General features: G+C 39.7%; 6 protein-coding genes across 6 annotated transcripts; 4 read left to right on the top strand and 2 right to left on the bottom strand.

Annotated features, from left to right (window-relative positions):
• Positions 1-40,024: 40,024 nt before the first annotated feature.
• Positions 40,025-314,503, bottom strand: CLSTN2 (calsyntenin 2). The gene is made up of 17 exons (XM_088530160.1): positions 314,413-314,503; positions 209,039-209,161; positions 114,740-114,935; positions 112,766-112,974; positions 106,441-106,590; positions 92,502-92,687; positions 88,055-88,303; positions 87,540-87,661; positions 61,877-62,039; positions 52,028-52,194; positions 48,404-48,552; positions 46,862-47,085; positions 44,725-44,895; positions 43,975-44,120; positions 43,026-43,149; positions 41,202-41,386; positions 40,025-40,566 (listed from the first exon to the last, which is right to left on the bottom strand). Exons 1-17 carry the CDS (start codon positions 314,501-314,503, stop codon positions 40,351-40,353), a joined length of 2,871 nt encoding a protein of 956 aa, XP_088386286.1. The 3' UTR covers positions 40,025-40,350.
• Positions 314,504-409,909: 95,406 nt separating this feature from the next.
• Positions 409,910-420,673, top strand: NMNAT3 (nicotinamide nucleotide adenylyltransferase 3). Its single transcript, XM_010226510.2, has 4 exons — positions 409,910-410,060; positions 415,659-415,842; positions 418,450-418,550; positions 420,261-420,673. Exons 1-4 carry the CDS (start codon positions 409,952-409,954, stop codon positions 420,671-420,673), a joined length of 807 nt encoding a protein of 268 aa, XP_010224812.2. The 5' UTR covers positions 409,910-409,951.
• Positions 420,674-423,705: 3,032 nt separating this feature from the next.
• Positions 423,706-433,260, top strand: RBP1 (retinol binding protein 1). Its single transcript, XM_010226508.2, has 4 exons — positions 423,706-423,927; positions 424,526-424,704; positions 429,802-429,903; positions 432,978-433,260. The coding sequence occupies exons 1-4, from the start codon at positions 423,855-423,857 to the stop codon at positions 433,029-433,031; spliced, it is 408 nt and encodes a 135-aa protein (XP_010224810.1). The 5' UTR covers positions 423,706-423,854; the 3' UTR covers positions 433,032-433,260.
• A 14,307-nt stretch (positions 433,261-447,567) lies between these two features.
• Positions 447,568-456,084, top strand: RBP2 (retinol binding protein 2). Its single transcript, XM_010226509.2, has 4 exons — positions 447,568-447,640; positions 451,343-451,521; positions 454,234-454,335; positions 455,969-456,084. The coding sequence occupies exons 1-4, from the start codon at positions 447,568-447,570 to the stop codon at positions 456,020-456,022; spliced, it is 408 nt and encodes a 135-aa protein (XP_010224811.1). The 3' UTR covers positions 456,023-456,084.
• A 14,931-nt stretch (positions 456,085-471,015) lies between these two features.
• On the top strand, positions 471,016-481,959 carry COPB2 (coat protein complex I subunit beta 2). Its single transcript, XM_088530212.1, has 21 exons — positions 471,016-471,165; positions 471,263-471,349; positions 471,852-471,978; positions 472,478-472,626; positions 473,304-473,450; positions 474,168-474,267; positions 474,391-474,533; positions 474,728-474,927; positions 475,467-475,577; positions 475,850-475,938; positions 476,053-476,159; positions 476,420-476,563; positions 477,047-477,177; positions 477,484-477,691; positions 477,854-477,964; positions 478,779-478,993; positions 479,267-479,359; positions 479,441-479,621; positions 479,763-479,831; positions 481,265-481,354; positions 481,818-481,959. The coding sequence occupies exons 1-21, from the start codon at positions 471,112-471,114 to the stop codon at positions 481,911-481,913; spliced, it is 2,652 nt and encodes an 883-aa protein (XP_088386338.1). The 5' UTR covers positions 471,016-471,111; the 3' UTR covers positions 481,914-481,959.
• Positions 481,960-482,667: 708 nt separating this feature from the next.
• MRPS22 (mitochondrial ribosomal protein S22) lies at positions 482,668-487,440 on the bottom strand. The gene is made up of 8 exons (XM_088530211.1): positions 487,337-487,440; positions 487,046-487,200; positions 486,474-486,638; positions 485,205-485,348; positions 484,654-484,737; positions 483,871-484,016; positions 483,054-483,162; positions 482,668-482,794 (listed from the first exon to the last, which is right to left on the bottom strand). Exons 1-8 carry the CDS (start codon positions 487,425-487,427, stop codon positions 482,702-482,704), a joined length of 987 nt encoding a protein of 328 aa, XP_088386337.1. The 5' UTR covers positions 487,428-487,440; the 3' UTR covers positions 482,668-482,701.
• Between the last annotated feature and the right edge of the window lie 89,276 nt (positions 487,441-576,716).

A 576,716-nucleotide genomic window follows, 5' to 3' on the forward strand; every position in this document is an offset into this window, starting at 1 on the left:
TCTTTTCCATAAATGCCTTTGAGGCTTTTCAAAATAATGCAAAACTGGGAAAAAAGTTACATGCTGCTTAGGCTGCTCTGTCTCTATGCTTTGTAGTTTAAAGAGAAGCTTTGCAAAGGAATAGGATTTGCATAAAGAAAATTATAAGGCATGTGAAGCTGCTTATGTACTAGTTAGTGAAACAAAGATAAAGCTTTCCATGTCAGAGATTTCTATTAAGGTTTTAAATATAATTACTGTGATCACACGAACGTGTTTATACAGTGAATTGTTTTGTGGGTAAGAGGAAAGATGGGTTAGAAACACAAGGTGTCATGATCACTAGAACAAAAATGGAAATAAAGTGTACATTTTCCCCCCTTTTCTCTGTATTCCTGTGGTATCCATGTTAAGGTACAATTAAAGGAATAGAGGGTGTTTTGGTTGGTCATTTTAAGAGAAGCAACTAATTGCTCTTTAAAGAGGCTATGTGTAATTGTTTTGTATGACTATGGTGTCATGGATGACCCAGATGGCTGCAATATAAATTGGAACCCAACATATATGTCCATTTAACTTTAAAGTTTTTTTGCTGTCCTTTACCTAGTTGCTGCCTACAGTTTAACAGGTGAATTCCTACTCATTAGAGACCAGCATGTGAGCCCTGGCCAGGGAGATGATGGAGTTCCCAGTTTAGCGCTGGATTTGACATCTGGGAGTTTTTTTAACTGAAAAAGTGGAATTTGTCTGATAATATTCCTGTAGATTACTGTCACCTCTTTGATCTTTAATTTGTTCTTGTATTAAATCAAATACTAAAGTATGTGTATCTCATACTTCAAGGTAAGGCCCTAAACCCACAATTCTGTATTTCAAACATACAAAGCAAAACATTTTGAAAGGCCTATGTCCACTTTTGCCCCAAATCCTTTAGAAATATTACTGCAGTCGCTGTCCTTATCCTTCACAAAGATCAATTTGTATCTTCATTCATTTGATGAAACATCTTGAGATGAAAGTAATCAGGTATTTTATTTTTAGCAGTAATATGATGCTGCTGAAAACAAAGCAGAATAAACTTGAAGTCTGTGGTATATGTGTATAGTTATATTCATGTATGAAAATCCTAGAATACTCCAGGCCTCTCTCAAATGTGTATATTATGTGTGTGTATAATATATGTATGTTCATTCATATTTTCGTTTTTAAGGTTCTTGTAAATGTATTTCCCCCTCTTCCTGTATGGGAAACCAAAACTGTAATTGAAAAGACTTGTGGCCCTAGCAGCTACAAAAGTAGCTTTTTGAAGTTCTCCTTTCTGGTGTATGCTTTTTCAATTCCCTTACGCAGCTGTAACAATAGTTAATACAAAAGATAAATTATTTCTTCCAATGCAAATGAACAGGTATTAAGGTATCATGGCTCCTCATAAGAAGTTACAATATTATTGAAATTAGATTCCACCTAAGTCTTATTCCAATTTGTTGAATATTGGTATATTAAAGCTCCACCTCTTAATTCTCGAGCCACAATTTGTGCTTTTTGCAGCTACTGTATCACAAGGGAGCCAAAAGAATTTGATTCATAAATTCTCATTTAAATGAAGTTAGAACTGCCCTGCTTTACATGGCTGCTTTTGTCGGACTTGGGAGGCCGAGATGCCTGTTCTACCAAGCATTGTACAAACAAACTGCCCATGACAGTCTTGAAAATTTTATAATCTAAGCAAGAAGTGAAAAATTACTATTTTATTTCTCACTTTGTAAATGGAGGGAGCGAACCTGGATTTTAAGACCTTTTCAGGAAATTCAGGCATAACTTTTCAGCTAAAATGAAAGGGAAAGATGTATTTAAGAACTGCATAGCTTTGAGATGTTGAGGGGATGTGTTTATTCCCTCCTGTTTCAGTTTACCAGCATCCTGAAAGAAGCCAGTATCTGAGAGTTTTATTCCTTATGTCAGGAACTTCTGGGTGCAACTGTGATGTTTTAACCATGCTGTAAACCTTTCTTTCAAAATGATAGGCTTGGCTAAAACAGAGCTTGCTTACCCTTTGTAATTTTTGCTTAGAAATAAAAATAAAGCATGTAACTCATCTACCTTCCTGTGTGCTCTTATCCAGCACTGCCCTGCTCACACTCTTTGAGTAAGACAAAAATATGCTTCGAGAATGATGCAGCATTGTCATGCATACAGGAAGCTGAGCTTATGGCATGCTATGGGGGAATGATTGTGCAGAGCAAGACGCAAGATAGTAAATTGTGCGCTGCTGATGCAGCTGGAGGCATGAAAAGCATCTCAGTAACAGCAGTAAAAATGTCGCAGCAGCAGTACCAAGTGGGCTCACTTGCAGGCAGCTTCAGTGAAACTCTGAGCCTAAAGTGGGACCAGAGAATGGAGAAGGCCTGTGCATTTTCTTTGTGAGTCACAGAAAACTGCTGGTTTTCACACGTGTCAGCTGTAGCATATTGAGAATTGATGGGTATGATGTTGATATTGCATAGGTTTTTACTTTTTTTAATTCCATCTTGTATTTTCATTCCTTTTCTCACATAGAAATACCTGATAATTTAGAGGCATACCGCTCAATCTCAAATCATCTAATACAATTGGAGCTTCATAATATAGAAAGAATTATTACTGTCTTTAGAAATGAGTCGCCTTTCCATACAGGTTGAGGGTGCAAGGTTTTTTTTTTTTGTAGTGAGTAGCTGGCGGTAGGATTAAAATGAATTCTCTATTTGAGCAAAATCCTATTTGTGAGCACAAGCGCTCCTGCTCTTTTCTTGACTGCATCGCTTGGGAATGTTGGAACTGCCATATCGTATCAAACCAGTCATCTGTCTACTGCAGCACCCTCATGCTAGTAGTGGCCGATACCAAATGCTTCAGAGAAAGAAAAGGGGAACTTGTAAGAAGGCGCTAGAGAGAAACACTGATCTTGAGGAAAGTGTTAATAGTGTTGTAGTATGTATTGGACATTGATGATGACAAAGCAAGAAATGAATGTGTTTCTTTTAGGGATTTTTTTTTTCTTCCCTTCAAAGGCTTCTGTATTTTTACGATACTAAGCATACAATTGATAGGAAATGATTAAAATCTCTGTATAGGACCTCAAAGACAGAAAAAAGGGAACAAACAGCTTATTTTTTCAATGAAAAGTCTTATAAGACTGATTTGTAGTTGTAAAAGAGAGGAACAAAAAGTGGTTAATAACCTTCTCCAGAAAGAAATAGGATCATTGTAAGTTTGATGACCACCATGGATGTCATTTCAAATTGAATATAGTAGTACCTAATATATGGGTTTCGATGCTTACACGTCACCATTGTTGGATTAAGATCCAGAACTAGTTTTAGGTGTTATGGTGAGTACTAACTAAGTCTTAATTTAAGATGAGTATCCTTAGAAGCTGGGTTGAGAAATGCTCCTAGTTTCTCTCTGAAATTCTCTTGAATTTTGTAGTGGCTACTTTTTGTACAGGATATAGAATTGGAGACTAGATAGGCAACTGAATGGAGGTAGACAGTCAAGTAGTTTCTAATCAGCCCTCAAGAAACTGTTGTCAGCTACCTGGAAAATTTTAAATTAAAGCTATTTTTCAAAAGTTGCTTCTTTTTCTGAGTGACAGTTCCATTTATCAGTGGCATCCTGGTTCAGCACATATTATAACATTTAAATATTTTACTGTTCTTTTCTGTAACTCATATCTGCAGTTCACATCTTGGTAGACACCAAAGAATCTTCCTTTTGTAGATGATAGTTTGGCACCTGTTCTTGTTATCATCCACTTAAATCACCATGGAATACAGTGGAGTTTTCAGTATGGAATCGTTCATATAAATATATATGTGTGTGTATATGTATGAGAGAGCAAGCTTTTATGTAGAAGTATAGCATGTGCTATCACGATCTATCAGTAGGTACATTACAAGGAACACTGTGGAGAGGCCGATTAATTCAATAGATTGCCAGTAGAAAGAAAGATATGGCCGAAAGGGGATTACATGCACAAACAGCAACAAAGAAAAATGCAGAGAATGTAATAGAGCAAAAACTCTGTAATACAAAGAAAAACAGTTCCTGGTAATGACTTGCATCAGCTATAATTGTAATGTCTGCATTATCCGTCATCCAGAGTTGTACTGAGACACTACACAGTTCTCATCATTCATCCATCCAAAGCAGCCACTTTTCAGGTGAAGGTGAGGAAAACAGATTAGAAGCATATGGAGAAGAAAGATCATTAAAATACAGAGAAAGAAGGGCAGAATAGACAAACCTGATTTTTCAAGGACTTCTGTAAAGCATCCTACTCAAAATCAAGTTATGACCCTGCACTAAAGGCATGGATATTTTATGATGACATACATTATGCTTGAGAGCTGATCTTGGGACAGACACTTGGTAGTCTCACCTACATTTAAACTGAATATCTAGCCATCTCTTAACTGTATTTTTGGGCTTGTCCAATCATATGCAGGCATTGTGAACTGATCATGCCCTGGTTTCCTCTGTGATACAGCTGTGGTCTTTGTCCTGTTCCTGTGTTGTATTGGGGACATAATGCACCGGAAAACAAATACACAAGTCAGTTCATGCAAAAAAGAAGAAGTATTTTTTGTCATTTTAGTTATTGTTGAGGACTTAAAACATTGTGTTACTCTTTTTTAACAATGTAAAAATATTAAGGCAGCACCAATTTATGCCAGTTGCACCTTGAGAAAACACCTGACAAACATCATTTGGGAGGTTTAAAGTTTATTCTTCAGGCTGCAGGTTTTTCATCTCCAGTCCATGCAAGGGCTGAAATCACTACAGATGTATTGGATGCTCAGTAAGACAATTTGAAATATAGGCAGTCCTTTTTCAAAAATAAGTGTTTTGTAACAGTGTGTAGATATATGCGCCCATGGTTCCTAAATGGGTAGCAGGGCTTTTTTCTCTCTGATCTTTGTATGTCTCTCCATCCTAAAGCACATACATTTATTTTGCAACCATGACTTAGACTACATGGAAGAAGGACTATAATATTTCAGTCTGTGTCACTGAACTCAGTAATTCAATTACTAGCACCAGTAATTTAGTACACATTTGATAGGATATTATTATATGCAACTGTACTGTGCCACATGATGCACATTTGATCTTCTGTGGGAAAACAGTGAGAGGAACAGGCACAACAACCGAGATGCCCCACCACCTCTTCTCCATCCAGGGTTTTCTTTCCCTTCTCCTTTTCCTAGCAATCTTTGCAGGTGATCCTTGTTAACCTCTAATGGTTGGCCTCAGAAAATCCTTTTATCCATCAAGCAATCAGCATTATTATTTTCATCCCTGGCCAATCTTTCCTCCTATTCCTTATTCCTACAATCTTCAACTACTGATATTTGTATTCATCAAGTGCAATGTATTGGGTGTGCGTGGGCTGCTGGAGAAAATTCTATCCGAGTTGCTGCATAGCTGTGTCTGGATGCTGACTGATTACACCTGCCACGTTTCGTTCTTTAGACAGGTTCATATTAACCTTGAGTCCTACAAACTGTTATCCTCTTTCATGGTGCCTCAGACTAGGTCCCTGAGAAGATACCTCATGTTCCCCCTCAGTAAAAAGACAAAAGGATATACAGTTCATAGCAAAGTGATGTCAGAGGATTTGAATCTTCTCTGTATGTCTCCTTACCCTATCCCCTACCAGCAGTTTTCCATCATCAAGATGCAAAAGTAATTCAACTGTAATTAGAAGAAGCTACATAGTTCTCATATATCCCTGTCTACTGTTGCATGAAATAAAGTATATGCAGCAACATATAGTTGCATGCACAGTCAGTTTTGTACCTGATAAAGCAAATAGGTGATACCAGTAGAATGATTTAAAAATTGCTTCTTTTCCCCCCAAATTGCATTTCACTCAATGCATTTTGATTAAAATACTCCTTAACTCCCTGGCACTCCTGTTTGTGTAACTTCATATTTTGCTTGAAAGTGTGTCTGCTGGGGTTTGGTGGAAAGGAGAGGAAAACTGCTTTTATTCTGCCTGACTCTGAAATTTATTCCTATTATCTCTGTATTTTAGTTTTGATGTTGGTACTTTACATCTAAGCTGACATTCTGTTGGGGTTTGTGTGTGTGTATATATATATATTCTCCATATATTAGCATATAGCATCGCATTTTGCTGATCTTACTCTCTCGCTGACATGTCCAAGTGCATACCTAAGCATTTCTATGGGAAGATTATTCAATTTTTTTTTCTTTGCTATTTAAAAAGCCAAATGTGAAATATAAAATGGCAGGTTTAAGGTATTTGTAACCAAAGTTTGATAATATACGGTGAAGAATTAGCTCCAGGTCTTACTTTGAAAATTAATTCTGACTCTTCAAAATACTCATGCAGTGTTTCTATTGTGTTAATGACAAGGCGTAGAGGATTGCTAAGAGCATGCATGTATCCAGCAGAATATAATAGAGGCACCTGTCTTCCAGCACTTCCATTTGTTGTTGCTAAACTCTGTATAGCCCTTTCTTTCTCTCTTCACTGCCGATGGCCTCAGTCATCAGCGCTGGACAAAGTAGTTCTGCTGCATCCATGTGTGATATACCCGATAAAGGACACAGTTTTCTAGATTAGAGTTAGAGTAAAGGCAATTTGTAAGAAAAAAATGAAACAGTTGCCTCTTCCTTGGGCTGTTCCCATAATGCTTCTATAAAACAGCACTATTCATCTTGTTTTCATGGTTTGAGGCAGATCTCTCATTTCAGCAACTTAGATTTACTTGTTTGTGTCAATGGGACAATACTGATTTATTCCAACTGAATACAGCACACCTTTTTACCTTTTACCCAGGTGTACATTTCCTCTACTGTGGCAGTTCCTGTAGCCGTTACTTGAAACCTAATAGCACTGTATGGTACAAGGAGGACAAGTTTTTAAATGTTTAGTTAGCAGTTCTGTATGGAATAGTGACCGCTTGTTTGTTCATCTAGCAGAGCAACCTTTACCAGGGTATTACAGATCCGGTGCTATCCTTGGTGAGTTCTCCAGTCATTATAGCTAATTCTTTCACTCTTTCTCTCTGATATCTATATGTTTAGCCCTCTAAAATATGTAAACATTTGTTCCTTAGAAGAGTAAGACTTCATCTTTTGGGGAGGTTATTTCTTTTTTCTTTTTCTTTTTTTTTCTTACACACAATGGAGTTCTCTCAAATGCTCAGGGGAGACAGATACAGCAAGGTCAAGAACATGACTGGAGAAAGGTCTCCAGATGTCAGCCAAATGAAAATACTGCTATTGTCAAAAGAGAGAGGATCTCTGTCTCTGAAACTAATACTGCTAAAACCTTTGAACTAACACAAAAATATATTTATAAGAAGTAAGTTTATTGTTATTGTTTGAAAGCTGGTAAAAAAAAATCTGTTTCTAGAAAATGCCTACTATCTGTAAGCAAATCTGTCAGCTTCTACACAGACTGAAGCTATGTTAAATCTGTAGAGGATGTAGTATATAACAAACTTAGGATATGGTTTCTAACTGCGGTATAAATCTCCTCTAACTCAGAACTGTCTTAGTTTGGAAACAGATAATGTTTTTTTAGTTATCAAGTAAATTAAAGACAGAGTCTAGTTAGTCTTTCCTCAGCCGTTGGCTGATGAATGCATAGCACTGGAAAGTTTCAGAGGGCTAGTTAAAAAAACAAAGTTAATTATTAAAGGAAATAATCAACCTTTATCAGGGAATATGGCAAGAGCAAGTGAATATAGTGAATACACTAGTAATAACAGAAAGTCAAAAGGAGCGATTGCTTCTAGTATACCACACAGAATATGATTGGCAAAATGTTGTCTTATAGTGGTACAAAAAATGGGGTTAAACCAATTAAATGAAAGCGAAAAGGTGTTTTTTTTTTTTAACTGACTTTATGGTCCTCAGTCCAGTGCTCACTGAATGTGATTCAAGAAGAATCTGGTACTTTCAGTTTACAGAAAGTACCTTCTAAACAGCATACAAATCTGTACAGTACTCAAGAATTGACCAATTGCCCTAGGTCAGTAAATCGTCTCACATGTGAAGAACACTCTTTCACTTCCTGAAAATCAAGCTGTTTTGTTACAGTATTTCTAGAAAGACTTGGAGTCAGCTTCAACAAAGACTGCCTTTTGGGCCCATCATTTTGTCTGCAGCAATGCTGTAGTGATCTTGATGATCTTTGCTGTGTCAGTCATGTCCTAGCAAAGAGCAATCAGCTGCTCAAGCAGCATTGCTTTACAAGAAGCAGGGCTGGAGAGCTAGTATTTTTTACCAGTGCTGGTCTGCAGAAGTGCTGTTTTAAGAAGCTATTAGATTTGAAACCATGTTGTTTTTCACCAGAGCTGATATGAGTCACAGGGTTAAATAAATAAATAAATAAATAAATTTACATAGTTTAAATCAAATCAGGATCAAAGTAGTTTATTGATTTATTAATGGCATATAATTAACCATCAGTCAGTGAACTGGTTCAGGATCAGTATTAGTAATACAGTGTAATAACCATCATATTAGATGTTTACGGAGTGTTAATAAAGACAAATTTCTCAACACTTTTCTGTAATTTTCCAAGAAATTTTAATCAACATATTCACATGGTTATGTGAACACTCCCCTTTCCTGGAAGCCCCTGTCCATTCTTTAACAGTCCTTTCCCTTCCTTAGGATCTGTTGGAGGTGTAGGTGTTTTGGCTTGATGGGTATGTGTGTGGCGCGCCCTCTACAATCTGCTAATTCACATCCTGAGCACCCAGATTTGCCAGATACCCTGCTGTACATAGGCCCCATGGCAGCTTAGCCTGTGCGGCTGGCCTGCTTGCTGCAATGCAGGCAGCTGGCAGCACCTGGCAAGCTGGCAGGGAAATACTGCTCTGCCAGACCATGTTGTCAGTGCTGCTCTGTTTCCCCCTCTCTGTGCCTGTTTGAAGATTTTCTTGCCTTTTTTACATTTATTTTCAGACTAACTCATTTTAGTGTCATTGTTTCAAAAGTGGTTCCTGTTTAATATGATTGGTGCTTGTTTTACTTGTTTCTCAGTTTTACTTGTTTCAGGGCAAGTAGCCTGCCAGTTTGGGGTACTGTCTGCACAAGCTGTTTATGCTCACACTTCTCTCTTACCAGCTGTTATTATCCAGACCATTTTACCAAAGAGGAGGCTGTGTGAATTCCCCTACAATATGCTGTCAGGCTGGATAATATCAGCCCAATATCAGGGTTCAGTTCTAGCTTTTGGTTCCAGGAGAAAAAATAGAAGTACCTAGAGTAGGACTTAGGGGCAAGATCAGGGCTTTTATTTGTACTCATCTTAATCCTTGTTTATTCACAGAATACATTCACTTTTTAAAATACATTTTCCCTGGCAAGTTTGAAATTATTCTGTGTCAGAAAGCACAGTATTGGGTTGTTTTTTCATCTTTCTGATGTGAGTCTTAAAATTTATACATAATTCTGTTTCTTGGACAGATATTATGGAGGAAAAACAAAGCTAAGACTCATCAGTCTCCTGTAAGTGTTCTTGGGGATAGGGACATGAACGATGACTCTTTGTTGATGACCCATAAACGTCCCGAAAACTAGGGACTAGAGATTTATATTCTCTAATTCGCTGTTGCCAGTAATTTTCTCTTATTAGACATATGTTGAAATAGCTGTATATCTAAAGGCTCTTCCTTACAGAACAGACTTTTAGTTCCTTGCTTGTTATTAAGTAAGGAACAAGGAGAGGTGGGCTACTGGACTTCATACTAACAAATAGAGAGGGACTTGTTGGAGATGTGAAGGTGGGGAGTAGCCTTGGCTGCAGGGACCATGAGTCGGTGGAGTTCAGGATCCAATGAGGAGGTGGCAGGGCTGTAAGTAGCCTTGCAATCATGGACTTCAGGAGAAACAACTTTAGCCTCTTCAGAGACCTCCTCGGAAGAACCCAATGGGCTAGAGCTCTTGAAGGAAGTGGGGCCCAAGAGAGCTGGTTGGTTTTCAAGCGGCACTTCCTCCACACCCAGCAACAGTGCATCCCTGTGTGTAAGAAGTCAAGCAGAGAGGGCAGGAGACCTGCATGGATGAGCAAGGAGCTTGTGGCAATGCTCAAGTAGAAGAAGGCGGTATACAGAATGTGGAAAAAAGGGCAGGCCCCCTGGGCGAAATACAGGAACATAGGGAATGCAGAGATGCGACAAGGAAAGCTAAGGTTTGGAATGCAATCTGGCAAGGGATGTTAAAAATAACAAGAAAAACTTATTCAAATATATTAACAGCAAAAGGAAGATCAGGGAAAACATGTGTCCGCTGGTGAATGGGGTGGGCACCCTGGTTACGAATAACACAGAAAAAAGCAGAGTTGCTGAATGCCTTCTTTGCTTTGGTATTTACCAAGGGCAGCCTGTTAGAGTCCCAGGCCCTAGGGACAAGAGAAGAAGCCTGGAGAGAGGAAGATTGCCCTGGGTAGAGGAAGATTGGGTCAGAGAGCACCTAAGGAAACTTGATACCCACAAATCCATGGGCCCTGATGAGATGCACCCCAGAGTGCTGCGGGAGCTGGCAGATGTCATAACTAAGTCGCTCTCCATCATCTTTGAAATATCCTGGAGAACGGGGGAGGTACTGAAGGACTAGAAGAAAGCCAATGTCACACCACTCTTCAAAAAAGGCAAGAAGGAGAACCCAGGCAACTACAGGCCAGTGAGCCTCACCTCCATCCCCGGAAAAGTGATGGAAGGTCTCATACTGACTGTTGTCTCCAGGCACATGGAGGACAAGAAGGTGCTCAAGAGTAGTCAGCATGGATTCGCCAAGGGGAAATCTTGCTTGACCAACCTGATAGCCTTCTGTGATGGAATGACCAGCTGGATAGATGAGGGGAGAGTGGTGGATGTCGTCTATCTTGATTTCACCAAGGCTTTTGACACTGTCCCTCACAACATCCTCCTGGGCAAGCTCTGGAAATGTGGGATAGATGAGTGGACAGTGAGGTGGATTAGGAATTGGCTGGATGGCAGAGCTCAGAGGATGGCGATCAGCAGTGCAGAGTCCAGTTGGAGGCCTGTAGCTAGCGGGGTCCCCCAGGGGTCAGTCCTTGGTCCAGTCTTGTTCAATTTATTCATCAGTGACCTGGATGAAGGCACGGAGTGCTCCCTCAGCAAGTTTGCTGATGACACAAAACTGGGAGGAGTAGCCAATACCCCAGAGGGCTGCACTGCCATCCAGAGGGACCTGGACAGACTGGACAACTGGGCGGTGAAAAACCTCATGAAATTCAGCAAGGCCAAGTGCAAGGTTCTGCACCTGGGGAGGAATAACCCCAGACACCAGTACAGGCTGGGGACTGACCTTGTGGAGAGCAGCTCTGCAGAGAGGGACCTGGGTGTCATGGTGGACGACAAGTTGACCATGAGGCAGCAGTGTGCTCTTGTGGCCAAGAAGGCCAATGGGATCCTGGGGTGCATTAAGAAGAGCATCTCTAGCAGGTCGAGGGAGGGGATCCTGCCCCTCTACTCAGCCCTGGTGAGGCCGCATCTGGAGTACTGTGTCCAGTTCTGGGCTCCACAGTACAAGAGGGGTGTGGAGCTGCTGGAGAGAGTCCAGCGCAGGGCTACGAGGATGATCAGGGGCCTGGAACATCTGCCCTGTGAGGAGAGGCTGAGGGAGCTGGGCCTGTTCAGCCTGGAGAAGAGAAGGCTGAGAGGAGACCTGATCAGTGTCTATAAGTACCTCAAGGGAGGCAGTGAGGAGCATGGCGCTGGCCTCTTCTCAGTGGTGGCCACCGACAGAACTAGAGGAAACGGCCAGAAACTGAAGCATCAAAAGTTCCACAAGAACTTAAGGAAAAATTTCTTAACAGTGAGGGTGCCAGAGCCCTGGAACAGGCTGCCCAGAGAGGTTGTGGAGTCTCCTTCTCTGGAGATCTTCAAACCCGCTTGGACGCAGTCCTGTGCCACATGCTCTAGGTGACCCTGCGTGTGCAGGGGGGTTGGACTAGATGACCTCTAGAGGTCCCATCCAACCTTAAGCATTCTATTCTATGACTAAGGGCAATTTAATTTAAAGCAACTTCCCTGGTAATATACATTCTCCAAATGTAATTGCTGTCACAATATAGAAAAAGTAGTATGCATTCAGGGTTTAATTTATTATTATTTACAATTAGGTGTAGTCTTTATCTATTATGTGTTGCCTGTTATTTAGTCCTGTTGTGTAATATCTAGATGCAGAGCAGCAGTCTGAATCACAAGATAAGAAAGGAGAACTGCCGAAAATGAAGAATAAATAATACTCTTATTTTCATGTGAATATTTGGAAACTTTAGGAAGGGAAAATAATGTTCAGAATTAGTGTGAGTCAAAGCTTGCTCATGTGAGTGATTATGGGGAGTTCATGAAGGCACAAGCCTGATTAAGACAAAATCTGTCTGAAGTTTACCTGTGTGTGTAACATTTAGACATTCCAAGCCTTGGTCTGTTGTTCTGTATTTTATAGCAGAGGAGATTTGGGGCTTTTAATTTTCTGCATCATGTAGCGTATATTTCTTCACATAGGAGGAAAACATTTTTTTTTTGGAATAAACAAGTTCAAGTTTTCAAATTTGATTGTTGATTTCAGATATCCCAGTGATGCATCCTATAAAGGCATTGTATTTTTCCCTTATTGCTTGTTTGTTTTCTGCTCAACAAAATCAAACTCTGACTACTGTCATTTTTAAAATTTTTGAAATATTCAAAGTGAAACAGAAATTAAAAATTAAGAATTGTGTCAGCCAAAATTTTTCAAAAATGACATGTTCTGATTTATTAATGTTTTCAATATTGAAGCAGCAGCTTTATCTTCTGAAATGTTAGCAGGATGAACTAAAAATTCTCTTTTACAAAACGACATTGTCCATTAGCCTTAAAAAGAATTGGCATTTATAGGTATAGCTTTTCAATATTGTGCAGGAACAATTAAAAATTCAAATATCCATCTGCAGTTGTAGACAAATTGTAGCTGCGTTTGACATAACTCTGCCTCAGATATAAAAGTCACCATCTGTACCCCAAATTATCCAGAATCTCTGTACTTTTCCTTCATGTTTTATAGCCAAACAGATCCATCATGCATTAGTCTCCACTTTCAGAAAGCCATCGGTGTGGTAGATTATCTAGAACACTCTAGCAGCATACCTGCTTTTGTAGCTTTGAAAGCAGGTGTCGATTAAAGGAAATATCCACGTATACCTCTATTGTAATGATCTCTTTTTACTTTCAAGGGTGAAGAGGACTCATGTTTCATCTGGATTCCTGGCAAATCTGTGATGATATGCAAGGTATGTACAAAGTAAAATCTTAGCATGAATAAGTCAGGAACATTCATGATATAATTCTCCCTAACATTTGCGGGATAAGAAGCTTTTAATACAGTGAGTTTTTTAATGGGAACATCTAAAGAAAAAGAGTTAATGTTTTATGGGTGAATAACGATCAATCTTACTGTAATACGCATGGAAGACAAAAATATTGGTGGTTGTAACTGCTGGCAACAAACTAAGAAAGGAATGCTGTTACAACAAGAGTATATTCCTAGTGTATGTTCCTCATAGCTAAGTTGAAATGAGCTGTGCAACATGGTGCATTTTTCTGCTGACTATGACTGTACACTGAGTGTGAGAGATCTCATTGGGAAAAAACTGTCAATCTCCTGCTTTTATGAAAAGGCTAAAGCCTTTGCATAGAAGAACATGAGGAGAACATGAACACTAAACTAAGAACAGAGAAAGAAGAGAGGAGTTTAATAAATGATCACATCCACTGAAGTAAGTAGTAAGTAGCTCAAACGCTATTAATAACAGGTAGTCAGTGACAGACAGAATTCCCAAACTGGGCATTTGAATGAGTTAGTGCTGAAATGTGACCACAATTTTGTGTGTATAAGTCTAGACAAGTCCTCCTCTCCCCCTGATTTAACATATTGTTACCAATTGTGAATTGTAGAAGAATCAAAAAAAGGAAGTGCTTTACCAATTTGCAAGAGATGTGTTTGGCATTTTGTACACACAGGAAGAGATACCATCTGTTACTGCTGGAAATAAAAATGCAGGCATGAGTACAACTCCTAAATACAATAACTACTAAAGTAAAACCTTAAAAGAGAAGGCTCAAAACTGTTGATCATCACTCTTCTTGAGTCTAAAAGTTTATGTTAAGTGACTGATTTTGCTTTTTCTTTAAATGTTTGTTTATCACTGTCTGACAGCACTGTTTTCATTATCAAATTCCAGTAGACTGTAGTTTTGGCTCATCAGGATGTCTCCCGGGGATTTCTTGGCTATATGATGAAACAAAGCATGTTTTCTAGCATAGCTCCTTTGCCATCTCATGGGGTGTCATTCTTCTGAGCCATTTTCTAGGTTGCAAGTTCAGGAGAGAAAGGTTTCAATAGATGGAAAGCAAGAATAGCTATCTTGACTTTGACTTCAAGTGTATTGACTTGGAACCAGCCAAAAACAAAGCAATGCCCTCTCACTCTGTCTTGTGTGCAGCTTTGAACAGGATGTCAACTAAGGGGAAAGTCTGGAATGGAAAGTTTGGAAAAACTGTGAAACGTAGTTCAGTGTCTGCACAGATCCTAAGGCAAATAAACTTCATGGATATTTTACTCATAATATAGTCTCCTTCACTTACATTTGCTTTCCAAGAATTTATACAGACTTCAGTGTTGTCCCGGGCCAGTAAAGCACATGCATAAAGCACATAAAACACCCAGGTAGTTCCATTCTCGAAGAATGTGCTGATTGTGGTTGTGATAACAGAATCTTTCTTATCCATGTTCTTGGGAAAATTTTGTAGTTTAAACCATGCTAAACTGTACAAGTGTGGGCTGAAGTAATTGGACCTTTAGTTTCTGTGTCATGGCTTACTCTTACTAGCCAGAACACTTCCACAGGGAGCTTTGATCCTGCATATAGCACAGGTAGTGTAGGACTCTGAGTTTCACATTTTAAAGAGAAGAAAAGAAAGAGAAGGGGGAAAAGGATCTATTTCTTTATACTGAGAATGGACAAAATCTGTCTTAAAATTTTTTTCCGTCAATCATATCTTGTTCAGGTTTTGCAGCAACGATGGTTTGCAGTAATGCTGGTTATCTAAGAATCAATTAATTCAAGGCAGTTTCTTACTGGGAATGATTTTTATGTTACTAAAAGAAAAAAAATATATCAAGATTGCTATTTGGCTTTAATTAAAAAATAAAATAGCACCTGGAATATTATATGTCTCTCACTTCATAAGGTAAGTGCCACACAGCAAAAAATGTTGCGAAATTGTCTTGCATTTTGTGCAAACAATTACTCTCTGAACATGTTCTTTTGTGAGCTTTTCTGGAAAAAAAAAGCAAGCAAAGAGTGCTTTACTTCATAGTAAACTGAGTGTGTTATCCTACTATTCGCTAATTGAATGAAGGCTGTTCTCTTAAGTTAGACTAATAAATTTTGGCAGAATTTTATTCAGACAAAAATGCAATTGAAGGAACTCATTTATTGATATATCTACACAGTGGCTCCTAAAATCTGCCAAACCCAGGCTGCAGCGTTCAATGGTGCTTTTTCATTTACATCACTGAATTAGCTAGATCTGAACCAAGAGGTAGCTGAGGAGTTTCCAGTGGCCGCTTTGTGCAGTGTTATGTATTTTGTTTACCTGAATGAACATAGGAAAGGTGCTCTTTACATAAAAAAGAAGTAATGATACACTATTTCGGAAGTATCTCTGTGAATGACTTACAAGGAAAAAAACAGTTGTTATGTTCAGAGGACTCTCAGGGATTCTCAAGTGAAGATGCAGAACAGCAAAGATTGTAAATCTGAATCAAAGGATAAATATATGATGGGATGAATTTGCATCAGAACTTTCTTTTCTTTCCATCTATGCCCTTGTGTTTTGGTATTTTTGTGTGGCTTATAAACACATAATTATTTATTCCTGTGGCAACATGTATGTGAAGTAATGATCAAGACATGCTTGGTATCGTCTATGCTGATGAAGTTGTTTAAGAGGGGGAATTCTGTATTCTTATCCAAACTCTGATAATGTATTTTTCTATAATGTGGAAGCAGTAAACTTCCACCCTGCAGTTTCTCAGTCAGTAATACGGGTCTGATTTCATGGATACTCAATCTTGCCACATAGTCCAATCATTTCGTGCAAAATCTCTGAAAGTTTGACTTCATTGCCATCTATTTCACTCCCCAGTCTGAAATTTAGTCCGTTGTAGGAGGTAACTCTCGGAGATGTGAAGGAGTTTTTTTTAAGTTCTCCTGCAAATATCAGGGATGCTGGGCTGTTACTGCTCAAACAAAACCAATATATGCTGATTTCACTGAGTGTGAAAAGTACTATAAGATATAAATTGCAAAGGACACCTGGAGATTCCTCGATTATAATCCTGTGCCATCTTTACAGTGTACTATATCCTGAATTGTGAATCAAAACCATAGAAAATATTTGCTCAAGCACTAGGGAATCAAAACTGCTAAGTTTTATGCAGCTCCAGTTAAAATACTATCACATAACAGATGCTTGGTAGAAAAATCCAAAGTGAGTTTCAGTAATGGTGTAATACAGTATTCATCCTTTGATACTTATCCATGAATTTTCTTTTTATTTGTTATTTTGATTAAAAAAATGGTGTCTGCACTGTAAAGTGCTATTGCTTTAGATTTGAGGTTCCACTCATGCTAGCCTAAGTTAAATAGCAATCCAAATTATTAAGGCCTTTTGGTAGCTGCAAGAATGAATTGGAAAACTAAGCAGTGTGTTTTCCAGTCTTTGGGATTTGCGGCAACTTTGGTTTGACACAAGCATATTCATGACTTCCTCATCTAGATAGTCACTAATAAAATACTTTTTCAGCAGTAATGTTTCCTACCGTTTTCTCTTTGGCAATGAACCAAGTGGGGTCAGCTGTCTTCAAAATATTGGACTAAGCTTAACCTGTATATTCTGCCTGTATGCCTTAGAGCCAGAGTGAAGTGTTAAAATGGATCTTAGAAATAAGCTTTGTCTGCTTTTTGAACTGACCCTTTCACAGAAGTGTTCCTGAAGTTGTGTGCGCTGTTATCAAATCATTTTTGTGTTGGTCTAGCTGGTAAATTTGGGATGATAAAGTGAGATGACTCCCTCAGAAATATTTTTGGACTGTACTGAGTCATTTTATATATAATTCTGAATCTCCCACTGCAAAAACAGAGGTGAACTATTTTTTCCTCTGGACGTTAGCAGTTTCTTTGCATCAAAGTATTTTTAGTCTGCTTTTGCAAGGGAGAAAGGAAGGTACATGCAAAGCTTCTACAAACTTTTGAAAACCTGGAAATTGCAAAGGATATCGCTGCACAGCAAAATGAAGGCGTGATTAGAGTAGGAGACCAAGCCTTGATGGGTTGCAATGCCAGTGTCGGTGTAAGGACCTGAATGCGGATGTGGGTTAGCAATTGCGTTGAAGGCCTTCTAGTATGCAGACTGCAGCTGCCAATACGCACTAACCTGCTGTCGCTACATCTTCATTGTTGCTGTCAGGCGTGCAGACAAGTACAGTATAAGCAGTATCTGCTGCGGTATCTACTATAATCCATCTTCAGTTTGCTGTCTAGACATGTACCTGACTGAAAATTTAGGTCTCCTGAAAAACTGAACTGCTTTGTGAGTGCATGCTGTGGAGGTTTGCCCTTGCAGTCCTTATAATAATTACTAATAACATAGACAACACATACATGTCTTGAAAATTGCTTTTCTAATGGTCTTTTTACTTCAGCAAGAGGAATGCATTCACTTCCCTGTTTCATTATCTTCTATTTTTTTGCCATTTTTATGGCTTGTTGGCAAGGGAAATGCTATTTGTCTGGATGGATAAGGTTTTTCATTCCTGTAAATAAGGGATGTGATAGCTTTACCAAAACCTTTTTCTGCTACTCTTTTGTTGACATTATTACTCTAGAATATTTCAAGCATCCTTTTATATTTTTTCTTTCAGAGAAAAATCAAACCTATATGTAGTAAAGTAGAACAAATTATTTGGAAAATACCAGTTTCAGCTGCAGTTAAAAGTAATTATATGTTGTTACAACAATAAAAGGTCAAAAAGATGCATAGTAATGGAAAAGCATTCCCCATAAAGGCCTACATGAAGTTTTTCTTTCTTCAAATGTATGCCTGATTTTCAAAAATCTTTTTTTATTAAAGTGATTATGAGTAAGTAGTGCCATAATATACACTCATTAAGAAGTGACATGAGAGCTTGAAATTGATTTTATAGGACATGTTATTATTGGTTTTGGTCTGATGCAAACAGAGCTTTTTAAAATTTATGCTACTGTTATATGAAGCAAAATCTAACTCTGTAACAACCAGACATCTTGTGTTATAATAGAATTGAACAAATATATACAAGGAACATTCATCTTTTTATTATTGCTTTTTTCAGCAATAGTTGTCACATGCACACATAAATTTTATTTGCTTTTCTATTTGAAAATTTCAGCTCCCCTGTCTCTGGGGAAATAAGAGATATAGCAGAACAGTGCCTTCACTTTCTAGAAGCTCGGGTCTTGGAGAAGTGGGGAAATGAAAGTTGATTCTGCTGAGTTAGCCAGCAAATTTATTTCTTCCATCCTTTTCCTCTGATTCACTGAAGACCTCTGACTGGCTTTTCCCTTTGCCTTCCTGCATGGACCCTAAACAAACCATGGTGTTGCAGCATAGAAATGCTTTCCTTGTCTGTTTCCTTGTTGTGAAAAAGAGTAGGAAGAAGTGTTCAAAGAGGAGGCAGCAAGCAGCTTTTTACAGAAGCCAGTTCCCTTTGTGAGAGAATTGGATTTCTCACTGTGGAGAGAAAAGAGCAGTCACACTAGCCAGGAGATGGCTGTGAGTTGCCCTGTTTATATTATGTCAGCTGTATTTAAATACAGCTATGCAGAGCTAATTGTACGAGGCGGGTCTCATTCTTGAGGAGAAAACGGGTTTCTCTTCATGCACGACAGCTGACAGCATGATGCAAAATGTCAGGAGTAATTAATTAATCAGGGGTGGCAGCCCTTGCTAAAATCTTACTGAGAGATCATTGGCCATCCAAAGCAGACACAAAAACCACAAGAAACATATTGTGAATAAGCGTTAGGGAATAATGTGCTGAAACTAATCTGCAAGGTATACACAGCCTCTTCTAGTGTGCATAAGGAGTAGCCTTGAATAACTTCAATTCTAGTCTTCTGCACTGCCCCCTTTACTATGGACTTGTTATAATCGATTACTAAGCTGGAGCTTTGTTTTCTCTTATCTTTTAGAGAAGTTGTAGGGTAACTTTTCTCTTGGTTTCTCTTGATTGTCTGGGTGCATGGATATACATTTCTAGGGCAGATCTGTCTGTATGGAAATTTAAACTTCGGGTTCTGTGAGTATGGGTGCTAGTGACACTTCTCTCTGTTCTACTTCAGAGAAATCCTAATTTGAATAAAAAAGCAGGTGAGCAAAGAACAGAAGAGAATTCAATTAAAGGCTGAGATGAATATTCATAGCAAAATCTTTTACCCATTTACAGTTGTACAGCACCAGCTTTAGTTAGTAGGATTTTATACTTTTTCCATTGATTAAAGGGGTAACTGGTGAGTTTATTTCTAATAAACACTTTTTTATTACTGAGTTCCACTTGCTAGTTATTTACTGTTATATGAGTTCAGTTCTAGCTAATTTTTCCAGGCAGCAGAGAAAATTGGAATAGAAAGATTCCAGGAAACAAAACATGGGCTTGGTACTTGAGCTTGGGCCTTTTCCAGTACTGCAGTATCTGAAGGGAAGAGGGAAGTTAGCTGTATGCCCTTTTGTATTCTCCATCTTCTCCTTTCATAGTCTGGGTTTGGCAACTTGCAAAGTAGTTTGAAACCATAAATACTACTACGGTCTTTGCTGAGATATTCTCCTTGCTGTGGTTCTTTGGAAGGGTTCAGTAATGCCCGTGGATCCTGTTGGGCTGAGAGAAACTCCGATGTGCTTCCTGAAACTGTCTACCGGAAAATCTGTTGAAGAACGCTGAAATGATGTGAAAGAGATGCTATTAAGTCAGTTTAACTCCATTCACTTTAGAGACTACACTGATAAAATACAAAGGGTAGTTCGTTATAGCTAAGTACTGTAGAATATTCCAGATAATACCCGCATAGTGACCAGAGGGATGAAATGGAAAATATTTTCAAAACAGAATCCTTTTAATTATTGCATTATGCAACTAGACCTCAAGGCTCCTCATTTTCAGACAGTTAAATAGTCAAGGATATATAAATTACTAAGGAGTTTTCCTCCAAACTGGATGAAATTAAGCGGATTATTTTGTGAGCTGGTTGCAAACATAGGTTTAATTAATTAACAGTTCTGGGCACTAGATTTGTGATGAAGTGAACTCTTTATGGAAAAGAAAAAAATTAATTATTATTTTCAGAAGAAAATTAATCAAGAACTGGTTGCTTTTAATGGGTTTTGCCCCTGCTGCCTTCCCACTCCTTACCCGATTTGCTAATTAGACTACATGTCATCGAGAGATCATCAACTCTGCTTTTAAAAGGTGTCCCTGTGGAGATAGCCTGAGTGCCGTGGGCTGGAAGTGTTCAAAAACAGCCAGGGAGAGTGAAGCCAAATAAAAAGAATGGAGTTAAGGCAAAATAAATGGCCAGAGAAGGAACATGGGTTTTTAAGCAGTTCAGTTAGTGAAAGGTAACTGTAAACCTTGTTTATTAACTTTCTTATTATGTAGTGAATTTCCATTCTTCTCTAAATGTGTTCATTAGTGTCAGTGGATTACTTTTTATGGGCCTAATTTGTAAAGAAGGCTTGGTAAAAGCTAATGCATGTAGATCCATATGGCAGGTACATTCCTAAATGCTTTTGGAAATCTCATCTGAGAGATACCTGAGTAGTTTTAAAGAATAGCACATAGTCATTTTAATTAGGCCTGTAATCAGGTCTTGAGCATCTAGGTTTTGGAAAGGGAAGAAAAGTTTGAATAGAACACAGAACCTATGTAATTTAAACAATAAGAACATACAGTGATGGCAGAATAGAAAAAGAAAATTCCATGACAGAAATGCAGAAATCCCTGAGCTGCCAAATCCCTAGGCTGTCCTGAATCATGAGCTCAACTATGCTTAGTTGGATAAGCTAAAAGATTCTCTGGAACATCAAAATAATTTCACTTCTAAAACTGTTATGTTTGTCTACTTTCACTAGTTAAAAACCCATTTACCCCAATCTATAGAAATCCACCACCCACTGTGATGAGTTAGCCAAATAATCTTCAGTCCAGAGCAGAGTCTAGTCAGGTGGGAGCAGACGCAGGCTGAATTTTCTGTGTTCATGGCTGGAGACGATGATTCCAGGTCACTTCCTTCCTTTCTGAGGTAAATTTTTAGAGAAGTTTTTAAATGTGTGAGAACTGAGTATTCAAATAACTACTTGCATAAGATCATAAAGAATGGTCATACATGGTCTTCCCATGCTCTGGCTATGATGTGTTCTGTATTGGACAGTAGCCAACAGTGTTAGCATAGAAACAGTGCTAATGGATGGTTTCCCCACAATAATCATCCTGCAGAAATTTGCAGTCCAAGGACTTCCTGAGCCAGAGATGGTATCTTGCTTAATGACTTAATGGCTCTTGGTGTTTTTCATCCATGCTTTGTTCCATTTCTTTTTGAATGCAGATCTTTTCTTTGCCTTAGGAGATCTTGCCCATGGAATCAACATTGGCTCTAACTTTTCTTCTGGTGGTAAGAAAAAGAAACATGATGTTAGATGCATTGTAGTAGTGAGCAGGGAAAATTGGAAGCAGCTACAACATCTGCTTCTCACAGGGCATCCCTGTTCTATGACCTCAGAGCAGCACTGGGCTTGGTGCCTGTGGCTTTTTATTAATTGGCCGCGTTCTGCACATCCCTTTATCCCGCAGTGTAGCCATAATGGTACTTCATAACAGGTACTGAAGAAATGCTAGGCTTGACCAGCTCCTAAAAAAATGACATTAAAAGTTATTTCAGTCTCTCTGGACAATTTAACTTTTTTTTTTTCCATTAAACTAAACTCCTTAGTCAAAGAAGTGGAAGTCTCTAAGCAGACACCGTGTAAATGGTTGGAGAAGATAATTACCTTTGCAGTAGTGGGAGAAAAATCATAGCAACTGAAAATTCTTTGAAAGAGTACACAGCTTCTATTAAAAATCTAATAATAAGAGGTTAAGAACGTAAAGTCTGAATACAAGGTAAAGAGTCACCTGTCTTTCTGTACTGTTGTATTGCAACAGTATTGCAATTTTGTATTGCATACAAATTGCATACATTGCATTGTATTGCAATTCCTATTGTGCAGTAAACAAATGACTAAAGGGTCATACATATTTTTTCTCTGTATCCTTGTTTCTTCCTCACAGATTGTGAAATGGTGCATAGTGATGAACAGATTTTTCCTAATTTTCTCTCCCTTTTTTGGGGGCGGGATGACTTTTGTTGGTAGGGGCAGAATAAACATAAACATGTAGTTTTAGTGTTTTGTATTCATGGAAGAATGTCTGCCTCCATTTCATGTAAATCTGGTGTTGTGGTGTTACTATTACAGACTTAATACATATAACACAGTGGTGCTTACTGGCCTGGAACATGTATGTGAGGAGGCGTAGGAGGAATACAGCTGTTTTTGTCTGTCTAACAATGTCTGTTACCATTTTAGGGGCAGGCCGTCTTTCCAGTTCGAGGTGAGGACATTCAGATATAGTTTGGATGTGCTGGTCCTGACTCTTTGATTTTCGTGTGTCAGTTTTGATTTGGCAGCTAGTGAAGGGGGCTGTCAGATTGTTGGTCCTTTCAGCTTCTCATGATAGAACCAATGTTTATCTTCTATTAGGGAAAAGGAACTTCTGTTTTGGTTCACATTTGGTTCACATTATTATGATCTGCTGATGACATCATCGTGCCAGATAATCATTTTTTTAAAGACAATGGGGTTTTCTTAACTGCATTTTAAGTAATGCTATCTGAATTGAAAGATGATTCCTGGCCAAGAGAGTTTCAGTTGATTCTGGTGCTTCCCCATGGCATTTCTATGGTTGGTCAGGCTTTGGATGGAATTAATGTAACCTATCCATGAGAACTGAGCAATACACTGGATAGGGGTGTGGTTTTGCTTTTTGTTTGATTGTTTTTATTCCCCCCGCTTTCCCTCCCACTCTGTAGCAAGTGTACATCTCAGCATTAGAGCCTGGACAGAGAATTTAATTACTGTGGCTTTAAAGGTTGTCACCAGTTAGCTAAAGCAAAATCACTGCAATGTTTTAGGCTGCAAGCGTTCTCATTATTTTACCATATGGCCGAGAAAGATTACCAGCATTTTCAGGTACAATGGCTCAACTGAGAAGTGGCAACTTGCTAGTTGTTGTGTCACTTCAGATCATGTAGCTTAGCCCAAAGAAAGTACTTTTAACAACTGAGTATCAAGCACCAAATTTGTAAAGCCTTTGGGACCCACAGAAAAATAGGGATTAGGCACTGTGGAAACTAGTAGTTGCACACCTGCTTAGATCTTCCGTGAAAAGTTGCATTATTGTGCTATGAAATACAGCCGCTTACCTCCTATTTCATTTCTGGCCTGCTTCTTTGGCAGGACTTGAAAGGAAATATATAGCTGACTTATGTGCTTCTTGGATATTGTGTTTGCATCCAGAATTTCAGAGTCATTTTAGGCAAGCCCAGCCCTTTTATAGACCCTGACCTGACAAACAAAAGTGTAGTTCAGGAACCTGCTAACCGTATGTCTGCTGTTCACATGAATTACCGTTCACATGTATCGTTCACATGAATTACCTGTAGTATTTTCACTTGCGATTGATTTACCTATAGTATTTTCAGGTAGTTACTGAGCAAGCTTAATGTTTGGTTGTCATAGAAAAAAATGGAAAGATAGAATAAATATTTTATTTTCAGACCAGTCAGAGGTAAGTAGCAAGGGAAAATAGTTATCTCAGTAGTTTTTAATAAAGTGGAGGTGTCTGCAAGGTGCAGTTTTCCCTTTCAAAATAAGTAGTTACAAATAAATAAATGCAAATGCTGGAGCTGTGAAAGTGATGAGAACCCTGTTGAATTAATAAAGAGCCTCTTTGCATGTAAATTTGTTTCTCTTGTGATTTCATTCTTTCACTTGTAAATCTCAGGATGTTTGCTGCATCTCCCCTTACTTCAAGCACACGTAGCTTGTCAGATACCATACATAGTGTGCCCATGAGCTGCTTGTGGGCTTTTCTGCATCTGAGGCTTAACGTACAAAAATATTAAAAAGGGTTGCATGTTAGGCTTGGGACTAGAAATATAACAGGCTTTCAGTCATGATGATCAGACTTACACAAACATTTTATGTCGAGAAGTGGAATTTTGCTCAAAAATGTTTCCTTTATGAGAACATCTCATGGAACCACTTATGAATGAAACCAAGAGGGTTCTACTTTTATTATGACAATTACAGTATGTAATAGTCATTGCTCTTTTTTCTAGATCTTTTAAAATCCGTTCTTCAGAAGTGTATGAAGAATAATATCTCTTCTACCAAATCTCAGAGACTGGTTTTAACAATCTGTACCAAAAATGAATTTCTGTAGGTTTATATTAAAACCATATTCTTTAGGCTATTTACCCCTTTTTTTGGTGGTGCATTTAGGAATTGAGCATTTTAACATAGGCTAGCCAAACCTTTTTATGAAAGAGCCGCATGCTTTCCAAATTTGGTTTCCTTCTTGTCTGTAATTGAAAATTCCTCCCTTCAGTATTGTACACAAAGTAACAGATAACAGCTGAAATTTTGATGGGCTGAAATGTTTATTAATTGGCTAAGAATTCATAGTGTATCCTAAAACTTGTCTGTATTCATCCCACACAGTTGTCTTGTTTTACCTCTTGTTCATGCTGTCCTCTTACAATAGTTATGCATAGTGCATTTCAAATCGGTGCACAAGTAACAGAGGTCTATGTGCCTTCAGTTATTCGACTTCCTAAATAGAGGAAAAAATAGTGTAGTGTTTGACTGTTTGAAGTATCTAAAAGGATAGGATCTAAAAATGGACTAAACCAAAAGATTTCCCAAAGCCATGAGTGAAGCACACCTGTCACTAGCGACCTGCAAACACTTGAATGTTAAAATGATGCATAGAAATTTTCTATTATATCACACAGTATGATTTTTTTTTTTTGGCAGAGAGATTTAGGGAAATCATGGAAGAATGCACTAGCTCATATTTCTGACGGTTATTCAGAAGCTATTCAAGAAATTTTTCAATGAAATATGTGACAGCGTCATATTTCATTTATTAGCATGCAATGTTATCTAATTCATATTTCTGTCTAGTCATGTAGGTGGAAATTTTTGGAGTCTTTTTCTGGAGCACCCTCACTCCTTGTTTTCTTTCCTTTTCCTTCTCTCTCCCCCTCTTTTTTTTTTCTTTTCTTTGCTAGCAGTAAGAAACATGTTCAAAATCTGCAGTGATTTGTATGCCTTTTCAGGTCGCTGCGTGGTCACTGTATTATGTATTAATTGAGAATGCCAAGAGTTTGTGGTTACTGTGGTTGGTATTAATTTGTGATACAATTTCTTCTTCTTTCCTCTTCTTTTAGACTAGTAATAGCAACAAAAATCTAAAAACAGATTGCTTTCAAGGATGAGAGGAGGGGAAAGGCAGAAGGCAGATGGGAATTGCTCTCTAAGGAAGAGAGGATAATTAGTTTTTTTAAAAGGTTTTTTTTTTTTTTTTTTTCCCCTCTTATTAAGAAAACAGGCCTTGGAGCTATACAAACTGATGATGGCCTTGCTTGAGTGCTGTGTTCAGCACAGCTACTCCCAAGTAATATCTCAAATCCTCAGGAAGCTTTTTATTAAAAAGAGAAAATGGCCATATTTATACACGATATGCTAAAGGGAATAACCTTGCAAGAGGACAGGAAGGATTTAAACCAAGGCCAAGCATTGATTTTTTAAGAGTTTATATGAATTAGAGTATGAGGGATTTGTGAAGCCCTGGTTACTGTAATAATCACTCCTCTTATGGGCTGTTAATAGAGAAGATTAAATCGTGGACTACAGGTCACAAAAAATGGGGTAATACTACTACTTAGAGAAAAAAGAATAAAGTCATTAGGTGCTCTTGTTAAATATTGCCGGGACAAAATCAGCAAATTAGGTTCGGAGGCACCTCTGGATATTGTCTGGTACAACCTTCACCACCCTCCCACCTCAAAGCAGATTCATCTGCGAAGTTACATCCAGCTTCAAATTTAGATCAGGTTGCTCAGGGCTTCATCGTGTTGAACATTGAATATATCCATGGATGGAGATTCTGAACCCTCTCTGTGCCCCTCTTGCAGTGTTTCACAAACCTCATGGCGAAGAATTCTTTCTTTAGATCCATTTGGAATTTCCCTAATTGCAATATGCATCTATTACCTCCTAGTCTTTTGGTTAAATGTCCAAGAAAAATCGGGCTCCTCTTTAACCAGCTGTTAGGAAACGGAGAACAGCCAAGAACAGATCCTTCCTCTGCCTTCCTTAGTTCCTTAGTCTGAACAAATTCAGCTGTCTCAGCCTCTCTTTATACATTGTGTAGTACAGAGTCTTTTACATTCTGGGTGGCTGTCCATTGGACAGGCCAGTTTGTCAGTGTCTTCTTCTATTGGAGAATCCAAAAGTGCTTACAGAATGGCAGATACACTCTCACTAATGCTAAATAAAGGGGTTTTTATTACTAGTGTGGATCTGTTGTTATACCCTTTTGGTGCAGCTGACTCATATTCAACTTACCCACCTGCTCCCCTTGACTCTCTCTCCCTGGAGCGTCTTGTTCTGAACAGCGGCTTTCTACTCAGCCAGCCCGCACGGTGTTATTTTGTCCCACGTGTAGGATGTACATTTGCCATTATTGAGATTTTATCAGCCAATTTCTCCCACCTGTTGAAATCTCTCTGAATGGTAGCCCAGCCCACCAGTGTATCAGCTACTCCTCATCCCACCGCCCATGCATTTGGGCTTACAATGTAATGCTTGCTGACTATGTACACTCCTTCTTAGTGAGGCTCCTAATATGCTAATGGTGATTAAATATAAATATGGTTACAGGCTAGTTTTTGATTTTTCTAAGCCAGAAAAATATTAATGAAAAATGTCTAGCTATAAATGGAAACCCCTTCAAGCTAATGCTGCTGATGACAGCATTTAGATTAAATTATGTAAACAAACAATTATGCTCTTTTTGCAAGCTAAATAACTGTACACAAGCACAAGAAGACAAAGTCTGCCTATTTTACAGAGTCTTTAAGGCCAGTTTTCAGAAGTGGAAGCGCTCAGATTTATTTCTCCCCTTCTTTTGTGTAAGATGAATTTTATTATGCAGAGTAAATAACAGGTCAATAAATGCTAAATTGAGTATCTGTGAAGTGTTTGTACAAATTTAATTTTTTATGAATAAATCATTACATGGTTTGACTTAGAAAAGGCCATGTTTAATTAGAGGCAATGTAGGCTATTGCTACATTTGTAAATATAAAATGTTCCATGACATCTTACAAATACATCTTCACCTTCCTGTATACAGGTCAGGTATTGTGTAATGACAGTCTTTTAGAAGACAACATATTTTTGTTAACAAAAATCAGCTCCAAGCTGGAGCTTCTAGAATAAGTAAGCAACACACTTGCCAGCAGTGTGATGGATGCAGTTAATCCTGTACTGAGCAGGAGGAAATGGAGCAGCTTTGTAAGGTTCCTTCCAATCCTGCGTATCTAAAGTGTGTGCCCAGTGTTCTCAGTATTGCTGCTGAAGTACACCAGACCTGGCTGATGAATTTAAGTGAATTTCTAAGTTCAAGAAATTGGTTTTGCTGTCTGAAAGCAAAATGCAGCAACAAAATAAACATCTTCTGTTTGAAATCTCTAGAACCATAATGCAACTCTGTAACTGTGATAAAACAGGATTCCCTGGTTTGCAGGATATAGGCAACATTTTGCCTGAGAGATCTCCCAGAATTCCAGCCAGTGATGTGATACTTTGCACTCCTGGCTCTAGTGGGATAGCATGATTTTTGCCTCCAACACGCTGCTTGTTTCATTCTGTTGGGAGCGCAGCGAAGGTTTGGGAGCAGTGGTTCGGTTGCTTAGGGGAGTCTTCTACCTTTCACTGAGGCTGCTGAGGTAGTACTTGAACCTTTTGAAAAGTTCAGCAGAGCTGAACTGTATCCTAAACTGTCGGTGTTTGGTACTTGGCTGAGATTGCCTATCTAAATATATATGCTGAATTCCTTTTGTGTTTTGATATGTGTAAACTATACCTTTTACAGTACGTGTAGCATCTCATTAAAGAACTAGTATATGTCTGAGGAGCAAAGAGGGAGGAAAGATCTAGAAGTAGCAGGCAAAAAGGAATCAGATGCATTCCTACATGTGATCCACATCATGTGTATTGCTTAGGGGTGTGTGTAATTCTCAGGTAGATGAATCAAAAGGATTGTTTTTCTCTGTTTATTATTTCACAGGCTATCACAGAATCAAAGAATGGTTGCTATATGCATAAAATATGGTAAGTCAGCTTTCTCTGTAATATTTTTTGTCTGTAATCCAAAAATTATTAGACCAAATGTGAAAACAAATGACTCTAAAATATAAATATCAGCAGTTCTTCAAGAGGTTTCCTCTCTCTTGCTTGCACATTCTCACCTAAAGGATCTAACAAATCTTTTGACACAGGGCTTGTTAACTTTTTTAGCAATCAGCAAAAGAATTGACAGACACAGACCTTTTCTTCACCTTTGCTATCAGAGGTGTTAGTGTTTAAGCGTTATTGTTCAGGAAATGAGAAAACGCCAATAACTGGTGAAATAAAGATTACAGATCATTACCTTTTATGTGAAACTCTAAAATCATATTTATTGGCTGATTCACAGAAAGTGCCGTAGTGACAAAAAAAAATGAATCTGTCTTTATACACATACAGATGTACAGGCCAAATTTTAAAATAACCGATCTAGTTCCATGATGCATATAATAAATCATGTGAAAAACATCAGAGTTTGACAATCTGGACTTCACAGCTGACCGTGCAAGGTGATGTGTGCTTTTTATGAGATGCACTACAGATGCACCACTATGTCATGGAGTTGGGGGAACAATCTAAGGTCCACCATAGGTAAGGTAGGTTTCATGAACTTTACGGTATATATTTACCATATATATTCTTAAAGATTTTTTTTTCAGAAAAAGAAAAAAGAAAGCAAATTTGTATCCATGCTCAGAGATAATTTTTGGTTCACATTCTCCTTTTTAATTCCATATAGTCATATAAATTATCATCCTGCATAAATTGTATAGATTCAGACTTTCAGAAATGCATTTAACCTCTGCAACAAGACATTTCTAGATGTCAGTCTGATTGTTTCACGTATACATTAAAGTATGTTTATAACCATCTCTCCTGGACTGGAGAGGAGATTGTTGTTTTGAGACATGCTAGAGGGGTTTCAACAACCATACAGTCTTCTTTCAATCTGCCTCCCATCTGGCATACTTTTGTCATCCATAGAAGTGGGCAGTTACACAGAGATGAACTAGAAAAAAGTGCTACTAACTACAATTATTGCTTCTCAACAGAACTAATGCACCCAACAGAACTAATATGTAAGCAAATCTGGAAAATGATAAATTGCATGTGGAAAGTTCCACATTTTTTGCTCTGAAAAGTTCTATTATTTTTGTTTCATTTTCAGATGAAGCATCACTTTTATTGTCAAGGTATGATGAAATATCATGAAATTGAATTGTCACAGCCAATTAGCGTCTAGAGCCTTTATACTAAAAATGATGAGATCATTTCTCAGCTGCTCAAAATCCTGCACTCTGATTAGCATGTAAGATTTTTTCATAAGTATATGGTTAATTCTAAAGAGAAAAAAACCCTCCTTGCCTAGACCCTAACAACATTTGGAATTAATTTCATGTTCTCACTCTATTGCTTACCGTAACTAAAATCATATTTTAAAGTTTCTTGCTTCAGGATTCCTGTTCTTTTTTTAAAATCTCCCTCTGTTTTTCAATCTCAGCTTACAAAATCTATTCTCTCCCTCACCTGATCTATTAGACTTAAATCACTCTAAAAATTATTTTTCACATGATGACTGATTATGGAAAGATAGGAGGAAGAGATGGGAAGCTATGGTGACTCAGAATTGATTAGCAAGTGGGAACATATTTCCACTAACTCTTCTAATTCACTATTTTGCCATACTCTAAGGTAGTCATCTTTGAGTATGTGACCTAGAAACACTCGTATCAATAGTTCATTTCCTGCAAATGTTATCTGCACAGTGCTAAATGACACCAGTTAGATACAAAGATGAGCTGAGCAAGTTGTAAAGTACTTAGTCAAGATCGGAAGGCGTAGTGTTCCTGCTCCCCCTTTTAATATTTATTTCCCCCGTTTAATAGAGCAACCAAGTGCCACACCATTTTATTTATTTCACTCAGGGATATGAAGGATGCAGGAGTCTCCTTCTCTCTGGGCACAAGGATTGCAATTTTGTTTTGACTTCAAGGTAGAGAAGGTTGCATAGTAGAAGACAGAACTAAATCAAATAAAAGACCCGAAGTGACTTTGTACATCCTTACTGGCTGTCTGTGTACTAAAGCTTCTGAGCCAGAAAACAGAGATTTGCTTAGGGTAAGGTTTAGAACTAACCATATATAGTCATCATGGTAGTCAGAGATAGTATATGCAGTGGGCAAATCCGAAATGCAACATTAGGCACTGCGCTACTTCAGAAAGGTTGGCACAGTTCTTTTTCATTGCAGCAATTAACATTTGGTTAGAAATCTTGAGTACTCAGTTTGGTAAGCAGGTACATCCCACCAATGGAATTACTAATCTTTCTTAGAGAAATGGTTACTCTTCAGCATATAGACACTTACAGACATGAACATACACATGAAAGACAATGTCTTGTTTTTGCATTAGTGATGAGAATATAAATTACAGCTTAGTATTGTTGTTTGACTTGTTCCAGCTTTGTTAATCATGCTGACATATTGACACCATGAAATTCATATTTGGTTAATAAGAGATTGTCTATAGATCATTGTAAAGATTTTTTAAAATCAACTTTCAGTATAAATTTACTGTTTAACCTTTGAGAGCCTACACAGTGACACACACACACATAGAGCATTTGACAGGATGAACTGAACATAACTAATTTAGGGAAATTCTTTAATAAAATGGCTTTTTGTAAAAAGAAAACAGAAGATGAACCCAAAGGAATGAATTATAGGGGAGGATGAGATTGCAAGAACTATGCATGGCCTCCCTAATAAATGACCAAAGGCAACAAACTTGATAAACTATCTAAAATATTCAGAGGGTATAAATAATGGTTAGAGGAATTATTTTAGGGTAGTGTAAAAGGGTATAGCTGGGACAAATGAGATTAAAAATTACAAAAAGGATTATTTAAATTCATTATCGGGAAACAGTTTCTAATGGCAAAGTCTAAATAGACTCTAGAGTAATCTCCCATTGGAAGCAGAAGAAGCCCCAAGCTTAGAAATATTTGAGTACGCTGATACATCCCCACCTTCCCCTGATGCTAGAAAATATATTTCAGGGAACAATTCTGCACTGCTAGAGTTGTATACTATCTGTACTGCTGATTTTTATTACTAGGACTTGACTCATGTAGCAGCAAATTCTAAACGGACTGAAAAATTAGATGAAACAAATGTTGTCAGGATTCCTAACCCTAGCATCTATTAATCTCCAAAGGCATGACCCACTCTGGCAAATCTCTCTAGCCCCATTGTGACTCTCTGAACAGAACTATACCCACAGCCAGGTAAATACAGGATTCTGGTGGTGCAGTATTTACAGCATCTTATAAAAACATGATCTCAGACAGCCCTCTCAGTTTTTGGGGAGTTTGTAGGGGAGTTGTAGGGTACTTGGAAAAAATGGGATCATGCTAAGAAGTTTTGAGATGATAGTGTTTAGGAGCTCTGTGACATGGAGTGTAATCTTTGCAGCATGTTCCCAGTTACTCAGCCAACCCATGGAGCATACTGGCAGCAGCAGCTCCCTGAAAATTATCAGTACAGTTGTTATGCTTTGTTTCTTACTTGACGTCTGGCTTCTGTGCTATGAAATTAGAATCACTGCAGACAAAATAGGTCACCTCCAAATGATTGTGGGGCCTGTCTTGCCCATGAAGTGTGTTTTTTTGTTGTTGTTGTTGTTTTTGGTGGTTTTTTTTTTTTTTTTTTTTTTTGGTAGATGCGGGCCCAGCGCTGACACATATGTCCAGGTCTTGCTGCCTTCCCGACTCTGCTGGAGGGAACTAATGACCCAGTACAGGCAGTAGCAGCCACACTATAGAACCTAATAGCGCTAGACCATGCTGAAAATGTACAAGTATTATTAGGCAGTTAGTTAGTTATATGTGTAGGCATATATATTTGTTATATTATATATAGAGAGACACATATATGTATGTGTAAAATATTTTGTATGTGTATTTGTGCATATATATATATATATATATATATATATATGCAGTTCCTTCAACAGCCTTTATTTAGTTTGTTTTTTAATTGCTGTCAGGTCTGGACATGAAAAATGACATGTTTCCATTTGCTCACTGTTTTATGTTCACACTTTTAAATTTATTTTAATCTTTTCAAAAAGACAGTTGATGCTACCTCTTTTTTTTTTTTTTTTTTTTTTTTTTTTTTTCCACATCAACAAGAAATGTATCCCTTAGTCCTGGAGTATGCTTTTCTACCTCTCTGTTCCCTCTTCCCTAAACAGTAATTTCATTTTCAATAAAAATGACTGACTGGAATTAACCCATGCCACATTTCCAAGAACTTAACCAGTTAAAACAGCTATTTGCATACTCTTTTATATGGGTGTCTACTAACAGACTGTCATTTGTTGGCAGTTTTAGTTTCAGTTTGAAGGTATGGTACTAAAAACATGGTCAAGGATGTTTGACCCAGTGTTTTGTCTATTCATACAGTTAAGTAAAAGTGAGGAAGGAGTAGAAAGAATAACTTTTTTTTTTTTTTTTTTTTTTTTTCCCTTTGGTTAGCTTGACAAGCTCAGCCAAAAATTATTTTATGGATTCATGTGGGTGGCTAAAGACACTTTAGCGACCACCATATCCAATTGGAAAGTGAAATTCTGAAAGCTCAGCATCTTACCCAGATGTTCAAACTCAGCAGCACAAAGGCCCTTGTGCTGTGTGCATGCATGCGTGTGCATGTGTGAGAGAGTTGTTACTGTAAGGTTGGCACAGTGTTATGAAACTTTTGTTCTTTCCTTGGAGACAGTTTCTCTTTGCCCTTGATGTACCGTGCCTAGTGAAACCTGCTTTACTTTTTTTAATCAGTGCATTTAATTGTGAAGTAGCTCATCTGGTCCTTTACTCACAGCACACGTTAAGAAAGGCCGTACACGAACATACAGCTTCTTCAGCTGTTAAACACAGAAGTTCCCAACAAGCCAGAGAATTTAAAGTACACCTAAGGGCTTTTTTCCTGAAATGTTTTACATGTTAATGCTAGTTCAAGATGTTGTGACTATTTCCTCATACCAGTCTCACCATCTTGACTGCAACCATTTGTCATTCCTTGTGTGCATACACTGTTCCTCTGTTCCTTAAGGGAGGGCTGCACCAGGGTGCTGCCTGGGAGTAATACCAAGCGCTTGGACAGTGCTTGTCGTCTGTAGGGCTCAGTGTACTGCACAAAGACTGGCTGCATCATTTGGCCTGTCTGCCAACAGAGACATGGAGAGAGGTGGTGTTGATGCACACTCAATACCCAGTCAGGATGCCAAAATGCTCTTGTGAAACAGGGGACCTGGTCTGTGGACTTCATCACCAGAAATGAAGTTGAAAAAAACTTCAAAAAAAAAAAAAAAAAAAAAAAAAGAAAGAAAAACACCCCAAACCTCCTGCCTTGTCTTTCCAATGTTAATCTTTGAATAAGGTGAATGAATTATATTTTTTTTTTAAAAAAACTATTTGCTAGCTGCAGGCATGGGAAATAAAAGCCTCCTTCCACCGTTGCTCTGCTAAAGCTTTGCCTATTTCTGTTCTATGATCATGGCTTAATGATAAACAAACTTGTACCTTCCTACTCATACAAAAGCAATGAAGTCTAACTGCCTTCCATGGTATGGCTGGAGAAGTTTTTTTTTTTTTTTTTTTTTTTTTGGTCCCTCCCCCCTGCCCGGACAGAATAACTTTAACAGGAATATTTCTTCAGTTTAAATATCTTTACAGAGGATATTTGTTCTTCCGTAAATGCAGTCATTAGCCTTCAGCCTTGTCTTTTTTATTCTCCCATTACTCAAAAAGGAAACTTGCTTACAGTAGATACTAACCAAAAAACAAAAAAAAAAAACAAAAAAAACCAAAGGGTGGAAAAGCAACCAGTCTGATTACAAGATACTTTTTTTTTTTTTGATTCATTTGATTCCATCTCCCTTACTAATAAGCTGAAATATTCACCACTTTGAAGCTTCATACAGTTCAGCTTACAATAGTTCATATAGTGTTTATGTATGCACTGTTGTTTTTCTTTTGCAGGTGACCTAACACTCACAGATTTTGTGGGCTCACTGGTTTTGAGTGTTGTGTATCTTGTGGACACTACTTCGCAAAGCCTTGCTCGGTTTGGACAACAAGCATTCAGTGCCTGCGTTGACAACATCCAGATCTTTGTGGGACAAGGGCAGCTTGCATTCTTAAGACTGTTAACGTGGAGCTTGGACTGCATATGAGTATGTGGATCATGAGAATGTGCTGTAAATATGGTTTGTCATTTCTTAGCTTAGCCTAAAGAGGCAGGAATGTAATGCAATCATCTGCTTGCTGATAGATGTTGAAACATGAGGACCATATTATAGTTATAGAGCACTGTAACAATATTACTAATAATTTCAGAGGTGCTTTCACTGTCACTGTCTTTTTGACAGGCCTTTTATATTTATTTCTCTTCCTTAGAATTGCCCAGCTGGCATTTGTCTCAGAGAAAAAGCAGCCTTTACCAGATCTTAAGGAAAGGTCAGCAGGGACTGAGGTGAGTTAATTCCAACTCGTAGTGTCAGAAAAGAAACAGCAAATAAGGCTACTTCTCACCTGGGCTTCCCATGTGCCCCTTCCCCAGCCCCTCCCCTCCAAATTGGGCAGAAACAGAGCTCTCTGGCCTGTCGTCTCTGACCTCACGCTAGTCAGCAGATGGACCAGTGTCTGACTGGGATGTGAAAAAGCAGTTAATTAACCCACTCAAAAGGCACAGACTGCCTTCATATGCTTTGATTCTACCATCTCCAAGTCTTCTGAGACCAGCTGCAGGTGTGTGCATGAATCCATGCAGCTTCATAAAAAAACCTGATAAAACAAGCTCTGTATTTTTTGATCTAGCCAGCATGTGTTTTACACACATCTGTATAATAGTATGTAAAATTTATAGACGTACAAAGATAGCCGTGCAATAGGATGTATATGTTTGTGTATATTTGTGCAACTTCTGCTTGTTTTACTGTATTTTTAGTCTGACAAGTATCAGAATTTGTCAAAAAATTTATTTCATGAAATTGATTTTTTTTTTCACCCCAGGATTTCATCAGGAAACAGAAGGCAAATATCTAACTCTAGTTAAAGCACCATCATACAAACCAGGCTACTCCCATTTTTCTGCCAGATGATTAAGGTTGTCTTGTTCTTGTTGTTAAGCTAGTGGCACCTTTTAAAACCAGTGCGGAAACAGTATGTATCTAGTATTAAAAAAAAAAAAAAAAACTATTCTCTGCAAAGAAAATTTGCCCCCCCAGAAAAAAAAGAAGTCAGAGCTGAGGATTTCTTTTTTCTTTTTTAGTGCTTAGTTCCCTTGCCTTCAGTTAGATTCCTGGATTTTTTTTTTTTTGAAATGAAACAGCTAAGAGGTTTTATTGTCACTTTCAGTAAGCGTACACAAATTGGTATAGATATACTTCAACTAAGTCAAGCCAGCATCTGTGAATTAGGGGAAGAAGGGCTTTTTCTGCCTTTAGCTCAATGCCTTTTCTCACATTCCAAATAACCTTAAGTATAAAAATGTCTATTCCAGAATATTAGGAGCAGTTCTACCCTTTGAAGTGAGTGCATCTCACCAGACCTTACACCCAGCAACCTCTGTAAAAGGCTTTCTGTTTTTCCTGTTCTAGAGAACATGGATGGTGACATGCACCAAACCATACAGAAGAGGACATGTCCTGGCCCAGCCTTCTGGGATTCTCTGCCAGGTAAAAACCCCACAGCTATCACTGGGGTTGCAATTCAGGGAAAGAGACAACTGAGATAAATTAGGTAAAAGGTTCAGAAGGGGCTGCCAGACTCAAGTGAAGGTGGCTACTGCAATTAGCCTCAGAGTAGTCCTTAATCTAAGGCTACTAATGTCCTAGTAGATTTTTTAAAATTTTGCCTCAGTTCAGGGTTCAGAGGAACGCTTGCAGCAAGCCCATCACCGCAGCACACTGCAAAGGGCAATACATTGCCCTCGCTCAGAGCAGGGAGATCCCCCACCAGTTAAAAAAGCAGTCGAGCCACCACTGCAGCACACTGTTGCCTGTTTGAATGAAGAAATTTTTCAGAACAAGCAAAAACATTTTATTTTAGTTAATATTAAAGATGTCACGAACCCTACATGTCTATTTCTAATTTGAACTGGTGTTAGCCAATGTAGCACATATTGAGATTGATCTCAACAACTGTGCATCTTTAGATTTGCTTGCAGAGAGAAAATACCTGTGGAAGAGGTGGAAGTGAAAAGGAAGTGTGAGCTATTGATCAGAAGCAGCAACTTAGTTACATTAATAGTGTATTGGATAGCGTATTGTTTCACTGGCTTGAATTTGCACTTGTAGGTTTTGCAGCTTTTTCCAGCTCAGGGTTATAATTTCAAAACTTGAAAGGCACTCACTGATCTGATGGCAATTTAAAACTGACAGCCAGACTTCAGGTGCCATGTGCTAGGGGGTGCCGCTTTGGAGATTTTTTTGCTTTTTGGCTGAACTTATGGAGTACTACTGTAACGAGACAACTTTATTTCGTGTCTTGCTAGTGCAATCTTTCAGCCAGTGTATCAGTAATTATATCTCAAAGTTGCCCTTTCAGAATTTGCATCATAAACAGTTTTTTAGAGAAAGAAGGAAAGATTTTTGGTTTCTGATTGCTGGAAGAGAAGAATGTGTGTGTGTATGTGTGTTCCAGTTTGTTTACATCAAAAAATAATACATAAAGGGGCAAGGGGAATATTGTTAAAAAATATTTCTAAAATATTTCTTATTTTTAAGTCTTTCTTATGAAGCCATTGCTGTCAGATTCTATAGCAATATTTTAAGGTATTCTTTTTTGTGAAGAAATATCGTATTCGTTCTAAAATGTTGTGACCATTTCTGATTTGTTCAATGAAAAATGCTGCATAACCACCCCAATGAGTACTCTAAAATAAGTACAAAGATGCATTATAGCTTGCTGAATATTGTTGCAAAACATTTTTAGAGATAACACAGGTTTCTGAAAAAGTAGGTATATTTACAGTAGAGAAAATACTTCATGTTTGCTTCTTGTATAATGTACCAGTATGATCTGAACAGATTTGCTTCCAGTAAAATAAAAAATATAAACATCTATTAGATGGAGAAATACACCTATGATGCCATAAACATATAAAATAACTGAAGTATGCCAATAAGGTTGCAAGTTGCTGTTTCAAGGGCCATGACAATGTAATAATATTAACAACAATAAGGACAATAGAGATGTTCAAAATAATTCCAGTTGAGTTTTAAATCCTAAATTGACCTTTAAATGTATAACTGTAATTAAAACTCTTTTTCTGAGATAGATATGTACTGAAAATAATCATAATGAAGGGCCTGCCTCATGTCACCAACAACAAAAAAATGAAATAATCTCCCTTCCCCTTAATATATTATCATTCTCAGTAGACCATTAAAAATGGTCTTATGTAAATCTTGTTCAAAATACCATGCCTATAAACAGACATTACAGCAAATTCTACAATTTTTATTCCTGTAGATATCTTTTATTTATCTGGGCTTGATTCTGCAATTATGCCTGTATACTCACCTGAGAGACAAGGATAAATATAAAATGGGAGTGCACACACAAGAAAATCTCTAACTGGCCAGTTCTCAGTCTTAACAGTCATTTCCGAAGCCCCTTAGCATAACGAGCTCTAATTTTTAAAGAGATTTAGGTGAGTCTTTTCATTCCCTTTCCTGTTATTAAAGTTTAAGTTCCACTTGCTGTCCACCTTCCTGACAGCTGTCAGATTCAGCAACTGAAATAACCCAGAAGACCAACACCCCCACTCTCCCCAAGGCATTCTCTATATTGCGGCTTTGCAAGAGCTACGGGGCTGAAAAAGAAAGTATTAAGAGAGGTGACTCCCCTCCAAACTTCCACTTTCTCTAAGAGAAAGTGTTACTCTTTGCAGGATCGCATGCCAGTCACAGGTGTCCAATAAAGCCCTGTTGGGGCAAGACTGTCTACTATTTTTATTTGGGAGAAAGGGGAAGAGGTAGTGGCTCATTTTAAACAGCAAATTACAAAAAAAGGAAAACACACACACAAAAACTCACAAAAAAAACCCAATAAACTAAAACAGAAGCAAAAGTCAATGATGAAACTGTGAAGAAAAGGAAATGTTTAGGAAAAAGCAGAAAAGCCACAAGGCAACATTCATTTTCATACCATTTTGTTTTTATGCATTAGAATAGTTATCCCAGAAAGTGCTTTATCTATGGGTATGCAGATCATTTGAAAATACAAAATTATTAAGGAATGGGGACAAAAAACGCACCACACAGACTTACCAACACATTATACATAGTTTTCTTTTTTTTTTCCTTTTTTTTTTTTTTTTTTTTAACTCTTTGAATAGTGCTTAAGAAAAATATGCTGTGTTACCATAACAAACTAAAATACTCTCACAAGCTTTTAAGAGGTCTCTTTCTTTTTAACTTCTTTTGGTTCCAGGTAGGTTTTACTTGTTCCTGTTTTACTTTATAAAACCTTTTGTCAATGACAATGGCTTCAGGAACATGAAAAAAGAGCTGTGAGTATGAAAGAGAGCTGACAGTTGTCTATGATGTTTGTCACTTTCTGTTGCGCCCCTATTTGGTGGGTAAGGATTCAGAAGAAACAGTTTCTAGAATAAAGTTAGACAGGCATTCAAGCTGGCATTATTCAGTAAAGCAAAAAGGAACATTTTCCTCATGTAAAATCATTAGTTAAATCCCCACCACACATAGCTATTGAATAATGGGCATCACTTATTCTCTGCTTCTTCGGTAAGATACTGTAGCAAGATAATGATTTTACAGGACAGATCGTAAAACATTGATTTGCTGCAAATTGCTGAATCCATAAATAATGAGCAGCTCTACAGTTTTTTTTAGTAAATCAATCATTCCCATGAAAATTTGTGTTTTGCCTAAGATAGTATTACTCACAGGTTCTTGTCTGTGGACATAAAATGATTTGTACTTTTTGGTAACCTTCAGCTGTTTGGTAACCTGTTGCTTTTTTAAAACTTCCTGGTAAGTTTTCCTGGATGGGTTGTCTAAAAGCCTTCTTCAGGGTTCTGACAGCAGGTCAGAAAAATAAGCTGTCCATTTCTGCACAGGTACACCTGCGCCCCATGGCAAGTCCTAAATAACACCTTGTAGAATATAGTTAATATCCAAGAAGGTAAGCAGAGAATATAAATGGAACTCCATCTCTGTCATCTGTAGTACTAGAACTCTGCCCTAATTTGAAGGTGGATTATATTTTACATGTGTAAGATTATGAAGCCATATGGCAACTGTCTTATCTGGACCCACAAATGTGTTCTTTGTAACAGGCTGAAATCTCTCCTTTATGAAAATATAGCAAAGGCAAAAAACCTCTATCGATTGAGTGACAGGACTTCTGTCACATATCTGTGGTATAGAAACAGGAAATAGAGGACTAACTAATAGATCAAGTTCCGATTACTTTATTATTGGTAATGTCAATATGTTTGTACTGTGTTTTCTTCAGGCTTTGTAACTCACACTTAGGAAGAGGATCAGTTCTATCATTACCAATTACTACAACAAAATCATTTTAGGCAAAAACAGTTATAGGCAAGCAGAAGTTCAAATTCTGTCAATGAATTCAAAGACTGAAAAAAAATACTGTATTGGTGTTTACAAAAGGATCAGTGTGGCAGGAGGGCTTTTAGTATGGGAGTGTTGAATCATCCCACTCCAACTGCTCTTGCCTGGTGACACTCTGTTTAGCTCCCTTTCGGACAATCACTTCCTCCTCCTCCTCCTCTTCCTCCTCCTCCTCTTCACTTTCATCTGATTCAGCACTGGTTGTGTCTTCCTCATCATATTCCACCTCTTCCTCCTCCTCACTCTCCTCTTCTGCCTGGTGAGACTTTTCATATTTCTATAGTACATTTGAAGAAATGAGAGACACTACTTGTTAGCCAGTGGCTGTGCAAATGTGAACAGTTGTTCCATGTACAGAAGAACTAACATGCTAGGAAAATAGCTTTCCTACATTATGTGAACATTAGGAATTTAATAGAATTAAACAGCAAATACTCAAAAACTTTTAACAAGAGATATCTGTTGCTTATTCAAACCATTGACTCAAATCCTTCAGTGTCAATTTCCATAAACTGATGATCATTTTCCCTGATGCTTTTTGAATTCCTTCTTTTAGTATATTATTGTTTACATTTTTAGATTAAAAACAAGCGAACTATATCATCTTGGGAGCCTACGGTGCAAATGCATGCAATGAATAGAGAGGAAATGTATCCAAGAATTCTATACTCTTCAATTTAGTTACTATACATGACAACAAATACTAAAAGTGCAAAATTAAATATTATCATTCAGTGAAGAGTTCAAAAGTGAGAGGGGCCCTGAATGTATGTATGGCAAACCTGCTCTGCCAAATCCACACCTAGATGAATGTACTCTAAAAGACCTTAAAACTCACTACTGAGTAAGCTATCAACACAGACAGTAACTCATGGTAGTACCATGTTGTAATGTCATGTCTCAGTTTTGTACCTCCATGGGATTGACAGTAATAGTCAAAGCAGAATCATCCCAGTCCATTTCATTTTCTTTACTTCCTTCACTGTCTGAGGAGCTGTGCTGATGAGCTGTCCGAATTCTGTAGACCCCCAAGGCTATGATGAAAACGAGAATGCTCACACAGACTATGATAACGACAGTAGCCACACTTGGAATGACTGAAAGAAAAGGCAAAAAAGGCAGTGGGATCATATCTGTGGGACAAATTGTCTAAAAAAACCACTTCATTGTCTATGTTATGCCTGTAGAACCTCCTTCTTTGGATTGAATTTCTCAACTTTCTGCTGTCTGCCTGGAGCTACAGGGGATGGTGACAAGTGACCATCTACTAGAGGAGAATATATATGAATGGCATTTAGAGATAGCTAATAATGAGCAATCTTACCTAAATAATAATGAGCAATAAATCTTACCTAAAAAGTGAGTTTGCCTACCTCTTTTAAACCAATTTACTACAGAAGACAAGTAGTCAAAAAGTGCAGAAACAATTAGTTTCAGAACAACCCATAATGTTATTTAATCTGCATATTATTCCTGATTACGGCTAAGTAAAGTAAAGTGTAAACATCACATGTGAGGAAAACGAATATCTCAAACTTATTTTTAGAAGATTTCAAACACTTGTACTATGCTTTCAATCTCAACTTCTAAGACCTTGCAGTGGTATTTGCATGTATTACAACCTTGCTGGCAGACTCTTAAGGATTCAGACATAACTCTTCACTGACTCTTGCTCTTGCAGAAGCCTCTTTCCAGCTAGTCACAGGAAGGCACAGGAAGGTCTTTAAACCAATTACGTTATTAGCTATATAGCTAATATATAACTGTACAAGTTCGTAGAGCAGCAGTGCCATTTTCTGTGTACCTTTGCCACCTAGGTACCGAAGGGCCATATGTTACAGTAATTCTGGACCCCATTATATTGCCCTGCCTTGCCTGTAAGAGTGCAGTACTTCTTCATTGTTTCTCACAAACATTAAGGTTTAAAAAACAAAACAAAACAGAAAACACTAGTTGGTAACAGTTCTGATATTAGCAAAATATCTGTACAAACCTCCAGAAGAATACAGTGATTTTGTCTTAATAACTACCTGTTAACTTCATACACTTTGCATCAACTTATCTCTTTACATAGGTATCCTGCAGCTAAAAACATCTCAGGATTAAGTATTTAGGACAGTATCTTTGGCCTGGATTTAGTTTCATTGAAAAGGCTTCTGATCTGGGTAGATATGTTAAAATACATAGCTAAAACATTCTATTCAAATTCTGGATTTAATATATGCTAATACCTCTTGCCCACACTTGGCTAGGTGGAGCTGTCTTCTCTCCAGATAGTACTAGACTGAGGTTTGTAGAGCTGCTAACAGAAGGACTGCAGCAATTAGTTACTGAAACAAAAACAAAACAAACCACTCCATTTGCTCAGCAAGATGTGGGCAGAAATCAATATGCCATAGAAATTCAGATGTACAAAGACAATGTGAGCATAAATATTACCCTTCATATCACTTATTACTAGAAATGTCTGTCTTTGTTAACTAGATGGGTTGGAGGAGACAGCCTTTAATGAAGACTTTAACAAGGATACTAGCTTTTAATTGTAAATTACCTCCTCTTCCGAAAGAAGAGGATTAAATGTTGCCTTCCTTTATACCTATGCACTGATATATCTGTGAGGTTGTACAAAGCATAACTGTGGACTCCAGGGCTTCATTTGTTGACTAGGCTGAATCAAAAGGGAAATACTGACACAGCAGAATCATTAAGAGCAGTTTCTGTTAGATTCTCACATACCTGGGCTGTGAGAAGCGCTTATGCTTCCCTCTGGGTGGTAGACAGGTTGGAGAAATTGTGGCTGTACCATCATATGATTTACATGGTCCATAAAGTTGGAGCTGGAGCTGTGTAGAATATTAACCTGGCACAAGACAAGAATAAGAGATCAGATATTAAAAACTGCTCTGTATTCCAAGTGTGCTGGCACCACACATTGCACTGTATAATGAAGGTCAACAGCAGATAGGAACATTATTATATAGAGCTTATGGACCAAATTCATATTTTAGCCTAGAGAAAAATATGAAGATTAACATATTTCTTGGTAGTAGTAATACTGTGGTGACAGGGGAAAGGAGGCTCTTTTTTAGTTTTACCTTTATAGTAAATTGTGCCTTTTTCTCTATGTTTATCAGTTTGCAAATGTTCCCTGAAAGTTAATGGGAGGTTAGTGGGCTGGACGTTGTCAGTATAACAAGCTGGTTGAGACCAAAACAAAAACTGACTTTCCTCCTCAAACATACCTGAAATTATGTAAATTACCAGGAATGATCTTCATCTGATGAAGAACATTTTATTAAGGTCATTGCAAGGGAATAGGGAACTTGCCAATACTGAAAAGGTAATTTCAGTAAAGAAAAGTATGACCGGTAAAGTTAATAAAAAGATTGTAAGGAAAAAATCATGATACTGTGATGAATTAACTTCTGCATTTTCAGAAAACATATATAATATATTTTATGTTTTGGTTGCACCAGTGATGCTAACCTGGTCCTTCACAGATGGATCCACACCCAGGAGCATCCACAGAAGTAACACTTTGTATCTGCATGAAACTTAGAACTTCTCCCTTGTGTAATTACAATTACAACATGCCAGTCTTTCTACGAACTTTAAAACTCAGTGTGGCTCTGAAGAAGAGGCTAGTGCTTGCTCATCTTCGAAGTTTGACTGAATCATTGCTTACCTCCAGGTTAAATTCATTGCTGGTGTAACGCCCATTTAGCTCTGAGCACTTCACCCTGAACTTTCTGTCAAAGGTGGCAGAAGTGTACCAATTCCGATACCTAATCTGCCGAAGAACCTGTTCATAGTTGTGCATGGTGTCCACGCCTGAAATGGTAGCAAAAGCAGTTAATAATCAGAAAGAGATGCTATTTTAAAAGGCCTCTGTGCAGTCCAGGAGAAGTCAAATGTTCAGAGAAAATACAAAATTTGTCAGAAAAATCTGAAAATGATATAAAATAGTCTCTGATAGTGACACCAGTCCATACTAACTTATGTGAGAATAACTTTTGCAAATGACTGTCTGTCCATAGTGAAGAGGTAAAATTACAACAGCAAAGGTTTAGAATAAATTACTTAGTAACTGAAAAAAAAAAGTCAATGAGTTATCAGCACTGTGTACTTGCAGGTGCCACTGCGATGGTCCACAAGAACCCCAAAATTTGTCTTAATGAAAGCAGAGTTGCTATTTTCCCTGTTTGGTGAGTGGCAGGAGTTGTGCAGAACTCAGGCAAGGCTGTGCTGCATTCTACAGGATCAACATGGCACACTCAAAGAGCAAGATATAGTTATACTTCTAGGGACATAATCTCTTCTATACATCCTGGTACACTATCTATACATCTTATGTCCAGTTGCTTTAAAACTTGTTATTTCATAACGAGAATGTAATTGTGGATGGGACTAAATTAGGGGAAGTTCGTGAACATACCGTAGATTGAATATCCTGCTGTAGAATTTGTGGCATCGAGATGTTTTCCTTGAAGCTCCTCATGATCTAGTTCTAAACACTCTTTTTGGGGATCTAGTTCCATGCCAATGACCAAAATGTCACAGAAATCCAGGTTGTGAAGCATTTCCTCTAATACAACTGGCTTGTTTGCTGTGAACACATAACATACACCATAAAAAATAAGCATCTCAGAGAAAGGATCGCAAAATAGCTCCTCAGTTGTTTATGTGCCTTGAACAAGGGCTTTCAGTTTTCACAAAGATGGCTGAATTACTCTTCACTCATATTAAAAACACAGGCCACTTGAAGCAGATCAAAAGTAAAGTGTTCTTACTCACATGATGAAATGACAAAGGCCTACAGAGATAGAAGATAAATTGCACCACAATAAAAGGCATTCAAGAACAGTGCTGGAAGTATAAATTGAAATTTGATCCTGGAAGGAAATTCACATTAACAATTCCGCTTTTCACTACTGTATTGATACCAGGTTGGTTGTGCACATTCATTCTTGTCTCAAGGAAACCTGAAGTGGAAAAATAATACATCAAATGTATCTATGCTTGCATGATTTTCTCAGCTACTCTGTGGCCCATGAAGCATTCTGCATTACAGAAACTACTTTGCTGTCTATCCAAGAACATGGTCTTGTCATAAGTGGCATGATCCTACTTTATGGGACTTGGAGAAATAGAGTTGGAAATTGAGTAACCTTTGATGAGTAAGTAAGGTTAAAGAATGTCAATGGAAGAACAGTGTATAGATTTGCTATTTTACTTCTCTGGCTAACTTAGCACAAACTAGATGGCAAGACTGCTTAACCAGCTCGTTGAGATTGTCATCACAGATACAAAGATGGGAATCTTGGGATTGTGATCCATTTTATGAGTCTCAGTTTACAGCATATATGTGGAAGGAACTGCATTAACCCAGATCCCGAACTCCTGATACAGAGAATTTAGATATATGATCTCTAGATATCACTAGAAAGTGTTCTACCTTGTGCGAAAACTTCAGAGCCCACTCAAACTTACAGGATAGCTAAATCCGAATCACTCAGAGGCTGATGGGCTGGAATTGCCCCTAGGAAGTTGGAAGACAGACAGACAAGAGCTGGGTTGCAGGGGGCAAGGAGGGGGCACTGATTTCCTACAGGACCAGGACCAATGGCTACAGGTTGGCACTCAGGATCCCACACAGGCAGAGTCGGCTTCAGAGCCATGGCCATTCTGCTGCCTGGGGCAAGTGCCTGCTCTGCCTCTGATTAGACACACACTTAGCTGGTCCTGGGATGAGGGCAGACAAAGTGACTAAATGCTTCATTACAGCATGTATGTCTGCTGCAGTCATGATTCTCAGGTTATATAATTTTCCAGTAAGTGGAAAGAGAGCTATGGCTAGATATAGCCATAGGTGTCATAGCCAGAGGGTGTCATAATGTTTTAGGAATGTGCAGTATCATATATGCAGTGTCTTTTAAGAGTGTGAAGGATATTGCTCACCCTTATATGCAAGCTTTTTTTTTAATACCTTAAATAAATGCAATGAATACTGCAATATACTTTCCATTCTTTGAAACAATCATCATTAAAAAAAATCTTTGAAAATGAGGTCCACAGGATTGTTGTTTCCTGGGAAACTGAGGCATAAGGTAACTACATTACTTATGAAGTTTACTGATTTCTGGTCAGTAGCACAAATGGTAACAGAACAGTAGCTGGAAACAGAAGAACAGACTGAAACGTCAAGCACAGTCAATCACTGCTTTCCACTCTATTAATATAAGTAAAAATAGTATATTAAACAATTCTAAAGAAACTATTCAACAGAATACATGGAGAAGGATTTTAGTAGTGCAAAGGAATTATTCTGAAACAGGACAGCCACTGAATGGGAAGGTGGCTTTTTATGAAGCACATACAGATGCGCTTCAATGAGCAAGGAAAGGGAATAAAGTTTGTTAACTTTTCAGTATATTTATTTGTACCGAGTATGACATGACTGTTGCTTAACATGGTCTAATTTCATTTGCATGAATTCCTTTGTGTTGTTTGTGCTATACTTAAAATAATAAGAGGTCATATTATAGAATAATATTTAAAATAAATATACAAACCTTTATCATTTTCTTTTAGGTCCACTGGATACTCCATTTTAGTGACTGTGCTGACAATCCTGATATCAGGTAACAGAGTAACACCTCTTTCAGTTTCAAACTGTGCAGCTGGTCTAGCAAAGTGGTCCATCCCACTTACTGTAATCTTGGGCTCATTGGCCTGAAACACCATTACATATGCATCTATATCTGGGATACTAATGCAGACATCTTCACCAAAACATCTGAAAAATACATTATTCATTAACTGCATGTAACACTTTGCACATCAGAGACACATGGCACTTCCACTGTCCCAAATCTATCTGATGTTTCTTACTGTTTTCTCAGATTGGTCTGTTTCATACTTGGACACCGCTACATATAAGGACATATATCTGCATCATCACATAGGTTAGCACTGCCAGTAACAGCTCCACTCATCTACTTCTACATTCACAGCTACTGCAATTACATTCATGACAAGCTCAATCTATAGTAAGGTCACTACGAGAAAGGTTTTGGTGCTTAACTGATGTTCAACAAAGAGCATTAAATATAATTATATGGTGGCCACAAATTGCAGTAAACATGTTCTGAAGGCGATATCTAGTGCCTGTAATATATATATATATTTTGTTATATGTGAATAAAGGGCCTAGTTATCAATTTAAATCGGATATTTCATGATTTCATGAACTCATTCTTGTAGCCCCTGAATTTTGCCGAGGGTGGGGTGGAGGTAGGGCCACATTAGCATTTTTGTTGAAGCAGCACTGTATTTTTGGAGAAAATTGTCTACTATCTCTGCCTTTCTGCACCATGGCACACTAAATCAGAAGATGCTCTCCACACCCTTTGGCTGCCCCACAGCGTTAGGCTAACCTAATGCTAAGTAAAACCTGCTAAATGCTAAGTAAAACCTAAAGTAGCCCACAGAAGGTGGATGTGGTATTCTCTGCACCAGTTTGTTTCACTCAGCAAATCTGCTGTACCACAGACCCAGCCCAGGGGAGCTGAGGCAGGCAGCTCCTTCGCTGTGTAGAACTCTCAACACTGTACACGGATACTCACACAGTTGTTGCATGAGAACAGACGGGCACATGGATTTCTGCTTAACACAGGACACTTATGGTTGAATAATGACAGCCATATAAGGATATAGACAAACACTGTTTCTAGCATAGCCATAATGTTCTTATGAGTGTATAGTCTGTTAGTTATAATAGGCCAGCTTAAAAAGTCAGGACTGCAGCTGTGGCCGAATAACCTGTGGCTTTTTTAAAATGTACATTTACTAAGAATATAAATGCATGTGCAGTTCAGACTGTAAACAGAACACAACTAAATAACATTCACAAGAAAAGATTCTTAAGAGGAAAATACTGAAAGAAAACCAAAAAGTAATTCAGCATAAAAGTAAATTAATGTAATGCCTTATGCCTAGTAACATAAAACTTAGAATTATCAATATAATTTCAACAAAAGTCTCCTTTTTACATTTCCAGAAGAAAAAAAGTAATTAAAAATGCTTCTAATCAGTTTAGTTCAAGTGTAACTTACTGGACTTTAGACAAGACTTTGAGACGCCGTACACCTGCGGTAGGAAACTGCCTGGAGTTGATATATGAGACCTTTTGGAGAGCTTGATTTATATTTTCAGTGTCATCTCCTTCCATGACAAGGACTGACTGGGAAGGGTTGAAGTGATACTGGGAGAAATGCATATGGTGATTAGTATTTACAGTACCAAGTTCAGAGTACAGAACAGCACATCTTACGGAGTGTTTCTTGGAGACAACTTTAAAATCTAATAATTCAAAGGAAAATTTCCTAATAGCTATTGTTGTCTGAATGCATATGCTGTTCCCCAAAGCATGCACTTATCAGTCATCTATGTCATCTCTTACAATTATTAGTACAATTAATTTTAAAGTAAATAAGTCTATATTAGCTCTACCATTTCCTTGGAGCCTTACTAACTTTGCTGATAGAATTTCTACAACTGTATAGTTCAAAAACATAACTTGCTATAATTATTATTCTCACATAATTTTTTGAGTCAAGTATATTCCCATTCTGGAAATACTGCCCTCAATGAAAGTAGGTGGCAGAAGCACTTGTCCTGCTTTCTGGTTAGTTTTATCCTGGGCTCCCTTTTTGAGATATATTTCAGCATGAATGAATAAAACGATTATAATGTTTTCCTGCTACATCTTCATTAATGTCAATCACAATCAAGGGGATTCTGCTGTCTCTGTCTCATGATCAATAAGGGGTGTCATGATTTAAAATGGAACTGCTGCTTGCATAAAGCCAGCTGCTCATTTGAGCTGACACACTCTGCCAATTCGGTAGCTATTCCTAACAGTGCATTAACCACTAAACAGCCTTGCTGACTAAGAAACTTTGCTCCTGTATCTGCATAGCAAATTATTATTATCTTTATTGTAATTCATTATGATTTTTTTTGTCTGTTTTATTTTTCCAAAAACCATCTCTGCAGCAGAGAAAAACAGATTAGCTCTGCTTAAATTCACACCCCACTGCTAAAAATACAGAACACAAAGAATTGCGCCCTCCTACCATATGCAGTTCCTTCCTAAATCTGGGTAGGAACATGTTCTATTATATACTGAGTGTCTACACTACCTTACAAAGAGTTAAAAAGCAAAAGAGCAAATAGCCTGTGAGGAAGCGAATGAAGCACAGGGCTCTCTGTCAAAAACACAAGAGGCTACTGGGTTCAAGGCTTGGGCAGGAAGGTCACAGTGTCCTGAGGGATATTTTCTAACAGAGGAGGGGACTAATGCTAGGCACAATTTGCAAGCAATTTTTTGTTTTGTTCACTAGCAACAGAACAGAATAGAATAATCAAAAGGAGACTCTAGCAAGCTAGTTAACTTGATAGCTCAGCTGCCAAAACACTGGAATGCTGCCAAAAGGACGGGAGAAAGCCCTAGTCTTGAGCCATTTTGGTGTTTCTCATTAAAAAAAGTTAAAAATAGCAACAGTTTAGACAGTGTCTCTGAGAGCTCTAAGGGATACCTGAAAATTGGGCTGCAGACATATAAAGAAAACCCAACACTGCTATGTAAGAAATTGCATTACAACTGCATTCGGCTTTTCTAGGTGGTTACAAAGGTGATGCTCCAGGAGTCCAGAGTGACTGGTTAAAACTCCTAGTATCAATTGGGTACCACGCAGCCTACTAAATACCACACAAATACTCACAAAAAACCTATCAAACATGCTTGTCTCAGATCAGGTATGTTTATTTTTGACACCAGACATTCTTTCTTAATTTTCTGTTGAAGGTCATGGGCGAACTGTTCCCCTTTGAGCGGCTTTCCGTCAGCCCTGTTAAGAAACTGAGCCACAAAGTACCTCTGCCTGTACCTTTCATTTTTCCCTCCTGCTGTTACATTGACTGTTGAGCTAGCTGAGGAGGTAAAAATTAAAGCAGTAAATTTAAAGAACCACTCTGCCTCTTCTGTAGCTTGGAAAACATTTCGAAGAAAACGAGGAAGACAATCCCTCAGCTTCATTTTTGGCACAGCACTAATAGTACAGGAAGAAAGGCAATCACCCATGCTGGAGTAACAGTGGGAGGTTTAACAGATTCTTCCAATCCCCTGAAACAGCAAATTCTTTGAATACTATTGAATTTTGGAATATGACAATAGGGGAGGAATTAGTGTTTTTTTTTAAAAAAAAAAACACTCTCCAGCAAGTGTATGCTGCTTTAATTCATGTCAAAATCCTATGCATATCTTACTGGCATGGAACTTGAGTTCCTAAAATAAAAAATCATCGTGCTCATTGTGTGCACTAACATTTTAAAAGAGTTTTTACCTGTAAGTACGTCATTTCCACAGAGAGGCAGTGAAGTGAAATTCTTTAATGATGCCCTTGATATGATTAAGTAAAAGAATTACTTTGAGGAGTCTTTGTTTGTAAGTAAAAGCTGAAGTTAGCAAAATGGCACCTCAATTTTAAATTGCACTTGCAATTTGAGTTTTTACCGTGGTCTTCAGAAACATACTGGCTATACTATACCACTGTATCTTATTACTTAGAATTTCAGAGTCTCCTGTTTTGTACAACAGAAATAGTTTAGCTACTACAAATGTATTACATAGCACTTTCACAGCATAGGCTAGCTCAAGTTTTACATTACCAACCTCCTGTTCCCTGAAAAACGGAACACCAAAGGAAATGTGTTGTTTTAAAGGTCTGCATGATCTGCAGCCAAATTATCTTTCCAGGAATTTTCATTTAATTTACTTTAATTTGAAGCATAGCTGTGGAAGATTGTATTGTGACTAGTGGACTACAAATATTTTAATTCTAGCTATCCTTTGAAATACATCAAGAAGTTTTCCAGCTTACTGAAATATAGATGGGAAGGTATATGTATTAGGCAAAAGAATACTTACCATCTAATAGCTACTTCAGTAAAGAAAAATACTGTTCATGTAAACATTAGAGAAGTTATTCAAGAACCTCCATGCATATTCAAAAGAAATTATTTCTATGAATGCAAAGCAATCTTGCTACTGTGTCAACAGAAACGTCATTTTCCTTTCTTATAACAGTGTGACTGCATCAGTAAAGATTTATAAGCACAATATATGCCATATGCATAATAAGGATGAGTAATGACTTGCATGCAAATGTCAACTCTGAATTTCTCGACTTTGATATATTTTATTGTTCAGCTTTAATATCTCATAATATAGTTTTCCTCTTGGAATTCCTTTTTCAAGTATTGGACTTATTTCAAGACATTTGAACTTATTTCTGAGTTTCTTCTATATGAGAGAGATATGCTGTATATGTGGTCTGTTGCTTTAGAGCTATTTGAAATCAAAATTTAGTAATTCTTTGCAACCATTTTTCTGTAGAAGTACCAAAATAAGAATGAGTACACAACCTGGAAATTCTTACAGACTCTGAAATAGCAGAAGCACATTACTTTCTGAGCATCTAACTTTGAAATAATGGAAACATTTTTCTTTGCTATGTCACAGCTCTTCTACTGTTCTGCTTTTTCTTTGCATGACTTTATGGGAAATTACATTCCTTCTGGGAGTACATTTGTACTGTGTGTACTCTACCTTGGGCTCTCCACTTCATAAATCAGCTCTAAATTTTTATCAAAGATGATGTCAGTTCATCCCTCACCTTTATTCCTTGTCCAAGACTCTCAAGAGAATTAATATCCAGACCTTCCTTGCAGGCTTGCAAACAGGAAATCACTTTCTGACTCTCAATTTTGCCAGGCCGGATAGTAAGACTTGCCAAGCTGCCATGGAAATATTGAGCAAATCTGGGCTTGGTGACTTCACCTCCTGCAAGAAAGAGAATACAAAGTAATTGCCGATGCAAATACACACACACACACACAAAAGTATGGAGTAATTTACGGTGTTTTAATATATGTTTAAAGAGTTGATACCAATTTTAGTCACGTGCTTTTGCAACTCTTTAACTGCCTTAGAATGAACATAATCCTAGGTACGCCTTGTGCACTGTTCGGTGGTACTCAGTACCAGCCTCCTATCTTTAAGACTGCCAGGTGTTCATTCAAATGCTGGGAAGCATATTCTGAAATGAAGAATGGCTTCCCAAACCTGTGCCCCAGAAAAACATAACATTTTCACAAGTGTAGAAAAGATAGCTATTGGGCTACTTCAACATTTGACCAGGCTGCAAATAAGAAAAATTAAATGACCTTCCTCAAAAGCTTATCTCAGTGATGACAGCATTGTGAGTGATGAACATGAACTTGCAGGAGTGTTTAAGGCCCTACCTTCACTTATACAGACTATCTAATAGAAGATCATTTATGTAGGCTTTCTTTCCCTCCTCCCCAAACATAGCACCTGAGAAGCAAAGGTCACAGGCGTGCTCAGAGTGGTGGCATAGCTGGAGGAAGCAAACTGCCGCACTCTGTACCAACTACTGTTTCTAAGGAGATGCTGTAAATCCTCAGCAGAGAATACAGGCCAACGCACAGCACTATGGTAGAGAGATTGTAGGTTTTCCTTTACCCAAACCAGTGCATTTAATACCAGATCAGGTCTCTCCACTGTACATTAGGTGCTGTAGCTAACACTCTATTCTGCCTAAATCTGTGCAGGAACACCGAGCTTTAGGAGTTGTCAATAAAATGTGATTACTGCCTGCAACAGTGATCACAGCATCTAAATTACCCTTGGGATATTTAGTAATTTACTCATCCTCTTCTAGGAAAATTTTTAGAGCTTGTCTTCCCTGCAAGTGTTAGCCTGCGTCAGGATATGTGAATTACTTCATACCTTGGGCCTGAGAGGAGTAAGAGAGCCATACAACAGTGAAGACAGACAGACAGACTAATTAGATTGGCAGCTGATCAGATTTGCAATTGCTATCTCAGAGGTATCTCAGTTCTACAGTGTTGGTAGCCTACGTGTAATAAAGGAGAATAAGCTAATTCTCCTAGGCCAGCTAGCTTGAACTTTAACTTGGAGATTCGTATGTGCAGTGGGGTTAAGACTGGAACAGAGTGACGAGTTTACCTTAAGATGCTCTTGTAACCTAAGGGTCTGAAAACCACCTCTTCTATTTTGTGCAATAGCACAAGCTTTATGAAGAAGACTCCAGTTATTCTATGTGTACTGCAAGAAATCAGAGTATCAAGGTGGGCTATGTCTTCATGGAAGGAGTTAGTTTTTGTTCTTTTATATTAACAATGCAGAACAAACTGTTTCTCCAATCCAAAGGAAGATCTTCAGAGATTATTTTTTTTCCCCATCTTTCATTTCTCTGTGAATTCTACAGAAGACTTTTGGGCACTTTTTTTGAGGTTTCATAGAAATTTCTGAATTAGCTCATACAGTAATTAGGACTTTCTGATACTTACCAAGATAATTATTTGGTAAATAGGTAGTACACCAAAGGGATTTTTCAGTAAAAAAAAAGAAAAAAGTTCTATTTATATATAAATATATATATACACACATTGTCTTTAAAAGTACATATTGCTACTATTACAGCAGCAATGTATCCAAACAGAAAAAGACAAATTAAAAAAGCAAAAAAACCCTTTCTTTCCCCCCACTGAAAGGAGACAGAGAAAACCAGATGAGAACTTATGCACATGGGAAATCAGTGTGTGCTTTGAAGCTTCATATTCTCAATGCTTCACACACACGTGAAGAAACCAAGTTCCAAGGCTAAAATATCAACACTAATCCTGGAGCTTTGAAATGTTTTCTACATTTACATTACATTTTACATTAAATCTTCCAGTAGATCTTAATAGGAGATGCAAAATGAGAAGCTAGGTATTTAAATATGAAACTAGCTCATTAAAATGCACAAAGGAATACACAAGAAAATGGCACAAAGAATTCTCAGCTGAGCCTGACAGTTGCAAATATTATGAACCAGCTGAAGTGAATCTATAGAGCAACATGATCGATACTGACATTCATGTATAGGCACGTCAAGTTTGTGTAATTTGGGGTGGTATTTTTTTTTAGCTTTGGACTAGCTCTAGCCTGGTGCCATGGACAAAACATACATTTGGAGTTTGAATATATTAGGTACATTCCTGGAGTGCATTTCCAGTTTAGTTGCATCCAGGATGAATCTAATTCATATGCTCTTAACACTGCTCCAGTGTGTGACTGACAACAGAGTAAGTGAGCGCAAGAAGGAGGTACTTGCTAGATGTGTGGTCCTGATCCAAACTGATACTTATGTGGATGTACCCTCAGCAGCTCCATAAGTGCTTATCTTTATTCTGTACTAGACAAAACATGCCAATAAACTTCAAAGAAATCCATACTAGGCTATAGTCTTGCCAGAAGGTAAGAACAGAAAGTGTCTCCATTTGAGGTCATCACCTACATATAGCAATTTTTAAGTTCATATATATCATAGAATCATAGAATGCTTAGGGTTGGAAGGGACCTCTAGAGATCATCTAGTCCAACCCCCCTGCACACGCAGGGTCACCTAGAGCACGTGGCACAGGACTGCATCCAAGCGGATATATAAACTTTATTTGCAAGTTTTTTTTCGTGATGTGATATCCCAGATCCTTTCCCCACATGCAATGGGGAGAATCATTGTCAGTTTGGTTCACCTCACTGTTGGTCATTTAGTGGTTTGGTAAGAACCCCCAAATACCCTCTAATTCCAGTTGCTTAGCTAGGATGAAAAGCTGAACACAGAAAAATAACCTAGAGTGTAATTTGGATACAGAAGATAAAATGCAACCACAATTTTTCTCCTCAGCAGTTAGGAACTGGATTGTTAGGTCTTTCCTTTATGCTGCGTTACTCTGCCCACAACTGAAAGTACAAGTTCTTGCTTGATCGTAACATTTCACTTGAGGAAAAATTCCATTGGGTCATTTACAGTGATACAGTAATTGCCCATAAATTATAATACATATAAGGAGTATTCACCAAGCCCAAACTGTGCTTTTAAAAATGCACTTAGAGATGATATACAAGGAACTGCCAGCTGACCATCTGGAGCCATTAATGTCTCTGACCTATATAGTTCTTGTTTAAACTCATCTGTCCTGTAAGGAACTGATGTGATTTTTTGAGTTTAAATGGTGTTTATTGCTACTAAAATAACTGTATAACTTCAGTTTTATATTTAGAAAGTATAGAATTCGTTCAATAGAAAACATTCTCATTACAGACTCTCCCTTTCAACTCTCATCTGTTTTTCCTTTCCTTCCTTAAAGGTAAGTGTTGTAGTCTCTTACATTTGTGAGGCAACAGAGGTCACAATGTTATTCAGACTCTGATGATAAAATTGAGTGTTGCTTTTTCACCTGACACAGCACTTAGTTCCACTCCCCAAATCTGGCAGATACAGACGGGTGGACATTGGCTTTTTGGCATTAGCTCAATCCTCATAATGGGGAGATGGTGTCAACAGACTGTGGGAGGCAGCCAGAGGAACTGTCAATGTACATAATTTTTCACTATAATGCTGCTCACTGCTTAGTCATTGTCAAAGCGGCTTTTATCACATTCCTGAGCTGCTGAAATAAGCTTTTCTGCTCTGGGACTCTTCATGTTCTGTGCTGCATCAAGTTTTTTCTGCCACCTCATCCAGTAGAGACAGTGGGCTCCATCCCACCAGAGCTTTACCTGGGGTTAGCTTGGTAAAGTCTTTCTGAGTGAAAGACTTTTCATGAACACTGGTGGAGAGAATGAGGATAGCAAACACTAGCACCATACATACATAAGAGGAAGAACACAACAGAAAAGAACATGTGCACAATGCCCTTAGTGGGGAGTGATCAAGCTGAGAGTAATAGGAAGACTTTAAAATATCACTGTACTTGGCGTATTCTTAGAGAGTCATAAGCAATTATGGTTGGTGCATGAAATTTCAACTACAACAGACCAAGAACAAAATTAATTTTAAGCTAGTAGGTTGCAGGCACCTGTCCGATGTATGGGCAAGTAAATCGCAATGACTGCCTCACACATGCGGATAAAAACAAACGCTTCTAGCATACACTTACCTTGTCCCTAGCATCTGAAGTACATCAGTCACAATGTGGGGAGGCAAAGGACTGTCCTGTAGCTAATTCCGACCCCAAGCAGCAGGAGGTTCTGCTGTACACGATAACAGGGAGTGCTGGGGGAACTGAAGATTCTCAGGGTCTTTGTCATCACTGGAGCAAGTGGCTATTTTCTTTTTTTTTTTTTTTTTAATTTCGAGTTGAAGTATGGTGGAAGTTGATTATCACTGTATTTTATAATTATTGTGTTTTGATGACACAGAGATGTAAAGGGCCATTTGCGTTAATTTGCCGATTTTTATACAGCACAAAACAAATCCCTTCATTGATCTCAGATCTTGCAGGCCTTTCTACCCTTGTCTAATAATAAAAATCAGGGCAGCCTAAGCACTATGAGGTTTTCAGCAGGAATAATGAATCAAGAGGATTTCCAACTGAGATGTGGTTCTTAGACGTTATAGACTCTGGTTACACTTAGGTAGATAATTAAGAACTGACCAATTTGTGATGTGAACAAAAATACTCAGGTGAATTTGAGACTTGCTGCAAGACTTTTTGGCTGTGAAACTCAGAATTTATCCCTTCCTTTTATATGCCTTTTTGGGGATTTGATCCTCAGTGATATGATTACTCTCCAACTACATAGCTCTTAATATAATCCTTTTGCCTTCAATTGTAAGTGGGTTCAGTGATGCAGTGATTGATATAACTTTAGAAGATAAGGTTATTCTGCAGAAAGACAGTTAACAATTTGGTGCCCCATCTAGATTAGGGAGAGAGCAAAATGACAGAAGAACACAAGAGAAAAATAGAATAGGAAAGAGATTACTTAGAAATCAGAAATTCTTAGAAATTACTTAGAACTACTTCTTATTTAGAAAATCAGAAATTACTTAGAAATCAGAAATTCCAGTTTTTTACTGTATTCATCATAACACAATTTGCTTGTTGACAAGCTTTTCCTAAAGAACTTCTCCTGCACAATGTGGCCTGCATAAGTTAATTGCATAGTGAAGTTCCAGGACACTATTGGAAATAATGACTTACAGTCACGGTAGGCCACAGTATAACCTTGTGACAGTAATTAACTTGTTTCACTACTATCCTGACAGCATTTTGGGAATGATGCATAAAGAAATAGTCCATTCTTCAGGCAGAGTGGAGGTGGAACTCAAGACCTTTTCAGAGAAACCTGGAGGAAGTCTGTTCGTAGCCTGTGCTATATAAGATAATTAGACTACCAAATCAGATAACTTGTTCCTATTTCTGCCTGTCTTTGCCACAGAAAGAATGATTAGGAGTAAGGATAGGAGTAAGAACCTATAAGCTTTGTCTTAATGGAAGAAATTTCTCATTCTGTAAGAAGTTCTCACATAAACTGAATGAAAAATAATGATCTCCCTCAGAGGAGAACCTAGTAGTGTAAGCTGCTGGAAAGTGCAGCTCCAGGATAGGCTAACCTTATTCGTTTGTATTGCTTAGGAGAATGAAACAGGATTGCAAAAGCTAAAAGGGGGACTGAGAATGATTTGCTGGTTAAAAGGTGAAGAGCAGGAATCAGGAAGTCTAGTTTTATTCTTGTTCTGATGCAGATTTTCCAGATGACCTGAGGAAAATCACCTACCCTCTCAATGCTGAACTTTATCCTCATAACATGAGGATAATTCCATTTTCCTGCTGGTGAACTGCATTACCTTTTTATTGTTTGGAAGGCTCTTGAGGATCTTTAGCTGGAAGACCTTATCAAAGGGCAAAGAAAAAGTCTATATGGACAGTGCTGCTCAGCTATGTAAAGTAAATTCTGATGGCCAGATTTATAATCAATGAAATACAAGCAGTGCCTCTAACAACTCAATTTAATACCTGTGCCACAGTGTAGTCATGATTTTAGCTGCTCTGAAGGATCATCAGTCACGAAGCCTGGTGCAGTAACACAGTACAAGTAATGGAACTAAATTTCTGATTTAAAATGACAACCAAGTTCCCCAAATCCACCTCCCAACTCAAATTACTTTTAAAAAAGGGGAAAAATGTATTTTTTTATACCTTTAACACAGTAGTAAATAATTAAGCTGTATTATTGTTACTAATTTTTTTTTCAATCATCTTCCTCCAAACACCACATATTATAGTGTATGTCTGGAAACGCCAGCAATTTCACATGCATCATATTGTTGTATAATTTGGCTGTATGATTTTTATGGTCTTACAATTGGATAAAAAATATCTGCAGACATGCATGCACGCAGAGGCTCCAATGGCCTGAAAGTCCGAAGGTGTTATAAATTCATTTTTGTTTAGATATGGTTAAGTGAAGAAACAACTACATTCAGATGTTTTGACAATTCTGGAGTGCGTTTCCAGAAGTGCTGTAATCTGCCCTTCTGAGCCCCCTGAAATGGGACTGGCAGCTGAGCCCTAAAGGGCTCTGGGCTCTCTGGAAGGGCTGTGTCTGCCTCGCGTGTCCCTTTGGGAGTCAGCAGGAGCAGCAGAGCCCCGCTCAGAGGCAGCGCCCACATCTCACCTACCTTGGATTCTCTTTGCCATCTCTTCTGTCTTTTGAAGCACACACGAGCCTGTCATTTTTGTCCATGAAAGATCTTCAGAAGACAGTAATTTTGCCTCAATATTTCTTTTATCATTAAGGACAGAACAGCATTGTGGACCTGAATAATCCCAAGGACATCAAAACTAAACCTTTGACAATCATCTGGGAGATCACTGATCTGAGCAAAGAAAGCCTTTTAACAAAGCTGCAATTGAATCAAGTCCTCAAGCAAAGTATCTGCACAGAAATCCACTGAACTTCACCAGGATTCACAAAGGCCTAACTTAGAGAAATGTAGAACAAGCCATCCATTCATCCACAGTTCATCAGGAGTCCAGTCTGCCTAATTTAGTAGTCAAGATTACCCTTTTCCTGGCATCATGTCATTGAGGACAGCTAAGAAGTAAGATAATACTTGCCATCTGTGAAGACTGGCACACCTGGCCATTTAGCTTCATCAGGTTAAGAATTTTCTGCTTTCGGATCACATGTAATTTGTATTCAATGAGAACACAAAAGTCTAGCCTAAAAATAATGCTTTAGTTCCCATGCCTGCATAAGCTACCATCTGCCTCACAGGATAGCAGTAGAACTAGAAGAGGAACTGCACAAAACACGAGCAGCGAGATCTGTGCTAGAGGTTGTACTAGGACACTAAGTCAGCCAAAGCCTGGTAGAGCACACGCTATCCCCAGCAAACGTGCATGCTTGTACCTGGGCAAGGCAGGAGAAAATACTGAGGTAACGGTGAGACCTGCCCCTTACGCCTGGACGGCTAATGTCAGGGAAAAGAGCAAGTGTGGGGTTACATGGGTAGGACATTTCTTACTGTTGCCCCCTAATTCAGGGCAACCTAAATCAGGGATAAGATACTGGTCCTGCAGGTCCATGTACATGACATTGTACATGTCATACACTGAAGTTTAAATTATCAGGGAAGTCCAAGGGATTGCATATTTAGTTTGTTTTTGTGTTAAGTTCAAGAACCACCAAACTTGAGCTGTTCTTGTATTTCACTTGAATGGCTGCAGGGAGAGCTCTGCCTTGACAAGGACTCCCTTGCTCCTTGCACTACAAGCACCAAAATCACAGCACGTTGTTACCTCAAGAAATCACAGACTGTTGTGAAACAATTTGCTAATACTTTGCAAATGCAAAGCTTTGGAATTATTCTTGCTGACAGAACTGGATTATCCTTAATAGAGACAGCTCACTGAAACCATGACAGTCAAAAAAGCTATTGAGTCTACTTATTCCTTTCTTGACTATATGGCATTTGAAAGGGAATAAAGGAGTAAATAAGAGAATAAAGTTTCTTCATCAGGACTGTTGGGAAATGCTGATGACTTTTCAGAAGACAATACTCAGTAGTCTCCAAAGCATTTTCACATGTCTGGAAAGAACTGGAATTGCTCTGTTCACCAATGGTCCCTGCCTTTGTTGCCTCCAAAGGCAGTACACTAAAACTACATTAGGAAAAAAAAATCAAACTAAAAGAAACACTGTAAATCATTGGTTAAGTTGAAGTTCTGGTTTCTGACGAGTTTAATATGTGTTTTGCTATTTATTTTTAGCTAGAAAAGGAAGTAAGATTTCTTTAGAATCTTAGCACCTTAGAATAAAATTATTCTAGTAGTCAGCTAACATTAGTGAAAAGCTCCAATATATAAAAAAAATATATAAAGATGGAAAGCCTGCACATACAAATACCGATTAGACAAGGATCAGTGTCTGCCTGCACAAATGTGTAGGATTTGTGTCATGCTGAGTAGTTAGCTGTATTCACCTGATTGATCAGCACTGAAACATCAAATCTTGTTTTTAGGACTAACGTGGCCTTATTCTGCATTTTTACATTAAAGATTGCATCTTTACCCCAAAGAGTTTATAAACTAACAGTTGAAATTGACAATAATAGTATTGACATAGTGTGACATATGCAAGATGCCCAAATTTTGGGGGAAAAATACTGTAAATGACAACCAATCAAAGTGGTAAATAAGGTAACAAGACAAGAGGTATTGGAGTGTGGGGAAGAAATATTTTTTCCTAATTGTACAGTTTAACTTCACATTTTGTTACTGTCTTAAATAAAAGCAGAACGCAGTGCACAAATAACAGATGACCATGGAAAGATAACCAGGAAAACTTACAGAGGCAACGGAGCAGAAAAGGATGACAGCTTCAGTGCAAGGCAGAGAACAAAAAATTGAATCAGACTGTCAGTAGTGTAAGGCCCATGCACAGGAATGAGAAGGAGAGGGGTGAATTATAAAGGGCAAGGAATAGGAAAAGCTGTTATTTAAATATGGTCCCATACAAGTACTGTGTTGAGAATATGAATTCTGGTTTTATTTTACACTCACTTTTAGATCTGTTCTATACTAGAATATATGAATTAAATTAGCGGTATTACTGGTGATGTACATCCAGTGTGGAGAGAGCAGGATCAAGCCATGGGTTATGAAAGCAGTGACAGAAATTTCACACAGAGAATGAGAGACACAGCTGGAGTTGCAGGGGTTTTCTGGAGCAGTATTAGGTAGCTTGTTTCAAGTTGGAGACCAAGGGATGTGGTTGAAACAGTGAAAGACAAAACATATAGAACATTATCTTTCTTATTGAATATGCAAACTGGATTCAACACTTCTCTAGATGACACAGGACTTTTAAATACTGCAGTTATGCAAACGTTATGTATTCTTACAGTTTATTACAGTAATTTCCTGGATGAATCGATCTTGCATGATCCCATCAGTTTTATCCTCAGATTTGATTCCTTTCAGGCTCACAGCCTAGATTTACTTCCAGTTTTATACCATTGATTTTTTCACTAATTAATCAATATCAGTAATTAATACTACTCATATGCAAATAATGAAACAAAATTCTATGCAGACTGAATTTCAGCACATCTATAGCATACCTACTGTCAGAATATTACCTTGCCAGCAAGCACCGACAGTTAGCTGCATGGCTATGTGTGAAGGGTGAATAGGCCAGTCATTGGTCACCAAGTAGGGTTCGTACGTTGTTCCATCCATGTATAAGGTAACAACGGGAAACTCAACATTGACAACATAGTAATGCCACTCTTTGTCACAAATCTGAAAGACAGAATGCAAGAAAGAAAAAAAATAATGTTTCTTGTCTGGTGACTAATTTTTATATCCCCTCTGCCTTTTTTTTTTTTTTTTTTATGTGTTATTTCCAAATTCCAATTCAGTAATGGAAAAACTATTCTATTGTGTTCCCTGCATACATCTAGGAACACACATGTATCTATCATGGTCAGAATCATTATGTCTGTTAACATAGGAGATCAAAGCTATGTTTTTGCAGTAATTGGTTAAAGAAACATCTTCTTACTAAAATTAGTAAAAATTGTGAAACGGTGATTATAAATACCTGTGGTACATAAGCAGAAGGCATTTGGTAAACAAAAGCATCTTAAGTACACTCTTTGAAAACAAGGCATTTATGAAACAAAAATTGGAAGATTCTGTATTACTGATTTTACATTTGTTAATACATCTAATTAGTTTGTTTATAAGGACTTTTGGGAATATAAACCATTATGCAAGGCCTGCAGACTTGGAATACTTACTGGAGATCTCCATTAGCTTCAAATTAAGAAAATATCGATTGCTTATATGAGCACACATGAGTACACATACATATATACATACATATACATACATATATACATGAGGCACCAAAATGTATGTCTTTGCCACATTAGGGCACTCTAAGTGGGAGAAGGATTGCTCACTTGTGTTAACTAGTACTTGGGGCTTTCTGAGTGGTACAATTTACAGTTGCAAAAAGAAATGCTCCAGGAGAGTTTTCGGAAACATGTAAAATATTAACCTCTGGAGTTCTTAATATGCAGTGTCTCTCAAATTCAGGCACATCATTAATTTTGTTTTATATAAAATGACTGACATGCATGGGGGTATGATGCATCACAATCTCATGATTAGTTCGGGAAACTTGGCATGCTGCTTTTCCTTGAAAAGGAATGCCGCATTATGTTATTTGTGATTGCTGTTTGTTCAGTAGTGTTTTCAGTTGTCCAATTTATTTACTTTCAATTTTGGTTTTGGTTCATTTAACCTTCAGAAAACATTTGTGCTGCCTGCTGCTTGCAAAAGGCAGGTTCTAGCAGCCCATTGCTGCATTTATCTCTTGCTCTTGAGCTATGATGTCTGCAGTAATAAATGTATCCTTTTGCAACAGAAGTGATTAAGTTCTTGTTGAAATGTCTTCTGGAACAAAACATTAGCTTTTGCTTTCAAAGGGCAGATATTGCTGCAGACAGCGCTTAACCTGGCCAAGGACAAAGTGTTATGTTTAACCATCATTACTTTTCTGCTTGCCTCTATGAAACAGCAAGGATATCTGCAGTCAAGCACTTCAGTTTCTTAATACACAAAAACAGGTATCTACACAGAATTGAAAGCAGCCTGATTTTGGAAAACTCCTCCCCATCCTATCTTTTTTTTTTGTGTGTGTGTGTGTGTGATTTTGAACTTATTTAAATTTGAAAGGTGCAATAATGGGGAAAAGAATTAGGCAGGCATTGGTATCTATGTACTAGACCTTTTTTTTTTCAGAGGAATTGACCAAGCAGACTATACATTTTAGAACTAAAACACGATTTGACAATGTTGCAGTAATTCCAGTTTGTCCAGCTCAGAAATTCTAGGAGATTTCACACAGATACTCTGTTCTTGAAAGTATGTTGTATTTGAGAGCATTGATTTTCAATGCTGATGTATATCACTAAAACTGTATGGATCCTCATTTTTCAAAACACCTGGAGAAAAAAAGCTCTAGAGCAAAGGATGGAGCATGGAGAATATTTTGGTTTCCTGCCACATTCAAGCAAAGACAACTTGGACTCAGTCCATCTTTTGTGGTGTGTATGCACAATGCACAACAGAGCTCCTCCCAGCACAGCGGAGGTTCCCATGCGGAGTGGAACCTTCTAAATGCCAATGCAACAAATTAATAAGAACTGCTCAATTCAGTGATAGTAATCAATTATATGTATATATAAAATGTGGTGACATGCAGCTCTTCTGATTATTCTTCTGAAAAACAGAGCAGTTATATTTTTCCAAAGAAAATATCTTCTGGAAATGCAAGGTTACATGATTGACACAATTCAACAGTCCAGTAAATACTCCCAGGTACTTCCAAAAAAGCACTGAGATTTTGAAAGCACTTAAACTGGTCAGGTTCTTAATTCTCATGTGATTTCAATGCAGCTTATGCCCTTAGATACATGATTATCCTATCGAACACTAACTTTACATAGCACCACTATTATTATTACTATATTATTCTATAAGAATATGAACTCTAGAATTCATCCTAGTTACTCAGCAGCAGGTAGTAATTTCTGCCTGGCCACCTCTCAAGCAACATAATAATGAAACAAATAATTTTAGAGCGCAATTTGTCAACTGAACACAACAGCTCTAAGAAATCGCTTGTAAGGAGGCAGATATATCCACTTTTAAAGAAGCAATTCAGATGAATCATTCATGCCTGCTGTCTGTAAAAAGCACACTGGGCTAAAATCTTTAAAATGGCTTGTTGAGAAGACCAGAATAGTCATTGCAAGTTATTGGGTTGGCAAGGCCAATCTGAGATCTAGGTTCATTTCTGCTAGTGATGGGAGATGTTTTAAACTAGGAAACACAGATCTCAACTTCTTAAACATGGATAAAAGATACACACAAAAATGACAGAGGTATTCAGCTCTGTTTCTTGAGCTTTCTTATAGAAAAATTCTAAGTGATTTCCATGAAACATTAATACTTAAATGAATTAACTTATTTTTACAAGTGAATTTTATTTAACAGAGATGACTGAAAATAGAACACCTACCATTTTATCTTCCTCCTAACCTCACAAAATATAAATCATCCGTCCTGATCCAATGCACAACGTCCACTGGAAAGTCCATCCAAGATGCACTGGCCTACACAACACAATGGCTCTTTATAAGGTCACGGAGCACTTCACTTTTTTCCATCATAGGCAAATTTTGTGCCTTTTCACTAGGTCTGTTTTCTGCTGTTTGGTAATATTTCAAAGAGTAAAACATTTTAATTATGCCACTCTATAATCAAGACTATAGCGGAGAAAGTTATTACCTTCATTTAGAGCAAAACGGGATCATTAATGGAAGAACAACATGCACACAGGGATTACAGTGCCCAAGCAGCTGGAATACCGATGCTTACTCCTGCTTTCAGGTTGGTCAGGAATACACCTGGTTTCACTAAAAGAGGTTAAGTGCATCAGGTCTTCATTAAGAAGGGGATTACTAGATACAGACATATTTCCTCTGCACATATGCGTTTACTATATTTATAAAGCTGCAAGTACTACAGCAAACAATACATTTACCTCATATCCTCTGCAAGCTCTTGTCCAGAATATGTACAGTGCCTATACGCAAATCCGATGGTGAAAGAGATTCCCTATTTGCCAGCAGGTCTCTACAGAGCTGACAGAGGTCACAATCATGAAAACTTTGTAAGCATGCAAACACAATTCAGGCTCTGCATTTTTATCTCACTGCACTGCAGAATGTAACAAATGCAGAGAATCTTCCTTGATCTTATACTTAAAGGCTTTAGCATTATGCACTCGGCTACATCACCAAGATCAAACATTCAGGCCTGTCCCGAAAACCGCCACCTGCCTCAGAGCCAACCTTCTCCAGAACACAGGTGATAACTGCATGGGGATAGGGAGATTTTGCACTTAGGAGGAAAAAAAAAACAGTAGTTGTCTTTCAATTTCCAAAATAATGCTTTTTGAAAGAGCTTTGTAAAAAAAATATAGTAATTTTGACATTATGCCTTTATATAGGTACCATCGAATAAGCGTCCAAATGGTTCCAATATGTTTTGATAGAAGCAGTATCACATTGTTAGAGAGACTCAGTAGAAAGCCCAGAGCATCACCACAGCCCTGCAAATGGTCAGTGATCCCAAAGATAACAGACTTGAAGGCTCTGAAGACATTCTCATTTTACTTTTAATATAGGCTTATGTGACCAGTGCCATTCTAAGAAAAAAAATCTTGAAAAAAAAGCTATTAATTTGGAAATGTCTCAGCAGTGAATTTAAAATAATACCTAAAAAGTTTTTATTTTAACTGTGTTTTATTTTTGTGTAAGGTTTTTTTTTATTTTCTTGAATCTTGTTATGTATTTAACTATGCCCAATAAATTGAATGTGTATAAGCTTTAGGCAGTCTATTCATGATGCACAAGGCTGATAAATCTTGCAGGACTGGAATACAAAGGTGAGCACAAAAAGACTTTTTCCATCCCATTCTGGATTACAGCTATTGTCTCTGATGAACAGGGAACTCTGAAGAAGTTTTTGAATAAGCTTTTATCTATTATCTTAGAAATTCATTTAACATTTTAATTGCTTTATTATTGTCAGTTCTCACCTACACACTTCTATTAAGGCCTATTGGTGCAAAATACAGAAATGTGTATCTTAGGGTATTGCTATAATTCTTCTCCTCTCTTGATTTCTTCTTACAAATCTTAACCTTAAATTTTAGTTACAGACTTACCTGAGAAAGCTGATTAATAGAAACAAGGAAACAAGTTATGGAGTTGACTTTTATCTCTTCTTCTCATTTTCTATAAGCATTTGCATTTTTCTATAGATTTTTTTAAACTCGTCTACCACCACCACAACCAAAAGACACATTGCTGAAAATGACCTAGTGTAGACTGCAGTTACGTAATTCAGGATTTGGTTATTCAGGATGTGCTTACTTCACTGGATACCTGGCTTTCGTAGTGCATTTCTGTTTTCTAAGACAATAAACAGATTCTGTTTCTGCTGTGAATACACAGCTTTACAGCCAGAACATGCTGTTGTGAGGATAACAAACACGCACGTAAAGTTAGCTTTGTCCTACAGCAAGCATTGCCTCCAGCATACTCATTTTGGGGACGAGCTACTGAAAATAAACTAAAGCAAAGTGCAAATACAGACTAATCACATTCATCTAACACTCTAAATTGTTGCGCCTTTTAGCAGTATTTATTAGTAGTAATAGACTCTGTGCATTAGGATTCATCTGCCTGTTCTCCATTTCCATTTCAACATCCAGGTATTTGTCGCATCTACTGGCTTTATTTAATCTAAGCATTACTGACCTGAAAAGAATATAAAAATTGGAGGCCGAGGGTCGGTGTACTCTTGACCACTAAGTGGAGCTGTTCAGATTGCAGAAACGTCCCCAACTCACAGTTTCTTCAGAGAAATTTTAGGTAATGCTCTAAAATATTTACATCATGCATTTTTTTTTCAAGAAACATCTCTTTGGGTTCCCCTTTCTACATTTATTCTTTAGCAGCTGCTTAATGTTGACGCTTTTTTTTTTCTGTCTGTAAAATCAATATGCCCTGCCTCCAATGTAGCAATAGATATATGTACTTCGGTGGGAAGAATATAGAAAAAGAAAGGATTTATAGCCTCCAAAAAGTTACATGGACGAGTGATGAACTGAAAAGCGGCATCACAATCTGCAACTTCAATGTTTTTCTCCTTAAGAAAACTGTCACACACTTATCCTCCACATAAACCTTAGCGTTTGAATCTTAGCTTTTTTTATAGCCCTGCTTGGATTTGATCACAGAGTCTCTCTGAGCAAGTTTCTGAATTCTGACAGCTGGTGGCAGCCAGTGAAGGGAAAAAAAAGAAAAAAAAAACCCAAAACACAAATTGTTTTGCTCTGGACGGCTGCTTTTATGCTTTGAGATACAGTGTCACCACGGATCCAGTTGTTAGCAGCAGAGGTTACATGGTGCAATTTGTACCTCTCTGTAAGGAAGCTCTACAATAACTAATGTCTGTTATCTGAATTTGGCTCTCCCTAATACATAAGCTGACATTATTACAGCTTACATGGGGACTGAATTTGGAAAATGAGATAAACATTCTGCATTTGTATCTTAAAGGTAGCTCTAAAATTCGATCCCTCCAAACCTTAAACCAGTGCCTCTCCACTGCCGTTTGTGCAGCCGTGCACGTGAACAGCCCGAGGACAAAGGCCATCAAACACTCCGCAGATGAATCCCTTCCCAGGGAACCTGCACCGAGCAGCCGAGCAATTCAGACTAGAATAAGAAGCAAATGAGAGACTTCCCTGCTCCTCATCCCATTCCTTCATGTTGTTTCTTCATAGGAATTCTCCAGAAAAAAAAACAGAAATGCCGCTTGTATATTCCCCACCTTGCCCTGCCTGCAGGAAAGGAAAACAAACCTGTGAGGTTGCATTAAAAATGTGGCTCTTGCCCATCCTAAGTCTCACATTTTAAGAGCCAGCAGAGCAAGTCCAAGCTTCTGCACAGGGCACCAGCGTCACGCTGCCCGAGACAGACAGTGATGATAACTGCCCTGAAACTCTCCTCACATGCTTTTGTACTGAGACCTTTTTTTTAATGGCATTTTGGTGTTTTCAGTGACCTCATTTTTTGAAAGGGAGAAATTAAAGGGAGGAGAGAGCACATCTTTGTTGTCAAAATCTAGCTAATTGAAAAAATACTTTTTTGATTTTATAAACTGGTATTTTGGATAGCTTATAAAAAGTATTTCACTACAGGCTACTCTATATAAAATACTGAGTATAAAGCAAACAGATTTTCTCATATATTGTATGTAGGTACATAATTAATACATTTTAAATTGTTTATGCATAGTTTAGAACGTGTTTTTTCCTATTCTTCATGTTTATATAATTTAGATATTTACTTTCACTAAAAAAGGCAGATATTTAGGAAACAACCTTAGAATCTGTTCGGTATCCTAGAGAAAATATTAGTAGGGTATGTTGCTAGAATACCAGTTCTTATATTTATTATGCAGTACAGTTTGTTCAGTATGTTAAACTCCATTAACGAATGGATGTCCATTATTCAGATAATCTTTTACAAAGTTTTGGCTCTTGAGGAAATTAAGGCTATATGAAACAGGGATACAAGAAAAAAAAATCCCTAAGAAAACTAATTGGTCCAGAACATCCTCAAAAATACATTTACACAGCATGCTCATCAAGCATTCTTCTTTATAGCTACTGAGGTTTTTATACGGGACACTTGCTACGGTATTTATCTTGCAGTCCTTTCTTGCTCTCCTCAGCCCTTTCCTCTCTAATGAATACAGAAGAAAAAGGTGGCTCGATATTTAATACCGTTTCCTCATGTAAAATATGCTTTGCTCTTAGATTTCCTGTAATAAAAACTTGGATCCCACAGAACTTTCTAGGGTATTTCATTTTGAGGTTGACTGACAGAGCAAAAGTATTTCATCTCAAAGAGAATAAAAATAATGAATACAAATACTGCATTTATCCTCTGGCGACTCAGGTAAATGTTTTACTACTGTGATTAAGTCCTAATCTGATTTTTGGATCATTCTCAATTTACAAGACCCAAGTTTAGGATCTTGCTCAGAGTTTTCTCAGATTTATTATCTGGTTTTGTCTGAGTCACCCTAGATAGGGGGATACAAACTGAAGCACCAACCTCTTTGCCAGGGTGTTTCTCTTCACCTCGCTTGTGCTGCTGGCATCGTGCCAGGAAGGGCAGCTCTCACTGACCATTCCCAGCCGAGGCCTCTCTGGTACCCCAGCATCCACTCTCTGACTTCACTACAACCACAGGTGATACCTGGAGTCATCTGGACACCAGCCTTTGGAATTATGAATAATTTATATTAGGAATAATTTTACTTACCTAATTTAGGTCTTAAGTGTTTCATAAAGTAGCTCATAAACATTACTTTCTATAAAATAGATGTAAACTCCCTTTAGAGTCAGTGCAGAAATGTGTATTGCTTTGAAGTCTTCCAAGGAGACCTCCAGCATGCCCAAGGTTCATCAGGAGCTATTCTTCAAAGGCTCATGTGCTGACAACAGAGTGGTTTCATTCAGGCCAATGACAGCATCAGAAAATTAAAATGCAGGTTTAAATTTAGCGTCCTAGTTAGGCTGAGGTGACCATAACTCAAATCACCTCTTGAAAAGCAAGTACACTGAATAATGAAAAATATATTTACCTTCTGTTTACACCCATTATACAGTAACAAAAGATCAAATTCGGAGTTAATTTAGCTGTATAAATCATTTTACCATAATAAGATTTTGCTATTGCATTTCCAACAAAACAGAAAAAATAAAGCACTGCATTATCTAAGCATAGCACATGCAGTTCCAACAGCAAGCTTTCTCCGCTTCTCATGGTAATATAATGCTTATCTCAATTTTTCAAATTAGATAAGGCTTAGTTGAATGCTAAAAGATGGCATTAAGTGCAGCATTCCTCTGCTTGTACCATCACTCTAAGGCTGTGAGGTTGTTCAACATTAGATAGGAACTCTATACACACTACACAAACACATGCTAGAATCTATGCTAATTATATAAGAGCACATAACATTTCCTCTGTTCAAGAATACACCAAAAAAAATTCAGATAAGCAGTTCTGGCAAATACGCTGCAGAAACAAATTTCAGGAGTATATTTCAGGAGAAAAGAGATCAACTGACACCGTTATGACCTTTAAAATACTACAAGGCATAAAGGTTATTATTAAGGCTCATAAATCTGAACGTTTTAGAAATGAATATGTATCACATTTTAAATTTCATTTAGATAATTGTGGAAAAATCGATATGGAAAAAATGTGGAAAAAATATATATGAATAAAGAACAACCAGATTCAACTCTATATATCCCTGCTCTGCATCTACGGTCTTCTTCCTGGCAGCAGGTGAAATACTGAAATACAAGGTCCAGTTTAAACTTCATGTTAACAAGTGCTTAAACAAGGTGACAAGAATAGTAGACTCTAACCTCATCTGCTTCTCAAATAACCCATTAATTTCCTTTTTGCCCTTTTTTATTGCGTGGAAATATTTTAAGTAGATCTGGAAAATCGGTATTGGTACAGGAAGAATCCTTTGTTAAATGGTATTTGGCCAGTGGAAGCATCTCTTATTACCAAAGTCAGAGGATGATCTAGAAGAACGACCTATATTTCTTTATTTTCTAAGCAAAAAATGTAATTTTGGTTCATGTTATATTTACAGATGAAAATAATTACAGACATCCCAGTTCTATTACTGTGAGAATTTGCACTGTGTTCTTTGTCAGTTGTGATCGGAAGCTCAACCCTCTCATTCACACCTTTGTAGTGGTTAAGTTAAAAACACTCACTGCTTCCAAAATGTTGCCTATTTGCCAGGGAAACAGTTATGCTGACCGCCAAACAGCAAATTTCCTTCTGAGATGCATCGTGGCCACTGTTGGCGTGGCTTTGCCCTTTGAAACATCCTGCTGTGGAAAGCAGGAGACGAATGGGAAGAAAGACGCGTGACCTCCCACCATGACATGCTGATGTTTGACAGGCTCCATAAAACATTTCCTCAGTCCTATCAGGGTAAGAGACTCTCTAAATGGTTTCATCTCTAAATGCGAAGATTGATCACTATCTGAGATGAATGCTTTTCCTATCTAATAACGAATCATGATGGTTTTAAGTTGAACCAAATCATATCTACATGAAATTTTTTTTTTTGGGGGGGGGGCTCAGAACAAATACCATATTACATATGCCCTTTCTGAATTTGATAATTAAGCAAAATGTAACAGAAACATCTGAGTATCATCTCAGATGAAACGTGCGTCATCTGAATCAACTTTCTTTGAAGACGGTTGCAAGGAGTCTTTTGTCTATGAGATTATTCCCAGCCAAAAACAGATGTGGAGAATTCTACTTTATTTCCCCCCCACCCCGCCCGAGGCTTTATCACTCATCTCTGAAGCCTTTTCCATGGACCTGGGGTTCTCCCTTCCACTCTGCAGAGACCTGCAGGGCCTCTGCCTGCAGATATTTCTATTAACAGATTTACAATGAACTTTTTGTAGACGCCGGGGTTGCAGGTTGTGCTCAGTAATATGTACGGGCTGCAAATGGGGTTCTGGTCATGTGATAAGTGAAATACACATTTAAGAAACCTCCTGAAACATGCTCTATTTGCTAGAAGGCCCAGGAAGTACTTTTAAGTATGCTAATAATACTCAATTAAAGAGCAGCATAAGTGTTAAGAGAGTAAATTACCGTAATTCAAAGCAAGCCCTCATATCCTTTCCAATCTCTTTCAAATATTAATGTATTGCTCTTTTAAATTTGCTTTCTAAAAACTTGGCTGAAATAGTGACAGTCAAATATAAGGTTGACTTCAAGTCAGGCATCTTGATTACCTGCTGCTCCCAGGACTGAGATTTCTGGCAGCTGAGAAGCCTGGCCCTAATCCCGCAGGGCCCTCAATAACTGGATATTTTCTTTCTCTCAGAATACATGGAGGTCACTCCAAGAGAAAGGCGGCTGTCACAGTTCTGAAGAGGATGAGATATCCCTCCCTTGCTGTTGGCGTATGAGTTTACAATATGAAGCTTGCTTCAGTTTACTTAGAAACGTTATGAAGGTGCAGAGAGTGCAATTAAAGCAAACCAGACTCTAGAAACCAGGCAAACAAGCTAGTCATGCCTTGTTTGCTTTTGAGGGAAAACACCTGCTTTCAGCGCAGAAAGTGGATTCTAGAGAGTGGCTTCTCACTCCTCTTCCTCCCTCTTGCACATTCTCACCTACACACATCACTCTATTTGCTAGACAAAAGCATTAGTTTGCCTTTATCTATTCAAATCCCAAGTTACTATTATGTGCTATTTTTCATTCATTTAGTAAACACCCAGGCTTGGTAACTCAGTTCTCAGCAACTAGAAAATATTCTGATTCTCAGGCTGGTTATTCGGCACACGGAAGAGGACACAGCAGTGTATCCCTCTGGATCATAACCTCCCTCTTCGCGCAAACGGCACTAGGGACTTTTCCAAGGCTTTACATCACCTGGCAAGTCCCTCTTCAAAGGTGCTAACAGTGCTTGCAAGACTTTAACTGCACTCACCAAAGGAAGACGGAGCTGATGCAGGCAATTAATGCCCTTTCACAGTTCCACATTTTGGGAAAGGTGATCTACTTAAAAGATATTTGCTCTACTGCAAGTTCACAGCGCAAATCAGAGATAACAGAACTCCTGCTCTTAAGCCATTCTCATATTCCACCCAAAGTATTTCTGCAGAGAAGCATTTAGTGTTGTTTGTATGGGAGCCCACTACTACAGCAATTCTGAATTGCACAGTGCTCTAGTCTGAGATGGAGGCAGCTCTAAGGCAGAACGATGCACGCCTTCTCCAAACAGATTCGGGTTTATTTTCTTCAATTCGAGCAGGCAATTAGGAACTAATGCCAGGAAAAGCAAATGCTATTTTGTTTTTATTGCACATGAAAGGTGAAAAAAGACATATTTTGTTACCTTCATAATTTCCCTAACATGAGGGATGGTCGTATATCCCTGCTTCTGTAGTTATGCAAGAATATAACACAGGAAATTATACAACCCAAATATTATGCATAGTGTCTTTACTTGAATGGTAACTGCTGGGCCTCTAATTACATAGCTGGCATTTTGTAGGCAGACTGATTATATGTTATATACCACTCAGAAGTAATTACATATCAACTATATTTGTGACTTTGCCAGAGAATGTTGTTGTTTAGGTAGCAGATAGTTTTCTTGCAGTACTAATTACAATCATGTTCTTAGTGCTTTTATGGGAAGAAGTAAGTCAGCATTACAGACCTGTAATCCAGCGGAGTTCTGGATTGGCAGTAGGGACATGAAAGAAATAGACCATAGGAATGAATTTTCAACATCAATGTTGTAACAAGCCTTAAAAGTTTTATGAATATCATTAAAGTAATTATGTAGAAGCATAAGCATTTATTCACAGCTGAGCTCATTGAAATTTTCCCTCTGAAGCACTGTTTCACTGATGGAAAAATGGCTGTTGGATTAAAGACATTGTTATAACATAATTACTATTGTTAAAAGTGAGAGGACTGGTTCTTCAGAAAAGCAGTGAGCGCTGAAATACATACCTTTATATATTTGTAGGGTGAAATGGTTTGGGTATTTTCAAAATTTTATAGCACATTCTAAAAGAAAAATAAAAAGGGAACCAATATCTGAATACTAAGAATGAAAAATCCCAGTGTTCTCCCCTACAGTATCGTATAGTAGACCCAAATAAATTGATGTATGTGGAGCTGTTACGATAACAGACTCCTCTAGAACCTTGGGGCCAGAAGTTAGTTTGGGGTTAAAATTCTTTCCCCAATACTATAAGTATGAAAATGAGAGATCCCTCAAAGCAACACCTCCTACTGGATATTTTTTCTTGATTTCTCCAACATCCCAAATGAAATAATTTCTTGTTCATTTGCCAGTTTTTTTTCTTCTTATTTTGTTGTGATAATGGTAATCAAAACTGCAGGATTAAGAGAAGCAATAGTGGACACCAACTGGTTCAATTTTTCCTCTGGTATCTCATTTACCTTCCTTGAATTACATCATGTGGTTCTTGAGTAAAAATATATTCTTTTGAGATCCTATTACTCTGTATGTTTAGGAGCTGAAATTAGGTTACCGTATGTTCCTTAATGTTTACAAGAAGTACTCTGCATTTTCCCAAATATTGTTTATGTTAGAATACTTTTTTGTTTGAAATCTGCCACTTCTAAATCTGACTGGACTATACAGTCATCATAGTGTAAATCCTTACTTTGATATATGAAATTTAAGGTATGCCCACTAGGAACAAATCTGTATTCTTGTCACTTCCCTACTCTCCACATTTGACTTTTTTATGGCGGCATCAACCCATGAGCAATGCGCATTGTCTCCTTCCTATCTACTGCCATCCTTTTTCTTTCTTTGCCCTTTCACCTCATCCCCCAACATCTTCCAGCAATTTTTTCATTATTTTTATGTTTTTCACAGCAACAGCTAAAGCTCTGTCTGCACTTTAACATTCCAGCTGGGGACCATCAGATCGAACTCGTCTACTTCTCCCTGCCCTGAGTGCTCCCGTTGGTCCTGCAGAGGCCCATCAGGCAGCCGTGCGCTTTCCGAAAGACGCTACTCCTCAGGGAAAGCACTGGGTTCAATCTGCAGCACCACCTCTTGTCGAGGGCTTATCAACTCAGGATTGGTAACTCCATGTTAAGCGTTTGCTACTGCATTCCATTCATGCACCAGCAATCACTCAGGACCTGTTAAAATACAGGGGCATGAACCTGAAAATTAATTGATAAACAAACTAAGTACACGTACAGCCAAGGAACAGAAAAACTTCTGAAGTGCTCATGAGTCTCCTACCGAGATTTCTTCTTTCTCCAATATTTACTCTTAAAGCATAACACATAACCTTAAATTACTATTATTTCATTTAACACTTTTTATATTTTAGCTTTACTGAAAAAGACTCTGAAGTCCCTGAAAGTGTTTGTGTATCCAGTATTACCTGAGGATGACTAAATGTGTCTGAAGGGTGTGAAGACGGGATGGGCTGTGTGAGAAATCACATTTACACTACATCTGTCAGACCCCAATCTCAGCTGAAAGCATGGCTAATTTATTATCAGAGAAAAAGGCAATTCTCTGGGGCAGTCAACTATCGAAATGAATCCACAAGAGCATCAAACAGCGTGGGGCTGTGTATCCCTCTCGAGTGCACAGCAGTCATACACCCATGCTCTGGTGCACTGAACTGTTCATTTTTACAGAGCATCCCCATTGGCATTTAGGTTAAGAGAAGCATCACTAGGAGTGTAAATTAATAATGTATTTAAATTTAGAGCAGAGCATATCAAAAATAATAGAAAAAATCATTAGCCTTTTGTCTTGCTACTAAAAAAAAAAAAAAAAAAAATCGTGTTTCCGGATTTTCAAATTACTGGTGTGAGGTTAATGTATTAAGGCTATGTTTAATGCCTTATGCTACTCTAAAGATAATCTTCAATCCCAATGTATACCAATTCATATGTAGTAGCAATAAACTGTGTGGATAATCCAATGTAATAAAGCTTTCATTAAGTTTTTTGATCTTGTAATTAAAATAACCAGGTATGCTTATACTTAGAAATGAAATTTAGTAATAAAATTAAAATTATTTGTATTTTCACTGACCTAGTCTACTTCAGCGTGAAATACACCTTGTGTGTCTTGTGTAGCCACACAGATATTCTAAATCTGGCTATGCAGCACAAATATCTGATTTATTAAACCCCTGTTTCGGTTTACAATAAATAATTATTCTAAACTTCACCTGAAATATAAGTAGCTGCATCTTCTTGGGGTTAGTCAAAGTAACTTTTAATTTGAAAACAGGAGACAGGTTTTTTTTTATACAAGTGGCATAAGAGCAATCAGAGAATTGAGTCAGCGCATTTCTGCAGCCATGAGGAAAGAGGCACCTACCCCAACTACTTGAAAAACTTTTCAACATTTCCAAAGAAAAAACTTAAGAGCATGTAAGAAAGCAGAAGTTTACTTGATTTTATCGTATTGAAATGTTTAATGGTCAAATTGCCTAGTAATTTATGTAGGTGTAGACTTATTTCTGGGCAGACTCCTGATGCTTATTTAAGAGTAAAAGAGTATCCTGAACCAAACAAGCCTGATAATATGGACAAAACTATAGTACTGGGCTTGTAAATGAAACCTCCAAGTATAATGGTTCTTAGATTTAAGTGAATAGCTTAACGAAAGACACTGGTACTGCTTAAAGATTACTGTTATGACAGGTAAGTCATAGAAATGGTAACCAGCTCACGGCCAAGCATTTTGGAAATTAAAAACCAGCTAGGGCGTGTGCTAGAAGGGGAGAGCTGAGGATGCGACAGACAATACTGCAAGGAGCTACGGAGTTCGGAAAGACCCTTGGAAAAGCCATCTGAAGCAAACTGCATATTTCCTGCTACCGCCACGTACGAAGTAGTATGGTCTACTATTGCATATATATTAGGGTTAGAGGAATAAAAAGATTTTCTGTTTGAACTGTAATACACTCCTCCAAACTGTGATTCTTACTCTTCTGTTTACTTTAGCTGAACCCTGGGAGATAAGTTATTGCAAGAATATTGAATTAGCCACATTCAGTTATATTCAGCATTCTCCGAAATGAAGCTGGAAGTGGAAGCGGCGGCGCTGGCCGCGGGACGGCGCGGCACGGCCCTCGACCTCAGGGAGACACTGCAGCCAGGAGCTGGAGCCCCCTAAGCACAGACTAACCAACGCCACGCAGCCCCTGCAGCGCTTACAGCAACAGCAGCAAAAGGCTGTGGGACACATTTGGGGCTGCAGGTTAATTGGAGTAAACAAACTGAAAGGAAAAAAGGCTATATTTATAATAAAACAACCAGTGTAAGATCAGAAAATAACTTGGCAAAACTCTGAACTCTGGGTAACTGCTTGAAGAAAAGGAATACTGGGGTTTTTTTTGGTTTCTTGAAGGATACCATTAAGTATCCAGTGGCAAGGATACTAGCTGAGGTCTTGGAATATTGAGACACTGTCAACCTGCAGATTTTTAGCATTTTTAAGCAGACATGAGAAAATTAGGGCTGGTAGAACCTTAAGTGTCTCTGAGGGTACTTTAAAACTACTAAGGTAGGCTATAATATGGAAACTCTATGGTACAACAATAGATGTGCTTTAGTGATGTCTCTTTTTGGAAATGTATTTGCAATATAGGATTTTTATGACTTTAATATGTAAATATCAAGGGAAATGATAAACACAATAAATGATAAACACAAATAAAAACTCTATAGCTATGAGTAATGTCAGTAATTCTCTTGAAATTATGTTTCAAAAGAGTTACAGTTTTTGAACATCAAAGTTGCCCTTAGAATTTTGAAGTTTCACTGGAAAACAACTTCTCCCAATAGAAGATGGAGTGAGGATCCTGTTTTTGTCTGCCTAGAAAACTTCTGTGGGCTTCACATCCTGCTTGCAAAGAATATAAGATTCTAAGCTAGAAAGTACTTTTAAGATATGAAAATATTTAAAAGAAAGGATTTTCATTTTCTAGCCAGAAATTCTATACAGCTACTAAACTATAAATGGATTCACAACTATTTGTAACATAATCAGAACTGTGATGCCAGTTAATGCTAAATTTTACGGTAATCCTCGCTCTGTCATGCTCTGGCACAGCTGACAGATCCAAGCACATTTGCAGACTCCATTTCTAATTGGAATTCACAAATTGCACCGTTATCTTGACCTCCTTTAAAAGCTGCTGGCATTCCCTTCACTCTCGCAGAGCCTGTATAAGTTCTTTAATAAAGCAAACGTTTAGATTCCCAGTTAGCAGAGTGGTAGTTCTGCTGAGAACTGGGCAGCAAAGCCAAGACTTTGCAGATGCTTAACACAGCCCTCAGGATTTTTTACATTTCCTTAGCAAGTAAAACCACTGTTCGCTGGATAGTTTGACATAACTGATAGATACCAACTCTCCAGAAAGTGTGGTGAATACAAAAAACATGTTAAATTGAGGGCTTGATTCAAATACAGCCCTTCATGAAAACTGAAATCAATCTTTCTTCAAAATCATCTAAGTCATAAATATTTGTTTTCAGCCACTGCAATTATTCCTAATACAACCCAAGAGTTCTGTAAATAAGAAAATTCATTATGGTCATATAGGGAGGCAGTATAGTGAGGAGGAATAAATCCATAGAAAAGTGAAAAGTAACCTGCAGACTTAAGTGTGAAATTGTTAAAATGACTGATTCCGTGTGACAAATTCCTGATGCAAGCTTCATGAAACCATTAACTATAATATTTTTTAAACTGCTAATTAAAGAGTCACATATAATAGAACTGGAAGGGAAGTGACAGGAAGTCCAACTCTCTACGCCAATATTGGACCAGGCATATCTAATACAATCTGAATAATAAATATAATAAGAAATCACAATTTATTGGCTGAAATCTTAAAAGAAGACATTATTAAATGGAGTTCTACATCATTTTTTACAGCATATTTCAGTAGTAAAGTATTTATATTTCTGTAAACCTCCATTTCCCAATCAAAAACAACATGCTGGACAACAATATAACAGGAAGATTTCTATTCATTTTGCTAAGTGTTTTGAACTGAGTTCACTGGAAGTTGTATTTGACCGCAATGTATTCTATGGTTTTATTTCATTTGCTAGAATTCCACATTATTAATATTATGTCCTTCTCAAAACCAGCCTGAACTGTCTGACTCCATCTTGCCATTAATCCTGCTTTGAATATTGGCCAGAAAAGGTTTCACTGTAAGACAATCCTATTTCTTACTGCCTGCCCACCTGTGTTCTGTAGGAAGAAACCCCATTAGCCTCAGAGAAACGCATGTCCTGATGCCTCTCCTGAACTTCAGTCACCCATGCGGCAGCACAACCAGCCACGTGCCCTGAGGCTGAATGGGTTTCAATCATCAGCAATAAACTTTATGAAACTCTTAGCTGTGTGTCTCATCTAGTATTTCCAGGGCACAGAGAGAAAAAAAAGATAACTTTTTCTTTAATAAATCTCACTGGGTACAATAAAATACCTGCAAATGCTAGAAAATAAGGTATTTCAGTTCCAAATAAGAATCCTTCTGTATAATGTGCATACGCTATTGCATTGTGACAATACTGCAGTGAAGTATAATGTTTGCAAGGAAGCTTTGAGCTGCTTTTGCAGCCTTCAAAGTTGTAATGTGCAATATTTACTCTCGTAATAGATTTCAAAAATATGGATGGATTAATTACAGCTTTGAATAATGAATTTGCTTTATCATATTGGCAGATAAAGTACCTGAAAGCCCCAATTATGTACTGTAACTGCAGCATGTCTCTGTGCTGTCATGCTGGTACTTCAAGTGTCTTAGTAAATTAGATCCATAGTGCATACACAATGAAATAATTCTATTATAATCCACTTTTTCCATTGCTATATTGCATCAAGCAAGCATGCCAGTTTAATAACACTTGATGACTACAGTTAGGCAGGGTCTCATGTTTATTTTGTGACTGTGTAACTAGAAAGCTGCTCGGTTATGCATTTTTAATGTAATTGTTCAGCAAAAGCCTAAAACAAATTGAATTTTCGAGGCTTTATCAGTGTCAACAGCCTACCTGATGTGGTAAGAACATCAAAAGAAAACCAATGCCATATTTTCTTCCTGAGCCATGGACATCCAGAAACCATTGCTCCAATGCTGGAATAAACTGCTCATGCATATAGATAAATTACCCCCAATTTATTGATAACAAACATTATTTATCTCCTATCCTACATTTGGGCAATAAAGATGTCTGCCCCACCTGTTGTAAAATGCTTCAAGCACCTCCCAACTGCTTAAAAGCCTCCTAATTCTGTCAAGATAAATCACACAAAGCCATAGAAAAATGGACCAAGGAACAAATCTTGCTCCCCAACAAGACAGAGATGTTCATATATTGTATGAAGTCAAGTGGCATTACTGAAAAATCGCAGATAGTATAAAATATACATATGAAAAACAGCCTTTAAATAGGAAAACAATGTGACTACTCATTCCCATTTTTAATTCAATATATGCCTTGACTGGGCTTTTTTTTTCTTTTTTTTTTTTAATGCCTAGAATCCTATAGAATATAAGGCAATTTCATAGAGATTTTAATTCAGCTTGTTTAAACATATGCAGGACTTTGTATCCACGTATTATCTTCCTAATACAAGAGCAACACTTCTCATTATTTTCAGTACTATGACTGCTCTTAAGTTCTTTTTCACTTGCAAACAGAATCCCTATCCTTTTTTTTCTTCTTTGATCTGGTCAAAAATGGGTGTGTCTCGGTCTAAAGAGCTCACTGCAACAGTCCTTCGCTATGCAACACGTGTAAGCACATATTGTGAGTTACATTTCCTCCTGTAAGGGACAGCTGGAAGACAACACATAACAGATCATAGACATTTTCAAAATTGTTAGGCAATTGGTAAGGTAAAAGGTATGGACAGGTACTGAAAATCATGCTCCACAGTTATAAAACTATATTGGCCTTGTATCATGGTCAGAGAAAAAGAGAAAAACAGCAAAACGTGGAAGAGACAGAAACATGTCTCAATAATTTCAAGCAAATATAAACAGATAATAAAACACTTTCTGTAGCCTGTTCAACCTAGCCTTGTTGGTTTTTTTTTTTCCGGTTTATAGAGGAAAAGTTCAGTCATTGCATTTTACACTATGCTGGGCTACAGAAATCAGAAATGCGCAAGGCTTGGCCAATTTATAGGCAATACACAAAGGAATTTTTATATGCAGTTAAGCAAGTTCTTGCCAGTCACTGTAATCTGTTTGTCAAGGTTTTGCTATTAGTAGAGATATTACTGTTGCATTAGAATATATGTATTTGAAAATCTTTTTAAAATTGTAATCTCAAAGAATATTTTCAGCACTTATCAGCACTGCTGATGCATCCTCGTGCTAGAAAAGGCTCTTTTGAAGCAAGTTGCTGAATAAAATGTAGCAAAATAGCATTTAAGGAGGGAAAGTGGTAAATAAATGGTGTCAGATAAGACAGGTCTAGAATGTAAAAGGCTTGTGGTGCTTTGGATGCTGTGGAGACTTTTTGAGGCCTGGAATGATATCATCTCATTACAATATTACAATGATTCACTTAGCATTTATCTCTTACTGGCTGTGTAGGACGTAAGTTTGGTGTTTTCTAATGTTTGTTCAGTATTCTTATTGAGAATGTACGGACGAGTCAATGCAGGTGTGCATAGCAACTTAAAAATAAGTGATTTAGGAACATACAAAACACTTCTATGTTTCAAATAAAATCTGCGACTAAACTCCACACTACAAAACTTAACTCTAAACAGGGCACCATGTTAGCAGAAAGAGGGAACTCCCTGAAGTCCCTATTCTCAGGCAAAGTTCAGTGAACAGCAAATGTGGAAGCTTGTGCCTTCCTTTTGCCCTCTAGTACTGACAAGACCATGCTTCCCACAAGCATTCACTCACTGGCTTTTTCCCTGAGCCTCTCAAGAGGGAGGGAGGGTACTTACAGCTTTTGTAGTGTGAAAGGAACTTGTTAGAACCAGATATAAACAATTCAAAAACATAGCACATAAGAACCTAGGAAGGGTAAGTTAGTTACCTTTATCAAATTATCCAGCTATCAAACCCTTTCCATTTTGCCCTTTTACCATGTAACATGCATGTTTTCAAAGACAGCACTTGCTCCACCGTGTCCAGGCATGGGAGCTTTCTGAAGAAAGCAAATGGGAATGACTGAACAAGACTGCTCACTACAGGTGTGAGACCCCATTACGGGAGGTCGATGAGTTGGTTAAAAGTAATGGGGGCCTTCACCTCCCTTCTTCAGCATCTGTGTGCATACACCGAGACAGACTGCATAATATTCAGATTTATCTAAATAACCTTCTTATTCCATTTCTTATCAGTGAAGATAATTGTTTTGTGTCTGAAAAGCACTGCAGGCTTATTCTGGATTATTCATAGCATTTTATCTCATCTTGGAAAAGAAACAATAACTTTCTGCATCTTTATCTATTTTTGCTGATTGAGAATGACTACAGATCATGCAGTGAAGTCATTGTTTTTTATGGTATCAATATCAATTTTGCCTGTGGGTTGGAGGACTAGGTTCACGATGATAACATGGATATAAAACAGAAAAAAAATCCCATTATGAATAAAAATAAATACATGAAACAAACGTACATCCCTGGCTAAGACTCTTCCCTTCCCTCTCTGCCGCAAAGAAGTGTTCCCATTCTGTTGATTTATGAGGAAGAGAAAACCTCTTGGCTGAACCATCCTCAGTATTAGTAGGAGAAATGTAATATCGGTGGTGAACAGAGTGGAATACGCTGTGCCTTGGCCTATTTAATGTTATGCTTTCTACTGTCATCAAAGGCTTGAACACCTTGGTCCATTATTCAAATTATTATTTGGATTTGATCCTATGTAGGCTACAGGAATAAATAAATAAATAAATAAGACAACATGGATGGAGACTAAGGAACGAAGCTTTTAACTATAGCAACCACAAATGGGGAACATACACAAACTGTCACTTTTTACAGCAGGAAGCTGAGGATCGAAAGAGTTTTTCCTGAGGATAACACTGAGCAGGAGGAGAACTAGTTCAAACCTTTACAACAAAGTTGTAAACAGATTTCCCTGAAGTGTTTTTAGAAACATTTTTTTTTGCACTGACAATCAATTTCCAGTGATTTCAAAAGAAAGGGAATCCACCCTTATATATATCATTATAAATTGATCTCTTGTGCAGTCCTGGCATACTTGTATACAGGGAAAGGGCCGGCCACAGCACCCGTGAGGGGCTGAGGGAGGTGCAGTCACACGAGCAGGTGAGGAAGCCCCCAGGCAGCACCTCTCCAAGGGCACTTGTGACTGGAAGCCCCCGCGAGGCCACTGCCACCTTATGGCTTCGCCTCCTCTGTGCACGAGCTGGACAAGCCACTCGTTTTCTCAAGACCTTGGTTACACACACAGAGGACGAGGACGTACGCACATGAGCATCCCAAGGGAAGAGAACCCCCAAATCAATCATCACAGCATTTCAAGAAGAATAAAAAACTGTACAAAAACACTTTTTAAATATATATTTCATATTTTCTTCTTAGCCCGATTTTCTGTTTAGCTGCCTAAAAAATTAAAAGTACACCTATCCTTTTGAGGCAATTAGGTGCCTATTTAGGTGGCCTTTAGTGGCTGTGGTGACATAATTAAGTATTAGAAAAGATATAAAAATATCAGCAAACCTTTCATGATACTCAGTTTAAACTTTTGCCATGAGAAACTCAGAGAAACAGTTATGATTCTGATCACTGAAACAAGGAAAAACACCTGCATGTCAAGTAAATGAGAATTAGCAAAGAGAAAGAACCACCTATAATTTGGGACCTGTAGCAGATGTTTGGGAAAGCCACAGAGTTTTAATGATCCAGTGAGCCAAAGAGACCAATTTTCTTGAAAAACATCCACACCTTTTATTTCAGATTGTGACTAAGGGAATCTTCCATAACTAAGATGACAGGCACAGTTAGTTTCAAAAAGGATGACAGTGAAAAGAAAAAAGAAATCCGTATTTTTTTTCCCTGTTTCCTACAGGGAAAAGTTTAAGTTTAAAGTCTGCTAGTTCTATTAGAGCCATTTTCAGACATACTCATTTCAAACCTATATTCTACCTAGTTCTATATGAAAGGGACGTATGCTCAGGGTTATGACATTTTCACATCATGCATGCTCAACACGATAAGCAAAATACTAGCTCAGCCAATAACAGTCAAATTGACCTGAAATCTTTTGGTCTGTGAACTGACTTAAAGACACGGCCTCCCCTGGGCTCACCTGGCAGCTGCTGCTACACTGGGGTTTCGGGCTGCGCCGTATCAGGCACCTTCAAAGGCGCTGCTGAGGTGTAGCTCTACAGTGTGCTGTGGGACTGCTCTTACTCGGGTCTGCAGCTCTGCTGCGTACCACAGCAAGGAGGTCTAGGGAATTGGATTTGGAATGGCAATAAGCTCACGTCTTGGTCAGCACCTTGAGAGACCGAGTAGACACGTGGGCTACGTACAGCCCAAAGCAGCTGCTATAACAAATTTCACCGCTCTGCAGTAAGAGTGATAAATGATTTCACTAGTTTATGCCTCACCCTATCCCAAGGTCACCAGATCCCTCTCAGTGAAAATAAGCTAAACACTGTTGTTACAACCGTAAAGTGAGCTCAGCAATAAGTACTCTGCCACTTTTTACTGTGCTATGGCTCTGCTCGGTACCAATACTCATCCTGAATCGTACACCTGCAGTGCAGCCTGCGACAGCCCATATGACAGCCCAGTTCAAGGGGTGAAGATGCAGAACTCAGCTTGATCCCCACATCTGCAGCATGAACAGTTCTGAAGAGATTTCCAGCGCTATTTCAAAATCTAAATATGAAAATAATCAACTCATAGGATTTTTGAAAGTGCCCAGAGCACTTAAGATACTTCTGAAACTGCTACGCTCATTTCATCAAGAGGTGTTTGCAGGTGATGCCAGCTGGTTATCTGAGGTACAATGCAAAATATCCAGTGATTACCAGAGGGAGGGGACAAATCTAGGGATAGTTAGAAGTTTGCATAAATAATTTTAATGACTTTGAAATAAAGATCTCTGACTAGCTTTCTTTCAAGACTATGCAAGTTTCTTACTAGCTTACCTCACTTATGCTTTACTTCGAATCATTTCTAATTTACCCTATCATACAGGTCAGACTGAGCAGTAACAGGAGGTAAAAGCAGCAATCTTCACCAAATCCCTTTACCAATGACAAAGCTAGCAGTATTACCACACAGTATCACCAGTGTGGTCACTTTATTTATACTTTAATCTCACATTCCTGCTCAGCTGGAATGAACTGTTGAAAATGTACTGTGGAAATCAACTGGCAGTAGCTGAATGCAAAGAAATGAATTATATGCTCTAATAAGTCTTTTCTATCTCTATCTTATATCATTCAGTTCTGTTTAATATTAACTAAGAAAACTGTCCCTTGGCTGCTGAACTCCCATCCTACTGTTCTCTATTGCTACAAATTGGGAACATATTTTAGAGTACGCAAATGGTTATTATTTTCAGACAGAGTGATAAAGTTTAGCACCAAACAGGACAAATGAATGAGGTATCCTATCGAGAACTATTTTGGGCTCCCTTCAGTATGTATTCTTGCTGAAACTCCTCCAAAATAGTCATTTCTCTGCAGAAACTTAACTCAGAACATGATCAGTTTAATCTCAAAGTCCCTATACTGAGTCATCTGCCATTTAAATCGTCAGGTTCCATCAGTATTTACATCACAAAGGCAGAATGTCTGGCACCAGATATGCAGGAGTCTATTGAAACTTCAACCCATGCTACAAGATGTTTTTCTTCCTTGGGGAAACCCCAGGTTTGCTAAATTCAGACAAAATTTGTAGAATAGCCTTCTTTATCCCTTACTGGAGGTGGAATCGCACCTGTCCTAAACTAGATACACTTTTATTTAGCGTATTGCTTTGAAGTACCCCCTCATATTTCATAGAGAAGATTTCTGAAACTGACTGGCTATCCAGAACAGGATGCCTGAGGCGAAAAGCACTATCTGGAAAGAAGTAACACTGTCGAAATAAAAATATGAAGAATACAAGCTGCTCATCAATAACTAGTGCTATTGAAACTCAATTTCAAGGCTAATCACACATAAAAACTTAGCTAGATATGAAAAAAATATTCAGGACTCACTGTCTTTTTTTTCCCGATAAAATAAAGAAAAAATAATCAGATTTTTTTTATCCCACTTTTGTTTTAGTTTTAATGAGTATGGAAATTATATGGAGAAAGTAGAGTGTGAAAAAAGTAACCATAGATTGTAATAGAGATGACAAAGTTGTGTCAGAGAAGCAGATGTTTTTCTGAATCCAGTGTTTTGTCATGGCTAAGTTACAAGAATCACATACAAATTCCATTTATTCAGAGGACACTGTTCATCTCCCATTTTAAGGATAAGGAAGAGAAGTTGACTGCATACAGCTTGCATAATCATAAAATTTGCATCAACCATTGATGAGTTTAAACGTTTTGTATACAGTGCACTGAAGTATATCTGCAATACACAGAACAGCCCTATCTGATATGACATCAGTTGCTCAAGATTTGTAATCTTACCTTGATTTAATGTAAACTTGCCTCTTTTTAGACATTGTAAGATTTCAAGTATAGGAGATATTGACTGCAAACTGGTTGATGGAAATGAAAAGCATGTGCTATGACTATCACATAGTTTATCATCACATGAATTTTGATAATCAGGACAGAGATTATCTTTTTGTATAAATTTTTAAAGTTAATTAGGGTAACAACCATTCCCATAATATCTATGTCTTCAAACATAGTTCAGGCTCAAAGACGTGAAAAAAACCTTATTTGAGAAAATACTACTTGGCTGAAATCTGTCTTCTTTCATCCAAGTGATCCTTATCCTGCTTAGAACTAATAAATCTATGAAAGGCAACCCTTATCTCTTTAATAATAATTTCCCTGCAATATATTCTTCATTATAAGGAGAAATCACATACAGCACAGCAGATGAAAGTGAACGTCTACAGATTAGACTTAAAATATATTAAAAATGCCTTTCTCTATGTCAGCATACTCTTTATTGAAAAGGCTTTTATCACTTCCACTGTGCTGATAAAGTAGTTTTTTTTAAAGATATATGGAAAACTTTAAGGGAACTATATGCAATGTCATTTCTCTAGGTTCTCCCATGCCAATGAGTGCAAACCTCTACTCATGGTATAAAATGACTGCACTAAAAATCTGTATTAATTGACTCAACTCATTTAACTCTTTTTCTGTGGTTCCCTATTAGTCACAAGTGTTACGAGCTGCACCATAATTGTAACAGACTTTTGGTTTTACAAAACCACAACACTAGTATTTTGAATTTCTTCAAAATTGTTCATCTACAGTAGTGCTATTCCCTGCAATTTCTAATCGGGTAAAGAGACAGTTTAGGTACAGACGGATTACAGGCAACAGCAAAGCTCAAGTACCTGGTCCAGTTTCCAGTGGAACTCTGCAGGACGGAAGGTGTCCGCCTGGTCAAAATCCTTCCTCAGCAGAAACACCAACCGGCAGTTGTGCACATACAGCGCGTAGTGGTGTCGGTTCATCTCTAAAGACAGTGGAACAGTAAGATCAGTGCATGAAACTACCACCACACTTGTGTTTAGTGTTTCAAAGCAATATATACCTAAAAGAGACAGACAGACACACAGACAGAATTAGATTTCCCCAACCTAAATCATAAAAAAAATGAATTTGTCAACCAATTCCTTCAAAAGCCATAGATGGGATTTCAGAAATTATCCAAGATGAGATATAGTGCTTGAAACTTAGGTAGACAAAAGTCTCCTCAAGAAGCTGTGAGTCAGCAACATGCAGACAGGCAGCATCCCTGCTTTGCAACCTTCTTTCAAAGTACATTAACTGAAGAAAAAAACGCTAACACTCTATCAAATTTCTTACGCCCTTTGCCAAACAGTTCTAAAATAAAGCACACACTCACCTGTCTTATCAGAATTGCAGAGAATAGTCTCTTTCTCAGCTCTTAATCCTGGGCTAGGTCCATGTTTCATCCACATGGTGATGGTGAACTGATCAGTTAAATTCTTTGGAACTATTCCGTCTGGAATTTTGGCTCCTTGCTTTCCATCAAATTTAAAAATCATGTCATTGTTGTCCATGAGAAGCCCAGCTGTCCAGTTAGTCGTTGCACTAGGAGACGGCAACAGGTCAATGGCACCTGAAGAGGCTCCTATAAATGACAGATAATGAATAAAATGAGAGACTAAACAAAGTGCAAATAAATAGGCCAAGGACCTGATTCACACCTTCCTGTTAATTAATTTTTACTATGCAAATGATCCTACTAGATTCACTACCAAATTATATATACCTTTATATAGCACTGACCATAATAAACCAGTAAGGGCTCTGTAGATTAAATGTTTTCAGTTCCAGTCAGGTATTTAAAGAACTCCTAAGACTAAAACCAAGTCTGTTCCTCCATCTGGGAATATGCCTTCCTCATCAGCCTGGAGATACACTGCACGTGCAGATGGTGTCTTGCAGAATACTGTAGAGCAGACGTAAATGTAGGACAAGAGTCCAACAGTCAGTCTCAGATCTTTGCAATAATATTCATATGAATGTCTCTACATTTGTAAATAGTATTCATCCTAAAAATAGGTAATATCACTTTAATGCTGGCTTGTGACAGGTGCATGATGGTTGTAACGCCAGGTGTCTTTGTCTAAAGATAGATATAAGACTTTTAAGTGACATTCACAACTCAGATTAGCCCTTCTCTAAAACGGGAATCATTAACAAAGCTGTTCCTAGCCACAGCACACACATTTGTTAGAATTAATTTGAAGAAAAAAAAAAAAAAAAACAGAAATGAAAAACAGCATGATGTCTAGATTCGATAAAAGAGTACAGTTCTTTAGAACTCCATGATTAAGGAAGATCTGTATTTTCTGGCAGCTTAACAATTGTCAGGCATTTTTAAAAACAGCTACACAGTTAGACTCTTTACATAGCCACTGAGAGGTAGCATTTAGCAGAAAGCAGGCTTGACAGAGTAAAAAAGGCAAAAACAGATTTTGTTTATTCTTGATGATACTTTGAAAGGTAAGAACATGGTGGACAAACTCAAACTGAATGAAAAAAATCCCAAGCTAGTAACATGTCCCAGCCTCCTGCAGTATCCAACCCGAGAAAAAGGATCCCAGCCCTCTGCAGGAGTGTTTAATTTTATGCTAATGATCTGTGGGACTATGCATCTTTTATAGTGTTATACTCCAGCAATAATATTAAAACATTCATATCATTCAGTAACAGAACTTCTTAAACAGTTTTTAAAAAAATTTTAATGAGGTTGTTTTGAAGTGACAGTAATATATCAAACAACTCTGTGTTTGGAACTTAAGCACAAAGACAAATTGTAGTTAGTTTTGAGACAATGCAGCCTAGTGTATTGTCTGGAATTAGAGTTTAAAAATTAAGGTTGCTTCAGCAAATGCCCATACCTTCTCTGCTTATGACCAGGCTTGGGTAAGAGCATTTGGGTACCAGTACCAAATTCAACAGGTTCTCTTTTACACACCCATGCTTTTATGGACATTTATGGGTCACTATGGAATCATCCTGTTAGCGGATGTTAATCCTGCTCTGAAAACAACCACCGGATTATGTGCTCAAGGACATTTTGCTGGAAGAAATCACAGCGTTTCCACTTTAATAAATCCAACCAACATCCCAAGCTGCTCAGCCATGTTAGTCTCGTATGCACACAGAGCTGCAGAACAGGCCATGTCTGGAGGCGTTCCCAGACAGCCAAATCTCTCTCCTGGCTTAGTGCCCTTCCCGGACTGAACGGTTCACACCATTTTCTCCTAAGATGCTTTCAGATTAATGAGGTATTTTTGGGAGCCACAGCATACACATGCAGTGTTGGACATGGCACAGTGAGGTGCACTTTATGTATCTAAGCGTCTGGTTTCACAGGCAGCTGAAAGCAATGGTCCCACCTCTGCTCCCCAAGCCACGGATCTGCAAACCTTGTGCCAGCTGAAGCACGTACTGAGGCACTTGCTGAAACGGATCAGACCGCTGACCTGCCCAGAGGGTAACCAGTCCTGTAAGAACTGTAAAACCAAGGCAAAATGTTGCATTTCCATCAGACCAGCAGGTTGCAAGAATTTCTTGGAGCCTGCTTCAAAGCTGCACAACCTAGGAGAAAGGGCAGGGTCTCCCCTTTCTGTTAGCGCATGGCCTTGGAGCTGGCCCTCTGCCTGCACAGATTTAAGGAAACTGTTTGCAAGTATGAATATTAGCTATTCCATTATTTTAACTGTTATCAATATTTAGAGTGAAAGACGACAGCACTACAATTACCTTTCCACCATGTTCAGGTGGAGATTTGTTTTTCAGAGTCCAAACTGTTTCTTCTTTATGTTCTTGTACTTTTTATTATTGTTGGATGATAAAGTGAAAAAATGCCTACTAAAGAAACAAGACTAATAAATCATTCATTTTAAAATGATGTAAGAAACATACCTGGATCATTTAAGCTGAAGACCTGTTTTCTGCCTGCCTAAGTTATACTGCCTACCTCCACTGTCAAAGTGGGTACAAGTCCCCGGGTTATTGAAAGGTAGAGTTAAACCATCAGTCAAATAAAAGATGAGCCTTAATGCATATGAATTATGTGGATTTCCAACTGATAAATTAAGAAGTGACCTTATAATTTATGAACTGGGTCCTTAATGCAAGAGAGAATCCTGTAGTTCAGATAGCACAAGTGATCACTGTGAGTCTGTGATTGCTCAGTTCTGCACTCTACAATCACGCAGTGCCTCAACTCGTAAGAAAAAAACAGGGTTTTCTTCCTTTGAAAGAATTTATTCATTCAACCATTACAACACAATAAGGCCACTACTGGGAGAAAAATGCTTTCCAGAAATAACTTAACCTGCTTTCCTAAGGGCTCTCTCTAAAGGATAGCAGCAAATACTAAATACCACAGTGTAAACCTGCCCAGATGAAACTCTAGTGTACAGCTCATTATCATTTATGACCTTTGTTCCTATCCTGATTTACATACACACTCTTCACTCTGTTTTCTCAAGTGTTTTATATTCCATTCTTCATGGATGTGCTGAGCAAAAACTGACAGTTCAGCAATATTGTCAGACACTACCATCTGCCCAAGCACTGCCTGCAACTAGCACAACAGCACCATTGGACCTGTCTTCTCGGATGCATGTCAGATGGATGGAGATACAGGAGTAAAATTATGGGGTTTTTTTGGTCTGGTTTTCTTTACTATGCAATTTTGGGGTTGAGAATATTGAGATTTTATGAGAACTCTACTATACTCCCTTACCTTTACCTTACTTTCCTCTCCTCAGTCTCTGCAGGTAATTGGCATATATTTACAGAATCTTAATTGTAAGCTATTTTTCCTTGGGAATTGGCCTTCTGTTTTTCCTTATTTGGTCAAATATTAATGTACAACATCTTTTTCTTAAAGGGCATTGTGTATTAACATCTCTGCAGCTCTGTAGTGTGGTTATCAAAACAAACGTAAGCCAAATAGCAAAGCACAAAAAGCCAAAAGCCATGAATTTAAATGGAAAGAAAGCATTGCCTTTTGATAGCACGGGGTACATTTGCCATTTCAGCTTAAACAGGAGCCTGGAATAGAGACACTTTGGAGAAGATGGGAAATCATACTGTTAGTGCTTCAAATGAGAACTTTAGTAAGACAGGATTTTGGAGGAGGAAGAGAGAAAGCAGATCTCAAAAGGCAAGAGACACATGGCTTAGCCTGTGGTCATACTTTTACAACAAGCATGCATAAAGTCACGAAAATACAGCAGTATCCTAAGGTATTTAATTTCTCTGTCAAAACAAATTTGTTATCTTTGAAACCAAGTTATCAGTAGGTGAGAAAAGGGAAGAAAATAATTTGGAAACATTTCTCCTCTGGAATATCGCTTTTTTGAAATTCAAATGTTTCTTTAATGTCTTTGCTCAAATGATTGTCACAAATGTTCCTTTATTTTGCTGTTTCAGCTCTGGCACAGTGTTTATCAGGTGAACAGAAAGCAGAGTCTCCCTAATATGTTGGTGTTATTTTGTACAGCATCCAGAGCAAGATGCCAATCTATATCTCAATATGCTGCCAGAACAATTAGTAGTAACAGAGGAAAGAAAGAGTAAGAAAGCAGTGAGATGAAGAAAAAGACGAAAAATGGAAAAATGAAGACAATAAAAAATGAAAGTAAGTAGAAAGGACTGACAAGAGTGAAAACAAAAGGAAAACAAGCATAGAGCACTAGTCAAATACCACCCCATTTATTTTTATAGCTACAATTCCCTATGATCTGGGTGTCCAAAATCCATATATTGAAAAATATAATTATTATAGCAACTGAAAGTCATACCACATAGCTTCTGCAGAGATTTTTCAGAGTACGTCTCACGGTCACAGCCCTTCCCAATGGAGTTGGTCTGCAGTTCGATGGTGGTGTGCATGGAGGAAACGGGTCCGTCGCAGGTTTCCAGATGAATGCTGGGAAACAAAGGGATGCTGCCAGAACCAGGCCTGTACTCAATGCGTTTGCTCCAGTCTGGGGAAAAATAAAAACAAGATCCAAGAGTGATTACAAAGAGAAAGGGAGTTACGTGATCTCAAATGGCATAGTTGTTCTCCAATTGCTTGCCAAGACAAAAATCAAAGTTATAGGCTTCACATTAGAGAGTTGCTGCCCGAAAAATAAACTCTTTGTAAAGAGATCCAGATTCAATTGTATTAACACCACTATTAGAGTTGTACAAGACCTGTGTTTGGTTCCTAACAAGAACTGCTGAGCAGTGTCAGCCAGAGCCCCCAGTGCCCCTGTGGCAGTCTCCCAGCTTGCTCTACAAACATGAGGCTGTCAATTGCACTGATTTCAGTGTCATTTCAAAATTCTGTGATACAGAACAAAACAGCTCTATGGACTAGGCTATATGCATCAGTCTCACTGAATTATGATTTAAAGCTTTTAACACTAGGATATGAAAAGTCTGTAATTCCACCTGTTGTCATCAAATATCTTCTGTATTTTTGAAACGAACTGAAAAATGGCAGTGAGAGATCCCACACAGACCTAGCTATGTGGGATCTGCTCATGCAGATGTCTCACAGCCCAGAATATTTAAGCAATCACCTGCCTCAGGCAGCCACCTGTCCATGGCACACACAGCACTAAGCTTCTCAACTGACGTCTCTAAATCCAATTAAATATGGTGCTTACAACCTGCTTCAGAAAAAAAACAGACAATCAGCATTAATCACAAACTACTACTAATTTCAGCTACCTTTTCTTTTCATACTTTAGCCACCCTAGCAAAATTGAGAGACAACTTACTGCAAAACACCAGTAAGAATGTCACATCAACAGAAATTCAAATATTTAATTATTCTGAAGGCACAAACCTATTCTACTTTGCTTGTTTACTGTATATATCACTGTAGCTGTAAAATATCTCAGAAATGTGCTCTTGCAACATGGCTGGAATTTCTCTGACTACTCATAGTCCTAGCTAAAGAACTCTGTAAGTAGAAAAGTTCTGATAATCAATCAACTCCTTTAAAGCAAATGTACAGACAATTTCCTAAATATCAAAGGACATTAACTTAAACAAAAACATTTAGTAGATGAAAGGGTTTCATGTTTTTCAATGCACCTCACTTTCAAACGTATGAAAAAATATACTCTCTGAAAATCACAGTCTTAAACTGGATTAGAAACTCATGAGAAAATCTGAAAGTCCATGCAAAGAGTCTGAAATGTTAGAGAAGTCCAGAAAAAGGAGACAGGATGCCACCGTCGCCGTTGGGAATTTTAAAATTCGTGCTTTTAAGTTTCCTTGAGACCTTTGAATCCGAATGGCAATCATGTAGCATCCTGTTGTCACGATGAAGCTGGCACACAGATTGTTCCATGAAGTACTACATTGTTTTTTAAAAAATAACATCTTTAGCTCGTCACTGTCAAAATGACTAAAAGACAGCTATGTCTACTTAAAAGCCTGCTCATACAACAGTTGAGTTGCTGTTTTAGTAGTAATTTTCATATAATGATATTCGCCCCATTCATTTCATAGAAAGTTAAATGTAATCTGCAGTACTGCACATATTTTTCTGTAATTGTCAACTTCGACAACTCCCTTAGAATTTCAAGTGTCATTCGAGGTACATCTGATGTACATCTTACAGAAACAGATTTTTGTTTGCTAGCCATTTCAGAAACTTGAGTTTAAAATTTTTCCAAGCAAACAAGAGCAGCAAATTGCTTTCAAACATTCATAAAAATATGATTACTTGCTGCTTATTTATAAACTAATAACATGAATTATTCCTTCTTCAAGTTTCTCACTGACTAGTTAAAAAAGGATGCTGCTGTACCCAAAAAGAAAATTAGAGAGTCCCACATATATCTGAAATATTTCTGATCATTTCAGCAGCAGCTTTTAGGTTAGATAGTCTTTCTGGTTTCTCAGTAGTTTCAAATTAACTGGCAGTCATGCAAAAATATTCATTAGTGGATGTGAGATGCGACTGAACCATTAACTATAGCACACCTGCCTGCAACCACACACTCATCTCAAGTTATATGAAGAACAGCTTATGAAAATATGCTCCATAAAATGCCACTACTCAAATGGAAGAATAATGGAAGCTTTTAGTTACTGCCACATCAATGTCCACTGCACCTGAAGAGATGGTCTTTCATTTCACAGGACTTTCCAGCTTGGCAACAAAAGAAAATTTGTACCTAGTTTCTAAACTCTGTACATTAATCAGCTATATTTATCTCAGCTCTCCATTGCAAAACATCAGTTTGAACTAGTGTTTTTCAGCATGTGGCCCCCTGCAGCATCACAGACCAATCACCATCCTAAATCCCACTGGCATTTCTTCCTTAAGTCCAAAGGGACTTAACGCAGATTTCGGAGGTCAGCTAAGGATCCTCCCTCCAGGCAAGAAGTGATCTAAGGCAGGGGATACTGCAATATTGAGTAAAATATAATCCTGACGTAGCAGAATAATCCTTAAAGGTACTAATAACTCTACTACAAATGCACTGGCTTATTTATAGTATCCTTCCCCCACCATTTCAGTATCCCAGAGGTGCTGGAGCTGAGGCCAGCACCCACACAACCAGTAAGGTCAGTACAGCTGAAAAGCATATAGAATTAAAGCGAGTAACAGGAAGCGGTGGCAGTGGGAAGAGATTATTTTAGGAGACGAGGCTTTAATTTGGAGCATGGCAAAGCTAATAATTTTTCTTCTCAAATACCATCCTGTACAGGACACATGGAAGGATCAGCACCTTGCCTGCAGGAATGTGGTAGCAATTTTTCAATTCCTCTAAAACTCACTCAGAGGAAGAGTCTTATATAACTGGAGTCTACAAAAGCCTATGAATTTCAAAATAGATTTTTTTTTAAATCGTTTTTTTAAGCGTGACTCATATCCAGGGTTATGTAAACAGTTAAAAGACATATAATCCCATCTGAAATAGTAGCTTGCACTTGATCAACTATACTCAAACATCAAGGTTTCTCCTTAGGCACAAACTGATGTGCAACAACTGCACATTATAGTGCAAATTTAGAAAAGTAAACACTATCTCCACAGTAGATGGGGAAGAACAAACACAAGGGAAAAGCCTCAATAAAATTAGCACTGTTCAACCTGCAGAGGACAGTGGTGATTTGGATTTTCTTATTCCTTTACATACAGCTTGTACTGAAAAGCATTTTCAGAAAATGTGAGATCAGTTCTGAATGGACTATACGTACAACATAACAGCATTAGAATGTAAATATCAACATGTCATGATTTGGTTCAGGTTTTATAAATTATTAAAAAACTATGTGAACTTGGATCTCTATCTCTAAGATACTCAAACTGTTCCAAAACTATTCCTCAAAACTACTGCATCAACCTTCAGTAACATTTTGAGTCTTTATAAAAATTATTCCCAATACATTAAATAATAAAAATTCTCCTTTTAATTGATGGATAACATAAAGGAACAGTAACAGTTCTGCATGTAATTTTTTTCCTTTATTTTGATATTTACATTTCATTTATAATTTCATTCTGCTGTGCTTACTAGATGGCAGGAGCTACACCCACCTCTAGAGCATACAGATTACATCTTGCTCCCAGAAGGACTGACTCTGATTTTCCGTTGAGGAGTATGGCACCCACACGAGGCAGGTGTATGACCTGAGTCATAGACTGGCTGGATCACTGCACTTGGGTCACTCAAGCTGGATGGAAGATATGCACCATGGCTGCTCAATGTAAGATAAAATTTATACAATGCCATAGAAGGGTCTATACAACCTCTTTGCAGAAAGGCTGGGACATAAGGTTTTCAGAGCAATGGAAATGGTTAAATCCTGTCTCTTAAAATACACAAATACACTCTTGTAACTTCTCTGATACAGAGCTGCTAAAGTTTTCTTTTCTTTTTTGTTTTTTTTTTTAAACACCTTACATATTTGCTTAGGTTTATTTATTTATTTATTATTATTAAACATGCCCTGTATTAATTTGAAAATATGAAACAATCTGGAACAAATTGAACACAAAACATGTCCAACAAGGTCAGACGTATCTCTATAGGCTTGCCTAAGTGCATTTATTTTTATTATTTATGGCGCTCTATGCCTTAGAAGCAGTAGTGAAGCAGCTGTAGATATGACCGATGACATTTGTAAGAGAAGTGCACTGTCCTTAAAAAACTGCAGTTGCCCTACACCATGAATTTACTGGAAAGTGCACATACTGCCAGAATACCACATGCTGCAGCTGCCCTGATAAAGACCTGTTGTACCTGTGTCATATAATCTCTATACACTAAAGATCAATGGGCGTATGACATTTCTGAAAGGCACGTACTTTGATACTTGTATTGAACTTAATCCTGGGGCCCACGATGTGTTATTTTAAGGGTACACCAACCACATCATGGCACCACATGCCTTACAACCATGAAACTTTCCTTCCCCTTTTGATCATTCATTGAAATGTTTGCAATGAGATATGCCAAAGTTAAAAGAGAAAAATGGTGCACATTTGAGAAGCCAGAGAGTTCTTTCTTTGTATAACTCTGACGAGAGTTATATCTATCCTGAACTCTTAAAAACAGACTCTTTGTAATAAAGAAACCTAAATTCATATCTTTATTAGCACTGCATTTCCATTAATCAACCATATGCGTCCACAAAACATTCTCCCTTTAGGCAATGCATGTCATTCTACAGATTTACACATACCTGTATAAACTTAATCCTTTCTCCCCACCTTCTCCCTTTTTTTTGGATGGGGTGGGAGGGGATGATCTGGCAGCCTAATTTGTCTAATCTTTAGAATGCTGAAGTTAATTTTCAGATACAGTTTTCATTTCAACAAAAGTAACGAACCGAATGAATAAAACAAGATCTTCCTCAAACAATTAAACACCTTGTTCACGTGTAATGACAAAGCCCAGAAAATTGATCCTGCCACCTTCTGCAAGATTTCATTATGCAACTATAGCTACAGAACTGGGCCTGTATTTTTGCACTTCAACAGTTGTTTAGACAGTGACAAAAATACTCAGTTTTATCACTGTAAGAAGTAGACCTATTTCGTAGGGAAGCTAAATATATTTTTCCTTATGAGAAAATATGGTATTTTATTTTAGGTTTTAGTCTCTTGTGACAACTTCAGTATTAATAAACGACTTCCTCTTGCGTGACATAAGCTGACAGGGGAGTCTTTGGAGCTGGGGGAAGGATGATGTGAGGAGCTGTGATTGAGCCTATGGCAAAGGGAAACACATAGAAACTGGATCGCATCTTTCCCAAGACAGTAACCCAAATCTGACATGTCTTGAAGGACTTGCTGTTCAGGGAATACTGACAGTGAGCTTAGTATTTTTATCTGCAAACACTTGTTGCATGACATTAAAACTACCTGATCTACAGCTATGCCACTCTCATATATTCATGCAGATTTTAAAAAACTGCTAATACTTCAGGATGAATCTTTTCCACTATACAGTGCCAGCATTTCACACTTCCACAGAAGCAAAATGCATGTGCAGATTATATTTTCCTTCAGGTAATCCACAGAATCTAGCAGCAAGCTACTATTTGAGCTATTAAACCCTTATTAAGACCACATAAGCATCTTAAGAAAACATAACTGTTGCAATATGTAAATGTGCTGACTTGGACTTTATTTGCAATAAACTCAGTGGATTGTTAAAACCAGGCACAGCCAGGCACCTAGTGTGAAGAACAGAAAGAACTCACTGCAATGTAAATTAAAACTCGTTTTTAACATCAATAACGTTATATGTAAGATTTGGGGACGTAATCGACCGACCTAGAACACAGCACAGTTGCTCATAATAAATTCAGCTCTTTTTTCACCCTGAAATTTAACCTAAGATGCCTAAACTGTCCCTGGAGGCTGGGAGCAGCCCCCACTGCGCACGCTCAGACCACGTCACGCACGCTGCCGACTTGCCTCTGCTCTGTGAAGCAAAATACACCTATTCCAGCACCCTTATACTCCTGATAAAGCTGCTGTGTGTCCCTTATTTTCTGACAGATTAAGGGTGCCTTCCTAAGGTCCACAGTACACTATAAAACACAGCCCGATAAGGGCACAGACTTACATAAATCCTGTTACAAACATGACAATCCTATTGCTCACTGCAGGCTGAGCGCTCACGTTGGCTGCTCCACCGCAGGCAGGCTGGGCACGGGCAGAGGCTCCTGCACACACAGTGGAGGAAAGAGCAGCCAAAATCCCTGCCTGCAATAGTGCCAGTCACCACTCAGAGAGGGCAGGATGCTGCAACGTGTCACATACCACACCTAAGCCACCTTCATGACCCTCATGTCGCTTTTCATATCAAATGTTTTTTTTTTTAAAAAAAGCAATTATCTGCATTAAGTACACAGCGCACACGAGCTAATTGAGAGACGCTCCTCTCCCCCGTGTGGTACCCGAGCTGCTACTGCCCTGCAATGCACATGTCCGCTGGGGACTGCAGAGTTGCACTTGTCATCATGTGTATGCACAGCTTGTGTGTGATCAGGAGTGAGATGCACAACATCGAGTTCTGCTTTTTTCAATTGCAAATCACTAGGCAATGCATGGTACTCAAATTTCCACTTCAAAACATCAGAAGTAAAGATAAAGGATTTTCTTTTAGTGACACAAATGCAGTATAACAGATTTGAGATTTTTAAGGTTTTTAGAAGATGATCAGATGACGATGTTATTACAGAAAAGAAAACTAACTTCTAGGCTACACGGGGTGCAAGTCTTCAGTGTAATAGGCAAGAGTTTTCATTACTGGACAGGATATAAGGAGGTTCACAAATCCCAACAAACTGACTCTGAAACATTTAGAGGAGCAACTATTGAAAACAATTGAACTGATAATGTCAAAGCTTGGGTGGAAAGTCTACAAGATCAAATCCATGATGTAAAGACTATCTGGAGGTTGTGTTCCACACAGAGCAAAGGGAAAAGTTTCAAACATAGCTACATATCCTGAAGCACTTTATATCTTGAGCAGAGGAAACCATAATGAAAGGATGGCTGTCAGCTACATCTTAGAGGGAAGAAACTTAAGAACAAAGTAAGAATTGCCACAGTCATGCTCACTGCGACCTCGCAATGAAAATAAAAACAGAAAAAGATTCTGTAGTCAGAACTCAGAAGAGCGAACAAAAGAAGAATGAACTTATAGAGTTATATGGAAATAAGAACAACCTTATTCTTGGATGTAAAATAAACTATTTTTTTGCATCAGTTAAGTCAGGAAAGACAGATTACCATATTTAAATTTTCATATGGATACAGAACAGACAAGATAGAAGGCAACAAGAAGTTACTTTGTAAAAGGAAACCCCCTGGCATGAAGGGGAGCAACTAGTGAGGATGCTTTGTGAATTGTCCTGAGAGCGCTATTTGATATTTCCATTAACGGTCTTGGCACAAAAAAAAGGACTGCTCTAATTACTTTTGCTGATGAGAAAACTGGAAGGTAATTTTATATTGGATGTCCATACAGAAATGGGACATATGAAGAGCAGAATAACCTTGGGAACTAGTGTCATAAAGATAAATAATGATACAAAGCGCCAGTTCATGTTCAAGAACTCTTCAATCAACTGGTGACTCATGATTTAAAACAGATGGAAAAAGAGGTGATTCCATTAAATCAATAACAGTATGTCTATAAGCTATCTAACTGATATGGCCAAGAAAAAAAAAAAAAGTAAACTTGGAATATATCAAGGAACAGATTTCCAATAGAAAGCTGTTGCAAAAGGAAGTTATGAAAATGTTCACCTGTGGTACTCAAAAAAGATACGTTTAACTGTAATATATGTACCTTATTAGCAAGGAGAGGAGGAAAAGAGAGCCTCCTATAAAAGGAGATCCATTTGGAATACACCTAGGCATTTAATTCATATCAGACATATACACTTGCTTTCTCTAAACACATCTGGCAGGCAGACAGAAAGAAAAGCTGGAGGACAGTGCTGGCTGATAGCAGTACCACAAATGGCTATGCACTTGTGTATATTTTGGGATAAAAAAAATCAAAGTCCTCAGCAGTTCAATTAATTTGCAAAAATCTGAAATACATACATTCCAAAAAGCAAGCATTCTATTAAAACAGTGCTATTAAAAATAAAAGTTGAATGAAAGCATTTTCAATATGGATAGGCTATTGTAAGGACATACAGCTAATGCATACGCTGAAACTCAAAGACTAGATAGACACAAAGTTTTGATGCTTGGAATACATTTTATTTTAAAAAGGAGGGGGGGACTTTTTTTTTTAATAGAGTAAAAAGCATTACATTTTAAACTGTCTGGCATATGCACAAGAAGAAGGATGCAAATTGATTTATATTTATTGCAGAAAATATGCAGGCCTTTAAGCTGTGTTCTTGAGGACTAAGCACATTATTCTTGTAAGCACGGTTCCTGCACTTGATCACCCTCTCTCCCTATTTTCCCCTAAATAACCAATTGCTTTAGCAATCGCATTGCTCCTTGTTAAGGGCCTTGACAGCTCAACGGCAGTTTGTTTTTTGTTTTTTTCTGTAATTGGATTTTACTAGAAAGCCCACGTGAACACCATTTTAAAATCACTTAGTACCTCCTGCAAATAGCATCTATAAAGCATATTGACTCAGATGTGATCTATGGTCACTCTGCTGTTGCATGAGGAGGTCCTGCTTTCTCTGGCAAAGGGAATGATGGCACTTCAGGAGCAAGCCCACTGGAGCCTCGGGTGGCCTCAGAAAACAAGGCCATAGAAAAGGGGTTGCAAGTCTCTGCCTTCTGGTGGTCACAGACCCTATGTCAACTTAAAGAAGCACATGTGTTTTTAAAAGGAAGTACTACATTTCAGTGATGTACTAATTACTCTTACATGTACTTTATAATGCTTTTATTCAATTTTTTTTTAAAAAAGAAGTATTTATATGGATTTGTAGTGGAAGATTGATACAGTGAATCTTTCCCAAATCAGTAGGACACTTCAGACTGGGCACTATGAAATCCTGTTTCCTCATCAAGTGAAGTCCTAACTTCTCTTAGTTGGAGGATACTAAATATTGGCTATGGGGGCTATATTAAACTTGGAAAAAAAAAAAATCAAGTGATCTTTGACCCAACTGGGGATAAAGCCTCAACCACCTGCAGACAAGTTGGCTATTCATTTTTGGGCTGTCTCGCCTTTGCGTCGTGGTACAGAACTTTTTGGAAAATACAACTCTTACTTCTTTGGTACATATTCATCTCCCTGAGATACATGCTCAGCCTTCATTGTTTCTTAAATATGTGTTTTCAGAAAAGCCAAAATCCTCAGATAGGTTTTTGGGATATTAGGCTGCCTGGTCTGGAGGAAACTTTCCTGGGCTTTCAGCCCTAGTAACTACTTCCTATTTGAAATCAATTGGATGTTAGAGCACAGTCTGACTTTTGGCTTAATTGGTCAGCTAATGAGCTAGCAGTCTCAAAAATATGTTCTAGACACTCTGGTAACTTGATTCTGTCCTTCATTTTCAAGCGGAAACTCCTTTCTTCTCCCTTTGTAGTACTTCAGTACCACTAGGGAGCTCAGCATGTCAATAAGGAAATGCTTTCAACTGCTTGTGCATCAAGCAACTTTCACCACACGGGTGTATTACATTTTATTTCCATTTCTTATTATACCAACGCAGTAGCAGCACAGGCAAGGAAAATTAAGTCTTTCATCAGTTTTGCTAAGATCTTTCTGAAAGTAGTAAAAGTTAGGAAAAGCCACTGTCATGACATCATGATAAAAAGTTAGTTAAAGAAACCATGATCTAAATTACCTTTTTTTTTAAAAAAAAAAAAAAAAAACACACCCTTTTTCTTATTTAGAGATCACCTGATATTAAGAATTTTATTTTCTTGCCCCAGTTCCTAACTGGAACATTCTCAATATGCTGGCAATGTTTTTGATGCTTATTTTTTCTCCTTTCCAATGATGCAATGTTTTTACACATACTTTAAATGACACTGACATTCCTGTATTACTCCTGATTATGTTTTTGAAAATCTTTCAGAAAGTTTACAGTCTACCTCACATACAAATGGAAAAAATTCTGAAATCTTGAGAAGACAACAGTCCATCCATAACTACTCAGTATCACTTCTGGGGAAATTTTGCTGCTGTTATTAAATTTTGTGCAAAGAAAACATGCAAATGTATGCTATTTTACCAACAAAGCGCTGTGAAGTTTAAAGAGAAAAAGAGATTTTATTGAAGCAATAGATAGTCATGAATATGTCAAACAGAAGAAAAGTTTTCAGCTGATAAAAGAAGACACTTTTATGGGATTTGGAGTTTCAGTATATACTTTCCCATAATGGAAAGATCTCTGCTTTCATGATGTGTAATATGGCTTCTAATTTGCAGAGCAGGTCAGAAAAGAAAGAAAATAACTTTCACACAGTTCTAATTTCCTCCCTATCATTCACTTCTACTTCAGTGCAACTGTGCTGATAAGCTATGATTACATGCATTATTCTCCACCCTTATCTGATTTTGTTATAATATTCCCTTTTTTTTGGTAACGTTTGAATCCTCCCTGTTTTGAATAAAGCAGAAGTATTTCACAGAAATCAATATTTATGTGACAATAAAACTAGTGTAATAAGAATCATCATGTTGGATGTGAATCTACAGAAAAAAATGCAGTCTTTTTTCTCTTCAAAAGCAAAGCCCCAAGGGAAGAGAGAAAACCATCAAGAATGTGCTGAAAAAGACAGTATTTACAGTATCGTGTAACACAAACTTGGAGTCGGATTATTTCTATTATTTTCCATTTATATTCCTTCTTATAATTAGTGCATTTTCACAGTAAAAGAGAAACTATTTTCTAACTTACATTTATAAGGTATTTATAATTTATAATGTATTCACAATCTGGCAAGAAGTGACGATTCAGTTGTCTGAAATGAGTAGAAACGAACCCGGATGCAGCAGCACGGACAGAAAACTTGTACCATAGCTCTTGTGAAGTCAGTGGACAAACTAAACTAAAACTAAAATAACTGATTAGAAATGAATTGGGTTAATTGATTTCTAGTTTAATGCTTAGACCTTTTTAGAGTGGATACTCGGAACTGCTGGATGACTGTTCGGTTCAAGTTTCTGTTTCGACAAAGCTCTTGGGCAAACCGAGGCTTGTCGGAGGTTCAAAACATCTGTGTGCTGTGTGGAAAGGTTTAGCAGCAGTATATCAATGCCCCCCAAAACAAGAGAAATAGCTCCTAGATTTAATGAAGCCTTGAATAGTATTAGGATTATTCTCTGTCCAAGGGAAAATTGTTTAAAAAACAGCACCTAGGCCTGCTGAATTTTATTTTCCCTGCTATACATGTTAGTCATGTGGAGTCAGCCTCCAGAAACAGGAATCAATTTGTACATGACATTTTAGGTATGCCAATTCTTCACTGTCTCAGCCCAGTGCAATGTAGGATATTTGAAGGGCATCTGATACTGCATTGAAATTTTTAACACTGAAATCACATTAGAACAGCTATCGTGTTAGTTTATGATAATCACTGTAAGATCTGTACAACAATCAGATTACTAAGCCTAGTAGCTTTTAAGAATCAACTGCCAGTGTAATAAATTGAAATTCCCTGTGTTTATCTGTTCAAGGTAACAGTGAAGAACAAGACAAAAATCATGTATCACGTTTTGGCAGCCTCTGTCTTATAACCAAAGACTCAGAATATTCATTTATTCTTTCAAGGTAAATATTATTGAGTATTTTTAGTCACCCAAAGCTTTCATATACATTATTATTTCAAAACATAAGGAGCATACCTGTTGGCTGCTGTTTTATAAGAAATTAATAAGAATCATAGGCAGCTGTATTTGGTATTTTCCACTGCCTATGACGAAGACCCATTGTAAAACTTAGTGCAGATCAGTAAGAAGGTAGAACAAATCTGTGTTAGATTGCCACGGAAATAAAAGCCCATAATCCAAATAAAGAAAAAGGATATTGTTTCATAAAATTTACTGTGGTTGAATTTGGCCTTTCTCTATATTTCTGATATGCTTTAGATAAGCTGTTCTTTTTATGTACTGTTTTATTGTTTTACTTATGTTGTTTTCTCTCTTTTTTTTCTTTCTTTTCCTTTTTTTCTTTTTAATAATACTAACAGACAAGTAGTCTAGTCTGTCAACATCATACATTGAAAATTGCAAGCTGGTAGCCTTTTCTATTAGCTACCTAGTGTTAAACAAACCACAGTTCACAAGCAGCTCTCCAATTTCCAGGACAGATGAAAAAAATAGAGCAGCATAAGCATAAAAACCAGAGCTGATGTCCAGCTCTTGCTAAAACCATAAACAGGTTGCACACACTCCACAAAACCTAAGAAACAAGCCACACTTCAAAATACAAAAATAATACAAATCTTATTTGAGGTTGTTTTCATTACTCTTCTGGAACACTTGAACATATCCCAATGAGTATTTTTATTATATCAATTTTACTATTGAATTATAACATAAGTATGATAATATTGGAAAATAAAACAACATCTTTTGTGGGGTTTCTGTGCAAAAATTATCCATTCAATGAAATAAAAATGGAAAAAAGACAAAAATCGGAGTCAATTAATTTCAATATGATTCACACACTAAGACCTGGTATTGTTTCATCCGTTAGGAATGATTCCATAAAATGAAAACTGAATAGATCAACTGAAAGGATTTTTTGTTTTATAGCATAAACAGTAAGGTTTGGAATATTCAAACTCAGTTATGAAACGTGAAAATATTTTATCTTTACCAGTCAAAATACTTGGAGAGAGAGAATACAACATGTACCTGAAAAATTTAAATATCATCTGCTCTAAAGTTTGGGCAAAATGGAGTCATGATACTGCAAATTCACTGCATCGCAAGATCCTCCAGATCAAGGCTGACATTTTGCAAATAAACCCCTTTTTCTTCTGTCAATTCTACAGATTTACCCAAGGACAACAGTAAAACGGATTTTTCCCTTTGCAAGCATTTTCTTTTATACTCAGGTTCGTCCTAAATGACATCTGCACAATGTGGCTATATTCAGTCAATTTGCCACTACAGCAGCTCTCATTTGCACCTTAATTCTATATTTGTGGCAAATGTATCTTCCCAATCCAATGCCATCTAGATTTGCCCTCATTTTAAAAGAGAAGTCTCCAAAAACTTGCAACTTTATTTTTTCACAAAAGTAGTTCCAGCTGTAATGTCTCAATATGAGGACACTAATGAGAATAAACCAGTTGTTTTACTCTGGCTGCCAGCTGAGCACATCTTGACTTACATGTATGTGCATATACAGGAAAAACAAATATATACAAACAATTCCAACACAGGACAGGAAAGTACTCTCTCATGGTAGTTCTAAATCAATTTATCTAAAGGAGTACCAGAAGAAAAGTAGGCAGCAGTATCATTTTTTAGCTTCGCAGTATATTCAGACTGAATTAAAAGATCACTTGTTAGAGTAGAACTTTTGCTTTTTTCTTTCCTAATGTGCTCTTTTTTTGCCATGAAGGCAAACATGGCAACTGTAAACAACTGAACCAGTATTATCCTCATTTTCAACATGTCCTGAATAAAGTAAGCATAAGAGATAGTAGCAGTTTTCTATACCACTGCAAAAGGCACCAGAATTTGCTCATGTGAGGGAAAAAAAAACACCAAAGAAAAGAGAGCACAAAAAAAAATTTAAACTACATAAACTTTTAAACTTTACCTTGCCAGCCTGGTTTGCACACTGGTTTGACATTAACTTGCACCAAGACATTTTCATTTGCATGTTTTTGCCCACAGTCCGAAGCTGTTACCATTATCTCATACTGATGCTGTTTATCGTAGATCAGCTTCTCAGTGTTTCTGATGTTACCTGTAGATTCAACACAAGACAGCATTCAACAATCACTTCCTGGGTAAACCCATGCAGATTAAAACATCCGGGGCTGGTTGATCCAGTCCTTTGTAACCAGAACACTCTTTGGAGCTCACAGGACAACTACGAGGACTAGACAGTATTATTCTTCTTAATCCATCTTAAATAAAATAAAAATAATAAATAAATAATTATTTGGTTAAAGTTATGTTTTTCTGCTAATGTCATGGATCAAGCAGAAGACAACTCAAAACCTTGAGACAGAGACAGCAAGGAACACAAAGTATCTTCCTTTTCCGCCTGCTGTTATTGCCCTTTATATCACTTCCCCTGTATTCTGAACCCTTTATATCACTTCCCCTGTGTTTTAAAAGTAGAGAAAGGATATTGAGGCCCCAAAACTTCACCTATACAAGCAAGATGACCAGCATTTGCTATGACCACACTGAGCTAACATCTGCTAAACCTGAAGTATAAATAAGGGAGACAAATTATCTGCACCAGGAATAAAGAAACGACTACTTTCACAAGGAAATAGAAAGATCTTTCCAGAGAATACTTCCTGCAGAACTGGAAGATCACTGTTCAAATGCGATTTAGAATATTTAGTTCAGCACTGTCATTCCATCTATTTCCACTGAAATTCATTTCTAGTTTATACTGAAACTGCTTAATATGTTTCACATTTTCTAGACTGCTCTCTTTGAATGAGCTTGCTTGTTCAAAATCCAAGAAACTAACTTTTTATAAGTGGGAAAGCTCTGGATCAATCTTCCACGTTATAACTGCCTACAACATAGATCTGTAAAGCAAGTTGTTTAGCCTAAATTTGGAAATGGGAGCAGCAAAATCCTGAAGGAGAGTTAATAAAGCGGTCCTAGTTCAACAAGTGCTGATCTAAGTACCTAATGTTGGATCATGCCAACACTTTGTCATTCATCCAAAACTTGAGAAAAGGAAAAGGCAGAAAAATGAAGTTTTTAATAAAGCCTTTCACCAATCCCCTTATCACTGTTTCAGCATCACAAAAAAAGAGGCGTAAGGAGAAGGACCTGGAAAGCCTAATATGGAAACAACGCTGTGTTCTCCAGCTTTCTCCTCTTCCACTTGCAGGGCCTCTGCTCTGGCCAGGTACACAGAACCCTGCCACGAGAGTCCTCTGCCCCACACACACAGAACCACAGTAACCAAATAAACCTTTTTCTTTTTTTAGAGTAATTAGTAAAACAAAAATCTCATCTACCCATTTTACTATCTCATTTTTTTTTGATTTACACACACCTAAAAAGATTTAATGAAAAACTGATATTGTGTGCTTGATTTTCTTTTAATATCTTCTCAGTATTTCTTTCTGCATTATTTCTTATATGCATTTTTATACTTCCTTATGTTCTCTTTGCTACTGTTTTACCCTATGATAACTAAAGAATTCTCTAGAAACTGAAACTGACAAAAATGCACTAGCAAACTGATAGATTTTGCTTGACATGTGAAATGCCTTCTAAGATTTGTAAGTAACTACAACATTTGAATTTCACTAAACTATCTTCTAAGATTTGTATTTCATTATGGTCTCTCAAGATGTAGACTCCAAAGATTTGAACTATTTAGGTTTTATATTGGAAGGTCACCTGAATGTCTTGTAGCTGTTACTGAATAGTTTATTGATTTCCTAATTGTTCTGTTTCTTCTGTTACCTCTAATGCTTTATGCTACTTTGTTATTTTACAATTTTATCAAGACAATCACATAGGGGATGCACTATAAACACAGGACAATTAATGTAAATAGACTAAGAATTTATATTTACATTTTACCATGAACAAAAGGGTACTCAATAACATTAAAAAGGGGGGTTTTAAATTACAGAAGTACATACTTTCCAACATAGCTCACGGTTACTCATACAATTCATTTTCCACAGTTCTTCTTTGCATTTTTCTGGAAATCTCCATAGCTATAATAGATTTTAAAAAATACCCAAACAAATGACAACAGGAATATAAATATTCCTATCTCAGGGCACATGCCAGCACATCTCTATTTCTCAAAGGTCAGCTTGGGGGCATAATTCAATACAGCCCTCCATATTTCACAGGCTTCTTTCATCATGCTTTGAGCAGCTGATTGAAATCACAAGAGCAAGGGAAAACTCTGACTAATGATCTAATCTACTACGGCAATTCCCTCTTAAATCTCAGAGTTATTGCCTGGGTGAGTAAAAAGAATAAAACTGAATCTTGTAACCTGCAAATGTCGCAGGGCTGGTCTGGTCTGGTCTCATGAGCAGTCCTGGCTGCTGAGCACCACTGGGAGCCGGGCAGCCTGAGTCAAGTGGGAGGAAGAGAGTAGGTTTCTGTGACAAAAGTGCTCTTTTTAATGGTAACAGAAAGAAATCGTCAGTTAGGAAAAGAGAAAAGGGAGGAAGGAGGAGCTTAACTGTAAAGTTTCACTTCTTTTCTGACACAATACCATGTTTGTGTAGCTCCTGACACATACCTCAGTGGTGCAAAAGCTTCTCCATGACCTTGTGAGGCCCTGCCGAGGTCTATTTGCTAAGACATATAGCTTGATAAAATCTATACTGACAGGACAGATGAGTGGGCTTTTTAACTCGTTTTCACATTGAACAATTTGAACATGTAGTCACAAAGTGCTTCCCAGTGGTGGTCAAATACTATGGCCATTTTAGAAATGACAAAGCTAAGAACAGACATAAATTTCCCCATCCCCACCCCAAGGTGAAGTCATAGGTCAGAATCATAACCGAATTTGTATCTATACCTATATTCTTCACCTCTCTGATCGTGTGGCCTCACAAACAAAGGTAGATAATACATTGAAAGTGTTGTTCTGCTGATACTGCGATCGAGTCTCACGCTGTGGTTTAGTTATTAAAAAAAACAATCTAGGCAGTACTGAATGATGACAGCTGAACTGGTGATTAGGACTCTCTGCTAGGATGACAACTAAACTAGATGGCATGCAAACATCTGTTAAAATGCATCTTATCCATTTAGTCCTAGTTCTTTTTGCAGCAAAGCCTGAATTTGTCCCTTAGCTATAAAATACCATCACTTAATGGTAAGAGTTCATTACTTTCCAAATTATGCTCATGATATACACGAGAGTCTATTTTCTTAGTATTACAGTTTCATAACACAACATAATTTAATTCAGCAAGAAATTTTACACACATGGTCAAAGTTGCCAAACAGAAATGGGAAGCTTTATTCTACATAGAATTTAGGTGCATAATTTAGTGACATAATGTGGCCCTGTCCTGTGCCAGCCCTGGGTGTCTAGATTGCCTCATGGTCTGGTGAGTGAAGTGGGCTCTGCACTGCTACAGGCTGATGGTTTCTTTCCTTCTTTCTGCAAACATTCCCCATATGCATTATAATATTTCAAGAAAGCAAAACATTCCCTGGATTGATTTAGATATAAAATACAACTTTTGCCTAAAAAGAGAATGATAAAAGGTTAAAGCTGACAGAACAGCATGTCTCAAAGGCCTCCACTAGTGGCTATTTTCATAGTTTGGCAGTGAAAAACTCGCATCATCTAAAACCACATGCTTTCCTCACACAGCCCAGAGTTTTGGGGCCACCCACTACTTTTTAGATTTGTTTCTAAACATCTGATCCAATACTCAGTGTAGGCAATGCAAATCTGTGAATTGATTTCAATGGGGTCTGGATTAAAGGAAAACAAACAAGCAAACATATTTAAATTACTCAAAACAGAAAAAGTCATCACTTGCATGAGACAGTGCCAAGTCTTCCACTAGAAATAGTCAAATTCATTGACTAGATGTGCTTTTCACAATAAGCAAAACTATAAGCAAAATCTTAATTAGCACAGCACATAACAAACAGAGACCTAGACATGCTGTACATCTATTTTAAGACACCCCACAGCTAATAAAAATGGGCACAAGGCCAAAGAATTTGCAGCAGATAAAGCGTAACTCAGCTGGCACAGAGAGATATTCTGAGCTGTGAAATGTGTTAGAACTAAGCAGCATATTTCTGTCACAAAATAAAAGTGCAACCATCTATTCTATCTCAAATCCCAGTGGGATAAACAATTACCATTATCTAAAGAAAACTGAAAATTAGACTGCAATTACTGCTGATCGTGGCAGCACTGCTCTTTTAGAGAACAAAGACATCAACAAGTTATTAATGGAATTCACGACCAAAAAACTGCAAGTATTACAATCTCCCACCAATTACTCATCTTTATTCACTATTTGAAGTCATATTTAAGTATAGGATTTTCTCTTTGCCTTTGCCAGAAAAGCTGGTGACAAGCACATCAGGGCAAGTATGTAACCAAGGGCATTCCACATTTCTACATCCTTTAGATGCAACCTGAGCTTGCGGGAAAGCCCTGGCCACTCCAGAGCCAGCTGTACCATGCAGCATCCGTGATAGCTGCCCCAAGCCTTCTACAAAACCACCTGCAATTCTGCTAAGAAACAAACCACAAACTGCAAGTCACCTCTGGAAGGACAGTAGTTTCAAACAGAAACATGAAAACTACCTTTTATCAGAAGATGGGAGTTCTCACAACCAGAGATAATCCAGGAACAGGAGCAGCTCAGAAGGAACTGCATGCATATATCTAATTCCAATTGCTTCACTCCATTTATAAAAATCCTTTGTGCTATTGCTCTAATGAAAGGTTATTGTGCCAGCTGACCCCATTTACTTAAACACAATCATAAGCATTACTATTACACTTCCTAAAGAGCACACCAAATGCTTGCCTCCCAATGACAGTATTATTATAAGAGGGCTTGTTTCCCCAATATCATTTGCATTTCATTGATGCTAACCAGTTATTATCTTTTGATACTCAGCTATCCATCATGCAAAAGCTGCACAAACAAACATGAATCATTTGAGAATAGGAGAAGGAGTTTTTTGAAAAAACACCCCAATATGAAAATAGCTGCTGGGAGAAACCAGCAGCTCCATGTATGCTTTCAATTTCTAATTTGGTCAAAAATTAGATTCAACTTCCAAAAAGTATTCTCCTCCTACATAGAGCATGGATTAAATGATTCTGTTAGGAAAGATAAATCAGCACACCCCTAGGCATATACACCAAGTGCTTGTTCTGGAGAAACAACTTCTAGGGGCACAGGAATTTTGATTTTGAATATCTATAGCAGCACGGCTGTGTGAATAACAGTTACAAGGTGTACTGGATTTTTTCTTAGATGTCTCAGCACACTGCTTGCATAGCACCACCTGCCAGCTCTCCATTACATGTCTCTTCCCCCAGTTTCACAAAAATCAGGACCTTGATCTGGAAACAGATGGCATTATAGGACTGCTGAAGTCCTTGAAAGACAGAGGGACTATACTTTACATTGTCAGAAGTGAAAAGAACGGAAGATCTTCAATCGAATTATATGGCAGCCAAACCGCCACTCCCAAACTCAGTGACAAGTTTGGGGCTGTGACAAGTTGACTAGAAGATAACAAGCAGGGCAGCCCAAGTCAGAAACCACTGCAAATAAAAATTATATATTTTTATTTTTTTCCCCGATATAACTATACCGGAAAACTAAAAGCCAGAAAAAAGAGTTACTACTTATCCAGTGTGTATTTTCTTCCACAAACCATATTTTATTCCATACTTCAGAATAAGGGCATTGCTTCAGGAAGCACCACAAATGGGTAGACCTGGGGAATCACTCCCTGAATGTTTGTGCAACCAAGAAATATTTCCAGAAGATAGTCCCTTCTGCAGTCTAATGCAGAAAGTTCAAGAGAATGGGACTAACAGTGAACAAACTCCATACAACACAACCACGCACCGGCATTAGGAAATGTCATCCCCTTGACAGGAAACCAGATCTGAGATAATTACAGGAATTAATCAACTGACAGCTAAAAATATTGCTCTTCTGAAACTAGATTATTCGGTTCCATGATAAATAACTACACCAGATTCTGACCAAACCTTATGTAAAAGGGATGCACTTTTCCAACATAACACTCTTCATCCTTCAAAGCGAGAACAAGATTCCTCTCTTTAGTAAAAACAAAAAGGGGCATATTATCAGTATCCACTGACATCAGCTGGTAGTGTTACTATGTACAAACATTACTCTATGCCGCCTGGCACTTAGAACTGCATCCATCTCCACACTCACCGTTTCTGTCAATAGCAAAAGGAACATCTGTTGTGACAATTTCATAATTGCATATCTGGCTGTACTGTGGAGAACAGTCCTCATCCAAGGCTTCTACTTGCAGGATACTTTCATAGATCTTTCCCTCTGTCACTGTGGCCTTATACGCACTCTCCTTGAAAGCTGGTGCAAACTCATTGACATCCTTGACCTGGATGTGGACCACTGCCCTAAAAGAAGCAAATGAATTAACTGATTATGATTTTAAGTAAGATCATAGTAACAGATTGTTCCCTGAACATTTAGAGGACTATTGCAGAAAATAACTAGAAAACAAGGTAAACCTCTGCTAAAATGAGAAAGCAATTAGAAAACCGATCGTGATGTTAAGTGAAAACATATCGCCACAGCCATCAAGGAGAAGGTTTCATGGTGCTCCCTCTTAAAACAGACCACCAGCAAAAAGTGAAATTATTTCAATGCAAAATGAGGTAATAAATTAAAGAGAAAGAGTATTACAGTATTGTTCCATGTTTATTACTAAAAATAGTCAGTTTAAGAACATTCTTCAGTATAAAATAAGCCACTTGTATTCTGCTGATTTAAATTACCTAATGTCCTAACGACCTGCAATATTACACATCTAGCTTGTGAAAGTCCCTCAAACTGGTGCATAACACAATATTTAAGGACAGAAATGATCCACACATCTACTGTCAGTGTGGGCCTAAGCTTGCCTAGTGATTCACAGCGACATACTCACTTAAGAACAAATCAAAGGGTAGGGTCCTTCTTGCTGGCAGTTCTCATTAGGATAATGACTGTGTCATGTTATCAATAAGAGCATTTTGTAAAGTCTTGAGGGTCAAAAATGAAAGTCCTTTTGTATTCTAAGAACAAACCCTAAAGACAATCCTTTAAAATAACTTGCTATATGAACAGACAGACTGGTTAAGAAAAGGACACAGTAGTAAACAAAATTTCTAGACCAAGAGCAGAGCCAAGAATAAACCATGGGACCCTCAGACAACCTAATTTACCATGTGATACACCACCACTATCACCAGTCTACCAACTTCTGGTCCTAAACACACCAAATTTAATTTTGGTTGTGATTGGACAAAAATAGTCCTCAAGCTCAACACTTACTATGTTGTTATGGCATATGTTGGAAAAATCATCATAAGCTTTAATAATATGAAGCAAAATTTGCTTCTGTAACTTCACCATTATTTGATACTTGAGGCTTCCTTAAAAACATGCATTTTAATTTTTAATATCCTTAAAAAGTCCTGATGGATTACAGAGTTAATTACACTTTTGGTTGTCATGTGTCCTCAATGAGCAAAAGAAAGAAAAATTGCTATGATTTATTTTAATGGCTCTCATAGTGAAACAAGCAGTGTGTATAGCAGTTGCATACAGCTGTAGTTGCATATCTGTATGTGCAACTGTGTATGTATTGTACATCTACACGAGTAAATTGAATCTTTAATCAGTGGTCAGGAGCTCGGTTTCATTAGCTAGGTGAAGAGACTGTGCCATTTAAGGTTATGAAGGGAACTGGCACCACAGTGTGAAGTAGCACCTATTAACTTGGATTATCCCCCCTTCGGAGGAGCTGAACTCCTCTGGGACTTCCTGTCCAAACGCCAAGGCCAGAAGAGTACTGTGCAAGAGCAGCACTGCTGCAGATTGCACTTATGCACACAGTCAAAACCTATTCAATTTCCCTAATTTTTTACTGTTTGAAGTGGGATGAAGAGAAAGAAAACTACTGCTTCTAAATCTCCTCCAAATGCCAAATGTAAATTAGCTTCCATGTCCTGGTTGATATGTTTAGTCTACTTGTTTAATGTGAAAGCAGTAACACAAAAATAAACCAAAACTAGTACACCACCTAATTGTAGTATAAAAGGGATCCTTCAACCTGATCTCTAATATAATGTAAATGTATACCAAAGCAACATTTTTGTTTTCCTCATTTTCACTCACTTGTGAGATTTCTTCCAGTTTGTTCCACTTGGTCCTGACCCACAGTCATAGGCCTGAATGATGAATGTGTACTCCTTCTGCAGCTCACAGTCGATCGGCCTTTTTGCTCGAAGACGACCTTCTCCAGATGTCTTGTTTAGCACAACGGCTTCAAAAGGCATTTCTTGCCCGTGGATTTTAAAAGCACAGATCTCACCTGTAAAGAATAATATGAAACAACCATAACTGGGAGAACTAAGTCACCATGCAACACAGTGACCTTGCAGATGTTACTCTTGTATATTTTCCATGCTGCTACAGGCGGGGTAGCAGAGACTCAGGCAGGGGTTTATAACACACTTATTAGGGCCACAAGCCACCATATAACATACTGTGGCAACTGTTACTCTGGTCATAAACCTCCCTCTTCCCCTGTCATTGCAGAACAGGACCAGAGACAAGCACCCTGTTTGGGCACCTCAGCTGTCACCACGCTCCCACACCCTAACATGAACCGCTGACTTGCCAGCAAGTCGCTCTCCCCACACTGCTTCCCAAGCCAATACAGCCCCTGGCTTTTTCACAGAGAAATACTTTGTAACAGAATAGATGAAGGACTACAAAACTGAGGAGGAAATAAGCAGCAACATAATAATATGAGTCTGAAAGAGAAAAAAAATAAAAAAGAGTTTCTAGTGATTGCTTCTTTATCCTTTGCACCGATGTCAAGGATATACATGCTGAATTCCTTTCTAGCCATTCCAGAATCTAACTTTCAAAATAAAATATTTATACAAATACCACTGTGGCTTAAATATTCCTGTGACACATTAAACACATGCTCTTTTATGAACAAGTCATTCTCAGGATGTGCATTACAGATTCAAAGCTGCCTCCTACTCACATAATCCTTTTCCATTTATTTCCAATTTACAGTTGCAGTCTCTTGGAAATCTCCTTGCCGATCATGTCTGAGTCAACTGCCAAACTCTAAATTACCTCTGAATCTGTGACCCCTACCTCATGCCTAGCTCTTTTCTCCATTGTAATGTATTATATATAATACATATATATATATATATATATATATATATATATATAAAAGGTAGCCAGGGACTTTATATAAGTTCTTTAACAAAAAATTATCCTAATTTCCCTGCAACTTCAAACCATTATCTGAAAGAATATTGTGGATTTCACTTTTGATTAACAGAAAATAGGTATGGAAAGTCTAATAGAAAAATACTATTTGTTCTGTTCTGAACCAGGGCTCTTCCTAGTTTCTTAATAATAAAGTTTTCCTCAGATGCACAATCCAGCAATAGAGATCATATCTTGAGTGTTTTGTGCTTATTGTTTTATTGATCCGCTGCTTGATTATAAACAATATAGCATTTTAGACATCTAAGCCTACTGTTCTAAAATATAAAAATAGCTCAGGAGAAAAAGGAAGAGTCTTCTCAGACTTAGCCTAAATGTTTATCATTTTCTCCTCTCCGAATTACGAGGTCTGATACAAAACAACCACAGAAACCGACCATGTTCTAATTGCTCCTCAGCAAAATATTTCAGAAATCTCTGTATCTCGCTATTCCACCTCCAATTTTGTCTTTTATATCCCTACTTGCCAAAGATAAAATATTTCCAGTTGCACAGGTGCTGGGAGATATTTGTAAACATTACGTTACCCTCGACATTACACTTCTAGATTTCGCTAAAGCAACCCACCTAGAAATAAGTATACATATTTTTAAAAACTAGGTAAGGCACTGTTCAGAAGAAGAAATCTACCATTGTTTCCAAAGAAATGAGTGATCTTTGATGAAAAGTATATATAAAAATGTATAGTAAACCTAACAGGTGTAAAAAAATGTATATATCTGAAACGGAATGGATTAGTAGAGTTATATTAACTGTAACAAAGCAGAAAATTAAGTCTATCTTTATACTGAGACAGCAAAAACACAAACATTTAAAGATTAAAGGTACAGGAAACTACCACTTCTAATAAACACCACTTTTAATGGAGCTGCAGGGCTTTTTTCTTTAAGCCCAGCTCTGCTAACCCAAGACCAACTTTAAGTCAATGGAAATTATGCTAAGCTTTTTCCCTGGGTTCGTAAACATATCTTGAATATATCATTCAAAGAGAAGGTATCCCCTCTTGCTCAAACCCATTAGGTAAATTATGGCACGACCACCTTCTAAACAGGGACACCATCCACCTTGCTTTTCCTCGTTAGGACTGGACTTCAATATTACAGTGCAAGTTGGCATGTTACGGCCCCCCAAAAGACAGTGTGGCAAAACAATTATCATAGGTATCATACGAATGGATTTGCAAACGGGTACTACGAAGATTGAGTGTGGCTGAAAGAAAAAAAAAAAGTGGTGGTGAACTGGTAAAACAGCAGTAAATTAGTGATATCACATAAAGCTGGAAGCATTTCATGAGCTTCTACAGCAATTGCATTCTATGCCAGCATATTTACCCTGAGGGTTTCCAGTCTCTTCCTATACAATCCTTTGGTTAAATGGTTTATTAAGATTTGTTTCATAAATAATAATAATAATAAAACTCTTGGCATTATGCTTTCTCTTCATATCATTCCGGGTAATTAGCCATAAGCATCAATTACTTTTGAAACCTATATTACATTTAAGTCAAAACCTCTGATGGAGATCCATAATTACCACCATGAAGATATTAGTCACATAATTACCTTTGTAGGAACCATAACAATTCAGGATATCCAGAAGATGTTTCATGTTCAGCAACGTACAAGATTTAGAGTGCTGATTTTAAGACTTAGTCAACAGAACTCTTCTATGAATTACTGCCTTTTATTAAAAAAAAAAAAAAAGAAAAGAAAAAAAAAAGAAAAAAAAAACAAACACTGTTTTCACTGGAAAGAAAAAGCTCTATTGCTACTCCTTTAATGTCTATACAGAATTATTCACTTGAACTCAATTTCAAGAGTTATTAAAAAAAGGCCTAATGCATACTTGCATTGCCTTTCACAGTTATCTTGGCTTTGTTCAGCTTTCATTAATGACAATACAGAGGCTCCAAGTGCAAAGCTGGGATCTTTGACATTTGATCATTTCCAGCAATACTTAATATAAGACAACAGTTATATCTGACTCTGCCATCAAAAAAAAAATTTAAGTTTCATTAACTGCAACCACCTTTCCTAGCATGTACTATCATCTCCCTGGGCTTACACTTGCTCCTTGAGCTTATGCAGCTGCATTCAGGATATGGGTATGCACACGTATTTGTTCCTGCCATTAACTTTTGAACCATTTGCTAATTCCAAATAAATTTTCAGAAGCTGAGTTGTTCCCTACATACGCTACAAAATTATGCAGCTGCACACCAGAGATTACAGAAATTTTGTAAAGGGCTACAAAAAGGCCCCATCTCCTCAGATACCCAACATCCCCACATATACCCTATACACACCCAGTAACAAGAAAAACTTCAGTTCTGTCTTGTACCTTCTTGCTACCAGTCAATCAAACAAAAGGCACAAATCTGCAGGAAACCAGGCTTCAGCAGCTCATGCTGACTGAAGGACTCTACTGGACTCATGTTATGCTGACTCTATCACTTCCTCAAGGTTTATTATATGTCTATACTTATTTTTCTCAAATAGACAAATAACAGCATAGCTCTATTCACAGTCACCATCATTAAAGGATGAAATTTTATACTGTCTGAGGTAAGATCCAAAAGACCTAAAAAGCAAAGCCCTGGCCCCATGTGCAGCCCTGCTAGCGCCCACGCAGAGCCCCGTGCTCTGCCTGTGGCAGATGCCACTCAGGTTGCAGCTGAAGGAGCAGACACAGACATGGGCACTTTGAGGTCCATGACCAAGCAGGTGCTGCAACCTCTGAGCACTTGCATGTGAATGACAAGGACAACACCTTCTGTTCCTTATGTGTATCCTCCAGCAACATGATTTAACTACGTGGATCAATCGCACTGTAACACAGAGATTTGAACACCATCAGTAAGTCGAGCAATTCAACTCCTCTACATACGACCCGATACTATCAGGTCCCCACAGATTTTATAAAACAGGTATGAATTTGCTCATAGATGTGACTCTTAGTATAACTAGAGGTTTAGAGCAATTCCTATGAATGAAATTAAAGCACTATTAATCTGAGTCAAATATCCATGTTTAACCCTTTACATGGGCTCTCTACATATACTCACGCACTGCCAAAGAGCAGCACAGGCTCTTCGAACATAGAGCCTCAAAGCTCTCTCTCTCGGCCGCTGGATGGAAAGCAGTGCAGGCAGCTGGGGCTACAGCTCAGCTCAAGGGCTCTTTCCTCAGGCATGCAGCACAGATTCTCTACATACAGTCACTGCTGCTTTTTCTAATAAGTTTGGCTATAGGGTTGCTCTCTCCCTTTGTTTTTCAATCCAACCTTCGAGGATAACAATTGCACAGAAGTTTCTCTCCGTGAATTCTGCAAATCTCTCCTGCAGTCTTTTGGGGGTCTCAGTGGCACTGTGAAGGTTTTTTGCAATGCTTTTCTGCTATATAATCCATGTTTATATAGTTATGGAACACAGAAGGTTTGGTTTGAGGGGAAGGATGGGTAGTTGTTTACAAAAATAAAGCCATCTAATCATTAGACATGTAAAATATCTTTAAGGTTAGGAACAAAAACATACTTTGTACAGCAATAACTATAGTACACGCTTTTCCAAACAATGGAAATCAATATTATTAGAAAGCATACTAAAATACTAACATCCCAGAAATGATACTGAAATCATCAAGAGAGGGAGATACTGATATCTTAATAAAACACAATTATTTTCCTCAAATCTGATTTTACAAGCAGCAAGATCAGTCAGCCAAGAAGATAAACTACTACTACCTTTAATATTCTATTCTCATGGGTTCGAGATTGGAAACAGAGATATTACACTTGCACTTTAAGTGATACACTGCTGCCATAAGCCCACACCTAATGAATCAAACTTCATTCTTCTGTTGATACATGGAGCAATTGCTCAGGATGAAAAGACTGAGGGTAGAATATAAAAGGGCTTTATCTGGGTGTCATCTTCATCCATGGTAAGCTTCCCAGGGATGTCACATAGATTATGAAGGCACTCAGCACCAAAGCACTTGGAAAACCTGCTCTAGAAGTTAAGGAACTCAGTGTAGATAGCAGCACTCAGTAAGAAGCTTGTTTAAAAAAAAGTGACCTTTAGGGACAAGCTCCAATTATAGTGAGAACTATGACCATGTTGTTCACATCACATCATCACGTGATTAGAGGTGTAACACATCACACTGCTCTCAGATCTGCACAAAACAACCTTGCAGTCCAACATAAACCAGGCAGAATTCACACGTGCCTGTCTGAAGCCTGCAATAAACAACAAGCTGGGACATAAAAAGATATATAATAATGAAATAAAGTGCCAGACAAATAAAGATGTAATTTACTGATGATTATACAGTTCCCAGTCAGGGTTTACTCCAAAGCACAGAAACATATAATATTGCCATTCATTCCACCCATCAACCAACACAGATCAAATTAACGTCAAAATAACCTCAAACATTCCCTAATCTTTTCTTCATTCCGTGTAGTTAAACTTGCAGCTAAAACATTAGAAAACAGAACCTTAACCTCCAGAAGCTAAGTGGAGCATATTAACTCTCTTCCATGATGCATCATTTTCTGATCTGTTTTTTCATAAGTGTCAAGAACAATAATAAAAATACATCATATTAGTGTCTTTTTTTTTTTTTTTTTTTCCTTTTTCACATAGGTGATCTATGTTTTTTGATTAGGATTAGCTTGGCTGCCACATTCACAATCAACCATTACAGATTTTCTGTTTGCATATCACAAATCTGCTTCAGCATATGAAACATTAATTTGCATCAGTCATTTTTCAGCAAAATCAGAAGCCCAGATGTTTCCACTGCCCTAATTTCACATCTTTGTTTGAAAGACGGTTCATGAAACTGTTTCTCCTCTCGATTAGTGAGGTCTACACTGATGAAAATAGGAGACAACTTGTCCTGTGAGGCACTGACCCATTTTGGCGTGTACATGCTTTGAAAAAGGTCAACCTACTTTTCTAATAGAGACCTAGAGGACTTTGCACATAAGATTAAAAAGGATATTACAGTGTCTGCAATAATTTGTAGCCACTAAGTACTGCTGAGTTCTCAAAAAACAAATGCTAATAGAATATATACAAGTAGCTTATCAGATCAAAAAGCTAATGAGGTATAAGGTGCCTGGAATTTCAAATTAAGTAAGAAGCAAGGATTAGGATTGCTGGTTAGCAAATGCTTACTGCTCACAGTCTGGTAAGTAAACCTAACCAAAATATTTTCTGCAGAAGTATAGATGTATCAACATGATCTGCTGGAGTTGGCTCCCTCATGAGATGCATAGAAACAAATAAGAAAACCAGGAGCACTATGTCACACAGATTAGAAAGTTAGCAGCTGTTAGTCTACTGAGGACTCAGCAGACTGACAGAAAAACTTATTTTTTAATTAAACCACTTGCCCTGAGGCCCTGTATCAAGGCAGACAATTTCAGAGATAAAGAAGCGCACACAAAGTTGTATTTATTAAAATTATTCTATTGAATAATAGTTATAATTTTAGACTATGGTGTCTTATGCATAAAGATACAATGTTCAGTGGCTAATCAGTTCGTTTTTCTGCTTAATTCTATTCAAAAATAGTTATTTGGCTTTAATATGGACTTTTTTTTTTTAAACCAAGAATTTTAGTTTGGCTAGTATATAATAAGTCAGTTCACTTTGCAAGTCAAAGAAGAGTCAGGTGTTAGGGCAATTCTGCCAAAATTTCAAAAGGACAAAATAATACCCAATCTGTAGACTAAAACAAGAAACCAGTAGGCTCCAAAGAACAGTGACGCAAAACAAGGGACTGCCTGTTGCTGGCAGCCTACATATTATTATCAATAACCCTGGGTGCTTCCAGCATGTCAATATTTTGAAAAAGCCTGCTTTTTTAAGTGCTTTTTCCCCTCTCCGATTTGTATTTTGAAAAATCAGACTGATAACAAGAGGATGCCAAAAAAAAAGGATAATGGAATCACCTGAGAGCAACATGTGCTCGTATGAGCTATGTGTAAATGGGCATCCGCATTAGATGAATGCAAGGAGCTCTACAAGCTAGAAATCAAACGGTCATGTCAGGATGGTGCTGGCTGGACCTAACAGGCAGATTCCCACCCATCTTTAGGTGAAAGGCCTGGACTGAGAGCAGGATAGGTAAGAAAGGACCACCAGAACCTCTGTAATCTTTATTTATTTATTTTCCTCCTAACCCCTGCTCTCTGAATGACAAAGTGAGGACAAACAAAGCAAGACTAGAATATTCTTCAGAAGGAGCATCCAGACATGTCAGAGAGAGGTGGAAGGCAAAATATCTCAGGATATTTGGGGAATTCTCAGCATCATCAGCCTATGAAGCAAAACATATGAGATTTGGATCTTCACTCTGGCTCCGTGCACAGTAAAGTATGTCAAGAGAGTCATTATACATCTCAGGGTGTTTCACTTTATGTGCACAAAAAGACAGGTGAGGCAAAACAACGGGTTAGGAAAGGGATGAAGTGGTGATCCCTCTCCAAGTTTTTTCACTCAATCGTTGTCTTTGCTTTAGCTTCTTCTTAACAGAAGCAGCTTAAATAAAATGCTTAGGCTCATTAACTCGAACTTGGCACATGGGCTTAGTCTCTGCATCCTGCAGACAGGCAGCAAAGTAGAACACTGCATTTCAATGCTACAAGAGCTCCATATGGCTCCTCCTGATCATGACTTCTTTTTCATTAGTTTTTAATTCTAGTTGTCTCTCTTTGGCTTGAGGAGTAAAATCATGTTTTTGACTAGATCTCTAGATATGATGAGTTACTTTGGACATAAATGCCTCTAGTACAAAGCACCATTACAAATGAAAAATACTAACCTGTCAAAACAGAGTGAAAATAATAAAATTCAAAGGAAAAGGTAAGTGCCAATTTCCCACTGCAACATCATTTGCCCTCTAATTTGTGTGCTTACTTAGAATTGAAAAGTATATATTCATATATATTATCAAAAATATCAAATACTTACCAAACTTCCCTGAGCTTTACAATCTCCTTGTTGTATCTCCTTGGCATATGGCTGCCATCACCAGTAAGACATGAAATGTCTTATTGACCGTAACCCAGTCAATATAAGCCAGCATTTTCATCCTCATTCACAGGTGGTTCACTAGAAAGAGTTTTTAATGGCACAAAAGTGCAGCTTTGCATAGGATTTCTTACAGTCTACTTATGGCTTGATATTTATTATCTCAGAGGTGTGAGAACCTCAGCTGAGTGAGCTGGCTACCTCGGTATTTCCAAAGCTGATCTCGAGCAACCACTACAAGATGCTTCTTACATGTTCCCAACTTCTGGTTCAGCTAATAACAGCACAGACAAATCTTTAAGCAATTGATCGTGCTGCAGCCACACGTTTCAATTTCATTTTTAGGTTGAAATACTTTTTGATTTATTATCCATTTCTTTAAATTACTCTCAGTCTTTGTTTTCTTCGGCATATTTTGTCTTTCCAAAAGACTTCTGTGGGAATTTTGACAGGTATGAATTTAATTACAGACATAACTCTTTCTACAGTCAACCTTTTAAATGTTTTAATGTGAACTCCCAAGAATGTTTCTGTATCTCCATTGATTTCAATGGCAAAAAGCAACCCGTTCTTAAGGGCTGTTACAATTCCTAATTGCTAAAAGCTAAGTTATTCTTAGTTAAATGACAAAAGATAAAATTACATCTGATAGCCCAGGAAAGGAACAACGGTTTCACTCTTATCAGATGCTGTTATGTACAAGATCTTACAGAGAAAACGGATTCATTTCCTTACTTAGTCTGTATTCTATCCTCACTTTCATTTTAGGATGCAAATATTTTTTATGCTTTACAAGCTATGATTGAACTTTCTCTGCAATTTTATGTTTAATTTGAAATTAATGGAATGAAGGATGCAACCATTAAATATTAAGCAATAAAAATGTAATGCCATAAAATATTGCACAGTAATAAATCATTTCAGCAATTTCAAGAGAAAATAAAAATCTATATAGTTTTTATTTATCCACTCCTCACCAATGTAAAGAAACAAATTATATTTGCAGATGCTGATGTAAATTAAAGATGTAATTTGAATATTCCTGGTAGGAAACACAAACAAACTATTCTATTAAGGTGCATGGATAATTCAAAGCCATTTCTGTAGCTACCAAAAGTACTACTCAGTGGTATGTGAACATATATCATGGCTGGACAAGCAGGGTTTGCATGGCTGTGGCAGCACCACTGTGCGACTGCTTAGCTGCCTTCTGTCCCCAGCCTGGGGAAGCGTCCCCAGCATTGACACGGCTTGTGGCACAGGTACTGACAGACTTGAACTCCTGCATGCTCTTAGTCGAAAAGCAGATGAACATGCATGGCAGGCCAGTGACTCTGATGAATAATTAGAATCCAAATGTGCATTTAAATCTGTGACCAGCTTAGTAGGTCTTTTGAAATGATTTCTTATCATTTAGCTTCTAACAGCAGCTTGCCCACTGCCCTGGCCCAGAAATCTCAGTCATAACTACTTATTCATAGCAGCATTCGGCCAACCTCAGAAAGGTGTTTTTCACTTTTACAGAGGTAAATGAATACATAAATAACATCAATAATCTATAGTAACAACTGCAAGTGCTGTCTTTTGAGTACAAATTTCAGTAAGGATCAATACCTTTTAAAACGTGAGCAACATACCCACACTTGTTGTTTTAACAGTACATATACATTATAAATTAAAAAAAAAAAGCCAGCCTGCTGTTTATAATCATTGGAGACCTCAAAAAGATGACATACACGTTATTCTTACCCCTGCAGAGTCATTAGAATTTAAACCTAGAAGAGAGAGAGAGAGAAAAAAAAAAAAAAGACAAAACAAAACGACAACAACAAAAAAAGGTACCTGAATACAAACCACACCTAATAAGTGATTCTCCTGGACAAGATCCAGAAATATTCAGGTATTTTCATGCGGTATCCATCATATAGATTTTATTCTCTCAGTTTGAAAATAGACAAAAAGTATAAAAGATTGTATTAAAATAGAACCAAAGCAGTGCTTCATAGTGGGTCTGGAACAACCTTTTACAGGTTGCACCACTGTCTACGAGAGGTCACACTTGCCTGCATCATCTTTGCTCATAATACCATTACATTAAAAAAATAAATAAGAAACACAGCAATCCTTTGGATTTGAAACAGGGAGAATACACACTGTAAATGACAAGGACAAAGCTAAACTTTCACTGAAACAGAAAGAGCCACATAGACAGAATATTCATCTAGTAGGTGAAGCGAGGGAAATATCTATTCCTTAGAATAAGTTAAGTCTCCTGCTACAGAAGAGCTGTGCTGCTACAGGGACAAACACAGCTTAATCACAGACATTAGTGCTGGTGACAATTACTCTGGAAATATTCCACGTATTTTCAGCTCTGCCCTTTTTTAAAAACAGCTTTAAAAACCCAATAAATTCAGCAAGTCAGGATAGCTTTTCAGATTCTGTGCTTTTTTAAAAACACTAATAACCCTGAAAGACAAAGATGCTGCTTTCCAGTGAATAATACGTGTTCCTCAGTCTGCTGCTTTTAAAGCATTTTGTCTACCTGGACTTGTGTCAGAAGGAATAATGGAGCTGGAAGCAAAACCAAAGCAAGAAAGGAAGGAAGGAAGGAAGAAAAAGAAGGAAAACTTCCACAGAAACATGCCCAAAGGGCCTTAAACAGCCAATGAGCAGGTTATCAAGCAGATCCCTGTTCCAGGTCAGGGGGACCTGGACAAATTGCTACCAACAGGCCAAGCTAAAACAAGTGGCAATGACCTGCCCTCCACAGAGGGGAAGGAAGAACCAGCAGCAGGTGCTGCCTGCAGAGAGGCTGGAAAGAGCTGGAGAAAGCAGGAAGTGCCACCCCATGGCCCATGACAAGGACACAGCACAGCCATGACTGCAGCCACTGCACCCCAAACCCAGGAATTCCAGAAAAACCTCACTACACTCTCAGGCCGAATAACTTGCGTTTTCACCCAGAGATTTTCTTAAGCAGAAGCAGCTAGATTTTCAAGCCTCAGAGCCAGTGCCCTGGTTCTACCAATTATCAGACACACACCAAAACTGCATTGTACAATTTATTCTGTGCAGGCCACGATCTCCTGAATTCACAGGTACCCATTTTCTGATCTAAAAGTTCTATAATATCATAACTTAATATCTATATTTTTTCTTTTGTGACATTACGAACCCCTAGGCATGCAGTGGAATTTTATACGCTCTCTTCTCACTGAACACAATTGGGATGTGAGCCGCAGGTGAGCCGGGCAGCCCATTCAGGCACATCACGATCCCTGCGTCTCCACCCTAATCCCCCCTGGAACTCCCAAAGAACCTCTTGGTGGAAAATCCTTAGAATACAGTGCAGAAATATTAAAAGCAAGTCGTGCAGTATCCTGCAAGTGTTACAGATGTCACCACCTGGCCCGCAAAATTTAGAAAGCAACTCTGGGCAGAAAGAAGAGAAAGATGGTTTACTTGTCTTTACTGGAAAAAAAAAACTCTTTGGTTATATGCCAATATTACACATATTTTAAAGGAAAACTGCTGAGCCACAATAAACACTGGAGCTGCATCTCCAGTTTTATAACACCATTATTCATTCTATGACTTTCCTTTAAAACATTTCTTTAGGAAGTAGCTAGGTTGCTCATAAAAATCTATGTATTATAGCCAGTGTATTTCTTAAAGAGTAATTTTGTTTCATGTTTAAACTTGAAGTCTCAACAGGGTGATTAAGGGTGAAGCTGATTCTATTGCTCACGGTTAAAGTCAGACAAAATTTCCTATTATAAGACCTATTTTCCTTTCTTAGCAGCTTTTTTGTCTAGTCTCAGAATTGCCCTGCTGTGACTTCCTGCACATTCTCCTTCAGTAATGTCATCAGAATCGGCACAAAGCCACCCAAGACACACGCAGACTCTGCTACCAGCAATTCTGACACTCTATCCTCACTTTTTTCTTTCAGTGTTCTTTTGATTTTCAATAAAGGCTTTAAAATGGGGTGGTGGACTATATATGCCAATTTGGTTTTCAGCTTCTAAGGAACACAGTATTTGGATGCATTCTACAGACTTGGCAGATATATCTAGTTCCAGCTGTGGAGAGCACTGGCAGAGCAGGACTTGCTGTGAAATTGCTTATCACCATTTGAGGAATCTACTAGGGTTAGGTTAGATCTGAAAAACAGTAAACAAGTCCTCAGTGCTTCCTAGGATGACATTTTCTAACTCCAAAATGTTTTAAATTCTTCTAGGAATTTTCCATAGGAAAGTAAAACAACATAAGTAGAATAAATGTATCAGCTAAAGTATTCACTGAACATGTTCACTCTCACATTTCTTGCAGACCACAGGGCATCACATTATTTTTGTATCACGGCTGCAGTCGAATAATTCTCTAAGATCTGAGAGAGAAGAACTAATCCCCAAGTCTTTATGTAGTGCTGCCTTCTTCAGACCTCTCAAGAAAGGAGGGAAACTCAGTCTGGTAGCACATAAAAGACCACCCTTCCTAAGCCTTGCAGGGGAGAAGAGAGTGGTACTAATCACATAGTCACATTATTCTCTCCTTTGGGTGAGAGGACAAGCACAGTGAGCTGCTAGCCTCCTTCACTGCTACTAAGTGAAATGTTAGGAATAAACTTCATTTTTTTCTCCCCCTCTCCTTTTTTCATAGAAAAACTAGGAAAAAAACTCTTAAAATGGAGAAAAGATCTGAAAAACAATTTACAAATATGAGGAGAGAGAAATGGCTGTTTAGCTTCAGATTCTTAGCATGACACTTTAGGTAGTCACACTCCTATTTTTTTTTTTTTTTTTTAGTAGTTCTTCTGATCTGGTGCTTGATTTGTTGGCTCCTTCCTCTGTGCTCCGACTCCCCTGTTTCCCATATCTGCCACTCTGTTGTCTGACGCCAGGCAAAGGATCAAAAGACTGACTGCAAGGCAGAGCACCCGCTCACAAGCGGGGCATTTCATCCAATTACTGCATGCAGCCTGCTCGAGTTATTCAAGTCCCTCTTCTGCTGTTCAAAACCTTATGAAGCTTTACTCCCAAAATAGCTTTGTGATAGCAAATTTGAAAACAATAAATATAAATAATGGGTCTAAGTAGTTTAATCAAGAATTCAGTTGCTTGTTCTGGGAGCCTCACTCCTCACAATGTTTCCTATTCAAACCACAATGTTCTGCTTAAACAGAAAAAAAATGCATCTCCTACCAAGAGTGCAGAATCAGATTACAGAGAAATTTACTTCTCTGCCCTGAAATTATTCTGTTCGCTGTCAGCATTAACTTAGCAGCTGGGCCTCACCATTACTTTTCAATCTGCACTGGCTGATGAAGTGAAAGGTGCTAATAAAGAAACAAAAATAAGTGAAAAAACACATGGGATATAAGGCAATCAGAGCTGAAAGATTCGAAATACTCATTTTCTCCTTCAGCAAGTCTGTCCTGCTCAGAATAAGAACTCAAGTGCATTAGGGCTCTCAAAATGAAAGCGATGGGTGTTTTCTTTTTCCCTTGCTAAAAACAGCAGGAAAAGAAATGTGAATGTAGAAGGATAAAGAATTTAAGAAATGCATAACATTCAACAGCCAAAAGGTAGTATGGGGATATGAAGCTGCCAATCATAATAAATGCTAAGGCACTCTCTCTTAGACTGTAGACTGGTAGTTCAGCCCCCCCCTCCTTTTTTTTTTTAAATTTGCTTTGGATTTGACTGGAAATTGTCCAGGTTCGCTGTTTGCATCCAGCAGCTCACTTCTGAATTTCACAGGATGGATGGGCCTGAATACAACTGCTTTGAGCTCCTTTCAAGTCTCTCAGCATTATGCCGAGTAGATCTATTGACCAAAATAATATTTCTTCCTCTTAGATTTTCAAACTATTATTTCTATGGTACATTGTTAGGACAAGTAAATTGCTTTATAAAAAAACCCATTAGGCAAATTTTGTATCTCAAAACAACCACTACATAGGTTGTAGACAAGGAAAACTACTAAAAGGGCAGCTTTCTGAGTGTAATAAATAGAATTACTCAATCTTGTCTATATATACAAATAGGCCTTCCAAAAGAAAAAGGGTTGGAGGAGAGGGCAAGAAGGGAAAAAAGAAACAAGAAGAAAAAAAATAGAATAGAAAAAAACTCTAAATCAGTAACAAAAAAGCAAAACCAACAAAAAAAATACACATTAAAAAGTAAACAATCTGAAAAAACCCAAACCATAAAAGTATAATACTAACTCTGGCCCCAGTTGTCCAAGTCATTAATTTGGGGGGAAAAAAGTATTAATACTTAACATAAAAATCCTGTAATGTGGTTGTGGCACCTTTTTGTGTGTATTTACTATACATTACATACTTCAGGAGTCTGTTTGAAAGAGAAGATCAAATTAAAGCAGTTGTGGAAATGAAAGATATCAACAGAAAACAGGAAAAGCGAAAGTAGTAAACCAGTGTATTTCAAAGTGACCAGGGTTTGATTTTAATTTAGCGTTTAATTAGCTCCTCCAAAAAGAATTTAAATGAGATGAAATATTCAGTGCATTAAGGGAAAAGAGGATCCAGAGTTTCAAAATTACAGTTTTGAAAAATCAGATTTTTTCCATCTCTGTGCAGTTCAATCTGCACAGTAATACATATTTTAATATGCCTCACTTTTCAGCTTCAGAGCACAGTCCTTAACAGCAGGGTTTAAGTTTTTTTCTGGAAAGACAGATCAGAGGTAGATGGAATGGAAACATAACAGAAATTCTGCTATGCCAAAAAATATATAATTCAATTAGCACACACGGCTGAAACCTCAAATGAAATTAATGAATTGCATTGTCCAATTCCAACATGCCTTTAAAATAAGATTTTAACTACATAGTTATTAATGGAATAATTAATGTACCCAGTAATTGACAGGCCTCTCTTTAGTTGTTATTAATTTTCTCATTTACATGACAGACTGTTCTTTAGCACAAAGAAAATGATTTTGATATGCTTTTTTCCCATTAGGTAGGCAAAGGTTAAGCAGCAGAGGTATATGGACATATAAAATCAAATTATGTTGCAGAAAGTCAGTCAATATTTGCCAACTACTCATTTTGTTAATAACTCTGCTATGCATTTCTACCACTATTTTGCCTTGGTGGCTTCCACACAGGAAGGATAGGTTTAATTTTGAAGTGTCCGAAAATCTGATACACAGAACTTACCTTATTTTAAGCAAAATAATGCAAGGAATATTGAAGATACGAAATCATAGTTAAATACTCCATTCTAGCCCATCCTCCTGCCAAACATCCTTCAGACGACAAAAAACTTAAGCTTTTCGAAGGTCCAATGATCCTCTATGCGTGAAGTTACATACCAGCTCTTTGCAGCTTTCCCAACCACTACTTCTATGCTTTTGCTTCCATGGAGGAAGGAGGTACAATATGGCCATGCCTTACAAACAAACAACATAGCAGCTTCTTTTCAGTGTGAGATAATGAAATTTATATGCTAGAAACAAAGACGTTTCATTTGTGAATAAGTATTCATAAATGAAACACTTATAGATACAATTAATTTATGTCAGTTGTACTACAGGAAAAGTAGTATGGAAATGGACCGTGAATTTTCAATTACATTGTAAAAGGGCCTGTTTTTCACTCTTTCACTTTTTAAATATCTGTCCACTTTGACCTAAATTACTGCCATCACCAGAAATGTTTCCAAAAGCTCTAGAAATGCTTTGGAAAGCATCTGACAGGCTCATATAGACCAAAAGAAGAGTAGGCTAGCACCCCTACTGCCTTGGTTCAGGGGCTTTTCTGTGGCAGTGATTTTAATGTGGGTGTGTGCAAGTGCCAAAAAGATGAGCAGGACCTTCAAAGCAGGACCTAAGTAGGAAGCTCATGGGATCATCAAGCAAAGTGACGTGCATCTGCAGGGACAGCCTGCACTTCTAGAGGGCAGTTCCGTACAACACGGAGAGCAGAAATCAAAGTGAGGGGGGAGTGAGAACTTACCAGCATGGCAGTGTAATAAGCATCATTCATTAATGCTTCAATTCCAAGAAATAAAACTATACTTAACTGGAATACAATCTCAGTAAATCTGTGCTACGAATGAAGCCATAGTTTACTGCTATAGCCAAATTACTTTGAATTACCTAGCATCTTCATTGCTCCTTTTATGAACAAGGCCCTGTATTTTTCACTCAAACTAGAATTGCATTTCTTTTTGGAAACATGGCTAATTCCCTACACAACCACAGAAAACATCTACTCCCTAGTAATAAGAATACTCCTTCCTTCTACTACTGATGTAGTAGAAGATGAGGTCTACATCCTGAATCACACTGAAATACATTTTTTTTTATAACATGATGAAGCTGATAGATTCACTCCATGTTGAAATACACCATCAAGAGGTCATTTGTCTTGAACAAAAATGTGTGAAACAAAGATTATTTTAATTCTGCTGGGATCTCTCAACAACAATAGTCAAAAAAGTGTATTCAATACCCAGAAAAAGCAAGATCATTAAAAAAGAAATGTCAACGTCAGGCCCACATAAGGAAGAAATATTTTTCATTTGAAATTCATTAGTTACTGATACATACTACTAGCATAATAATTTACATCTCTTCACTCATTTACAGGAAACCACAGAAAGCAACCAAGAAAATTTCCATTGCTTTTGTGCTGTCAGCTGAAACTGAACATGAAAAGTAAATTGGAAAAATTATTTACACCAGTACATTGATCATCTTGGCACAGCAATGTGTGCCTTCAAATGTCTTTTACAAAGCAGAAGTAGATCCTGAAACCACTCTGAAATTTGTGATTTACGGATTTCACAATAGTCCCCTGGAATATTTATTTACTGCACACAAATGCATAGCACAAAGTCTGCAAATGACTAACATAATGATATTTTGCTTTTGTGTAGCCACCAGAAAATCATAGATCTCATTCTGAGATGGAGTTTGTATTTTCTGATTGAGAAAGAGAGACAGAAAAATTACCATTTTTATAAGGAATAAATACTCTTCACTTGCTATATAGTCAGTTAAGTCTGTAAGCAGCAGCAATCTTCACTTGTTCCTAAAATTCTCCATGATTTTATTATAGCGGTGATACCAAATAATCTGTGTTTTACTTAAGTAAAACAGGAGAGGACAGAAATCCTTTGAAACGAGAGAAGAAATCTGTAAATCGACCACACAAAGCAGTATTCTACTACATGAAAAAAATGGATAAATGTAAAATATATCAGTAAAAAGATTTATTTATCAGCGAGTCTTAGGTCTACTGGATTACAGAATTACTTATGCTTTGCTTTTCCCTCTGTACAGATTTCCTTTCCCTCTCTTGCATTTAAATCAATATGCAAATATATTAGCATTTCTTTATCATCATCAAAATTGCAGTTACAGCATGTGGGACTATGTGTGACATCAGGATGAAGTTGATGGAATCAGTCCTTTCATTTCACCATCAAATATGTTTCTGTGTTTCTAAACACACACACGCAACTCCACAAGACCTGGTGAGACAGGAGCCTTCTCAGACAACACGCATTGACTTAGCTGGCCCAGTAACACCGACACTCAACCACAGCCCCTGCCCTCCCTCCATGCCAGGGCAGTCCTCTCACATAAGCACTCAGGACGTGCTATGAAACACACTGGGAACTAAGGCAGGCTTAACCCTTAAAAAAAAAAAAAAACGAAAAGCAAAAAAAAACCAAAAAAAAAACCCAAAAAACTTAAAAAAAACCCAAAAAACAAAAAACCCTAAAAGCCTCCACATTTTGACACAACTGTCGGGGGGTTTAGAAATCCCTTATTTACTGTGGTTTCCACATCCATAATGAAGCGCACATGCAGTGGGGCTTTATCTTCTTCAATTCTTACTCACGGGCATGCTCCACGTGCACGCGCTCAAGCACTGAGCCTGCGGCTGCAGAGCAATTGCTTGCGATGCCACCCAAGACATGGAGTTGCATCTGAGTACAACTAACGGCAGAATATCATGGACATTAGGGAAAAGCTTGGGCATGAACCTTGCTTGACATTTTGTTCTCAGACTTTTATTTATTTATTTCCAGGTTTTTCATGACTTGGGGGGAGGGGGGGAAGGGGGACATGGTTTCTTTTATTTATTTATTTATTTATTTTAGGAGATTTGCTGTTGATGTCAATGGAAGCTGTCTCTTTTTTCTTTTGTTTCCCCCACCAAAGAGAAGCATATTTATGTGGTGTTTACCAGTAGAGAAAACCTGTCCATCTCAGCTGAAGGGCCATATCATTTTGTGAGCCAGAACAATAATGCTGATTAATCTCTTCCTTTCTCTCTCACCTTGAAGGGGTGATGAGATTTTTCCCCATTTCTTCTAAGACTGTGGTGACTTACAGAGATATAGTGTATTTAAGAGAGCTCAAAAATACATATGTGTGCATGCGTCTCAGAGGAAAGAGCTACACTTAATCACAGTGATTTTACAGTCAAGAGTAAGGCTTTTTTAAGGCCACATATTGATTTGATTTAAAATGAAACCAAGGACAGTTTCTTGGAAGTGAGGTATTAGAAAGCTTAATTGGGCTGTGATGATGGCATTAAACGTCCTTTCATCCATTCCTGTAACAGGAGCTCCTAGCAACCAGAGTTGTTCCAGTCTCACCCTCCTACCTGTCAAGGCCCAGATATGGGACACAGTCTGTGAGAAAACTCGTAATACTCATGCAGGAAATTGCAAAATCATGGGCAATTCACTTGCTCTGTGTAAATAGCCCTATTTCCAGCATCTGTAATTTTACGCTACAGAATGATGGATGCCAAGTTTGTGTCAGTCATGAGTAACTCAGGGACTAAACAAGCAACCGAGGCCTTAATGGCAAGCATATTTAGTCTAAAAGCTTAGAATAGTTTCAATTTTAAATGTTAAATCAGCAGATATTTTATCTGTGAAAACCACTGACAATATTTTGAAATACAGTAATTATATTATTTATAAAAGATATTTCTTCCTAACATATCTTCCCAATGAAAGTTATATTACGATTACTCAATTCGGTACTGTGTCTTTCTAATCTTCCATTTTTATAAGCTAACGTTTCATATTGTCATTGTCTAATATGTGATAGAGGGATCAACAGTAATCTTTTCAAATGAATAAGCAAAGTTGGCTTGTACTGCTCTATTTAAGCAAGTATATTGCATCATTCTGATTGTTCTCACCCACTTAATTCCATGACAACTGCCTCAATTCTATTCATCACATTTGATATCTTCAAAAATCTCACAACATTTCACTTGAGCTCTCACATATTACCAGGGTGTCTCACACACTTTTCCCTATTTTCTGTCCTTGCCCTCCTTTATCCCAGGTCACAAAGCAAAGACTCTCAATTCCTCCTCATTAATCAGTCTCAATAACGCATCCATCTCAATAACGCATCCATCTCAATAACGTCCATCTCTTGATGCAAATGTCTTTGTCAGTCTTTTAATTCTCCATCCTTCCCCTTACAATCCATGGACACCTCCCTCATCTCATATTAAAAATAATAATAATAATAAAGTAAAACAACCGCACATCCTTTCTACTATGGTTACCCTGAACGTGTAGTTTCCTAAAAGCTTAAAAAGGTCTTTAGAAAATTCCACCCGAGCCATTTGCAGGCCCTCCAAGCATAATGCATTACTGCCTATTCACCTGGATTTGGCCTGCAAGCACTGGAGCTTTCCACGATAACTATTATCACACAGCCTATTTCCTAAGAAGAGACAAGGAGAGGGTAGTAGATGACATTTATCTTGACTCTAGCAAAGCTTTCAATACTGTCTCCCTAACATCCTCACTAACAAACTGACAAAGTACAGGCTAGGTAGAGGACAGCGAAGAGGACCAAAAACTGTTTGAAGTACTGACCTCATGAGCAGCATGAAATCCACCTAGATACCAGTCACTAATGGTGCCTTCCTCCAGAGGCTCATGCTTTGCTCCAATATTGTTAAACATCCTCACTAATGATGTGGACAATAGAGCAGAGGACATCCTCAGCCAGTGTGCTTGCTAAAGAAACAAAACTGAGTGGCTGAAACACTGGGGAGCTGTGCTGCCATTCAGAGGGACCTCTGGGAGAGATGCTCTGAAAGCTAGAGAAAGCTGAAAGACCTTGATGAATTTGCTAACTTTTTCCTAGTTTTCTACATTGCAAACCAACTCTGCCCAGGCCCTTTAGTAAGGTTTATTTCTTTTCAACACACTATAAAAAGGCTCCCCTTAAGATGCATACACTTTCAAAAAACTTCCACAGTCAAGAAGAAACACATGCCAGATCATCTTTCAATTAGTTAACTGAGCTATCGATGCAGAAAGAACTGAATCTATTATCTTGGTGGGAGATCTAACTCAAAATAACTTGCCATAAGTCAATACTTGAAGTAAACATTGCCTCTTCAGAAGCTTCTACTAATATAAGTTATTTGAAAACCATCTAACTTGCTCTCCTGTAGGGCAAAACAGCAGGATCTACTTAAATCCTCAACCTATCTATTTTAGACATTCCAAGAAAGTGTTGGGATACAGACCACTTCGAACTTAGTTACTCACAGTGGACTTAGAAACTAACAGTTAACTTCAAAACCACATGGATTTACAATATTTTAATCAAAATCTCTGTTGCCACATGATATTCAACACTTTATTTGCTAATAGACTGAAAACAAACAGGTACACCCTGATATCTGGCAAAGTGTTATTAAATGGTTAATGGAGAAGAATATTCCTGAACATCAGGTAAGGGATAACATCAATACCAAAAAGTTTAAAATTTCTAAAAGTTTAAAATGTCCTCATTACAAGGTAAACTCATGGTATGAATTACCGATACTATACAGCTCTCACTTATACAGTCAAAGTCTATTCCCACTTTTCAGCCTCTTCTCCCCCTCCAACCACTTACAACTTTAAATTTAAGGTTTGAACTCTTAAGTTTGTTCAACATTATAACCAAGGTAGTCGGCTTAATTGATCAACCCCATCCCTCAGGCTTAAATGTATTTGCTTTCTGTTCAATATACAAATTTGATCCTGGTATGTGATGAATGAATCATAGAATCATAGAATCATAAAATGCTTAGGATTGGATGGGACCTCTAGAGATCATCTAGTCCAACCCCCCTGCATCCGCAGGGACACCTAGAGCATGTGGCACAGGACTGCATCCAAGCGGGTTTTGAAGATCTCCAGAGAAGGAGACTCCACAACCTCTCTGGGTAGCCTGTTCCAGGGCTCTGGCACCCTCACTGTCAAGAAATTTTTCCTTAAGTTCCTATGGAATTTTTGGTGTTTCAGTTTCCGGCCATTTCCTCTAGTCCTATCAGTGGCCACCACTGAAAAGAGACCATCACCGTCCTCTGCACTGCCTCCCTTGAGGTATTTATATACACTGATTAGATCCCCTCTCAGCCTTCTCTTCTCCAGGCTGAACAGGCCCAGCTCCCTCAGCCTCTCCTCACAGGGCAGATGTTCCAGGCCCCTGATCATCCTTGTAGCCCTGCGCTGGACTCTCTCCAGCAGCTCCACATCCCTCTTGTACTGTGGAGCCCAGAACTGGACACAATACTCCAGATGCGGCCTCACCAGGGCTGAGTAGAGGGGCAGGATCACCTCCCTCGACCTGCTAGAGATGCTCTTCTTAATGCACCCCAGGATTCCATTGGCCTTCTTGGTCAGGAGGGCACACTGCTGCCTCATGGTCAACTTGTCATCCACCATGACACCCAGGTCCCTCTCTGCAGAGCTGCTCTCCACAAGGTCGGTCCCCAGCCTGTACTGGTGTCTGGGGTTATTCCTCCCCAGGTGCAGGACCTTGCACTTGGCCTTGTTGAATTGCATGAGGTTTTTCACCACCCAGTTGTCCAGTCTGTCCAGGTCCCTCTGGATGGCAGCACAGCCCTCTGGGGTATCGGCTACTCCTCCCAGTTTGGTATCATCAGCAAACTTGCTGAGGGAGCACTCTGTGCCTTCATCCAGGTCATTGATGAATAAATTGAACAGGACTGGACCGAGGACTGACCCCTGGGGGACCCCGCTAGCTACAGGAAATACAGGAATGAAATAACTGAGGTTATTCTTCTAGACTTGGGATCACCCTGCATACTCTTTTTGCTAAATTTTACATTACTGGGGACACTTTTAAGCTTTAAAAAGGAATATTAAGACAAGTTACAGGGAACACATTATGAGAACTTGCAGAAGGGAAATATTTTTTCAAGTATATTGACAAGACTCATCACTATTAGCACAAAATAGTTAGAACTAAGCAGTCTAAATACTGAAGAGCTCCTCAGCAACATGTAACATGTCTATCTTCATTACTTAATAGCATGATTTCTTGGAAAGGCAGGAGGAAATAATCCATATGCCTTACTGGATTTGAAATAAGACCAGACTGTATTACAGTTTAGTGTACTATATATGTCTAACTAGATATATCATTAATTCCAAAAGCAAGCAAAAAGTGTGACCATGTAGTAAGTCATCACGTATTGAAATGTCACAACACTTCCCTGAAAAGACAGAACATATTTGCCATTTTAAAGTACGTGCAAAGAAGAGAAAGGGATTGCATGTTATTAAGATATTATTTTTCTTAATTTAAATTGGTGACTTAGCAGTAGAAAAGTCCTTTTCCAGTAAAATGAGACCACCACCTGGTGATTCCATGCCAAAATAAAGAGCTTGGGTTTACCATTTTATTACTATTATTATTTCTGATGTAAAAAAAATAAGTAGGCAATTTTGTCACATCTCATGGAAAAGTGGATCTGAGAAGAAGCAAAATTGCATGAAATAGCAAACAGCTTGGTGGAAAAAAAAAAAAAAAAAAAAAAAACTTCAAAGAAACATTTTGAACGGTTTCACACAGCTCTGATGAATACCATAATGAAAGAAAATGAAACCAGGCACTACAGAATTGAGTTATCAAAAACCCAGATGAAAGCATATATTGTCTTTTTGTTACTACTCTCTGAGGAAATAGTGCATTTACTAGAAGCATGGGTATTAGAGAGCCTGCTATTGGGAGGCAGGAGTCATTTGGAACGACACCAAAAAAGTACGTGTAAAACAGCCAAGATATCAGACTAAGAAACAATAGAAGGACCAGCGTAATGGTGTATTTCAAAGCACATGGCTTGGTACTAGTGAGCAACCATTTATATGTTAACAAGATATTGTCTATATCAATTTTGAAATTGCCTCTCCTGGGTCTCCACAGAAAGGCTGTGTTGGTTTTTGGTCTTTTTCAAATATACTTTCTGAAAGAGAAAACACTGGGTCTGCCTTACTTTTTCTTTTATCAAAAGTGAGCTTAGCATCTTCCAACAATACATTTTGAAGAGATTACTGGATAACATTTAAATACTATGGCCTAAACTGTTAAGGCTGCAGTATTGTTAAAAAACTCTTACCATTAACTTTGAAATAGGTTGAAAGGTAGTATTACTTCAGCTATACCGCTGCGTCACTATATGTAATGTTACTTTAGGACAAACTTTTACTTTTTCTGTTTTGAAAATATCTGTTTTTTTCATATTTTCTTTGTTTTTGGCGTCTCCTTATTCAACTATTTCCATTAGACACAGAAATCATTCTGCTAAATAATTAACATGCACTGTGCAAACTACTACAAAATACACTGTATGGTTTCCTACCCCATGGTAAGGAGGGCAGGGAAATGAGGTTTCCTACCCCATTTCAATAAATTTCCCACCTGTCTCGTGACATCACATGATATATTATTTTATAGTATCCGAACACTGTAAGATGCAGGGAAGCTAACTCGCCCCTGGAAGTTTCTCATTATTCCATTTCCTTTTATTGCTCACTAGCTGTGGTTACACAAAGGTACTGGTACATTTTTACGGCAGTCAGGGGACCTTCTCCTTTATACACTAGGAGTGGGCACACACACCTGTTTTCCAGTCTTGGTCATGCAGTCCTGATCTCTGTATTTGCAGAAACTCAGTTCATTTAGCAACCATCAAGTCTCTCTAACCGATTTTCTGTTCTTTTATGATTCTAAGCACCTATTCATTAACTCACCTGCACGTTTATTTTCAATATTCCATACGAAAAATGCAGAGCAAGAAAAGCACAGCGAAACTCAGAAAGTTTCAGAATTCAGATTACATTGTTATTACATTGTTATAGTCTCATTTAAAAGGCTCTTAGCATAAGTATTTTTCTGCTTCATGTTTGAATTACAGATGAACGGTAATATTTGTTTCCATAGATATTTCATGAAAGGTCTTTATTTCTATCTATTCTTACACATGAACATGTTTATAAGGCTGAATACTTTGCTACTGTTTGCCAATGGATAATCAGTATATACAGGATATTAAACACTTCTGCAATGTAATACAATAATATTGTATTTGAAGTGATCTGTGTATCTCAAGGAGATGCAGCTTCTCCCTTCTTTGAAATCTCAGTAAATTTCTCAGCTTAATAATAATTCTATGATAGTCAAGTCTTTTATTGCAATAATGTCATATCATTTCTTATCTTCAGGAGAAGAAATGACAAGCCTACTGATGCTGCCTAGTAGGGGTAGAGAAAAAAACAGACCTGCAGCTGTTACCATTCGGACTGAAGGCTCTAAGGAGCATTTGTCTGAAGAGGTGCTTGTGCATGCACTCTCCAGCAAACACACAAAACCTCTCTGATTACCCTATGGCAATTGTCAACTACCCTTCTGTACAACAGTTCCAGCCTTTACTTAGTTGCCTGGTTCAGTTTCTCTCTCAGTATCTTTCCTGATAGCACTATGTGCTGAAGATGACCACTGCAATCAGTGGCTGAGGACACAGCACAGCCAAGCCAACTTTATTCACTGCAGCTGAAGATCACTGTCAGCAAACACCTTCCAGTGCTGGATTCAGGCTGAATGCTCCTGATGAATGAAGTTACTAAGGCGATTGTCTTATTGACGATGCCTTAAGATGCTGAAAAATTTCAGTCTACCTTAGTTTGCTTAAACTAATAGAAAATTATGGAGAAAGGTCCCTCATTCCCTCAGGCTGGTAGTGAGAGAAACTATTTCTCTCAGTACACACTGTATTGCTGCGAGACAGGCCAACAGCTTCAAGAGGCAGGATGTGGCTTAATAAAACATTTACACACCTTAATCTACCTATCGATATATACATATATATAAAATTAATAATCTATATGCACCTCAGCCCTTGCAGATGCACTGGCAATCATATAGTAGAAAAAATGTTCTCCAGTCAGCAGAATTAAGCAAAATTATATATTACAGACTACAAGCCAGTACCCTCCTCTGCTTATCTGCTCTAACAGTTTCTTACATAAGAACATGGCATTTGGATCCTGCTCTAGCACATAAATATCTTACAACGCAACTCTGCTCCTACCACCTGCAATCAGTTGTGTACTATATTTTGCCTGTGCACTTATTTGAGTTTCCATTTTATCAGCCTCTCTATGCAAAAAAAGGAAATTACAGCATAACCAGCAATAACAGAAACAGAAAAAAAAAAAAAAAAAACAAATCGGACTTTGTGAAGACTTCTTTTGCTTTAACTCCATTTATCACTGGAAAATCATTCACAATAAATGATAGCAATAAAAAGCTGAAAAGGGAGTAAAATAGCTTACCACTGAGTAAATAAGACACGCTTCCTGATTTAATTTACTAAAAAACACAAGGAACAATAAATTCTAGCCATGAAGCACTGAGCTGAGATAGACTGTAGACTCTTCCTCCTGGGATTTCTATCAGCAATACAGTTAAGTCCCTTGTCCATTTAATGTGGTCACATTCCAGCTCCTCGTTCAAATCATAAGGTGTGCAGGAAGAGTGCTGGTAGCTTTACAAACCCTAGGCTGCCTTGCAAAGGGAGGAATAACTTTCTCCCGTCAATGCCCAAGAGCTACACCCAATTTTCCACATCTAAAAACTGATCTGATCTTTCACTAAACAACACCTAGATTTTTCGCTGTCATCTTTGTATAAATACCCACTTTCCATTAAACAAACCATATTCCTTCTATTAACTCTATAGTAAAGTGTGACTGCTTTGTCTTAACAGGTTTAAAACATTTTTTTAAATCTTAATAAGGATTTAAAAGCACATTCAAAACATTTTAAAAAGCTACTTCTGTCGTAGATGCTTTGCCGATTGGCTCTTGAAAACTGCACAGCCCATAAGTGCAGCAACTGGCTCAGAGACAAGAGACCTCCTGCCTTGATAGTCACGCAGAGCCCACGCAAAAGCAGGGAGAAAAGATAACGCGCTCACACAGTGGGACAAGATGTTACAGGAAAGCACATTATCAGGATGAGCGAAGGAAGGAGAGAAAAGGGCAGGTATTGACAGCTGAGCTTGCATACCGTGATCTCCCTGGGATGCTGACTAAAATCTCTGTTAGCAAAACAGTGGTGCCTCTGCAAAGAAAATCCAGCTGTGGTACCACCAACATGCTGCAATTATTTGCTGAACAAACCAAACATCAATGAAGGGCTTTTCATGATCTCAGAAGCAGAAAAAAAAAAAGTGGTCCTTTCTCTGACAGTGATGACAGGTAAGGTCAAAAACATACTGCTTGCAAACACCATTCATTTCATATCTACCTTGACTTTGGATAATATGTCACAGCTTTCGACCTGTTTTCTCCTTTGCATGGTACTTTGCTACATACACAGCACACCATTTTCAGTGACTTAGGAGACGGCAGGTTCTGCTAGCACGACAAACTCCTCCTGCCAGCAAAGGAAATGGGAGCAACATTCATCCCACAAGGAACGGAGACAAAGTGAGGACGACAAAAGAGATGGAAAGCTTTGCATAAATGGGATATGGAGTCTTATTATCCCACCACTGTGCAAACTGCCAGACTCTTGGGGACGAATGTAACAGGTGGGCAGACAAGCCCACATTTCCAAAAAACAACACAATCGATATTATGGGGGAGGCAGCGTTTTCATCTCTTGGTTGAAAACAAAGTGGAAAGCTTTTAAATTGGTACTTTGAAGGGTACAACTCAGAAGACAAACATCATACATTATATACTATCTGAACAAGACAAATTATAAAGATAAAAGTACATCAAAAGCTATTACAATAAGAAAGGAATTATTCTTTTTATCTTCCAAGAATTTCAAAGACATTGAAAGCTCCAATAAAGCAAAAATCCAGAGTCCTGTACCCAACTGCAGCAATAGCATTTATTTTCTAAATCTGAAGTGAGCTGTACTTAGTATTACTCTGCTAGCGATAAATTCAGGTTAGAAAGATAATAAAAGTAAATTCTCATGTTGGAGTAGCAGTGGCAGTAAGGTCAGAGAGATATTACTTCAAGAACAGTTTTGTTGTGAATGCCAACTACTGAGGAGACAAACTCAGAGCCCTTGGTACCTATTACGTTGTACTATTTACCCTGCAGGGGTACAGATTCCGGTGTAGGACCTAATTTTAGCCCCTGATCCAGCAAAGGGTTTTGTACAATTTTCACAGCATTCCCACAGATACCTGTTACTTGCAAACAGGATGCAAATACTGCCAGGCTTCCTTTATTTGAAAATAAATTCTTTTGAACTTCTGGATGAAACAAGATGACAGTCTCTCTCTCTACACAAAGTAACCTGACACAATTTCCAATTATATGTACATATGATTTCCTGTTATTCAGTTACTGGTATTAATGTGAAACCATTAAGTCTCCTTGGTCCTATCAAAAAGAAAAACCACACTATTAAAACCTATTAAGTCTATTTAAAAAAACATGCATCTAATGCATCATACAATACAAATCATAGGCCTAAAAACAATGAAAATTTCCAAGCATACAAAAAAAAATCAAATTCACTTAAAAGAGAAGCAGATACATAAATCCTAAGTTTTTTTTCTTGAAATCATCAGAAGAATGAAAGAAAAAGAAACGAGTAGGCTTATTATGGTGCCTAGTTAATGAGTGAAGCTATATTTCCTCATTTACATTCTTTGCTTAGTAATAAAATATTAATCATTATTCTTTAAATTTCTAATAGTATAATTAATTTAATAACTCTTTGCAAATAATAACACAAAAACACTTTATTCATAATAAATAAAGAAAACACTTTATTCCTATAAATAAAAAATTCCTTAAGCATTTAAACTATAATCAATTCTGAATCACTTTTCCCCTAAATATCTAAGAAAAATGCCCCTAAAAAAAAAAAGACTTACTTAGCAAAGTTCTATATTATAGTCAAAGGTTTCCAGCAGACAACAATGTAACTGAACATTGTTACATATATGCATATATTATATATATGTATATATATAGTATATATTTATACATATATATGTAACAACATCTAATGTAATTAACATAGGCAACAACATTCAGTTACATTTTTCATACATAATTATATATCTATATATACATACACACAAGCACTTTAGTTTATCAGTAATTCAGCTTCTCAAATCTTCTCATCAATGTCTAGGACAAAACCAAACAAGTGTAATCAGTTTACTGGATCTCTGTCATACACCTTGATGAAGCAACCTTGATGAGTCAGCCTTGCCACTATATAGATTCCCCATTTAATTTATAAAGGACAGTAGTCATCACTTAAGACCATTTCCTGACTTTTCTAAATTAACTGAATGTTGTAAAAAGAAAATTTTTACAACTCAAGGTGATGAAAAATGACTTCCCCAACTGATGGCTGTTTCTCAGAATACAAAACCATTCTGTATATGCACAACAGAGTAAACAGCACTTCGAACACCTATGAACCTAAAACCATGGGAGTTCTGCTTTTTTTTTTTTCATCTAGGCATCCTATTGCTACTATGTGTTTTCATATAACAACAAATAAAGGTGCTTAATTACTTCTCTTTGGAAGACACACAAACGCGCACAAATTACACACTGCCTACACTTATTTGAAAATATATGTGATATGGGATGGCAGATGAATGATAGCATAGATTGCAAACATAGCACGCATATCAAGAAAATAAAAGATCATCAACAAAAATACAGACATAGGCAAGTTTGAAGTTTTGAGTATAATCCTAGCATGCAAAAGCAGTAAGTCATTCACTGCATGGTAGTATCACTTCTTAAAGCCGTTCTGAAAGTCCTCATCTTCTAACTACATATTTACAGGTGCAGAGCCCAACATCACTTTTTTTCTTTCCTATCTTTCTGACTTCATATTGTCGCATACATCCTCACTTCAGCTACTATTACAAGACAGTGGGTTTTTAGAGACCAACTCATAGACACTCTGAAACTGTAAGATCTAACCTAGAAGGTCCAAAATCTTAAGCTGTATTTTCACTGTGAAATATTTTATAAGGTTTCACAATGATGGAAGTGAGTATATGCATATCATGGGGCCATGATAACCAAAAAATGAAAGCATAAAAAGAATCTTACACTTCATATAGAAATCTTTGCAAAAAGGTTGACACTGTTACTTCAGTATGAAAACACAAAAACCCTCTCAGCTGTTTTTTAGTGAGATTCCATTTCCCATGGTGGAGACAAGAGGAACATATCAGATTCTTTTTGTTTCCCGGTGCTTCAGTTCAGAGTTGGACTTGGAATACCTTTCCAAGGTAGCAACATAGACCCAAGTGCTAATTGCAATCAAAAGCTACCATTATACAGAGTTCTTGAGCAGTCAGGAATTAATACATTTTTTTCGGTTTGAGTGATCTCTTTATTGTTCTAATAAATCATTTATAGGAGTAGAGGTTTTCATAAAATCCTATAAAAATTCCATAAAAGGATTCAATACAATGTGCTGTACTGTCAGCAATGCTCTTCAAGCTTATTGTACATATAGAGTTTGCAAACCCTGCAATAGTGCATTCCTTGCTGTGAGTGGTATCAAAAATGAAAAAGTTTACTGAGTAGTTAAGACTGAATTAACTTTATGACTTTTTTTCCCCACTATAGCTATTTCACTTAAGATTCTTCCATGAAGGGAACCCCTGAGACACCTTAGACACTGCTGAGGTTCTTGTGGCACTTAATAGAGTCAGTGTGCAGAGAGCTGGGCATCATCAGGGCTCTAATTCAAAGACTCTGGTATCACTCTCCTAGGCATCTTTGAAAACATCTTGCAAGAGAACTTCATGGCACTGCCATAGGCAAATTAAATACATTCCATTGGGCAGACTATCCCAAACCACTAACCTTTCTACTACAGCTCTTGCTCTATCCGCAAAAATTAATTTCGAAAGACTAATATTTACGCTACCATTAATGTGTGCACAAAGCCTAAACAGTATCAACGTAGACATACTTGTTTTTCAGTAGGCTTTCAATTCTTGCATATGAGCAGAAAACACACTAGCTGTTTTTTTTAAGCAGTCTACCAAAAATGGAGCATAAAATGACATATAATAGGAAGGTCTACAATATATTTGTTCTGTCTCCTGTCCTGATAGGAATTCATACAGTTTATTTATTCTGCTTACTACAATGAACTGGCCAGGGCAGGACTGTGCAGCAGAGTAATCAAGATGGGCTTTTAGCAGTAGTAGCTCGAGTCCAGAAAAACCTGGGCTGGAGGTTTGGCTCAGGCTAAATGAAGACACTACCTTCCTTGTCTTGCTGAAAGTGAGGGACAAAATTACTGGCAAAAACATAAAAATAAAGAAAGGGGGAGAGAAGAAAAAAAAAAAAAGCCTTTTGAGAAACTCTCACAACAAAGCAAGCTGGAGATGCACAGGGAACCCTATACCAAAGAAGGAAGGATGGGTAGAGGGATGCCCTGGTTTTGTCCCTGAGGCAGTGGGAGATCACAATTCACTGCCTCTTTGCCTGCCCAAGAGGGATTAAATTTACAAACTTCCAACAGAACATGAATTAGAAGAGTCCTAAGTCTACAAGTCTGTTTTGAAAATTTTCTTCTCCTGCTCCTTATGTTTAAAATAACTAGTGTACAAGTTAAGCCATTCATACAATATCATGTATGCGGATGCATATACACCTACTTACATAATCCATGCAAGTCCTAAGAATTAAAAACACACAAACACAAGGTACACACTTGTGAAGAGATATGTAGAAGACATACTCAGATTTAACTTACCATAGCAGAGAGGGAAAAAGGTAAGGGAATAAAAAGAATACAAGTATTAAGGGTATTTTTTCATTTATGTTGTATTTGTGAAGAGTTGATATTGAACTGTTCAATGATGGCTGTCACTTCTTCTGAACTCTGCATCTCATAACTTACAAGTAGGGAGGAGGGCGAATTTTACAAAAATGCTGAAGAAAGGCAAGATGTAAAAATAAATAAATAAATAAAAATGCTGCTTGTAGGCAACTTCAATTTGCCCTCAAAGCTTACACTGCTTTAGGAAATTTATGAAATTAAACATATTCCTTTAGTAGATATTATCTTCTCAGGCACCTTGAATTACAGGCTACTTAACCAAACTTACGTGTAGTTATTTCACTGATGTATACCTCAGGCTGGAAGAATGACATTTATTTAAGATTTTTCTCATGTAGCATTATCCTGCATTTATTTACTGCATCCTGCGTATCTCTGCTGCATGCAGCAGTAAAAAACATGTAGATAATGAAGTCATGCATTTTGGCCAAATTAAAAGGTGAAATCAATAGGTTAGTTATGTAGGGTCTAGTAAATCTCTGGCAGTTTGATGCATGCTTAACACTGTTCCTTACTTGTTTTAACACAGCACGAACACTGGAAGCTCTACAGTGGGCATACTGTCTGTTTACCACTTCCTATATTTGATCCTGCTCCCACAGAAGTCAGGAAGCATTTTCCAGGCATTGTCAGTGTAGAAAAGGCAGCTTTTCAATCACTTATCTTAAGGAACCTATATTTATACACGTATATTATACATCTTAGATGGCACACCTCACATGCATTTCAAACTTGAGTAGTTACATGGGCACTAACAATAGGCTGCACTATAAATCAATTATGTGGAAATTAACTCAGCAAGTAAGGTTACTAATCAGCTGCAGACAGAAAAGAAGAATTGCTGGCAGCCTTTCTTGTTTATAGAAATACTCAGATAGATTCCTTAAATTGAGAGCAGAGAACAAGACTAGTTTAATAAAATTTTTGCTTTTTTTTTAATTAAATTTTAATTTTAAATTTTTTTATTTGCAAGCTGTTGGAAATTTCAAGGATAATATCCTGAATGCAGGAAATTAGAAGCTGTGTCCATTCTGTGATGCAGGAGTCATCACAGCAAGAGGTCGAGAAGCTGTCACTGAGATCACAATTAGACATACAAATGTGAAGAGACAACTGTCGCAACACAAAGAGGAACCACACATTCAAATCTATTGTAAATGCCTCAGAATCACAATGTCATGTTAATTCATGTGTAAGAAAAAGACTTTGATGCCCAGAAATCGACTTCTTCACCAAGGGAAACTGCAAATGGGGCTCTGATGACATTTGTTTCTGTAAAAAGAAGAATCAGAAGGGACTGAGGCACATTGTCTCTACTGGGACAAGCTCAGAAGGGAAGGATAAAAAAGCAATTACATAAGCAGACGTGTTTTCATAGATTAGTACCATTTCTTCATATCCTGAAGCATATTTTCAAAGCAAAAACTTCAAACAATTTTTGCCATATCTACTGGCTAGTAGCCAATAGGAGGCAATGGGAAGCATTAATGACTGACCTTCAGCTTGGTGCTCAGGCTGACGCAACACTAGGAGTAGCTGGACAGGGTGCAGACTAGATAGCTGTTGACTAGCCCAAATCCCAACAGGTCAATAGAAAATAAATACATATGTTCCTCTTTATGCTTTAATGTGAGCTTGCTCAAGAGAAAAAAAAAAAAAAAAGATGTAGGATCAGAGACGTCTACTGAGATCAGTATTTTATTTCGCTTTGTAGATTAGTTTACTGCATAAAAAAATGAACATTTTTCCAGTGCACTTCCAATATGATCCAATTGATCTGTACTCCAAATGAGGTCATCTGGAATCTAAACTACCAGTGTAAAGGTCACCTCAAAATTGCTTCATTATTATTGAAATAGCATTATGCATTTCATTGGACTAGCAGTCCCCAACCAGCACTTGTTTTTTGAATAGGCTTAATGAGCCATCACTTCATATAATCAATTCAGGCATTGTATTGTAACTCAAATTCTAGTACTATTACAGCTTTTACAGTAAGCATAATTGTACTCTGTTGATTTAGAGCCCAAATCTGAATATAAGCAGTTGAACTGAAAAAAATATATATTTCTCCTTTAAAAAATAATTAATAAACCACCTGATTTAGAGTTTCATTGTTTCAAAATCTTTTTTGCCAAAGATTAGACAGGAAATCATAAACAATAAATACTGAAATTTATAAACCAACATAAGCATTACCACATCACTAAAAATTAAGGTAGAATGTAAGAAGGATAGGACTTGAAAATTCCTTTTGTATTATGATGGCAGCACATACAAAAACAGACACAGAGCAAGAGTGCGAGCACAGACGGTTCACAGCATGAGCAATGTTACTTAGCAGAGACTGCTAATCGCAGTTCATACATTCTACACATGGAGGTGAGCTTACTTCAGAATCCACCGAAAACTTGGACTCAGACATATGTAGGTAGCACATGACTGACAGGGCTGCTGCCAATTCACCTTAGCCTAGGATGGAATGGAAACAGTGAGAAAAAGGTGCCTAGGAAAAAGTCTTGTTTTGATTGGGGTAAAACCCCCTATATTCGCTTTAACTAAGCTGTATTTCAGGTCTTCTCATAAAATATTGCATTTTTATAGAAGGTATATTATTTGCCATCCAGCTCTAGAAATCTAAGGTGCATGTCTTCACGTCCATTTTCTCTTGTAAAATTTGAAATTCAAGAGTTAGTATTAAATTATAGGAGTATGCAAAAATATTTGCTATGTAAGCAAATTTTAAATCATATATCCCCATTTGGGCAAAGTTTAATTCTTATGAAGCTGTACAATGCACACCATCTACAAGAAAGAAATACTGCCCAAAATCACGTGATCCTGTGAATTAGTTCTTTCAGGAAGTACTGAGTACATTTTTTTCAGCTGTACTTATTTCCCTTGCATTCCTTACTCTATCAAGAGATGGGGGTAACAAGTCAGCTCTGAGTAAACACGAATAAACACGCTCTTCTCCGATTGTCGTTATATGTTCTCAAATACGCTGTTAAACATGCAAATTTGAAGATTCAAAACCGATACACTGAGTTTTGAATTCCTGAAAATAGGAGTTTCTTAATAAACTTTTACAGATCTTGACCAGCAACAGTTCCCAATAACATCATAATCCAAGCTGACTGCTATTGATTTAAAGCTGCTGCGTATTCTATCTAGCTCTGTCTCTTCATCTGAGTTTCCTGTATTATCCTCATAAATTAAGCTGTTTTGGAGTTAGGTCAATGACAGCTGAGGAATGCCTTTTGAATAACCAATGCCCTCCCTCCTCGTTTTATTTCCTGACTGCTAATGATCAAGCTTGGCACCAGCGGCTACTTCTGCATGAGTGCAGCATGCTCTGCATTGCTGCTCACAGTGCTCCCACAGAGAGCTCTCCTCCGATTGCCATGAGCGCTACACTAAGGTGCTCATGTGAATTTGATCCTCAACTGACTGTGGTTTACAAAAGTACTTTTGTTATTTTGACATTTAAAATCCTCCTAATGAGTTTGATTTACCAGCCTTATAACAGCAAGATTGTTTCCAATTACAAGGCACAGTCATAGGAGGCAGTGATTACCATCTACAGTTTTCACTGGCAGGATAGAATATAATCTTTCCATTGCAGAGCATAAACTGTAAAACAAGTAAATGACTGGCATTTATCCAATTGCTACTTACTCCCCCCTATTTTACCGATTCTGTTTTGTTTTTCTGATTTGCAGCAAAATTGACTGAACGCTTCTCATCTTGTGCAGTGTGAGGCATTGCCCCTTACAATAAAAACTCTAACTGACCTTAACAACAATGCAAGTGCTTAGACATAGTTTATGCAATACCTAATAAAGACTTATTCCTGGTTCAATTTTCCCTACAAAGCTTAGTGCACATTAAGATCCAAGTATGAGTGTGCCCCTCACACACACATTCTGCTCATGAAGACACATTTCTCCACCAACCTCCATGTACAGTCACAAGCAAACTCAAGATGGTCCATTCTTTCAAGGTACAGAAGATGACAATGAAATAACCTTTCATCAGCTTCAAAATTTCAAGCTGAGTGTGAACTTAAACTCAATCCCCAGCTTTTGCCATTAAATTTCTAAACTAAAATTCAGTTGCTATTAAGAAATTAAATTAAGCTTATTTTAAAGCTTAAGTCATTTAAAATATTAAAATGCAGAAGAATGAGCTGTGGCTGTCCCCAGTTTCTCAATATTTATGAGATGTTGGTGGCCATACTTGAATTGCTATCTTTTGCCTTCTGATCACAGCATTAGGAAATGCCAAAAGGCACATCTGATTTTGAATTTCTGAATAAGCTGTGAGATAATTTAATATTTATCCATTGTAATTTCTGAAGGTTATTCAACCCAATTCTTTTCATATCTATTTGCAATTGAACACCAAATTTTAAACACGTATTAAAACAAGAGCGTGACCATGATCTTATACATGCCTCCTATTGATAGGGAAGATTCAAAAAATGATCTAAAATCTACAAGTCCAGCTTGCAATATTTTCATTTCTCTTTCTTCACTAGCAAAAGTCATCAATCCTGCAAAAACAGATCACATATTTTGGATAAGGATGAACAGTTATGGCAAGGAAGAAAAGCAGATAACTCAGCACTCCCATTGCGCACACAAAAAGGCAGAAAATCTTTGCACTGTGCCCTGGGAGACAGAATCAGAGGAAGATGCTGGGAGCACAAGGTTACTTTGTACTTAGTACTCTGCTTCTAGTTCATTTTGGATTGAGGTGCCGAGGAACAACAAAAATCTGTGCTACATGATGTTCAGCGTGGTGTCATAAACTCTTGAGGTAATTCTACGTCTCAGCTTCCAAGAGGTAATTGAAAATTATTTGGCTTCCAGCAACGTCTTCTAAATAATGAAATATCCCAAATACCATTCCTATATGCTTAAATTACTCACCCAAACCTCTCTATTGCATTAAGACTGTACCAAGTACGACTCAATGAAAACTGCATAACCTCAGTATAACTTTGCTGCAGAACACTCTGTATTTTTACGTATGGTACATTGCACCATACTGCATTTAATAATGGGCCCATAGAGACTGCCAGTATTGCATAGCTTAAGGTCACAGTGTCACAATCTCATAAAACAATTTATACCCACCTTACTTTAGCAAGTATTATTTTCCAGAGTGCAAAAGTTATATTTTCTCCACACAGGGAACTAGGGACTTGCAGAAGTTACAAGGTGGAGTTAACAGCATCTTCACTTATTGTTATCATTTCAACTGACCTTTAGAGACATTTCCCTGTCAAATTTTGCCACACTTGTAAATATATATAATTTTGTGTCTTGCTGATTAGTATGAAAAATGGCTTAAATACCACTTTATTAGTAGGAACGGGATTACTTTCATTACTGTCAGACTGTCAGTGCTGCAATGCGATGATAACATTTTCAGTTCTGTGGGTTTTCTTTCCCTCAGCAATATGGGAGAATAATGGAGGGAACAAGAGGGGCACCAAAAGAGTACTTAAGTAATAAACATTCTTCAGACACTGATTCAACAAGATCATTGCTTGTAGTAGCAGCAAGTAACAGCTGCTAAAGGACGTGACTGGCACTATATTTTATCACATTTCTTCAATGAAATGAACACTCCACTCCTACCGTTTTACTTAATTCTCAGTTCATGCAATTTTGCTGGTTTCAAAATGGATTTTTTTTGTAAAACTTTTGAGTGATCTTAATTTGATTTGTCAAAAAAAAAAATCTAACCACTGAATACTAAGAACCTTCAGGACAGTTGTTTTCATTATATGTAATTTGTCTGGAACACTAGAGAAAAAATTGAGTTGATCTTATTTAGCTAATGACCTGCTTTTTTAATCTCCCATGACATCAGCATAAAATGACAATGGCTTTTGGTTTTCTACAATGCCAATTAGTCTATTCTTCTGAGAAGTTAACTAGGTGCAAAGATTCCCTAAAAAGACCAAAATGTAAAAGGACAAAATTTCTTAAAAATTCTCCTGGCCACATTTCAAAAATTGGAATTTTTAATATTTTGTTGTTTTAATTTACTATTTTCACTTCATATTAACATTTCAGTTCAGATCAGAAGCCTGATTTTGAAGCAGATTTCCCAATGGTTGTAGTGTACTAGGCTTTGGTTAACCCCACAGAGCGGTTGCAGAGCCTATGAACTGGATTTATCCCAGAGGAGGCAAAACCAGAGAAGCACAGCAAAATGTGCATAGCACATTTCAACTTGTAACATGCCCCCATCCACAAGAGTAAAGCAAGCTACTCGCTCATGTAGACAATCATTCTTTACCTCTGATTTAGAAGAGCACAGTTTGTTCTATCCAGACAAGTTTAAATTCCTGCCTAATGCTGACAGTCTTCTCAAACCCAAAAGATATTGCTGCTTTATATTATGTGGCTTCTACTCAACAAAGCACAATCAAGAAAGAGGTTTCAGCCTTGAAATATACAGCATAGATGTACCCCATCAGCATAGATCAGTACCCCATCCTATGTTCCTTCACTTCAGGATTATGCAATGAAAGGCACTTTGTAAAGTTGCCCTAAAGGAGGCACACTACAATATCTACTACTGTTATAAATTAGGATTGCTTCAACACAAAAGCAAGTTCTGTTCCGTCCTATCCTCTTCTTAAAGCTCTTCAAAATCACTCTGTTGTTTCCTCAGTGTCTTGCCTCACTCTAATTCTTTTATAACTTCTGTCCTTTACAGGTAGCAAAATATCTGCAGTGATTGAGACTCAGCACTGCCCTACAAACATTCATGGAAGCGGTTATAGAATTTCCCAAGTTTCCAGGAAGTTACATAAAAGAAATAGTACAGGTGCCCATTTTGCACCAGTGCCATCTCAAAGGTTATGAAACAAAACTATTTTTTCAAAACGAATGAACTTGAATTTAAAGCCATTAGTGTGTGCGTTTTTTTTTCTAATTACAGTTTACTTCTTGTAACTTACTAATTTATTTTTAATGAACGTAGATAATGGGGAATGACAATATGGAAAAATCATTGCAAATCTTTCAATCAAGTAAAAATTAAAATGGTATCAATCAGGTCCTGATTCAGCAAAGCATTCAAAATTTTTTTTTTCCAGTGCTTCTATGTTTTCCCAAATCAGGGGCTCCATCTCTGCAATGAAGCACATATTCCTCAATCACTGAGTAAATGAGTTCTCCCTCTTTCCCTGCATTGTCTCAGGCCAAGAACAAAAACAAATACTAGCAACGGAGAAAAAAGAAGAATGAGTAGTCATCAGCATACGCCCACCCCAACTGTTCAAAAAATAAATTCCCCTGTCTTAAAGAAAAACAAAATTTAGTGGGTAAGAGAGAAAGTGAAATGCATCTCATATCAGAGCAAGAACACCACAGCCTCAGTCCATGAGCAAGTCATCATACATACTAGGCTGCTTTCATTTCGGCCTTTTTAAACCTTAAATGCCTAAACAAAACAAAAAATTAATTAATTCTGAAGATGACTCTTCTCCTAGCATGTTCTATCAAATAAAATAGCATCAGAATCAATATGCTTTCCCAACAGAAGGATGAGATAACGGTAATTACCCTGTGGCACCTGCTGACAGGTACCCACTTCAGTAAATGCTTTCCAGATCACTCTACCCAGGTCACTGCAACCTATGGCACTCCTCTTTCTCCTTTTCCTGCACTGTATATGGCCACCATGCAATACAAGAGCAAACAGAACATGCCAGGATGAAAGCAGTATTATGAGAGGAGAGGAGACATCTAACACTCTTTGGAGAAAACCACTGCTTAGAGGAGCAGAGCAGCCCTCAAACGGGATTCGCCAGCATCTTTGTGCTTATGGGCAAACGTGCCCCAGACCACCATGGCTGGGCAGCAAAGCCACGAGGAGAGGGCAGCTGGCCAAGTCCAGAGCAGAAAGGGAGAGTTTAACATGGGGCTGCTTTGCTGCACACAGCATGGTGCTGCTGCAGGATTCCTCCCTGTCTTTGCCGAAAAAGTTTCTTGGCCCTTCTCCATCATCTGGGCTCTATGTAGCAGAAAACATTCCCCAAACACATCAGCATTCATATATATTACCCTGACAGTTCAAAAAAATCAGAACACCTCTAAAATGGGATTATGGGCCACTAAATTGCATGATTTTTAATCAGTTTTATGGCCTGCTGTAGTAGATCTCACAGGTAAGGAGGAAGAGGAGGCTCTTGGTGGGAAGCTGGCATGCTCAGCTGCTTCCTGGCCCTCTCACTGTGAATCACAGATTGTGGCACAGGTATTACTTATATCACGGAGAATGTGTGCGCCCTGGCCTGGATTAAATAGTCAGAGAACAGATTGCTGACTATACCACATGTGCTGCTTCCTTAAATCACTCTTACATTAAGCAGAACAAGTGGGAAGAAAAATCTGCACTGGAATCCACAAAAAAACTTCCTGCTATTTGGTCCTTAATGCCAAAGGGAGAGCAGGGCTCCAGATTTTTGTGTTAGATATTTTTATTTTATTAAGCTGAACTTTAATTAGTGCAATTGATTTGCCACGGTGAAGGATGCTGGAATGACGACTAAGTGCCCCTGTCCAAAATGCATTCACATCAAAGAAAGGACAGATGGCTTAATAAGAGAAACTATAATGCAGCACAAGGACTTTGCACAGCATTATTACAATTCTCTTTACTATTGGAATTACTAATTTCCTGGGATAACAGTGATCGAGTCTAATTTAAAAGTTGGCTAGGCTAAGCATCCATTTCCAACAAAAGCATTTTAGTTTTTCATTTGACCAATTCAAAGATTACTGCAAAACTGGCCACATTGTTCTAGAATACTCTCCTCATTTCATATCATAGCTCTAATATCACATCAGAGAGAGCAAGCTGGATATGCTCACAAGTAACAAGGTGAGAAAACCAGTCCTGCAGTACACGGCTCTCTTCTCTAGTGTATCTCTTCTCTAGTATTTTTTAAGAGGCTGTGCAGTTTTTTTTAGAGTTTGACATAAGCCTCATTCCTGAAAAAGCAGAGTATTTAGTTCACAAACTAAGATCTAGTTCAAATGTTTAACAGTTCCAGGTCTTGACTTCTACTTTTATCAAGCTAACACTTCTTGGAACTTTGCAACTCAAAATGAAAATTTCCTTTTTTCCAAAGTAACCAGGCAAAACCAGGAACATGGCAAAATGGCTGTCCCAAAGTAGCGTTCTGTAGTGTCCCGTGAAACAGCTTACTAACGTTCATACAGAGACAAAAAGAGTTCATTATGAAATAACTTCAACGCTTTCATCATCATCATTCACTTCATTCTTGAAATCCAAATAAAAAAAACTGAATAAAGATCCTAGGAAATCACTGGTATGCAATTTAAAAACAGGACAAGTATATTCTCATAATATTATGAGAAACAAGAAATGCCATAATGCACACAGGGACACCTGACTGTTTAGAAGCCCAGGAAGCCCTTGAGGTGGCTGTCATGTTGATCAGCTGGGAGCACCTTCAGAGCTCCATGCTCCACGAACCTGGACGGACCATTTCTTCAGTGCCTACACTGAAACTTTGAGTCAATATTGTATTTATAGTGCATCTCCAGCACAGGACTGATCACTATTTTCTACATGTCAGATTCATTTTTCAATAAACTCATCTAAGTGGTTTGAAATGAGGAATAAAAAAAAAAGGCAGGGAGTATCTTCATTCTCGAACACCTCAGAATTCCATGTTAAGTGGTTGTAACCATACTCCAGTTTCCACCATGTTGGCTACAGAGGTTGTCAGAAATGAAAGAATCCCTTGAAGACACAAATAATCACATTATATTGCTATGAGTCAAGTTCAAAATGACCATATTTTGTCATGGGCACCTGCATACTAGGTGCAATTACATAAATTCCAGTAGATTGACACTGCAATTTGCTGGATAACTTAAACTCTTCATCCGTAAAATCTATATACATTTGCTAGTATCCCTTGACAAATAAGGATGAATACTTTATTTTTGCAGCCTACAACTGTATGCTCTGTGCTACCTTTAACAGTACCAATGTAGCGTGCTGTAGGCAGAAATGCTTTTTGATATTTCAACGTTTTTCCTGCTTCATAAAGGGGTGAAACTGAAAAGGATACTGGGTGGGGCAGAACAGATGCGGGAGGAAGAAAAAATATTATATTAATCAGAGACATAAATAAGTTATACATCTCCTTAATTTAGATAAGAAAGTTAACTCAGCTTCCTGCATTCAAAATTGATGCTCTCTGCACTGTACTCATAGAATGCTTAGGGTTGGAAGGGACCTCTAGAGATCATCCAGTCCAACGAAGTTACGCTCAGTATAACTTTCTTTTTCCTGTAATCTTCTTCTGAAGATGTTTTTATCAGATTAGTTCTGAGGAGAAAGGGAATGCAATACACATTCTCTAGAGTTCACTTGTCAGTAGACTTACTTGGCATACTGGACAGCAATGCTGAATTTGCCATTCAGGTAATTTAATAATTTGAAAATAAATATTAAGATATTTAACTGCTTCTACAGAATATAATGAGGGGAGAAAGGGAAAAAAAATCTTATCCTATCGAGTAAATAGTCTGCTCACTTTGGGTAGGAGAGCCTGAGACTGCAAGGCCACATGTTCATATCGCACAAGGGGGCAACAAATTCATATCTGAATCCAGGTCTCCTTCCCCCAAGCATCATATGTTAATCTTTGGGCTAGCATTCCTACTAAGACTCTCTTTTTACCAGAAAGGACATCTCAGCATCAAAGAAACTTCTCCTATCTGATGTTCTCTCAAAAGTAAAGAATTTCCATTAAAAATGCATTGAACAAATCTGCTTTTCAATGGAAAAACTAATCTGGAGCTACTGAATAATTAGATACACATGAATTAGACTTTGAACTCACCTCATACTTTGAAGAACTCTGAAGACTTCAATAAACTATAGTGATTTATACCAAGGGAGTTACTGCTTACTTATTCAGCATTCAGCATACAGAATGCTCCTGCTCGATTTCTAACTGCCGTTTCTACTGCGTTTACCTATGTTTCAATACATAAAAAATCCAGACACAGTACATACATCCTCATCTACTCTCAACTGGTTATTTTACATAAATGCTGAATTACAATGCAAAGTCTCACACCTGGATTGCCTTCTCTAAGATATTTTTAGAGGAAGTCAGGGCAGGATAACAAAACAAAACAGAAGGTAACACTCTATTTCACTAACATATAGTATTTGGTAAAGAAATGGTAAAATGCCTTCAGAACCTAAGTTACATAAACCAAATCAAATTAAAAAAAAAGTATAATAAATATTAAAATCAGACTTTCGGAAAGGTCTAATGATTAAGATCAATGTGGCAGAACTAGCACTGTGCACTACTGAAAAGTTCCTTGTGGAGGTCTGATGAGTGGCTGCAATACAAAATGAGAAGATAAAGATTCAATTCCTGTGTTTTGATTTTCTTGTACTTATTTTGCCACTTTTTGAATTGTCACCGTCTTACTTCACAAAACACATCTGTGCTGCACTTCCTTTGCAAATGTAACAGATGACTAAAAAAAAAAAATTATATAAAATACAGCATCACTATAAACATAAACATTAAAAAAAAATTCAGGTCTATGAAATCAAGAGGAAAAGGGAAACAAGGTTAGTGGCTATTCATTTTTGTTTTCATATTATGGATTTTTTTGTTTGTTTGTTTGAGAGAAAGAGGAAGAAATTCCATATCAAATAAAAGAATTTCTCTACTACCACTAGCCTTTGCCTACTACCTCTGTTGCACAAAACTACATAAGGAAGACGACAGTGGATCGAGTAACTCAATATTCCAAAGGGAATTATTTCCCTATATCATACCAACAGAGTTCTATAAACTTGGGAGGAAAAGATGTTGTTTTCCAAGCGAGTTAAGAGTGTAAATGCTAGCAGCCAAAAAGGAAAATGAATTCTGAGACTGCAGAGAAGCTTCTAGGAAGAGTTTCCTTTCCTCCGCCCCTTCCCTCTCCTCTAATCCGTTTTAGAAGTAAGCAGAATTCTTATTACAAAATGCGAAACCTCAGATTTACAAACTTGATTGGATACTGCAAATACTGCCATCTCATTTGTATTTAACACACAAGCAAAGGAAAAAGAAAGATTACAAAGAAAGATGGGCTATTAATACCATTCTCTTGGAAGGAACCACACAAAAATACAAAGAATTAGAAAAGGCTTCTGAGGTCCAAATACAATTTGCAGTTCAATGGAAACAATTTTACAAATCCAGCAGAAGGAAGCTCGATAGTTACACCATAAAGCAGAAAGGATATGGGGATTTTACAGCTGATGCCGTTGCACAGGAGGGCAGCTAGATCACATCCCAGCAAAAACAAAAGCCACAAAAAGTCATTTACAAAACTGTATTTGCAGGGGACTCACCTGAACTACCAAATAATCATTATCAATTATTACAGAATGTAATAAAACTGTACAAGTTCCTAAGCTTTAGAGGCGCCCCTACAAAATACTAATCTATATGAATTCACATTGTTTTCTAGGCAATAAGATAAGAAGTTGCTTCTACAGTAACTGAAGAAAACTTGAAATTTGGGAGACAGGTTCCTTTACTTCAAGCTTATTTTGCTCCTGGCATTGCATCATCATACTGCTTATTTTACTACAAGTATTTCAGTCTGTGATAACTGAATAATAAAATTCAGCACTACCCCTTTTTATTTAAGTGAAGGACCGCAACTGCATTAATCCCAAAACACATTGCTATGTGAATCAAGGGGAGTTATGTGAACTTAAGTAAATGTTATCATTAGTAGAAGCAGATGTCTGTCTAAACACTGACTGATGTTCATATCATTTCAATAAAATTGCTTTTGTCACATTGTCATGAACTCTTCAGTAACTATATCTAATAACATTCTGTTTACTCACTCTTGCAAAACAGAAAACCATGAAACTAGAAACCACTAGAAACCAACACAGTTCTGTTACGGTCGGTCTACCCTACCCAGTTCTGGTCACATTGCTGTGATTCAGCGTTGATTCATGTCAATTTAAACCTTCATATCTCAGTTTGGTTTCTGTTTTTCTTTTCTTCAATTCCTGAAGAGCTAGCACAAAAGGTATCTTCCCACCCACTTGCAGTGTTTCCCTTTGACAATTATGCAGCATTCTCTTTTTACTCCTCTTCCTTTTGTGTTTGAGCCCATGAACACCAGAAAGTGGTATATACTGCCAGAGAGAAAACCCTAGCTCCTCTGGAGTCCCTAGCACAACCTATAAGGAAACATCAGTGACCATCTTTTCAGTACCCTGATACTACCCTTTCTTTCTCCAATCAAGGGGAATAAAATCCGCACCCTCATAGTCTGGCCATTGCTAAAAAAGACACTTTTTGAAGACCAGCATGGTCAGAACCACCACTGGCCAATTACACTAGCAAGGACCCTTCCAAACCTCTGTCACCGGGGCTCTGGTGGACCAAAGGTGCAAGAAAGCCAAACGCCAGGTTACCACCAGTGCATCAGCCAAAGATCCTTACACTAAATGAAGCCTGTACTCCTAGGAATGTCCTCCATTGGAAACATAAAACAAGTTGAGCCAAAAGATGAAACCCTAAAGCTCTCATTACCAAAAGCACAGTAACAGAAATTAAAGTGGCAGATAAACAGATGCACTCCATGCTAGCAGTCTATTATACCACCTGTAACAAGAAACCACAACCAAGAGAATTGTCTTCAGAATTGCGCTTAAGGCTTCATTGTTTAAATGAAGGTAAGACAGAGAATCTGAATTTCCTTCTGATTTAATCCACTATAAGACTGTTTGATTAAAAAAATGTTAATTAACTGTAACAGAATTTATAAAGCAGATTATAATCTGAAGAAGAAAAAAAAAAAAAGAGAGTGCGAACGAGGATAAAGCTTATCTACCCAGATTAATGAGATTTAAAAAAAAAATAAATGAGGTGTTAGTACTGTGGAACAAGACCCTATTATGCACTATAATTAGATGTCAGTATATATTTTGTCAGTTTACACGCTAATTTTAATTTGTAGGGCAAACTGTATTATACACTGGGACGTTTAGATTGATGTTATGCAGTTTAACCGTACACTGTCACATAAGTACCAGATATGCAATTTAACCTCTTTTGACAGGCTATTATTTAGGAGTTTGATGCTGTAACCACAGGCAAACCCAGTCTGGCTGCAGAGTGGCTGCCACACACACACCAAGGCAAGCGCAGCTCAGCAGAGTAACCCAGCTGCCCAGCACAGGGCGGGCATTGCCGCCTTCTCCTTGACTTCAGGGACTGGAAATAAATCCCAGATTTAACCAACATGAGTGACCAAGGGACCTTTGGCTGAACTGCTCTACAAGAAAGTCTGCATCTCCGTTTGCACAGCCACCTTGTCTTTCCAAGATTCAGCCACCCATGTCTTCAGTAAAGACATAAAAAAAAATCTTAAAACACCAGATTTGTGCTTTCTTGGCTTTCTCCTTATCATTGAAAGTTTTTGTTTGTTTGTTTTAATTCAGTCTTTTCTTAAAGATATCTTCATAAGTTGACTGAAAAACAACAGGGCAATTGGTGGAAAGACACTTTGCTACCTGCACTGAAAACAGAAACTATGCAATAACTGAATTAATAAATAAATAAATATTATGACCAAAGCAGGCAGTCAACCCAGGGACTTTTCCTCAGGCTGCATTCCATGCTCTCATACACTGGAATAACCACCCTGGCTCCTGGGGCTTTCAACCACATGTTCTCAGCAGTTTCTGAAAAAAAATAAAATAAAAACAAGACACACACATACAAAATGCTCCTGGCCCCTATGCTCCGCAGCACAGCAGCCCATAGCTGCTACTCTCAGGACAGCACTGAGCCCTGCAAAGGTGTCTTGACCAGGGCAAGGGCGACGCAGCCCCTATGGTGTCTGGCTCGCAAAGTTCTGTGTTCTCAAGCTACCTTTGCACGAGAGCAAAGCTGCACCTTTACTATTTACTGCAACTGCTCCAATGCTGGGATTCCATCATGGACACCATCCCCAAGACTCAACAGACAGTTGGCTAAGTTTCAGCTCCAAAAACACTTGGTACAAGTGGCCACAAGGCATGCACCAGAATGAACACAGCTTGATTTACACCTCAAGCTGAGTTCGCAGCACTGACAAAATAACAGTAATAAGAAATTCTAAAATGCTTTACTTGTAAATTAAATGAACATCCCAGAAGCACTTGTCTGCATCCAACTTAGCATACTATAACATTCCACATTTGATTTCAGGTTACTTTATCTTTCATCATAAAAAAAAATATATTTCTTACCCCCAAGATATATGCTATACTTAGGAGATATGTTGGAATCAAAAGCAGAGGATTGATCTAAACTGATGTTTTTTTATATGCTATTTCTACCCATGCAAGAAAACAGTTCAAGTCAAATGAAGAGAGTTAATCATCCTTTCAAATATAAAAAGAATGTCCATGAAATTATTGGATACTAAATCACAGAATGAAGCTATTTACTGTGTATGGTAAGAATTGATGGCAGATGCCCTGCTTAGGAATCTAGCTGCAAGTTAAAATGGTAGAACAAAACAGAAGAATATGCTGCTGACACACAGCCAAGGAACATAGCCAAGGAATTTAAGAAAAAAAACAAAAGTGATGAAAACAAAGCAGATGAATTTTTGGTTCATATGGAAGAGTTGAGATCATTTTCTGGCTTACCATGCAACATAAACTTTTTGCAAGCTTCAATTTGTCTGAACTAATGTATGTGCAGATACATGTCCTCACTGTTTCAAGCAATCACAGCATCCTTCCAGCTCCTCATTACTGAAGTATACAAATGAACAGGCTCCTTTGTAGGCAGCAACTCTTTAAGAAAAACAGCTTCTAAACCAAGAAGGAGGCCCACTGGCCTGTGCAGGACTTGAACAGTACCCAAACAAACTCTTCCATCACTTGAGCTACAAAAGCAGTAGAGGGAGTAACCTCAGGCCAAAGAGCAATAAAGAACATCTAAACAGCAATGGTATTTTACAGTCATTGTCTGTGTAGTCTGATCCTGAAACAGGGAGTGTATTTCATCCAAATTCTCTACCTTCTGGGGTTTTAGGATGAGCAAGCTTCTCTTCCTCATTCCCTTCCAGTCAACCAGAATGAAAGGTCTTTCATTTGTCCCTACAGATTATGGCAATATTTCTTTTATCTCACAAAGTTTTCCAGGGCTCAGCTATCTTTCTCTGGTATTGCAATCTGAGTCATTGAGGAGAGCGCCAAGATAGAGAGAGATTTCTCATCTCTTTCACATCTTCTGGCTAAAGTGTTCATATTCTTAACAGATTCATGTAATGCTATAGCTGCTCTTTTTAAATTAACTATAATTCTCCAGTATGGGTAGGAGAATATAGGTTTTTAAAAAGCTATAACACAAATTATCTCTGCGCACAACAACGTTAAGGGAAAACTACTTTCATCACTTTGGGACACACTTTTATATCATTATGAGATTTATTTTATTATGTTAACATTCTGCACTGAAGCTCTAATCCATCAAATATCTCTAGAGTGAGATACTGAAAGATATAAACAATTAAGCACCCGACAGAAACATTAAGATACAAGACAAAAATAAGAAGTTCTGGGAAAACATTCTCAAAGCAAAGAACCCTTCATTTTGCCTCAAAAAGCAGAAATGAGAGATTTTTCTCTAGTCTCTCATATAATAGAATTTCCTCCCACTTAAAAATATACTGGAAAGAACAACAAAAAATGCTCCAAGAATTAAATAGTAGTGTTTCTGTTGTTCTGTATTTTATGAAATTTCTCACTATTTCAGCACTGAGCATGAAGACACTACAGAATATAAAGCTCCAAGTGGCAAGTCAGCACAGTTAGATGGTAGATGATGAGATTTTTACTCCCCATCAAACTCTTTCAACAACAACAAAAAGGAGGAAATCATCAACTTGTTTGTGATTTACTCTTTCCCTAAACTCCTTTTGGGGACTAATATTTTAGACTATTTCCTAACATCCTAAACTGGAATTGAGTTTAACAATAAATTAGAAGAAAACACACTTTTGTGTTTTAAAGTTTATACCACATCATCTCATAAACCTACACAGACGTAAAATGTTGCAGAAACACAAGCAGTTTGTTGGTTTCTTTAGGCTGCAGAAGCATAGAAAAACACTTGACATAATTAGAGTATCAGACAGTTTGGAGCCACTGTATACTGTGTGTATGACAACTATTTTAATTTTGACACTAGCTGCTGATAGCTCCACTGTAGCAGTGGGTACACGCTTATGAGAGGTTTAATTGAATAAAGACTGGTTTATAGGAGCAAAAGAAATGGTGAATAATTATGTTCATTTAATTCACTTGAGATTCAGCTTGTTTTCTGCTTCCTTGATATTAATGAAAAGAAATCCAATTTGTTCTACATGGCAAGATATGTAATTTAGATGCTTATTAATGCACAGTACTGGTAGCAGCTCTCAGAGCTGCTGTCTTTAAAAAGTTTAAGGAAGCCATAACTGCAACAAAACAATGTTTTGCATTGAAGTAGAACAGATTTGGAGAATCTCACTGCAAGCGGACAGCTTGGAAGACTATCTTAACTTGGAAAAAGATCTTTGCAAACGACACTTTTTACAACATGCTTCTCAAGACAATGTGTGATTTACTGTGAATTGTGCTTAAGTAAAGTCACATAACATCTGACAAAAAATCCCCCTTGCAGTGTAACCTTTTATGACTGTTTACATACACCACATGCACAAACACAGCCTGCTTTGAAAACAATTCACAGCTTCATTTTTCTTGCCAACATTTACAGGAAAGGGAAGATGCATTGAGAGGAGAATAAAAGAGAGTACATTCTGCTGGATAAACCTGAGTACTATGCTGCCTGACATTACCAAATACACAGGTGTGTGGAAATATGAATCAGTGTGAACTCAAAAATAGTTCGCCCTATTTGCCAGAAAACAGTAGGTATGACAAGCAGCAGATTCTCCCACTGGTGTCTGTTCTGCATAATCACTTTCATCAGTTCAAAGTAAATGTAAAACCCTATTGCTGTTTAGTGCAGAATTCCAGCTGGGGAGAGATTTGCCTACACTGGAAGACGAGGTGCAAAGCAGTGGAGAAGTCATTTTACTGCAACTTAGCAAGCTTCCTTTTTAGCTAAGACTAGCAAATCAATCTGGAAACAGTAAAAACTACAGGAAACCTCACAATGCCATTTGCTTTGGCTCTGTGACATCCCCAGAACCGGGCCCTTTCTTAACCATAACTGACTTAACCATACCAATTGGTTAATGCTGGAACACCTTGAGATAAAGCTATTCAAAATGATTACTATTTCTTTAACTGTTGCTCTTTACAATGAAAAGAGATGACTAAGAAACTGGCATTTCCTCCAGGGTAAAGAACATATTTTTCCATGAGCTATTTTCCTGCCAAAGTTGGTTATTTTTCTTGTTTAGCTTCTACATGCATAGGTGACATGAGTTTCAGTGAGGACAGATTCCTGGAGGCCCACTTGATGGCACTGAGAAGGGAATTCACAGTATCACTAGAGCCATATATTTGGCATCTATTCCAATAATCTTTCCTCTCTCTACCGCTGAGCAAGCAGACAGCTAGCTCAGACCACAACCATTTGTGCTGATCTCTGTGCAGGATGATCAATAGTCTCCTTCTAGTCTCACATTTAATGTACTTATAAATTATCTGTACCAAAATTACCTGATGCCAGTAGAGTATCTTTTTTAGTTTTGCAAAAGAACAGACCTACTGCAGAGAAGTTATTTTTGATGAATGTGCATCACAAGATGAGACTGCTTTTTTTATTCCCCCAAATTTTTGCTTTCAAAATATTACCTGCAATATATTTTACAGGTTAAAAAAGAAAAAAGTTAAAGGTTATTAAATGTCTTTTTCCTTCATGCTCTTTGCCTTTGTGCTCACTTCCTCCTTCACTGCCCCAGAACTTCCTATTTTTTATATGTGGCAGAAGTTGTACAATAAGCTTCAGCTCCTTGCACACTACATTGTCAGCTGGGGTCTCCACTAAGACTTCGAGAAACTACTTGTACATGTTAAGCATTATAGTAACCTCCTTAAGAATATTAATAAAATCTTATTATATACAAACTTCTAAATAAAATTATTATTATACACTCTTACCTGATATCCCTAATTCTTTTATAATAGTGAAAAAACACTTTTTACTATGGACTTCAGTCTGATATTCAATATCCACAAATGTAATTTCTTGATTTTGGTTGAACTATTAAGAGTGTTCAGTTAGAATGTCTTTTGGGTTGTGGTTTCTTTCTAATTTTCTCACCAACACTGGAAGTACAGGAAAAGTTCTCAGTCTCATAAAGTTATTTTTATTTCTTATTATTTTTGGCTGTTCTCACAGATATTTTAACACACTTTCTTTGATGGAAAGGAGTTTACATTCATTTGCAGTTTTTGTCTACTTGTTTTTCTGGTGCCATATGGGCATAGATGCCACTATTGTTAACTGCATTCACTTTGAAACAGGATTTTGTTTAACCTCCATGTTCTTTTTATTGGTTTTAATGGATTTTGATTCACATTCAGTTCATTATCTTTTAAAGGTTGTATTTTCTGATCAATTGTGCACCAAGTTCACAAATGCAAGGTGAGTTGCATGCTTCTCTCAGTAAACTGGGACCGTGTTACCTCTGTCTCCAATTAAGTTGATTCTGCTATGACCCAGAATGCAGTCAGCATCTATTAAATGGCCATAGAGGCCCCTTACTCAGTTTGGAAGTCACACTAGAACTTAGATAGTAATCTCACTGTTTTTTGCTAGGAAAGCAGTGTTTTCCCTACAGATGTCTTGAGAAACACTGTGGCTTTCTTACCCTGTGCTGAATTAGACCTTGTTGATCCAATCTACCTAGTCTGGGTCATCTCCTGTATGACTTATTACCCACTGGGAGTTTGAATCATGATATACTCAGGTCAGGAGGCTGCAAAATTAGCGGCCAGGATGCTGCAGGAGTAAAATCAAGCCAGTAGTTTATACTGGTAACAGTGAAGCAAAGCACAGAAGAATTGACAGTCCCAACACCATAATAGGACAAAAGTGTATCTTATAAAACACTTCATGCAGGAGTTTGCCACAGTATTATAAAGCTGCAGAAGAAAACTATGTAATTTGGTTTTCCCTCCCTTAAGCATTGTGACACATTTTAAAAGTGAAGGACTTGAAAAAAATGTGAGCAAAGCACTAGACTGCACTGCTGAGACAGAGAAAGGAAGGTTCAATAATCCAAAGTTACCTGGGAACTCTGTGTTTCAGCTTTCCAGCAATAAACTGCAATTAGTGTGCATCCAGCACTACACAGTTAATGACAAAGGCGTAAAAAGACTATGAGGCTGCTAGGTATTTCAGATACCATAGTGAATATTTCTGAGTATATTACAGCTTTTTCATCTGTATTCGCACAGCTGCGGTGTCATTAGAATCACAATATAAGAAGGAAGAATATTAAGAATGGGATCTTTTTTAAACATGCGTGTGTCCATATGCACATTCTTAAGATAAAACAGTGTCAAGAGGGAACAGTAGATGATGCTGTAAAATAAACTAGTAAGAGAAACCCTCCATTCCATCTTACCCTAGCCAAAAAATGCACAAATTACTGAGTCTTGTAGAAAAGGTATTCCAGCAATCAAAAATGATTATGACTTACATCTTATCCAACAAATAACTCTCTGGTAGTAGGAAACTTCCTAATACCACTATGGATTACCATTTATGCATCTGCACTCTGCTTAGAGATCTGTCTTTCAAGCACAAGGAACAAAGCTGCTCCTGTAGAAGACAGGAACCAGAAAGCAGAAGGTGCAAACAAACCTGCAATTTTCCCCACGCAATCTTTCTCTTACTTCCTGCCTTCAAATAGAATACATGAAAAATGAGGGTATGACTGAACAGTGAAGCAATTTGGGGGTAGCAGGAAGAGAGGAGGGTAAGGAGAGGGAATTGTGTAATTGGACAAATTCATTATCTGTGTTGGATAATACCCTAAAATTCCCAAATGTTGACATAGAATAATAAAACCATTTCTACCCCACTACTTTTATACTTGAACTAATTCTTTCCACAAATTATACCAGCAATCTATATGGAATGATATCTCATTTTCCCCAAAGCTTTTTCATTCCTTTCTAGACACAGAACCAAAATATTCAGAGAACTAAGCTCACATGCTAGTCTCATCAATGAGCTTTGAAAGAAAGCAATATCTTGGATAAATACACTGCAGACAGGCCAAGTTGTTTCTAAAAAGTCAGTCGGTCAAGTTTTACAACTGCAATTGAAACAAAGCACTGTGAACGCAGTATTTTGCACCTATTGACACACACTCCTGTACACAATCAGCCTCCACAACAACAGATGAATTTCCCAAGCTTCTGAAGTTATCCAAAGTGAGATTTGTGGAAATGGACAAAAAGTTCAGCAGAGGCCAATACAAAGCCTTATATTTCTCTTCATACACACTCTTCATCCATATCCAAACAAATCAAGTTTAGCTTTAGTGTTGTTACGCTCAAACTCTTCTACCACTGAGCCTCATCCTGTTATAACAACCCCCTTTCCAGTTATATCCAATTGAGAGTCTCCAGTTAGCATCCAGCAGGTCGAGGGAGGTGATCCTGCCCCTCTACTCAGCCCTGGTGAGGCCGCATCTGGAGTATTGTGTCCAGTTCTGGGCTCCACAGTACAAGAGGGATGTGGAGCTGCTGGAGAGAGTCCAGCGCAGGGCTACAAGGATGATCAGGGGCCTGGAACATCTGCCCTGTGAGGAGAGGCTGAGGGAGCTGTTCAGCCTGGAAAAGAGAAGGCTGAGAGGAGACCTGACCAGCGTGTATAAATACCTCAAAGGAAGGAGTGGAGAGACGGGGTCGACCTCTTTTCACTGGTGGCCACCGACAGAACTAGAGGTAACGGCCACAAACTGAAACACCAAAAGTTTCACAGGAACTTAAGAAAAAATTTTCTTAACAGTGAGGATGACAGAGCACTGGAACAGGTTGCCAAGAGAGGTTGTGGAGTCTCCTTCTCTGGAGATCTTCAAAACCCGCTTGGACGCAGTCCTGTGCCACATGCTCTAGGTGACCCTGCGTGTGCAGGGGCGGGGTTGGACTAGATGATCTCTAGAGGTCCCTTCCAAACTTAACGCTTCTATGATTCTATGATCCACAAAATGTGGTGGATTGCCCTTTACAAAATGAAAAAAAGTTTGAGGCGGTTGAAGTGAAGGAAATAAAGGAACGTTTGTTTCATATTAACAAGTTTCTTCATTTCAAAGGCCTGTCTTGTGGTCCTATCGAACCCCAAGCATTCTATGAAAAATGTCCCCACACTGGAAACACCTTGAGATTTTCATCACTTAAAATATTGAGATCCACCTTGTTGAGAAAACCTTAAAAATGTAAGTTATGCTACAGCCAATATTACTTAATCTAAGTAATGGTCTTTTTTTCTTTAAGACACACAGCTCAGTAAAGTTTAGTTTATCTCAGTCATCTTTTAGGTTAAATCATGATTTTGTAAAATGTGCCTTCTCATCAGTGCCTGATCTGGAAACAAGATCCTTGGCAATCAAGTTATGGCTTGTTTAGGAAATTGATATTGGCATTTTCTGCATCATTTGCTTTTTCCCTAGTGAATTACATTCCTGTCTTTGATCCTCCTAAAGAAATTTCAACCTTATGGAGGAATAAAACTAATTAAAAACACTAGCAAATTTTACTTCAGGCAGAGAGTCTGGGCTTCTTAGAATTAATGTACTTATTGATCTGTTAAAATAATAAACTGAAAGTTGCAGTCTATCACAGAAAATTGTAAGGTGTTGAGGTCAAACACCAATTCATCCCTCAAAGGTAAGCATAATGTTTTCTACAACCATAGGCTAACCTGACAGTTTCCAACACAGGATGGATAAAAATAAACAAGAACGAAACACACTCCTATGAAACACATATAGAAACAACAGTAATGCAAAGACTTTCCCTCAGCCTCCTTCCTACAGATAGAACTCCTGTAGTAATTTGGAGATGTTTCACTTTTTAAGAAATACATTTTAAATAATCTGTGACTTTTTTTTTGATGATATTAGTTAACAAGAGTTTATTTTAAAGCAGTCCTAATTTTGCACTGAACCAGAGGATTTCTGTCTACTCTGATATTTCCCCAGACTTACACAAGTCAGAAAGAAAAGACATACTTCCAATTTTTACTATCAAATACAAAATTAATAAATTTTTCTCTTGCAAGAATCGAAAGTGCTTGCTGCAGAAAGCCATTAAATATTGTCTGCTATTCAGTAGCACTGGAGTACAGAATAAAGGATAAATCCTTGCAAAGTGGAAATCATTGAAATTGAGAAAATGTAAAGTGAAGAACAGCTAGTCTTCTCTCACCAACATACTGGGGCTTTTGAAGAAGGTTGGGAAAGGGGCACTAGATATTAGCTCAACGACCACCTTTTTTTAATTACTCTAATATTACCCACTGAAAAGTCAGAGTGCTACCCCAAGGAGGCCAGTATATGAGGAATGTAGGTGTACCTCAAAGGAAAACCCCAAAGTGGAATTAACCTTTAGTATCAGCTCTCCTTCATTATCATCATTCTATATTACATCAGTAGTTTAATTTAAATAAAACAGTAAAATAAAAATTTGCATTTTAAATGCTGAAACTGGAAGTGGGATACTGTCTTTTCCTCTATAATCCACAGCAATTTCATATAAATGCTTAGAGAGCTGACTCATAATGCATACTCACTTCCACACAATGCCTGGAAATTGGTGTAAATGCTTTGAAAATGAATGAATTGATCCTCAAATGGGGAACTAATAATAAAAAGAGTATTACCTATGCTGCAGTTGTTAATGCTGCTGTAATTAGCATTTCATCAGTTAAAGTTACTACCTAACACTCCATTAGTAGTCTTTTCACAGCAGCCTTAATCAGGAGAATATTACAAGGTAAGCAGCACCATATGCTTTCAGTGAATAATTAGTTTCTAAAGTTGTCTTGCCTTCAGTATGCCACTTTGAATGTTAGAAAGTAGCCTTCCTTAACAGTTTTTCTCTTATCATGTAGTGTATTATGCAATTTTTCAGGTAAGCCTTTCAAAATGCATAGCAGAATTCTCATGTGTCCAATATTTAATCTTATTATTTTCCTGTAAAGTCATCCTGCAGGATTTTTTAGTTTCCCTGAATGAGTAGTATAGCAGAATGGCATGCCTGGCTTTCCATCTGACACATATTCTTTAAAGAAAAAAAATTAATACTGTCCAAGTGCTGTAGGTCACCTTCTACATACAACAACCCTATTTTAATGCAGAATTAGATGTGTCATTTTAAAAGTTATTCATAGCATAAAATTTCAGCCTCAAGTTCAGTCTCAGCAGCAGTCCTACCCTTCAGTATACTGACAGGTTTCTCCAATTTGGTGACATCTGCAAACTCCCAGATGACAGTGTAACCCCATGTGGCCATAACCAACTATTTGTCCATCCACTTAGACCACAACATTCAGACATCTGAATACAAGGATACTGAGAGAGACCATGTGAAAAACTTTGCTAAAGCCAAGGTAAATGACATCTTTTGCTTTCTCCTTGTTCACACTCCCAGTTATTTTACCACAGAAGCTCCTCAGAATGACAAGGCATGATTTACCCTTGATAAATCCATGCTAACTGTTCCCAGTCTCCTCCTCTCCGCCACACGCCCAGAGATGTGTACCAAGAGGATTCACTCTGTGACTTATCTTGGGGCCCAAGTTAGGCTGAACTACCATCTTAGACTTCAGACATCAGTGACACTGAGGACATCAGTCCTCAGACTACACTTTGTCTGGGAGGCCATGAAATGTCATTTATTTGCTTGTATCCCAGATGGCTTTGACAACATTGAGCGGTGAAATTGCTTCAGAATTCACAAGGACTGAAATGCAGCCCTAACTGCTACAACTCTTCAGCTGCAAGTCAGTGGTGAAGCTATCTGTGAATTACTGAAAGCAGCTATTGCATTAAAAGTGACAGAACTTCTCAATTACTGCCCTTTCAAGGATAAACTCTACAATTTAATCAAATATTTTCATTCACCTTTCTAAATGACAAAACTTAGATTTTTTAGAAGTCAGTGCAACAAAAATACACAATCTTAAATGTACTGTATTATGATGGATAAAGTAATTTTATCGACTGAAAGTACAAAGCAAATTTGTCATCCAAGGCAATTAGGAAGCAACATTTCTACTGTTCTAAGTACATATGCATATTTTGTGCAAAAGTCACATGAAGATCAACTGTCATTCTACTACATCAATATCTATCAAATCAAATGACAGCATCTTCCATCATAAACTGTTTGGTATAATGGAAATAGAGTCATTGGAATACAATGCTCTAGCAGGATAAATGACTCCCATTTTGGAAACAAATGTCTTTGCTTCACCTCAACGTTTATTTCCTATGAAAGCCAAGAGGATGCTAAGACATTTATCCAGCAGTGGGAGGACATTATCCTGTTGCAACGTGCTGTTCTGACATTCTCTCCTAAATCATCCAAAGCCTATTATCATCTCCTGATCCAATTTCCAAAATTCTTACACATACCACTCAAAGACAGATGTTCATGGATATAATACTGTGACTTCTAAATACTACAAGAGAAGACTCCAAGTTCAGAATTAAAATGTGTTACTCTTTCTGCATTGCTTTAGAAAAGGAGACACTGTGAAATGCAGAGCTTCACGTTATAAGATAGGAACTCACAACACAGAGACTTGTAGACAATTACATAACCTTAAAGAAGAATGTTTTCCTATTTTAGGGCTTCTATCCTTATCTAGCGTCACATATACTAAGGAAAAAGATGCTTAAGTAGATATTGGTCTCACTTTCAGTTTTTAATATTCGTTTCAAGTAAGTGTCAACATAAAGTTTTTGATCTGTTTGGTAAAGCTTTTTGAAAGCTGACAATTGTTCATAAACAAGATATTTTAGTGCAGCAGACATTAGGCAAAGCCATTCCCTAAACAAGTTAACAGCTTTCACCTTTGCAAGAACAGGAGCCCCAGATTTTTGGAGCAACAAGCATTTCACTGAATGCTTTTCTCAGATACAAAATAACACTAAGTAGCAGACCATTGAACATACTCTCCATGTGTACAATCCCATTACCTATTTCGTCTGAATGAAGGTCACTAACTTCCTTACCATACATGTCACTTTCCAATTCTAAGAATGTGGCCTAAACATTCTACTAACAGCCACCCATTCACAGTTTCTTCAATTTCACTCAAAGTGACAAGGGAAAAAAAATCTCTCCTTTATCAGTTACTGCAAGAAAAATACATTTCAGTCCCTTTCCATCTTTTAATTATATCTCTTTTAAAGAATATTAATTCTGATATAAGTTTTATTATCAAATAACATCAGAAATAATAAAAAGTGAATGATTCTTGTCAGCAATGAAGTACAAGAAATGATATAGGAACAGGTATCTAAGGGGAGAAAAACAAACAAACAAACAAAAAAAACCCACTATGCCCACATATCACTTATTTTTTTTCTTAACATTTAAGACATACAGATTGACTTGTCTTGTTCATAACAAAAGATTCAAAAATGGTAAAAATAAATTACGGTCATATTTAAGGTATTCATAAGATCAAGACATTTATGCATATTTGGGTAAATAAAAATCAAATAACATCAGATAAAATTAATAACATCTTTCCTGTTTTTTCGGATTTTTTTCCCCCTCCACATAACAAAAAACACTTTTCCATGGCTCTCTCTCTCTCTCTCCTCTGTTTAGTCTTAGCTGAGAAAACAAAGAGTGCAAAGACCTCTCAAACCTATTTTTCCTATTTTAAAAGGTCACTCTGAAATTCACTTTGAATTTAAAATAATGTGAATTTCATATTCATGTACAACACAGATAAAAATCACAAAAAAGGTAGCAAAATACCCACCCTATCCTAAAATATTTCAAAAGTACGCATTCCACTTGGAGGAAATAAAAAATCTTCAGTTGTAGAGAAATTGGTATTAAGTCAGTAAAAAAAACTTGGAACAGTTCCCATTGGTGCCAATTCTTTGATGATGTTGTCAAATGTTTGTGTGCAGGAAAATATTTCTATCCCTCTCCTTGCATGTTTTTGGTTCCACTTCCTCTCCTTCCCCCAACCATGCCTTGTCAAAAATGAGACCCCTCTCCCCAAGCTTCCTAAGTTTTGATGTTTCAAAAGGAAAAAAAAAAAAAAAAAAAAAAAAAAGAAGATTACCATTCTACAAAGAATGAGATTTGCTGGAAAATAAAGTGCCAAGACTCAAATGATTTTCAAAGTGTTAATTAACAAGCAAGCGGCTGGAAGGGGTCACATGTTTTGCTCCAAGCATTTAAATATTGAGCATCTACGCCATTAAAAATAAATAGACACTAAAGATACTGATGCTTTTAAAACTGTTCTCGCACGTAGACCTTTTGTTATAACATTTTTACAACGTCACCATATAGTAATCAATTTTTTTCCTTAGATTTCTATTGGGTTTATACATAAACTCAACACAGTTGCAATATTCATTTCAATTTTGTTTACCAGTGCTTGACACTCAACTAAGACTTTATGAAGAGTTCTACAAGAAGTATCATAAACAATTTTTAAAACATTCCTACTGATATGGACAGAGAGCCACCTGTAAGTCTAACATAAGGATGGATAAAACACAGTTGTCCTGTACTGGAAAAGGCAAACATATCATTAGGTGCCACGTGCTCTAGATGACCCTGCATGTGTGGGGGGGTTGGACTAGATGACTCTACAGGCTCTCTCCTACCTTAACGGTTTTATGATTCTATAGCCTCAGTGTACTTTATCCCAGATATTAACACCATATACAGATATTAACACCATATACAAAAAGCTACTTTGGCACAGTTACTCTGCATGCATGTTTTACACCACAAAGCCATAACTTTCACAGGTTTATAGCAAAAGGCACTTGCAGTAATGCATGATTCAAGAAAAAGACAACACTTTTTATGAGGAACACAAATTCAGGCTTACATACTGATATGCTAAGACCTTTTACCCTCAAAGTATTTCTAACAGATCACTAAGGAACATGTCAGTTCCTTGTTATATCTCACTGAAATGCAGCCACATTTCAAATAAACACAAATCTCTATCAACAGTACCCTCCAAATGACATAAAAGTTTCCAAAATCTTCGTTAACATGGGAGGCAGAATAAGCTTACTACCCCTACTCTTACAAAATTAAAGACTGTTTATGTGAGGTAGAAGTCTAAAATTTATTCCTTCTTATGAGAGATTTCTATGTTCAAAAAAAAAAAAAAAAAAAAGGAAAAAAGACAGGAGTAATGAGGTTTCATTCTAGTTACATCATTAAGGCAGCCATCACACAGATTTCGGAAACAGTATCTATTGACACTGCCACTGTGATAAAATTCAGTCAGACGCAAAAAGGGGTGATTATATTTATTACCAGTGACTGTACAGTGAATGTATACTGTTCCAAAGTGTTTGTAAATATTTATCCCTGATTTTGAAATATCGTATTGCAGTACTATGAATTACGCTAGTAATTTTGTGCTATAGCTCAAGGGGAATAGACAATATGTTTGTAGAATTCTGTTCAAATCAATAAAGCTTGAATAATAAGTAAAATCATAAAGTCATAAACAGTCCTCAGGGAACCAGTTTTTACTATTAGGGCTTCTGGACCCAATTTAAACATAAAAAAACATTACATTGCTCGGAGTCTTGTTAAACACATTTTTTTCTCTTTTACATTTGCAATGGCTCTGAACTACAAAATTAAGCACAGGTTATCCATTCTTTGCAGAATAACTTGAAAATATTTGACTAAGATATATAATTTGTCCCTATAAATTTATTTCCTTTCTAATGAAATATTTTCTGAAGCACGGTAGAAGCAGCTTAATTTTCATGTCTAATATTTACAGTGCCTGTGAGATGAATAATAAGGCACTAAAATCAATAGCAAAAAAAAACTAGATAAAAATACCTCTTACATTGTCTCCTGATATTACCATTGTACTTTAAGCAGAGAAGTACATTAAAAAGAGTACACTGCAAAACAAAATACTTAAAATTAATCATCTAAAACATTCAGTTATGTATTCCATTAGGAGTCTCTAAAACTAAGCCTGATACATTCTTTTGCATTAACCATCCTGTTTTTCAAGGTGAGTTTTCACTAATGAAGTGCCAAGATTAAGTTACAGAAAAAAAATCAGAAAAAAAATCAGCACCTCAATCAATCCAAAAAAAAAAAAAAAAACAAAACTTGCTGTTATTGTCCCACACCTGTTATGCTCAAATATGCTGCAAAATTAGAAATTTGGGTAGATAAAGAGAGTGGTAGAGGTGTTTTTTTTGTTTGCTTTAATTTATAGCAGTAAGCAACATGCCAGCTCTCTTTAGTTCTCTTCCTGATGTCTGTCTCTATTTTCTTACCCATCAGAAAGACTGTAAAGTTCAATTTTCCCAAAGTTTCTGAAGAATCTTGTACTGGCTCTGATGATGCTGCATCTCGAAAAGCAATGAGCCACTGCACCACTGCCCATCTGCAGAGCCTAAAAGGTAACACTGGGCTGGATACACACAATTTTCTACACATCTTTTTTTTTTTTTTCTCCCCTAATGAACACTGGCCTACAAAGTTTCTCACTTAAAAAAAAGCTACAGGCAATGCCAGAATCTGCTGAGAATGTGGTATATGAAAGGCTACAAAACTAGTGGTATACATCTACCACTTGCTTCACCACAGAAATCATGCCACCACAGTTCCGTAAAAACAAGGTTGAAACATATACTTAAAAGCAGCACCAGAGCACAGAGTAATAAGAGCTCGTTCTCCTTATTTTTCTTTAAGGAAGTACAATATTGAGAAATGCATGGAAAAAATCAGCTACAGTCACGCAAAACAAAACAGAATTACAGAACTTCAGATTACAGGACTGGGAACATGAGGCTGTCAGCACTGGTGACACATCCTGAGAGCACAGGCATAGGAGAAGAAAGTCTTAGATTGCAAACTTCAATATTAAATGTCAGGCTACTTCATCAGTTCTAATAGACACTAAAGCCTGGTACTTATTCATGCTTACCACCAGCAGGATATAGCTATTGAAAGAAAACAAACAAGTATTTAAGCATTCAGACTGTGAAACATATTAGTTCGAACTTTGGTTACATGTTCAAAGAACGTTAAAACTTACTGTTTTACTCATATGCATTTGGCCACTTTGAATCTGGTTGAGAGAGGAAAGAGAACACAAACCAGGTCACAGTCTAATAACGTAGTGAATCAAGCTCTTTACAGAGAAACCCTGGCAGCCTCCCATGACTCCAGTAAACACGCTCGCTGTGAAGGGAGTTAGCAGAACGCACTCCAGGGTACCCTCTCATCTCGTGCAAGATAATTAATTCAACATCCGTGTTGTTATGTATTATTTGTATTACAAGAGCACCAAGGCGGTCCGATCAAAATTAAAAGCCGCAGGGAACTACCAGGAGAATTTTTCTAGGGAGATATAAGGATCTAGTACTCTGGCACTTGCAACCAACCTCAGTTTAAAAAACCTCACTTTGCACCCTACAGAGTCAAAACTTCTGCTATTACCTAAATCAACCTACTAAATGAGCTGCAAGTCTCATTACAAGTTTTAGGACAATTTTAAATAGCTCTTCCTCCTCCAATTCAACATGAAAGCACTGAAACACCAATACACAGCTCTTCTACCTGGAGTCACCCATGACCTGGTCCTGGCAGGAAGCAGAAAAGCTTACAGAAAGTGCAGTTAAGACACATTTTCTTATGAGCAATTCCACAGGTCAGACTCAGCACTCCATTCATTTTAATGACAACTTCAATAAATTGAAGAAAAAAAAAAAAGTTTTAACTAAAAACTTTTGAGTCACCCATATAAAACTACTACTGCACAGCTGGGTTAATCTTCTAAAAAAGCAGCCTAAATAAAGGATGGAAGTTATTTTTGAGGGCATTTAACTGCCAGTTATTTTGAAGCCTGATTCACACATGAATTAACCAAGTAAATTAAATATGCAGAATATAAATAATGAAATATAAAACACTTGGCAAAAACAATGCAAAACCCACCCCACTCTTGCCCGCTGAGCCCTGTGCGTTCATTACCCCTCAGCACCTTCTCACCTCCCACAGAAGAGTCTCCCCTCGCCCTCCACACGGCCGCGCAGTGACGAGGCCGAACGGGAGGGAGCGCGCAACGACCACGCGGCCTCGCTCGCACCTCAGTGCGCGCGCCCCCGCACCCGCTCCGCGGTGGAAGCTTCTAGAAGGGAGAGGCTGCACGAGGCAGCGCCGGGCCGCGCTGCGCTGCACGCGGCGGTGCTCACGGCGCGCGGGAAGCGCGCGAGCGCCGCCGCCCCGCACGCGCGCTGAGACACGCACCTGTGGCGCAGCTGTAATTACCCTCCGCCGCGGCGCGGAGCGCGCTGCCGCAGCTGCGTGCAGTTAAACCCCGTTAATGAGCCCCGCACCGTAGCGTGCTCGGCAAAGATACACACGCGTGCACAGAGGGGGATTCTTTGCAGGACTGCGGGATCGGTACAGAAGCAGCTGCACACGGTAATGGCTGCTTAGATTGCTTGGCCTTTGAGCAGCGGTCGGAGCTGTAAGCGCTCACGCGGCTGAGCAGCGCAGGGGCAGCGCCAGGCGCTCTCCAAGGTATCTCCCTCACCGGTGCGAACGGCCACAGTACCACTGCTGCCACCTAACGTGAGCCAAGAGGGCTCCCTCACCTCCTTTTCTTCTTCATTTCTGGGGATGCTTTCCCGTTTTTTGCCCAGAGAATTTTTTACTTTTACATCCATTCTGTAGTGTGGCTAAGTGAACCTGAGGACAAAATGAAGACATCTCAAAAACATACATGGGTGTCCTTCAGGGAAGGAGCTGGCCTGTCCAAAGACAGAATCTCAGCCGCTGCTGGAGCTTAGTTTACTTTTTTTCCTGTTAGCCTTGTTTGCCAAAAACATTTTATCCCTCACACGGAGTTAAAGGTCAGTCAGCAATACTTTTTTTTTTTAATTATTATTATTTTTAAAAACAGCAAAACAAAACAAAATCCTCCAGGCACACAAATAACTAACTCCCCGGCACACGCTTTCAAATTCAAGAACACTCAGAAAGAACTTGAACAGAACACGTGAACTGGTGGAGCTTAACCTCACCATCACTTATGAGTTACACAACTCTTTGTCAGCGATCATCATTTCCATGTGTGCTAGAAGACACCGAGGGTGACATGCTCCCGTTCTTACTGGAAATAAATAATTGTTCCCACGCTTTCTGTGTTTTTCTGACGCCCTGGCAGCATTGCAAGAGCAGCATGAGCCCTCATGGAGAAAGCCTTGCACATAACCACAGTTCTGACACTCTCCAGCTTATTTGCATTCAGGGGCATAAACTAGAGCATGGATGAGGTGGGTGCATGATCTGACAGGCACCTCCCAGTCTAGGAAACTGCAGACAGGATTTAACAGAAATTAATCAATCTGGGGCTGTTAACACAGTAGTTTGGTGATTAGATGGCTTGCTTTCAGTCCAACACTGCATCAGGTTTGCAGACCTTGGTCTAACATATACAGACTAATATGCACTCCCAATCAGTGAAAAGGCTAACAGGAGAAACTATTGATTTTATTTTAACCCCTGCCCTAACTCATTTAGAGAGGAATAACATCATGCTGAGCACATGCCCCAGACTCTCCCTTTCCACATTATGCCTGTCTATGCATCAGTGCACTGAGGACTGCAGCAGCTCCACAGTATGGATTAGACTGCACAACTCCAGTTCTTTAGGATTTTTCACAACCTTTGCTTAAGAGCTTTCTCCCTTCTGCTACATTTTGTAGATGCAAGAAAACACAGATGTTGTAGAGAATTGTGTAAAATTGTTTTTTTCAGAACCTAAAGAGTTCTGCCTTTCTCTACACTTATAATTAAAAATAGATAGAATCGTTAGCTTGATTTGGTACGACAAACTTTTTTTTTTTTGTAGTTAAAAAGTGTAAAAATCATGCTTCAAAATCAGTTTCCCAAACCAACAGCAGAGCTCATACAAGGTTGCTTTAAAAGATCCAAGTAACTCTGGGTAGCATTAGCTGAATTTGGATTCACTCTTATGACTTGATAATAGGAATTTTCCCATTTGATGCCTCTTCATCACCCTGTTGGTAGAACCTTGCCAATACAGCAATGATTTTCCAAGCTATGCAGAAACCTGGGTGAAATTCTTTAAAAGCTCCTGCCTCCAGGAGCAAAAGTCCTTCTGGAAGTCAACAAAACTTGTAATTTATTTAAACATCTTGGGATATCTTGCTACACATTCAGATTAATGAGTGAAATTTCATTTAAACTCATAACATTTGGTAACTTTTAGACTAAAATATGATTAAGATCCCTTTATTTTCTCTGACGTATGCTAGGATAGGTCGGTTTTCTTGCCAAGACAGCACAAACACTTAAACCCCTCAAGAACGCCTACTAATATTGAGTAGGTTGCCTGACTTCATTATTATTCATTAGCTGCAATACATATTTCATAACATTATTTCTATTAAAACGTTTCAGGAAATAAGAAGAGATACCTGTATTATTTATGACACTACTATACATCTCAGTTCTGCCTGTCGCCCACAATTAATTCAAACAGGTCCATTAGAAATACAAGTAAGAATCAAGACAGTAGCCAAGATAGAGGAACACTTTAGGTATAGGGAGGAGATGAGCTAGAATTTGACTGTCTCTTTGGTCTCTTCCCAGGCCTTTCTCTAGTGGAAAACTTTCAAAAGTTCATTTATATATATTTAAACTCTCAAAATCTACTGTTGTTAAAATACACTGCCATTTGTCAATGGGACATTGGACTATACGGACAATATTTTAAGTATCTTTATCGCATTATGCTGTGTTAGAAGAGTGTTTCCATCTGGAAAGGGGGAGCGGGGAGAGTCAGTATCATTTATCAGGTTTTATGAAACTCTAGGTCATTTTTCCTGTTATTCAATTTAGCATGAATCAGGTACTTAAAATCTTCATCACACTTCTTACAGAACATGCCAAACACATTAAGTGGGATGTGACACCTGTCAGAAAACAGTGGATAATTCATCCTAAAAATCCCCTCCAAGTAGGAAACTAAGCTAATATTAGTGCCAAAACTGCTTCTTCACAAGACAAACTCAGCTTTTCAGATGATAGTAAAAGCTATAATAATGCAAAAAATAAAATGCAATTTAGATTCAAGGTAAATCCTAATGATGTATGACGTATTTCAAGCCATTCTAAGTGGTCTAAAAAGCATGCTAGAGTATTTACACTTACTAAATGACCTAAGTGTTAGGGTTTCTAAAATATTTTCTGTTCTTCTTTTTTCCTTTGAACTAACATCCTACAGGAAATGTGTCAGCCTGAACAATAAGAGCACAGTATTGCAATACTTAATGAGATCTAGCTCAGTCAAAATAAGAAAAAAAAATCCATCATTTTATATCATAAAAGAAATGGAACACAATGGTTTTCACCACTCTACTTAGAACAGTATCAATGTTTCATCTTTTCACTCTGTAATTTTCACTTCACCATTGTATTGTGTCTTTCTATTTTCTGCTTCATTTTCCTCCTATTTAAGTTTATTTTCTGTTTCATCCTTCTCTAACATCTATAATTTACAATCTTTCATTCCAGAAGCCCAATTTCTTTGTCTTTCTCTATTCTCTTGTTGACAAGTCTAGAATTAGAAATCACAAGCAAATGGGCAAGGGCATGATGACAACATGAGACAGATGATTTAGCATGAAGATTATAGGCTGATAAACTAAGTCAAAATCTGTAAGAGAAGGTATGACAAACTGTGTTACTGTTATACAGAGCTACAAATGTTGCATTAGAATAATTATGACAGGTGATAAGTGACAGTATTAGTGCCATGTTTAAGCTAACTGGAAATAGGATGACAAAACTCTTAAAGGTTATAACATAAAAATGAGATTCACAGAGGAAACAAAGCAGGGCTATTGACACCTCTGAGCCAGGAGGACAGAATCCACGGCTGCAGTCTCATGAAGACACAGGGGCCCTACATCAGGCACTACTGCAATGGGCAGCTGAGGCATCAATCGGCCGGCCCACCAGTTTCACCTCTTGGGAAAAGAAGGCCGGGATAGGAACAGGCCCAGTTATTTCTCTCCGGAATCCTAAAAATTCAAGTGTTATTCAGCAGTGGAGGTAGCCTGGACTGTCCTTGAAGGACACGTGCTCTCCATCCTCCTACCCAAATTTCTACAAGCAATGACCTTTCAGATAGTCACTGCCTAAGAGCAGGCAGTTGATTCCTGCCAGGATCACCCTAGGTCAGGGAACTAGCAGTCAAGAATAGATAAGCTTGCTCAGTTAGAAAGATTATGCAACCTGAGTCTCTTTAAAATATGGCTGCACCCTTTTGGTCCTTTAGGCGCCAGTTTACTTCATTATTAAATGTTTAGCTCTAACCTCTTTATTGAATGTGAAATAAGGGAAAAAAACATGTAAGTTAGATTTAAGAGTCTTAAGCCTCTTATTCTCACTAATCATCTAAAGAACTGCTAACATCAATCTCTCTGGAAAACCCTCCGGAGGGAAGCACTCCTTTTACGCTTTAAATTGAGTGGAACCAGTCAATACCTCCAAGTCTTGTACAATGATTTAAGTGGCAAACAGAAAACTTTTCTCTCTGAATATCATATTAGAGGTGCTTGGCCTTCATCAACTTATTTTCTGATAACTCCTAACAGAGGATTAGCTGATTTCTAAACCTAGCCCAGTGAACACTGAACAGCTGATCAGCTTTAGAGAGATTTCAGTGAGATGCTTAGTAAGATATTCACTAAGATTTGTGAAGACACTCTGTCTCCACAAAGAATGAGCAGAGCATCCAGGCAGTTGCTGTGATCTGCACCAAAGATGCCATATTCAGCTTCCTTCACACCTGTGAAGCACAAACATCAGTCCCACTGAAAAAGTTGGACTGTGTTTAAAACACAGCAGGCTAATGTATCTAGCTCACATCTCTAATATCACCCTTATACCACTGTGAGATTTATCAGAGCCTGGGGAGAACCCAGCCCGGGTTTGCCTCCTTGCTCAGCAGCAAAGGACAGTACTTACTAATGTATGTCTAACTCATAAATCTCTCACCAAAGCAATAACCCACCAATGCAGAACCTCGAAAGGTTGTTACTGCACAAGCTTCCAGAGGACTAATCAATTTAATATAATCACTCTCAAGTGCAACATAGACAATCTAGTAGAATCTCTGACCTTAAATTTTATCAAACTGAAAACAAGACCAGTCCTGGGCCACAGATTTGAGCAGTGAGGCTGAAAAATCAAGCAGCTGCAGGGAGTAGAGGCCACTGGAAGCTGTGCCCAGCATTGAGGTCGAGAGCCAAATAGCTTAAGCTGCCTGTGGCCTAACTGCCTCTGGGGCAAAAATTCAGTTCCCCCATATATTTACTGGACAATTGGTTCATTCTAGTCTGGACCAAAAAATGCCCCAAGCCATGGACAGGACACTCAGCAAGAGAGCTGGGCTTCTGCTCCAATCTCCACACTCTATACTGCAGGATAAATAACCTCCCAAGCATTTGAAAAGAAATGGTACACATATGACCCTTCATGACTTTTTTGAAGAGCAAGAAAAAAGAGAACCAAAATGGTAGTTAATCACTGTTGTCTGAAAATAGAACAGAAAATGGTAGTCCTGTGATAACAAATTTAACTATAGCTTATACAAAATTGAACATAGCATAATCCACAAACATAAGGGATGCAACTTATTTCTGGGACTCGAAAATGCCTCCACTCAATAAAGAGAAACTGATATACCACATTTCTCTGTAGCACAGTAGTTCATCCTTTTTGCTGCTCTAATTTCCAAAATTGTTATTCCCACAATTCAGTGATCAGTACTGAGCATAATGTGAAGTCATGAAGCCAGAAAATGTGATGGAACCCATCAATCTTCTCACTTTCATTTTTCTTAATTTGTGAATTTAAAAAGAATTAAATATTGATTAATAATCCCATACAATCACATGTATCTGTTTTTTTTTATTTTTCAAGTTAAACTCCACTAAACTCATCTGCTGCCATTTCAGCAAGGCTTCAAAGGTCCATAAAAGAAGCTGACATGGAGGCCTTGTAAACAATAACTTTTCATAAAAGCACATTAGCTCTCTATGCCACTGAAGTAAAAAGCATGACATAACTTTAATAACAAAACTTTAAGTTTAAACAAAAACTATAATGCAAGCATTTTCTCTACCAGCAATCTCTCTCATCTAGCTTGCCTCTCTTCCCACAATCCCGAAGTACATTAAGGAGGAGGCTGATGTTTAAATAAGAGACAGAATATTAAGATGTGTGGCTTAGCAGAAATGAAGAAAAAAAAAATGATAAAATCAGTTAAGGAATCCTGTTAAGGAATTTATCTTAAGAGTAATTACAATATGGCATTTTAATGACAAAGTGAATTATAAACAGAATATATAAAAAAAATACAGTCGTTGCATTTATTCTTCTAAAAATTTGCTTTAACTGTGTATTTATTGATTACTACCCTTTGGTGAAAAAGGAAGAGCTAAGTCAAGCACTGGGGCTGTTTGCAGAATATCAAATATTTAATTACTACATTGCAAAAATATGTCTACATGGAAATGTAGATTTATCAATTGTCTGTAGAAAAGTCATTAAGAGAAACAAATCTGAGAGCACATGTGCAACTCTGGCACTTGAGTGATGTGTGGGTTGCTAGTGCATCTGCTGTGATGTCTTGCCAGGGCTAACACCATTCTGCCCTGATCCCCCCTGCTTTAACACAGAGAGCCTATTATTTATTTGTTAATCAGTGATGAGAACACCACAAATAAATAGACAATCCTTATCCTTAGGGGTTTACAATCTGAAAGCCAAAATGAGCCTCATTTATTAGAATGCAAATCTATATATAAAAAAAAAAAAAAAAATTACTCCAGTTCTTAAATACTAAAGGGCTCTACACTGTTCACATGTTATGAATCTCGGAGCACTTAATGCTTTTGAAGCACTTATCATCAGGGGGGTAGCAGTCATCAGAACCTCATTACTCAACCAGTCAGCATTCTGATTGCTATCATCCCACAATTTACTAAATCAGATATGAACATTTAGTGAACCACTATCATGTAAGTGGGAGCCCTCAGGGAAACTACCCATGCTATTTGCAATCTAGAGAAGAAAGGTTCTTTCTTTCTGTATAAAATACACAAAGGTTTGTGTGCCAGGAGTTCCTAATGCAGTACAATATATGAGCAATTGGATTGGCTGGCAGCTGTCAGGAAGATTAGATAGCTGCAAAATCATAAGGCAAATCTAATCAGCTCCTTAACTAGTATCAATTAATTTCAGGAAAACCTAAAATACGTAAAGGATAAGATACCATAAGAGTAAGTAAAATACAAAGAGCAGTATTAAGTTTATTTATATGAGATTAATTTAGATAACTACCATTGTGGGGTAATTATATGTCTGAATAGAGCGTACCTATAAAAGCCATGCTAACAAATGCCTAGATCACAGTATCTAGGTACAACCAATAAGAATGGGCCAGAAAAGAGCCAGGGTATCCAACAAGGATTCTAAATTTGTATCTGATTCTTAGCTGGATCTGAAAGATTCTGCCCCCAGAAGGGTTTGCAGAGCTTCCCAGCTGCGCCAAGTATTTGTTGCTGTCTTTTAACAGGCTAGAGCTGACACTCAGCTCTGGTTTTAAATCATTCATTTTTATTACCATACTGTATTAGAGCTTCAATTGCTCAGTTTCAACTGCGCAATTCTAAAAATTGCTTAATGCTAAGACCAGCCAGTCCTCACTGTGCCATTTCGCAGCGCAATTCCAAACTTCTCTAGCCATCAGTACTCACACAGGCTCCTGGACTCTCCTGGGAAAATAAACGCCCAAAGTCCATGTACAATATAATTGAGGAAGTCATTCTAACCAAATGTAGCTATGCAAAAGCAATAAACAAGCAAAATACATTTCAGTAAGAGCTCATTCCTCATCTTAAGGACAATGTCCACGTCACAGAGCCTTTAATTTACAGTCTCATCACCGTCTATCTTGGAACGGGACAATGGAGCGACATGCCAGTCTGGGAGGATCCTGTGAATCTTTCTCTGTAAATCACCAAATCCCAGCATGGATGTAGAAGAGACAACCTTTTCCGCTCACATTGGAAACGGTTTTTCTGAAATGTATTTGAGTTTGTGCCTTAAACCAAATTACAGCCTGAGACAATTACTGGTTTTCCAAAGGAGCTAATTTGAGGAGCAAACAGACACAGCTCTCAAGATTACCATGTCCTGGAAATGAGACTGAGCATTTCTGGCATACTTCCGCTGACTGGCTCATTTGCTGAAAAAAAATGGTTTCTCCAATCAGAAATTATAAATGTAACCCATTTGGTCACAAAATGATGAATGTTTTGAGGGCAAGTGAGGGCTGGGGAGGGGGGAAGAAAAAAAAAAAAAAAAAAAAAAAACAGGATACATTTGATTGCAGGTACGCAGACTGTAAGTACATGTCCTAAAGGTTAGACTAAATACTTTGAGTTTGGTACTGGCAGAAAATCTCATATTTAGATGGACAATCCCTTTTCATTGCACGAAAAGCAAAAAGTGTTCACCGTGCTTTTTCTGCAATCCCACTTTGCAGAATTATTTCCATCCATGGATTGCCTTGTCAAGATGAAGTGCTATAACCCAGCACCTTCTTTAGTAAGCAGCTATTATTCTACTCCTCTGAGGAAAAACACTCACATCCTCAAGAAAAACCTAGAGACCCAGCAGACAAGCAGCAAATACAACACCTTTCAAACAAGAAACCAAGCTGAAAGGCCTAAAAATAAAGATGTTTAAAAAATTCTGACACTTCAAAAATCAGCACAGTGAAGCTGATGTGCTCAGTTACAGAGAGCACTAAAAGCATGTCACGCCAACGCTTTGTTCTGCCAGAAGTTTTCCTCTGAATACAGATAAATCCAAGCACTTCCTTACCTTTAAAGTCTTCATAGATTTAACTAAGTGTACTTGGGAATTGACCCAAAGCTCCCAGGTACGATAGGCTTCACTCTAAAGAAAGGATGTTAGCAAGACGCATAGACTGTCCCCTTGAAGACATATGGATACTCATAAATGCCACGGAAGGCAGAGAAGCTGTAAAACGTGATTCTTCAAGGTAGCCAGCATAACAAGCACAACAAAAACGTTGCAATATGTGGAAGAAAAATATTGCTTATTCCGATTACTAGTCATATTGAAGATACACAGATTCTATGCAATAGCCACAGTGAAAAAGTGTTACAAGTTTTTCCTTCAAAAAAGCAATAATCTAAGTCTGGTATCAGGAAGTTAAATGTAAGCACAGTTCTCCTGCACATGGCTACAGTCCTATCCAAAGAAATGTGGGATTTAAAATAACATATTTTCATGATAGAAGATGTAGAAGCATATTTTAAAATAGTAATTTTTCATAAAATTTTCTGCATGTGATGGCTTTGGGGGTTTAGTTTTGCTCTTTGCACTAGTCAGCATGATTCTTTATCCCAACTAAGCATCATTGAAGCCATTGAAAGACCGAACTATTCTACAAATGTCCCAATGACTTGTTAATTAAAAAGACTTGAGCAACTCTATAAAGATATAACAAATACGTAACTCAGAATGCATTTATGATGAAGGTCATTACAAGCATCCAACATACAGGCCATCCAACTGATAATGACGCCAACACTGGGCCAGCTCTTAGCTAGTGATAACAGTGACTTGCACGATTTTAGTAAAACCTGAGCTCACGCTATCTTAGCGCCATCCACATGCATACACTGTGAAATCAGCCTACATAGTTTAATAGCTTATTACATTGGCACATTTTGGGAGAAGAATGAGGCAAGGAAGGGAGAGGTTAAATCAACTGCTTTGTTTGAACAAAATTATACAAAAAGATTCTTTAACTATTTGGATAGCAATTATCAGCCTGCCTGCTGATTTTGAGAGTCTCCATTCAGTCTTGTGTGTATACATTTCTTGGTAGTTGGTGATTAGATATAGCTACTGATAAGACATAATCTGGGGATCTCAAGTGCAAGAAGTATCATCTAATCATAAAATTATCATTTAAGCCTCTAAATACTAATAAAAAAAATATGTCAGGTTGGGATTTTGCTGGTTTCTATGATATCTGAGTCCCGGAAAAGACAAAAAAGATAGAGACCATAACCACAGTGTAAAATACTATGACTTTGCCAGTACCATTAAAATCTATCATTAGGAAAGGAAAACCAAATCCAAATCAAGTTCATCTCAGTTGTTTCATATGCCTGGTACACTTTTTTGCTTGTTTGTTTGTTATATACCATGACATACTATCTTTACTTTAGATGCCTTAAAGTACTAATGCACTCAAGTATTAAAACAACCACCACAACCATCACACTCTGTGACCTTCCCTTTGTGGGTCATTAAAAATCCATGTGTCTATTCCTCTAGCAGAGGACACTCAAAGACCATGTCCTTTATTACAAGTTACTTACTCTTCTCCCCACTATAGACTAAGTCACAGGAAAGCAACCTTATTAAGAAATAAAAGAAAGGAAGCAAAAACAAGCACACACACACACACAGCCAGTTTGTTCAAAACAGGCTCTGTATAGTAATTGGGATGAGTCTTCCAGTAATGAAATGAAGATATAATCAAGAATATATGATTGACTAAATTTGCTTTTATTAAGATGAAAAGCTTCCCCTGATTACAGGAAGAGGCTGTAAGACCAGCTTGGCTTTCTTCGGTCACCTTGGCACTTTGAGCAAGCGCTCAGAGTGCGATGCAAGACAATGTGGACCTGTACCCATTCCAGGGAGCATTTATCCTGTGAGAAATTCATTATACTTTAAGACTACTTGTGCATGGCAGCACCCACCCTGCAACGTTGCTGCTCCCACTGCCAGCGGCAGCGCTCCCACAGCTTCCCAATTCTTCCGGCCCCACTCCTGTGGCTTCGTTTCAAAGAAAAACTCTGAGGAGGAATTTTATGCAATGCTCTTTGCACACATCTCCATCAGCTGAGCAATTCTTAATTTCTATAGTTGTTGAAAAAACAATTACCCTAAAAGATTTATATGCTTCGATTTTATTTTCCAATTACAAGAAAGCACCATTTTTATAGATTAAAGTAACTGATTATCTTCTTAATGCATCCATTTGTGACTGGCTAAAACTGTGTTTTCTGATTGAATTGCAATCCTTTCCTGAAACCTACTTTAAATGTTCTATATATTAAAAAAAAAAAAAGGCAAATAAAAGCATTTAATTAAATTTGAAGGGAAAAAGTGTTTTGGTATGGGCAGGGAAAGTTCTTTGGCTAAAATTATTTATGATGAGTGATACAAATTCACCAGTAGTTCTGGTAGCTCCAAGTTGTCAGATTTGCAAATAAAAGAGGTAAAAATTAATTTAATGCTACTAAAACATATCTAGAGTGTGTTAATATCAATGTTACAGGTATTATTGCTCAAAACAGGCACAGTTAAATAGCTTTATTTCAAACCAAGAGGCACTTGATACTCCAAGTATCGACAGAATGAATTTATAATGCTTATTATTTTTTCACATATCTCATTCATGTGTTATGTACAAACACACTATGATACTGACTATTTAATGAAAGCATTTATGGAGTGTTCAGAAAAATCCTCGAGAGTTAAGGCTCTCAAAAGTACTTCATTTCATGAGGATGAATGTGTCTATTTGTAAATCTTTCTGCATTGCTTTGCATACTGAATAAGCAAAGGCAAAATTATGAACCAATAAAGCCACTGGAATTACTATGTCAGTATTATAACAAGAATGAATATACACATTTAAACACTAACACTTTTTGCAAACATTTTATTAAGCAAATCTGAATAGAGAGAGGCAATGCTGAGCACACTTACTGAATAAAGTTCATAAGTGGAATTCATTTAAATGCTGTATGCCCAAGAAATTTAAAATAAAACTATATTTATACAGTCAACAAATTGATAACTGTGTATGTTTCTTTTCTTTTAAAAAAATTATGAACTGCAAAAATCCAGATAAATAGCACTGCCTGTAGCTAATGATCATTTTTTCCTCCCAGTACATTCCCAGTAGTAGCTAATTCCATGTTACAACCCCCAACAAAGGTCTCCAAGCAAGCAATTGCAAAAATCTAAATGCACTCAGACTACAAGATTAGAAAATGGGCATCTTGTTCTGAAGATTCTTTAACTAGCAAACAGACCTCAAACTACTCTGAATATTCATTTACACAAATGCATACAGAGAGAGAGCAGTCTACAACATGCTTGATGTATGAAATAACTGTAGTTTCAATTCAAATACTAAAAGAAAAAATGTTAGAGCAGAACTGAAAAGCTTCACCTCTGCTTTAAGGGTCTCATTATTTTTTCACATAATTCATTTATTTCTAGCAGCACTGAATACTTTAAAGATATTCATATCCTACTCCTTATTTAAAATAAGGATGCTTAATCATCCTGAACTTTGATTAATGCTTTTCAAGCTGTACTCTCCTGATTATTATTTTCATATTTTGGCAGTTTGATAAATATTACTGTGTATATTTAGGGAAAATAATTAACTAAATGAATTTTTCTCCCTTCTGGTGGTAATTTTTCCCCCTAAGCCTTAGCCAAAACTGGAAACATACCATCTATCAAAAAAAAAGGACAATAGGAATTGGAAAATTAAATATTTAGACATCTTAGTAAAATTGGTAGGATATTAGTTTTTTGTCCAATACAGGAAATATCTATTAAAAATACATTTGATAGTGCAGATATTTTCTCTTGCCATTAAAAAGCCATGAAACAAACAAACAAAAAGATTATTGCCAAATGGAAAGCCATGCATAATCTAGGATTCAAATTGAATTTTAATCTTCTTATAATGTTTAGGGAAATGTTTTATGCTTATGAAAACTAAGGGAGATAACAAAGAACATTAGAAACTGAATCACTGTTTCTGTGCTCAGTGAGCAGTAACACGGGAGCTGACATGAATCAGTTCTTGGCATCAATGGGAGAACAGGCAACTTGAGCAACTTGAATACTGCACAGAACCATCCTAATTTTAGAGGCACGTTCAAGGGAAGAAAAAAAATCCTAAGTGTGAGGAATTCAGGAACTTTTAATCATAAATGAGAACACAAAGCTCTTTAAGACTTTATACATAGAGAGAGCTGAAAGGAGAGTGGAAAAAAAAAAAGCAGCTATCAGTAAATGTTGCTGTATTTTCTTACTCTTAGGCTATCAAGAAAGAAACTTCCAAAAATGCTGACTTCAGGATGGGCAGAGGGACCAACAGAAATAAATAAAATAAAAATCCCCGGCACCATTAGAGTTAACGTCAGGATCGAGAAAGAAGCCAGCAGAAACAACCTAGGCTAATTTTCCATCTGCACTGTGAAAACACAGCATTTCTGTAGGGCTGTGATGAAGATCTCCTTACACCTGTATCTATTTGTCCTTTCTTCTCTGCCCACCTGGCCTAGGTATTTTCTGAGGTCTCCAACGACCGAGCTAAGTACTTCTACAGACTGTCTCTTTGAAAAGAGGTGCCAACTGGGTCATTCTCACCCAGCCCAGGCTAGTGAGAAGACTACTAACATCTAAGCACTTAACTGTGCTCGTGCTTAATTAGGATTAACAAGATATAAAACATGTCATCTCCTTCAATTAAGAGCACCCAAGATTTCCATACCACAAGGCTACTGTTCCTCCTGACACAAGCCCCAGCGCAAGGTTTCTTGGTATTAACTCCAGTTTTAGCAGATTGTTCCATATTCAGAAGGCCGACTAATGGTATTAGCAGAGAATGAAATAACAGGGAAGGCCAAAAACATATTTATTTCTTCTTACCACTTGTTTTGACCATTTTCTGCAGCACTTGAGGTACTATTCTCATAGCAGTGATAAAGATTAGCTGTTTTCCTGCAGCAGTTTATAGGTCATCAGATTTAACATGATACTTCATTTTTCAGTTGTTCAAATGATGGAAATTCAGGTCAGCCAGGAAGATTGGCCCCATATTTGCAGAGCACAGGAGGAAGGTTACGCATTAGAAATAGGACATCTTTACAGAAGAGACTGTAAAAAAAGCCAATATGTTGCTGTCTGGCATTTTATCCGAAGAAATGACAACTAGATGCAGGGCTTGAGTCATCATTAACAGAGCAGTGGGCTCAAACAGTTCTTTAATATTTGATTTTTTATGTATGATTTTTAAGCGATACATTTTTCTTATTCATCATCATTTATTTGCTGCAACATCATGGCCATCATCATAAAATGAAAGATGCATTTCTTCCAGCAAAACTGGGAAAGGAGGGTGAGGAGAGGGTTCCCTCAGATTACATTTTTACATGCTTTTGTTTCTTGGGAGTTGGTTGATTTCCCCCAAGAGCACTATTTTACTCTGTGTTGCACTATTTAGACAGGCCAAAAGTGAAAATTGACATCTACTTTATTTTTATCTTACTTATCAGTCTTCTCAACACTGTACCTACCTACTTACCAATGAAGCAATTACTTCTGCTTGGGAACAGCAGATATGTTATTTAAATAGGTCACAGAAGTGAGCTGAGGCAGCTGCCCACTCTTTCAAACTCTCCGACACACTAACAAGAAAGCCCATACACTTTTCCTACCCTGTTCTGAAGCAAGAATTCACTGAAAGTACAGCGGCTGTTTATTATCATCAATTATATTGTATATTTAACTTAATTAAAAAAAAAGTCTCCTTCTGATAATTAGAAAATTCTTCAAAGGAGCTTCCTGAAACAAAGCAATTTTTCTGCCGAAAAGAGAGAATAAAACAGAAAAAAATGTTCTGCCAGACCTGTCTGTGACATGAATTGTCCTCACCTTTTTCAGGAGTGCGATGATAATTCCTGCCAGCTGAACATCTCACTTATTATCAGTGCAAACATACCTTACACATGTTATTAGTAAGCTAAAGTTAGGCTAACAAGTAAATAAATAGTCTCTAGATTCTCTAGAAATGAGAATGCTAGGATTGAAGACAGAGGTTGTTTCCGAGTATCTGAGCAGGAATAAGTGCCAAAGCATTGTCTTTATGGAAAGACATTCTTTTCTGAACGTTCTTGAAGCAAGCAACAAAAAGTGTCACAGTCACAGAAACTGCCAATAGTTGCAGCACTGACACAAAGTGCAAGGCAAAGGCATGGGTGATACTGGTATGAGGACCTAGAGCTAGGGATAAGGTCACTAGCTGATCAGAAATCCTGCGACTACTATTTTATTCTGTGCCAAGAAAAAAGTGACAGCAAAATAAACCATACATAAATATATTCATAAAATATTTGTGGTATAAAAGGAATGGCAAAAGAATGGCTCCAAATTAAAAGCCCAGCAAGCTAAGTGAACTTTTACATTCACTGAGATGGAGACCACTATCTGCAGAAACAGCAAAACCAGAGGAGACCTTATTAGTGTATCATCTCTTCCACATATTCAAAGACACAGGAAAGGAGTATTTAGCTGCATAACCTGTAAGGGCAGTTTCACAGCAAGCTGTAGCATCATGGCAATGTCAGGTTTTGAGAGAAGGAAGACACATTACTGAAGCTCCTGCCAAGATGGAGCTTCTTGTCCAGCAAAGCACCTGAGAGCAAGTAGGGCTGCTAATGAAATATGTCCTGTTTTGTTCATTAAGACCAGTGATTCATCACTGAGCTTCTATTTATGCTAGTGCTTTGTTCAGCAGAACAGATTTAAGCGTGTGTTCAACGTAAAGTAAATCAAGGCCTTGGCCCCTCACTGGATAATAGATGTTGGTGCAAGAAGGGAGCACTGCAATCACACCAGCTGATCTCCGTTTTTAACACTGGCCACTGATGCATGTGTCTGCAAAGTAAAAGCAATCACAACTATATTTTAGCATAACAAATCATGAAGGAATCAGAGAGGAGCAGGTGAAATAGCAAACAGATTACCGCTAGTAACTAGATTTCAGGCAACTGGCATTCAGATGCTTCAGGAATACATGGAAGCCTTTTCGTAACTTACACCAACTGATACTCTCATTGCAGACATCTAAAGCCAGTATTTCAAGGACAGAGAAAGCTTCATTTACAGCAAAATAAAGAAATCTCTGCTTAAGTTCTAGCTCTGTCCCCTCAAGCTCAGGCTTTTACTTTAAACATGCGAGTGTGAATTGCATTTTTTGCATTGCTATCTTAGCACTTTTCTGCTTCATTGTACAGGGACATTTGAGACTTAGAGAATAGATACTTAGTTTCTGAAGCAAAACTTAGAGAAAATGATTCCATCCTGTAACCTAAAAGACTTGAAGCCAACTGGCCAACAGAGGATATGGAGACTGCTATGCAGGTGGACATCTAATGTAAATAAATACCTGTGCTTTCAGTTCAGACACTGAAAGCGAGGCCATTTCATGCTTCTGAAAGTGGTGGAAGCCACCCTGCAAAACGATGAGTGATACACAAGACAGGAACAGCACTCAAATGATGAGTGGAAACAGAGAAAAGGAGGGATCAATCGGGCCAGTTGACAGATTCGTATGAGGAACAGGGCAGGGTGCAATTACAGTGGCATCTACCATTTCTTCCAACAGATTGTTAAGTGTCAGTTGGCAGTTCCCAAATAACAACAGAAACTAAAACAAGGAATCAAAATCTGCTTCAGAAAACAAAGTATTGACTTACCAAGTGCTCTAGAGTTAATTTGCTCTCTGGGACAGTCCCACACATACATCCCACAAAGGGGGACAGGAAGAGTTTGCAGTTCTTGAGAGCCAAATCAAAGGGGTGCATGAAAAACCAGCTCACAGCTGGCGTGTGAGGTTGAAAAACAAGATACTTCCTTAGTTCCAGTTTTTATTGACAGAAGCAAAGTAAGAAAAATAGTTAGAGGAGCCTCTTCCCTTTTCTCTTTCCCTCTTCCCCCAGTTTTGTTTTCATTGTCATCAGCAAAGCAGCAGGTAAAGGCTTAAGTGCAGGCTACTGAAATATTCATTCCAATGCCCTAGTTTCATGTTCTAGTGCACCCTCCTGAAGTGTGATAAGTTACTTATTTTGGTTGCCTGATAAAAAATTGATCAATTCTGATCAGTGCAAACCTCTTTAAAAGCTTTTTTTTTTTTTTTTTTTTTTTTAAGCTCAAGTGTAAACCTTAAAGGCAGCATAGGAAAGCAGCTTTGGTGCATTCAAAAAAGCAGAAAAGCAGAGTGCAAGAATGGAAAAGAAATCGTTTTCATTGAATTGCACTGTGTGATGGCAGCGCACTCCTTCAGCGCAGAATACTACACAGTCTGAGAGTTTCACACAGAATGAAGACTAACTCGAAATGAATATTATGATCACAGCATTTACTGAGCTACCTGGAACACACAATATTGCTGCCTGTTGCCTGTGGAGCTTCTCTTTTGCCAAGTTTGCCTGCAGCATTAGCAACCTCAAAATTAAATACAAGATAAAATTTCTGAATCTGAAATGATTTCCCATTACTTGCACTTAGCTGTCAACTTTTACTCACAGTTCAACCTTCATTCTTAAAGTTTTCTTTCACTTCTCATCTGGTATTTGGATTTATACATTCTTGACCATAGAAACAAACTTCAAAATCTCACATTTTCATAATAAAAGTGTCCCCAAGTGGTTTAATAAAAACTGTGGTAGGATTAATTTTTTATTTCATTCTGTTTTAGACTTACTGTCTAAAGAGAATTTGGTCATCCCTATGATTAAGGGTCAGTCTCAAGCCTGAGCAAAAGAACTAACTTGATCTTCAGTACAGCAGTTTCAGCCAAAGGCTTGGGAAACTTTTTATGTTACTTATAACTAATTAGATACATAGGATGAAAAACAGGAGACTGAAATGTATCTCCTTTTCAGATCACTCAGATAAGCTCCCTAATATAGAAATTACACTGTTGATTAAAATATGACTGATAGATTACAGTGAAAACTTAACTATGAAAGTCTTCTTGGAGCTTAGCTTCACCTTGACAGCGCCAGGCTTTGCCCTAGAAGACACCTATTAAAACTCTTAAAACATGCAAAGCCTATGGCTGCAGATGCTTCACTTAGTTGTTACTTACTGTTGTTTTAAACATTAGCAGACTTTCATATGGTGATACTGTTTGAAAAGGATTTTAAAAAAATTAATGCACCATCATCTTTTAAGATACCGTAGAGGTCATTAGAGTGTCTTCCAGCTTTTTCATGCATTTTCAGAACTTTTGCTTAGTTTTCTCACTCTAAAAATCCTCCTCCTTGTTGAAGGAATTAAATAGTTTTTTGTTGTTTTACACTTCCTAGAAAACTTGGACACAATTGTGGCACCTGCAGCCACACTGTCCATGAGGACATCGTCACATCAGCACGGCCAGGGTCATCCCCAGCAGCTTAATCCAGAGATGCTCAGTACTGAAACACAGACTTTGGAAACACAGCAGTTGGAGAGAGTTGATGTGAATATCTAGTTAGGGTCAACACAGTCATAGCCATAGGCAAGAAATGTCCTTGCTAGGAAAAATTTTACCTGTATTTTACCACAGCAAATAAACAAAGGCTCTAGAAGAAGGGTGAATTTTCTTTTTCTCCTGTATTTTTGTTTGCAGCACTGAAATTCACCTTCCACCAAGCAGTTGACAACCCGGCCGAGCAGCAGGAAGAGGCCAAGGTCTTGACGCTCTCACGCACCCCGACAAATCACCAAGCCCCTCCCAGGCCCTCTGGGCACCTTCTGGGGAGCCACTGGTTGAGAAGGGACCTCCTGGACCCAAGCTGCGGTGGTTCCTGCAGTGCGGCTGCACCATGGGGCTCAAGTAAGCTAACAACTTCAAATGCATAGTATAAATTTAATGAATTAGATTTAAGTCAATGAGTTTAACAAATTAAAATTTAATTAAGACAAAAACAATACATTATGCTTTAATTAAATTTTAATTTTCTTATGGATATGTACTTATATGATAGGCTGGTAATGCTTCTCATTCATTTATCCAGTAGCCTTTTTCTTGTTTTTTTTTTTTTTTTTTTTTTTTTTTTTTTTTTTTTTAAAAAAAGGTGCTAAAATCAGAAACTGAATGGTCAGTTCTCCCCAGCAGCACTCATGGCCATGCTACCTGCACACCACCCAAATGACCAAGGTCACACCCAAATAACTGAAACCCAACGGCAGCGCTGAACTAATTGCCACCTCAACTTGGGCATTACTTCCTAAGAGCACCGTACAAGACAGAGTTGCCATTGACCTCTGATCTGAGTCACCGTATTAGCCAAATGGTGCCATGCATGTGCTTGGGTGCGTGTAGTCAAATCAGAGAGGTTAATTTTGCCATAACGATTTTCTTATACACATAAGTTCCTAAATGGAGCATTATAGTGTCTCGTATGGGCACAAGGGTCTAACGCAAACCCTGTCTGCAGCTTCTCAGAGAAGTCCACCAAGATGCCACCTGCCTCTGCCAATGTGAAGAAAAGGGCCAGAGGAGAGTTGAACCTGGGCCCCTGGAGCCAAGCCGGGCGCCGCCACACAAGCCCTCTCGGCCTTCCTGCAGTCGCCTCCTACTTCCCTATTTCACCACTTTCTTATAATTTTTTTCCATTTTTCCAACGCTTAGGTCATGGTATGTTTCTCCTGTGATACTCACACAAAGGTTATCATGTTTGTTTTATCCATGCAAAGTAATTATCCTGCAGTCTTAATATAAATTGAGTTTGTAATATGAAAAATGACGCATGGAAGCCTTGCGTGAATGTTTCCTTCTAACTTACCCGCTGTTCACACAGAACATTTTGTCTCTACTTGTCTTGCAGAAAAGCCTTCCAGGTAAATCAACATGATTATTTTTAGTGTGAAGAGCTGCTGAATCCAAACAAGAAAAAAAAAATATGTTTGTGTTTAACATTTGTGTCTATCATTGCTTAATTAAAGCATTTCCAAGGCATTTCTAATACCCTGTTTGACTTATAACTTCTCATTAAAATCTAATTAAATGTTCCATGCATATTAACTATATAAGATCTGCTTAATGACCACGTATTGTTATTCAGAATAATCTGTTCCATTGCCGAGGAGAGGCTGGCAGATAGAAGCCTTCCCCAAGGCAGGAAGCGGCTTGCTGGGATCCTGCTGCCTCCCAAGGCCGCAGCCTGGCCCCGCTCGCCTGGCTCTCAACAGCAACAGCGATGCCAAACACCCGGGAGGCTCCCTGACTAGGGAGCTTTATTCTGCATTTTAGTCCACTACAGGTCAAGCAGGGATATTACACATTACAGGCACAGAAATAATCAGTAAAGAAAAAAAGCTCGTGTAGTTTCTTCAAAGGTCAACCACAAACCACATAGAAGCTGAGGATTACGTTCAGCAGGGAAAGCACTGTGGAGAAGAGCAAGTAGGGACATTATTGCAGAAGGTGTCTAAAGTACCACCAAGCAAGGGACATGAAAGGCCTCAGAAACATCTGATGACTCATTAGCACTGGAATAATCTATAGATTATAAGAGATTTCCCATACCACTGTCATTTGTGAAAAATGAACACGTTTTACTCATGTAGCTTAAAATCTTCTGAAAGAAACTGGATTCTAAATATATGCGATTTTTATTTCAACAACAAGATAATCTTTAGTCCTGTTCTCATCTTGCCAGCATCAGGTAGTTAGTCAGCAGTAGCCAGTATGTGAAAACAGTTCATTTCCAATCAAATTCCCAACACGTCCACAGCACAGAGCATCCACTGAATGCAAGAGAGCACTTCTCTGAACGCAGGAAAACGCTCCTTCCCTGGGAACGTGACTGGCCCTGGCTGTCCAGAGAGGCTGTAGAATCTCCTTCCTTGGAGCTTCATTTGTTTTCAAGGATTTCTGGGTTTTTTTGGTCAATTAAGGATGTATTAGATTTCTTTTTAATAAATTACTATTTCCAGCCCATGTGAGCATTTTTTTTTTTTTTAAATGTTGACATAGATACCATTCAGGAAAATATCTTCACTATGGTGTAATTTCACCTGCACAATTTTAGAAGGCATTCTTAATCAGTAACCAATGGCACTTAATCCAATTAAGACATTTGGGCATCGCTGCAATGTAAGCCTCATTCTTTTCCAAAGAAAGGTTCGTATTTTTATCAAGAAAAAAGGAATATGTCATCCTTCTTCAAACTGAGCAGTGCACCATTACGCATAAATATCTAAACATTAATTTTCATGTATTTTATATAATTGTACTGTAGTAGTTAATGAGTTATTTCCTTCTCTGTGTCTGAGCTAATCCAATAGCACTATCACTGAAGTTCATTCTTCCTTCTCCCTAATTCTTCAAATCCAAGATAATATAAAAATGAGTAATAGTAAAAGCTTGGTGAATAAATCATTTGTGATGAGCCAAGAAAATCCACTTAGGTGTTCATACCGTGTGTTTTCTGAACATTCATTTACGTGTAAACACAGCAATAAAATAAATACTTCAATAAACCCTTACAGGTCATATAATGAAGAAGGCAGGGCAAAAGGAAAGGCAGGAAGCTTTCAGGAGATTTATCTACTCAGTGGACATGAATATTTGTGAAATGTGTATAACAGTGAAAGATTTTCAAAATATAATAGTCAGTAAAAATGTAATGTTAGATTAGCCAACACCTTTCATTTCTTCAAATCCGGTAAATAGTTTTAGAAAAGGCTTACGTTTAAAATCAAAGTAAATGAAAGAAAAGAATTTCTAATACATGTGTACAAACCTGAATCCTGAAGGAATTACTGAGGAGGAAAAAGGGATTTCAGCATAAAACTGCAAATGCAATTAGGTCAAATAAGTGTTTTCTTCAACCCAAGTAGTGAAAATAGAAAATTCAATGCCTTAAAGAAAAGAACAGCTATGAAGCTAATCTGAACAACTGTCAGAACTAGAATCTTATGATTGAAGTGAAAAATTTCTCTTTCCTCCTGCTTTTATCTGTGAAAGATAAAAGAGCAACAAATCAGCAGTCATAGTCCTGGCAGCAAAATTGCCAAGGTGTTTTTTTTTTTTTTTTTTTTTTTTTTTAAACATCACTTCTGCTCTTCTGTCACTAAGTCTTCTCTGAAGATCAAACGAATATAAAATAACAAAAAGTGACAGTATATACACACCGAAGAGTCCATTATAGCTGGTAATACAACCTAAAACCTGACTCCTTAAAGGAGATGTTCAGAATTAAATGAATGTATCATGATTAATGCAAAAGAAACAGATGTCCAATGGCATGACAAGTCTGAATTCCTACCAATCTCTTCCTCAGCCTCTCATCCAAAAATTTGTCCACAAAAACAGTTCAGAGAATTAAGTCTCACTAGGAAACACAGAAACAAAAATCTCAGAGGAAAAGGCACGCAACACAGCTTCTTCTCAAAGCAGTATTCATTTATTTACAGACTACTTTTAAAAATATTTTAGCATGTCTAACAGTATGAACTGGGAATGTCATAAGCTGTCTACTTTAAAAATAATCATGAAAGAGGTCTGATTTTAAAATCAAGTTGTTTTAATACTGCCTCTCAAGAACAAAACAAAAATGACAAATAAATAAGTACTTAATTGATATCAAGTGTCAAGGTTCACAAGGGACATCTGGCCTTTTATATCATTATCTGATTATAGTCAACACAGAACAGCTATACAAGATAATAAAATGTGAATATGAACCACTGCCAAGGTGTTCACTCAATACAACCTAAACGTTTTGCCTTCAGAGTGCACCGTAAGTGCCAGTTTGCTCTCAGCTGTCTCAGATGTACTTCCTTTTCAATTTTAAATGAGTATGAGACATTTCAAGAGCTTTTAAGTCTCAGCAGTCATATAAAGGTTAAATAGTTAGCCTTAGAAATTATTATTTATAGTAATATTTTGCAGCTTTCCATTTTTGTGTGTATTCCACATGGCTGTAGTAAAGACTGAAAATATTCATTTACACAAAAAGTTAAGGCTCCTTTTTAAGGGTCATTATTCTGAAATGGAAGTATCAACTCCAATAGCCTGTTGTTTTCCCCTCAGACCCAGGTAAGAATCAAAAGCTTTGAATCAGAGACCGTTACTAGCTGCCTCCAGCCAGGTCACACGGTGGAGATTCGCTGCTGCCCTAACTTGGTCCAGCAGCCTTGTCCTTGTTGACACCAACATCCTCTTCTCCCAACCTACGCAGAGTGACTACCACATCTTTCTGATAAAGCATGAAGGCATCTCACACATCCTCCTACAGCCTTGCTCCAGGAACACCATGTCTGGAAGAAACAGCCAAAGATCCAAGAACCACAGAATCAGGGAACAATTCAGGCGGGAAGGGACCTCAGGGGGGTCCAACCTCCAAAGCAGGGTCAGCTCTGAGAAAAGACAACCCCTCTGAGCAGCTTCTCCACTGCTCGACTGTGCTCATGGCAAAAAGGTCCTGCCTTATGCACCGTTTGAGCTTCACCACAAATCACATCCGTCACCTCTCCTTCCACCACGCACACGAACAATATCCTCTCCAGCCTGACTGCTATCACTGTCACAACCTTTTATGCAACACAACCCCATTTGTTTCTGTAGACTAATATTTAAGTTCTGTTTTCCAGTTTAGTGCCCAACTGAACTTATTCTGGTCATGAGCTAGCTTCCATTTTGCTTCTGCTCCTTGCATTTCACCTGGTACTAAATTTTCACAGCGCAGTTTCATTCAGCAGAACAGAATAGACAGAAGAGCCTGTAAAGAACGCAGCAGAGCCTCAAAGAAAGAAAACAGTAACAAAAGCAGAAAAGTGAATTTCAGCTCAAGAGCTTAGTTATCTATCACATTTCACCTCCAAAGGCCAATTACCTGCATGAAACTAGTATATATTTTGTGCAGCAGAATACCTAATGAGACAAGGAGTATTTTTCACCCACTTGAAGCATCTCTCATCCAGACAATAAATGTAAGGTGCAATAGCACAACATATAATAGGGGCTAACTGGTCAGGAGGAAAGGGCAGCTTCCAGCTCCTCTCTACCAGGCTCCTCCTCGCTGCCTAGCGCACCCAGAGCAAAGGTGACCCTGCAACAGCAGAAATAATGATCCTGACAACCCAGCTGGGGCTCACAAGTCTCTGAAATAGTCCATGTACTTGACCATGCCTGGCATTTCCACAGGCTGCAGTTTCATCAAAGCCATTCAACCTTTCTGGATTAGCATCCGAACATCTAAGCAATTTTGTTTTTGGTTTAAGTCTCTTAAAGCTCACTATGACAAATCCCAGGAGAACCTAAGCCCAGGAACCGGAGGAAAAGCTAGGGGCTTCATGAACACCTTCAGAAACATCTCAGCAGGGCTCGCTAGTTCGGGATCAACACCCATACAGTCCCACACAACACACAGATCTTATAAAAGATTTCGGAAGTGAAAATATTCACAGCTGAGGCCAGAAAATCCTTCAGTGTTGCAGGTGACTACACTCAGCGCTGCATCATCACTGAGACCCAAGCACTTAAACACAGTGTTTTGCAGTCTAAACACAGAGGACAAAGGAAAGTGGAGGAAACTCTGGGTCAAGAGAATAAATTGGCTTGATCCATTTCACACAGCCAGAAGTTGGAGAACTGAATAGAAAATCAATGCCCTAAACTACCTGTCCAGAGCTGAATTCTTTATAGTCTCCTTCCCCCTCTTGCTTCGCACAAGTAGCATCACATGCATTTTTTAGGCTGCCCAGGCAAGCGCGGGGAGCAGCAGCACTAACTGGCTCTCAAGGGGCCTTGTTCGAGTGCAGGAGGGTAACATTTTTTGAGCTGTGAGCGAGAAAGAGAAGAGTAGGGGTAAAGGAAAGATAAGAAGAATGGCTGAGAATTCCCAAAGATAACTGGTGACCAACACACAAAATTAACATCACCAATTAAATAATCACCTACTTAGGTCTTGTTTTAAAATACTCTTAATAGTTAGAAACCATCTTGGACAAAGTACTTGCATCTCTGCTGAACTAACTGAAGTATTTCCACTCGGGGGAATAGATTTCAACATGACATTTTTTTCCACCAATTTTAGCTTATTGATTTTATTCTTAAAGCAAACTTGAGTCTTGCAGAGCCAATTTTGTCACAGTAAACCTCTAAACGGTAAACATACCAAATCCACTTGTTATGCTGTAAACGCTTCATGGTATTATGAATTATTTTTTCCAAGCCTGCATAACTAATACTTTGCACCATTATTTTTTAATTCATCATCTTCCACCTAAGAGAATGACAAAACAGGAAAACAAGAAAACAGAGACAAAAAGTTCTGAAGAACAGAGAGGTAACTGAATTATTGGTCTGAGGAGGGATGGAATGAAAAGGTAAAGGTGCCTATTAGAGGGGAGGGCTGTGGAGCCTGGTCCGAAGCCTCCTCCGGCTTCGCTCCCCTCTCCCTCCCCAGTCCTTTCTGCCGGAAAAGAAGATGCCACAGAGTTGGAGTGGCCAGGTCTGTCTGACTGCTTCTCAACCAGCAGCTACAGTACAGGGACATCATGCTCGTTACCTTCAACCTGTCCTCACATCCCAGCTTCTTGCCTTGGAACTACCCTTGCCATTACGTTTTTCAAATTATTCAGTTTATACCAATGAATGTTCAACGACATCTAGATTATTAGAAACACTTATCTGCACCAGATTGCCAGAACTTATCAAGCCAGTATGATATGCACTGTAAACGTAATGACAAAGAGATCAATCGGGGGGGGGGGGGGGTTAATTAACAAAAAAATAATTCTTTCATGTGTTTACACATATATGACAAGCACTTATTCTAAGAAGGTATAAGCCTATTTAAACCCAAGACATCCATCCTTCACAGTGTCACTCGATCTGTAACAACAAATTTATTCCTCATCCTTTTTATCCCAATGCAGAGGATTTACAGAGGCAAACATTTATCTTCATGAACACAGTGCTTTAAATCAACATGAGGCCAGTAATACCAAATAGTAATTCTACTCTTAACTAAACTCTTAAAAATTTTTAACCTAATCTGCTATATGAATTTGAGAACATACTTAGACAACAGAAGTCCCATTTTGAAAAGTTTCTAGTTGCTGAACATCCTAGAAAGCAAGATGCAGGGTCCCAACTCAGAAATGTCCTTCTGGGCACATTGACATCGACCCCGCAGTAAACTTCACTTCTCCTTTTGGCAAACTACAGAAATGTTAGAAACCTGCTTAAATATATAGCAAAGTAACCTCCAAAAAGCAAATGGATGAATGTCATGAAACGAAGTTACATTATGAGGTTAACCCTACTGATTCAAGATTTAACTTTTGCTAGAAATGTCACTAAATTTTTATTTATTTATTAGCAATATGTTATACAGCTTGCTTTATTGCCACCAGTGTTTGCTGGTATACAATGACCAAAGTTTCTATCAAAATTCTGGATTTAACTCAGATGAAATATTTTTTTTTCAGTTTCCCCTGGCAGAACAGGTCTGCAAGAAAATAGCTAATAATTCCTTTCCATTTGGCTAAAATCTATGCTGCTTAGAATAAATCATTTAACACAGTAGCCTCAGCAGCTTTTTTTCTCTATTTTTTTAAGGAAGCTTTGTTTTATTGAATTACCTAGTTATCACTAGTTCTGATGACAACAACATGACACTTCTTAAAGTCTGAATTTTTGATTAAATGTAATAGCACTCATATAGCAAGGCTTCATTAGTTTGGATTTTTTTCATCAGGACTAATGGCCTTCAGGCTCAAGGCTTCATTAGCTTCACAGAAACTGCAGGATACAGGATCTTCAGCCATAACCAAGGGCAGCAATTACCGACTTGGGCACTTACAGGTTGGACAATTCCAGTAGTTCCCATTTTGGCCATCTATTGTGTCCTCAATAGCCCCCAAGGTTTATGGCAGATGTTACCTATCTGGAAACTTCAGCATAACCTGCTTTCGTTAAGTACTTATTTAATCAAGTGATTATTTAGCATAATACTTTAGCACCATGAAAACCTCTGTTGAGACTTTTTTTTTTTTAAGCCATTGTCCATATGACTAAGAAAGGCAATCAAATATAATTGGAAAAAAATATCTTAACAAAACCTCTGGTGCCTCTAAGTTTCTGGAATTAACCAAAAGAGGTCACTGTAAGAATGATATTTTTGATGTGTTCTCAACCCAAGGGCTGAGCATCCATCATTCAGAAAAAGGTCCAGGGGTGGCAACCAGCACTCCACAGCTGCCTGCAGCCGGCACCCCAAAACTCTCCCTGCTGCTGCTGCATCTCTCGGGACCATCCTTTACCCTGCCCTGCTGTACCATCAGCAACAAGAGATCCTTTTCTTTGGCCTTTCATGACCACAGTCCTAGCTAACTAAGCTACATTAAACCCTTTTAAAAGAGAAGTTTTAAAATTCAGCAGGTGATTTGTTACAAACAGCAGCAATACTCCCAGCTTAATTTAAGGTTCAGTTTTTTTGGTCATGCATCATTATCACAGTAAAATATTTAACACTGGTGAAATCCAGGCACCATAAAACTGACAACATGTTTTATGCCTTGCTGACAGTGGAAGTTAAAAACGACAGTATTCAGAGTCACACTTTAAAGAATAATTTCCATATTTTCACTGTTGCACCAAAAGGACTCTTTCTGTTATTAATACCACTGCTTATCAATAAAAAGCAAACAAACAAGAAAGCGAGACAGCTTCACTTTTTGAAGCAGAGAAATGGGATTTTGTGATCAGTCCCTGGGTACAAGTGAGCTGACAGCTACTGCATTTGCTGGGGTACAGCTGAGCATGTTAACCTATCAGGGATGCTATGTGAGAGCTTGTGGATGCACTCTGTAGTTTAGTGAATATTCAAGCATCTTTCTATGCTCTTTTTCTTGTTCTCTTACCCTTAACATTGGTTTTAGTACTGCCAAAATGACAGTAAGAGCCTGTGAGTGCACGTGCAAAGGAAGGGTGATGCGCATGGAGCTCCTGTGCATAGCGAGGCAGGCAGAGCCTCAGCTGACCTCTGCAGAAAAGTTGGCTGCAAATCCATGGAGAATTTGACTTAAGACTTAACAGGCCCAACTAAACATGGTAAAATTGCCTAGCTTGCCTTGGTGTGGCACACTGACCTTAGACAACTGCCTCTCGCTAGTGATGGCAGCACAGCAGAGAACCTGGTTCCTCACTTCCAAGGTGAAAGGCTGCTCATCATCTTGCTGCTCTGCAAGCTGCCTCCACTTCGCCGTTTCAGTCCCATGCCAGTAACATGGGGGGAAGCTGAAGCCCTCACTCTGTTGAGCACGCTCTCTCAGGCAGCAACATGAAAGACTGCTGCTTCAAAGAGCAACAAGGGGGATCCTTTGCTCCGCACACCCCTGGAGGCTGCGGCTGCAGCACAGGAGGCTCAAGCTCCACACAACAGACCCAGCAGGTGAAGCTGCTGCTCCAGGCTGCTGCTGCGTCTGTCACTACAGATCGTTACAACTGTGGGACACAAAACTCTCCATCAGGACTGACACGGGTATGACAGGTGCTGCCTTGGGCAGGAGGACCGACCGCTGACCTCCTGAAGTCCTTCTCAGATCCGTGACTGAGAAAAGGCAGATGCTGCATTAAAACACATGCAGCCTTACAAAATACTGCAGCGTTTGGTAAAGACTTCTGGCTGTCACAGAAACAGACCAGTGTCAAGTTGATTCAGCTGATCTCACCTTCCAGCCAAATCATGATTCAGCACAGAAATCAAATCCTTGATTTGACTTGATCCCCTTCCAAGGGCTGTGTGACACCTGAGGGGTCTCCGGCAGACCCGGCAGATTAAGTCTAATTCAAGTTGCATTCCTTCTCGGAAGGATATATTTTTCTTTTCAAAGAAAGACTCTTCCAATGGATTTCCCTAAATGAGATAATAAGCAGGACATATGTAAGCCCTGGTCAGAAATTTGGTCTAGATACATTCTTGAATCCAGGCCCATTTTGTTCAAATTTTACCTTGGAAACATCTTTCAAGGGACTATAAATCTAAAAGGTTTGCTACAATCATTGGAGAAAATCCTGGTAACATTAACAGGAAATGCGAAAGGAGCTCTCATTCTCCGGTATCACTGAAGGCTTTTATAACATATTAAAGAATAAGGTATCCATGCCCAAGCAAAAAATGGCTTAGGTAACTGCACTACAACAGTAATAAAAGCACAGCAAGTAAATGTTGTTAATACCACAGCTGTGCATATTTCCAGTTTTCCTCCATTACGTGTTATGCGAATTGAACTTTCTAAAATGACCTGCAATAACATTTAAGATATTATGTAGCCAAATAAAATTATATGATATTAAAGAAGAAATTTACTACAGCAGTAGGAAGAAAGGTTATTCCAACAATTAAAGAAAAGAAGAAAGTTTGTTTGCTTAAAAGCAAATAAATAAGAAAACCTACAACAACACAGAGTGGTTATTCAAAACACCTAGGGAGTCCAGGTCCCTCAACAGAACTAAGAGTTCACTCTCTGCTATAAAGCTACCTCTCAGTTGGAGATTGTGAGGGTGAATATACAACATGAGCAGGAGATAAATAGAAGAAAATAATAACAGGGAACACACGTCAAGTAGTTCCCCTACCAGACTGCATCTATGCTAATGCTTCTCAAATTAAAATCATTATAAAAAAAAAGAATAAACTAATTTAAAACTCTTGCCAAAGCGACTTTATCAAATAAGGCTGCCTGTGTGTGCAAGAAGGATTTCAGTTAAATATGTCCAATTATCTTCTGTAAGAACTGTTTTTCATCAAGTAGTCTCGCTTACCTGTTGATTGTCCTGTTGTGAAAACTAGAAAACTGGCAAGTTCCCAAAGAGTTTGATAACATATCAAGGGCAACAGCACACATGACTATCAGCCCTGCAGGGCTACCGGGAAATGCAAGTACCAGAGGCAAATACTACAAAGAACTTTACTAAAAGGGGCATGGTGGGCACCTTGAGCTCCGATTCATTCTTCATTTCCACATATACATCCCAGGAGATTTCACAGACAAATTTATTTTAACATGGATTTCACCTAAGTTTACATTCCTGTTTCTCATGTACGTGCGGAGGAGTGAAATGCATAAACATGGGAAAGATACCAGCACAGAAAATAATTTTCACCCTAATAAACCACAGGTAACACTATCTTGCAAAGCCTGGTTCCACAGATTTTGTTTAACATACAGTTGCTGTTGACAAGTGCATTAAAAGATAATTCCTGGGGGAAAAAAATACGTTTTTCCAGAACCTGAATAAGACAGACACGTTAACCTCAGCGTCTTTGTTTGAAGTATTTCTGCTCTGATTATAATTAGTAACTCTCAGTTAGAGGTTGCCCACTTACTTCTGAATGGGCATTGATTACACCGCCATTAGCAAGTAACTTGGCAGCATAGGAACACATGGGCAGATGGAGGCGCTTGGTGCTCAGGTTGCTCTACTCGCACTGCATCTTCCTTTTATTTCTGACTGGACTTAGTCTAGACCCCTCTCCCAAACATCCCCACCATGCCCGTAACTGAGGAAGAAAAGATCTCTGTACAACCAAGAACCAGCAGAAACCTGGCCCACAAAACACTACTGATACTAAAACACTTGCAATATATTAAAACATTTGCGAAGTCCTGCTCGGTGGAGAATAAGTCAATAACAGCATATACTTTGGGAGAAAATGGCTAATAACAATTCCTAATGGATGCAATAAAATGCTTTTTGGGCCAAGCACTGTGACTTACAGCTCATTGAACAGGACTGTGCTCCACAAGAGCATTCTGAGCACACGTCTTCACTGGCTCCTTTTCTTTCACAAGATTCACACATTCTTGCATAATGTAAAGGTTCTTAAGTGCATCTTTTTCGATCTTCAGGACAGTACCTTAAGCCTTACTTTTCTATTCTCTTTGAAAAAAATGTACTTTTAATGAAACAAGGCATTACACAGAAAGCCTGCTTGGAGTGTAAAAACGCTATTTTCTGCTCAAGCAGCTCATAGCATGACAGAAAAACTGCCAGGAGAAATAGACCTAATACAGGTAAATCTTCTATACAGCATACATCTATCAGACAGAAATTTTAGTAGAAATCGTCAAAAGCTCCATTAAATTTTCTGTCCAAGCCCTGCCAGTTTTGAAGTACTAGCACAGTATTAGACGATTGGAGGAAGTTTAAATATTCGACACCTAATTTGCCATAGTCAGGTCTCAGTCAGGGACAGAGCAGGAAGAGAGGAAACAGAGGCTGTTATTACTAAATAAAATTAGCTGTATTACCACATCAGGCAGTTGTAATGTTCATTTTCCATTGAAGTGAATTTAAAGCCCATTACATAACTCCCCTGTTTTTATTAAAAAATACATTGATAGCATAAGCTTGTTGCAGGATGCTGTTTAAAATCACTTCAAAACAAGTCAACAGATTGACCATACAAAACATCTCATTTAGAGATCCTAGGGCCAATGGTCAAGCCCACAGAACTCTGATAACATCTAAACAGGCCCCTTCATTCACACAATAATAAATAAAACTGATGATTATAAATAGCAAATAAATCAACAATAAATTCCTCACAAACATGGATAACTATATAACGCAGGCCATGAACGCTGCTATTAATGGTATTTTCCTACCTGCAAAGGGAACAGGCGCATCTTTATCTAAAGCAACGAGGGGAGGATCCAAAATCACAGTGTCCGTGTTCTCCGTTATGATCCCATGATAGGATGTCTCAATCCAGGGTTTGTGTTTATTCACTAGAGAAGAAAATAAATACTATATTTAATCGATTTGATTCATATTTTACACCCAATTAGCTCACTTTATTAAGTATATAACATTGCCAAAATTAATGTTATTACTCAAAAGCCATTTATAAAAATCTCCAAGTAGTTTATAAACATGCAAAAATTTATTCCAAGTGATACGTATAGTGCACCATAACTCACTGCCAAGAAAAATAAACTAACAGACATCCCTCTGATTAAGACACCAAAATAAAAAGGCAATTTTCAAAATAATTTCAACATACTCCCAACTGTCAGGCATAATTAGCATTAGATTTCTTCCTCAAGACTGTGGTAAAAGTCTGATCTAAGGGAAAGGACATCCATGAAAATCTCAGTGGCAAGCAGGAGGGCACGTGAGGGACATGTTTTTCTCCTTGGGAGAAATACCGAGTCACCTTTGTTCTCAGCCCTTCTTTTTGAACAACAATAAATCTGATTTTAAGCACTTAGATCAAAAGAAGCCACTACTTTTCCCTTCACCTAGCTTTAGTTAAAGGGTTCCAAAATCCAAAAACGCTAGATATTATTTGCAGACACTGGTGATGTGCAGCTTCAAAGCAACAGTAATTACCACACAAGCTTCCCCTAGCCTGTGGCTTGGAAACTTTGAAAAGAAAGGAAAATTTAAACTCTAACTATAGAAAGGCAAAACAATCTGCATCAGAAGATCCATAAGTTTCAATTATTCTGTCAATTTTTTTTCCTTTTACACAGTTTTACATATTTCTGCTTTAAAATGTGAAGCATATACACTTATGCTTCTCGTTTTGATCCATTTTTATTTTAAAATGTCCTGGAAACTATGAGAAAGCGGCATTCTTTCTTAGCTATGTTAAAACTTCAGATCAAGTTTCTAAACACATTATTTATGGTGCTACATCGCATTTATTTAAAAACAAAACAGAAAAGCATATAATGCTATCTGCTTAACACTATGTTAAGCTATGTTAAAGTGTTTAAGTAGAAAAAAAAAGAAATTCATAGAATTTCCTTTAGGAATAACATAAGAAGATTTTGTTTGAGATGTTAATTACAGCCTCTTAGAGATTAGCATCAATATTTCTTCTATAAATTCTTTTTAAGTGTGGGATTTTAGTATATTAATCTTCAAAAGGGGAAAGGCATATGCTAAAAACAAATATTTCAATATTTCTCTTTACTGTTCAAAGATAAGAATGCATTTTATAAAAGAAAGTGACAGAAAAAGCATTTTTGGATTTGCATTTGCTAAAGATGACAGAAGAAGCGTGTATGCTTGTTTGCATATAAAAGTTTCATGCTTGAATTTCCCTAAAGGTCTGCCTGGGTAGAAGGGAAACCCATACTAGGATTTGATAAATTCAAACCTGTGTTCAGTTAAAGAGTACAGAAGAAGAATACCTATGCTTTGCTTTTTCTTCCTTCCCTTTCTATACTTTACTAGCCATCCATATAAAACTATAATGTAAATAATTTGTAGCAGCGAGGATAAGACAATTAATCTTTTTTCATAATTACAGTTAGAGGTCAATTCATTAAACTCTGTATGCACCATTTACACTGCATTTCCATAGTGTATGCTGCCAAAGCTGGTCATTACCAGCCTTTGGATTTAATTAAAGCATCTTCCTAGAAAACTGCCACTCCGCATGCCATCTGCAAATGTATTTGACATGCAAAACACCAAAGGGGGGAAAAACAAAAAACAAAAAACAGGGGGGTGGGGAACTAGGGTCTTCTGCAGAGTCTGCAGGAACTCCCACGCTCCTCCGAGTCACAGCTTCAAAGTCAAACCAAGGACAAAACACAGAACGTAGCAGCAGGACACGGAAGAGCTGAAGGATGTTGAGAACCCAAAGCAGAGCCACGCCAGCTCTACAAGAGGTGACACAAGGTGGGGATATAGAGCAGGGACTCTGCTGTGGTCCCCAGGCCAGTGCTGGCCCCTGCAGAACCGTGGATCCCAACCGCAGTGCTTCAGTGGCTGGAAAGCCAGCACCAGCCCCTGGCCTGGCCTCTCCTGCAAGCTGCCCTGCCAAGGCCCTTTACTAGGGCACAGCCAGGGCAGATGGTCACAAGGAGGGTCACGGCTGCATCATCCCACGGGCACAAGGCAGGAACACAGCACCGTGTGATGACGAGCAAGCCAAAAGAGATGCTGAAGAGGTGAAAAAACACTGTGGTGAGAAGAAGGGAAGGTACAACCAGTATAGCACTCTGGTTAGAACTGTCACAGATCCCGGATAACACCTCAGAAAAGAACTAGCAAAAGAAGAAAAGTGACGACTGGGAACCGTGACTGCAGGCGCCACAGCAGAAGTAGCATCGTTTAGCTTATTAGCTGCTGATTTCTAAAAGTTAAACAGCTAACATTTCAGGTAACGAATTATATCACTTAGGGACTGCTCTACGAACACAAACATTTTCTTTCTTCGAAAATGGAACGATGAATCTATTTTCCATTTAAATGTGTTGATAATACGCTCTCATCTCTATCTCTTAGCTTAAAGAGTGGGTTGATTGCAGTATAATTGGCAGAAAATTTAGGCTTTCGTACCTCCTGGCTCAGTTCCTTCAGTCCTTTTGTCTGCTAACTTGAGCCCTTAGAAGTGATGAAGCCTTTCCTTGAAAGGCAGCAGACACCAAGGATGTCAGGCATAGACTTCACTAGACTTTCAAGCATATGCCCATAATCCCACTAGCTTCTGGAGAACAGGAGCAGCTGAAGCCATGCCTTTTCTGCACTACACATCATCTTATACAGCCAAGATCAAGTGTTTCTAATGCCCTGCTCAGACACTAAGTAATAAAATGGAAATCCCCACGGAAGCAGGTGGCATGGAACACCTGCAATGTGAACTCGCCAAGGCCAAGGACATCTCCTCCACGTGGATGTCAACTAGTTCAGCAGCGCCCTCCCTGTTTGGGGAGACACTTTGCTGGGAAATCACCTCCAGATGATTTTGAGGTTGGCAAGAGCTCCAGCTCCAGGCCAGTGCTGCAAATATTTCTGAAGGAAAGGCTATGGGAAAATAAGCTTCTGCATTGCCGAAAGGCAGTGATGCACAGACCAAGCTGACCAAAGACAGGAACCAAATCTGCAGCAGAGAGCAGCAGCAGGGCAGAGATGGGGATGGGGGCTGAGGTGGCTGCTGACACTGGGATGAGGACCTTGGCAAAGAGCTTGAGCCTGCCTTGGGAAGGCAGAGCAGACAAGCAGATGGATGAGGCCATTTTGCAGGAAAAGAAACCCCAAGGGACTATCAACAACCTCCCCCCACCCCCACCCCCCAAAAAAAAACACAAAAAACAACAACAACGAACACACACACACACACCAGAGCTTGGATTCCCAGATCACAGAGGAGATGTAACATTCAAACATATTTTATGTTTTGCCAAAAGAAAAACTGTAAAGAAGAAATTTATTCTTCCCAGTGTCTCGCAATACACTGAGTTCGCTGTGTGATGCCATTGCTTGATTTACTGAAACCCCGCTAGTTACAGTCTGGGTTTGCTTTTAGATAGATGGCTTTAAATTATAATGTTTTATGAGCTTTTACATAAAAAAGCAATTTGAAATTCCTGTCCCAATTAAGTCAATGGGAGTTTTGGCACTGAGTTCAGTTAAATTGGGATTTATCTGATGTACCCAGTCTGATTCCCCCACAACTCTTTAGGGAACGTCTCAGCTAGAGAACACGTTATAACCAGCACATCTCAGCAACATTAAAATACTCAGTGGAGATACTGAAGGTATTTTGCACAAAATAGACCACACAAGCAAATTTTCTGCAATTAGAATATATTCTAGCCCCAGTGCAAAAGCCTTGCAATAAAGAAAACTTCAACTAGCAAAACCTTTCCTAGGTAAGAAAAGGGAGAAGCTGTAGAGCAGGGCTTTGTTAGTAGTTCATTCTTACTACCAGCTTTTTGGGATGAAAGAGAAAGAGAAAAGAGTCTTCAAAAAAGGCAAGAAGGAGGACCCAGGCAACTACAGGCCAGTGAGCCCCACCTCCGTCCACGGAAAAGTGATGGAACGGCTCATACTGGCCGTTGTCTCCAGGCACATGGAGGACAAGAAGGTGCTCAAGAGCAGTCAGCATGGATTCGCCAAGGGGAAATCTTGCTTGACTAATCTGATAGCCCTCTGTGATGGAATGACCAGCTGGATAGATGAGAGGAGAGCGGTGGATGTCGTCTATCTCGACTTCACCAAGGCTTTTGACACCGTCCCTCACAACATCCTCCTGGGTAAGCTCCGGCAGTGTGGGATAGATGAGTGGACAGTGAGGTGGATTAGGAACTGGCTGGATGGCAGAGCTCAGAGGGTGGTGATCAGCGGTGCAGAGTCCAGTTGGAGGCCTGTAGCTAGCAGGGTCCCCCAGGGGTCAGTCCTCGGTCCAGTCCTGTTCAATTTATTCATCAATGACCTGGATGAAGGCACAGAGTGCTCCCTCAGCAAGTTTGCTGATGATACCAAACTGGGAGGAGTAGCCGATACCCCAGAGCGCTGCGCTGCCATCCAGAGGGACCTGGACACACTGGACAACTGGACGTTTTCTACTCAGATTCTAGCGACGAATAAGCTCCCATCAGCAGAGTGAAAACACTGGTGCTTTTACCAAATGTTTTGAGCCCCCCCCCCCCCCCCCCCCAAACGCAGGGCTATGCTAGGCTCAGTGCTCTTGGTTATTACTACAGTACAACCCCCTCCTCTTTCCGTGTGGCGCTGCCAAGTTGCCAACGGGCGCTTCAGATGGACCCAGGTGCCCGGTGCTCCGCGGAGCCGCGTGCCGCTCACCCGCCCACTGCAGGACTAGCCGCTGCAAAGATGCTCAAGTGCTATATATGCTTAACAGGATAAATAATGACATTTCTTCCCATTTGTGCACCTTATCTCCACATGGCTACCCGACGTGATTACAATTCACATATACACCTATCTGCTCAGTATTAAACAGAAGAGAAACATCTATTGCACAAAGGGCACATGTGCTCCTTACATTGGTCAAGTAACCCTGGCTATAGCTGTTCAAAGCTGTCTTGTGCACATCTGCCCAGCACCTCTGCACTAGTCAAGACCAGACCTTGGAGTTCTGGTGCTAATGGATAGCTAATTACTGTGAACCAGTAGCATTTTGGTTTGGGTCATGCAATACTCCAAAAAACTTTAAAAACTGAACTACCAGTCTAGGCTAAAAATTTCATAAAAATCTACCCAGCATGTTCATATGTAAAACTTAGCAGCATTTTTTGCTTATGAGCCCTATTTGAGAAGGGCACACCTGGAATATACATATGCATTCGATAACAGCCTCCTGTCACCTTTGGGTACTAGACCACATCATCGCCCCCTCTGTGCCTTAAATTCTCATTTAGATTAGTGAAAGTATCTTATTTGTGAGCTTAGAATAGTTTATCTCCCTGATCAAGACAATCAGTTCTTCTAAATTTATATACTGATATTTGTTGTGTTACAAGGAGATTACATAGAGCACAATACTGTATTCTTAACTATTAGCAACTACAGGTCTAAAAGCTCAGGCCAGGAAGCAGCCAACATTTTATAAAGGAACAAAAACAAACTTGAGATTCCCAGTGCAGTTGATGGTATCTCTGTTTAACCCCTCTTTATTATTTCATCATCATTTAATTCCTTCCCCCATGACACATGGGAAGCTGCATTCCTTAAAAGCAGTATCTTCCTTTCCTGTGTGGCTCTTCCCCGTGTGGATTTGTTTCTCGTTCCAAGAGCTTACTCATTATGCACAGAGCCAATGCTGCTGCTTATGCTTTAAAGCAGCAACAAGTAAGTGTTCTCTAAAGAGCTTTCCATCAGACAATTCAATCACACATTTAATGGAGAGGGATTCAAACACAGCTGTCGGGGACGGGGCATCAATATCTTCTCAATAATCCAGGTATTTACAGCAATGCCAAGGACCATACAGGCCACTAATAAATGTTTTTATCCTGACTGTGCGTTGCCATGGGAAACAAAAAATCCAATAATTACACAGAAAAGCAAGAGTAATCCCCTATTAGCAGCAAACAAAGATCTCTTTGAAGAGTTATAGAACTGCAGGGTGCTCTGTTTAACTAAAAAAAACAAAAAATAAAAAAATGCACGTGTAATGGCTTTTCAATTGCCTAAAATATTAAAAAAGGGGAATCCTGACTGCTGGCATTTCTTTCCATGAAAGCTCTTGCTTAAGGTATCTCTAAAGCAAACACTAACTACTGTGGCACGCTAGACACATTAGCATTTGCTGAGCAGACTTGCATAGGTAACAGCTTCTTTCCTGCGCCTCATCGTTCATGCAAGCAGCTTTACTTAGTAAATAATTACTTCAGCTGAAGACTTTAAAATAGATTTTCAACCACTCTGGGTTTTTTGCAGCTGTGTCTCAAGACTTTAGTAACACTCCCAAGTGAGAATGGAATCCAGAAAAAAAAAAAAAAAAAAAACCCAACATTAAAGCCACCTAGTAGATTATCAAGCAAAAATAATTGGAAAGTAAATTTACTAAGAAAGAGTTACTTTTATTAGATAATTTTATTTTGTGCTACACTATTTTGAGAGGTCAAACTCTTAAGGGTTACCATATAAATTTAAGCTCACTGAAATCCTATGTTCCTACGTATAATCCCATGCATTTTAAATCTAGGGCAAAGAGTTAAATCCTAATACCATGCTCTTCAAGGGAGTAAGCATTTTACTTTTTTTCAAAATGTAAGGAATTGTTGATGTTAATCATTCTGTTTTGAGTTCCAAAGCACAGATTTTCACATAGCAGTGCCCAAAAATATTCCAGTACAGAGAGTTTCATTTAAAAATCTGCCTAGTTGAAAGTTCTTGTCCTTTACCAAACCCCAAGAGATGGCGGGTCAGGTTACCTTGAGGGAGAGAAAGGGTATTTTTTTTTTTTTAATAGCCATGACTCTTCCCCAAATCAGCCACATTTTTTTCTGAAATAACCAATACATTTTAGAAAAGGAAGACTTCCTTCCCTGATCAACAACTTCGATGTTTTTAAGAATGAGATGGAAAACGGGCAGAGTAGAAGAAACTGGGAGAGTGGGTTTAATTTAACATACATGTAGGTGAGCAAAAGTTGTGAAGACGGAAGGCAGACGTGGCCATGCACAACACCACAGCAGCTGGCAACATAAGCAACCTTGGCAGTCGCATGCTCTGCTGCTTCCTGCCAGTTCAGGACTCTGCTTACACCACAGACTACGCGATGTCAGAATCACTCTGCAGGAGTGGGAACATACAAGATGCTACACATCCACTATACATAAATCACATTATGATTCTGTATTAGGACTTCCTGTCTAATATTCCCACATACACTAAAAGCCCAGGATTACAAGGCAATTAAGCATACAAGGAACTGGAACAGGAAAAAGGGCAAGTGCACAACAGAGCTCAACAGAACCAAGACAGGCTGTACTCCATAGTTAGTGTGCAGCATTAAATTAACATTTATTAGGTGATTCTATACATTAATAAAATAGTAACTACTTAACTTCTACTACCCTGGAAGCACAACGCCAAGAGCAATTGGTAGTGCTGTCTGTCCCCATCACAGGGGAAGGTGGGAGTAAAGTAAATGCTAAAGGAGGATAAAACAACCAGGGACTGCCACCTCATTTGGAAAGAGGACAGGGAAGTTGTATGCATGACCATCATCTGTTACAGGTTGTCTGTTTTCTCCTAACAGATGACAATTTTTTTGGAATAAAGTCCATCTCCTTTTCACTTTTGCACAGTTCCTCCCAGTCCAAGTTTGCAGTCTTTGACAAGAGCTGCTACAATCACCAAAACAAATTAAAACCTCTCCTCCAAACAAAATCAATTGGTGGGTGGGTGTTGTAGAAATTCTGCTAGTCAAGACCTTTGTGTTTCAGCTCTCCAAGACAGAAGAACACCTATAATTACACAGCCTATATAATCAGCATGTCAAGCATAAAGACACCCTGCTTTTCATAACAATGCCACATCTTTCTACCATACTCCATCTAGTTGTTTCTTGTTCATTTACTCTCTTTTTAAAAAAGATTTGGACCTAGCAACTGCCTGAAGTAGTTTAAGCTTTGATACTGTTGCTGATTATAAGCAGCTCGGACTTTTTAGCAATGTTTAATACAATGCTGTATTTTATGCTCTCATTGTCAATACAGCTTTTATTTTTTTCCAAGGAAATGTTCTTTCTCACAGTGCATTTCCTATAGATTTAAATCTAAATTGTTGCTAGCATACTACCTGAATGTTTTTTTCTTTCTTCAGAACTCTTTCACTTCTCTTCTACATTTCAATAAGAAAACAGCCTCTTATTTTTCTTTCTCTTCTCCCTCACTTTCTTAAGAGTCTCTCTTAATTCCTAGGTAATTTTGGAAATATATCAGTCTGTTTACACAGAAACTAGGCTGCCAACAGCCTAGTTTTAAAGTACAATACATGCATTAGGAATTCTTCTCTTCAGTTCTGCTTTCACATACTTAAATAATTGATTTTGAGTACAGTTGGTGCTCAGAGTGAGAACATCGCAGAATTTGGCAGTAACAGGAATTAGGTCCTGCTCTAATAAGAGCAAGACAATGACATGGCAACAGCAAATAACATATTCTTGTCCCCATATGGTCCCAACCATCAGGCCAAAAGGCTTTTTATAACTCAGCCTCTTTAGGGACAACATCAATCTATCAACTTCCTGGATGATTTAAGGCGCCTTTTCAGCAGCATTGCAAGTAAACTCCCAGTAGAATTGCCCCTCTCATTTCAGCCTGATAATACAAATGAGTGAGGAAGGAGATATCCAAACACAGGAAGAAACCTATAGATCACTTGGATGTATGGGTTTCCTTTTTTCCCTGTTATTAAACAAGCTGACGCCTGTAGTCTGGGCTCCATCAAAAAAGAATAATTCCTGCTTGTGCTTCTGCCTGCAGAATACTCTAGGACTTGGGGCGCCCTGCACAGGGGATCTCACGGCCAAGGGGAAAAAGGCACAGCAAGAGTAGAGACTGACCAACCCTCCAGACCATATAAGCCACCTGCTAAAAGCTCCTCATGATTAAGTGTCAGAAGAAGTCAGGGAGGGGCCATGAAGAAGGGGGCCAGAAGTCAGGCCATGACAGGTTCCTCTTGGCCCCTTCCATGGGATGTTTCCCTCAGTTACACAGCAACCCAGGGACACCCGCTCCAGCATCAAAACCAAGATGCATTTTCTCCAAAATTTATTTAATATTGAAAAGCTCTGAAAGTCTATATGCATTCTGCTTTTTCTTCTAAATAAATAGGCTATTATACAACACCAGAATAATTACTTATTCAGAACCATTTGATATCAGTACTTGCAAGGGATATTCTCATTAGCTGTTCCATTTTTTTTTCTCTACATAAACCCCCAAAACAGTTAATCTTCAATCCATTAGCTGTTAGTAATCTTTAATTACAACATGATTACTAAATTGCTGCTACTTGTGGCTGTAACAAGAGCTAACCCAGGGCTTCAGCCAGTGCAGGGAAAACAGTGTGTGCAAGGGAGGGTAAAACGAGGGAAGAAAAAGTAGATGGCATCTTCTACATTTTTTGTGTTTTTTCCTTTAGTTGTTAAATCTGACATTTAAGCATCAAACACTTTTTTCAGCTTCATGATTTCATTCTTAATTATCAGCTACTTGTGTGAATTGCTAAGAGTGATGGTGACCCATGACACACCAGCTTTTGTCCTACAATGTTGCAGATGGGACACATTTTCTTGAAAATTTCATTTTATGCTTTTTATTGCAAAAGGTATGGAACAATGAATGATAATTATATATTTTACAGTTCATTCACTACAAACTGATCATTTGGTATTCATTACTCTGGTGAAAGTCACATCCTGTCAGCTTTAGCCCTCATTATGCCCATTATACCTGCACTTGAGCAAGCAATAAGATTTTGAAGAGAGATTTCAACCAGGCTTCCATTTGGAAAAAAAAAATATATATATATATATATGAAGAAAAAAAACAGCCAGCTTATCTACTTACATTAACTTCAGTGGTTGCTGCCAAAAGAACAGTTGACTAAAATCACTTTTCTCATATTTCTTACAAGCTAGTTGAAAAACCATTAAAAAGAAAAAAAGAGGGCCTAAAGAGAGATAACTGCATCAATCATCCCTATAACACTGAAGAAAAGGTTGAAAGTACCCAGACTTATTTTTGAGAGATAAACTTTAACTCCAACTTTTCACAACATTTCTGATCTTATAGTTGTCACAACAGGTATCATTATTTATGGTATTTTCGAAGGTAGCACTAGCACTAGCTAGCAACCACACAAAAAAGCAGGTAACATTAGGCAAGCCTCGTGTGTCTGTGCGTGTGTGCGCGCGCATGTCGGGGGCATTTCTCTGAACAACAGCTCCAAAGACTGGACTTGTTGTCCATATATCAGTCTCAAGTAAGAGCTCTCTAGATGCTCTTGCCCTGGGTCCCTCAGCCACAGTAATCACAGCTGATCAGGAGAATCTGTCAGTCACTTGTGTTCAGCCACATATTCAAAGGACATTCTGCCCTCACAAAATTAGAGATCCTAATGGCAAAATGGTTTGATCTTCTTGCTTTTAAAGTTAATGTCCCTAAGAACAGGCACTGGTTCCAAAACAGGTGTTAAACTATGGAAGAAGAAAGCTGACACAAATTAAATACAACACACATGAAATGTCCAAGTACAGTTCACAGGCAAGCACGGATAAAAACCCGTCAGAGGCAATACAAACCCAAAAGCACAAACCCGTAGGAGATGAAATGCAGCTAAGTGATAGCCACAGATGAAGCCTACCAAGATGGGACTCCCTTTCACTTCATAAACGGAAAGACATCAAAATACATATTTTCCACGAGTCACATGAGGCAAAAGCAGTCAGTGTTGGAGACCACTGCTCAAAAGTTCCAATTATTAATTCTCTTAATTTTGTGTTATGTAGATAAATAAATCTAAGGACTTCATGTAACACACAATGTTTCCTGCAAAACTAGCTGAAAAAGTCACTTCCTCGGCCCAAACTGTACAGATTTTACTTAACGTAGTAACAGACCTATAATTTTACTGTCACTGATTCTCTGGTGGCTAAAATATGCTTAATTCTAGGTTTTTGATGACATGGAATCTTCATTCACTTGAGATCCACACAAGTTATTACTTGACAATGACACTTTGAAGAACAGCAAGCCTGTGCTGTGTAAAGGTGTAACAAGGAAGAGCAGAGTTAATTGAGTGTTTGTATCAAGTTTGAGAAGGCAGGGAAGAGCCTGCAGCCAGACGCAGGCAGAAGCCCCCTCGCCGCATCATGTAAACACGCGTTGAACAAGGCTGCTGCGCTGCTTCTGCAACTGGCTGTGATTACATCAGCACATCTGCAACACTGCTCACCAACCCCAACTGCTCGAGCACAGGCAAAACATAAAACAAAGAACAAGAAGCAGGCAATTAAAGGTAGGCTTTCCCAAAATACACAGCAAAACATGTCTTCTTTTCCCCTGGGACATTAGGTTAAGTGAGAAGAAAGGCTAAGCTGGCTTTAGAAAGAAAGGTTTTGAGATGTTTTGAGGGATATTATTCAGAATTCATATCAGTGCTAAAATTTCCAATCTAATTTTAGTTCATGGTTAAAGCACCTGGAGCCACCTGGCTGGTAGAGATCCAAGGAGTGCTACCGTTCAACCACTCAAGGCCAGAGAAGCCCATTACTTTTGACTGGTCTTGTACATCAGCAGTCTCCAAATGCATAAGGGAGAAAAAACATCCTGTCAAATAGGCTGGTAATCTAGAGCAGGGCTTGGCAACCTTTCAAGAGCATCTTCTTTTTCCAAGGAAAAGTCCCAGGAAAATTCTTATTCCAAGGATAACTTTTAGTTACTAGCATTAACCAGGAGCCTCTGTGGCTTGTTCTGGGTCCCTCCTTGAGCAGCTGCACAGACCAGGCGCGTAGGAACGGGCCAAGTTACTGAGGCGGCTTTGCGATTCCTTCTCAGCACTTGGTACTAGATATATTATACTAATTCTTTTAGTCCTTGGACACGAAATCATTAGGTACGGGCTATTACTTGCATTATCACTACATTACTGGATCATTATGAAAAATAAAAGTTCTAATCAGCACGAACATTTATGAAGTGTGGTGGTTTGAAACTACCCCCTGCAACAACCCAAGCCCTGGCATTAACCAAAGTGAGTAACATGGATTTTTATGAACTAACCAAGGTTAAAATAAAAACCATTTTTAACCAGGAGATTATGACAAACAGAACATAGCTGAGAGCGCTGAGAGCCTGGGGACACTGCAGTGCCATTTAGGAGAACATTTTGCGAGCCGAGAGGCCGGGACATACCAAGTGCCAGAACCAGAGACTGATCCCTCTTGCAGACGAAGACCCTGACCCACGTTACCAGAGCACTAAATCCTTCCTGCAGCGAGTCTCAAAGAACTGACCACGCTAAGAACAGCCCCTGCGCATGGCCATTAACCACCATTTACACAAAACTATCACTCAGCAAGTTAAAAATCTCATAAGAATTTTTTCCCCTTGCTATTTCCTGGGTAGCATTTTCATGATAAAGGTAGTGAACTTATTTCCTCTACATCTTTCAATTTTGTAATTATTTGCCCTGGACAATTTCTAATATTGATCCCAGTGTACTTATCTTTTTCTCTTTATTACTTCTTTTTAATCAATAATTTCATTTCTTCTCATAGTTTTATATAACGGCCATGAGGCATCAATGCAAGCGCATTCCTCCCTGATGGAGAGGGCACGTTCAGATGGACTGGGCAGAAGCACCTCCAGGGTCCGCTGAAGGGAAGCACAAGGCTGGACAGAGCCTATGGGTATCACCTGCCGCTTTCAAAAATGTCTCTGTCCCTCAACCCACACCTGCAACAGCAGTTCCTGGGGACCACATGCAGACATAGTGGACCATTATTATGGCCATTTCCTCACACTTTACAGTCATTTCCAGGGCATTTTCTGGAGGGCAGTTATACCATCTCAGCCATCCTACGCTCATCTTGCACTGGAGGCCTCACACAAGTGTTCCAGTTTTGCTTTGAAGCAAAATCATGCCTTCAAGTAGGACTACAGCTAATGTTACACTGCCGTCTTGAGGCTGTGTTGCATGACTCAGATTTGAAAAGAAACTGAGCCGCCCCTCAGTTGTAACATGAGTCTGTAAACACTGCCAAGGCATCTCAGTGCAAAGTCAAAGCTTTGCCATCATGCTGACTGCAAGGAAACCAAAAGCACTCGTGTGGCCACTTATGCCTCTGCAGCCTGGCGATATGAAGGTTCTAAAACCACTTCTCAACCTCCCTGGTCCCAGTTCTGCCTGGACAAGGGCAGGCTGAGCACCTGCAGAGCAAGAGGCAGATGGTCTCCAGAAACCATGACCCCAGGGAACAGGCCAAGCTCATCTACCTCGCCAGGACTCGACAAAGTGCGATACTCAGCACACCAAGCTGAGCTCTGAAACACCAATACAGCTTTTCACGTGGTCCCGCACTTCAGACTCTGTGTCCTCAACTGGTGCATTCTGCACAACAAGAAAATAAAATCTGCCAAAAAAAGAAACCTCAGGTGCTCACAGCCCTGCGCTGGCTGCCAGCAGAGGTAACCGGCTGTATCCGTGACAGCTCCTCCATTGCTCACAGTCGTTCTCAAAGCACCACTCCACATCTCCCCACTTCCAAACCAGGAGCAATCCAATAGTTTAAGCCTAAGCACCATGATACAAATAGGTCTGATGAAATGAAAAATGTTGGAGCCCAAATTTGGGCAATTCCACTCACAAAACAAGAAAAAACTTCAAACAATTGTCATGACATTTCTGCCTCAGTCACACCCTTGATCCCAACAGCCAAGGCTCGAGTTTATGTTTACCCTCCAAAGAAACAGACTCCACAGCAGCATTTTGTGCTGTAGTAAGATTATTAAAAGTTAAACTCACAATTCATTACTACAGAATTTTCTTCATAAATTCAAGAATGGAAAATTTTTCCTAGTAAGCCAGAGCAGGCACACTACTAGGAGCTGTACAGCTACAAAGTTACCTTAGCCTTTGCAGAGCAAGAGAAGGAGATACCATAATACTGTTACAGGTAAAGCTCCTGGTCGGCTTCAGCACAGCGCTGAGCAGCCCCCAAAGGAAAGGAGCTTTTGTCTTTTCTCCTCTTTTAATTTAGACTTGTATTTTTTTAAACAGAACTTGCAAGTGGAACCAATCCAGAAAAAGTTGAATATCACTTTTTATTAACAATATATGAAAAATACATAATAAACGACCTCCAGGCTGCTCTGCCTCTGGTAGAAGTCTAGCATTGGACTCCCTTCAAGAATTGGTTACACCCCTGATGTCCTGCACTTTCAGCCTGCCCAGCTACGAGGAGAAAAATTCTCACCTCAAGACTGCTTGGCCAAGAGGAAGCAGAACTGCCCTAAACATATATTCAAATTGCAAAGCTTGCAGGATTTTTCTCTTTTTGCCCCACATTCCACCTTCATACCTGGCTTGCTTTAGAGGAGCTTCTTTATTACAAGACTTTCAACATCAGCATAATTTCTGGCAAAATTAGGACTATGATGCCTGTATTTAAAATGGGCAATAAAAATACCTTTTTATTTCCATTAGAACAGGTCTATTTCATTCTGTTCTTGAGGGGAAAGCTGCATGAAGCCAGTTCTGTGAACTGCCACGTGCCCAAAAAAAAAAGGGTATTTTATGGTTCCCTAACGTAAGAAAATAATGCAAACATTTCAGAAAAGTTTCTGGGCACGTACACATCTCCAGAGAGATCACCTAACTACATCAAACACACAAAATCATCCTTCAAGGAAGAAAAATGAGTGGAAACAAGGGAACAAAACTGTGCAAACACCAAGCCTTTCATTAAACACAATTGCCAGCCTTACAGAACATGAGGCTATGCTAATGTGCAGATAGTAAGATAATTAGTTTATCTGCAATAACAGTGATTTTTTTTTTTTCCCCCTTCAAGACATGCAAGATGAGAAAGTATTTAGAAAAGATGGGTCCAGTTGTATTCATTTTACCAACATGAAAAAAGATAGAGCCATATTCACCAGCAAGGATAACATCTATTAGGCTGCCAGATAGAACACCATTTTGTAGAGCGGGAAAAAAAAAAAAAAAAAAAAGAAAAGGGAAAAAGGGGTTTTGCATTCAATTCGGGCTGGGAGCATTAGCCCTTCCTTCACCTCCGCCTGACTTGGAGATGGAGAAAAAGCCAAGAGTCCTTCCCATGCAAGGAGGCAGTCACATGTGAGGACATGTATCCATTAAGAGCCTTTGCTTTCAAGAATAATTTAAAGACTATGCAACACAATAAACAAATACTATTATCTGTAATAACTTTTTATAACAACATATTTGAAATGTGTGAATGACAGAAATTAAAGCAAAAACTTGGCCTTTGCAGGAATATCTTTTTTATTTTTTTAATAGAACGTAACAGGGGAGAATAATGGTCTGTCAGTGTTGGGTTTCATCAGCCTCTAAGTGAGGTCTTTCTTTAGAAAATGTAATTGAAGAAGAATGAAATGTTGAACTGACAAAAAGCTCTACTGACATCCCTTTTTTAAGATAGGAAACAACTCAGATGGAAGATAAAATGACCATGCCATTTACTTGCTACTGAAATTAATGCAGAGATCCCACTCAATCTGAAATTAATTAATAAATGTGAAAGCAGTTCAACTTTAAATACTCACTGTCTAAGAAAATACTGACATTTTATATACTTCTTTTTTAAATCTTAAAACTAGTATTTTACAAATTAGTTCCATACTAAAAAAAACAGTGAGGACAACAAAATTCCCACTTGTTATGCATTTATAATTGAACTGTCAAAATAACAATATTTGGGAACAATAAGGGGAACAATTGATCTTATCAAGGGTTTATACAACAGGCACTCATTGCTATTAAGTAAAACGGATGAATGTTCAGAGTTGGGCAAGGAGTAGAGAACAGACTCAGCCCAGAGTGCTCCAGGCTGGCATCTTTAACAAGAGCTAACTGGCTTATAGGCACACATCTGCTGCTTTTCCTGCAGCGTTTCCACAGATCAAGATAGATGAACTAGCTGGATCAGTATCTGCATAGATTACCTGCCATGCAAACTACCAAACTGCCAACTGCTAAAGGAAAGCTCTTCCAAGGGAGCTCTGCTTTTATCAGGAGTAGATCCAGGAGCACTGCGTGCAATCTTTTACACCAGCTGGTCTTGAAAACACATGGTCAGTCTAATAACAGACTTGGAGCTCGCAAGGAACAAATTAAACACCAAACTCCTGATTGCTACCAATTAACACATGCTATATGTCATGTCAGTCGATGCACTGGTTACTTCAGTTTTCTTTTCAGCACGTTCGTCTCACTATACTGGCCTTGTCATGCTGGCTATGATCCTTGTGTTGCACCAATATAAAAGATGACCATAACTGTTGTAAAATCCATTTTTATGTAGGGAAGCAGACAGAGAGGAAGACAGCGGGATTATCTGAGAAGGTTCACAAAAAAAAAAAAATCCTTTTTAAGAGTAAATCTATTTTCTCCCCACTAATACACTAACATAATTATTGCAATCATCTTTAGTAAGGGATTGAATCATCCATTTGATTATTCAATTAGTCACAGATGCTCTTACTTATTATTGCTTCTCAAGAAGGGTGGTGTCAACTGTGACTAAATGTAGCCTACATTGACCTGCATATTCCCCAAGGGGAGGATCAAGAACAGTGCCCCATCCCTGTGCCATGCCACTGCTAGCAGGATCACACTAACACGCTCACTGAAATAGCCCCAGGATCCAGAAAGCTTCCGGACTTTGGAAAATGGAGATTCTTCTTCTTCTTTTTCCCTCCTCTATTTTGCAACAGAACAAAGCCAAGACATCTCAAGACTTTGTGCTGCACTCCTTGATGTTAACCTCTGCTGCCTTTACCGACAGCCTTGCTCTCTTTCATCTTACCTCCCTCAAAGACCGAGAAACCCCTCTCAACAAAAGCCTCATCAGGCTGGCATGCTTCCCTCCGCACCTGTCCATTCCATGAATTAGGGTTTCTGATGAAACACCCCACATGGGGAAAAAAAAAAAATAGCCTATTCTTAGCTTAGAAACAGCTTCAGTGTTTCTTTCTAAGGTGAGGGGTTTTTTTTCCTGCAACACAAGGTGTCTTGTCTATACCGGTGCATAATTTTAATAGAATCTTTTTTTCTATAGGGGCTAGAAGTCTATAGGAACCAGAAGGTTAGCCCTAGCATCACAAAAACAGTATCACTGATGCTGTGAATTGGAGAAAAAGCATTCAAAACAGTGAGCATTTAAATGCAATGCATACTTTGGTTTGGACACATGAATGACATTTACTGATAGCACCATTTCGGAGGCCACCTCGAACTAAAAGAGCAAGCGAAACTGGTAGCTCCATCGCAAGCACCACACTCAATCAGATTTACCTCATGGATGAGTGGGTGACCCTTGAACACCCTCCTCACCTTTCCTTGAGCCCCCAGTCTAGAACAGGCACCAGAAAAAAACACTATTTACTAAAAATCCCAAAGCAATACATCCTGTGGCCAACACAGCCTGAGTTATTGCCCACCTGCCTGCACTCCCCAATTAATGGCTCAACCACAACGGCTAAATACTGACAATGGAAAGAGTTACATGAAAATTGAAAGTGATATTAAAAATGTTTTTCCCGAGAAAGGAGACTGTTTCTCCAAACAGGTAATTTAATTTCCTCGCATTGCCTTTTAAGTTGGTTAAATTAAAGCAAGATTTGTTTTCATGCTAGAATCCATTGGGAGGCTGATTACACTGCAACACACTTCACTAAGTGCTGGAGGAACAAAGATGACTGCAAAGAATGCTTCAATATATAAAAACTGCTTATTAAGTAACTCATTGATTTTCCTGAATGAATACACTAAAATGAAGAATATTTCTCATAGAGTAAAATGAAGATTTACCATGCAGTAACTAGTAAATGCAAGAAAAAATATACTTCTTTAGCCAGCTTTAACATATTAATGATGAATACTTTGAGGAAGTTGCTCATCTAAAGAATGTGTTGCTTTCCTTCAATAAGATAGGTGCAGGTTACCTGCATGTGGCCTATGCATGAGTTCCAAATAATGCCTTATCTCCATTTCCACAAGCAACAATTACAGTGTGTTCCCTCCTGTATCTTGGGTTGAGGCACAGTCAGTTTTCATGAAAAGTCTAACCCTTCTTGACCTCAGGGAGCTGGTCCCCACTCTCTCAATCCATTTCAGAAAATAGATTGAGGGGGAAGCAAGAACTTGCCTGATCCCTTGAACCAATTCCGTAATCACATCTAAATCCAGGCATACAATTCCACACAATCTCAAAATTACTCATAAAAGAAAATTTTTAGATTTTAGTTAATTTAAGCACTTGTATAAATACTAAATTCTAAAAACAAATAAAAGCATTTTGAAACAGATTTTTTTGATTATTATTTCCTAAGAAAATTATCTGAAAACATGTTCCCAGGCAGGTCAAGTCACAAAATAGGAAGGATGTCTCATCCTCACCAAGCTACAAGAGCTTCTGCCAAATGCATTGGTTTTCAGAAGTTTTCCAAACCCTAAATAAACTAACAGAAAAATGATGGAAGCATAAACTGGCTGGGAACCTACACTGCCTGGGTGCTTCCAGCAAGGCTGCAACAACTGCCCTAAGGAAGCTTGTCACTGCAGATGGATTTCACCCAAATGGCCCATCTGTCATTTTTCATTCGTATGGCTGCAACGTGAACTCTAAGAACACCTAGGGCACATTTTCATCAAAATGCCTTGCTAAGCAATCTGGGAGGCAAAACAGATAAAGAAGATAATGCCCCAAATCTTGCGCTGGGCACAGAAGCTGACCCAAACAAAATGAAAATCTGGCAGATTCTTTCAAGAGAAAATATGGGAATAAAATACTCCCCCCCTCCCACAATGAGCTGCAGAGGTATTTGGCAGAAGAAACATTTCCTTTCCTGTCATTTTTTATTTTCCAGTATTTGGCCATCTGTCCACTCTTAGGTCCCTCTGAATGAGAAACAGGTTTGGAAGAATGGCGGATTTTTTTTGCAACTGTTCTCTTGCAGGGCAGATAAGGACAGAAGGGGATGATTAAAGCTTTCGCTTGCTAGCAACAACATGAAGCTGGAGGAAAAAAAAAGATTAAAAAAATCCCTCAGTCTTGCATGACAGAAGTTGGTTTCATACTACTGCCATCCATAATTAGTGTATCTGAGGGAACAGCAACTCTCCCACACTCGGCAGCACAGCAACTCAATTTCATTTTTCAAGTACCAGGGGCTATTAAAATACCATTATTTAAAGCATATGCAGCCACGTGCAGAAGCTCCATTTCCAGTGAGAGCAGGTCAGTAAGGCAGACAGCCTGCAGAGCTGCCTCTCCATCACGGGGCACCCAGAGCCCTTCAGGCTTCACCTCTTGAGGCTGCAGCTCCCTGTGCTGACACCCAGTACACTGCTCTGGGTTCTTCCTTCTCCCTCCTGACAAGTTCATCAATAGCAGCTGAGAAATTCTTCACAGCTGAGGAACAATAAGAGATGGTGCAAGTTGCTGTTAACATGATGGCCACATGGCCTGTGCCAGGGCCGCCTGGGAATCATAAAGGCATTCCAGTAATGTAATGAAAACAAAAATGACATTTCATTTGACTGAAACATCAAGGTGTGACTTAAAAAAAAATCAAAAAATAAATAAATTTAGCCACATATACCAGAAATAATCTTACAAAATTAGTGAGTTGCCAACATTACCTGAACATATATGCATCTGTCTGCCAACAATATCTATCCAGAGCATATACACCCCTCCTTATGAAAGGAAAGGAACCTTCTATTGCACCAGTGGGCGTCTCCACAATGCGCAGGAGAGCAGGCGGAGCGGAGCTGCTCCCTGCAGCTCGCCCGCCGCGCCGGGGGCACGGCAGGAAGGAGGCAGGAGCCCGGGCACCGCGCGCCCGCACGGCGCAGCCGCCTCCTGCTCGCCGGCCAGCAGCCCCACACGGCCTCTTCCCAGCCTTCTAAATCTTTACAAACATCAACAAATTCTGAACAGCCTCACCAGCCTCCTATGGCCCTGCCAAAACCTCCTCCCCCTGCTTTATCCTCAGAAAAGGACCAGTTTGAGCACTGCAAGATGAGCTTTGGCACCTGCCTCTGCCACCTGGTTTTCTTCACCTTTTTAAACAAGTATCCTAATCACGTCCTCAGGTTTGCACTCCCTAATCAAACTGCCTAAAATCCGTGAGATGTTGCAAGAACAAGTCCAATGTTCATGAAGTGCTGCATCTCCAACGTGCAGGAAAGATGTATCCTGTGTTAACCACGCTGAAAAGAAACAGGGAGTGCAAGACACTCACAGAAACCACTTCAAACGCACCGTGCAAATATGGAGATCTGCTAACAATAATGAAATTTGTGTTGACATTTCATTTTTAACATAGGCAATTTTATACGGCAAGACACCAGACTGTGATCAAGCCACTGCCAGGGGAATTTTGGCCTGACAAGCTCAATCACAGGGATGCCACAGCTCAAGTGATCATTACGCTAAGGCCAAAGAACGGGGAGAATTGAGTGGCAGCACTTCTGTCAACCTTTGTATCACCAAGCCACAACACTGTGGGAAGCAGCTTTTAATGCACAGTGAAAATCACTTTTTAAAATATGACAGACAAACTAGATGAAGAATAGGTCAAGCAAGAAATTAGGAAAAAAAGATCAAAGAGGCCTGGTGGAACACACAGAAGAGCTTGCAAAGCACTTCTCTCTCCCAGCCTGTATCGTCTCATTTCTATGAATAGCAACCCCCACCTTCTTTTTCCCCCCCTAAAAGAAAAAAATAAAAGTCAATTAAAATCATCATTCTATAGTATATACATATAGATATATATACTTACATATATGCCAAGAGAAGAGTGATTGAGGGAGAAATGATGAAAGAAGCATAAAAGATTCAGAGCACTGTAAGGTAAATCGCTTTACAAAATATACTTATGAGAGCTCAACAGGGAATATATACAGAGTGGTAGGTAATTGCTTGTTCTTTCAATAGAGCTGAATTTAGGAATGAGCAGGAGTAATAACATTCATCATGAAAACCCTTCAACTGTTTAGAGACTGCAGATTTATATGTGCTATATGTTGACTACTGTATTAGTCATTATTTTTCCTAAGACAGGGAATTCCACAAGCGCCCGGCTTGCTCAGCACACCACAGCACCTAACAGCTCCAGAGCTGTTTCCAGTTCCTCTGGGCAGGCCAATGAATTCAGAAAAAGATGCAAATCCAAGGGAAAAGTTACCATAATGACACAAAATTATTCACCATCATGCCTTGTTATAATAATTTCACATCTACAGCACCTCTCAAGATCTTAATTAAAGAAAGGCCTGAAAGCTCCAGGCTGCTACCAAAGGCACTGACTGGGCAGATTTAAGGTAAATGCTATCGCTGAGACAATAACACATTACAAACTAATTTGTAACCTTCCCCGAATTCCTACTTTTATTTGGGGGAAGAAACACAGGTAATGTTGATTCTTTAAATCCAGTCTGTAAAACAGAGAGTACCAACAGCTCTCCTCCCCTTGCCCTACTACTGTGTAGACATTCCAGCTTCCCTTAGCTCCTGAAGGAAGTGCAGCTTCAGATTTGTCTTCAACTTAGCTATTGTATTAAAATAGGGTTTTGAGTAAACAAAGTAAGAAATAGGAAAAAAAACGTTATTCCATTTAGACTGATTTATAACCTACTGCAGGCAAAAACAGGCTTCCAACTGACTTGAAATACATTAGACTCTCCTTCTTTCACTGCTCCGGTCAATATGAATATTTTAACTGGGCCTTTTTTTTTTTTTTTTTAAACGTATTTCTGAAAAATACCACAGAGGAGGGTGGGAAGAGAAAAGGATACGAATACCCGGGCACTTGCTTGTCGCCTGTGTACGCATTCCAGGTCAGCCAGGGCTCAGACAAGAAGCCCGCAGCCCAGCGCAGCAGGACACCAGATCCATCACTCGGGACTAGCTCTGCACAGCGATATATTGTGATTGCCTTTATCATACTTTGAAAAGCGCCACTTCGGTCCTCATGTAAATGCATTCTGATGCTCATTTATCACACAGCGGCAACGTCGCGCTCTGCCGAGGCGAGCGCCTCGCACGCAGCAGCTATCGGCGAGCGCGGCACACGCCAAGCCTTCCCCTCGGACACCGGGGAGATGAGGCTGTTTCACACTGCAGGAGCACTGCCACGCCGAGTTGTGCTGAGCGGGTAGCCTTGCTCATAGCGTTTGTTTGCCCCTTTACCTTTCTGAGGGCAAGGTGTAAAACAACAGAAATTAACTGGGGTAGAAACAGCACCACACTGAAATTATGTGAGAAAATACATGTAACTTCAAAAAAATACAGATGTAACTTCAGAATCCAGTCCTAGGTTTTATGCTAGTCTTCCCATGTAAATAAAGTAATATTCAGTGCTCTTAAAGGTACATGTAAAGTACCCAGGAATAATTTCCAATATTAAATCTATCAATAGAATATTAAGTTGCACTCTCAGTTTTAAAAAAAAAAAAAAAAAAAAAAAAACACACCACCACCTTTCATGCCCCATCTTTTCCTTTCTCAGGCATTTTGATCATTTCCTTCACTAAAACAGTTTTAAAGGTCTTCATCCACATGTCACAGCCTGCTCGTGACCTAGTTCTTGGCCCCTGAAAAACAGCTAATCACCCTGTCCGTGCATTAGCCAAGAGCAGGAGCAAGAAGAGCATCTGGAAGGAATGGGAACCTCCACAGTTCCCTCCTTGGGGCTACTTAGCTCTTCCCACAACATCCTACCGAGTCCCATTGCAAAACACCACGTTTGCACATTTTCCAAAGGGCTCAGGAGCTGGGAACATCTAGCCCAGAGTTAGGCAATCCACGAGGAAAGGCTGTCAGGTGGCAAGCAGCTCTTCCCAGGGGGACACGCTGCAACTGCACTTTCTGTGCTAAATATTTCAGCAACATAAATTATGCAGAGTTGCAACGAAAAACAAGAAAAGAGTGAGGAATGTAGCTTACAACTCTGCTTTGTTTTCATTTTTCATCAAAAATTATTTCTGTGGGAAAGTGCAACTGAGCTCAATATACAGCTCTGCACAGAAATAGAAATGTCACTGAAGATCTGACACACTCAAAATCTTTTTGGATCTTCTTATAAATTGACTTACAAAACTCTGGGTTTTAAAAATACCCCTTTGGTCCTCTAAAGCATACACAAGCATCAAAATTTAGATAGAGCGTGTCAAGCTGATCAGAAAAAGTGTCTGGTTTGTTGATGATTAGCAGCACACCCGTTCCTCCCTGGGGATCTGAAAGGACCTTTTATGTGCTGAACCTCTTTGAATGTCCATCAAGCTGCAGAGCTATACCATCTCGGGAAAAAAATTGTCAAACAGATTTTATCTTCTTTGCTTCCATTTTCAAGACCATAACAAGGGGTTTGAGGTTCTTTAAAACTTTTTGCTCAGGAAAATTCGGCTTGCTGGCCTTTTAGCACTATGGTAATTCGAACAACTGCACATAACCACAGTGGACTGAATGATTTATCAATACTCTGGGCTCTCTCTGTCATGTATCTAGCCACAACCAAATCTAAACCAGACTGCAAATCATAGTGACCTATGACCAAAACACTCAAGGGAAATCCTGACACCTTTAAAGATATTTAAGTGATTAATAACTGAAAAAGAAAAAATATACATGCTTTATGTGCTAATATTAAATCATTTTCCCAAAGAATGTTCTGGTTTTGGTTGTTTCAAGTAAAATCAGAGAAGAACACTAAATCTCCATCTGGAGTTTCTGCTGCTGCCATGTAGAGTGCACAGAAGAGCAAATCCAACATTGCCCCCACGTTCCTGTTTTCATCAGGCCAAAACCCAAAATCTTTCAACTTCCTTCCTATACGCCTGCTCCTGCAAGAGCAAAACAAAGGCCTAACATTGGAAATGACAACAGGAACTTAAACATTTAATGATGTAAAAAAAAGTATTTTCCTGAATTGGATTTCACATTTTGGTAAGGCAAGCATTTAACGGTCTCCATTTCTATTTCACTGCTGCCAAAATAAGTCTGATTTTTTGCTGGACAAGTAAATCAATGTGTTGCATCTAAGAATTAAGAAGCACTACTTTCCCTTCCAGAACTGCACGAGAGACAAGACAACCATGCTGCTAGAACAGGTTACGCTGCCAAGCCTCCTAAAGCCCACGCTGACACATGAGTTATTTCTCCTCTTTTACCACGGTCGGTGCAGGTGGAAGCTCATCCCGAAGAACACAGAGCTGCATTCACAGGTTCTCTACAGGGCCGTGCTAGTGGGATGCCAGCAAAGCCATCCAGCTTCCAGTTTGCAAGCTGGAGCTGCTCCAGCCAAAACTCTGGCTCTTGAAATCATCTGTACTAACTTACATTTCATTAGGCTGTGCCAAAACACTGCTTGCAAACTCGGTGTGTATCTGCCCTGTGCCCAGCAGGGAGCTGGTTGGTGTGAGCCATTACTACACGGAGCAAAATCAAATAATCCCAGTAATACTAAGTGGTCCCAAGCTCTATATTCAGACTTTTGAAAACCCCATAGTTCCACCCAAGCACAATCCACACACGGCCAGAAACACCCTCCTTTTTCACCAGTGCTGCCTGGCTGCCAAACGACAGCAGTCTTGGCCGCAGCGGGGAGCGCAGCCCCCGCCAGGAGCCTCCTCCAAGGCGCCCGTCTCTGCGGGGCACAAGATGCACGAGCTGTCGCTCTGCTACCTGGCGCGAGAGCTTCCTATTAATCACTCCAGCAGCAGCCAGGCCCCTATCACGCAACTATCCAGATGGCAGCTCACAAAATGCTTCCAAAAGGCATCGCCTGTTTGCAGGGCAACGCTGTGAGCTCGCAGACATGCAACTCTGGAGAGACGGCCATGCCATGCTGTTCCTCGACGTGCCAAAAACAGGGAAAATGGCAAGCAAGGAGCAATAGGCTCATGCAGCAAAGCACAGAGCTCTCTGCCAGCCCTCTGGCCTGGGGAAGCCACTGCTGGTCCTCATCAAGGGCATCTCCAGCACTCCGGACCAATTAACCTCTCCTCCCCTGCATCTCAAAGCAAAGCTAAGCAGGAAAAGCAGGGGGAAAAAAAAAAAAAAAAAAAAGAGCCATAGGTAGAGGGTAAAGATGGTATGGATAAACATAGACGACTTTCACTCAATCTACTCAAACTTTCTAGAAAGTCACAAGAAGGAAAGCTCTAATAAAAAAAAATATGGGTGAATTCCTCCACAGCCGGTGGCTCTGGGGAGGCTGCTCCCCTGTGCTGGCCAGGCTCCGAGGGGCGGGGGAGTGAAGCTTTCCGAGCGCTTACCTCCGTCTGCAAAGCTCATCCCAGGCGGGACACAGGCCGCCAAGCTGGGGCAAACGGGCAAGTGAAACAGGAAAGCCAACCCTCCCAAAAGGGCAAGTACAGTAAAAAGCAAGCAGAAATATTCCCTTAACTGAGGACTGCTTCCTAATGGTTTCTGCATTTATTTTTGCAAAGTAGCTATATAAGAGTCACTTAACCCCAGGCATTTGTGACTGGCAATTTAAAGAACATGTCAGGAACAGCAAGAGGTCCTGGGCAGATCGGTACGGGCTCTTTTAGACAGTGAAAAAAATAAAATAATCTGCTGCCATTAATACACTTTCCACTACTTTGGCATAGCCCAGAAACATGGGGACAACCTTTTCCCCAAAATGGGGGTAAAACTAAAGACAAAGTTCTCAAAATTACCATAGTCAGAGATTGAGAGAGTTGCCATTACTTCCTCATTCACCAATACACAGACTGGGATGTTTAGAAGATGTAGAATTAAAAACCTAACCAACTACTATTTCCATCTGCTCCATGGAACCTGCTGAAGCGTCAGAATGCTGAGAAATGCAATCCTTTGCATAACAAAAAAAATCTTGCTTTGAGCAACATACTGAAGTTTGATACAGTCCTTTGAAAGTTTGACTCCTTGTATGTTAGCTTAGTTCATTATATTTATTTTTAGTTCCCTAAAGACTTGAGCAAATTTGTGTGCTACAGTTAAATAAATAGCTTAAAATATACTAGGGCAACCGTACGTTCCCTTAAATTTAAATACAGGTTAACAATTTAAGATGCTATCCCCAAATTCGCACTGACTGCACCATTTTTAAGTGAGGTTGATCCTACTGTGCTTTGCCTTTATTTTTTTTTTTTTGAATGACTTAATAAAATAACCCAAAACAGTACTACAAACATATCTTAATTCTTGCTTGTATCAACAGAAAGAAGTTTCAAGACGAATCAGAACAAGATCCAAGAACACTGGCATGCTGCTCCTCAGAGAATACTATATATTCACATTATTTACTTATCTAAGTAGGACTACTATTTTTTTTTTCCTCCCCCTCTTCTCTTCTAAGGTTTCCAGCTCCTAAGGAGTCCAAACACATGATCAGAATCTCCTTACAGTTCTGATGCTACCAAGTACACCAGTCACAAAATCAGACTACATTGTACAAAGGCAGTTTAACTCAAAAATCAAGAAATAGAGCACGTGCAATAATTAGTTCCTCCGTTTAAAGGAGGTGTGCAGCAATAGCAGTTACCCATGGGAGCACTTTTTATAGCGTCTGAGAGTTCCAAGTGACAACAAGAACGAACCTATAAACAGTTATTAGTGTACGATAATCATTAGGAATAAGCAATCATTACAAAACACATTCTGACATCCTGGCCCGATCTTAAGCACTTAAAGTCATGAAAAGAGAAAAAAGTAGGAATTTATGAAATATGGATCTCCTTAAAAATAAAGTTTACCCAACTCAGTGTCAGATTCTGGTCTACGTAAGAGGTCTTTCCTTTCTCTTTTTATTCTTTTCCACATTTCTGAAACAATTCAGGAGAGCAAACAGTTCACAGAAAATACAGTAAACAGAAATAGCAAATCCACAACTGGACAAGATCTATCATTAATTGGCTTTACGTGTATATTACGACTTCAGCGTACTAAGCAATTCCTACCAGCATTGGTACAAATCAGATCAATGTTGCCTTAAGGAAAAAATATCTGATCAGCTCCAAAACCTGCACTCAGCTGGAACACAACACCGGCAGCTTTTATACAATTTCCTTTACCTGGTGCAGTGTCCTGGGAGGTTTGCATGTCAAAACAAACTTGGGTTAATTAAAATTGAGGTCAAATCAACAATATTTCTAGCTTATTTTACAAAAAGATATTAAATCAACATTTACAATATCAGCAAGTTGGGAGTCTAAATTTGAGTTGCAAAACTGGTTCTAAACTTTTCTTAATTTAAAAAGGGCCACGGAGGTTGAGAAGGGTTGATATCTGTTTAGAAGCATGAGAAAGCAGTAACTGCTGCTGTACTTCCTCTGAAAGCTCCTACACCACATTTGAAGTTTCACAGCATCCTTAAAACATTGATCTTTTTCTTCCATTTACTGCTGGAATTACAGAGAGTACTAGGAAAACCATACTTAAAAAAAAGCAGTGCAGGCTAGGAAATAAAATTGTTACAGGTTTTCTGCTCATGTTTCCACTATTATTGCAATAACGAGCAAGAGAATAGAGCAGGGAGCACTCCAGTAAAATTATAATGAAAATGCACTGGCTTAATCTCCTTCCCAGGTATGAATTAGAGCCTGGCTTCCTTTCTGGGGGAGTAAGAAGCCCCAGGTCAGCTGGAGTTTGCAAAGCTCTCAGATGGCTCAGGGAAGCTTTGCTGGGCAGAAGACAGTCAGGCTCCTACAGAGACCGTGATAAATACACCAGAAAACTAACCAACTTGTAGACAAAAATATTTCTCCCTGAATAAATGTCACTTAATCCAGGCTGTCAATGTTCTATAGGCATGTCAAGTTAATTTCTTAAAGTCTGCTTTGGACATGCCCAGAATCACCTCCCCTTTGGTAGGCCTACAGAAACCCAACCAGTTTCATGCTCACAGCTTTGGGAGCTTGATCCAGACAGTATTTGCATAGCAATTCTCTTACTTTCCTTGGGAAAATGAAAGAAATCACATTACTGAACTCTGGGCCAAAATCTCGGGGGTGGCTGCAATTATAAACAATTTGAGTAAAACAAGCTTGAAGTTTTCTGAGGCATCAATATAAAGAGGCCTTAAGAATTACTTGCTTTCAAATTACAAACTCAATTAGGAAAGGAAAAGCATGACAGCCTCCACTGCTTTTCTGACTGAGGCTTAGTTTATTAGTATTAATGAATGATGTTTAACCACAGGAAGAAAAACACTGTATTTTCTGAGAGAGAATGCCCTTCAGTGACCCATGTTGCAAAGATCTTAAGAGAACTTGAACTCAAAATCTGTAATTAAAGTAATAATAATGCTTCACAGTCCAAAACCCTGACCACTTAATTATATTTGTCTTAAGAATATTCTCCTGCTATGCTGAAAACTCACCAAGGCAAAAGCCGCCGGCTGAACTTGTGGGACCTTGCGGAATCCCAAGTCCGGAGGCTGCGGGGAAGCTGGGAGCCCCATCGCTCCCTTCCTTGCTCAGTGATTCCCAGTGTTTGTGCTGTTGGGAGGCTTGTTTTTTCTGCACCTCCTTTTAGGGCAATGTTAGCGCTTTGGCAATGCCAATACCAAATGCCAAGTTAGTCGCCCTGTCAACTTCGGATGCCTGCAAGAGTTTTCACGTTGATGAATTTCTACTCTCCAAGCTTTCTCACTTGCCTGCCTTCCTTTCTGCTTCAAAGGTTTTTGTTTTATAACTTATTATCTTCTTTTAAAACTCCTACAATCCTTAAGAAGAGAGAGTCACAATTTGAACTCTTGTTCTCCTTCAATTTCTTCTGCATCTAAGTGTTCTCCTCCAAAAGATGATGGTTGAGACTGTTATTCTTGTTTTCAAGGCCTTTCTCTGTAGAAGCATGTTTTTGTTGTTGTTGTTTTTGTTCTGCCCAATTTCGCAAAGCTCTCAAAACCATCCTCCGCAACAACATTCACTTGCATCTTTTTCCTTGGTATTTGTCCTACTGATAGCTCCTCTCTGCTCCCCTCACTGTTCAACACAGGTTTTCCATAGATGGGTTTGGGATTATCTTTCTTCCAGGTGACAGGTCATTTTGGTTTTGACTTCCACAATACAGATAAAGTATTTCAGGGTTTCTATCATTGACAGATTTTGTACTGTGACACTTAAACCCACTTTTAGGTGCTTAACGGAGCTACTAAAGGAGACAGGACCTCATCAGACATTCATGAGACCTCCCTGAGCTGCCTCAGTTTGTGGGTGAGACCTGCCAGGTGGTTCTGCAGAAACTGAGCCTTGGTCAGGGTGAGCAAAAGGCTCCCCGGTGTCTGTGGTTCCCTTTGAAGATACCCAGAAGCATATCCAGTAAGGTCATCAATATGAATTTACATCAAAAAGCCATACATACCCTTATCTACCTTTAAATCTAACAAGAACAGTATAACAGAATAAGAAGAAAAATTTTAAATGTGATTTTTTAACTTTCTTTCTCTTCATCCTTTAGCTTTCTCTGCTTTTTAATCCTGAAAATGACAGAGGTTGTGGTGAATGGACTTTATAGCTTAAAATTGTTGCTCTCTCTCTTTTGCAGATTACTTAAAATGTTTATGAACTGCTGGAAAATTATGCTTTTCTCCAACAGAACTGGCTAAAACATCTACCAACTTATACTGACCTTTTCTGCCTTTATACTTATGGTTCCAATTTCTCCTCCTCCTCCACAAGCAGCATTTGAAGAGAAATTTAAACCACACCTACATAGAAATCTCTAGTGCTACACTGTGATATTTTATTCCAACTCCAGCTGCAAAGTCTTCTTTTTTTTCTTCTCCTCCTTGGTACAGCTATTGTCATGTTTCAAGCAGAACTATTAAGATTCGGTTTGTAAAAGCTACTTTTCTAGACGGAGACCTTCAGACATTTGAAAGGACAAGAGATGTCTTGGAACACTTGAACATGGTTTTAGCCTTCCTCAGCTTCTTGCTCGGGACTCGCTGCTCTGTGCAGTAACTGAGTGCTCACGTGGCAAGGTAGGAAACAGATACGCATTAATAAAAGCACATGCCATAAAGTATCACTCAAGTTCTCCAAAAAACAAACAAACAAAAAAACGCTAGACTGCCTGAAATCACTGGGCCCATTCGGCCTATACGCAGTCTCAAGACAGCAGTCATTAAGCTGTGACACAAGCAAATTCCAAGGTGTTCCAGGTACGATGCATAAACTTACACAGGAGCCAGGACTGCCCTAGTGCATCGGTGCTCTTAGCCCACAGCGAGCACCAGAAAACCCGAAGGACAGGCCCTAACGTGAGGCTATGCCACGTTTGCTGTTGCTGCGGCCGCAGCGATCAGGGAGCAGGCGGTCATTCACGTGGCTGCATCCACCTCCCTCAATCCACACCAGGACAGAGCGGGAAGTTGTTCTCGGTCAACTTGACCTATTCTGTTTTTTAACAAGTCCCTGGTTTAGAGCCTGCAAACATGCACAGCTCTCCAGCACATAAGACAGGCTCGCTGGCATTGATGTACTAAGCTAATAACACAATTAATCCTTTACAGGATCAGGAACTCCTAATGTAGCTTTTCAATTTAAACGCTCAAATATTCTGCAACACAACAGTGATGCAGGGCATACTCAAATAGAGCAGATTAATGTCAAACCAGAAAGCATGGCTTCCAACTCCTGCTTTTAGTTTCTCTGCTGTAACCTTATATTTCTGCAGTTATGTAATTGGATTTACTTAACAGAATTACTAAATCGTAAAATATGAAATTGTCTGATTGTAGCATTCCTCAAAAACAAGTAATATAAATTAATGGGTAATAAAACGTGTTTGCAGTGTAATAATTCTAATTTAAAAGAGAAATTCCAAAGCAGTAAAAAAAAAAAAAAAAAAAAAAAAAAAAAACACTTCTCCACCAGATAAGAACAACCAAGAATGACAGAGTACCATCTGGAAAATGCATTTACAGCAGTGGCAGCGTAGCGAGAGAGACAGAGAGAACACCAATCTGGATGAAAATAAAAACATCAAACCTTCCAGTTAGCTTACATAATTTAAATGAAACATTTAATACTATTTTCCCTCCACTCAATCTCCTGATATCAAGAAACACTGTTGCTTCTCAAGCCCTATTTCTCAAATCTTCAACGTACACTTGATTATTCAAGGAAAAACACAGGATGTTTTTGTCTCCCAGGGAACCATGCCTTGGAACTTGGTAAAACAGGGAAACACTGGTTGTGTATATATCCACCACATGCATCAATAGTACTAGGAAAAAAATAAGCAGACATTCTAGCTAGCCCTGCCGGTAACCTTAAAAGCAGCGTCTTAGCAAATATTTACATATAATCCCAAATCCATGCATTATAAACAGGCCTCTCCTAGAACTAAAGGCATAAAGCAGGTTAATTCTAAGCAAGTGTTTTGCCTGGTGGTGTCTAGGGCTGGATGAAGTGCTAGAAGTGTTTAGACAGGCACGCTTTGCGCAGCCATCCCATTGGGGTAGCTTCTGAAAAGCAGAGTCTACGAGAACACAAATCAGTCTGTCAGATGGTAGGATAGGCCCAGGTCTTACTAGCTACCTTAGTTGACACCAGTTCCTTTCCTTCTCTTACTGACAACACAGTATGTGAGCTAAATGTTGGTGGTTTTAAACATGTCCTTTCAGAGAGACCAACCTTCAAGGTTTACAGGTGCCCACTTCGCTGGCACCTTCCCTCACTGCTGCCAGCAACGGGAAGCAGCCCACGAGGCTGCAGGATTCCTGGGCAGGCACCGTCTCCCCGCCACGCAGCGCTCCTGACGGCTCCCTTCCCTGGTGGGATGACGCGCAAGGGCCCTTCGAACACCCCCACACCAAAGCCCGGGTAGCACCACGCTGCTGCACTGGAGCTCTGCCCAGGATCTCGGGGAGATTAAGAGGTTGTCAGAAAGGTACCACAGAGCTCTGTTCTTTGATACAGATTTTGTAGTTGAAAGACATATGAGTCACAAAGAAGGAAATTTTGTTCAGTATCAATTTAGACTCTGTTTAGTCTCTAAGCACCAAGGTAAGCTGCTTAATTCATCTTTTTACAAAGTGCCAAGCAAATATCCTTTGATAGTACACTAATCACTAAGTTTTTTTAGCTCTATGAAGAGCAAGTCTAATAAAGATAGGCAGCCATAGGAAATAAGCTATTTTTACTTTAGATATAGTCGCATTTTTGCTGAGTTCATCCAAAAATAGCAGAATTAGATAAAAACTCACAACTCATTTCCACAGAATAATAGATTAATCCCCATGAAAATATCCTACATTTATCATTACTTCCTCAATGTAGAGTCAGATGATCTATAAAAAATTCCGTGTCTGAAAGAAGGTTCTTATAAATGACTTTTGAACCTGGATATATCTATAAACTGAGACACTTGTGCTTGTGAAATACACACACTGAGGACCAAAATACGATGCCCTTGTTTCTGATGGAAGAAATCAATCTTGACTTTGGTATTAAATTATATCTTTCTCTCAGTAATTCCATCTTTCTCATAGTCGGAGAAATCCTTCTCCTGGTGATTGGGTTCACTTGCTACACTGCAAGGTAGAACTACACGGTTTTCATGGCAGAGGCAACTGGAAGGCTAGAATAGATAGAGCAGAGGCAACGATCAGCCTAGAGTCACACTTAGCTCTTGAAGCCTTCCCCAAAGCACAGCCAGAGCGAGTGACGGGCCGGTCCTTAGCGACCCACACTGTTCTCGTTTCACAGCAGAGCAAGCAGCTTCCTCTACAGAGCGAGATGAAGCTTCAGTATCTTGTGGACAGGCTGTCATCCTTCACACAGACTCTCAAGGTAGATGCTGAAACCACTTAGCGGCTTCAAGAGGGTAAAAATCCCCACACCTTTCAGCCTAAAGCTGCGCTGCTGAGCGCCAGCTCCGACAAGTGCTCGGGGGATCATGTTCTTCCTGCAGCGAGCGTTTGAGAGCACCCCTCTGAGGGCATGAGGATCCTTGTCGAGTATAAAAGGAGTATTAAAAAACAAGCAAATACACTAGGAACCAGGAGGGAGGCCACTTGTGTTTAAGTCATGCTCTACGTGAAATACTTCTGCTTTTGAGTTCTTTTCATCAAACAGTAATTATTGAGCACCCATATGACCTTCTGCAAGTCGCTTCAGTAGAAATACGGTAGATATAAAAAAGTAGCTGAATTCAGCACAATTTACAGTAAGACCATCCCTGCTGATAACCTGTACAGGACAAATTAGGCAACATGAAAATTGGCCCAGTATACATTTCCATGGAAGAGAAAGGTCTCTAACCACATAGCCTGTCCACACTGAACTGAAAGTCCAGAGACCCTTACCTGAACTTCAGCTGTCCTGCACGCCCGCCACAGCCCCCCTCATCCTGGGAGAGGAGCAAGGAGACCTGAGAGGTCTCCCAGGCGGACGGGCACCACAGCCTGCTCAGGTCTCTTGCCCTGCATCATTCCTTCCTTTGCTGTTCCCTGGCTACAGTGAGCAGCATCTCCTCCAGAGCTGCCTCCTCCACATCTACCCCTCTTCCTCTTCATGGCCCCTCTCAGCCACCGCGCTCACACACACCAGCTAATCCAAAGCTATTCCAAAAAGCGGGATGTCCTCCTGGCTGCCCTCTCTAGTGGACCCTCACCAGCTTGGCCAGCTCTGTCCTACACCCAGGAAGCCCAGGGATTTGCAGGCTTTCATCTTAAAATTGCTTTTTCCTTTCTTAATACCCATTCCTTCACTTCAGTATTGCCAAGTGCTATCAGAATGTTATTAAAAAAAAAAAAAAAAAAAACCTTAAAAAAGAAACTTGAAAAAGAAAACTTGCCTTTTCAGCATATATTCCCAACCTGGCTTTTTTCCTAACCAGGTGCAGTTTTGAGCCAAAAATACATAACCCTATTTAGCAGCTTTCACCCTACACAAAACAAGGTGTTGATTAAAACCAGTTTAGCACCTGGGAACCTGAAAAGCTGCTTGTTCCAAGCCCTGTTCACAAACGGCAGCAGGAGACCCACAGCCCTGGCGCCGGGCACGCACCAATCCCACCTGCACAAGCGCTCGCAGGTTCACGGGCTCTGCGACCAGAAAGGAGACGGTACCGGTGCAAACTGCCTGTCTTGGCTTCCCCGCTCTGCTTCCACTTTTGTTAAACACAGCGGTGGATGCTCAAACGGAGCAAAGCGCTTCCAGAGGGACCTGGAGTGTTCTGTAACATGGGAGATGTTTTACAAAATGGCTAATAATAAAACAAACTGAAATGTTTCGCTTGGATATCCTATGGAGCAAGTGCCTTGATGCTAAACTATACCATATGCTAATTGCCAATCAGCAGCATGAATTTAAAGTTCTCACATAAGAACTGCTGGTTTTGTGAACTAATTTACATGATTATGTAAAGCACCGTAGTGTCTCAAAGGAAAAGCATCTGGGGAAGAAATCCGCATTTAGAAATACGCTCATATTTACACAAAATCCTTAAATTCTGCATGTACTACCCAACCCTCATAGGCCAGAAGTGAAGGCATTTTGTAACACATCAAATGCGGTATAGTCCTGCTTGCTAGTCAACAGCAAAATATGCTCCGAAGTGCAACATCTCCAGAGGCACCACAGACAGCTTTATGCTAAAATCCTGCAGCACTGCCAGGCATTTATAGCACAGTGCCCAGCAGGGAAGAGGTTTGTCTACAGCTGGAGATTTTTCAACTTTCTCTAACAGATCAGTATTCAACTGCGACCTTTTGCAACCTTTTCTTTTCACCCAGTTGCTGAATTACCATTTCCTTTTGCCCTTTCTTTAATACTTTAACATTATTACTTATGATTTACTTTAATGATGAACAGCATAAAAAAAGCATAAAAGTAAAGGAAATGAATTTTTGCAACCCAACTTTCTTTCTGCTGCTTTTCACACCCAAGAGCTTTATATACCATTCATGCTTTGCAAAACAAAAAGCTTGACAAAAAAGGAAGTTATGCACAGGCCAGAAATACTGTATTTCTGCCCATATTGACAAATACTTTTGAGCATTTTATATTTGTTATTTCAAAATTTAAAGTTGGAAAGAACCAAAAATCCCAGATTACCCAAGTCTTAACATCCTGCTAGCCAAGGAAATGAAGATCCATCAGGTTTCCAAAAGTTTGCTTATAATGACAAGTCTACTCCTCTGTTTCTACTTGAATTAGCATGTGCTGCAGTATCAGGAAAGGCAGGATTAGTGTCTTAGATGGCACTTCACTTTAAAGCACCATGAAGAAAACACTGTTCATACATCAGAAATAAGTTGGCCTAACACTGATGCTTGATACAGGGGTACTTCTAAGTAAATTTCAAATGTCCATTAGATTTATACATTCTTACAAGCAATAAGCATTTCCATGTTTCTATGGCATGGGCTTTTCAACTTGCAGAACCTATAAATCAGTGTATTGATGGGTTATATCAGGATTAATTCAGCCCCTTTTTATTGCCTTTCTCCCCTCCAAAAAAAAAAAATAATTCATATCATCAAATTGCACTTTCTGGAATAAGCTTTAGCCATATTCTACTCCTGGGGCCAGCCCAGTGTACTCACTGCTTTAACTGTGTGTTGTGGGCCACAGAGAAAGTTGAAATCTATGTAATACTGCTGAACATTGATATACACATCAAATGAACAACAAAAAGTGTGTGTATATATACACACACACACACACACTTCAACGCAAAAATAAGTGGAAGTTGCTTTCTACATGGCTACAAGTTGCCATGTATTTTGGAAACAAAAGAAAACTAAAGAACAAGAACAAAGCCAAACCCACCAGCCAATTCACAGAGCTGCTTCTGGCAGATCCAGGCTCCTGGTGGGGAACTGTTTATGCTTCTCTAAAGATCAGCAAGCATCACTGAGACACCTCTCTTCTTTCACACTGGCGGGTTTATTGGCACTTTCTTTCTAGAGCAATGAAGTAAAAGTTCAATTTGCCAAATTAAATATATATTTTATGAAACCTCTGATAAACTCTTTCTAATTGTAAAAGTTATTTTAGCCCCAATAAATGCTGTAAATATAATAAATGCATGCCTCTCTTGGGAAAAGAGCAATGGATTTTTCTATATGCTAAATTCCCATCTCTATTGAACAGATCAGGAAATGGTATGTCAAATTAGACTCTACTTCTCAGGGTGACTTTGCAAAGGTCCTAGTGCAACCTAGTATTTAACATACACTCCAGGAAAATCCCTCAGGAAGGCTGCAGAACTAGAAACAGCCCTCAAAGACACTAGATAAAGGTCTTGTTTTTCTGTAGCCACGTCTTCTTATACCAGCGAGTTTAGTTTTAGTTTTCTATTGAATCTTTGCTTTTCATCTAACTTTTACAGATGGAAAAGGTACTTAAACATAAATAACTTTCAAAAAAAAGTTCTGTCTTCATTGCTTTGCTAGTTGACATGCTCAGATTATTGAATTTTATTGCTGATTTTACACTGGACAGAAATTTTGCATTCTGATTGCTGGGTAGTATTTTATAACTCAGACAGTAAAATAAACAGTTTAATAAAAGAAACTGCAGAACTGCTTTCAAAATGAGATCCAAGTAGGTGGAAACACTTCACACTATGGCATCTTGTATTACCAGACCTCCAAGAGAAAAATGCAGCTCATCTCTGAAAATAATTGCCATAAAATGCAATAAGACCCACTAACAGGACCCGTGATGACAACCCAAGTACTCAGAGAGAGGAAAGGAAATGCTAGAAGACCACAGGTCTATCACTGGGAACCAAGATAAGCAACTATCATCTCAGTGATGGTGCCTGAATGGATGCCTTGTCTGGGAAGCTTATGGTTGGTAACCTGGAGGACCGAGATTCCAGAAGCACAAAATTTACACCACTTCCTGTTTAAATGAGAAGATCATCCTGAGGCAAAGATAACTAATAGCACTTTTATTTGCAGAAAACGAAAAACAAGTGACTATATAAATCTGATGACCAACAACAAGATAACAGACAATTCAAGAAACTGAGAAAACCTAGAATATATTGTTTAATCTGGATCATAACATCTTTTGCTAGCAGATTCAAGAGGCACAATGTAAACCAATCAAACATTGAAAACATTGATAGACATTTTCATCAACATGTTTTACATCTTTCAGCTATTCCGGATGTGGTAAAAATGTTCTGACAACTAAAGTGTCAAGGTTTGCAAAAAAAAAAAAAAATTGTATAACTTTAAATGATCTCATAAGCAAAAATTGCTAAAGAAATTTCAGGACACTACAGCATAACACATTCCTGAGCACTCTTATAAATTCACTTGTCTGTTTTATTGACTCTTGCAGCAGGATCTGTTGAGTCCCCAGAAAGGTGCACGGAAAGGTGAATTCTCTTACACCATGCAACTAGAATTGAGAATTTTCTACTCTCGCTCTATTTAGCCACAGGGGCTGGAGAAAATTAAGCCAATTGACTTTTGTTAGGTTCCCCCTTGCACTGAGGCAGAGTGACACCAGAACAGCAGGCACATAGGAAGCAAGACTACATTATACCAGGTATGCACTTCAACGTTTTCTTCACATACTCATCGCATCATAGTCTATGTGTGCCCGGAAAAACCTAATGCTATGCCATATCCCTTTTGAAATTCAATATGATGCAATTTAGCTCTCCAAAAATTGTAAATAAAATAAATGAAGAAAGCTTCCAGACAGGAAAGAAGTAAAATCTCTCATGCCATGCTGCCTTACAAAGAGTAAGTAACTACATTTCACTAAATTTTGACCTTGAGACCACTGAACTAGTCATTAATTTACTAGGCTATATTTATTCCACTCATTTAAGAAACACAGAAACTGCTGAAGTGCTGAAAGGCTTCCCTGGCCAAGCCTTTTCTATATTATTAACAAAAGTAGTATTTAGTTAGTGAAGGAGAATTTAGATTGTGTTAGGAATTGGGAATGTAGTTAGTAAAGTTAGCATTGAGAATTTGGCTGAGATGAAAATTGCAATTTTACAGGTTTCCAAATGACGTGTTAAAGCAAACCGTTTAACAGAAAACTAAGCTGATATTTGGCATGCAAAGCCTGTGGCTTGAACTACCAAGTGCATTAATTCCACCACAAACATCCTAAGCCTACAACGGCTTATGCTATTGTTCCCAAATTATCCCAGAGCTTTGCACTAGCACATGAGAGTCCTCCCGGGGTCACCCGTCATTGATTGTGCCCGACTAGTCCTGGGCGTGCTGATCAATAACATGCATAATTGCCAGGCCTCAAATAATTGGAGATTTCACAGGAGTGCTGCAATCCCTGCCCTACATGAGCTACAGAAGCACACAACACACCAGAGCAGGAGGAGAGCTTAAAAGAATCCTCTAGCACTGTTTTACATAAATGGGAAAGGTCTGTAAACACTGTATCATAGGCAGTTAGCAATTGTCCATTTTCCATAAATTGCTGAATAAAATTACTTGAATACATGATTATTCAAAATTTCCATTTTCTGTTTGGAGTGACTCTGCCAGATTCTGGGATAGTAAACAGAAATGGCAAGTATACTGTAGGAAATTTTTGGTAGGACTAGCAAATTACAAAGTACAAACCAATCCATACAAATACGATTACAGGTTTAATACAAGGTTTAAAGTAGATTCTGGTCTGACTGAGGGATAAGAGCTCTAAGGGGAATAAAATTTCCCTGTCCCAGTGCTATCAATATTAAGAGTCTATCTAAGCCCTGAGCTTCCCTCAGATGACATATGGGATATGCTTTTAATGTCAAAGAAAGCAGGGGAGGGCTGACAGGGAGTTGGATGACTAGTCCCTTATCAACATGCGCCATTAACAGAATTGCCAGCACGATAAAACCTGCATTTTGGGGGACAGATACGCTGCTGATGAGGTGCTGCCTGATTTTCAGGACTAAGCACAAAGGCTCCATCAGCATTGCAATGATGCAATATTCAGTCTTGTGTCTTCACATTGTTTTTACAAAAGGAAGGAAAAAAGCAATGGGTTTGGTAATGCTTTTTCTGGCCTTAGCACTGTCTGCACTTTTGGCAGGATTAATATCTCCTGACAGCACCACTTTTAGAAGGGTGCTATTCAGCATGTTTCTGTTGTTGTTAAAGCCGCTATTCTTCCTTGAGAAGATCAGACGACCACGTGTGTCATCCACTTAAATATAGACCTTCGTTTCAAGGGATTAATCGCCAGTGAAAGGAGCACACTTTAAGAGGGCTCGTTTCACGCTGAAGTGCTCTGACAAGCGAAAAGCCCCTCCAAGGGCGCGTGAAACAGCAGCTGGATAACGAGCCCCGCTGCCCCTCTCAGCCCTCGCCCTGCTGCTTAGTGTTTTATCCTGCCCCAAGCTCCAGGCAAGAGCCCGAGTGCTAAAACTGCCCCAAACCCCTAGCATCGCGAGGAAGCCACTGGCCAAGGCAACACTCTCGTGGATGTGAAAGCGCCGGCTCGCAGGGCAGCAGGGCTGCTGCGCACGCGGAGCCGGCACAGGCAGAGCCATCCTGACCTCCTTGCCAGGGCTGAGCTTATCAACGCGCACAGCTGGGTGGAAGACCCGCACAACCCACGCTGGGAGGCTGCCGAGGAAGGGCGAGGAGGAAGGTTGCATTGTTCACACTCCTCTAAGTGCCACCTCTGCAAGCAAGGGGGAAGCGCCGCAGGGACACAGCGGCCTCCTCATGCACCCAAACAGCGGGAAAGCTCCTTCCCAGCCCAAAGCTCTGGCGTGTGGTTGGCAACAAGAAGGTTTGTACACAAGGATAAACAAAAGGATATTTGTCCCTGCATGCAAATAAAAGCACAGGATTGAAATGCTGTGCAGGGCTGAAGAGTGCCCAGGAGTCCCTGCTAGACAAATCCTGCCAGAGGGCAGAGGATACCCCAAGACGCATGCGCAGACAAAGCTGCCTCCTAACGTCACCTCCACCATTACCAACACCGGGACTTGGTTCCATCCCGCACATTGAAAAACTAGTTGTACGTAAAATTCTGTGTAAAATATAACAATGTAATGCTGCAGAGTGAGAATCTACCAGGCAGCAAGGTGGTTGGGGGTGGGTTTTTTTTTTTTTTTTTTTTTTTGACAAATCAGAGATGATACCAGGTGTATGATGCACAGAGCGAGCACACTTTGTGCAGCATGAAAACACTCTTCCAACAACCACAGTTGCGTGAAAGCACCAACTAAAAGCACATGCCCCCAGTCAACACCAAATCTTAAAGGTTTCATCGCACATAAGCATCTCATTAATGGGCTTTCTCTTATACACAAAGTAAAGGCTAATACTAAAGGAATACAAAGTTTTAAATATTATTTAAGTAAGAACAAAAGCACCATGCAAAAATATGAAGTCTTTGGTGCTTTTGTTCACATCACTTATGCACCTCCCAATCTGCCCTACAAACCTTCCTTCTTAACCTCCTAACAATTTGCCATATTAACAATAAGCTCTCTTGCTTTCTAGTAACAAGACTCCAAAGTAAAAAGAACTTTCAGGACACTCAGAAGGAGGGAAAACAATTTGTCATCTTTAAAGTTGTTGAATATTGTTATACTTTTATATCTTTGTTTATACTCAGTTTTTTAAATAGGATTTTTTTTAAAAAAAGAACAGAGTATACCAAAACAAATAGCAAATATAAATCCTGAAACTCAGCATTTCTTAATATTTGATCATCCTAATGTATCAGGGTCCACAATGCCAAGCAAGTCAGAGTCTTGCAAGGGGAAGGGGAAGAGAATTGGGAACTAAAAAAGTCATAAGAAAACACCTTTTCATATGACTATCACATACTTTAAAGGGAAAAAAAAAAGTGCAGCTATAATTTATTGTCTTTGAAACTGTAAACAGGGAGTATCTATGTATTTTCTAACAAACACTTTATATAGTCATTAATGTCTTTTACTGCTTCTCTGTCTCTCTCTTTCTGATAGCTTTTAATGTCAACCTATTTAACTGTGACAGCTGGCGAGAAATCAGCTCTGAGTTTTCCCATTAAAAGTAATGCTGCGTTAGTAGCCAAATACTTGAAAATGTGAAATGTTAAAATTTAATGATGTGGAAAAGAATAGTTCTATCTTTAACAAAAAAAAAAAAGAGTCAAAACTTTGGAAAGTAAAGTTTGTTAGAAACAGTAGTTTGCTGCTATCATAAAGGGAAAAGTCACAGGTATTAGAAGTTTCTCTGAGAGTTTAAGAAACTGCAAAAAAAGCTGAGTGAGTGTAGGAGGTCAGCAAGGGCACAGAAACCGACACAGCGTAACTGTTGGCTACTGGGGAGCCCTATCCTCACTGCAGGGATGTGGAGCCACCACTTCCAGCTCAGCCTTCATTGCACCTGAGCAGGGAGACCAATTCGGCCCCAGCTGTACAAGCAGGTAGATGGGGTCTCCCATGCTGCCAGGCACTGGTTTCAAATTAATGTAAAACCAAACAGGCTCCCAACACTCATTTGTGTCACAATTTCACATCACACAATGTCACAATGTTTCACAGTGTCACAATTTCACATCAAAGTTTACAAACATTGACCATTCTACCTCCTCACATACACTGGATGTGTACAAACTGTTTACAAGGCCTGGCAAACTGATACACAATTCTGCAGGTGGACGCAAACACAGCAGACTCACATCCGCTTCTCACATGGGTTTGCACAATGCTCAGCTATGCTCAGCCATTTTTTCTCTCCTGATACTGCTTTTATTCACTTTCTACTGTTTGCTTACTATAAATAGCATGAATATATTCTATAAAAAAAATAAATCCCATCAATCACCATAGACCAAACATCCCACCTGAAGTCAACAGTGGCACAGAACACAGAAGAGCCCAGGGCACAAGGAGCATGTTGCTATATTGGGCTAATCAACCACAGGAAACTGGAAAAAAGCTCACCAGGTTACACGTTTGCAAAGAGAACAGTCTTGTAGTTAGCAAGAGAAACCTGCACCGAGGACGACACATGTCTGAGGATCAGCTCCAAACTCCTAGAACAGAACTGATGATTCCTCATCCTTGCAACAGATGGAGTTCAAGCCTCGAAGTTTCCTTCCTTGTATACCAACGGTATCTGTCAGCTTCTTTATCAGCAGGATAGAAAAGAGTTTACAATAGAGACAGCTTTTATGAAATCAGTATACAAAGAATTTTTTATGCAGTTAACTGCAAAAGCAAGTAATCCAAGCACTGAGATTGAGAAGCCTAGATTAAGGCCATCTTAATTCACCTCCCACCTCTAAGGCAGTACCTCCAGTTCCAAGAAATCACTGAATTCTCCGTCCCATCATCTCCGAAAAGTCATAAAAAATAAAATAAAAAGGCAAATTTCTTTTAGTATTTTCATTTCGTTTCAGTAACATATTCAGTTCCTTCCATCAACTAAGCAAGCTCCAAATTAATATTCTTGAGCGCCCATTAAGCTAATGAAAACAAAATAATATTTTCCTTCATATTTTATGTGAAATATTTTGACCCCTGGAAACACTCCAGGATTAAAATGAGTTATATAAATAAAACATTTTTTCCCTGAATCAAGACATTTAGTTTAGTCCTTTTTTATTTATATTCCAAAGAGCATACTTAAAAGAAATATCCATATTCAAGACACAGGAGAGCATTAGTGGGAACTAATCAGTATATATTAAGCGGCATTGGCTTATGAAGCTGGTAGGTACAGACTGAATGAGAGACTGAGAAGAAAGGCTGACCTCGGAACAGCAGATTAATGTCACCCCACTCCATTCTATTTCTGTTTCTGTCATAAAAAAAAACCATCAGACACAGACATGCTCCCCAAGCTGTATTTTTACAGGCACTCGCTTGTTTGCTGGGCACACATTTTATGAGCACTACGCACACATTTGTGTGTGTGCTGGGCCCCATAGCCCAGCTGCCCCATGGATGCTCAACGAACATGAACGCAGAGGCACAGCTTTTATTTTTCTATGACTCAGTGCATAAAACGAGACCTACTGTCTCCTTCCCAGAGCTTTTATAAAGCACCCAGGAACTACAGCATTGAGCCCATAAGAAATTGAAGCGCCACAATGCGAATCTGAAAGCATGGCATAACCCATGCATGGGGCTAAATTAAATTGTGAGGATAGAGATCAACTACAAGCTATCCGTTACTCTTCAAACTGCTTTTAAATTAGCCAATTTTCATCTGTCAAGGTGACATGCAGAAGATCTCCATCAAGGGCCATAACCTAAAACCTTGTCAGATGCACACTAAAACCAACAGAACTTCTAAGTAGAAGCCACAAGAATTTAGTGTGGCCAAAACCCTATTTTCTCCTAGTACAATTCTCCTGGATATCCTTCCTGTGGAGCATTTTCTCTCTCTATAGCATACAGGATGAAAAATATTATGACAAAAAGTTGTCAGAGTTAAGTGACTGAATATTCACTATTACTACAGAAAACAAGCAATCTTCATTAAAGTCAGCAGTGTCTACAGCGCTCTATGCAAGTAACTGCTGAGATCACTACCACCTGGCAGCGCTCACAGCCCTTGACATGGGATATTCTCACACACATGCAGTTCAAATCCATACTAACTCTCAGATACAGCTAGCAATCATACTGCACATTTTTTAATAACAGAAATCATAAAAATACAAAGCGCGCTCTCTCCCCCAAAGTTGTTGGGACCATAACACAGCTATCCAAGGTAATAAGGATCAAGAGGGATTCATCCTGTCTCCAACAGGTATTAATCTTGTTAGCACAATAAAGTCCCTTCCAGGAGAAGGGGGACAAAAAATGAATCCATCAGTTCTGCATCAGCTTCCAGTTCCAGCCACAGTCAAGTGAAACTGGCATCTTGAGCACGGAACAGGAGGAAAAGGAGGCATAAAACAAAGTGAGGCTGATATTTTCACAAAACCACAGTATCCTTGCCAGCCAACATCTCTCCCTACTTTTCTCTGGATCTCTGATGAAATGACAAAAACAAGGAGAGGAGGAAATGGCATTCTGGAGTTTGCTATTTATTTCTGAGACTAAGCTGTGTTTTTAGAAAGTTTTGTAGCCTGATCAAAGAATCATCTAAACCCACTTAACACTGGGGGCAAACACAGGGGTGAGCACAAGAGCAAAGATCAAAAAGCAAGATGCTTAGAGAAATGCCATTAAAGATAGAGCTAGAGCACAGTTTGTACGGGTAGCACATTTTAAAAAGAAAAAAAAAACTGGGGGGGAGGCCTTCATGTATTTGTTCTGTAAAAAACTTGTGAATACAAGTGTGCCTGGAACTTGCTGGCTATCTATTATCAGAGGAAATCCCTTTCTTGGGTAATGGACATTCATTAAATCTTTCACTCTTAATGGAAAACGTTGCCTGTGGGGGAGACACTTTTATGATAACACCATTTCTTTGGAGATAAAACTCATCTCATTTTTACTTTAACAAAGCAATTTTACTTGTGTCTGGTTCTCTTAAGGGAAGAAGACTAACAGGCTACTAAAATATCCAGATCTGTAGGAACAACACTGTGTAATACGTGCTAATTAGATGGATGCCAAGCCACACAATATTCGTCATGTACCTAACAAATGATATCGCCCTACACTAACCACCACCACTGTTGGCACAAGTTACGCATTTTATACAGCTTAAGCTAAAATTTTAAAAGGTTAACTGCTAATTAGAAGACCTTTCCCCCTCCCCCATCCAATATTAAGCAAGCATCAAAGATAAACAAGACAGCTCAGGTGACATTTCTCAGAATTAACAGACAATATGTACTGGCCAGCACAATACCAGCCTGAGTTTTAGGACCAAAGCCAAAATTACTGGCAACTGCAGTTCCCATAACTTGGTCTCTCCTAAGCGTTACAGGAGCTTTGTCTCCATTTAAATTCATTTCTTTAATGGGGGCTTTGGGAATTCTGAAACTATAAGTAAGCAGCATACTTAGGTATTCAATTTTAGGCACTTAAAACTGCTGTGATAGGTGTTTTAGCAGGGAGATTAATACCTGCTCCTTCCCGGCACACAGAGCCTCCTCAGAGCAGCGAGCAGAGCACTTTCTGCCAAGTGTTTACGGGGTCGGGCTCCCTGCGATCGGCATTAACTCTGCTCTAGAAAGCTATAGTCATGCATGCAAAAATGTACTTCATTTATGAAAATATCAGACAGATGCACTATATTAAATCACTAACTAAAAAGAAATCTGTATCACTTATGTTAGGAGAAAAATAAAGTTCTCTAGAGAAATATCTCCTCAAAAGACCAAGGTTTATTCCACAGTTGCAGTTCCCCGGGGAGGCTGCATTACACCAGCCTGCTTGGTGTCTTTCCATGGGTAAAAACAGATAAAAGTAAACATCTGCAATACATGCCTCTAGGAAATTCTGTAGTGTTTCTCAAAAACAACCACCAATAACTGGAACAGCTCAAACAGACCTTTCATATTTTATATATAAAACATTTTTAACCATGGAAGCTCAATTAACAGATTTGCAATTAGGTTTTAAACTGAGAAGTCCACCATCACTTGCAGCCTGGCTCTCCCAGTCTCTCAAGAGAACTCAAGAGAAAAAGACTAACTCACTTGAATACACTTCCACATGGATTTCCACTAAGCATTCACAGTACAGATTTGATCTTCAAGCTTTTAACGTAAGTGGCAGGCACTATTCATTTGCCATCATATCTTTCATGCAGTTTTGTAAACAAAAATACAACTCCAACTAGCAGGATTGAATTTATGGGATACAGAGTCATAGTACAATTTAGCTAGAGAAAAACTGCTCAGAGAAGCTCCTGCTCAGGGCCTCATCCAGGCACACTCTGAACACCACCAAGGACACCAATTACTCAACTTTCCCCCTTCCATCGCTCTCACATAGATCAAGTCCCTTTCCCTTTACTTTCATAATTTATATTCCATTTAAGACAGTAAGGTATGACAAATTGATTTTATGCACTTATTTGGTCTAAGACTGCATGTCAAAACTCATGAAATCCATGAAACCACCTACTCACCACCACCTACTCACTGCCACTGGGTTTGTTCCCTTTTACCCGGCTGCTCCTTCAATGCTCCTTTACTTTTACGCTTTACTTTCTTTGTTAAGTCTCCAGCTAAGAAAAACATTACTACAAAGCAGAAGATAAATACCCGTGCAGGAATAAGGAAGATGCAGGCAGTGGCAATAGTACATTCCAGAAAGCTTTCGCATTCTGAAAATACACTTAATTTTTGCAAAGAAACGGTTTGTATTGAAGCATTTTAATAATTTGTGCACTCCCTCAGCATTTCCCACAAAGGCTGGAGCAGGTTCAAGAATAATGTTCCCCAAACTTAACTATCTATTATTTACCTGTTCCTGCAGCATACAGGACCTTTGTCCTTCAGCATCTGCTAACTCAGTTACATTAAAATAATGCAAAACACATAACAAACAAAATCAAACAAGATCCACAACCCAGTTATTTGCAAGCGATGTGACAGTTTGGGAGCCTGAGATGGTAACTTTCTGAAGACACTGGAGTCAAAAAGCTCCAGGCAAACAACAGGTTTACATTATAGTTCTCATCTAATCTTTTCCTTCTCTTCCCAAATGTTTTCCCAATGTTTTGATCAGATCTGTGAGGAAACTTCCTCTGTAAACTCTGTCTCTTTACAAATTCTTATATCCTGGAGGGAGAGCTTTAAGGCAAACCTCTGCGCAATCATCTTGCTGTATCAGCTGCCTTAACATGGGCTTATCCAAAGGCCTTAAATCTCTTGCTTTTGCTGACTCCTCTTGTACCCAGACAATGGCACAAAATCTGAAGTATCTGGATGAGTTAAATTTATGCTATCCTACATTTTCTATTTGGACTTCTGCTCATTGTGCCCCTTTCCTCACTCTGAAGAGAAGGACTTGAAAAGTGGGTCACTTTTGGTTGGATTGAGGAAGGTTGGAACCACAATCCATTTTTATTTTACTTGGAAAGGCAGACGGAAAAGGCAATCATCCAGAAAAATTCAGATTAAGTTCTGAGCTGAATACTTCCCCCCACCTCCCCCAACTTAAAAAAAAAAAAAAAAAAAAAAAAAACTTTTTAGGTGGTGTTACACCTGAACAGGATATGCGCTGATTTACTGTATGAAACAAAATACAGGTGGAGCTTTAGTTTCAAGCACAAACGCACAAAGCCTTTTTTGTTGGTTCCCATGTATAAAACTCCAGGACCTGCAGCACAACTCTGGGGCTACGGAATGAGCCCTAATCATTACAGTTACCTGCATTCCTCACATGCATCATTTACTAGTAAGAACAGTTAAAAAAAAAAAAAAAAAAAGTGCCTTAAAACATAAGCGCATCACCTTCATGCTGCTGCTATATTAGCATTTTATACATTTGGAACTCAATTACTAAAAAAAAGAGGTTCTTCAAAATCAGTCTTCCATGAACAATCATTCCTATACATTAAGTACTTACTCATGTCAGGAATAACCATCCATGCCATATTTGTCTGAATTATTTGGAGTTATTACTAGAAAAACTCCTGATCCACTTGCTCAGTAATACTTTTCCAGGCCATATGCTATCAAAATGGCCTCTTTTGTGTCAAGGAGAGCATGGCATAATGACTCAGAAGGAAGATAAATTAAAGTCAACTTGAAGTTTGTTGTGCAATTGTCCTCAAGCCATCAGCATCTCTTTGCACTTTGACAAATTCATCTAAGTATCTTTTGTAACCTGGAGGATAATGGCCATTACAAAATGCCTGCTTGACCCAAGTTTCAGAGAACTTGGAAAATACAAGGTTTAAGAGAAATTTAGGAAAATACTTTAGTTTCTTTACAGTAATCTGACTCAAAACAAGTACAAAGCATTCCTATTTGTACAGTTGGCTCTTTGCTAATGACTCCAAGTCTGTCTAAGGCCTTGTTTCTCAGATTGCAAAGACTACTATTGCTTTGGCTAAGAAAATATCACATATACCAATGTCTTCAAACATTTATGCAGCACATGAGAAAGCAGGCAAAAAGATAATATCTAGTAAAAATTTCCATAGAATTGTTCATTGTCAAAACACAAAAAATTCCTCCAACTTTGAAAACCAGTGTCATGAAAACCAAGACAACGCAGCCACTTGATGCAGCCACAGTGCATCAAGTACAGAGGGGATGTGTATGTTTTTGCACAAATACATCCTAAAATCACCTAGGTAAAGAACTGGGCATTTGACCCAGTACCATTTCAAACTTACTGAAAATTAAGATAACAGTCCCTTAGTTGGATTACTGCTTACAAAGTTTTCTCTGTCATAATGACAACCTTGTTTACTTGGTGAAAGTCAATATTCAGGATAACACTGATATTCATGTCAGCTCTGTCAAGTACTCCCAATCATTATGTTGGATTCAAATTCAATAATTGTTAAAAAATTATCTAAGTTACCTTGCAGATATACTACGTGATCATCTCCAACTCTCAGAAGCCTAAAATCTGCTCAAAATATCAACTGATGTTTTCCAACCAATATAGGAACTTATATCTAGTCACCAGTTACTCTTTAAGAGTTCTAGAAGATGGCCCCAGTTCTGAAGAGTTCTGTGTCTATTTGACCACCCTGTGAATAATGCAGCTATAGTGCTGAGGCACAATACGAGCACAAGAGACCTCACTTTTCTTCACTTAGAGCAGAAAAGGAAGTTTTCTTTCTCCAAAAGAATGAGTTACTTAAAAATCACATTATGCGTAGACTGGAGCAGGACACTTTATAAATTTAGAGCAACAACAGAAACAGCCACTTACAAGAGCTCATTTAAATCTTTTGAACTGGAAATAATTCAAGGATAGGTTTAAAAAAAAAAAGGCACTAAGAATAACCTCCCAGAACTCCTCCAGAGAGACCTAAATGTCTTTTCCAATTAGCTCTCAGTTATTGAGGCTAGCTATCCAGTACTATTAAATTTCCAGGAAAAACAACAGAGTAAGGTCTATCCTGGTGCCACTGGCTCTAGAGAACATTCACAGACAGGGATGTCTGCCTAACACAAGACTACTGTGCACAAGGAAACCGGTCACCAGGCTCCCACTAGGACATGCTTTTTGTACCTTATCACACCCTTAGGTCAATAGTCGTGGATGAAGCTGAACAGAGTTAGACAAGAAAGGCTGCTGCTAACTTCTTCGGAAAGACAGAGTCTAAGAGGAACAGTTTGTACACTGTCACACAGTGGTTGCCTGTTAAAGCAAGATGCCACAGTTACCAGAGCAATGGCACAGGGCATGAAAGGCCAGACAGCAGTTTCGAGTCTTTCAAGGCAATGCTCAGCATCAACAAGCCTCACTGCGGAAAGATTAAGAAAAAGAAAAATCTCAGAAGGAAGGTCACCAGTTCTTCTGCTACCCGGGACTTTCTTCTTAAAGACAGGAGCAAGAAGAAAGATTAACCCACCAGCTCTCACAGGTATATGAGCTCCATCACAGGGCATTTATTCCTCCTCTCCTGCTGGTATGAGTGAAATCCTTATTGCCAGTTGTCATGAGCAAAGAGGCAAGTAACTCACTCATCTAAACTGGCCACCTCACTCCTTTCCAACACTGAAGAAATCAGTAATTGGCTCTTAATGCAGATACCGTTCTCTTAAATCCAAGGGCCAAACATTCTTAAAGCAAACAAATTGCTTTTGAAGTAAAGACACAGGAGTGATTTCAGGTTTATACAGTCTTTAACATCAAGCCATTATACCACGGGACTATCACAAACACTGGAGAGATGATGCTATTGGAGGACAAACTCTCCCATCACTGACTTTCTGCATTACCTTTCCTGTGTAATAAAACATTTAATTTGGATTCATAAAAGTAAGTTTGCATTTATAGTTGAGAAAACCTCTTCATCTCAATATATTTTTTTCTCATATTGAATATTCTATGAATATGCATGATTGAAAGTATTGCTATTCACAAATTTCAAAAGATGAATCACAGACCACAATAATGAGCGATTTTTTTGGACTTCAGTATATTCTTAGGCATAGAACTTAATCTCAAAATGGGCAGAAATAAAACCCCTACTGAAAAGAAAATCATTATGAATTATAGGAAAAGTTAGATTCCATACATATTAAACATGTAAATCTTATTAAACATGTACCTTCAACACTGCCAAGTACTTCAAATACTTTTCCTAGTATTGAGGGTTTCATAGTCCATTTTCATAATTCCCCATCTTAAAGAAATAATGAAAAAGGTTTTTATCGTGTGATGTGGCAAGGCATAATTCAAAATCACTAACTTGGTCTCCACAGCAGCATTCCAGTATCCATTTTTACCCCTTCATTTCCATCCACCTGGCATGAATGTGTGCAAATTACAACACAGAAGCCTCTCAAACTTTTTTGAGTGACCCTCAGGAAGCACCAGCCAGCAGGAGCCATTGGCAGACACCTCATTCACACTTGGCCCTGTCTCACACACACTGCAACCAGCTCCACAAGCACCTATGTACCTTTGCAGCAAAGCACATCAATGGCTCCCTAGATATCTTGAGAAGCTTCCCTTCTGGCACAAATATACCAATATATCACTTCATCCAAGGTACATAAAATATGAAGGGTTTGTCTGTTTGTTTTTCGTCGTGTGTGTATATACATATATATATATATATATATATATATATGTAACACACCCCCCTTGTCTCAAATTGTCTGAAGGCAAGTAGAAGCTAATACCTATCTTGAACAACCACCACCATCACCTCAGACCAACCAAAGCATGTAGCTACTGCTGGCTATCCACCTAATTACTGCATCCTCAAATTATTTCAGGAAAAAGGCTGTATTTCTGAGTGTTTCCACATAAAGACAAGCTTCAGAAAAATGCCCGTGAAGACACACTCAAAAGGTTATTTTTTCAGGTTACATAAGTATTTATAGCCAATTCTTAGCAGGGGATTCCCAATGCATGCTATCACCAAAACACCACCAAAACCCCAAACAAACACAAACACAACCACAACATACTGCTTTCCTTTAGTGCTGAAACAGAAGTTACTTATAGAATGCATTCCTGTTTAAAGATATTAATGATTTTAAAATACAGTTAGATCCCACTAATTATACATGAGTTATATTTTGTATTTAATAATTAGCTTGTAACTGCAGTGATAATTAGCCACTTCATTATGCCAGTACAGCATCTTTTTCGGAAAGAAGAGCACTTCCAGCCTGCTCTGATCAAGGCGCCTCTTGCTAATAGGTTGCTGAAAGTGAGAAGTGTAACAATCAGAGAAACACCAAATAAATTTTCCTTCTCCAAAAAGCCAATTAAAAGAGAAATGTAAATATGATTAATATGATCATTAACATTTGCGAAAATATTATGCAGAAAATATATCACTGAAATGTGTAATGGTAACACAGGGCTCTCTATACTGTCAGCATGGGATATAAAAGGCAGCCACATCATTTACTTAATCTCTTCAGCCTAAACATAAGGCTTAAGACCACCTCCAGTAAGCAAAAGCCTTCATCTCACTATGATCTACCTTTTTCTGCACGACCTCTGAGCATATATCCATTTATCCTCAAAGAGGAAACTCACATTACTTTGTTAGTGCCACACAGTGCTGTTTTACATACAGAGAATAACAGTTAAAATAATTGTCGTAGGGCAAACAGTTGCCTAGTAGGTGTAGCGAGCACTGTGCAGACCAGCAGCTTAGCTGCAAGTGCCACTGGTTCTTAAACTAAGTTATTAAGAAAAAAAAAAATACACTGCTGCTTTCCTAGACATTTTCTTTCTTTGTCTGTGGTGCTGGTTTTCTCCAGGTGTCATTACTTTTTCTGCTAAATTACTCTTTCTGTTAAGTTTCTCAACTGAAACTGAAAATCAATTTTAAGAAGTAAATTCAGTAATACTGAGTTAAGTAGCCTGAATGCAAGAGTGACAAAAATCAAACTTCTAGGTATGTGAAAACACAGGAAAGGTGAAAGGTACCGTAAGCAACATGGGGAGCCCCCCGCAGCTGCCCAAGTCCCTCAGCCCTCACCCTCCAACCCCATTGCACCCCTACACTTGAGCAGGAAAGTTTTGGTGGGAAAAAAAACTCACCAAGGCACAGAATTCATTTTTCTGCAATCAGCTCCTACCCAGCAGGCTCTTATCTTCAACTATAAAAAACAAAATCCCCCTAGATTGCAAATAAACCAGCTTTTTCAGGCAGCTCCCCGGCTGCAGGCTTGCTGCCCGTATGTCCACACAGCGCCCATGCCCAAGAGAAGGCACTAGCCAAAAAGCATCAGCTTTGCAGAAACGCTGGTTTTGCTGGAGTTGCCCAGGCACACGGTTACAGACTGACATTTTGTGGGCGTTTCACAGCGCGTGGGCAGGCGCTGTGACAGGGCAATGCCCACACACAGGGTGCGCAGACAGGGCTGCCCCCCAACCCTGCTGAGGCGGCACGCGAGGCCGCACCTCAGCCGCCAGCCCTTCACGAGCGCCTGCTCCAAATGCTATGAGAGCAAAAGCTTAGAAATCCCGCTTGCAAGCTCTGAAATTTTGGTCAAAACAAATGATAAATGATGAAGGCCAAAAAAAAAAAAAAAAAAGAGACACTTACAGAGTTAATCTCAAAGTCATATGAAGAGGAAACACTCTTCTTGCTGAAGCCATCAGAGATGTTCCGCCAGTCTCCCCAGTTGCTAAGAGCTGCAGAGAGCTTTGTACAACTCAGCACGGCACCAGCAAGACCTACACAGGTGACCTGCATCCACAGCACCTCCCTGCTCCTCGTTAAGCTGTGTAACGAGGGCAGGCTCAGTAGGGAGGGGCAACCCACCTGGCCTGGGCCCTTGCAGCTGAATTCAATTCAGGCACACATGGGACCAATACCTCTATCATCTTACCTGTGTTAGGTCTTTACTCATGGAAATTTTTTTCTTCGATTTCTTCCTTAATCTCACTTAAATGAGCTGCTCCTGGTTTGTTAAAAGCAACACTAATTTAAGAGATGGAAGCAAGAAAACAGAAATGAGACTAAAGTTTGGAGCTGTAGGAAGTTTTTATCTGGGGTGTGGTGTTTTTCTATCTTTTGAGAGAGACTACAGGTAATAAAATAAAACCAAACAGATTTTCTCCCCATTTGATATTCACACTTGCTATCAGGATATATCTATTTACTTATTTGGAAATGTATTTATGTATTTCCTATTAACTATATGGAGTAATATGCAAGTCTTCTATTTCAGTATGAGTAACTGCACACTGCCTGGATTCAGTGTGATCTGCATGTGGAGGTGCTGCCTTACAAGCACCATTTGTATCAGAGGAGAGGGGAAAGAGGTAACAAGAACTGTCTGCAGGATCTGCTGGAGGAGGAGGAGAGCCTGGTCTGCACCGAAACCCTTTTCCTGGGACCCAGCTCAGAAGGTCTAACAACACTGGAAGCATTTGCAGGAGGATCCACGAGTGGATCCTTGAGCAAACTCCTCATCCAGAGGGTGAGCCAAAGCAGAAGCTCAGCAGCAGCACATCTTCCAATATGGATCAAATCCTATCAGTCTTCCAAGACTGATCAACTTCCTCTGAAGGAGTAGTTGAACAACAAATTATTTCAAGTAGTTTAATCATAGCTTCACAAATACAGATATGCTATGCATTAAGATAATGTTGAAGAAGAACAAAATAGGAATAACCTAACAACCCACAAATACTCAACATTAATTGCCAGCATCAGTAAGACAATGGGGAGGCACATAAGGATTCCAGTTATTTTGCTTAGAAAACTTGATTTAAAAAAAACTAAAAAATTTGATTCTGCAAATGTAGAAAACACTCCCCTCGCCCTAAATTTTCTTGTGCGCACTTATTATGCAATGCCTGCATGTACTTTCTAGTGTCATAAACTCAGGGAATTATATTTAAAATACATTCAAAGACCTATATTTAAAAGCACATCTTAGTTTTAGACAGTATTTCTCATCACCTTGTAGAGCTGTGTGGCAAGATTTCTTTATTTCCTAATTCATGCTTAAAATAAATAAACAGTATTCTCTAAATTTACTAGAGCACTCACAAAATTCTAATACAGACATCAAGCAAAAACACAAAGAAACAGCCATTTTTGATACCAATCTCTCGATGCCTAAAGTGATGTAATTTTTAGAAATGCAGATTTCAGTTGCCAGTACACCTTTGATTCTTATTATATTTCTACCATTCCAGTCTGTTTTAATATTTTACTTGCTGCTTTTTTTCTAAACATTATTATCAGAAATATTTATATGCTTAATGGTAACAACTAAGATCTCCATGTATCTACTTCTCAGTGGTTTAAAAATGTAGATACAGAGAGTCCTACTTTTAGGACTTTTTTTTTTTTTTTTCCATTCCTGTTCCACAACCTAGCTTCTTTCCAAATCAACACGATACCAACCATGGGATCAGTTCTTCACTTGGATAGGAATACCAGCTGAAAATACACAACTGTCATTACTTTTGAGTGATAAAAAAACAGTAACAGGAATAATAATATAAAGGCGGTTTACAGCAGTGTCAAAGATTTACTAGTTATAACTTAGTTTTAAACTACGCATTTACATTAGTACATTCCACTGGTATCACTAAGCTCCATTCACTCCCTGTAGCATATTTAAAACAGTCTTTTACTAGAAACATACATCCTCATGAAATTTAGCTCTTTGGCAACTGCCAGCAGAGCACTGATGATGCTCCCTTTGCATTACAGGGCAGAGTATGTCCTTTACACACATCAATGCCAACCAGCATAAGATTTCAATCACAGCAGAAACAAACACAAATCTTTTGTTCTGTTACTATCCATCACAATCTACCTAGGAGAATAAAAAAAGCAGAAATCCCTACTGTGAAGATTCAGGCTTAGCTCATTTGTAATACTTATGTAGGAGAGGGGCAACCAGGGAGATGGAGATTGAATGCAAGTTTTATTTTCAAGGTAGGTTTTTCAGTTTTTGGATGGCCAAAATCAAAAAGAGGCAGTGAGAAAGTCTGGATAAACCCAAACATCCTGGGTCAGTAAACAAATATAATCCAGCTTGATGAATACACTTTGAAGGAGAATACTTCAACTGCATTTGTTGTTACACAAGGTTCAGAGGTTATTTGTAGGGACCCAAGTAAGGTTTGACAAAATCATCTGCTGCTTTATTTTTAATCCATTTTATTATGAAGCAGATTTAAAAATGGAGAAATGTTCCAGAAATGCCTGAAAAAATTCCTGTGACAATAGTTTGATTAGACAAGGCTAGCATAACAAAGATGATAGGATTTCCTTCAACTAATTCCTGTCTGACTTGAGTGTACCCTTAGATCAGATAAATGCAATGGAGAATTCAGTATTAATCACTTGCTTTTTCTAGTACCTTGTTCTCCTATCTGAATTTGGCTGGCCTAATATTCCTGCTGTCATATTTTCCTGTATAGGATTTTGTACAAATGTTTCTTCTTAGACTGAGTATCTTACTTTCTTGGAGGGCTCATTTCATGGATTTCATGGAAAAAAAAACATAAAGAGGAAGTCTTTAGTCACCCTGGACAACAGCTTAAATGAAACATACGTTGTTCTTTGAACTAAATGGTCTGTTCACATTTTCTCTTGGCTAAGAGCATGACATACTATGATCAAAAATACCCATAGAGCTCTAATGAAGTCTCCAGAGACTTTTTAAAAATGGAATACAATCCAATGCCTTTGTGAAACCTTTTCTGTTTCCCAGAAATGCACTGATCATTTGGATCAGCTCTCCATATTTTGAGTGCTTAACCATCCCATACATGTGCCTAGAAGAAGGTAGCACGGCAAAAAAATATTCTTGTTTTTGTACTAGTTATAGTCTCTAGAGGCTTATTGCCAGGAAAAAGACTTAGCAGTTTGTGGGGGAAAAAAGTTTATTTTTAATTAATAAGTTTTCCTTAATGTTTGCATATGTCTCCCAGCTGAAAGTATGTCACATTTGGGTTTTCTTTGTTCCATTAACATTTTTTCAACAACGGCTAAGTCAGATTACAAACATATGTTTAGGTTGTATCTTTTAATAAGTAAAATCACTTTTGAAAGTGTATTCACTTTTAATAGGTGTGAACTCCCAGTTAAGACCAGACCATGCCCACTTTGTTGGGCCTGTGGGCTTCCACAGCTACATCTCCTGCCAGGACACGGTGCTAGATACTCTCCCTCCTCCCTACAGCTTAAATCATTAACACTTACCATGCTCTCCAGGGCTTGTATAACCTACAGACAACAAGATTTCTCTTTGAATTAAATCAAGTTAAAATAGAAGCAGAAAAACCTGAACTATTTCTTCATCCAAAATAGGCATATAGAAGTAAATTTCAGTGTCTTGCCAGCTGCTGCATGGCAGAATTACAAGTTTTAGAGCCATCTCACTTCATTACAGAGTCACATTATATTACTGCTCTTGCTGCAAGTACAACAGCATGACAGGTTCATTATCATACCCCCATCTTTCCTCAAAAATAAACACAATATGTTTTACTATCCATTCTCACTGGATCAGAAGCTTTAGTTGCATCATCTAAGACCCTTTTTTCTTTCAAACATTAACACTCTGTGGTTTCTTCATCTTAACCACATTTACATCTTAACAGAGTGGTGTAGGCATTTTTCAGACTTAAAACACACCCCATGTAAATTGTCTTTACAACTAGCTTGGTGCATTATTGATTGATCCCCTTAATGGTAGTTAACTGGCATTTTTAGATGTGCTGATGGGCTCATTCAAAGTAATAACACAGGAAGTTTACAGTAAAAACATCAAGGAAGTACTTAAAGCTACTAGAGTTGTCAAGTCATTTAGAGTATTACATATACATAAATAAGAAATGTCTTAGTAATATTAAAGGTCTACTACACCTATAATACAAAAGCTCATCACGCGAGGCACCAGTTTCTTGAAGTCATGAAAATTTGGTGGATTTACATATCAGCTTTTCAGTTTGTTAAGATGCAAGTCTAGTCAAGATGATACAGTTCTTGACTTCTGTAGCCATCAATGCATTTAGCGTTCAAAATCGATTCATCGCAGGCTTTTTACTAAATAAAGCTCTGTGCATTACATGCGCGACATCGCTAGGTTACAGAGCACAAAACAGTGCAGGTGTCAACCTTCATGAGGCAGCCACCGCACGGGCGCTCTAGGGTGGCTGTGACTGGAGAATACCTGTTCGCAGTGGTTCAGGATACCCAAGGTGTGCAAGCTTACAAAAGGGTAAAACAACAACGGTAGTGAACATCACAAGAAGTTTCCACTGAATTCCTCATAGAGGAAAGGAGGAGAAGGCCTTAAAATAAGATTCAGATCAAAGCTGTTCTATCAATGGGAAAAAAATACAAGTGATAAGGCAGAGAAAGAGGACTACAAAAATGACAGTGTCAGATCTACAAAAACAAGCTGGTACATAAGAAAAATATGCAATGACAGGGTTACAGGCAGAATAATTTTGGATAGGATTTTATTTACTTATTAACTACACATTTCATTTAGGACACACATGGTTGAAGTGACAGTGGGAGAACTAGATATAGCAACATCATGGGGTGAAGATAAGCAAGGCAGATGGGGTATCTAATGCATTCCAGGGGCTCACCGAGCAGTCAGGTAACTGCAGAGCACAGGGTTTTTTCTTACTTAAAACTTGATAGCATCCTAGATAATTTAGGGAGGGAAGCTTAGTGATATCTGGGAGCTTCTTTCCTGAACAAAAGGACAGAAAGACTATATTCCTCCAAGTCACTAAAATACAAGCAGATCTGTTCAATATAGTCCTTCTGAATAAATAAATAAAGCAAAAATATCTAAAATATAACTTATAAATCACCTGTAAGGCTATCACCATCTTCTCGTATTTCTAAGATTTTCCTTTTGTGTTTTCAGATGAGAGTCCTTCCTCCTGACTCAGACTGGTGCTGCCTCTCACTCTGTGGGAAGCTAAATTCTCGGTCAAGTACTTCTTTCCATGGAGAAACAAGTACTTCTCCATGCACTCTAGAGTACTTCTTTACTCTTTCCTACACTCATTTTTTTAAGAATATGCAATAGGAGTCAGCTCTTCATTAAGAGTCTTTAGAATTCCTTAATCAGGCACTGCTCCTCATGAGAGTTTAACCTGTCAGCAATCACTTCCTCAGGCAATTGCAAAAATAGATATAGTTCTTTATATTTTTGCTTATTTTTAATAACCACCTGTAGAGGTGCTAAGATTCATACAGGACACCATGCAATTTTACCCTTCCCTCATTATGAGAACCCCGGATTGAATGAACCACTTTGTTGGCTGAAAACTACATTCCATGTGATTTATCGGATTTATTGACACACGTTGTACATCCCCTCAAGGCTGAGGCTTTCTCAGTCCTCACACTAGATGAGAACATAACTGAAAACGATCTATTCAATAGAGCAACACGGCCTGGAAAAGACACCAAAGAGGATGAGCTGCCTTGTTGCCGAGCTTCACCCGCCAGCTGGCCAAGCAGCCCCGCTAGCACCACCACCGCGGGAAGGCTGAGCCACCACCTCTGTCAAAGGGGCAAAGAAACCAGCAGCAGCCAGACATGCACAGAGGCCGCAAGCAAGAAGAAAAACAAGGAGCTGAATGGCCTCCCAATTCCCACAGGGAGGATGAATAACCTGGGCAACAGGCAAGAAGATTGTTAGAAGATGATGGAAACTGAGCAGAGATTGCAATCAAAAGCAAGGAAAAAGACCTATATATCCTACAGAGCTAGATATATATCTCAGTTTGCCTGCACAGGTCTTAACTAAATATCGTTAGCTTGCAGGGAGAAGATGGACAAAAGCCTTCCCCTGTGTGGGGACAAAAGCCTTCCCCCCACCCCTAGCTGCCCAGTCTTTGTGTCTAAGACATCCTAGATTTACCTGAGAAAAAACATTCTGATCAATTTTTTTCCACTGAAAGTTTCCGTTTTCACCTCTGAGAAACAGCCGGTTCTGCATGGCACGCACATGGCAGGTTTGCAAGACAAGTCGTGCTTTCCTCGGCAGCTAAGGCACCCGAGGGGCTCCAGCACACGCTCCTGCCCGCACCGCTACCTGCGCCGGCCGCCTCCATACAGGGTAACGGGCAGCGAGCGCCAAGCACGTAGGGCTGCTGCGCTCACAAGCGGCCCCTTGCTGGATCCCGCCTCCCGGGAGCGCTGGGGAAAGATCACAAAGACAAAACCAGAGTTAAAACGTTGTAAGATGAAACAGCCTCAAAGGTTTGATTCACAAGCCTTATGTCAGGGGCCGAGGACGGAAGATGAACAGGTAAAACACGCACAGCGAAGAGGATATAAAGGCAGCAAGATGGCTCATGGTGTCTGAAATAACAAAACCTCTGTAATTGTCCTGCCTACTTCTTTGGGGATAGTTCAGTGAAAAGGCTTTGTTGCAGACAAAAAGCACTTCATTAAGAAGAATAAATGCATTTGAGGTACGCTAGCTACTATGACCAATCTCTCCCATGCTTTCAGGCCAGTTTTGTACCAGCATGTGCCAGTGATTCTGTTCTGAAATTTATTGATTCCCATAGAAGGTTATATACCTGTGTTTTCAAGAATCAACTATCATAAGCAAAATGGGATAATTACAAAACATAAAGAGGTAAAGAAAAAAAAAAGGCAGCATTATCTGTCACGTATCCATCTTCCAAAATTCTCATGTCCATAAGAATTAAAGCTGGACAAAATTATTTAACAAAAAGTGTGAGATCCCAAAGGGGAGACACACAAACACACCCCACAATTTTGAAGCAAAGGCTATTTACCATGTTACAAGATGCATTTTTTACATAGTTGGGCAATAGGAAGGGTGACAGAAAAAAGCCAGAAATGTCAAAATAAAGTACTTGACATCTCCTGACATGCATTACAGAAAGATACTATAGAGTAGAGTAGACACGGGACTAAATTTGCAGAAGTGGAAGTTCATTTCGCTCCAGACCAGTACTTAGGATAGTCAGGGTGCAAGACTTGTGGGACCTGTGAGTGAGGACTGAACACATCTGCTCCAGAAACACAAACCCGCACGTGGCACGGGAGCGCTGTGATCACTGTGCAGGGAGGCACCTGGCATCCACCTGCTCTTTGGCGCTGCTGGCTCTGCTCTTGCTTCCAAGTGGTTCTTATCAGTCACGAAGATCCTAAAAAATGTTTTACTCTTGCCAAATGTGGCATCACAGCACTGGAGTCTGCACTAACCCATGAGTTTCAAATAGATGGAAACCTCTAGAAACCACAAACACAACTTAGATGCATTTTTTTCTCCCTTCCAATGCATTCATCTTGCTCCTTCAAATAGGTCCCTAAACAAACTCTCATGTATTTCACAACATCCAAGATCATGAACAATGAAAGAGAACAACAAAACCTATCTTCTAACATGCCTTTAAAATCTGGATTTACAAGACCAAGTGCAATATTAAAAACCTTAAAACACTGACAACATTTCTCACGACAGTCAAAAAACTGTATGTGTAGTTGGAAAACATTAGATTGAGACATCTGAAAAAAACGATGAGGCAAAACCAACAGCTGAAGTCATAGTCATCTCACACGGTTGCCGCAGCATGACCTCCCCTCTCAGCACCAGCCCATGCTGGAGGGCCGGCACCCGTGCAATCCGCTCCCACGTCACCCTGGCCAAGGCCAGTTTGGAGCATAACGCAGCCGGGGCACGGGCCCATCGGGGGCACTGCGGGAGGCCGGGCTCCCCGCGGCATGGGGCAAGGCTGCCCCAGGGGGCCGCAACGCATGTCCCGGAGAGCCGCGCTGGAGGCAACAGGCCCCATGTACCGGCGGGTGCGACGGGCACACGGCCAGGAGTGCCAACACGCAGGGTTGTAGTTACTATCATGAGCCAGACTTTATTTATTTAATCTGTCTGCCTCAACATAGGGTGCTTAGTTACATTAGGAGAAGTCTTGCAAGGAGGAGTGAAAGATAAGCAAGTTTGCATCTAGATAACGTTTGACCAGAGTCCTGAATTCAGCACATACGTACAGAGCCTCCATTGCTGTGGTCTGGCTGCTGTGACTGCACTGCTTTCTTTTCTGATAATACATTGTCATTTTAAACAGATTTCTTTTAAGCATCTATTTAAAACACATTTGTGTTACTGTGTAAATAAGCATGGCCTATGAATTCTAGGAGTTTGTGCTTAGAGATTTCTTGTTTTTAAAGATTAATCATGACAGCTTTGCTGCTTTCTGAATGCTGAAGATTACACTGGAGAGATGGGAAATATGTGCTCTATTATGTCAAATGAACGTGGCAGGTATCTAGCAAGGTCTTCTGAGACCCTACAGAAGGGCTGCACAAACACTGGCCCCTCAGATTTGCAGATCATAAACAGACCTGAGCAAACACAAGTTGTGCAAGTCTCCATACACCTCAGGCCTTGCCCGCAGTTATCACATCTATTCCCCAATGTCCGTGATCCAGGGACTGTGTACAACAGAGCTACTTTCTTACCACATTCTTTGGAACAAAAGAAACAGGTTTCTTTATTTCTATCTTACTGCGATCTGCAAGAAAGCCCCAAGCTAAGGTCTGCTTGCCTACTAAGGACAGAAGGCCTCAAAGACCACAGGGTACTGATCTGTGCAGCTACATTTCCAAGTTTTCCAAAGCCTTCCAAGTCCATTCCTGGCAATGCATTTTAGACCCTCGTAGTTCACTTGGCCACTCGCACATTAATCTTAAGCCTCCAGAAGAGCTGTGCTCAGCTCTCCTGCCACAGCTTCTCAGAGGCTCCTTGGGGCGCATCAGAGTGACGCAGCCCCATGAGGGTCCTGCCGCAGCCCTGCGGCTGGGTCTGGGATGCAGGTCTTGCCCTTTAACCACATAAATCAATTGGGCATTTCAACATTCAATGTGAAAGATTTATTACCCAATTTGCAGGCTTCACATATGTTGCTTCCTAACAATAGTTTAATAGTGGCATATAAAATAGAGGTTTTGAAAATAATTGATCATTTTCTGAAAGGGTTTTGCTTCCTGCTCCAGAATAACTAACGTCTCAGGCCTGCCCTCACACTCGAGAATGAGCACCCTTCCCACGCTCCGATATCCTGTAGCATGTTTCCCACCTTTGGGCCTTCCCTCACACATGGAGTCCCACCGGCTCGGCGGGTGCTCTGGGCAAGCAGGGACAGCTGTGAGCAACAGCGCTGACCACGAGCCGCGGGGCCAGCGGCTTCTGCGGCGTCAGGCACGTGACATCCCAGATCCAACTGTGTTAATAGCTGTTGATGTCTCTCCACAAGGGTTTCCTGGTGACCAATATTATTTGCTTCATCTCAGACAGGCTCCGAGGCCAAAGCAGCAGCTTGCTGTGATCTTTAGCATCAGAAAGGTGATAGCTGTTATTTTCTGATGACTGCCTGAATTGAAAGCAACAAAATATTCTAACCCAGAATTGCCAGCAATCATCCAATAGACAGCCCACTCTAATGATCTATCCATCATTCAGAAAGCAACTGAAAAGAGATCCCAGCTTTTAAATAGGATACAAAAGCCACACACGAGCTGACTTAATATTTTGGGTAAATAACTAAAAGCACTGGGCATTTTCAAGTTCAAGCCTGTCTTTATTTCATCATCAGAGACGAATTTAATCCCAATTACAAAGATATCACCTAAGCAGACAGATATGAAGACTTTTAAAATGCAAGTACAGAAGAGCCTCCTTTCATAACTGTTATGGTTTCCTTTGCATTCCTGTCCCCTCACCCATGCTGGGTGCAAGAGGTATAAATTCTCTTTTCTACTGCAAGAAGAGGAAAAAAAAAATTGAGAAACTAAAATACTGTAAAAAAATAGGCAGGAAAAAGCACTAGACTATTCAACAGATTAAAAAGAACAATTAGAGATCTGAATTTTCAAAATGTACTTGGGAAAGAGAGACCATATAGAGAATAAATAAAGGCTGAACCTCTGTACATCCTTGGCACTCTTGCCTTTAAACATGAAGACTGATCAAGGTTTGGAGCCAAAAGAGCAGTGAACAGAAGAGTTTAACACTGACCAAAGAATTTTTTGGTGAAAGAATTATTAGAAGTTTAGACAGCTCAGCTAATGCAGACAAAGGTGGGATTTTTTTTCCTCCCCTTCTCAAAATGCTTCAAAAAAGTCTCAAACACAAGTCTATACTTCTAAAGGACATGACCATTTACTTCCTCTGATAATGTTGTACTTCTCGGGCCACTGTTATAGCAATGTGCTACAGGTAAGGTCAGCTTATCTCGTTGTTTTTCCAGACACACATAAAACTAACACATTGGCCAGCACATAAAAGGCCTGCCAATATATTACCACACACTCTGTATAGCATTACTTTTAGCCAACAACATAGAATTTCTGTCTGGAAAGATATTGGGGATGGCTAGTTCAGCACTTCTGTCCAACACAATTCTTCCCTATAAATCTGGGTTCCAGTGCATGACTAGTGAAAACACTTTATTGCAATACTTCATGATATCAATATTTTAGAGCAATCTATTCTTATGTCAGACATCAAAGATGTGTGACTTGAACTCATCAAACCCATCAATATAGAGACTAGGTTAGAAATTGAACTTGTTTCATACATCACCTGTACACTGACGGAAGAAAGAAAAGGATTCTCTTGGGCAAGAAAAGGATTCACTTGTGCAGTTAAACCATTTATTTTGATGTGCACAAGAAGAAACACACTCTTCTAACCCTAGCCAAAGAGAATAATGTATTCATATACTTAGACACTGAATGAGCATTTAACATCCAAGGAGAGCAACTGAAATTGCCACTGGCTTCTGCAGCTTAGTCAGTAAGTCCTTCTGCCTAAGAAAATATATGGTGCTTTTCATAGCTAAGCTACAAGATGAGCAGACTGCCTTTTTTTTTTTTTCTCCCCCCCTCCAAATGTTCCACATACCAGATTAAATAAGACTTAAAAATGTAAGTAACAACTGCTCTGCTTTCAACAGAAATACAAGGATTAACACTCTACATTGTAGAAGCAGAGACCACTGCATAGCTTTGGGTACAACTGAATTTCCATTACAATTCTGTTCATTGCTTATATGAATAAACTAAATAATTCAACTTTTATAAAAATTGATAAATTTGTTAACATGACAGTTAATACAGGTCAAGCTTTTGGTTTTCAAGGACACTGCACTGGGGACAGGGCAGCACCTTAAAACCTGCTACAACCCTAGCAAGGGGTTGTAGGCAGCCTAATACTTAATATACTTTACTAGTTGTTAGCCCAGGCTCACTCCAATGATTTCAGAAGTCTGTATTCCCTTCTGTTGGATTATTTTGCCTCCAAGGGCGGTGTTTTAATAAATTGGAATATGCTGACAGCATGCTGGTGTATTTGAGGTAATCTTTTTGCTGCTGTCCTTGAGAGCCAGCAGCTCCCTGCCGCTTGGACCGGCCAACGCATTGCAGTGTCAGCCAGAGTGAAAGACCAAGACCAGAAGACCAGAAAGACCAAGGCTAGAAGGGCAAATCCTCGAACACCAGAGCAGTACAACCCAAAGATGCCCACCGTTGGGCCAGGCTGTGCTTTACCAGATGCTGTATAAAAAAAGCCACGTGTCACTTGCAGTGAACCCCTCGTGAGGGGCAGGGCAACCCCAGGGACCTCTCCACTGCGGAGCGGCTCAGCCCATGCGCCAGGCTCTCTCCCGGCCGCCAGGAAAGGGCGCCTGTATTTCTACTTCAGCGTGTTCAGGGGCACTTGCAAGCAGGCAGAACAACAGGATTGACAGTTATTTTACTCATCGACCTGAGGGTGATCCTCACAATAGGATTATACTCAGTACAAGACACATATTTAAACAGGATGGGTTTGGGATGAGCAGGTGAGGCGGCCACAAAAGTTACTTCACCGCTAGGATGCGAGGTGTAAATAAATGCAGAGATTTTGTTCACGAGGAGTTACTTGGGGTATACCCCCCTCCTTGGCAGAAGTGATTCCACAAGATCAAGAAGCCCCAAAGATTTGTAATAATTGCCTGAATTAACACTGGACACTAATGATTTTCCGTACTGTCAACTTGATATTTTTCAGTATTTTTTTTTTAATTCGAGTTTTTAAAAATATCTGACTTAAGATCAAAGGAAAAAACTTCTCAGGCAAAAAGTTTTCAACTTAGCTTTCAATCCTGTGCTTGCTCCAAATCCAGGTCACAAAGGTAATTACTGTAATCGGTCTTCCTTTCTAACCAGCAAATCCCTGCATAAACCTATTTTATAGTTTTAATTGTCTGCAGCAACTAATTTACCATAGTTTTATATTGTGGTAACATATAAATGCACCTATCAAACAAGACTGCAGCTGCAGATGGAATTTTTTTCATAGCTGAAATACAGTCTCTTGGGCGTAGCAAAATAGAAGAAAAGGTCGATACTGTGGCAATGGGAGAGCTTATCCTGGATACCTGTATCGGACTGTGGGAATGACAAGTCAGGCATATACAGACATATACACACACACCTATATGTATGCATATACAAGCATAAAGAGATACGTATCATGAGGCAAGTAATACTCTATCTTACCACCTGGGAACAGCAAGGTACTCTCTCATTGGAGACAGTTACTTTACCTAAGCAAAGGCATCTGAGCATGTTAATCAGACATATATACACACACACGTGTATATTATTATAATACAGTTTGCTTAAGAGTACCATGAATACAGATTGATATTCATGAGAAGTCCTCCCCTTCTACAGTATCAGCTAAACACACACACAAAATATACATCTACACTACTGAAGAACTCAAAGTAATGCTAAAATGCTTTATCTATTAAGGATGATAAATAAGTATATATTTTGTTGCAAATTCTTTTTACTCTGCATGGGCAATTTCCTTAAGCTACACACCATCTAGTCCTGATAAGACTATGGTGTAGGGATGGCTTGCTTTCTTCTCAGCCAGCACCCCAAGATGTGCACACCGTAGCTTGCTGGCTCAGTAGAACAGGGAGATTGAAATATTGGGCTCTCCAATTTTTCATTTCATCTCCTGCTGACTCCCCATCCCCTGTGCACCTGCCTGCTGCTTATTCAGTTGAAGCTGAGACATGTTTCTGTTCGTTGCTGAAGATGCCAATACACAATTTACATGGTAGCTACAGCCTCTGTCACAGGGATATTGATTCAACACCTTGATCCCATGGTATTTCAAGCAGAGGAGCAGTAAAATTAACTACTCTTTAGTGCTATATTAAAGAGATCAGTAGATTCCCCTACAATAAAAAGTTAACACAAGAAAACGAACTGAACATGAGCAAAGTGATGAGAGCTGCAGAGGGGCTGAGGGGCTCGCAACACCCTCCGGCACGGGCTGTGCAAGCCATTGACCTGCTCAGATGCTCTAGCAGCAGCTAACAGAGCTGAAATCTGGGGTCTTTAAAATGGAATTTAGTGCAATTTGTAATGAATACCAGTTTTATAGTTTACCTTCTCCAAGAGCTAACTCCCCACACACAGACAGCCACAAGGGGCTGCTTTGTGCTGCCTCTGAGTGAGCGCCCAAGGAGGAGCAGAAGCCACCACCAACCAGGGCAGGCTGAGCCTCCAAGAACAGACACGCAGCCTGGCACAGCTCAGCTCACCAGGACAGGCCCAACCTCCATGCTCACATCCTACTGCCATACTTCTTTTAGGCAAGCGCTTTTATTCTGAACACTGTTACCAAATATTAATCCATTTATTCCAATCCATTTTTCTTTAAACTTAGTCTTCGACTTCCCCATCTTCTTTGGAACACACTTTCCTAAATTTATAGGGCTCCCCAGAAGGCTACAAATCAATGATAAACAAAAATTTCCTTTGCCCTGCCATCTGAAATTTACTGCTTTGTCTCTAGGAAAGCTTGAAACGTTGGCATGACAAATGGTCCATGCCTTAATGGCATTTTACTATACCATAAGGGTTAAAGCTGGAGGTTTTAAAGCTTTGCTGAACCAGCCCACAGCTGCATTAAAGATTACATATTTCAGAGCTGCAAACTACAGTTTATTAATCTCTCAGTCATAAGTTAAGTACAGATGCCCACGCTCTGGAGTAAAACAGTAAAGCTAATATTTTTTATTTTCAAGTCTCAGCTGTCGAGCTGTTGCTTAAATGTAAAAGTGCAATCAAATCTGTTTCAGAAAGTGCAAATAAATGAAATAAGATAGCGCTGAACACTCTGCATTTTAAGCTAAGTTAGAAAAATCAGCATATTTTCTAGTGAAGCTAAAATCCTTTCAACCTCTCATAAGGGGTGCATTTTGCTCTGCTTCACGACCAAGCATTTATTTTCCATTTGAACAAACTGCAAAATACAGAGAGATTTAACAAGAACAGGCACTCATGGCCCCATGCTCCTGCTAGCTGGTACCAAAAATGCTCTTCCCAGAAACAGGGAACGCATAACTGGTTTGGGAGCCAGGCACACACCTTGCCTTGTACTTAGAGCAACGGTTAACGAAGACAGCAACTCTGTGCAAAGCTCCGGCACCATTTAGCTGTATTTTAAATGCATTTACCCCAGCACTATTTCCAGAATTGTCAGAAGTAATGAAAACACTGCAGGTCTGTGCAGGGATGCTGGCAAACACTTCCCTCTCTGCTGTCTCCCACCAGCGAGAGTTTCAAACCCCACAGATGTTCAAGAGCCCATTTCTGTGTTAGAGGGATATGGGGAAGACACATAATGCAGGGTTACAGCAGCTAGCTGTTATGGTGAGGAGGCTATATATGTACTCTGATAGGATATTCATCACCATTTCTATCATTCTGAACATCTGAAAAGAAATCACATATACAGTAATCTCCAATCTTCCATTATTCCGTGATTCACATATAACGGTTATTACAGACAAATGGGACAGTCAAAGATCAGTGCATCATTCTTTGTTATACGTACTTTCATATGATTGAGTCACTAGGCTTTCCAAAAGGAGCTCAAGAAATCCAAATCCTTGGGGATATTGAAAACCTGAAGTAGTCAACCCCTCATTGGCTTTAAATTAGCCAAAAAATATAACCAAACTGTGATGGGCACAATACAAACCACATAAGGTAGACAATTCCTAAAATTCTCTCCATAACAGCTTTCCATAACATTGAATTTCATCAAAGGTCCAATTCTGCTCTTAGATCTTCTGAAAACAGTTCTTTTAAAGCAAACGTGTTTTATTTGTAGCAGCTATGCTTCAATAGATAAAAACAGACAGGAGAAATTACCTATGAACTTTATCATGGACAAACAACTACACGAGCTTAAATATACCTACCCAGCAAAAACGGGAGAGAGAAAATTAGAATCTACCTATCCACATCAAAGCAACAGTGGCAACAAGACTTCTCTTATAAAACATATGTTAGATGCCTCTAAAGTGAACGGACACAAAGTTTTGTCTGAAACCATAGAGAGATTGGTACCTATCCCAAAAGATGTGCAACAGGCATTCTGAAGGTCATCACTGACGCTTAGTATCCGAAGTGAGTTTTTTTTTTTTTCCCCCTCCTATCAGCATTATCACCAATCAAAGGAAATAAAAAAAAAAAAAAAAACAAAGCAGGTAAGTCTACCTTATAGAGTAAATAGAGCTTCACTCATTGATGCCTTACTTTTCATTTCTGGTAAAAAAAAAAAAAAAATCATACAGTAGAACTATCTGCTTACTTTGTTATATATATAACATATATACTTAGATTGAACTGCATAAGCTATTTTACATATTATAAACATACATATGTACAAATAAACCACTAGAACTTTGTGCTAGGTAAGCATTTGTAAAATTAGAAAAACCACATGGTTATTTCACAGATTTCACCCTTCTCAAAGACCAGAGATGGTTGAGCAGTGACTCATAAAATGTTGCAACACGGCAACAAATGTGCCAACAATGCAGCACTGGCTGCTCCCTGACCCATGAAGCCACTCCAACACACGTGCACCTTTGTCAGTAGACCTACAAAAAATATGGCATGGAAGCAAAGCCATGGAAATCAATTACTACTGAAAGAAGTGATGCAGTAGGTGTTCAGATGTGCTGTTTGCTAGTGCCATACCTATTCTCCCACAAAATCACTGTAAAAAAACACAGCAAAAATGGTGCATCACAAAGAAGTTGATTTGCTACATAGAATTAGCCAAGCAGGAAAGAGAAAATTGCCCCAAATTTTATGTCAGTCAGGAGAGGAAACGCAAGATGGTTATGCTGTATGACATCTAATGCCTAAACTGACCTAGCAGTAGGTATTAAGCTTGCAAAAAAACAACATTGATCAAATGGGTAATGGAGATAAACTGGAATTTAGAGAACAAAATGCTCTACTAGAATTCCATGATGTATTTGAAGACTAACCTTTATTTAAACTCTGCTAAATCTGCCGAGGAAGGTAGCAGCTGCATGGCTAGCCAGCTTCGTTTCAGAGAAATCAAATTAGCCAGCAGCACCACGGATTCATCTGCCTGGGCAGCCACAGGCTCCTAACAACCACACGTGCACTAGCTGTGTGCTATGAATGCACAGGCACCAGCAGGCTGGGAGCCTTCAGCAGCAGGGACTCAGCTCTCTAGTCATCAAACAGCCCTGGGTCACTGTCCTCCTGCTCAAAACACGTCATGCAATGCCTAAACCCAAGGAAACCTGTCCTTGACACCTAACCCCTTCTCAAAGTCCTACTGCGTTACTGCATTTTAGTTGCTTGGATGCTTTTAAATTGTTGTCCTATGTCATGTATTCCTTATTTCATTGACATAGTTAAAAGAGAAAAAGGAGAGCCCCAGAGTGACCTCTATCTCTAATCCCGCTCCAGTAGTGGCCGCTGGTCCCTGCAAGGGACGTGCTGGGCCGCGGTCACCCTGGCTGGGCACCATGGGGACGGGCGGCAGCACTGCCGGGACAGATCCGCGTGGGCACCGCGGTGCTGGGAACACCCTGCGGCCGCGAAACCGCAACACGTCACCTCTGACACAACAGGGTAACAGGCAGCTATAAACTTGGTTCTGCCAGGAAGCAAGAAAGAGGCGGACAGAAATAAGACAGAGGATTATGCCCAGATCCTAATGAAATGGTAGTAATAGAATAAGACCAGACAGGAGTGTCACTAAAAATAGCTCTCCTATCTTCTGAAGAGGGCTTCATATTTAAGAGGGACAAGCATCAGATAGAAAAGCAGAAGCCCACTGTTTGAGGAGAACAGTGTGACAGAAATGCAAAGAGAACAAGAGACCAAGGGTACAGGTGTATTAGCAACAGTGCTATTATCTCAAAGCAAACACTAATTAAAAGATTTGGAATCATTCACATACCTCTGCAAATTTCTCTCACTAACAGCCTCTGTAATTCTTTTACTTAAGGCAGCTACTGCAAAAAAAAACTAGGAGATATAATAAAACAGTATAAAATTCAACGGGCTCTTAAGTAGCAGCTCATTTTGCATTATCTTGATCATACCATGCTGGGAAAGCAGACCATTAATCCTCTGCCAGGAGGAAGGGTGCTGCTTTATTGCAGGATGCTGCTCTAATTGTCCTTGCTGCAAGAGCAATCACTCACATCACAGAGCACTTAGCCTCAACCTAAGCAAGAGGCAGTCGCTTCACAGGAAACTGTGAAAGGTTTCTCTAATATGTTTCTTTGAAAGAAAGTACTTGGAGAAGCTAATGTGAAACAGATGTTTATGGATTACTCCAGAGAATGCAGAAAGACATATTTCATCATTATGTGGAGTAAGATATTACCCAAGGAAAATGCTGGTAATAAAGTTTTCCCAAATGATTCCTGTTGATATTACAGATATATTATCCTAAATATAACAAGATCTTAATTGTCATAAGTGAAGCAGACACACAAATTTGCTGAAAAGAAGGCAACAACAAGGAAATAGAAAGCAGAGTTATAAAAGCACCTACGAAAGAACTGGTAGGTTCCATACATCGTTTGTAGGATGCAAAGGCTTTCATAATTTCTTTAAACACGTTCTTTGTCTCTAGTAAGTCCTAGACTCAAAAAGGCTTATTACCTATGAGAGATGGAAAGCTGGGATATTGGTCATTCCAAGGAAAGAGCCGCAGCTTGTTCACATACTCCTCAGGAGTGTCCCAGTTTTCCTGTGCTACAACGTAATCTGGCCAATTATTTAGTCAAAAGACAAGGCTATTTTTGAGGCTGTGTTCAGTGGGAAGTCCCATAGGAACTTCAGCCTTGAAAAGCCTGCAGCAGAGGAGAAAAGGTCCAAGGAGGTTTGAGTTACAGTCCCATCCGAGCACTTCCACTGATTTTTTGTCAAAACCATCATATTCACTCGGCACTCTGGAGATGATGGTATTGTCCAACTGCCTCATTTCTCTCCAAAACCCCCATAACATCTCTTGAAAAATCACATGCAACAGAACTGATCCTCCCACCCTAGGTGAACAGGGACATGATTTAACTCCTGCAGGGGTGACCCGCGAGCCGGGCCCTTCCCTATCTTCCCTGGAGGGGAGCAGGCAGCTCCAGGCTGCTTTTCCTGGTCCCCAGCATGGACTGGCCATCGTCACTGCATCTGGGGAAGACAACTGCCCCGCGCTTTGCTTTTTGTTGTGCACAGCTGATGGTCTGATGCAGTAGAAAGCCAGAGCAAGCCATTAGCCTTTAAAAAGACAAAACACAGAAATAAATGACTATGGGGCCCTTTTAAATCAGACCTAGCACTTCTTGCTTTATGCTCAAGAATTTCTATACAACGTCTGTCTGCCTTGCAGCAGTGGAGCTGCTCGGCTGGTTTACCTCAAGGGCACTCCTCTCCCAAGACTACACTTCCACTGCTCTTCTGCAGCTCTGACATCAGAGGTAGATTTGGGTCAGAGAGCTCCAATTTCTGCTCATTTCCAGCAGACGCTGCAATCCTCTTGGGAAAATGTTCTTCAGGAAAATGTGCAGATTCATCACGTAGCAACCTGCAACCCTGTAACTACCGCAGAGAGTCTAATAAACCCCATCAATACAGTCCAAGTTGTGGAGGGCACATGGTCCACCACGGCTAGCGGCCATGAGCCCCAACCGGCTCAGCAGCCAGGCTTCTCCCGTCACTTGGGCCGTTACCTTGGCTGGGGACGCTGCTCCTCACCCTGAGTCGTCCGACGTCTGTCCCAGTCTGCAGTGGTTTTGCTGAGGGATGCAAAGATGCCCAACACACACATAATGACTACATCAGAAAGTCATTCTCTGCCGCTTTTCCAAGCTACTAGAGAAATAACAATTATTCATCTGCCTTAAATACTTAAGTGTTTTGTGACTCTAAGATATCAGCAACTGTCAGCCAGTATGGGAAAATGTGAGCAGGCAAGAAAAACACACTATTGTCAGATCACTATTTATGCTGCTATGTTCTGTTAGACATTTTTCAGGAGCATTAATGCAGCCTGGAAGAATGATTGTTGCTCCATTGCTGCGGGAAAGTTGGTCTGGAGATCACAGCACTGAATTTTTATGTTTCTCTAGCAGCCACTGGTAGAAATGCTGTGCTTATTTCAAGCCAACAAATTCACTTTTGCTTTTTCCTTTCAAACATTTTTTCAGCTCAAAGCACGAAAAACAAAATGGCATTTCCATTCTGACAAAAGAGGCTAAAAAATTTTCAAGAAGCACTTCTGAGTTTTCATCTCAGTAATATTTTCATGTATTATTTATATTTATCCAATACGTTGAAAAAAAAATGCCTTTCATTACTGTCATACTATATTCCTAAAGTAAAGTAGCATTGCAGGTAATTATTTTGCACTTTTAATAACTACTCCCATTTTAAAAACTGAGGATATAACAGCATTTACAACAATCATAAGACAGCACATACAGTTTCAAGGGAGTATTTAACTTATAATAAGAAATTAATGAAGATCTTTGCCTCAGAACTAAACAAACTGAAAGTTTTTTTTAATTTTTATTTTCAATCTTCTCTACAGTCTAATTTTTCTCTTCCATACATACACATTGCTGAGGATGCAATAAAATCTCAAAAGCAAGCATCAATTGATATGTCTATTAAAAATATATTTTATTTACAAATGTAAACTGTGCCCAGTTGGTGAAATACTTGCTTTTTTATATGTATATTTTTTTGTCTCCAAGAGCTGTTTTCTGAATTCCAAGATACTTTGAACCATTATTTCTATAGCTAAAGGCTTAAAAACTGTGAACATATTAACATAAACCCGTAGATTTTGACTTCCTTTTAAACTATTAGCAAAAGCACTATTACCATGTAACAAAGGATATCTTTTTATTCCGAGTAAAGTCACTCATTTGATGATTTCAGTAATGATCACTATATGATATACATTAGAGTTACTGATCTCTATTCTAGCTAAACAAAGCTGTACGTGAAGCTGCCAGACTGGGGAAGCAGCAGAAACTTTCACAGATAAGGGTGAACAGACCTTTATTTTTAGCATTCAATTCTTCTGAAGACTCCCAAATGCATATGCACAGCGGAGATCGCCTTGGAAACTGCTATGCTACCTCAAAGCCAGAAGCTAAATTAAGAGAGCACTAATTACAGAGCAAGGGCCTAACAACTTGGAACTGATGCTACACCACCATCACTTCATTATCGACATAACTGTCAATTTAAACTAAGAACATAACTCCATGAAAAAAAAAAAAAAACAAACATATTTCTGCACCACTTTCTGGTCTTACACAGACGAACTTACAACAACTCACCATTACCAGTAGGGAAACCAAGGAGTTACCACCAAGTTCTTCCTTGTCACTTCATCACCAGCTTGAGCACCCGTTTCAAACCCGAGATGCTGCCGGTACAACAGCAGAGCCGCTTGGCCAGGCCCCAAGAGAGGAGGCTGCTCTCAAAAAAGGATGCAGCTGAGTAACAGCTCTGAGTCAAGGCAAAGACATCTTGTATTTTAAGGTACCAGGAAAACATTATCTCAAATGTCTACCAGAATGAGGAAGCAGGAATAAAGGCAGGCAACTACCCAAAACTGCTTCACAATAAGGAACCAAAAAAGTCACAAAAATGACCAAATTCCTGGGATTTTTAGAAATAAGCTTCCAGGGATTCACCTAGGCTCACACTGGTTTTATTCTCTTTTCGCTATGAAGAGTGGCATCATTTTCAGAAATACTAATCCCACATATACAGAAGCAGTTTCTTTCACTACACCCTCAGCCAAAAGGATTTCCCAGCACAGCAGCTCGGGCACAAATGGGCTCCCAGGCCACCACGTAGCACAGGGTCAGGAAAAAAAAAAAAAAAAAAAAGGCAGAGGAAAGTTGCACACAGGGGAACGATGACCACGGATCACGTCTCCCCGTGGCCCCGTAGGCACCGCACCACGCGTGGCGCGTTCCCTGCGCAGCCTTTCCAACAGCTTCTCGTGTAGCGCAGGTCCACATACACATTTGCAAAAGTCACTCTTCCCCTCTTTTTACAAAGCAGGGGTACATACTATGAGCAGGTCATTGTTTTTATTTTTCCACCTTATCTATTTAATGTTTTTATCACTTCAGTTACAAGAGCTACCCCAGCACACATCTTTTTATTGGCTTGACTTAAATAAATATACTTGTTTTTTTCTTGGAGCATAGTTTAGAACCCGTCTTTTAAACTGTGCAGCAGTACAGTGCTACTTTGGCTTTACTCATTGACAGAGAAAGAAGAAGTAATAGGAAATTGTCAGAGAAGATATTTTTTCAGCTTTATGTTGTAACATCTATATTGTTTTCAGTACATACCTTCACTAGGATGCAGCCTAAAATAACAAAACCAGAAAGCATTTTTCATACACTTTGACAGAAAAAAATAGAGTAACACCAATTTTCAGAAAAATTTCAACAAGAAAACAAGAGAACTGAGTAATTATGACTTGCTTGGATTTTCGTAACCATTTATAATAAAAAACTTCATCATGAAATTCAAAGCATTTTCATACATTATGTTCACCGCTCGGCATTATCTACAACAAGAATGTCAGTATCTTAATAAAAATATGAATAGAAAATTGAGCGGAACTAGATGACTTTAAGCAATTTCAGTGTGTGCAGTGCAGGTTGCAAACAGCACCATTTTGGAGTATTTTTCCACAGAATTTTCCATGTTAAAAACTTTTAAATGATTTTCTTCAGTTTCAAATTCAAAAGCCTTTTCTGTAGACAGCAGTGTTTTGAGAACTGACTTACATTTAGCCCCAGGCCCGGCTGCCCCTACAAGCTGTGCCCCGCCAGACGCCTCAGCGCTCGGCCGCAGGTCCTGCCTCAGCCACAGGCCCCGGCGCTGCCGCTGGCCCCGGGGCTGCCGCTGCCTCCCGCTGCTTTAAGTCTTGGCCATTATTACCTTTGGCTGGGACCAAGCAGGAGTCCATGAGGTAATTAAGGCACATATTCAGTTGGTGTAATTGGCAACAGGAGCACCATGGGTCTGGGCAGCCCGGAGAGGCACGTGGCGGCTCCAGGAGCTGTGTGGCACGGCACAGGGCGCACACGCGGACGCAGTTTTGTCCAGCACCAACCAGGCACCAAGGTAGCTCGGTGCAGAGAGCTGCACTCTTGCAAACCACACAGCAAAGCGGCAGCCACCACCTGAAGCAAATTAATCCTAGCAGGGACCCAAAATACTTGGCTTTGAGTTTAGCTCAGTCGCAAAAATTTATATTGCAAGCACAAAGCAAGCAAACCTGGGAACCCCAGAGAACTTTCTGCCCCACACTTGGGGAGATATATATATCTTTTTGTTTTTTTTTTTAAAAAAAAAAAAAAGTAGTGACTTGAGTGTATTACCTTGGATGCATTAACACAGCAGTAGCAACAGAGCCGCTGTCTCCTATGGCTATTTGTGGTCTGGAGTAGTCATTAAAGAGGCCTTCAGGCTGCTGCAGATGCCCAGCGTGCCCTGAAGCAGCTCATGCGACACCAGCCGCGCCGCTCAGCACAGGCACCCCAGCCACCCTGGCACCGCGTGTGCTTCCCTCACAGCCACTGCAGCCCCCAGATCCTTCCTCCCTACTTATATGCTGCAGAGGGTTACATTGCTGTCAGACAGTATCCTCCCATTTAATTACCAACAAGGAAAATAGAAATAATTGCCAAAAGACACAGGTATTTCTTCAACACTGCCAGCAGTGTTTCTCTAGGGAGTCCAACATTCGCAAAATGCCTCCTAAGACTTTGAGGAGATACATCTGAGGTACGACATGAAGAGCCAAGAAGCCAGGTCACTATCCTATAAATAAAGCAACGCCAGTTTTGCCATACAGGTCTACTTTTTTGCACAGGACTTGGTAGTTGATGTATTTATTCACAGATAGGAGAGCTATGAATGTTAGAGCAAGGAAGTCTGTTCGCTAAATGAGAGTTGAGCTGTGACAGCTAGAGCACCAGAACTCATAAAACTTAGGCACAAGTTTCAGAAGGGTCGTCGTACATCACCCCAGATCATTAGGCTGGGTAGCAGGAATGCAGGTCATCACTTTTGCAGGCATGATGCAGAGGCGAAACACAAGCTATCACTGTCAAGACTACTGTCAAAAAAGACAGTAGCAAACAGGAATTCAATACTAACAGGAAGAAAATGCGATTGATCAGTATGACAAAGGGCATGCAGACACAAAAATGCTGAAGATGGGATCACTGGTTAGAGAAAAGTCAGTTTCTTTGAACACTATATGCATATATCAACAACAGACAGTCCAGCTTTCCTTCAGGAGTACTGATAAGCGTTTTATAGCCTATCTGTATTATTATATATAATTTATGATTAAATTATAAAATATTTTTCTTTAAAACTGTGCAGAATTATGATTGATGATTCATTAAGAAACAAATTAACTTCTTCGTATTGACTCTTTTCAACATTGCTCATACTGACAACTGGAAATTACACTCGTGAGCCACAACTCCATGAGTTATCATGTGGTTCATTATTCCTAAGGTAAATGCGGGGATCAAATTTGCTGTACATAAGCAAAAACATCATCTAAAACTGTTGAGACAGAAATGGATATTCAACATAGGCATCCATATATATCAGACATTAAGCTTCCTGATTTTTATCAAGGTACAGGAATGTACATCAACCTAATTAACAATATAGACTGAGCGGAGCCAATTAAGTAAAGTGCTGTGCAGCCACCAACACCAACTCTACACACGTCTGCTGGAGTAGCAGACTCTTCCCTAGTTGCCCTTAGATAGAAGGATTTCCAGATTTTCTTCTTACTTCTCACTTGACTTGCTCTCTGTTGTGAAATGATTAAAAGAGTAAAGGAAACTGTGTAAATTGTTGAGATAAGATTTTTTTGAGCTGCACTGTAGTATAACATAGATTACAACGTAAGTATAAAAGCCTGTTTTACTCTGAAGAAAAGAATCTACCCAGGTGAGCAGACACTTGGCACTTGCAAAAAGTCCTCATTTTCATTACAAACTGAAAACATTGAAAAGCAGTGGTGGTCCCAAAAAGAATAGCTAATATTACATTTTCTTATACAACAGGAACCTCACGTCTTCTTCCTTCAATGATGAAAATAGTTCCTGTAATTTTTTTTAATCCTTTCAATGAAGGATCAATTCAGGTCGGGATGAGGGAAAACATAAATGTTGTGCCCTAGACACCACCTTTATGTACATTCATGTTGCTGTTGCAGAAATAAGTAAGTTCTAAGTACCCCATCAGATTTTCACAAATGCAATTAAAGATAGGATATCTTAGCACAAAAGATGACAGTGACTTTCACATGTGCGTCTTAAGGTAAAACATATCACTTAGGCTTTTATTCCCACAGCACAAAAAAAAAGGTTATTTTGGAATCCACGCAAGCACAAGTAATTAGTATCATAATAAACCCTTAAAGTAGCACTCTACTTGAGCTTTCATAACGCTTTTACATTAATACTACTGTTTGAAAGCATTGCCACCTTGTAATGTCATACAATACTGACAAGTGCTAAAATGACATACCTTGCTAAGTAAGTGAACAACAGTGAAGCTAAAATAATTCTAAATGGGGAGAAATTGCAGTAGACATTATCAGGAAGATATCCAAAGGGGACAGGAGTCTTTCAATTGACACAGGAATGCAGTAATTCCCCAAGGGGCTAAACGTAAGGCACACTGGACTAGAGAAGAAAATTCTGAGATGCAGAAATCTATATAAGCCTCTGTGCCTCCCAAGAGCCAAGCTGCAAAGGTTTCCTTAGTACTCTTTGTCAAAATTTCACGTTATTGCTGTTCCATAGGAAACTCATTATTTCTGACTTTGGAAGACACAACGACAGGTTTTTCTTGGCTTTTTTCCCCCCTCCCTCTCCTGTCTCCATTTGAGAGACGAAAATAAATAAAGGACACACAAGTTTTTGCAATGAAAGCACATAGAGCCTTCTCCTCTAACTCAAGTGTCATGATATTTTCCTCACACTTGGAATATACAGGTCCCAAATACTTGAATAAACAAGCAAAACCCAAGCTCTGGAAGATACCTCTTAGAGACAGCAGGGCAGCACAGACATGATTTTGAAGGATAAAAGTTTGACTCTAACTCTGCCAAACGCATGAACTCCTTGAACTATCTCAAGTCACAGGAGAAGCAACGGCAAGATGGAAATGCTGAAGCAGATGATACAGGGAAGGCACAAACATGGCAGCAGCATAAACAAGTCCCAGAACTTTATAATATGTTATGAGGCTCTGCTAAATAAGATTTTTTTTCTTTTGAATATAGCAAATGAAATAAGAGACATCAACAAACCCTATTTCTAACATGAGCCCACACCTGGGCACATGAACCACACAAGCACTCCTTGACAAAGACACTCTATGGACCTTAAAAGCCACTGCAGGCCTATCTTCTAGTCCTGTTGTTACGCCAAGGTCATTCCCGAAGAAAGGTTTTAGGATGGACCAAAGTTGACCTCAGGTTTTAGCTGACAAGAGGAGAAGCATCAGCCTTTAACAAGTGAGTCTTTCTCCTGCACTGGAACAGCACCCAGGGCCTTGGGGCCAACGCAGGCAAGAAGCAGGTGGGACAAGAGCTCTGAAAACAGAAAGGCTGGCCCGAAAGCCAATATGTGATTTTTCATGTGATTTTTAGGATAAAGGTGAATCAATATTGGAAGTAAGTTGCAATTTTATTAACATCAGAAATGAAAACACAAGAGTAATAAAAAAAAGAGAAGGCCAAGAGAAGAAAAAATAGACTAAACTCATAATAATAAAAAATAAAAAATAGGTTCTCCAACACAAAGTACCATGCAGAGAACTCCTATTCTACAGGAAAAGTCACAGAGCCGTTGGTTTATAAATTTCATATAAGAAAGAAAGTTAAGGTATTTACACAAAGAGCTGATGCATTTACAGGTAGGTGATAAAAAGGTAAAATTAATATGAGCCATCATGTACAAGTACAAAAACATAATATTCCATTACTCTGTAGAAAAAGAGGTACTTCAAAGACAGGTAAGAGTTCTTTTTCCCTATCCTTTTTCTAAGGCATAACAAAGAAATCCATACTAACACCCTTTTCCCCAACTCCTTCCGCTACTCTTCCCATCCAAAATTTTAAATGAGAGGCACAAGAGTGTTTTTCAGAAGAAAATTTAGCAGCCAAAATACTTCTCTAGAACGCTTATGAACATAGCATGAAGTTCAATAGCAGCCTTCTCCAGATGAAATAAATGCGTTAGAGTTTGAAATCACAACTTCTCAGGCTAGACTTAAAAGAAAACTTCTCAGGACAGAAATATGAGTAGACTTAGTTGATATCCCTACCCAAGATGTTCTTCAGATTTATGCTTATTCTCTGAACATGTGTAGCACAGAGACAGTTCTTGAAATAAAGAGCACCAGAATTCACTGTCTTTACATTTGGCCTAACAAGGTGTCTTCATCAACATACTATTGCTTCCAGAAAATGTCATTTAAAACTCCTAGAAAAGTGCCCCTGAAAAGAACTTAGAGCAATACCCCTGAAAAGCACTTAGATAAAACAAGATGGGAACCACAAACACTTTCAATTTAATAAGCCAACGTTAAACAGGATGTGCTGTGACTGCAGGCAAACCATAATCATGTGAGGAAAAAAAAAAAAAAAAAAAAAGAAAGAAAAAGAACCTAGCTTGAGAAGAAAATGCATAGGCAAACCAGTTTATTAAACTTACCAAAATAATGTTCTCTATCATTTAAAACATTTAAATATTTTATAATGATTTTTCTGATTGATGAGCTAAAAATACACAAAGCAAAACATTGAGAAAGGATGTAAAAGAAGCAAAGTGGAACCCATATTTTCTGAGAGCTGAACTCCCTCCCATTAACAAGTAACTAGCATAACTGTGATGCACATGAGGAAAAGAATGCTAACTAGCCCCAAACTACACATTCAATTATGTGGTAATTCCCAAATCAGAAAAGCAGAATGAGGTCTTTCAGGACCTCATTCACTTAGAGTATTATCCTGTACCTGGTGGAGTTAGAAACTATGGATTTGAGTGGACAAAGTCAGAGAACAACAGTGATAAAACTCTGAAAGTTCCAGTCTTAGATCTGCAAATCTATGAGTTTGCATCAAAGCAGATGAAGACATAGCACTAAACACTCATTTAACTCTGATCCCTTTGCAACGCATGGAGTTCAATCTTACTCTCCTCCACAACCCATTTGGAGTAACACATAACCTCACTCTTCATCTCTTACCTTTTGTCCAAGTTGAATGGAAAGAAGCAACTCTCACTTTCCAAGAAAATGAGTTTGAACTGAGAGTGGGAACCAAAAACCAGCTTAAAATTGTGCAATACTTCACAAATATCTGATGTCCAGAAGAAACCAATTATTTAAATGGTTTTATTCACCACTTTCATTTTTGTTTTAGAAAAATTTTAAGTTAGTACTCTATGGCATCTTTGAAGATACTTGAAATATTGGATTGTAGAGTGTTGTGCATTGGTTAGTTGGCTAGTGCATTGGTCATAAGTGTTACAGAAACATGTGCTATAAATGCATGTCCTTATACAGTACATGAAAAACAGCTCATATGAAGTGCTGTCATTAAAGCAGCATGAGCAGCGTTCAGTCCCAGCACATGGCTATGGCCAATGTTGCTGCAGTGATCTGAGCTCAAATGCAAACACCGGACTTTGCTTCCCAGTAATTCCCCGTGGCTGGCCGGAACAGCCTTGCCACAGGCATCCAGTGCCATCCAAGGCGTCCTCCAGCATCCAAGACATCTGCATTGTGCTGGCAAAGAGGACACAGGGGCTTACGGATAAAGGTGGCAGGAGGCCAGAAAAGATGCTCCAGGGCATTTCACTGCCTTTCAGGACCCAAGTCCTCCTCCTAGGAACTCCTAAGCCAGCTTGAGCTTGCAAAACGCAGCTGGAAAGCAGCCAGATGCCCAGCAGGGCAGAGCTTCCAGACATCCCCCAGGTGCTCTGCCAGCAGCCTCCCCTCCCACGGGAGCTGTGGTGCAGAGCCCAGAGGAAAACAAGGCAAATCCCCTCAGCTGTTCTGTCCTATTTCCCAAGGAAAACATCAGACACTTGCCTTATGCCTGGTTTATGACTTGGATAAACTTGTTTTCTTAAGCAAGGTAAATATAGCACTTCAACTCCCTTGCTTTACATTGGCAGACCATTCTTAATAATCTACGTTTCCTTTGGGTCCCCAGATAAGTATTAAAGTTAAGAACCCCTGAATTAAGGAAGTGTCAGTTTGCAGTCTTTAATATTAATAAAGTTAATTAGGCAGAAAAAGGACTGACTTAGCACACATTAAGAAAAAGGGGTTTTACTGATACATTTCCTCTGCAAAGCCACACGAACATCCTGCGTGAAAAGCTTCTTTTCATGTGTGTATTCAGAGACTTGAAGGGCAGAGTTTTGCAAATGGGGTAAAGATGGTGATAAATTTGCAGTGACAAATCAGAAGTAAACTGACCGGGGTGTATCAGCTCCTGCAGCTCCTGCACCATTCTCCTCCTAAGGGGCTGCAAACCAACCTCATTTCCCAGCTGGAGGGAAAGCACTGAGGAACACCCCTTGCACACTCTCATGTGAGGAAAAGCTCCAATACTGCCAAATATAAGTTTTTAAAGTTTGGTTAAGGAAATAGAGGGTTTTATTATTGCTAGTTAGTTGGTTTAAAGTTTCTTTGGTTCAGTAATAGTCACTGCAACCAGAACCTCACATCCACATGGGACATGGTCCTCGATATGGCAAAGAAAGCACAGTGGGCCATCTGCTTCCAGAGACTTGCTGCAGACATGCCCTCTTGATGCAACCCAAGGGTTTGCAGACCCCCAGAGGGATGCTCACAGAGGGAGCACCTGTATCACATGGAGGCCTTGGCCACTTAAAAGCAATTATATATTTGAATATGCAAAGTTCATCCTGGCTTTTCTCCTTACCTTATGCAACGGCCTCTAAGCCATACAAGACTTGCTGTATATGCTCATATAGATGTACACTGTACTATATCAAATTTTCCTCTTTCTATTACGAGAAAGAGATTGCTGTGTTCCGTTTTTCTAACCCCATTGCTGGGAAGCTGTGTTCAGCCTCGCTGACATTGACATAGATCTGCAAGTCTGGTATTCTTTGTTCAGCACTTTAGCTGTATTTCATCTTCAGCATTACCTAGCAGAGGTTCTTGGAATAGAGAAAACAGCGTGGATACACGTCATCATCATGCAAGCATCCTCACCCCCATCCACACGTCGCTCAGCCGGAGCCTGGAAGGATGATGAGGGAGAGGCAAGGGGAGCACAGCTCCTAGGAGGCTGCTGCATGTGCAACGACGCCAGACAGTCCAGCCTTGTGTGTGGCACGTGTCTGCTACCAAGTGCTGGGTTTACTGCTCAGTTAACTAACTTACTACCTCTCCAAAAAGCTGCACTTCAGATGGCTGCCAGAATATACCATTCTCCTCAGAGACCTCATGTGCTTGTAATTGTAAAGCAAAGGGCAAGAGTGGGAGATGGGGAACATTATCCATCATTAACTATTCCCCTGCATGCAACTACGACCCTTGCTTATACTGTGTGCCAAAGTGATTCAATTTCAGAGGCAGTCATCCTGATTCGAGCCAGCTGTATTCATTTCCCCACTGCAAGGATTGGCATCAATGGTCCCTGAAAGCATGATTATTACATACATGATATATCCCCTAGAAGCATATTAATTTATTTAACAAAGTGGTAGAATCATAGTATTGAAGGTACAGCAAAAGATAGTAATTTGATTCTGTATTATAGAACGAGGGTATAAGTGTCTGCTGTAAGTAAACATCCAGGAAGATGATACTACTTATACATACAGTGAGCCAAACACTGCAACCTTTTAGTTGCGCAATATTCCTTGCACCTTGCAAGAACGTTTACACTGCTGTGCCAGTCTGAAATCTGTAGGAATGTTTGTGCATATAAAATTAGAAATGTATGGAAGCTTTCTTATGCCTATTAAAAGATTTGAAATATATTATGAAATCATTTAAAAAAGGTTTTATACTCAGCATTTTATGAACTGTTTTCAGATGAAAGATCCTGTATGCATCCTCCTTGTCTGCAAATTGCTTTTATCAATTCCTCCATGTGGTTTCAGATCAGGATCTTAGCGGAGAGCACAGCAGACTTACTAATGCACAGAGTTACGGAAACCAGCTTGCTGTTCAGGAGTTCTTCCTTTGATTCAATACACAGATGAAATAGCCCTTATTTGTGGAATATATTGTACCATTTCCAATTGATTTGTGAAGAGTTATTGTGAATAGTAAAACAACAAGAGAAATCAGAGCTAAAACAGAACCACCACCATTGCATCGTCGTTACAAGTACGGACACAAGCAAATTAACTAATGGAGATCCTTTGGAAAACCTAGCACTTCAGAGATGCGATGCTGGGTGCTGTTTGTTCATCTGGCAAAGGACTGGAGAAATTTCAGAGAGCTTTCAGAATCCTAAACAAACTCCCTTGTTTGTGTTCACAGGAGAATCTCAATGCTGGGCATTCCCGAGTCACTCTAACCAATAGCATAAATCCCCCATTACAGTCCACAGACAGGCAGATGAAGTAGCAGCTCCCTCTTCATTAATGAGGCAAAAAGAGCACAAGCAGCCAGCTTCACCCAAAACAGACACCAGGTTGAGCACATTATGCTCTTCTTTCTCACTGAAGACACAATAACCACCTAAAGGTTAAACTTTTCCTGGAGAGAACTAAATGATCCAGCTGGGGTCCAATTCTCAACTCGCTCTTATATTCCACTAAAGACCATGAACCTCAGCTACAGGAAAGCAACCAAAAAAGCAGAGTTCACTATACGGCCCCTATCACAAGGCACCTCAGAAAGCTGTAGGAGCACGGGGCTGGACTTGTAGGGATCTGCACAAAAATTGTTTTGTCAGGTGCACATTTGGAAAAACTGAACTGAAGGAATTGATACAGAAGATAAATCACCTGAAATGAAAATGGGACACGTACAGCGTTGCATCCTAGCACAAGAAAAGTTGAGATGCAATGTGAGCATCTTCCTTCAAAAGACAGCCACAAAACAGGTCACACCTCTACAGACAACTGGTTCTTCATCACACCATACTGCATTTAAAGCACATACAGTCACTGAGAAGATGTGAAACAACATTTGTCATGTAACTGGCCCACACAAGTATAAACATGACAACTAGGAAGCCTCAAACATGAAAACAGCCACCGCAGATGAAGCATCCCTACGGAAAGGAACTCTAACTGTATTTCATCATCATTTAAACATAATGAATAGCTCAAGCTTCTCAGCACTGCTCAACATCCCAGGCTCACACTCCTAACTTATGTAGAGGGGTCCCTTCAACTACACTTGGCTCCCCACGGTGTCTCTCAAAACCCTGCTAGGTTCCTGCCAAAGGGCCGGTTGCTTTTCTCCTCCATGCAAGACTGAGGCATGAAGCGCTTCCTCTGCACCCTGTTTGTGGCAAGAAATTTGAACGAGTCTGATTGTACAACCACTCCTGGTGTAGCAATGACAGGCAACTGCTAATGATTCAAGCAAGTTATCACCCACTCCAGGTGTCTGCACAGGTGGGCCTGGCCAGCTGCTCCTCCTAGTCATTAGGCCCCCAGCTCAGATTTTGCCTTTCTTCAGTGTTCTAACTGGATGGAGCAAATGTTACAAATATTTTCATAATTTTCAGTCATCTGAAAGCAATCTGACTACAATCTGTTGTTAAAAAAGGCACAACTGAAAGTTATCAAAGACAAAACCAACAAATGTCTTTTTATTTCTACCAGCTCCCTTAGCTAGCTCACTGTTCTTGAGAAAGGCCTAACTTGAGTATCTCTGAAGAACATCAAAACCAAATCCAGCCCAGTTGCATATCATCTTATACTGCAAGAGACCCAAAGCTGTAGTGCAGAACTACTGGGCTATCATGATGGACTCAATTGGGCAAATGCAAGAACACCATTTCACAGAATGAACTAATTCTGTTCCTCTTATTTAGTCTGTCAAACCCTTTAATTCTAATTAGATGGAAAAAGAAAACTCAAGTGCAGTAGTCATTGACATTTCATTAATGTCTGGTGTTCCATTAGCAAACAGAAAAAGCCCAAGTAAGAGAAACTCAGGACTACACCTTCCCAGAACAAGAAAAAAGTTAACTGTTAAAAAACCCTAATAGAAATCTCAAGAGATGGCAAACCTGTGGGTATAGCAAATTCTCCTGAAAACTGGGATCGCTCTACCCAAAGATCTAAGTGGGCCACTCTAACTCTGCTCCTTGGAAGACACGGAGGCTTGCGCTTCTCCACCTGCATCCACTCAATACTGGTCTACCTGAAGCTTTACTTTAAAAGGAGACATAGTCAGCTTAACTGTATCACTCTGTGGTTACAGATATTTCCAAACTCCCTCCCCATTATACCTCATGCTAATAAAATGAACTTCTTAAACCCCTAGACAGATCTGAAAGAAAAAACAACCAATCCTGACAGGAGAGCAAAAAAAAGGGAAGACACACACACTTAAATTTTGCTCTTCTAAAAATTACAAGAATTACTTTAGAGAATTTGTAAGTATGTCTTGCTTTATGTTCTTTATTCTTTTTGATCATGTCATAGTAAAGTCATTCTGGATGAGCTTATTACCCAAGAGGTACAAAGAACTCGGGCAAAGGGTGGTTTAGACACACCCTGGAGCCTCATTAATCCCCCAAGAGAGGATTCCTCAGGAACCACAGCTCTCCTCAAAGAGGAGATAACACAGGGATAGCTAGATCAAAACTAAAAGAAATCACTTTGTCCTTAAAGTTAATTGCTCCTCTGTACTTCCTAGCAGTTATTTTTCTTAATGCAGCAGCTGATCTCTGATGGCCTCCATTATTTCACATGATTAGAAAAGGTTTTTCATTTTATGAACATTTCACTGGGTAGTGATTAAACGTGAAGACTTTCATGGCTGCTCTTCTATCCTGTTTTAGGAAGGTTCAAAGATGAAAAGCAACATTTACCCTTGCAAATAACTGCCTGATAGGGGAAGGGCACAAGAGGAGCTCCACCTGCTCACAGAGTAGATCAAGGGAGGGAAAAAGATAAGACAGAAAGAGAGATTTCAAAATGTCCAGAGTAGACTTTGTACCCTTCCCCTAACCTCTCCCTCCCACCACAGCCTAGGAACTCCCTAATGATCCCAAGGAAAAGCCTCAGAACACCTCTGCACCAAAGTACCAAAGAAAACAGCCTGAGAAACAAACAAGCAAAATAAAACAAGACTGGGACCCTAGACAGGTAAGATAGAAACCTTGCAAAAACAAGACATAACAGCCTTTTCCTTGGGGTGGCTACTGCACTGCTTATTCTAGCCCACGTGGCCCATCGACCTGAGCTATACAGAATCGAGCATCCATCATCTAGGCCAACTAGAGTGTCCTTACATGGAGCCTAGACAGCAAACTCTTCTTTTGCTTCCTATTATGAATCCACACTCCCACATAGCCTTCCCAAGAGGCCGCACTGATCACTGCTAAAGTCCCTTGGCTCTTCTGTTACTTTTAGTGCTTCTCCATGACTCCGGCACAGCCTGGGTTCACACCTCAGTACACCTTCCACATAGAGGATATTTTAAAATATACATATATGAACAGTATTTGAATTGCTAGCATCAAATTGGGGAGTGTTTTTCTGACAAAAAGGCTTTCTGTCCTGGGCTGACCATAATATCTTATGTGCCCTAATAACAGCTTATAGGTCATATAGGTCCTCTGCTAGATAAGATGAGAGGACAGGGGCACACAGTCCTATTGGGGAACTGCAGGATAGGAAGGAACTGAAGCTTTCAGAGCCTCACTTCCACACAAGCCCTCCCAGCCCTTTTCAGGGCACTGCTAAGCTGAAGGAACTGGTTCATGGATTGTACTTTGTTAAACAAAAACAACAGTCCCTAAAATACATAGATTTATACTGGGAAACTAGCTAAACAATTAGGCAGGGATTTTGATTACCTTAGACATTTACTTTTATTAAAAACATTACTCAACTCTGAATATGGATTGAGCATTTCACACTGTGTTCAATCAGCCATAATACTGCCACCTCCCAGTGGGCTATAAGCTGAGCTATAACTTGATAGCACAGCATGTGAAAGAAGACTCTAACCACAGATTTGTCCCATTGATCATCCTAATTACGCCCCCAAAGCTGGAGGATTAGCATTGATATCTGCATCAAACTCCAGATGTTGCTACAAATTCCTAAACAACAGAGCAACGTCAGCACATGAAGGGAAGCTGCCAGGCACGTACCAATGCAATATGAGGCTTTTCTTTTCCAGCTCCTGATCAAAGCACTACATGTGCTGGATCCCTGCCCATGACGACAGCCCCAGCTGACAACACGTGCAGCCCCACACACGAGCTGCCTACACAACCCCAAGCACAACCCCTCCACGTCTCACGCTTCCCCATCAAGTGCAAGCCACTCTTTATGCAATAGCTAAGAGAAACGTTAAAAGCGAAGAGAAACGAGGAACCCCCTCCTTGCGTGCGTCACGGCTAGCATTTAGACAGCTAAGAGAATGAAGAGAAAAGATAGTCTGTAAAGTGTGATACTGAAACACATTAATACTGCTCAAACACACGGACTAATCAGCAGGTCAGGGTGCTCACAGGTTACCCCCATGCAGGCCAAGTACCTCGTTTCATGATAGAAAAGGACAAGAGCAAGGAAAAGCTCACGTCAAAGCTCACTTTGAGCAGCTGTTTCCAGCCTGCATAGCTACAAGTGCTCAAAGTAACAGACAACGGGGAATCAAGAGTCCTTAACAAATACTATTTTACGAGGTAGTAAAATACATTTCCTTCCTACAAACTCAATAGATGATTTGATTCAAACCTCTCTTCCTGTGCAACCCTTTACATTGAAGGATAAGAGATTTGTCACTGCACTGATATACCCCTGGAGAGGCAGCCCTGCAGATGAAACAGGCCGTTCCACTGAGCTTCACCACTGCCTTACTACTCTGAGCTGGGCCAAGAAACAACCTCAGCCCTCTATAAAGCCTGTAAATCTCTTCTCAGCTGAATCCTCTACTCCACAGTCATGCAAATGGCTTGGGAATTTGCCCAGCAGTAGCACGTCCTTGTCCCCTGTGATAAAACACACACCCCACGGCGCATATAATCCAAGCAAGCAGGTCTCAGACAAACAGGGGCATGATAAGCAAATGGCAGAAACAGGCAGCAGCTCCATCTTCATCTACGTCTTCTGCTCGGTTGGGTTGGCCTTTGGCTACTTGACTGACAATTATGGCATGACCAAGACAGCAACTGTCTCCTTCCCAGAGGAAGTCCCCAGGAGGCAGCAACTCCTCATGAGCAGCCGCCAAACCAGTCCCGAGCAGCCAAGGACAGGAAGGACCTGTAACCCCGGCACCATCCGCCACTTCAACCACCACTGACCATGACCCTATTCACAGCAGCAGCAACTGCGACCAGCTCAGCTTGGGGGGCAAAGACAACAGAAACCGCAAGGGTAAGGATGGCCTTGCAGCACAACAGTATCCATCATGTATTTGAAAATAAATAAATTAAATGTATAAAACATGTTAAAATTAAGAAAGAATCAGGAATCTGAATTATTACAAACATGAATTGACTTAATTTTTGTTCTTGCCATGGCTAAAAAACAGCTTTTGATCATCTTCATTCCCTGTCAGAACTCTCCTCCAATAAGAAGCTTTTTCTCATGACTATTCTCTGCTTGTATTTTATGAGGAAAAAAAAATCTTTCAAGAAGTTATTTCTAGAACCATTCATATGCCATCTTAGACCGTCTTTCCTTCCATACGCATCCTCACAGAGTCAAAATCAGATATAAACAGGATAGAGGAGTTAACCTGGCTCTTGTTTTTTTGTAAATAAATGCAATCAATTAAAATATATTTAAGTGTTTATCTGCCAGTTACTCCTCATAAAGCAACATGATACTTCCATATGAGCAGTGACTTCTGCTACTTTTAGTGCTTTTTCCATATTAATATTTCATTATATTTAAGAAAAAAATAAAACAAAAAACAAAGTCAGCAATAAAATAAAATGAGAGATAATCTAAAGAGCCATTTCAGGCCTCATTTTCTATGCATGGTGTGTAGCTTAACAAATAGCATGTCTGTGTTTGATTTTATTATGTTACCGTGTGACCCACTGAATCTCCGGGGACCAGCTAAGAGGAGAGACGAACATTACTGCATTAGTGAGAAAAATCAATAGCAGCAGTTACCAGCTCTGTGCAGTCTTTTGCAAATCTTCAATTTTTATAGAATATTCATTCATTCTGAATCTTTAAGGAGAACAATGAATAAACAACCTGAGCCTGCTCAAATCAAAAAATAAGAAACCCTGTGTCTCATTCAGAACCAAGGCTGAGACTCACGGCTGTTATGCATAAATACATGATGTGCAAACATAAACAACATCTCTCTACAGGGTTGTTGAGCATTGGTGGGAGGCTGTGTCCTCACCCCTCACAAACAATTCCTATAGATAAGTTCATAGCTATTAGCAACATCCATGTTTCATGCTACCTCTAGATGCTAAACTCAGAAAACATACACAAATTGCAACTGGAAATAAGAGAAGTCGTGAATTCTGCCTAGAAAAATAAGCTTTTTTTCCTCATTCCTGTTTCCTTACTGTCCTTTACTACCTTTGCTAGAAGAGAAGCTGAGCCATAAAACAGCACGATAGGAAAGCTAACAAAACCCAGAGAATGAAAATACACTTAAAAGGTCTGACCACCAACTTGTAAGCAACGACCAACAGCTGCACAAGCAAGGAGGTTTTTTTATTGCTGCCCAGAGGAAAGTCTTCCAGCACTCAGAGAAGAAGGGCAGAGCTTGCACTGTACAGAGCTGCTGCACCAAGCACGACAAGCACCACATCACCCCGATTTCACACCTAAAGGGTACAAGGACATCTGTGAAATTAGTCAGGAACAAGAAAAATTCTTTGGAAAGGAGAAAATAAGAGTTTTCTAGCCCGTTTAGTTAAACACTACAATTATCACCATATTCGCATTTTGTATTACTGTTTGCACTGCAGTTTGTAATACTAGGGGCCCCTGTCACCAACCAGGCCCCTGCTCTGCAAGACACAGGCCAACGTGTTGTGTGACATCTGGGCAGACACAACACAGAAATGAAAGCGTGTCGGACAGGTGCATGTTGCAGAAGTAACCCACAAGTGACCAACAGTAATTTTCATCATTTTTAAAAAAGTTTTTCAAATGTGATAACACAATCTAGTTAAAGAATTAAAGGGCAGCTATTTTGCAAGAGCAAAAGTAGCAAAGGGGCACATTTCTCATGGAAGTGCTTGCAAAGGTGCAGAAAGCCATCCCCTCTGCAGGAAATAAAGCATGAAGTAGAAAAAACACTCAAGTCCCCAATGGGGTACAAGCCACACAGGCTCCAAAGAGATTTCTTTGGTAGTGGCTTAAACACTGAACAGAGTCTAATTAGTTGCCACTGAAGGGAGAAGCGAGGGAGAAGAAAAAATGACAAACTAAAAGAAACAAAGTGTGGTTTTATACCCTTCTTGGGAAGACAGGACACATTTTTTGTGCCACCTGCATCTGGATGCGCACAAAGAAGCACCACTATGGAGGTTTCCACAGCTGAGGAGCATGGTTCTCCTTTCAGACTTGAATTACAGCTTGGCTCACAAAACATCCCACTGACTCCAGCGAAATGACAGGGAAAGGCCTAAACCATAATAATTAAAGGCATTAGAATCTGGTGCAGATTATTCACAAGAGCCCTCTGATTAGAGGGCAAACAAAAAACATTGGGTAATATTTTCCTTTCAGTTTGTTATTCAGTGTTGAAAACCTTGCTTGCTTTTCCAAGCTGCATAAAGGACTCTTCTAGCTTTAGCCCATTGCTTTGCAGTATTGATTACTTGTATTGGAGGGCAGTCAAGAGCTCATGGACATGAAATAGAGATGACAGCAACCGTTTCCTGAGCTGTGCAAAATGCCTGGCTATCCTAGTTCCACTAAACTCAATAAATAAAGAAGAGCTTGTAAGGACACAGTAATTAAACAAATAACCTGAATGAGCTTGGGGGCATCTTAAGAAAAGGTGCAGAGCAGAAGGTCTAGGTCTCTGGCAAGGGCCACTTCCAAAAACTTTGGGAAAAACCTTAAACTAGGACAACAGTGGGGCAGCACTTACAAGTACCCTCACCAATACATATCTCAAGGACTCCTTAAACCAGGGGCAATAGTATTATTTTTGTCTATTTTTCCCGCATATTAGCATACAGTGTAATAACATTTGTAACGCTAAACCTCTCTGGCTGGTGTCTTACTCGTCAAGTTGGTATATTGCAAATCTGATCACAAACCCTGCACTTTACATTCTTGAGTCGTGAATGCATAATACTGAAAAAATGAATCACCTTCCTTGTTAGACTGGAAAGGAACATTGAAAACAAAACATTTCTCTGTACTCTCGAGAGAGGCGACGAAAGCGGCAAAAGCGCCTCCCGACGCCGGCACCTGCGCTACAGCGAGGCGACAAACAGGCCCCGCAGACATCAGGCCACCTACACGGCCTTTCCGGGCGAGCAACCGGCAGAAAGGCTGCGACGTTCCCTTCATTATGCAGGAAGCAGGTTATTTTTAAAAACCCAAGACAAAAACCTAACCTTGCAATTTGACAGGGAAGAGAAACATTAACCAGGGAAAGGGGAGAAAGTCAATTATAATTTTTAATTGGCTTTTCTAGGTTTTGAGCGAATGTTGGTCCCCGGTTGGAGCAGCAATCGATGCTGCATTCTAATGATCTGCCACACAAATAAAGCACTTACGCAGCAGGACTGCTCCACGTGCCCCTAAGTTCATCTTCTTCACAAAGTTTCAAGATTGACACAATTGTGCTTCTCCGCTTAAAAAAGGCTCTTTTCTTTTACAAGCTGAAGCCCAGGCTGATGCAGAAGAACATTGGACAGACCTCGCCCAGTTCCTACCCTAAGAGCTCAAAAGACACATGGGGCCACACTTTTTAGCTCTTTTGCACTTGTGTAAGAAACAAAACAGCAGCTAGTTAAGATGCCAGCTCATATCTTTCACAGACACTCATGGGAATATTTCAAATGGAAGCAAAGGCATAAGTACAAAGCCAAGTTTTACCTCTGCATATAGTTTCTACCAATATTTGAAAATATCACATCTAGAAGTGCATGCAAACATACGGTTTTGGTTGATTCTCAGCTGATTCTAAGCTACTACAGCTAATTCTAATGTTTATGATAACCTCTCTTCAGTGAGATGAAAAATATGCTGTGATCTGCAATGCAAGGGAACTCTCTTGCATTGTATATATCAGCAGGGTGATATATATCAGTGCAGAGGATATATAGATATATAGATAGTGCAGAAGATATATATCAGTGACCCTGTCTCACACACAGGTGACCCTGCATGTGCAGGGGGGTTGGACTAGATGACCTCTAGAGGTCCCTTCCAACCTTAAGCATTTTATGATTCTATGAATCTTAGAAACATTTGCGATAATACCTTATTTTACTGAAAAGCATTCCTTAATACTGTGGAGTTCAACAGAACAGTAGAGAACTAACGGAAGGAAGACACTGGTCTGCAAGGGCAGTCAGATATTCGTCTGCTCACAGCCAAGCTTTATCATACCGCTGGTTACACAGGGTACACAGCTGCCATTACAAACACTGCTTTACACCCGTCCCACCCTTTCCACAAGCCAAGGAGCCCCATCCCACAGATGCAGGATGGAGAAGGGCGAGCAGAGCCCACGAGCAGGTCGGACCCCAAGGCAAGCAGGGCTTGCAGGAGCTGCGAAGGCCAAGCCACGTCTCCTCTCCTGAAGCCACTTCTCCCTGCTTCTGGCACCTTCCCTTTTGCTTCTCATGCCAAATTAGAGAATTCTTGAGGTTCTCATTTGATCTTCAAAGGCATCTGATTAAAGGTTTTGTGCCCAAGTTGATTGTTAATCCTCAAGTTTCTGCTCAAGATTATGGCTAATCTTACACAGTATTACAGGTTTGCTTGGCCCGGTGCAGCTCTCCTCCGCTGGCAGGTTCCCGGGATGGCAGTGGGCGCTGCGTGATGCTGACGCAGGCGGCACCCCAGGGATACTCTCCCCTTGTGCAGGAGGGATCACAGGCTGTTTTACCTATTTGATGTGAAATAAATACTGCATTGAAACTTCCCTGCAGCAAAAGCTTCCTTGGTGAAATCACTGCAGTGACAAGAGCAGCAAATTTTTAGGGTCACGTTCTTCACAGAAGCCCCCTGGATACAGAAGCGGACAAGGACATCTCTGCTCCCCTCCTGGAACTCAGTGATCATGTTCACTCTCCATCAAATTCATGTTTAAGAGAATATACTGATGTGAGTACACGGCCCCGGAGCACATATGGGATTTGAGCAAACAATCCTATGAAGGAGCTCGTGCTACCTTTTCAGGTGTATCTGACTGTTCGGAGACCTGCATCTCAAAGGACACACAAGGTGCCTTCCAGCCAACATCTTCTAGAGGGTGGTAAGTGCACTCCAAAGTCTGGCACAAACACATGACGCATCTGACAGGGCAGAAGGTCATATAAAGCTGGTAGCAATTTGTTCCATTTAATAACAGGAATGCCAAATATGAGATGCTTCAAGACCTATGAAATAAAAGCTGCATCAACTTGCCTATCATAACGTACTTTAGATCACATTCCTGCAGCAATAAGCACTTTAAGCTAGAATCATAGAATCTATGATTCTATGAAACCAAATAGACTCACTAAATAAAACAATACACATCAACATTGCATACTTTGAAATTCTCCTCAAAAGATCATCTTGCATTTAGAGCTTCATGATGTGAGATGCAATTTCTAACCTCAGACATGAACCCAGCTCAAGCGTTAGAGGCCAGTAAGCAAAAACTTCATGTGTAACAGCAAGGTCACTATGATAGCTCTTCTGTACAAGCGTGGAAAAAGAAGTCCAGGTGGGCTACAACACTGTACGTGCTCCTGTCCTCCCCTCCCCGAGCATGGTGACGCTTCTGGCACAGATACTAGTGCATCTCAACAGCAATGCAAAATAACTCACAGCATGCAGGGTTGTCCCTGCAGGGTCCTACCATGTATTTCCTTGTTTGCCTCCTCTCCCCATCACCAGATTTCTCTACTGTGAAGGCAACAATATGTGAGAAAAGGGTACGTACATATTATACAGATCCAAAGGTACTCAGCCACTCCTTTCACACAGATTACAGCCAATTTCTCCAGGTCTCGTTAGATTCAGTTTCCCGGCATAATACTCAGCATTTAATTTCTGCTCTTGTTCACCACGGTCATTACAATCCTTGCAGTAGAAAAGTTGAAAGGTCAGAAGTGTACTGTGGGATCGTTACAATTTATATTAAGAGTAATTGCTTCGAGGGAATACAAGTTGGAAAAAAAAAATCTCCAATTTGGAGTCAGCCTACAAGAGCTGAGTCAGACAAGGTCTGGAAAAAAGATACCCACCTAACAGTTGGCAAGGAGAAAACAGGATGAATCCGAAGTCCCCTACAATAATGCTACAGTCAGCACTACAGACAAGGTGTAAGACTTGACTCCCGTTTCCTACTTCGCCCCTCAGCTACTCCCAAATTCCCACTAAAAACACTTGCTAGCCAGAACTGTTAAGTCTTGCAAAAACGCGGGGGTTTTATTACATTGCAAGGAAGCAGAAGCAGGTCTAAACCTGAACAGCAGCAGCTGCCTTCTAGTCGCTTGGACAGATTTATTCCAGGTTTTGTGGCCCTAGTGGGAACAGCTCCTTGCAGAGCAGCCAGGGCAAAGAGCCTGGACGCTCCCAGAGCTTCTAAGTCTTCTTGTCATGCTAAGTCCCAGCATTTTATCTCCTTTCAAACCTACTTGGAATGTTTGCTATACCTACAAAATGAGACCGCTCTGGAGAGCTCCCGAACTTCCCGGCCTGGAGGCTGCCCCAGCTCGTGTCCATCCCACCCGTGTGCCCTCACCAGCGCCCCGCTCCCGGGATGACCCCGCGGCAGCCCCGCTCGCTCGGCGGCACGCGGCCGCCCTTCCTGCGCCTCAGTCCTGCGCGGAGGGGACAGGGTGGGTGACACCGTGGGGCTCTTGGCAGCGTTCCCTGCACACACACACTCGCATAACGCCAGATCTGTCTGCAGAGCAGCTCTGGGAAGCAGAGAAATAGTCACACCCTTGTCAGAAGCTTCTGACAAGTTCCACATATACACTCACGCTCCTATATGCATATCTCTGTATTCAGCCACAAAGTTAATACAGAACTCCAGTCTCAGCTAGTTTCAAAAGAGATTGCTGAGTTTTGCAATCTGAAGTATCAGCGCCTCCATTTAAGTTTTCTTGTCCTGATTATTAGCAGAATACAACACCTCCCCCTTGACTTAAGAGGCTTCAAGTATTGAAACATAAAAGAACTTTCAAATATTTGGAACTGAGCTAAGAATAAGTGAAATTTGGAACTTGAGAGTTATTTTGAAGTGACTATTATTAATCCTGTAGTAAAACTGGCATGTTCAATCCTGCACAAACTTCCCATATCAAAACCGTACAGATTAAATATAAATTCTAACAGAAGGGATTCACATGGCATGAAACACTTATTATTAGAAAGAGTCAAATATCCAGTTAATAAACTGAGATTTTCTGAGCTTGTACTGTTTCTATCACAGCTATTCACATAGTTATTTTTGCTCACCTTCAGTAGTGGTTTCTATACTTTCTGATTTGAGAACCTCTGCTAATTTAGAAATGGACAGCTGAATGGTAATATAAGCCTACTGAAAATAGATCTGTTTTTCTCAGTGGCTTTTTGCACTCTTTAGAAGTGGATCACTGAAACTATGAAGCCAAAGGACTGTGATTAAAGATTATGGGAGCAGAGAAGAAGGAAGGAAAAAAAGGATAAAAAATAAGAGAGAGAGAGAGAGAGAGACAGAAATAGAAAAGTCAGAATAGGCTCTAAAAAGCCCTGAATAAACTGGTTACTCTGTATTGGGGAAAGAAAGAAACGGAGCACTCCAGTACCTAATGCTTTTTCCATTCGTGACAGTAAATCTACAGCGCGTGAATCCATCTAGTTTGATTTATAGATCACTGTGATCATGCAGACTTTCTAAAACAGCTTAGCATAAATCACACCGGTTTAAATGCCTCTAAATTTTGATTCTCAATCTGCAAATATAAAGTTCTGTTACCGAGACCTTAAAAGTCCATTTCTTTCTTTCCCAGACTGACAGCAAAGCAAATACCATCTGCTCAACTTCAATTCAGGGATCTTTAAAGTAGCCCTCAAAAAGATAAGGGAAAGCTCCTCTTCATAGCAGATTGTCAAGGACTGTCGCCTAGGAAATATCATGGCCAGTTCCTTCTGCCATGGCATTCGCATCTGCAAGCAGCCTTGGTGAAACGATATCCCACCAAGATGCCAGAAAGAGCAGAGGATTTTAGCTTGGCTTCCCTCATCCCGTGTTGGAACCTCCATTGTAACCAAAAGGTTCAACACAAAAACAGCTACTTTGCAGTCTAGTATAGACAAGGTAGGCTGATGTTTTACAGCTGATCTCCAGCAGATCTTTATTGGTATTTGGTTTAAATACAATCAGCAGTGGAAAAAACATTAACAAAAGAGTTCCTTGGTTTTGAACACCTTTGACATTCGGGCTACATCTTCACCTCTCCCTGAGCAATCAGTTTTCTTTTTTATTTGTTTACTTTCATAGTCTCTTCATTTCAGATGTTCAGGCTTTGCCAAGAAAAACAGATACCATAGGTGTCAGAATAAGACTGGCACAAGAGACATTAAATCCTTGTAGCTGGTTAGAGACACATACAGTACATGAGGATTCACCGTGTGCTTGTGCATTTTAACATATATACACACACAATATTGATAAGCACGTATGTGTCTACCAGACAGTCCAAGAGCCTACTAAAGTCATAAATAAGCAATAGATTTGTCCAAAAATAAACAGACTGATCTGTCTCATTTTCCTTACTGTCAGCAACTCAGTGATGGGCGAGTGGACACTAGCAAAAGAGCTTCATAATCTTAATGTTTACAATTTCCATAAATTTTCTTCAAATGAAATAAAAGTTTTCTCCTTCATTTTAATTGTCCTAAGATGTTATTCAAAAGCAGCAGCTAAGTCTGTCAAGTGTTATTCTTTCTAATCGTTACTAGAAAAATACACACAAGAATTATCCATAGTTGCGCTATACTACTCCAAATAAGCAGTCCCATTAAAAAGAGCAACAAAAAACTCAATTTGACAGAGTGAACACAATTGAGAGTTGTGAAACTACTGCACTTCTTGTCATTACTGCTCTCACATGATTTAATTACTAACAGAGCAGAATGATGGGGATGGGAGGGAAGATGGTCAACGAGGAAACAGGAGAAAATCAGCTGTGGTTCTTAGCTCTATTAAACTTCTCCAATAACTGTAATGAAGAGCATACTTAAATCCATCTTGGTCAACACTTAGTAGTTTTAAGTCTGATGAAAAGCACTTAGAACACTTAGAAAAGAACAAAATTAAAACTAGAACTGCTCTATCACCTCCAGGCAAGCAGTTCTAGCTCAGAAAGCCAGGGATGGACAATGGGAACAGAAACCACAGCCCTCCTGGCTCAGTAGGACAGCAATTACTGGGGCACCATTAAAAGCTCCACAAGAACCATTTATTACACAAAAACACAGAAAGGATGAATTGCTGATCCCACAAAGATAACTGCAAATCCCACATCGATTTAACCAGAGTCAAGATTTCACCTAGATGGTAAAACATCTAAACAGCAGCATTAATTGCTATGGATCTGCAAGCCCATGCAGGGCCTTCCTTTACAACCATTACAGAGGGAAATCACATTAAAATGAATTGTAATTCAGCAAATACCTTCTTATATCCAATTCCTAAAGGTGTTTTTAGATAATAGGCTGAATCCTGCTTCATAGTCCAATAACCCTAATTGAAAGATTGGTTAACTTGCACTCCAGCTGAATGACCCTGAGGATATATTCAGTCCCCTGGGTGGAAGAAAAACTGAACCAATTTTATAATCAGTTTTATTACAGATAAGCTTGAACATTTTGTATAAAGCTTAACTATATGCAAAGTCAAAAGCAGAAATATTTTCCCATCAAAAGATGGAACCGGAGGTCTATTACCAAACCATACTATCTTCTTAAACTAAGAATTCTGCATCTCTCTGACATTAAGCATGATATTTAGTCAGTAAAGGGAAAGGAGCTGAGTTTGGGGAATCCAAACTCTATTTTGTTCAAAATACTTTAAATAAACTTATCTTTTTTAAGAATGTCAGCATTTAAGAATTATGAGTGTCAAATTAACAGATCTAGATTAATTTATCTATATTTTTTTCCCTGAGCATTTATGCTGGTCTTATCCAAAAGCTGCATGTAGTTTTGATACCATATATAATACATAGTGTTAAAATAAATTTTAATAACTCCCTCATCCAAGGATTATAAGCAGTCACCACAGGCACTTTTATTGGAATATATATATATAGCAAAAAACAGACATTTTGGGCACACTCTTCTAAAAAAAAACTTGCAAAATCTGTACTTCAATGCTTTAAATATTTAAATTCCTATAATTAATCCAGCCTGCACAGTAAACGCACAGTTCAAAGGAAAACTCAAACCAAGCATTTCCAACTGCCTGTAGATGTTTGCATGAAGCCCCACAGTGCATGTGTGCAATTTTCTCCAACTGGGTACAGCTGTTAGCGTGCTTAAATACTCCAATTAATATCAAGCTAAAAACAAAACGCAAGTCCCCACTCACCGCAGCTTCACAGACACTGGGGGAGGCCGCGTTACGTGCGCAGGGTTTGCCAGGCCGGAAGCAGCCTCGGCGCGACGGCTCAGAGGCTGCCCAAGCGCTCGTGGCGAGCGCGCAGGGCCCGGCCCAGCGCTTCCACACGCTCCAGTCCTGCCCTCTCGCTAGACACAGGGAATGCAAAATTAACTCACTTTTATTTTTCATTTTTAATACCCCCCAGGTGGTAGGTCTGTAGCCACATGTGTATAGAGCATTAAATCCATTTAAAACATGGAGCATGTGTATAGGCATGTTATATATATACACTTATGCAGAAACATGTGTGTGTATACATGGATATACTACACAGTTTATCCACCAGGCATCCTGTTATACTGTTCTGCACAAAGTATTTTGGAATACAGGGAGATCTACATTGCTACTGAATGTGCTTTATATATTACACCGTATAAGTGACGGACAAGTAACCCTGCTTCATTTCAGAGTTGTTTAAAAACAACTCTTCAAATCAGGCCCTAAATGCCTCTTCCTAAATTCCTTCCATCCTATTTTTACAAGCACTCTGTCTAAATCGGGACACCTTTTTTTATTATTATTATTTTTAAATTATCACAGCATACTGAAACCCACCGAAAAGATACCAAGGGGATGCAACTCTAAGCTTGAAACAAAGAATAGTTTCTTGTTTTGACGCAATATATGACTTTCTAAAGTCTAACACTGGTCTTATGTCTCCCACCTCTAGTTCTTGATTAGTTTCTCTCCTGCCCTTCCTGGGCAGGAGCTTTTCAACCCCTGCGAGAGGCTACACTCGCCTCCGGCTACTGAAATCTGCCCGACTCGGCTTTCACATTCGCAGCCGCTCTTCTCTCCGCCTCAATAAAACCATCAAAGGCACCTACGTGGTGTTTACTATGGGCTTGTCAGCATACTACTAAAAATAAATTGTATAAGTAAATAAGTAAATCTGCCAAGTCTCAAGCGAGCTGGGATTTTTCTGAATGGGTTTGTTGAATCCGCTGGAAGGTTTAGCACCCCACGCATCTTGCGGCTTCTCCCACGAAGGAAGGTGTGAGGCTGCTTGCTTGGCATCAGTGAAGCCAGCAGCTGCATGAGCCATTTAAGCACCCACTTCCAGATTCAGTGGACCACTCTGGCAAACAGCAAGAACGGAGACACTGCTGCCTGCAGTTGCCCAAAACGGCACCTTCCAACAACACCTGGCAAAGGCTTTGCTAGACAGGCCCAGCGAGGCTGGTACAAGTGTCCCCAGGAAGCAGCAGCTAAAGCTTCTGCTGCTCAGGAAGGGCTGCTAGGCTGCAGGTATTGCCTGGGCAGGCAGCAAAGGGTAATGGTGACCCAGAGAAGCCTCCTGGGTCAAAGGGACCTCAGGAGTTCCTTACGTCCTTCTCCTCCCCATCAACGGCATCATCACCTGCATTTGCTAGTACTGTTCCAAATGGTTGTGAGAGACCCGCATTTAAAGGGTCTGTAATAGCAGAAGCTTTTACTGAAGCCTAACCTGAATCTCTCTTGCCCTACCCACAATCGATGAGGAGAAGGTATTATTCTCCTCCACTCTGCAGCAGCTTTTTTTGCATCTGAAAATGGTTTGCATATTCCTCAATTATTTTTTATTCAGTCAGACAACAAAACTCTTCTGGTACAGCAGATGCCACTCTCTAGGCTTCCTATTCCTGCAGTTTTCTGTGGGCACCATCACCAGCTGGTTCAGACTCCACTTAAATCTCAGCATCTAAAAATCAAACATTCGTCCCCTGCTAAAGTTTCAATAAAGAAAGTTACAGATTTAGAAAGTAACTGTCCTCTCGAGTATCCTGTTAAAACAGACGGTGAATTTGGGTTTTGTTTTTTATTTTTGTTTATTAAATCAGATGCTGGAGTGGCTGAATAAGCACAATGAGTAGAAAACCCTAAGGTAGGACACAGCACTTTGTATATATATATCCGACAAGAGCTGTTCTTTTCAGGTTGCCCTGGGACAGTTTATATTGAAAGAAAAGTCCCTTAGACCAGCTACACTTAATTTATGGCCCTTTTACACAGAAACATAAGCTCTAAGTGTGACTCAAGTGACATCTCACAGCTATTGGGTTTAAAAATAGGCCATCTGAAATTCCTCATGTAACATTAAGTAGCGTTAAACATGCTGAACGTTAGGAGTTGATGCTTTGCCATATTTGCAAAAAGATGCCATAGACAACAGGGAGCTACACTTGACACTAGCAAATGACTTGCTGCAGTAACAGCATCGCTGACCTCCCATTTCCTCACTATTTATGCTGCAGTAGGGAAGCTCCCTCCCCTAAACAAAAGGCTACCTGGACCACCGGCCCGTTCGCTAGGAGCCAAGCAAACCTTTCGGCTTCTTCTAACACAGCAAAGGTAAACGAAACCCAACAAAATTTGGGGACCACTAAGGCAAAAGGAGGGCCAAGGCTACATGTTTAACAAAGGAAAGAAAGGAAGAGGATCTGAAAGCTGAAATGAAACTTTTGAAATTACTTTTCCTATCAGAAGCAGGGAATCCAAAACACAGAAAGAGAATGAGAAATTTATATGCTCTAAACTTCCAATCAGATATTAAATAATATCTTCACAAAACTTGATTTTCAAGAGCCCTAGGAATAACATCCATTTCCTAACACACACCAGGCGATAGCTGCACATAATTAGTAAATAGTACTCTGTTTTCTTTTAACGTCTAATAGATGTGCAAGAGTATTGGATCATCAATATATTTTTCCAGTTAAACAGTAAACAATCAGAAGAAGGGATCATGTCTCTCACAAATACCGATCAGCTTTCACACGTCTCAATCTTGCCAAGGAGAAAAAAAGGAAAACCAATGGCTAAAAATAAAAAAGTAAAAGTACCCACAAGCAGCACATACTTTATGACCGAAATGTGCTCTGAAAGCTCTCGGGTTGCCAGCTTTGGTAGCCTTCCAAATAATGCAATTAAAATTGGTAATGATATTAATATGGTGGTAAATATACTCTAGCTTGGTAAAGACAACTTAATGTTGTCAGGTCTCTGTACTGAAATACCTAGATAATAAAGATGTAACCAATGCCCAGACTTGTGTGTTTCGAGACTTCTCAATCACCTCAGTATCCTGAAACCTGGACTTCAAAGAAAAGTCTTTAGTCCTGTGGGACAGGAAAGTCAGTTTTCATTAATCTCCTTTTATCCAAGATGCTTTTTTAAAACTTACTATTGATAGGAAAACAGAAAAAGGGTTTTTATGCCTTCACCATGGTTTCTTGGTGAGCCAGCACCACCAACAGAAAGCAAGGTCGCTCCATTCCATCTTCTGACTAAACACTGTACCAACATTATCCCTCATGGATTTTAAGTATGAGACAAAAATAAGGTTCTAACTTTTCCATAGATCTCCTTTGAACTGATATTGGTAGAGGAGGGGACAGATTTCATTATTTTCTACCAGTTTAAGCTTTCTTTTAGGCTTAGGCTTACACTGCCTGTGTCTCTCTAGGTTAGTTGTTTTTCTGGCGCTGATATTCACACCAGATGTATTCCCAGGGAACTTGTCAAGGGGGACTGAATTTTCTGTTGATTTGAATGTGCTCTGGACTCCAAGTTATGCCTATCTAATTAAGGTATTTGGGATCAATTATTCTCTTAGTTATTCAAACAGCTGAGATGTTTGCAGCTGTACCTAAAAATCAGTGATGTTTATGTTCAATAAAGTTCGGAGTTTAGAGTATCTGCATCTCGCAAGGAATTTTGCATATGGCAACGTGGTTTATAGCTTAATTTAAATGACTTATTACCTCATTCTAAGATTTGCCTATTAAACTGGTCAGCCCTGTGGAGAGATCTGTGGAGAGCCGGGAAGTGCCACGGGTGACGCGCGGCCCCGGCAGTGACCACGGGGCTCTGCCCATGGGGGACGTGCAGCCCTCGAGCTGCCCTTGGGCCCAGGCCCCGGCGAGAGGCTGCCTCGCGCCTCCCATGCACCCAAATAACCCACAAAGGTGCCCGGCTGAGCAGAGCTGTCTCAAAAGCCCTTAAAGGCAGTGTTTTTCAGTGAAAAACAGTCATTTCATTGAAAAGTAAGCAAGAGACCCCAGGGTCAACCACCTGCCACACTGCAGGCAACAGCGGGAACTGAGCGTGAATGTTAAACAGGCAGGTTGCCTTCCCGAACCGCCTACTGCCTGCTCCCATAGCCCCACTCCCATTTGTTTTCTTTCCCATGGGATATTTCAGAGAGTCCTGCTTTCTCGTGCTTACAGGGAATAAATGAACTTGGCAACGAGTTATGAGGAAACTCGCTATTTTCCACTGCAGGCAACTAGGTAGCAGGGAGAGGCAGCCTCACTCAAACACTGAGGGAGCTTCTTGTTCAAAAAGAAGAATTTTAGTACCGCGACAGTAGAGTTCAGCCCAGATGAACAATATCTTTCACATACAGCACTGAGCCTCACCAGCACAGGTACATCAGCACTGCTGCAATTACCTTTTACTCCTTTAGAAATAAAACAACAACAGAAATAACTCCCACAAGAGAAGCAGCACCGCACACCTCCAGAGAGCAGGCAGCTCTATCTTGCTTAAATAAACCCTGTGCTCTTGACTTAACCCTTCAGATGGGGAAAGACAAAGCCCCACAAAGTTGAGAGCGCCCCACATATAGGATATTACAATGCGGTCATCAATCCTGCAGGACAGCCCTAGACAATATCCGATTCCTGAAATCAGGAAAGAAGTGCAGAGTCATAGGAAACAACTTAGGGCACCCGCATAGCAACATAAACATTTAAATACTTATTTTTAAGTTATTGTTACCAGGAAAGACATGCTCTTTGCAGCCCTCCAGCGGCCGCACGGAGCGAAGCCGAGGAGCTCCCTGCGACACGGCGGGGACCTCCCGAGAACAACCCGGCACCTTGGGCAGGGGGAGACAGCCCGGGAAGGGGGAGTCAGCCCGAAAGCCACCATGAGAAAAAAAAAACCGAGGGAAACAACAGCATCCAGGCGCCCGCGGGTGGCTACTCGGCCCCGCCAAACGGCCGGGAAACCCTCGGCCCCCCAGGAGCGGCAGCGGCAGCAGAAGCGGCAGTTCCAGCCGGGAGCCCCGCTCGGCTCCGCGCCCCGCGCAGGCAGGGCGGCACTCGCGGCACTTGCCTCCCACATCGGGACTCACTCAAGTATTTTTTTCTTTTCCCCTCTCTGTTTTCTTAAATGCAATTCCTTAAGTTTTCACTCCCATCAATGAAGTACAGCAAGAAACGAAATCCCCTATGTGTATACATATAAATAAAAATCATCTGCTTACAATTTTTTTAGGAGCATGAAGATGCACACCGAACTGAAGCTCTGCAAGTTCGCAGAACTTAGAGCTAGAAAGTCACACTAGAGCTGCGTGAAAAATACGCCCAGAAAAAAAAAAACAACACAAAAAATAGAATAAAATAAAATAAAGCAGAGCCGAGTCGAGCAGCAGCAGGGGCAGCGCGTGGCGTGCGGGGCTGCTCTGCACAGCGGCGGCTCCCGCAGCCCCGCGGCCCGGCCGTCCCGCGCCCGCCGCCCGCGCGCGGAGCCGCCGCGCTGCCCGGCGCCGCGGTACCTGCCTTTGGCGGCGAGCGCGCTGCCCAGCGCCGGCCCCGGCGGCAGCAGCAGCAGCAGGAGGAGCATCCCCGGCAGCAGCGGCGGCAGCAGCATCCCCGGCGGCGGCGCCCAGCAGCGCGGCCGCATGGCCGGCCCGGCGCGCGCAGCGCAGCGCAGGGAGCGCAGCCGCCTGGGCCGGTGTGTGCGCGGGCGGGCGGGCGCTGCTGCTGCGGCCGCCGCCGCTCCCGCAGCCACGCGCGCTGCCGGCGCCCGCCCGCCCGCGCCACGTCACGGCCGCACATGAATATTCATGAGCGGGGCGGGGCAGCACCTGCGCGCGGGGCGGGGCGGCACCTGCGCGCGCCCGCGGAAGCGGCGCGCGGAACCTGCCCGGGATCTTCCCCATCCGGAGGGTTTTGCGTGGGGAAAGCGGCCGGCGGCACCGCCCGCGCTCAGAGGTGCGGTAGGGCCGAGCACGGCGCAGAGGGCAGGTCTGCGCACGGCAGCGCGGCCGGCACGCAGGCCAGCCAGGTACAGCGAGATGGAACACGCTGCGGCAGCTAGCACTGGAAAACACCCCGCTGCATTAGTGTGGGAACGGCCTTTATAGAGAATTGACCTGGTGGCATCTGGAAAGCCGAAATGCAGCACGGAGACTGTGCAGGAGGACATATCTATTTCACCAATAAGTATAAAGTCCAAAGAAATAAAATAATAGGAATTAAAAGGGACAAGCATTACCCCACCCGTCAGATGGGAGCTGAAGTGCAAAAAGGTGATTAAACAGCCCTGGGATCACATTATCTTGGTGGCAGAAACAAACATTAATTCCAGTTCCGGTGCCTTAACCAACAGACTGTTCTCCTTCCCACCTGATCCAAGTTGCCTATGGACATGCAGTCCGAGTGATCCTTGGTCTTCTCCAGCGTGTCCAAGCTACGGATGGAGACGGTGAATTGCATTTAAATGACGACGACAGTATAACTCTAGGTAGAAATTAGTCAGCATTTGCCATTTGGCCTAGGCTTTACACTGCTCTGCAACCTGGCGTGTCCATTAACTCCTACAGCCTTGACCAGGGCTCAGGAGAGCAGAAGTCAACCTGCAAATCCCGCACTCATTTCACTCCTCCTGTCGTGGCGTAAGTGAAAGAGCGAGGCTCTCCATCCTTGTTTACACAAACTGGTGACAAATGTGACAGTGTGAAAAGGTGTAATTTAGTCCCAAAGGGTACATTCCTGTGGGAATGCTTCTGCCCTGAGACCTGGAGCCACCTGTGAAGAGCAAAAACTCATGCAGAGAAGTACAAAACATCACTTAGTTCTGACATGGTTTATTGGGCTTGCAAAATAGAAATTATAAAGCAAGGGGGAAAAGGTCACAGCCACGCATGCAGTGAGAATTATTGACACGGACCTGACATTGCAGACAGTCCATCGGAAAGATCCATTTGAGTCTAGAGATACAAAGATTATCATAATTTTGCCAGTGTGGAGTCGGTGTCCTATCTGGGAGGCTCCTGCCTCTCGGAGGGGTGACAGGGAGCCCCGAGCCCCACTGAGGGGCAGGACCAGGAGGGAAGGAAGGGGCACGCGCCATTCCGAAGAAGAAAACAGATGTAAAACACAGCATTATAGGGCCTGCATTTTAATACTGTAAATAAAAGCCTGATGTGGCAATCAGAGTAGAGCATTAATCAGTATCAACTTTTTTAAGAGAACAGAAATAAAATTTCTCCCTGCCCGCCACAGAAAGTACTTCTTTTTTATGTGTGCCAAATCCAGCAGGAATGACACCATTGTAATTTATGTTTCTTTACAACGAGTTTGAAATAAGCCCAAGGTCTTCCAGAGTATTTGCTCTTTTGCTCTACCCATTTAAACCTGCCTTGAATGTTGGAGGGAGTGAGCAGAATGATGGAGTGCCTTGCCATGGCCACCACCGGTCCCTCGCCTCCCAAGAAGTTTGCACGTGTTTCCCCAGAGCCTTACTCAGGTCAGGAGCTTTTAATAAAGAAGTGAGGTAGCCATCAAGCAGGATGGAGCAAACACAGCCTGAGCAATAACCAGAAATATAAACGTTTCTTTCCGTACAGGCTCCAGCTGCTAATAAGTTAACTAAAGAGAAGAAAATAGATGTAAATTATTTATTCTTAATAAATGAAAAATCTGATTAATAAATAAATGTGTGTTATTTAGTCACTGGGAAGCATTTTTAATAAAAACACTTTTCTGCAGCAGGAGGACCCACGTGCAAGGTGGGAGAATTGCATTTGCTTAAATAGCATTAAGAACCCAACTGAAGCCACAAAACTAAAATGCTGGAGATGACCCCTGCCAGTCGCCTCTAGCATCATCCCACAGAATTGCATATAGCATCGCAATTTCTTTTTAAGAATGCAGCTTGGAACTTGGAAAGTTTACAAGGAATTTTAGCCCACGTTTGCTAACCACTATCATGGAAAACATGCAGCTATTTCCTCAGCTTTCTTGCCCAAAGCCTTAATACTGCAGCTGCTTTATCCTGCTCTCCTTATCAATCCACCGTACTAGAACAAGAACAGGCATCTTCTACCCCAGTTTCTCCCGGAATTATTCCACGCCGCCCACCTAACCTGCCAAGAAGCTTCCGGTTGGAGATGGTGCTCGTCCCGATTCCCAGACACGCGAGTTCACAGGCCCACGCCTGAAATAAAAACAAAGGATTCTCGCTGTATTTTGATATTTACCAATAAGCTAAATCCTACTAAGTATTTGCCTTTCCATTTGCAGTGGTGAGAAGAAAAAAAAAAATCCTATTATCCTTCTTAAGTGTTATCTTTTTAGGCAACATTTTTACAAGATTCAATTAGAATTTGGAAACAGAGGTCTTTTTCCATAACACTGGTGAGACTGGCAGCAGAGTACAAGAAAACTAGCAAATGTTTTGTGAATTTTTAATGAAAGTAACACAGGTTTTCAACTTTGACATTGGATCTAAACTATGAAATTGAACTAACATGAGATAAAGATGACTGCACGGACTACTAAGTATTTTGCTTACAACCAAGATATCTTAACTAATGCTTTATCTGACCACTTCCTTAGCCTGGAAACATACAGTGACCCAAGTCATTTCCCTTCTCCTGTCCCCACTCCAAAAAAAAAAACAAAGAAAAATCGCTCTTTACTATTTTGCAATTTTTTTTCCTAACAAGATACCTTTACAGAAGGGAGCCCACCCACGCATCAGCCAAACTCCTCAGTTAGAGCAGCACAGCAAGGGGAAACAGGGCATTCGCAGGTTGGTAGTGACCAGTTGCTAATGACAACTTTTTAACCCGGGTCAGTAACAGCCAGATTAGCTTGCAGAACCAAACCAAACAAATCCATGATAGCTGTCTACACAGAGCGGCAACGCAAGCCTCTACACTTACATTTAAAGCGTTGGCTGCTGTTTTGCAGGAAGCTGCTGCGTGCTGCCTTCGGCCTTCCCCTCCCCGCACACTCATTTACGCTTTTGAGAAACGTTTCAACAGAAAAATTAATGAACACTAATGATTCCAAAAGAGCCAGCATTCTTCCTTATTTCTTTTATGAGAGTGTTGTTCTTGCTATTAAAAGGGAACAACTGTTCTCTCGTCTCCTACACTCCTGCATTTGCCCTTGAGGCCAGAGGCAGTCAAGCTGCTCGTAAGACGCTGGCTGACCCAAGCTGCTGCCGTGCAGCTCAGGCAGCGCGAGACCCCGGGCTCGAGCCCGCGGGACGGGGAGAGCAGTGCCCGCCCCGGGACGCGCGCGGGGCGAGAAAGGACGTCGGCGCGGGGAGCCCGGCGGAAGGGACGGTGCTCTGCGCACGTTACCAGGCCAGGACTTGGTGCCGCTCTGCAAGCGGCTGGACACAAAGAGGATCTGCTGGAAGACAAAGTCACTGCATTATGGGATGAACTTCACACTTGCTGAAACCTGGGTATTAATTTCAATATCCAGAGGAAAGGGGCCCTTCAGCACGGCACCAAACTGCAGCAGCCGCACGGCCGAGTAACACATGTGCATTGGTGCCCTGTTCTGGCTTCATAGCTCAAATTTATTTGTGGTCTCCTTTCAGTTTTGTACAGACTTTCAGCAAGGTAGTATTTCCTGTGCTGAATGAACATGGATATTTTAATGTGTGGAGTGGGAAGAAAAATAAATATCTGACATGACCTTCGAAACCCATCTAAAAATTTTTGGAAGTGCGGGGTCAGAATTGAAGAGAAAAATAATATTTCTCTCCATCCTGAGGCTAGCCACTGTAGCTCCCATAAAACTGCCTAACAAAAAGGGTACGGATCTGTTTTTTTATGTCCTTTACTTTTTCTCAAACCAAAGTTCTCATACTTTTTCTTTAACTTTTAAAAGAACATTTATTTTATTTTCTTCAGCCTCAAAACTTCCCATATTCATCAATACCTGCTGTTCCCACTTTCTTTTGATTTCTGTATCTTTTCTAAATGATACTTCCTGAACTGCTAGGATAAAGTGTCAGACTCTCGATTACTGTAAAATAGCAACAGTCCTGTGAGGATTTCATGCTGCATTTATAACAAACACAGGTTGTTCCAAAGTAACACCTAAATGGCCTCCATTTATTCAGCAAGCAGCAATCACACCTTCCCTTCACCAATTCCCAATCTTCAAAATGAAAAAGAAAGCCTCGGCAGAAAACCAATATTCTACTACACAAATATTGTCAAATGCTGCGCAGCTATTAACATCCCTGGAAGTGCTGCCTTTCCGCTTATTTGGTTACCAACTTATTGTAGCAAACAACGTCCAAACAAAGAGATCATGTGGATAAAATTTTGCAGTCACTATAAATATTTTCCTCAGGCTAAATTTGAGCTAGTTCCTTTTAACAGTTGTTCTTCCTCTCCCTTCTTTTCTTTCTTGATAATAATTGTTTTATAATTTCCCATCTTTCTGGCCGCATCTGATTTCTCTTGCTTATACCTGGGCCAATTTTGTTTTCTCACAGTGCCAGCTTCTTGATGGGGACCACCTGGGACGTGGTTCTGTCCTGGTGGATGGCTCAGCAAGACCTGACGCTCACAGCAGTGAAGGCTCCCCCTGGAGCTCAGGAATGAGCGGCACCCTCTAAGTCCTGGCACCTATAGATTTTTCTCAGAATTATAGAAAATAATTTAGTGATAATATATAGAAAACAATAATTTAGTGATAATATATAGAAAGCAATAATTTAGTGATAATATGTCTGCATAACAGAAGCTCAGAGTATTCAGATACTGTTTTCCAGCAGTACCTCATACTATACAGCTGCAGCTGGCTACAACTGTTCTCCCTATAGTAGTTTCATTGGCAGTAAATCTACACTTGTATGGAGAAAGGAAACCTGGGTGTTTTTTGCGGTTCTGAAAGCAGCGAGCACACCACAAATAGATGAACAAGAGCATGGACTGGAAACAAGTTAGGGAAGTTGTTACTGAAAGAGAGTGTTTCCAAAAATGAGAAATAACAGGAAAATTACATCATGGAGACATGATGCTGCAATGCATCCACATAGCTGCCCACATGGATCTGCACGTTTCACCTTCAATAAAAGTCAGTTGAATCCAAATAAATGAATTTCAGTGCAGTCCCTTTTAAAAGATAAGTTTGACAGACACAGAGTGACATCAGAGTGGAGTCACATATACAGGGCAGAGAGGGATGGGTTCATCATTCCAGGAGACAAGATGAATTTTCAATAATATAATCTTATTCAGCCTGTATTTCTGAAATAAAGGAAGGGCAACCTCCAAAGAGCTGAAATCCTGGAACAATTCCAGTGCTGTCCCTTCACCATAGATTTGGATGAAATATTATTTTTATTACTCACAGTATACTGAAAGACACGGAAGGACAAATAAGCTATTAATTTAGCCAGAGGAAAGATAAGTTCAAACCTACAGTGTTTGTGCTGTTCTCAATACAGAACAGTAGCTATTCCTATCTTCCCCTTACATCCTGGCTCTCCAGAAAGGTTCAGAGTATCCAGAAGGGTAAGTTTTTAGCAGCAACAATACCAAACACTTTAATTATTCAACAATTCCTCAAATGATAAGTTTTAATGCAGAAACACAACCTCAGCAGGGAACCTTTAAACTGAAAGATGCTCCCGCACATGCAGGGCCTCAGGGCATGACCCGCAGCCGGAGAGGCAGGAGGCTCCCCCAGCACGTCGTGCTCCCCAAGCACGGAGACCGCGGCCCAGCGCGACCCGCTCGCGCTGACCCGCGCTAGGAGCCGCTTCAACGGGCCCTGCCGACGGCGCCCGGGCATCGCGGCTAGTTCACTGATCCGCAGCGCGGCCTCTCGGCCCATTCCCTACGGCCGCTGCTGTGCTAGGAAAAGATGATCACCTGCTGCTCCAATGAGGCTGAATGGCTTGTTATGCCCTTTTCATTCCCTCGCTCTCTGGCAACACAGCACAGGATTCTGAATTAAGATTATTTATTTTCCCTATAGAATATCATTAGTGAAAATGCTCTCATTTGGAAAATTACGTTTTGTTACACTTTCAGGGAGAGCGTTAGTTGGTCTTCTGAGTGATAGAGAATTTCGTATTTTGAGGATTGCAAACTTCAGTGAAGCCTGGGGTAGCGATGAATTCAGACTGAGCATATTAGCCCATTAGTGACTGAAATGCTACAGCTAATGGATGAACAAAATAAAAAGGCAGAGCAGCAGAGCTTCCTTTCAGAGAGCTGCATCTCCCCACTGTCATTAGAGACTTGGTGCAGAAACTCCAGTTTTTTCCACTGAAATTTCTCATGGTCAATAAACTGTAGGAAAATATTGCTTAAAAATACAGTTCAAGAAATGATTGGCATTTCATTAGTCACTGGCAATGACAAAATGGCTTCTATCTTTTAGTCACTTTTTGCTTTGAAAAGGCTGCAATTTAGCTTTGTTAATATGAAAAATTACTACCATGTAAGAAATTACTCTCCAACACTTCTAGATGCTGCTAGCCATCAATTCAAAGATGAATCAAAATACATGATTCAAGTACCAAACAATTAAGGAGTGTAAAGTTACTTCAGATGCCCATGGATCAATAAAGTACAACCTGTACCTTCAGCAGGTTAAAATTGCCTGTTAAGCAATAGGAATCATTGATTTTTCTGAAATGTTTTCAAGCCCATCGTTCCTCTCCGCTCCTCTGAGGACGCGTGTGCAGCCCTGCCTTGCTTCTCTCCGCACCCCGTCACGCGGATGACCGTGGCGGAGCGCGCGCAGCTCCGCGCGGCCAGGGCACAAACACAACTACCGCTTGTGCGGCACGAACTCCAAACGGCAACAGGGCCCCGCGGCTTCCCCGGCCCGCCTGCACCCGCGTCCTCCCAGCAACCTGCCACCATCCCCACAACCTCCTTGATGCCATTTGCAAAGTTGCAAACCTAGTTGACGGCAACTTTTAATCATTTTTCTTTTGTCCCTCACCTTATTTTTTTTTCCTTTGCACTTCTAAGATACGCCATCTTCCTGTTATTAGGTGAGGAATTCTGTATACAACTGCAGTGGTGCTCAGTCCTGGAAAATGCTGCTGTCTCGCTCATCTACGGCTCAGCCTTTTCAGGTTAGTGAACACCTGAAGGCGGCTTCTGCTGGAGCAGCACAGGCTGAGAAGCAATTTATCAACTTTGGGTAATGGCAAAGTGGAAAAGGAACAAGGTAAAATTTAGGACAGGAAGTTCACTGAGCAAAAGTGAAGAAATTTTGCAATGGTTTGGCACCTTTCAGATCTAAGAGAGCTTTCCATGTCACATAACTATAAAATTTGACCACCAAGAGGCCAATAGTGCTGTAAGTTTAGAAAATGAATGGGATAGAGGTAATGCTGAATACTGCCAGAGTCCTCAAAGATACGTTTACCTCATTTGTTTCACTTTATGAAAAGGTGCTGAGATTCTGTTGCTCCTGAGGCATCTATAAGCACCTGAGCTGTACTGCAAGTAGCTTCTTTTCGTGATGAAAATCTTGGGCACAAGTCCTAAGGAAAAGTACTTGAAGACACTTGGATCTCGCGCAGCCATCAGTATCAGGCACAAGAGAGCTCTAATACGGCCGTAACAGCAAGGGAGCCTGTACTGAACACGGTGGCACATAGATCTCCTGCCAAGAAGCCAGGCTCCTTTCAGTGCACCCAGTTTCAAAGCACTGCACAATACACAAAATTTCAACTCAGATGCACTCTCAATCGAAAACGGGATTAATCTTTTAGATCATGACATAAAAGAACCACAAAGACCCTGGTTAGAAATGAGCAAAAGCTACAGCTTTCAAGGTATAAGCTATATTTTGCTTAATTAAATATTGATTATTTAAAGTTGCTGGAAGAAAATGTTAGCTGGTTGCTCTTCTCATGAGTCCTATGTCAATGTTTTGGATTTTAATAACAGGAACAGCAGAACAGAAAAATGAATAGCCTAATGCTCCAGAAGTTAAAATTCTGGGTTTGGTCTGCAGTTGTTAAAATGACCGTGGAGTATACCATTTCACCACAGATTATTAATTACCGTTCTGATGAAGAAGATGGCTATGATAATGCAAATACTTAATCTGAAATCATATTCTACAGCTTCGTGAATAGCTAAAGCAGGAAAGGGTTCATTTCAAGCCCACAGAATGCATGGAGTCAGTGACCATTGATTTCACTACCACCAAGTTTTGCAAAACAGAATATCCAGAAGCCTGGAGCAAAATGTTCACTGAGTTCAGCTGCCAAGAAAACACATCTCCAATCCCGTTTTAATTAAGTCACATATGTGGAATAAAGAAGAATTAAAACCAAATATATCCAAAAATCCAAATATATTGTCCTTTTTTTTTTTTTTTTAATTGCACTCATTCTGCACGTGAAGAGCAGCAGTCAGGACGCTCACTGGACAAAAAAGGTGAATTACCCTTTTTGAAGAAGCGTTGCCATGAATTGCTTGTACCCAGCTCCTATGCAATGCAAAGGTTCAGGCTAGGCAGCCCTCATCAACTCAAACATGGGACACTCAGCAGATCTCAGCGGCCTCATCCAGGCTCCTAGAAAAATAGGTCCAGGAAACACTCTGGCCAGCTGGTCAACCCTCTGCTGCGTGAACGTGGTCCCTGCCGCAGCCTTGTGCCAAGGCTCTCCCGAAGGGAAGCAGCACCAAGGGGGTGAGGATCTGAGATACCGAGGAAACAGCACGGCTGCTTCCGAAACCATCGCGGGCTGTTTTATCAACACGGATCTCGGCTGGCTGCTGCTCTGGAATACAAGCGAGCATCACACACTGGTGCTTCACTGGCACATCACATGTAAGGAGATATTTTCAGTTCTCCACCTAAGCCGTTAGTTCCTCTGACTTTAAAGCAGGCTGAGTAGCTTGCTAAGCATTGGCCCCTCTCACTGCTCATGTGAAAAGCTTTGCTCCATTCAAATTTGCTCCACTTTTCTTCGCCTAGTGGTTGCAGGGCTTTTGTTCCCCGTGCAGTGCTTGTGTTGCAAATGCTAAAGGATATTTTTCCCTTAAAGATAAAAATTCACTGAATACGAATGCTTTGAAAGATTTTAGTGTTTACGTTACAACTTAATTATATCAAGGTGCATAAAACTGAGATAGAAAAGAAAAAAATAAATAACTAATATATGAAATGCAATATGTATAGGCCAGCCCATTATTTGAGGGCAAAAATGCCACCACATTAGATGCTTAAAAAAATTCTAACAGTGGAATGTATTTGAAAAAGAGAAAGTTATACTCAAGTCAATTCTTCTCACTTAAACAACTTGCACATCAAAATAAAAACACTACTTGCATTCTGAGCCACAAATCAATCTGAATAAAATAAATCACAGAAAATTCAACATAGAAATAAAGGGAAAAAAAAAATCCAAGCAGAACAAACTCAAGTTTGGAAGAGGAGGAAGAGGAGGAGGAGGAGGAACGCCTTATCTTCACAATAATCTGGGAGAGAAGTGAACAGTCTCAAAACCTCTGACCATACTGCAGAGACATTATGTATCACCAGGGTCTCCTCATACAATTATAATGAGGAACCTGTTGCCCTAGTTCTCTTGAGTAACCCATGAATTTGAAGATGGACAAGTGTTACACAGATTCTCAATTTCTTGCCCTTCCCGCCTGCTTCTCCAGATTCTCTAAGGAAGCAGGAGAATCTGAAACACATTGGTCCTTAATTGTCTTCTACTAAAGGATTTCAAAGAGTTTTGTCAAGCATTTAATTAAGTCTCACAGCTACTTTCTCTTGAGAAATGTGTTAGTGCTTTTCTACAGAAAATTCTTCAACAATAAAAAATTTCCATGCCCAGAGCAAGATCACACAGGCAATTCTTGACGAACCTGAAGAGCTGGTTCTCAAAAGGCAGAGGAGCAGGACAGGAGCCAGGCTCCCCGATGCGGCTGTCTGCCCCAGTGCGGGGACAGCTCTCTGAATGCATCATTTACAAACTGTCCCATTTACTACTTGTGAGCAGCAATTCCTGGCAGAAAAATAATGGTGAGTGTTAGCACAAAGAGCAGGAAGCCTCTGGCCAGGCTGGGTGGCACACGTGGCTTCTGTGTCCTCTGATGGACGAGGAACAGGGGCTGGAGGAGGATGCGGCTTCCACAGGGCACCTTCGTGGCGGTGTCTCGAGAAGACAAATGTCTCAGCTGCTGTCTGTGCCACTGAAAGGTGTGGAAAAACTGCAGGGGGACTATGAAGGAGTTGCAAGAATACCTGCAGAACTGCAAAGTGTTTTTGCACAGACCAAACAAGAAGTTCAGCTCCTTTGTTTTGTCAAAGTGCATTAAGTAGATCTGAAACCAGGTAATACAAAGACAAGTAAATTATGAAGTCATTCAATTTAGCAGACAAAATAACTTCCAAAAGCTGACAATAGAAATAAGAATTTAAAAAATAGTTATTGCAACAGACTACCAGAATTTAAAACATAGTTATTGCACCAGAGGGCAGCGGGCAGAGGGGAGCGCGGCCGCGCCGGCAGGGAGCTCTGCTGAGATCAATAACCCTCCTGGGTACCCAGACAAGTCTGTCACGGCCCCACGAGAACAGAACGCAGGAAGTTAAAAGAACAGGACAAATAAGAAAAAAAGGAGAAAGGTAAAATGGAGGAAAACAAGGAACACTGCGTTATGTTATGCTACAATTTCTCTGCTTAAAAAAAAAGTAAGAAATAACATAAAGACAATCTAACAGAAGCTAGTTTAAAGTCTGGGCTATTTTGGGCTTTCCAATTCTGCTATTCAGAAAGAGTTGAAGTGCTCATAATTGAAGAGTCCCTTTACTCAGGTCCATGACTAAAAGCTATACACAGACCACAATTTCACATTACCTTGTCTGTGGAACAGTACCAGACCTCTTGCTGCAGGGATGTCATGAATACACATTAATAATTCACTCATTTTTATTCACTGTGCTTTAATTCTGGCTAATATGATAATCCAGAAACACAATATAGGTGTTACAAATCTAACAAGTTTTCAGAGGAATATCCTAAAACAAGTTATATAAAATCATTTAAACACTTTATTTTCACTTTTTCATTTCTGAACTAAGATGCTTAGAAATTGGGAAAGAGTAACCGCAGTTGCTGCATTTCCTTCGTATCCTTGTGAGATGCAGAGTACACAGGTGGTGCTGCCCGGGTAATTACGTGTAGGACTGAACCGCAGAAGCCTTTGAAAGCTCTAACTAATGGAATCATTCACCTGGAGCCCATAAGAACTTCTGCTCACACCAGGAAAGCCACCTCAAAGCAAAGAAATTTATGAAGATTTTTGTTTGATAAAAAAAGTCAGGAAGGTTTTTGACTAAATAGTCAGAAACACTTTTCAATATGTGGCAGCAGCAAAAAGCCAAGGAGCGCTACTAATAAATAATGGCACAGCACACTCAGAAACATGCAGATGAAAGCATTTCAGGTAATACTGTCAGAAGAACATGAGTGACCTAGAGTTCTTCATGATGCAGTTGTGATTTATATATAAAGATCAGATATATCAAGGAAAGAAGGTAGAAGTAGAACTCTAAAATCTTTTACAGATTTGGCCCTAAATTCCTTTTCAAGTGAGCCACAGGATACTTGGTTACTGAATATTGTCCTTCATGTTATTTCTCCAGTGAAAGGAGAAGCATCTTCAGGCTAGCTGCCATACTGAAGTACTCAGAGCAGCCTCCATTTCCTTAGCAGAACACTCCAAATCAGGGGTAGCTGCATATTCCTCAGAGCTTTAACTCATTGTTTTGTAAGAAAAATACTGCCTCAGTCCTCTTTTTTATTGCTGGAAAAAGCATAGGTCTCAGCAAGGAGGAAGCAGAAGGTGTCCATGGTCACCTCCTGATACCCTGCAGTCACTCATTTCTTTTGGCCTCACCAGGTAAAACACCGCAGAGGATGGAAAAGCTTCACTTGGCTACTTAGAAATAAATTAGTAAAAGAGACAAAGTAATCTGAAACAGCAGGATGCATCGTGTGGCCTGTCAACTTTCATACAGCGTCTTTACGTTTATAAATGGCCTGTCAGCTCTAGGGCTGCCTGACTGCAGAATTTTGCTCCAAATGATCTAAGAATTCCATGAGGTGACTCCTCCAAGACAACAACGTCTGGATCAAACAATGAGAAAAAAAAAGTAGATAGGAAAGATCATTCAATTCCGAAGAAAGAATTAAAACACAATTCAGACCAATCCTAGACTTTAGCAGAACACCTGAATTGTTTATGTTCCTGGACCTGATTTTTCACTTAAGAACATTCATCTTAAATGAAAGAAAAACTTACAAATATTTAAAAGATTGCTAGAACACACAACAGCAGTGCTCTGCAGCAAGAGCAATGACTAGCATATCAGTCTTCGCAATAGTGCTGGGACTTTCCTCTGTGCGTTACATCCTCAGGCAAGGTTTGTTGTAATTGGCACAGGAAGACCAGAATATTTTTACCTGGGGGACAAAGCTGAGAATTTAGTTTCTTATTCTCTTCCTCAACTTTTCCAAACAACAAACTGACACTTTAGTTAATATGGTCAATTTGAGCTTCCATTAGATTGGAAAGTTGCCAAAACAAAGAACTAGCCATATGCTGAATGCTCTGAAGAGGTAATAATTCCATAATTGTGCTGCTTTTTGGCTTCTTTTTCACTAGGCCAGAGTGTCCTTACTACCGCCCTGTTTTTAAGCATAGCCAAATCTATCTACGTCCAGAAATTCTTAGGAAGTTCACAAAACCAGACATAAACTAAATTTGTGATAAGCAAAGAAAGAATTACTAAGCACTGAGAAGAGAAAATGCTTGGGGGAGCCCAAGAGTTGCTCCCTACCTCCTTTTCTGGGAACTATGGAGGAGGCAACAAACCCAGAGATTCCACCCAAGTGCCTGCGTAGCTGCCTTGGGAATCTGATCCATTTTAAAGCTTTCTTTTCTTCCAGCACACTCTCTTCCAGGACACTTTTTGGAACCAAGAGGGAGCGATCCTGCCCCAGCACAGTGGCCTAATGATTAGGCCCATCCTGCCATATGCTTTAGGTTGGCTGCACAAAGGAAGCTCCCCCAAATCCATGGGCAGTTTTGCCTGCAAGGAGAAAAGGGGTCAGAACTCAGGACATGTAACAGCCGTAACCGCACACTTGGTCAGTTGTTGGGCTGTTGACTGACAATTCCTCATTTCCCTCATGACGACCTTCAGTCTAAAGATTTACTTTTCTCTATTTCACTTTTTAAGTTACATGTCCCCTTATGACAGCATTGACCCCAATTGACATTCCAATAAAGACAATCATGCCTGTAGTGGTAAGTAGTGGTTAGTAGTGGTAGTAGTAGTAGTGGTTAGTAGAAATCACCATTTACATTCAAGTCTCTTAAAGCTCTTGGATTTGCTTTGTGCTATGAAACCAGTGCTGGAAGCACTACATTGAAAAATAAAAATAATAAAATCAAAGGGATTTTTCCCCTTTTCACAGTAAGTAATGCTAACCTGTCTCAGAAGATTCAGGAAAAGTAAAATACTTTCAAAATACAGGAAAGAAACTTGAAAGTAAGATAAAAAATCTTTTTGATATCTGAGTTAGAGAAAGGGCTAACATGCATTTTGCTTCCAGTGGAGATTTCAAATGAACACGCAGTTCCTGTACTTCCACAGGAGCCCAGGTATTCACAAGGCAGTTATCACCCAAACTTTTCCAAGTCCACATCCCATGAGCGCCAAATCCGCTATTCCGAATGTGCAATGCTGAAGAAGCCAGAGCCTCCTCCATTTGTCAAACAAACTAATTTTGACATTTAATTTTTCAGTGTTTATAGTAATCATAGCCATTTCAAGCAGTCTGATAAATATGCAGAAGTGTAAATCTGATTCCTGAGAAAAAACCCAATAGGTTGCAAATATTAAGCACAGCAAAGCATTTTTGCATAGAAATACAAATCAGCTTTTTTAATAGGTAGCAGCTCCTATAATAAAGATTATTGATCAGCTTCCACTATAAATTTCCATCTTAATTTGCTTATAATTCCAAATCCCATAGCTTTTATGGGTCAAAATTTTGCTGGGATTCTACACCTCGGAGTCCCTCATGTAATTAAAAATTACACTGTAATAGATATTTTCCAGGGGACTAAATTAAGCATAGGCAAACTTAATTCCATCATGTATGAGCTTTTGAATGGTTGATACTGAAACTACAGACTCATGGTGGATACAGATGGGAAGTTCCATAGAAGGAACAAGAGAGACCAGAAGACAAAGGAAGGATGCAAAATACCACTCAGCCTGGTTTAAGACCTGCAAAGGCTTGTTAAAATTCAGAGTAAGGGACAGATCCTCACCAAGGGTTTAAATTCCAAATACACATTGCAACCAATGCAAAGATGTAAGAGGGAAACTGTTTTGTTCAAAGCCCCTTTCAACATCAGTGGTAAAGGAGATCTTTGACTTGCTCTCTGGGCAATAAATAACAAACCCTGGGAGCTACAGGAGTGACTGATAAGACTGTGCACTCCACATCTGACAGCACATACGGCTAACAAAACACATTGGCTTTTCGCCTTCCAAACTCCTCTACTTTGCAGTGTTGTCCTACACTGGAGCATTCTTGGCTGAAAAAGGAAAAGGATGAAGTTACAAATCATACTAGAAACATGGAGTTTTGTGGCATATCTATTAATTCATGTCAAGCTCTTACAAAGCTACTTGAGCACCTTAAGAAATGAGCATGCAGCATCTGCTAATACTCTTCTTGCTCCAGAACAAAAAACTGGCCCCTAATGCATGCACAACACGAAGCTTTAGTCTCCTGCTGCTCTCAAGGGGAAAGGCCCCCTGCTTGGCTGCAGATCACCATTACCCGCTATAGCTACTAGAAAGCAAAACCAGAGGGAGTATTTGTCGATCTTAATTCTCTCTCCATAGAGGAAAAGAGTACTTGTGCCACCATGTCCAGAGCTTGCAGGACTTTCTGCTCCCTGTCTCCTCCTTCCCTCACGTCCCGTCTCCATAGCTGTTCCACCCAAACAGCAGCCAGGGCAATGTCTCCCCCTGCACAACAGGGAAATACAAATACACTCCCCTGTGCGCTAGAGTGGAGCGAGCACCGTCATGTTGCATTAGAGTGAAGGGCTGCAGAGCAGGTTGAAAATATATTTTACATTGCAATGCAATTTTCAGTTGTTATTTCACCAAATACTAGGCAACCTGACAGATACATCTGTTAGAAGAATAATTAGAGTAGATAAGTTGTGTTGATGTCCCTCTCTGTTAAACAAAACAATGGATTTTCATTCGGAGGGGCACCTTGGAAGATTAATGGTAATAATGAAGCATGAAATATTTCCTTCCTAGGGTGGTTAATCTGAAACAGAGGAAGCAATCATTTCACCCAGGAGGGATAATCCTTTGAGGAAAAATTTCAGTGAAATAATATATTGCCATATCTCATCCCACATATGTCAGCCAAGGAACTATCTGTATTGTGCTTAACGCAGTCAAGGCCAACAAGCACAGCAGGGAAACGGGATCACACGGTGACGTCCCTGGAAGACTGTGGACCAGGCAGGGACATAGCGGCAGGGAGCTGCAGGATAAGCAGCCAAGGTGGCACCGCTGCCGCAGATGCTCCTCAGCCCAGGCACGAGGTTCATGCCGGTCGGGCAGCAGGACACGGGCTAGAGCAGCCCAAAGGTGCCGCACGTGTCCCCTGGCCCCGCGCAGCCGCCTGGCAACTGCAGTGCGGGAGGGCCACGCTCGTCCCCTCGGCCACGGAGGGCTGGCTCCGACTCCCCGGCCTTACGAACTAGCACGATGCACACATATATAAGAAAAACAACACATCTAAAGATGCATACATGCTTCCTATTTTCAGTGAAGCCTTTTCAATCAAACACTGAGTTTTCCATAGGGGAAAAAGATTCCCAGATTTCAGCTTATTTGGAATGAGCGCCTAAGCATCCTGCAAACAAAATCATGCTCCATCTTCCAAGAAGATTCACCTGCCTTTTGTGTGGGGCAGATAAGCCATTTGATCAATATTTTCAACACTAATCAAGGCTAAGAGCAATTTTATTTCTCTCCTTTCCCTGAATTGTGTTGGACTCTAACCAAGTGCATCATGCAGGTGCTGTGCTGATGGCAAGTAGATTGAGCTGAAGGGACACAAGCTTTCAGGAGTAAGTAATTCTATTCAGTGGATAATTCCTCATATTTATCTTACCTCCACCTCAGAACTGTAGGAAATGCTATATTTTCACTAGAAAAAGCTGCATTAAATAACCATATTTTTAGATTCTGTTTTTTAAAATCTAAGTGCCTTTTTATTACTTCAATTGATGGCTGCTGTTGTTCTCATAATTTTCTCTAAGATATATTTTATGCTCACAATATTCTCAGGCTGAAGCACTAATTAGAATCCTATTCCCAGATTCCCATTTTCTTTTTGCTGTTCATATTTATCGCAGGAAGCATCTTTCTCATCTATCTTGGTGCTGCCAATTTCCTTTAGTAGGTGCCTGCAGGGCCATAACCGCGTGGGGCTAGCGGGTAACTAGAGCCCACACGACCACATTTATCTTCAGGGACTGGAAGGAGAGCATCATGTAAGAGCAGCTGCTGTTTATGTGCCCTAGAGCAAAACCTCGGATGAGGGGGGTTCATTCCTCCACCTCCAAGAGCCAGACTGTCACCTGCGCTACCCCTCTCCGATGCCTCCATACAGATCCAGAGCTTCCCCTGCTCCTCACAGGGAACCAGAGACCTGGAAAGGAAGACAGCGTCTGTTTGTCCCACAAGGAAGCTGCCTCCCGCAGCACAAAGCTGCGGCTGAGCTACTGTTGTCACATTCCCGAGAGCCTGGCCTACAGCCTGCCCGTGTCCGCTGTCCCCGCGCCAGCCTGGTGACAGATACTCGGGATCACGACAGCAGAGCGATGCCCGGGATGTGAGGACGCAGCACAACTGCAGTCATTACAGCTGCCCTGGCACAAGGCTCCAGGTATTCCTAATGGGACGCCTTCTGCTGCAAGAAATAAATCAGTTCCACCACCAGACTGTTCTTCAGCCTTACCGACAACCCAGACTGAATATGGCTGCAGTCAAAGGGCATGAGCTGCCACATTAGGATGATCTCACTAGGACACTTGCTATTTGTGTGTCATGCAGCCGTCAAGACTTCATTAATTCTAGGAAAACAAGAGGGAATAGAGCAGAGGGAATATCACGTTGCCTATCAAGATGTATTGAGATACATCACTGGGGTGGGGAGATGGAGCCGTCTCTGTCTGGCTTTGCAGCATCCCATCGGTTTCCTTTCGCCTTTGAGTAGGCTGTTCAGGCTTTGTCCCCCACATTAAACACTTCAAAATATCACACACACACAGAGCCCCTTGTGCGTGGTACCTTTGTTCCTTCCTCTGACACCACAACGCAAAACAAAGAAAAAGTTCCCTTTCCCAAACATCTCCGGAGCCAACAGGATCTTACTGAACACTCTCTGCTCTGCAAACAAAATTTAAGACAATTTTATAAGGCTTATTATTTACCCAGCTATAACAGCCTCCTTTTTTGGCAGACAGCGTTATAATTATCCACTTTTATCATTAACACTTTGAGTCAGTGGTTAATGCAGAGGTGACAAATCACTGAAATGCCTGACAGTTTATGGCTTTTAGTGCTAAGGAATGTCTTTTTATTTCATATCCCTTATGTGTATCATATTTCTCTTAGATGTCTTCTGCTCCCTTACACACATGCATGCACATTCATAATTAAACACATCTAATCATAATTTATTCACACACAACCAATTACCAAAATCTCTGTAGTTTACTGTTAGTGCACATTAATTAAACTTTGGAAAGGAGTGGAACTAGAAGGAAATAGCTGACTGACTATAGTATAATAGCAGCATCTTCGGTTCCTTACTATCCAGCAACCAAGAGAAATACCCCCTGCTTAATTTTCTTAACCACTGGAAGACCAGTACCCCCAACCTAATCTCCAGAAAAGGGTATCAGGTTTTTTTCAGATCAAGAACTTTGCAAATGCACAGTTTTCATTATAAACTCAAGTAGTCACATTTCACTTGTACCATAGGGCAAAAGTTGAGGTAATTGCACGTACACCACAGAGTGTATACTCATGGAGTATATACCATACCGCCCCCAAAGCCGACGCCACATGTGCAGTAAAAGCACTGCAGGCCCCGGGGGTGCCGAGCTGTGAATGTGAGCACCGGCGCAAACAACACGCCGGCCAATGGGATTCTCCAAAGGGAAAGGGGCAGCTTGCGATGCCGCTATCTGCACGTGGAGGATGTTCCCCCAGGCCACGAGGGGCCCACACAGGCATAATTCACCCATGCACTTCCTCACCTCCCTGCTCCCGTGCTCACCACCACGCACCCAGCTTGAGCAGAAGGAAACCCTTGCATTTTCTAAGACAACAGTCGCTTTGGAAGGAATGAGCAGCAACTGTCAAAACAACACAAACCCCACTTCAAATCCAGCACGAACAGCAGGCCAGGAAAAACGAATGGATCAGAAGCGACCTTAGCCATAAGTGTAACCATAAGGCTAGTCAGGATTCCTCCCGCGTAAAAAATAGAGAAGAACAACTGGCAAATGTCACCCTCATTATCATGAGCTCTTTTTAGTAGTGAAACAAAAATTAGCCCTTAGATCTTTTTTAGCAGACTAGACCATTCTGTGTTAGAAGCCTTTCGATTTCTTTTGAATAGCTATCAAGCCACGGAAGGCCCTTTCTCAGCAGCATTGAAAGCACAGCTTTCAGCTGTAATAGCGGCGTGCACACTTATTTATCTTCCCACAAACACCGGATGTTTAAATAGTTTGGACATAATGTTGTGAAATACAGTGGGGATAAAATAAAGTGGGAAGCTGGATGAAAAGAACATGGAGTGCAAAGATACTTGCTTCTCTGTCATACACAAAGTTTCTCATACTGTCCTTCCAAAATACTCAAAAATGGAACAACCCAGCTAGATAAAAGAAGTCCTGAAGAAGTCCTGAAACACTTTTTTTTTCTTTTAATAATGTTAGCACCTCCATATAAAACCAAGATTATTTTCTGCAATCTTGGGTCTATAGTAAATGCTACAGAAAAAGAATACTGCTGTCCTGAACCTGATCAACCTCAATAGGACTTTTTCAAAGTAGTTACTAGGTATGGTACCAGATCTCAAACTGCTGCAAATAGAAGTGCCATTAAAAGCAAGAGAGCTCTGCCACTCCCTGCCAGCCCAGGCTCTCAAGCAACGTAACTCAGTCAAGGGACCACCTCTGTCCTCCTCGCAGTTTAACCCTAAAACAATTTTTACAAATCCCTTGAGCACAAACACAGCAGTTTAATTTCAACTTTGGTTAATGATTCTTTGACAACTTCCAATAACACCTCTCTCAAACGGACACCCAACTCCTCTCTGGGATGAAGGTTTGAGCCCACGACCAGCCCTCCCAGACACGGCCCAGCAGTTCCTGCTCTCTAGGAGGGTGACAGAGCACTGCACCCATCAGCCAGCTGCCCCGCTTCCCATCACCTCCATTTAGCACTCACAGGAAAGGAGATTGCTCACATACCCGCATCACCATTTGCTGCTAGGGAAGACTTTTTTTTTTTTTCTCCTCTCTCCTTTTTTTTTGACCTTAGTCCTTGACCCCAAGAGCTGCCTCTGATCTTAGTTTAGGATCAGTTTTCTGAACTGCTCCCTATCTGCCTCACCCTTGTTTACCTATCCAGGGACTTGCATTTCTTACCCCCACTACTGAGCCAAGGAAGCAGAGACATCTGACCTTACAGATTATGTTTCTTCCTTGCCTGATGTCTGTAAGTCTCAGTCAGAAGCTGAACTCTTTGAAGTTTCAGTGCACCCATGATCACGGATCTGTATTGGCTTCCCAAAGTCATGCAGAGATGAAGAAACTTTGTGCCTCCTGGGGGCTGTGGTTCAAATACAGCTAAGCTTGCCCAGATGTAAAGTCCATCCTTCATCTGGTTTCAGACTCCACGATGTAGCTTGGGTTGAGAAAAATCAACCCTACATGGGTAGGGCAAAATGAGCTTGGAAGTGGTGCATGTACTGCTGGCAGCTGAGGAGGAGCCATCAGCCCTGGGCTTCATTCCTGGAGACCCCCGGGTCACTCCAGTCAGCCCCAGCCACCTCGGGTTCTTCATGACACTCTGGGGAGCAGCAGGAGCGACAGACACCACAGGGAGCTCTCAATCATGAGTCTAAGACCAGGTTACGAAGGCTAAATAATATCCCACGAGTTACACTAAAACGTCAAATTTCACATTTGACAAAATGGAGATGATGATGCCTGCTGTCTCCACGGGGATGCCATGAAGTTCAGTTTATCCTCAGGCAAGTTCTGTGATTCTCTGCTATCCCCCATTACTGCCAAGTACTGTTTGTTGTAGATAAAGTTCTCCAGCACCTGCTGCCAGGGCATGACTTACAGCCCATGCCGCAGAGCAGGCCGGGCGGGCGCTCCGACCGGCACAGCCACCACAGCCTGGGAAACGCAAGGAGCTGCGGGCACCGGGCTCCAGCCTGCAGCCACAGCCTCTCGAGACGCCTCGGCAGGAGAGGAAGCCTCCCAGCACCAGGGCCAACGGTATGAGGAAGCTGCTGGATGCCAATGAATCTTCCAGCATCCCCCCGATCGCGTGCAACAATTCTCTCTTGCACACTGAGGACGTGCATATACAGCCATGGCATTACCTCCCCTCCCGAGACAGCCCCAAAGTCACAGCACACGACACATGGAGTTTACTCAAGTTTATCTTCTTAGTTTGTGGCTGCAATAGGTCACTCAGGCTATTTCCCTTCAGTTTCTTTTAAAATATTATCAAGAACATGTAGAACAGCATTAGTCATTGTTTCCTACCAACCCAGGAAATGCAAATGAGAAGTCAGTTAATGAGTACAGATCATCACTTTCTAAGTCTGTACCTTAAATATTATGTTCAAATTAATTTATCAGGATACTTATAAATGATATTCCACAAGAAAACAAAGGGAGATTCCCATACGTATGATATACTTGGTAATACAAGATAGGAGAAATATGCACAATGATGATCCAGTATTTATAGCAACAAGCACCAGAGATGAGAAATCCACAGTGGCTTAACTCATGATGAGACTGACAGTAATGGCCCTATTTCATTCCTAGGCAGAGACACTATTAACTTGTGACCCACTAAGCCAGAAACTGTGAAATAATGTTTCATTAAAAAAAAAATGAACATGTTGCTTATAAAATGTTTACACCCAGTTTACCAATTTGTGTAGTAATGATGCTTCAAGTATGCTTCTCCTGAATGGCTTTGAGATTCTAAATGCAAAATAAGAATTAGAGGACTTGAAAATAGAGGGTAGATAATTGCTACCAAAAAAGATGGTATCAGCATATTGCACATACCCAACGAAATCCATATGGCCACAGCTATTTTCAGCAATCTCCGTAAATTCCATTTTGTGCTTTCTTCTAATTTTACACATTCATGCTTTCAATTAAATATCCAGCAATTCTTCGTATTTCATGGCACAAAACTAGGACACATTAAACTGAAAGATAAATATTGGAAATTAGTAATCTGGCAGTTTACAGCCTTGCCACAGTCTAAATGAGGAAGAGCATACAAATATCTTGGAAAGGTCATAAAGGAGTAAATGCAAGGCCGGAGTAGGAGATCACAGTTCTAACAGGCTGTAAGAAAAGGAGACATCCCTAATGCAAGACCACCCCTTTTCAAGGGGAAAATATACAAACATATCCTCCCAAACCTTCCTTATGCAAAGCTTCCCGGATTGCAAGAGGAACAAAGACGACATCCAGACAAAGCAGGATTAATTTAGCATCCATCTAACTTATTATAGTCAGTGGGTTTTTCAGTATATTTTAAGTCACAGCATGCATAGGAATTCTCTCTTGGCTTTTATTTTTATATCCATATCAGATTCTTGCTCTAGAGAGAAGAAAAAAACAAAATTCATTTTTACAAATTTTGGAAATTATTTAACCAAAACCAGTAAGAATTCTCGTATTACGGTCATGAACCATGATACAAAATATGATTGAATAGAGTGATGGAGTCTCCCAAGATAAACTGTAAGTGATGTCTTCCGATCCATTCCAAATTTCTGCAGCACAGCCCTACAGAAAGGAGTAAATGTCTACACAGAAAGACCAGGGCACAAAAATTGAACATATAGAGCATGAAGGAACAGGGATGGCTAGGAGACTGTTGCAGCAAAAGCCTGAAAGGGATGGATTTAGGAGAAGCCCTGCATGGGTACCTGCAACATGGGACATGCCCATAACTGGCTGGGGAGGCTGCACATCCACTCCCTGGAATATGAAAGAAGTTGCCATTCCAGAAGACACTAATGAAGAAACACAAGAAAACTACAGCCTTCCCGTCCCCAGGAAATATGATTGCTGAGGAATGGCCAGCCAGGGCAACTCTGGAAAGAGGAGGCATCGGACTGGGTGTCCCCAGGGAGACGGCTGGGATGGAGCCGGACAGTAACTCCCACTCTGCCGAAGCAGAAAGGCAGCCAGGGAGCGGCTGGCGCTCGGAAGAAACCCTTGAATGGAAGATGACACTTCTCTGCAGCCCGGGAACGGCAGAAAGCAAAAACAGCAGCTGCGCCCAGCGCAGGATTTATTAGGTGACATGAGCATGGCTCGCAGGTCCTGAGCTTCCTCGAATGAAAAATACCTGAGAAATGCTGCTTGTTTTGCTCCCAATCTTTCCTGAGGTTGCAGCTCCCCGGGCCAGTGGGAGGTGAAAGCACAGAGATCATGCAGTGGCAGCAAAGGTCTGGTGCTCCACAGGCCAGAAATTACAAACACGATTTTTCGAAACTCTTCTTTACATATAAGCATATGAGTGAAATAAAGCAGGAGAAAGGGGAGGAGATGTCACAGTTTCTCTCCATCTTTCTCTGTCTTTATAAAGCAGCTTCTAGCCATCATGGTTGCAAAGAAACCTGAAAACTGATGTTTTCACATTAGACCACAGTTCTCTGCAATATTTGACTCCCTATTTTACCTATGGATAAACATATCTACAAAGAAACGCAATTACCAACTAAAACATTCTGCCTTTCCTACACAAGGAACCCTATCAGGACACTAAAGTTCATGAATTTTCACATGTTGAGTAGCTCTGAACTACGAGAGCTTGCAAACCTTTTGAGGGTAGTGGGAGCCAACAGCCCCGTGCTGAACAAACTGCTGCACAAGTGACTGAGGCTGCTGCCGATACCCGCTCCCTGCCAGAGCCCTGTGAACTCCTGCAGGAAATGGGCAGCTCTGCTTGAGCGAAAGGGGCTGAGACAACTGATATTTGCTGGGCATCTGCCTCGTCACAGCTCTGTGCTGCTTTGGGCAGCTGCTCCCAGCCAGCACGTGCTTGCAGAGAGTAAGGTAGCCCTGCTCCAGTTGCAAATGCACAGGGAGACGAGTGGATGGAGTCCCTTCCTCACAGCACTAACACAGCTCTGTGTCCCAGGCCAGCTAGAACTGCTGCAGAATTAGAGCAGTGAGCATCAGAGAGGGTTAGAGACCCTTCCCTTCCACTGCCTTAACCAACGGCACCACGCTCCCTCCGTTACCTTATGAAGCAGAGTAGCACGTAAATAAAAACAGGTGCTCTTAATTTCACAGCATGTGATGTATTTGGCAAGTACATGAGCTGTGTAATATTCAGGAGGAAAACTCAGAAGAAACAAAACTATAAGAAAAAAATGGTGACATATGAATAGATATAAAAACCTTTGCCAGGCATTTCTGAATGTAATAAGTTCTGTACATAGAATCCCAAAAGGTCAGCTCTGACTTTTGAGAAACTTCTTGATAAACACGTCAATAAAAATGTTAACCTTAGCATAAGCTGATATTAGAGACGTTGCATTGAAGCAGAGGCTACGAGCCCCAGCCATCTGCTCCGAGCGCCACGGACAAGCACTCGCCTTCGGCCCGGGTAAACAGGGATGCTCCACAAGGAGGGCTCTGCGGCACCGCGGCTCTCCCAGCCGGAAACCTGCCCAGACGCAGCCCCGGGTCCACGCAGCTTTGTGAATGAAAGGGGCGAGATAACAGTATTTACTAACGTATCTTCACCACCACGGCGACTGTTTGTTCTTCTAGATATTTACCCTGTTAGCATGATGACCTCCGAAGGGGGAGAAAAAGAATATTTATTTTTTATCTAAACATTTTACATGGGCTTATGCCAAGTTTAACAGTTGCCAGTTGTAAAAGAGCAGAATATTTACCTCAGGTTCTGACGGCAGCCCCAGCTTATGGAAAATGCCCCTGGCAAGCTGTTGAAGTTTCTCCTTGAATGGACCTTAGCTAAACTGCATTGCATAAAATCATGTCTTTAATGCACAGCAATCTGCTTTTATCCTGTCTTTTTTTTTTTTTTTCTATTTCACATTTTGTTTATTTTAAAGACACCTTTCAAATTCTTCTCCTGAATTTTTACAAATATCAGAAAGAAACAAATAAAACTTCAATCTGAAAGATTAAGAAAATACACATTGCTTCTATGGTTATTTTGAAACCAGTTTTATGCAGATCTAGACAGCAGTCTATCAAAGCAAAAGTCAAAGACGAAGGTGGCAGTTCCAGTAGAACTGAAATGTAAAATAACCATCACCAAAAAAAAAAAAAAAAAAAAAGAGAAGCAGAGGGGTCAAGCCCATAAATTGCTTTAAAAGCAGTTTTATTTATAAATATTTTTATATATTTTATATATTATATATAACTTATATATAATATATATAAATATATACTATATATTTATATTATATATAAAATATATTTTAAAAAGTATGTATATAATAAGTCACTAAATAATCCAAGGAAAGAAAGACATTCCCTGGACACAGCCCAGAACCCCAAACGAACACTCAGAGTTTGTCCCCAAAGGCCGGGTACGTCAGACACCACTGCCACCAGTATCAGTGGGAAAGATGGGTCAACATCATTTTTACACAACGGGTAAAAGCTAAAGAGTGGCCATATGGTCAGGCCTGGTCTGCTTAGCCAAGGAGCCTGATTAAGGGAAAAAAAAAAATGTTCTGACAGGTTCCAGCATTAACCTATAGCAGCTTTTTGAATTAAAAGTCAGATGCTATTGATCCACCACAATCTTGTCTAATTCTAAATATAATAGCTCTTCATATCATCTGGTGGTAGTAACTTGCAGAATAAATATTTGTTATAGTGAAAAATACTTTGCTTGCCCAAGACTCTTGCTTGATAATTATTTACTAGGAGGCCTCCCCCCTTTTTTTTTTCTGAAAAACTGATATTTTCTACATGCTTTCTTCATGCTATTAGTGGTTTAAAGCTTTGATATCCTCTCAGACTGTTAATTGAAATCTGCCTGTGCAAGCCTTGGTCCATGACACCAAGTTGTGCTGCACTGTCTTCACCTCTTTGCACCCTATTCCACATCCGCTTAAGAATACCTAAAGCGCTCAGCATTGTAATAGTACAGGTTTTCAGAGGAAAAAGGTCATAATCAATCAAATATCCATCACCACTCGCAGCAGGCAACATTATTTGTCAGAATGACTATATCCCTGATAGCTGCATAATAACCAGTGTCAGCATCCAGCGGGAAACACCACAGCAAACTGGAGTCGCCATGGCTCAGCAGAGAGAGCCAGGAGTGCTGCTCTAAAGCAGGGATGTTAGTTCACTTGTTTCTAGCATCTAATTTATTGCTCAGTTTCCAAAAAATATGATTTTACACAAAACAGATCTCATGTTGCATCTGTGACCATGCAGTGAAGAGCTCACTCTGAGTAAATGTTTCACAGCACACTACTAACTGATCAAACAGATGTTAACTATCTTGCTTTTTCTCTCAAGCTTCAACCTCTTGATTATGTGACGAAGACCTCTAACTGATTTGGGTCCAAATGGGCATGGCTCTCTGGTGATCTGATTATAGTGGTCAAAACTGAACATGAAACTAACTCAAAGTATCTGAGAGAGAGTCCAGATGAGCTCTCCTTGCTTACCTAGACCTTTCAGCTTTGACTTGTTTTTATGGTTCATCTCAGCCTGATAAGAGCTGCTCGTCAGTGCATTGCACTGGCTTGGGGAAAAGGTGAACAAAAACAAGGGCATGGAAGAAGAGCAAACCTGCAACAAGAACAATTTGCTACTGGTGGAAATGTGCGAAAAATGAGCGCTGGTGTGGCCAGCAGGAGTGTGATCCAAGCTATTTAGCAGAAAAGGCCATACTGCTATTTTTATAAAAAAGCTTTAGACAAACTTATCTGTGCATTGCCAGTTGAAGGACCAAATGACTGGTGCAGCTGTGCTGCCCACCAGACGCCTCTTGAGAAGCCTGTGTAGGAAACATCTGTGGCAGCGAGCAAGCTCTGCAGCAGCAGCTCCCACGAGCCTGCTCGGAGGGAAGAGCCACAGAGGGGCCGAAGCTGCGCGTGGCCTGCGCCAGCCAGGTCTCCTCGGAGCCTCCCGTGGAGCCACTCGACACCCTTCACCCGTGTGACCCACCACAGCAGCACGGCTGCTGCCTGCGTGGGCGCCCTGCAGGCGGCTGAGGGCCCGGCTGGCCGCGCGTCCTGCCCGCGCGCCAGGGAGGCCCTGGGAGGACAAGGCTCCCCAGCCGGGTGCTCCGGGGAGCCACGGGGCTCCAGGGCACGTGGGAAGGAGCCGGTTCCAGCACAGAGGTTCAAGGCCGCCTCCACAGGCTGCTTTTCCTCTGCAGATGAGATGCAGCCTCCAGGCCCTAGGAAGTTCTCAGCACTTGGCTTCCTGAGGCACAGGCTCATGCCACTGCGCATGGAGCAAGGAGGATCGCAGAGGAACCATAAGGCAGATCTTCAGCTCATGTTTTACCTCTGTCTTTCAGGCCAGAACAGCAAAGACGTTTTCAAAACAGATTCTTAGCTCAGCTTATCTCTTTTAAGATGCCACAGAATAATTGTGCAAAAACAAGACAAACAAATATACAAAAGCATAAAGCTAAATACCATCTCGAGCCAACAGGTGTTGTTCAGCAACTGCACTGCAGCAAATATGGGAATGCAGAATAGATGTGCAGGAAAAAAGGACCTTAGCTAGATAACTTCTGAGTTTTTAAATGGCCAGCAAAATGTGATTTAAAACAAAAGTGCTATATGGTCAGCAACAGAGAAAAAAGCACAGCACACCTTAGATTCTGAAACTATGTATCTGATGAGAAAACATCTTGTTTGTGTCTTGCACAGAACCTGTGTTCCCTGACTTCCCAGGCACTCCTCTAATACAAGGAGGGGAAAAAAAAATCAGCTGCTAAATCCAAGCGGAGACTTCTTTTTCTGTTTGCTTTTAATATTGCACTGTGAGTGCTCACAATGCTATGAAATGCCTTCCCCTTCCTCTTAAACCAGCCAACAAGTCTGTGGGATGTGTAAGGAATAGTTATCGCTGATGCTTATTCTGAAACTGTGAGGGGTTTTAGGCTGCTGCGCAGTCAGAGCCCTGCTCTGATCCAAGAGCAGCCCCAAGCACGGCCTGTGCGAAGGCAGCAGGACAGGGCTCCGTGCTGGGACACCTTCTCCCAAGGCCTCCACCTCCCAGGGCAGGAGCCACAGCCCAAGCTCCTGCCTGTGCTTGGGCCTGCTGCCAATTAGTCCTTTAAGTCTGACTGCTGCTGCATAATTGGTCTAGAGGGAGACCACGGGCCAGGGGGAAAGGAAAAGGAGCCCAGAAGGCTGGAGCAGCCAAACTGCCATTTCAGTCCCTTCATCTCCCTCACTTTGCCTCAAAAAGTTAACTCTTCAGTAAGGTTCTCCAGGGGACTATCTCAGAGGTAAGTCCTTGAATGTCTTGCCTTGGTTCTGCATGTCCCCACACAAACCAGGCCCGGTTCCCCAGGAAGTTCTCTGCACAAACTGATAGGCTGGCATTTCACATGTTGATCCATAGGGAATGTTCCTGGTAACAAGTTTAGAAGGTGTCTTCCTGAAAACCTTCTCACAGCATTTCAGCAAACACCCCATCAGTTGTTACATGCAAGCCATGTAGCATGTAGGGAAGGAGCTAGATAAGCCATTCGTTACAAGACGCAGCTGTGCACTCAGGATCCTTCAATGAGTCGCAGCACCAGCATGGCAAAATAGGCCCCTTAACCCAGCAGGGATCCCTGATCTGTCCTTTTAACACTGCTTATCCTCCTCTCGTGTCCCAAAGTGACTCGCCTGAATGGCAGCCATGGCCCTTCCCCTTGCATTACAAAAATGGATGAGTTGAGACAGAAAAAAACAAATATTGGTCATTCAAGTGTTGAATGAGCTAAACCAAAAATTATTATGATTTTAGTGTGCTGAGTGAATCAATTTAAGCTATGCATTAACAAATTGTAGGTATGTCTAAACAGGATATTTCCAGGATGGAATATGATAAAATTATAAAGATTACGGATGGCGCAGAGAAATTCCAGACCACCTTGACAGCAAGTCATCAGGTAACAAAACAGTAAATAAAATTTAGGTTTTAAAATACATGGCCATACACATAGCAAGTAATATATCTTGGCTTACTCATACACACTGTTTGTTCAGAAAGTCTGGAGCGTCAGCACTGCCCCTGGTCAGCGGGACATTGGCGCACAGCAGGCCAGCATCCAAGAACGTGGAAAAATACCAAGTTATTTCAATAACAGTCCCAGGAAGTAATACTGAAATGCTCCTTGGCCACCTCAGGGCCTGAAGGCATCTCTTCACCTTGAACATTAAGGCCTAGTCTCTACCACAGAAAAGAAGAAAAAGTGAAATGTTTCAAGCAGAGATGAAAAATATCAATAAAAGAAGAAAAGCGGCAGAAAGAAAGGTGCATGCAGAGAATATGAGACACTGCTGAGAAGTCAACACGGGTGCAGACAGCACACACCATGCAGACAGCCGCAGGATGGAAGGGGGGAAGAGGAAGAGGCTCTTTTCATGTTTGCCAGTAACAAGGGCGACCTTGAAGGGCAGCGCTGAGGAGCAGAGCGGAGCCACGAGCATCCCGCGTGGCAGAGCTGACCCACGAGCTCCGTGCCGGCTGCAGCCACGAGAACAAGGGATGGTGCTTTTACAAGCCACGCTATGGCCATGCGTCGCAAGGCAAATCATCACAAACTTGGCTTTTCATCTTCTGTAGAAGATGAATTGCAAAACATCAGTTCTCCACTGGGTATTAGAATACAGACATCCTTAATCATTCTCAACACTGGGATCTTCTGAGAGTTTCTAAAAGAAGTGTCTGCTGCTACAGACCAGCCAGCCTGGTTTGGTGATCTGACTGCTACGGTAGCACATATATTCCCCGTCTGTGGGCTTGCTTATACACCACCAGAAGAGTAGTGCAGGTTCTCACAGCTAAAACTCAAGATTTCAGCTTCACTGAAATAAATAAGACTATTTAGAAATGAAGTACACAAAAAGATGTCCCAGCTTTTTCAAAATGACCTTTCAGATATCTGTTTGCATACTACACAAGCTGAAGAGTGCTTTGATATAACAGCTCTAAAAATCCACATTACAACTCAAACTTGTATTTTATAGGGCAGGCAGACAGAAATTAAAAACTTGTTGCCTGTCGTGAAGCATTCTCTGACTGCATTGCAGTGAGTTTTCAACCAAAAATTTGATCATTTCCTTCTCAGACTGGCACACGTATTACTTGCAGCCCTTTTGTGCACTGCTGTTCCCCCGCGTTGAACACGGCCGCGTGTGCTGTCCTGCTGCTCCAGCCCTTTAGCCCATGCTGGTGCGCGGCAGGGGGACGGCTGCGGGGTGTCTTCTTGTGCCTCCAACTCCTGGCACACAGAAAAGCCACACACTAGTCATCCTTTTATCAGATGCTCACTCCTTGCATCCCAAGGCCCACAAGCCTTTCACTGGACTGTGTTTTCCCTACATCTTTGATCTCCCTCTACAAAAGGCAGAAATCCATACTGCCCAGGACTAGGAAGAAATCCTGGCAAACTGCCTCTAATATATTATATTTTCTGTCCCTGCTTTTATTTTATCTCCTTTCTGCACTCTGCCATAGGGTCCTCCTGAAAAATCTGGATGCAAAGTAAACACTTTCAAATGAATTTCTCACACTGAAAAGTCCTTTTTCCTCAGATAACCTCAGGGCCCTAATGGGATCTTTTTATGTATTCCTGCTTGTCTTCCCTTCCATCCATTAAATCTCTAGATCAAGGGTTCTTGGACTCAGCTTGCACAATCTTATCATGCTGTTCCCTTAATTTAAATGCTCGTCTTCACTCCACAGAGTCTAATACTTCATCTGTTCATTGCAAGTCTCCTTAATTCACTGAGTTGATTAAACATTTAAAAAATGTATATATTAAATATTCATAAGAATCATTTTTCCCTCCCAATTCTATCCCTAGAGAAATATAAACAGCCAGTAAGGTTGATTAGTGCCATCATAAGGCACATTCCCTCTCCCGGGGAAGTTTAACTTCTCACTGGGTCACCCCAAAAGACTTGGTCACTTCTGTCCCATTCTCACTCGCAGGGACTCTTCTTCCTTGCCCAGAGATGTGCTGGATTCATGGCCCTCACACTGCTGCATATGTAAATACTGACCAGAGAAATGCACTTACTCCTTCTGCAAGCTGTTAGTCTGCATGCACATTGGATCAGTTCACAGAAGGGCATTGTAGGAAGAGGACAGTTTTGCACAGATCTGCCCGTTCCCTGCACAGCAGCTCACGAGTTAGACCCATATTTGAAATGGATGGAAACCTCGGCAGAGAAGTGCAGCTGCCTTCAGAGCAGAGGGGAGCTGGGCACACAGTCGTCCCCTGAACTGCTCCATGAAGGGTTGCAGGTTGGAGCCGAACTGGGTATTTGCCACCCTGATGCTCTGCTGTTCTCCACATCACCCTAGGCTGCCTCACACTGTATGCTTATGCTGGCTTGGGCTTTGGCCATCTACTAAACCTGCATTTGATTCAAAACTTGTGTCTCATATCCACAGAGCATAAAGAAGAGATGGGAGGACTGAGGAAAGATGGATGGCATCAAAGGTGATTCAGACCCAGCAGCTTCCACAGTTTATCATCTAACTTCAGCAGTGTCATATTCAAGATTTCAGCAAAATCAGCGGATTTAACTCAGTCATATCACTGGAAATGGCAATGTGAGGAGCTTTTCTGAAAACACATCTGTTTGGGCCAAACTGTTGGCTCACATAACTGTGGCAGCACCACCAGACCCTAAGCGTGATGCACAGCTGGTGACTGCTCCTTTTAAGCCAGGACTGACTTCTTTGCTCCACTCAGCTAACTTGGATTTCAACTTTAATAACTGAAAAACCAGACATATATTCCTCCCACATGGTATGCTCAGACTCCCATATACCCTAATACAAAGAAGAATGGAGTGTAAAAAGTTTCAATTAAGGCAGAAAGCTTCAGATCATTGCATCAGAGTTCCATCAAAGTGTTTTTTCTAATGAGAAGAATTATTTCCAGCAGAAAAATACATGCTGAAAGGGATGTTTTAACAATGCCTTTTTTTTTTTTTTTTTTTTTTTTTGCATTTAAGAGAATTACTGGGGTATAGATAGCTCCATGTAAAAGGAGTTGGCTTATCTTTAGCGAAACAATTTTTAGTGAAACAATTTTACTGAAACAATTCTTTAATTTTCACAGATGAAAAGGTCTCTCTCACCCATTAATAATAAGAGAAACCAAGGGTCTGTGCCAGGACCAGCCGTACCCCTCCTGTCCCTTTGGCCAGTAACACCTGAAAAGCAGTGCTTCGACAGTGGTGCTGAGTAGTAGATCCTGCAGTATATACCACGGGAAGAGCAAACTTGCCAAAAAGCCTCCTATCAAAGTGAGGCTTAAGCTGCTGCTCCTGAGCACCGACATGTTTTAATGCATGTGGTATTAAAGCTGTGAGGGGCTTATTAAGACTTCCCCCACTCGGAGGCATTTTCACACTGCAGCTGCTCCCCAAACACCCGGTAGATTTTCCTCGGCCGCTGCCCCTGTCCCTGCTGCGGGCTGCAGTCCTGCCCCGCTGCTCCCTCCAGAGGCCACCTTTAAAAGCAGAGCTGCTCTTGATTTCCATGGAGAGCAATACAACGGCAGCTTTCAGTACCCACAGAGGCTTTTAATTAAGTTTTTACCAGGAGTGTTAAACTGGGAGTAATAAAACCTCCCAATTTAATCCTTTAATAGAAAGGGGGAGCCAGCAGGCAGCCCAGCGCAGCCGAGCACACACACCAAGCAGGTGAGGAGTTTCCGCGGCCGGGATTCAGCTGGGGATTTGCTGCTGCATCAGGCCTGGCACTGCCCTGCACCCCGATTTCTTCGGAAATACTGAACATCCACCAAAGCCAAGCCCCCCATCTGACTCCCATGATAGGTTTCCTCTCCCTCTGTCCCACCAGAGTTTTCCTTCAAGGAAAACACCCCAGGGACGATGTGGCAAGACCCAACTGCAGCAGCTACACCAGAGAAAGTGAATGGCCGCCAACATATCCAGGCTCGGATAATTCCAGGCTGCTCCAACACTTGCACCAAAGCTGCTCTTTTCAACCATTAAAAAAAAAAAAGAAAAAGAAAAAGAAAAAGAAAGCTCCAGCATGCCAAGCCAGCAGGGTTTTGCAGAATGATGCCTCAGTCTGCTCCAGGAACACTGTCTCCGGATAAATAGAGACCCCTTTAATAGGCAGAAGGGCTCCCCCTTTCTATTAAAGGATTAAATTGGGAGGTTTTATTACTCCCAGTTTAACACTCCTGGTAAAAACTTAATAGGCAGAAGGAGCAACAGTGCAGACACTTGGCACAAGCAATAAGGGCAAACCCCAGCATCCATACAGCAGGATCTACACAAGCAGCCACCATTTAGACAACTGGATAAAAACAGCACTGTCGCCTTTCCCAGGGTGCAACTTGGATGAATAAGACGAATAAGGAAAACGATTTAAAACACAGAGGGGAGTTTTGACCTCTTTAGAGTCAAAAGCGGGTTCAGTGCAGAACAGTTTTACTGCTGGTTTGACACTCAGTGCTTTGGTTTTGAATGAACTACTAAACCTGTCACTCCCAGCCTGCAGCTGGGTGGTGACAAGAACATTTCCACTCGTTCACAACCATCTTCAGTGTGGTGTTTTTTTTTTTTTTTTTTTTTTTTTTTGAGGGGGTAGTGGGGCTGAGAAACAGAATGGGATATTTTCCCTATATACCTTCATGAAGATCAAGTGCAATAACATCTTCTAGCTCTTCTGTTCAAGCAAATTTTTATAGTTATTGTGCTATAGCTGCATATACATTGTATACAGTGACTCAAAGGGGAAAGATGAGTCTGAGAATGTCATTGCAGTTGAGGAAGAGCTGGGAGATGCCTTCTGCTTTTACCCCTGCATGTACAGAGCACGCTGGCAGCTTTTCCCCCCCAAGCTCTCCATCTCCTAGGATTCTTTTAAGCACTTTGCACTCCCTTGGTGAAAAGCCAGGGGATAAATATCAGACAGATAACTTCAGCTAAACAAAGCCACCTCCTGGCTGTGTATAAAGCCCAGGCCATCATGATCCTTCAGTCTATTTAACTACAACAGCATTCATTTTTACATGAAGTGTGAGAGTTAAAATGTACTGGTATCTTATCATTTTATCTAAAAGCTACATACCATCCACTACTATATACATTACCTGCCATAATGATTTCTAACTAAAAATAAAATGGCACCAATACACAAGGCTAACAGCTTCCCTCCCTTCGGAATGCTCCCAGGAGAGCACGTGACACTGACTGGCACCAAGCCACGTGGTGTTGGACCCCTTGCGAGCAGCAGCTCCCTTCAGAGCTTGAGATGCCTGTAACAAGCTAACAGACTTGCTCACTTCGAGTGCCCCCCTGTCTAACACATCCCTCATCCTTATATCTATAGATTTTTAACAAGTGATTCAAAATAGCAAACTGGAAACGTGTTATCCGGACCCTTGAACTCACGGTCTGGGTGAAGCGGGTGGGAGGGACACGGCAGGATCATGATGCTGCCGTTTTGTTCTGTTCTCCTTCGACGATGTCACTGCCAAGAGCAGCTGCACACACAGCCCTTACCTCTGCTGGAACCTGCTTGTCTCTGGCGTTTTCAGCCTTGTGGAGCAGCCAGTCATGTTTATTTGCAATATTGTTCTGCCTCATGGTTCTCTGGGAGTGAGCGATTTGCTGTATTTGACTTTTTTTAAAAAATTTATTTTCTACTGTGCGTCCTTCCAATTCAGACAGAGACACACAACAAATTTTTACATTTATTGTAAATAAAAGATGCGAGAACTACAGTTGTTTCAAGAACCCACCCTGGATGTACACTCTGTTAGCTGACTTAAAACTCAATGGCGAACACTCTTGGAGGCTTCCCACGGGGCAGGAGCAGCAGCAATGCTCTGAGGACTATTGCCAGGGCTGGGACAGAGCTCTGGACTTCTGAATCAGCATGTCCCCCTTATTATAAACAACAAATTGTTTAAATTTAATTGACAATTGTGCATTATCTAAATAAGGACAATTCATTTCATCTTAGGAAGCAGGAGAGGATGGACTGTGGATAAGTCATGGCAGTTGTTTGCTGTAATATCAGAGAGAGTGGTCTGAGTACATAATCATTGCTTTAAAAAGTGTTTTTTTAATATTATTTTTGTTTAAATGATTTTCCTATGCTTCAGAAAGGAATTCTAGGTTACTAACAGATGCTTTTTCCCAATCTATAAGCTACATACAGAGATTTTAGTCTTCTCAAAGTCCCCATGAAATAAACTTCAATATGTTACAAAAGGAATTTGTCAAGTTTACTTAATGGCTCCTTTAAAAAGTACTTACTAAGGGCTAAGCTCCTTTCCACTGTCAAGTGCATTTCTCAGGGATGATTTTTTCAGTTCTCAGTTGGCCTGACTCCAGAAAGGTTGGGATTTCCTATCATACCATATTTTACAAAGCTTTGCCAAAGCCTAGTGTAACACACACACCTGCTGGACTGCCCTCTGTGTAAGTGTCACCCTGGCAAGACCATTTAACTGCCTGGTGGTCCTGGAGGAGACCCCACGTGTGCCTGCCTAAAGCAGGACGAATTCTGCAGAGCTGCAAAAATGCAAAACATGGCAAAACCAAGGCCTGGTAATTCCATGTCAATGAATTTCAAGGTCACTCAGAAATGACATTATTATTATTATGTATAATTCGAGTGCACTCTTGTACACCACCAGCAACCTGATTTCCATTAAGGAACTTTCCTTAACAATTTGGAAAAGACACACAAGGAAAATTGCTATTGAAAAAAACAGTGAATGGATTTTTAGGGTCTAGTCAAATGCTATCCAAAAAGCATGAGTTTCCCTCTCTAATCTCTTTGGTTATTTACAGCTCAGGCACTTTATTTATACATAACTAGAACCCTCCCCACTCCTTCCCACCAGAAGAGTTTCCAGCATTTAAAGCATGCGTTGAAAGGATGGTTGTAAGATGTCAAACCTATTCTTGTCCTTCCAAATACTGCTTCACTCAGGGGAGCTCAAGCATTTTGGAATCCTGCTTTATTTGGCATTCCTATTTTGAAACAAGAATACACAAATGCCAGGCATACTATGCCTCCACACAGGGCCTGCTGAAAACGCTCAGTTATGATTACTTGTGTCTCAGGAATATCAGCAACTTAGTTCATCTGAAGCCTCTGGCAAAGAGAGGTACCTCTCACTCATTTAGTAACATCCCATAATGATTCACACAGCCAGGAAGGCTCAGACATACAATAAAGGTGGAGAGATTTCTGCTCTGGAGATTTTAGGTCATTCTGTAGTACCAAGGGTGAGGCAGCTGCTATTGCCTATGCCTCTTGCCTGGGCCTACTGCTCCTATCAGGACAGGTGATCTTTGAAGTAGCCCCCCAGAATTCCTCTCTAAGGGGAGGGAGAAGTGTTGGACCAGCTGCATCTTCTCCAGGCTTCCCCATACAGGCAAATACTACCAGGCATGGGACGCACTGACTTTACAGCCCATTTTTCCGTTTAAAACTTTCCAAATTGTCTTTTCCATCTGCTCTTACATGTTTTCTGAGCCCCCCTCTAATAAATGTTGCCAAACTCCAGGCAGTATTTTGCACAAAATAGCACATGCAAATGCAAATGCATGCACATGCAAGGGCAGTATATTGTTGGGGGCCCCCTTTCGTTTTTCTAGAAATAACTCCACACTAAGATTTAGAAAAACAACAAATGCTGTTAAATAACTAAATAGAAATTCAGAATGTGATACCAGAAAAAGCTGCAGTGCTTGGAGAATAGGGGTAGCATACCCAACCATCTTGGGAAAGCAAAGCAAAGGACAGAGCACAACTCAGTGAGCAGAAGTGCAAAACCCTACAGTTAGGAATAACCAACTGCTCCAAGGCAAAAAGGGGAACAATGCGATAAACACTGCTTTTCTGGGTAAGCATAAAAGGCTCTCCAACCAAAATAAACAATATTCTATTACTGCTCAAGGCAAAGGCACATCAGGAAATACAAAAGGAGTGTTACAGGAATGCAGGAAGAAATCACCCTATCGAGCCTGATAACGTCCAAGCTGGAATTCTTCTTCTGAGTAGTGTGTTTGAAGAAAGACATAGATCAACAAGACGGCATCCATGGGAGAACGACAAGAACTACAAGACAGCCAGCAACATGTCACGTAATGACAGGCCTATGGAAACATCTAAGAGAATGAAAGCACCAGGACTGCATATTTTTTGGAAGAAGAGTCTTCAGTTACAGAAAAGAAACGCACAAGATACAAAGAGAAGAAGGTGTTAATGAATTGTTTCTATATTCTCTGGGGACAGAAGAAGGAATAGGAGTCTCGGCCTCCAGCAAGAGAGATTCAGGCAAGATACTCAGAGGACTTGTGCAGCAAGGAGAGCTGAAAACCGTGACAGATCATTTCAGCACTCCAGGATTTTGAGAACCCTGTTAGAGGAGCACTTATTAGAAAAAAGCTATGTAGAAATGATCTTGCTTTGTGCCAAGGTATGGACTATCTGATAGTCTGTTTTTTGTATGGTTGGTTTTATCTCCCCCTGCCCTTCTTCAAGGCACATTTTCCTACAGTTTACTGTACTTTTTTCTTCTGAAGCTGTGTGTTTGCTACAGAGTTCACCCAAGTCAGATACACGAGTATTTTCTTCCCTTAAGATCTCCCCTCACAGAGTCCTGGGGCACCGTCACTCATCTTTAGAGCGGCCCACGGTGTCTTTTGGACACTATCCATAGCCAGCCTTTCTCGGGGTCCCACAGAGGAATCCCCGCTCTGCTGCCTGTCGTGCAAGCAGGTCTGACCGGAAAACCAACCGGATGCAGAACGAGCACGGAGCCGGGAGCCTGAACTTACTTCCCTGGAGCGCTACCACAGTGATAATTCACAGCGACCGTCAGCAGAGCTGCGTGAAGCTTCTTGGCTGCTTTCAGGGTTTCATTACAAAACTGCAGCCAGCACAAAATTCAGCAAGTGTTTCATCAGACCAGAGTGCTTTTGTACTACAGAACAGTCCGATTAGGTTTGAATAGAGAAAAAGTTTCTTTTAGGTGAGATTTGTACAAAATGTGACTCGATAACAGTCACACTAAGTACCCTTCTTGGTGTACACACCACTCAACTGTTAACACCTCTGTGCTTTATCAACAAAACACACCAGAGATGGCCCTGAACTGTAAACTGGAATCCAAATGTTCATAGCTTGAAAGGAGCGGGGCTTTCAAACTAGCTTGGATTTCAGTTTCACAAATAAAGCCTTTCTGCAGAATCTGTCAAGATATAGACAAGATACCCAATATCTAAGAGCTGAGCAGAACAGTATTTATTAATACATTAACAATACAAAATTAATGCCTTGAAGGCTATTTCTTGTCTTTCTTGTCTCTTCCTTTAAAAACCTAGATACTAAGTCTTCACTGGAGTGGGATGGATTTCAGCCTTTATATTTGCATTTGTTTCCCCCCAAGTAAATACAGATACTCACTATTAAGCCACTCAGATTTCCTCTTTTTTGGAGGAAAATAAAATAAAATAAAATCCCATCAGCTACCTGTTTTCTGCATCTAAAACCCCAAGCTAGTTGTTCATCTTCTGCATGAAGAGAAGGTATTCCACCTGTTTACCTTTCTTTTGTGCCCAGAGAAAGAACCTCCTCTGAACCAAGTCTTCTGGCATCTCCAGATCCTACTGCAACACAAATACCTGAAAAACCCGAACCTGTCTGACGATGCAATCCTGCAAAAAATACTTTGAAACAAACTCTCTCCAATTTTGCACAGAAATTTTGTTTGTTTTTATTGCATATCGTACCTGCTCCTCCTCACTCAACTCAAGGGCTTTTTCCCATTGGATATCTGAATGTGAGCCAAAGAACTCTTGAATCATACAAAAAAGCTAAACTAATTAACAGGACCAGTCATTTAAAGAGTAGATAAAGAAGAGGGCACAAGGTTTTGATATCTTCTTATAGTTAATACAACCACAGTTAAAACAAAGAATTAAAACATTCAGCTTAAGTCTTGTCATTGTCATTGGACAAGTTTAATTCATACAAAGTGTTATATATTCAAGAAAATCAGAAACCATGAATTTCTGAGCAACTAGGACATGATGCTATATATTAGCTCTAACTGATTCATATGGAGCTGGAGGAGATGTGCTTTACAGGATACAACCCAAGTTGTGTTTTTGTTGTTGTTGTTTCACATTTTGTGAAAATCTATCTGCACTTCTCTGTCTCTGGTGTTATTTCACAGTAGTTGCAAGTCTTCCCCTTAATTTAATCATTTTTAAGTACAAAGAAACTCCAAGTCAGTACGTGCACAAATCCCCAGTTCATCAAATAAGTATGTAGCTCTCTACATCAAAAACATACTGCCATATAATATAAGCAATCAGATTAATAAAAACAAAGTATAAATTCAAATAGTACAGATAGAACAAGTTCTTGAGACATTTTGTGCATTCATAACAAGTTAAAACACTTTACATAATGCCTGTACACCTGACCCTAGCTCTGCACTAGCCATTGCTAACAAAAGGAGGAAAAAAAAAAAAAAAAAAAAAGGAAAAAAGAAAACACAAATGGCTGTCACATATTAGCAAGCCCTTTAGAGAAAATAAACCAGTCGGGAATTGAGGAAACACAGGCTCTGATAATCAGTGATGCACATGCCTCATTCTGTCATCATCATGTTTCTCACTCTGTTGTCATTTCATTTTGCAGCACAGGGATGGAGATACCCACTTTACTTCTGGGGTTATTCCTGGAGTGATTAAACTGACTCACTTTGGTCTGCTTTAGCAAATAAACTTTCCCAGCAGGAAGGTTGAGAGGGGATATCAAGAGGGGAAGAGCCCAATCCCTGCCAGGTGCAGGGCCAGCTCTGTAAGCTGGGCAGCCCCTCCTGCAGCTCCGCTTTCCCCAGGAACACCCTGCTCGTGTTCCCATCCCCACAGAGCCCCATCCCGCTTACCTGCTGCCAGGGAGAGGTGCCCAGCGCAGCCCGGGCAGCCTAGAAGAGCAAACATCAGAAGACACATTGCTAACTAGCCCAGACCAAGTCTAGGTCACTCTGAGCCACACTCTCCTATCACCTCCCTATGCCAAAGAGGGGGGGGGGGGGCCCTCCTACTATTTAACACCTCTGAGCAATCACAGCTCAAACAGCTGACTGAAATACTAATTATCTGCTCTCAATCCAATTCAAAGCATTATAAGCAGCAGCAAAAATCAGTCAGATAATTATAAATTAGAAGTAATTTGGTAACTATTATTAAGTAACTATAAATTACTGAAGATTTTTTTTTTTTCTGTGAAATTTTGTAAGCAGAGGAAAAAATAGTAACTCCCAGGCACCACTGATTAAAAGTGAAGACACAGCAGATTTAATATTCTTAACCAAATGTATCAAGACTCTTAATTCTTAGTTTGCCAGCTGCTTTGATGCATCCTTTCTGGTCATGCAGATACAACTCTAGTATTGGGATGATGGGGTCTTCGTGCCAAGTTAAGCCTTTTACCTTTATCCAAGCCCCAAATATCGCTTGATACGTTTGCCTAAGATAACTAACCCACCAAGCAGGAGAAAATACCACAGCTAGTCTAACAAAACACCAGAAAAGCGTTTAAAAATTCCCAGAAAGGAGAAGACGGACAACCAGCTGCTGCATCTTTATTTTAAGCAGTTGTTCTGCAGTCTGCACCAGAGTCTCTATTTAAGCTAAGCTGGTCAAGGATGCCTCTGTTTAATGTACTGTTTGTTGAAGCAATAACTCTTTGAAGAAAAGATTTTACCTCATGCAATTCTTCACTCAATTTCTCCAGTGGCTTATACTGGCTTTAAAAAGTACAGATAATTGGAAATTCTTCACTAGAAATTATTTAATTTTTCCCTAACTACAACAAGAAACAAATTAAATAGAAGCAGGGTGCACTGCGAGCACCACAGGGGAAGAGTGAGTCCTCTGCCCTGAGCAACAGCCTGTGCTGCTCTCTGAGCCAGGCTCTGCTCCATCTCCTGGGCAGAAATACATTTAGCCTTTCCCTGACTGCCACTAAGTCTGAAAAACAAAGGGAAAACATGCTAATGAAATCATACATTTTTGCTTTAGTCAATTAGAATGAGGATCTGGGGCTTGCACTGAAATGCAACGGCTGGTTCTGTGGGGGGCTCTGAGCAGCAGGGCACGTGGGCCAGCACGGCGAGGCCAGCGGAGGCCTCTCCTGACCGCGGCGCGGGCACCTCTCAGCAGGACCAGAGACCACGCAGAGGAGGAGAGCTTCACACAGAGCCAAAGGACCACACAGCTTCATGGACAGCATGAACAAATACTAAATAAAAGGTACAACAAACCTTATTCTCGCTAATGCACCTTATTCTCATCTAAACCCATGAGTGGAGAGAACTAGGAAAAAATCCATATTTCCTTTTTCTCCAGCGTGCCTACAGCAAAGAAAAAGCAGTTGTGATTTCATGCCTTCAGTTTAGATGTATTTTTACTTAAATCAAACTTTTGCCTTAAATAAGGAAGCTTGGGTTTATCTTTTCCAAACATAAATTTATCCTTTGAAAAGAGAATGATCTTTCTGAAATTTTAGAAGTCTGCTGGCTTTAGTTTAAGGTTATTAAAGTTCGTAGAAAGAGATTGCTATCAAGTTTTCCTTGGCCTCAAATGAATTACAAGCTTAGAAATGCACTATGCCATTTAGCTTTAGCTATGTATAATTCTGAATTGTTTGGTTGCCCTAGGACTGGAGCCTTAAGCACATGTGCCCGTTAGCGGTGGCGACGCGCTCCACCGCAACAGCAGCCTCTCCTGCCGGGAAAGCGTTTTCGCTCCTGCAAGCACACGGCCTAATGGCACTGCTCCCTTGCCACGGCTAATACGGGCAAACAGGGGAGTGCAAGAGGGCAGAGAGTCAGAGCTGGGTGTTTCAGGCCTCGGGTGAGGAGCCAGGGCGTGCGCAGCAGCGTGAGGAGGATGCATTAAGCGTGTCCGGCCAAAAGCTGGGAGCACTGCCCGTTCCAGGGGGAAAAGGAGTTTGCACTTCTGCTACAGTGATCCCGTCTGGCCTAATTACATGATCCACACTGACAGACTCGTGGGGAAAGTCTCCTCGTGCTCTCCCAGCTGGGGGATGGAAGGGCAAGGCCGCCTGCTTGGGAAAGGAACGTGGAAGTGCCTCCCAGAGAGCTGGGATGTGCCGGAGTTTTTAAAAATGCAGGAGCAGCAGGGAAAATCTAGGGAAGCCTCATCTCCAGCTTCATGAAATGCAAGTGACCCACTTTCTGCTCAAGACAAAGATATCACCTGCAGGTGCTATCTAGGTCCTCTCAGTGTACGAGGCCAGCAAAGAACCAGCAATGCGGGCAGGGAGATTTTCTGCAGGAGCAAACAGCCCTGAAATAGGACACAGAGCCCTGCATGCAAATAGCAACATGCTGAGGAGTACAGAAGAAGAGCAAAACGAGTGAGTGATAAACTAATTATGACAGAATATGAAGAACTGCCGGCACCAAGCACTCAAATACTTTAAGTCAGGTCCCATGGAAATCATAACCTATTTAAATGTGGAGCCTTCTCATCTGCTGTCTTCCTTTGCTGAGCTCCAGGAATCATTTTTCACTCTTCCCTAGTCTTTAGCAAGAATGTTTTTTTCCTTCCCGAATTCTGGCAGTCACTTTTTACATATAGTCTGGCAGCTCCGGAACAGCAGGGATATTTAGCAGAGCACAGGGATAGCCAGCAGTATTTGTCCTTCCCCTACCCCTGGAGATGCTGAGCACTAGGAAGTGCAAAGATTTTTCCCTACACAAATGGGAAAGTTTTTGGTTTTTTAATGTGCCCTAATATGATTAGATATTCAAAATGGACAGCATCTATGCTGCGATCTCAAGGTTTGCATCACTTAACATTCTGCTTTATATTCATTGTGCTCCAACTTGGCGATAAACTAATTTATATTAAAACAGATAATCACAGACCTGGCTCAAGCATCACAATTTAAAATTTATGTGCAAACAGTGGGATTTGCAGTGCGCATTTCAAATGAACGGCATGATGTTACATTTGGTAGCATTCTTTTTTCTTGTGCCAATATCAAACCGAAACATCTTTAAGAGGTCAGCCATGAATTTCATCAGCTGTCATAAATTCAAAGATAATATCTCAGTACATATGCAGACTGCATATATCTAATGACATTTATTTTTAACTGTACTTTCAAGTAACTGAGTATAGCTCTTAATCTGATTACATATATATCTAAATCTGCCAAGCAGTCTAGATAGTAGACAGATGCAACACTGGCCATCAGGTTACACATTCAGTTAAAAGAAATCTCCATGCATGAACCCCAAGCGGTGCATACGTGCTAATGCTCTTCTTCAAATAAAAAGATCCATGATGAAAAACTTGTGTATTTATATCATGCCTTACCTCATAATTAGTCTATGTGCACATAGATTTGCAAAAGGCAAGCCTCTATTTCCTAATGTCTTTTTCTCTATTTGATTTTCCAATTAAACACAGTTCTCTAACTTTCCTTTCTGCTTATTTTAATCCAAATAAACTAGTTACCTTTAGAAAAATCCCTTTCCCAGTGAAGATGCAAGCTCTAAAATCTGTAACGAATGTGCCACCATTGCAAAAATATGACCCAAATATGATTAACGAACAGATCATTAGTCTGAGAACAAGAAGACCTGCGCACAACCCTGATTCATGCTTCCACATTGCCCCAGGACTTAAAGCAAATCACTTCCCTCCTCTGCGCGTGTCTCCCATTCTCTCCCCTCTCTGGCCCTGTATTTTCAGGACTTCACTGCTGTGTGCGTGACGAGCCCTGGGCACTGCAGCACCCACACTGCACTGCAGAGTGGTTCAGCCATCAAACACAGCAGCTCACTGTGCTTGGCTTCGCCAACATCGTCCATCCAGTCAAAGAAAGGCAACAGAAAGAAAATCTATTAAATTCCAAATCCACTGGGTTTTGCCCACGGTGAAATCTGAGGTACAATGATCAGATCTACCTTTACTGTCCTAAAATACAGCTGTGATCAGAGCTGAGAGCTTTCTCTAATTTATGTTAGAGTGAAGGTGCCAAAAATCTTACAGTAAATCTCCATTAGAGCCCATTAAGCGCAGATGAAGTGGCTTGTCTCACTGTGTTAATATTTTCGCTAGCCTCAAATCCTCTGCCAGGGATGGTTCAAGACTCCCGGCAGCCCCTCGCTCCGGGGCAGCTCAGCACGCGGAGCTTCCTCCGCTGCCCGGTTCCCAGACCCCGCTCTGCTGGGGCCGGCGTCGCTGCCTCCGCGGCTCGGCAGCTCCGGGGGGTAGTGCCAAGGGGAGGAAATAGATGAAACAAAAAGGAGCGTGCCGGAGCCGAGCAGGGTGTGAGTTTGCAGCCACCAGATCACTGGTGCAGGGAGAGTGGTCACAGAGCTGCCCTTCCAACTACTGCCACCCCTCAGAATAAAAAACCCAGCCTAAATGGCGCTATAAATGGAACAGGTCCTAGAAAAGGCAACATAGCTACTATTAGCGCTTGTGCTCTTGAAGTAACTCTGAACAAATACCTGCATCTATGGTGATGTTATGTTCAGTTGCTACATTTTTGATGCACAAAGCAACCATATTTGCATTTCTCTTTATAGCAGCAATAATGACTTCAGGGTAAGACGTCCCCTGTCATTTAATGACCAGTTAGGTTAAGTGCCCATGGGAATGCCAAGGGATCAGCTCTTGCAGCCGCCCAGCGAGTGCCAGGAACAACTTGTCCCTGCAGGTCACCATCCTGAAGCACAGAGCCCTGCCCAGCTGCGGAGACACCCCTGCACAGGGAAGCCAGCTTGGAATTTCCTCACTAGCAAGGGTGTTAAAACGCCTACTACACAGTCTACATGGGCACACATCATAAAGTCCCTCCTTAGCTAGAGTAGCAGAGAATGAAGCATCATTTTTACCAGGGAATCACTCTCCGGGTGATTTAAAGCTGGGGCAAGACTGAGGTTCCTTCATTTAAAATGAGATTACTATCAAAAGTATATTATGTCAGTAATGCTCCTCAGATTTTGCAGGTGCAGAAGAGAAACATAAGATGCTTTTTTTAGCTAAGAAATATCCCTTTTCTCTCACAGCTGTGATCTGGAGGCTGTTTCACTTCATTAACTGAGAGGTGCAGGGGTAACAGTCCCCTGAAAGATTTTGGCCCCAGATTTGTTCCATTCTTACTGATGGGTTTCACCAAACAACCTAACTGCAGTAAAGTTTAGGATGTACTATCATGTCCATAAACATATTCCTCTGTGCTTTGCGCAGCTTTTGAGGAAGATGCGAGCTGAATGATTGCTGGTGGGAGAATACTATCTAAGCCTCGGTCGTATGTGAACGGCCTAGCTATAGATTTTTCTTTTTATTATACTTCAGTGGATTTTAAGGTCTCTGAGTTTTAAGCACTTAAAGTAAGTGCATGAAGTCCAAAAAAACCCTAAGTAATATATCATCAACCACAATGCTGCATTAACAGAATATTTTTGTATGCATTTAGTGAACTATGAGCTTTCTTTCCAGTTTAACGATTGGAGGCATTAGTATTTCCTAGCAATTCAACAACCACCACATTCCCAAAGAGCAAGAACACTCGGCTGCAATATTGACAGTAACTTGCCCCAAAAGCACAGCTCCTGGGCAGCATTTGCCTGCCTGTGGTCGCAGCCAGAAGCAGCCCCAGCAGTTTGTGTGGCACTGCGGGTACATGGCAATGAAGGGGACCCCGCTCTGAGGGTGGTTGGGCAGCGGCAGCGAGCGCAGCGGTGGCAGCAGGAGCCTGCGTGGGGACCGGGCGCTGCAGCGATGCCCCAGAGCCCCAGGACACGGCTGAGCTGCCTGGCCACGGTCGGCACCACCATCTGCTCTGCGCTCGGACCTGCCAGCCTCATCTTCCAGCCCCAAAGTACATTTTTACGGCACAAACTTATCCTTTGTCGAGCAATTCCGCAAGGAGATGGATTATCATAAATCACACGTAAGTCACTGAAATGTTAATGGGCTCTTCTGAGCCAGGCAGAAGAAAACAAGCCCATTTTGCAAAGCACAGCGGATCGAGACAGCCTGTGGGAGCAGCCCAAGCTGCTGCGCCTGATGAAACAGAGGAGCTCCTGGGCTCCGTGTCCTGCAGGCAGCCGGGCTCACAGCTCCAGGGGATCCGCGTGCAGAGGCTGAAAACGCAGCGCACGGAGCAGGAATCCTGTGCCGTGCAGCAGGGAGGCCCTCCCGCAGCCACCCGGGAGCTCGGCCCCAGGGCAGGAGGCCAGGCCATGGAACTGTGCTGAGCGCGGCAGCGCGGAGCAGACCAGCTCTTTCTAGGGTAATGGCCAGGGAATTGCTTAGTGCTACAAGCATTATAGTGGCCGAGTTGAAAAAAAACAGCACTTTTGTGCAGTAGTATTCTCCACAGTATAACTTTTGCTCACACTGCCACGCAACCAGCCCATAGCCTCCGAGAAGTGACCTGTCCCCGGCCTGCAGCATCCCGCGCCCGAGGCCAGGGATAGATGTGTTTTCTGTAATCTATGTAATTCCTGTTAGGAGTGAGAGCCGATCCTTGTGGGGTTGCTTTACACCCAGAACCTGGGTCTAAAGCTTCTCATGCTGGAACTATATTCACTGTTGTCCACACAAAACACAGTTGGTCTCTGCTAACAATAAATATTTTTTGATGTTTTAGGAGTATTGAGTAGTGTTTTAATTGTATTTTGACTTCTAGATACATGTACAGTCTTTCAGACTAATTTAAAACAAACTACTAAAAACTAAGCTTTTGTGTTAGTGAAGAAGTACACTAGAGTTTTATTCCATAGAATACTTCTGTATTTTCAGGTCATAAAGGTTAGATGTACTCTAAGGACATGCAAATGCAGTTGGAACAGAGATCATGGTGGAGTAAGGAGCTGTCCAGAAGAGCTGCTGCACCACAACAGGGCCGAGCTCACGGCCTTCGCTCCAGGCTCCATGATTTCTCACTCACTCCACCAAACTCTGCACATGAGCTTCAGTCTTTTCTTCTCTGTGTTTGGGCAAACCTCGTAGTGCCACAAGAACAGGAGGGAGCTCTAGGACTGAATGCCCCACGGACATACAGCTCACACACCATTAGCCTTCTGCCCTTCATTTTTTGGAAAGGGACAACAGCAACACAGCAAAGAATGTCACCCTCAGGCGATGCGCTCCGAGATGACTTTCACACAATCTAGAATCAAATCTCTTGCTTCGGGATCTCATGCAGCACCATGCCAGGATGAGAAGGGATTTTTCTCACCCAGAAGGTACCTGTATTCCCCTGCTCGTCTGCTGTAGGCTTCTCTGGCCTTCTGCTCCAGCAGAGCCTCCCATGAAGACTGTGTGTGACAGGCACGGCTCGTGCCACGGCCCCGCTGGCCCCAAGGCGCCGGGGAGGGCAGCGGGCGCTGGCCAAGCTCCGGGCAAGGCGGCCCCGCGACCGCCCCGGAGCAGCTCCGGCTCCCGAGCAGCTTCCCTGCCCGAGCGGCAGGAACAGCCAAGGTCTCCAGCAGACATGTGTGGGCAACTTGAAAGGGTTTATCCAAATGGACATGCTTCGAGGGAACAATGAAGCTTTACAAAATCAGTATTTTCCAGTCAGATCATTATTCTCTGGAAGATTACCAGGTTTAGCTTCATCTCCCAACCTCCGTTTCTCTCTGGGGCCCTGCTGGGCAGCTGCCTTTCCTGCACTGCCAGGAACAAAATTCCAGATGTTTGCTCCCTCCGGTGGGGATGGAGCACTTCCCTTTACAGGCTGCGAGCTCCAGCACCACTCGCCAGCCTGGCTTGGGAATCCAGACTCTCTTTCCCCATCACGGGCTGACTTTGCTAACAGGACCGCAGCTCCTTTCCTCCTGCCCTCCCTCCTGGATGATGTTGGGCTCGAGGTGGTGCCGATCAGAGCTTGAGGGCAACTGCACAAGAGATCTTTGGTTAGTGGTGGTTTTCTGAGAGTACATAATGTTGCATAAATGTCATTTTTGTATATCATGTTTGAAGCCTGGCTTGCAGCTATACACTGATAACTGGCTCCTGTTCTACGAACAATTTTTTTTTACCTTTGGAAGTCATAACTAGTATGTCTCCCCCTGAGTAATAACCGCTTCACTTCTTAGAATATATTTATGGTTCATTTTCATTTTGAAATCACTCTTTGTCAGCTCTTGGCTATCAGCCCTCATTTCAAGTACTCAGAGATATGGATCAGTATCATCTCCACAGCATTTGTTCTGGAGGCCACTACTGCTACAGTTCAGAAACCTGCTCTAAAAGTTTTGCTTTTTTTTTTTTTTTTACTTGTAGGAAATGACCTTTTGATGGCTGCTGCCAAGTCTAGGAGCAAAAAATTAAACTGCAAGGAGTGAAAAAACAGACAAACAAAAAACAGGCAGAAAGATGAAGAAGAGGATATAGCACAGTGTTCACAACAGTGATGAAAAATAAGTGGTTCTAAGAGTCCATAAATAGAATATGCATTTTCTTATAATATTGCAATTTTAGAAATATCCTATCCTTCAGAAAATCCATTTTTAAAAGCCAGGTATCACCTAGCTGGAATTCTTGTGCAAGACTTAGCCAGTATAGAAAGCTAACTCTAATGTGCATTTTCTTTACCATTTGCTTTTATTTTTCTATGTTTCTTTTTCTCCACTACAACAGTTTTATTGGCTGAAAAAAAGTAGGAGACACTAATACGTGGTATCATTAAAAAAACAGGAGGTCTCACAACAGGCAAATAAATATTTAGCTGTATCTCTCACACGGAAATGAAAGCTATCTTGCAATATTACTTTTCAAATAATAAATGCGTGACATGAAAAAAATATGGAAAAAGTGGCTACCCTTCATATCATCCTTCCTTTAGGGGCTACAAAACAACTAGCACAACAAAAGCACTGATTAAATGCTTATCAACAGCAAAATGCAACTCCAAGGACTGACTCTGTAAGAAAAATAGCCAACGGCAAAAACAATCCATAGACTCTTTTCCAAGTTTTAGATTCTTTTATCATCCAAACAGAGGGCCACTCACCTGCAAAATCCCCTGCTCCTAAGAGTACACAAATAGATCTTATTTATATGATGGTACTTATGTCAAACATGCTAAACATACAAGAAACATTACTAAAACATTTAATTTGAAGAATACACTGAGGGGCAAACCAATGACTCTTGAAATATAGACTGGTAACAAAGCTCTAGAAGTTTCGGCCATCATAACAAGACAAAGTTTGAAGCGTGAAAACTGTAACAAGCTCAGTCACATGGTCTGAAATCCACTTCACCAAAACCCATGAGCAAATTATTCTGCATTTTCCAAAATTTTGTGTTTTGAACTTTAGGAAGCTCTAGCCTCTAGTGTTAGAAATTCTATTACAGTTGACAGAGGAAGGAATAAAAAAAAATATGGGTTCTGATTCCTCATCTTCCTCTCAATATTCAGTTAGGTAAAGGTTTCCAATGCACTTGACATCTTTTTTTTTTAATCTTTGGATGATAAATTTATTCTCTTAAGTTTCTACAAGCTCTGTGGCAACTTCCTCCACTCTAAAAATACAATCATTAGAGCTAGAAAGGGAACAGGTTGCCAGTTTCACTAAAATGTTCAGGCTTCACCCTCTCCCTTTCTGCATCAGGATGAAAGCAAAGCCTTGCAGCGTTTCCAGGTGAGGGGCAGCAGAGGGTATCCCAAATATCTCAGTGCTGAAGACACCCATTAAGTCTCTACCTGGATATTCTCTCAGAGCCTGCTCCAGTAAACATACTTAGTGCCTTTATCAAGCTGGGAAGACAAAGTGCAACTCGAGGTTTGCTGAACTTCAGACATACCTAAAAAAATCCTCCAGGCTTCTCCAAATATCCACTATTAATTTGCTAAAGTTTATTTTTTAAAAAAGCTGAATAAATTCACACATTTCCACAAATGTTTCTCTGTTTCTTTCTAGAAATTTAAAGCAATGGAGCTGTTGAGGCAAGCGGAGCATCTGTTGCACTGAGCTAAGGCTTGTTCTGGGTGGGAGATGTTTTCGGGAGAGCAATTTACTGTTTCATTTCACTCCAGCTTTTGGACTCTTCTGTTTCCATAGATGTTATTGCACTGTGGACACAAGGTATTAGCAACCTAAAACTGAGGGAATCCTAGGACCTGCAAACTCGAGGTTTGCTATTTGCACAGTGTTGTGGAATGTATAGTGCAGAATTGTTCTCAGCCAGTAAAAATACTTTTCTGAGAAAAGTGATAACACTCCACATTATCTAGAGGGCTGAAAACTTATAAAGTGAAAAAAACAGAGCACATATCAAAGAAATGGCTGAGAAAACTGAACAAAAAAAAAAGATGTCTGAGAGACTCTAGGAGAAAAATAGAACCATTGATCCTATATATTGGACAATCTATCGTACAGCACATTTAAAATGAGAGTGAAGTTACATATAACATAAGACTGATCTTAATAAAGAGAATTCCACATCTGAAATACTCATGAAAATTCTCACAAATTAGCACTGCTAATCACAGCTTGCCAGCAAACTCTCTGGGTATCTCTCAAGGCTGAGTGCTGAATTCTGTAGTCCAGAACTCAGCAAAGCCAGGCTGCCAGACAGCTGAACTTAAAATGTTGTAGCATCACATCAAAAAGACACTTTTCCTGCCTCTGTAAAATCATGAGCAGTTTGGTGGGCAAAATTATTTCACTGTAACATTTTAATTAGTTTAGTTCTTCTAAAGCTTTCTGAAACATGAACTTCAAGAAGGGATTTGCATAAGACTATGTAGCAAGTAGATATTGGACCTCATGAATTTGGTCTCTAACACGTGTGTTTGCAATGGGACATAGGCCTCTGAATCACACTGCTAAATTTTAAAGCAAAGAAGCTTGATATTTTTTAAGATATCCACACTTAAAAAAAAAATCCAAAAATGAACAATTTACGCACAATTCAGGCGTGTAATTTTTAAAATGAAGTATAAATTTGCATTTATTTTCTATCTGAACACTCTGTCACTAAGTGTACACTAAGTGACTAGACTTTATTAACTTGGCATTCATTTAAAAATGATAACAGAATTACTTGTAACAAAATGACACACTAATTCTGCTGTCATTCTATTTAGAGCTCAAAGATCTTTTCAGAGAGTGATTACCTAAGAAATCAAGCATCATCTACCTAATATTAGTTCAAAATCAGAGTAGAGGAAGGCCAGGCAACTTACTCTGTCATCAACAGGTACTTACAGAGGGAATCTCTAGTTCTTTTATGCTTTCTATTGGCTTTTACTTATTGTAAGGTTCAAGTGCTCTTGCAGTCCTGCATTTCAGCGGGTGTTCGACGGGGCACTGAGTGTTCGTGCAGGATTGACTGCTGGGCGCACGCTGGGGTTATGGTTGCAGCCGAGGGAGTGAAAAGCCCTGGGATGGATAGTTCAGCTCTGCTCCATCCCCAGGCCTCTCACCTCCTCTGCCTAAATAGGCATGCAGTGACTTTTGATTTGCACCTACTTCTCCTGAAGTATCTCCTCCGCTCCTTGTGGTCAGCCCAAGGCTTCTTCAGCTGTCTGGATGTTGAATGCATTGTGGTGCCCCGCAGTTTTACTGATGTAGATCAGGTCCTGAAGAGCAAACAACAACATGGATGGTGCCTGCATTAGAGGCAGAAAAGAAGCAACATATTTTCCAATCAACAGGTAAAGCAAATATATACTTTGAATACATTTTTGCAAAAAAAAAAAAAAAGAGCAACAAATATAAGCAAATACAGCAAATTCATTTCCCACACACTTGAAAGCATTGCCAATATTTATTTATTTTAATGAAAATATGAGCCAGATAATTTGACACATTCCCACTCTACATGTTTTCTACATGCATGTATTCTTTCCACTTTTCCTTCTTCTTCCCCTCTCCTTACAGACCCACGAAGACGTAACAGTAACATGGAAAACCTGGTATCAGCGCTTAACTTTAAAACAGCAATAGTGAGTGGATTTGTAACATTTCTGCTTGCTTGTCAAAAATTGAATATACAGTAATGCAAGGTTGAAAATATAAGTGTGATGACCAGTTCTGCTATCTCCACCAAGAAGAACAAGGATTTCTTGCAGTATTAAAATAACCTTTCAATAATGCCCTAGAGGCAGGCGACTGTTTGTTTGTTTTTAATAAACAATTAAAATCCACTTTTCACTTCTCACATCCACAGGCCTAGGGGTGCTCTTCACAAAACAGGACTTTTCAGTTGTCACTTACCAGCTGGATGTGAACTCGACACCCGGGAACCTGACTGCTCCGTTACCTGCTGTTATTGCCACAGGAACCACTGTCACATTACCAAAGCTACGTGATTTAAAAAAATAATTGTTTCCAAACTCTCATTTCCTCTGTTTTTAGCAGGCTAATAGCTGTTGTCAAGGAAACAGTAATAGAGGAAAGAGGTGCGAGGAGGTTAGAATCCCCCAAAACGTTTGCTGCAGCCCTGCAAGAGGGATGAAGTGAAAGCACAGCTCCTGAAGGCTCGTCCTTCCCAGCCCGTTCCTCGTGTAGATTCATTCTCCTTAAGGAGCAAGTTCCCCAAGCAATATAAGGGGAGATATAACTCAGCCCCAGGTTTCTAGGACCCTCTTTTTTTTTGTTCACCCAGCCATTAAATTGAGTTAAATTACCTCCTTCCCATTTTAAGCCGGGTTTCCAGTGCCAGGCTGCTCTAATGAATGTTAGTGAACACAGCAACACAGGCAATCTAACATCTTCAGCACCGAGAGCTTCGCATGAGAGTAACTTAAAAACTGCTGCGTGCTGCAATAGGCAGGATAAATGTGCAGAGCCAGAATGTGGGGTACAAACAGGCCTGAGAAAACACCCTGGGCACAGGTGGAGAGGCAGCTAAGAGGGAGCTCCTGGTGCACAGGAGCAGCAGAGGGTGGAGGGTGGCGTCACGAGCACTGAACACACCAGCAACTCAACTGACCGAGCCGAACCAAGGAGCTCATGGACCAGCACAAACATGAGAGTTGTCACGAGCACCGGGGAACGAGAGGGAGGCAGGATGTAAGGAAGCAGTGACAGAGCACCGGCTAAGAGCCTGCAGTCAGACCCTGCCCTGGAATTCAGGTACCAGCCCTGGAGGAGGCTCTGCCAAGCACCACCCTGGCAGTATCAATGGCTTTAATATACTTAAATATTCATTAAGTAAATCTTAAATATTTTAAATTCTGTGTGATAGTTATTATTCTGGTCTTTTGATGATGACCTGTAATTTGTGTGCCTGTTTTTCCCTAAAGCCTCACGAGCTGTGTACCTACAGCTTCACACCGAATGCTGAAACCAGAGGTGAAACCCACCACGCTCTCGGATGATGGTTATTTTCTTTAATGGTTGTTAATTTTGCTGAACTAGCACTGGAAAGTGATTGGATTTTAAAAATCCACCAAGCAGTTAAAGATAAAATACAAGGTCTGATATTCCTAAAATTGAACTTGCTACCATTGCCACTTGCATAACAAATTGCCCGTATGGCATGCTCTCATTCTGCTCTGGTTCTAAGACGAGACAGACACAGAAACACAGAGGCCATGATGTGTGATCTGTAGGCCCTGCGAGTCCCTCCCGAGCACTCATTCCGCTTGTCAGTGGGAAGACAGAGAAAAGATTCAAAGTCAACACGTAACTATGACTTCACAGGTCACCATCCATCAGCTCCAAAGGGTGACTGCATGTTTGCCGGGCTGTCCCCGCGGTGCAGTTACATGGATTGGCTTCAATAACCCTCATACGGGCTCGGCACACCGACACACCAAGCACGGCATCGATGGCAGCGGGTGTGCGGGCGGGCACGGGTCGCGGTGCCCTGGGAACATCCCTGCTTTGGCTCATATCGCCCGACCTGGTATCACAAACTGCAGCAAACAGGTGGAAGAACAACAGCCCACCGAGACACTCGCCTGGCACGGAGACACTTCTGCCACCTGCCCATTGCCATGCCCTTCTACGCCAGTGGCAGCTGCAGTTGGGCAGCTGAGTTTCTTCTGGGGACACTCAGCAGCGAAGGAGGTGTATTTTCTGTCATGTACTTTTCCTTCCACAGTCAAGATTTAAAAAGGTATATATAAGCCCCCTGTGTTTTCAACACAGATTACAATGTGCACTTCACAGGCTTCTGCTGTGACACTTTCATGTAGCTTGCCAAGTGTTTTAAAAGGTCACTGAGTTTGTGAACTCAGGTTCAACTAATTAAAGTGAATGGAGAATTCCAAAGTCGTGAAAAACATGGGACATCAATAACACATCAAGTGTAGCAGGTCAGTTCAGAAGTCAGCGAAGTCTGTTTGCCAGCCACTGAATAATGACAAGGATGAGGAATGCCAAATAGCGACGGGAACTTGTGGCAGTACCAAGGAGAAGGGTCCACTCACCCCACATTCACTGGAGAACAGAGAGAGGCATCCAGCTGCCTGCTGCTCTTGAATATCAAAGGCTAAAACCTAATGGAAAAAAAGGGTATTTCAGAGATGTTATCTTTTCCCTATGCCTTCGTTACCCAGCTGCCAAAAGCCTGATCCTTCAAGCTGGGATGCTGTGCAGGGGACTCTACTCTGCTTGCTGACTTATAGCAAATAAAAAAGTCACTCTCTTTCTCCAGGATTCACTTCCCCTGTGAATTATAATGATCCTTGCAGAGCGCAAATAACTGATGGGAAGTAAAATCTAGGCCCTGTTATTATCTCAGCAGGCAACTGAAAGAAATTAGTCATCTCAATGAGAGGAAAACTCCTCTTGCAGACTGTTGGGCTGAGCTATCCAACTGTCTCTACATCATAAGCTATTTGATTTGCACGTTTTGGGGACAGGAACGTTCACTGAGCTCACTCTGAGCACAACGAGCAAGCTTTGGCAGCGGAACGGGCTGTATCGTCGCTTATTTCTTGAGCACTGCTCCTGAATAGAAAGCGATGGGGAGCAGCTCTTGCTGGCTCCGTAATGAGCGCTCTCAAACTCTGCCTGACTCAGCACAGCCCGTGTGGGGGTGTGCACACAAGTGCATCTGTCTGTCACACAGACTGTGCTCTTACACAGTCTTGCTGCAGAATATGTGCGGGGATGCCATTGCACGGACGATTGTACCTGCCTTACTCCCCAGCACCTTGGCCACACAGTTTGCCTGCCCTTCTTCCCAGGATCTGCTCTTCAAACGCAAGCTTCTCTATCGCCGCTGTTGCCCTTCTGGTAGTTTCTTCAGCCTCTAGCAAAGGAAGAATCTCGTGCATTAGCTGCTGCACAGACAGAGCAAAAGCATTTCCTGGCCAGAAGAGATCAAGATCAAGAACGACAGAACCGACACGAGCATAAATTTCAAGAAGAAACCCTGGCTAGAATCACTCCTTGGCTTTCCAACTACAGCCTCCTCAAACCCTGTGCTCACTCAGATATCTGCTTTGTACGACCTTGGGCATGATTCTGTCAAACAAAAGTACTTCATACAAAGAGTCAGTGCCAGCACATCCACACAGGAAAACGTGGCACCTCGTGGCAATACTGGCTCAGGCATCAGCTCTCCATGTCACCCGGGCCAGCGCTTCCCCCCCAGCCCAGGCCCGCGGGCAGCAGCTCGGAGCTCTCTGCCCTCTGCGTCACCTGTAGTGGAATCACAGCCAAGGGTCGGGGCAATTCACCCACTTATCAATACCTGGCATAAGCGACTGATCCCAATCACCACCCAAAACAACTAGAGTTCAAACTTTGGATATTGCAAAGGACTAGGAAAGAACTGCTCACAAGAAACATATAAAAAGAAATGGAGGACAAAAGAAACAGAGATACAACAAAATGTTAGTTTTTAAAGCTACCTAGAAGAGATTTGACAAAAATTCTAGTGTAATTGGATAGTATCAGAGCCTCAGTGCTCTGCAAGCAATGGCTTGTCCCGGAGTGAGGACAGTAGCGGACTGCAGCACGACCTCTGCACAGTGTCCTAGGCACACTAGTGACAAACAGCTTTCATATTTTACCCAGCAAGCAGCACACATTTGTTGAAAAGAGACAGTTAGAATTGATGTTGTTTTATTGGAAACAAATTGCTGCTATTTTATTCCATTTACCTGTTGTTTTCTCTCTGCTAATAGGCTCTGCAAAGTAATTATCAGCTGTTTGCTATTTCTACAGTATAGAGTAAATGAGCACAAGACAGCATTAAACCTTCTCCTTAGGCCTTAATGGGCATTTCTTGGAAGTCCCCATGCTGTAGGTGGCTGGAGGAACACTTCCCCCAAAAGATCTTGCACTTATGAAGCTGGGGAATTTTCCCACCTCACCAGTTACTAAAAATGCCATCCTGCTTCATTGCCTTGCAGTAGGAACAGAGCATCTCAATGCGAGGGGCAGGAGGTGACGCAGGGCATGGATGGCCTGGAGCTGGGGCGTCCGGCCAGGCCGCTCCACGTGCTCAGAGCCGGGTGTTAGCCCCCTTCTCTGGCAAAGCTCCACGCTCCTCCTGCAGCCCGCGGCACCAAAGCTTTCGGAAGGAGATAAGTCCTTCTCTGAGGCAGCTGGCAAACTGTCCTTCTGCAGGATAAAAACCTCACCCTGACTCCAGCACAAGACAACTGCAACTTGATTTTCATATTTAATCTTACGTAGCTGTGTGTATTACTGATCAAAGGACTCTTAAATCCTTTTCAAAATTCTACTACATTAAATGCTTGGAAGGAGAAAATTCCCCAATCACCTTCCACACCAAAACCCCACCTTGATTATTCTGTCAGCAAAAAGTCTTGACTCCCCATAGCCTGGGATGCAGAAAGAAGGGTTTTCAGGCATTCTTTAATACTGACTACCTTTCTCTTAATACTGACTCTCTTTCAGATTTCGGGACCCTAGAGTACGGGCTTCCAGTGAGGCACTTGTCATGGCCTCTGTCTGCACCTTGTCTCTATGAGGACATTACAGTGCAGCATGACAGTTCCTCTGGGCAATTCACTTCCATCAAAAAAATAAAATCATACCAGGCACTTACTCCTGGTGAGACTAAGGAAAATCCAGCATGGAAGCTGGTGTAGGGCGTAATGCAATCTAAGCTGTGAAAATGTTGCAGTTTGAAAGCCGTAGTGGTAGTGGTGGTGGTGGGGGGAAGGAGATATCAAAACAGTATCGGATTCACAAACAGTCTGTGGACTGTAGGTCCGGTCGCCTTCCTAGGAGCGAATCGAGTTCCCAAATAGTGTCACCAACTATAAGCTCGACTCTGGCAGTATCGGATTCATGAACAGTCTGTCAGCTGTAGGTCCGATCGCCTCCCCCCAAACAAGTAGCCGAGTTCACAAACAGTATGATTTATTCAAATGCAACATTTACAAAGCAGGCTTCGGATGTCACTACAGGAAATTCTCTACTAGAGCGTGGGGTTTTAGCTAGCTCTGATGTACAAATGTGCAATCATCACTCACCCCAGAAGATGGGAGAGGGCTCTCAGTCTCGAGTCTCCTCAGGTGGCGTCCTGACACAAGGGGAGGAAAGGGGGATCAGTGCATCAACTGATCCAGAATTTATGATGGATTCTTCCCTCTCACTCCTTAGTCTCTTCCCGCAGTGTCCCAGCGCGAGGGGAGGGAAGGGGGCTCAGCCTGTCGACTGACCCAAGAGCTACGATGGATTCTTCCTCCCAGACCAAATGAAACTTTTCAGTGATGTGCTCAAGTGCCCTACTTAAAAGCTCTGATTTTCTTAGTATATGATGGTCTGTCTTGTGTCACCCCGTTATATTTGTTTGTAAGGCACTGTGTATCTAAAGCAATTCCTTGAAATGGGAGAGGAATCTGCAGCAACTTTCGGTCAGTATTAAAATCAAAGTGGAAGGAGTACAGGTGAAAATGAGCATTATCTCTGCCTTGGTCAATAAATAATAATTGCTACTAAATATTTTATTTTGTTTTAATGAAAGTGCAAGTTCAACAAATTTTAGGCCGACATTCTCAAGCTTAATTGACTGAGAGACGTGTATAAGCTAATTATAGGTCTCTAAATATCATAATTAGTTTTCAGAAATGTTGGGACACTCATGAATTTGGTGACAACACAGCCCTCTGTAGACATGCAAGATTTTGCAACTTAATCCTAATGACTGGATCCATATGACTTAAGGCATATGACTAGATATAGACAACTATGACCAATAGACTTTTTATTATGCTGTAAAAATAAGGCTGAGTGTTTGTTATATACAAAGGTTTTCTTCAAGCGTTTCCCCATCAGCTCATTTTTAATCATCCACCCTATTCCTTGCTCCTCCTGCTTTCCCTAGAGCTCATAAGGCTGCCAAATGGCCTTCCTATTTGTTGACTATCAAAGACAGATTTAAAGCAGCAGAAACACGCGGGGAAGCCCGAAGCACTGGTGATATCCTGCATTCTTCTCCCGCATGGTCCCTCCTCGCACACTCACAGCGCCTCATGGGCCGGTTTGCAGTCCCTGCAGATCCCCCAAGACACATTACGTTGCACAGTGCAGGGCAGGCAGAGCAAGATGCGGACTGGGCATTTCTGGCAGAAGCTGCTCCTCGGCCTCGATGTTCCTCTGAATTGCACAAACACGCTGGTCACGTCTGTGCTGATGGCCAAGCTGCGGGCCACAGTGCCAGCCACAGGGCAAACTGATACACAGCCATGCCCCACATGTCCCTGTTTTTAAGGGACTATTGCCTAAGTGTGGCACGTCCACACTATTCTCAGGCAAAGCTCAGGTGTCTTCCGTACTGCAGCAGCCCTTTCTGCATGAGAATTTAGACACCACGAGGAAGAGCTGTCACAGGCTTGTCTGACTTACATTAATCAATGATTTTGCTATTGGTTTTATACTACACGTATGGAATGGACACATATATTTCACCCATAATGTAATTAGGTGTATTGGGTGGGACAGCACAGCCATCGATCTCCTTGCTGACAGTGAGGGGGGCTACCTGTACCCATAGCAAAATGTGGACTTCTATTTAAGCAGTTTGGGTACAGGGCAGGCAAGCACTGAAGGAGAGTGAGATCAGAGTTCTTACAAAACACAGAAATAGCTGGCAGTGGAAACTCTCTGATGTTTATTTTTATCCCTATCTATCTGGCACATTATCAGTTTGAACACATCGCATGGAAAGAACTGGGCCTACCAAACAATTTCTTTCAAGATTACAAAGCATCATGTCCAGCTTGAAAAAAATGTTTATGATATATGACTTTCCGAGAAGACAGGTATTTAGAAGAAAAAAACGGAAACTTAAAAAATGGTTCAGCATCCTGTTTGAGAAACAAATATTAGTTGTTCATTTTTTCAGCACGAATAATGCTGGAGCTCCTGGGAGTTGCATTCTGCAAAAACACTGCATGGACTCCAAGGTTCTCATTTTACTGATGTTTTTAGGGATACTTGATATTAAAATCGTCAGAGGATTTTAGAAATAATGGCACTGGTAGCTCAGCTTCAGTGCGAGTCCCCCAAGGACCAGGACTCTGTGTGCAGATGCTTTTCCAGAGTCAGGACCCTTGATTAGTGGTAAAGATACTAAATAGTCTTTGATTTAATAAGGGCAAGTGTCTTCTAGGAACTTATCCTAATTGTAACAGTTACTGTCATCTCGAGCAAAAGGTACAGATATGTAGGTTCATGTGGTCACGGCCACATGAAATTAGTTAAATATTATTCTTAAAAGACAGTTAAATGAATTGCCCAGCATCTCTTGGGTTCTGCTGGAGGAGGAATGGGTCCCCGCTGAGGGCACAGAGCTGCCTGGCAGCCAGGCTTTTTTAGAGAGCTCAAAGGCTTCTCATCTACAAAATGACCAGTCATCTAACTGGTAACAAATTGGATAGAATAACGTTAAAAAAGCTGAAGGGATATGGGATCACAAATAGCATCCCCCTGCCTTGCTCTCTAACCTGGCTTTTGGTTATGCCAATAACTGTGACTAAGGAAATGCTTTACAGAATCTACTGATATTACTTTGAATTAAGATAGAGATTTTTTTTCTCTTGCAAAAATTGCTATTGTACACAAGTGTCATTGAAAAATGTTCAAACTCTGTGAAATCATTTCAGTTTCAGGAAGATTCATCACTTAGACAGCTGGTAAGTTCCCAAGGCCACTAGAAATGTGCCTTTATTAACAACTTCTGTTTTTTATTTTTAAGCTACAAGAAGAAAAGGAATCAGAATCTTCTCTGTGTGGCTTGATATATTCTTTCCTTATAATTAAAGAAAATCTGAAGCTGTGAGGTTTTTTTTTTTCTTTTGAATGTATAGGAGTTTGAAATGACTCAAGGCTGGTAAATTCCTGGCCAAATTTCAGTAAGGATACCTTTTTAATGGCAAGTTGCAAATCTTTGCAAACTCAAATCTATAAGTACTGACAGTACTATAAATACCTATAAACCTATAAACACTGACAGTAGTTGCTATAAAAATAAACATTTCAAATGTCTCCACTGTAATAAAATAACAGCAGCTATCTTTTCTGCATATATCCAATGGACTTCTAATGGAGGAAAAGGTGAAAGCATCAAATATAACCTTTACTAGATTTATCGACAAGTGATAAAGACATGAATTATTGCTTTATGCACTGCAATGTTTCAAGAGGATGTAGATCCTTTCCTTGCTAAAATGCACGGGCAGGAGGGGAAAGTCGTGCGCTTAGCATGGAAACTCAGGAGAGCAGAGCGTGTGGTTCCTCCTGGTGACTGAACCGGGCAACAGCCACCAGCATCTTTACTGCCTCCGCTCTCCTTTCTGGTAGGAACATTTGGTTTCTTCTACTTTTCAATTTATCCATTTAACTTCTCTGCCTACCATAATAAACCTTTTCCTAAGAGGGGCTCCTCTTTTGCAAGTCACAGCAATATGTGTGACAGGGAAGGAACCACCTTTTCCATGTTCCCTAGCTCTTTGAAATGCACACTCAAGCAGAGGAAATCTCCAGAACCCATCTTGAATTCCACTGAAACCCCTGAGCCGTGACTTTCTGACTGGGCTCTCTATTTGCCCAATTATCCATTTCTTATCCTACGTAGTCTCTCTCCTTTTCATCGCCCTGAAATGTGCAGTGGGTTTGCTGTGTATTTCCTCACAAAAATGCAGCCTGTCTCTCTAGAGCAGACTCCAGATGGAAGGCCACGAGGCCATGGACATTTACTACTTTTCTTCCTTCATCGAATGACCTGACATCCCTTCAGCATCCAACATGTTTTCCAGACAGCCTTCCACTTGCACGAGTGAGGAGGATCGATACATAATCAATGTGGCCCTACGTATGTGGACACTTCAGGGGCAGCAACATCACAGTCCCATCAAAGAAACGCAAATATATGCATACATATAAAAGGTCCATAAAGTTTCATGCTAACTATTAAACAAGAAGGGAAGAAATAGTCTTTAAGTACAACCTGGGAGATTTAATTTTGCAGCCAATGGCACTTTGACAGTTGTTTAATCATTTTACATATATTATCTTTAGAAATGCAACAGGTGATCCCTTGGGGCTTTTGAATTCTCCATTTTAGGTTCTCCTCTCCTAAAATGACTTCAATGAAATTTATCTGCCTGGAAAAAATGCTTGAAGTCAGCTTATTTTATTCACCTTCAATTCTCTTTCAGCCAGTTTAGTTACACGTACACTCTCTGGTTTGTGGTCTGTGTCCTGTGAGGCCGAAGTGAAATCTTGTTGGAAAAAGGACCAGGACCATTTTCAAACCAGTTCAAATTTATATAGCATCCCCATGATTGCAGTTTTGCAAAAGCTTGATAAGTGACAGCGAAAATACATGCAAACATCTCTGTAACAATACAAAGAGCAATGTTCCAAAAATCATTTTAAATAATAAAACATATTTGTGATTGTATTTGATAGGTAAAAACTAACAGCAAATACTGAGAGAGGAACTGAATTCAATACTATGCAAGCTGTAACATTGCTCACCCTCGCATTTCATTTGCAAGACACATTATTGTCTCTTTTGGGATTGCTCTCGTCCTCCCTCACGCTCCTTGTGGTGGCAAAGCCGGTGTTTGATCGGAAAGGCAGTGCCCTCCCCTGCAGAGGTTGCAGCTGTCATTCCAAAACGGCATTTCCTTGGAAATCAGTAAACAGCCTCACCTTTCACAATCTGTTAGAGATCATATTCCCAGAGCGCCATCTATTCTGGTTTATGTGTGATCATTGTCCAATTTGTTCTTGTTATGTTATTAGTGCTGAAATCTGTTTTCCATTAGATGGTGCAAGCTTTCAAGTTCTTCCTGGCTAAAATATGTGGTTAAAGACTTTCAGCTCTTAAGGGACAGATTTGCAAATGTTTAGTTTTTACAGAACAGCTTTGTTTAGTGCAATAGCTTTACTGTTTGGGTTTTGCGGTGCTGTACGTGAAATGAAACTCCTAGGCAGTCCAGGCTTTATCTACAACAGCCCCAATAACGACTCAGTTCTTACTGGGAAGAAATATTTGTTTGAAATCATAGCCCTAAAAACCACCAGGACAAGATATTCAGTATCCATAGGAGCAGCTTCAGGAAACACATGATGCCCAGGAGGAGCAGCTGAGCTACCTATTGCAATGAAATGAACAGTCTGGGTCACGAATGCGAAGGAAGCCCGGGAGTTCAGCAGGCCCTTCTGTCCGGGGGCTGTTTGAGGGTTTGTGTGAGGCACAGCTCATGACAGACAGGTGTCTGTATCGCGGCTGGAATCTCCACGCCTGGCACCGGCATTGGCAGAAACATTCAGCACTTGGGGCACTGACCAGCCATCCCAACACCACCTCCTTGTGTCTTAATGAGCCTTCAGCTTCTAGACTTAATCTGGCATTTACTGTGAGTTGCAAATTAATAAAGTAAATGGAGACCTAAATTGTATATCCTTCACTTGCTGAGGAATTGCTTATTCATACCATTTTCTTTTATTTATTAAGGAAATAAAACCTCAATCACAATGCTAATGCCCTTTAATATGCCACTAAAAATAGCTTGTACTTTTAAGGCACATATATCTCGAGGTCCTTTAGAAGACCCACAATCTTCTCCATTCCATAGAGAAGATGGGAAGTGAGGGGACAGCCCGGCGTGATCCTGCGAGCCTGCAGCCGGCGCAGACTGGAGCCTGGGGCTCTGATTCCCCAGTCTGCCTCTTGCCCAGGGCACAGCCAGCTTGGGGGCGTATTTGTGCGATGAAGTTTCTCACTAATTAGTACTAAAAAAAATGAATTCTTACAGGCCAAATGCTCATGCAGTTTTATGTCTAGATGAAGCCACACCTTTGGGAAGGAAATGCAGTGAAGTTTTTCCATTTCTATTGACCAGAGCTAACCCTCTCTTTAAACATTTGGACCTTTGTTCCAGGAACTTTTGAGACCAGTAACATCGGGATGGAGCAAGACACGCGGTGCCCAGAGGATGTGCCCACGTCGACACACGTCCTGCCCTCTGCAGCACAGGCCCAGCCCTTACCCTGGTCAAAACCTGCAACTACACCAACGTCCAGGCGATGGGAACAACTACCCGCTGGGCATCTTGGATCACGCCAAAGCAACGACACGTGCGAACCCATCCCGCTGGCAACTGGGATTTCCAAATGCGCAGAGCGGCTCCTGTATCATTCAGGGAGCAGCTTCTCCTTCCATCCTGAGAAACACGTGGAACTGAAAGGAGCTGGCACTAATGCTGGGAACAACCATCGCCTGGTCCGACTCCCACACTCAGTTATGTTTGCTTATGGAATTATACGCAGGAATCACGTCGCCTTATATCATGCCAGGGGAAGCATCTTTTTCTTGGGTGATTGATACGACACATTTTTCCCCAGCGTTTGTACAAAAGAGTTTAAATGGATCAAAGAGTGTCAATGTAGACCTAAATTTGGAGATAATAACTAGGGAAAGAAAAAAAAAAGAGTATATTTAGATGTATTAACTTTATACATTGTTTTGTTTCATTTCTAGGTTATCAATCACATGAATGCTTTGCAATGGGCATCATCCCATTGGGTATCATAAGCAATGGGCATCATCCTCAGAGTACTGAGCAGCAGAGAAATAACTTCAAGCACTATTGGGACATATAGAGAGTAGAAAGCAACTTGAGAATGTAAATACACATTTTTTCCTAATTTACTACAAATGTTATTAATTTCCACAGGCTGCGTGAGACAAACTGTTTCTTTACTCTCACAGAGAAGTCCTGGAATGACCATATGAAGGAAAAATACTGTGTCAGTGATATGGTTAAAGCACCATGCAGATTGTGAGGCTTCAGAAATGCACAACACATTCTGGTGTGAACCTGAGGGCACAGGCAATGTGCACGTTGTTGATGTTCTAATACACGGCGTCCCCAGTAAATGCTTTAATTTAGGAGTTGCCAGTGCCCTCATATCAGTTAGGGAAACAGAAGAGGACTTCACAAGTAACGCATTATTTGGAAAGTGAAGTCCATAATAGACTCTCAAATTTGCAAAGGGTCCATTTTAAATAGCTAAATAGTTCATCTGCTTTAAAACAAACAATATATAATCAGAGATTATTTTTATTTTTAACTTTAAAAGATTAAACAATCTCTGTCCAAAGTTCCTCTCCCTGTGCAAGCATCAGTAGCCAGCAAAATGTGGGGAAAAAAAACTCTTCTTTCTGTTGCCCTTCCTTCCACACCACTCCTAGCTTCTGGAAATTAGTCAGATTGGCCAGTTCACCTCTACTTCAAAACATAAATGATTAACTGACTTCAATAACCTCAGTTATGAAATCCAATTAAATTTAGACAGCTCACAAGAATGTCCTGGGGACAAATCCATAAAACTTTTCCGCGTTGTCAGGCGCCGAGGAGGCGCAGGTCGCGCCAGCGCGGCTGCTGGGAGCGTCGTCCTGCAGCGCGGCCCCTCCTGCTCCCGCAGCCGCGCGCGCGAGCGCGGGCACCACCGACACGGGCGGCCGCTACCACCTCAGTGCCACTGGCAGCTGCTAGGAGATCAACTACATCAGCACAACTAATTTTCTCAATGAGGTGAATGTACAAGCAAAGATCTGCATTCTGCTGTCTCTAAAGGGAACAGTACCCATCAGCAGTTCTGGGGTCAGGTAGTGCCTTTTTCCTTGCCTATTTTTGCCTACATAAATATATATATGCTTATACAAGTATATAAGTAGTCAAAAAATAGTAGAACTTAAATGATCAAAAATTTGGAGACTATTTACCATTAAGCATGTTTATTAAGAAGCATTTGTGAAGCATTCCTAACTGCCATGGAGTAGTATTCATTTGGATACTTGCAGACAGGCTATGTACAGATGGGTAAACAGGATTCACTGTCCCTGTTAGCACTGTTCTACAATATACCTTCCTCCCCCAAAAAACTGACATAGGCAGTTAAGGCACTGTGCAATATAACAGCAGATACATAGTTTCAACAACAGCGTCTTCTATTTTAATTCTGGAAGCACCAGACAGGTCCCTGTAGAAAGACAGAGAGAACCTGGGAAAATCAAAATTCATGATGGGAGAAAAAAAAATATTAATCCCTCAAGTATTCCTTTCAGGATTTGCAAGACCCAAGCTTGCACTCTGGCGTGAGCCTCGCTGCCGCAGCCACTGCCTGCATGGCAGCTTTGGACACAACAGCAACGTCTACTGGTCACTTTCCCAGAAGATCAGGCTTAAATGCATTGGCATTTTACATATGTAAAAAAAATATATGTATCACTAACCATTCCATTGCTGATACTTATATCTAAAATATCCAGTCAGTAGGTGGAATTTAGTTATATACATGAAATATTCTGTTCTCACACTCAGGACTGAATGAAAGGCTTCTCTCCAGCACTCATTGTTGCTTATTCTGATATCCTGTGGGCTTATGACTCATTAATTACGAGAAGTTACTGGTGCTGTAGCCACTCGGGTCTGTCTCGTGCCAAACGCCTGACCCTGTGTGAGGAAGCGCCGTGAGCAGGGCCCCGCACGGGGAAGCTCGCGGGGAGCGGAGGGCTCCGCTCTGTGTTCATCGCTATTGTGCATTTTGGTATGTTATATAAATCCAGGGATCTTTTATTTTTATTACAAGAAAAAAAAAGGACTGTAGAAAAATAGGTTAGAAAACAAAAATGCACCAATAGATTTGTCTGATCCAAAGATAAATCACTTTAATGCATAAAACAGAGCTAGAAATTAAAATTAAAATCCAGTTGGCTTTTCTTGGGTGTGAACATTGTGCCACCTTGTAAATCCTGTGTCCTGTAGCAAGTTTCAGGGCTTAGGAGAGAGATGAATACTGGGAAAAGGCCGGCACGTTTCCCTGGCGGGTATAAAACAGGCTGAGCAGTCCTGCTGCTGCTGCTCCCGTCTCGTGAGCGCGGAGGCAGGAAGCAGCACTCGGCACCTGCGGGAAGCGGGAGTCTGACGGCTCCCGTGCTGGATGAGCTCGACTGCGAGCGCACTATTAACCCTGGTAAGCAGCTCCTCATTGGGATAGCTCCAGCCAAGACAAGGGAATTACTTGTGGGAATGATCGCTACAATCTGACTAAGTGTCTAAAGAAGATCTGAGAAACCTTTTATTTGATATTATAATGCATGCAATGGATAAAAAATGATGATGTAGAACTGCAGTAAACCCTACCCCATACTTAGTCCTTAACATGTACATTCAGGCAATGGTCTCATTCAGAATCCTGTTAAAACCTTTCCAGTTTTACATAACCACCTAGTATTGATAGCAATGCCCCATTCATTGCTCACGACAGTGTAATGGCATGTACTTTCCATTAGCGATGCTTGTGATGCCTTTCTCAATAGTTACTTTCATTTTCCTATTCTATTTTCCAGTGCTTTCTGAAAGGCTAAATACACAGAGAGAAATTTCCCATATCCGAAATTTTCTTTTGGTTTTGGGAGCTTTTAATTTACAGATGAAATAAAATATTGTCTTGCCATTTCTAGAAACACGATCTGGGAAACTAACAGCAAGTAGCATTCTGGCACTACAATAACAGAGCTTTTACCTGCTTGTAAAAGATCCCCTGGAGGATCCTTAACAGTGGCATAATTTGAAGCTGGAAACTGAAATTTGGTAAATGGTATTTTGGGTGACAAGACTGAGCCTGTTCCCATAGAAAATTGTTGTCACCTGATCACTTTTTGACTGTTAGAAGTTCCTCTGTCTATGTACACTGAGGCTCAGGCCAAGTCTGGCATTTTCTAATTCCTCAGTGTTTGACTTAGGGCTTTATCAGGGCTTTTGTTGATTTTTAACGTTTGGTTGTAACTTAGGATTCAGTGGGAATTTTTCAAGGTTTACATGGCCAAGCTATATACCGAGTACTGCCAAAATAATTCAATAGCACGTGCTGATCCTGGTTCGGTTTGTAGACCATTTACCAAGAATCTTTATTCCAATCTGACCTTTTCTAGAATTACCCCTTTTAGAACAAGTCAGTGTCTGTCTGCAGCCTTGCTGTAAGCACACATCTGCACAATATGAAATACTGACACAGTGAGTATCAGCAGAGAATTTATAATACAATATAAATAACGGGCTCCTCAGCCACCTATGAAATTACAGCACACAGGGAATCATCTCAGCAGTAGCAGCTTTTAAACTATTCTAAGCAATGCTTCGGGTGTTATGACCTGAGAAACAATGAACTTGTGATTCACTCGCCATGTGCTTCGTTTTACAAAATTATTCTACATCATTTCTGACACACTTAAGATGACAGTTTTCATAACTTCGATGGACTACCCAAATTACATTTGGATACCAATGATCATTGTCTTCAATGACTTTAGTTCATCAAGTTTTGACTACAAAGTCTGAGATGAATGCAGCTTTCAGCATTCTGGATTCAGCATTCAGGATTCACCAGAGGCGAATTATCAGGCATAGAATATTAGGATAATTACTTAGAATAAGTACTCTTTTGATATAAGAGTCAGGTACTCTTTGAAGTAGTCATCTGCAGATACAGATGAGAAAAAAGCAGATGGAATTTTCACTTTTGTAACCATCATCCATCACAGAACGAACATTTTTATCGATTTTTCTTAATTGTTTCTTGCGTTTGTTGACGTACAGGACAGAAGAAGCTTCAGTTCAGTCCATCATCTCTAAGCCCCTGGCAACATGCTCCAAACCAGAAATATCCTCTCACTCTCCCTCTGCAACATATCATTACCCACATTAAATAACCAATTCCAAATGATATGGTGCCATCTCGTAAGAAAACTTACTGTAATTAGTCTCTAAGTGTTTGAATTTGTACAATTAAACTTAATTCCATTTTCATTAGTCAAGTCTATAAAGTCATAAAATTTGTAGATGACAAAATGAGAAACTATAGCTAGTACTGGAAGACTGGATCATAATTCACAAAGAATTATTTTCGTAAATCCATCTAATCGTTCCTAAATTATGACCCAGTCCTCCTCCAAAATTGGTAATACTTTCTGACCTTGTGCCAGCCAAAATGCCATAACTGCACCCACCTCATTCTTCTAAGAAAGTCACTCACCGAAACATTTCACAGGAATGCTCTCTAGACAAAACCTGTAGAAACAGCTCTTGTAACTTCTCTTCAGGCTGATAACTTCCTCTTCAATATAATTCACTGAAGCTTCTTCTTTAGCCAGCTCCTTACCCACCTCACAATTTTTGAATAAATCCGCATTTTCTACTTCTTTAATAATAATTTCCCTGGAGGCATTATATCAAAAACCTTGCTTAAGTTTAGACAGATTAGGTTCATTGCATTACCCTTCTCTAGGAAGTCTGCTGTCTTATCAAGAAAAATATTAAATTAGTCTGATACAACCTACACTTGACAAAGTTATGGTGCCTTTTATCCCTTTTCTGTTTCCCTCTAAAATCTTGATTAGACTTTTCTTCAAAACCTAAGTCTTTGCATAGCATTGAGGTCAAACAGATGAGCTTACAGCAGTGAAGTCAAACAGATGAGCTTATACAGTGCTTGTTTTTTGTTTTTTTTTTTTTATTTTTTTTTTGATATAAGTATTGTGTTTGCTGTTCTCCAGGCTATAATATCAATATATTAAGCTCTCCTGTACTTTGAAACCAATAGTGTTACAGTAGTACAAATCTGCAGTAATTCTATGGTGAACAAGCTTTAACACTTTTATAAATATTATCCTCGAACTTACATTCACCAGCACTGTGATTTGCCTGCTGACATTTTGGAAACTATGCTAAGACCATGGAAACAACTGTTCAATCACTCACATATGCTTTAATACAGTTTGTTTTGATATGAACATATATATTGTGATGAAACTTTATTCTAATCCTTACCTAATTAACAAAAGGGCCCCACATTTTGAGTTTTTGAACAGCATTAGTTTCTCCTTCTTCAGTAAATTTTCTGGTATTTCTTCCAACATATTTAGCTGGTGGTACACAGAGCTAAAGGGAGCAGGTTTCTCAACAGCAGAGATGAGATTTTGTTGGAGGAAGAGCTCTGCATTGGACTTAGTGACTTGACACAAAGGAACCTCTGCAAAACGTCAAACACTCTCGTTTCTTGCAAACGCAGTGGCATCCAGAGCTACCCCGGAGAGCTGCACCACTGTAACGAGTGTGAGAATCCTGTCTGGGAAAAAACGCCAAAAATGCTGCCCAGTGCTGTTTTATGAGTGACCGTTTGTTAAGAACAAGTCACCAAGAGAAAAACAGATTTTGTCCTTGCCTGTGTGAGCTCAAGAGCTCAACAGGTTATTGGGAATGACTCAGCATTCAAAACAACTGTTTGAGGAGGACCTAACTCCAACAAGAAATGCAGCAGCACCATTTTTATCAGAGTTTGGACTGTAAAACAGCAGCAGGGTTTGAGTTTTTTCCAGTCTGGTCACTGTCAGCTTGAAGCACTGAGCTTAAGCACTAAGCACTCCACTTAAGCTCCCTCTTGACTTCAGTCCATTCAATATTAATATACTTAAATACACTGTAATACACTTAAAAGACGCAATTAAACACATTGGTCCCTCTGACCAATTCAAGGCCAATGTGCCTTGATAATGCTAGAATCTTGCTCAAAACCATCTGAGAAATGAGATAACAAGATCAAAGGGGAAGACAAATGAATGAATTAACCCTAGTAATGACACACTTAATTCACCTATAATACTACACATAGGAGGGACACAACATCTTAATAAGGCCAGGATCCTCTTTTGTTGATCTATATTTTCTTTTAACTTTTTGTTACTTATACCTTAAACATGTAATCAAAGGCAATCGGGATTGCCTTTAAAAAACATAAGCTCTCTGCAAAATTATTCAGAATACTTTGCCTTAATCATTTATGTGGTGAGTACAATTTATATATACACAGTGATGACTAATGTTGTGCTCGGAAGACAGCAATAGTCCTAGCAATTTATAAAATTGCAAGCCCTGGCAATAATTAGTGATTTATAAAATAAAGAAACTAGAGAAATTAACAGAATCTGTTCACCCTGATACAGATCGAAAGGCCTAAAGCCCCTGATACAGGCAGGGAGGGGGAGGGCAATCACTGTCCCAGTCCCACTGCAAACACACTTATTTTAGTTCCATTCAAGGCCATCCAGGCTCAGATAGCTCTTCTATCTCTCACAGCATGTGAACACCTTTCAGTAGTGCCAAGGCCTCATTTCTTTCTAGTCCTCCCCCTCTATGCAAATGCAATCTCTGTCTAAAAATTCCAAGACTGACATGATTTGTGTTGCTGTATAATATGACTCAAGTCAAATATGGGCAGAGAGAATAGTCATGCAGACATAGCCAAGAGCAAGCCATAAATTTGGTTTGACTCTCGAACTTCTGGGTGCTTCTTTAGATCTACTAAATGAGGTGGTTAAATCCTCTCTGAGTAATCTAGTGACATTGTGTTATATCCTTTCACAGGAGATGAGGGACAGCTAAGAGAGCACAGAGGAAGCACAAAGCCATCTCTGTGCCTCACATAGCTTGTATTTTGGCTTGCAACCTTCCCAGCGAGCCCCAGGTACAGCAAGGCAAGGGCCAGGGCCACGGTTCTGATTAAACCCTTCTGCTCCCTTGCAAACTGTGGATATTCTGAGGGTTACAAGCCACATCCTTGCAACTGTTTCCTTGGACTGGACTGACTACAGTAGTGCTCATTTCTGAGTCTCCCTACTGTGTTTCTTGGCATGGGCTTTTTATCACTTACCATCACAAATAGGACCTAATTGCTCGTTGCATCAGGAATCTACATGCCCTCTCATTTCTAGAGCATAGAGACAGAAAATTCATGATTCTGAGGCACAAAATTGTGAAAACAAACTTCTTCACTTTCTTAAGTTCCAGATCTGATCCTTCCTTCCTTAAATAAGCACATACATATACATAAAATAAATAAAAAATCACATGCATTTCCTATCCTCCGTTGCCTCAATACACTTGCAAATTCTTTGGGTTTGGACCTGTGGCCTGAGGGTGGCCTGTGTGCTCTACATGCAGGTTGTGAGCGTCTTCTTCTGCGTTGTGGGACTGGAACTGTATCAGTCCCCTAATGCAAAGGCATGGCCAAAGACAAGGGCTCCTCGGAAACACAGAGGCTCCATCCTTTCCGTTCTTCCCTATTCTCCCTATTTTCCTCCATCTCTCTTCTCCAAACAATTTTTTGACCTGATATGGATCCAGAGTTGCAGAACCCCGCACCCCGAGACATTGGCTCCTTCGGGCCTCCTTGCACTGCAGACACAGCCTTAGTGCGAGCCGACTGCAGCTACCGCGCACGGGCTGCTCCCTCCTCGCGCGCATCCCGCACATCCCGCACATCCCGCCGCCTCCAGAGCCGCGCAGGCAGTGGCAGTGAATCAGACCACCTCATTAATCCGATGGAAACAGCTTCAGGCTTTTTTGCCTGGGTTATTTTTCCTTAGGAGCAGCTAAATGATCCGTCTCACAGGTGAGCACAGAGCCACCGGAGCGAGTGGGAACATAATCCCATCCTTTCACCAGCTGCTTCCAGCGCAATGTGGAACTCCACCCAGACCCCTGCGTGTTCACTCCTCTACAGTAATGCCACATCTTTGTCATTCTAGAGAAATGACACTCCCTTAAATAATAATGGCCTGAAAGGAAGCTAAAAACTAGATCTAACTTGTTTGCATTTACTCCATTCACCTCATACAAAAATTTACCTGGATGCTGACAGATTTAGCAACCAGACTAGCTCTAGACAAGCACATGGGTGCCACCCTTCTGCCCCTGTAACACGAGTGGCATGAGACACCACAACATAACAAGAGCCTTAAGACACAGGCATACTAGTGTTTTTTTTCTTTAAATTAAACTAGTATTCACATAAATTGCAAATAAGATTTCCTGAAATAGTTAAATATGCTACTCCATTTGGAGGTTATAACAGCACTTTAATTTCTCTTCTCATTTCCTTTAATTTTTTCATGTGCCTAAATAACTCAGCTTAACCCATCCATAATGACAATCTATTCAGGCTGTTGATATTATGTGGTAAAACTTCCCCTATGGCTGAATGTGAACTGAACAGCAACTAACTATTGCACAGGCTCAAATGGAAGAAACTTTAAAGAAGCATTTAGAGACTCACTGACCTATGATGGAGGTTCAGACCAACTTTTATTTTAATTATCTAGGCACTGTAACTCCATTAGGAATTTGAGGGTGTACATTAAGAGCCTAAAGGTTGTAATGCTCCTGACTTAAATATATATATATATATACACACAAAAAAATCCTTTTATTTAATTAAACATATCAAAATATCAAAAAGCTTTAAAGCTTATGCCAGAAAGCCCAGCATTTTCTTCCAAATAGAGTTCATCTTTAAATATTCACTGAAAATGAAAGAATAAGAGGAATTTAATCATCTCGCCGACAGTGCTGACTGAAGTAATCTGAACTACAATTCCCAGAATACTGTCAATGATGAGGATGGCAAAATAATTCTGTGCTTGAGATAGATGTTAATCTGATGTCAAATTATAGACTATTTAGAAAGCCCAGAAAGTTGCATAATACCATACAGATTTATGGGGATAGTGACAACAGTTACAAAATAAGTGATAGAAAAATTGGCGTCACTAAGACTAGAAATCAAAATCCATTTTTAAAATCATCCAGTTTTCCATACTCTTTTGGATAAACTGTTCTGGTACCAACTTGGCAAATATATCTTGCACAATCTTAAATCTAAGGACACTTCAAAATTAGAACTTAATTGACTGTTCTTCAGATAAGGTAGGAAAAAAGCGGTATTCCTACTAGGAAGCATCCTTGGCAATCACAGCAAGGACTGCTCATCAGGAGCAATGCAGTGAGTAAACCTTCCTGGTGAAATAATGAGTAGTTTTGAGCAGTTAGCTCCTCTCTAATGAGAACAGTTTGACATATTTCCAGCTAGAAAATCCTGCCATACACATGCCCAGTAAAATGCAGGCTTGATCAAAACCATGTAGCGTTACTGTGTCAGCCCTAGAAAGCTGCAGATTTTCATGTCTAGAGAGTCCTTGTCTTGTAAAGTCTCTGTAGCCTTAAAACAGATTAACTGATTGCCTTTTCATTAAGGCAATGTCTGTTGTCTTGGGTCTCTATGGGAAGACTAAAAAAAGAAAAATACCTTTTCTGATCAGTTTACTAATGTAAATCAACATCAAAATTCAAAAAGAAACATTTTCTACCTGTTCCATGCCACAAAGCTACTGAAACAGAGGGGAATGGAATTGCTAATGCTGCAGTGCTGCTTGATGCTGGGAAGGAGGGGAACTCGGGTTCTACTCAGCAGGCTCCCCCTTTTGGAACAGCCCAGCCAGTTAAAACACTCTCAACCCTTGCAGCAGCGCTTCCAAAATTCCCTTACAGCAAGAACTAGGTAAATTTAAGCATCCGTAGTCATAAAACAAATTCCATGTTTCTAGTAGTTGATGTATCTATTTTGCAAAAAGTATTGTTTGCAGAGGACTTTTTCTGAGACATCTTCCCTGTGAGGGATGTCCAGCCATGCCTACGTGTGCTTCCTTAGAGCATTCTTTACAAGAGAGGACGTTGCTGGCGGAGGGTGAAAGGCCGAGGGGGCAGCAAGGAGATGAGGTGCTGTCCAGAGAGGGAGACTGCAGGCCAGGCTGGCACAAGACCTTGAAGCGCATGAGGCTGGGCAGCAGCAGAGCCCCTTAGGATCCTCCGAGCCAACATGATGCTGCTGCATCGCACATTCAGGGAACGAACAGATAATGATGATAGTCATCAAAAAGATGACTCAAAATCTCTCTTACTCACCCTTACTAAATGCAGATATATGAACTTCAGGAATCTGTCTTGCCAGCTTTCTCACCTTCCGTATTAAAAGGAAGTAGTTTTCACATGATGTCCAGCAAAGTCAGTTATAGCGAAATCCCTGTTTTCTAGTTGACAGAAACCATCTATTTATGGGCTATCACAATTTTGCTCCTATTGCTAAATTATCCTGGGTGATTTGGAGGATGCAATCCATCAATCCCATCTGGTCCTAAACTTTTTTCTGTCAGACAAGCCAAGAGTTACAGAAATCCTAGACAATTACCAAAAGGAACATGAGGCATGAGTTACTTAGTGATATAAAAATAAAAGCATCTATTTCTGGGTTTGTTATAGCTCCAGAGACTATTTCAGGGCTAAGAACCTCCATCTCCATTTCTAACTTGAGCACATTTTCCATGTCAAACTTAACATTTGCAGTGTCTCAGAGTGTAAGAATTTTTCTACCCAAGTTCTTGTGGAAAGAACATTTCCAATGTGCTCTGTGTTTTGGCTCCTGTAGGGAGCAACATGCATCCGGTTCCCTGCTTTAAGAACTAGGAATTTCAGTCAAATTCTTGAGAGTTTCTCAGATCTGGTGGGGAAGAGGAGTCCAGCAGATGAATCCAGTCTCTCTAGGATGTGCAGTTTAAGGTCTCCAGTCCTCCAACCTCCCGTCAAGTCCTATATTTATTATATGAGTAACAGTATCCTAATCCATCTGGAAATATGTTTCCTATTTCATCTTAGTATACAAGCATTAAATAATGAATAACATCATATAAAAAACAAGTTTTAAAGTTATAATTAAACTCTACTAGTGAGAGAAAGACTAGAATGCATCATGATATGAAGGACAGCAATTCACGAGGTGGTGGAACCGGGAACACAAAGATTATTCTTAACATAATCTAAAAGCAGACCCAATTCCGTGATGCACCAAACATAAACCACAGCAGAAAAATGTTCTCCCGCTCGCCTTGCCAGACCTTATTCACCTGATCTTTGTGCCTGCAGCACACCCTGCTTCTTCTAGTGTTCAGCTAAGCAGAGAGCCCATGGAAGTAATATCCTACTCCCGGGGAGCTGTTTCATTCATAGTGTTTTGATACAATGCAGAGAAAAACAGCAAATGGATGAGCAAGACTCCGGCTCCTCTGTGTCGGAGGAGAAGAGCAAAGCTGCAGTGCTACAGTGGTGCCCCTGAGAAAATGCAAAATGCCACTGTTGTACTGTGCAAAGACAATGTTCCAGTTATGTTTCACTAATGGGGCTGTGTCTGGACATTTCCTGCATCTCTTAGTTTGGGCTGTTTAATTCTATAGGCTGTCTCGTTATATATTGCCTTAGCTTTTCTGTATCAGCAGGAATTTAGTCCCAGTGCAGCACTGACAGAGACACACCAGGGAGACTGATGTGTGAGGGAAGACACAGCAAGACACAACAGTGTAACAGAGCGAGTAGCACTGAGGGTATCTCTAACCTGACCTGACTGAAAGCGCAGGAAAGAGCTGCAAACATCTGCCCTTGCCATGGGGTCACCCCTACTGCTGCCTGGTGAGCTGTGTTTGCCATCCCTGCTTGCAGATGTCAGCACAAACCTAAATGAACAAAACGGGACACAACAAAATAGCATATTCCAGCTTTCTAAATTCAAAGAGAAAGATGATATTAATCATCTCAAAAGGGAAGAGACAAATATCCCTTAAGACAGGACCTTGCGACTCAGGCCAGCTCTTCAGTAGAGGAACGGGGCATTTCAGTGTCAACTGCATGTGCAGCTGTAAGCACAACAGTCCTGGACATTACTAGTTGAAGCAGAACATATTATTTACCTGTTGAAATATATGATGTGAAGGAAAAGTGCTTTCCTAGCTGTTGCAAAAGAACACACTGCTCATGATTACAGATTTGGAAGAAATGGTGAAATACCACGCATCAATAAAAAATATTCTAGGTATCCCTAAGTTCCTCAATATCTACTATCTCACAAAATTTCCTACTCTACCCTGACTGAGACTCAGAGATCCAAACCTGCAAAAGTTATCTGGTGCTGGAGACCTCGGGGTTATTCCCTGAAAGGTTTACAAGGTTTAAGCATCATTTATTTTGCCTCTAAAATGTAGACAGTATATCCTGACTGATATGTTTTCAATCTTTTAAAGATCATCAATTCCTCAGTGACTGACAGGAGAAGTTGCTCAGGTTTTTTGAAGCATCTAAGAATATGTGCTCTAACTTAAGGGCAAATTCAGTTCCCCAGCACAGCAGTAGCTGTCACTAACCTCACTCCACAGCAAGTCTTGCCGCAAAACAAAACAAAACAAACAAAAAAAAAGCTTTTCCTACTACTGCTTTCATTCCACTTATTCATGTTTAAAGACGGCCAAATTAGTAGGAACTGAGATTCAGTCCCATAAATCAATGTAGCCTGGTTTTCAGAGATGATGAGCATCTGTACCCTCACTGCAGAAAACTGTGCAAAAGGAGGCCGCTTGCAATTCAGAGAGACTATGTATGGGCTCAGGAGACTTTGGAGGGCAGTTAATTAAACATTATATTTTTCCTTTAACCTAACCCTCTTTTAATATACTTGTTTTTATGGACAGTGCTTTCATGGATGGCTGAACCGCTCTTAGGTTAAAATGCTTTATTTTAGACGTAAAAATGTTTAAATCAGATATTACACACCCTAGCCATTCTTTCTTTTTTGATAATTCTTTTTTAAGACCTCTCTTAAGGAAAGTCCATTATTGTTATAAGAGCAATGCACATTTTTCCCTTTTCTTTACTCCTGTTCACCTCATAATGACATTTCTTGCAAACTGCAAACAAATGCAGTTATTCTAAATATGATTCAATGTCCACTGGCTGCATTTCAACTTGGAGCTACATATAACCTGCGGTTTTGCCCCACTGCTCTTCACAGCTCTTTGATTTTGCAATTCCTTTTCCTTCCTGAAAGAGGCCTTCCCCTTCCATAGGTGTTTGGCTGTCACTATCATACCCATAAACAAAAAATTAGAGGTTTGAGACCTCTTTGCATATGCAAGGAATATTTCTCCAAAGAGACACTGCTCCTCTCATGCATAATCACTTTTCTATTTTTACCTAGCTCTTTATTCAATGCCATGCTTTATCTTGAAGATTCATAACTTTTATCTTACACAGAAATCTGTCATTTTTTCCACTGGGATTTACAGTATTAGATTCCAAAAGAGTAAGAGTCCTGGAGCTGGTAAAGTAAAGTAGTTATTCACTTATGCAAGTCTGTAAGGGCTGGTGAGGGTTGTGGGCTGGCGTCCTGCTCTGCTACCTGCAGATCCTGCTAATGGGATGAACGCAGAGAAACTGAACATGAGGAGCAAACCGTTATCTCAGATATAACAACAAAAAGCCAAATCTCCTTGTTACACTCAAGAGCATCAAGCTAGTGTCTGATGTCTGACATTTCTGTTTGCAGCATGAAGAAAAGGCCACTGACCCGCACTGCAGCAACACTTAGTCCCTGCCCACGCAGCCCCGGGATGCAGAGGTGGCCGGAGGGTGGGCACCTGCAGCCAGCACCCGATGGAGGCACTGCCAAGGAAAAGGCACTGCGGCCCTGAGAGCTACGGCAATGCTGGCCCAATTGGAGAGGCTTTTTAAAATTAGTTATTTAATAAAAGAGAAATCTCCATCTAAAGGGGAAGAAAGTAAAAAGTCAAACTAGTAATTTCTGCAGATTATTATGCCAAATCATTGTTTCCATTTTTCCTTCTCTGCAGTTCTAATCTAAGCAGCATCTAGGAGATATCCTTAAAATGAGCTCAATTTCCTTCTCCTGCTGATGAAACAGCTACTCATTCACCAAGGCTTTAACTTATAATTTTGACAAGCTAAACATGTGAAACATATTTTTTAATCAGTCTGCACATCAAAAATAAGCACATGTCATTATGACTGCATGTTTGGAGAAGTTTTTATCATAAATATTTCACAGATGAGCATAAGCCATCTTCAGAGGACAGAGCGCAATGAAGCAGGAAGAAAATGGATCTGAAAAGAAGGCAAAGTAGACAGGCCAAAAGATAAAGGTGAAATGAAGAGACCCTGGCAGGTTGATGGCAAGACAAAACAAGAGCTGAGACGCACAGGAAAAAATAGGAGTGGTTATTAGCTCCAACCAGGATGCAAGGGGAATGCTGAGAACATCCTTCCCCGAGGCCCAGAGGAGTTGGCACCAAACATGCAGATCTCATGTGGAAGCAGAGGGAGATCAGTGAGGAACAGTGGGGTCACGTTTTCTTTTCTAGTTCCCCGTAGCCTTTTCTCACTTGGCCCTGGAGAGCTGAGCCCTCTTTATGCCTGCAGATGTCCCTGTTAGTCCAATCCACTTGCACAGCAGCGCCGGCGCCTCAGGCCACGTGCAGACACATCGTCCCCATACACCGGGCTCACCCTCACCCCAAAGTGACGGCTTTGCAAGCAGAGCTGCACCTTCTCTTCCAGAGGACACACCAGAATATCTGTGAGAACTCTGCTGGACAACTCCTCCCTCTGCCAAACGACTTTTAAGGCTGCAAACCCAGGAGCAAAAACCTCACTGATAAAAAGGAGATGCTCCTTCATTCCAGGAGATTTTCATATTCCAGAGAGTTCTAACCATCCTTTGATCACGTCATTAATTGTAAATGCCCCATAGCTGACAAAATATTCTTGGAAAGAATAAAACAATACTGAAAGCTCAACAGAAGTGCCAGCGTGAATCCTAATAAGAGGCAGATAGACCTGCTGTGGCATCAGCGAGGCCCTGGAAAGAACAGGCCCCAAGAGCTGCTTGCGCAGCGCCTGGAGCAGCAGCTTCCCGGGAAGGGATGGGCACCGGCACCCACATCCCTCCCGGGGCCGTCCCGCCACCCCGGCGCTTTAGGGACAGCGATTAATGGCACGTTATGTGTCGAGGATTTGGACTGGTGATTTTAAGTATATTCATTTGCTAACTTCTTGTTAAGATCTTCTACAACAAATCCCCTGCACGTGAGTTAACTTTAAGAAGTTACCACAAGATGTTATGGTATTTCAAATAGTTGTTTTAATCTATCTAAAGCAGCTATGACACATTATGTATCATGCAGAAAGGCACGAGACACCAGCTTTTATGAGTCTGTAGCAAATTCTCTTTGCTTTAGCACAGTAAAAATTACTATCTCCTGCATTAGTATTTTGGAAATACACTTGAACGTTTTATGCATAAATGGGGAGATGTTATCCCCCTTCTCTTGTAAACCTTCCTTCTGTTCTTATGTCTCAAGTAGCTTGGCTACGATCATTTTTGTACATAAGTATATAAATCATTATGGTCTTAAATGGATTGTAGAGAAAAGATATCACGTAGTGAGGGTTAGCCTGGGCACAAGTGTATCCTAATGAATTACTCATTGCAGAATGATGACCTAATTTTGGCATTGAATTGCTATAGAAATTCCTACAAGAAAACACATCTAAGAAAGCAGTCTGCAGGGACAGCCTCTACCTCTGAACACCATTGCTTTCACAAAGGTAAAACAAAATGCACTTGCAATCTCAGTGGCCAGGTATTCCTTGCAGTATCCTAAAGTTAAGCAGAATTTGCTTTTGTGTTTCTGTTGGACATACCAGATTATATAGAGGCAAATACCTCCAGCACACATAGCTCCTCTTTAATGTATACAGAATGTCAATAACAACTGAATAGTGGTTACCATGCTATACAGGTCCTTTAGGACAGCAGAGAAACAGCAACCTGCTGAATCGCTGCTAAACACTGAGGAGAGACATTGTGATTTGTATGCCTTTGTTGCATGAAGGTAACTTCCACCACCTCTGCTATAAAAATGCTATTAAAAAGTATTTTTGAAAGTCTGAGCTCAGGAAATGTTTTTTTGTTTGTTTGTTTTTTAATGAACCATGAAAAATAATGTATAAATCAATTATACCTGCAATTATATGTAATATAATTGAAATATTGTTTCATGAAAAAAAAAACAATTCAAGGGATATGGCCAGCCTACCTGGCATATCTTTTTATTGATTTAAATGGTGCCTTTGAACATACTGCAATAAATCTGCAAATTTCCTAATGTTAATCAAAAAAATGCACTAGACTAATGATCCAGTGCATTAATCAAGGTATATAATTGCAGTGAAATTAAATAAACAACCATTGCCTCAATGATGTTTATAGTTTGTTGACAGTGCTTTTCCAGTCAATTGTGAAACGTGGGCTCTTTTTTCTATCTGAATAAGATCTTTACTATAGATTTATGTAAACAAACAATATTTAAAACCTCATGCAGGTGACGTGCATGAGATATTTTTCTCATCGTTCAGCAATAACTTACTCACTTGATTCTTCATTTTATTCGACCAAATTGCTACAAGAGCTTTTGCCAGGACATTTACATTGTAACATTTCAATAGGTGTGTGGTTCTTAAAGGTATTATTTCTCCACAGAATGGAACACTGCAAATTAGATGGATTATGTGTTAGGGCAAGGAAAATAAGGTTACTTATTGCAATTTTACTAGTTTTGTACATTTAGTAAGACCCTGAAATCAGCTCTTTGGGAGGGTAAGGGAAGGGAAGTGGGCCCTTTCAGTGTACGGGAGAGGGAATGACTCATTCTAATTCCAAGTTAATATAACTTTGCCTGGATTTTTTAGGAACAGTCTGATTCCATCCCATTCTGGTACAAATTACGCATACTGTGCACATTCTGAGCATGCCCGATAACCACCAATTCCATTATGTGTTTAATAATTGACTGTTCAATAGAGCATTGATGCATTTTTGTCTGGAACTAATTCACCTTTGTCTGTGTAGCAGCATGAATGTTCAGTGAATTACAGATATGGTCTTAGGAATGTTATAACAGCCTTACACTTTATTCAGCTCAGGTTTTTTAAACTGCATATTTATGACAAGCACTGCTTGGAAATTAATATCCTAAGTTGTGTATGCTAGTATATATAAAAAATGATTTATTAGAACAGTGATTCATTGAAAAGCGCCTTGAACTTTTATCTAGAAAACAGCACCTCCTATAATGCATCTGAACTTGAAAATGGAATTACTCTTTGATATATTTGCTGAGATATGTGTGATATGGCATATTAAAAAATAAAAACAGTGGTTATAGTATTTAAAACATCAAGCTGAAAAAAAAGTCCCAGAAAACAACTGCTATTCATCATACATATGAATTCCTCTCTGACAGAAGAGAAAGCCTAAGGAAGTCCCCTTTGTTCCATGCAGACCTATTACCCTACTACTGCTAACTTCAAAAAAGAAGAATATGTATATATGTGTGTGCGTGTGTGTGTGTATGGAGAAATAGATAGAGTCTCTGACTTCCAAATACAGGATATTTTATCAGAAATAAGAATGTTCCAATCAATGCTGAGTTCAACCAGGCCTAGTAGTTCTGAGCATAGACTTACTGATTTAGGTCATGCAACCCCACTGGATTCAGGCAGTGCTAGCTGAGAAAGAAAAATAGACTGAAGAAAACAGCTACTAAAGTTTTCAGCCAATGACCTTTAATGTCAAGGAGAAAAGGCAGTAATTTTTCTCCATTGGAAAAAAAATTATCCTTTAGCTATAAAATGACCAAACTACTCCTTCATTTTGGAAGCTGTATGTCTAAAGGTAGTTTGCTCTATATTGTGTCAGTCAACCCAGCATGTTTAAAAGCAGTAAATTCACATGAAAAGTATTCACGATGCTTTCCCACAACAAATATACTATGGGTCCACTGGTGCCCTAAAATATTCTCTAACTACAGCCAACACCTCATGCCTCAGAAAGGAAGAAAAACTTTGAGTTATTGTGAAACAGGTTTCGTGCTGCTTATCAAAAATGGAATTATGGTTTTAGTAAGTATAAATTATTAATCACTTTTATCATTATGAATAATTACAAATTACTTTTATCTTTAAAAATCTTTAAAATCACCTTTAAATTACATTTATTAGCCAGAACCTCCCCATTCTGTGATAGGTTAGTGATATTCTATGCACGATTATGGACTGAGGAAAGTCTTACTGTGTTCACTTACCTATTCCAAATTTGTGAGTCCTGAGTTTCATCTTGAGTTGCCTCTTGTCCCTGGATGAGAGAAAGATTAAGGATAATTGGGGAACCCTTCATAGTTTCATAGTTTTAATTCTCTCTGTCACACTTGGTAGCTAATAATTTTATCTGCTGCAACCTCTTATGATGCATACAGACAGCTATATATCATGCTATAATTTATGCTATATGGTAATATGGTAATATTTAATAAAAAAATTAAGAGTTCCAATTTCAGAATGTGTTATTATTTTAGTGTTATTATTAGGCAGCGTTCATTCTTATATGAATGCAGAGTGCACTGCCATTTCCATCAGCAATTTTACCTTAATACTAGCTGTCTTTCCAGGCAGTCACCCTATTCCTTTGCTTTTAGCCCCTTAATATATCCTTTTAAAAGCATAGCAGAATTTCTTCTCTTACTTTGTAATTCTTTATTTTCCCTCAGAGGGCTTAGGGAGTCCTACAGAATACAAAGTACCCCTCATTTTGAAAGATGACAAAGGGCATTTCGAACATTTTTATCCACCAATGTATAGCCATATACTGAGAGGAATTATATTAAACTGGATCAAAGTTTTGCCAAGGTCAGCCTGGAAATCACTATGGTAGGTATTTCCTCAAGTCGCTGTACAAGTGAGTGGGTCACTGCTTCAAAGGCCCCATTCAGCAGGGCTTTTGCTCTCAGGGGTGACTCACATTTGCAAGCTCAAGGCGTGCACACACCTTGATACACCCGTTCAGTTCCACGCTGAGCCCTCCTCACGCGGCCCTGCGCGTTCTGCCGCACATGTCAGAGCTTGCGCGTCCTGCTAGAGCCGTGTTTCACCCACACGTAACTGCTGCAGCTCACTGATGCCCAAAGGGATTTCTTTGCATATGGGGAAGGGATTTAACGTGTTGTCAGCAGCAAAATACTGTCTCGGCTGCAGCAGTGGGACCTCTGTCAGTACCTATCATTTTTTAGGCCTGAATCCCTTATAAAGAAATGGTATTGAATAGATAAGATGCATAATTTTTAACAATGTACTTTCCTTAACTTTTTTAAAGCTGCTAACACCCCTGAGATGCCTAGTTTTCATCTCCTTAGGGTCTGCTGATCCGATTACGTTCTCAGGCAAGCACTGAATGACTTTGTTCTGCCCTGGAAGCCTGTCTGTGGCTGTCCCAAATCTTTGCCACATGCAGCCCTCAAGAGGAGACGCCCAGGGAGCAGTTTGCAGGAGCAAGTAGTGAGTACGAGGTGTGGACTCGATCCGCAGCCCAATTAAAACCTTGGGCTCCCCAATGACTTTTGGGGACATTTTATCAGATCCTTCTGTACTTAAAAATATTTCCCTTCTCTTACACCTTTCCTTGTAGAAAATATCTCTGAGCAGTATCATTAACTCTTGGTGGTTCAGCTCCCTTCATGTTTATTTAACAAGATATGTTCTTTATTTACGTACATGGCATTACAGCCCGATATGCTGCACTTTCCCATCTGCTCGTGTTGTTTACATTGGCACTGCAATTACATATGCTTTGGCAACGGAGCACCCTAACACCCTTAATTACACTGCCTGATTTTTCGTGATTCTTTTTTCAGGTCAAGTGGTACTCATTTATAGCACAGAAAGATGTTCTTTTGGTTGCAAATAATTTTGTTGTCATTTTAGTTGGAGAAGTGTATCTAGGGAAAATGAGAAAAGGGAAAATGCTTTGAACCGAAGACTTGGGGAGATAATGCAGGTTCTTCATTAGCTAGAAAATTACTGACATTTCATTGTATGAGAGAAGCTTTTTAAAGTGGATACTTCACCTTTTAAAGGGCTTATTACAGTGCTGGCTATACACGGTACCATTGCACATGAATTTTGCCTTTCATTAACAGCCGTGGCAAGCAACAGCATTGCTCTAAACCTGTGCAGAGATTTCAGCTGAAAATAAATGACAGGTTTAACTCATTCCTGAGTTACTCTGGGCTCTGTCTATTTGGCTCTCCTGCTTCTTCGCAAGAATTTTAATTGCCCAAGGCCCTACTCAGGACCAAAATGAAAAAGCACCCAGAAAATACAAGGGAAAGGAAGCTGGTACAAGTCTGGGGAAGGAAACTTCCCATTTTTGAAGAAAAATAGACCAAGCTCTGCTTATCACTGTTTTGGTCTCTCTCTTAATACATGCATATTGTCAATTCTATGTTAGCAGGTCATGTTCAGCCACTCTGTTTTGCAATAATAACTAACAGTGACAGTTATGCAAAACTTTATGGCTCTCCTGAAGCAAAAAAATCTTGACACAGCAGTAATGAAAAGAAAAAAAAGCCCTTAAGTCTGCTTTTTACAGAGCTTTATATAAAATATTCTTATTTGCAAGGGCTTATTTCACCAGTGATCTCTGCAGGAGGAACAGAGCTACAGATGAAGTTCGGCACTACCATCAGATTTGGAATTGCTTGTGTATGGACAAGCCAATTAGTGGCTAGCAGTAAGTCATCAGGTGCAGTCGGAGGGAATATGCAATCTGGCTTTCCCTTCCTCAAGAGGCACTTATCTTCTCATCTATTGCAGCTATAACTTGAAACTCCTCTGCAGTTGCCATCTGGCATCTAAGTGTGGATCTGGGCCTAAATGAGGGAACAATAAAGATGGATGGAAGCCTTGATGCTTTGTGTTGAACAATGCTGCTCTGTAAAAAATCCTTGTATATTAAATTATACTGAAATCAACATTATAAGCACTGCAGGTTTGCCTCACCACATCATTTTTAAGTTTATATAAAAAAGATTAAATAATCTTCTACCCAGGTCATTACAAACTAGGCTAGGGAGGCCTGGGAGACCTTTCCCTTTACGGGCCAACAAGGAAAACAGCAACTGAGAAAGAGCTATGTTAAAAACCATGTGAGGCAGCAATGTGATCTTTCACATGGATAGAAGGTCGGGTACTTAAGGCCTTCAGTACTTATGGCAGGGAAATGATAAACTTTCATGTAAGCCCTCTCAAAGGGCAATGGTGAAATCCACATATTGCTCCTATTTTTCTGTTTTCCATAAGCCTGTTATGGAAAAAGCTATACTAAAAATCACAAAGCTCCCTGAACGATGAGGTTTCTGTTTCACAAAAACCTTCTAAGTTTTGAAATTAGCCTCTGATCTGATTGCCCCTGGGGATCGCTGTGCCCCGCTGGCAGCTCCTGCTCCGCAGGGATTGCGGAGCATCCCTGGGCTCCAGGGCTGCGAAGTCCAGCGCAAGGGAAGCGCGGCCTAAGTCACGTCACGCGCGGAAAAGGGAGGCAGCCAAAACAACTCAATACATGTAACAAGTTAGCAACGCGTTACAGTAACTTCGCTGAAGAGAAGCATATGCAAATACAAGTATTTTTGCCTCAGTCCTTTCTGAACTAGAACAGCAATACAAGGAAATGAGCTATTTCAATTTTGCTTGAACTCAAAATACAAAGAAGTGAAATCGATGACCAAAGGCGAAAGACCAAACAAATGGAAGACGATTCCCACCAAGACACTGACATAACTGCAGGGTTAGGGAGAGGGGGGGGAAAAAAAACTATTAAGAAATCCTTGACAGAGCCTTTAATAAAGGAAAGAAAAGGAAGAAATGAACCAAACAAGTTTTTTCCTTCTGTTCTTCTGTAACAAAAGGCTGCTTTGATCATCACTGGGCCTAAAACAAGCGATATTTTCTTTTTATGTGCCTTTCAGTGTTTGTATTTTATCTTCCAGATAGTCTTCTGTGTAGCCAAGTTAAAAAGTTTTAGGATTGTTATTTGAGCCCTTTCAAGCTGTTTTTTCTCAGCTCTCAAGCAAAGCTCTGTGTCCTGCCCTGGCTCTGCTTCTGCCTCTGCTCACTGGTGTTGTGCAGCCGCAGAGGGGCCGGGGGCACTGGCACCGGCCTCACTCCTCTCCCACATTTCAGCCGCTGATTCCCACCAGTTGCCTCAGAACCCATGGATTTGCCAATGCTTCCCTTTAATTCTAACAGCAATCAAGCACCTGAATGATTTTCATTGGCATAAATTAGTATTTTCTTGTCCACCTACATCTGTAATGCTTGATTTAATATCCAAACTAACCGGAACTACAGCATTTAAGTTATTTAAAAATAAAAGCTGTGAATTTACTTCAGAGATTAAGCAGAGTGAATGATCACCGCGTTGTCCCTGCCAACGCTTCAAGCTAATGGTTCCCTACACTATTACAGAGGGTAAAGGTTAATGAACATTTCTCTCATGTTTCTTCTCTGCATTTCTTCCCAACAGATTTTTTTCAGACCTGACACACTCAGCAGCGAGGGCCCCATGCCAAGAGCTAAAGGCTGATGCTGCCTTGCTGTGCCGCTGTTTCGCCAGGGCTTACGATCACCAGCCTAACGCTGCAGCCCCGACGCGCACAACGTGTGCGAGACCCCGGCAGGTTTGTGCCTGAAGAGCCGCAGCTTGTGCCAAGTGTTGCTGGAGTCACTGATCCAAAGCATCTGGAGCAACTTAGGCTTGGAATTTCTCGCTCATGGTTTTGCCCCTTCACGTGGGTGTTGTATTTTACTCAGCGTAGCTTTTGTTGCTCCAGGCTCCCACTGGATCCGACCTAGTTCTCCGTTTCGCTGGTGTAAACCCAGAACTGAAGGGAGGGAAAGAGCAGAAGCAGCTCCACTGATCACCATTATCTTTGGGCAACTGTCAGAACATTACGTAATTCTGTGGTAGCAACTTTGTCTTAATTTAATCGTTGGAAGACAGGTTTTAATGAGTTCATCGTTCATAATCATCTCAGAACTCCCTGCCGCCTTGTGTTCTTCCCTTGCAGTATGGCATCTTAATGCTCAAATTCCTGCACGCTTCCTTTCCTGGCACTCATCAGTCCCAGCATAATCTCCTTTATATCACTGCACTTCAGGTACAATTTGCACTTCCATTTACTTCCCCATGAAGAGGGCACAATGCTGAGCCCATAAGGAGATCAGACCTACTGCTCGCACAATCTGCAAATTATTTTAGATACCACTCAGTTCCAAAAGCATTTCATTTATTAAACAGTCTCTGAAACCCTCACTGAAAATGGAGGCGAGTATTTAAAGGCGACATTCAAGCAATACTTGTTACACAAACTTCCCTGGCATGGGGAAGGCAGCTCTGCGTGTGCCAGTCGAGGTGCTCACCCTCACATTTCCCCCTTGATGCACAAGATTAAATCTTTGAATTGATTTTTTTTTCTTGAAAATGAAACACACTGTTTAGTTTCCTAGGAAATCCTCCTTCCTCTCGAAACACATATCAGTAAATCAAAAGATAGAAAGTGGAGGATTTTATTTCATGTAGTCTTGCTGACAGTAAACTCTGTGTTTAGTAAATCTGGTCAGCAAAAATAAATGAACAGTTATACCTTAGGGTGTCAGCTTTATGGAGGTTTTAAAAATAGACTTTTTTCTCTTAAAGATGTTGGGAGAATTAATGTTTCTGTAACATCATAGACTCTTTGATAAGTAAGGATATTTATGCTTAAACATTACTTCATTTCAAAACTCCCTCTCTGTTTTTACATCATTTATAACCCTATAAGATTTTAAAGCCTGAACGTGTATAGTCTGGACTGCTTATATATAAAAAATTGTTTTGGTAGTCTCTTCATCCATCTTTTTTTCTGTATTTAATGATGCAGAAAATCACAAGAACAGTAACAAAATATTACCCCACCATCTTAAACAGGAACTTCGATTCTAAAATAAAACTGTACAGGGACACGGGAGGAGAGGAGCACAAGGAAATGTCCTGAAGGAGCCAAGAATTCCAGCCCTGCCCACACTGCTACTCCTGTCATCTTGAATATCAGCTCTAGGGGTCATCTGCTTAAGGAGAAATTCAGCACTGAGGAGAAGGATCCGGCAGCTAACATTTACATAGGCTTAAAAGCAAAAGTCAAAACACTTTATATCTGTGTTTTTTTTTTTTTTTTAAAGTTTGTGACTTGTTTAAGGAGTGCTTAAGCAGGAGTTCTGCTTTCTAAGGTAACACCTGAAGATTATACTCTGTTTCCAGTCCCAAACTCAAAATCTAAAAACTGAAAGCGTCCTGCGGCCAGGCTTTACTTCCTGCTACGATCAGTTTAACTGACTCTGGAAGCGCAGCAGCGTCTCGGGTAAACACGCGCAGCTGCCCGGCCCCGCGGCGGCTCCGGCCGCCGGGAGACGTGAGCGGTGCTGCCCAGCGCCCGCCGGGCGCAGGTGAGCGCGGAGGGCCATGGTGCGGGGCCGCGCGGCTGAGACGGGAGGCTGCGCGTGTGGCGGGCGGCGCACGAGCTGGCGGCCGGGGCGAAGGCCGCGCGTCGTGTCAGCCTTTTCAGCTGTGCCGGTGGCCGGGACAAAGGCCACGCGTTGCCGCAGCCTTTTCAGCTGAACTGGTGTCCAGGGCGAAGGCCGCGTGTTGCGGCGGCCCGTCCAGCCGAACCAGCAGCCGGGGCGAAGGCCGCGTGTCGCAGCGGCCCGTCCAGCCGGTGGCAGCTGCGGGCGGTGCTGCCAGCTTGGGCACCGGGGCCTGTCACTCGCACTGGCCCTCCCGAGCTGCAGCGTGCGGGGTTTTAAATGCAGGGGCTGGGAGACTTGCACATGGTCCGTGTGAAATGCATGGTAAATTACACGTTCTGGATCGTGTGTATTTTTCAGAAAATAGTGAGAAACCTTTGAACACCTACACACTTAACTAGAGAGCCAGAGCAAGAGTGCAAGAGACATCCAGCTCTGATTCCTTTTCCTTTTTTCCCCTCCAGCGTTGCATTATTCAAGGCTTTCACAAGCACCGGGTCACACCACAACTATGTTTGTTTTGTAGCAACCCGCGTGAACCCATTTATCAGGCACCGCTGTGTGTACGGGCAGTTACACAGCTGGCTCCTCCTCATACCTTTAGGTTGGGAGAGCCCAGCGGCAGAAGTGTGCGTGGCTGTGACGTGGTGCCGCGCGGAGGGGCTCCGAAAGGGCCTTCCTGAGAGACCACAGCGCTGCCCAGAGGTGCCCGGGCTGGCGCACTGCACGTAAGGGGTGACGGAGCTCCATGTATTTCGCATGGTCAAAAGGAATGGTTCATTTCATGAAAGCAAAAAGCAATGTAAGCTTAGAAGCCATTTACTTAAACAGCCTCACTGCTGTACACAGTCCTCAGTGCCAGTCAAATGGATTTGACATTAGTATAAGGAATGCACTCAGTGCTTTTTGTCTTGATAACTTCCAAGTTTCCTTGGAAGTGTCGTTCTCCTTGCCAAGTTCACTGCCCCCTGCAACACCTGGATGTTACTGAACTGGGGCAGAGGGAGCAGGTTGTTATGGTTCCAACAGCAGCTTTACGTATTTGGTACTAACTACATCTGTGGAGCTGCCTTAGTTGCCTCTAGCAGTAACTAATAGATGACATTTCGTCGGAAATGAGAAAACTTATCATGCGCTTAGAAAACTGAGCAGTTTTACATGCTGCACAAGCTCAGCTAGAAGTTTCTCCCAACACAGTAGATCGCAAATAGTTCGCATTTTTTGAGTAAGAAAGGTGAGTAGAGAGATTATACATTTTTAAAATGTTTTAATTTTGGTCATGCTGGGTGTTCTGGAAATCCTGCATTAGCCCGAGGTTGTTATATACAGTCATTTTGTGGCTGAGTGAACTGCAGCAGCAGTTTTAAGGGTTATCATTAGCTTTATACTTCTTACAGCTGCTTTGCAAGAAGTCTTAGTGAGTGAAGATGTTTTCTTTACCACCTAAAAATCTACCATTTGTGTGCAAGTTGTATTGTCTTGCTGGATTTGCCTTAGATTCTGCTAAATGTATTTTGCTAATTGTAAGAAAACTGCAGAACAAATAATAAAAGAAAAATGACTCTGAAGTTCATCTCAAAAGGAACTCTTGCAGTTTCCCTAGGAGTTTGTTTGACAGATAAGGTAGTGCTTTGACTAAATTGTCATTTTGCTTAAAAATACTGTCACTGCAGGTCTTGGTTATGCGTATGTTCTCTTCTGTAAAAACTAATCTATTCTTCTTTGCGGAGCGCTGGATCGTGTGTGCATATAGAAGAATGACTTCATTGGTTACTTAATATAATTTATACAGCATATGTAGAAGAAAAAGCCACAAATGTTATTGGTTTGTGTGGAAAGGACCTTTAATGCAAGGAACAGAAAAGGAGTTACACTCCGTGTGGGGAAATCATTAGGGGTTATTGGGCAAGCAGTTATAATGATTACGTTGCAGTACAAGCAGATGCTGTGTCTGATCACAAGCAGTCCCTTGACCATGTTGAAATGCTCAAAAATAACGTAGATGCTGCTGCGACGCAGCACGTGCGCAGCCCCTGCCTTACCCAGCCCACGCTGAATGCATGTAGCTGGCAAAGCTGTGCCGTCTCCTTTATTTATTTTAGCTGTAGTTTATGGTCTAGTGTAGTACCAGTAGTTTTGTCAAGTATTTAAGTAACCAGATGAAATGACTACAGATCTGCATGTCTAAATGTTGCTGAATATTTTGTGTTATTAAGAGGCAATGAATTCCCCTTCCCTCCCTGCACAAGAAAAGACCTGCATGCACAGGGAGTATGCCATAATCTCCCCAGCGAATATAGAGAAGGAGCACAAAAGTATTATGCTGTGGGTTGTCTTTACATTTTTACTGTTTAAAAAAGATTGCAGATACATCTGACAACTACCAAAGTTTAATAAATGCACATATATATGAATCTGATGCATATGTATCTTCAATGTAGGTGTGCATGAATGGTCTTTTGAACTCAAAATGGCTGTTCAGTAGTGAGCAAGATCATTTGTAGGATCGAGACCCAAATTAAGAATATTAAGAAAAGTGCATTCTATTATGGGAGCACCTTTGCAGATACCTTAAAGGCCAGACTTTCCCGCATCTGAGGAATGGGACTTGCATTTTCTGACTTGAAGTCTAGTGTGGGGATAGCTAGGGGCAACTTCATACTTTTAATGTGATAGAAAATCACGTATCCTATCATATACTTTGTTAACTTATCTCCAGTGAAAGCCAATGAAATGAAGTGCACCTGAATCACAGAAATTTAACAAAAATATGATCCATCATGTGGTCATGAAACAGCTATTTCATAGGATTAGAGTGCCATATTTGGCTATGTAGAATATTTATAGCCACCCTGTAAAATTCTTCCTGGCTGAGGTGAGTAACTTTTTGATGAACAAATAAAATATAATCCTATATTATACATTCTTCATTTTTCTCTCACCCAGGTATTTATGATCTGTCCATCATTCAAGTGGTAGGTGGGGATAGACACGGAAATATTTGTTGCTGTTGGGGAGGATGGATCACTGTAAAAGCACATGCTGGGAACACGCAGACTCAAATAACTTCTGTTATGGCCGTAGTTCCCAGTAACTCAAACTCAAGAAAATCTTTGCTATCTAGTCATATTTTTGAGGGTTATTTGTGTACTGTGGCCCTGCCATGACTTGGGTCAGCTCATGGGGTGTGCTGCTATTTTCTGACTTCTCAATGTACCCAGCTGGTGTGACCCAGCCGCGTTCAGCGCAACTGCAGGCATTTGCAGGAGGTGATGGGGAGGCCCAGGTAAGGCCTGGCTAAGGCGGCAGCTTGGAAGTTGTCAAATACCAGTTTTATAGAAATTAGTCCCCAGTTGCCCCCACAGGATGAGCTCAGACTTGCTCCTGTTCTGGGATTCAGTTAACCTGCGATTGTGTCAGCAGTGCAGTTTTACCCCAAGGGTCAGTCAGCCTCGTGGCATGCACTTATTAGTGTCTTGTCTCCCAGTTTACTAATTTAACAGCATATTTGAAAGTTCATAAATTAAACTGCACTGCTCAGCACTCTATTGCGCTTCTGGTAATTAATCAGATATGGTTCTAATTACTAACTTTGAGCAGAATTTAACGGTGGTCATCTGTAACGTCATCTATTATTGACGTATTTTCGGAATAAAAGGAACGCAAAAAGAACTTGCAGGAATTTCCTAATGAAAACTATAATGATTTTTCCATCATAAAACTTTTTATGTAGCTCAAGTGCGACTTTCTCATTTGAAGGTATCTGCCCTTGAATGTATGGCTGCATAATGTTGTTGGAAACTTTATATACAGAGAGTATCACTGTAAGATAAGTGGCAGCTAATAAGAAGCCATGTACATGGCCAAGGATGTCAGTGCATGGAGCCAGAGAGGAGCAGATGGAACGAGCCCTAATTCAGAAATGCTCAACAGAAGGAACCGTGCGCAAGGACTGTAGGAAATGCAAACCCATTACTACATTTCTCACTCAAACCTCATCCCCTTTGTCACTTAAAACAACACATCTAGTGTTCCAGCACAGCAAAGCTTCTGTTACTTATGAACGTTGAAAATGGAGAGCAAAGATGAAGTAAGAATGTATTATCCTTAACAGATTAAAAGTACAATAGGCAGTGTCTCCCCAGTAGGGAAAAACTGACCTGGCAGGAGATGCATTTACATCATTTATTGACTTCCCCTCGCCTCACAGCTGAATCAAGTGTAATTGTTTCTTTTTATAAACAGAATCAGGTTTAATAAAATTGAGGTCAATTATTAAACTCTCAAAATAAGTATATGGTTCTCACTAGCACTTCTTGATAATAATGATGTTAAATGACTTGCTCTCCAGGTTTAACCGAATGCTTTGGAACTGCTTTAAGGGAAAGTGTTGTTCTTCCCAAAGAACTATCAGAAGCATTTTTTTTTTAATTATCAGTCACACCCATCAAAAAGGTTTTTAAAGTTCAATTTTGAATCTATTACTTTTTAAACTAATGCACTGCAAGTATGAATTCTGAAATGGATTTTTTTTTCAAATGGTGCCTTGGCTTTGATTTGGTGCTTTGAGGGACACACGCGGATGCTACCAGAGCAGCAAAGCCTTTCCAGAGGAGCAGAAACCCATCCTGCAGTTATTTAGCAAGGCAGCAGCAAATCACTTTAATCATATGAAGATGGTTCTGAGGTGCAACAGGCTGGAGAGAATCTCATTACAGATGTAGCTCTTCTGTTAAATGATTGTCTGCCACTTTTCCCAAGCAACAGAGAAGACCTGAAACTGGGCTGACAGGTAATAAGTTCCCAATCAGTATAAAAGGTTACCACACGACTTAATTTCTGTGCCTCTGGAATGAGAGTTTGTGCTGCAAAGATGCAGCAAGGTGAGGAGCTGGGGTGGGGGTGGTGGGGGATGCTTCTTCCAGTACCAACACTTAAACCTTTATTGATTAGTGCTAAAGAAAGAGAGATAAGGTAGTAGAAGTATCTTTTCTCTATAACAAATTTGATTTCTTTAAGCATAAGAAGGCCACTTTGTAAGCTCAGGAAGGGAATGCTGGGAAAATGATGTGCAAGCAGGGACTGCATCCCCTTTTGTGGCAGCTTTGCTAGCCCTCCTCGGGAGGCACCTCTGCCGAGCGCTTGTCTACGCCGAGGTGCGCGGTGCTGCTGGGCAAGGCTCACAAGGCAGGGCCCAGCACTGCACAGGCATGAGGAAGCGTTGCTCCCTATAGCCCATACGGTATGCTGATTTAAAGCAGCTGTGCCGCCAGTATAGGACACAGGACGTTCCACCTCCATGTGAGGAAGAACTTCCTTACTATGAGGGTGACAGAGCCCTGGAACAGAATGCCCAGAGAGGCGGTGGAGTCTCCTTCTCTGGAGATCTTCAAACCCACCTGGATGCCACCCTGTGCCCCGTGCTGTGGGTGTCCCTGCTTGAGCAGGTGGGTTGGGCTAGATGATCTCTAGAGGTCCCTTCCAACCCTAAGCGTTCTGTGATTCCATGATTCTGTGAAATAGTGCCAGCTTTATCTTTCCTTAAAGATTGTTTGACAGATCTTTTCATCTCTCAATTTCTGGTGGGTTGAACGTTCTGTTTCAGGAATGATTGTATGTACAAAGCCAGTTCCTACACACAAGTAATCATCCTCAGAGAGTTCTTGAGATGATCATTTAAAGATTATGAAGCATTTAAAAGCACAGTAGTTCATGCATAGAAGCATTAGTTTGTCCCAGTAATCTACATGAAGAGCAGAGGTGAATGAGTCACTGCAGGTGGCTGTGAAAGCAGGCCTGAGCTCTGAAGAGGTTGCTTACTGCTTCCTGCCCCATTGAGAGCGAAGTGGAGGCGCAGAGACAAGGAGTGCAGGAAGTGCTCAGTAAGTGCTGCTTGTGTTGACCTTGATAACCTCACTGCAGGGCCCTAAAAGCCCGTTACCAAAGAAGTCCTTGAGAGAAAGTACACTCTTTTGGGTGCAGCCCTCATCTCGATGATAAATTCTGTCCTTTCCTCCCCTGCCAATCTATGGGGGTTGTGCATTTTCCATAACTCTCCCATTAGAGGGCCAAACACATAATTGACCTGTTGGAATTTCTACTTACACCCTTGCAACAAAACTTGGCTTGACAGTTTCAATCTCATAGTGCAACAAGAGGTGGGAGCAGCCAGAGGAGAGAACACTACTATTTTTTAAGGAACAGCATTGATGGAATATTTATTCTATAGGGTCAATTGACAGACCGCCTGAGGCTTGTTTTCTTATAAAAGTGGGCAAAAATCAAAAAGAATTTCTAACCTCTGTCAGGTTTGAGAATACCTATTTTGATAACAGGGATCCAAAACAAGATGAAGTTCTAGAAACCTTATTTTCCTGCTAATTCTGTATATGGAGAAACAGAATTTGCTGATTCTGTATTCATAAATACCAAAGAGACCGCGGGTTTCTGAGCACAGTGTGCTCATCTTTTAACACTTTCCTAGGCTTCCAAGACCCATTTATTTTGAGGAATCACAGAATCACAGAATGGTTGAGGTTGGAAGGGACCTCTAGAGATCACCTGGTCCAACCCCCTGCTAAAGCAGGGACACCTAGAGAACACAGCACAGGGTGGCATCCAGGCGGGTTTGGAAGATCTCCGAGGAAGAAGAGTCCACAACCTAACTGCATGAAGACTACTCTTTGTCAAGTTTATCTTTTCTATTTCAATGTTTTTTCCCTAGGGTGGAGTGTTAATGCTTTGATGCCAGAATGAAGAGCAGGATACCTCTCATTCTCCTGGCTTGCGGCTCCTTTAACCCCATCACCAATATGCACATGCGTCTGTTTGAGCTGGCCAGAGACCACCTGCACCAAACGGGTCGGTAAGATGTTGTTCGAGCCACAAACATTGTGTTTGACTGTGAAAAGGGAGAAGTATTTTTGTGATGCAGGATAGATGAGCTGTCATTTTACTACTTACTTAATTTTATTATTCTTTATTGATAATTCAATATGAGGCTTTCATGGCATATTCAATATAGAAATTGTAGCATAACCTCTTTCTTTGACTGATTACGTGAAAGAGGTATCATAATAAGTGTTCGCAGAGCTGAATTAAAACAATCTATTAGCAGTTTCAGAGTATATGCATAGAACCTGCTGAATCTGGTGGAAGTCTGCCTAACAATTTTGAAAGTGAGAACCAGTTATGATACACTTTCATGCTTTTATGTTAACATTGGAATGTAATATGAATAAGTGTTATAGTTAGCAGTTTCAAATACCAGGTAGATCTGGAGAAAAGATGAAACATTAGTTATTCATTATCCAGCTTTATTACGGGGTAGAACCCAGCTCCCTCCGCAAAATGAAAAAAAAAAGAGGTCAGAAGACCTAGATGTCAGCATGCTGGACAGTCTCAACAACAAATCCGAATCAGAAAAGCTCAGGAGGAGCAGGCGCTGTGGGAATCACAGTAACAGCTCTGCTCTGCTACAGCATTGATGGAACATCGCTCTGACACCCCTCTTACTCAGACAGGGGGGTTGCGAGGCTGAAATGAAAGTCAGGCCCTGGACTGCAACCCTCTAGCATCAGGGCTTAGTTTTGGGTGCCATGTGACTTGCCTTTTGACTTTTTAGTTTAATGTGTGGAGACAATATTTTAAGTACTTTGTGCAGAAAGGAAAAGATTTTCTTCTGTGTCAGCTCTTCCCACAGCATTTTCATTGCCATTCCTGAATGCTTAAGCTGGCTTGTCTGCAAGAGCCAGAAACCACAATCAGCTTGTGGAAGCCTCTCCCATCCCATGCAGAGCAACTATAAATGCAGCACCAGAATATCCATTTCTGCTCAGTCAGAATATAGCTGCTGTGTAATAGCTTGACTGCAGCTGTCTTCACAACCAAATTTTACTGTAATGAATAACATGACTACCCCGATACGTTTCCTGACGGACATCTCCAGTAATTCTTTCTGCCAGCTTTTTGCACATTGTTTCAGTTTCAAATAACTCTGGTCTTATTTTTCATGTGTTCCTATTGAGCAGGGCATTTCATTAAGCTTCTGTATGCATTAAGCAGTACTTGAAATGCCAGTGCCACATGTCAAGTAATTCATTCTTTTATTTCTGTTACTAACTGTTGATAAATCTTGTAAAACTGCCTTCTAAATACAACTGGCACATCTACACGTGAGTGAACAAAACTAAAGATAATGCTTCTCTTTCTCTGAATTTTGACTATACTTGTATGACTCATTCCACAACTATACCTAGAATTTGATTTCTCTGATTCAATCCCTTGTTTTAAAAGCATTTTTTGAAACTTGTGCTGATTGTGCCCAATACTTTTTCACAGTCAGTTAACACTTAGTGTCAGACACCCATATTTCTGCCCATGACTGTATTCCTCATATTTGCCCATATAGTCAAAAGGCTGTGCTAGATCCAACCTATTTTTGATGCTTGGAATCTTGTTTCCCAGGTATTGCCACAGGAGGATAACAACATCACAAAGTTTACAGACACGATCAGAAGAGTTACCAGGCAAAGGAAGGGGAATGAGAGATGAGACGTTTGTATCCATGACAAGAGAGACAGAAACAGGCAGTGAAGGGAAAAGGGTCCCTAGCTTATGAAAATGTGGGGAAATAGAAAGCACTGGTTGTGTCAGATGCAGCATCCCCCGCCAAGAAGTCCAGGGAGCCACTGAGCAGGCTTAGGAATTTAGAGGTGTGTGCTGGTCAGGGGCAGCATCTGATCGAAACACACTGATTGTTTCAAGGAAAGGATCAGATCAGAACCACTGCAAGTCAGCATAAGTGCACAGACATCAATCTGATTTTCTGCAATAATTCTGATAGCAGGAATTTTAAAACTATACAAAAGAAAAGAAAAAAAAAAAGAAGCAAACCACAACAGCTTCAAAACTGGTGTAGCAACTCAAATCCATGATTAGAAAGGGATGCAACTTGCAGTAGTTACTCATTGCTTATATGATAAATATTGACACACATTAATTAGAATTAACTGAACTAAAAATGCGAAGGAAACAAATCCTTGGTTTGCATTACAAGATGTAGAGCAGTGCTTGCTTAAATGGAGCAGGTCTTGATTGATTGTGCCAGGCTCTATCCTTGGAGGGTGCGTGATGAGGGCTGTTCGTGTGCCTTGGCATCCCGCAAGGGTCACAGCTGCGGAGCACTGTGCAGGCAGAGGTGCAAATGAAAGCAACCAAAACACAGATCTTAAGGCAGTTCAAGACACAGCATCTCCCCAAAGAAAATCAGTCTGGTTTTTAAAACTCATTTCTGGGACTACTGTTATTGGTACATACAGTTTAGCTCTTAATCTTTTCCTGAATGCTTTCCTAAGCGGAAATGGAATAGTTGTTATTGTGTTTCATGAGTGTTTTGTCTTAGATAACCCACTGAAATGAAGGGCCAGACAGCCCCTGCTTGCAGTGGTGTCTGGCTTATGCCTGCATTTGGTTGTGGAATCCCAGTAACTCAAGAAGAACGGCTGTTTCCCAGTGCCCTTCCTCTCAAAAGCCAGCGCAGAGAGTGTTTCCGAAGGGGCTACCTTATGAATAGAGCTACTGTGCTTTATTATTCATATTGTTACTCCCCAAATGGTGGTTTTGTCCTTCCTTTCTGGAGGAAATACTGATTTTGAGAGCTCTCAGGATGCTGCCTTTCCTTGTTTTTCTCTGAAGCCGATGAGCTATGTACGTGCAAAACGGTATGAGACGTTCCTTACAGACTTATGAGACGTTCCTTACAGAGTCCTATGAGACGTTCCTTACAGACTTGATGCGTGCCCTTTATCTGAGGCCTCATTGCTGTGTGTCCTCAGGCACTCGTGTTGGAGGCGAATTTCTGAAGCCCCAGGGTATATCAGAATGGCTGGCTGCCTACAGAGGTGAATCTGCATCTTCAGGCCCTGGAGTTCACTCAGCTGGATGGATGTGATTTATGTTTGTCCAGGTCCTTATATGGCATCTGTCACTACAATCTCTGCACACCTCATCTGTTCACTGAGCGCATCTCCCGAGCACTCTGTGAAGTGGTGAAGGGAAAGCCATCCATCCTGGGAAGAGACATCCCAAGGGATTGGCCATTACTACTCTGATGTATTTGTGGCTTATTTTGACTTTCAATGCAATGATCACTAAATTGTTTACACCTTTGATTTTCTTACTGTTGAATTCTCCTCACAGAAGGTGACTGAACATAAAGCAGAAAATTCTTGCCTATTTTTCGTTTCCTTTTTTAAGCTTGGCAATCTCTGCATGTCAAAGGAAGTTAGCACTGGATTGGTGTCCTTTGATATTTAATCTGTAAACACTTTTGAACAACTCAGATATTTAGGATGACTTATATTCAGTTGTTGGGTGGGTTTTTTTGTTTGTTTTTAATTGCCCCAGCATCTGGACAAAGATGGCAGATAACGCCCTCTTCCCCCCAGTTAAATATAGCCTGTGAATAAGATTAACATTTTGGTTTAAACAGAACACTGAAAAAAATGCCTCTATAGTTTCCTAACATTAATAGATTGAGAGCTGTGTGAGGAATATTGATTGCTGGTGGGTTCAAGGCGAACCACTACTATTACATTAATAGAGAATTTTTAGTGTTATTTTAATGTATGTATAGTCACACATAAAGACTTGGTAAGAGAAATTAAATAATACAATTACCTAGCCATATGCTGAAAAGCAAGTGTGTCAGTAGTTGTTTTAGAGAAATGTTTTGTTTTGTTTTGTTTTGTTTTTTAAGGTAAGCTGCTGTGTGTCTCTTAGATGGCTAAAGTATGAGACTGATTGCAACTATTTTATAGTGGACATTTTGTCCTTCATTTCTGATAGTGAGTTTTATATCGTTTTATTACATGTTCTTATATAGCTGCCGTTTTGGTAACACAAGAGGACTTTCTGACTTTCTTTTTCTGAGGACTAACTCCTCAGCATAGAGATTCTCTTTGCTGAGGTATGTTGGGTATGTACCGTGCAGTAAAACTTACAGCTCTTAGGAGCCTCGTTTTGTTACGGTTTACGCATGTGGTAACCTCGTGCCCCGTGAACAGGCTTAACGAGGTAGAGAAAAGGCTGCTTCATGGGCACAATGCCGTGTCCCGGGATCCGTAGCCGCAGCAGCAGCTCCTGGGCCCGCTGGGCTCAGTGCTGGCCCCGGCGCTGCTCAGCAGCGTGTCAGTCCCGGGCTGAAGGCAAAATCGGGGCAGGCTCCAGAAAGAAATGTAAAGGCCAGGAAATTTGCTTTGGTCAGTGTTTACAAATTTTGGATATACAGGACAGAAATCTCAGTTTAAACTAACATCCATATCTACAGGAAGGGAAAATGTGCATATTCCCTGGCTTTGAGTTGCTGTCACACTTAATTAATGTCACAGAAGTTACCAGCAGGTTTTTTATTGCAAACTGTAGTTGTGGAAAGCTCAATACTGCATGATAGGGTGTTTCGTTCTAATCTAGATAGGAGATTGGCCTATGATCTGTAGTAGTTTCATGTAAACCTTCATCAGTGAGGTTTGCAAAGCCTTGCAGCCTGACAGGAAGGTACCAGTCAATATGCTGGTTCATCTGATGTGTTCAATTATATGAAACCATCTCAAGGAAAGTAAATTTTCCCCACAGTGAAGTAATCAGGAAACATATGTCCTTTGGTAATGTTATCACATATGTGCAGTCTACATTTGTACTGCCTGTTTACAGTGACATGCTGCAAATTTAAAGTATTATCTGGAAAATATTATTTGAGGTAGTTGCACTGGCGTAGCAAACCAGGCGGGATAAACAAATAGGTCTCATTCTTCATTGTCTCAGGAGTGTAAGAGACTGCTCGGCAGGAAGAGCTGAGTTCCTAGGAACTTGGTTTATGCTAGAACAGTATTATAGCATATCTTAATAACTTCTTTTTGCAATATAGGACAAATGTTAATAAAAAAAAAAAAAACAGAAAAAAAGACTGACCTGAGAGAAGACAAATCTTAAGCTTAAAAGGTGACAGAAGGACAAAGCAATATAAGGGATGAATGTTGGATAAAGTAACCGAATTGCGTGATGCCATCACAGAGGTTCGCAGCAGTTTGGAACAGTAGCGAAATGAAGCAGCACTCAGACACAAAGTCCTATTCCAACCTGCTCTGCAGAATGCTCTGCAATTCTTATAGTTTGCATCGTAAATTATAAATATATTTCTGCTTGCTTGAAACTTGTATGTTCATCCAGTTTTTTATGTTTTAGAGAGTAAAAGAACAATAATGTAACTTTTCCATTTTTTATATTACCTTTTCCTAGTATTAAAAATAACACACAGATCAGCTTGTTCGTGGCCTTCTCTGACTGTGACGTTAAGCATGCTTTGAGCAGGAGGTTGAGCTACCTAACCTCCAGAGAGCTGTTCCAGCCTCAGTTTTCCAGGTTCTGTGAAGATGATTCTTTTCTTTTTTGTTTTCACAGGAAGGTATGAGGTGATTGAAGGCATCGTGTCTCCAGTCAATGATGACTACAGAAAGCAAGGCTTGGTTTCAGCCAGGCACCGGGTAGCAATGGCGAAGCTGGCGCTGGAGACGTCTGACTGGATTCGAGTGGATCCATGGGAGAGTGAGCAGGAGACATGGACAGAAACAGTGAATGTCTTACGGTAATTTCTTTTTCTTTTTTTCTTTAAGAAGCTAGTGATTGCCAGAAATCTGTCCGGCTGCCAGAAGAATACACAGAACTGATTCATGTAAAGTGATCAAGCAAAGCAGAATGTGTTTGTTCATGGCATCATCTGCTACGAGATAGTATTAGATCTGTGGATAACAAAAATTCATGTCACTTTTCTTCAGAAAAGCTTTCTAACCAGCATTCCCTACCTGAAGTCTTTCATTTCCTCGTGCAGAGCAGATAGGCTTTCCCCAGACACACACGATAATCTGCAGTATAGCACTTGTGCCCTTTAAGTCATGGGCCCTGATTAGTCATTGGAGTAGTTACCTGGCTAAGTTCTTTGCTCTCATGTTCTCTCTCCAGTTTTTATGCCTCTGAGTGGGTAACACTGAGATGTGAATCAGAAAATAAGAAAGTTGACAAACAAAACCATTCTTCAGGAGCATCTCTTTTCTAGATTAGATATTTTGACTCTCATTACTATGCCTGTAGTTTTATCTGTTCTCATTTTTCAATTAGGAAACTTCAGTACCACCAGAAAGATTTTGCAAAGCGAAGGCCAAACCTTTACTGTACATAAATGTCTCTTCATATCAGTATTTTGAACCATACACCTCACTGTGTTAGGACATTGTGTCCTGTGAAGGGACACATGAATGGCTTTTTCCTCAGTACTTGTTTCACCTGAATGTGATGAAATTGTCATATTCCATCAGAATCTGTAGATTTTCCCGAAGCTCCCAAATTGTTATGACACAGAAGAATATTAAACAGCAGAGCTGGTACCTCGTTTGTGACAATGCCATTAGGTGCCTGTTACCTTAAGTAAATATGGGAATTTTGGAGACTTTTTCAAGGCTTTTTTCCAGAAAGGAGGAAAGTGATGGAGATCTTTCTCAGTCAACTCGTATTCCTGAAAATTCTTTCTAAGCAAGAAAACAATGTTGTCAGTAAGCAAAGAACTATATTAATCCATTGTGTAACCTAGATTTGCTTCCAGTACGGACACCCTAGAAATTAATTTAGAGTTGCCAAATATCTGTCTTATCCAACAAGTTTTGCTGAACTATGCTTATATGACTAGGTAGTTATTGGAAGTTTCAAATAAAGCTCAGAAAACACTTGATAAACTGACACATTGGTTTGTCCTTTTTGAAGTGTCTTTAAAGTAACCCAAACCCTGCAGCATTTAAGGTGACCACTGAACACCCATTTTGGCAGTGAAGATTTTTCAGTGCTTGTAACATTAGTCCTGCAGTGACTCTCTGCCAAGAGCTCATATTTTTGAGTCAAGGCCCATGAGTGCCAGTCCCTGACATGACGTTATTGTACTCGACTGTACAGAGCGCAGCCTGTTTACAGCAAGGCAGGATTAAGAACGTATAAATGCAGCACGGCCCCGGCCAAGCCACTGATACTGTCTACTGCTATGTGTGTCTCACCCCTTGTCTCAACAGTGCCTTTGGTCAAAGGCTGAGCATCAGACATGCCCGGAGATGACCATGTGGCCAGGCCAGCGTGTTCTGGGCACCAGTGCCACTTCCCGTGGCGCTGAGTGTTTGTGTGGTTTGAAAAGCATACATTTAAAACACTAAAGTGTAAATTCATTCCTTAGGCCAGACATTCAGAGGATTATTTATAGCTTTGTATGGCCACCATCTTCAGAGTGAGTTAAGGGCAGAGCTTTACCTTGTAACTTACAGTCTTTGCTTTGAGACTGTTATATAAGACCTGTCACTTTGGCTGTATCTGTGCTAGATGGGACAGGGCATGGAGCACTTGCCTGTGACTAGCTGCCCTGTTCCAGTGGGAGGATGCTGCCTGGAACAGTTTTGCCTAGTTGATACTCTGCAGCTGTGCACAAGCGTGGATCCCCCTACCATGCAGTGAGAGAGAGGTACCAATGCTAGGGTGGGCAACAGTGACTGGGAGCAGTAAAAGAGGCAAGTGACATAAAACAGGGACAAATGACAAAAGGATCCTTGCCTGCCTTCAGAGATCTGAACTCAGTTCAATGAGAAGCATACCAGAAGTCTAAAATCGTACAGGAATTGTGTTTTTTGAGGGAATTCTGAATTTCTCGGGATCAGAACTGTTTATTAAAAGGAAAGGGAAAAAGATAATGGGGAAAATTCAAGAAATATATTTTTGCAGAGAGAAGAATTAAAGAGAGCAGGATTATCTCCTTCTGAAAACTGTTTTAAGGAGCACACAGATAAACACATGCAGAAAGAAACATCATCCTGTCTGAGGGGCTGCATTTAATCAAGATATTAACTGTAGTAACTGAAGTGTGGTTTAATCCTTGACAAGCAAAAACCTCCATAATGCATTAAATGCAACATTGCTACCAGCATGGTAGAGTTTCAAAAGGGAATCAGAAACCAGAACACTCTTGCACAGATTGCTTGTGAATTGTGCAAAACATTAACTGCATTGATACTAATCTTCTAATAGAATGAACGTGATGAAATCCCCCAAAATTGTATTAAAACCCAATGTGCATAAAAGCCGCCTGTGTTCTTGAGGCTGAAGGCAATCCCTTTGTGCCTCTCTGAGAGGATTACTTCACACAGAAGCTTTATTTGAACCGCAGGCACCATTACAATAGATTGCTGCAGTCCAGGAAGGAGTTCACCAGGAACAAGTGGCCCCTGCAGAGACCCCCACCGGATTGCCCTTCTCGCCAGCACACAGGTTGGTCTGGCACCGTAAGCACTTCTGGGGTTCGGCACTGCCAGCAACGCACCTTGAGCAGCTTGGCCTCACAGGAGGGACCGGGCAAGGAGGAGCTGGGGGCTGTGAGGGCTGGAGCCCTGCCCAGGCCCGGCCCTTCCCCGGCCGCGTGGCTGGGAACGGCCAAGGGACGTGTCACCTCCTTGCAGTGCCTGCCACACGGACGGCAGGCTCAGCTCGAGGGCTCCTGCATTAATTCCCAGTTTTATAAGCATCTCCCGAAGCTTTGCCAGGGATGGAAGCTGCAGCCCTGTTGATTTTCTAAAGCATACAGTATAATTAATAAATAATACTGAAGAGTATAGGAATTACTTGTGATTGTTATTGTAATGGCCAGGGAACAAGGTACACGCACACCACAGCAGTGACCCTGCTACGCTGAGGCTCACTGCATATACTGGGAAAAAAAAAAGCTTTTGTTGACACTAAAAGCAGGGCATGTTCTAGAAACACACTCGGCTTAGGCTCTCCTATTTTATCATAGTCCTTAGCGCTGTGCTTTTCTAGGATACTGCTAGATTTCTGATACTTTACATTTCTCCTATAGTGCTTGCAGCACTTCTCAGACATGAATAATATATTTAAGCTTTTCACAGTTACACAAAGGTTTCCAAAGGGTAAGTTGTTAAATCTTTATAGATGGTGGGGAAAAAAGTTCATAAGGCATTTGGACTGCAGTTGAACTCTGTGTCTGGTACGGATTTAGTGTTGGTAAGTAACAAGCCAGATTCTTCTCACTACAGCATCCAGAAAATATACTGTGAAAGTCGTTAAGACTATTTTAATTTTCCATTGTATAAAATTCTCCTTTGACTATTACTGTATGTAGTTATTTCAGCTTTATTGTAAAAGCAAGCAAGTTTGCACAAAAGTGCAAACTCATCTTTTTTCCTCATAAGGTGGGTTTCATGATTTAGAATAGATTAGTCATCAACACAGTTTTCCTCTAAAGTCTTGGATAAAAGGCAAAAATAGGTTGAGATGGAGGCCTGGCAAGACAGATTTCCTTGTCTAGAACAGAGCGTCTGGATTTTTTGTTTGTTTGCTTTTTGTTTTTTTCTTTGCTCTCTACCACCTGGCAGCCGTCCCCAAAGAGCTGTTGGTGTGAATAGGACAAGTAGAGCTTCTCACTGCCTATATTTTTTGCCCTGTGTACTCTGTCCAGCTGGGCAGCAATACGGACGTGGATGCACCAAACACACATGGCCCACCAGGAAGGAGTGAATTAGAGTCATCCCTGACACCACCCTGCAGGGGGAAAGACCGAACGCTGCTATTGAGAACTCCAGAGAAGACTATAGTTCCTCCCTTCTCTCGTAAATAGATGATGGCTTACATTTCCAGAGGAAATGTATCTCCACAACAGAATGCTTTTCCCCTTTCCTTCTTCCCCTTTTGGCTTGCTTGAGTGGGGAAATAATTTTCCTTTAACATTGTACATTAATATTTGATATGCTCTGAGGGATGAAATAGTGGATACACTAAGTTTGAAAAAGCATGCAATTGCAGCTAGCCATCTTAAAAATCCCATCTGAATTTTTCTCGTCTTTTTTTTTTTTTTTAAGGTAAAAGTAAACTATTAAAAAACGTTCGTAAAAACAACTTCTGGGTATAATCTTCTCAGGCATCTGAGCAAATGTCGAAATCTCTCCTTCCTTTTTGTCTGCCTAGTTCTGCCAGAATTAAAACTGCTCTGTGGAGCTGATATTCTACAGACATTTAAGACACCCAATCTCTGGAAGGAAGAGCACATCAAAGAAATAGTAGAAAAGTTTGGCTTGGTGTGTGTTAGCCGTGCTGGCTCTGATCCTGGTCAGCACATCCACGAATCAGACCTTTTAACCAAGTATCAGCACAATATCTTCCTAGTGAAAGAATGGATTCAGAATGAAATCAGCGCAACACAAATACGCAAGGCCTTGTGCAGAGGATTAAGTGTAAAGTATCTCCTGCCAGATTCTGTCATTTCCTGCATTGCACACCACAATATCTACACGGAAGAGAGTGAGCGGAAGAACGAGGGCGACCTGCTTCAGCCTCTACGGCTGCGTAACACGGGAGAGGACCCGCTCAAGGACTCATAGCTGGAGTCCCTGAAAGGAACAGACGTGGCAATTTCTCATGGGACGTTCTTCAGAAAGTGGTTTTCTTGTCATTGAGGGAAAAGTACATCAGCCAAAAATGCTTCTGGATTCAGCTGGTATTTTGCATTAAACTTTTTGTATGTGGTAATGCTTAATCAAATAGGATACTCAGGTGCAGTTCTTAAAATGTATAAACAACATTTTCCTTGTGAAAAGAGAAGATTTTAAAAACAGCTATTAAAATTCTCCAGTAGTACTTCAGGATCAAACAGTACTTCCTTGAAGTTGTAATTCTTTAATCTTATAGTTTTACCATAAAGATGGTTTACTGTTCTGAAGCAACAAAATAAAATGAATTATAACTTTTCCTTAAAAATGCATGTATTTTTGCTACATTTTGATTTTTAGGGACATGAATAAATTTTGTTTCTCAAGTTTAAGTAAGTGTAAGTTCAAGTTTTGGCAGTTTGGACAAGAGATGGAAATAAAGCCTTGGTTCATGCAAGTACTTAAAAATGTTTGCAGCTTCCATGTCAGTTTAAATCCTCCCAATTAAAAAGAACAGACAAAAAATCCTCCCCCAATTTAGTCCATTTCTTTGTTACTCTGAGTCAGTATTCTATAAGAGAAAGCAATTGCCAAAGAGTAGATCCAAGAAGATGGGGAGCAGAGAGACCCTCCTTGTCAATGGCAAAAATGTTACTGATATGGCAGGTCACATTATGAGGAGAACCTTGCAAAATGGGGTTGATCATTCTGTTCTTCACTTTTCTTCATGGATGGATTAATCTTAGTAATTTCTTGCTCTCTTTGAAGTCCAGCAATGCAATGCAAAAAAAAAAAAAAAAAAAAAAAAGAAAAGCCTATGAGAAGCAACACATCTAAATTAAAGAACCCCAATCTCTTAAAAAAAAAGACAATTTTTCATAATAGTAAAACATGTCCACTTTTTCTTAGACTAGTCAGATAAACTCAAAATTGTGTCATGCACAACATAGAAATTACCATGTTGTCTTTTTTTGCAAGGCAATTCACTTTCTCAGTGTGATGTGAAAAGCCAGTACCAGCCAAAAAGTTCATTCTTCTCTCTGAATATGATGATGCACAATTTCAAGAATATTTCTGGGGGAGGGAAATGTTACTTGGTCTAGATACATTTGTTTGTATAGTAGTCAGCACTGTCCCTGGATATAGTCTTTGCATCGTACCAGAGATTACTGTGAAATAACAGTGCGGAACTTGAACTTTAGCATTTGCAGAAAGGAAAATAAATGGAAAGAGGTAAGCGGCTTAGGCAGTAGTTGAGCCTAGTTTTAGCCAGACAAATGTATTCTCTGTTCTGCTTGCTTGCTTTGCTGAGTCAGTCTAGCTCACATTGACATACTGTAGGTTAACTATATCTCAGAAAAATCACTTCTGGAAGGTTGCTATTAAAACAATGGAATAGCTCTGATCTTCTTATACTCAGGAAAGAGGAAAAGGAAGGAACAGCCAAAAACTGACTGTAGGCCAGAAAAATGTGTAGCCTTCTTCTTTATTCTTAGAGAACACTGTGTAGAAGCTGCAGAAGACCCAGTATCAAACCTGATTTAATTGGGAATAAATGGCTACTGACACGTCTAAAGCAATTTATGGCTACCTTTTCTCACTAAACGATTGCTAGCATTTTACACTTTCTAAATTATTACCAAAGCAGTATTTTTAAACATAATGATTTTTAAACATAAAGGAGACACAACTGGCTCACAAAGTCCTTGAATCACAAATTACTGGAATCTGGAAAAGTGTATTTACAAGGATCATAATATCCTTCCACTGCTACAGGCAGGGAACAGGACTGTTCTGCTCTAATTCAGTGCAGCCATTCTGGTGTTACCCCATTGAAATAAGAAATTCTGCTTGCACAGTAAGGCTTTAGGCTGGATACAGCTTCACACAACTTTAGGCATCATATTTGTGAGAGGAACATTTTTTAATAAAGCAATTTAGAGTGTTTGAGCTGAGCTCATACCCTGTCTCACCTGGAGAATCCTCCGTCCCTTTCACTAGCTCTCTGAGGGTACCAGCTTTCTAATTTCAGCATCTGGAAGGGATATTTAAGGTTAGTAAGTATTTATGCATTCTGAGAGTGAAGTGAAGAAGAGGTAAGGGGAGTGCTCCCTTGAGGAAACTGGATTGCTGAAATGGTCCACACTCTATGGCATTGTGTAAAATTCAGTTTCTTCAAAGGTAGCAAGGACAAGACACCACATTATATGACTGACAGTTTCTTTTCTAACTCATTAGGTCTGAAATAGAGTTGTAATATAAAGTGATATATGGCTACTAAAATACACTACAAGATTCAGTATGCTGATATTTTAGTATGCACAATACTTATATCTGCCAAGATGAATGATTTAGTCCTGACTTCAGCCCTGCAGCAGAATATGGGCACACTTTCAGCATAGGAGCTCTGCAGACTAAAGCAGGGCTATAGGAGACCACTGAGGACTGATGTCACGTAAGATGTTACGTTCTTCATGTCTTTGGTTTTCAGGACACATTCATAGGCACGTGCACACAGAAACAACCAGTGCTTCTTAATGTAAACTTCTACCCATGTGGCCCTTTCTGGGCCACCAGGTGAGCAGCCAGTCACCTCCCAGGGCTGGTTCTCCACATAATTTAAACTAATTTAATTTAAATTTCACTAAAAGAGTCTGTATGACTCTTCTGAAAAGGCGAAGGCCTAACATAGCTAGAAAATATTCCAGGAAGCAGGATTCACCTAAAAAACACACAAGCCCTTGTATAGCCTTGGTTAATATCCTAGACTAAAACCATTTAAAAGACCTTATTTCCGAGTAGCATGAAAAATGAAGAGTAATATGGTTAAAATGGATCAGCAGATAATCAGTAGCCATACAGAAATTATGGGGAAGGTGAATGTTTCATTCCATTTAAATCAAGTTATCCTGCTGTCATTACAAATCTCAGAGGTTCGGCCTTGTGGAAGGATTTAAAGGCAACACTTCACCAATAATCGGATTAGGAGGACTTTCATGGCTACACGGTCTGAAAAACAGATAAAAGAAACCCGAGTTCAAGCTCACCACAAAGGAAGGCAGTGAGCCGTGTGCTGCAGAATCACACGCTGTTCGAAGGAAGACTTTGATTTTGACAATTACCTAGAGCAGGGATGCCGGCAGATTTCAATGGTTACTGGAAAATGGTCAGCAATGACAATTTTGAAGAGTATTTGAAAGCCCTGGGTAAGATTCCCTTCATGTTTCTTTAGTAAATAATGAATAAATGCAACCTGTCTTAGTCTTCTTAGTCTTGACAAGAATCTGTTTTTTCTTTTTCCTTGAACCATCCTTGTGAGATTTGTTTTTTGAAGTGCTCTGTAAGAACTGCCTTATGCAAAACTGTTTATCCTAAACAGCCTCTACTTTTTACCATCTTGAAGTTTACAATTACAGAGATGGCGGTTTTCAAACTTAAAAATTACTCATAATTTGAAAATCACTAAAAGTGTTATGTGTCCTACAAACACAAGAATATATTTGATGTTGTTTGGTGTGCTTGCATTTGATGAAGAAGTATATAAAATGCCAGTGTTTCCAAAGAAAGAACCTTGTTAGTTGTCATATACAAGTGGAATTTATTTGGGGTTCAGCATAAGCAACAGTCAAAACATTGACTTATTTAACAGAATTATTAGGCTACAGGCTTCCTCCTGATAGGCAAGCTGATCTTGAAAGGATCTGGACATTCATTTATTTATCTTTGTTCGCATTAGTCCTCCCAAGAGCTACAATCCTCTTTTGTAGACTTTTCTGGATTAAAATAACTCTTTTTGTTTTTCAGATGTAAATGTTGCTGTAAGAAAAATAGCAAACTTGCTAAAACCTGACAAAGACATCCTTCAGAATGGGGATCATATGATCATTAAAACGCTAAGCACTTTTAGAAACTACATCATGGAATTTGATGTAGGAAAGGAGTTTGAGGAGGATTTAGCTGGGGTGGATGATCGCAAATGCATGGTAAGAATTAGAGCTGTAAGAACTGATGACAAAAAAAAAAAAAAGATTAGGAATAATTATTAATAATCCATGGCCTTGCCACAAACACATTTGTAAGCCATTTTAGGAGGCTATTCATAAGGCTATTTCCGAACTTCTCAGTTTTCAGCATGTAAGAAATGCTAATTTTAATTAGGAGCATGAAACAATTTCATTAATGCATATTAAATTCATTTCAATATATACTGGGCTATTTGTAAGTCATAAAGTTGGTTATGGACAGATTTATAGTACTTCTGCATTTGGCAATGTTTTACAGCAAAAGAAATCCATTGTTTGCAGGATCAGGCACAACTCCCCGTGAGTAAGATTGGCCAAACACTTAGAAATTGGTGCTTTTCTTGTTCTTGTTTCTGTGATCCCACCTTCCTGGATGTATTTGGTAGCGTGGATGCACTGATTAGCCTACTGCACCAAATCGCTGTGATCAATAAGCCAGTGCTGAGGACTCTATGTTATGAGTGTTTTTTCTTGCTAGTGAGACAATATTTTGTAAATCATGATTGATAAACACTGATTAACAAGAAAAAAAATGAGAAAAGCAAGTTCTTTATTTGAACCAGCTGTATTTTCAAGGAAGGGAGAAGCAAAGTGTATTTGTGCCAAGTGAAATAGGAGCCAGAGTATATCTTTGATGACTGGAAGGTTCTTCATCAGGATAGAGATTCCAGACTCATTGAACAGTTACAATCCTGAAGAAAGACTTAGATTTAGATGGCTAAATTACTAGTAAAAATAGTAATGCTTAGAACCTCTCCCCAACCTCTAAAGTCACCTGTCATCCTCTAAAATGTCTAAAGTCACCTGTGATTTCATCAGTGTTGTACTTGTTTGTGTGCATACAGGATATCTCAAATTAACCATTGTTATAGTCAGATGCCATTGAAATCTAGAATAAAACATCCTTTGCCGGGGGGAATGAAGTGATTGTGCTGTGAGGTTCTCTAGCCTCGACACCTGCAACAATTTCTGCAGATTATGTCAGACAACCACTAGCTTATGCTGCTTCCAAGAGCTGCGTAAACATTTTATCCGTTGAGTATTTATCCCTTGAGTGCAAAATGCTTAATAAGCCTTAGAAGCAGAAGGTACCCTCAGCTTCTTGCCTCTTCCAAAGGACCAAAGGGACAATCAGTCCCTGACTGTTTGTTTGATGAGAATGACTCGTGCTCCTCACTCTACAAAAGGGCTCAGAAATCCTCCACATTCACTTATGGCCACCAAGCTCATAAGCAGGTAGTAACTGCAGCTCTACAATCAAGGTCAAGATCACTGCCTCTGTAGCAATGCATCACACTTTGCAGTTCAATTCGCTTATTAAAAATTTCTCTACTTGATGAAACATCAACTTTCCCAAAGGCAGCAACATAAGAAGCTGCCTGTCTCCAGGTTCTCCCCACATCTGGAAACCACAAAGTCAGGCAAGTTTTAAGCAACTACAACAGGCCAGACAGAAGAGAGAAGGATAATGAAGGTGGTAAGAGACACTGAGGGACATAACAAGAAAAGCCACCATAAAATGGAAAGTAGAATTTCATTCCTAATGTCTTTTGTCCTCATCCATAGCTTGTGAAGCTGCATGACATAAATGACTTTATCATTAATACTTAACCTGTGTAGTGGGAGAGATTATGATTCAATAATTGTTATCTACATCCTGGACCAAGCAGAACACTAGGCAACTTTTCTGCTCACTATCCTGTTATTCGTCCAAATAGCTCAATGCATGAGAAGTTCAAAGTAACATGGATAAGACAAATTACACATTAAACATTAATCTATATAGCCAAGCAATTACTGTGCAAAAATTACATTAGAAGTCTCTCATCCAATATGTATAGATTATTTTTCTTTTAATGAAGTATACATCTAAGGAGTTATCTAACTAGAGTTAATACACATTAGTAAAAATAATATTACCACAATGAACTGTCTGGATCTTCTTATGTGTAATTCACTGAAATTGTGTTCACCTTTCAGTTGTAAAACATGTCTTTGAGGCCATCAGGGCACAGTGTAACTAGGATAATTCCAAATCAATACTGCCTGAAGAAGAAAGACTAAAAAAACGCTGATTCTTATTTTAAGTTATCTTATGTGTCTTCACAGTATATATGCTAACTACTTCAGTTAAAAGTATGTAAAAAAACTAAATGAAAAACAACAAAGATTGACATTTCATGTTCCAAGTCAACAATGGGTAAGCTCAGATGCAAAACTTATTTTTCTAAAAATGTTATTTTTCTATTTCACTGCTAGAGTCAGTTTTACTTTTTGCATTATAATTTTTATGCCATCCAAACATCTGAATGAGACCGAGTGTATTAGCTCTCGGTAAAGGGTAGACAGAGGCAGCCAGCGCACACCTAATAGCCAGGACACCTCCATCCTCAATGCTGTGTGTGTCTTTAGAGAGACATTTGGAATGGAAGACCTCACTACCCTGTTCCACCTGAGCCAAGGGAAATTTCTATCTTCTGTATTATTGGGTCTTTTATTATATCAGATATTGGGGTGTGACCTAAAGAAAGACGAGATAAAAATGCTAGTGATTAATCTTATTTTCAGTAAGTTGTTGTTTCTACTAACAAAAAAGAGAACATTATGTTCTCCTGCAATACATTCTGTCCTTTTTAGCCTTTGTAGTGAAATAGCCACCTACAAAATAGAAACTATACGGTTTACTAGTATCCCTTCACTATTGATGCCTCTCAAAAGAAACTTAGAATGTTATCACTGCGAATTCTGGCTATCAGACATCTTGGTTAAGAGTTTGGGGTGTTTAACTTTTCTGTGATTGTCACCAAATTGCCAGGAGCAATGTTTAATATTGATTGGAAAACAAAAAAGCAAGAGGAAGTGCATCATTTTCTGAAATTAAATGATTTGAACCACCCTTGGAAACGAAAAAAGTTAACATTTCCTTGCACTGCTGCAAATGTTTCTCAACTCCCCCTAAGCATACTAACCTAATGAATATTTTCATAATTTCCATAACAACTGACTTTTTAAATATTAGAAGTAATAATGAATTTGGATCTTATTTTATAAGTGAATATACATACACTTGAATGCACAGGTACACCCACAGTATTAAACTATGCATCTAATCTGAGCTAATACTCAGTGAAATAAAAAATTGCTGTTACTAAGCAAAGCTGCAATATAAATAATCATTTGTTTTACAGCAGCCTTTTCATCTTCAGGTCAGCTGTAGAAATAGTGTTTATTTTCTTATGGATATGGTTTTTTAGAATCATCAGGAAGTCTTGGAGAGGTTGACTTAGAAGCTAAGTATTTTTCGCTTTAACTAGTATTATTTGTTACTCCAACTCTCCAGCTGGGCAACTGGGATGCCTATAAAGCCAAAACAGATATGGAAGACAATCTAAACCATGGTGACCACATTATCCCTCTTTAAGTACAGCTTTTCTCCAATGTGTTGTCCTTTCCTGTGATAGCATATTACATATCCAAAGGAGCTATATTTTTGATATTTTGTCTACTACTAGGCTATTTTTACATGTGTGAACACAGAAGAATTTGTGAATGCATTTTACAGATCAGGCAGATTTCTAACAAGGACAAACAAGTTTGTTTTTGGAGACCCCATATGCTGCGCAGACAACACTATATGGCATCACTAACAATGTGTTGCCCATGATTAATTTTTGAAGTTTGTTTAGTCTAAAGCTCCCCATGGGTGGAGATTGCTGGTTGTACCTATTAGAAATATTGCCATTATTTAAGAATTAATTGTTTGTGACATATACATTAATAAATACTGTGTGGCCACATAGTTCTTGAATGCGGAATTGCTTTTAACTTGCAGACTGACAAATGCAGGCTAACTCCTTTTCTTAGAAACTACATAGGATGAACAGAGTAAGTTTTCCTTTAATGATATTTCAGAATTCATCTTCTCTCCTTATATGACTAATTGTACAGGCAATGGCTTGAAGACTTTCACAATGCAGGCTAATGATGTATTTTGTCCTCACATTCACCTAACAGGCTCATTTCAAAGCACTGTCCTAAAATTGATGTTAAACTATCTTAATGAAGCAGAAATTGCCACTGCTCTTTCTCTTCCTCCTTTATTTTTTTTACAGAATATTGCTACTCTTTATCTTATGGAGAAGTGAAAGGCAGGTTGTCAGTAAAGGGAAGCCATAGTAATAAGCTGCAGGATGCACCCTCATTTAAATAGTTTCATGAATGTAGGTTCCACTGAACTACTCAGGATAGCACAGGTATCCACAAAAGTGCTGTGCTAAATCCTGATCATCTTTACTCTTGTGAGACTCAAGCCTCTCCCTGTCCAGCAGACTAATTAAGAAGATGCTTAATTCTGAAAAAATAAGAAGAGTAAGTATGTAGTCAGGTACTGAGTGTAGCTGCATCAGTCTCTGCTAACTAAAGGAGGTTTTACTACATTTTCGTCTTCTCTTGTGCACTCAAGAAACAAATGTGGTCCTCCAGTTACAGGATGCTGCCAAAAATTCTGCTTGATGATAGAGGGCAGATTAAGAGAGAGAAAAAGCCCAAGTTGGTATCTCAAAGCCTTTTGTGTTCTTTCCTAGCTGCCAGTAGGTGGGTACTGGTTTCAGGTAAAGTGGCTGCAGAACAGTTCTTACAGTGGAAAAAGGAAAGCGCAGCTCAAGTTTTCAACTCTTTTTGCAAACAAGGTGCTAGAGCATGGACCTGCTGTCCATGTCGGCAGGGAGAGGAGTGCATTCTTACAGGCATTTGTGATGGTTTTCACATGTTGAAAGAACTGGCTATATCCCATCCTCCTGAGTTTTAACAGGCAGTTGGGTAATAACAACTAATGAACTAACTGTTTAGTTCATTGTAGCTAACTATTTGGCTCATTTAATTATTGCATTTAGGTCATTTCATTATAACTATCCTCAGTGCTACAGCTCAATGTATAATTATTATTCTTATGAGCTATGTTTATCATTTATTGCATTAGTGAGAAGTTTTGCTTTAATGAAACTGTTAATGATGATTAAGGGAATACTATAGTAACACTGAACATGTCTCTCTTGCTAGACCACAGTATCTTGGGATGGAGATAAGCTTCTTTGTGTACAGAAAGGAGAAAAGGAAGGTCGTGGATGGACCCAGTGGATTGAAGGAGATGAAATGCACCTGGTAAGATGATGTAGCAGGTCTCAAATGCTACTACTGTATTGTTTATTCAAATGGTCATGTGCAATGCTGCGAGCTGTGTGCTATGTTATCTTGGCTTGCTTTGACATAATTAAGTATTATTGCTGCATTTGCTTCTATTTCTACAGCAGTAATCTCATGTGGAATTATTATTGTTACGTCTCTTATGAAGTTTACCAGATTTCAAAATAGTCCTTTTTCTGTGTTAACTGTCTGTCCAAACATACCAACTTGAAATGTTTGCATGGAGGAAGACATCTGTATACTGCGTGAAGGTCACAATTCTTTTAAAGTAATTACAGACCAGACTGCATTATAGCTTAGAGAACTGAAACAGCAGTTTAGCATTGGAGATGCCATGTTCTTTCAGATCATCACTTCTATCTTTCTAAGTTAGCAGGACCCCTGAGAAGGTCACCATTCTTTCTCACATAGCTCTTTGCAGCATCCTCCCTCTCTCAGCAGTTCACTAGGACACACTCTTCCAGCTGAGACAATAAAATCCAACTTCCATTCTTGTTCACTCTTCAGTACTATTAGTATTCATTATTCTAAATGGATGTTCTCTAAATAGGCAAATCCTATCCCATAAGTATATACAAAATCTTTGCAGCAGTACCCCAAGCCCATTAGTACTACATAAAATTTTTAGGAAATACTAGAAGTCACAGGTACTGCTTTGGAAAGGGAATGTATGTGATAGATCATCTGGACTACATGCTTGTGATAGTGCACGTAGGGAGGGAGTATCTGTGTGACTGATCACTTTATAGCTCAGATCAAACAGCTGAGATGAAACAATGAGAAACAGTCTCCAGAATTTTCTGTATATGTACAGTTCCCTGTCCAGCACACAGACACATTAAAGAATTCACATAGTAGCCCCCAGTCTCACATTCCTTGGGCACCATGACCCAGAGCATGAGCCCCTTCAGATCCCAGGCTGGAAATGAGGTCGCGACTGCCCTACAAGGAGCAGCTCAGAAGCTCGGCTTATGCCTTGCGGCCTTCATCTTAGATAAGGCAACGGCACTAGTCCCTCTTCCATTTCTCTGGCCTCTTTTATTTGCTGCAAGTCATGGCTCCTGCTCTTTGACAGCTCTGTAGTCATTATCTCTTTGGGGTTGCTGCTCCTGACACCATACTCTTTGGCCAAGACCTCTGCCATCCATACTGATCCATGCTCTGGCTATATAGCCTCACCATGCAGGCCACACTACTTTCTATCCTTGGCCACTGAGCATTTCCAAAATCATAAACTCAGTTTCACTTGCGTAAACATATATATCTAGTGCTTCAGATACATAAGCAACATGAGTGATCTCAGGCTGCTGCATGAGAAGGCTGTGACGATTCCGTCTCATATCTGCTAGTCCATGCGGGCGTCCCTGCACCCACTGACACTTGTGCAATTTAGTAAAATTAAAATTATTAAAATTAAAAGCCTGTCTCACATGTACATGACAGTCAATACAAGGTTGCTTCATGCAAAGGAAGTCCCCAAGTATTGCACAGGCAAATCCGCAATATTTCAGTTTTATCATTTTTCGTATTTCACCAATTTCAAAAGACATCTTCTTTACTCCTCAGAATCCTCATTAGTGTAACTCTCTCCATTAAACATACTGTAAAAGAGAGACCCATTTCATCTCTTATTTTTGACCAGCTAGAATTACTAAGTCTGCTACTTTTCAGAGTTCTTTGATACAATGGACAGTTACCTCTAAAAAACTGATACTTCGATAGTTTTATGATCCTATTGAACTTTACACAATGAGCCAAGTATTAATTTAATTCTTTGCACAGTTCTGTGGAGAATAGTACTATATCCTTCGGTAGTTTATCACCTGCTGTTTTCACCATTTCATTCTATGGTTTGTACTTTGTAGCTCTTTTTCCCTCTCAGATTCCATTTTACTTGAGTGACTTCTTTGACCATTCTCCTTTTCCGTCTGAATTTTATTGCCCTTTTCTATTGTATTGATTGCTTCTGCTCTGTAGGTTTTTATCATTGTCAGCAGATCTCTTAGCCCTTATTGCATACTCCTTCTTCCAGGTTACCTATATATAAAGTGAACAAAACAGGTCCTATCTAAAATCACTGTATCAGTCTGCTTGTTGCCTCTATTCATCATGAGCCACTCTCTCTTATTAGTGCTTTTAAAATTCAAGCAGCATATTCCAATGGGGTTACTGACCCAGCAGAGCTTTTTTATGTTATTTTTTCGAAGTCCGTAAGAAAATGTGCAGAACGACCCAAGAAGCTCTGCCTTCTGCTTCTGAAGAATGTTCTCGCAGCTTTATTAAATCTTATCTTTCAGAACAGACAGTGTGTCTATTCTGATAGGTCCTAAACTTTGTCTTTTTGGCCCTTAAGAAGTTCCAGCATTTTTCTTCTTCTACCAAAACTAGTCAACACCTCCATACATCCATACACATACGGATTCTCCAAACCCCAAAAAGTGTTAAACTGGGTATTCAGTGAAATTAGCATACAAGCAGTATGCCTTTCAAATCAATGCCCAAGACATAATCATCACTGCTGCTACCTATGCACAGTTCACCATGATGCAGTGATGAGCAGCCAGGGCTTTTAAAATGCTACCATGGGGCACAAGACATCCAAACAGGAGAGATGTCCAGTGTGGTCAACTTATTCCTGTTGTGCTGTGCCTAGATCCCATTTCCCATCCACGCTTATTCAGAACCGTTTTTTTCAAATCTATTTCTGAATAATTTGTTTAAGTGCCCAAAACAGAAAATACCCACTTCAAGGAGTAAATTGTGTGTGCACACAAATAAAGAATAGCGCATTGGGAACGCATTTGGCCCTTTAAGATCTGAGATCCTGAGATAACTTCTCTCATTCCACCTTTTTCCAAGAAAAAAAAAAAATCTAGTTCCTGCTAGGATTAAAAAATAAAAGATACACAATACAAATTACACAACATAATTTGATAGCAAACTGAAATCAAATTAAGCCAGACATATAAATGAATATATAGAGCATGGGTTCTATGTAAAAGTTGTGTTTTTCAATCACTGTCCCTTCCTAGGAAATAAGAGTGTGTGGAGTCAAGTGTAAGCAGGTCTTTAAGAAGGTCCAGTAAGCCTTCTGCTGATAGAAAAGTGAAGAACAGTAGAACATACTGATCTACCACCATATCTCCAAGTACCAGTAATGTGTGTCATCAAGGACAAGACAGCAAGCAAAGAGATGAAGATGACATTGGAATTGTATAGTCAGACTTTGCATAAAATGTTTTTATCTAATTATTTTTAAATAAATAATTCCAAATAAAATTATTTTTAGGAATGCCAATTAAAGATACTAAACACTGTAAATGTGTGTGCACCTTGGTCTTTACTACATCAAATGAGAGAATGCTGGGTATAAAATGAGATGCAAGTTTAAGAAGCAACGAGCTCATTTTTTTGCCTAAATAGAAATCATGTTTATTGCTCTAGGAAAGGGATTTAGAACTATCATCTGTGGCTTAATATACACTGAAATCTGATTTCACTGAAGTCAATGTGAATATTACCATCAACCCCAACAGCTCTACTGCAAGTATTCCACCAGGAATAAAACTCAGTTTCTCAAATTAAGTAAAGATATGGATGGATATTTTGGAAAACCAGTACTTCCCAATAGCAGGACCAATGGGCAAATCCTTTCTATATGCTCTAGCCACTGACTGCATATTTATTGATTTTGTCTCTTATTTTGAAGAAACAAGTGGTTTCTTCAAGAGTAGGAGGCTCTGGGAATTGTACTTGGGCCTAGTCAACCAAGTAACACACAGAGACTCTTTTTCTCCCACAGGAGAGTCACAGTGCTGTTTATCTAGCTAGGTTTCCAGTGGCTATCCCAGTGGATATCCCTCCTAACTCCTTAATGGATGCACAAGCCAGCAGTAACAGTGATGAGCTCCTGTGCTTGGTGTGGGGCAGTTAAAAAATGGGTAACTTTAAAGTAAGATAGAAAGGTTCCAGCAGAGGGAGGAGGGTGAAAAACCTGCGCATCTCAGGTTAAATACACCACTCGGCTTAAGGGAAGTTGCTAACAGCCCTTAGCCCATCTACTTAACGTATTATTTATGACATTACACAAGGTTTGGGGTATCCTGGTTGCCAAATTTCAGTGCAGTGGTTATTTGGGTGTCTCTGAAAGATTTCTGGATACAGAAACTTCCTTCCTTCAGATTCCTAAGTTCTCATAATCACACAATACCCTTTAGACACCATTCCACTCTTCAGCCCCAAGGAAAGCTACATATGCAACAACGGACAATCAGGACTAAACTCCAATGTCTCATTTATAGCAGATCTTTATTCATTAAGACCACTTAAATTATCTTTCTCTTGTGCAAATTAAAATTATAAAATAATGCTATAGTTCCTACCACTATCTACAAGTAAACTCTACAGAATTATTTTTAACGTTCAACACTGAATCAGACCTTTTGGAAATGTAGTTTTCCTTTGGTTGAGTTTGGCAGTTCATAACTTTGAATTCACCAGATGTCTTCTAATTTTCGCCTCCAGCTCCCTGCAGTCTTTGTGCAACAAACACAAACTCTTTGCAGAAGGTTATAAGTGGATCAATTAACATCTAGCTAAGTAAATCCAATTGTTAAATGCTACTATTATTGTAATCAGACAGCTTTTCCCCTTTGTGTCATTTGGTACAAGGGCAAATTTACCACTGCAGTTAATAACTAATGGCTTGCCAAACAAAAGCAATGTACTCTGCTTACAATCATGGAGAAAAGGAAGACTCGAGAAGTACCTCCATGGTTAATTTTTTACTTGAAATATAGAAACTTCAAAAAATTTGAGCTTTGAGTACAATCTCTTCAAATCACCTGACTTACTTGTCCTTATTGTAATCTCTTGTCTCAGCAGCAGCAAGCATTTCCCTAAAAAAGGGATTGAGAAAATGCTGTTCACTGCTTCCATGATGACGTCCTCCAAGTAACACACATAAAATTACCCCGGCTGTTTCCCTAAGTCCTTAAAATCATGGCATTGTAAAATATCATTTAAAACTTACTCCAAGTAGTATCTATTTATGAATGCATAACATTTGGCAATTTTTGTTTATTACTTGGCAAATATCAGCCTCTTTGACCCCTTTTAAAACTATTTAATAGTCAATACCTTCAGAGTGAATTTATATCCAGACTTGCTTACTACTCGGGAATCAGATTTATAATGAATTTATAATAAATCAGATTTATTTTCTCAATCTTCCAGAGATTTTCAGCTACAGTTTACTAGTACCAACCTTCTTTATTTTTGCAAAACTGCATTACTTCCAACACTAATTTTAATTTTGTGAGGCTAGACCATTGTTTACAGAGACAGTGTGAGCAGAAAGGCAAAAAGGCCCATTTCACCCTCTATTGCTAAAAGTTTAATCCCATCTTGACGCTTTATTAATTTCAGAAAACTCTAGATGACAAAACCTGAGAAACAAACTAAGGCAGATGTGTTTTTCCTCAGGAAATACTCCCCGTAACTAGATCACATCTTTTCCAGGTGAGCCATGCCCAGCAAAAGCCATTCTGCTCATACACAATACAATACACAAATTCTTGGCATATCCCCAAAAGAATTCCCAGCTGACTTTCAGGAAGAGCAGAGCAGTCTGCTATGCCAGAGGGCCACTTCCACTGCCTGGAGTCCCAGGACATGTTGCTCAATGGATGTACATGCAGAGAAGCATCAAATTCATTGTTTTTTACAAAGCCTTTTCTACAGATGGAAAGCAAGGCTTATGGAGATCTTCAAAGATCAGACCATGGTTCCAGAGCAAGGGAAATAGGACTTTAATTTATTTTATGTGGCAAGGGGAAAACATTTTATGCTATTACAAGATATGGGGAGTTACTAGTTTAAATACCTAGACGTTATGAATATCAGAAATCCTTAGATTGCACACCCTTGAGCAAGAACCCAGAGGGTACTGCTTTCCTGGCAGTATAGACAGCAAAGAACTTACTTCAAATTTAGAGAGCCCCAGAAATAAACCTAGCATAATTTCTATCAAAGGAGAGATTAAATTTGAAAAAAAGCAACCTTGCAGTACAAGCCTGACTGTACTGGACTGTGGCTTAATTTGATCTGATATTCCTTAAAAACTTTCTTAAAGTGTAAGGAAATGGATGAACGACTAATTTCCACTCTGAACATAACACTTCACGTCAAATATGTTAAGACTGTTAGCTTAATTACTCTTTTACTATAAATTGCTATTTTACTGCTTTCCATGTTACTAAAGGTACAATTCTAAGATCACAGCCAAGTTAGAAGCTGTGTTACAGCACAAAAATCCTGGAAGAAATGTGCAACCTGTCACTGGCACGTGATACCATCTCCATGCAAGGCAGGTATAACATGCAAATAAGATTAGAGGAAGTGCCTGATTTTGCAGTCAACAATCGTAATGCATGGCAATGCACTGCCCTTTGTTCTAGCACTTAAGGTAGCAGATGGCAGCCAACATCATCTAACAAGATATTTAAAACCTAATCAGGACAAGTCCTGAGAGAAAAACTTCTGAGAAACCAACAGAAACAATTGAAATACACTGAAAGACGTAGAAAATGAATTCAGTTTAGCAAGCTCTTTGTTAGCACTGCAGTGGTGACAAGATAATGCTGACATGAGTCCCTTGAGATCCACAATAGGACAAGTAAATTTGCATTTTCCGATTACACATCTGCCCCTCCTACTTCATAGATATAAATAAATGATATTTAATTCACATACTAGAAAGGCATTTCTTATTTTTTGAGGAAATAAAGCTAAGGCCCATTTTACAGCAAGAGAGTTAGCAAATACCAAATTCCCTACTTGCCAGGTTTATATAAACATTTATTTTAACCTTCATTGCACTAATCCATGGCTATAATCACTTTGTGAATTTTTAAACATACTTTATTAATTGTAATAAGCTATTTTACATCTGCCCAGTGTCTCATAGCAGGTTCAGCAGATGAATAGCAGCTTAGGAGAATCCTCCCAGAAAGGACACTGCTGAGTTCTATACTTCCTCTTCACCTGGTTTTCAACATTATTTAGCAATAAATGGTTAGCATGACCCTCAGCCACCTTTTGCATGCTATTTGTCATTACTCACCAACTGATCTATCCTTGTCAGGACACAACAACAGGAAAAGGATTAATTCAGCCTGTGTGCTTAGAATACATAATGATTTAGAAGCAAGTTTTGCCTAGGATAGAATGTCAAAGAAGAACTGAAATACACATCAGGATACCAGGCTACATTTATGTAACAGTCTATCAGTGAAAGACAGGAAATAATTGCTTAGTATGATCTTTATAATAGTCTTACGTAAAATGAGAATGACAACGACAAATACCTTATAATAGGATGCTGCAATAGATTCCTAAAAAGTCTTTTATGAGAGCAAGCAATAGAAGATGGCAAGGTGGCATGAGTGACATGCTCCACCAGATACACCCTCCTTCAGCAGTGCCCATCATTTAATTGGCTCCACTATATTAAATAGATTCAGTAGATAGTCAAAACAACCCCAAGAGTTCTCCGGTACCATATTAATAGCACATTCCTAGCATGTAGCACATTGTACTGTATTGCTTCTTGGAAAGTCTCAGCTGCAATAACATAATAGATTCATGACTATTCACCTTCTATTACTAAAACATTTCATCTTCCAACAGAACCTATATGCTACTGCTATGTCTACTTTAAGCAGCTTTACAAACTGCAAGTAAATATTTAAGTGATTTGCTCCCTGCCGGCCTGCAGCGAAAGTTCACAGAACAGTAGAGCTCCTTCAATACTCCGTGTTTCACTACCACGAAAAGCACTTTTCTCTCTCTGTAGCAGTTAATAACAAGCACCCGCACGGAACACTCGAGCAGAGTGGCACTTCAGGTCTTCACTAGGCCCTTCAACAGGCAATTCCTTTTTTGAAGAAACACATTTTATTTTGGAGCCAAGAGTGAGGGGAGGAAAGAAAGAGGGAGAAAAGTCTGTGGTTATTGACTTTACAGTAATTTCCATAACAGAAGAGCATTTATCTTGTGCTGGCTGGTATGACACTATTACAATGTTGACCCAATTAGAGGTCATTTTTGCAATTAAAACATTTACAATTTAAGTTTTTTATTTAAATATTCATCTAATTGGCAGTTTGAGATTGGAGCAGAAGCACAAGCAGTTAGCTATGGGTGCAGAAGCACAGTAGAGAAGCTAAGAACTAGTTTGTGAATACGCAGATACACAGAGCATGGCTATATGGCTATCGGTAGCAAACTGCAAAGATGTGCAGTTCTTGGGAATGTTTAACAGCCTTCCTGCAACAGTTTCACTTGCTCTTCTTTCCCTTCCCCTTTCAGCTGCATAAAGCAATGCTCTAGATGGGCAAAGATTAAAAAAAAAAAAAAAAGACAAAAAAAAGCAGAAGAATGAGATAGTGCAAAATCATAGGGCAATTGGACATTATACTTAAACTAAGCTCCTCTCTCTCTCTCTCTCTCTCTCTCTTTCTCTTGACATTCCCACCTAATTTTGCTCCATATTAGGCAGTGCCTTTAGAATGAAAAAGGAAACATAATGTTAGGCAGTCACCATCAGCATTTGTTAGGGCTTAAAATCACAGCATGCTGAAATTTAACTTTCAGTCAAGTGCAACAAGACTCACAACAGTTCATTGCTCCCCTTCTCTACTTCTAAATCAGGATGACTCAATTTATCCTTTCCTACAAGACACTGCCGCTTACTACCATTACAATTCCAATACTTTTCTCCAGCTGGGCATGTTAAGGGCACGGAAAAGAAGCTAACACATTTCAGTAGTGCTTCTGTGAAATGACTGTGTGATCTTTCACTCCCTGTCAAGAAACCTGCTGCCATGTTTGATGCTGACATTTCCAAACTTATTTTTGGAGAGGAAAAGGGGAGAAAAGCACCATTTAATATACACTGCATCAACACAAAGAAGAACTTGTTCAAACACATTACCAAGCAGCTCCTCCAGAGGCTTGTTTTCAGGTACAACAATGTAGCTCCCTGAGAAGTACCCGGTCCTCTCCACCCTACATCTGATACCAGTGTTTATTAGGGACAATTACTCAGGGCAGTCCTTAACTTATAGACTAAAACACTGCTTTAATCCAGCAAATAGATTCCACTATTTCAGATATCAACATGGATACTTCTCAGTTTCTAGGAGCTCCTAACAGGTTATCCTGAAGTACTTGTGTGTTATAGGTCTATTACACCTAAGCAGCACCTCAAAGCACTGCATTGATTTTCACAAGTCTCTGCAGCTATAACACCTCATACCAACTCCATCTGAGACCAGCTCTAAGCAATGCCAGACACGGGGGCTGACTTAGCAGCTAGACAAACAAGAACTGAAAGGCAGTTTTCACACAATTCTAAATGATCTAGAAATGATGACTCATTCCTCTTGAACAAAACAGAGCACAAGGAGGGCATCAGGGTTCCCCAGCAAAGCAGCCCAATCTGGTTTGAGCTATGTGAGGACCCAGGTCTCCACTGGAATCGTTGCTTCTCCACAATCCTCATCATCACAACAAACTAGGCTTGCCTGGCCCCTCTTGTGCAAAGGAACACAAGGCAAACATCTCCCCAAACATGTGTGCAGGATTATTTCAGAGAATGCTTTTTATGTCATATGCACAATCCTGTATAATGTGGTTTTCTCACACTGTAATTCTGTCTTGTAACCTCACATCACACAAAAATCCACTTCTATATCGAGCTCCCAAATAATAGCAGGTATTGTTCCTATTCTTGTTATATTCTTGTTGTATTTCTATAGGTGTTTAATGACCAAAGAAGCAAATAGGCACTTAGCCTGCTTTAGGACACTGAAAACCTCAGTAGGTGCTTAACTCCTCATTGCAACTAATAGGAAGTACCTAATTTGCTTGAAGATCCTGCAGACTTTTCAGGCTACCTTTTTTTCCTCTTTAGCCATGTAAATGCTTTGAAAATCTGCCCCAGTGTCATACAGCACTTTCCGCCTACATCTCTAACTTGCCTAACCTCAGAAACGTCTCTCTGCCTTCTCAGTCATCCACCCCCTTGGCACTACCCCCAAGTAAGTGAATGGGTTTCAGGGCAAACAAACAGGTCAGTTCTAATTAAACAAATTCCTCATCAGACATTAAGGGTATGAAGAAGGACTGCCTAAATCTTAGTGAAGTGGAGGCAAGAGAAGTCTTAAAACAAGCAGGATCATATAGCTTGTAATGAGTAGTAGGATAGAGGTCAAAGTTGTAGTTTTCAAAGCATTGCCTTCTGCGGATTTCTTTTTGCAGATTGGCCTTTCTTGCCAAATACAGGATGACGAACTTCTGATCTAGCCGGGCAATTCCATCTCCTAAAAAAAAATCTGTATAATTCAAGAGAGAATATAAAGATACTAAGTATTCACAGAAAAGGGCACTTACCCTAAGAGGAATTTTACTTTTTTTCTGAAGGAAAGCTCTCACTCAATTCATAATATATTTTGGAGTGTGTTTTGTACTGCTGGGCCCCCATCCCCACCCTTCAGGACAACCTCCCTGCCCCAGTTCATGAAACAGTTTCGGGTACACAAGGAGATTGCCAGGAGTCCCCCTTATCTTTGCAAGATTCAGTCTTCCAAAGTTGTAGCCATGGGCCATTATCAGTGTTTACGTTCTGAAAATTTGTTCTCTTTGCAGTGAAGGTACTTGCTGAAGCAACACCTTTCTCGTTCTATTTTTTTCCTTGAAAAGATAGCAGAACTACCTGTAATTGCACCTAGAGTTTCAAAATTCGGTATTTGTTCATGTTCAAAAGCAATGTGAATGTTTTTCTTACTACTTGTAATTACAGACCTAAATGCAGTGTACTGTCTACATTACAAAATGTGCTTGAATGGGATTCTACAAAGTACTGAGCACTCTGTCTTGATGTGGGAAGTATTAAAAGACCATGCCATGCACTGACAAAAAGCAAAAAGCTATGCACATGTGCTGGCTACATAGAAGGCAGATTACTTAGCTGCTTGCACGGTGAGACTCTAATGAAAAATGTATTAATAGGGGGAAGAGGGACAAGGCTATAGTACCTTTATTAAATCTGAACTTTCAAAGTGTACAGTTAAGAGACTAAGTCTAGTGAGGGTTCATTTAATGGACACAGTACAAAAGGTTGTAATAATGATACTTTCTTGAAGACTTCAGATATTTCTGACTGCCACGCAGTAATATAACCTTTACTCACTAGAGTGAAGGATAGATAGTTGAACACAGATAGCAAATCACTCTTCAGAGGCAATGAGCACATTCCAGAGGAACTGTGGGCATGACGTGATTGTATAACTGCCCGCGAGCAGGGCCTTGCAACCTTGCAACCATTTCGGACTTTGCCACTGTAGCTGCTACGTGATGCTATTTGAATCCTTAGCACTGTTATGTAAGGAGGAAGAAGATTTATTTTCTCCCCTTCCAAACTGATTATTGCTCCAACAGACATCTGTCTTTCTACCATTAAATGACCTCCTAAATTGCAAACTCAATTGCAAATGACAGCTTCAAGCACCGTCTGAAAGGGGCAAATGGGTAAAATTTTTAGAGACCAGAATGGAGATTTTTTTGCTGTTAATCAAAAAGTATCAAATACTTCAGCAAAACAGAAGCATACATGGTTGTTCTGCTTTATTCATTTGGCCTTCTTGAGTTATCTGCTTTTTGGCAACATTCTAGGCAAGCTGTTGTACTAATTATGTAATGAATTTCAGATAAAAATATACTGTTACATCTATCCCTAAGGATTCTTTCTTTATTATTTCAAGATTAACCCAGTTGGTACATTAAAACCCTCCCTGGTATACTTCACACCTTTTCTGTGAAGCTTTTATGTGGAAAAGTAACTCTCCAATACTATCTTAAAAGTAACTCTTTTAATCATGGTTAACTTGCTATAAATATAGAAGTTGGAGAAAAGTATTATCACCATCATGACTCTGAATTTCTGCAGAATTCTCTCTCAGTCTGATATTAAAACAGACAAGATTTCAACTTCGCAAACCTGCGATTTTCTAAGCATGACTACGAAGTTCCATCTCAAATGCTATTGCTATCAAACGTCTGCAAACTTAACGCCAGAAATTCGCCACACATACAGACATCTAAATGCCACTGAGAAAAACTCTTATTATATAAGATTATTTTCTACTATGTTCTACTTCATCAGGGAATTAAGCACTGCTTCATTTCTCAAATTAAATAGAAAAAAGAATATGGTAGAATGAAGGCAGAGCCTTTGTGCCAGCCCAAGTGACACTGTAGAGTGAGAGAAGCAAACAGAAAAGAAGGGCAGCAGTGTGTGAGAAATAAATTTATGAGATTTACAGCATAGAGAATCCCTTGAAAAACAGGAAATAGAGACTCATGCCTACGCTCTAAGAGATATGCAACATCATAGGATATGATTCAGTAGCTTGGAAAAAGGTTTTGGGTTACTGGGCAAGTAATCTTCTCTAGCTGAAGCAGTAAAACTGATTTATGGAAAGATCTTTCACAAAGCAATCAGGAAAAAGATACACTCAGCTCTCTAGGAATTTTCCCAGACTAGGATAACAGTTCTGTAAATCCTTTACAGGACATACTGAAAGAAAGCAAAGAGGCAGAACATTAATGTGTGTTCTGGTCAATATACCTGGGCTTAATTTACAGTCCTTCAGGGACAGTGCCTCTAGGTCCTGCAGACTATCACAAGAGTGGTTTTCACCTTTGTAGAGGGCAATGGTGAATTCAGAACTGTACACTAATTGCAACAGCTGATGTAGTTTAATTGGTTTTCTAGGTTCTAGATTTTTAAGCAACATGGGATTACATACAAAAAAGCTTTACATCATCAGATTATACCAGTTATGAGGTATGTGAAACCTTGAGGTCAAAGATTTTTGCAAGTACCACTCCAAAGTGTTCTCCTGATGCAGTAAAAAAGACTATTTCTGTTCAACAAAATCAATCCTTTAATATGTTATTTCTAATGGATGAGAACTTGGATTAAAATGACATTTCAGCTGTTATGGTCAGGCATGAACAAGCCAAAGGGGACACACATTTTCTTAGTTAAATTATGCTTGTCAAGGAAGCATTAGAGGAAAAAACCACTGCTTTCTACACTCTTTTCATTGAAAACCATCAATCAGTATTCCAGTTCAATGTCTAAGTAATGCAACCTTTATCTGATGACGATAAGAAGTGGCATTTGCAATTACAAAACCTTGCCACGGAATAAATACAATTAAGTTATAGATTACAGTTACAGATATTAATGCATAGGTCATGCAGGGAATTCAGACGCTGAAAAAATCTTTGAAGGGAAAACTTATGCAGCCCTAAAGTCAATGACAAAACACTTAAAATGGGGTCAGGTTTTCAATCTACATTAAAGTTAGCCCAAGAGGAAGCATGGTTTAGTGGATAAGATAAAGGATTGTGCTCTATAACTTGATTTGACCAGTGACTTACTTTATGACCTTGGCCAAGCCTCTCTCTCTCAAGTTTTTCTGCCTTTATAAAGGCTAACAATTCTTACCTGCCTTTGTGAAGTCCATGGATAAAGAGGACAAGTACTAAAGCGAATTAAGCAAAGAATAAATTCGGTATTTACTATTTATATTGTAAATCAAAGTCAGCTTTGTCCATTGGCAGTTACAGAAGCTTCACAGGTTTGCAGTTTCTCTGCAATATATTTTTTCCAATGCAAACCATTTTAATGACTCACCCATTTCCTCTTATTGTCAAACTCAATAACCAGTGACATTATGTAGTCTTTAGCAGCTAAGCCATTGAGATAAGCCAAGCCCTTAATAAAAGAGGAAGAGGGCTTCTGACTAATAAAATGCATAACATCTATATTTAAATCAGCACAAACAGAAGGATTAAGAGAGATGAGATTGAAGACAGACTGTGATTGATCAGAAGGAGAAAACCACCACTGGCAGAAAGCCAACAATTTTATTAAAAAAAAAAAAAAGCTGTTTTTGCGTCTTCACCTGAATTGAAGTGCTCTGTCAACAGACAGCAGACATGTCCCTCTGTCCAGGTGTGAATACTATTCACTCTCCCTTCACTCTCCCTTCTCTTTGCTGTCACCAAACATCTTATTTTGGCAATTTTGGCTGACAATAAATAACATTGAAGTGTTTCGTTCACAACCATATATAACATGGGTCCAAATTCCAGGCCTTCTCTGCAAGGCCCATGCTGGAACAAGCCAACCAACTTAGGAGTCAGAAACACCAATGACTTAACCAGCCTAATCAGCAGGTTTAATTTGAAGACAAGACTCTAACTAACGCCGAGATGCTGAGTGGCTTAGCTATACCTAGCTATGCTTGGTTATATCGAACCAGGCAAGGAAGCTTATGAGCTAGGAGCATCCACTGCAATCTAGCGCCATTTGATACTGCGAGAGGCAGCCACTAACAACCTTGGGCAACCAAATGCTATTATTTGCTTAGCTCATTCTGCAAATCACACCTTCTGATTTGGTCTTTTTCTGTTGTATTTGCCTCCTACTGCCACTTCTTGCTAAGTTCTCTGCCCAGCAGCTGACAAACTCTTTTCACCCTCCTCATCCCCTGGGCAAACCATCTCACACACTGACAAGAAGCGGATTTCCTCCCTCCAACTCACTTGTAGTTGTCACAATAATGTGTCTCCTCTTGTCTGTGTTAACAGAGCCCCAAGCCGGGTGAGATTGCACCTCTGACAGCCATTGCAGCCATCACAGAACACATTTCGGGCGATTAATTTTATAAAAAGAAACCTAGTGAGTGCACATGTGCTAACAAGTTAAAAATAGTAATAGGTGTCTGCGACCATGCTGTTTCTGCCTGGATCCTTCAGAGAAGGATGGTTGCTGAGAACAGCTTATGCAGTTTGCTATATTTCTATGCATTAAACAACAACCAAATAGCTCCAGGCCCAAATCCCAGTTGTCCAAGCTAAACCTGGAGTTTAACAGATGATCAGGGAGTACAAGGCATTCTTTCTGCTCTGATCTGAGCATATACTAGGTAATTTAAGGAAAATGAAAGTGAGGGAAGGCCAGAGTGGAAGCAGGCTATATTCTTTTCAAGACGCTGTGCCCAGAAGTTTACAGAAGATTTGTTTGACCAGTTGCTCTCTTCCATCTATAATCTCCTAACTGTGCTTTACTACATAGCCCATTGCAAGGAGAGTGCAGTATAAGCCCATTCAGACAGCAAGAAGGGTGAGCTTCGTTCAGGTACCAGGAGGATGAGAGGAGGATACTTCTTCATCATTTCCTGGTCATAGGAATTAAATGTTTTTTTGCCATTTTGAGAGTTTGTTTGTGCCTATACATGCTGCATATACACACATATGCAGAGCAAAGAGGATAAGTGAAATTGATTGGAAATGGAAAGTAAGCCAAAATTTTGAAGTTGTATCAGCAAAAAGTGGCAAGGCACAGACCCACATGACCGCTGCGGATGCAATGGTCAGTGATCTGCAGATTTAAAATTACTTGTGCTGTCTATTGGCTTTCCATGATTTAGGCAGTCATTGGATTTTTTTTACTGCCTATCAGGATATTGATTTGTAAACTAAAAATTATCTTTGTGGACCTTCATGCAATGCTGGCTGAAAGCTCATGAAGCGTCACCAAATTGTATCGAGTCAATGTTTTATTAATTTCCGATTTAGACATTTCCTTGATTGTTTAAATTTAGTGTCTGCAAACTTCTGCTTTGCATATTTACCTGAACAGGTTCTAAAAGAGCTATTTCCAGTTGATGGATAAATATAGGCTTAGAGATAACCTAATATGGAGATTAGAAAATACAGAGAAAAATGAATAAAGGGAATGAATGTAAACAAAATAATTTTGGGAAAGCCTGTAAAATTGTATGTTTATTATAGCCTTATATTAAAAGGATGTTCTCATCTCATAATTTATTTTCTCTGAATCTGTCTAAGTCTGCATTCTTACAGCAATAGGGCTGTTTCCTTCTTAGTTCCTAGATGTCAATTTTTGATTATCACATCAAATGATAACATTTCAGACATTTCATCTTTTTCCTAAAATGACTATTACAGAGCAAGCAAAACACTCCAGAACTAAAAGTACCAAGGATATAAAATCTCTGGCTATAAGCTTCCAGCATATGCTCCAGTTTTAGAATGTGAATGTAAACATACAAGGTGATTCACCCCCCATTCATCCACCATTAGGCATTTGGAGTCAACGGAATACCTACTTATAAACTGAACATCTTCCCTTTAGTGCACTGAAGGAGGGAATATCTTACAGCTGGAAAACCAGGGAATTATAATACACTTAAGGATTATTATGCATGTGCACAAGGGAACTGAAGAGAAGTTAGTTACACAACTAAACTTGATTTTTGGTGAGTGATTGACTTTGGAGCAATAACTTATCTTATTTTTAGATAATCATTTAATATATATAAAATGCATAAATAATAACAATGATATAATGTGGAGATAAGGAAAATGCAAAAAAGTAAAATCAAATTTTTAAGTGTTAGCATCATAGAATAATGTTTTAAGGGTAAGGATTTTCACATATGACTTTCTCTGTAACATCATTTATGGCATTTCATCTATACTTCTAGTAAAACAAATACAAAGGCATTAGTGTCCTCTGTGCTTCCCAGGATTTAGAGAAGATTTTCCATTTCTTTTGTGGCCATCTGAATCTGACAGATCAAAACAAAATAACAAATCTATCATTCTCTTTTAGTTTCTCAAGTAGCATTTGTCTTAGAGAATTCAGAAGTAAGAAATGGTCAGTGTGGTTGAAAACAGCTTTTTAAGTCAAACAGCTCCACTTCAGAGCAATTAAAAATTAACTTTTCAAGATAGGATTCATGCCAATTATGATTCATTTGGCTTTGTTTCACACTTGCCAAACTTGCTGTAGACTGCCCTTTTTAAAGTTAAAATGAAAATATGGAAATGCAGTTGCACAAGAAGCATGCCTGCCAGCATCTGACAGGGACACTTATTAGGCACACGAGAAATATCTCCAATTCCGTTATTAGATACTAGGGTAAAATATTTTTAGGAGCAAAGGAAATCAAAAATGTTTTCAAGAGAATTATTCCCTTTTCCGTCACGTCTTGCACTTGGTGCGCATGTAAGACTTCCGTCAATTTTAAACGGGAGTTTTGAGTATGGTCAGCTCTGTAAGACTAGTTCTTCGTAGGGAAATATGGCATATAAAAAAGAACTGAAAAAGAGAATTCACTTTGAGAACTTCAACCGGGTTGCACAATTTGCCATGGTGCTATATATATTTCAAAGATGACCCATAACAGCAACTAGTTCTTTACAAAGGTCATTGTAAAATCCACTTCCTGTACTACTCATTTCAGAAAGTGTTCCTTGTCTGCCAGCTGTTCAGCTGAACCCTGTTAATGAAGGCAAAGTTTTCCAGGGTTATCATCCTGACCTTTAAACTTTATTATCTAGAAAACCATAAACTTTATAAAAAAAGATATGAAAAGGCTTATAACACATTCACTTAGCAGAGCTGGTTCCCAGCCTCATCTTTGGATCTGACCGTGCTTTTAAGTGCCTGCCACCATGCCTGCTGATTACAATGGGACGTGGGAAATGGAATCCAATGAGAACTTTGAAGGCTACATGGTTGCTTTAGGTAAACGAAAAATATTGACTATATTGACAAAAGTTTCAATTATAAGTTAAAACCTTTAAAAAATAATGAGAAACTAATTTTATTTTAGTCATGTGGTATGACAGTTATTGGCAATCATATTAGAATTATATAATTATAATGTTTTTGCAGTTACAATAATGTAACATATAGGCAAGAAAAAAAATGAGGCAAAGATATCCTTATTAAGATAAGTGAAAAAAAAAAGATATAGATGGGGAAAAAATAGGCTTTTAGATACAGAAGCTCTTTCTTATTCCAGGTATATCTTACTGTAATAGTCAAATCACAACCTAGGTGGCTCTGTTAAAAAGAAACAGGATATTTTATATCATGAAAACAGCAACAGTGTTAAGTATTTAATTAGTGTTTTCAATTTATAGAAACAGTAAAACAGTTGTGTGGTAAAGGCTGTAAAATGGAAATGGCTGAATATCCGACAACTGGTATGGGAGTGATGCTTATACCGCAGGGCAGCTTTGATCACACGCTTCCTACACATATGTTTACTTGGTCAACTAAACTGAAGTTCACTTGATCCACACCCTCCGTGATGATGTTTAAAAAGCTTTCATTTACTACCTTCATAGTTTATTATCAGGTCCTGTCTGACAGCCGAAGCTTGTGTATCTGCTGAGAAGGGTATTAGAGAGACCTGCTATGTTGATGCTAGAGGAATATCAAAACGGTGTTAACAGAATGCTAGCAATATCCTTGTCATTTCGTATCAAACTCACTTTATGTTGTTTGAAAACTTTTTTTTTAGCCAAACTGACATTCTCATTTATTGTAAGGAATGTGAGAGAATTCTGAGAAAAATACGTTCTTTAGCTTCATCAATTGTTTTATTTCAATATAAATTGCCCTTCATGCACTTTTGTTCTCGTAAAAAATAAACTTTCTGCTCCAAGTCATTATGATTATGCAAGTGGCATGCAAGAAATCCTGCCTCTACTTAGGTCAGCAGAGAAACAGTTATTTACTTGGATGAAAATATAAAACTTTCAAACAAATCACCAGTGACATGAATTTCTTCAGTACACCCTGGATGGGCATGGAAGTGTCTCCTTTCTACCACCGATGTGATATTGTTGCATTTCAAAAATGGTCATAATACTTATATTAATTGCTTACAGCAACTCAGTGCCATATGTGGAACCATTTCAGTGGTTAAAACAGAACACATGATGAAAGCTACTTTGTTGATAATTCATGATTTTATTCTTAAGTGAGTTTTTTTATCCTTTTCTGATTTTATTGATTTCTCAGTGGAGATTGAGAGAAATAATGGATCATTTCAGACTATAGTGGGGTCTGGACTACAGACACCACACAGAGAAGCCTGCTTGAAAAGAGATAGTAACAATTCATGCGAGTGCAAGGTCTTGACCCACTGGAGAGCCTCAAACAAATGCATTAAAATAAGGAATGCCCTGGAGATGCAATTTCCCTCGGAACGGCTTGATTCATTGGCTATCCTGGGCAGCTGCTACGGGAGAGAAGCTTGCCCAGGCTGCTCACACCATTTTCAGACTCCTTCCTCTGTGACAAGCCCAGCGACTGGTTGGGGTGAAGAAGCAATTTGCACGAGTTGTCTGGATCTGGCCCACTATTCCTAAATTCTTCATTAATACATGATATTTTTCTATATACCTGCATACATACACTGTATTCTATACTAATGAGAAACTGCTGCTGGAGTTGTGAAACAAACATCACAGAGATGCATAAGGCCACAGGGTGACTGACAGAAAACCTGTCTTGTGTTCACCTGTTCTCAGTGAATGGAAATGACATGGAAGGGGTGAGAACACACTCTTCCACTCTGTTTCTCTCAATTTTACATGTGGTTGATATTTTAAGTATTAAAGTGCTTGGGTTCAAAGCACCGAGGCTCTTTTCTTTAAATTCAGCCATCCTTATAATTAATACATATGCATTTCTATACTTTAATTAAATAATAGTTTTGCCCTTTAAGTCAGAAACTTTGATTTTATCATAAACATGTTACAAAGCATTTTAATCTACTATAATAGAACAATATTTCATTTTTATTGCTTGCATTGTTCAAAATGCAGTTATGAAAACCATGCTTTAATAAAACCTTCCCTGATTTTTCTCCAGGAGCTACGAGACTAATATATTTAGCCAGAAATAGCTTTTCTTTGGAAATCTAGACTTTTTTTTTCTTCCGAGAGATCTAAATTTTGTGTCACCTGGCTATAAATCAGACCCAGAGATACCTTTAATCCACCACAGCAGATAATATATACCCAAGAAGCCTTGAATATAAATACTGAACGAGAACATTACCCTCCATGTTAAAGAGTTACAATTTTTTCAAGCCAGTCCACTCACTCAATTCAATTAGTGCTTCAACAGTGCTATAATGAATCTACCAAAAGAAAAAGGACTCCATTAGTACGTGGCATTGCTGAGCTGACAGTGATTAACTTCCATGTGAAACCACTAAAAGATGGCTAACAAACCAAAACCATTTTTCAATCTCCTGCAGAAACATGTGAGATTATTTCATTTGCATCTAGCACCATAATAGGATTCACTACCAGCTGGTCAGAAATATTTATTGCAGATGGTAATGCAGCTGGCATTAGGCAGATTGTCTGGGGCAAAGTGTCATGACGGTAACATATATTCCCCTTTTGGTAGCTCTCAATGCCTTCAGTTGCAAGCAGTTGTTTATATTATAATGTTAGTCTTCATCATGACCAAAGTAAAGAATGTTAAGGAGATCAGTGCTGCACAAATGCTGACAGAATATTAAAAAGGAACTGTCAAAAGCTTCACACTGATTTTTTTGACTTTCTGTTTTTTATCATCCATCTGTACACACATATATGCGCAGATACATACACACAAAGGAAGAAATCTTTCTTCCTTTAGCATCTAACTACAATCTGCTTCTGTCTCTGCTGCCTTAGGCAATGAATAAGCCATGATAAGCCATAAGTTTGATTTTTTTTTGTAATTTTTAATTAATTGGTTAACCTCTTGCATACTCCTGTGGACTGTAGATTCAATATAAAAATGACATGCCCAAATCCCCTGGATTTCACATCTATTCTAAAATGCTTACTTACTGCTGAACAGGAAGTTCCCCTTATTCGAAGTTCCTCCCTGTGGGGGGGGGCCAGCATCTGTAACCCGGCACAACATAGACCAAAACCCCCCATGCTTGGGAGCTACGGGATTTACACTGCACACGAGGAAGGGAGAACGGCTCTCAGGCATAAAATGATGATGCACCCATAGCATCCCACAGCTTAAAGTCTGAGTGAGGCTGAGAAGGCACCAAGCAATGTCAGTCTTAACTGCCCATGATGTCTTAATTCTCCTAAAGCTGGAGACTGAGATTGTTTAATGTGCCAGTACATAACCACTAGTGGGTACATGTTGCAGCTCTGCTTATAACCTTTCTACAGCCACCATCTTCATAAATAGGTATAGAGTCAGTAGGAACATCCTCAAATTGAAGATCTGCTTACACAGAACTCAAGATTTCCTTTTTTAAAAAATGATCATCTTCTCTCCAAAATGCTACAGGTAAAAATGTCATTTATGGAACTAAATATAGTGATATTTTTATTATGTGCAAATATAAATGCTGGTAACAAATGTCCAGATTTTCTTTGTGATTCCTCTTTTTTTCCTGTTTATCAACAGATATTGATTTTGCAACTCGTAAAATTGCGAAGCACTTGAAACAAACAAAGGAGATTATTCAAGATGGAGACAATTTTAAAACAAAAACACTCAGCACTTTCAGAAACTATGAAGTGAACTTCACTGTGGGAGTGGAATTTGAAGAACATACCAAAGGACTCGATAACCGAGTGGTAAAGGTATTAATATAGTGCTTAATTTCTGTTTACATTGCACGTGGCAACTGGTAAACAGTTCAAAAATCAACTTTGTAAGTAAATATAAAAAAAATACGAGAATTAGTGACTTACTACAAAACAGAAATAATTAGCATAATTCTCCCCTATCACTTTCTCCACAAGGATATACTCCTGTGACACAGCTTATGCTTTTGAATGTTGCTCCCAATTTTCTATAGATCGAAGGCACCACTGAGGATCTGAGGGATCATGACTTAGATCACTCCTTACATCCATAGACTTACACTGTTCTACTGCTTTCCTCCACTGCCTATTTCTGTGCAAAATCACTTAACTTGCAGATGTTCTGATCTCTCTTCATTATCAATTATCTGGCTGCAAGAAAGAAGCACAGCTTGTACAACTGTAACTCTGCCTAGTTTAATCACTTTTACCTAACATTCTTCTCTAGACAAATTAGATTGTTTGTTTGAAACAAGGAAAAAGAGGGAAGGGAAAGTGCTGCTATTCTCTAGAGCGCTCTTAAAAAAAAACAATCTGCTCATTATATTAATGAAAAAATACCCCAACCACACTAAAGTTAGATGAACAAAATTACTAGGCAACCATTGATAAAAGATCATCGATTAAATTTATAGAGCATGTAGCATAAAAGTCAGTAAATAAAAAAGAAGTTTACTGAAATGGAATGAGTTTTGTCTTCTTAGTAATGGAAAGTTCCCTCATAAGAGAAATAAATAATCCAGTACTGAACTAGAAAATGAATTAAGCTCCTAATTCTCTTGGAGCTTTTCAATAACCAAACTTCCATTGACTTTAGCTGGTCTCTGATGAGGATTTACACATGATACATGGTTAAATGTCTCCTCAAACTACAGTGGTTCATATCTAAAATAACTGAAAGGAAATCGCTCCAAATTTAGTCTAGCATACTTTAGTAGTGAATTTAGCCTGTAAAAGCCTTTTAATTTCAGAGATGGTCATCCTGCTCTTGGACAAGAATCAACATGTCCAGTATCTCCCATAAAAATACTCTGATAGGATTGAAGTAGATGATGAATTAGCTCCCTTCTTGGAGCTTCTGGATGCCAGAACTTCCAGTACATGTTCTTTCATAGGGACGGTCTTTTCTGACAGGTAGTACTAGCACTAACAAGATCATTCAGGTCAAATAAGAATTTGGTTTGGATAATATATTTGGGGAAGGTACTGTCAACCTCTTTGGAGGGAGGAAATTTATGAAACAGAGCAACAAAGTAGCCTGAAATTTTTTGAAGATTTTTTTTTCCGACCGTACAAAGAGACTGAGAAAGACAACATGAACCTGAGAAATACTGAATTATCTATAGATTACTGGACAACATTATACATTCATTCCACAATAATTAAGCATTCCTAAGTACAGATTAGTCTCTTTCAACAGCCGTTATTTCATTTTTAACTTGCTCTTACACATACCGACTTTGATTCAGACCTACCTCTATTATATGAATATTACTAGAGAGCAATTCAAACACTGGACTAAAATTCAGAGATTATCCTCGGAGCCATGCTTACCATGGGAGTCTACCACTGCTTAAACTTTTGACCTTAAATTTCCCCTCAAGAGTAGACATCAGATATCTAGCTAACTTCTGTTTTCGTTTCTCTCATGTAATTACCTATATGTCCCTCAATGCCTGATAAATATTCCAGAATGCATCCTGGCTTACCCTTGCATGACTTGCTAGATTTGAGAAGCAAGCCATTTTAGATAAGTTTTACTGATTTCTATTTAGACTAATGAAAATATTTGTTTCCTGAAACTCCTGATCCTTCAGCTGCACAGAGCCCACAGCGTTGCAGATACCTCATTAATGTATGTTCTTCAGTGAATCCCATTCTAGACACTCTAGTGGAGACTGGTGGCCTAGGCTCCAAGCCTACAGACCTCCTTTTTTAATTATTCTTTATCTCTTGAGAATTTCATGACGCCTTCCTGACCTCCCACACCTACGTTTACTGACCAGCGTTGTCCTGTCCCTGTGCACACCCAGAATGAGGGTTAGGTCACAGAGTCACTCCTGCATCTGCTGCTTATTCCGCCTCACCTCCAGCCCCCTGCCTTTCTCCTTCATTGCGTTAGTGCTACACTTTAAATTTCTCTGTAAAACCTTCTTTCTCTTCTTGGCTTAAGGTCATCTCTCTTAAAAGTTCTTTTGTGAAAGTGCATGCAAGATGTTACAAAATATGTGCATTGTACAACATGATGTATATTAATACACATTTTCTCTGAGTTAGAAAAGTTGTTAGCATTGCACTAATTTATATAAGACCCAGATTTTCACTCATGAAACCTTGTAATGGTTTTATTGGTGGCTTCATACAGGAAGAAAAACACAGTTTTCATGCATTCATTTCATACAAGTATATGGAAACTCTCTGAGAAATTCTCCAGCTAGAATGAACACTGTGTATGAGTGTATGTGAAGAAATGCATGGAAACTGATAACATAAAAAGAAAGGTAAAAGCTTCACATCTAAATGGTATTGTCTCCTTGAAAGCATTTAGGGTGTTGGTTCACTGGTTGATTTTAGGTTTTTTTTAGGAGGATGATGAGGACCAGTAGAGAGCAAATGTAAACAGAATCTTGTCATTTTTTGATTGAGTTTGTTTTCATGTATTCATAAACACCTTTTTATCCTACCTGCGTTTATTATTTGATCATGCAGACACTAGTGACCTGGAATGGTGACCAAATCGTGGGTGTTCAGAAAGGTGAAAAGAATAACAGAGGCTGGAAACACTGGATTGAAGGAGACAGACTTTATCTGGTAAGGGCTGCTAAACTGATACATACAACATAACTGAGACCGCAGTAAGGTAGGACACTTCCACTTCTAAGGTTATGTTATTTATTCCATTTAGAATTGTCTTCATTCAGACAGCTCTGATCTCTAAACTCTTAAGATAACCCCCTCTGCCTCTACTACAACTCAGGAATTTCTTTCTAGTGACTCCCAATGACTCTTTCTAATGACTCTAATGACTACTACATCCCAGTAGTTTTTGCTCCTGTCCACTGCCATTCAGCCAGTAACCCTTCCAGGCTACGCTGCACCTCTAAGATCTTCTGGTTCTCAGATAACCATTGGTACTGGAAAAAAAGGGATAGGGAAAAGATTACGAGAAAAATATTATTCTTCTCCTGAACTATGCAGTTTTAACAAGAACTATGCAGGAATCCAGATCAGAAATCACTCTCAGGATACCCAAAAGGATTCTGCAATCTACTCTGCAGTTATCTTATGCTCATACAATAAAAAAAAGAAAAGTTCAAAGAGCTGAGTTTATAAGCTAGGGCCCAAAGATAAATGTAGTGAGCATGAGAGAGGCTGCAAGGGCCTGTGCAGGAAATGAGCAGTCAGTGAAGACAGAAAGATAAATAACATATTATGTAATAATACCAAAGTTTTTGGAAGAGCAGTCAAGAAATGGGCATGGTAATGCTGGACAACAGAGCAGGTACAGAAAGATTATGGAGAATAGTTTATTAATTCTGGCTTGTAATAAGCCAGTTAACCTCTAGATAACTACTTCACGACAGGCTGACCCTACAGCTGCGTACTCTTCAGGCCAATATTGCCTGAAGTCTGTATGCTTCAAAGGTCAAGGCAATGGACTAAAAAAACCATATCCCTCCACCTCCCTAAAAGCCAGTATCCACGCCAGCTGTCCAGCATCACTTTTAAACTCTACCCTGAAGCTGAACAAAGATCCTACATGCTGGTGCCGGCATACAAGCTCAGATTGCTGGAAACAGAGACCCCAAGTAGATTCTCTCAACGCTCTACCACAAGTTTGGCCAAGTGCTGGCCAAAAAGTCCTCTTCTGCTTGCTTTGAAGCCACAGTGGCCTGGGACCACTAGGCAGTGAGAAGGCTGAGCCAGCTGCGCGCCCTGGAGCGTGCAGGCGCGCCGGGCGGCACCGCGTGAGCAGCACTTCCCGGGAACTCTGTGCTCATCCGGCCTGGAGCAATCGCTGGGCACATCTGTTCCCTGAAGCAAATGACCCCATCCTTTTGAGGTGTTCTCCACTATTTTCTTATACTTCCCTTGTTTCAGTGCTTCTCATAAATTATGAGATAATAAGAAAATTATAAAATATTATACCACATTATTTTAATAAGAGAGCATGCAAAAGTCTCTCATCACAGAGTAATTTCTAGGCATTTTTCATTTTTATGTTTTAGAAAGCTCGATTCAAGTGTCAGAATTTAATTACTGCAACCTGTAGTGCATGACAACTGATTATTATTAGTTAAATCTAAAATGCTATTTTTATTTCCTGTTCTCTTTTTCGTAGGTACTACTTTTTAATGCAGTTGCTCGCTCATATAATTGCTGGGGGTATATGTGAAATGCAGCTTGTACCACTATATACTTATAAATTGTTTTAATGTTGCAGGAACTGACATGTGAAGACCAGGTGTGCCGTCAGGTATTTAAGAAGAAAAACTAAACCCGACCAGAAACACTTCCAGATCTTCATCATACTGTTTTGCAGTTATGCTCTGTCTAAAAAAAGAACCAAACTAGATTTGTAATAGTTCTTTGACACTGTGTTAATGCATTTTTATGCATGCTTCTGGAGATAAACACATTTTATCAAAAGCTGTGAACATCATAAATTATTTTCTTTTTCAGTTTGGAGTTAAATAAAAATAATTGTCTTTCAAGTAATGCTTTTCTCTACTCTTACAGTCTTTGTAATAGTGTTCAGAGGAACATTTCTAAGTCCTTTAGCAACAAGGCTGAAAATAAATATTCCCAATTATCTCAATTACAGTGTATCTCTCTATAACGCTAAAATAGCATAATATATTTGGATGACTGCATAGAATTTGACATCCTTTGGACTGTGGATATTTAATTTAGTCCTGGACCACTAAGTCCAAAGCTTGAGGAAGTAGGATGACTCATCAAACTGGTAACAGGATACATAGCTTTCCATATTTATGTTATTCATTTGATTTTGGCAGAGGTCTATGGCTGCTGGAGATTGTTACGACCTGATAAACCTCTCATGGCCTGTGTGAGATGCTGTAGTTCCTTAGTACAGTCTCACCAGACAGTTGTCTAAGGCTCCTATCCTCCAGGTAGAACTGGTATCCTGCTAAAAACCCCGGCGGAGAAGTCAGAGTGCCTGAAGAACCTTCTCCATTTGAGCTGGTCCGTATTCGCAGAAACAGAGGATCACACAGTTTCTCCCTGTCCGCACTGGCTGCTAAGGGGCAGATAGAGCCCCCCAGCTTAAGCCAAGGCCACATCAGCTCAAATCCAAATCTGATTATTTTGTCACTGATACTTACATGGCCCTGTTTATATAAATACAATTACAGATGTAGAGATATTTTTATGAATTGAAATTTTCTTCTACCTCAAAAATCGACGTTGGGTCAATTTTTCTGTGATTTAGTTAAGCAAAGCTCTAACATGAGTTCCCATTGAAGAAACTGAACATGGAGTTGGTAAACTCCTTATTTCTTATTCAATCCTGATCTGTATTTTCAACTTCCTGTTTCTAGTCTCTGCTAGTTACTAGGCTTAGAAGGAACGCATCAAGTCCTTGCCCACAGTCCATTATGATTTCAAAATGTTAGCAGAACAAAGTATTCACAAGGAAAAAGAATGTTCTTGTAATCAGTAACATTTCTCACATTTGGCTCTTGCTAGGAGAAAATTCGCATAATGCAGCGTTTCAGTATTTCATAGCAAGTCATTAACCAAAGAAAAAGTTTTCATGTATCACAAAGAGTTATCATTAATTTACAAATGATGAATTTTGAAGATGGAAAGCATTACTCAATTGATTTCTTGTTATATTTACTTGTTTTATCAGATGGATGTGAATGGGATGTAAATAAAGTGTCCATTTGGGCACTTAAGTTTAATTAGGGAGAAGACTGGATCTGATTTCAATTACAAATTCAGGAGCAGAAAATTCCACGCCTTTTAACAGGTAGTAAGAAAACGTTCAAGACTATGAAACATTTTCTTCCTGCTCTCTCAGAACTCACTTCAAACTGTCTGATACACAGGAACTGATGGTATCTTTTACGCCTGCATGCACAGAATGGGGACAGTTAACGAGCGATTCATTATGTTGCAAGACAGTTACTTCCAATGTATTCCTTCCAAAGGTATTTTCGCTTACACGGTATTTGCTGTTAGCTTAGTCTGGAATCTGTACAGTCACCAGCAGATGAAATCCTTGCACTGAAGGAACAGTCCTCTCTGGTAACTTAGAGGATGCCCTTTCACAACTGCTCGGCCCTCTTGCATGTACTATGGTCTTCACTGTTTGCTGCCATTTGCAGCAAGAATATTACTCAAACACAGCTAACAGGAAGGGAATTTACCAGCAGCCTTCTGAACCAAGCAACAGAAAAGCCTGTATTAACAAAAGCACTTCCTGGTGAGTACAGTACTGGGCAGACACTCAGTAGAATTATTTGTCACAGACTTTTCAAATGAAAATGACACGGGTGTATATAAGAAATGGTGAGAAATGGTGATAAATGGTGGTGGTGAGATTTCTAAAAATCTTCAGGACTGAACCAGTTTTGTTCCCTGAAAATCATTTAGCTATCAACTGTCAAAAGAAGAAAGTAATGCCGTAAGGTAATACTGTAAATGCTTCCACCAACAATGTTCCATGGTCAGTGTTCAATGGCCATTGCTAAGATGCTGTTTTTCTCATAGCCTCTGCATCTTCGGCCAGGTAGAATCTGGCTGAAATCTTCCATTTTTTTCCATTATCTTAACCGCCTCTGCTGATCAGCTGCTTGTGAAAGATCTCTACTCCCCTGCCATCTGGCAAAAAGTCTAAAGCTTTTAACCCGGAATTTACTTTAAGACCTGATGAAGACAGACAAAATTTCAACAACAACAACAAAATCTTTAATGATATTTACGTTCTTTTTAACTAAGGGAGTATATTTCACTTAAGTAGACACGAATAGAAAGGACTGATGCATTCAGATTACTTACAAAGGTTTTTCTTCCATCAAAATACAACCTTTTTAGATTTAATTTGTAATTGATTTGAAAGGCAGAGGTTGCAAAGGATTTTAATTTTGGATTGCTGATTATACTTCTTATGCGGATGGTGATTGGAAGATTAAAATAAATCATTTTATGAAAATGAGATTTAAAATAAAATTAACCAGACAAGTTTTTCAAGAGTTGCAAAAAAATTTGTCAATTATTCTCTAGATTTCCAGCTTGTTTTAATTATAATGCACATCACAGTGCTTCAGTCATAATTAAACAGAAGGGGGAAACCAATGCTCAAGATTAAGTATTCCAGAGTTCTCCGAGGTGGGGGAATCCATGGAAACACTCATAATGTTGCCTTATGTGGTAGCAAACCCAGAACCTATTTTGGCCTGAGAACACAAACATGAAAAGCTGCTTACTATTATCCATATCCAAAGACGAGACAAGAAGTAACAAACTGTAATGGCACCAGGGACACTTCAGATGGTCGTTAGTAACACCTCTGAGCCGTAGAGGCCTTGGCATTGTAAAGACCAGGAAGGGGTTGCCTGAATAGCTTGTGGAGTCTCTAAGAAATGCGCAAAATTTAATCTCCCATTGGCATAAACCTGGACTAGAGGATCCCTTTAGATGTTTCCTGGGGCTACTGCTCTGTGATTCTGTTTTTGCATCCATCCAACCACATTTAAAGGAAGATCAATAAACACATCAATATCGCAGCAGAAAGTGTTTACTGCAAAAAGGTTTGTCTGGCTTTAAATACTGTAGTTAAGGACCTTGTAGGTGTGGATGCACAATGAGTATGGATAGAAAATGTATGCATTTATTAATAAACAAATGTATCCATTTATTTGTTTAGTTACCCTAGGTCCAACTATGATATTCATTTTCTTGCCATCTGCAAATTGAACTGAACCTTTAGCTGTTCTTGTACTAATGGCTGACAAGACTGCCAGACAGACCTCAAATATATTAGTCTTACAGTTTTGGTGAAGAAAATGGCCAGATAGAGTATTAAGAGAAAAGTTTTAGCTTTAACTCATGTTGACTGTGTCTGAGATACAAGCCTTAGAATTCTAACGCTGGAAATTCTCTTCTTTCACCAATTTTCATGCTGTTATACTTCAGCTTACTGCTATTTTGAGTTTTGGCAATAGACTGTCACAAAGCTGCTTCTTAAGGGATTTCTGAAAATTTTGATAAACCCTATTGTAAAGGTTGCCCCTGTGAACTTAGTTACGACTTTGAAAGAAAACCATGGCATGAAAGTTAAATAGAGTATCTCCCCATGAAACTGCAAGGGGCATTCTTTCCAGTTGATTTTCATATATGGTGCCCATTGCTGCCTCTCATCACCGCACCCAAAGCTTGGCATTTTCTGAAGCTTTTTAGCTGTCTCCTCCATTTTATTCATTTTTTTATTCACAAACATGTAGGGAGCAATTGGCTGATTAGAGTCATTTGTTAAGGAAATGAGGCATACATGCCCACAGCATTTGTTTTCCTATGCTCCCCATGGCTTTTCAACCAGTTGGCCAATGCACTTTGACCAAATCTGAAGGAGGGCACACAGAGTTGTATCCAAGATACAACTGTTCTACAATTTTTATGACAATAATTGGTCAGATACAGTACTTTTTATAAGACTGCAAGGTTAACTCATGTTTATCCAGTCCCAGAAAAATCACTTAGGGTCAAAACACCATAAATGGCACTCACTATGGAAAATAATAAGTTGGAGGTCATATAGATACTAGTTAATGCAGCCATGAGACAAAATCCATAGTAAACCAAAGCTTCATTAGTTCTGCTGCACACAGAAATACTTGTTTTATTGATTGATTTTTAATATATAGCCCTTTTGCTACTTCCCCACTTCTCTGATTTGTCTCTTTTCTTGCTCTCGCTTGCTTTTTTTTTTCAAAATGGGCTATCTTTTCCTACACATAGCAGGGAAATAAAGCATTGTAACAACCGAAGAACAAATATATGCTTTCCCTGAAGCTGCCCTAAAGCGAGAGATTACTTAAATTTTCTGGGTGACCAGACTAAAGCAGTGCTCTTCCACAATGGAGTAGTTCTAAAACCCAAATGAATTCTTAGATGTGTCTTTTCAACACATCGATTGAAAAATGCATTTACTTCATAGTCACTCACCACTACTGCAGGAAATGTATCTGCCTTGATCACAGAAAGACTATTCCGCCCAGCATAAAAGCTCAAGTGAAGTCTTTGTCATATTCAGTTGGCATGACAAGTCAGTCAAATGTATACACTCAAAATACACTCAAAACATGTAATTTTACCTTTTCTGTATACTTTTTTTAACTGCATGTCAACTTTTAATATCATTATAAGGGCATTTACGTGTAGATTGGAGCCTTATTTAGTAAGTAATTCTGCTTAAGTCAATGGGAACTTCTGTAGACTCATCTATTGAGTTCAGTCAGATCAGGCCCTATTTGAAGTAATGTAATGATGGAAACATTACATTATCCACCACAAATAACGGATGAATTAATAATAGTTCTGCAGTTTATTTCTGCAGCAATAAGTTGTTGCTGTTGTGCTACTGCTCCTTTAAAACATGGTGTGGTCTATTTATTTCTAATTAAAAGACATGCTGGTCACAGTCAGTTTAATCTTACTATTTGAGTCAAGTCTTAAAAACATCTACGGAAAAGGAAGACCTTAGACTTTGGAGCTCCAGAATTTAATGTATATACAGTTCAAAGTATCATTTAGTGTCAGGAGAAATCATGATTAGGATTCACTTTTACTGACATCTTTTTCAAACATTCAAAAATAAAGCACTACAGTAAAATTCCTAAACAATTTAGGGACTAGGTTTTAAAGTTAAACATTTTTTCTTTTTGCTTAGATATTCAAAACACCCAACTAAAAATAGGAGCATGTGACATATGGCAAATATTTTAGCTATCTTCAAAAGCTAATTGAGAATTTAAATATGTATATTTTTATATATACATATATATCATAACATATTATTTTGAAATAAATTAAAAGCAACTTAATCTAAATTAGATTTTCATTTCCTACACACTTTGAGAAGCCAGTATCAGTAAAAAGAGCCAAGAAAAAACACCTGCAAGACATGCTTTAGTGGTTAGAGGATTAAGGCAGAGTTGAATGTCTTCCTTTCTGAAATAACAGCCTTGGTTCTCTAAAAACACAGATTGCTGTTTGCTGCTAATGGGTGCCTTGAGTAGCATAACAGCAAATTGCTTTCCTTGATGACATAAACTGAGTACACAGAAAATATGAACACTGAGTTGAAGTGTTAGCACATCAAAAGTCACTAAAGGAAAATAACTGTTTTACAGAGAAGGGCTTTGTATGATCATAATTGAACTACTTCTGTTTTAGTGAACTTGTGCCATTTAAAATGGGAAGCAGAACCAGATTTTCTGCTGTCATGATGACTGCATAGTCACTCTGCAGCAGGGCAAAATGAATGCTGTTATCAAATTGGAAAAGCAGGAAAAATGTTACCCTTGGCCACTGGACTGCAGGACTAAATATGATCCTCAGAAGAAGTCTGAGCAGCTTCCACAGTTGCCTTAATTTTAATTGCAGATACAACTTCATCTGCTCGCAGCAATAGGCTATTTGGGTTACCCCTACTGCTACCTGATTCACCATTCTCAGCTTATCTTGCACTGAAGCAACCCTGCCCTATGAGGTTACGCAGGGGCAATGAGAATTACAGGGGCCTGGTAGAGGGTCATATTCATCAGTGGATGATCTCAAATCACTTGCTGGACTAGCAGCCACGGATGAGCAGCAACATAACAATATCCTAGCACGGATAGCCTGGCTCAGTGCAGCACTCTGACATACTAGTGGGTTAAATAAGTTATCACAAAGTGAAGAGTTAATTTGGGTCAACTTCATGCCAGTAAGTGTTCAATTGCAACTGTCGATCCATAAATGTCTACACTGAAGCCCTGCTTGACAAATGAGGAAATGCCCTGTGCTTTCTTCAACAGGAGGCTGAGGCGATTTTCCTTACACTAATAGCAAGATACTGCCAGGTAGAGCCAGGTAGGAACATGCACACATTTCACTCTGGAGCCAATGTTACACTATGGTAACCTGTTTTTATATCAAAGGCTACAGACCTGAAGTTTATTTGTGCAGAGACTGATGATTGAGGAATTACAAGACTTGCCTTACCACAGTGACTAATTGGAGATTAATCAGAAGATCTCAGTATCTCTTTAGCCTAGTCTACACACAAATTATATAAAGGTATAAATATGCCCATACTAGCATTACTGTTCATTTTTACAAATACCTTCAGACATGTGATAAAATGGGTATAGTTATGCCAATACAAAAATACTTTAGACATCTCTATAAGGAAAAAAAGCTACTGGAGTGCATTTACACAAGTATTTTTCCACTCATGTTACATATCTGTTTCCAGAGGGTGCAAAGGACAATGGTTTGACCTGCTTCTATTGATAAGCTATGGAGCAGCTGGATATGAAAAAAAAAAAAAAGCCTGATTTTTTTTTCCTTTAAAAGTTATTTTTTTAAGACAAGAAAAGTAGATTATTGGCACAACTGAGAGGTAAAATTCAATGTTAAAGTAACAAGCAGGCTGGAGTTAAAGCAGTGATGAAAACTGTATTTAAATAATTTTATTTACTAGAGCAGAAGGACTTCAACTTTATCATTTAAAAGACATTATGACCGCCTTATAAAGTACTTTTCCCCAGTTTCAGCATTTACTAAAGAGACTATTTCAGACTTTTTGTCCAGACCCCATCGGTCGAGAGAACAAAAGGCAGGAGCTGCACAGACTCGAGCTGCCACCTCGTGGCTCGCGCCCTGGACACGCAGCTGCAGCGCCGGACTCGCTACCCGAGCTCGCAGCGCTCATCGCTCACCCCCGACTGCTGCGTTTCCATCAAAAAGCTGAGGAAAATTCTTAAAAGATTAAATGCATTTTCTAAAACAAAAACTTTTATGGCAATATGTGTATACTAAAAAACATCATGACTTTAAAAGCACTTCTGCTTTGGGGGGTTTAAATTCCAGCTATGTATTAGTTACACATTACTAAAAATAATCATTTTTAATTTGGATGGCCCTTTAAAAATAGCTCGTATCCATTTATATAGGTGGGGACACAGCACATGCTGTTATTATTGAGTTACATATATAACTATTTTGGCTCATAGAAATTTTTAACAGGCCTTACCAGAAATGGAAAAAGAAAGAAACAGCGCTTGTAAAAATCCTGGGTATATAATTACAGTGTCACATCTGCCTCTGACATTAGATGATTGTGATTATTATAAAAGAGTAAAATGTAGTAAATGTATATATAAATGTAGCAAAAGCAGTAAAATGTAATAGAGCTTTCCACTACTTCCTGCTGTCATGCATCTCATAACATACTTGTTACTGCAACTATGTTAAGAAAAACCTTCACTACAAAGACACACATACACTTGTACTAAAATGCCCTACGTTTCTGTGAGTGCCGTCTGAAACACAGTGCAAAAGATGTCCATGCAGAACAAAGCCAAAGGGATACAAAAGGCATAACCTTTCTTAAATAAAATAAAATAAATTACAAATACTGAAAACAAGTTAAAAATAGAATAAAAACAGTGTTGATGGAGCAACTTTTCACCTGAAACAACTGTGCCAGAATCAATGCTTAACATCACATGTCTCTTACGGGAATGGTTATGGATTATGGTCACATTTGGGGTTTCTAAAAGTTTTTTTTTTGACAGTCAAATTATACTGACTTGGAAAAAAACTTGGTAGTAGTGTTGGTTTTTTGTGCCTGGCACACAACAAGCTCAACCTGCATTTGAGAGTGGAATTAAACAAATCCTATAAACTCATAAAACAGTGTTCATGCAGGCAACATGAACGAATAATGGCTGCTCTTTATACACACAGATGTTACAAGAGGGACAGAAACCTTACCCCCAGATCTGGAAAACACAAAATTGTCTCTAGATCTAGAGAATCCAAACAGCTTTGTTCCCTCAAAAGCCAGAGCTCACCATGCCATCAACCTAACTAAATACCCACAATACCATTCTTAGAAATCTTTTGTAACTGCTCACATGTGGATAAACTCAACGCCAATCTTGTCTAATACATATACATAGTTTTAAAAAGGCAGTATTTTCCACTGTCCAGAGGGCTGATGCAACAGATCATTTTGATGCTTGGTAGTACTAGTACGTTTTTCACAAGCTTAAGGTAAAATCCTATATTGAAACATTTCCTAGGCTTCAACTCTGTGATCAGTAATAATGTTATAATACATAATAACGATTAAAAGTGAAAACAAATTAGCCTTCTTTTCCTGAAATCACGTATTTCCTGATATCATGAATATCACAATAGTCGGAAATTTTAAAGTAGCTATTGGACTGTTATTCCTCAGACAAGAAGAAACTATAAATTGTCTAGTTCACACTGTCTCAAGATTATATGCAGACAAACTAAACAGAATGAGACCTAAAAAAGGTGCGACAGATAAGCTTAATGAGCAGAATGTAATGCATCAATCTGTAACCTCAGAACTAGATAAAAAAGAATAGCATGAACATCCAGCTATAGCAGAAGACATTGTAAATTTCATGAAAAATAAACAAATAAATAAATTGTATGCTCTACATGAGGAGCACCTGAAAGGATATACACTGCTGCATCCTGCTCCTGTGGCTTCAAGACCTGCCCTTTTGCCACTGATCTTAATGGAAATGGAATTCTGCCAAAACTGTGACTACAGGCTTCAGAAAAGAAGCAAGTGTTAATAAATCAGAAGCATTATCAGGCCAATGAAGACTGAATGATTACATAAATGGCATAAAGACAGCACTTATCTAATGAATCAAGTGTACACAAAGAAGCTGCAGCATAAGGGGGTAAGAAGGGTCTTTGTGGCACATACAATAAATACTTGAGCTCACAGCGCCTCCCTCACTGACCTCCTTTTTGTTAGAGTTCCCTGTTTGTAATTAGCTCTCTCCTCATTATTAGTATTTGGGTAAGATTACTGCGCTATTGCTATAATCAAAAAATATATTTTCTACTTAAAATCATCCCCTATTGGAAGCTGCTTTTAGAGTTGCTGATTTTAAGGAAACTGGCATTTTGTGCTCCCTTTTAGAAATGACCAAACCTATCAAATAAAACTTGAAAATAAAAGCTGGCTAAGGCCCCTTATTCAAATGCAGACACACAATTCAAGAAAAAATCTAAACCCCTGTGGCTGAAGTTTGGCAGAATTCTAAGTTGAAAAGGTAGAACTATAATGAAAGTGACAGGTAATATTATTTTAGGTGGCTTCAAATCTAAAACTTCCAATTCTTTCTTTATATACTATCTTCATTCTTCATATGCAGCTTCCGTATCATTCTATTCTCTGTCTGAAGCAACAGCTGATATTTGAAACTATGACCTTAAGCACAGGTGGGCCACTACTGTTACCACGCTGGCAGATAGCTGGGTTTTGAAGAAGGGGAGATTATCTTCTTCCAATATGAACCCTATAGTTATTACAGTTCTGCTACAGTGCCTGACTTCTTTACTGGTGTTGAATAATTGGATCTCTGTGTATGAGTCATGAGTGTATCCTAGATGAGTATGTTTCCCTGAGCGTGCAAAGAGACCCGGGATGGATACCTTCAGCTGAGAGACACAAACTGTTATCGGCAAAAATGCTTTCCTGCTCTGCAACTTAAACATTAATAACACCTTTTCTTTAAATACACTGTGTTCCATTAATCCTATCACCCTCTTAGTTAAGGATGCAATGAGTTTTACTTCAGTTCACTGCACTTCAACTATTAACCCTTGCCAATGAACAGGATTTCACATTAGTTCTGCATATGAAATAACCACTTGGCAACATACTATAGCGCTGACCTAATTACATAAAAGCCTCTGTGTACTCTAAAAGAAATCACCTAGTGAGAATAACACAGTGACTCATGCTAGAAAATAACTCTAAATATTTAGGGAATTAGTAAGCAATCCATAGTACTATCTCCAACTAATAAAATTAGTCAGTCTTAGAGATGCTAGCGAACTGTGATCCAAAGCAAACAACAATGATCCTGAGGGGCACGACACACCCCTGTAGACTATATAAGCTGGCACTGAGATGTGGAGAAATGGTTCAGAATTTACACAAAAATGATGGTGCCCTGGGCAGAACAACCAAGGACCACCAGGACTGGGCTGTAACAAGCTCTCTTGTACTTACTGTAACAAGCAGCAGCAGCAGCACACTCTCTATTTAGTTAGGATCCAGCTAGGAATACCTGTTAGATTTTTGCTTGAATATGAATTTCCATGCACTGGAGCCTCAATTTTATTTCCAGACCTCTAGCCTTTACCTGCGAGAGAAACTAAATGCACTGGTACTTATTCTTCACACCCTCTTTCTCTGTTAAAAGTTTGGTATGCTGAGGAGAGACTGTAGCTACTTGTGATTGGTACCCCAAATTACTATTTCTTTGAAAGAGCATCCCAAAATGCCCTATTCTGCTTCTAGAACACTTTTTGTTGCTATTAAAGTTCACAAATTGCCAATAATTTCACAGCCAAAGGGATCTAAGATGAGATCTCTGAAAATATAAGGAATAACTGATTGGCCAAACCTTGAAGTTACTTCCTCCATACTACTGTGTACTTCTTGCTGTAATTCTGTTATAGCTGCAGTATTTCTAACTAAATTATCAATAATGAAGGTGTAAAATTCCAGTATTACAGAACTCCAATACATTTGTTAATTTTAAATAAATTAATTGTCAGAATGTTATTGCTTCAGATGCCAACTGGCCAGTTATTTAGAACACACTTTTTAAAATAAGAAAATCCCTTCTGATACTTCGTGCTTAGCCTTGCAAGAGATTTACAAGTAGCTTTGCACGTACAGGAAATGTATCCTGCAACACTGTATTACTAATTCCTTTATTATACACACATACCTACACTTCACAGAAATGCCGTTTGTATTTCTACAACCAACAATGTTGCAGGATAGTGCACATTGCATTGCAAATATTCTCAGCCAGCTTTAACTTGGTTTCTTAAGGTAGCAAGGTACTGTGATTGCACTCTTACTGATACCATAGTGATTTTATCGTTCTCTCTGCTCCATTCTCTCCTCTTTCTTCTCCTTGTCCAGGGTCTTAAAGATATCACATAGACACAAAAATAATATAAAGAGATAACCTGAAGTTTCTCCCCAAACAAGATAATGACAGGCTTTTGTGAGGACCATGAGAAAATAGCCAACTGCCCCCTGTGCGTGTTGCTCCAAAACAAGCAGCAGCAAAGCTTAGCGATTCGCCAAAGAGCTAGGAGTATGAAATGGACAACAGGATACCTAAGAGCAGCGCAAAATCCACAGGAAGCAGTTTCCTCTGTTCTGCTGCATTTGGAAGAAAGCATTTTGTGTGCTTTATTTTCCTCTGAAAATAATATCTTTCAACAAATAGGCATAAAAACAGCTTCTGGGTCAGACAAAGGAACACAAAATAGAGATTTTGTTCTTAGTAAATCGCTTTTGAATGTCTTTTTAGAGGTGGCCCAAGGGCTCATTCACTTTGCATATCACCCCAGGTGAAATAATGGCTAAATAATGGCGAAGGAGGAGGATGCAGAGAAAAGAAAATGCACGCACAAAATAATATTCCTCTGTATAACCCTTTAATTTCCAGCAATTTGTGGGTCATTGCCTTGGGGCAGAATTCATATCTTTACATTTAACATCTGTGATGAATACGTCTTTTTCTTACAGCATAGCTTGTTTATTGTTTCTCTCACACTATAACGTCATCCTTGGCTTACACCCTCTGCCTCCCTTTTGCAATTTAGTTCTTTTATAATTTGCAGGAAGAGATGATGCTAACAGCAAACGAATTTCTTCCTTTCAGTGCTGTAATTTTCTTGACGAACTAGCTCTATTCCTTCCACTTTCACCTACCTTTTTTGCTATCTTCAATTCTTCTACACCCTCTCTGGCTATTGAGTTCTTCAAGGAAAAATTTACAATGTGTTTTTTCACCCTCCCACTACATATGTTCTCTAGTGTGTCTTTCCCCTATATTTCTTTTTCAGTTTTCCAGTCTATTCCAGCCACCTCAGTTGTCTAAAACATCAGAAAATAGACTAAAAAAATCATAAGTTTTACTCACATCATTACTTTTAAGCAAGATTAAGGTTAGATTCTGCGTTATGAAATTCTATATTCAGATGTGTTGAAGGGTTTTTCCATAATCATCACTCTAAACAGGCTTTAAATGAGGGCTGAAATTCTAAGTTTTTGTGTATACATGAGCTTAAACTCACCAGTGCCAGCTGGTAACACTGCATCCCTTCTCTTGCTTCTGCCTCATTTTCACCGGTCTTTCTAATTTTAGGTATCTGTCTTGGTTCTCCTGGAGTAAAAATAATAAAAGGTAAGGTAGTATAACCTTTTGTCAACCTCTTGTTTCTATGTTCTTCAAAACACTCCAGGGCAACACAGTCCTTCTTCCTGAGTTGTAGGATGGAGCATGGTGGGAGCTTAATCCTCAGTCGAATGCTTAAATTGTATCGTCGTATCATTGTATTTTCTCCAAGTGTAACCTAAAGAACATAACTAGCCTTCTTGTAATTTCTCTCCTTTGTAGAGTTAAATGGCATTTGCAGCTTTCAATTGCAGGTGGAAGTTTAATCTGGCAAGCAGTGCAGGAGCAGTGTTTCAGCAGGGGATCCCTGTCTTGATGCTGTCTGAAATCTCACCTTTGCTGTAATGTTGCTACAAAGCTCTGTTCTGGGTAACAATTTCTGTATGTTTAAGTAACAAATGGATGAAGAACGGAAAGAATGTGTCAGGTAGCCTTTGGCATCTACAAAGTCTGCAGATGAAAAGAAGAAAGACCAAGATGAAGATCTTTCTTTGAGGACCCAACTGACCTCTGGACAGGCCAGTTGGGCTGCTGGAAGGAGCAGTGCCCTGCTTAGCAGTGCCCTTAGTGCCCTGCTGCATTCATGACATGGCTCCCAGCCTCCCTGGCCAATGCCACCATTAAGCGCCAAGGGGGAGCCAGTGATGGTGACTCAGGATCCTTGTCTTCCCTCCATCACTCACTCCCAGGCAAGCAGACCGGCTTCCCACCTCTATCTTTAAGTGTGGGCTCTGAGATCAAACACAGGAGGGGACAACAAAGGCTCCTTGCAGCGTCCACCACAGCCGTTAGGACCGTTGCAGCCGTTAGGACCGTTACAGCCTTCCTGAGGCAGCAGGGCGCGCTCCCACTCCCGCCAAAACCAGCGGGAGGGAGGGGGTCCCGACTACACTTCCCAGCATGCCCCGCTGCCCCGCGGCACTCTCGCGAGGTAGGACTTCCCGTGCAGCTCCTCTCGCGAGAGCGGCGGGGCGGAAGCTCCACGTCGGCCGGCGGGGCGGCGGAGCGACGCTGCGGCGGGGCCTCCGAGCGCCATGGTGAGCGCGGCCCGTCCGGCTGGGGCTGGGGCTGGGGCTGGGGCTGGGGCTGGGGCTGGGGTTGGGGCTGCCGCCGCCGCCGCGGCTTCTCTGTGGCCTCTCCGCGGCTCCGGCAGCGACTGGGGGCGGGCAGGGCCTGGGGGCCGGGTCGCGGTGCTGGAACTGGGCGTCCCCTGCCCAGGGCTTCTCCTGCCCCTGTCACCGCGCAGGAAAGGCCTTGGGCTGCCGGGGGTTGCGGGCGGTTAACTGCGCTGGAGGCTTCGTGTGTGCGAAGGCGTGTCGGGTGTCCGCCGTGTTTGAGAGACCCCTGTGCTCCCGTGTGAACGAGGCCCTTCGTGTCAGGCTGCCGGGGGAAAGGGGAGGCCCCAAAGACCGGAGCGTTCCCCTCCCGCCCGGTTTGTGCTTGGTGCGATCAGCCGGGGGGACGTGCCGGAGCAGGGGGGCCCGCAGAGGACCAAGAAGTTGGTAATGGACAAGTGTTACTGGCTATTTCAGTGGGGGTAACTAGCTTCTACTAGCTGTATTTACAAGGGAAATAGAAGGAAAATCTCTTTTTTGGTTGTTGTTTGCTCTTTTTTTTTTTTTTTTCCTTTTTAACTTTAACATTAGAGGCCAGTTCTCCTAGTGCTGATTTGGTAGCTGAGAAACATCAGGGTGTTTTTAAGAAGCTGTGTGGGGCATGTTCTCCTTGCCTGTGTTGTCCATACTACTTATGGTGTGAAAACTTCAGATTTCATGAGAGTAAATCCAAGGGATTTACTGGTGTGAGTAGAGATCAGTTGTTTTAGGAAGTCACACCAAAGTAAATAAGCAGAGAAGTGGGGAAGAGAAGTGATCTGTCTGAAAAGCAGGATTTACTCGCCTTCTTTTAAGGTTTAACTTTCTTTCCTTCCATCGTGTTTCTATGTTAGTATTTTTTTGTTGAATGATTTAGTATTGTAAACTTGTTTTTTTTCTTTTTCTAGCCTCTCCGACTTGATATAAAGCGGAAGCTGACAGCGCGCTCTGACCGGGTGAAGAGCGTAGACCTGCATCCCACCGAGCCATGGATGCTGGCCAGCCTGTACAATGGCAGCGTCTGCGTGTGGAATCACGAAACACAGGTGACCTGTTGTTCTCCCTCTGTTGTATATGAAATAAACTTTACAATGTTAGATGCACTGGGATACTACTAATAAGACTTTTTTTCTTTTTCCTCAGACTCTGGTGAAGACCTTTGAAGTGTGTGATCTGCCAGTGAGAGCTGCCAAATTTGTGGCAAGAAAGAACTGGGTTGTGACTGGAGCTGTAAGCTGTCATCATCTTGTTGTTTTTTGTGCAATTCTACTATCTTTGATTTTTTTTTTCATGGTGTGTCTTTGTATATCCCCAAGTAGTATGATTTGATACAGTTTTTAAAGGAGAAAAAAGTGCTTCGTAACTGTTACCCAGAGATTTTTATTCTGTGTGTTAGCTTAAAAATATAATTTTTCTTTCTTTATCCTTTTTTTTTTTTTTTTTTTAGTGAGCAAATAATGTGGCTAATTCTAAATGTGGTGCAAACTAAGTCTGAATTCAACTTTTGCTGTCAACTGGAATGCACTCAGCACCCAGTTTTGGTAGTAGTAGTAGTAGTAAGGAAGGGCAAGACAACTTTTCAGCAGCAGGGCATCATCACAGTCATGTCCTTAAAGCTCATTTTGTTAGAAAGTCCTTAATGATGGTGTGTTTATTCTAACTACTTTGTATTGAACATAAAGTGTATTAGGCAGAGTCCTGTTTTAATGGTTGGTTTTCCTCTCTTCCTTAGGATGACATGCAAATCAGAGTTTTCAATTACAATACTTTGGAAAGAGTTCACATGTTCGAAGCACACTCCGATTACATCCGTTGCATTGCTGTGCACCCTACGCAGCCCTTCATACTGACAAGCAGTGGTAAGAGGCCTTTGGTATTTTTGGGTATTTGGGAAACAGCCCTTCTTAGGCTTCAGTTTTCTATGTAGTGAGGGATTGCTTGTCTTACTGTTCCTGTTGGATTTATGAATTTCTGAGCAAGAGGTCAACCCATCAGTTGTCATCTCGCCTTATTTCTTTGCCAGACATGTTCACTTTTTTTTTAAAAAAAAAAAGGACTATCAGCATTACCTATGAATGAAAATATAGTAGCTTATGGTTTTCAGCAGAAAAGATCTAAAAGTCTTGTTCTTTTCGTACTTTCACTAGAAAACTTTGAGAGATTCTTGCAGTGTTCATGGTCCCTGCAAGGGCAGTAGTCATACAGATAAAAAGCTGTGTTGGCTATTAGCAGTTTCTCCTATTCCTTTTAAGGAGAAGGGATAGATAAGCCTTGATCTAGAAGTTACTAAGAATTAGGTAATTTAAGAAGGTGGATGTTAGAACATATTAAACTAACAAAAGCTTGTGTTTTTTTCAGATGACATGCTTATTAAACTCTGGGACTGGGATAAGAAATGGTCTTGTTCTCAAGTGTTTGAAGGGCACACCCATTATGTCATGCAGATTGTCATAAACCCAAAAGACAATAATCAGTTTGCCAGTGCCTCTTTGGATAGGACAATCAAGGTAGAGAAACTGTATTTTAAAAAAATCATTACATATTAGACAGAGTGTATAAAGTACTAAGATTGTGAGGACAGTGGGTTAAAATTCTTAAAAACAGGTGCAGTAATAGCATTTTTAGTGTGCGAGGACCAGTATGTTGGTCCAGTTACAGTTTTAGAGTTAAGCTTGTACTGGGAAAGTTAATAACTTTACAAGATTGCCTATTACCTTGGATCTTTGAAACGTAGTTCTCAAAGCTTAATTAAATGCTGTGGTTCTAGTTGGAGTACCCACAAATATTGTGGGGGAGATAATGGTTATTTTGGCAGGGCAGGGTGTGGGCGGAGAAAAAGGAAAAATCCTTGTATGTGCAAAAGTTTGAAAGCTTATTCCAACTGGATTAGATCTGATAAAAAAGATGCTTCTACCTACAAACAGCATCTTACATAGTTTAGTATGTTAAAAGAAAACACTGAAGGAGAACAGCTTCATGGCTTTGAGTTGTGAACCCAATGTATGCAACTTGAAATGTTTGCTTATGTTTGTGCTTGGGGATTTATAGTTTGATAACAGTTGCTAAAACTTTCCCTGTAGCACACTTTTTGCACTTTCCGAATTTGAAACATAAATTGGGATACTTAGGCTTGGCGCAGTTGAGTGGAAAAGATCAGTAATTAGGTTATTTATTTTCTTACAAGGTGTGGCAGCTTGGATCTTCTTCACCCAACTTTACTTTGGAGGGCCATGAAAAAGGTGTAAACTGCATTGACTACTACAGCGGAGGGGACAAGCCATACCTCATTTCAGGTGCCGATGACCGGTTGGTTAAGATCTGGGACTACCAGGTATCATATGTTCAGCTCTTCATAAATTCTTGGACAGACTTTGCCTTAGGAAAGTCATTAACAAAGACTTAGGAAGACTATAGTAAGTGCTGGTGTGGCCAGAAGTGGCCAAGATTAACTTCATGAAAGGGGAGTACTTCCAGGTTGTTGAAGCGTACTCCTTTAGAGCAAATCTGAACCAAGAAGTTCTGGTGCTGTTTGAGTACGCTCTGCAATAATGACTGTTAAACTGCGTTTGCTTCAAATTTTGCCATCATGTACAAGTGTATATGTGAGTTTTGTAGTTCACTCTGGGCAGTCTCAAGGAGCAAACTTGTCTTTTGCAACTCTGTGATACTGTTAAAGAGCGAAGATATTAGATCTCTTTTAATTAGTTATCAGAGGTACATATTTAGCTTTGATTTTGAAATGAATGCTGCCTTGCATAATCTGTTCATCTTTGCCCTAAGAAAGCTTTCAGAGAGGCAAAAGGCCATCTGAAAAGAGGAGGAGCTATGTCAAGAGAAATAGCTCGAGTATTTCCTTCTGGAAAGGAGAAAGCATCTCAATACAGTGCTAGTTTTCTAGTATATGTTTAATACTGTTGCTTTAGCCATGTGAAAATGTTACTAGAACAAGTCTCAACAAATGGATTTCAAAGTAATATTTGGATATCTTTTAACAAATTAATGTAAAACTGTAGCAACGTGCTTATCTGTGTCCTTTTGACTCTTGCAGAATAAAACATGTGTGCAAACCCTGGAGGGGCACGCTCAGAACGTGTCATGCGTCAGCTTCCACCCCGAATTGCCCATCATAATCACAGGCTCAGAAGATGGTAATTTTGTGTTTTCTGTTATATAAAGAATAGGGCAAGAACTTATGGGAAACCTGGTGTTGTGGGGCAGCACACCTTCTCCCCTGCCTTTCAGAGAAGATTAAAGTCATGTTTTTCTTCCAGGAACCGTGCGCATTTGGCATTCGAGCACGTACCGCCTTGAAAGTACCCTCAACTATGGCATGGAGAGAGTGTGGTGTGTGGCCAGCTTGAGAGGGTCCAATAACGTGGCGCTGGGATACGACGAAGGCAGCATTATTGTTAAGGTAGACTTGCCCGTTTGAAAAACAAATGGAAAATGTTTTTTTTTTTTTAAGTAGTATTGTATTATTGTGTTACTTACAAAGCAGCTGATTTTAATTACTTTAACCTAGTATTTCAATAGATAGATTGAATTGAAAGGAAAGTTAGTCAAGGATGTATTTTCTCCTTATGCTAAATTTTATGCTACACTTCCTAGCTTGGTCGTGAAGAACCTGCCATGTCTATGGATTCAAATGGAAAAATTATTTGGGCTAAGCATTCAGAAGTCCAACAGGCTAACTTGAAGGCAATGGGAGATGCTGAAATTAAAGATGGAGAAAGATTGCCACTGGCTGTAAAGGATATGGGGAGCTGTGAAATCTATCCACAGACAATTCAGCACAACCCTAATGGACGGTAAGAGATTTTAGAATAAAGTACTTAAATGTATTTTTGACTTTTGTATGGAAAAATATCTGAAATGAGAAAAGTTTACTTGCATGTACCCTAGGAGTGGCTGAGAGCCTATGGCAAACGAGCAGCTATAGGAAATGTGAAATCGCAGAGCAGTAGTTGGCCCTCACTTGTAGGAGATAACAGTTTAAACAGACAAGTTCAACTCCAGACAGAGGAAGTGTTTTTTTTTTTTTTTTTTTTTTTTTTAAAAAAAAAAAACACACCACCAGAATATGTAAGTTAATAGCAGTAATTCCTGTGACTATTGCTTCATGAACAGATAAGCTGAACTGAAAGGGATACCTGAAGTAGGAGGGAATAGCAAGTAGACAGTGACGCAAAGTATAAAAAAAAATCCAGTTACAAGTTGTATAAATTTTCTATTTGCATTGGCAAGGATCATATGAGGCTAAGCTCTCCAGTAGCTTCTCAGATTATCGATCCACTTGATAGTGTCTGTCCAACTCACGTCTGACCAACACTTCTTTCTCTTGGTCTAGGTTTGTAGTAGTGTGTGGTGATGGTGAATACATCATTTACACAGCTATGGCGTTGAGAAACAAGAGTTTTGGTTCTGCCCAGGAGTTTGTATGGGCACATGATTCTTCTGAGTAAGTATTGTAAATTTTGCTTTGTATAATCTTAAATTTGCTGCTAGTTTTCAGACTGTGCAGGCTGTACCTGGGGCCCGAAGAATAAAACTTCTTGGATAATAAACATCTCATAACTGCACTACATGAAACTTTTCAGTTTGTGGCACTCCACTAATTTTTGAAGATCAATCAAATGCAATAACAGTTGTTTTGAATGCTCTTCTGATTCTAGTAAACTACTTCTTCAACAGCCAATTAACTTGTTTTTTTGTCATGTAATCTCTACTTAGATATGCCATCAGGGAGAGCAACAGTGTTGTAAAGATATTTAAAAATTTCAAAGAGAAGAAGTCATTCAAACCAGACTTTGGAGCAGAAGGTGGGTATTCTCTTTTAGAGCACACAGGTCGCTTTGGGTGTTTTGTTTGGTTTTGTGTGCATGTTTTTTGGTTTTCCTCCACAATGCCGATTTCTTCTGCCGTTATTTTTTCAGGCATCTATGGAGGCTTCCTCTTGGGTGTCAGATCTGTTAATGGTTTGGCTTTCTATGATTGGGAAAACACAGAACTGATACGCAGAATTGAAATTCAGCCTAAACATGTGAGCGCCTACATATTTCTCTACTTGCCTCTATTGGTTTTTGACCATACTGATTATTCTTGAATGAAACCAAGCTGACAGTTGTAGCTTAACTTAAGTTTATCTCACTCTTCTAGCAAAGGGAAATCTCTGAAGTGTACATTGATGGCTTAATTGCTAAACTGCTATGAGAGTTAGTACTTTCTAGTGATAATTTGTATATCCTCCTTTCTTAACCTGGGGTTTGTTAAACAGTGCCGTTATTGATTCTGATGATACAGATTTTCTGGTCTGATTCGGGGGAGCTTGTCTGCATTGCTACAGAAGAATCATTCTTCATTTTGAAATATCTATCAGAAAAAGTTGCAGCAGCCCAAGAAACACATGAAGGAGTCACTGAGGATGGAATTGAAGATGCTTTTGAGGTAAATGTTTTTTAAAAATGGCAAGTGACAAGGATAGGAGGTGATTGAAACAAGTCTTTCCAAAGTGTATCAAAGCATTCCCTTCTACTAAACTTGAGTTTCCAAAACACTGAGTATGATGCAATATACTCACCATTTACTATTTGGTCTGCTGAAGACCATCTCTTGAAAAAGTACTTTTATTTGAAATCCAGCCTGAGAGATCTTCATGCCTAGATTACTCTTCAGCTTTCTGTTAACTCTTCTCATAGTTACAGTGGTTGTTTTGGGGTTTTTTGGGGTTTTTTGTTTGTTTGTTTTTAATACTTGGATAGTATGTTTACATAACTTAAACTTTTCTTGCAGTTTTCAAGTTTGAAATGTGATTGGATGAGCCCACTTACCTGTTGAAGTGTAGCAGATTAAATGTAATTTGAAACTGTTTTAGTCTTACTATAGCAGAAAATATAACTTCTATATGTCTTTTTAAACTTAATTTTGCAGGTTCTTGGTGAAATTCAAGAGATCGTGAAAACGGGTTTGTGGGTAGGCGACTGCTTCATTTACACCAGTTCTGTGAACAGACTCAATTACTATGTTGGAGGAGAAATTGTCACTATTGCTCATTTAGACAGGTAAGTTGTTGCATTTGTTGTAAACAAGTGTTTGATTATTTTTTTTTCTTCCAAATAAGTCCACATAAAGGGAACTTTGTTGCTTCTTTGCCCTGCATTATTTATTTCTCAACACATTATGCTAATGTATGTTCTGAGGCAATTAATATCATCTTGGGATTACAGGGAATACACGCTTGTATGAAAGTATTCACCTAAAAAACTGCAGTTTTACATATTTTCTCTTATGAGAACTATTGGATTATATTTTTAAGGACTATTTGGTAGCAGATTTATCCAAGATTCATGTGCTTTGTTTTGTTTCAGGACAATGTATCTCTTGGGTTATATCCCTAAGGACAACAGACTGTATTTGGGTGATAAAGAGCTAAACATCGTTAGCTACTCCTTGCTGGTCTCGGTGCTTGAATATCAAACCGCCGTGATGAGAAGAGACTTCGGTATGGCCGACAAAGTTCTGCCGACTATTCCAAAAGAACAGAGAACCAGAGTTGCACATTTTCTTGAAAAACAGGCAAGAGAACGATTTCTTAGTCATCAGAAACATATTATGTTTCTAGTAATGTACATTTATTTGAGAATACTGTAATATTTGCTTTAGAGGGTTTTTGTTAGAACATCAAGGATGTTGTTTGATGTGACAGACCACAGTTTTACTTTCTGATTTTTCTTTCAGGGCTTCAAACAACAAGCCCTTGCAGTATCCACGGATCCCGAGCATCGTTTTGAACTTGCTCTTCAACTTGGAGAATTAAAAATTGCCTATCAGCTTGCAGTGGAAGCAGAGGTAAACATAATTTTTAAGTGATTGACATGAATTCTGTGCATTAGAATGAATCTCTGAGGCCCTGTGTTTGTGCCAAGAGAGGGCAGTGGAATGCGGAGATGCAGAATAGGTTTCTGAGCACTATACATACACACCCCAACTTAGTATGTGAGTTCTGCCTCTGTTTTTCAAAGGAATCTAAGCCCGGTAGTGGGAATAGGGGACCGTTTGCTCAGAAAGCAACAGGAACTCCTGGAAAAGATAAAACTGAACCCACAACCAAGCCACAATCTGCAGTTTTGATCTGCTCTATTGAGAGTAGAAATAGCAATGGTAGGATTGAGGTCTCTGGGCCCTTGACAAACTTTTAAGCTCTTTCTAGGAAGATTGACAGGAGGTGATTTGGCCCATAGCCATTATTCAGAGGAGTGATCTTACTGCTCCTGTGGTAAAATCGTGAGGTTAATGGTAAAATGACAACTTGAAGGCAAAATGCTTTTATGTTCTAGAGGTTACTTTTGGAACTTTCTATAAGAAATAATACTGTCTTATTATCTAAACTCATTTCTACCTTTTCCATTGATGTCTAATGGAAAACTCTTCTGTTTTATATAATGGTATAGCTGTGCAATAATCTGTGTTCAAAACTAGTGTGTTTTGAAGCTGTAAGAGTTGTAGTGTCTCAAAAGGAGGGCAAATATGATGATGAGATATGGTATCTTAAGTCAACTTTCATTCCTTATTGAAAGATCTAAAAATCTTTTAAGTGCCATTCAAATCTGTGTTTTTATTTTTTCCCCTTTTCTTCTTTCCCCCCACCCTTTTGTATTATTAGTCAGAACAGAAATGGAAGCAGCTTGCTGAGCTTGCCATTAGTAAATGCCAGTTTGGCCTAGCCCAGGAATGTCTTCACCATGCCCAAGACTATGGAGGTCTATTGCTCTTGGCTACAGCATCAGGAAATGCTAACATGGTGAACAAGTTAGCTGAAGGAGCAGAGAAAGATGGCAAGAACAACGTAGCTTTTATGAGCTACTTCCTGCAGGGGAAGTAAGTATCAAGCAGGAGATTCTGATTGTCCTCCTGTTTTCTGACATGCAGAAGACTCCATTTTTTTTCGAAGTAACTACAACAAATGTAAATTTAAAATTTCAGGGAGAAAGACAGTGATACACATTTTTTTCAGAAAGGATGGTATTATTTTATAGTGGCTACTTATTTTTAAACCTAATAATAATAATACCATAGAATAAAGAGCTAATCTTTTGCAAAGTCTATCTTTGTAAAACATACTGATTAACATCATATTTTACCATCTTTTAGGCTTGATTCATGTTTGGAACTGCTCATTAAAACTGGGCGTCTGCCAGAAGCTGCTTTTCTTGCACGGACATATTTGCCAAGCCAGGTTTCAAGGTAACTTTTCAGAACATGTGCAAAGAAAGAATGTTATTACCAAATTAGCTGCGTACAGCAGATGATTGTTTGCATCTCCAGGGTTGTTAAACTGTGGCGGGAGAATCTTTCTAAAGTCAATCAAAAAGCTGCCGAATCCCTTGCTGATCCTACAGAGTATGAGAATCTCTTCCCTGGGTTGAAGGAAGCATTTGTTGTTGAAGACTATGTCAAACAAAGCCTTGCTGACTTGCGGCCAGCTAGGGAATATCCCCTTGTCACTGTAAGTAAACACTGGGCAGGTTGTGCCTTTTACTTTTTTGTTTTACTCCTCTGAAATAAAAATCTGTTCTATATGTAAATTTAGATTTAAATGAGTCAGGGAAATAACTTATGTTCCGTTAACATATGTTCTTGTTCTTAGCCAAATGAAGAAAGAAATTTACTTGAAGAAGCAAAAGGTTTTGAGCCTCCTAAAGTTATGGCATCTCAGGTCAGTGTTGCTATAATGAAGGAAGTTTAAGAAAGAAGCGATTTCACTATTGTACAGAAACACCTACTCTGGGTGATACTTTACCAGTAATGGACGAACTGTTGCTCTTGTTGACTTTATTGAAAGAAATTTGAAAGCACTGTTTTGCCTCAGACTTCTCTTAACTTGCTTTTGTAACTATTAACTTCTTCATTAGGATATTATTTCTTACCTGGGGTAACTTAACTTGGATCATCTTTTGTTAGAACAGAGAGAAGTGTCTATTAAAGTGCTTGTGAGTAATGAGCAATTTCTCCTATTGCATTTATTTTTCTGCAGTATGGAATACACATACAAACATTTTCTATCTTACCTCCTTCTAACACTCCAAAAGTTCAGGAGCGGGAACAGTTGCATGTCACAGCAATCAGAAAAAAAACTCATATTCTTTGTCATGACAGACATTTAAAAATGATGACTATTTACTAACTAATCTGTCTAGGAATCCTGTTCCATTATTTGAAAATACTTCCTAATCAATATTCTAAGTAACTCAAACTGATCTCTTTGATCACTTCTGTTTCTTCTACGTGGTTAAGTGACTTTTTGTGTTAAATCCCATGTTATTTAAGCAAATGCAAGCTTGTGTCTATTTGTTGAAAAGGATACAGAAGTAGCTTTATAAAGATAAGAAACACATTAAACGGCAATTAATTTGGCATTTGACGCTGAAGGCATATCTTGGCCCTCAGTTCATGATTGTGAAGGATGTGATTGTTGTGATGTAGGATGTCCCCATACTGGAGCCCTCTTTTACAACTGAGGATGAATATGCCAAGTTCTGCAGTATGTAGCTATGAAAATAATATACACAACTGATAGAATAATACTCGTTTCAATAATGTCATTAACTGATGAATTACCTTAAGCTCAAACTTGCATAGCAGTAAAGGAAGAAGGATGAATGTTTATTATATCTATTACAGGGTAGGATACACAGATCCCAGCAACTGTAGGAAGGACTATCACCTATGTTAAAAAAAATATAATCAAGTCTGTGCCTTTCATGTGACTTTCCATTCCTCTTAAATATTTGATTTTTTTAGAATAGTACAGTCTTAAACTGAGGTTGAGCTTTGAAAAATATGGCCACTTAAAAAGTGAATTAAGGAGGCCTCTAGATTAGTTCAGTGCTGTTTTCAGGGGTTTGTGGACATTTACCTTGGGCAGAATCTACATTTGTGTAGAACCATTGGGCTAGTTCTTCTCCCAAAATTCAGCATTTGGTTGGCCACGTCATTTGTGTAGCTATGATGCTTAAGAAACTTCATCAAATGTTACTTGGCTGTGAAAATAGATGCTTGGGAGGGTCACTTTACTGTTGTCTATTTATTTGCCTCTGTAAGAAGTTAAATTGAGCAGAACTTGCTAAAGAATGTCCTTTTCATTAAAAGCACCCTGAAGAATCAGTTCTCTCTCCTAAACCAGACGTGACCAAGTCGATTTCACAGAATTCTGATCTACTTTCAACCCGAGAACAGAAGGTACCTAAAGATGAAGGCATGTTCTAGTGCAGCAGTGAATTTGTTTAGCCTATAAAGTAATAACTTGATTAAATCCCGCTTGGATGAGGTGTCATTTCTCATCTTAATACTAACCGGACCTCTTAATTCCAGTTACATTGTGTGAATTCCTCTCTGTTCCAAGTAGGGATGCTGCCCCCTTCTTAAAAAACTGGGTGACCATAGAGAAGAAAAAGAAGGGCAGAGTCAAAAAAGAGTTGGTCAGGAGGTAGGGACAAGTTACCACTCTGAAAGGGGAGGGGGGGTTGACTCTAGTTCTTGCCATGAAGGTAGTTTCTTTCTCCAACTACCTGAATATTATGTTCTAGTTGCCTCCCTAAGATTGGTGTGTTCAATATGTATTCACTCTTCAGAATAGTGTCCAGTTACCACTTGTGCTGGCCTGCATCTAACTGTATCTCTAATCTAGTCTTTTTTTTCCTAGACCCTGCTGGACCTGGAAGATGATTTAGATAATCTGGATCTTGAGGATATTGATACAACAGATATCAATCTGGATGAAGAGATCTTAGATGAGTGAACTCGACTTCTTAAATGACCAAAGTGTGTACTCCAGCTGAATCAAGTTCTGGGGAACCATACCCTCTTTTTTTTTTTTTCCTCCCCCCCAAAACAGAAGGTGATGATGTAACAGGAAGAGAAAGGGGCAGACCTAACACCTGTTTAAACAGGTGCTGTTTAAACAGCATTTTACTGCAGTAAAATGTTAAAATGTATGATGGAGGCTTACTCCTTTACCTATAACAAACTTTTTCATTTATTAAGAAGCTAATAAATGCTTTTAAAGAGAAATTTTCCTGTAGTTTTAATGATTTCTAATTTGAGTATATAAGAACACAGAACCTAGATAAAATTATTTAAAAGGAAAAACTGATTAAGAGCACTGAAGCTAGCTCAGTGTTATCATAGAAAATTACTCATAGATGTATTGTATAAGCATCTCCATTAAGCAATACGGCTGCTAATCCCACTTAGCTATATTAACTGCAGTAGTGCAGTTCCTCTTGGCTAACAGCCTAAACTGTAACACTTCACGGTGCTAGCTCTACCTAAATTCATCTCTCCAAAGTAATCACTTCTTACAAGTAGGTAAGTGAAGCATGGGCAGGTGTTCAGGGTGAAGATATAATCAAAAACAAATTTATCTGAGCCTGTTGTCCCTTGAAAGGAAAAAGACAACTCTATGTTTATTTATAATACTTTTAAAAATCTCTACTTTATTGTGCATGTTTTTCTTCAACACACGAAATGGTCAAAAGTTTTTGAGACTCCTGTACAGAGAATGTTTATAAAGGTTTAAGATTTATTTCATGAAGCTGTAGAGGTAGCCATTGCTTCTTGGTAAGCCTGAAGGGCCAGTTGGATGTAGCCTTCTTTCTGGGATTCAGTTTTTGCAAATACCTATAAGCAGGTTATGATAGAGATGAATGTACTATTACGAACACAGAAGCTTGCCCTAGAAAATTACCAGATGCATGGTCTGGCACCAGGCTACACCTGAAATATTGCCATGTGGTGTAGAAAAAGGATACATATCCAACACTGCCACTTGAATATCTGCTTTTTATAAAAAAGCAGTTACAAAACCTCTTAACTACGGTGTTACTGTTTGAGGACTTGACCTTTAAAAGGTCATTAGGCTTTATGTAGAAAAGCCTACCTTGATCAGCTCCACACCTTGGAGATTTCCTTCTTTAGCTTCTTTTGCCGACGGACATTCCGGATGAAGCATATGATAGAGGGTGATTAAGCTTGTAGTATCATCCAGCCTAAGCAAAGAAAGACAGAGTTGTAGCAAATACTCTCTGCAAATACTTCCACTTTGCTTGCACACTACCAGGCTTTCACCTGCAGTGCCATGATGAGAAGGTGTATGTTATAATCCACTGTGATGGCAATGCTCATGGAGCACTGGATGTGCAGCATGCCCGGTACTTTAAGGTATAGGACTGATTATTTTGTGTAACTTGAAGTCACATGAAGGGTTCACCTCAACTGAAGCTGTAATCTGTTTAAAATACAATGAATTGCCCAATGACAACTAACAAAAGAGCTAGGCCAAAAACTAGTTTTCTGACACTAATTAACACTTAGCATAATGGATAGAACTAGTATCGAAATCTTATGACAGCTATTCTAGTTTAAATGAAGCTTAGAATAAGTGATTTGCTTGCACAAAACTGAACATAAAGCAGAAATAGGTGTGTGATTGGGGAAGACCCTTTAAACTTCTCTATCTTAAGTGGCCCAAAACAACAGCAACAACTGTAAAAGGCTTCTTTCCGCACAAAACTAGTTTCATGCTCCTGCAGTTGGTGCTTCCCTTCTGGATCTCTCTCTATAGAATAGATGCTAGCAAGTAATTTCATGCAATTAAAAACTTAAGCATTTTGCAAAAATGCTTCCTTTTAAACAATAGAACTTGTTTTGTAGTACTACTTTAGATAATCATAACATATCTGACAAACCATACTTACAAGTCTCTGTGGAGCATATCTATTAGTAAGCCATCCGTTTTCTTTCTGTTTACCAGATACCACACCATTCCTCCAAAGTGTCTTGTTGAACGGAGCAGATCATACTTAGCATGGTTCTCAATGTCATCATATGTCCTATGATGAACCTATACACACAACGGTTTGTTTCAGTAGCATAACCAGAGCTTGCTGAGAGTTTCTCCCCTCAAATCTTAACTTATTTTAATCCAAATCACTTTCAAAACTCTCTAAACTGTTCAAAACTTAATAAATCTAATTCTGGACAACACTGGTTAACAAGTTCTTGGTAAGAGGAAGCTATATAATAGCTATGTACCGGCACTTTGGGAACGAAGGGAGCATAACCTCTACACCTTTATTTCACTGTCCTCAATTTATAACGTATTCTTTAATAGAAAAGAAAAAAATAGAGCCAAGAAGAAAAGTGCTACTTTGAAAGAGCTACTTGAGATCCTGCCCGTTAGCAATTATGCTCACACTCGGTGACACAGAGCAACTTGGATACCAAAACCACCCAGATACATAAAATAGTATTTATCTGCAATTCTTTTTATACTGTTGACAAGCCGATTTTTACAGGCTTTTTACAGTTTTATTTCTCTGCAGGAATGCAAAAAGCTCAGAACAATACTTAATCCCTTTGGAGAAAAAAGCCCATCTGAACAGCAACTATGATCCCCAGATAATACTTATGCTTACAAAATAAGGCCTTAGTTCAAACAACACTAGATTTGTTATGAGGAAAAAAGCAAGTGAACTCACTCTAATATAGTCAGGTGAATCTGGCTCAAACTGTGCAATGCACATGTTAAGGAGATCCTCATGACGGTCTTGCTGAAACACAGTCTAAGATGACAGTTAAAATTAAGTAACAGATTCATATCACACCATTCCAGTACACCAAAATCTAGATGGTAGCCAGAATATTTGTTCTTGAAAAGAGCATCTATTTAATTATAATACGAAGTGGCAAAGTAACTGCCTTGGGTAACAGTAACATGGATGTGCTTCTCAAAGGTTTTTCTGTGTGTGTTTGTTTTCACTAGTTTGTGCTTCCAGAGTAAGCATAAAATTTCATCAATGCATAACAACTAAATTGGGTCCATAGTATGATAGTACTATCTGGTTCAGTTTACCTGGAATTTTATTGAAATAACTTAAACGAATAAGCAGCTGTTTAACACAGAATTCAAGCATCTTAGAATATACAGACGGGTTTATTAAGTGCTAATATTCTGTCCAAACAACACAATTTCGCTACCAGAGCGCAACTAATGCAAATAATCCTTTTTCAGAATGAGGAAAAGCCTTACCACAAGGTGTTCATCCTTGAATAGGACCGGGGGAATGACTCTGCGCCCTTCTTTAGGGAAGAAAATCTGAATCATTCTGTCTCGTTCTTCCCAGGACGCTTTGCGTAACACGCCACTGGGTTCTCTAACGACGATGAACCGCTCCTGAAAGCGGGAAAAGCTCTAGTCTTCACACTCAGAACCACTGTAAGACAGACTGTTGGTTGGGAATATCCTACTGTGCCTAAACTCGTGCTGAACGTACCGTTTCTTTCTGGCAGATGTAGCATGAGCTACATCTCTTTTCTCCCTTTGTCTCTGCTAATTAAGTGCTAAATTTGCATTTTAATCTTAACACGTAGAGATATCTCTCTGTGCTTACATTAAAAGCCACAGCTCCGCAAAAACAGAAGAAAAACATAACTAATAGGCAGAAAATGGCAGTCTCATTTAAAATGTATACTAAATAAAAAATGCAAGCATAATCTAAGTACTTTTTAAAACTTGTTCGAGAAGTAGTAAGTGCAAACCCTGTGCTTTTGGCAAGGGCAACTGCAGTACAAAACATAGCTAAAACCCATACAAAATATTCAGACCCATTGACAAGTGCTTGATTTAGGGCTGCAGACTCAGAGTTCTTCGGGATGAGGAAAGTCTAAATACACTGAGGCAGAAGAATAAACACCACCAAGGTTCAGTGGGAGACCTCTCAAATCACAAGCAAGGCTTGGCAATTCATTTCCCACTATCACCATATTATGCATGCTTGGACCATGCTGATTTCCTAAAATCACGATGATGTGTTGGAAGTCCTTCTGGTCTCTGACTGCCACTTTAGACGGTCCAGAAGTTTTATTATACAAACCTAGCTCAAATTTCCATCAGATATTCGCCCCTGTAAAGTAGTGTGATCTTTTGGTTTACACAGAGCATTGAGCAACTCAACACCAACTTCCAGGAAGTGTGGATGAACTCAGCACTCCCAATAAGCAGCTTAGCAAATCACAAGCACCTCCTTTAAAATAAAGAACTACCACAGAGCTCCCCTTCCTGCCAAGTCCCCAAAATGACTCTTTTTCAGCACCGAAATGTAATTTATCATTATCTATTAGAATATTCTGAGGTATGTGTTTCTGTATTACCTTGCACCAAAGACTTTAATTTACCAGGATGTTAATTTCAGATTCCCCAAATTTTTCATGCACTACAATAATATATTAAAACCTAAAGCTTATTTTGAAATTACAAAAGAAAAGCTCTTAAAATGTATTTATATGTTCAGATACTCACACGATGTGGAGTGGAATAAGTTAAATCAGTAAACACGTATTTTGCAGTTTCAGTTCCTTCAAGGATTTTGTCTTCTGCTAATACATCATCGATTGGCTCTCGTTCATTCAAAACAGGAGGCATTCGGAGTTTTTCTTTAGCTTCCTCAATAGCTTTTCTTGTGGCCTAATAATAATAGTTATTAGTTATAATAATAAGTTATTTAGTTACTAATTATAAGAATTAACTTTATAATAAAAAACATTCTATTGGAAAGCTAGCACACAATTTCAGGCCAAATGTTTTAATTTAGAGCAAAGTACATCTTTTATTCCTGCACTTAAGACATGAATTCAATATATATGCGTAAAAAAAAAAAAACACATAAAAACAATAAGCACTATTGGAGTAACTCAAGACACATCGCGGGAGGGAGGCCCCAAGCCAAAAGCCACGGACATTACTGAAAGCGCCAAGGTTATTCCAGGCTCGCTCCACGGCAGGCTTGCTCGGGAACATAAAGCCAAGCCAAGCTCAGTGCGCGCGGACAGGCAGCGCTGCAGGAAGCAGCGAGGGGCCCGCGCGGCGCCTACCTCCTCCAGCTGCGCCTCGGTCATCAGCTTGTACGTGGGCGGCTTCAGCTCCTTCTTAACCGATTTGAAAACCTTCTCCAAGTTCAGCCCCGTCATTTTGTAGAGCAAATTCTGAACCGCTTCATCGGTGAAGGCGGGTTTGGCAGCCCTGGGTGCTGGAAGGGGACATTGAGCGCGGTTAACGCCACGCTGCGGCCCGCGGGGAGGGACCCACCCGCTTCCCCTCCCCGCGCTCGCCAACGGCCCCAACGGCCCTAACGGCCGCGGGCAGCGCGCGCGCCGCTCACGCACCGGCCGCGGCGTCCTGGCCCCGCGCGCGCCGCCCCCACAGGCGCGAGGGCACCGCGCGCCGCAGCCACCCGCGCGCGCCCAGCGCCGCCATCTTGGACGCGCCGCCTCCCCGCCCCGGCCCCGGTCCCGCCCGCAGGCGGGGCGAGCCCAGGCCGCGCGGCGCCGCTGCGGGCGTCGAGGCCGCAGGTAAGTCGGGGAGGCCCGAGGCGCACGTTGTGGCGAGGCGGCTCGTGGCTGCTGTCGCGACAGGAGGCGCTACATCTCCGGCAGGGAAGGTGCAGAAACACGAATAACCTGCTTGAGTGTGCAGGTCTCCAAATATTTCCGAGTTTGGTGTGTTGCTCAATGCTTTCCCAAGTCAAAGTCTAAATCCTCTGAGGTTTGAAAATTGGGATGGAAGCCCTAGCAAGTGGAAGCCTTGAGAACTTCTCTTGGTTTTAGTTGGAGTAAAGTTAAGCATCAGCCAAAGAACTGATTTGCCTCTAATAAGCAAATCATCATTTTACCGGGGAATGTTCTTAGTTTACTCAGCCTTACTCGGTACTCAAACACATGTGTGGCTGAATTGTGTGTTCAAGCTTTCTCCTTCCAAAGCTTGGCCTTTGCAACTGCTGGAAAGGTTGCACAAGAACAGCTTTTTTTTCTGCATATTTTTTACTTATGCAATTAAGTTAAAATCAATGTGATGCAGATAGTGCAAATGAATCCTTCATGTCATTTGAATGTCATTTTGTGTTTGAGTTGCTTGAATAACGTGAAGAAAATTAAAAGTAATTATAAGGAAATGGAAAAGATGCTTTTTATTTTTTGCTGGGAAGATCTCTGGAGTGAGAGCTATACCCTATAAGGGAATTGGGAAGTTATTTGGCTACATGCCTAAAAGCCACTTCAGACCTGTTCATGAATTTGGATGGCACGCCAACGTCCATTTTAATTCACTGAAGTGCTTAAGAAAACAGCAGAATTTATTAGGCTGTATCCAGGAGAGGTTAAATTCACATTCATTCTGTACTGGAGTAGTAACAGCTGCTGTGAGGATTAGCCTTTTGGCTGGTGGGATAAAAGAAATGCTGGCTAGTTGTACTGGAGAGGGAAGCATAGCAGGTTAATATAACTTATAAAATAATATCAGTTTTCATTACACAGGTTGATTAAATTTTTATTTGTTTTATGTTTGGACTGAGGTAACAGTTTTAAGACAGTGAGTATACTAAATAGGATGCCTTATATTTGAATATTTTAAAATGCAGCACCAACTTGAAGTACCAGTGGTGTAATGCCTGATAAGAAAATAAAAAGTCTTTTTTTTTTTGCTGTAGTTAGTATGCTGAACGCGTCGCAGGACAGTTGCTGTTGGAAAATTGCAACCATCTGATGATGGGTGACTGTCCCCTGTGAAACGCTGGTGGTCTAAGTCTGGATTCTGTTGGAAAAGTGTCAATATAAAATCACCCCCCACAGTTGGCATTAATTTCCTTTTTGTTGGTCACTTCAGGAGAGCGAAAGGATTGGATGGCTGCTGAAAGCCAAGTGCTTTGGTTAAGATCTCAGGGAAGAAGAAAGCAGAAGGGGAGTTCAGGGGCCTGCGTTGTCGCTTTGCCTAATTAGGAGGTAAAAGAAAGGGCTGTAGTTTATCAGGCTTTCTGATTAATAAATACGTCAAAATAGTAGTAAGCAATCATTAGGAAGGAGGATTTTTTTTTTTCTTGAAAAAGTTCACTGAAAATCCAGTGAAAATGCAAAATCTCAAGTTTAGTAGCTGTGCATTCAGTGCTGCCGGGAAGAAACAGACTGGATCCCTTCAAACTATGCACGTGTCTGTAGTTGGTGGCATGAGCTTTCTGAAATTAATGGTTGATTCTCTTGTCCCTGGTAAGAAGGAAGCGCGCAATCATGTGGAACATTTTCCTGAGGGACACCCTGGACTGGGTCGGAAGCAGTTTTCACTAAATCTGCACAGATTAATCTGAAGAGAAGTTAATTTGTACTGAGAAGGTGGAGAGGATTGAAGTAAAGAGGTGACACAAACCTTATGTCATCAGATCATCTTTGAAGGAATAATACCAAACTGACCACCCAGGGCACAACTGTGGGTAGTTCTGCTGGACAAACCACAGTTAACAGGCAGCAGCTGAGCTGCCTTCCTGAAATTAATGTCATGAGCTGAACGGGAGCCATAATCATCCTGCATGAGCAGCAGCTTTCTGTCACCGGTGTAAATATCCCTCCTGAAAGGGAGTGGGGGACACCTTCTGTGTGCAGGAAATCTTCCAAGTTTGTTGGAGCTATCCATTTTAGCAAGTGTTACCACTTGCTAAAGGTCCTGCTACCTTTTATTTGTGCCTCAATTATTTAATATTTAAATTCTGAAAGTGGAAAACAAAAAGTATTTTTGATTTATAATATTTTTGGTTTTAATTTTGCATATATACTATACATTCATGCTATGTTTTTCTAAGCCAGAGAGGGGCAAGACTGAGATTTTTTCAAAACTTAAGAAAGAAAGTGCCCATGTAATTGTAATGGATAATAGAAATGAACTGTTTTCAGTAAAGACACTGATTTACCTCTGTCTCACATAAAACTGCCATAATCTCACTTTAATAATGATAAATTAAGTGTATACGAATAGTGCTTCCAGTAATTGAGTTTATATACATTATTTATAGTAGCGATATAAATCCCACTTCAGTTTATATTGTTTTCTGTTTTCTTTGCTACGCTTTAAGGGCTGGTGCCAAAGCCTATTAAAGCCATTGGAAGTCATTCACTGACTTCAGTAAGCTCTGAATTAATTTCATATTTTTCAGGCTTTATTCATACTTTCTGCTCTGGTAATGTTTCAAATTTTAAAGCGTATATTGTCAAGAAAAAATAATAATAAGCATTCAGTATCAGTCATTCAAAATAAGGCAGCATTTGAGTAATTGTTGTTTGCTTCCTTCTTATTAAATTTTTAAGCTCTCTCTCATTCCATTTTTATTTGAGGTCCCATCTCGCTATTATCATTTTCTGAATCCATCTGAATCCAACTGGAGAGGCCAGTACTGTGCAGGGCAACATACATCTTGAAGTGCAGGCAGGATGGGGCCTGTCTGATACCTTTGCAGTACAAAGAAAGGGCGATGGAGAGGCAGGGTAATGTATGGATTCGACTGCACTTCACGAGTCAGACCTTAATGATAACCTGTCATTCCCCCCACTATTACTAGTAGTCGACACTATTCTCTCATAATTTGACTTTCCTCTATTTGTGTTGCGCTGACACGGACTCTCCATGGGATATTCTGACACTTGGGCTGCCCAGCTAAAACCTAGGTGAGTGTTAACTCTCGCATATTGTCAGAGGTTTCATAAAAATCCAAGTCAGATATGTCTGCTAGTCGCTTTCGCATGTTTTGTCTCGCTACGGAAGTAGCCTGGAGACATGATTTTTCTGATGGTTAATCCAAGTTTTCTAGAAATATTGTAGCATTTTATGAGTTTTTATTTATTTTATCAATTAATTCACTTGACACAGAAGTGTGTTTTCCTACTTATAAATAGCTGCAATACCTTTTTAATGATAAGTGCAATATATTTTCTTCCAGCCTTTTCTAGTGATAGCTGATTTTATTAAAAGGCACAAGCCCTTTATTTCTTTCCAAAGTAGGTGAATATATTCTTCTGCTGATAACCTATTGCTGTTAAATAGATTATTTTTTTCCAAGATCAGCTCTCTGAGAATTTTCTCTGTTCATTTTCTTCCAATTAAAAGAGTGTTTTTAGAGGACACAGAGTGATCCTTAATGTTGTTTAATGGTGCCAAGAAACCAGTCTTATCCCATGCCATTCCCTTCCCATTTTTTCTTTTTTTTTTTCAATCTTCTGATAGTCCTTTCACAGCTTCTCTTATTCTGGTATCTGTAATGAGCTTTCTTTTAAACTCCTAGTTGCACATCACACTGCATTTAAACCTTCCACCTTTCATTTATGATGCTTTGAATTTGTTTCATTGCCTTGTTTTCTTTCTTTTTTTCCCACAAAAATCATTTTTCATGGAAATGTACTCTGCTATTTGATCAGGAGAATCTTCTCCCTTTTTTTTTATGCTGTGAAGAGCAATGCCCATCTGTGTCTTGCTGTTGTATGTTAAATAGCCTCCATGATGAGACTAATTTTCCTACACAATTTCTTAGCCATACCACACTGAAGTATTTTTTACAGTATTTAAAATAAAAACCTCTGCCTTCTAAAGGTGGTGCTGTTTTTTATTTTATTTTTCTTTTCTTTGGATCCAGAATGTAATACAATTCAAATTTTCCTAGGCAAACAAACTGTGCATTTTAAAAAGTCATTATAAAGACAGGATCCTGGGGGTCTGACAGAAAAGCTAAAACAGCTGTGTTTTCCAGTACAAACAAGAAATAAATCTACAGTATCTTCTCTTTGTGAGCAAATAAATGAAAGAAAAGGCTCAGTATATGATTTTTTTTTCTCTCACAGGAGCAGAGCTACAAGAATCTAGCATCAGTTTAAAACAAAGCCTTTTTTTCCTTACTCATTTAAGATCTAAATTTTTAATTAGCTTTAGCAAAACTATTTTGATTCAGCTAGTCAATGAACTCTGTTTACCTGCTTGGTATGAAAGTTGTCTTTAAGCCCAAGATTAAATGGCAGTTCAGAACTGTTTCTGGTGTTTATTGTTGTTTTCTTTCCATCCAAACTAATCGGTGACATCCTAGAAACAAAAATAGAAAATTTATTTAAATAGTTAACAGGCTGTTTTCCTCATCTATTCCTAAGTAAATCTCTTGACATTTATTAGGTTGTTCACTAAGCTATTAAGAAGACTCCCATCCATTTTTGGACAAACTCTTGGAGTAGAGTAACAGATATCAGTATCTGATTTCGAGAGCAGTACGGACAAAAATGATTCAGCTGGTGCTATACCTGTTTAATCTAGGGAAAAAAAATATGTGTGTGTATATATATTTCATATATATCAACTCTCTGTTTTCAGAGAGTACAAGTATCCTAAAAAACCTGTACACTCGTTCTGGCTGATCTGTTCATTTACTGATTTGTTACCAGAGCTCTTTCTTGTGTGAATCCATAATCCCTATATGCCTGGCCAGGCCATACATGATGTGATCATTAACATATGTCAATGTCTGTACATTTGGACTAGAATAAATGCTTGGATCTTTCTGAGGGCACATATCACATATCATAGCTGGGCAGCTGGACAGATCTAGTAGTGGCTTTATAAAATGTTTCAAGGAAAAAAACCAGCCAACAGCCCAGCGTGCCAGGAGAAATACTAGTGTCAGAAACACAAAAAGTGTAGGCCTACCTCTGGCCCACACACTGTATGCAGCTTGTCCCGTTCCTCAAAGGTGTGAATGCACAGGGCATGCTCTCCTCTCTGATTGGGAGCAGGATGAAAAGCAACTGTGCTGCAAGTAAGTACATTGAAAATAAAGATGAAAAGCTGAAAGTGCCAGGAACCCAAGGGTTTCTGTTTGGCAAGTTAGGTGTTTTTTTTTTTTTTTTTTTTTTTCTCTTCATTTTCACAACTGGAGAGCAAAAAAAGAATGTCTTCATCCTCCCTTACATTTGCCCTTTGCTGGTCTAGCTCTCTCAGTTGTGCTTCCTCCCATACACTCACTCCAGCAAATGCCAAATCTTCTTAGAAAATACTTCAGTTTTATTCAGGTGGAAAATAAATAAATATTTTCTTTCAGGTTGCTGAGTTGAATCAAGTCACAGAGTGGTCTGATGTGCCTTTGAGAGGGAAAGAGTGGAAACAGGATCTTCTTTAGCAGAAAGCCTCCAGATTTTGTCACAACATTTCAGGTAACTGAAAAGGCACTTTTACAATGGCTAACACTTAGCTAAGGCTATCCTGCTCCTCCTGTGAGAGTTCTCCCTTGAGCAGTATGCTTTCTGGAAACAGTCTGTTTTCATGACAGCCATTAAACAAACTCAATCATTTTCTTCTGAATTTTTGGGAAAAAAAAAGACTCTTGGGATACAAATTCAGGATCTGACTCTGCAGACACAGCTTAACTGCTGCATGGAAAAGCAAGTCAAATTCTGTTCCTTATTATATCTCTGCAACAACACAAGTGTCCAAAACCTTTCTCGATTTTGTTGAGATGCAGCCAGTCCATATGACATTTTACAGTATAATGCTGCAACACTGTGATGGCTTCATTTTTATTTCTGTGTAGTCCAGTGCAACAGAAATATTTCCAAGTCAAGTACCACTTACAAATTAAGCAAGCAAAGAAATTTTTGTTCTATGCTGATTAATTAATTAGGCTGTTGCTAGCATGATTCTAGTAGCGATCCAACAGCAAAAAGGACAATTTGAGCACTGAGATGATGTGGGAATCGGTTTAGCAACACAGCAACATGAGATAGTATTGTAAAACTTTGGTAAATTGTATTCAAAACTCACTTTACATTTGCTGTGCATATTTCAGCCTTAAAGAAATATTTGCATTTAAAGCAAGGGTTTATCACTGTGAAATAATTTGGAACATCTTTTGAAGGTTCTCAACATGTTTTGCCTTCTATGGCCACAGAACACTAGATGGCACTGTGTGGCTTTGTGTCATACGCAAAAATGACAGTAGCAAAAGTCTCTCAATGCATGAAAGAATTCCCATCTTTCAAAACTATTTATAATATTTTTTGTTATGAAAACAATTAGAATGTGTAAAAGCTCCATTTTTTTACACTGTGAATGCATTGCAGACCTTTGTTTTCCTGTATTATGATTACCCAGAAAACACTTCTTAATTGCTTAAACTGCTCAGATGACTTTTTTTCATCTACTGTGAAGTTCTCCAATTGATTAAGCTACCAAAAGGGAGAATTTTCAGTTCCTGGTATCGTCAGCACTCATTACTGTAGTAATATAATGGAAGAAACACTGTTCTTTGCTATCCCCTCAAATAACCTTTCTCACCATGCCAAAGCTTTGATGGGAACAGACATTTTTAATGGTAAACTAAAGTATAAAGTGTTAGATAAAACAGCAATAACCTTATTCCCATATTTTGAGCTGGATGCATCTCAGAGAACCAAGGCAAAATTGTGATTTTGTCAGTATTTCCTTGGTTTTGGATGACTTCAAACAAAATACTTGCAGAAGCCTTCATTTTACACACATATTCTGGAGTCCAATCCTGCACAGCATCTTGAAGAAGAAAATCTAGTGTGTTATGATCATGTGGTTAGATCATATGTAGTGCGTTGTTCCTTTTCCTTCACCTGTCCAATGTCTGTTGTGACAGCTTTGGGTCTCCCTCTTCCCCAGTCAGTACGAGTCACTTCTCATGAAGATAAAACAGACTCCCAGCTCAGAGCTGGGTTCTGTTACTGCCACTGACCTCTTGGTGGCTCTAGGTCAGTGGCTTTCCTCTGCTTCTTAGTTCCTGCGTCTTTAAAATGCAGAACAATTGGATGGATGGTAACAGGGAATTATTATTGTGTATATTCCTATGCTCATTTTAGTTAGGGTTAATGAAATATGGTTATTAAAAATGACTGCAAGGTCGCTTTCAGGTATGCCTGAGAGCTTTTGAACAGGAGTTACTGTTATTACAGTGAAATAAAACAAGTATCACCAGTCAATCATAAAAGATGTTTCCTGAGGTTTGAACTTATCGCAGTCTTGCAATAATTGCCAATAAGATCAGAATCCAAACTAGCCACAGAGCTGCCTCTTTTCTGTTACAAAGCAACCAGTCTCTTAAAACAAGTAAGTATAAATTATAAACAGATGCTAACCCCAGATTATATACCCACTATGGTAGAAGCCAGGGACCCCTGTTTCTGACAGGGGATGAGCGTGTGTCCTCCCTGCTGGGTTAGGGCACCGTGAGGCTACCTGCTCCGCCCCACCAGGTCACTCAGAGGCGGAGCTGCTTTCTGCATGGGAATGGGTCCTGCCCACCCTGCCTGCAGCCAGCCTACAAACCTGCCAGCGTTGCATTATCATTTGGGTTGGAGGACAGTCAGGGCCACGGGGATGCTCTGGAAGCAGCAGCTGTATTGTGAGATTATCTCAATGATTAGAGCGTATCCCATCCTTACAGAACTCTTTCCCTGCGCCTTTCCCATTGGCAAACCAGAACAGAGGACCCTAAACTAAAAGCATTAATTCTGAGGAGGTGTCCATGCCTCAGGAGTCTCAGCTCATGAGGGAAGCTGTTTGGAACGTCCTTTTCACATTAGATTGTTCTGATAGATGTAAAATTAAGTGTTCTCCAATCTCCTAAATAGCTGTATTTTCAACAAGAAAATGGCCAACGAGTAGCCAAAGCCCCTCACAGAAACAGGACATCCTGAGCTGTGGCAGATGGGCTTCCTCTGCGCGGTTCCAATGGAAGTTTTCAACAATAGCACCATGAGTGTCTATGTGGGTATGTGATGTGGGAGTCTTGCGCGGGGCAACACAGGCTTCTGAAAATAACATAAAGCATACTATGAGATGTGTATGTTTTGCTGGAAGAAATGTCGTGCGTGAAAAAAAAAAATTACTCTGCTGTGGAATAGGCAGGATTAAGTAGAGAGAAAATTTCAAGATGTGGCTGGCCACGGTTGAAGGTGCTAGAGCGTGTGTTCTGTAAAATAACCTTGGAACATAAAATCAAATGAAAAGTAAACTTAACTAATATATCAATGAATGCTCTATAAACAATTTGTGATACTAAATGTAAATTCTGAGGGAGCAAAGGTACAATAATCTGAATGGGATGATTATGCCTTCGATTTGTAGTTTCCTAAATATATAGCAAGAATAGTGTAAGACACAAGTAGCATGTTGTGAAATGTAACTGGCGAGAATGGTGGGCGGAGGAAGAAATGGCAGTTAATGCCGCTTTTCAAAAGTTTGTGCTTGCATTCTGTGCTTGGGCTCCGGTTCAGGAGTTGTAATTCCTTAACAGTAGCTGTGCCTGGCCATCCTTGCATGAGACGCACTGAGCCGTGTGGCTGTGAAGGAGGGAGCTTTCCAGGAGCATTTAATCAGCTCGGGCAGCAAAACTGTGACACCCAAAACACACAAATATCTGGACTTAGGTCAGAGATGCTCAAAGTGATACTTCTCCCACTTTCTGCATAATTGTCACAGCTTAGAAGCATTCAGGAGGTTTTTTTTTTTTTTTTTTTTTTTAATTCTTTTTTATTCCATCCTTCAGTCGGTTCCAGATGGTTTGGCCTTGTTGCTTTCATGGAGGAGCCACAATTCAGATCCCATTAACCTCTTGGGCCAGCACGCGCCTCTTGGGCGAAGCTGGTAACTGTAGCTGCTGCCCAGGTGCTGAGGCAACAGGGCTGGCTTGCTGCTGGGCTGCCATGTCCTTGTGCACTTTATTCTGCCATAACTCAAATTTGATTCTGAGGATCAGCTCATGCTTCATCTCTGGATGATGTTTTGCAGAACTGCCACAGGTGAACACTGAAGAAATTAAAACCTTTTTATGCTAAGGTCAAACTTTAAGGGGTCATCCCAACGCCCACTGATATACCACTGATATGTCAGTATTTATGGAAACAAAATTAAATTGCTAGTGTCCTCCTGGCATCTTTTCAGCCTGCAGTTGATAAAGCTCCAGTGAGCAAATCATTTCACTGAGATCAATATGTTTTTAATTTTCATTTGCGTTTTTGTTAATAAATAACAGGATGACTTACAATGAGACTCTCTTTATCCTTTTAGAATGAGTGTTATAATATATTTTATTTTACCTAGTAGTATTTCAGAATACCTTACAAAATGTGTGTAAACTCTCTCCTGTTTAGTGTATAGATTCACAAGAGCTATTTTCCCCTCTTCATAGCTGAAGGAAAGCACATAACCTTGTCTGAGAATCTTATGGTCAAAAGTAGTTAAGAGAATTGAGAAAAGTAGAATGTAATTACTTCAACTGGACTTTGGCCAGAACCTACCCACTTATGATCAGACCTCATTTCCTGAAATTAATTGAGATCATTCTGTACCTATATTGACCCCAAATCAATATGAAAGCCAAGACTGAGTTGGACGTATCAGTTGAAACACAGACACCCCAAGGCAGTAGTCCGTGGGATTTGAGGAATCACATCTCTGCATTTTTTATTTATATGGCAAACAGGTTGGCCTTTCAATCCACCCTGGTTAAGTTTCATGCTTGTGCTTAGAATACCCTTTGGTATTCAGTGGTACCTACATCCTCTCTTATTTTTGTAGTTTTTGTTGTACTATATTTCCAGAAACCCCTGTCAGAATATGCCTTATGCTATACAAACATACAGTAAAAGAAGACATGCCCAAATTCTACTCCTATAATTAAGAGAGATTCTTGCAGTGTGCCCATTATTACAGCATCTAAATACATTCATGATAGATGCCTTAGGATGACTACGGCTAACAAAGAACAGTAGAAAGGACTATTTTGTTTAGAAAGACTGTACCTTTTTTGAAACTACAATAAGGTAAAGACTTTTCTTTAAAAAGTCAAAAGATTTTTCTTAAGTGAAGATGTGAAAAGTCTTTCTCATATTTGCAAACTGGAACCTGATTTGATATTCCTGGAAGATTAATGAAGAATGGGCAGGAAGTGTTTGCAAACGAGCAGAGTGCTGTGGTGTGGCACATGAACTGGAATCCCTGTGTCCTGCAGGTACAAATCTGGGTAAATTCCATTTATTGTATGCTAAGATCAGCCCCAGGTAGGTTACAATTACATTTAACAGTGAAATAGAAGTAATAGGGAGGAGAAGTAATGATGCTAGTGCTTGGAAACATGAAAATATGTGAACAAGGTTTGCGCAAAGATAGATGGTTTTAAATCCTCAAAGGATGCAAAATAAAAACATAAAATGCATATCATACAGAACAGACATTTCTGACTTTAGAAACCATGTACTCTTTTACTATATGGTATTTTTTGTAGAGACTTGATTGACTTACATCTGACACTACAAGTTTTTTTTTTCTTTTTTTAATAAATCATAAAACTGAAATTCTAGATCCGGAAGAAGATTCACAGGGATTCTGATAAAAGTCGGACGAAACAATACATGAAACTCTAAGCAGCAACTAGACACATTTAACTGGGATAGATTATCATGTGGTCTGTGTGATGTATAAGAGCAGTAAACCTAAAGCTGAAAAAGTCAGAAAGATTTTGACTTTGTGCTTTATTGTATTTAACCAGAAAAAAAAAATATGTCCAGAACAGTTCTTTTTTAACGTTCTTATAGGCCATATGAGACTTGTCAAAGTTGCCCAGCAGTTGCCCATGTTCTTTTGTCCTCGAGCTTGTCCTTCAGGCCAGCAGAAGAAAGCAGCAGCTCGTTGTCAGTTAGCAGGTCATGCTCTAATGCAGCAGTGAGTGGCGTCCTGGCTTCTGGTGAGTTATTTTCTAGATTTACTGTGATTTACTAGCCATATTTGCTAGTACTGGCATTTCAGCTGAGCAACATCTTGTGCAACATATGTTCTGCAGAAACTAAGGACAGCACTGAGCCATGCTGAGATTTTGTTTCCCTTGTAGGTAGCTACATTCAGTAGAATCAAAGCATAAGACATATAAACAGATAATCTGTGAGCACTGTACAAGTGACTTAAACCATGAGATGATTTACTGTTGTGGGTTATTTATGTTAATGTACGACTCACCCCTGGAGAATGGGTGGAACCCTCTTTGCAGCCAGAGGAACCCAGAAGGATATGAGCTCACAACAGGAGCACGTAGAGACGTTTAGCTAACCGGGCCCGATAAATAAAATTGACCTACTGCAATAACTTTAATATTTCGTATAACCAAAACCTCTGTGCTTTTTTTTTTTTTTAGAGTATATGAAAGTATTTTATAGAAGAGTGAGTATCTTGGATTCCCACCAGTGGAAGCTAGAGATCACGGGGAGGATGTGCTGTGTGTGAAGACTGCAAAGGAGGTATGATTTAAAAAATGACAAATCCTGTGGTTTCCTTTTGTTTTACTTGCTGGAAAGAAGTAGGAAGATGAAGTTTTTACTTCCAGTGAAAGTGATTACTGCTTCCTGGTCCCACCTGTGTAGCAACTGCACTAGGCAGTGACTGAAGTTCATGTTCTTTCTTTCTTCCCACTAACTATCGGGAGGGAGTATATTGCCTGCCTTACTATTACTGCTTTTATATTCTACCCTTTTGCTTTTGACCATATTTCTTCACTTGTATTAAATCCTGACTTTACTGTTGCTTGTGTGCAAAAGTTGCAATGGTAACATCTCACCCTTGGTACTAATGAGCCCACCCTACAATGGGGTGTTCAAGACACGGGTACGAGCTACTTTCAGAAGAAAGCAATCCATGTGGCTGAAGTTAACTCCACAAGACTTTTCTAAAGCCACACAGGAAATCTGTGACAGATCCTAGAATAAATCCCAGATTTCCTGCCTCCTCCACTTGTGCTTTCGGTACAAGACCCACAATTTCATAGCTGAGAGAAGTGTTGTCCAACGCTGTCTTTCTAGTACACTGATGCTTCAACTGACTGTACTAGTTGCTGTCATTTATTAATTACACTGTGGACACTTCAGCCCCACCTCCATTTTTTTTCTGGGTTTGTGGAGTCTGCTGTGCAGTGGATGGTGTTAATGCTAAGTGCCAGGATTGTTCAGAATCAACTACTGATATTTCTTCTAATCTAAATAGAATTCAGAGAAGTAATTTTGGTGTGGATCAACTGATAGATGTCTGTGCTAATAAAACACATTTGTATAGGGTTGCACTGTTTGAATCAAATTATTTTTGTTTTGGATATTCAACCTTGTACTTTGGAAAACTGATGTGTTTTGCACCAATTGTCATCCTTGAGCATCAGTCCTCTAATGGGTTATAAGGAAACAGATGCAGCAGCATCAAAGGAAAATAATTCATTGGAGGTGTGTAACTGAATGAGATGCTGTTAATTTCTTATGGAATTTTACTACATCTTGATAAATGGAAATCAGAGGTATTCAGCATGTTTATTAGGTGTCTCAGATGGTCATACATTCAGAGGTACTGCTGAATATCCAATCTTTCTAAGGTACTGTGCTGCTAAGTTGAACTTCAGTAGTTTTCATTCTGCGTTGCTCAGTTTGCCCTTCTGTGGTTCTTCTTTAGATAATCTCACCTGTGCAGACAGCAGCTGAAGCAGGCTCAGTTACCTTCAGCCAGTCTTGACAGCATTCCTCTTGCAGCGCTGCTGTGGAATTTTGTTCTATCTTCTTGTTTTCTAAATTATACCTAAATAATTGAGCAGAAGCATGGGAACAAATGGGCTTTGTTATCACCTTCTTTATTTATATTATGACCTCTAGAGCGCTTATTAAATGTGTAAATTTTTTGACTGCAAAACTGTTATAGACTTCAGTAGAAAACTCTCAAAGCAGAAAGCTGAATGTTCTTACTCTACTGATGAAAAATGAGTACCAGATTATTTTTAGGTGTAAGCATTTTCTCTTCCTTTTCCTTTCCTTTTTTCTTTCCCTTTTCATTTTCCCTTTCCGTTCCTTCATAGAAAGTTGGCCATTACCAGAAATGATGTCTGTCTTTAGAATAAAGATCTAAAAATCTCTTTCTGCGCGGTGATGTCAGGTCAGTGTTGTTACTGTATTTGATGAGAGGAAGACCAGGTCATGAAAGCTCCATTTTAGCCAGATCCTTAGGTATGTAGGGAATTTGAGCACGTATAGCCCACTCGAAGTGATGGTACCATACACAAGATTAAAGTTGCACATACATTTAAGTCCCAGTCAATGGATACTTAACACAAAACGGTAGGTAAAACCTTTCTGGAAAAAAAAATACTGCTTAATTGCCACTATTGAGCTTAAAATAAACAGAAACATGAAGCAGCTGTAGCTTCTAAAAACAGTTTATTTTTAACAAACTACCTTTCTTCCCTTCTCTGATGATTTTAAATCCCTAGTGCTGTGAAGCCAGATTGACATAATACTAGTACACACACTTTAGAGTGCCTAAGTGAGAACAGCATCACCCAGCTGTTGGTTTCTGGAGATAAGTGGCATGTTGAAGACTCCGTTTTCCAGTTAATGTCACTAAAACTGGGCACAAAACAAAGGCTTCACTGACAGAGAAACCTGAGCAGCCCTCTGGGAAGGGCCCTGAGAGGACCCAGGGCTGCAGGCTCAGTATTGCTAAACCACAGTATATGATAAGCAGAAATTTGTAGACATCCTACCTGTCATCTCTTGATTGGTGCTTAATGCTGATTACAGCGTGTTATTTATTTGTGGTGTCCACAGGGGGTAATCGTTTACAACATGTGTCAACCAGCAACTGATCTTTGAAATATTTTTTCCAAGTTGCGTTATTTCTCAGGTGAGGATGCTAGACTACCAGAGTGACCAATCTGAATCCTAAAGGACATGAAAATAACAGATTTATTCTTTCACTTGTATTAGGGTTGCATCTCCGAAGTCATTCTTGACGGGATGGTCAGGGTACAAATCTAGAGTGTATAGTTCTGTGTGCTGAAGAGCTCTGACACCAAAGTTCTAATGAACATAGTCCAATAGGATGCAGTTGGCAAGCAGCATCATAAAATACTTCTAGTAGCCGATGAAGAAGTGGTATATGTTCCAGTTACCTTGAAAGATGCTTTTTTTTGCTCAGTACATTTGTTTCCTTCCGTCTTGAGTCTCGTGTTTACTATGATTTGTAGGACATAAAATGTAGCAGCCACAGGAAAGAATAGAATAGTCCCTAAGGAAGCTGGCTGACCCTGGTGCAGATACGAGATGATGTCCTCTGGTGTAGGGGACAAATCAGTACTTGGCTGTAGGTCCCAGTAACAGGCCTTGACGATGACGAGGGGCACTTGCCTCCGAGCTGCTCAGGCCTCAAAGACAAGTTACTAACCTGGGCGGCCAAGACAGTGGGGCTGTGACCTGCACTGAGCTCCTGCACTCTATCCACAACCACATTTCCCTCACTTTACCAAATGAAGTTCTTACATGCACAGGAATGGAACGGAGGGGCAAATGACTGCCTTATAGGGATGCTGTCACTGCTCATGACTTTACGTAAATTGTTTCAGGTTAACAGGTAAGATTAACAGAAGCTGATTAATGTTAACTAATTACAGTTGGATGGTCATGACAGTGCAGTTTTTTGTCACAACATCTAATGTTTAGCTTAGACTTTGAGTATGGATTTGTATTTAAAAACTATTGTTCTATGTATGAATGAGGACACGGCACCCTCAAAGTTGGAAGTATAGGTAATACGACCAACTTCTTGTGGTCAATAACAATCAGTTCAGGGATCCAGTGCTTTGCTGCTTGCTCGCTGTGCATGAAGTGACACCATTCATCATTATGAAAGCAGTGCCAATTTCTAATGAGAACCTTTGAGAACCTGTAATGTAATAAGCTGTAAGTGAAGCGATATTAGACTGGTCATGGGTCATCTTAAAAGGGCAAATAAGTTTCAGAGATACAAAGGATTTTCATCGACAGCTCAGAGCTTAACTATTCTGTGTAAATTTGTTAATTGTCTCTCCAGTCTGTCTTTTATCTCTGTTATTTAAAAATACTTGTGTGGCTCTATAGCTGCAGAATTTTTCTTAAAATTGTAGTCCAAAGTAATACGATTATTGATTCATGTCATTATTTTTATTGCAATTAAAACATTTTAAAGAGCATATAAAACAGCTTGGGATACACTGTTGCATCTTTCGCATACAGTACTCCATATTTAGTCTGATTTGTTTCAATGTTTCTGTCTAACGAAATTGCCTGCAGCATTGCTGCTACCATAAACCATTAGGCTTTTTTTTCTGTTGTTGTTTTTAGTAAGTCTGATTTCTTCCTGAAGAGCAGCTGTTGTGTACTTGCACAATCCTAGTTCAAAGACATAATCAACAAAAGTCATAGATCTGCAGTCAGAAAGCCATTTAGTTCTACGAGACTCTTTGCGGACTGCAGAATTAGAAATATCCCTGATAACAGCTGGGTGCAGCTGGAGCGTTCCACAGCCACATTTTATTTCTACACCTCATTACAGTTTTTGGTTTCTATCTTTTCCCTTCCCAGTTGATATAACGGAAATGTTTTTTTTTTCAGTTTAATTTCCCAAATGAAACTTGCCCAAGATCTTTTCAGAATTAAAGACAGAAATATAACTGACATGTAGCCATATGGACTTTGCAAAATAATATTTAAGAAAAAGAGAGAAAAAATCGAATAATACTTGTTTTTCATAGGGATAAAGGGATGTAAGTAGGATACAAAAAGGGATATATAGAGACCCAAAGTATTAATAATGCATAACATAAATCAATGTGAAGTAAGATGATGATTATTATGTAATCAGCAAGGTTTTACACAAGCCCAGGAGTTGGCTTATATATGTCCAGTGAGGGACATACACTTTAGATGAGAAGAAAAACAGTTGCAGTCATAAGACACCAGCTAGTCAGCCCATACAGTGAGATGGTCATTCTGAATTTATAGACTATTTAAATGGCCATTTTTTAACCTAATGCACCTCTCTCCTTACAGTACATTCAGTCATTTGCATGTCTGTTTTAGAGATCAAGTTAGCACTTGTTTTAGCACTTCCCTGATTTGCGGGGGCAATTCTGCCAGGCAAGGTAGAGCTGGTTTGATACAGGATTTTGTAGTAAAGGTTTATCCATACATACACTGCAGCAGGGGATTTCCTGAGTAGCTGTGTACCCGAATATACACCAGCTTCACAAATATATCAGGAACTAGGGAGTTAGCTCTGATAAAACTGCTCCATTTTACAAGCAGGACATATTTTCCCCTTTGTAGAGCTATTTCGAAAGAAGACCAGTTTACTAGGTAAGAATTCTGTCTTCTGCAGGTGGGTGAGATCTGTGAGCAGCTAGATGTGGTATATTTGGCTTCAAGAAGGGAGGCAGGATCTGAGGCACTACAGCTGTGGTGTTTTATCAAAAGGGCTGATAATCTGTCTACCTATTGCTCGAGCTTACTAGTTTGTGATTCCGTTTGTGTGTCAGCACTTGCACTTGAGGATTTTCAAGGCCTTAACAGTATAAACTCTATGGAATCTGGTCTGCAGAGATATCTCCCCAAAAATAATACATTCAGTTTTGTGATCTCTGTAAAGCAATCATCAGAAGCTGTCAGGTAGGATTTATTTTCCTCAAATGAATATAACTTACTCAAATACTAACATGTAGTAGCTAAGTCCTCTAATTAGAGATTGTTTTGATTTATTTTGTCTACAGCTTATTTTTGAAGCAGGAGTATTAATCATAGCAATTAAAATATTGTATAGGACTTTGTCATTAAACTATATGTATTCAATGCTTTAGCTCATAATAATTAATGAATTAATATTTGGAAATGAAAATAAATAATTATCTTCCTAGAATAATTTGTTACTGTTGTGCTTTGGGGATACAGTTGGTAACGTAAGCAGGGTGTTTTTTTATTATTTACTTCTACTTTTTACACCTACATTTTCTTGTCACATTCTGCAAAAACAGTTAACGGTTTCCATAAAGTACAATACTTTAGAGAGGCAACAGAAGACCTCTTTACTCACAGAACTTTTGGCAGGCCTGAGCCCTTGTGAGTCTTCAGAAGTAGGATTCATTATAATTATTTGAAATGGTTAGGAGGAAATCTGTTTTTCTTCCTATTCACAGCTTTAAAAGAAATTCCATGTTGCTCGAACAGATGCTTAGGCATCACAAAAGGCATTTTTAGTTTCATTCCACTGGAGTTTTCTTGTAATATTTGTTGGTTCTAGCAGACCGAAAGCCTCTTTTAATAATCTTTCTGGAATTTTCTTGGTCTGGAATTGGAATCCAGCATTTGTACAGACTCAAAATCCAGTATTCACAGGGAGTGCTCCTAGCCATGATATCAACTTGAGGAACTGAATGACTCTCCCATAACCGGGAGGGTCGCCCTTCATGCTGCTTCTGCCCTTATGTGTGCTCTGTCATTTGTTTCTCCTTGGTGTGAATGAGAAACTGCATCAGAAGCAAAGCAGAAATTAAGTTACTCAAAGCCATTAGAAAGTTATTTTTGAAAGATATCTTCCCCTCTGTGGTCACCTCTCTCCCTTCCTATGGATGGACTACTTTTTACAGCATCCCCTTTCTTCGAGCTTTGAGAATAATGAAAAGAGCAGGGCATATTTGCTGAGTCAGCTCCTGCTTTATTATAAAATCAACTGGAGGGAAAATAAAGTAAAAATACCCTGGTGTAGAGAGTTCACTGCAGAGTCAGTTCAATAAAACTTGTACTTCTCAGTTCTGGCAAAGCTTTTGGACATTTCAAAGGGCTTGATAAACAGCAATAGCCTTGTCTCCCACACATTAAAGCTTCATCAACAGCATTATATGAAAAGAAGAAAAGCCTGGCAGCACAGTAAAGCAAAGGGTAAGGTGTTCCTTGGATGGGTCAAGGTGCTCTAAGTTCCTCTTGCTTCACTGAAATAACAGCATTTTTTTCTGGCAGCAGAACATCTGTAGCCTCCGTCTGTGTCGAAGAAGCACATCTGTTCACAGTTATGGGTCAGTACCCATACAGGAAGCATAGCTGTACTGCACTTAGAAAAGAGATGTTGGATCATAGCTCGCAGAAAGCATTTTTAAAAATTCTTTTTTTATTATTGAAAAGGCCAGAGGATAAAATAAATGCAGATCAGATCCATAAAAGAGTTAAAAAAAACCCAAAACTTCTTTCTAGATATAGTTATAGGCAAAATATTAAAGTTTTAATTTAATGCTTTTTTTTTAAAATGATACAATTAAAAGCCCTGATTCTAAACCATACTAAGGAATAAAATTCCTATCAATAAAGCAGCAAAGCACATGGTGAGCCTAGTGGACTATCTGATCCTGTGCAGTTCACATGTTAACACATTTTCTGGACTTATGCCTGTCTTGCCAACTTGAAGCTGTTACCAGGGTTTCCTTTTTCCTTTTCCATTAGCTTCTTGGGAATACTGGTAACGCTGTCTGGGAGGGATCTTGAAGTCTACAGCACCTAATATGCAATAAAATTAAAACTCATTTACTGTTGCTAGAGGGAGCCTTTCAAGAAACACAGTTCATGTGGATCTCTTTTTTTCTAAAAAAGTATTTTGAGAGAATAGATGCCTTATTTGTATATAGTTCTATGCAGATGCAGGTGACTGATTATAATATACACCTAGACGCCTAGAAGTTTGCTTAGGCAGGGAAGTTAAAAAATCTCAAGAAGAGAACAGCAGCACCAAAACTTTATGTCCTGTTGCAAGAAGGACCCATTAAAAGGCCACTAAAAACCCAAGCAGATACTTAGCTACTTCATAGCATCATCTCATGACTTGGTTGTAAAGAACTAAAGGACCTAGACTAAGCTTTATCAAAGCTTTATCAAACTAAAGCAGAGCTATTTTTTTTTGCTTGTTTGTTTTTTGTTTGTTTCTTTGCTTGCTTTTTTCTTGTTGTTGTTCTCTGGGTTGGTCTTTCATGATAAGCTTTACCAGGAAACTGTTCTTCTTTGCCTTAAGCCCAGCTAATGGAGCTCAATTTTATTGGTGAAAGTTGGAGTATCAGCTGATAACATTGAAGTATGATTATAAAATGGCCCACTATGCGGCTGTTGGAAGTACACATCAAAGAGTACATGAATCTTTCATTAGAAAGGAAATTATGTTTCCATTTTCCCTCTTTTCTCAAAGTATAGGCTCTTTAGTGTTTGGAAATATTCCGCTTTTTTTTTTTAACTTGAAATTTCATTGACAAACTCAAGAATGGGCACTTGTGGAAAATACAGTTTCTAACTCAACAAAAGTTGTACTTACCAAGGCAAATTAATTCTTCATTCTTAATTGATACGGTAACTCAAGTAACAAGAAATACTCACCATGACATTGTACATGTTCATTTCTTTGGGCAGGAAATGCCATAAAACTTTTAAAACTAACGTATAAAATATGACTAGGAAATAAAAATGTCCAATATTATTTAAATAAAGACACTTGGGAGGTTTCTAATGTGCTCATCTCTGGCTTTACTCTCTTCTAATTGCAGTTAATAAAAATCCCCCCTGTGAAGTTTTAAGGGTAATAACATCTTTGCAGAGCAAGTTGTAGCTGAACTTCTAGCTCCTGAGATATACTGCCCCGCAGTGAAAATTAAGTTTCTTTGTAACAGGAATTCTTTGACTGACTTGTCTGTCTCCTGGCCAACCACATGCTAAATGAGAGAAATTGCTGATCGGATCCAGGAGACATTTTTTGGAGTCCCTAATCCTTTTAAGCAGTGAGGGCAGAAGTGCTGCAGCCAACGGTGATGCGGTGTGCTCAGGTCATGGTTTTGAGGAATGAAATCGGCTCATTTTTATGGCTATGAAAACAATGCTTAACAACAAGATGTACAAAATATCAATTGCCTGTTATTTTAATATGGTTCACAAGACCTTCTAGACCAAAAGAGAAAATAAAATTGCTTTGTATATTCAGAAAGTGGCAACTGTTCCTAATCACCTCCGTGGCTGGGAGAAAGGAGTTCTTGAGATTACCACTACAGTGACAATGGAAGAGTTATTCCAAAATTGTTCACAGAGATTATTCCCCTCTCTCAATTTGCAGTTGATACCACACTCCTATCCACACTTCTACCTGCACAAGAGGGTATTGGATAGTACTATAGGATCTTTAGAGCCCTTAGCAGAAGTGATTGCTCTGCATATGTAGTTTCTCTCTAAGCTCTGTGGCAGTCGGGCGTGTGTGGTCCCCCTTTGCTCATCCATTTACAGCTTAATCTCCTGTTCTTTAAAGATCTGTCATGAGCAGTTTTTATATAAAAAAGCCCAAACAACCAGGAAGAGTACACTTCAGCGTAAAGAGAACAGGTCAGAGAAAACACATGGTTTGTATCCTTGCTCATTCCTGAATGAAATCCAGACAAACGTCTGGCAAATTTAGACTGAAGTGTATAGTAGAGTTGCTTTGCCTTTTTATGCTTTTGTTAGAAATTCAGGTCTCTCATTTTATGTAAGGCAGATACAAGTTAGCTGTATCATGACACTGGATGAAAGAAGCGAAAACAAATTTAAGCAAAGATCATTCTCAGCTTCCTCCTCCTCCATGTAGGAAAAATGAATGCTGAAAGGTCAGACTGTAGGGAGGCGCTAAAAAGCAACAGCAGGAAGAATAATTCTATTATTATATTTGCAAAACTCTGAGACTTAAACCTAGAGATTATTAGTGTTTCTGAGTAGAGAATAAGTTACAAAAATTCAACTCTTAATGACTTCTTTTGAGCATTTTAAAAGATAAATAATTCCTACTTTTTCTAAATGATCTACAAAAATTAATCCAGAAAATGCTACCTGTCTCTCAGGATGCAGCTTTTCCACAGCACTTGTTATTGCTAACTTGTCACTGCTAAACAATTTAAACATTCATGCATATACGTTTAAAGACAAGCCAATAGTTTGATGAGTCTTCTTCTAGGTCTTTCGCTATATATCAATACAAAATTTGTGTTGCCTTCCTTTCCATTGGGGATTAATTCTACAAAAAAAATGCACCCAATACCAATATTTACACAATTGCATGAAAAAATTTCAAGCATTTTATAAGATGTTTGAATATTGGTATTTTTTCTGTGTAAAGTTTTGAGTACTTTCAGAGTACATAAATAGCATAAAATAAGTGCTTTTACCGTAACACATGGTATAAAATTAGTATGGTATAAAACTTGCAACTAGTTAAGGCTTTTCCTAATAAATACTAACGGTTTATTATTTATGAGCAATTGAATAGTGAGAGCAGAGGTTTCAGTTGATAATAAAATTCCAAGTGCAACACAGTGGGATGGGAGGGCAGAGTTTCTATGATGTGTTCCTCTGTGTTTTCTGTGCTCTAGCATGTTTTCATGAACTTGATCGAACAAATCTTAAAAGTATTTTATGACAAAACTGTGGCTTCAGACAGCACTTTTCGGAGACCTTAGTAAGCAAGCGTGCTGAGGACCTTAGTTATATACATATATATGGAATACTAACCTGCTTTGAATCTCTTGCTCCCTGAGCTTTGCTGTTTGGTGTAACACATCACAAACCTCACACCTGCAGGACAGGCACATTGGAGCACTCCTGTTTTTGCGTGGGTTGCTGAAGTCATGATGAGTTCACAAATGAAAGCTGGCCTGATGTCAGGCTTGGGCAAGAAATGGGTTCAGCCAGTCCCCCTGTTTGACTGCTTTCCACCCATTTTCTCCATTTTATTACTTGGAAAGCTGAGACACAGAGAGACTTTGAAAGTGGACACAGTTGTATTTCCCTAATTCCAAGTGTTGTTTTGTTGTTGTTTGTCTACATTAAAACTATGAAAAGTATCATAGAAGTAGAGGCTTTTCAAAGAAAATATTATATTGTTTGTTGGGCAGAGTTAACAAGGCTTCAGCAATCTAGAGAACAATATGAATGATGAGTTGTTTTTTTTAGAAAAAGATACAGGAACACAAGCATAACAAATGTGTTTTATTTTAATTATCCTTATGACACAAAGTTAGTAACTACAGAATTACAGAAAATACTTTGTTATATTTTGCTGCCCATAAACTGACATAAAATGTGCTCTCTGTGTTAACGTAGTTTTTTATAAAATGCTGAATGTGACATCCCTGTAGCAAATTAGACAAAAATGTTCATAATATTTGAACATTGTGAATCAGACTGAAGGAGTTCCCTCTTCCTATATAGTTAGAATCGACTTGTTGTAATGGCAGAGAGCTTGCGATTCTTCTTAAGAATGATTTCATTTTTGTCTGTCAGTGAGTGTGTGTTCTGTCTTGCAGAAGATACCAAAAGATCTCAACATGCACTCTGAACTGTGGCAGGTACAATAAATGAACGTAGTAACATCAAGCGTTTGCTCAGAAACACTCAGAGCAGGTACATCTTCATGCTTCCAGTTGCAGTTGCTGCCAGACTTTCAGCAGGGACTTTAGTAAGTGAACATTGGCCTAAGTGCAAGCAGAGCAAAGGTGTAGAAAGCATGCCGGAAATATTGGGGAAAATCAGTCAGAAAATGGGGTCAGTCACTTTCATGAGCTTTCATGCATGAGCTGTACTCCCAAATGACTTGTATGAGGTTAAAATATGAAATTAAGGAAATTGTAAAGATTTCTTCAAGTGGATTTGATAGTGTATGGAAAAGAAAGCAAGCAGTAAAGTTCAGTACAGAGTTAAAGCGCTGTAGATGATGATTTATATTGCTTACTTAAGGTTGGACAAAAGTATATGATTGTTTTACTGAATGATAGGAGTTTTCCCAGAGAAACTTTGGTGTTTTTGTCGATAAATGTACAGCTGACCAGTTGCTGTTAACTCGAACAAATTATTCTGTTGATTGATAGCTCAGTTAATTTTAAAAGTAGCCTTCTTGCTGCAAATGCAGCTGTGAATTCTAATCAACTGAAGCAATTAACTGCTATCTCTGTGACTGCAGAGGAGCCAACTGGGGAACCAAATGTACTGAGAATGGGCTGTTGCAGATAACTGGGAAGAGTGAATTCATGCCTAACATTTACTCCCTGTAACATTCCATCAGATTCCCTTAATTTGCAATATTTAGTAACTTGATTTGTCTCTGTGTGACTTGATCAGTCTTTTTAATTTAACTATTTTCAATTATTTAGTTTTGCAATAAATAAGTGGAATTGAACAGGGAAGACCTTATATTGTACTTACAGATAGTGAGTAACTTCCACATTAATAGACTGGATGCAGTTTAAATACTTTACCCTGCATCCAGAGTGGGATTTTAAAGGCAGTCTGCAACAGGGTTCACTGAATACGAGATTAATACAAGGAAAAGACTAGTTAGTGATGAAGTGATAGAGAACAGCAGCTTTTTTTTTTTTTTAAGCTTTTGTTTTCTATGTTAGAAAAGCTTCTAAAGCTTTTGTTTTCAATGAGGAGAAGAAATACCACGTGTGGTCATTATAGATCCCTTGGCACTTTTTACAAATGTAAGGGTGTTAACCCTCGTGTCCTGGCTAAAATCCAGCTTGGCTAATTATAACCTGCTAATATAAGTTCCTCCTGTAGTTTCAGCTGGTTACGATATTCTTTGTTTCCTGTTTTAGGCTTTTAAACTGTGGCCATACTGCCTTTTTTTTTTTTTTGGTAAGGTAGAAAAGTGGCAAATTTCAGGATTCTCTATAATTTATTTTGATGGGAGTTTTGATGTCTAGAGACCTTAACAGACCTCTCTTTTTTAATCCCACGTGATTATCTGGATGCTCCGTGGAACCTGTCCACCATGTCCAGGTCTTCCCGGTCGCCCCGCTCGGGCCCAGCGCGACCGGCCTTGGCCGGCAGCGGCTGGAGCTGCGGCCGCGCTGTCGCCCTCAGCTCCCAGCTCCGCTCAGCCTAGCGAGCAGCCAGCCCGCCCTGGGCCAGGACGGGCCCTTTCAGCTACGGGGCATTTTGCTCACATACAGAAATCGGCCCCGGCTCATCTTGATTTTAAACGTGCCCTCTAATGGCACAACAGAGAAATCTGGGGGTTAAAACTCCGTTAGTTGTGGGCAAGAAGTACAAGCACTAAAATGGGAGTCACTGATTTCAGAACAGAGCATTAGAGACCATGTCTCATTCATAATGGTCCGGACATTATCTATTCTCTTTTTTCTCATAGTTCATAAACTGCGTAAGTCCCTCTAATTTCCAATAACAACCATCAGATCTTTAATATGAGACAAATCGCATGGTGGCAGCTACAAAGAGGTAAGCAGGCTATATGCAAAAAGGAAGGCATTTAAAGTCTGGCAAACTTAGTCCTCATTCATCCAAAGTTAAAATTAACTGCTGTTGGAACAGTGCTAAATCATTTGTAAAGGTTGTTTCTTTGTTTCCAGCTTTTAAAAAGCAGGATGGCTTTCCAGGGCTGAGTACTCTGTGCATCCAAGTCTTTCATTTAGTTCTGGTTGGAAAACTTATTCAGGAATGACTCAGAAGTATACAGCCAATTTTATACTGGTATAGCACCACTAATAGCACAACATTTGCCTTGATGCAGATCTGACCCGGCTTTTGATCAGTCTTTTAATAAATAGCTTTGTCTTCATTTTTTTCCCAGTTAGCTGGCAAACTGTCTGCCAGCTCACCCAAAAATTGCCTTTCTGATCTGTCAGCTGTATTAGTTGACAGAAAGCACTGACATACATGTTTTTAAGACATACAAACAATTGGTAATATTTTGATAAATTATTTTACCTACCTGCTGTGACTGATGTTTACTTCATTGCTGCTCCCCCTCCCTGCAAAAACAATTCAACCTCTCCTCATCTTTCCCCTATATTCATTGTGTTTTATTTAATATTCTGTCATAGAAAAACGTAGAATAGAAATATTTTCAAGATAACTGAACTGCCTAAATTTTTCATAGTATCCAACAGAGAGAGGAATATTTAAACTTTAAACTATTTGGTCAGGATGTGCTGCTATATTCAAGTAGAATTTCCTGCATTTGCCAGAAAAAAAAAATATGGAGACAGTTTGGAGTGAATAACAAGTCACATAGGAGGAGATAGTATCAGAACTGCTTTCTACTTGAAAAGAATATTGCAAAACTTTTTGGGGTTTTCATATTGGATTCTTAGAGGACATTAGTCTCCTGAAAAAGTCCTCCTGTTTGTGATACAGGAGTGTTTCATAATTGACTCCAGAGCTGAGAGAGAGCAGTCACTTTTAAATGCCCCTGTATCCTTTGTGGGAAAATTTTGTGGTATGTGTGGAGATGAGCAACTGTGAACCACAGGGTTGTAATCTTGAAAATATGCTCACTTTTCCTTTAGGAAAATTATGTAAAATGACCTTTGGATAATCATTTTGGAAGTACTTATATGTTTTTCAAATAAGATCAAAGTACGTTTTAATTATTGTAAGTTAAAATTTGCAACATCGCTCTGAATTAGAAGAATTTTACCCCTAATTCTAAGTAGGAGAACTAAAGCACAGGTAATTAAATGAATTGTCTAAAACAACTCCAAGACCAAGAACTTGGATCTAAATCTTCTCAGTTACAGACCATAAACCACAAAACCATTCTTACTGTTTTTCGAGAAATGCATCCTAGCAGTTAATAATTTTAAATAAAATTTACAAAACAAATCCTGAGATAGGAAAAATACATCTTAGTATATTTTAGTAGAATTTCCCTGAAATTAAAGACAAAACAGACTTACTGTTTAAAATAAAAACTATTCAAAGCTTAGTTCTTTTTTATGCCATGACAGATTGCAGGTAGATGCAGGCCTACTCATGGTCTTAGCTAAAACCAGAAATGCTGGTTAGGAGCTGTGTTCTTGGTGGGGACAAACAGCGGCGTTAGGCCCTGCCGCATCTGGCAGGCGTTCCAGCAGGCACAGCGTGTAGCCCCTCTTCATTCGCTTGGCCTCAGATCCAGTGCAGCCTGAGGACAACTCAGAACCTGCCCGAGATGCTTCTTTGCTTGATTTTCAGTTGAAATCAGTTTGGTTGTGGCCTGAAGCAATATGCATTTTATTCCATGTCTTACATCTCTTTGAAGCTTCACCCACTGTGATGAAGGAGGCCTGCAGGACAATAAATAGGAGGAAAACTACAGAATTGGCAAGTTTAGGTCTGTGCATGGTAAGGACAGCCACGGTAACTAAGCCAGATAATAGAAAATCATTCTGAACCTTGGAGCATCATGGAATTTAGTCAGCTATTCTAAGCAAATAATTAAATATATTATATATTTCACAGATATACCCCGATGACCAAGATGGAAACAAATGTTTCCAAATGTTGGTGTTGGAAGGTTAATATTCTCCTGTCCTCGCTTGAACTTATTTTCTCTCTCTCTCTCTCTCTCTTTGGGCCTGAGCTGAAGTTTGTATCAGCGATGTCATAACAAGCAATGAAAGATGGTTGGGGTGGGTGTCTTCAGCTAGATGTTAGTACACGGTGATTCCCAAGGACTAGCAATTCCCTTGCAGTTACTGCTGCTTACTGGTGTTACTGAGGAGCGCTTCAGAAAGCTACGTTTAGCTTCTCAGTACAGCATGATATTTCGCATTTTGTAGTGCTTTATTCTTTTTTACTTTCTCTGATTTTAGCCCTTTATTCTTTTTATATTTATTCTTTCCAAGGAATCTATTTCTACATGATACTTGATTAGGCATATACATTTCATAAATTACCAGGGTATGCCAGATAGAATGAGGGTTTCAGTTTTGTTTTGTTTTGTTTTGTTTTACCCTTTGTGTTTTGTATTTCTAATATAATTAATGGCAAAGCCTGAATTCTAGGATCTGTCTTGCAATCACTGTAACTGAAGGTAGTTAAAAACTTTAAAATCTAAAGTTGATCTTCTAGGCCTTACTTCTCAATCAGGTCAGTAAAGCTGCTCGCAGATTATTTGTGTCCAGGTGCTGGCAGGATATAATCTGAACACTGCTGATTGTTGTCCCTGCCCTTTTAGGCAGTAAATATTTTTGCTCATTCTTTGCTCTGTCTGTATGTTACAGTAAAGGAAAACTTAGGATCTTCAGTTTTTAGCTTAAAACATGGGGACATACTTTGGACCATATTCTAACTTGAGTTAAACAGATAGTAAATTTAAAGTCCTTTATGTAAAACCCAGTAAACTTACTTGTTCCAGATGAGGCAGCTGGAATCCGAGTTTTGGCCCTGTATTGTTCTCAACATTTTTTCTTCTCTAAACATAAATCTCTCTGCTTTTCTCTATTTAGAGAAAAAACATCTGATATGCTCATTAAAAAAAAAAGAGAAAGAAACAATTACACAGACTAAATTGTTTCTGCTCAAAAGGTTGCTGTAATCCTTGTGTGCTTCTTATCCACCTTGTTTTTTTCAGTGAAACTAAGTACATATCCATATGTAATAAGACAATCCTTTTGTGGTGCTGGAAGGCATCTCCAAGGTTACTGCATCCAGTTGTCTTCTGAAACAAGCCACTAAGTCATTAACCTGTGGTAAATGAACCCTGTTCTGCAATGTCTTAAAAGTAATTTGTTTGCTTCATGTCTCTGCTTCTCCTTTAGAAACCTACTTTCATCTAAAACGTATTCACACTTATTGTTATGCATATGTTTTGAACTGAAACTGTATTTAAATTTAAATAATTGCTTTCTTCCTGACAGTTTTCTTAACTTCTTATGAACTTCTTCTAACTTCTCTCAAGCTTACTTTCTTTACTCCTAGGCTTACTTTTAAAAATAAGCGTGCCTTCTCCTATTTTGCTTTCTTATGCATTTCTTTGGGATGGAAATAATCTTTTTTATCATAGGTGACTACAGCCGTGCACCGTATTGCACATGCAGTCTTACCAAGGACATGTTTGATAATGTTATCTCATCTCCCCTGGAGGACTTCTGATACATTGTGGTCAACATCACTTAGACAGCTATACTGTGGCTCATTGCACCCTATGTTTTTATGTTTCTCTCCTATTCTATGTATGATTATCATAACTTTTATTTTTCTAGTTTCTTTGATCACTAGAAAAGTCATGTCTTCCAGGCTATGCCCATTAGCAAAATGAAATTTCAAAGCTGGACTTTACGTTTTTTTTTCGGTATTACCCATATTTTTACAGCTGCTCATTGCTTATACTTATTAAAGGTCAGGTATTTGCCTAAATGGGGATTTAAAAGCCAATAACAGTGGTTCAGTAATGCGTTGTCTTTATCAGTGCTAAGGATACTCTTACCCTTTCCGTACTAGCAGCTGACTCCATGTCTCAACCATTGCTCCTTCAGTTGCAGTGAACACAGGCCATGAATGGTGCTGGAGAACTCTGCTTAAGAATAATCTTCTACTGTTCTGATTTTAGAAGATGCTGTTGAACCCCCAAATCACTTGAGCCTCCTCTGAGCATCTGGATCTAGACTACTATCTTTATTTCTTGCAGTGAGGAACTAACTTTGTTTCTGATGTACGAAGTTGCAGATTCTCTCTTAATACCGAAAGGCTTTTGCAAGTTTTGAATGGGATATTGACATCTGTTTTGACAGTCTTGGTTGAGTGTTTTCATAGTAATTACTCTTGAAAAAGGAAAAACAATTTAAAATGCTACTCTAGGCTGAATTCCAACTGGGATAATTCTATGCTACCTCCCTCTAATCCCCCTCCAACCTCACTGCTTACGATGTTCCTTAGTTGTTGTCTTTAAACTGTTGTTCACTGCTGGCCGGCAGAAGACACCCTTCCTTCCAGAAATGGATCTGGTTCTGTGCTGGGTGATGCAATCTTTGTATATGATTAGCTTAATCATAGATTTCCGAATTTTCAAAACTGCTTAGCTTTAGTCCACATCTCTTTGATCAAAACACAGCCAATCCAGAGCAAATCCTACTTTAGTTCTTCACACAGAGCTGGTGTGCTTTGCAGGTAGAGGTTTTTTGAGAGGTGAGAAGAAACTGGAGTAAACTCTTTAGGCTTTTTTGAAGCAATCCTACTGTTTTGTTCATTAGCTGTGGTCGCTTTTCCTAAGCTGATGACCTGGGAATCTGCTACTCCCAGACTGCTCTTGTCCAGGAAGGAAACCCAGCTGCTGATGGGTGCCAGTGTCACCGGTCTGAGGCAAGAGGTATAATCTGGTCAGAGAACTGCTTTATGTTGCCTGCTCAAAAATATCTGTAGCTCTTACGTCCTTCTTTACTCTGATGAAACGGTAACTCCTGACCACACTAGTGTCGAGTATATTTTGAGAAGTGGTGATATTAAACCTTTATAATAGCTCACACAAAAGTTAATATTACTATTACTATTATTGTTAATAATATTTAACAATATTATTGTTAAAAAGTATTACTTTTAACTTCTGAACTACGTGAGTAGTGTAGGAGAAAATGAAGCAACTTTCGGTCACTATGATTTAGCCTCTTTGTCAGTATGTGGTTCTCCAGAAACTATCGTATCCTTGGGTTTGTGGCACCTCCCCTCTGTTTCATGGTTGAGATGAGAGTCTAGTAGCTATCTCAGAGTGGGAAAGGCTGTTTTGTTTTCCTTAGCCAAATCAGTAGCCTTGTTTTCAGAACAAAATGTCACTGATGGGAATAACAGTTCCTTTTGGTGAGAACTGAACTGGTTCGCAGTATAACAATTGTGATAAATGTCGCCTCTGTGGTTTGACTGAACCAAAACAACTTGGCATTTCCAAGCAATTAAAATACAAGTGATGAAGATTACACTGGTGAAAAAAAAAATGAATGTAGATAACTGCATTGCAGCTGGGGCAGGTCAGATTCACAGCCTAAAACCTGAGCCACAATCCCATGTGAACCTAGAAGGGATGGGATAGCGACTGATAACGCAGAAAAAAAGGGGACACAATCTTCCCCACAGGAATTTAGATGACACTGATGTGGCATGGGCTCACTGCCTTGTCTCTTCCAGAAAGCCTAGCTGCCTTGCTATCTTTTTCCCTGTGCTATTTACTGAAGGTGAGGGAGAGCAAAACAGAGTTGAGAATAATACCAGGGATGGTGTGACGGCATGTGGAGGGCTTGCTGTTTCTGTTAGTGCTTGTCTGCAGCATTGCAGGTCCTTTGCAAATAGGCTGATAGTTCCAAAGAAAAAAAGCAACTTCCTCAGTACTTTGTCTTTCTACTGTCCCTTAAACCCTTCACTGAACTTGCTGGCCTCTTACAAGATTGTGAAATTACTTAAAGTGGTGCTGGTCACAATAATCAGCGTTATAACTTTGTACTTCATCTTTTTCTCTCTCACTTTGCCGCAGTTTTGCTGGGATAAGGTTTCCCAGGATTGTATTATAAAAAGCAGGGACCTTAGTGTAAGTCATGCTTATATTCCAGTGGTTTCTATGGAGCTACACTATTTTTTATGTTTGCTGAGGGCATGCTCTAGGTTCTCAAATAAAGGTGTTAGATGCTGAAGGATGCCGGAGAAAATGCAAGATTCATAGAGGAAGGAGGAAAGAGGAAAATGGGAAGGAATATGGAAGATGGGGCTTACTGCCTTTCAAGAGTAGCTGATTGAGGAATAGCATCTGGTGCCATTGAGAATGGAATTTAATATGCACAAAAATTACTCCTGGAAGACTGGTGAAAAAGGCCTAACCACATTAGTTATAGATTGCTGGGCCCTGTGAGAAAATGGACATTCTGCAGAGAATGTGCTGTTACAGAGAGGAAAAAGCAGCATGGGGTAGGAGACTAATTCCTAAATAAACTCCAAAACAGAAGAAAATCCTTGGAGAAGTGTATAATGAGTGCTACAGAAGCATAAAACATGTCAGAGAAAACTGACATGGCAGTAATGCTTTCTCTGTCAATTAAATGAGTCTGTGTGATGACTGTGAAGTTAGTGACATAACCTAGGAGTAATAAAGCCCTTAGCAGCTATTGATCTAAGTTTGCTGTATTTTAAAATATTTGTTTGATGTGTAACTTTTGCTTTATTTCAGTTTAAGATGTTGACAAGCCTTGCAAGAGGTTATCCAGAGAATGCAAAATGAATTTATTAGCTCCAGTCGTAATGCCTTACTTGTATACAAGCATAAAAACTTAGAGAAATATGTTCATAGATTTAAGATCAATGGTAAGGTTCTATATAAACCGTTTGGGTTTTAAATATGCTTATTCTTCGAGAGCTTTTAGCCTATGTAGTTTTAAATCTCCAAAATTTTGATTTTCATTCAGGACTTAAAGGGAAATGTTTTAATGAAAAGTTAACCAGGTGAGTTGCACTCTAAGCACAGTGTGTTTTATACAGCAGACTCATATAAGCATCATTATAAAGTATGTCACTTCCCAGACACTGGTGCTGAACACTGTTCATCCAGAGAAAACAATTAATTTTGCTATTAATTCACTGGGAAGTTCGTATGTTTGAACATTTCTGTATTCCAAGCAAAATTTATGCGTATACATATCCCCATGCGTATCTCTGTGCACGCACACGCCTCTCTACAACTGAGAATTTAAAAACTTGAGCCTTGCAGAAACTTTTGTGAGAGTAACATGGATATGCAGAGCTGGTCAAATGATTTGAGGGTTTTTTGTGTGTGTGTGTATTTTTTTTTACTCATCAGCCCAGAGCGTGTTTCCCATTCTAAGCAAAGGATTTTTTTTTAAAGCAGCTATGTAAAAGCCTATTATGATAATTTCTAAAGCAGATCTCATTATATTTAATTTGAAGTTGCTTTCATAGAAAGTAGTTCCATTTAAATGATTGAATCTTTTGTCAGAATTTTCTGCATGTTAAATGTTTAAATTTATATCCCATTTTCACCTAGGGAAACTGTTGAAATTCCAAGAATATGTGACAAAACCCAGTTTCCCACCTCGCTTTGGTGTCTGTTTTGAAATCATTGAAAGAAATGCGATATGTTTTTGAAGCAATCTGATTACTACACTGGGAGGACTGTCACAAAAATTCCTTTAATTTCAGTCTTACAGGACATGTTACTTAAATATAAGGCTTACAAATAATATTTGTGATATCCATGATCAATCTGCTGAAGCAAAACTAAATATCACTGTGCCAAGTTCAAAGTACATCTTCCAATAGCATATCAAAAGCAAAATTAAGATACCAGAAGAATTTGTGGATTGCTGCTTTACATTATCAACTTCAGCACAGGGCGCCTTTTACCCACAGCCAATTTTATTCTATTTACATTTTTGCATTTATTTTATTTACATTTTATTGTCTATATAGAAAAATGCAAAACTGGAACCCCATTCAAATCAATCCAGTCATCAGAATGCAGCAAACACACTAATTTGAAAGGGGATAATTGCATCCTGCTCCCACGGATAGACTATGTGGCAACAATGAACTTTTATCTCGTTAATCCTTATATTTCACCCTTCTGGTTATGTATATCTAGTGAGGAAGTAGTACTGTAAGGACAATAACAAGCAGATAAGCACAGGAAGAAAGTGCAGTTGCCGCACCTAATCTCCATAGGAAAGTACCTAAAAAGATGTGCAAACTAAAGCTAATTTCCAGTATTTTGGGGGCGTTTTTTGATAAATTCAAAACTCCATAAAGGAAGCTGAGTAGTAGCAAAGATTAGAAAAACTTAATTAGAAAAAAAATGTCTCTCTCATATATGTACTTTCTAGAGTGACACCTTCTAGAGTGCCACATCAGAAACAATTTAGGTTTTGCAGGATATGAGATATTTACATACTTTTAATAAGTGCAAGACAAGTCTGGGTCCCAGAGCACCCTAGAATTTTGCCTTTGGTTTCGTCGAGGTGATTTCAGGGAAGATCCACTGACTTAAATTGTCTACGGTCTGACTTATCACTGGCTTGTTCATACACTTAATATATTTAACTTTGGTAGCATTCAGAGCCACAACTTGCAGTGAGTAAATTGCTGTAACCCTATAAATGTGTACTGCACTTGTCCTCAGCAAAGCTCTTTGCAAACAGTATTTCTAAAACTGTATTCCTATATCCCAAACTGTATTTTTTCATCTTGCAGCATTTCAATAAAGTATAGAATATGGAAGCAAGACCCCCCAAAAATAAGGCGAGTTTGGGAGATTTCTTGGCGAGCTTGTTTCAAAGCAGTTGGAACTTCTACTTTAACATGAGTCTATTTAAGCTCAGCAATCTGCAAGTTCTAGCCTTTTTTCTAGGACTTTTTTTTTACATAAGGTTCTCCTTTTGTTAGTGGAATAAATCATGAAATTCCGCAGCCATTTAAAGGCTGGAGAACACTGGAATTAGCCTGGTGGGGACAGCACCCCACAAGGAGAGCACAGGGCTGTCTCAGTTGCAGCGTTCCTCGTGACCGAGGGCTGCTTCCCGGGGGACCTCGGTGTGCGCTGTGCCAACCCCTTCTGCAAACCTGGAGGTAGAAATTTTCTTATGAAATATTAATCTTAATGGACATTGACCAGCAGAGACAGATGGATAAGAAGGATATGTAGAAACTACAAGAGCCGCTATTTAGAAAAGATGACTGCTATAAATACAACACATTGAAAATTAATTTACAATGTTCAGCCTGTCTGTCCCACTTTTCTGTCTGGGACCTGTGTTAACATTATACACTAAAGACATATCATTATTCTTATTTTAGTGCATTTCATGCCTATAGATTTAATATAAACAGAGGTGCTGACAGGAGCTACAGTTTAAAGAGGTTTAAATGTGAATTTGACTTTATGATTTTCATCAGGGGAAAAAGACTAAACAAGTTAAGTTGATTAAATTTTCTTAAAGCTGCAGCTAAATATAATGAAAGCCATTTGTGCATTTTTTTGTAGGAAAACTGAGTGTCTAGCTGTTAGTGACTGACAGCTTCATGCAATGAATTCTTTTCTTGTGAAACAGAGTCAAAACAGTTCCATTTTTCACAAACTTTGGCAAGGTAGTTTTAGTTTTCTGATTTGTAGAGGAAGCCAAGCTTTCCAATTTAGGTGTTAGATTATTAGAGCAAACTGTGTATTTCAAATAACTAAATATATAAACCATTCTAATATTCCTTAAATGATATGTTTTCTTACAATATGGAATTCGCAGTGATCTTTTTCTTCCTTTCCCTTTCCCTTTCCCTCTCCCTTTTCCTTTTCTTTTTATAAAATTGTTCCTTTTTATAAAGTCATCTTTGAAATGTTCTGATTAGGAAAAGGTGGGGCTTTGTTTCACTATGAATAAGTGTGGACAAATTTCCAAGCATGCTCAGGCACATGACAAAAGCGGCGTTAATTGTGAATGCAGAGGCAGGTACTGCGTTCTACTACAATTCAGGCTCTAGCTAAAGTGGTAGAGTTTTTCTTTCATGTGAGAAGTGGAAGGTTCTAACAGCTTTAATTAGAAATGAAAAATGATGTCTCTTGACATTTGAGATGAAATTGTTAAAACATCATGTCAAATGTGCAAATACTTAGTGCTAGTTTTTATTGAGTGCTCTACTTCAAGCAGTTTGTATAGTGCTGCTCATGACAAGGGCTCCTCCTCAGATGTTTTGAGGGCAGACTAGATTAACAAGCAGTGGCTCTTTTCTCTTTTTAATGATTACTCTAAATCATTAATATTTGGGAAGCTGTTGAAGAAAGTTACAGCTGCCCGTTTTTACCCTCAATTCTTAAAGCAGACTGCGGCATGGGACAGTCCAACAGACCCCGGACTGCCCCAGCACAAACCAGTTTTCTTAGAAATGGAAATGTAGGAAAGCTTCAGCTTCATTTATATTCAGAAAGTGATTCATCCTTTTCTTGCAAATTATACAACTATGTTTGCTCAAACACTGGATCGTTTGTGACATGTTTTCAGGAATTATTTAATACTCCTGGCTCCAGTGTGCTCCTCTGCATGACTGGAACTCAGAGACAAATGCTGTGCATCCTTGCAGGGCTTTTTTTCTGAAGTTGCCTGAAAATGTAGATTACTCCTCATGGAGTGCATCACTTCTGCATCACTTTTCAGTGGACACTGTTAAACTTGCAACATTTTATTGTAAGTGTGTTTGACATCTTTTGCCCTGCTGGTGTTCAAAGTTGTCCAGTCTTCTGATGTTAACCTCAGAAAAGAAATTTCCATAATAAATCAGGTTCAGTGAAGATCCTGGATATTTTTACTGCATTGTAATTGATTACTTGGGTAGCTACTAGCTTAGAGTAGTTGATCGTGGTTTCTCTCTAGCGTGATGACAGGTCACATAAATGTTATGTGCCTTAGTTTCCTTCATCTCCCCATGAACTGATAAAGCCACACTTCATGTGTAAAAGAAAATTCAGAAACTTAGAAGAGCAAAATCATTTTATATAGAGTGTATACATATCAGTTGTTAAAAAGAGCTTCCTCTAAAGTCAGAGTTATGTAGAAATGAGAGAGAATCTCAGGTCTTATGTGTCAAGCTGAGTTCTGTTAGTGACCAAGAGTCTGTGTCCAGGTGGATGTTGAAATGTTCTCGGGGGACTTTTAAACTTTCTCTTCATCAACACAATCTGCCTACCAGCTACTGCATTGAGCAATGGTCTCTGAGCTGCATTTTCACCAGCCTAAAAACTTATGATTAACTCTGTCATCCACTAACATTTGAGGGCATATTTTTGGCAGCAGCTCCTTCACTTCTTAGACATTTTTTGAGAATAAAATAAGACTATAGAAGCTTCCATACTTGCCTGCCATAGGAAATATCCTTGGGGATAACTGCCTTGCAACATTTGGAAACATATCCCTTTTGTGTCACTAGACTGTGAGTTTCCAAGGATATCTTTGGATAGCTCCACTATTAGATTTATTGAGAAAGTCAGAAAGGTCAGTGAGTGCATGGGAAAGAGGATCAGTGGAAGCAGCAAAGGCAACCATATGTAATGACTCATTCCAATGAGATTTTGTCCTAATAAAAGTGACTCTGGAACCACGCCTTGGACAGTTGTTGCCTCACAGTTCTTTCAGGTGTTGAAACTACATAACTAACAAAGTTTTCCAGTCCCCTCATGCATCTAATTTAAAAGCCACACTATTTTACTGAAAATGATGCAGTTATAGCGTATCTTGAAGAGAAGATTTTCAGCAAGCATTTGCTCCACAACTGTTCCCCCTGTTTGGCTGGGCAGCATGAAGGCTGCAGGGCTAGAGATGCACAAGCAAGTGCAGGACCCGATGTCAGTGAGAGGATCTGCCCTCCCGGCTGCTCTACTGGGCGTCGTGGTGGCTGTTGTCACATAGCATGAGATACTGTCTAATACACATCTGTACCGTACACGAGTCATGTGCTTTCCGTTGGGGAGCAGAGATACTAAATACACACGTTTAATCGAGGCTTGTTCACTAATGGGACTGGTTTATGTGTTTGGTTATTACTGAAGACAGCGTGAAAAATCTGGCAAAGTAACTTAAGTGCTAAGTGGATTTTCTCCTGCATAAAATGACCATCTCTCTGTCAGCCATCAAAACTGGAAAGCTTGCTTGGAGACACACCAAATATGACATTGCTCTTGCTGTTAACGTCCTCTTCACTTAGCCCTAATTGCCTCATGAACTGGAAAGTACAGCTCAAACTGTCATGCTTAGGGACCAAATATACTCTGTTCTGGCTGTAGAAGAACTAATACATAGTACATAGAAGAAACCTTTCGAATTACAAGGAAGTTCCTCTTTCTGTGAAGACTATGTAGTGGAAAGTAATCGTTTTAAAAATGAGAGAGCTCACTAGTGGCCTGTGTCAAGACATTAAAAATATGAATTGAATCCAATCCACCCCCTCATTTGTGAAACACGCAGTTAACTAAATCTTAAACAAAAAGCAGTAAAGATAAACAGCTGGATGCTTAACAATTAGCTATAAAACTAGTCATGAATACTTTTTCCCCTTGTGTGCAGAATTATTGTGGAAGAGAATCATTCTGAGTGGCTTTTTTATGTATATTTTTAAATGCATTTACAGGAACATGCTATTCAAAAATGCTTTGGACAGCCTGCATGTTTGTATCTGCAGTATCTTCCATGATAAGCAAAGGCCACACAGGCTGTTTTGGGATTCATCTCTCTTCTTTCCAGATTTTTTTGCTTTTCTGTTTTTAAGTTGTTTTATAAATCTCATTTCTAAACCTGTGCTATACCAGTTGAAATCAAATAGGAGTTTGGAAGGACTACATATAGTATGGAAATAAATCACAGCCGTGGATTATTTGTATGTATTAACATACTAAAAGTCCAAAAATGGTGTCTAAACATGTCTTGGATGTTTTTGTCGGCATCTCCGCCCCCATAAAATCCTATGCAAATTAATGGAAAACTTCCCCAAAACTTCAGCAGGACTACATCAGATTGTAAATCCTTCAGGAATGGGGAATAGTCACATCCGCCTGTGGTACTTGATATTCAAAATAATCTTAGACTTCACTGCAGTTTAAGAGATGTTCCACGTTCTCTGCCTAAGCCAAGAAGATGTTCTCTCTCCAGCGTAAAGTTTTCAGACTCCTAAAGGTCTTGTTTTAAGAAAATGGTTAAGTTTGCCTGGCAGGTTGTTCTCTATTCAGTCCGTGTGTTCTGAGCACTCCAGGTACCCCTTGCTGTGGGGTCAGCTGTCCCAAGGTGGAGTCACCCTGCGTGCAAGGTGGGATCTCATCTGCCTTCCAGGGAAGAACATGAGTGGGATGTCTGAGCCGTTCATCTGTGTTTCCTTACAGTCGGTGGAGACAAATAGGCAGAGCAATCCATCTGTTTCGGATTCCCGCTTTAAGACAAGAGAATTTGTGCCCTAGAATGTGTGATTGTACTTGACTGTACATTTTGACTATACATATAGTTTGACTATGCATTTCCTCTCTGAGGAGGAAGCTTGGGATATCTGTGGGGAAGGGTATTTTGGGGTTTAAAAGAAATAACAAAACAGAAGGGGAAATGAGTAAAAAAATCCTGAACTTCTGGTGAAGACACTTACCTGAATTCGTTGTTCTACAGTTTGCCCTAATCCAGCAGTGAAAGCTGCACCGAGATGCAGGTGTGGTGATAAAATTATGTTGACAGCAGAAGCATTAAAAACATGATCAAGAAGAACCTTAAGACCTTCCATTGCTACAAGGACATGAGTCTATAACGGTATTTCAACAAATGTGGAAGGGAATAGCAAAAACAATTTAATAAAAACTTTCATATTTATGGCTAAAATGTCATCAATGTCAACAGTTTATCACAAGCTTCAGGCTAGAAACCTTATGAAGAACGACAAGATCATATACAGACATGTGATGCTCATAGCCATAGGGTTTTATTTTATAATCATTCACTTAACCAACACAACAGCAATGTAGCACTTCACTGTTGCTATTCTCACATTTCATAGCAGTGCACGTGTGAGAACTGCATTATTACGTTTTCCAGAATTTATGCAATATCTGCATTTAAGATGCACTCTGCTGCTGCCATGATGTAAATCATCACTTTTGGGTTTATTGCACTCAGGAACAACCTTTCTGAAAAGGACACCATGCTGATGTTTGTGCTGCATCAGGAAATGTGCTGTTACCTTTTGTCTTGAGAAAACAAAGAAAATAGGTGTATTTCTGGATTATTTTTTTCCCCAGCCAGACGTTTTTGGTGCGAGGTTTTCTAATATCCTTCTGAAGTAAGAAAACAATTCTTTTTTTTTGATGCTCTTTTCTTATTGGCTTGATGAGGTACATGTAAATCTCAGTTCTGCCATCTCCATGGGTGTAATGAAGATATGGGGTCTTCTCATGTAATCTATAGGGTAGGATGCTAATTTAGGACTTCCAGAGAGGGGTTTAAACCTTTCTTCTGAATAGGCTTCTATGCTTTGTATCACAAACTATCAAAAGTTTAAATTCTCAGGTTTATGACTCTGTCTGATCAGATAAACTACATTTCACTGTTTAACAAGCCTTCTTAAAAGTTTTCTCTTTTCTAAGGATCAGTTTCCATTTAAACTACTTAGATTTCAGACATAAACTTGGGTTCAGCCAAACGCAATTAGCTGCTCCTCAGCAGTTACTTCTTGGTGAGCTACGTGTCTCAGTTCTGCTGGGAGCCCCTGCTAAATTCTCCTTTGATTCACAACATAAAATCACAGGTGGTTTGAAGACTAGGTGAGTCTTTCTAAGTTTGACATGGGCTGAAGATGAGAGTTTTCTTGCTACAGGTCTCACTGATAATTCAGTGGTGCCAGTGAGTTGTATGGTAGCTGTGTATTTTTAATCAAACTCTCTGCACTCTCTAAGATTATTTTCAGAAATGATATGAATTTATGAATTCTATGAAACAAACTTTTTTGAAATTTCAAAGGTTTTTAAACAAGTGTGTTTCAAGCATTTGCTTTCAGACATAGGTTAAATTCTTTATACTTCACTAATAAAAATGAGCAAACAAAGAAAAAAAAGTAATTTTTCATCCACTTCTCTTCTGTCTTCTTAATTGTGTAATCTAGAATTCCCTCCCAAAATAAACCCAGGTCAACAACTTAATATATGTGTAAACTGTTTGTAGTGGTATATGTGCTTTATTTTTAATTCAGGAGCAGTTCTGTTAAAGATTAATTTCGGCCACAACGTAAATATGGAGAGAGTCTTTTATGCTTTTATTAAATTTCCTAAGTGAAGTCCTATAATTCTTCTGTCATTTAAGGTGAAGGTATTAGATCACTTCATGTAGTAATTTGTGGAAACATCTCCTTGTTCTTACATAAGACCGACTGCATGTAAATTCAGCATTTTTATAAATATTGACTGCCTCACAAAAAAAAAGAAAAGAAAGTATGGTTGTTGTAGATTGATTTGTTGTATTGCTTTCTGTTAGGAGAGTTTTAAAATATTTAGAGAGTTTAACTGAAAATAGTGTGGAAAGAACTCATCAGAGAATCAGGCTGCATTCAACCACAATGAGTAAAAACTTTTGCGCATTGAAAGTGTAAGTGCACCTCAGTATGTCTGAATATCAAATGTCAGTGGGCTTCTTTGTACATAAATCTGTTTGCAGGATCAGAGATTAAATACCTTAAAATGTTCATATTCCTTCAACTAGATAATACATTAAAGTCCATTTTTCTCTGTGGGGAATGCTGCCTACAACAACCTTTTGATGACGAGCAGAAGGTTGTTCAACGCCGCTCTTAAAGAGCTTCTAGAAAAATGTCTTGCGCCTGCATAAGCAAACAGCTTGTCAAGCAGGAGAGAAGAGTTTTGGTTCTGCGCCATCTGCCCATTTGAAATCTTGTCCCACTTGTTGCACAAAAGGCTTAATCCTGCACTTAACAGGGCAGAAGAAGTTGTTGCCAAAATTGCTATCTCAGTTGCCACATTATTTGTTTTTATTACCATAGTTCTGCAGTGAGGTTTTTCAGCTTTACTCTTTCCAAGAATATATATAAGTACAGGCTGCCACAATAAGGAGGGTGCAGGGAATCTGACAAGACTGAAGCAAAGCTTCTCATTTGCATATTATTGCTCTGAAAATCTGCATTTTTGTCTGCTAATGTAAAATTCCAATGGGGACAGACTGAGGAATTAACTGCCACACCAACGGGACATTCAGACAGAAGGGCAGAGGCTGAAAGTCTGGCTTTGCTGAGGTCTATAGGAAAATTCCCACTGGTTACAATAAATGCTAATTTTTATGACCGTTCAGGATCTGTTGTTCAGGGCCATTGTATGTAGAGCAGTGTACAAAAGAGCAAAGATGATCCCAGAGAATTACAATTTAAGTTTAAAAGAAGAGATGAGCGAATGTGTGAGATATTGCGAGTCAATACAGATGCAACCCACTCAGCATGCCATTCTTGGGAGCAGGTTTGCCTTTTTTCCCCTTTTTTATACCAATTCTCCTACAATAATTTTGTGGTAGATAATAATGCCCTCAGGAGAGAGGGAAAAGGTATTTCTAAGTATTAGAAATAGTCTTAATTAGGAAGAAAATATATTTGAAAATCTAATGACGGTCAGCAGCTCAGATGTTGGTGTTTCACCAAAGGTTGCTGCTGAGGACGGAATCATGAGTTGATCTCATGTTACAAGAATTTCTGGATGTGAGCAAAAAGGACGTCAAAATGTAGCAGGCCCTTTAGTAACCTGGAGCTGTTAGAGGACTTTATGCATAACATTAATGAATAGGTAAATGTTCTAAAAAATGTTCAAGATGGAGCTATCAGAGATGAGAAAGTTGGTCCTATGCTATTTTCTGAGCCCAGAAAAGGTATCTAGTATGGACTTTTTACTGAAATATGAATCTGCGCCTTTCTAGTAAACATTTTTCAGTACGACAATTTTGAGTACTGCCTTGAATACTTACTGTACTCATGTGCTTCTTTTCTATAATCTCTTTTTACCAGATTTTTTTTTATGGTCTGTGAATATGATGAACTGTGTGAAGGTTTTTAGACAGGATTTTATGATAACAAATTTTTGATTACTAAGTAATAGCCTTTCTTTGCTTTTTGGTAGAGTATGTAAAATGGCTTTGAGGGTCAGTGTGACACTCGATTCTGTTCCGCTTGGTATTCATTAAAAAAAAAGAAAAGAAAAATATAAACAGTCAACTACCATAAAATAATAACAAAACCTTGAATGCAAAATAAAATTTCATTTTGCCTGTTTTTTACACTCTGCTTCTCAGAAACACTGTGGTAAATAGCAAAAGCTTGGATTTCATGATGTGGAATTTTCAAAGTACCTGTAGCACTGCAATTCCCAATTGTGCAGTCTTGCATGTTCACTTTAAAGGAAAAGTCCTGCCTGTCAGTATCTTGTGTTGGTTAGGGATTTTAACAAAATTGGAGTTTGACTGAACCCATGGGAACTCATGGAGATTGGAGCTATTGCTGTTTCTCTTCTTTTTTAATTAACTGTAAAATGCAATTTCTGTCTCTGAAATTCATGCAGTTTCTCTCATGTGAGAGTGTTTTAATTTTTGGTTTCTTTTTTTAAATCTTCCAACAGGAAAGCAGTTATAGCCAAATAGTCCAGTTTAATAAATCTGAGAGTAACTACAAGCATTGATCATCTGATTAAGGCATTCCAAGAAAGACAGGTGTAAATGAAATTAATAAGTTAGCAAGTTGCATTTCTTTTTATTAAAGGCACATGGAAAATATTTGGAGTATTGGTTTATGCTTATATCTAGCGATATACAGAGCTTCACTGTTGTTAAAAAGACTGCTGTAGTCTCTACTAGAACTGACACATTCCTTTTTGTCAGGATTGAGCAGGATCAATTGTCAGTTGAAAATGCTGCCCTTTGCACTTAGGACTGTGTCGTGCAACAGCCCTTCAGGGTTTTCGGAGCAGCCTTGGAAAAGGCTCCAGCCTCTGACAAGGCAGAGTGATCAGGTTGTCCTAATTAGGACTTTGGTATCAAGTGCTCCGGAGGTTTGGCCCCATACCCATCCACTGCAGAAGACTGTATGCAGGCTCTTTACTATAGGAAACTCTGTGGTTCCATTGTCAGCGTTTCAGCATCTTCTTTTCTGTTCTTGATCTTGAATGCGGTTATAAAAGACTCATCAGACTTATTTCACTGAGTCACACACATCAGGTGTTCCCTCCCCTGAAATATTTTCCTGCTAAAGCTGCTCAATGACCATCTTTCTCTTGTTCCCTTGTTGCTTCCTCTTCTGATTTGTTTTTATCCCCCCACTCTGCTTTCCCTTCATTTCTTTAATGCAAGCAAAAAGCAGTGGATGATGACTAAAGCCACACGTTTTAGCAAACGCTGACCCCCCTCCTTGGCACTCAGCCCCCACAAGAGATTGAAAGGACCTCCCTGACTGTGAAATCAGAGACTATAGAGAGACCCCTGGACTTCATTATAGACGAGTTTGACTATAGTCTGCGTCTAAGGAAGCAAAATAATGGATCTTGGAAGCTGGGTGCTGTGTTGATCAACTGCCGCTTCTCTTAGCTTGCGCAGTTACTGCGCGGCACAGGCTGCGCCGTTCAGCGCACACCTTGAAATAAGCACCTCTGGTTCCACAGCAGCTCAGCAACCCTCCAACTTGGACTGGAGTCTGCCTTGTCCTTCCAGCAAAAGAGCCTTTACCATATTCAGTACTCGGATGTTAGGCAGCCTTACAGACGCTTCACGACTGCTGCATTAACAAGGAGGTCGCATATTCACTGCAGGCTGTAAAATCACCTCCCTGTAGGATGTGAAAACCCTGTGAGTATGATGACACTGCCATCCTCCTTCACGAGAGAGGGTGTTCGGAGCCTTTAGCTGAGAAGCAGCTGAAAACTTCTCTAACATTTCTGCATGTTGCTGAAGGGGTCAAGTGCTGCAAAAGAGCTAGCTAGTTTCTGAAGGACAAGTCCCAAAAGGCAGTTTCCTCTTATTTCTGCAATTCCAGGAAGGCAGAAAAACTAATTCAAAGAACAGGCTTTTAAGCAGGCTTATTCTCTGCTCTGAGTCCAGTCAAGCTTTGACTCTGTTTTATTTCCTTTGGGGAAGACGAGGTTTCCCAGTGCTGCCAGTGTGGCTTTGTACCTTTGGAGTCTTTTGTTCCATCTATAGAGATCTGTTACTTTTTCTTATGATGTGAATGTGCCTTGGAAAGTCAAAGGTGATGAGAAAACTTCTGAAACAGGCCAGTCCCTAGCTAAAAAAAGTAACGCCTATTGACTAATGACATGCCTTCACAAGGTGGGAAAACCTAATACTGTGCAACTCAAGGTAAAATAATGGGAATTTGCAATCCTGAAATAAAGAACGAGCCTTTTAGCTCAGCCGTGGCATGGATGTTTGACTGCGTATGGGATGTACCGCGAGTCACTAGGGATGTGATTACTGTGTGTTGCACATAGGCTTTCTGTAACCCTCTGCTTAAAATCTGTTGTTCTAATAGCCAAATTTGCAGGAGGATTCAGCATTCAGCAGTTCCCAGCTCCAACCATTGCCCAGCGTATGTGAATCTTAGCCCTTATGTGGGGTGTAACAGGGCAGAGTGACCCTGACCTCAACTTTAGGCAATAAGATTTCCAAATTTAGGTATAGTTTTCAGAGGCAGATCTTTTATGGTCTGCTCCTCAAAAGGATGATTCCTGCCAGTCATTGAGGAATGGTGTTTTTTAAGTGCCGTTTGCTTCATGTTGATGGCAAGTTTTCCAATGAGAATGATCCTTTCTTCTGAATTACACTGATACCGTGATTTGCTTTTAGAAAAGAAAGATGTAAACACTCATTAGCTATGATGCCGATTTTCAGAGGCTTGTGCCTAGTCCTATGTCTCGTGCTTTGTGATGACTTCATTTCTTACAGAAAAAAAAATGTAAAAAACCCAAGAGAGACCTCGGCTACACTAGTGATCAGGAGCTGTTACTGAGGAGGGGGCGCAGAGCGGGTGAGTGGCCCAGGGCTGTGCAGAGCTGCGCTCAGGGTTCAAGGTCTGCTCATGTCCAGCTCTCCAGATACTTCTGCTGCATTGTCTGCACTGAAGGGTGGCAACGACAAGAGTGTTGTGAGGAAAATAACAGTATTTGCACATTTTATGAGAAGCATACTCTCTATTACCCAGCTGTAAGATCACTGTATATTAAAATGCTGCTGAAATTGTTGATGTACACTGCAGATGTCTTTATAGACATGGCCTGAATGAACATTAATCCTATCTGAGGTCTCCTTCTCGCTGTTTGCTGCCATATGGGCATACCTGTGGCAGATGTGTCTTGAGAAGTGGTTGTGTTAGGTCTATCCAGTATAGAGCACAGACCCCCAGAAGTACTGGGATGGAGTGGGAAGGGGGTAGGGATAGATTTCTGCTGTAGCTGTTGTAGCCTAGATGTTAAAGTTGCAGGAAACAGGGAGAAACAGGGAAAAACAAAACCAAATAAATGTGGGGAAAATGCATTAACTGGCAAAACATAAGTGATTATTTCCCTGAAGCCATAGTGTCACTTTGTAAAGTTTAAGCTATTCTTTGATCTGAGATTTCAGGATTAGGTTTTTCTTTCTATTTTCCTGTTTATCACTTGGTAATTTTGATTTCTTTTTTTTTTTTTTTTTTTTTGAGGAAAATGTGTTGTATGTAAATATATTTAAATTGTGACCCCATAAAGACAAAGACAAATTGGCCCTTTCATTAGAAATAAAACAGGAGACTTCTCAAAGCATTTTTTAGTAAATTCTGTAAGAAAATTATAATTCAGGCAGCTACTGATCAAAATAGCAAAGCAGGAAAAGATCAAAATATTATACATCATCTCTTTTGTAGTGGACAAAATGAATAGAAAATAAATAAAATTTCCTTTAGAGAATGTTTTTGCCTCTCTTTACTCTACAATGTATCTGTTTTTTAAATAATTAACACAGAATACCAAAGCCTCCCTCTCCAAAACCAAAACACTCCTGTCTAAAAAAAACATTTATGAAGTTTGGTGTGAAGCCTTCAGCTTTTCAGACATGATCAACAAACAAGAAATATTTAACTTACGGGCCAGAAGAGGATAAGCTACTGATTTCTTTAGGTAGGATCCAAGAAATTTTAACCGTATATTATTTTCCTTAAACCTGCCTTTTACTTCTTGAGGGTTGGTAAACTTAAGCTTTTCCTTGCCACTGTATGGGTTAGAAATGTCCTTGAAAAAATGAAAGCTACAATTGTTCTCAGGCAAGAGATTGACTCCTAAACCTGGTGGGTTAGAGGAAAAATGAGTTGACAGCCCTGCTCTGGCTAATCCCTTGGCCAGAGGAAGTCAGGCTTTCACTGGGCCTTAGTCAAGATAGCTCTCGAACTGCTCCAGCTTTTTATATCAAGGGTCAAAGCTGGGACTGATCACTTTGCTTTTTAACTTTTATAAACAATTCCAAGAGCTAAGCTACCTTCCTTTGGGGTGCTATACCTGTAGGTGTCAGAAAGGCTAGTGTAAGGCATGGATGCACTAAATCCTGCCTGGGAGACCTGTCCCTGCCTGTCAGTATTGCAGCCCGTATAAATGCCTGTTATGGGAATTCCCGTGTCTGTCGCTGACTGCCAGGTGACCTTGAGCCGATCCCAACTCCGGCCTTCCGTGAGATTCCCCTGCGAAGCGCTGCCGCGGGGTACCTCTCCGTCAGCGACACGGGGCAAGGTCGTGTTCTTCTCTGAGAGGATTCTGGAAGTTGCTTTTCTGTTTCCTTTGCTCGTGCTGTAACCATATTGCAGTGCTCATACACCCTCTCCAGATTAAACAAACCAAAACACTCAGGTAATGTTTCTTAACAAGTACCATTGCAGTGGCTCTCTAGCAACTACGGGATATAAACGTGCTGCAGATAACAAGAGTCTAACTAATCATAGGCCAAAGTCTATTTGAGAGGCAGTTTGTATGAGAGGTGTGAGGCAAAAGAGCAAGAATTTTGTGCTGTCAAAGATCCAAATACTACTTAATTGCCTGCCTTTCTTTCATAGACGCTGTCTCTATTTAAAAATAGTTGAAAACAGTTTCCATAGGAGTGCTCTTCCCACCATTTCTGTGCTTCTTTCTGTGACATTAACCTGAGATAGTATGCTTATCTGGGTGTGGAAAACTCCATTAATTAATAACCACAGCAACTTTAATAGACAAACAAAGAGGACAGAGATTGCAACTGTGATTTTAGCTTAGACTTCAGCAGGAGTTTCTGAGTTAAATTTTTAGGCAGCCTGACAGTTGGACTGAGTTTTATCTTACTAGACTGCCCTTCTGTATAAATGCTTGTTCCTTGGTCTTTGTTTTTTTTTTAAGGTCCAGTTATACAACCGAGGAAAGACTTAGAAAATAGCATGCTTCTCTGTCATCTTTCTATGACTCTGATTTGCATTGATAAATGTTCCTTCCTGCCTAAGTTTCTGCCTCTGGAATACTAGAAAGTTTTGCATTATTTAATACCATCGAGAGTGAATCCTGGCTTCTTCCAGGAAGCAAAGAGACGAGGGAAATGTCTTCAACATGCAATGGAGAAGTAAACAAAGGTAGAAGAGAAAGAATGGTATTTCGGAGAAAGACCTTGACTGGAGGTGGAATGAATAGGAACGAAGCTTTAGCTTCTGTTCATACTGAATTTAGTGTAGCTTGAGCTATCGCCTAATTTGCGTGGCTAAGTTGCACGTCCCTAAAAATAAGTTAATATTCAGAAGAGCTGAAGATGAATCTGTTCATCTAGAAGAGGTGGTTACATTGAAACTGTTAGATTGATGCATATATAAGCAGAAAAATGATTGCAAACTTTAGCTAGACATTTGATTCTTGAATTTTCTCCCCTTGACAAGATCAGCTGAGTCAGGCATAATCATGTCACCAGTTATTACAAAGAGCATTAAAAAGAATTGTTATTTACATTTCTATTTGTATTTCACCAGCAAGTCTTTGTTATTAACATTATTACTATGGCTGTAGATATAAACTAAAATTCATTATTCTAGTCTGAAACTTATTTATATAATCTTATAATCATGAAAACCCAACATGTATATATACATTCAAAAATTTTGATATTAATTTGTCACTCTCCAGTTATATATTAGCTGCTGTCCTGTCTGTATTCCTGGTTCTTAATTCAGCCACCCACAGTACTGTAAGCATGCATAGCTCATGGTAACTAGCAACCATAAACTTCAGATAAGGATTTTCTTTTTGGACTGCATTCTGGAAGTGTGCTATAACTTGCTAAGACTTCATGAATTTGACTGCTTTTTAAGCCTACTCTTTTGGCAACTGAAGAAATATTATGGAGCTTCCTTAGGCCAGTGATAACTTCTACTGTATGGTCTTATTCCAAAATTTGTACCTAGTCTGAATGCATCCCCTCTTCATGCTTGGCAGCAGTGCGTGGCCAAGAACCCCCAAGCCGTTGTATGTAGCTCTGCCATCCGTCCCGGAGGCCTGTGGGGTTGCTTTCTGCTACACACACGGTTTGCAACGTGCGACACTTCTGTGCTACCCTCCTACCCCTGCGCAGGAGGCAGAATCCCTGCCGACATTCCTGAGGCACTACTCAAATTAAAGGAACACAAAATAGCTGTTACCTGGACCACACCTCTTGTTTAGTTCAGGATGGCTCTAAAATCATTAAATGTTTTGGATTGTAAAACACCGAAAAGTGATTGTTTAAAATAATATAGTACATAGAGCTATAGCTTTAAAATGAAACAATCTCCTCAAGCGACAAAAAAAGGAAGTTAAAAACTTTGCTTATTGGAATTAAATCTGAAGATCTCCTGGATTTGGAAGTAATTTGATATTATTCAAACTTTTTAAATCTGACACACTCACCAATATAGAACATATAGACATAGAACTAATTTAGGGAAGATTTGGGAGCATGATGCAATATCAGCTGCGTTTGCATAACTCCTCGCTGTTTACATTTGAAATCTCTCGTTAAGACTCATATTACTATTTGGAAACCTACTCTGTTCTATTCAGTGACTGGGCTAATTTGGTAGACTTCTAAGCATATTAAAAATACTGAATGTAAAAAAAGCTTAAGATCATACTAGATAAAAAATGGTAACATTATTCATATCGAAATGAAGACTTCAATCTTAAGATATTAATTGAAAATTACAGGTTTACAAGTAAAGAGAAGTGGTCTTTTGTACACAAATGATTAAGAACTTACAGAGTCCACATTATTTTCCTGCGCTTTGTTTCAAGGAGCCAATTCTTCTGAATCATTTCTTGTTAGAATTAAAATATTAGCACTTCAATTAAATGTCTTTAAACACCACCTACAAAGGTGTTATTATCGCTGCTTCATTTAAAAATGCGTAGATTTTACAATGCCTGAAGAACTTCACTGGCAAAAGGAAAACTGACTTTTTGCATAGCAACTTGTTTATTTTAAAAATCTCATATAATTCATATTCCCAGGCTTTCCGCGTCTACCTTTCTATTTGAATTTTGTCCCATACACTATTATATGAAATTCTATTCTAGTTCAAACAAAGGCAATCCACTTGTTTTCCATTAAAGGTATTGTAGAAGAAAAAAAAATGATGTAAATTAAATCATCTTTTATACATTTTCTCTTTGACTCTATTCAAGAAGTCATTTTAAAATCAGTAAAAGCCTAAAACACAACAATTATTTTTGAGAATGCTATGCTTAAAATGCACTTACTTAGCTATTACAATAGTTGACATTGCTGAGTTATACGTAAAATATTTCTAAAAGCTCCCATAAAATTCCATGCAAGTTAATTTTCAGAGGTGAGAACATTAGATACTGATTTCATAACATGCAACTAAGCAAAAGTGAAAACACAAGCATTACACTTGTTCTCTTTATGTATTAAAAATTTGTTTAATGACCATCTATCACAGAAAAAAGAGCTACAATATGTGCAATGCAATTAAGCATTTCTCTTAGATAGCTTTAACTGACTGCTAAGGCTGAGTCAATAGAGTTCCTACAAATTGAAATTCAGCAGTGTCTAGGGCAAATGTTAAGTCGAAATAGACAGTATTTTAAATCTGTTTTGCCATTCAGATGCATGTAATCCACTGAGTTCTGACAAACCTGGGCCTTGCAGACCTTACAGATTCAGGCCAGGGTTCGACCAGTCAGGTTAAATTTCCTGACCCACTTCTGCTCTGATCGTGACCGGTGCGCACAAAAAAAAAAAGAGAGGGGGATTCACTGACCTCAAAAAGCACCATCGGGAAAGTTCTATTTCTGTAGGAAAAAATTCTATTCAACCTGTTAAAAAAGAAAATCTTTAACAAAGAAAACACGAACCATGTCTTCTAATTAGTTATTTCTAATAGAAGATGAAAGGTGGTTTTGAGAACGCAAGCCAGTTTAGTTAGGTAACTACAGAATTTTGTTTGCCTTTAGAGAGATTTGATAGTTTTCTTCTTTCCCTAAATACCTGTATGAGTTATTCCTGTGAGGTAAGAAAGAAGCAGGGAGCCAGCGCGCAGCAAGCGGGGCCGGCAGCGCGTGCGCGGGGGCGCTGGGCCGCTCCGCCGAGCGCCTCCCCTCGCGGGACCTGCCGCGCGGTCCCCCCGGAGCTCCCGCTGCTGCCGCGGGGAAGACACGCAGCGGCGGCGGTGGCGGCGGCGGCAGCCCTCCTGCGCTCACATCCCGCAGCAGCCCACAGAGAAACGACATCTACCTTATATTTTCCTGGGGAAAAAAAAATGTAAAACTCATATGAAACTTCCATATTTCTTCACCTGACTGCTTTTAAATACATGTAATGTGCATATGGGATACCTTTGTTTTGAACATCTGTTGTGAGATTAAAATAAGATCTTAATTTCTGCTATGCTCTTGATGTTCAAAAAATGTAGGATAGAAAGCATTATTAGCTATCTGCTGGTTGACAAGAGGGCAGGATTAGGTTTCTTTAAGGGAATTACACTTTTGATGACCCCGCTACATATAAAACATGTTAGCTAATGGGGGTGCAGAGGGGGCAGATTTAAGTGTTTGATCAGGAAATCCTGCATGAGCATATTGGATGGAAATTTGATTAGTAACCTTAGTGACAAGGGGATCAGATCCACTCTCTCCATACAATCAGATCTGGCAGTACATGCTTTTTTGGCTCTTTGAAGGAAGGGAACATTTGTACGGAATCAAGACAGCGTATTGGATAATTTAAAAAGCTGTTACATATTGAAACCTGGAAAATCACCTTTTTTATTTTATTTTGGAAATATGCTTGCAGTTATCCTGATGTAATTTTTCTTTAAGAAAAAAAAAGAAGAAAAAAAAAGAAAAGAAAAGAAAAGAAAAGAAAAGAAAAGAAAAGAAAAGAAAAGAAAAGAAAAGAAAAGAAAGAAAAAAATTGAAAAAACCTTAAGGCTTTAACATTTACAAGAATTAGTTGTCTAAAAAGGAATAAACGTTTTTGTCTAGAGAAAGATGGATGAGGAAAATAGTAATTTTATCTATATTTATATTTGTGCAAATGTGTCATTATGCCTTTAATACTGATTGTAAGCATTAGATCTGTTGAGAAAGTTGATTCAGTTTTGAAAGCCTGTTTATTTTTTTAAATCATTAAAGAATGCTATCATGCTTCTAAGTCACGTGTTAAAAATAAATATTTCTCTGTTTAGATAGCTAAGCCCTTTTATTTGTATTTGATTTTTAAGGGAAGCTGAAATTGGCTGTAGGAATCAAAAGGCCTCCCGTTTCTTTGGTGGGAAGTGTAAATTGAGGACGATAATGCGGCAACGCAGATTGGTGCTAGCCAAGCATCTGGAGCCAACTGTTTGTTTTATAAAGAACGAGGGGAAAACAAACTACCTCCTACTCGTAGCTACCTTGTGCACAAAAGAGACCAACGCGGCGCGGAGCTGCACGGTGACTTTGAACTGGAGCAAAAGGAGCCTGGTCGCCTTTTGCTTACGGGGGTGGCTCTATACTTTTGGAATAAATTGACCCCTATAGCCTCCTCCGCGCAAGCATCCTCAGCTTGTAGCGAAAAGGCAGCAGGTCCAGGATGGGGAGCTCCCTGCTCTAACGCCCCCGAAGTCCTGGCATACAGGGCAGCAATCTGCTGGTGTGCTGCCCTATGGAGCAAGAACCAGCCTCTGATGCTGGCTCTGCTACTGACCTCAAATAAGGCATTTCCTACCTCTTTGCTCCCTCTTCTGCTCACCTACTGTTCTGACTGCCAGTTATGGAGGGCTTGGAGCATCCAGCACGTGTCAGTGCAGCATCAGCAGCTCTCAGGCTGCGGTGAGTGTCAGGATGCTACTGTAATATAAATAATTAGTTATCACAGGAAATCCTGGCACCCGGTAGAGCAGGCTGCTCCTCGGGTTAAACTGAGTGTGCACTTCAGCTCTCAGTTGCTTGGAGTTTTCACATTTTTAAGAACAATATGATGGAAAGTCAGGACGTGAAATCAGCCTTTAAGTCTGAAAAGGAAAAGCACGTCAAGTTTTCCAGTGTGTTGTGGAAAAAAATACTCAGAGTAACCTTTTTTATATAAAAGTCCACTGCTAGAAGTAATTAAGTAATAACATCTGATGACACAGGGACTGTCATCTGTTTAAACTCAAAAAACTGGAAAGCTCAAGGAGTGTAGATATCAGATAACAGGAGGGCCTGCGCATGGACTCCATAGTGACTCCACTCTCGGGGTGGTTGAGAATTAACCATTCAAAATGCCAGTTTCTAAAGAGCCCTGCGTTGAGGCAAAAGCAGACGAATGGCATGAGGGTGGTTCTGCACAGCCCAGCTCTCCCACTGGCGCAGCTCCTCTGAAGCCAGGGCGCTGCCTTTTTCTTTATAAACCCACCAGCTGCAAGAGAATCAGGCCCTGCGTGTGTTATCCGAACCCAGATGTACACACAGGCTTGGGGGGGGACATACTGCAGTTTGCAAGTTATTTCCTAAAAGGAGTTTAATGAGTATTAGCCTTTCCAATGAGGCTGATAACATTATTTTGCGCTTTGTTTGTACAATAGTCTCATGAGAACTGCCAATACTTTCATTGCAATTAATTTATCTGATACTTCAAAAATAACACACACTGCAGTTGAAGACCTCCTACCCTTAGGATACAGTAAATGTTTTTTTTTTTCTTCTAATTTTACTACTTGAAGTCAAAATATTTAACTGCTTTCTCCTTATTAAACAGTACTATTTTCTCTCTTTTTTAATATTATGTTCCTAATTGTAAAGAGTTATAAAGGAATGACAAAATATAGTGGAAAAAAAAAAGCGATTCTGATCAGATTATAAAGCCTAACAACTAACCAGCAAAGTGGAACTTTTTTTTTTTAACACCATCCAGTGATGTCACCAGCTTGAGGTTTCTCTGGGACTTTATTAAAATGTTTGTGACAGAGCCAATGTAAACCATCCTAAATCTAACACAGAGCTGAAAGGACTGATTTTAGGGAATGCAAAGATATGGATCATTGGGTCTGTCGAAGCGGCATCTTGAGCCAATTATTGGTGTCATCTTGAGCCAATTTAATCAATCCAAGGGGGACTCGAAGGGGGTGGAGGTGCAGGGTTGCAAGTGTTGGTCAAACATTCTGGCTAAAATGCATTTGTTGTAACAGTAACCAATCTCCAGCCCATTGACCTAGTTCCTATATGTCTTTTTTTTGTGTGTACTGTAAACAACTGATCACACGTTGGAACTTCTTTGAGGTTTTTAATTGTTGGTTAATCTTTAGATAATGTGACTGTATGTATATATGTGCAAGCTTAAATTTACTTAAGGCACTTCTAAGTGGAGGTAATTTAGCGTAAAAGAACCTGAAATACCATCCGCTGTTACTTTCAAAATAATAAAAGAGTAAGAATATATTTCTAAAGAGTAACATCTACTGACATTATCTGAGCTGAATCTTGTACACAAGTAAGCCCGCGAGTTGTAATTCGTATACGATGAACTGCTCATACAGCGTAGAGGCTACTCAGCTCAATAAAGGCAGCCTATGGTACATGAATGATTATTAGCGAACTAGAATTGAAATGAGGACTGTAGCTCTATAAATTTAATAACATAATTTTATTTTGTCCTGACAGATAAATGGCAGCAATTTACAGTTAGAAAATAGATGTGAAATATAATTTAATTTGAATTCTACTCACAGCCTCTTTTAAAGTTTTTTTTTCCTTTATTTTTGTTAGGATAACATAACATTGTGGTATGATTAAGAGAACTTGATATGAGTTAAAACCCTTCAAACTCTCCTCCCTGGAATAACTTTTACAAACCGGGGAATCCTCTTCATCACTGGTACCTCTCACACGGATGAACATTTGCAGGCCATAACGTGCTATGTGTATTCTCTGGCATAATTTACATACAGTTGTCATACATTATAAGGCATTGGTGCTTGGATATTATTGAAATATTATGGCACCGATATTTCTTAATAGTGTGTACTTTGCATTATTTTAACATCAGAGACATATTTAACCATTAAGTATTAGGAATTGAGAGAGTTAAATGTAAATAAATACAGGTGACAGTAAGGATAGTTAGTAAAGACAGCGTATAAATCCATGCATATTCAGATTAAAAATATATTTCTTCTATGTGATGCATTTAGTATGTATATTTTAAGTATGTCTTATAAGGATTATCAATGAATATTCAAACTAAACTAGTCAGAAGAGGATATTTGTTTTGGATAAAATGTCTTGGAAAAGCAATCTGCATGATTTGGAACTGTTAACACTGCAGCAAGTTATGTCACACTGCAGCACAGAAACTGAATGCAATGAGATGGAATGCGAGATGACCGATAAAAGAAAAGCTAAAATTTAAAGAAGTACACACTTAGCCTTGCCATCCTATGTTTGCTGTTAAATAAATGGTGTTTGTTTTGACATATCCCAGCAGACGAGGGACCAAATATATAGGTAAGTGTCTAAATACAACTTTTACGTTATTGCATTTACACAGTGGATCTGTTTTCTTCCTCAAAGTCATCATTCTTTCTTACTGTTAAATTAACTTTGCAAGAAAAACGATGAATGTAATATCAGGAACATTTGCAGTGTGCTTGCTTAGCTCTACACCTACACTACTTCTCTGCTGGCTCAGTAGTGTCAATGTGTGTTTCTTTTTAGAATGAACTATGGAAATCTTCACATGAGTAGACAGAGAAAAGGCCGGTTACTCTCTGTGAGCTGAGTGTATTTCAGGATGGGCACTTCAGTCTCTGCAGCAGCATCGGCTCCACATTTGCATATCCTGTGACTGTGCAGCAGCCCTGCTAATGTGGGAAGAAAAGCAAGGTAAATCAGCAATGAAATACTGAAATTATTTGAGCTTGGCTCTTTCAAATAAACATCTCCTTCTGCAAAAGTGCTGGGTTTTTTGACACTGGGTAAGTCCTGTATTTCAGCAACAGAAAGAAACAGATTTAAAATTTAAGAAGCAAGGCATGTCAGTTTACAAGCACCACATAAAATTCCTGCTCTTCAACACATTCACAGCTCAGAAAGTATTATTAGTGTTTAAGATGTCAGTAGAAAAACATTTCTGTTATATTTATAAACAATATTATACTTTTTATCACTGTTATTCAGTCTACATTTTCGCTTAGACTTAGCAACGTATTTATGATGGTTCAACTTCAGCTATAATATGCTGGCTCTAAGTCTGTAATTTATTATTTGCACTAAAAGATCAGGTCCAGAGTTTAAACGTCCCTAGCTGAAAGTTTATACCAGTCAGGATAGAAAATTATTCTCTATGCCTAGGTTGAAGTACATTACTTCTTTATTGAATTAATTATGATAAGGATCATAACTTTAAACTAGGGGTGAGGTGCTGGCTTTCTACTAGGATTGCTTGAAGCAATTTTCATCTGAACATTTTTGTAGAGTTATTGAGTCTGGCAGGTCTGAACTTTATGAGAGAGTAACTTTCTCCACAACTTAAAAGAGGTTGGACATTGATCCAGGCAAAGGTTTGCCATATCCCATGTCCGTAGCCAGAAAAATTTGCACTGCATACTGAACAAATAACTACGGAACCAAATTAAACACATCTTATGAGCTTTTAAAATAAAGCAATGCTGGCCCTTTCCCTGAGGGATCGATCAGGGAACTGAATTAATATGACAGCTTTACTTCTTCTTTGTTTGTTTGAAGTAGAAACCCTAAAAGATTTTTGGTCAAGAAGGGATTAGCCTACTAAATATGCATATATGAGGCTATTTAAACTTAACCGCAAATTTTATATCTCTCAGATTGGAGAAATATGGGTTTCAAATGCAGGTAAAGACGTTAATCCAACAATGACTGTTCCTTCTGGTTGAGACGAAAAGGGTATGCACAATGGAAGGAAATTACAGATATTTGAAAATCAAAAAAGCAATTATGAAAAGGGAAAAGCATTCAGATGGAGAAAAGTAGATTCCAGTAGTTGTCACCTTGAGTCGAACCCTGTGTTCTTATAAGACCATACCCAAAAGGTCCTCTGGGAAAACTGTGGGAGAAGTGACTTATCCAGCATCACAGAAGAATTCCGTAGCTCAAGGTGGATTAGGAATAATTTATCTTGGATAAAAGCCGGCTATTTATTTTTCATCTAGTTTTTGTTGCGCTACCTATATTGCACCTATTTTTTTCAGGCTGAGGGAAGCGACAAGCTCTCATCGAGCAGCTTTGGTCATAGAACTGCTCCAAAAAAAGTTAAAAAAAAAACTTGGCATAACATTTTTAAATTTCATAACTTGTTCTGATAAAAAAATAAAATTAAATCCAGTTTTGGAGAAATTACTGTGAAATTTTAAAACCAAATCTTGTAAATCTTCAGATTTTTCAGTGTTTTGTTTTCTATTTTGTGTTCTTTAAGACATTGAGTCCAATAACAGAAGTATCATTCAGGATATTCTTCCATTTTTTTTTTATTGCTTTACCTAATACTGCTGTGGAAAGTTTAGAGTAGCAAATGGAAAAAGTACAATCTGTAACATAGAACCTCTACATTTTCAAAACTTTCTGGCTATGGAAATGTTCATTTTTGCAGCCTTAATAACATTAATTCAAAATAGATTTTAGTTTCAGTTCTATACTACTACTTAGAAACTATTGCTACTTTGAAAAATGAAAATATCTAGTTCTTTTTATTATAAGCAAACAATCCACACCCACTTTAGCGTAATATATAGTATAGGCAATAATTTGAAAGGGGGGACACTGTAGTAGCAAAGACAACTACCTTTTTAATTTACAAATACGATTAAAACCTTTGTCTTGTATCAAGAATAGACAAAAAGAAAGAGGATAAGATGATTTCCTATAGAGAGGTAGAAGACCTCTATTATTATCTGAAACCTTGGTACTTGTGGGTGTGTGGGACCATCTGCAAAATGTTCTTTCCTTACTGAAATGTTAAAGTTAGTGGGAAAACTCTCGTCTTCTACAGTTTTACTGAGTGATACATTATAAGTGGAAGTCAATTTGGGTAGGTCAGGTGCTACTTGCATACATCTCAATATTTTAAAGTTCTGTCCTGTTATGCCTTGTGAAAATGCGACTGCAAAGCCTGTGTGCCGAAGCCAGTGTGTCCTGCAGGCTCCACAGGCGTGAAACAGCAGGTCTCTTCTCCACTAACAAAGGAACCAAAAATATCAGGCATTTGCTGTGCACACCAGAGAAAAACAGAGGAAAAGAAGTTATTCATACCTATTTGGGGGTCTTTCTGGATCATTGTTAACATTCTTAAATCTAACTGAATATATTGGAAGCAGCAGCTCAGTGCTCAACTGTAATCAGAAAGACAACTGTGCTACTAAGTGAGGGACTGTTGACAAAGCAGAGGACACTTTGCTGTTGTGGCATGATAACTTGTTGTATAGTGTATGCAGGTTTGGTCATCCCAGATTAATAATACTTAGCATGAAGACTTAATACTTAATATGTAAGTATTAAAAATACTTAAAATGTAAATACAGAAAAGGTGTGGAATAGAGTAGCAATGACGATCAAAGGTATGAAATATAATCCATCAAGGGAGCTAAACGGAATAGTTTGGGAGTGGGAGACATGCAATGTGACAAATATGACAGAGATGCATATAAAATATGAGGTCATATTTAATAAATATTATGGAGAGTTAGAAATGTTTATCCACTGTTTTTCCCCAAATAAAACCTATAGGCTATCCTGTGAAATTGTCAAACAGTAGATTTAAAACAGGAAGAACTTTTTTTTTAATGAAGTGAATAATTAGACTATATGCAGTTCAACATCCCATCTTTATAGTGCTCTGTTTAGACAGTTAATTATTTTGGCAACATTTTCCAGCAACCCTAGACAAGCAGAAGGACTGACCTCATTTCTGTTGACTTCCTAACGTGTCTCCTATATTTTAGAACTTTTGATTGATAGTATAGTTTCAAGTGTATCACTTCTGGTGCTGAATATGACCAAAATGACTTTAAGAGAATATGTTATCCCAAAAAGAAGATTTAATGTACGCAAAGACGTGCTGGAGCCTTACTTCCTTATCTTTACTTATGCTGTATAACAATACGTTTATTGCCTTCTTCCTATTTAAATGTATTTCTATTTGCAGTGTTCTCATTCCAATGAAGTGTGGCTGTGAGCTCCAATATCCAGTTAAACTCCAAGCCTGTTTTTGTGCCTGTGAGCTGAGGCCTCAGTTGTTGTCCACTGTGACATTGCCCTTTACTCTAAAACAGCAGTTTTGCTGCTCTCCTTTCTACCTGTGTAGTGAACCCTCTACTGCTGCTGACAACCTTTTCTGAAGTGATGTAATCCAATTTCTTTCATCTTTTTTTTTTCCCTACTGCCAGACATTGCCTTAGTTTGAATTGGTTGTTACAATGTTGTTGACATGTTTGGGTTAGTTTTGGTGAACTCTGTATGTATTCTGCCTTTTTTTCTTACAGTATTTGAATTCTGTTTAGGAAATACTGTATCAGAGCTGGCTGCCTCCACAAACTCCGTTCTTGGAGAGGGTAAATTTCTTTATTTGGCAAATGTTCGTTTCTGGGACTTGTTATATTTCCTTCCAAGTGTTTTGCCCTGGATTCCAATAACTATCAGATCTTTTGTTTAGGATTCATCTCTTCTCCATAATTGGCTTTTCTAGCTTATGATTAGCAAAGTCTTTTATCACCACCTTTTTCCACTTTGCTTAAAATAATGTTTTTCTTTGATTTTCTTTATATACTTGAGCTCAGGTCTCCTCATGCTTCTCTAATGCAATTAGTTAATAGCTGGCTTGCTCCTCCTGATTAACACAAGCACCTTCAAGCGCTTCCTATCAGAAACACGGATCAGTTGTGCCTGTTCTGGCTGTGGCTGCAGCCCAGGGGTTGCCGTTTCGGAGCACATCTGTGGGAACGCTCGCAGGCCGGCGGCTCGGCCTCCGCTCCACGCTCGGCAGGAGCTGTGTGGTGGTGGAGCTTGGAGCTGGACCTGCTCAGACTGAAGCATATCTTCAGTGTGTTCTTCTGGGCCTTCCCAAACCTCTTCTTTTATTCTGTGTCTAGTTCCAGCTGGCTTTGTATAGCAAAAGTCAGTCCTGCATCATCCCTGTCAGAACTGTCCACTTGGGAAGCCCAGCTATAAAAACACAGTCCACAAAGAAATCAGGGAATCCGGTTTCCTCACAGCCCTGCCCTTTCATCTCTGTCTGTCTCAAAATGTCACAGTCATTTAAGGCAGTTTAGATTTCCATTGTTTTTACTAACTTTGGGTGACTTTTGGTTTATGCAAACAAATTTTAAAATCAAAACAAAAACAGTTGTGCTTCATGATCGCTCGTCAAGATTTTGTTTTCTGTAAACTGTTTAGATGAGTAAGGAGACTTTTTATCTCCTTTTTTAACTGAATTGGTAAGGAAGCAATTGATAAAAACAGTGTGTTCAATAATAATGGCAATCATGGTGAGTGCTGCGAGGTGTAGCTGCAGTAGCAAATACTTCCCATCAAAGAAAGGAATCTTCTGTTTCCCAGTGCAGAGGTGCATCTGTCCAGATGGGGAAAGCAGAGCTCTCCACATGCCACTGAACAGTTCTGAACCTCCACGTTTTGATGACAAAAATGGAGTTGAATTGTCACCAATGTCCAGGCCTAGCTGCCAATTTGGAGTTATTACTGAAAATCAAGCTTCTTTACTTCCACTTTCTAAACACGTGCAAAATTTTCCCCACAGCTAATCTTCCTCGAGTCATTCTGCTGAGGATTCCCCTGCCTTTATGCCAGGGCAACTTATCTGGTGCACATTTATATGCGGAAGGGAGAGAAGGTTAAACCAGTGCATTGCCTCTGGTGCCCTACTAGTGCTTCTGCTTTTCAGGCCTTTGAAAAAGGAGGAAATTTTGATCCGTCTTGAATATTGTCCTAAGACAAAAAAAAAAAAGCGAGAAGACAACCAGAGCAGTGAGGAGGAGGGAGTTCATTCATTCCGGTTGTTTTTTTTATTTTTTCACTGTATAATGAGAGATAGATTCGTCTTTAAGAGAATTTTAATTTCCATTGTTTTACCACATGCTTTCCAATTTACCACAACAGGGTAAGATTTCTTCTAAGGTGGTTTCAATGCCTTTCTCGCAGACTAAGAAGAGATGCTCAATCCTGGTGTGCGAGACACTTGGAAACTCTGGGAAATTACAAGTATTCTTGTTGTATCCTATTCTTCTCACATCAAATAAATGAAAAGGTTTTTGGAAAGCCTCCTAGCACTTTACACAAAGAGCTTTGGCAGAAGTACTGCATATGCACTGGCTCTGACAATCAGTCTGTTTTTAGGCAAGGCAGTTAGCCTTTATCTTTATCTTGAACAAATATCCTTTCTCAATGGCCCGTAGTTAACTTTGCCAATAATATTTTTCTCCTAGCTCCATAGTGTATTTTGTACAGAGTACAGAAAGTCAGGTTCTTCTCTTGACAAATTTGTTACCATTTGGACTTTAATACTACCTTATTGGTGTTTGTAAGCCCGTTGTTTGCGTTTGGAAGTTGCAATTGTTGCAGTTGATTTTCATATTGCTTTGCTTATTGCTCTGTATTAGAGATTAATGCAGTGTTTAAAAGAGATGGCAAGTTAGTTTAATGACATTCTTAAGTCTTGGGCCAGATTAATTATAGCACAGTAACATTTTTGCCATAGTAACAGCTGAAGTTGCTTGTGTCAACAGGACAGAATTTGACTCACTTAGGCTGTAGCACCCATTTTTAGGACTGCATGTGAATAATTGCAGTTACAGAGAACATGTGGATAGTGCGTGTGCATTACTTTCATTTCAGCAGTGGATGAAAAACAGTTGCCTTATTAAGCATCCTTTTAGAGATAGGCTGTTTGAAGTCAGCACTCTTGATTTCTTGCATTAAAGTAGGCATAGCCTTAGACTTCCCAAGAAACCGTTCTGAGGTGTGATGTGGCCAAGAGCTCTTGCTGCTCACTGGTGGCTTCGCTGTTTTCATGTGCATTCTGTGACTCGTGTTTCATGTTAACATGTCCCCAGGGCAGTGCTGGTGAGCAAGCAAGCTTTGCCCAAGCCCTGCCCAAAGGCCTGTACTTCAATTTTTGCACCGTTTGTTTGGAAATTACAATCTCTGTCTCTTGGTAAGACTAAGGAACCTGAGGTTCAGCAAACACAAACTATGGCAACTGGTGCAGAGCATAGTGAGGGTGACCTTGCATCTGCTTGGGAAAGACAACGGTGAGAGAGGCCACCTTTCACAGCATCTCTCAGTGTCCAGGCAGGTCTACACTCCCAAGAGACTAGTGAGTATTTAGCTAAATCACCACTGACTAATCCCTAGCCTATAAACAAAGGGATTTTTAGAATGATGATGGGAGGAATTGAAACACCTCTAAGAATGTGTTTAGGTGTGCGTCTCTACCTGAAAACTGAACGCATCTTCAACTGTGACAGCACTTTTACACCTGTTACCCTGAATGATTTCCTGAAGCTCCACAGAAGGTTTGAACTGCAGCGCCAGGCTTGAAGTGGAAGAGAGCTTCCCTTTTTTCATTCTTTGCACCAGTTTTGATACTAATAATTTAAACTCACTATAAACTAGTCAAACAAAATGCCCATGAATGTTTCCTTTGAATATTATTGTTTCTTGGATTTCTCTTATGGGTAAAAGTAGGGCTGAATGCAAGTGACCCTGAAATCCAATTTAAAACAGTTTTCAAAATCAGCAAGAAGTTTGATTCAAAATGGCACAGTGTGGTGAGAAAATACTTGTGATTTGCCCACGATGTAAATCCCTGACGCCTTATCACCATTAACAGAAGATCCTGTTCGAGGACATTGCAAAATGTTTACATTTCTTATAAAAACAACTGATAGAATGAATTTGAAATTTATCTTGCATTCTAAGGACAAGCCTCAACAATGTCAGCATGTTCTCACATATAAACTCTTGCAAGAAATAGATATAAAATAATAATATGAACTTTTACAAAATAAAGTATTTTGGTTTGCATGTTCCAATTCTCTTTGATCCCAGTTGTGAGACTTTAATGCATACTTATTCATACACAGCTTATTTGAAGTCAGTAAGATTTCTGCACAGGGGAAAAGACTGTAGTTTATCAAACCTTCTTAAGATCGTGTTTAAACTAGCACTGAGTTGAGTATGCAGTGTTAAATACACACTTAAATGCTCTGCTGGGGTCTAAATCCTGAGCAGAAACCTGCTCTATTGTAGGACTTAGTAGGCAATGAACTTCTGCACCATATTAATTTGGTTTGATTTGTATTTATACTATAGTCTATAGCTGTATATATCAAATTGAATCTGATTTGTGTTTATACTATAGTCTATACTGTCCCAGTTCTTGCACATCAATCTGTAGGAAGGTGTTTCTACTGCGGCATTTCTGATAGCAAAGCACAGTATTCCTGAGAATGCAAAAATATCTTTAGTTGCTTCCAAGCAGAGATCTATAGTATTTTAATGGTGAATATTACGAAGACCCAGAAGTTGAAGGTCCTGGCTGAGGGTCTTTTATGAGAAGAGCTGATCTTGTGAAATATTTTTACTAATATGGTTTGGAGTCTCCTGAGAACAGCGTATTTAAGTTCTACACTAATAAGGAAGTGCTTATTCTAAAACAGGAGTAAACTCTATTCAGTGCTAGATATTTCCAACCACCTGAAGCGAACAAGTTGTGTTTGTTGCTGTTGTGCCAGCGCAGAGAATGTGTGAGAGCCAACTCTTTTAATCCAAGAAGGCAGTTAAGAGTGAACAGGCTGAAGAGTGCCCAGGTGTCAGTGGTGTCTCCAGATTCATCACCTCTGTGCCAGAGTCCCTGGCACAAGTCTCTCAAGCTCTAGCTTAAAAGTTGCTTCAGCAAGAGTATTGGAGCTGGACATTTTTGCTAGAGTTGAACTCTTAAGGAAAGAGTCTGTGAATCAGAAGAAAATAATACAGAAGTGTTGTTTTCAAGATCTCAGTTTCTTTTAACAGAAAAATCACCTGGGGAGATAGAGAAATGAAGGCAGAATAACGGACCTTCCAGATTTAACACCCAAAAACTTGCTCCGAGCCACAGGGAAGTAAAGCTGCCTTTGTGTTTGTGTTTTCAGGATCAGCCTGTGAAATGTTTCAGTGGCTACTTGAGGCTTATCCAGTGTAACTTACTCGGATACCTGAGAGAGAAACAGACCTGAGTTTTCTGAATGACTTTACAAGTGAGTGACAGGAACACGCGGCCGTAACCCTAAACAGTCTTGTGGAGGCCTTTATCCAGAAGCCAAGTTTACAGATTTTGCAAAGACATTAAACAAACATTGTAACTTTTTAACATAAACACAATTAACTAACATAAATATTTATGCAATTTGCCTTTTATTTCACTCAATACATATACCTCACATGATTCAGAGTTTACACTTGAATAGTTGGCTTTAGGACATTACTGTCATTCTTATCAATAATTAAACTTCTCTGGAGTCAGCAACTTCCTTGTTCAGCACAAAGACATTTCCTGAACTTAGTACCTGCTTCAAAGAATTGGATGACTAAATATATATATATAAGTATATATATAAATATGTTTCAGTTTACATCTGTTACAGTTCTTCATTCTTTACATATAGGTCAGATTCAATGTATCCTATCTGTGAATGCTGGTTTTCTTATATGCTGTCAAAAGGTTTTATAGCCAGTCACCAGGCAGTATGTTTAGAATCAGAGGAATGACCAAGAAACAAGGTTAGAGGGTGCAGAGAAATATAAGGAATATATGGCATATCTGTTTTCAAAAGCTAAAGTATATTTCTATTTAATTGCATTGTGTTTCAATCTTGTGCAATACAGATTCCCTCCAAATGTGAAAAGAAACAAGCTGGAATATATTTAAATGTGGTCATCTGGTGTCAGTGTTTTAGGCAATGTATTTTCGCCATTATGATTACTTTCCATTCTAACATGCCATTTAATTTTGCAGGAAACAAAATAGTTCTGTGTGGCTGTAGTCTATCCAATATCAGTGTGTTACTGGGAAGTTGAAATCTCATCTAAGCCAGAAGTGTAAATCTGCCAGACCTCCCAAGAATACCGAAAGCTTCTTTTTCCCTCTCTGTTCTTTAAAGGGTGGAAAAGATAATATCATGTCTGTTCTATCTGGGAGATCAGTCCTTCTTCTTATTTCTAAAATGCTATCCCTCTTTCAGCACCATCTTCAAAGGCGAATAGGTTTTCTGGACCCTCCTGGTTCTTTGTACTTTCCTCGTGAAGTAAAAACTTCAGGTGTGCAGACCCAGCAATTATGTAGGGTCTCAGTATTTTATCTGGAGTCTTCTAAAAATCTTTTTTGAGGTAGTGACCTTTTAAATTAAAATAAATGAAAATGTCTGAAGATTTTTTTTTTTTGGCAAGCATCATATGCACCTCAGTTTACCTGGTAATGGTATCCTGTTTGGCTTTATGGAGTTAAGTTAAGAAAGACTGGGTAGGGGAAATCAAAGAAGGGCAATGGAAAGGTCATGTCCTAATGTATGTTCAAGTGCTCGTGGAGCCTGTGTCTAAGCAAACTGGCAAGCTTAGGACTCTCAGACTGGACAAAGAAAATGCAAAACTTTAAATACATTGTTCTAGGAAAGAAGAGGATTGAAGAGATCAAGTAAAGTTCCTCATAGGAATGCCAGGGGCATGTTATGGTGAAATAGTTTGCATCTTCGTACCATAAGCACTAATAATAAGCCTGTTAGCCTATTTCAGAATAAATGAGCCATTTGGTTTTGGCCACAAAAGCCATCCTCAGAGGAAGATGCACTTGAAGAAGACAGAAGGAGAGCTTAAACTAACTGTGGTGGCTCTGCTACTGTTGCTCTGTAAGGACCAGCAAGGATTTTGTAAGCAAAATGATACAAATTCCCAATGATAGGTATTGGTTTTAGTTCTTTAGAGAAAATTTAAACTTGCATATTGACAATTACTAGTGTCTCAATCAAGTCTGTGTAGACAGTTCTTAAAATATTAGGAATAAACAGTCTAATTTGCCCCCAAGAACCTGTGGTAGCTTTTAAAAATATATTCTGAAGTAAGGCATAAACCAGCTCCAAGCCTGCTGTGACTCATCACTGCTTCCATGCAGGGAGCAGACCACACGGGCTTGTGGCTTCCCGTGCAATTGCTGGGTTTAGGGCTGTGTTTCTTCTGTGGACCAATGGGCGAATTAATGTCTTATGTGATAATTCCATTAAGGACTTATTATTTTGATAAATCACAAGAGGCAAAGGTCATGATCCCTTGGGAAGTCTGATTTTGAATTATTTTGCTTGGGATTTCTATATTTAGCTTTGCTGTTGGGTTAGTACAGAACTTCAAGTTTTGTTCTTTTTTAACAGTGATTTTTGAAGACATATTCGGGAACCTATTCTGAAGTATCTCACCCAGTGAATTATCTTTTCTAATTTATTTTTTCACCTGACCAGTATACATTAGGGAGGAAATATGAATCGGAGTATAAATTCTTCAAGCTCTTTCCATATGTATTCTGGACTACGACTGCTTAATGAGAAGATACTGCTTAGAGCTGAAGAGTGACCTCAATAAATGCCATGACTGAAACTTGGAGACCATGTGAAGTTAAATAGAAGATTGGTGTTGGAGGAACACTGTCTAAAATTTGACATTCTGGTAACTTGTTCCTTGCTCACAAAATGCAAGCAACTAGATTTCCTTTACAACAGTTGCTGGTCTTAAGAAGGTGGGCCCTAGCTGTGTGTTGCGTGCTGGGAGTTACCGCAGCTTCCAGAGCTCATCCTTCCCCAAACACCTCTTCAGCTCCGACTGTACAAAGCTGTGCGTGCCTGGAGGGCACATGGTTTAAGATGATATTTCCTTATACCATGGCTAATGGTGGCTAATCCAACAGGAGAATACAGGCCTGATGGCAAAGTAAGACTTTATTTTGAGGTGAACTTTCACCTGAGGGCTTCACATCTCTGCTTAACAAAGCTGTGCTTACAACAACAACAACAAGGAGACGTTTGTTGGTACTGGGTATTTCATTTCCCTCAGCCCTGGGAGCAGGGCTGTGGGTCCCAACGTGAGCAGGGCAGGCCCAGGCCCTCCCCAGGGTGGGAGTCACAGGCAGCACAACCCTTAGCATGAGAGGAAAGGCACAAGCAGGGTTGGCAATTGGGAAGCTGCCTAGAGGGACCAGCTGCCATTTGAGCAGGTTAAAGCCGTATCAGCCTGTGTCCAGCACTGCCTTGTCCCTGGGGCCTGGCCAAAACAGATTTAGCCCCTTTAAGGGCAAAGAAAGGGCAGGCCTTGCTACAGGAGCTTAGTGCTTTCCCAGAGTCCCAAGCACAGGTGGGACTTATTTTTTATTTAAGTCTCCAGCTAAGCTTTGCTGAGAGGTGCCCTAACTCTTCTAAAGCCTGGTTCCTGTCTGGAATAGTATTTAAGATGAAGACTGAGCTTTTCTTCTGGTTTCTTCCTACAGACCAAAAGGATGTTTTCAGAATAAACCACCCTTAACTTGGAGATAAATATAATTCCTATTCCTGTGACTTTTGTGATGACTAATGTTGGCTCCTGCTTGCAGGTAACAGGTTTTTTTATGTCATTTAAACCTGCACACTTCTCTTTCACTTTCATTGTGTCCCAGATGAATTAGACCTTTTTTGTCATGTGCTTTTTCTTGGGTCTTAGTGTGGTATTGTGGATAAGTAAATGCCCGTTTGAATTAGTAAATTAGTATTACTTCTGCAATGTATTTACTTGGCAATGGTCTTACAGCTTGTTCAATTATTAAATGAAAGGCTGTTTCAATACCTGTCTTAGCACGTAAAGGATCAAAGCCTGTAGAAGTATGTATGCATGTATTTAATATTCTACTACTCCTCATTATGTTAATTGCTTAAAGATAATTTCAAGGTATATATCAGTAGAGATTCTTTTCACAATAAGACAATCTAATGCTTATTGGAATCGGTGGAAAAAATGTAGGCTTCAGAGAATGCCAGGCTTAGCCTTTGGGGGCATATTATTTGTATTAACTGGCTGTAAAATAAGCTATATCCTCTAACAGCATGATTTCTTTGTAAGAGACTTTATAGTCTGATGAGTAATCATTATCTTCCTATTTATCATCCAGTTATTGGATTGATAATGCATAATTAAACAAGAACAGAGAAAAACAGTGTTTTAATGTTGACTAACATCCCTTCCCCACTTGCATGCTCTTGTTAATTGGGCCATTGATTAAAAGGCACGTTTTTTTTCCCACCCATCTGGCTTGTAATGTTTCCCTCGCAATGATTTCTTTGCTTGTCTTAAAGCTGTGACGGCTGAAATGTTGTTTATGAATTAGTCTCAATGCCAGTTGTACTTGTCAACTTTGAAATTACTGGGTTCATTATTTATATTTTTTAAAAATTATGTAATATGACCTGTAAACTTTAAGAAAATTCAGAGCTGTTTTGTATAAGGGCATTTTACTGTCTCTTCTGCCCTCTTATGGAACTGCTCATGCATATTAAGAACTTAGTCTAATTCCTATTCTGTTCAGGGGGCATTTGTTTAATTTTGATCAGGTGGAGGGGGTATGTTGTAGAATTTAGTAGGGATTAAATTATACAAATTGACAGGTATTAGTATAATTTATGCTAACTATTTATCAAATATAACAGGCAGCTGATACTTTTCTGGAGTTGATACTTTTCTGGAGCTTGCTTTCTTTTTTGTCAGTTATAATTTGAGTGCAATATTTTGATAAAATCTTAATCCTATAAAATGGCTTAAAGTAGATGTTTTCTTGTTAAATTTCACAAGACAAATAGAAAATTGACTGTTGTTAGACATTCGTGTTGTACTGAGACTTTTTTGGACATAAATGCTAGCCTTGCTGATCAGTAGGCAAGTGCCTAACGCTAAGCGTGCAACTGGACTGTTGAGCTGAGCTGAACTTTTTACAGTAACTGCTAAATCAAGCACGTGCATAAGTTTTTGCAAGATCAGCACCTATGATTTAAAGACCTCTGTGTAGAGCCAGATAATCTTACAAAATGGTCAGTAAAAATGAGGTGCATGAGTACAGCCATAAATCTATAGTGGTTTCCTGTATTTCATATCACATGATAGTCTTGACTAACCACAAATCCCTGCAATAATATTTCTGTTCTCTGAAATCCTTGTCCCACCCAAACACAGACATCCATTATAACAGTAGAGTTTCTGAACTCATTCTGATCTTTATCTCTCTTCCTCGTTTGATATAACTAGGCGTAGAGCTTATTGGAGTTACAGACATAAAGATTTCTTGAAAAGGAACGCGTGTTTTTCTCGTATGTTCAGTGGATTTTGGTGGGGGGTAGGGTTAGCTTTTGTTTGTTTTGCTGTTACATCAAGAACATCTTACCTGTATTTGAAGCATCTTACCCATATCACTGATTTCTTATGCTGATGCCATGAGGCCTCAAATACTGGTTATCCATGCAATGGCTATCAAAGGGGCATTGGGGTAGACTGGAGCCAGAAGAGTGAATTGTTTCTCCAGTGCAATAAACTGTTGATGCTTCTAGACATTTTCATTTGTTTTCTCTCTGCATGTGATGTAGAAAATGGGAGCATGAAATGAAAATATTCTGTTTGGAAATGTTGAGGATTCTGTTTGATAAACAGAACTAAAGCATTCGTCAAAGTTGAACATTTCCTTTTTGGGTCAACTCCTTGTCATTTTCTTCCTTGGGCTACAGTCTTGGTATGTTCTCTGGCATTCAACCCATGTCCTGAACTCACATAAGAAGAATGAGAAGATGGGTTTGATAGCATGGCTGTTGCTTCTTCTACCTACCTACCTGTCCGGTTACACAGTTGTCCTTCATTTCTATACTTGGCCCTCCAGCAAAAGACCAATACATGAGGTATTTTGCTCTTTGCTCTCTTTCCTTCTATATGAGACTGAGTTTAGTCGGTCGAAAGCCATTGGCATTCAGATTCTAGCCCTACTTCCCATATTTGATGATGTAGTGGAAACAAAGAAAGTCATAGAGAGATTGTCCTCATCTCTGCTTCCATCCCACTGTCCTCCCTCCTTTTCCTACTCCTTCAAAACTTTTGGCAATGGCCCTATCCAAATTTGGAGATCCAGAGAAGAAAGATGGATAACTTTGTTAGAAGCATTTTATCCCCTGTGGATTTTTGACTGCCAGATAGCCTGTGAAAAGCAGCCAGGGCTTCAAGTCCAAAGAGGAGGTCAGAGCCGGGCACAGCGTTGTCTCTCCCCTGCTTCCACGCAGGGAAGGCCAGGGGTGTTTGCTCCCTCCTGTGATGAGGTTAAGCCCCCCACCCTTACATGAGTATCTGCTATGGAAGGGCCCAGAGCTTTAGCAGCAAATTGGTGTCAGATTAGGGCTTAGGGCAGTAGCTGAACCTATAAAGTATTAGTCTGTTTTCTTGAGAACTTAATTTACTTAATTTTCCTTCTTCATGGACCACATCATTTGAAGAGTATTATTTGGATGCATACTGGGTGATCAAGAGGCTGTTCAGGCAGTCTGGTCTGGGACCTATCAAGTGCAGTGGGCAGAATAGTTACTCTTGCTTTGGTTCCTACCACTTCCCTCTGATTAGTCATTTACACTGACAACAGGCCTCTTGTCCTGGGTGCAATGAGTAGATCATGGTCTTGGTCGAGATGACTAGAAAACAGCCTAAATATTTGGCTTTGAGATAACTGGAAGGAAGTGAGGTAGGGAGAAAGGGGAGAAGTTCCAGTGGCGTGTGTTATTGGATTCCAAGGAAAAAAATCTGTACACCTGATGTCTTTCTGCAGTGTGAAAATAGCAGTGAGATACCCAAGGGCTGAATATCAGGTCTTTAGAAATCCACAGAGCTAGGTGCGCAGTGTCTGACCTATGTGATCTGAATATATGGCTGTGGTATCACTCTGAGATTTGCAGTAAGCGGACTTCACTGGGTGGCTTGAATATTGGCATTTTATCCAGAGGAGACTAAATTGGAACTCACTGAGTATAAACAAAATAATACGAACAACTTATAATTTATCTAACTAAAGATTTGTATTTAGAAGCTTACGATATTTTCAGCTGATGCTTTAGCTGTAGTGAAATTGAACTGAGTAGTCTCACAAAATATACTGAGACTCACAACTTACTGTCTTTCAGGAATACAAAATGATGCCTGTAATTTTCTAAATATATTCATCTTTCCTCTGTGGGCTTTCTTTTATTCCCTTAGACAGAAACTTCTTTACAGCTATATTATGCAGCAGATGAAGCTTTCCTCGTTCCTGCCTGCTTTCAAAGCAGTCTGTCACTTGTGATCAGACATGCTGCGTGCCGCAAAGCACAAAACTCGACCTGATGCCTTCCAAGCGGGAAAGCAATCGGCAGGAAGTTCCAGCTGAGGTTCACAGTTCCAAAGTCCGCAACCTTCTAATATTTTCAAGGTTTCATGTGTTTTGCACAGGTCAACACATGGTCTGCCTCCCTTAAAAGTTCACCAACAGTTTAGTAACATCAAGAGCTGCAGGGTTAGGAGAGAGGAAAGTACCTTTATGTACAAAGCTATTGTTATTATAATTTATATAGTGTAGACACTTAAGTAAAATCCCAGGAGGGATCAAATGCTCAGTTGCAAGAGATATACAGGGTTCCATTCAAATGAGTGAAGCATCTAATTTACACCAGGGGAAGGATCTGACCTAAATTTGTTTTAACTCTGATTTGCTAGTGTATATGCTGCATTACTCTCACATATGGAATCCTATCACTGCTGTATAAAAGATGTAATTAAAAACCTGCCATAACAAATGTGCACTATGCCCTACCAAGTTTTTGCTCTGCAAAACGGCTGGAGGGGAAGAGTTTGATCTTTTACTCGGTGTGAGTTGCCTCTGGTCCTAAAGGTTTTATCAAAGAACTTGAGAGAAGCAAGCCCTGGTGGAGCAGAGGGGAGAGAAAGCTTCAAGTAATCGGTTGCCAGCCCATCCGGCCTTCTTGAGTACAACTTGCACACTGTCGTAGCACCAAGCAAAAGATATGCAGAGCAAAACACTGAGCACAGTTTGTTTTACGGCGATAGCAGCGCCTTTCTGCTAAGAATGTGAGTAGCAGAGCTCTGCACCAGCTGGTACTTCTGGGTGGTCTTCAAGGCTGACTTCAAATACACACCAGTGCAGTGAAACAGTGTAGAAGTGTCGAAGACAAAAGTATTCCTGGTAAGAGCCTTATCAGCAGAGAGGCCTTCAGCTTTTGACCAGTTGCACATTGAAAAAGGGCACATTAAGGCATTTTTACATAAAAGTCCTGGGGCGAGGAAGTGGAGTGTGCTGGGTGTTTCTTTGAATAAATGAGATATCAGACTGAGCCCCAAAATGTAATGATCACATGTTAATACATATCTTCCTTTACTTGCCAAATTCATTCATCTTCCATGAAAATGTAGCTGATGAAAACATGCTAGATTTGAGTGGTGGCAGGCAGGAGGATGGTCAAAGAAATTATTTACTTATAGGAAACATCTAGTTCATTTCTTCAATTCTTTTTGTTTGTATTCATGTAAAAGTTTTCAGTTTATCTCTCGATGCCACCACTCAAATTCCTACATAACCATAATTCCCATAATTTAATAAACAAAGCTGAAAGCAAACCTAATTGGGATAAGTACAAAAGAACCCTTGATATTACCTTGCAGGGCAACTTTAACAAAATTCTAAAACAGTTTTGCCTAAGGACCATATCCAGCACCCCCAGAAATTAATGGGAATATTTCTGTGACTCAGTAGGATTTACATCAGTCCATAAATGACCAGCATGTTTTACAAAACAGCAGGCAGAAATTTTTCTTTGCATGGAATTAATATATTTTTTCAAGAACACATGGAAGATGGCTGTCTCTTAGTGTGGGAAAACTTTAAAGTTTTAAAGATGTTGTATACTCAGTCCTTGATGAATAAAATCAATAGAAAGCTCCACTGCTAATTTAAATAGGCACAAGATCCAAGGTCATATTAGTGATAGATATCTGAAGTGATAGCAAAGATGAAATGCTTCTGTTTAAATACCATATGTAAAATCTCAAAGTTTTAAAGTCACCTTTTATTTTGATGCTATTTGAAAATCATTCAATTTAAAAAGAAACTTGTTTTAAAAAAATATTGCGTTCGTCTAATGAAAAGTATTTTATTTTTCTTAACTGGAGAACTTAAAAGATTTAGGGAAGTGTCAGCTAGGCCTGGTTGTTTATGGTGTTTTGTAAGTGGGGGAAAAAAATGAATATGTTTAAAGCTCAGACCTAAGAAATCAAAGTTCAGTCTAAGAAACCTAAGTTTTCCAGGAGGAAAAGAGTGAGAGGTTTGTTTATGTACAGTTCTGGGAGTCCAGATCTCTTTCTACACCAAAGGCTAATATCAAAAAAAAAAAAAAAATCACCTGGGAACATTAAAATTCAAAGACCTGAATGTATCTATGACATATTCCAGCTGGATACAAAATGCACTCAGTTGTCTCTGGAGAACTTGGCATCCAAACCAACAGCCCTAATAAACAGAGCTGCGTGTTGCTCTGGGGGCCCTTCACTTGTGCCTGCTGAGGGGAGGTTGGTTTCAAGACGAAGCTTTTGCCGGGCGGAATAGCAGAGCTCACGCTGTCAGCGCTATCGGTGTCTTTAAATGTGGAACACATTTAACTTGACATAGAAGTAAAAAGAAAATGGAAATAAGACTTGTGACCTGAAGTGAAAGTATTGAGATGTATTAGGTCTCTCGGGAACGGGGAGGTTGAAGGGAGGCAGTGGCACTTTCGGTGTCCCACAGCATACAGGGAAATAATTTCTGTGAAAATACACAAGGGAAAGGTCTGAATTCTCAAAGGAGCCCAAAAGATTTGGATATCTAGAACCTTTATACACCTGAAAGCAGCCTAATGTAAAAAAAACCTTTACCAATACCAACATCCAGCAAGAGAGCAAATTGCGTACTTGTCAACTAGACTCTGCTTCTCTTTTGTGAGACCTACAGTGTGCTGCAGCTCCTCACTAAATATTTGTTTGCATGTTATGTTTGCAAGTAGCATTTAAATTTATTTTATCATGTAAATTTTATCATGCAGGAAGACAATAATATTTGGGTTAAAAAAGTAGAAAACAAAAGTGGCCAAATTCAAATGAGACACTTGAGTATCTCCGAATCTGTTTCATATTGGAGACTTAACCATTCCCATGGACTAGCTGTTAAGGATGTTTTTCCTTGGCCAGAGCATAAATGCCCTTGGCATTTGCCCGTGGCGAGGTGCGTGTGTTCCTGGGGGGCTGAGGGAGCAGGCTGCTCTTTGCAGGTGCTGGATGCAGGGCTGCTACGCTGCGGTCTGCACGCTGCTTTCCTGGGGTGCTGGACTAAGTGACGTTAGTATAAGGTAACAATTAGCAGTGGAGAGGGAAGTGTTGACAGCAGTTCCTAGAGGAGATGATTTACTCCTCAGGCTGAGCTGTCAGTAAACAATGATGAACTTCACCAAGAAACAACAAGGTTTTAATGTGTAAGTGCTTTTGTTGGTGAATGCTGCCGAATTTTCCTTTGCATCTGGCCCAGGTCCTGGGGGCTTTATGGTTATGCCTATTGATAAAGGCCAGGTGGTCGGGTTTTGGGAGCTGTCTGTCACCTGGGCAGAAACGAGACGTAGCTGCAGTTGAGAGAAACTAGAGAAACAAAAGGCAGTGGCAGCTGGGGCGGGCAGCGGCGCAGGATTCCTCTCATTCCCGGCCCCTTCTCCTGCTCAAGCTCAGCAACACCTGGATGGTCCTTTGGTAACAGCTGCTCTGAGGATTCCTGTGAGGCTGCTCAGAAAAGGGGTGGTTGCTTTTATCAGGCTGTGTCCTCAGAGTGCTGGTGAATGCGTTATACCGCTTGCAGGGCTATGTGAAGTCTTTTGGTGACAGAGCTGTTCTGCCAAGAAAAGGGTTTGCTGTTTTCTGTCTGGTGAACTGCTAGTTTTTGAGAGCCTAGCTCTAAAGTGATTCCTTCTCCTTTTCAGGAAAGGGATGTTGCTGGCTATGCCACCTTGTTAGTCTCGTGCCCTAATAACTTAAAGCCAGGCCGTTAGCTCAGTGCATGAGCTCCCTTGTCGAATGCGCATCCCCACTTCCTTCCTTACCCGGGAGGAACTGTGCAGGCCCAAGGCCCCTGTGCTCGTTGTCACACAGTGTCCTATGAAACCTAGAAGAGCTGTAAGGAGGGCATAAAGCGCAGATGTCCTGTCTTGCACTGACTTGCTACTGTCCTTATAGCCTTCACATTAGTGAAATCCATGTTCTCTTGAACAAAAAAGGAACAAAAACATTCTTCAATGTAGTAGCAAACAGAATGCAACTTCAATGAGGACTTGGATATAAATTTTATTGAAATGTATGTAGTCACTGCATCAGGGGTACTAGCAAAGTTTTCTAAAGGCAAATAAGGTCAAACCTATTTAACAGGTCTGAAGACAGTGATAATGTAATTGAAGAGCATTAGTTGGTATTTAGCTTTTTCCATGTCATTCCAGTGAGCAGGTGACTATTTACAATAGTGTTTGCTAAAGAGGTACTTAGGATAATATTTACCAAGAGAGCAGTGGAAAGGGAAAGCAGTGAGTTATGTTTTGGTTACTCTGGAATTCATCCTCCTGTCAGCGCGGGAGGGCAATGGCCCTACAGAGCATGGACTGCAACTGCTTTTCTTCCATCCAGCCTTCTTCCTTCAGCCCTTGCCAGGGCAAAAACAAGAGCTTTTCCTCTAGCCTGGTGAGTGGATCTTCTGCCCGTCAGCTGCTGTGCAGGGCACAAGATGGTTGCGCTTGATGTGATGAAGCCTTATGTGATTTCACCAAGGGCTGAATTGAGCTCAGTTGCTATGTGCTGTTTATTTACTACACTGGTCTTGGAAAGATTGTTGCTATCAGCTTTCCTTTTTATATTGACTTTTATCCAAAAGAAAAAGTATTTTTCAGGTGTTGCAGAGGTATTGGAAATAAAATGGGAACCTGTGTGTGGTGATCACCACACTGGAGATGATATTGAGGGTTGGGAGATAAAGCTGGGAGCTCCGAGTAAAGCAGCACCACAGAGGGCATCCCAAAGGAGATGGGAGGCTCCACTGAGATCCCTCCCATGACAACTTCTCTTGATGGCCGCATCACAGATTCTGTCTTGGATTAGGGGCTTCAGGAAAAGCGTCTTAAGGCTCTGGCAAGCTTGAGGGACTCTGCTGTGATTTCAGTGCTTAAGTGATCCAGGAGGCTTCCTTTGTGTTCTTTGGTTGTGAAAGCAATTTTGGGACAGTGGTTCATATTTGTTCCCTGGTGGAATTGATTCATGAATGTTACATCTTTCTCCAGTATCAAATACTGACCATTAGCCTTAATTCTCTTAGCTTTGAAATAACATCTAAACGGTACCTCTAAGTGAAAATTTCTGTAATTTTTCCTTTCTGATAAATGAAAAACACATTTAGCAGTTTCCTTGTTCAAAATATGAATGTTCTAAAATTATACACTTTATTTTCGTATTTTTATTAACACTTCACTGTTCCATGCTTTTCTAAAAGCTTGAATCTTTCCTTATAGTGCATGGGACATGGTACTATGTTTGACTTTTATTTTGAGCTGTTGGGAACCTTATATAGCACCATCAAATCCGTAAGAAGCTTCCGTTGCTTCCTTTTAGGAAATGAATGAGTTCAGTAGTTTGCATCCTTACTTCCTTGGGACTTAAAGGACTTTCAAGACTTATTCATGTAGGGCACTGAATAGAGTCAAAGTGTGCTGACTGGGTGTCACTTGGGCCTAATGCCTAATAGGTGTCAACACAGAGAATCTTTGTGTCAAGAGCTTCTGGAAAATGTCTCAATTCTGACCATCTTGATAATTGCCCATTTGACTATTCATTTATTTCTTAGACTTTCTTGGTGGTTTTTTAGCAACAGGATCTGCTTTGCGGAAGGTATAAGAACAGCTCAAATACACAGTCTTTGTAATCCTCGTATCTGAGTCATGGCTTTCGAGTAATATATATGCAGCAAGCCTAGGGAGGAAAAACACCTAGAACAACAACTGTTTTAATTACTATTTTTGTAAAGCAGGGAGATGAATTCAGAATGAAGTGCCTGGTGTTCTCATACATATTTTCCTTCACTTCTCTAGCTATGGCTGTCCTATATATTATGTTAAGAATATATAAAACAAAAGTGGTACCAATGCTTGCTTATGAGATTGATTATTTCAACGTTTGAGTTATTTTATGTGGTTGTAGTGCTTAGTTAACTCTCTTCCCTTGATAAGAAATATGAAAACATTTGATAGATATTTCCTTTATATTCCAGTTCAAATTTTGTATCTGTTGACTTCTATAAAGTGTATTTGTGTAATTAAAAAGCAAGATAATTTCATGAAAACCTATGGTTTGAGCATACTGTATAGGCACATTGACAGGGTTGGCTTCTGGAATAAACATGGGAGCAGCTTAGGAATGTTTTGCTCTCTATTAGTTCATATAACTAGCTAATATAAGAGAAATATTGTGAAATAGGCTTGTAGCATTATGCCTATGAAACAGCAGATCTACCTTTAATCTTAGACACTCAAATAAATCCCATATAAAATAAAATTAAAGGTTCTTCTTGAGCAAAAAATAATATGAATAAGATGGCATGATGCTGATCCTGCCTTTTGTTTTAATGATTATATATGAACATGCCTCTTACTGACTCAGTCCCATTATTCCTGGAGACAGAGGACAGCCTCGTTTTAAAGATGGACTCTTTAGTAAGTGTTTTCTTTTAAAAGTCTGAAAAATCTATCTTGCAAGATCTGTATGAATACTGTCAGTTACACAGTCTTGGCATGAGCTTCATTTCAGTTTTGTATTTATAGAAAGCAAAGAAGCAGAAAGAAGGGTTTGGTATAAAGATATGAATGACTACTTGTTACCAGTGTGCTTATTGAGAAATATGGTGGTGTTTAAGATGATGCATAAGAAATCTAGTACAGGATGTAATAATACCAGCATTCTGCAGTTAATCCAACACTTGCCAATATTCAATAGAAAATGAGCAGATTTATGCATAGAGGTGACTTTAAACACGGAAAATTACTAGTGTACATAATCTCAGTTTGATTGGGAACAAAGAAGTAAAATCAAAAGCAAACAGGGTTTATTGTTATTTCACATACTAGCCATTTCTTTAATTTCATATTCATGATGGAATGATTATAAGTTTCTACAGTGTTGGCTTGCAGGATCAGAAAGACACTGTATTCCTCCTGCTGAAATTTAGACAAACCTACCCTTGACATGAAGAGGGCAGGACTGGTTTGGAAGCAAAATCCTTACAAAGCTAGGATAAAAACAAGAGACTATTAGCAAATGTGAAACATACTGTTAGATTTTGGACCTTTCAAAGAAATGAATTTTGAGATAAATGTGCAATAAAGCCTGTGTTTAATCTAGGAAGAGGAGCAGCATTCTACTGGTAGAAAGCAGAAGGAAAATAAATTGCATCATCTATAACCTTTGCAGACATAGGCTCAGTGAACAGAACATCAAAACCAAATGTAAGGAAAACAAGCCTCTGTATTCAATTTACCTCGTGATATCCAGTCTTATAAGAAGCTTTAAGTCCATTCATTCTTTTAGTTGCAGTGTGAAAAAAAGAGTTCTGAGCTCACTCTTCAATGGATGAGTATATCCAGAAAGAAGAACCACTCAGACCTTGATTCGAAGTCTGTCCAAGTCACTGGAAAGAGTCCCACAGACTAAGGGCTATGGATCAGACTCTTCAAAAAAAAATAAATAAATAAAACCATGTTTGATTGCTTTGGGTGAGCAATATTCCTGTTAATCATCCAGCAGAATATATCTGATTATTTGGAAAAGCAAATAGCATTTGGTTTCTGACAGAACACAATGCATGTTTAAGCATATAAAATGTGTTTGGAGTTAGTGAAGGAAGAATCTCAAAATGTTTGGGTTTGGTTTGGACACACATCCAAAATGTTCATGCTTAGCTAAAACTCTTCAGTCTGCAGCAAGACTTTCCTGAAAGATCGGTGTTCTTGCTGGGCTTTTTTTAGTGCCATGGAGCCAAAAGTGCCAGAACAGCCAGGGTGTTGACAGCAGGAAGAAAAAATCACCATTTTTCTAACCAGCAGGGTTAGAAATTGGGGGGCATTTACCTATCTTTAAAGTACTTCTGTTTTCCAAGGTGTTGGTGCCAAGGTGGTAATGTTACCCTCCGTTTGCATGAATGGACGTGGCTCTTGGGTGTCCTGAGGTTTTTAGTGGTCTTGGGGCTTGGCTGGCAACAGTGATGTTTGCCGTTTAGAGAAGGGTATGGAAGCCTTGATCCATGATCTCCCTTCTCCAGCTGTGCCTCTGGGCATGGGGGCACCGCGGGTGGGTTGGTGCTAAGCGCTTCGCCTCTGAGCTTGATCCGGGTCAGAGCATGCCCTAGTCGTGGCTGCAGTGCGGCTGACGGACCCAAGGAACCTGCAGCACGGAGTAACTGCGGCCTCTTCTGCACCCTTCCCTCTTAGGGACAGAGCAAGGCCAGCGTTGGCCCCACAGAGCGTGGTTTACTCTGTCGGGCGCTTGATTGAGGCGAGAGGGAGGAGAGATGCCACAAACCCAGAGTTTCTCACCATGTAGCTTCTCCTGCCCACGACGTAGCGCAGCTTGCAAGAGACTGTACCTGACACAAACTGTGTTGGAGAAATGTCTGAACGTTTAAAGAGCCACCATGGTTCCTCTGGTGCTTCGGGTAGTGGTGGTGGAGCTCTGATGTGCAGCTCAAACCTCACTGACAGAAGTTTGCTGCTCTGAGTTTCCTCTGAGTCCTCCAAATTCACTCCATGCAATAGCTAATTGGGATTAGAATGTTAAACAGGTGTATGCATCTAATGCGTATGTACATCACTGGACCATGGAGTGACCTGAGTAATTTAAATGACAAAGCAGATCCTAGTTTCTTTTAGAAAAGAACCATATAAGTATCATTTTGAGGCCATCTGACAGCTTTTATTGGCCTGTGTGTTTTTTTGTTTGCTGTTGTTTTTTCTTTAGGGGAAGGAGTAGAAGTCATTTTTGGCAAGATTTCCTTTTCCAAGACTTGGCTTATGAATGTTGTACTTGAGCTGTTCTCCATCCCTGGTTCTGTGCCAGGATTTATCAGTATGGAGGATGTTCTCAGTGGTGGTGCACTTTTTGCCACTAGCAATGTTTTTTCCTAATAGGGCAAGTTTAAAAGACTCATTACCAAGAAGGGAATAATGGGAAAGGAAGTTTGAATGTAATTTAAAAAAAAAAAGAAAAAAAAAGACACAGGCAAAGGATGGAGTTAATAAAAAATCCTGCTTTCCAGTTAGCTAAAAGATGACCTGCAGTTTTTGGAATTACGGTATGTTCAAAGATATGTCACTGAAATAATGTAATGCCACAGACATTAGGCCATAATGACCTAAAAAAGTATGTGTTTAGTAGTTTGCAGCTGGAGTCAAGGAAGGAGCAAAACCGCTTGAAGTGAGCCAGACCCACACGTTCTGAAAACCATTATTACATTTAGAGCCCTGGCTAGGAAGAATATTCGTAGCAAACAGTTTGCCTTTGGTTTAGATTAACTGTCACGTGATTAGCAGCTTGCAGTGGTGGGGAAGAGCTTTTTGAGAAGATCTCTCTGAATTTTCTCTAATTTTTTTTTTTAATGTCACTATCGGAAAGATCATTGGGAGTGCGGTCCCAATCCATGATTTGCATTTCTGGAGGATGCTTCTTTTGTACCAAAGAAATAAGGCTTATGAAAAAATTGAAGTTAATATGGACCACTTAAAACAGGTTAAACATCATCTGGGTGTCTTAATCCTTTTTGATGCTCAGAAGCTCCAAATAAACAAGGTATCCAGTTAGGAGTTCAATAGTTTACTGAGCTAGATAGTAACATTTTAGAAGTTTAACTGCCAAGAGTTTAATGAGGCTTTACTAAACTTTGTATTTTTGTCTGCACTCTTACTAGCCTGAAATCCTCATGGTGCAGGTGGCAACATGAAGGAGGAGGTCAAATGACTCGGTAATTAATAATTTGTTGCCACTGGGCTAGGGCATAGACTTTACAAGTCTTAAACACAGGATTTTCCCTGGGAGGACACACTTTGCTTTCTAATTCACCAGTGCATGATGGATATACCCAAGTTTTAACGTGACAAGGAAGCTCTCAGGTTATCTCTATTTAGTTACCCTTCCTCAAAGTAGGTTTAATCACTCACCCAACTGCTGAAAATTCTTGTGTTTTGAACTGCAATACTCCATTTCCAAAATAACTGCTTAGTAAAAACAACGTCCACTCAGAGCAAGTGGCTGTAAGGCCAACAGGAATGCTTCTGATGGAAGCAATCAACAGCAAGGCTATAGATGACTTTGGGGATCCCTCTTTTCCACACTCTGTTTCAGTGCTTTCCATCAGAATTATAAAGCATTATTGATACCTGGATTTGAACCTGAGTCTCCCAGAGGACCAGGTAGCAGAGCTGGCCTGTAGCCAGTCCCTGTTCACCTTGGGAGATAAATGCTTTCTGCTGTTCTTTCTCTTTCCTGGATGTTCAGCCTCTCTAGAAAATGTTTCTCGATGAGTATTTCATGGTGGTTTTCATTGATGGGCCTTGATATTAAGAAAAAAGTAACATTTCCTACTCGGTCTAACATTTGATTTGGGAGAACATAGCACAATTAGTATATATTAAAAAAATATATCCTTACTGCGGGGCGGGGGGTGGGTCACACAGAAGATAACATTCAGCTGAATGGAGAGAAAGCAACTGTGATGGTGTTACTATTGAAAGGCAGAATTGTTAACCTGTTTTTCCCCCATCCATGAAAGGAAGAGCTCACTTGTTCTAGCAGGCATGCCAGTAGTCCTGTGAAACATGGCACTAAGTTAACCTAGACCTCAATATCCCAGTTCAATACATTTGTTTGGGTATTGAATGCAATTCAGTGGACAAGCGCTGTTTTTGTTCAAATGTCAAATAAAATCTTGCCTGAAATGTCTTGCTTGCTCTGAAGGGACCCTCTGGGTATGAAATAATGTGGGGTGCTTGATTACTGTAGCCACTGCAAAGGTGTATTGCTGGGAGAGTAAAAAATCCATCTGTTTGATTGCCTGTGAAGGCTGAGGATAAGCACCCAAAGCTTGTTACATGCACTGGAAAATTTGGTGCTAATGCTGTAGTTAAACTACACTAACTACCAATGTAAGGAGGTAGCAGTAGACTCTCTCCAGAGCAGGTGATGATGGTGCTGGCATTAGCATCATACTAGAGGGGTTAATTGAAGCACTTAAGTGTGCTACCATCTCACACTACAGTCTAACATGAACGGATGCAAACATGACTGTATTATGTGAAGGATGTTCCCTTTACTGGTGCAAGCCAGCATCACTGGAGCTGCCGGATTTCAGCTTGCTGCACAAGGTGGTTTCAGAAGCTACTGAGAGCAACTGTTCAGAGCCTGCTATGGTAGGATCTTACTAATGTATGTCTAGACATATGGCAAAGCTTGCTCATCAGTTCATCTTTAAGGTACAGCTATTACATAAATAGTGACTTTGATAACCTACAGCTGAGAGAAGCCTTTTAAATTACCTGGGATGGCCTAGAGAAATAGAGTTTAGTATCGACCACATTCTGGCACCTTTTGTGAAGCTTGAAATGCAGGTCAAAAGGTAAAACTCAATTTTGATATCACTTTCTCTGTTGTGTGTGTTGTGTGGAACGTAACATAGCACTCTGATTCATCATTAATGATGCATACCAAGTCATGTGTAGCGTGTTGAGGTGGAAGGGAAGGCTGGCAGGACTGAGATGTTGGTGTTAGTAAATACGTCTCAAGGTCTGTCACGTCCAGGCAGGTAACTGGGAAATCTGGAGATGCTGCGTTAGGTGACCAGGATTAAATCAGCCCTTGCACCTTCTGACAACTTAACTGGAGAGCAAGTAGAAAGCGAAGTACTTTGTTACAAATTAAAATTTTAGACAGCTTTTGGGTAATCTCAATTAAATGACTTTACAGCAAAGCTTGGTGTTTTCCTTGCCCTGTTGCACCAGTTTGTGGTGAGTGACCCACGGTGCGTTGGCTCCTGGTCCCTGGAGGTGAAGGAGGCTTCTCTCTGTGTCGCAGCCCATTCCCAGGGCTCCTTCTGGGGCAGCGCCTCTTACACAAGGCTGAGGCAAAACTGTTCAGTCTTACCCTACAGCAGGAGAGCTCTAAATCTGAGTCTTTATAACCTTTATTAAGGCAACTCCTCTCCTATCAATCAACTGCTTTGCAAGAGTTTTGTTTAGCCTGTGAATATGTAAAAGTGAAAGGAAAGAACACTCTGAAGTACACACATTTCTGGTAATCAATGAGTAATGTCCTCCATGCTTTTTTCCTTCACTAGCAGAGAATTCCTGAAATTTCATCTTTCTTACTCAGTGCTCTAGGCAGTGATTATTCACAGTAACTTTGCTGCTTTCTTCCCATCTCCCAGACTGGTTGATGCAGATCATTTGTAGGAGGGCTGTTGTCACCTTTAATCCACAGTATATAGTTGCAGGAAGGTAGCAGAAAAGTGCACAAGCCAACTTCAAAAGGTTGTCACTCCAAGAAAAAAATCAGTGGTCTTCATAGCAATTAGTTACAATAGAGGCATGCACCTGTGGGGAGGAACTTTGACTTGAAGAAGCTGATCTAAGGACCTTTAAGCACTATGGATTCCTACACTAAGTTTTGAGGGGCAGGAAAAAAAAAAAAAAAGAGTTGACCTGTTCACCTCTGAACTGGTGACCTACAGGTGGGAACAAGTATTGTTAGCGGCATGTAAGCAGAATGTAAGGCTGTGTTGTTTTGATGTTCAAGGTATCCATTTCGTCTTGGTGCAAAGAATAATAAAGAGACGGTCTGGTTGATGAAAGGTAAAACTGCACTTGAGTTAATTCAGCTAGAAAGTTAACGTCTAAAATATTTTTTCAATCTACACAGCTACAGACATGCTAATTCATTTGTACTTAGAAAAATTGAATCAAGGGTTTTAAGACTTCTACTGTCTTTAACTATACATACATTTTCTAGCATTTCTAGAATTTAACAAGGTGTCTTGTTAAATAACAAGCTTTTGTTTTAAGAATTAATGATGCAAAGCTCTTTGCTATTGATTTCAACATCAGGAGTTGCAAGACCTAATGTTGTTCAAGAACCTTGATTCTTGTGACAGCTCCCTTCCTTTATCAGCACAGGAGGCAATACCTTGTGGGTTGCAATAGCAGCATCCAGTGTGAGATGGTGCCAAGGAAAGCCCCTGGCAACTAAGCACATCACAAGATGGTTGATTTAGGAGCTGTGTTGCTCACTAGGAAGCTAGTGACAACCAAAAACCAGTTTAGTGTCACAAGCTGTTTTTTGAGTTTGAAGCAGATGTGCTCCCTATAATTTTAGGTCCTCTGTGAAGGAGTAAGAGGAGAAATTATAGCAGAGTTTGTAAAGTGACAAACTTTACATGTGAGCATGTAGGACAGTATTGCTGAAATTCTTTGAATGGAGAAGCTTGGTGTTCGTTGCTTTGCTCATGCTCCTTTGGACAGCCTGTATATAGCTGATACAGTTAAGATGTTTTTTGCTCTGCACAGTCTTGATTTCTTAAGCCTCTGCACGAGCCTGCTGTGCTAAACAACAGAGGAGCTGGGAGCAGTCAGCTGCGGCAATGCAGCGTGTTCCTGCTAGATGTGACTGTCACCAGGAGGGACTAAAGGAGAGAACAGGGAGTGCTCCGAATAAAATGTGCATCTCTATAGAGTAACAAGTGCACTCGACATCAGTTAAGGCCCCATCAAAGCAAAATTCTCGGTGATGGGCTTCTACACCCGGGAGGAGAAAGTGAGATCAAGCATGTGATTAATGCTGGTCACATGTTTTAATGCAGGACTGGAAGGTGATGATATAAGACTGAGCACTATCCACAGAAGGACTATATGAAACAGCAATTACCTGAAGTATATTTGAGAAGTTGAGCAGCATAGGCAATCACTGCTTCATCCATACTCTGGTTTATATAATCCTTGTCAGATTGAACAAGTAAAATGTTATAAGCACGACAAGAATATATTTGTAGTAAAGAGCAAAATCATCTTGAATATGCTGTCAGTATGCAGTAGTTTTCAGAATGATAAGCTCTTGCAAAAAATATTGGGTATTTTCTAGAGCAGAAGGCCATCTGTTATGGGTGACAGTTCATTGGAAAGGGTAGAAGGCGGTGCACAAATGAGTGTGTGTATTAGGGGAAAAATCAACCTAATGTAAGCATTAGCTTATAGTCACTGCTTAGAAATCAAATCCCACACTGAATTAAAATGGCAAAAATCTACACCACCTGTCTTCCCAAAGACTCCCCAAGTTTTATAGGATATACAAAAAAGTCACCTGAAACTGGAGTAGCTCATTTCAAAATCATTTTAATAATGACTGGTCTGTTCGAATTTGAGCAGATGAAGGATAAGCTGAGGCAGGGATCAACTGAAAAGGCCATGTGCTGAGTCCCTTCATTATCTACGTGACTAGAAACTACTGCACTTTATCATCTGCTGTCTCTTTTTGCTATCTCCCTCTTTAATTTTCCTAAATGGCTGGTGCACTGCTGTTGAGATAAGTTATTTAATAAGGGAAAGGATTTAGATGTTCCTACAAGACCAGTCTAGGCTCCTTTTTTTAAATGTCATCTTGATTTGTGCTTTTTTCTTCTCTCTAAGTAATAGGCATAGAGATTATGAAGTGAATCTGGAAGCTAAATTCCACTAACAAAATCATTGTATCCACAGGTAACATAAATAACAATTGGTTCATAGTACAGTAATCCCAGAGAGTAACTGTTATGAGAAGACATAAATTGAACTGTGTTTTAGGAGGAATACTTCAAAATAAAAAATTTCAGAAACCTTGAAACTATATTTTATTTGGACAAAACAAGTCTTAGTTAATTTATGATTTGTATTATTCTCCCTACATTGTCAGGAACTTCTGTTGTCCTGGTCAGGACAGTTGGGCATGACCAGTCCCTGAGATGGCCATGTAGAACATACCTCCGCTGCTAAGTAAGCGCAGTTTCTGTTTTCAACTTAAAAGGGTACTTTGCTTTGCCAGCTGTTATTCTTCTTCCTGTAAAATTAGACTGGCGTTTGCTTTTGTAAGTTAAGGCTCGACAACTTGAAAATTCATTAGCAAGTTGTTTTTTTATATTTAGTACATGGAGATTCCAATTTACCTCCACCATGGAAGGTGATGCACAATACAGTCCTTCATAAGGGGGTATCTTAGCTCTTTCAAGTAACTAAATGGTTGGAGAGTGGGAGAAAAAGAAATCTTGTTTCTCTTTTTGAATAGAAGACTGAGATAAAGAAATTGAAGTGACTGACCCAAGATTTCAATTTGTTGAAGTAAACAGAAATCAGATCATCTGAGATTGGGGTGTATCCGCGTTCTTCTCAATATAAGTTTGCACCAATTCTCGTGAGTGCCATTCAGGGCTGTTCAGAACTAGCTGAGCCTACTCAGAAACACAGCGTACGCCAGCAAGGTGGATATTGCGGCTCTGGGCCTGTGCCAGCCAGTCGCTCTCTCCGCCAGGCCGTAGCTGTTGCAGGCCAACGGAGCGCAGCCGTGGCGCGCTTCCTGGCCGGAGGATGTTCCGTGGGCACCCGCACCACGAGGCTGGCCCTTCCTGCTCTTCACCCTGAGCAGACATTACACATGAACAGAGGAGACAGTGTTATATTACCCAAGTTAACTTGTTTTTTGTATCCCTAGATCAGAAAAGCAGTTCTAAAGTTGACAGGTGTGTAGCATGCCACATACCACAAATGGTGCATAACAACTCCAGCGACCATAGGGGTACGTTGAAGTATTTATATGGAGAATGTCCAAAGGGAAGAGTTCATTCCAGATGATTACCAACAGCATGACTTGGTTCTGTGCTATAATTACTTATGAGAAAGCTTTCTGATACTGTGGAACTGCACCAAGGATGCCAGTTGGACTGTTAAATTTTGAGGGAAGGGAGTAGGTATTCCTCTACTGCAGACTATAATCTTGTGGTGTTAAACGGCAAACTTTATTTCAACATTAGGCTTAGATTTTTATGAAGATAGCTGTCAATAGCCTACTTGGTTGAATGAAATGCCTATATACACATACATATATATATATATATATATATATATATATATATATATCAAAAAAAGTAAATAAGCCCAGGTTATAAGGATCTTTTCTGAGCCAAAACTGTTTCCATTCCCCTTCAAGGGTGCATTGGCACTGCAAGTCAAAGCGGCTAGTTCAGGTTATGTTGTACATAGATGAACTCAGACTGATGTCTATAACACTTATGTATCCTATAATTAGATTGAACTAAATGAAATTAATGCTGAAAAAATCATATACATAGCTTTATTTGAGGATGGTTCATCTACTTCCTGACTGCAATGAAGGATCTACTTCTAAAATGCTGCAAGCCACTGCTGGAGAAGAGCTTGGTTGCCTGCAGAGGTGTGCAGAATGTTGCACAAGCCTTTCCTGGCTCCAGGAGTCAGTGTCTTTATTTCTGTACACCATGGTAGGGCTCTTAACTGCTTCACAAAACTTGAGTACCACTAGAACTACCTATACCCACATTTACTGTTGTAACCTCAATCCTGGGAAGCAAGAGTTGAATAACAGTGCAAGCAAGAGGGGAGTTGTGCACGTCTTGCAGCAGATGAAGGACAGTGCTGGGAGTGCAGTCCAGGTCCTTGTGCTGGAGCACGCTGCCCCTTGCACTCCTCCGTGCTGATTTCAGCTTTGTGCCAAGCGAAAAAATTCAATATTATCTCTTCACCTGAAGAGTATTTGATTTATGATGCCATTTGGGCTGTGTTAATGGAAATAATTAAAGAACACCTGAATATTACAGGCTGTAGGCCTCCAGCTGAGTTTGATTGCAATAAGGTGAACTGCTAGGCAGCATGATTTCTTTGGAAAGTTTATAAAAATCAGAGCTTCATGTTTTGAATGTTATAGATATTTAAAGGCAGCTCAGCTGACTGGGGTTTCTACAAGTGGAGAATGCATTCTACACATTCCTGAAAATATGTTTTAAAGGTGTCATATACTAATCACAAGAAGGCTCTATTTAAAGAGATACAGGAGAGGTGAACCAAGTGGTTGACTGGAATTGCCACTTGGTGTCTGCGTTTGTGTGAGGTTATTATCATAGGCAATCAGCCATCTCCTTGGCTTTAAGATAAGAATGTTTTGAGACAAGTATTAAAAGTTAACCCTGGAGGTAAGCACTGGCAGATTTCATTTATACTTGCCTTGGAGCTGGAGGATGCATGTGCTGTAAGGAAAGAAAACAAAAGAAGAGTGGAAGGTAAAACATGAGGTTGTTGGGGAAAATTAGAGATATAGAAGATTACCCAACCAAATCTTGTTGTGCTGGTATAATACAGCAAGTATGAAGCATGGCATGTTCTAAAGCCTCCTTCATTGTAATTCTACACCATATGCTGAATTTTCATTTTGGTGGCTGGAGTCAGCTCACCTGCATCTACTTTGCTTCTTTACCCACAGTGTGTTATGTAGCTTTGTGTCTTTGTTTTTATCCCTCTGTGATGGTGGAGATAGCGTGCCCCATCTGTTGGCAGAGAACATATAACTTGAAACAAGGTGTGCACTCAGTCTCTATGGAAACTTCAGATCATTTTTGCTTTTGCTGCAAACTAGTGGGAGAATCATTCAAAAGACAATATACAGGGCTGAATGTCTTTAAAGCATCTTCACTTCTCTTGAACTGATAAACAAAGAAAAAGTGAGTATGCTTTCAGTTTTTCTCCTTGCTGCCATTTCAGGGGCAATGCTGTATTGCATACGAATATGTGGAATGAATTTTCAGTGAAAGAATTTTACTTTGAAACTTTCTAACCTTGCTTAAAGCAAGAAAACAGTTTGTCAGGATTCTAAGATGAGATTTGTGTTAATGTTTTGGGGCTGTGTGTTGCCTTATTGCTGTTGGAATCGGTGAAGCCAGGACGTTTCGTAACAGACAAACCTCAGCTACTTCTAATGTTGAAAATATTTCCCTGTAATGAATAAGAAAAAGCATTGAAGAAAAATGCATTGAATATGCTAACATAACAAGGAGCTAAGTTTTGAAATGGAGTAGCATCAGATTTTTCAAAATGAATATTGTATTATAATAGTGTTAGGGAGTTGTAATGCAGAAGAATTGGACACTGACCTTTTCTAGATGTAGTAATTAGTGAGTGTAAGGACTATGTAGGAAATAAAAAGGGGACATGAGCAGTTTTGTTTAAAAGGTGGAGGGGGTGAAGAGGAAGGAAGAACTACCAGAGTAATGAAAACTGGTGTGGAGGCCAGGCCTATGATTATTAGTTTAGAGTATACGTTAGAGAGAGTCTTCTCATTAAAGAACAGAAAGTGCTAAATATCTGGTAATTTGCTCTTAAATTAGTACAGAGCAATGGTGCCCTTTTCTGATCAAGTACCTCACTAAAACGGTCGGGAGCAGAGGTGACGATAAAAATGGAATCGCTGCAGTGCTGTGAATGAGTCCGAGCTGTGTTAACTTGCGTTTCATGGGTTAAATTTCAACCTTTAAATGAATTTCTAAAGCGTGTGGATTACATCCATCCTTCAACACAAACAGCTTGGGTGCGGGAGGCTGAAGCAGAAAAAGCCAAGCTGTTCTCTTCACAGGTAATACGGCTTCAGCTCTATCCTTATGCTGACAGGAATAATAACTCGATCATAGCCCAAGAAACTTGGGGTGTTTGTTGAAATCTTGCGTTTTCTTTCCTGGAAAAATGGCTTAAATATGTATTTTGTAAAACAATGATAGTGTTAGAAGGTATATCCAATCATATCCTCTACCTCTTTCTATTTGTGAGATGCCTCCCCCCGCCCCTTGAAAACCAGACTATTAATCTCTTGTTTAAATTTTTG

This window comes from Tinamus guttatus, unplaced genomic scaffold, assembly GCF_059628265.1.
Source record: "Tinamus guttatus ecotype Peru unplaced genomic scaffold, ASM5962826v1 Tinamus_guttatus_pri_ptg000364l, whole genome shotgun sequence".
Taxonomy (NCBI): domain Eukaryota; kingdom Metazoa; phylum Chordata; class Aves; order Tinamiformes; family Tinamidae; genus Tinamus; species Tinamus guttatus.

What these genes read in the sequence shown, in the direction of transcription:
- CLSTN2 (XM_088530160.1), bottom strand. Translation starts at nt 314,503, where the DNA reads ATGCTGCTGCCGCCGCTGCTGCCGGGGATGCTCCTCCTGCTGCTGCTG. An exon ending in TTTTGCTATTGACAGAAACG is followed by an intron (nt 106,591 to 112,765) that starts GTGAGTGTGGAG and finishes TTGAATCTACAG; the next exon opens with GTAACATCAGAAACACTGAG. An exon ending in TCCACTGGAAACTGGACCAG is followed by an intron (nt 62,040 to 87,539) that starts GTACTTGAGCTT and finishes TCTGTCTTTCAG; the next exon opens with ATTTGTGACAAAGAGTGGCA.
- NMNAT3 (XM_010226510.2), top strand. Translation starts at nt 409,952, where the DNA reads ATGAAGAGCAGGATACCTCTCATTCTCCTGGCTTGCGGCTCCTTTAAC. An exon ending in AGACCACCTGCACCAAACGG is followed by an intron (nt 410,061 to 415,658) that starts GTCGGTAAGATG and finishes TTGTTTTCACAG; the next exon opens with GAAGGTATGAGGTGATTGAA. An exon ending in GAAACAGTGAATGTCTTACG is followed by an intron (nt 415,843 to 418,449) that starts GTAATTTCTTTT and finishes TTTGAACCGCAG; the next exon opens with GCACCATTACAATAGATTGC.
- RBP1 (XM_010226508.2), top strand. Translation starts at nt 423,855, where the DNA reads ATGCCGGCAGATTTCAATGGTTACTGGAAAATGGTCAGCAATGACAAT. An exon ending in TGGATGATCGCAAATGCATG is followed by an intron (nt 424,705 to 429,801) that starts GTAAGAATTAGA and finishes CTCTCTTGCTAG; the next exon opens with ACCACAGTATCTTGGGATGG. An exon ending in AAGGAGATGAAATGCACCTG is followed by an intron (nt 429,904 to 432,977) that starts GTAAGATGATGT and finishes GTCCCTTCCTAG; the next exon opens with GAAATAAGAGTGTGTGGAGT.
- RBP2 (XM_010226509.2), top strand. Translation starts at nt 447,568, where the DNA reads ATGCCTGCTGATTACAATGGGACGTGGGAAATGGAATCCAATGAGAAC. An exon ending in TCGATAACCGAGTGGTAAAG is followed by an intron (nt 451,522 to 454,233) that starts GTATTAATATAG and finishes TTGATCATGCAG; the next exon opens with ACACTAGTGACCTGGAATGG. An exon ending in AAGGAGACAGACTTTATCTG is followed by an intron (nt 454,336 to 455,968) that starts GTAAGGGCTGCT and finishes TTAATGTTGCAG; the next exon opens with GAACTGACATGTGAAGACCA.
- COPB2 (XM_088530212.1), top strand. Translation starts at nt 471,112, where the DNA reads ATGCTGGCCAGCCTGTACAATGGCAGCGTCTGCGTGTGGAATCACGAA. An exon ending in CTTCATACTGACAAGCAGTG is followed by an intron (nt 471,979 to 472,477) that starts GTAAGAGGCCTT and finishes TGTTTTTTTCAG; the next exon opens with ATGACATGCTTATTAAACTC. An exon ending in GAATTGAAGATGCTTTTGAG is followed by an intron (nt 476,564 to 477,046) that starts GTAAATGTTTTT and finishes TTAATTTTGCAG; the next exon opens with GTTCTTGGTGAAATTCAAGA.
- MRPS22 (XM_088530211.1), bottom strand. Translation starts at nt 487,427, where the DNA reads ATGGCGGCGCTGGGCGCGCGCGGGTGGCTGCGGCGCGCGGTGCCCTCG. An exon ending in GGGCCAGGACGCCGCGGCCG is followed by an intron (nt 487,201 to 487,336) that starts GTGCGTGAGCGG and finishes GTCCCCTTCCAG; the next exon opens with CACCCAGGGCTGCCAAACCC. An exon ending in AAGGTGTGGAGCTGATCAAG is followed by an intron (nt 482,795 to 483,053) that starts GTAGGCTTTTCT and finishes ACCTGCTTATAG; the next exon opens with GTATTTGCAAAAACTGAATC.